Consider the following 553,225-nt stretch of genomic DNA (forward strand, 5'->3'; position numbering starts at 1 on the left):
GTATTGTTAAACAGTTATTTCATGCAGAGGTGGCTTCACTTTGGTGTTAGGCTAAACAATTCATGTGGTATGTATAGTTTGCAAAGAGCTGTGGGGTTTTTAGAGATGAAAGAAGCTATGTAAAAGAGGGTGGTTACTATTGTTGTAATTAAAAGAATCATAGCTTACAAGTTGTTATCCCCTTTATCAAAACTAAAGCCCCAAACCGATGGATTTCCAAAATGTCCCTGTAATTAGCTCTGATTATAGCCTCTTACAGTTAGCATGTTTTCAGAATTACTATAAATTACCTCATTTAGCTGACACTTCAATTGTGGGCTAAATTGTTACTTATAAAGTGAAACACTAAATGAGGTAAATGAGTGTTTTCACTCATGGTGGTGCTGAAGAATTGCGTCTTGTTGGCTCACATGACATTTTAAAGAAAACCCGCAAAACTACCAAAACTGCAGCTTTTCCATGGGTTCGTGTGCAATTGGCATGTGGCTAACTAATGTCATAAGAGCCCTTACAGTGATGCAACATAGATCTCTTTGAGCTGGTTTCACACCAGCAATGGATTGTATGAGTTGTGCCTAACGCACTGCATCTGGCTTCCTCACGGGGTGGCTATTAGTTGCTGTGTGTGGTGCTTGGTGGAAGCAGCCACGCTTAAAACAGCAGTGGGGATGCAGAAGCAGCAGCACGTGGGACAGAAGACCCTTTCTGCAGCACCTGGCTCGGGTGCTGATCCCTGCCGTCCCGCACTGTGCCTGCAGTGTGTTAACATTTCCTGACATTTTTCTTTCTCACATTTTTACAGCACATCTTTGCAGTCAAAGATACCAAAAGCGTGTGGCTGAAATGCCGAGTACCCAACTTTGCCAGTTGGGTTAATGAGAACTGCGGTTAACATGCTAGTCCCTCTTAGGGCACCTTGGGAAAGCAAAGTAAAGACGTAAATGCCTCTGTGGCCCGATTGTGCATTCCTTGTGCATGCTCGGTGAGCATCTGGAGTTTACTGGGAGTGTAAAACACATCTGTGACAGGGTGGAGTGAGTCTCCACTGAGCAAGCAGTGTGTTCCTGTGACTTTCGCAATAAATAGCATGGGTCAAGGTGAACCTATCTCCTCTAGTAAACTTGCATTTTTATTTCCTTTCCAGGACGCCCACTCGCCTCGTTTCAGAGTAGCCTGACTGATTTAATACCGGATGCTAACGCTGTAGTCTATATTAAACGATCGGCTTCCTCAGGGGAAAGACTTTAAAGACAATGAGATCACATAATATGATCCTGGGAGGAACAAACCACTGGGGAGAATTTCATCTGCTGAAAAGAATGACATATTTTATTTTGCTTTGGGATGGGATCTCCCTGCCAGCTCAGATAGAGTCAAATGCTGCTGTCTCCTTGATCAAAGCTCAGATTTCTCATTGCAGCCCCACTAGCTTTTTTTATCTGTTCCCACACTGCTGTTCTGCCTAAATGCTCCCAGTTTTAGTCAAATGTCGCTAGACTGTGCAATACCTAGGCTTGCTGCTTTGGTAACCAGCTTGTCAGCCAAGAAATAGGAATAGCTGCAAGGGATCCGGCTTCGGTAGGCTTAGTTAGTTCAGTCACCTCTGAAAACCTGTGGATAATACAACTTGGAGAAGGCAACGGCTTCTTCTGCAGCTGTCTGCCAGGATTTCATACCACTGCCAATGTAAAGGACTGGATTTCAGATGGGGCCAAGGTTGCAGGGCTGTGATGCATAACCAGAGGTTGATGATGGGGGTGGTCTTCCAAGGAGGGTGCTGATTCAGTTCCTTCCAGGGCAGGGAAGGGAGGTGGTATATAGATCAACTCTGGAACCAAATGTCTGCATGTTTGGATGCAGGATTTGGGTTTGACCCTACATGATTTGTAATGCCAGCTCCCATGTATCAACCTTGAAGGTTTTTCTTTGTTACTTTCCATGAAAGAGTGAGACATTCAAATTATTTATGTGTAAGGTGTGACTCTGTATGATAAAGAATAACTATGTTTATTCTAAGCAAGCTGTGAAAAGTTTTTTTTGTTTAATTGTCTAAGTCTTTACTGCAACCAAATGAACAGATGATTTCCCACCTTCAGCTCACCTCACATCATTACCCACTCCTGAGGACAACGCATGAGTGCTCTAAGCAGTGAATGAATGTGCCCAAGCCCCTCGAACACTTACATCTTGGAGGATGCTCTGTGGCTGTGCTTGCAGGCTCACATGTGTAGAAGGGAGAGCCTGGTACCAAGAGCCTCCTGCATCTGCTCTTCCCTGAAATTGTGGATGTGGTTTCTGAAAAATAGGTGGGGGTTTGTATAATTTCAGGCTGTAAGAGATGGCAATGTAATGTGCCACTCCTGGGTGTGCTGGGAAGCAGCGACCATACGGTACCTCTTCTGCTGTAGCTGGGTTGGGAAGAGCCCAAATCACCAGTGACCTCACATCTCGTAAGGGAAAGTCCCTGGCCTTTTGCAGGAGAGCCGCACTGCAGCCTCTGTGTGATGCCACATTGAATTTTCCACTTAGCCCACGCTGCTGGGTGGAAATGATGGCTCTTGGGACATTGCCGTTGACTCCTTGTAGTGTACAACAGTGTGGCTATTTCCATGTGGGCCCCTGTAGCAGCTGGGGTACCCCCCAACTAAAGATGCCTGGGGTTGCGCTGTGTTTTTCGTGATCTGATCCTGTGTTTCTTAGTGCAGGATCTGACCTTTCAGCTTGTTAGTACTCTCTTAACCCACAGCAATGCCATGGCATGGGGGCTTTCTCATGCGCTATAACCCCTGCTGCTTACACTTGAGGCTCAAGGACTCTGATAGTGATATCAATTAATGAGAATTCCTAGTTAGCACAACAAGAAGGCTCTTAGTGATGGCCACGTTGCTGCAGGCTTTGTGAAGGCAAGGCTTTTTAAATGGACAGTCACAGATCACTTTCTCCATTACATAGGGTCCTGTGGAAGTTGTAGGGAAGGTCCTGCCAGGGGTCTGCTATTGTTTTACATTGACCCTGCTGAGCAGGGCTTCAGGCATCTGCTGTGTGGTGCATTACATTAGCAGGAGGTAATGAGAGTTTATTCCATATCTCTTGGCCTCCTGAGATACAAATCAGAAGTACATTCCCCAAAGCAAGGGCAAGGGCCAGCCTGGGGTCATTTCGGAGAGAAAGAAAGAGAGAGAATGCAAAAATTGACATGATTCCAGTTTGTGTTAGAAAGATCTTCCCATCTTAAAAATCTCTCCTGGTAAAAAGACATTGTGTATTTTAGTCACGTGATGCTCCTTTCACGTTGCAGATTTTTCCATTAAGTTTTCATTGTATGACTGCCTGCCAGCCAGTCAGGTCCAGCCCCTATGGCAGTGTCACTTGTATAAATGTAGGTTCCAGCATCAAACCTGCCGTTAGAGCCTGGGAGCATGACCATATGAAAGTTTTGAGCACATGGTGCTTAACAAATAACAACAACAACAATTATTAGTATTATAAATAAATAAATAGATAAATAAATAAGGAAGCCAGGCTTCAAAGAATCCCAATGTTCAATCTGCTGTTGCCAGAGCGAGTGGCTTTTGTAGGACATTCAGACCACTCCCTGCAAACGAGTAGGTGTATTCTTAGAGCCTGGACCCCCATGAGCACATTCATCACGCTAGCACAGACAAACAGCTAGGGCACAGGCAGACATTTATGTCCAATTCTGTTCACATCCTAGAGAGCTGGATGATGCCACAAATACACTGGTAACAGTGTATGCAGCAATTCTCCTTGTGCTCTGTGCAGCCCCCCACGGCATATAACACCTGGTGGGCATGCTGGCCTCTGTCTGATTTGGGGTGACATCCCACTGCAGCTGAATGGTGCCCAGCAAATGCTGGGTGAGGAAAGATGTTTTAGCACCCTGCTGCATCCAGAGCTATAGTTTGACACGTGTTTGAGGAAACAGTGGTTGGAAAAAGTGGTTCCCACTCTGATTTTTCCCAGCTTCTTGCTGTTATCATCTGCTAAGAAACCTTTTCCAATGGCCATGCCAGTTTAAAAGCATGTAGAATTAATTCTCTGCTAGCCTCCAGTGAGCAGCCTGTGACCCCTAAGCTTCAGGCAGCTCATGAGTGGCCCAGGTGCAGCTTCTGTGCCAGGTCTGCGTGGAGCACCCAGGCTGCTCCCAGCCTGCAGGGGAGGCCACGGGAGAAAGGATATTCTCTGCAGCTTTGGGCCCATGTGGCTGTTTTGTAGTGCACTATCTTTATGTCCCATCTCAGTCAGTCTTTATTCATTCTATCCTTTTATTAAATTACAACTGCCTCAAGCAACTTCAGACTTTCAATGCCAGTGAAAATTTCAGTGCATGCCTAAAAACTGTATTTCAGTAACTACGGTACGTACAAAACTCAGATATAAACATTTGCTGCCCTTAAAGCTCCCAGTTGCTGGAGTCAATTTGTCTCTGCTATCGCTGATCAGTATTTCAGCCACCATTGTGGAATATGTAACAGAGGAAAGTGCTTGGAAAGAAACAGCAGGGGATCAATTGCAATGGAAACCATGTGTGCTAGAGGAATAATATTTACCTAAATGTGTCTATCACATCTTCCCAAAGGATGCTGCCATTAGGAGAGAATGGATATGAAAATGTTGCCTCCATAGATAAAAGTTAGGAATATCATTTTTTTAAACACAAACTTTAATATTCTTAATTAATTCCACATTGTAGTAACAGAGATAAAGCCACATCCATGAAGGAAAATACCATGTACTCCAAAGATATAAACCACAGTTTAATAAATAGCAACAGATGCTGCATGACTCATGTTCAGTATGTTTGCGCAGGCGTTTACATGACTGGTGGCTTCATGGCAGACTGAGGAGCGGAGCAAGGGAGACAGAGCCCAATAAAGAAAAAGGAATTCCTGGTTCATCAGACAAGGTTCAAATAACAATGAAAGTCATACCTGTATTCTTACATGACATATTCTGCAAACTTCAGTGATGCTCTGAGCAGCACTCAAATAGATGAGTTAGTTTGGGGGGAAAACCAGGAATTTATCACAGGCAGCTGTAGACCCAAATCACACATCTGGGTTCATGTCAATTTCTGTAAGATTTCCTATAAATTCATGTACTGAGCACTGATCTTCCTGGCTAGAAGTCAGAGCACTTTGGTCCTACTGGGCTGAAAGAGCTGGTTTGGGGTCCAGTTTGAGGAATTAGTGAAGTGTAAGTGCAGTATCCAGAATAGCCCATCGTGATGTCTTGGTAGGACTTCAGAGTGAATCTTCCCCCCTAACTACAGCACTTGCAGCAATCTTTCTCCTTGGTTCCATTGTCCCAGTGTACCAAAGCACCACCACCAGCAGTGTGGAGATGGTGATAGTGAAGGAAAATTCACAGAAGAGAATTTTACATGAGAGGTAACCATGAGCCCATCTGCCTCCTCTGTAGCATCTACTTAGTTGAGGATGATGGATCTGCCCTGAATGATAGTTCTTGGCTAATGGGAAAATGTATCAGATTACATCAAACAGGTCTGGGTGCACCAAGGAGGGGTGATAGCAGGAGGGAAGGGCTGCTGGACTCCTCTGCTTGAAATTCAGCTTCTGGCTCTGTGTGAGAGCTCCAGGCAAGGACTTGTGCTTTGGAGCCTTTGGACCCTCAGCCCTCCTGGCTGGCCAACCCAGACAGCAAAAGCACTGGGTTTACTCTCAGGGTAGACTTCATGACATAGCTTTGGAGGAGATGGAGATGCCGATAGCTTTTTAAGAAATACCTGCTTGGCCTTTCTGGGCACCAAGTTATGTCCCTGGACTGCATCTGCTACCACAATTACCCTATCCTCACCCATTCCCAGCTACCATAACCACTATTCTTCCCCACCCCCAAATCTATACCTGATGGCTGCATGCTCAGGTCTCTCCCTCCAGTCATTTACTCACCCTCCACTCCCCATGTGTCATCCCAGCCCACCTACTCGTTAACCCCTTGTACACCCACACCCTCAGCATTCACACACAGTCCCACAGCCTCTTACCCTTGCAGCCAACACACAGGTGGTGGTATGGCCAGGGAGCCCTTATTTCTGTACTGTCAGAGGCGAAATAGTCCTGCCTTGTAGCAGGAGGCCACATCTGCAAGGTGTAACCACAAGATCAGCCTGCCTTTGATTTGTAACCTCTCTTTTCATTTACCATCGATGATTTCTAGATTAGCAAGTGCTAAATACAATGTAGTAATAGCCTCCTGCAAACAACCAGGGTTAAAGCTGTGCATTAAAACCACAGTGCCTTAACTACATTGTGTTATTCACAAAGTGCATGACACCTCCCAAATCCAAGTCTAGACAAGGCTTAAGAAAATGCAAATTCCTACATTATGTTACGTTTAGCAGTATTTATCCTCAAACCCCATCAAAATCAATGTGAGTCTCTTGTGACTTTTTGTCTGTGATCTGTTGCCCTATTTACAGTACTGGAAAGGTAAGATCCAGCCTCAAAATGAAGTAGAACATTAGTGACTCCCAAAGCTACAAAATAAGCACCCAAATTTCCAAATGCTTGTATCTGTAAGTTATATCCCCACATAGTGTCTTTAGCAAGTGAATTGGTTTTCTTTGCTGGGAAAAACCCTGCTGCAAATTCCCTTTCTACTTCAGATGACAGATCAGAGAGTTCAGGCTTAGATTAAAAGCTTGATAATGAAACCTGGGGACACAAGTTAATCGTCACATTGGGTCACCAGCAAGGCAGTTTATGAATGTCTTGGGGACCTGGGATGCAAAGGAAATTCTCTCAGACCTTAGATGGAAAATGCCAAGGAACAGTTCAGCATCACTGCTGTGTCTTGTCCAGTGCTGTTCTTCATTCGCTTGGAGAGGGAGTCGTGAACTCCCACTCCTAATTAATCTCCCTCTTGTTTGTTTCTTCTGATTCTTTAAATACACAAGAAACAATTCACAGTCCCTCCCAGTGAAGTTAATGCCATAGTTTGCATTTTTCAGGGCCTGACTATTTCACTTTGTCTAGCAAAACTATTGTTACATGACTATGATCTATTACCTCTGAAACAAAGCAGCTGCACCAGCTTAAATTCACTTGTACTCTAGAGCAGCGTCAAACCTCAAAGTTTTACTGGCAGAGCTAAAGGCCAGTTCAAGACCTACTCTGGAAATTGCCTGATCTTTGCAATTAGCTTGTTCGGTCACTTGCTATATGGTAACAACAATTAAAGCCTTTACCAAGACCCGTATCAGCAAAATATTCTTTACTTCAGTCAGGGAATCTTAGGTAGAAGCTGCTTCCAGCACAGAATAACTAATTTTTCCTTTTCAAAAAAAAGTAATAGAGTTTAAGAATTGCATCTCATTAAATAGTTTTTATTTGATTTTAACTGAGTTCTTAATCTTTGAAAGAAATCAGTGACTAGTTATTTTAAAAGTGCTTCCTCCATCTTATTAAGATAACATGGGAGCATAAGGATTAGTCTCTCATCCTCACCTTCCCTGTTTTCCTGCTGATAGCAGCTGTCATTCAGCGCTAATGGAAAAGCCCATGTGCACATGCCGGGTGATGCTGCCAGGGAGAGGGAGGATGGTCTGCAAAGTCTCACTGCGAAGGACCCTGCAGGATATCACCAAGGCTGTCAAGGGAACTGCCATCCGTAGGCAGCGGAGATGGAGACGGCATCCTTCCTGTCACAGCCCCTCTCAGCATCACCCTGACACTGCCCCATGAGGAGATATGGCAGTGGCTGGGGCAGTGACCAATGGCTGGTGTCCGGTGGCCAGTGCAGAGGTGTGCAGGGGGCTGGCAGTGGTCAGGTGCTGCCAGACTGCATCTGCCCATGGGAGGAGGTTGGAGACATTGCATGGAGGGAGGTCGCCCACCCGTCGCTGTCTCTGACAGCATGCGTGGAGGCAGAGCCCCAGCACCCACAGACCCCGACTGGGACCAGCTCCCCGCGTTTTGACATCTTTCAGTCCATGGTCAAAGACATCACCATCCTAGGGCTGGATCTGATGGTGATTTGCTAAGAAGTGCACTGTAGCTTCTGTTTTAAATACAGATATCAGGAATTCTTTGTTTGGAGCCATTGTTTAGCAAAGGAGCTTCAGTCCTGCCAGGCTGTAGATGATCTATCTTGGGAAAGGGGAATTGTTCCCATGCCAGGAACCAAATCAAAGTTATACCTTCGTCCTTAGAAGTGCAGTTTTACCTTGCCTGACCCTCCTCCCACCCTCCAGAGGACCCTGAACTTGAGGGGATGGGCTTTGCACGTTCATGCACAGGAAAAGAATAGGGAGAACAAACAAAACACTCCACCCTCTTCCACTTATGTAAGATCAGAAAGAGAGTGTAGGCTAAGCCCAGAGGACTGGATTTATGGATTCAGAAGAACCTAGTTATTAAAATGTTATGAAAGTTTTCCTCTCCTTTAAATGCATAAATATGCAGATGAAAGGAGCCATGTGATCTGGCCACTGGCCATGCTGCTGCAGGCTCAGCCTAATTATCAGCTGCCAGCTCCACTGCGTTTTAAGTGGTGAACATGATTAAAGATGCACAGACAATTGAAGAAAGTTAGATCAGTTCTTACAAGGCCTGCTTCTATTTTATAACCACATGGCAGCTTGGCCTTGAGACCGAATCTGCCCTTACAAGCTGAGGGAGAAAAGTTCTGCTGATCAGACGGTTTCTTTTCAACCACAAGCTCCACGTGCTCTTGAATTCATCATTTTCATAGCAAGCTCTTTGCCAACACAATCTGCTTTCCTTCCCCCCTCTGAGAGAAAGGGGGCACTGAAGAGGGAGGTAGCAGGCAGGTAGGAGCAGGTGAGAGGGGGGCTAAAACAGTGCAGGAGTATGGCCTGAATATTCAGACTCTCCCAACAAGAGACGTGCTAACTTGTTTCAAACATGCTGTGAAAATAACATTTTCTGGGGCTTCTCCTCTGGCTTGGGATGGGAAGTGTCACTGAGAAACCCAGATGGTCTCAAGCGTTTGGGGGAGAGCTGCAGTCCTACAGGCAGGCCAAAGAAATGGGACTCCTCTTCCAGATCTGCTGGGTTCTGAGACAAGTTGCATTGCCATTGCAGCGACAGCAAGGCCAGTCTGGCAGCATCTATCCTTTTGTCATCCATATTCACTGGGATATAGAGCCTGGCTCTGCAAAGTGACAGACCCGTCAAGTCTCACACACTGGATGTGAATCTCAGGCTGTGGGGTTTTGCCTCAATGCTTCCTGCAGCTGCATCTGGGTCTTGTGCCTTCCTTGAGCCTCTTCCCCATCCCAGGGCCCAGCATGGTGGATGCAACTGCTTGGGAGCCACTGTCAAGCTGCACCATGCTCGGGGGCTTGAAAAGTGGCAGGCTTCTGAGTAACTTGTTTTACTGTTGTGTCATCGCTTTCCAGAAAGGCATGTGTTTCCAAAAGACAAAGTCCTGGCTGGTTTTAGCTCCATACGGTCCTGGGAGCAAGTTGGTGTCTGCACAACCACCCCAGCCTGTCCTCAGCCCAGCTGGAGTCGCTGCATGCCTGTGCATCCCTTGGATGAGCACAACAGCTCCATGCCGCCTCGACCTGCCTGGGCTATACAGTGCCCGTGCATTTGTCACCTCTTGAGGAGGCTGTTTCTTATGCTGGCCAGCTAGCAATTCATACTGGAAGGGTGCATCTTGCTGCAACCTAGTCAGGAAAACCTATTTCATACATGTTCTCCTATTGTTTCAGCAGGACACTGGTTCCAGCTGGGATTTCAGGATACCTTGGTAATGCATTGACTACCTGTGCATCCAGACAGAAGGTTCCCTGAAGAACCACCCTGCCCCAAGGCACCATGTGCATCCCAGCTCCCGAGCAGCCCGCTCCCACAAGCCTGCTTAGTGAGGGGCATTCGCTGGGGTGCCACCATGCTGTGCCCCGGGGTGCTGCCACCTCTGCTATGGAGCTGTGGTTCTCCACAGCCACGCGGCCGTGGCCCTGTGCTGCAGCAGTGCCAAGCTGCTGGCAAGCGGGATGCTGTGCCAGCCACCTCTGCCACAGGGGTGAGGTCTCATCCAGACTTTTGTGGGTGGCTACAGCAGAGGCAGCAGTCTTGGCTCTCTGTAACCATCCGAGAGAAACAGCCCCTTTCTGGAGCAATGCATTTGACCTCTGTTAGGTTTCTACTCCTGGATGGGATAAATTACGTCCTCAGAGTACCTATTGATTATAGAAGCAGCCCAGGGTGACCAGTTCAGACACAGATATGTGAAATGAATCCTACTCAAGGAGCCTGGTGCCAGTACTCAGCTGTGTAAGCTAAGAGACATGGCTGGTGCACTCCGTGTGCTGCTGGAAATGTGACTCTATCCTTCTGCTGAGCAGAGGTCTTCATGTCAGAGGCTGGGGAGAGGGGAGCCAGGCTGTCTCCTCGCTCTCCTGATTTACGAGCTAGATACTGACAGAGTCACTTCATCCTTTGAAAAGGAGCAGCACACAAATGAATGTAGCTCTATCTTCCCAAGATTAGGCCCTCCTCCAGTTTCTTGCTGATTTAACCATTTTCCAACAGATAAATCGATGGGAGACAAAGCTGGAAGATAAACCTGATTATTATGTCTCATACCTGGGCAGCCCCCACGGCCCCCTGCCCTACTGAACTGGCCTTGGGTTTTTAGCCTTCATATGTTCATATTGTATTTGTCAAGATATAAACCAGTTAAAGAAATGCAGCTCCTCTGTGCTGAAGTTATGCCTTAGGAATCCCCACTATAATTTTGTGTTCCCCTTAAATGTTTCCTGTTTCACTGGTGAGACAGCAGCACCGCTGTTCCTGGATAACCGAAGATCCCTAAAGACCCAGTTTATGATTACAGATTTGCTAAGGTGGAGATTTGCATTTTCCCTATTATGCTCACCATGAGCTGCTTCCCAGATCACGTTCTCTCTTTTAAGAATAAAGTGGTGTCAGGCACTAACTGCTCATTAAAAGCTATTTCAAAACATAATCTCTTTCACTGTTTGACAAAATAAACATGTCTCATCCTGGAGATTATTCTATTGCAAAAGATAAACAAAATGGGCCAGTTATCAGTGCTAATTATCCTATAAAGGACATTCCATACTGATCCAATATATACAGTCAGGCCACGGAAGTCTGTTTTTTCTAAAACATTAATAATGCATAAGCATGCTGCTCTTTCTAGTCTCAGCCAGATGCCTCTGTATTATAAGCCCAGTCTTATTAATATATTCTCTGGTATAGGAAAAGAGGATTAATCACATGCAGGGAACAGCAGGAATATATATTTTAATAATTCTTTGTTTTCTGTTCTCAGCATTTGTTTGCATTTAAACATGAGGACAGGGCTGGGAAGGGGCTGCCTGTCAGCCTGCTGGCTCTTCTCTCTGCACCTCCAGGGTTGCTCCTGAGGTACCGTACAGCCAGCTGTTAGGACTTCTGAGAGCCTCTTCCCTGCAACTGGCTCCCCTGAAGTCAAATGTTATCTGTAGATTTGCATCTCAACCCTGCTATCATCAACTCACTATTTATCCACACTCCAGACATATAATGGCGTTCCTTTTGGGCTAGATAGCTGTTAAATGGATTGGTTCAGTTTCTGGGAAAAAAAAATACATGTGATTACATTTACAAGTGCAGTTCACACACCCTTTTAAAAACCTCCATTTTTATCAATAAAGTGCGGGAAAGAATGCAAATAATTAAATTGGAGAGTGAGAACAAACAAGAGCATCTGACTCTGGATCTGCCAAGCCAAAGCAGCATCTCACCACCGCCAAAAGGGTCTCATGATCTCCTTGCCTGCTTCTGCCAGGTATCTTGAACTCCTGCTACCTGGAAAACCAGTTTCACTCACTAAAATGGCAGAAAACTTTCCAAGCAAATAAACAAAAAATAAGTATGTGAGGTTAGCAAGAAAAAATGGCTGGATAAGTGACAGAGTAGGGGGGAAGTTGCTGAGGAGTTAGCATATATTATCAAAGAAAGGCTGGAGAAGGGACAGGAGGACATGGAAAGGACAGGAATAAGGGCAGAGTTGCAGCAGGGGTGACTCAGGGCACCATGGTACAGGATGCTCATGTGGTTTCATGCTCTACTAAAGCAAATGTGAATCTGTTTCTGGAAAAGCTTTCCCACCACTTCCCTTGCACCATCCCCTACAGTGGGGCTGATTCACAGCCAGCCAGCTCAACTGGCATTAGAGAGCCAGAAGCTAACCTGAAAAATGTATTAGTGTCAAGTCAGGGGAGCTTCCTGATGTGGAGCATGTGGTTGCATGAGCATGGTCAGGAGGCTCCACAAAACCCGCTTTTCCATCAGTCACTGGTGCAGACTGAGGCTGACTCATGTTAATTAAGAAACTGCACTCTGGCTCTCCACCCCAGCAGCTGGGACCTTCTACCCTGCAGCTCCTATGCTTACAGCTGCTTCTGAACTACATTTCATGGGACTTTAACACAGAATCACAGAATTACAGAATGGTTGAGGTTGGAAGGGAGCTCTGGAGGTCATCTTGTCCAACCTCCCTGCTCAAGCAGGGCCACCTGCAGCCAGTTCCACAAGACTGTGTCTCAATGTTTTTTGAATATCTTCAAGGAGAGAGACTCCACAACTTCCCCAGACAACCTGTTTGCAAACACAGTGTGAACAATGCAAGTGCACATGCAAGCTTTCTTCTACAAGGAATTTCAGCAAAGACCTCAAATTTTAACATGTAGGATACTCCATTTCATTATGATGCCTGGACTCCTGTGTCTCGTTCATAGAATCATAGAATACCAGGTTGGAAGGGACCTCAAGGATCATCTGGTCCAACCTTCCTTGGCAAAAGCACGGTCTAGACATGATGGTCCAGCACTCCGTCCAGATGAATCTTAGAAGTGTCTGATGTTGGGGAATCCACCACTTCCCTGGGGAGATTATTCCAATTGTTCTCATTTGTGAGAAATGTGAAAATTTTTCCTCTTGAGTCAAATTGGAATGTCCCCAGGAGTAACTTGTACCCTTTACCCCTCATCTTTTCCATGTGACTCCTTGTAAAAAGGGAGTCTCCATCTTCTTTGTAGCCACCCTTTCAATACTGGAACATGGTGATAAGGTCTCCCCTAAGCCTTCTCTAGGCTAAACAAACCCAATTCTCTCAGCCTTTCCACACGTGACAGGCTTCCCAGTCCTTTGATCACCTTTGTGGCTCTTCTCTGGACCCTCACCAGCCTGTCCACATCTTTTTTGTATAGTGGGGATCAAAACTGAGCACAGTATTCCAGGTGTGGCCTGACAAGCACTGAGTAGAGTTGTCTCTTTATATGATAGGGCAACAGATCCTGCTCTTCCACATCATTTTAAAATGCCTTTGGTCAGCGCTGGCATGGTCCCCCTCTCCCCAAATGAAGACACCTCCTCCATGCCCTGAGGGGCACTCCCATCTCCCTGACCCTGCAATGAGCCAGCACAGGAGCTTACCTAGCAGAAAGCAATTCTCTTTTCTTGCCAGGTCAGTTTTCTGCCAGTTTAGTTTCCTGAGCTGACTTACTCCATGGTCAGATAAGCATCAGTGCCAGCAACCAGGCACGCAGTAGGGACTGGGAAAGCACAACAGATGAAACACACAGTTAGGGATACTTAACTATTGTGTATCCACAACTTGTGCTATTCAGGTGACTACTAATAAAGCTCTCAGCCTCAGAAAACCCCAAATCACTAGATATAATAGATATAAAGGGATTCCACAGACCCATTAACTTGTATTTTGAAAGCACGGTGAGGAAGGCCAGGATGATTGATGGAAGTGCTAAATATTTTACATGACCCCAGCTATAAGATGTTGCATGCATCTTTTCTTGCAGGCATGACTCATGGCCTGGTTACTGATGGCAACAATCTGCTCTCTCTTAGCAGCAGCAAAGGCAGACATGCTTTTCCTCAGCTTCCCCAGCTGTGCTGGGGCTCTGCCAGGCGGAGGTGATGGCTGTTGGGGAAGGGGCTGTCACACGCTGTCCTTGGTGAGGCCCCAGAGGAGATCCCATGTGCCCTTGGATGCTTCATGCACTGGCTATTGTGTTGTTCCATGTTGCTGAGATCTTTCTTCCAAGGAAGAGCTGTGTTCTCCACAAAGCCTTGTGCTTGGTGGAAAGAACCTGACATATGGCTTCCACGATCATAAGCCTCCTTTTGAGTTGTTCCATCTCTCAGTCACCTCTGCTGGTGGCAGCTGGTGGGCAGCGTTGTCACTGAGACTTCTTCCAAATGCTTGTCCCAGGCAGCTAAGGCTCCCCAGAGAACTGACATGCTCTAAGTCACTCACAATGGGTTTCGTTTCCTTGCAAGACATTTACAATTTGGGCCTGTGTGACACACAGTAAATTTTAAAGGGATAAATGCATGACAAGTATAAATCATTTTGATCACCCAGTCTTCTCCCAGAGATGAATTTTTCCCCTCATCTGAGTCAGTAGAAGAGAATCCACAGCCATGACTCAAGTCCACAGCTAAAAATTGTGAAGGAAATACTCAGCAGTTTAAACAGGCAGAACTCCATGTCCTTCTAGTATTTTCTGAAAAACAAAGAAAAAAAAAAGAAAAGAAAAGAAAAAAAAAAGGATCAGGTCACCAGGTGATGCCAGGAGAGCTGTGAACTAATGCTGGTGCACCAGCTAAGACTTGGCTGGTAAGCGAACAGCACTTCAAAAAAGCTGTAAAACTGAAAATAGCACCCTGTGCAAATGAGAGAAATGGGTGTTGGCAATGCATATATGGCAAAAAGGCACTGGGATTTAAGAAGAACTTGCCTTGCATGTCTTGTTTTATAGCCCTCCTTGAAGTAATGGCACCAGGTTTCCTCTCAGTGGCGATGAAAAATTTTAATGTTTCCTTCATGTTAACAACGTACAACTTTTAGGACAACTTCCAAGAAGACTTGTTGGAATTTCCAAGCCCTTCTTCTGGCACCACTGACAGAGTTGATGACCCCAAGCTGCATCACTGCAGGCTCCCCTCTCTGCCCGGCTGGCTCAGACCCACCTCAGGGGAGCTGGATGGAGCTATGCTGGCTCCATGTTCTGCTGTTGTCTACACAAGGAAAGTAATGCCTGCTATGAACTGTTTTTAAGCTGATTTAATTAAACTGATACCAATCTCGCTAATGTAAACACAAAACAAGAAAAAAATGTATCCCTGCTTTAAATCCTGTGTGATGTAGCAAATGGATGGTAAACAGAAGGTTGAAGGGAGGGTTAACTGGCTTGTGCATGTTTGAATTTGAAGGCTGCATTTACCGTTTGATTTCAAGGCAGGCAATGTAAGCTGCTGCCTAGCATTGACAGAAGGTAGGACAGCAAAAAGGCAAATTTGCATCAGTGAAACCATTCTTATTATTCCTGTTGAAACTGGCAAAAATTAAATTCTCAAAGGATTTTAGTATGAAATTAGAAAGTTACCTGGAAAAGGTGGCACAGGAAAAGAAGATGATGCCTTTGCTGATCTAATGGCATTTATCCTCAACCTGATGAGCACAGGTAGGGCAGCATAGGAGGAAGTCAGCAGAGGAAGAGCTGCTGTGGAGCAAGGGCTGGGGCTGGGAGGAGGCAGGAGAGGCAGGGACAGGGCAGCACTGGCGACGCTTTGGGGAGAGGCTGGGCTGCCTGAGTTCAGGGGGTGGTGTATTGCTGGCTGGAAGGATGTGCTGGGAATTGCTTCTGTAGATCCACCCCGGGGCTAGTCAGACTCTTGGAAATGCTTCTTGTCTTGGCCTCGGGTCCTGGGCTAGGTGAATATTTCAGGTATGTGAGGTCCCTCTCTGCAGCTTCCCTGAGACCATGGAGACTCCAGTAAAAAGTGTGTACACAGAAGTGGAAGACAAACACTCACAGACTTTCTGCTGCACTGTCTGGGATGAGGTATTGTGGGAAGCAACCACATCTTGTTCCTCAAAGACCATCTGCTGTACTCTCCAGACAGGCTCCCCTTGCCAAATGCACCATATGGAAGTTTGATTCATTCACCAGACGTGCCGGGGAAGGGGAGAGGCCACAGGACAGGCTTCCCTGTGGGTGCTGGGAAGGACAGATTACGTGGGCTGTGCCACTGGAGTGGAAGTTGGAGGAGAATGCAGGATGGGTTGAGTGTCTTTGACAGATTTCCTTGCCATTCATTGAGTTGAACTAATTCATAGCGCTCATTACTTCTTCAGGTACTGAAGCTCTCTGATGTTGGGTTTGCCGGCTCCTGCATGCCATGTCTCTGGTGCAGCTCTGGAGGAGGAAGGGATGCTCCAAGGGGGAGCCCCTGCAGGCTCCCGGGGCTCAACAGCTCCTTCCTTCTGCTGCTGAGGGCGGTGCTGGCATGGTCCATTGCCTGGCCACATTACTAAGGCCTGAGGTGGAACTACAATGTGTAGCTCTCACCAAGGTAAGCCTCATCTGATTCAGTGGACAAAGTGGTGCTTCCTATACTTATTTTCAGGTCAGATTTGGCAGATACAGCTGCCACATTGCCATCAGCCCATGACATACCCATATGAAAATCCAGAACCAGAAATGAGTTGCTGCATAGTCCAACCAAGAAGAAAGGGGGGAGTTTGGGGCAGTTTCTTTAATCACTATAGTGAGTGAAATACTAGGAATGGAAAATTAACTAGTTCAAGTGATCCTAACTTCTCTAGCCAGGCAGAAAAACTAAAACAGCCACCTACCATCATGCACTGAGTTTGTAGTAGGTGTAAAATGCTGAATGCCTGAAGGCACTTTTGCTGGTGTTTCCCAGGCTAACTATAAAAAGAGTTTATTAACTTCAGCACAGGGTGGTGCTAGCGGTGGCTACTCAGCTCCTGATTCAGAGCTGCCTTTTATCTGTGCAGCTTGGTCATGTCCCCTGTGGCACGGAGAAAACTGATCCATCTACAAAAGATTGGACAGATATGACAGGTTTCTGGCCTTGCACCTTATCTGTTAATTTAGGCTTTAGTCCCATTGCAGGTGGAGTATACAGAAGACCCTGATACTTTGGTAAACTAACACTTGAACATGTACTATCATGACTGGTTACAATAGAGAAGAATCATACCTTATTCTGCAATAAAATATGAAGACAGCACACACACTGGGGAATTCATATGGTTACTTAAAGTCTAAGCAGTAGCACATCAGAGGAGTCATACAATTAAATGATTTCACTCTTTCCACCTTCCATTTAGCAATCAATGAAAGTTCTCCCTCCAGGGAAAAGCTAGATGAGGGGGGAGCTCTCAGCTCATTGTTTTGCCTGGAGTGCCAAAAAGAAATACATCATGATTTATATGTTAATGAGCAATTCTCGTTAGGCAATGCATTCTGCAAGGTGTTGCAATGGGGGACTGGGAGGTTGATCTGTCAGAGGAAATTAATTCATCATCAAAGCGAGACAGGGAGCTCCCTGGTGAGAGCTGTAAATAGGGCATTGGGAGAGTGACAGAGTGCTGGGTGGCATGTCCCCCCGTTAGCGCTCCCATTGACAGTCCTGCCACCGCCTGCTCTCAGGCTCCAGCTCATGCACATTATTTATAGAGCATTTCACATTCCTGGTTGGTATCCAGTTGATGTTGGTTTCAATTAGAATAAATGCTTATTGATTGAGAGGAGATGGGCCAGCTGATTAGCTCCTTGGGAAGCAGAGCACGCTTGGCAGAGGGCAGGCTGGGCTCCTCGCAGAGGCAGGAGTGTGTGGGGCGCTGAAAATGTGTCATGGAGGAGAAGTCTTCTAGATTAAATCAATCCATTGAAGAGTCTATCTAATAAAGATAAATGGGTAACTTCATTACAGAATTAATGATAGGCCTGATTAAAAACCCCAGTGGGAGTCCTGTTGACTTCAGCAAGCTTCAGATCCAGCCCAATATTTGCCTTGAAGCAGTGGCTCCCAACCTTTGTTTAGGCTACTGCAAGATACGTGCCTACAACCAGGCAGTAATCAGAGCAGACACACTATGCCTGTGCTTGAGCTACGGATGGAAAACTGTAGATGGAAACCAAGCATCTACAAATGTCTACCAAAAAACCCCAAACATCTTTCTTTACATTAACGGGGAAACATTTTATTTAGATACTACAGAGAAGGGTTTTAGCCGGATAAATGCTCCGGGAGCATGAAATCACGGCACATTTTCTCTTCTCCAGTCCTGCATGCGTTATCATGAACGCAGCAAGGCCTAGACACGGTGATTGACTTTGCTGCATTATTTGGGCATCTGAAACGTTTGACTCGCTAATAGTCTCATGCTACATAGGACACACACCGCTGGTCTGATTACACACATTTCTCTTGCTCGGAATAATAGTGGGGGATTGCCTGCATTTATTCAAATCATTTACACATGATTAAGCTCTTAGGATCTTTACACTGCGCTATCACGGATCCCGGGGTCCACACCCGGCCAGCGCGGGCCGGCGGGTGTCCTCCCCGTCGGGGGGTGTCCCGGGCACCCCCCCCTCCCCTTGCAACGCCGTTCCCGGGGGCGGCTCCGGGGCCGGGGGGCGCAGCCGCAGCATCCTGCCGTGCCCCCACCGCGGTGAAGGGCCTGGGGGTACCGGCTCTGCTTTCCGCCAGGACTAACTGGGGAATCTGCCTGCTGCGTGCTGCAGCGTTCCCCTCCTGTGGCCGGGACCGGCCGGTGCAGGCAGCGCTGCCTGCACAGGGGCTGTGCCCGCCGCCGGGGCTGCACCGCTCTGAGCGGCACAGGCAGGACGTGCAGGCAGAGCAGGTCAGGCAGGGAGCACAGGCAGGGCAGCTCTGAGCAGGACAGGCAGGGCAGGACAAGCAGGGAGCACAGGCAGAGCAGGCAGGCGGGCGGTCGGCGCCCCGGGGCAGTACAGGGTATGTGAAGGAGAGCTGAGGCGGAGCTGGGGGGTCCTGCGGGTGAAGAACGGAGGGAGGAAGGGAGACAAGGTGCTGGGAGGGCAGTAGAGAGGGATGTGCTGGGGAGACAGAGCACTGACAGGTGACAGATGGAGGAACAGTTACATATTTAGACTTGTGTTTTCTTTTTTCACTTCCTTTCACATTCCCTTCTGTTATTTGAAGAGTGCACATCGCTTTGGGTTCATGGCCAGTCTGTATTCAGACCAATGCTGTGATTTGTGAGCTAAGGCAGAGATGCTGAAGTGACTGAGCTGTGAGCTGCAAAACCTCCTCCCTCTCCCTAATGAGACTTTTCCCATTCTAGGGTCAGCGTGACCTTGCCGAGCACAAAAAGCAAGTGCTCAGTGGGATCAAAAGAGAAAGACTTCAGCATGACTCTCTAATACCGATGAATCCACAGGAGCAGCAATTCTGTAAATGATTAATGAGTCCCTTCATTATTCATGCCTGTGTCAGGTGCTGCCAGGGAAGGTCCCATTGCAATCTGCCATTGCCTGCGTGCTGCCTCACCAGGGCTGCTGCCGCCACATGTGCAGGTGCTCGCAGGATGCGGTTTCTGTGCAATTTTGCATTGCCAAATGCCAGATGAAACATCAGCAGCACAAAAGTGCTGCTGAGAGACCACTGCCTTTTTATGGGTCTTTTTTGCCATGGGCCATCAGTGGACAGGTTTCAAGGTTTAATAGAGTCGGGATATTCAATATTAGCAGTTTGTGTTGTAGGTCATGCAGCACACTACGCAGGACGATAGACTGAAGGATGATAATGATGTTTTCTAGTGGTTAAAATCTAACAAAGGTCTCATCTACCATTCTGTCTATGGCTAGCAATAATGAAGAAAAATTCCCTTGGAGTCCACGCACAGAAGAGCAGAAGTCAAATCATTTGAGCTGGACTTTCCCTCAATCCCAGGATTTTCACATCTGGCCTAAATCTCTGGAGATGAAGTTGGGATGCTCTGCCCAAAAGGAACGTTCACAGCTGACCTCCATGGCTCTTGTACCCTGCAGCCAGAGCTCTAATTACCCACATCATTATCTCAGCCTGCCCTGCTGGAAATGTTATCAAGGAGTACAGGGATTCACTAGGAACGCTCCTTCCGATGTAGGACGATGTAATTATTATTGCCATCAGAGAACAGAATGACTAATAAGGACCTTCAGCGAGCGTTTCATTCATCCTTTGCTCCGTGGCTTCAAAGACAACTTTAAAAGGCATAATTAAGTAGCTCAAGTGCTAAAACTGCCTTGGCTCTTTTAGTTAATTTCTTTCCAATATCAAGACATAAAGTGGACAATAATTTCCCAGCAGGCCAACATCTCCACCCTTAATGAGCTAATGGAGCTTGCATCTGTCTGCTCTTCCATTTTGCTCTTGCTGTGCATGTCTACCTGTTGTGCACTTTTTTCCCTGCTGATTCCAGTGATAGTGCCTAGAAGAGGTGACCGTCCCATTTCCATCTCACTCCAGTGTCATTTTGCAGAGTAGCTCCTCACACCCACAGAAAAATGCTGGTTTTTGATGATCATCTGCATATACATGAAAAATTTGCCTGATTTGGCAAGAGACTTGAACAAGACAGTGTGTTTATCACTCAGCAATGGCTTTTTCACCAGTTTGGTAGAGCATAGGATGTTTTTCAGTCTTTCTGGGCTTGCAGAGGGAAAAGCTGGACATCAGCATGGGTGGCTATGGCAGTTGCTTCCCTGTTACCTTGACCAACCATCCCTGATGAGACCCCCATGAGCTGATACTGTTACACAGGCTCCTTTGCTTGAAATATTCTACTTACAGCATTTCCACACAGTTGAGAGTTGGGTTTTTTTTTTTGAGGATGACTAAAATAGGGAGAAGTCCTGTGTAACACATCCATCAGACTCAGAGAATGACAGTGGTGGCATCCCCCTTCCCAGCTCATCGATGTTCACACCATCAGCTGACACCAAGGGACTTTCCCAGCATAGCCACGGTGTGGGTGGAAGCAAGGAAAGGGCTGCATCTGCTCTCCCATCCCATGGGTTCCAGCATCCCTGCCTCTGTTAATGGGGAATGAATGATTGCAGCTCATCCCTATTTCTTCTAGTGAATTTGTCCTTGTGGTAGTCCTTGTAGTGTCAGTGCCAATTTTTTATAAACCATGCATAAACCTAAGACACAGCCAGGCCCCTAGTTCTCATTGAATTAAGTGCTTTCGAGTGTGAACTTTAAAAAATGACGCTCTTTTTTGTTAAAGCAAATCTATCTGCTTTAGGTTCTTTCTTCAGTATAATGCCTTAAAATGAGTTATTGTAAGATAATTTTGGAAGGTTAAAAAAAAGTTTAAATAAACCCACAGATGCTTTTCTGACCTTTCTGGATTGAAGTTGGCTTCCAAAAATAGCAAAGCAGGTGTCTGGAATTCCTTTATACCTGCATGTGTCAAGGGAGGCTGTTAAAATTAATGGACTAATACCACTGTAAAGGAGAGATAATGAATTTGATTAGTTTTATTACTTCCCCCAGTGCTACTGGCAGATGCCAACGTGTTTGCAGGAAACGTTGCAAGACACTTTCAGGCACATAAAGACCTCAGCAAATGTAATACTGAATATGGGGCAAACCTAATGAGCTTCCTAAATGATTAACTACACATCCTCTTTCCCACACTGAAGACTAATTAGCAACGGCAGACATTTTCCTAGGGTAGTGAAAACTAGGCCAGACATTTTGATCTGAGGCATTAACCCGACCTTTCTGCTCCATGCCTGTGAGTGAACTGTGCTGCTGTAAGATGTTATACCCTGATTTTTGCCTTGCTTCTCCATCACGCGATACCAGCCGTGTTTTAAAGTGGATAGCTGTTATGTCTATTCCCTGACACCATAATGCGTAGCCCAGCAGCGGCAGCGGTGGTCAGGGCAGCATAAGTCACCGGCGAGCAGGAGGCTGAGCCTGCAGCCAGCCCGGCCCGCCTGCAGCTGCCCCCATGGCGTCTCTCTCAGACAGCCACCTCAGCGAGGATGGAGCTTTGTGCTATGGGTTGCATCTGAAATATGCCCTGGTAAATAGAAATTTTCAGATATGAGCTGAGTTGCCCAGAAGAAAAACTCGTATCTGCACAGAACAACAATGATTAGTAGTAACAGTATGAAACTTTGCTGCCCTTGGTGATCTCTTACCACTTGGCTATAAGAAATTCCTTAAATGTGAATTTAGACAGAAACTAATACAGTTTTCTCCACTCGATTAACATTTAAAAAAAACCCATTAAATTTGTTTCTGGTTAAAACCCCCTGTATTAATTAATTCTTTACAGACAGTCAGATTCTATTTATGCTTTGTGATGGAACTGCTAAAAAATAGGTAGTAATTTGCAAAAGCACAAGAAATCTATGTGCACCCTTCATTTAAATTCAGTACAGTCATTACTGTTGTTAGTGTATAGGTGAGAGAGGGAACGTAGCTTAGAGATGGGTGTAGCTGCATTGGTTACCAAAATGCTTTCCAGTAAATCTAATAAGACAATAATATTGGTAACCAAAAAACGAACAGGTATATTTATAAATTACTATATGAAGAACAGGTAAATCGATTATAACCACGCACTCAGAATTGCAGAAAATTCATGTATATCTGCCTTTGGCTCATATATATGTATGCCTGTGTATGTTATATACATAACATGTAGATTATATTTATGTGTTGTATACATAGTTTATAGATTACATATGTGTGTGATATACATGATATAACTCTAAAATAACAAACGTGTAATTTCTGTAGGTCTATGTTCAGCTGCATGGAAGAATGCACTAGCAACCCCATCATCTTCCAGGAGAGGGCAGTCATATATGTCCACAGCGTTTATAAGCTGTTTATCGACTCAAGAGCATACATAGGGAAACGGGTCATCTGAAAAATATGAACATTTATTTCTGCTTTCACGGCCATACCAATTGCAGTACTGCTCTCAGACTAAAAGATGACCCTGAACTTTCTGAACCATCAGTCTAGGGTCAAAAATACTCTCCCTAATGTTACAGCCAAAGTTTCCACAGGCCTCCTGAACAGTCTCATTAAGCAGCTGACAGATATTAAAACATCATATAAAGCTCAATAAAAATACCATAGAGCAGGTGGTCAGTGGACATTTCCCCTTGGCATTGCTTCTGCGGGAAGTCCTGTGCTTGTGAAAGAAGGACTGTGTTGCACCTTCCCTGCAGCCCAAGCATCTGGGCAGCAAGTGGGTAATAGTCCAAACAGCAGCCACATCACTGGGAATCATCTGAAAGGTGTTATTAGTCTCTTTTGTTATGCTAATGCCAGGTGGAAGTCAACACAAGTATTAATTGCAAACCTGTTCATTTGAAGCGCTTTGAGCCAAGCGGGCATCAATACAGCTGAGAAGCTTTGTGTTTTATTTTAATTAACTCAACAAGAAAGGCAACTGAAATGAAATGTTTTCAGTTGTGTTCTCCAGTGCTAATCAGCAGCTCATTATCTTTAATCACACCGGCATTGCTGTTCTTTTCCAGCACCTGATAGAGGGACTGAGGCGGAATGTGTGGTGGCATAGGCTGCAGGTGGGGTGAGCACAGCAAGGAGAGGGTGAGAGGTGAGAGAAACCCCTTGCTCACATGGAGAGAACTGAGTCCTGTCACCAGATCCACAGGGACAGCCACTGGCACCGACCGGACAAGCAGATCCAGCTGTTGTCCTGCCATTTCAGCAGCCTGTGCTGCAGCCGTGTTGGGCTGAACAGTGAATGTGCTCCAGAAGGTCGTGTAGGGCTGTGCTGCCACCAGGAAGGTGGGTGCTGGTCCTCCCTCTCCTGCTTCATCCTCGCAAGGCTTTGATGACTTTATGGGCGATGATGCACTCACAGAGATGCTCAGATCCTAATGCATGGTTGCAAAATGATAACTCGCCTTCCTAAGGGCCAGTCAATGCAAAAGGACCTGGTTTGGCTTTCCAGCTCCCTCCAGGCCTGCAGTGTGCAGCATACTTCAGGGTATGAGCACCTCTGGTCTGCCCAGAAGCAGACCCCGTGCCTAAATCACTCAACGGTGCCAAGCCTGGGGAGGCGATGGCAGTGCCACAGCTCTCTCAAGGCTCTAGCCCAGTCCAAGGGGCCTCTTTCCCTCTGTGCACCATGCAAGGGACCTCCTTGTCTCTCCAGATGCAAGACCAGCAAACCTCAGCTGACCGAAGCTATCACCCACTTATCTATAAAAATGCGAGACTTTGAATTCTTAAGAAAATATTTATAGCTTGCAACTGCCTCCAGTTCATTATTTTCCTATGTCTTCCCTTCTCACCAAGCACAAGATGGTTAATCAGGAGAATGACAACTCTGTTAGTTCTTGCAGCTTTTGGGTACCAAGCCCAAATGGCCTTTTCTGTCTTGAAATCATGGGTTTGTGCTGTCTTGCTTCTCTGTCCTCTAAGATGCCGATGTCCAATATTGATGTGTATGTCTCCTTTATGTGTTCTTCATTACTGATTTAATAACCTGTTCAACCTCACCATAGAGTTGTATTAGTGCCCATGTTTTGGAAGCCATTTTGGAAACGTCAAGTATCTATATGAGTCTCAGAATTTCAAGGTTTGATAGTTTGATAGTTTCCCTCATTCTTGTGTATTGCCAATCTTGCAACATTTAATAGTGATAAATTCATTGATGCTGCTCATAAAAGAACTATTTCTAGGGCTGTGGATATAAGCATGAAGCAGTATTTTGCAGTATTTATATTATATAGCAAGAGAGGTGTAGGTAATGGATAACAAGCTGTAGATAAATTATCCAAAAGAATGAAATCCTTGTTTGGAAGATCCAAAAGCCAAATTAAACCCAGATGCAATCTAGAAACAGAGCCAGACAAAAGGTCAAGTTTTGGCTGTGGTTTTATAAAACCTCATCCAAAAGATTGAGTTCACAGAGCCATCCCACCTCTGAGATTTTATATATCTGGATCACTGATAAGAAGAACTAACAGTGTTAGCTATTGCCAGATTCCAGATTCAATATAGAGAACATGCAGATGATCAGCAGGGTAAACCTTAGAGCCACGACACCAAACACTAAATTCTACTTTTGGGTATTAAAAGTGCTCAGGGGAATGTACAAGGTCTATAACCAAGCTGTAAGTATTACATACTATTGGGTATTGGCCCGGTACCCTGAGAGCTGATGGCAAGGCTCCCACTGACTTCAGTGCTGCCAAGCCAGGCGCTGTGCGGCTGCCTGGCCCCTGGACGAGCAGGAGCAGAGTCTGTGCAAACAGTCTGTGCTGAGCCTGGAAATGGTCCCTGCCACAATGGCACGTGTCCCTGCGGAGGGCTGCTGGGTAACACCGTAGCACTGCATCTCCTCTTGAACAGAGAAACTGGGCTCAGCGGCCTAAGCTTTTACATGCTATAAAGGCCAAGGAAGGAGCAAAACCTAAATTCTTTCCTGCTTGTAGCTTAAGATCCATAACTCAGTGTCTGAAAGCCTTTGGGATCTTATGGTTCATACCACCTCAGTTCTCCCTGGAGTTAATGTCTGTGCATCTCCATCCTGCTGCAAGCTGATTTGCTTTGTGATGGATTCAGTACACATTGTATGAGCAGGTGTTACATCAGGCAGATCTTGCATAAAGGTTACCACTATTTTTTTTCCTTTTTTCTTTTTTTTTTTTCCCCATTTGAATTGGTTAGAAAAAATATAGCTCATCCAATATTTAGTAGGTACATAAACACAACTGCTTTATTGTTCCTCATATTTTCAGAGAGCCTCTGTAAACTTTTCATAAAAATAAAGGTAAATGACCACCATCGTTATGAAAAGGATGGAGGTACATGACCACCAGAAATATTTATCGGGGATGACAAGGGCTCGAGAGCTAACAACTGGCCACATGCATTAGAGCACCAGCCACAACCAGAACACCCGTGTTTGAATGCGTGTGATGTATTTCAGGTTTCCTGGCTGTACTGTTAGATGCCACATAACACTGTGGGTCAAGTTCACTCCTGGCATAAGTTCAGTGAAATCAAATCATCTGCCTTTGCGTTACTGGTGCTGCACCAGAGACTAATTTGGCCCATGGTGTTTAATTTCGATCGTATTCAGTTTGAATTAGCATTGGTTATTTCACACAGCAGGCAGGCTTTACAAACAGGAGTTTTCTCTTCCCCTCCTGCTGTGTGTGTCCCAGTGCATCTTCTTCCATCTTTTGAAAAATTATTCTCTTTAGTCCCATTGTATCTAAGGGAAGTATTCATCAATGGAGAGAGAAATGTGGATTAGCCCCACATCCGCTTGCCTCTCCGCTACAGAGCAGGGTGGAGCTGAGGAGGAGTTTTGCCAAGGGAACAGTAGCAGTGAGCACTGTTGATGTAGCTAGAAGTAAAAAGTCTGCCCTGAGGACAGCTTGTCAAATGAAGCCTCCTGTGCCATTAATTACAGTTCCAAGGTGCAGATGAAATATGTATGTGATAGAAGAGGTTAGCTTTTTTTATGTATTGTTCGAGCAATTTTTTAAAGAGACAGCATCAAGCTAAGTCTTCAGCTCATACATAGCAGGTTTTCTTTCCTTGTTGCTCACAGAGTCTGGTCATTTCATTCCCAAACCACAGATGGTAGGTCTGGCTACGTCTCCAAAGGCTGACTTCTTCCTGGGGAACCTATGGGAAGGACTCTAAGACTGTCAGACTGTCTGTGGCCACGTCAGCTCTCACATCAATATCTAGAGTTGGGAGAGCAATCCCAGAGTAATTTTATTTGTTAGGGAATTACAACGTAAATGGAAGTCCGTACAAAATAAAAAAGCATAATGTGATAAATTATAATTCAGCTCTAGTTAGTGTTTTTGTATTTCGTACCAAAAGCGTAACAAGATCTTTACTGAAAACATAACACAAATGTACTAATTATGGAAGTACACCAAGATCTCAGCAAGGGCAGGAGCTCCAGTGGTAGGCACAGTGTAAAAAAACAGTATAAAACAACTCCTGCCACAGACAGGTTACAAGGGGAAACTTTGCTATCTACAGAGGGAAACTGAGGCAGGGAGAAATTTAATCTTTGATTAGTGTCACAGAGGCGATCCCTGGCAGAGCCAGGAACTAAACTTAGCCTGCTGAGTCCTGTCGGCAGCAGCCCTTTCCTGGGACAGGCTGCATTCCTCCCCTGAATACCGCTGAGCAATAAATAGCAGCGAGCAGGGGAAATGGAAAGGAGAGCAGGGAGAGCTGGGGGCTCTCCAGTGAGATTGGTGGTGACCTGGTGAAGCAGCGAAATGGCCAGGGAGGATTTGCAGCTGGGAAAGCTGCGCCTCCCTCCTCTGAGCAGCACGGGTGGTGGGCAGTGGAGGCAAGGTGAAGGTGATGAAGGTGACTTCCAGAAACAGAGAGACGTTTTCAGCTTCATCCTGAAAGGGCTGAGCCCTACGGGGATGAGTTTGAGGTCCAACACAGTCCTGCTGGGTGCAGGGAGTCAGTGGGCAGCGGGTCCTGGGCAGGCTGCTTGCCAGGATGGGAACAGCCCCTGCACCCCTGGAGCGCTAACAAATGCTGTCTTGATATGAATTTTTTGTCCTTATTCTTCTAGCTGCAGCAGTGTCCATTTCCCCCCCAGGTTACCTATAGCATCCCCACCACACCACAGCAGTTTCCCACCGCGTCCCCAGCAGCCCTTGCTGCAGTACTGCTGACACCCCAGCCTCCCCTTTCGGATCCCCACCTTCCTCCCCGTGCCACTGGCAGGGCTGGATGTGGCACACGTGTGCCAGATTTGGGGCTCTGTCTGTGCTGCACGGCCGGCCTGGCCACACACACTGATGGTGGTTCACAGTGCCAGCCTGTCTCTAGTCAGGCAGCCTTAAACTAGTCCAATCTCCCCTTTAACAGAGTCCCAGATGTTTTCCGGAAATTGCAGGAACTTCAGTGCCTTTTGGACCTCATCGTTGCTTGGGACTAGCCAGTGGGTTGAGGATTTATTACCTAAGGGACTGTGCAAATCTTGTTTCTTGAGGAAACAGAAATAAAAAGGAACATTAAATTGGCAAGACAGCACCGGGCCAAACTCTGCCTGTAGATGGGTGGATGGGAGTATCAGTTATTTCAGTGCCAGCACCTTGTGCCTTTCCAAGGGTTTACTTTAATCCAAGGAACCTCACAGAAGGGAGGTCTTAGGAAGGGAGGACTGGCAGCAAAGGTATGGCTGGACAGGCTGTGCCCATGAGGAGGAGTGGGGAAGGAAGACATAACCTTTTGAAAATAAGCAGCTAGGTTTCTGAATGCATGTGTGCTGAAAGGAACAGCGTGCTTTTCTTTCTCTCCCTTCCCTTCCCTTCCCCCACTGAAAAACTCGGCTCGAAGGAAAAAACTTCTCTCCAAATGGAAATACGATTGCCACATTGCCCTTTGCAAAAGAAACAACTTGACATTTGACCATACGTGGAATTTCCTTAGATGTGGGCTCTGCTGCAAAACTTCTCTTAGGCTTCTGCTGCTTTCTAAACGAAAAGAAAAAAAATATCCATGGTGGTTTAATTCTCAGCTCTGCAGCCTTTGTGCTTCTCTGGTCTATTCCATGCAAGTTTAACATCTCATCATTAATAAGGTTTTTTAACTTTTAAGTATAATTTTGTGATAAAATGTAACTAACTATACACAGATACTGTACTTCCAGAATGCCAGGATCCCTGATTAGTCCACATTAGCTGCTGCAGTGATGGCCCAGGGATGGCACTTCAGCACATCTGACTGCTCTGCACAACACAACGATGATTTTATGTTCAGGCTCTGTTGGTTAGCTGTATCCCAGGGTTTCAGAGGCAAGCATTCACCTGCTACTATTAATTCATGTCATTTCTGTGGATTAATAAAGTGATAGGTGAGGGATGGATCCAGGATATAGCAGGAATACTGACTTGGGTTTGTGCTGAAGGGGAGTAAAGGCACAGTATGGACAAGACATCACTGAGAACTGCAAGAGGCAGCCCCGGGGGATGTCAAGAGGCAGCAGCAACCCTGGCTCTGCCCTGAGATGGGAGTTCTTGGGTTTGTTTAACTGCATGTGGAAATGCTGGGATTCTCCTAACTGCTCCACTCCAGTAAGGGTACGATACCTGTGTGCAGAAATGGCAGCAAGAGAAATTCAGTCCCCAGATTAGCCCTGGATGGTAACTGGAGAGTGAGAAGGAAGAAGCAGCTTCAATACATCAAATTAGGAAATTGCAAGGAACTTGTCCCTACAATTTTAAAGCATAAAACATTTGATCTCTGCTACCTGAATGCCTCCAGCTCCCAGGGTAGGCTGGGATATTTTCTCATATGTTGAAAGAAGCACTTGCTGACAGATTATTGAGTATCTTGAGAATGGTTGTAAGATATTTCTGTTGCAGAAGTGACTGCAGTTTACCAGAGAGCAACCCCAGCCAGGTGGACACCAAGCAAGTCACAAAGCTGCCCCAGCTCTGTGGCAATGCAGCCATCTGCAGCCATGCTGGTGAGTGTACAAAGGGGTCTACTGGACCAGCTGCACCACCTTAGTACACTGAGGGTTTTGGTGAAGTGATAGTGAGGGTTTTGGTCAAGTGAAAGGATGTCACATGCTTGAAGCCCCTTTTCCAGCAGTGCTTCAGCAGCTGTTCCTAACCAAAACACCAAGACATCAGTGCCAGGTGCACCATCAGCCTGGCACACAAAAATATTTTTCCACTCATTGAGACTTTTAATAAGAATGAAAAATAAAGATTCTCAGATTCATAAGCATTGACTGGAAACCCAGACTTTTTTTTTTCTCTTCACTTTTTTTGACAACAATAAGCAAATTAGCTTTATTAAGACTTTCCTGTTTGCAAGTAGCACTCTAGTTTGACAGCCTGATTTAGTTAATTGTCCTGTTTGCCCCTTGCCCACTGTGGAGCGGGGACCAGGCTCCCCTGCCATTGTGCCACAGCCTCACAGGGTGGCCCTAGGAAAGTCATTTCACCCCCTTTCAGGATTTCCTCCTCTCTGTGCTGGCAGGGGGGGACTTCGATCCTCCCGAGGGTCTGCGTGCCTGTCGCCCAGCCCTGCCTGGCTCAGTACCAAGGCGCTGCAGTCCCTGCTATGTGTCTTAGCCCAGGCTTCCCACCCCTGAAGCTGAGAGTCTAACCACACCAAAGTGGTCTTGAATTTCTCCCTGAGGCAGTTAGAGGTGCATGTAGTGAAAAACATCAATATTGGAGAACCTAAACTAAATTAAATCCTGTTTTCAATGAAAACTGCTTGGCAATACTATTTGTGTGCTATTAAAGCAGCCGTGAGTGAGATTTCCTTTTGCCCGAGCAACATGTCTTACTCCCAACATGACTTACCGAGGTCACTTATGTGATAATAAGGTGCTTTATTCACTATTCCCAAGGAGTCTTGTCCTCTTTGCAGAAATTGCAAACAAGGTCACCACTTCCGTTAATTGTGACTGTGTTTATTGTAAGATGGAGGCAGCTCCAAATGACTAAGAATGAAAACTCCTCCCAGATCATTTGTGTCAAACACAAATGTTTTCAAAGAAGCAAATGAAAGTGGATTGTAAAGTGCACCAAGTTACAAACTTCATAGATACCCTAAGAATAATTTCTCCCTCTGTTCAACACTGATTCCATTAGCAATTCCTTAATTCTCCTAGCATGGCAGACCTTCACTCAGTGTTGTGGAGACAGCAGTTGCTTTGGTAGAGAAGATAGGCTAGACAGATGATCAGCTGAAGAACTATCAGATCTCTCTGGTGCTCTCTTTCTGCTACCGGTCATTCTCAAAGGCAAAGTTTGCTCCTGTTCCAAGTCTGTGGTGAAAGCCTGATCTTTTGGTTACCTGTTATGGCCAGTGACAATTTTAATGACATATTTTCAGCTTGGTGAAAACATCTTGTTATGTTTGACATAGCACTGAGCAGGTGTTGTAGTTTAATGCCAGCCGGCAACTAAGCTCCACACAGCCACTTGCTCGTCCCCCTGCCCTGGTGGGATGGAGGAGAGAATTGGAAGGTAAAAGGGAGAAAACTCATGGGTTGAGATAAAGACAGTTTAACAGGTAAGGCAAAAGCCACACATACAAACAAAGCAAAACAAGGAATTCATTCACCACTTCCCATTGGTGGGCAGGTGCTCAGCCATCCCCAGGAAAGCAGGGCTCCATCACACTTAATGGTTATTTGGGAAGACAAAGGCCATACATAACTCCAAATGTCCCCCCTTCCTTCTTCCCCCAGCTTTATATGCTGAGCATGACATCATATGGTCTGGGATATCCCTTTGGTCAGCTGGGGTCAGCTGTCCTGGCTGTGTCCCCTTCCAACTTCTTGTGCACCCCCAGCCTCCTCACTGGTGGGGTGGGGTGGAAGCAGGAAAGGCCTTGATTCTGTGTCAGCATGGCTCAGCAGTAACTAAAACAACCCTATATTATCAACACTATTCTCAGCGCAAATCCAAAATATAGCCTCATACTAGCTACTATGAAGAAAATTAACTCTATCCTGGCCAAAACTAGCACAGCAGGGAGAAAGTCTTGGAGATGATAGTGGAAATGAGATGTCATTTATTTGAAGGTAGGACTGTTTGGTTGTTGTAAATATTCTGTGTTGGTAATGTGCTATCTGGGCCTAGTTTTATTAAAGACTGAAGATAGGTGAAGGTGTGGTCTCTCTGACCTGCGGTGGAAGGAGGCTTTCACTCCCTCAAAACACATTCCAGTGCTGCCAGGATGAGCCAATAATTCAGAGTGTCTGACACCTCACCCTCCTTTATCACCAAACTGATATTCTTGATCACGGACGGCTGCAATTAGTCCCCAGAGCACTGATAGTACATGACGAACGCTGTGGCCTTTGCCTTCTGAAGGGATGATACTGCACTTCCGTAATTCCTCTTGGGATTTTCCAGCTCTGAAGCCTTTGTCAGCTAACCTTAGATACACAAGCTGCCTAGGGAAGTTATTGATTCCTCTTGTCTCCACCTCCCTGCCCAGTTAGGCTGATTTATAGGAATTTTGGTAGGAACCACTAAAAACCTGGCAGAGCTCATTAATTTGTGAATCTTTTAAAGAATTCTCTCATTGCAGAGACCATCTGTTTGCCTGAGTGCTATTTTTGCAGCTGCCAAATCAGGTTTGCAAGACTCTCACCTTCTCCTCAAACCCACCACTTGATAACGTAATATTTACATTCAGGGCTCGACACTTTTTACCACCAGATCTGTACAGAGCAAAAGCAGCTACGCTCAGCTGTGCAAGACTCAATCCCACTGAAATAAACAGCAGTAACGCCATTAAAACCAGAAGCAGCAAAATGAGATTGAATCATATAATTTTTCTTGGCTTTTAATGTTCACCGGGAGACTATTCAGTAACACCTGGAACATTTGCAGAGGGAACACCCGTTAATACTAATTGCACCTGTGCGTGAAAATCTACCATGTATTGTTGGGAAAACAACTTCAGCCTCAGTGCCCTGTGCTGGATGACTCCTGCAGAGCCTGCCAGCAAAGAGCCACTTGTGTTTATCAGCAGATGCCGAAAGCTGGGCTCACGCTGTCATGCTCACCTTCTCTCCATCCTTGTGTAAATGCATTTCCTTTGAGCACTAGGGCAGGCTCATTTTGGTACCTGGTGTGTCAGGAGACACTGACAGCAACAACTGCAACAGCTCACAAGCCAATTTTGTCTTTCAGACGTAGTTTTTCTATTTCCTCACATAATTTCAATGGTCTTTCATAACTCCTCCCCAGAGAATGCAACTGCTTATAAATTAGATGAGACTAAAATGCCACTGAGATTCAGACTATCCATTCGTTTCTTCTGTAAGATAAATCCTCTTCCAAGCTTTTGATCTTCTTATTTTATTTACTGTATATCTGCACGTTTGCATAAAATGTTTTCTCTGCGAGCCAGCAATTATCACTGGTAAGGTTCACACTTCTTGGAGATAGCTGGAATTTCTCCCCCATTTTCTCTTTGAATGTGCAAAATTATTTTCCCTGATGTTGGATTGGCGTCACCTGACATAGTTAATCTTCTAATCTTCTCTCTGGGGTGACATCAGAGGAGATGATGGAGACATTTCCTTTCTTGAATGCAAAGCTCAGATTTGATTGTGACTAGTGAAAATCTCATTAATAAAATAAAATAGAAAAACAGATTAATGCAAAATGATGATACACTTAGTTATTTTCATGGACTGCTACTACTTTTGTATTTGTTGTTTCCTAGAGGACTGTTTTAGCTGTCAGTTGTATCTTGCCTTTTTTCACTCACTTTCCCTTCACTGGATGCACCCGCATGAGATCCTGTCAGTGCATCAGCTTCTCTTGTGATTGCATTATTACAGTCCCCATCCATCAAGTAGAAATGTGAACAGAATGTGTCAGAAAACAATAATAAAATAAAATCCCAATTACTGGGACTTGCTGGGATCTTGACTTCTGGTCCAAGACGGGTTGCTTTCCTCAGGGCAGGCTTCTGGTGATCGCCGTGCAGAGATTCAGGCCTGTCTGACCAGCAGCTCTGGAGTCATTTCTCTGCCACACGTGCACGTGGCACAGCATCCCACACACCCTGGATTTGGCCCGCTGGTCCCATAGGTACGGCTGGGAGTGCACCGAGGCCCCTCCAGTGACTCAGCAGATGTGGGGCTGGCAGTGAGGTGGGTGGTGGCTGGCCACCATGGTCCCCTCTTGCTTCCCTGCACTTTATCTGGGTGCAGTTCCAAAGCTGTGGTTAATTTTACCCTTTACACTAGAGGACAGAGAGGCCCGTGCTCTCCCCACCAGTCGCAGGGCTTTTCAAGGGAGGAAAATCAGTCTTTGCTAACAAATTCCTAACCACAACTCCCAAGGAAAACAGCACTAGGAGCAAAAGACTTAAAGCATGTGCTAAGTTTATTCAGCTCATCTGTCTGTGCTGGCAGGAACGTTTAGTTTGTCTGAGTGTGGGTCCTGCTCCGGAACTGTCCCAGTGCCCAGGGACTGTCCCCGCCTGCAGGACTGCGTTTTGGGCTCTTCAGTGCTCTGAGAGAAGGTCACCCACGTCCTGATGCCAACCTGCTTATATCAGCCTGCAGTTTCTCTTCTAGCCCTATCCCTATCCCTCCCCTCCCCCTGCCCAGGCTGTGAATCCTCCTGTACCCAACAGGCAGAAATCTCTTCACACGCAGGAAAAAAAACACAGGAATTTGCATAAATTAGAAGGGAGAAGCGCATTTCAGCCATTCTCTATTTAAACTGTGTGGAAATCATGCTGATGGGAGATATAAACGCCTGTCGAAGCGGGCAGTAAGGCGCTTGCTTCAATCTCATGGAAAAATGCAGATTTAATAATCAGATCTGACTTGGTTAGCTAAAGAAATCATTCTCACGTTTTGTGATTTTCCTCTGCCAGGAGAGAGAAAGGCAGAGGGAAGGAGAACAATTTGTTTGTGCTCCCACAGCAGTGACAAGCTTAGCAAAGCCCTTCCACCAATAATGTTAGCAGGCGGATGGTGTCTGGCACGGCCTGAGATCCCACAGCACAGCTCCCTACTTTTCCTACGAGGTTAGGAGGAGGCTGGCTCCATCCACAGCTGAGTGAGAGGCGAGTCAGCAATAGCAAAAGCCCTGGCCCAGCTGGGAGCTTTCGGGTGGATCTGGCTCTTTGCACAGTCAGATGGCAGAGTTGTGGGGAAAATTATGACCCCCCATGGGATTTATAATCTTAAAGACCGTATTTTCCAAGGCATTTAGGCACTTAGATCAGGAGCATAATGGGATGTGTAAACACCTAGGTTAGAAACTAAGTCCTGCTATGTGTCTTACTTGTGTAGGTGACAGACACTATTTGGGCACTAAGGTGACTGTGTACTTGTACTGTTGTACGTGCCCTGCACCCAGGTTTCCCCACTTATGTCCTCTTTCCCCAGGCATAGCAGCTCAACTCCAGGTTCTCGGTATCTCAAAAACCCTTTGCACAGTCCAGACTGTGGGTTATCTGCAGGATTTGTGGCATAAACAGCAAACAAGACATTTATATTTCTTCCTGGAAAGCTCCAGAGAGGGGTATGGCCACTCTAGCAAGTGCTAAGTATTTCAAGATGCATCAGGACAATGCAACTGTTTTACACAGGAGACCAACTGAGTCCAGGCAAACCAGGAAATACTCCAGACTTCCTTCTATACATTACATTTACCTTCCCACTCATGGTATTTCTCATGGATTTTATGCAGAAGACTACCTGTGAAGTAGTAGTATGAAGCAAACAGATTCATGACCAGGTCTCACTGTGTTGAGGGATAAGCATCCTTTAGGTTCCTTGGAAAGCTCAAGTGAGAACAGTTATTGACATATATTTAGCACATTTCCCACATTAATTTAATACCTCCTAAAATAATCTGTGGTCTACTTCTCACCTTTTATTGTTTAGTTCAATTTTTGGCTTTTGCATTTTTTGTCATGACAGACACCAGGCTTATTCCTAAATTCCCCAAAATTTCTCCTTTCAGATTTAAATTTTCCAGGCTTGGCCTTTTTCCAGGAGCAAACATGGCTCCTTTCAGGCTGAGAAACAGGGTAATGTTAAAAGAAATGCTCAGTTTTACCAAAAAAAAAAAAAAAGTCTTATAACCTCTCAAAGCCCAATATTATAACTAAAGTATCCAGGAATAAAAGCTAATTTTTTTAATTGGAGTAGTCTTCATCAAAGGGAGGTGCTTGTGAATATCATTGTAAAAATTAGGTCTGGTTTGTTCAACTTTTGACCCCATGGATAACTTCATGCTTTAGTGTTTCACTGAAGAGTTCTCCCAAGGCCAAATCCTAATAATGGCTCTGGCAAACGAGCTCTTGCCAACTTTGCTGTAATAGTTTAAGATGTGTTTGTCCTCCCCCATCAATATTCTCTGCTGCCTTCTCTGCCCCTCTTCCAGAAGATGTTGACCTCCTGTAGCAGACTTGGCCAAGGACGATGTAACAGGGATGACTGAGGCATAGGTTTCTTAAAATGCTCTTGAAGATGAGTTAGAGCTAAGACACCAGTCTGTGATTTGGCGTGCCTTCGTTGCAGGCACTTGTCCAGCTCTGCTGGAGGGCTCTAACCTTCAGCGGATGAGCACCAGCACACAGCTGTGAGAGGTAACTTCAAAATCAGCTGCAGCTGTTTGCTCCGTGAATACAAGTAAGAATGGTGAGCCCTTGATCCTGCAAATACTTACGCATGTGTTTAACTTTATAACTGTGAGTAGTTCCAGGAACTTCAGTGGGGCTTGAAGTTAAATTGGCACGTAAATGCTTGCAGAACTGGGAGTCTGCACAGGGTCAAGCTAAGAAAGCCTCGATACACACATGTTGGAGCAATATGTTTCTGCAGTGAAATTGCACTGGAAGAAGAGTTCTCTGGTCTCGTTTAGGCCTTCTTCCCTTCCCAGATGCATACTGAGATTAAGACCAGACATTTCCACGTCTCCCTATCTTCCAGAGTAGCTAGAGACCACTCCTTGGGTCTGTGGGTGGCAGCAGGATGGAGAGGCTAAGCTTGGTGCCCTGCGCTTCTCCTCCTTGTACAGCCTCTATGGCAAAGAGCACAGCTGGAGGCTGTTTCTCCCCAAAGCTGCCATCCAGGAGAGCCTTATTCACACTGGTGAATATCCCCATGATGTTGCATGAGCAGACCTAGAAGCAATCACCAACAAGGGCTGTCCCTGACAGAATGATGCCAGCCCCAAACTTCATGCAAACCCCAGTGGCCACGGGTCGCCCCTGGCCCCTCTCGCCTGACCCCATGCAAGCAATGGGAGGGATGGTTTTGGGAACATGTAACTATTCACATTTGTAGCTATATTAGCTTCTTAGTCACTTGCCTGACATCCTGAATTGAATCCATGCTAGCTATGCTGCTGAGTAACCAGCAGAGTATTAAAAGACTTCTCTTCAGAGAGAAAGCAGGTAGAGCCAGAAGTGTCAGACTTCTGTGCTTAGACTGAAGCACCGAAGTAAAACCAGCCCAGATTTTTCAGAGGTGCTGAGCACACTGAGCTCCTAGTATACTTCATGTAAATTGTCTTTTTTTCTTCAAGGCATTTTGAAGAAAGATGTCCCTGGGGCTCCGATGGCTCATTTCCCTCAGGGACTGTGTCTGGCCACAGAGTCTGGAAGGCTTCCCAGAGCTCCCCCCATAGACCCCCCCTTGCCTCCCCTTTCTCCCAGCCCTCACACCTTCTCTGTGTCCTAAACCCCAACATTTGTGAAGGGCTCAGACAATAAACGTCTGTGTCAGGTAAAGCTCAGACTGTCCCTTACTGTTCACAGGAGACAAAGTGGTAGCAAACCACCCCCCCGGGTGCTGAGGGCACCCGCCAGGTCCCACACATCTCCCTGCCAAGCCTGCCGTGACTCTAATGCTGCCAGAGCCTTTGCTTGCAGTTCATTAAGGTGCCTAAGGAATACACTAGTGAGCAGGGATACTCTCTACTGATTGGACTGGTCTGGAAATCTCATACCAAGCAAATCCCACATAAACATTTCCAAAGATTAAAAAAATAAGTTGTAGGAGCAGCAACAAAATGCTTCATTAAGGCAGCATTAAAGTGGCATATTTTAAGCAAGCAAAAGTCATGAAGTTTTAGAGAAATATGCACTCAGAATAATATCATATACCATGAAACAGCCTTTAGAAACCATGTCATAAAAACTATTTCTCAGATATTACAGTATAAACAGAAGATATTGTTTTTTACTTCCCCCTTAAAACAGATACATCCCAGCTCCTGCCCCCTCTTCAGCTGCAAGTATTTCTGTTCAGACCCTTATTTACCCTGCAGACCAAGAAGGTGCAGAGCAAGATGTCAGAGCATATTCCCCAGCCTACCAGCTCCCCCCCTGCAGCCCCCCCCGGGAAGCAGGAGTGCCTGGGCAGTGTAGCTCCCACCACCAACCCCACTGCACAGCAATTAGCCTGGTTCTCCAGAGCAGATTTGCAGCTTAGCTCTTAAAAGCCGTTTCATAAATATTCGATGGCCTTTCCGACAGGGTAATGTGCCTCTGTGACATTAAAGAGGAAACTCTGCGAAGGGGAGGGATGACAACAAATTTATCCACCAATAGCACACTCTTTTGGCACAAAAGCACATTCTTATCTTTACATCCCATAATGAGAAGGCAGGGACGGGACTGTTGCTACAGCTCTCTGGGTGGGTAGATGTACAGTGTAAGAGAAGGGTGGCTGTAATTTGTTAGATATTTTCCCCTCCCGCCTTTGCAAGCAGAAGGACCCGTGCTTGCGTTCCTGCTGTGGTTTTCCTAAGCCCCCGGTGAGGAGGACTTCTAGCACGATGTCAGACTGCGAGGGACTGCCTGTGGGTAAGCGCCAGATTTATATTTACCCCAGTGTCCTGCCGACTAGTTCACATTCTCAGATTGCAAAGTCACACGCGAAGCCGCTTGCTTTTGAAGGGAGCTGGAGCTGTGGCAGGGAGAGGAGAAACTCCCTGCAACCACTGCAGATCCTGGTGCGGTTCCTTACGAGTCCGTGGTGGAGGGCTGGCGAGGGTGGTAATGCCTGGATTTTCTCTAAAGGCACGGGCTAGATAGGAGGAAGGGTTCAGTAATTCAGGCAGATGGTCAGAAGTGTCTGTGTCCGGAGAGAAGATGGTATGGATGTGCGTAGTCTTGAGCTCGTGAAAGAGTTTCTGGGGATGGGTCCTGCAGGACCAAGTGCACTGTGTATGCCCTGTTCTTGCCTTGATAAACCTTCCCAGATGGTAACGGACGCAGCAAGGGCAGATGAGTGTAATCTGAAGGGTTTATTTGCTGAAAGGAAATACAAATGTACCTTATTTTCAAAATAAGTGCCTTACATGTTTTGTCTATATCTGGGAAGGAATCCTTTACTAGCACTTATGGCTGTATATGTCAAACTTCACTGAGCAGGAGAGTATGTCAGCAAGAAGCATGTTTCTCAGCTGTTTGGGTTTTTTTTAACTTCTACAGAAATTGTAAACACTCACTAGACTGTCTGCACAAAAGAAAACTCTTGTCAAAATGCTAGAGTAATTCTCTGCCAAGGCATTTTACTAATAAAAAGATGGACCATTGAAAACACCTTTTTTTTTCTTTTTTCTTTTGTCATGGCAAGCATTTCTATTTTTACATATGTATATATACATATATATGTACATGTACTGTGTAGCACTCGTGTTTCACTGGCCTGTGCAGGCTGTGTGTCAGAGATGAGGATCTGGGCTAAAAAGTGGGGCAGGAGGAGAAGGCTGCTGCAGTGCTTTTTTTCGCTCTTCTGTTTGCTTCCATTTTGCAAAAACAATCCCAAGTCCAAAAACGTGCACTCAAAACTGGAGTGGAAAAATATAAATTATGTATACGGTGCAGCATGAACTTCACCATGTGCAATTCCTTGTGCCACTGCTATCGTTGTCTAGAGAGGAGAGATGAACATGAATATTTCCTGCTTACCTTTTCAAAGGGCTGATCTGTTAACCAGCAAAGCTTCCCTTCTTCAGGCTTTGATTTTAAGGGCCTGATCTCAGTTTGCTTGTTAAGCACTCTGAGTTGAGGGTGGGATATTTCAGGGTGACAGTGACAGTATTTAGCTGGCATCTGATATTAATGATGAAACTGATATTGAGTGTGCATGGCATGTTGTGTGCAGAAGTTACTGATATCTCAATTACCTTTGCTGCTGAAAGGACCTAGGAGGCTTCCTCCAGAAAAGCATTTGTACATGCATCATTTGAGGAAAGGAAGCAGTTTGTTATGGGCAGGAATGAAAATTAAAGATAAAGTGATGTTTAGGTGTGGACGTGGATTGGAAATATGCCAGCATACGCTATATGCAGAAGAAAGGTTGATTTCTCTCTGTTCCCCCAATAATCCTCCCACGTCCCGCAGCCGGAGCTGGCCCTGCCTCCAGCCCAGCTCCCTAGCAGCAGGGCTCACCCCGCACCCCGCCGCTCTGCCCCACACTGGGCACAAATAACCAGTCACCCACTGACGGACCTTGCATAATTTTCTGGTTCATGTATGTATAGATGTGTGCGTGTGTATATGCATATATATAAACGCACACAAAAACGGCACTTGAGATAGATAGAAATGGTGGCGCTCCTGCAGAGTTATTAAGCAGTTTTAGTGAACTGATTGTTGCTGACATCTTGCTTTCCATGTCAAGGTATTTTGAAATAAAATAATTCTCTTTGTGGTTATTGCTCTTTTGGTGGTTAGTTCAGAGTTTAAAACTTTAGCAGTAAAAACTCCATTAAAAGGTTGCAAAAAAATCAGCATCAATCTTTCTAAAATAACGATTAGTGTCCATTAGTACAGAAATACCACTTTGATGAATCCGATGAGCACAGTAAGGCTGGTGTTGTACTTCTAAAATTCTTGGGTTTGAATGCAGTCAGATAATATAGCTGCAAAAAGTTGTTACAGTGACAGATATCATTAGCAACGCAATGTGGCTAGAATCCAGAGCCCTGCTTATATCACAAACCGTACAGACGTATGCATGCATCCGTGTATACACATGCACACAGCTATAAATAAGTTTAGCCAAAGCACAATATCAGTGTCAAGTGTATGTATTGCCTAACCAACCTCTTTGCAAAGGGTATGCCTCATGAACAACCTGGAGAACTGCAGTTTGTAGTTACAGTAAATTAATGCCAGAATTTTTAGACTGCTTTCAGCCTACGCAAGAATGTTGCAAGAACAGCTGCGTAATTGTTCCCTCAGACAAGCAACTCAGAGGGAACTGCTGAATACAATCTTTGAATTAAATAGCTGGATATGAATGGGTCGATATACCAATAATTTTTCAACAAGAATCTTTATTGGGTAAGAGTATCCTACTTCTATGCTGGAAATGGTTATGCAATTTTTCAGGATGAAAGCATTGACTGTTTTTAAATCTCTGTTTTATGTTCAATTCCAGCATGGCTGCACCCTTTTGCTAATGTGGAATGGAAAATTAAACATGTGATACAAACAAAGTTTTATTTTGTTGTCTGAACGTAGCACAGAAGACATAAAAAAAGGATCCTAGATGTCACATTGCAGATTAGTGTACAGTCATTTTGGACTGAATTCATACCAAAAAAGGCACTTGAAAGCATCACTATCAAAATGATTTATTAGTGAACAGAATTCTAAAATTTACACTATTAATTTCCCATTGTAACACGGGGAGATAAAGAAGAAAGAGAGATCAGTCACTTCAGGACAAATGCACTCCTACTTCTTTCTCATTAGCAATTATTGACATACTGATGTTATTCATTAGTGCCACCTACATAGATTTCCTGTCATTCCTACATGCAGATAAAAGAAAAGCACATCAATTATTTAAGTGCTTCCTCTTGTGTGTATTATTTTTCTCTTGTAAGGAGACATAGTTCAGTCTCTGTACAACTGAACAGCATTTCATGCACCCAGCATTTTGATTAGGAATATATGAGTCATGATGGTTCTGGTTCTTAACACAATCCTTTTGACTTCAGAAAAACCTCTGAAGTCACGCAAAGGTTCTTAAAGTGCCTGTTTCCTTATTTTCTTCTTTCTTCTTCCAGCCACAGACTGACTTTGAATGACATGGGTAACTTTTTGTGGATAACGTCACTGTTGCAATAGTAGAAGGTATTCAGCCATAATAGATGAAAATTATATTGCCGAAGAAGGACTAACTATTCAGATGCCGGCAGTCTCATATGTACATATTTTCTTTGTTATTTACTACAACAGGGCTAAGAAGGGAAGAAATAAAATTGATGTAGCTTGTTCTGCAGCAGGTGGCATGCGAATCTAACTGAATTTCCTTAAAATTCCTCCCAAACTTTTATTGGCCTCGTTTCAATAGAGGAGGAAACCAGACCTTTCATCTGAAGCATGTTCCTGACTCTTTAGCTAAGTACTTCCTTTCAAAGCTAAAATTACACATTTCAGACATGTCTTTAAGACAGACTGGAGCCAATTTGCTAAAATTGGTGTTTTCAGAATCAGGATATCCCAGGAACCTACAGGAATTTAGATTTCCTGAAATTCAACACATATTCTGCACTGTCATGGGGAGTCCATTTAGCTCAGCCAGAGAGGCTGCTAGTGAGTGAGACCTCCATTTCCCACACTGGGCTGTCTCTAAACAGCCTCTGGGAATCAAATATGACACAAATATATTTTTGTAACAAAAAATCATTAGAAATGACTCAGCACACGCATGAGCAGTAGCCCTGTCAAATAAAATTGCCCCACTTTCGTGTACTCAGAATAGGACTATGCTTTAAATTAATCTTTCATCAGATCTGGTTAAAAATGTCTAGCTTTTTGTGGATAAATCTGTGTTCCCCTTAGGGCTAGAGCACCAGTTCTGCTTTGCAGTCTAGACCTTAAATAAAAGATCTTGACTCAGACACTAATCTTGCCATGTGAGTGGTCCCACAGAATACTACTGATTGCAGGGTGAGATCCTAAGTAAAAGGCAACACACTGAAATCACCTTGCAGAATTGCTGTACAGGCTGAATTTGGTGCTCTGGGGTAAGCAGGGAAGCAGTAAGGTTTTTTCAGCATATCAACCCAACTACCTGCTGCAGGTGAGAAAGGTAATGACATATTGTAAGCATCTCAAGAGAACAGTCTGCAGGATGAACGACAGCTCCTGACCCCACTAAAACCACCAGCACTGGCTTGCACTTTTGGAGCTCCCTAGAAGTATTCCCCAGCCAGGGGAAGGTGAGGCCAGGGTGATGGGGCTCCCATGCCTGCAGACCTAGCTCTGCACAATGAGGCACGAGCAATCTTGCAGTCAGTACTCTTAGAAACAACAAAAAAACCCCCATATAGCGCTTTCAGCTTTGGGAAGGTATGAGGTGAAGCCTGAACGAAGAGCGACTGTGAATAACTACAGCTACAGCGCTGTCATTGAAGCTGCGCGGCCTTGCTCTGGTTGCTGGAGTTAGGTGCCTCTGTGGATTGTCTGAAGTCCGTCTAGGGATTTCATCTGAAGGTTTACGAGTCCAGCCTTGCTTTTGGATAACTTGCTACATGCCACAGCCAAGTCATTTAAAGATGCTTTGCAGCTGCAATGGACGTGACTGAGTCAAACATCTTAAAGAGAGAAGGTAAAAATGTCTGATGGTCAGTATAAATCCTCAAAAAAGAAGCATTTCTGAATGCTAGCATTTACCCCATTTAGAATCACAAAATCATTTCGGTTGGAAAAGACCTTTAAGATCATTAAGCCCAACTGCTAACCTAGCACTGCCAAGTCCACCACTAAACCATGACCCTAAGTGCCACACCTACACATCTTTTAAATACCTCCAGGGATGGTGACTCAACCACTTCCCTGGGCAGCCTGTTCCAATGTTTGAGAACCCTTTCAGTGAAGAAATTTTTCCTAATATCCAGTCTAAACCTACCCTGGTACAACTTGAGGCCATTTCCTCTGGTCCCATCACTTGTTACCTAGGAAAAGAGACTGACACCCACCTCGCTGCAATCTCCTTTCAGGCAGGTGTAGAGAGTGATAAGGTCTCCCCTCAGCCTCCTTTTCTCCAGACTAAACAACCCCAGTTCTCTCAGCCACTCCTCACAAGACTTATGCTCTAGACCTGTCACCAGCTTTGTTGTCGTTCTCTGGATGTGCTCCAGCACCTCAATGTCTGTCTTATAGTGAGGGGCCCAAAACTGAACACAGTATTTGAGATGTGGCCTCACCAGTGCCGAGTACAGGGGAACAATCACCATCATAGTAGTATTAAGCACTAATAGCTAATTTCTGCAAAATGTTGAGAACCGGGAATGCTCTGTATTATTTAACAGGGTTTGTGTAGTGGTTTAAACCCGGCTGGCAGCCAAACACCACACAGCCACTTGTTTACCCTTCCCCCGCCCGAGGGGATGGTGAGAAAATTGGAGAAGTAAAGGTAAGGAGAGTCATAGGTTGGGATAAAAACAATTTAATAACTGAAATAAAATAAAATTAAAATTAAAAAAAAATAATAGAATATACAAATGAGTGATGCACAATGGAATTGCTCACCACCCACTGACCGATGCCCAGCCCGTTCCTGGCTAGTGATCCTGGAGGAGAGAAAATCCTGAAACCGCAATCCCAGAAGAGAATTAGCTCCCCCACCAACCCTCATCTACGTACAGAGCATGATGTTGTATGATATGGAATATGCCATTGGCCAATTCTAGATACTAAGAAGAAAAAATTAGCTCAATCCCAGCCAAAATCAGGATGGTTTGGAACTGATAAACACATTACAGAAGTTTCAATCTTGATATATGTACCCCTTGGCAAACTCATTTCCTTTTGCATTTGGGAAATCAGGTCAGAAGATGAACATTAACTATCAGAGCCAGTCACAAATTTTCCAGTAAAGTGTTCTTCCATCACAAAATACAGAGGTCACCAAATCAAAATGCAACATTTTGTAGACAATTTCAGTACATTAATACATTTCTAAAGACTACATTTTGAAAATTGAAATTGAGTGGGAAGTAAGACAAAAATTCTTTGAATGCTTGGGTAAAATAAAACCAAATATAATATCTGGGTTCCTTGGCCCAGTTTGATGCAAAAGAAACTGATATCCCAGAATTTTCTTGGCAGCTGGGAATTCTCCTGCTGACCTGCCCTGTCATTCCCCCTGGAAATGCTGTGGGTGCCCAATCTGTCTGAGCAGTGCCCTGAACAGCAGAGGCTGCACATTGAGGGGGCTAGCACTGACAATAATGAAGCAATCATTATTTTATAAGGTTTTAAAGAGTTTTTGGAACATGAGGAACATGCAAGGAAAAATTAGTGACTCCAGTGCCCCAGGAACCCATGTTTTGCCAGAAAAGCTCCAGAAGAAGATTTATGGTGACCAGCAAGCCCCACTGAGACACAGGGTTGGGAGGCTACCTAAAGCACACCTGGAAAGCCCTTTCTGCCCATGAGGCATTTCAAGACAGCCCCATGATCCAAAATATATGGCCAATCTGTAAAGAGTTAAAATCACCTGTGTTCAGCCTTCACCTGCTTCACAGGCTTCACAGGCCGGTGAGGGCCTTGGTTAAATGGCTCCCTGCTGAGGAGGGACTGACAGGTTCAAACTGGGCTTTCAAAGCCATGAATCTGCAGTGGCCCAACCATAGTCTTTTCTCATCCACCTTCTCAGATCTTCTGTTGAGGAAAAAAGTGCTTTTCCATTTCGGAGAAATCTGAGGCCTCCCAAATCCTTGCAGCAGTTGCTGGGAAAGGGAGAGAGCTGGAGTGCTTGGGGCAACTCTCCGTTTGCACTTGTGTAAAACATCACAGATGGCAAAAATGGTTCTTTGGTATCAAAAGCAAAGAGGAAAGAGGCTGCTTTCTGTTGCAGACAGGCCTGTTCTCAACAGGGATTTAGCCCAACTTAGCCAAACATAGCATACTTGTACATAGCTGTGTAGTACAAGCCCCATCCACTACTCATAAAATTATTTCTCAGAACTCGTTTCAAAGTTTGCAACCTCTAGAAATAGGAAAAAGACAAACTTTGCTGCCAACTCCCTTTTTCTCCTCCAACGCTTTGCTTAGGAGTAAGCACAGACCTAGGAGACCCAGACCTGCTCCTCTGGCTCGGCAGCCCAGTCGGCCACTCCTGCCTGGGAACAAGGAGCGGTTTGGGTGGCCTGGGCTCGGTGACACTGAGTGGTGTGTGTCCCATGAGAGTCCATATGCTTCATTTCAGAGGTTTACTGCAGGCAGAGTGGGAGCAGCGGGACACAGATGTCTTGTCCCTGGTGCCTGGGGGTAGTTAGGTGGGAGCTGACTTTGTCCCAGAAGTCTCCTGAGCAAAGGCACAGGGTTAGGCTGCATCTTCAGCATCTGCATTTAAAGTGTAACAGGTGAGGTGTCCTTCTGTGGACTAGGCTAAATATTTGGCTGGCAGGCAGGCAGGGGCTGCGCCTGCTCACTCTGTTTCTAAAGCAAAATGTGAGTACGTGTGCTATGTGCTACTGGGGCTCCAAGTGGGGATGTCTGACCTAGCAGAGACATTAATATCCATTTTTAGAAGTCTAAATTTGCAGAAATGTACTGAAATCGTATCTGGAAGTATAAGAGAGGAATTTTTTTCCCTTTGTTTTCTTTTTTTTTTTTTTTTTTGCAGGGGGTAGTAATAAAGAAGGATTGCTCTTCAGGAAGTCATTAGAGACAGTTGAAGTTAGCATGAAAGTTTGCAGCTGGGATGCTGGTTAAGGGTCTGGTTTAGGAAATACAGAAGATGCTACATAGTTCCCAAGTGCTCCTCCTCCCCACCCCCGCCACTGACAGGAGGATTTTCCTTATCTGCAGAAATACTTGGAAGCTGTAGTTTGTCCCAGGTTCTGTGAGCAAGAGCACTTGCACAGACTGTACAGCACACTTCTGAAGTCTTATTCCATCATGTTTGCAGTAACATAAGGCATGCAAAAAACAACTGATGTGTTTTTTCTCCTCCTCTCCTCCATGCCTCACAACATCTGCAGCATTTCCAACATAGTCTGTGGCATTTAGAAGCCATAATTGCATTTAACATTTGCTTCTTGCTGTCTGGAGCCCTCTCTTACTACAGACCTGTTTTACAGGCAGCAATTTAGAGGGTGGGGCACCCTTCGCTTATTTTGCCATTCAGACTCCAAACTAAATGCCCAGTTTGCCCTCCCACCAACCTGGTGAGGGCCGAGTCTCTCATCTACATATTCAGTTGCTGCTCTGTCCCTGTCATTTCTTTCTTTACTGTCTGCGATCAGCTCCCTCACCATGCACTGATGGTTTCCACAGTTAAACTCATAGAATCATAGAATGGTTTGGGTTGGAAGGGACTTTAAAGATGATCCAGTTCCACCCCCCTGCCATGGGCAGGGACACCTTCCACTAAACCAGGTTGCTCAAAGCCTCGTCCAACCTGGCCTTGAACACTGCCAGGGAGGGGACAGCCACAGCTTCTCTGGGCAACCTGTTCCAGTGCCTCACCACCCGCACAGTGAATTCATATTACCTTAGATCTCAAACCTCCTCTAAAACTCACCTAGAAGACCAGCAAGATCCCCCAAATGCTTTCTTCCTTGTGAAAAAGAAACTCCGGGGCAGAGGAATGGGCTCCTGAAAAACATCAAGTGCTGGGCACAGACCTGTTGATAGTGCCCAGGATCAGTTCCCCAAAGGAGTCCTGGGTTTCATGGAGCAGCTGAAGTCACTGTTGAGTCAGCGAGGCACGTGGGGACTGGTCAGAGTTGCTCTTTGGTTCTGCACACGGTCTGTCAATCACAGAAATTACTTTTGGAAGGAAAGCTTGTCTCTGCAAGCCCTCGCTCAAATGACTCCAAACTGGGCTCAGTAAATTGGCAGTGGCCCTTGAGGAGTCACAGCAAATTCCAAGAAGATTTAGGAGAGTACGGTGCTGTCCCCATCACAGATGAGAGCATTTCAAAGAAGGGCCAATGGCTTATTCATCTCAGACAGCTTCTCCTGACCGCCCAGGCAGGTATCCCCCCAGCACCCCATCACTGCTCTCAGCACCGTTTGTGTGGCTCATGTTTCTATCACTTCAGTGCTCCTTGAGAGACCAAAGGCTTTCACCCACACAAGCTAGTGTAAGGGCATGAAATGAAGAGTTTGGAGAGATGTTTGAAAGGTTTAGGTCCAAAATCCCCTCATAAATCCAGAGACACTACCTGCCAAACTTGGAATTTCACATAGCTCTCATCTATTTTGCAGATAAATATATTTACTTACTGCCTGCACAGCACTCACGCACACTTATCCTTTGTGATGTGCTCTTTGTGGAGCTGCAGGATATGCTACGGCATTCCCAGTACCCCTCAGTCACACAGCGCACTCAGAACACTTCCCAGTATCTAATAAAACTACAGGGAGAGTGGTAAAATCCTTGCTGCTGCAACCAGCAGTGGGAGAGGAGCCCCAGGGCTGTTGGCTGGGGCATATTTGTGTGAGTAGCAGGTCTCCTAGTTCACTCAGACAGGTATGGCCAATCCTGCCTCTCCCCAGAAGCTCTGATGAGAGAATGACCCTACACTTCCGCAGCCCCGTGTGTTGTAAAACATGTCAAACCCCAGTAGGCAGCCAGCTACTCAGGCAAGGAGTTTCCAGCCTGAAGTTAGGGTTGGGTGAAAACTCCTGTAGCTAGACAACTCACCGAAGAGGCCTTGCTGACACAACAAAGGAGTAAAAGCACACAAAAATTACCTGTGTGCAACATCTGAACACCTAAATGTTCAGATACTAAGAGTATCAGCTAAAATACTCAAAAATCTACAAAGGTGACAGCAAGCTGAAGATCTCACGTTGTGCTTGATCATATCATAGGAATTAAGAAGGACCTAGCTTCAGGTTAAACTTAAAATTTGTGCATCTCCCGATCTCTGGGGGAAGGAAGAGCTTTAGGAGCCTGATTCAGACCTCTTGGAGCCAAGAGGAGACTTTCCATTCACTACAGTGAATTTGGATCATGTCTCTTAAAATCTCAGAAATATCTTTATGCACCTGACATATAGGTACAGACTGTGGCTGCATCAGCTCGGTTCTTCTTAAGACAGACAGCCTGAGCCCTGTGCTGTGTGGCTGGTGAGGTTTTCTGGGTGAGACCTCACCAGCAAGCACTGTTTTGGTGCGTGGGAAGCACCATGCATTAGTCATTCTTTATCCCAGCGTGATTGCTCAGAGAAACATATTTATATTTGCATCTAATTAAAACTCAGTGAATGTTTCATATTTCCCTACTGAAACACTAGTAGATATGACTTAGCAATAAGTCACAGCCATGTGTGTGGTATTATTCAGAGTTTATATATGAGGGACTGAGGCACATCAAGATTAAGCCAAAACCAGTTCCCACTGATGTGGGTGTCTAATTGGAGATGCTGAGGAGCTCTTCTTTAAGAACACCCAGCCCAGCACCATATTTCATATGTTCAAACTTCATTGGCAGATGTGAGCGTTGGGCGTGTCCATAAATTGGATCCGTGGTCTTCGGTCCGGTATGAGGAGGTGAGGAATGTGCCATCAGTGACCGTTTGTGAAGAGCTTGGTTTCCAGAGTTGCTCTGTGGAGCAAGTCCTCTCCCTTCGAGAGCTGCTCTGCATCTGAGGCACAGATGCACTCCAGTTCCCAGTAATACTTTTCAAGCTAACTTAGCCTGAAACCATCCTTGATCTTCCTGGAATTGCATTCTTCACCTTGTTCAATATCTCCAACAGGTGAAGCTGTGTTGCTATGATAAATAGCTTATTGGAAACACATACGTCATAACATACAAAATACTCTGACACCTCGTAACTAGATCTCTAGCAATAAGTATACTTGTTATAATAATAACTTGATACTTCACCAACTGTTTGGAGATACTCTACAGCATCAATAGCCTTGCACACAAGCACCTCTGATACAGGCAGCTTGTCCCTGGGACACTAGATCTGTCATTTTCTACACCTCTTCGACCCCAGATCAGAGGCTGCCAGGTTCATCCTGTTGCTACAACAGTCAGCTGGCCTTCTCACACCCATCTGACTTAAGCATGATATTGCAATCCGTTTGTGCTGCAGGCATATGGACCACATGTGGAAAGGATTTTGAGAAGACAATTATTATTTCTTGCATCTATCATAAATTCCAAATGGTATATTCAGGCTTAACTGTTTGAAAACAGACAGTACATTCATGAAATGGAAGCAATTTCTCTGGGAAATTTCACCTAAACTGTTTGATTCATCTTAGTGCTGCCAACTCTTTGATGTTTATCATAAGCCTCATAAGATTTGTTTGAATTTATTTTTTTTCTAAAGCCAGGTTTCTTGGGTCATGAGTTTTTGGTGGTTGTCAAGATGTCTATTCACTGTCTGTTTTCACCCAGTCAGCAACATATGGGAAGTCTTATGCCACTGGAGAGTGAGGATTTTTTTTCAAAGATGTTTTGGTCAGGTATTTAAACATCTAAGGCATAGGGAGAAGCATCATGTGGGAAAGTGCAAGAGAATGTGCAGAACAGCTATGTCAGGCTGAGGCACACAGTGCTCACATGTGTAGGCTGGAGAACAATATTTCTCTAACAAAAACTGTCTTTTTAAACACCAGCCACATTTTTGCATGTTTTCATTTTGAGTCATTTAATGAAAAAATTGGAAAACTCCAGGGAAAACATTCAATCTGCTCACAGTTTTTCACAGGAGGAGCGTTTGTTTTCTCAGCAAACTCCTCTCCTACAATTATTTGGTTTCTTCAGATCTTTGGGGAGCCTCCCCACACATAAAGTAGATGAAGAGTCTTTTTGCTGTCCTTTACTACTCCCTGCCTACTCTGATGTCCTATAAAGCACAGGGAGTAAGAAGACAGCTCTTCACTCTTCTCCCACTACACTGGAAGGACGCTACCACTGAAAAGTGACCAGATGACACATTTTTGCCAAGGCACCATGAGTCTTCCCTCCCCACTGTAGAAGGCTCACTGCTCAGATGAATCAAAACATAACCAACACCAGCGAGGCTTCAGCACTGTTTTGGGCTCTGGGTATGCAGAAGGACCATCAGACCCTGTGCATGAACATCTCCCTGCTTCATGCCGCCATCAGGAACTCAGCAGGACAGAGACAGTTCCTGGAGCAGCACATGTGCTCTCATGCCACATCCCTCGCTCCTGAGGTCAGGTGTCCCTGCAGGGGAGAGGAGGCAGAGGAGCACCACAAGGTACATGAGAAAATTCACTACTCTACAGCTATGAGACACAATGGTAGCCAGGAGGCGAACACCTCTGTTTTGCCCAAGGGAGATACAGGCTTAGAAAATACCCAGTTTTCCTAAATTGTTTTTACTTTCTCCAACAGAAATGTGCCTCAAAGATGAGCGCACATTTAACATTTGCTTTCTTTTCCTAATGAAGTTCAGCAGCTGGGTTATCCTAGATAATGGTGCCAAATCTTTAAATATTTCCTTGTTCTGAGGCTATTGCTCAATTGACAATCTGCCTTGTTAATTAAGCTGCCTTCAGGGATAGAAGAAAACTGGAGGCAAATGGACAATTTAATGAGTTGATGTGAAGGGCAAGACAAGGCTGTAGTGTGAGTCCATCCCAGCACAGCCCCAAGCCTGCCCAAACAGCTGTATCTTTGCCACTCGGAGTGCCTGCATTCTTGGGAATGAACTTGGAGTTGTCTGGAGTGAGGAGCCAGCACAGGGAGATCAAATTTACTTTCCACTACTTGATGCACTGCCTTGCCACAGACCAGCCTGTTTACAAGCCGGCTTCCTGGAGAATGCTAAGGAGCGAGTGCAGTGGGCAGGCGCCCGCTAGTACAGCTTCTCTAGGCTTAGTCCTGCTGTTCTGTGCGAAACCACTCATTACTTTCAATAAGTCCAAGACCTCTCCTCTCAGCAGTTAATAGCATCTGATAAGCGCACGTACTCAAATTTCTGTGTGTTGATCCAGTATCAGACATCCACAAAAAGTGTGAAAAATCAGCAGAAATCCTAATTCTTCACTGAGCTCGGTCTACGGTCAGAGATAGCCCTAGGTTTCTGCCCAGAGCTGGAGGTTAACTTTAGCTCAGTAAAAGGTTATTAGATCCCTGTTTCTGATTCCATTATTTCCCAAAAGCCACTTAGTAGAACTGAGCTCTCTTCCTTGTCTAAATTCTCTGGCTACTGATGATGCTTGGCTGCCTTCTCTGTATTTTCAAGGCCTTATGCTAAATTAGACAAGGAGGAGAGATTTCTCCTCTGGGCCTTCATTTTGTGGGTTACCCCTTGGCTGCTGTGGGCACAATGTGATCTAAAATCGCATTTACTGCACAGCCAAGTGGGTTTGGGCTAGGAAGACTGATTTCTTCTTGATACATACTACAACTCCACATGCCCTTCATGTGAAGGGCAGATAACCTGTGCCTTGAAGGTCACTGCTGCAAGTTTCCAAAGACTTAAGACCACCCCTTCCTTTCTTATATATTACCTTAGGCAAGTACTTCTTAAAAATTGTCTCTCTTCAACTGCATATGTGGTTCTCAAGAGATCCTAAATAAGTGATGTCTCTGCCACAGTATGCTGCTCCCTGGAGACACCCAGTCTGAGACCTCTCTGGCCCTTCCTCGGTTCTTCCAGTCCTGCCTGTCTGCTGCTGCCTTCCTTGCTCTGCCCCGCAGCAAGTCCTGGGAAAATACCTTGATTTTATCCAGAGATGGAATAGGAAGCTTCAAAACACCAATCATAAGAATTTATGGGAGCAGTTTTTGTGTCTGAATCCTCATGAAGTAGAAATGCAAAAGTCAGTTTCTGCTTGGAGTGAAGATTAGGTGAAATTTCTTTGTGCTTATTAGAGGAAAGCATCTTCTACTATTTTCGCATCTTTAATAAAGGCGAGTTTCTCCAATTCTTATGCAATAAAAGTGGAATTCTACCGAGTATCCGATGACGACCCAAGCCACAGTAGTGAAATATGAGCCACTTGCTCATGTCACTGAATGTCAGAAGGGAATTACAGCCTTTCACAGGGTTCATTTGAGGTATACTACTTAAGGTAATAGGGCTAGACAATCTCATTAAGATTTATTTCCACCCCATTTAAACATGGGTTCAAAAGTACAGCTGGAGCTGTACTGGCTTTATCTTTGGCTTACGGAAGAGATTGGAAAAAGAAGTAAACAGAAAACACAATTACTCAGTGGGCTGGGCCAGGAGACTGCAGTATATAGCGAACAGAGACTTGTGCTTAGCAGGCTTGGAGGCTGAGGAAGTCAGAACAAACTTTTATCCTTATTATATTGCATAGGCTTTTTTTTTCCACCCACTGAATTTAAGAGATATTACATCATTTTGGGAGGGAGGGTGTAACAAAATCAATTGCCCCTGCTCTTCCCTAGTCATAGTTCATCATGCTCACTGGACTTGTTCCAGACCTGAATTTGTCCATACTCATTTGGGAAATGCATGTTTTAGGAAAAATACGCTTTCAAACATTTTGGCTTGTGTTGCAGATTCCCTAAATAGTCTGAGATGTTTACAAAGCTTCCAATGCATCAGGCTTGTCCTCCCCCAGATAATGATATGTGGCGACAGTAATCCTTCTATCACGCTCTAAGTGCTTGTTCTTGCTTCTGTTGAAGTCATCCAGATTGTGGGTTATTTGGAAGCATTTATTTTCTCTGCTTCTTCAGTATAAAAGAAGCAGAGGATCTTTCCACCTGGGAGAGGAGAATTTGCTAGTTAGCAAATGCAGAAGCCCACTAAATTTGCTGCAGTATCTTTCTGGTAAGCGGGAATAGATACACTCAGATGCTTTGAATGCAAGAGAGAGGCTGCACCTACCAGGGGAGACTCATGGTGATCGTGGCCTGAAGCTCAGGGGCTTTTGGGATCAGACACCCTGTAATCCACAGGCCAAGCTGCTGCCAGCATGGTCCAGCTCCTCTTACAGCAGACAGCAGCGGGGCTATCCTAGGGCTCACCCTCGCGGGAGGGTGGAGTTCAGGGCTGCAGGCCCAGCACCAAGGGGGCTTCAGCAGGCAGATGATGCAAACAGCAGAGGACATGACCTCAAGCATTGCTTCCACATGGCAACACACCCGAGCCCTTCAGTCTGTGAATGGATTTTCTTGTTTGGGCAAGACCCATCACACTCTCATCCCTCTCAGATTTGGACCATCCTTTGTGGTTTACCAAGACCCAGGGTAAATGAGCACATCCAGAGGCCCCTGGAGATACCAAGGCAGGCAGATGCATTTGGCCTCCTCCCACATTTTCTGTGAGAGGCTTGGCTGGGAAGTAGATCCAGCATCGCTATTCTCCAAGTATGATTTCCTTGGCACTTGTTTAATGCATAAAAATGCACGATCAGCGCAGCCATGTAGGACAGGACTAAGATCTGCATGTTTGGAAGAAAACTAAGGGATTGAATAGAAAGAAAAATGAAGTCGGCAGTTCTGAGGATCCATCACCATAGTATCAAACCACTGTTTACAAAACTTCTTTGTGAAGAAGTTTCCACAGGCTCTTTCCTTCAGTTTTGGTTAAACTCAACATAGTCACTGCTCTGGATTTAAACTCCGCTCTGAAAGGCCTGTAATCTAAACATGGAAATATTTAAGTCATGGACTAAAACAAGAAAATGAAGCTGCACATTGTGATCCAGTGCCATGTGAGGACCCCTGGGCCAGTCCTGGTGGAGCTGCAAGAGCCCCATTGCATAGAGCAGCATCCAGGGAAAACCCTCCTGCAAGCCCCAGAGCTGCTGTCCTTGGATGAAAATCCTCATGCCATCCCCCGAGCTGCCATGCTGGCGGGGAAACCCGCATGCAAGCCCCAGAACTGCCATCCCAGGGTGAAATCCTTGTGCAAGCCCCAGAGCTGCTGTCCCAGGAGCCCGAAGCTGGGCCAGAGCTAACAAGAGCTGCTGGCAGCGTGGCGAGCCAGGGCATAACGCGGCCCCATTGCATCTCTGCAGCTGCATTTCCAGCGCTGCCTGGGGCATCTGTGCGCTGTCCTCCCTCGTATGATGTAGGTGTGCTCCAGCCTGAAAGCAGCAGAAGAAAGCCCTATCTGTTTTCCGTGGCTGGGTTGTGTGAAATACAGTTCAGACCCTGGCACAAAGGGGGAAAAATTAGTTGGGTATTCAAACTTCACTCTGTTTTAATCTGGAATTATTAAGGACATTTATATTTTTAAACACAACATTTAACCTGACAGCGTCCCATTAAAATGCTTTATATAAGCTCATTAGAAGCTTCTGTGCTGTACCATATTTATTGCAATTAGCAAATATTAGTGGATCAGCCGAACTGCAAGATATTTTTTCTGTCTTGCTTCTCTTTTGTTCCTCCATCTCCTGCCTGTCATAACCTAAGCATAGCCTAGATTAGATCCTTTCACACATCAGCCTTTCTGTCTGACAAGTCCTAAAGAAGGAGAAATAAAAAAAGGAAAAGGAATAGGAAATTAACCATTAAGAGCCTCTGAGAAATCAAAAGAGCTTCTTAGATTAAGTCCCTCACCAGTGTCAAGGCTAGCAGCAGTGCCAGTGGCATTAGTGGCACTAAGTCACTTAATTCCAATATGATTCAGAATCATTTGTAGCTATCGGCTTATTTAGAGTAAATCCTCTTCCTCCCAGGTCTTTTGTTTGCCATCTCTTGACAAGCTACGTTGCATATAAATTAACTTGTAAGATATGTGAAGGAGGGATATATTTCCATTTGTACTGAAGTTTCATGCATGCAAATGCTACTGTAGAAATACTAGTAATGAATAGTATTAATAGTTAATGAATCCAATCCTTATTTTGGTTTTGTTTTGGTTTTTTTGAGCTCTTACTCAGATATAAAATATGTGAAATGAAAGGGAGGTTTCCCTGAATAAGGACAAGAGGCCCATTTTTAGAGATACTTAGACCTTGCTCCAGTCAGTGGCAAAGGGTGGCCCAGCTGGCCCAGGTCCCAACCTGGATCTCACAGGATGGCTGGAATTTAGCCTCTGAGGTCTTTCATTGTTTGTGAGTGAATCACAGACTGCTAAGCCACACCAAGCCCACAAAGAGCTTGGGTTCCCAGGAAGGAACAAAGATTTGGGTACCTGAGTCTCAAATCCTATCGTGTGCACTGGAGCTCCAATATAAGTGCTAGTTCAGACATTTCAGCCCAACTTGCCACTTCCGTATGTACCCACAAAGGCCTGAGTCCTGACATTGCTGAGCAGATAAGCACTGGTGCTTATCCTACAGCTTCTTGAGAGGATTCAAATCCTCTAGCAGAGGACATCTTAACTAACTGGGCTGGGATGCTGTAACCAGACAGTGTTGAGAAGCATTTAGGAAGTGGTGTCGAAATCAGTACTAGCCCCTCCACGACAGACCTCAGTCTTTTCCCTAGCAGTGCAATTGGCTCTGCAGGGGAAGGGCTGCTGGTCCTCTGCCAAGCTCCAGCCCTACTTGGCTTGTCGGCAGTGCTAGGCATTAATGCTCCTTCTGCTCTGCGTGCTAGCTTACGCTAACTGTGTTTGATGATAGCTGGAAAAAAGTCTGACTTTTATGAGGCTATCAGAGTTTTTTCTTTTTCTGGAAAGGGAGAGAATAAAGGTGCCCATGAAGCTCACTTATTCACTTAACAATTATATAAAAATGCATACGATAATTATTTTCTTTATTTGCAGAGAACTTACTGCAGAAGTGCCAGACGTGGAGCAGCAATCAGAGAAATTATTTTTCATTTACTGTAAACATCAAAACTGTTTTATGAGGTTCAGAGATCAGAGTTTAGAGAGTTCATTTGGGGGACTTAGGCAATAGAGGTACATGTTTAAAGGAGACCCATTCTGCAGCTATTAATAACCTGGATTTAAGAGCCCAATTCACAGTTGTTTTCTAGTTCTGTTCTTTTCTATTGGCATTGCTTGGGTCTCTGTTTATTTTCCCAGCTGATGCCTTTTCCTCCTAATGCCCTCCAGTGGGACAGCCTGCTACACCACCACTTGGAAATCAGTCTCAGAGTGTATTTTGCAGGAGATGTACTCCAAGTGCTCACCACTGAATAAGCACAACCCCCCGAAGGCCATTAAATAGTGCTATGTGTCATTGCTACAAGCAGAAATTATCAGTTGCAAGATGCCTGGAGGTAGTTTGCAGTCCTCTCTGGAAATATTCACCCTGCGTCTGTCTTGTTCCTCATTCAAATATTTTCATTGATTTCAAGGAGCTCAACTTGGACTTACCGATAAGACTGAACTTAGGTTCCAAAAATCTCAAGATCTCATCTATTATTCTTTTTTTAAATTGTTTGATCAAACATGCATCAACTGACAAGTGTATCTTTGTCCTGCTGTGTCTTGCACATACGTAATCTTTATGGCATGTACTAGTTGAACTGAAAAATATCATTGATACTTACTTCCATTGCCTTTCCAGGAATGGGTTTAGGACACAATCTTGAGATTAATTCCTTGACTGATAGTTAGGAGCATTAAGAGTGGGAGAAAGATAGGGTCAGATTACAGAAAAAGAGAAACACTAGCTGCAAAATCCACTATTACACAGAAGAGAGCAGAGTATCTCATGGATGAATTTATTAGTATTTCAAAGCTGGTCTGTTGGAGATGAAGTCAGTTACAGCACTACAAACTAGTCTGTATTCCAGTTATGTTAGCTGTGATCTTGAACTAGTTGGTTCACAGAAAATTTGAAAAGGAGGATAAATATTGTCTATAATCCCCATTGCCAAAGAAAATGTAAGCGGTATTATTTTCAGCTGCTTACTCATTCGGACAGAGCCACAGCACATGAGTCTTTTTGTGCTTTTTGGCTGCTGGGAGGCAGCGTCTTTCCTCTTCGAGCGTGGAACTGTGTGTGCCCAGCCCTTGAGGGAAAACAGGGATAAATCATAAGTTTACTGATGTTGCCTTGCTAATGTGATGTGTGTAGTCTAAGCATGCACAGTATGGATCATGAACATGCTGTTAGAAGGGAAAGTGTTTGGGGAAACTTTTACAAATGAGAAGACAAATATGCTGGTATCTTGTCGTGCTCCAACAAGGACATGTAGTATTATGTGCAGACTAAAGAAATCACTACCTTTGTCAGTGGCAATGATGTTTCCTAACAAAGACAGACTGTCTTTACACAGAAAAATAAAAAAGGTGACTGCCAAATAATATCAGTGAATGCATCAAGAAAATACTATTTTGTTCGTAAAAAAAGTAATGACATTAAAATCTGGTTATGTGGCATGTATTAACTGAGGAGACTAAATATTTGGTAACTAAGTATCACTACCCAAAGGATTTATTTATTATTCCCCAGTTATCCTACTGTAACTTAAATACCTCACAAAATGACCCTTAGCAGCAAAAATTTTATTAGTTACCAGTGAGTCCCCACATCAAAAGAGAAAAGATGTCAAACATGACATCCCATTAGAAGAAAAAAACAAAGAAAGAGAGAAAAGAAAGAACCATTAATCACAGCATCCCAGATTCGTGTCCTCTGGAGTCAGTGTTTATGGGTACACCAAGGAGCGAGTGATGGTTTCAATCCCGGGAAAGGCCTGTTTCAGCCACATGTTGCTGAAGGGATGCTCTGGGGGAAAAACAGGTTTTGGCTCCTCTGTGTTTGGGGCTCACATCAGTAACATCGATATACACTCATTGCCCAGCTCTCTCGGCTAAACCACCTCTGATTTACCTGCCCTTCACATTGGAGCAGACATAAAGAAGCCCATACTGCAACTGAGGAAGCATCTCATTCCCTCATTCTTCCTAGGGGTTGTGAGTGACAGGTAGAACTTGCTTACAAAAAACATAGGATAGTTCCAGAAAAATAGTGATATTGTAACAGGTATTAAAAAATCCAACAGCTCCAAACAGAGCCTATTTCAGGTTCAAAACGCCTATCAATAAGCTCAGTTATACATTCATAAACAGCCACTCGCACTCCAAGGATGTCACCAAAGGGTCCAATTTAATTTTCTCCCAATCCATGGCAATTTACAGGATTGTGATTTAAATCCTGGTCATCACCCTGAGTGTGTATGATTGGGGGATGGGGAGCTAAATCACATGAAGCTTTCTTTCTCACATGAAGCCTTCTTTAGCTGTACCTCGAGAAGTCGTTCAGTGCAATTATTTATTACTTGCATAAATCAGAGCAATGCAAAGAAGTCTGCCACTGAAGTTTAACAGCATATTCCTGTTCCTGTTATTATTCTAACATATCTAACCTGAGAAAGGGATGATTCCTTGGCTTCGTTTCCTGGATTTTTTTGTTTGGTTTTGTTTTTTTGTAATGCTATATGTTCCCAGGGAAATAATAGTGATTTATTTATGAAATTCCTAGTGTGAGAGGAAGTCATGCTTGGGTCTTGGTGCCATGGAGGGAGAAAAATAGACTTCCCTAATATATTTAGCTAAAGAAGATATAACCCATAGGAAAACAGACTGAGCAAGACTGGAGAGACATTCACAAGCTGGCATGGGAGCTACTGAGCCAGAGACAGACTGTTTAGATAGAGGCGCTTATGGGCACTCCCCACCACCAAATGAATCACTGAGGGTTTAACTGGCTATTTTTAGCAGCAGTGCATACGTTTCTTTTGCCTTTTAACTCGAGAAAACTGTGAAGCATCGTATAGGAGCCACTAAAAATCCGTATGGAGCAATGCTGGGCTTCCTTGTATGGATGGGGAGGGCTCAGAGTGCCCTTGTCTTGGCTGTGCAGCAGGGCCCACAGACATAGATATATATATATCTATGTGTGTATATATAAATGTGTGTGTGTGCGTGCACGTGTCCATGCAGAAGTAGTTCATTCTTCCAACCTATGTCCTCATGTGGTGGGTGGAATGGGCATACTCAGGCACCCTTTGTGCTGCCACTCCCCGACTCCCATGCTTCCCCTCAGCTCAGGGAGATTGCGTCTTCCGATATCTTAATCATTGCTCTGGGCAAAATCCTTTGACTTCAGCTCTGGGGATCATGATTTAATCCAATAATTTAGCCCAATAATGGAAACCAGTGGGTAACACAATATTTGTTTTCATCATTATATTCACCATTCAGAAGTAACGGGCTGCAAACCCCTCATGATTTGTGGCAGGGTATTCCATTAACGCATCTATAAAAAAGCAAAGATGTCTCCATTGACAGCACTTAACAATTTTCTCTATTACTTTGATGACTATTCACTTTGAATAGAAAGTGCTTTTCCGCACCATTGAAGCATAGCTAGTGTATAACCTCCACGCACTTGGAAACGCTGAGGTGCTACAAGAAGGAATGCTTATAAAAGCGCATCCGCTCTCCGGCACATGCTGCCCGACCTCAGACCCCATACAGCTCACTGCCTGCAGTACTGCTGGATCACACACAAATTGGGCCAAGATGTGCCCCATGGCATCGAGAGCAGAACAGAGCTATTTCATCTGCCTTCCGGTTTTGCATGATTACCAAGTGGATTTTACAGTCAATTCCTTGTATGAAATTGGTAAAATCTACACAGGTCTAAGCTTGTTTCATAAGCTTTTATTAGCAGAAACAGTGTGTACTTGTCTGGTGGGGGGGGGGGGGGGGGGGATATAGAGGCTGTAAGTTGAGAGCCTGATGTTCAAATCCAACAGCTCAGCATAAAGCCCTCAGGATATTATTCTTGCTGCAATTACAAGTAACAGCTACCAGGAAAAAAAGGGGTAGGAGACTGCCATGTAGTGAACAGAATTGTTTCTCTTCAGTTGTTTGTCTGAATACTGCAGGCAAGGATAAATAGTTGTTACTGTAAAGCTCTCAGTGACAAATTGAACCACATCTGTCCTTCTAGCTGCCTCTAGCTTTTCCTTATGGGAGGCACTGGTGTGTCATCAGTGTGGTCATTTTAAGTTTGGCACAAAAAAAGATCTTGATTTAAGAGTCTCCTTGTGTGACCTTTGCTTATATTCATAAGTGTTTCTCACACAAACAGCCCCAGTGATGTTGATGCTAATAGGTAGATGGTAGAGACGATTTCACTGTGACTGTTAGAGACTGGAGATGAGGAACAAAAGCTCCTTTCTCAGAGCTGCCCATCCATCTCGAATGCTCTGACTCAGTTCACCTCGTGTGGGACTGACTGCTTAGAAAAACCAACACTGCCGTCTTTTTACCACGTTTACAGGATCACAGCCTTAGGATACACAAAGCATTACTCACTTCAGCTGATTCCACTAATGCTGAAGACACAGGCTTGCACTTATTTTTTACAAGCTGTAGAAAAGGCTTCTGTATGAGAGGATTATGGCTACAATTTAGATGCTCAACATTTCCTAGTAGAAATATTTCAGAATGAAGCAATAGCATCATTAAGAGCTTACAATGCATCAGCATCTGCTTTATTTCTTCTGTTAAAGTCTCCCTAAAATTTTGTTTTCGTAACGCTATGAAGAAAATCAAAACTAATTGTTTCTGTTCTTGATTTTTACAAAACTAGTTACTTAGGAAATAGAGGAAAAAACCCTCAGTCTCAGCTGTACAACATAATTAAACTATCAATGCAAAATGGCCATACAATGTCATTTCAGTGCAAGTGGTAAACTGGGCAGATTTCTGATTGCCCAGCATGTGCCTATCTGAGCATGCTTGTATACAAACACAAACTCAGTCTGGCATAAACTATATGGACTATGTTATCTTGCATCAAAGTATTTTCCCAGTTCTGTGTGTTTCCAAATGTATCTAATTTATGTTTTTCTGAGTATATAATGTGTGTTGCTCACAGCTCAAGCAGGTGTATCAGCTCTTCTCCTGCTTAAATCAGAGATGCTGTTGGATAATTCAATGGATAGAAAAAGTACTTTTTCAGGTGGTGCCAGGACGGAAAAACAAGCAGTTTGACAAGTCCACACAAGGCATCCAACACAAGCCCAAACTACAAATTCTTTTATTGCAGGACGTGTACTCTCCCTTTCCAGTGACCTTGCCATTCTAAGCGGGTTCTTATGACATCACCTTAATGCTGTGGCTTAAAACCAGCTTAATTAATTTAGTGTCTATGCATTGCTGTCTGCTGCCATTGTAACCTTCACATAAATAAAAAGAAGATAAGGCACCCAGCTGCCTCTCATGCAGAGCCCTTTGAGTTCTGGACATAACTCACCAGCTGCTCCGGGGGCATTGCTGAGGAACATGAAGTCCATCCCCGAGGAGCCATCTCAGGCAGACCACAGTGGAGCATCAGAGTTCTGTGCAGGTCACTTGTTTCTTCCATTACTTAATTTCGCATTGTCGTTGACATGAGAATTACCTTGTATTTTAACTTCATCTACAAAGTAATTAATTTTCCTTAAGTGTGATGGTGGTTCGGTGTTAAGTAGTAAGTAGACAGGGTTACTGCAATGATGTTTTCTGTGGTCTGGATATGACACTGTAAGGTAGTGTCTGTTTCTGCATTGTCTGATTTTAAATATCATACTACAGCAAGAAAAATCGTTCTGACTCAGTGCTGAGCTCTGAAGGTCTCATAGACTTGTTTCTTTTTGAGTATTACCTGTTCATGGTGAGTGTTTTAGTGTGAGTTTAGAACAGAAAATAGCTTTCCTTTTTCTTCAGTACAGTCTGGAAAGTAGACAGGTGGCAGTAAAAAAAATCTATAAACCTAAAGCAAGCTATACACCATTAACAGTTTAAGTTACTTTAATAAGAAAGGATTTGTTGCTTACTAGCTTGAGACTATACATAACTGTAATTTCAGTCAGTAAGGAAAAAAACAAGCAATCAAAATACCTGATTTTAAATATATTTCATTTTCCTAAGTAGTAGTCTTGTAGATCTTTTTATGTTACTCATTAGCTAACAAAAGTAATCCCCATCCTGACATCTAGCCAAGAAAATCCAGGATTTGAGTTCATGCAGAGACTAATCTATGTAGATTAAATAGTGGTATTGTCTTTCTCCCTGCATTGTACAGCTTGGCAGCATATCCCAAAACCAAAACCAGATTTAAAAGAGACGAATGTGTTGCATTTCTATCCAGCCCCAGAAATACCAGCTCTCCCATACCAGGGTACAGGGGTACAGGGACTGCTGTTTGCACATGGCAGTGACTTTGTGGTCTGCAGGTGTAATTCTGGGAGGTGCTGTCAGTGATTGCTGTACACTGCCAATGCCCTCAGCAGTCCTTCCCTTCGCAGTGCTCGATCCCACAAATCTGCCCGAGTCCAGCAATCATCATCACAGCAGCAAATGGTATCATTTGAATTATGCATGTACCAAACCTGGGCTCTGCACAGCGAGAAGAGGTTCAAAAACCCTTCTGACAGCCCCATTGCTGTATTATATAGCATGTGGCTCATTAACTGTGAGCAGCTGAGACAGCCCAGGTAGAAAGATGCTTTTGGAGCTGGCTGCTTTGTTCAGAGAGGGCTTTACAAAAGTGTTACGCTTGCTCTTGTGGAATAGGCTCATGCACACTGAAGAGGGAGATCTGTTAAGGAGACAAGGCACTTCATCCCAGCACAAGCCAAGCATAGGGCTGTGTCGGACACCCAGGAGCTATTGAAAGACAGAAGTACAGTGAGACCTCTGAAGCTATCTGAAACTATCCAGCTGGGAGGTCAAATGCCAGGGTTTGTGGAAAAGCAGATATTTTTCCTTTCTAACAAAAATCTTTGCGAAAATCCTAGGTCATGTGTGGCCTGTAGTCTATAATAGATTGAACGAGGAATCCATCCTCATGGGTTCTTCTTTGTTCAGAATAAAGAGATAAGATAGCTAGTGGATAAATGATACTACTAATCATACTGTTGGAGTTAACATTGCCCAGCATGTGAGGGAAGGGAACCCCCAGCATGCCAGGCACCTAGGGGAGGTGGGGATGGTGGCTTTTTGTGGGTATCATGAAATTGTGCAGGGAACAGTAATGCTGGGTTGCCTCCTGCACGTGACCTGGTATTGACACTGAGCCATGCATGCAACCAGGCACTTCTCTGGCTTTTAGTGCATACTGATCTTCTCCCCCTGGCCATGTCATCTTCATGATGTTTTTCCATCTCCTTTAATCATATTAACCAGCTGTTCATGCTCTCAGGATGCTGACTCTGTAGGATGTACTTCAGACCTTGGTCTGTCTCGTCTTCATATTTACCCCCTCAACAGCTGTGTGCTCAAAGCAAGGGGTTTGTGTCTGGCTTGACTTGCTGGGGCACCTATATTCTGTTTTCTGTGAGACTGGCCCTTTTATTCCCCTTGGACATGTTGTGCTGCACCTGTGTTCCCTTCAAAATGGGGCTCGAGGTGGTACCCTCCCTAGGGAGATGGCAGGGACAGACCTGTACCATCTGATTTGGACTGGTATCATCTTCCAAAACATCTTAAGGGATGCTTGTCAGTAGAAATGAGTTTTTTACATCCCTCAGTGTAACACTGAGCACTGTGGGATGGTAGCAAGTGTTGAGCTGGTACCTCTGAAGAGGGCAAGGTGCCACCACAGCTGAAGCATCCGCTTCCTAGCAAGGACATGGTGAGGAGCTTATTTGCTGCTAGTTTGATGTAAATAGGAATTAAAATGGGTATGTGAAAACAACCACGAAGATTTCACATACTTACATGGAGTCTGTTCTTTTACTCTGATTTTAAGACAACATATCTCCGGTGATGTAAGCCAACTTTTTCATTTGTGTCGACAATCCATATATAGCACTAAATGTGTATGTGAGCCAATGAATAAATGTTTCCACTATTGTGTCCGCAGTCTGGAAAAAAGAACCTGGTAAACCTCTGAACAGCATCAAATACATTCAAACTAGAACATAAAAGGCTTTTCCATAAATACATGCATTTCAGGATGCCTGTTACTATTTTCTTAAAACAGAACCAGAGCTAATTGCTAACAAAAGCAGCAGTCGCCATACCAATCAAATGATCAGCAAACAGATAACACAGTGTTTACCGGACAAAGTCTGGGCATTGCTGTGCCCCACAGCACCTAGAAGTAGTTACTGTCACTACTTTTCTTGCTGTTATTCTCTAGGATCTTTCAGCTTTACTGCAACTGGAATTGTGAAGCAGTAATTACTATGAATATGCATACATCTCTCCTCATAAATTATTTCTGACACATGTGTTTTAAGTAGGGCAACAAAGATATATGAACTAGACAGGCTATAATAGTTTGTGGGGAGTTATTTTTTATGAAGCAACTTGGATTTGAATGTCAGGTATTTTTACTGTGGTATTCACTACAGCACTAAGTATTGATTTTGTCCCCCAAACACTAAATGTAATTTTCAATATAAGCTTTTTTTGCATGAAGCTAATATTTGTGATGATGTGTTGGTTTCTATATTGTTTCTACAACAAACATTAGTTGCAGAAGATGAGATAAGGTACGTGTATCCAGCTCCTACTCTGGCCATACCAGAGCTGAAAGCATGAACTGGTTTACATTTACTGCACTTGTTTTACATAACTTTTGCACAGTTTTACATTTACTGTCTGGTTTTACATAGCCTTGTGCTCGCAGCACTGTGCTGCAGCTGTATTTGCGCATTAGAAAGACTGGATAAATGGTGACATGGTCACTACCCATTTTCCCTAATCTCTAATGATAAAGATGGTCTATTTTTCAAAAGGAAAACTAGTATTAAGCTAGCTAGTCTACTGAAATACAACTGCCTATATTCAGAATTTTCTTTTTGTCTAGAAATTATAATGTTCAATATATTAGCTACTTATGAAAAAAGTGTATTTTTAGAATTTCTTCCTCTAATAATCACCAGATATGGTTGTCAGAAACAAACAGTGAGACAGAAACATTTCCATTTTGCAGTCTGAAAGGCCTTCTGGAAACATAGGCTTGTGTTGGAGCATTTCTCAGAATATTTCTTTAGATCCATCTGTCAAAGGAAGATATTAAAACGGACATTTTATCTTCTTATATATTATGGGCCTAATTTGACAGCTTTTTCTTAAGCCCATTTCCTGTTGTTTTCACTGCCCTTCTGAAACATAGATGATACCATGTATGAACACTCTCTGGTACATTTATTTCCTACTTTTGGCTGATGAAATTTTCCACATCACAATTTCTAAGCTTATGAGCATCGGTATTTAGAAGTACCAACTCCTAAGTGTATTTGTGCTGACGTACCATCGGCACCGACTCAGAAACATTTCTACCCCACTCCATCTTCTATATTCAAGTCACCCTGCCAAAATTCAAGTTTCTTTGATGTTCTGGTTAGGTGCTTACTCTATGTCTCTTTTTAGCATCCTTTGTCCATAGATGGATGAAGCAGTGTGTCATTACATTCCTAAAACATGCTCGGTCAACTTGGGTGGGAAGGAAGCTGGAAAGCCCTGTCCTGCAAAGCCTGACTTCTCTGCTGCAGTACGAGGCAGCATCATGACGTCCTCCCTACTGAATGGACCCATACTATCAGCCTTGAGCACATCACCTCATTTGAACTCCTACATTACATAAAATGAGGAAAGAGGTTTTAATTTATTCAAGAACATCCCCATGAAAGGAGTTTTAAGTTATTTCACAGATTATGAAATCTCAGCTGTGAAACTCTTATTCAGGCAGAATTATTGATTGGAAGATCCCTATTACAGCTAGAATATTTTTTCTCCTAATAACAATGAAAAAGCTGCTATATATTATTACATTTTGAATGAGGGCTTCTATGCAGTAGGGTTTTAATGATCTCACTGTTGCCAAGTTTTGCTTTCAAAATCCCAGTGGAACATTTTTACCAGGCCTATTAGGTAATGCACACAACTTTTGGACACAAATTCACTATCTGCTATTCAATGTCCTCACGCTAGACCTTGCCAATGACACAGATGTTCTTTTTCCATAAATTCCATCAACCATGATCTGGAAGCCATAGCTCTCCGTTGTTCTGTTCATTTCTGCTTTGTATGCATTTGTTATAGCTGGTCGTTGCTCTTTAACAAAAAAACTTTGTCTAATTTAGCTTCTTTTAAAAATCTAATTTCTGAGGCAAACAGAAGACAGATCATTCTCAGCTGAGGGCCAGTTTTGACCCTTTTGTAAGCATCAAGAACATCTTCAGTATTTAAGATGGAAAATTTTATATTGTTCCAACCAAAGAACGAGGAAATATTTTTTTCCAAATCTCAGAACATGTCAGTTATACAGATTTTGCAATACTTCCTTCTTATAGACTTATTTCTAATGGGATAGTTCATGTTTTGTCAGGCCAAAAGTGGAAGTTTTAAAATTTATGAATCTTTCAAGTGCTACTTTCCATAGGGTATTAACCACTTTGTGTTTTCCAAAGATTTGAAGATCCCAGGTCTATAATAAATATATTTGACTCCAAATCAGTTTCATGGAAGTCTTGCCCTAAGAAAAGACATAAACCTTATCAGAGACTGAAATCTGGGCTGACTCTCCAATCCTCAAATAAATGATTGCCGTAGAGCATCCCAGTTGGGATGGGAGCCTGAGGGCACATCAGGGCTGCTGTCACTATTTAAGGCTCCTGCTGCGAACCTCTGCCGAGGAATGGCCAATTCATCTGTTTTAGTGGGTCCTTTGGTCATTCTTGTTCTATTGCCTTTCCTTCAGTATTGCTTAAGAAACAGTCCTGTACTAACCAGAAGATTAATGACATCACCTAATTGGTTTTGCTATCCTTAGAGATGATGGGCCAAATTAATCCCTGTTAGAGCTCCATTAATCTTTATGGATTTACACCCAAGATTAATTTGTCCCCATGATACTAATCACTTGCTGTGTGGTCTGTGGAAAATCACTTAACTTTGCATGTTGGTTTTCCATCTCTGCTGGAAAATGGGGGCAATAATTCTGAGTTCAGTGAAGACAAATGCTTCAAACACTCCTAGGATTGGTTAAAATGGAAGACACTTTCTAATAAAATGCACATTCTAATTCTGAATGTTAGTTTCAGTTTGCACTTGTTTTCTTGCTTCTTAGTGAAGCTGGATAGAAATGTTTCCCTATGAGGGTATGGATGTACTTGGTATTTATATCAAGTAAAGTCTTGGTAGTGTAGAGCTTGGTGGGAATTTACATGCTGATTATCCCAGACACAGGGTGTCACACTTTTTTACAGGTTTTACAGAAGCCACACACACACACCCAGAGGCAGAATTTGGCCTTTCTCATTTCTTCTTCATTTAGGCCAATTTCTACAGCTGTTCCCCAGTGAGAATCTCACTGAAGATAGCAGGAATTTTGCTTAAGTAAGGATTACAGGATTAATCCTTCTATCTCCACTCATGTTTATTTTGGCAGTCATTTAGATCGGAGATCTCTGGAGCTCCCTAGCTCAGGTTCTCTCCATTCTGCTCACAGATACTCATCTAAACGCATCTCTCATGGATTAAAGTAGCAATTGCATTTACTAAGAGGCTTCTATATTTGCAGAAAAATGTTCTGGTAATGCCACCAATTAGATAAAACTGGGACTTCAGGCAGATAATAGAAAAGAATCTGCTGATAAGCATTGCAGCAATTTATTTTAGCTGGGACCCATGCTAGGGGTGAATAACAAGTCATCCATCAGTTAAATGACGAAAAGTACACTTGAGTTTTACAACCCATTCCCTTTTAATAACCCCAGGCACTATTACTCAACCAGAGAATATAGATGTTGAAATCTGTTCTTCTCTATTTATGTGTATTTAATGTGTTCAATTGCCTATATTAGCAAATATATATATAATAAGGAAGTCAAAGGATCAGTTGTTGTAGTCTTTTCTAGTAGGAAACTATACAATAAGATTTAATGCTCTTCACAAAAAAAGAAGGTGCAGCGTGTTCAGTAAAGAAATAATTACAGGGTTTTGACATTTATTTGATATAGCACTTTTGAGCAATATAAAAATTGCTATGTAAGTGCAAGTATTTTTCACCTATGCCTTTTATTTTACAGCCAGTATTAGTTATTTCTTCTTAATTCCAGATATATAAAACTGTTTTACCTACTTACTGGAATTCCAATGGACATGCTAAATATACACTGAAATCATCGTCAATTATTTATTTGAGTTGGCAAGGAAAAATATTTTTAAAGTTTAATGAAGCCAGCAGTGATACACAGTTTCATGTTGCTGAGCAACAATACTGGTGGCCAGAATTTTTAAGGTAAAAGAATACAGTATAATCATGTTGATGCCTCAGGGCTCCCTTGTACCTCCCACAGTAAAACTCAGGGGAGCAGGATCAAAGGGTGCAGTGGACTGCTTCAGCTCACTGAATTTCTCATGAAGAAACAGCAGCTTGCAGGTCAGGAGGGGAAGCTTGGGGACAGCCCCCAAACTCCACAGGTCCCAGAAACCCATGAGGAAGCTCTCACCTCCTTCAGGGCAGAAACGATTGAAGGATTCGAGTAAATTGAAGGGGAAGCTTGAGGAGGATGTAGGAAAAATTTGAACGCTATAGAGAGAGTAGTTAATATGTAGCGCTTCTCAGAGTTCAAGGATAAAGAGACATTAAGCAAAGTAAAAGGCAGAACATCAATTTGATTAAAAGAAGGCTTTTGCACAATGCATAATTGATCTGCGGGACTACGTCAGTGTGCTGCTGAGGCCAAAAGCGTAAAGGATTTGGAGAATGACTAGCACTAATACAGGCCATGCAATCATCATTAGCTGCATGAGGTAGAATTTTTTCTTAAACAAGTTAAAAATATATATATTTATATATATCTCTCCGTAAATATCTATCTTCATGCTTCTTGAGACTAAACAACTAAATAGCAGACCTGGGGAGAAAATTCTCCAGAGGACAAGCTATTTTATAAATGCCTGTTTTGTGGCAAGCTGAAGCCCATCAGGCACTGGGCCAGCCAGAGCACAGGTCTGGGTTAGCCAGGTAGTTCTTGTTCATGTGATGTTCTGTAGGGATGTCTCCCTGTGGGGTGGCTCTTGCTTTGGGTTACTTCCTTTGTACTCGGGCCAAACCCCAGTTTGCTGGGCCCAGGGTCAATGAGATGGGAGACTTCATACAGGGGCTCCCACAGCCTCTGTGGCTTCACAAGTGAAAGAAGAAGCCTTCCCACTTGGAAAGGCCACGGAAGTCACACACTGACTTGACCAAGTCTGTCCGAACATGTCCCTTACCGATAAACGCAGTTCCAGCCGCATGGTGGTCCCGTGGGGGAAGGTGCAGGGCTGGAAGGAGCAGAGCAGAGAGCCACCATTTCCTTCACCGCCAGCTTCTGTTTCCCCCTGATAATAGAGGGGCTGAAAATATACAGCACTACAGCTCGTTATTTATTAACTGCATTTCCCAGTAAACACATCGGTGCAAAGCAGTACCAGATTATCATCCTTGATTTGTGCATATTTTTGAAAAGTGTACTCTGTGCCTACTGGGAGTTATGTTTTTGAATGTTCCTTTTTCTGTACTCTCTGAGTCATATTCACATCATTCCTATACCTCACAATATTTTCCCATTGCCATAGTGACTGCCTGTGAGGAAGGCACAGCCGAGTAACTTCAGGTTTTTACTGAACACAAATTGCCTACCAGACTGGACCTGTGTTTGAGTTTGCCTTACATCAGTCAGGAGGTATGAACTAGTCATTTTTATTTTTAAGAGAATCAAAATTCCTTTCCAGCACAGAGGCGATATTGTTACCTGTCTGATCTTAAAGTGCTCCCACCAAATGTTGGGCTGATCCTAAATATTCCAAGTAGGTCTGACACTGTAAGCAAGCAGTGACTCCACACCTGAATTCTCACAGAGCAGCTGAATTAATTGAATTGCAATAGTCACGTATGTGTTGCTCATTTACATTTATGTGCCACCCCCCCCTTCTTTTGAATTCCTTAAACTTAGAAAGAGTTTGGACCAAATCCGTGTTTCTGAACACCTCCCTCTGTTGGACACAGATCCAAATGTCACAGCTTTCTCAAATGTCACACTCTTACACCTAAGCAGAATGGCAAACCTGAGTTTCATAAGTGTGAAGATATAATTTTAAACTTTGTGGTTTAGGTTCTGGAATATATAAAAGATTAATATATTTTATTGATTTAAATGTGTATCTCAGGTAATGTGAAAGTCAAATTTCTCTTGTAGAAACTGCTTTCGTTAGTGCTGTGAAGGGCAAGTCCAAAAAATAGATTGTCTAGCCTTCAAGGTTAATGATAATTTCCAATGCCTGTTTAGGAGACTGTGCCGCTAAGAAATAAATCATATTAGATTATTACTCTGTTTTGAAAGAAAAGGAGGACGGTTTGTACAGAATGCCATTACATAGAACCATAGAATCATTTAGGTTGGAAAAGACCTTTAAGATCATCGAGTACATGAGTACAGGTAGCTGTCTCTGAATGCAGAGAAAAGATAGGCATAAATGCCTTTCATCTCATACAAGGAAATAATATAAAGAGACCCAAACATTCGATTCTGTTCCTAGCAGTACTTTGTGATATGAAGACAAATACAGGTTGAGCTCACTTTAAAATATTTTCAGACGTGCTGATTACAGATGCCCAGGAGCATCAAACCCAGAGAGAGCTCTCCTTTCCGTAGGTGTACATGCTTGCCTGCTAAACAGCAATTAGACACTTGCAACTGAAAGCAAATATTGCAGTCAGTGCAAATAGCCTTTTTACTTCATCAGCTTGTCCATATAAGCATTATAAGAGTGGATCCAAAAAAGGGAACAGAGTAGAAAAATGAAATCCCAGACATCCCATGTATTGTTTTGGAAATGGACATTGAGGACACCTCAGTCGTAACGCCTACACAGGCTTTTGGCATTTCACTCTTGCAACTGTGACAGTGATTTTTTGCCAAGTTTTGACTCTGCTTTGTACCTCCTCATAAGAGGGAAAGGGACATTAGCTCATTTTATAATGAGCACCAGTGGACTTGATTGCTTCGTGTTGACCTGACCTGACACACACCAGTGACCATGAGAAGAAATGCTGATTCTCCATCACTAGCCCCCAGAATAGTAGCAGCATACATATGAGTGCTCAGAAGAGTGACTTGATTTTTTGGTACATCAACTTTATTTTCTGGTATGACATTAATTAAACTGTTTTCTCCATCAGCTGCTCTTGGGGTGGTAGGAATATATTGCCAATGACTTAAATGGGGGCAAGATTTGATCTCCTCAGAACAGAAAGATGGAGCAATGTCCTAATTTATATTACTCCAGCTTGATAGTAACTGAGAGATCTTGTAAGTAAAGCAGGATTATTTGAGGCATTCCAGTCAATTACCTGTGAACCTCACATGAGAAGAACAGCAAAATGCCCCTGGAAATGAGTCTGCAGCTACTGTTCCCCAGAAAGCTGAATGGATCAGGCAGTAACTCTGTGAGGTGGATCGCAGGAAACCTAGGCTGGAAAAGACCTTGAGAGTTCATCTAGTCAATCTGACCCAAGGCAGGAGCAGCTATATCACATCAAACAGGCCATATATTTGTATAAAATGATCTTAGAGATGTTCCATGGATGCTCTATAACTTCCCCAGGAAACTTATCCCAGTGCTTTATTGCCCTTACAGTTGGAAAGATTTTTTTATTCTAATGTAGAACTTGAAAAAGAATCTTTCTTGATACAAGTTAAACTGGACTTAAGGCTCCAGCTGAGGCATTATCAATGCTGAATAGAGTGGAAGAATTTCTTCATCCATTTTCAGGATTATTTATCCATTGCAGTATGATGCTTACCTTTTCCACTCTGCATAACATAGTTGACTCAATGTTTGGTTTGTGGTCTAATCTTGGTCGAGCTATTTCCTAACCAGTTATTACCCACCTTCCAGCAGATAATTCCTGTCTAAATGTAGTCCCCTGTACTGGTCCTTAGTACATTTTATCTTGCTTTTACAGACAGTTCCTTCAAGCTTACAAGATCTTTTTAAAATTTTAATTTGCCTATTGACTAGCGTGCTCGCAGAGCTCCCAAGCTGCGATCTCCACATTTACTAAGTATGTCTGCTCCCTTTTTCAGTCACTAATGAAAATGTGGACTATAATGGGACTAAGAACAAAACCATGCAGAATCATATTTCATACATCCTTCCATTTTGTGTCACTTTTTAGTTAGAATTACCTGAACAGCCTTACACCTGTTAGAACAGGTGTAGCAGGATCAGCAAGGCTGTTTCCTTATTTGCTTATGAGTGTCATGAGTGTGCAAAAAACCTTACTGAAGTTGAGTTATATGACACCAACTGCCCTTCCCCTCTCCACAGCACAATACAGTTATAGAAAGAACTAGACTGGTTTGACAGACTTTGTTCTTACAACTAAAGCTGAGTGGGAACTAAAGCTGGATGCTACCCACTTCCTCCTTATCTTCTAGGCACTTAAAAATTGTTTAAAAAATGCTAGATTTTGAGGCAGGCACTGAACTTAATCAGACTGATCAATAATCTCCTAGCTCCTTTTTTCCCCATTTTAATGACAGGCATCATGCTTTCCTATTTCTTATCCTCTGACACCCTCTACATCTAGTCACTCAGAGTCAGTAGCAACCCATCCCATTAAGCATCATTGGATGAAGTTATTAAGTCTAGATAATTTGAAAAAAATTATCTGAATAGAGTACAGCCATGACATGAATCAAAACCTGATTGATCCTAGTAACAATCATCTATTTACTAGGTTAATTTTCAGCTGGATCAGTTTCCCCGTCCAGATTCCTGCACACCCTTACAAATCACTGTGGCAGTGGGATGCAGGAAGGCAGTGATGAGGTGGGAACGGACTGGGGCAGCCAGGGTGTAACTACATTTTTTGGCAACAGCACTGGCTTAACATGTTTGTTGAAATACAGCTTTAATGAAGACACATACAAAAAAAGTCATTAATCACTTGCACCTTCCCCATGTCATCTGTCAATTATTGTCTTGCACCCCTGAGTAGTGGACCACCACTCTCTTGGCCTTCTTCATATGCATTTGTAGAATGACATCTTGTTACCTCACTGTCCCTGCTTGTATCTTATTTTGTGCTTTTGGCTTTCTGATTTTACCTCAACGTACTTTTGATGTTCATCTATACTTACCCTGAATAGTTCAATCTCTTTCCATACACTTTCTTCTGGTCAGGTCAGTAAGGGGCTTGTGACGAAGCCAGGGACTTTATTACTACATTTCCTCTCCTTCCTCTACATTGGGATAACTTGAATTTCTGATCTCCAAGGGAAAACATGCAGGGATGGAAAAACCCTGGGTTTCAGTCTTCAAATGCCATATTTCCTAATTTCACATGGAAGGAAATGGTGAATGAATGACAAAGCAAACACTCACACTTCATCAGATGAACGGAAAAAGTACAAAATGCTAAATCATATCAAGACTGTCCCCTAATTGTATGGCTTGAATACGATATAGCTCTGAGCAGGACACAGCCCATGGAGGACATGAGCAAGAGAGAAAAGGACGTTTTTTCTGCAGTCCTCCAGCAGTTCTGATCTGCTTGGCAGAGCTGAATGTAAACAGATATTTTGCTCTGCTTCTGGTCTCTAATTGCATCATTTTCCACAAGTTCACATGTGTGACAGCTGAAAATCATGAGTCACATGTATTCTTTTCCAGCATAAAGTATTATTTACTCCTTACTCTTGGATGGTCACCAAATGACATTTAAAAGAGTGAAATTGGCAAAATATCCTTTTATACAGTCTTGTACAGGTTTTCTTTAAAACATCTTACTGATATGAAATGAACATCATCACCTTCTTTGAAATGCATTTTTTTCTTAATTGGTTGTATGACACTAAATTGCATCAATATTGCTAAGCTTTTTTTCCCTTCTGAAATGATTGCTGAATAAGAAAATAGCTGCTGTTGTCTTGAAATAAAAGATGTCATGAAGGAATGGGGAGATATTATAGATGTGCAAATCTGAAAAATCTGTATCCAGAGTTTTGACTTTGCCAAAAAAATGTTTAGTTGAAGTGTCTGATGAGCATTAAGCAGCTAGCTAGGTTATGTGTAATTATTTCTGCATATAGCACCATAAAGCTATATAACACTTTTTCTGACAAATAAAAAGTAATGAAATCAAGACTTCAGCTGAAACTGATAGTGCTCTGCAAGGTTACAGCTGCTGAAGACTTGGCCCTTGTCCTGTTCTACCCATCCCTTAGTCTAGGGGATTCATTCACCTTCATGTAGGAATATTTGTCTGAAGGGATGGTTTGGGGAAAAGATGCAAAATTCTTTGGTGCAAGATTTCTCAGACATCTGTAAAATATACCACAAGCTGGTTATGGTCAAAACATTCATTAAACAGCTAATGATATGTAAAAGAGCTGTTTAAGCGGAAGAATGTAAAGGAAAAGGCAGCAAGCCCCTGCATGACAGGGCTGCAGTCTGATGTTTAGAGCAAGATCCTAGCTTGGACTGCACGATGGTCACGCAGTGTCCCTTGGCAACCTCCAGCCCTTCATCAGCCAGTGCACGCTGCAGGGGTTTTATGTTCTTAATTCTTTCGTTCATGGCTGCATCTGCTTGTATAATTTATGGCACACAATACATATTTTTCTTTTGAGATTCATTCTATTCTTTATTCCAGCATTTATTCTGTCGGAAAGTAGTGGGACAAGGAGGGGTTATCGGGCATCAAAAAGTTGAAAACAAATTCTCTTCTTGCCCTTTTTTTCTTGAATTATGACTGCGCTAATGACAAAACCCTTTTAGTTTCCCTCCTTTCTCTTATCTGTAGCTCTGGTTTTCTCTTCCTTTGAAAGTTGGAGAGAGAAACATCAGGTGGTGAAATACTTAAGAATTAAAGGCCTGCATCAGGAAGCGTTTTTAAAATTAGGTGACTTGGTATCTGAAACAAATGCACAATTGTTCTTCATGCTTGGATGGCTGGCAGCCAGGCGGCAGGGCCTGGGGTATTTCTCAGGGCTTCATTCAGAGACTGTCATTATTGCCCCTATTACTTTTTCCTCTGTCTAGGACTCCCTTGAATGCCACCACCAAAGAGAAGAATGCCACGCATGGCTTCCCCTGAGGAGGATTAGTAATTCTACACCTTGCACTGGCTGGCAGAGGTGTTTTAAGAACAACCAGCATTCTTTCCCCAACAGCCAAATATTTTATTACTGTATGGACCTGATCCTGAAATTTAAACCCCGCTGTCTATTCATGTTCCTGGACAATTCAATGAAGGTTTCTTTGGTTCAACCACATTTTATTTCTTAAGTTTTATATGTCAAAATGAGATGAAAAGTAGAATTTATCTAAATTTCTGGATACACTTATGAATCTGTAGAAAGAAAAAACACATGTAACACAAAATTGCTTTGATGACATTGTGGGCCTTGAGTGATTGCACAGGCCAGAACAAAAAAGTTTATTCCAAATCAAATTTTGTTCCAAATTAAATAATAAAGTTTAATTCAAAACAAAACTATAGTTATCCACAAAAATAAAAGCTACAGTCCATGCTGGAAATTAGTGTAAAGTAATGTTGAAAACTGTAGGAAAGGATTGTTCTCTATTGCTTTTTTCTTGAGCCAGTCAAGTTTAAGTTAGTGGTGATTTAACTGTTTTCTTCCATCCCCGGGTTGCGTCTTGGGATCTTGTACTGGGAAAGTAGAAATGGGCTGAGGCAGCAAAAGCCATGGAGGGATGAAGGTGTCAATGTAGGTGGCCTTGGGCTCTGGCAGATATCAAAGGAATCTGCGAGCGTAGGGAGCTGAATTTCCTGCCTATTACTTGTAGGTCATTCTGTCTTCCACTCTCCTGCTCCACCACCCGCTTGGGAAAATCTCATGGAAATTCAATGAGTTTGAACCAGTGGAGTTTCTATTGTCCCCTGCAGAAATAACCCACACTGTACAAATGGAATACTGTTCCTTCTTCTCCTACCTCTTTTGGTGTAATTAATACTGTACCTGATGAAAGATACAGGAGATGGATAAGTAAAACATGAAGCTAGGTTAGTTGAGGCAGTAAACGGGCATACGTGATGACAGGAGTTAAGATTACAGGTAAACTCTCCCCAGCTACTTTCTATGACTTGATTAGTAGCGCAAATTAGCTTTCCCAATAAACCCCTCACTAAAAGCAAGCATAACATATGAAATCACTAGAAGAAATGCAGTATTTTTTCCAACTACCTCTCAGAAGACGCTTGCCATAGTTCGTTTTCTGTATCTGGGCAAATTTCCAGTAACATAAATTACCAATTTTCTCTCTTATTGCAAATGTAGAAAGTGACATAAATGAGATTGGCTAGCCCTTTCTAACAATATATTGAACACATGTGGTGCTTCATCTTACACATACATTTTTATGCATGCTTTATTATTTACATGGCCGACAGTAAATTTTCCTAGTACACATCAGTTCCCATGAGATGTCCTTAATTGTGCTGGATCCTGAAAACAGTGAAACACTGACATGGGAAGATGGGGAATTATGAATATCAGTTCTGATAAGGCACAAGTTTAAAACATCATCCTACTGTCTGGGAAATGTAAGATATAGTGCTGAGATACCTCCCTCTGTTCACAGGCACTGTGGGTATCTGTTTGCAGAGGAGAGACACTTCTCTCTCACAGTGTAGCTGACATACATCCTTTGGACATATACTTTGTCCTCTACTTGTGGGTTTTACACATTCTTGTAAATTGCTAGTCAAATTAAAATGCTCATTCTAAAAAACTGAGCAGAATTATTATTTTAGTACCACTTTGTTTAAAAATGGAAGTTTTTGTGTATACCTTAAATGATCAATTTGCTATGCTGTTATTTAAGTACCATTTAAAAAAAAATATATCCACATTATAGCTTGGTCTAGTCTTATTCTTCTCTAATATAATTCAGAAGGCATAGATTTATATTGTTGTGGCTTTGTATAAACCAGATATTAAATTGTAACAAAATACAACTTAAATATATGCATAAAATAGACCTCTGGAATATTTATTGTCACAGAAACATCTTTATAACCATAACATAAAAATTAAAACAAAATCAGTGACCTCAGCCATGTGCAGGAGGAGCATCGATGTGGGGCTAGCCACACAAAAGCATCTCTTTTTCATACTCTCTGAAAACATTTCTCAATAGCTACATGCCCGGGGCTCCCCAAGGTCTCAAGGGGTGCAGGAAAGGTCCTTCTGCTGGGAGGGAATTCCCTGTGGGGAGTGACATAGACCTGTAGGGATGACCCTCCTGTGACCCGGCTGGTGAACTGGTGAACCTGTGCCAAAGCTATTGTACCTGAAACGAGAGAAGCCACTCTCACAGGAGGTAGGATTCGTGCCCCTGAACACATACGCCTCAGAGAGCTCTGCTAGTGTAAGCTTTCAGCCTCTATTGAGGGCTGAAGCCACCAAATGAAGGGTTGCAGAGCTGAGCTACGATTGAAAACTTTTAAGGAGTAATTCTGAAGAGCGGATGGATTATTTCCTCATATGATGCCATCCATCATTGCGTCTCTTCACATCAATCTCTCAGAGTATTAATGTCTCAGAAATGCTGTTCCCATCAGCACAAATCGCACAGAAGGCAGAAAAGGAGCTGTGTATCTGTAGTGTACTTTCTTCTCATCAGTTTAGTATCATAATGTTGTATCTGTGGATATAACAAGATTGCAGTTGGCCATTACATACAGTGATGTGTGTTGAACACAACTTGTTAGGGGACCTTACAAAAATAAGAGTATGTCTGCTATAGGCACTATGCTTGAAAGCATTTCATAATAAACCATACAAGTAATATCTTCAGTGTTTGCAGGCAGGGTAGTCTAATGGCTAATGCGCTCAACTGGTAGTTATTCTGGTTTAGGTTTTGTCACTGAATTCCTGGCATGACTTTGACTGTGTCATGTTTTCCCTCTCATTTTTCAAATAAGTAAAATAAAGACATTTAGTTCAAAAAGGTGGTGCAAGTCTGAAAGCACCACTGTTTGCTAAGCAGCCTCCCGTCTTTGAATGGGAAGAGTCAGAGGTGTGCAAAGCATTATTCTTTTCATCTTCAAAGCCTTCTCTTTGTATTTACAAAATAATCAATCTGCAAAGCAATATTTTTTTTCCTGGGCAGTATGATTAAGAATATTATTTTTAATTATGGGGAAAATTCCACAATTGCAATATATGTCATTTGAAACAACATGATGTATACAGACATATTGCAACATATTTTCATTTGGATTGTAAAACATGCATACCTTTGATGGTTTCATCCCACATTTGTTATATTGTATTTTTAATGCGCTCAGACTGTGCTGGCATAATGGTGATCCTCCCCTTATACCCCATCTTTCCCACATGCATGAAGTGTGCTTTGTAGTGACATTCATGAAGACCCCTGCTGTGGTTGAAACGCTGGAGTCCTGCTATTTAGAATGAACGATTATTCCAGCGGTTGAAGTGTTTTCACAAAGGAGACTGGGCGGCAAGGCACTTCTTCCTTTCCTACACCACAGTAGGAGAGGAAATCCTTATTTGAGCCTATGATAGGACCCTGAGAGAGAATCCCACTCTAATATCTGGAGATAGTCTAGCAGTGAGGAAAAGCCACTTCTGAAGAATGAAGACAATTTATTCACTGCATGAAATTCTCTTAAAAAGCCCAATCTCTGGTGCTGCTCACTGGAGAGAAAGGGCAAACCAAAAAAACCCAAAGAAAAGCAAAAAATAAAACAAAAAAAAACCCCCAACTGTCTAAATTGGGATTTCAGCAGACTTTAGGCAGCTAAATCCAAAATTTAACCTCAGAGCCGCTCTCTGCTAAATGCTGATCCCATCCTGTGAGTGCCTAAAACCCAGGCGCTGGCTTTCCCTTCCCCAGGGCTCCTGTGGTGTATACCTTGCAGCTGCAGCTGGTGCTGCTGCTGCTGGGCATTGCGGCTGCTGCTGGGCATTGCGGCTGCTGCTGGGCATGGTGGCTCCTGCCGAAGCACCACGTCCTCCAACGCTGAGGCACAGCACCGTGCCAGTGGAAGGAGGTCTGGGCTCCGATGCCAGCTTTCGGACCACCTGACTCCCAGTGCTGGTGATGAACCACTGGCAGAGATGCCTGTTTTTTCTGTTTTGAATGAGTGATAGATGATTCAGGGAGAAGCACACACGTGGTACCTTGTGTTTTGGATTGTAGTCTGGGTCCAGGCACCAAGTGTTGCAGTGCTTCAGTTTTTTAATGGATAAAACCTGTGACTCAGAAGAAAAGCAAAACTTGAACAAACACGCAATTTAAAACCTTCCAGGCTCAAGCAGAAACTGACTGCTGCATTAAGTAAGACTGTAAATGGTGAAATGGACTCTTATGTCTTAAATGGAAACAAAGTGAGCTGCAGAATTGAGCTCAGCTCCCTTTGATCATGCTGCAGTAAACGTGACCTATGAAATGGTTGCTAAAGAGCTTGAGGGGCTCTTCAAAAGTTAGTCATGGTAAAATAGATGCCATAATTATATCCACTGATAAATATTAGCAAAACTAGCACATTTGCTGATGGTGCTAGATGCTTTGCCCAATGAAGATTACTCTAGTTACAAAATATGTTCAGTGTGCACAGTGGCCGTTGAAGCTTTCACAACATGTTCAGCAGACATGCATTGCACCAACCTGAAAGAGCCTTCCAGCCTCTGTGGTGAAACAAGCCTTCACCTCCTGTAAACTCTGCAAAGGTGGGCCCAGCACACCCGCTGCCACCAGCAGCTCTGCACAGCAGGCTTTGCCACTGACACCCAAATCTCAACATCCTTCCCTTACCAAGCACCATCATCGCACTCCCCAAACAAGCCCGCTGGAGGCAATGGTGTTCAGCGCAGACCCAGGTGTCAAGTATGAAGGACAGATTGTCCAAGCCATCACCAAATGGTGAGAACAGCCTGACACTGTCCAGTGACAGAGCCACTGAAATGACCCAGAAGGGAAAATCCCTCTTCAAAAGTCCTTCTCTGCCGGCCAGGTGAAACATGCTTGTATTGGGCTTTTTCTCTCAACATTGCTAAATATAAACAGTACAGAGATAATATTTATATAATCAGTGTCTGCTATTTTAGTGGATTTTGAGAGGATACTGTAACTTAGATTTCTTTGTTTCATATTGACATGGTGACTGGGACAGCTCACTCGACTCAAAAGTAGCATTAGCTACAAAATCATATTATAATACTCTACAATTCTACGGTGTTGAGAGTTATGAACTACAATACTTCTGATATGAAACTGCCATAGGGTATTTTTTTGTATTTATTAGTAATCCAATAGAAATAGAAATAAAAAAGGAACAGGAATACATAAACATCAAGATTATTTGACTATAGCCTACTAAAAGGGAGTGAAAGCAAGGATTCTTTGTCTAAAATTAGAGTATTAACTCCTGAAAATTCATCTAGGGATGGGTAAAAGCTCTCTTGTTCTCACTTAGCAAATAGTCATTTGTCTTACATTACTCAATACAAATGAAACTTAAATCATTAGTTACAAAATACAGCTTTCAAAAATGTGACATCATACAGGTTCTGACACCGCCTGCAATGAGTGTGCACAAACATACAGCAACAACTCCCCTCCAGATACATCAGTCCCACTACACTGCTCAGGATGCCACCTCCCCATCTATATGATTTCCCATTTTCCGATGCACTAGCTTTTATCTGTACAAATGATTAAAGTTATAGTTTACTGAAAAATGGACAATAAAGTGTTTTCATTGTTTCACCGTACCAGCAGAATTCCCAGAGACACATTAGTGCATTGTTCAGATCCACTGTCCCATTGTTCCCACAGCCAGACAGAATTTCTTTTTCATTTTGCGCCTTGTGGTGTAGTTTAGTGTAATAAGATTGTAACAGGTCTCAAAATCTTTTCAATGAAATTATGAAACTGTTTTCCTTTCCTAACCCTTGCCTTCAGAATATAATGGCATCATACCAGCGTCTAGAAACTGGAGCTGAGATTATTTTGTGTCACATCACTGAGCTGATTTGCACTATGGTGAGCTCATAGGCTTCACTGACACCTTCACAACTAATTTTGGTGGGCAGTCTGTTGTAAGGTTTCAGATGTTGCATCTTCCTTTAACGATGCCATGTTCAGATCAGGTTTAGATTTGAGTTTCTAAGTGACTTCTAATTTCTGCTCTCTGAAATGGAGCTGCATTGCCCCTTTTTTGTCCTTTCTCCTGCTTTGGCAGATGTAAAAGTTACTGGGCATTTATTTCGCTTATGTTTGTAGCACTCTCACTGACCCCACATTTTTTAGTACGGACATAATAGATAGCATAGATTCCATAGATTTATTTGCCAAAACTTGCACATCTGAAGGAGGTATAGGTTAAGCTAACATTGACATTTAATGGCGAACACACTACTTGTGCGGTAACTGTCTCTAGCTGGTGAAAAATTAGCATATTAAAACACTTCTCAACCTCAAAAATAATAACCTAATCATGGCAATAGTATTTTAAAATGAAGGAAATTCTTAATTAAAGTTTGTATTAAAAATGAGCTTAATTTTTCTATTATTGTAACTTGTCTGCCAAAAATCCCATGCATATGTGTTTCTGTGTGTTGACTTTTTTAGAACAGATTGACATCACTGAGAAGTTTAATGGCCTATGCATGAAAAGGTCCTGAGAAAACCTAAGGGCTCTGTGTTAATTTTAAAGATGAGAAAGAATCATGGCTCATTTAAAACATTAAGAAAATCTATTGTCTTCAGTATTTTTGAAGTAATTTTCTCTTCCATGCTTTTTTGGGTTTTTTATATACTTAAACTACCATAAATTTCTGTTATTTTATAGCCCACAGCTACAAAATGCAGTTGTTTTTGTCAGGTTATCAGGCTGGGTAAGTACTTGTGTTGAAGATGACTTTAACTCTACCGATATTGGCACTGGCAATTCATGAGGGAGCACTTTTCACTCTGCTTTAATATGGAACTGATATCTCTGCCTAATTTTTCAGCATATTTTTGCGTTAGCACTACCATGGTTTAGTGGTTGGTGAAAAGACTCATATATAGCTATCCCACGCACGTAAATGGATCCACATGACGGAACTGCCCTGCAAAAAGCTCCTGAAAGGACTGAGACCTGAGGACACGTTTTGTTTTACTAAGTGCTTTGGCATTTTTCAAGAGGAGAGGTGTTATAGATATGCAATGCACTATTCTTCTTGTGTACCTTGACGAGCTTGAAATAAAAATGCGTTTCAGTCACTGGACACTTAAACATCGCTAGCATGGAAATTGAAGGCCATAAGGTATAAAACAAGTTTACATTACTAGCCACCGGTTTTGAATCACTACCTTCATCTCACCGTGAATGGACATTATAGACACACCTACATAAAATTATCGAAATCAGCTGAAATTATTTTAGTATCCTATATTGGAAAAGTGTATAATATTCTTCAAACTAAATAGTTAGAACTGTATAAAATGGCATAACAAATTACTTTTTTGTTATTGTAAGAGGGCATCAATTACAATATTATCTTGACAACTCTACGTTGTAGCCAGTTGAATCGCCACTGAAACCAGTGGAGGACATAGGGTGCAATTACACGCAGTCTGTTGCTTCACTGAAGAAGCAAGAGGAGCGTCTGACGAAGCAGCAGTACGGCGAGTGCTGCCGCAGTAAGGAGGGATGCTGAGGCTATGCGCTGCGCTCTCCAGCTGACAGGCTGCCCCAGCAGTTACCGCGCAACTTCTGCCTTGAATTCAGAGAGATTCCGACCCGTGGCTCCCTGCGCGGCCGTACTTTTGGCTTAATCCCCCGAGCCACTCGGCGGATATTTCCCTCCGCAGGGACGGGGGTGGCTCTGCTGCCCCTCACCCCATCAGGACACCCGTCTGGCTGGCTCCCGCGGGCGGCAGGGCCCCCCGCCGCGGCACGGGGACCCCGGGCTCGCCCCTCTTTCAGACGAGGGCCGGGTTTCGGCGGCGCAGGGGCGGCCTGGCCCGGCGCGGGGGCTCGGCGGGGCCGCTGAGAAGAAATGGCCGCACCGGCCCCGCGCCTGCCGAACAGACGCGGCTCCTCGCTCGCCCTCCCGCCCCGGGGTCCTCCCCCCCGCCCCGCCTCTCCCCGCTGGAGCTAGCGGTGCCCCGGGCCTCACGGCTGCGCTCTGCCGGCCCTCCCGCCGCCCGCCCAGCGGCTCCCTTCCCGCGAGATCCCGCCGGCCGTGCTCTGACAGCGCTCCGCCGCCGCGGCGCCGGGATCTCCCCTCCGCCGGTGAGCCGCGGGGCGGGGGCTGCGCCGCCCGCCGGAGAGCCGGAGGGCGGCCGCCGCCGAGCGGGGAGCAGCCCCGCGGCCGGGGAGGGGAGGGGAGCGCCTCCGCTGCCCGCCCCGCCGCCGCCGCCGCCGCCGCCGCCGCGCCGTCACGGCGCCCCGCCCCGCCCCGCGGGTCTCCCCCCTCGCCTCAGCGGCGGAGCGGAGCGGAGCGGCCGCCGCCCCAGCCGTGGCGGAGTGAATGGGTTGCCATGGCAACTGAGTGAGGCAGGCAGCAGGCCGCCGCGGCCCCAGCCGCCTCCGCTCCTCAGCGTGTGGGCGAGGAGGCAGCGGGCGGCCGCCGGGACAGCCGAGGGGAGGCCGGGAGCGCAGCGGCAGGATGGAGGACGGCTTCTCCAGCTACAGCAGCCTCTACGACACCTCCTCGCTGCTCCAGTTCTGCAACGGTAAGGGCGGGGGCCGCCTCCCGCCGCCGCCCCCGGCGAGCGGCGGGGTCCCGGCGCCCCGGCGGGGCGGGAGACGGAGGCCGGCGCGGGGAAGGCAGTGCCGGGAGCGGGCCTGCCTGGGGCTGCCGGCGGCGTCCCCGCCGCCCAGGGCCGCCGGGCTCCGCAGCGTAACTCGGGGTGAGGAGGAGGAGAGAGGAAACTTCACCCCCCTCAGCCTCCCCCGTTATGCAGCGGGAAGCCCGCCAGTCCTCGGCGCCGGGGTGCCTCCGTGAGCAACTTCTGCACCTCCTTCACTCACAGGAGTACGTGTAGCGGGCGGTGTGTGTGTGTATGGACACGGCGCGTGTCTGCAGCCCGGGCAGCCCGAGCCATCACCCACCGCTGCGCCTCCCCGCTGCGCCTGTGCCAACGCGCATATAGATACGGATATAGATCCATGTGTGTGGACACGGCCGAGCTGTGACCGCGCGTATGTGACCCCGAGGCGCGCAGGGGCGCGCGGCGCGGCTGGGACAGGTGTCCTTCCGCCCCCCGCCCTGCTCCGCTCCCTCCCCGGGAGCCCACCCGGCGGCTCCGCGCCGGCCAGGGACAGCTTCTAGGTGTCAGATGCCTGTGCGGAGTTCAGGGAGTTGGCCTGCAGTTGCTGATTCTGCTTTCTGTTATTTTTTAAGGTAGGGGTTATTGGGGTGGTGGCGTCACCTGGGTGGCAGCGTGACAGGGGAGCTGCTGGGCTGCAGTGACAGGTCGTAAAAAAGGAAGAAGGAGGTGAGGAACAGCCAGTATCCTCAGAGGAGGTGTTTGGAGGTTGGCCTGCACAGTATTTGGGATTATTCAGCTGGCTGGTGTTTACAGTTATTTGGGGGGAAATAAATCTGGTAACCTAAATGTTATAAAGAGTACTTCATGGTAAACTTTAAGCTCAAAAGACCTTATTTTTATTCTAGTTATTGCTTTCTAGCAGCAAAATTGCAAGCATTCATAATCTCATATTTCATTGAAAATTGATTTCTGGATCTCTCATTCCTCCAGATTTTAGTAGTGGTCTGGCTTTCCGCTGCTATCTGAACAGCCAGAGTCAGGTTCATACTAAATTGCTTCATGACAGCAACTGCATCAAACATAGCTGCCTCTTCTCTTGGAAGAAATGAGGATGATAAATTTTACATTATTTTCTTTGTGGTGTGGTGCAAGAAGGGGACGGGTTATCAGAAAACTCTTAATAACGTGTGGACCTTGAGATTGTGTGAGCAGTTTTTCAGGGCACAAGTTGCCGCGCGTGTGGGCTGTGCATTGTGTGGTGATGCTGTATTCTCAGAGCTCTTCAGGAGAGACAACTATGACTATGTATGGGGGTTGTACGCTAATAGCAGATGCCTGTTTTGCCTAAACTTAACAAATATTTTATTGTAAGTATTTTAAAAAAGAAAACATACAGCAACATATTTCAAAATTTATACTCTAACCCATTTATAAGCAAGCTGTCTTCCAACCAAAATCCCTGGGCTTTGCTTTTACAGTGTTCACGATAGTAGCATGCATGTGGAAGCAGTAGAAGTAGCAGCACTTTCTGAATAGTTTGAATAAGCAGAGTAGCATATTTCTGAGAACTGTCACTCATGTTGATTTTGTATCTCCAAGCACCTATTATACGTGATGGAAATAAACTGTATGTATTTATGCTGTACATAGGTTTTAAAATCTTAGTTAATCCTCGAGTATTATGTTCTAGAATGTGTTACTGACAAGATCGCTCGCCTAGCTGTCATCTCATTGTAGACAGTGAGTGCAACGGCTGTTGTAAACTTGTATTATTCTGTGTTTATAAAAGAAAGGGGTTGAATTCAGAAGACTTTATGAGTTTGTCTTCAGTGGAACTATATTTGATGAGACGAGGAAGAACAAGAGAATCAGGCCTTTGAGTACTGGCTTGAGATGATCAGACACACAAGGAAAGAAAATACAGATGGAGGATGCCAGTGAGGGTTTTGAGGTTGAAAGAGGAAAAGAAAATTGCTTTACAGGGAAGTTGAAAGCTCTTGCAAGTATAATGGATAGTATGAAAGATGATGTGAAGGTGGGAGTGGGGCAGGCATGAAGAAGAACCAAACAGAGCAAAGAAGTGGTGATGTGAAGGAAAATGCGATTATGGTATAGGGTAAAGTGAAATACAGAAATGGCTGGTAAGCACTTGAAGTGATCATTGCTGTATGCGGTGAGGTTTTCTGTTCTGAACATAGAAGAAAGGATTAATTTTAGTTTTACAAGTAAAGATGTGATGGAATATTCTGATGGTCCCGAACTGAAGAAATGATAAAGAGACTGTGTGTTTTATCTTTGGAAAGGTCTGAATACAAAGCCTGTGCTCCTGTAAAAATAACTGCGGATCACCTGTAGGGTAGTGCCTGAGCCCAAGAATGACTGCAGCTTCTCCCACTTGCGGGTCCCTTCTCCCTGCTCGAGGCAGGTGGCAGCTGCGGAAGGGATGGGGGAGGAAGGGAGCAGTTGTTGGCAAGAGGTTGTGATGGGGATGAGGGAGCAGGATCTTGCCTGTTGGAGGGCCTGGTCAGAGAAGAAAGGAATACTAAGAGGGCAAACTTACCCCAAGCCTCCATTTCTCTCTAGGAGGGGCTCTGGATTCAGGAGAAGAATTTGGGTCTTCCCCCACCCCTCCTTTACTCATAGGCAGATCTAGCCTGCCTGGTTGTTTAGTAACGTATTTTGATGGCTTGCAATGTGTAAAAAGTACAGTAAATGGAGAAGGAAGGGAGAGAAGAAATAGGTGAGGAAAATAAGTTCGTTTTGAGTTGCATGTCTAAAATCTAGGGCAAATATTTAGCACAGCCAGTTCAAAGACACCTACTTTCTTCAACTCTGTTTTACAGAACAGTAAGGGTAGGGTTGATGTTTGAGAAACGTGTTAATGAACACAAGTGTCAGTCTGAGATAGCATCAAAGCAAGAAATACAAGCTTGCATTGTGATTTTAGGCAAGTTACTTCATTCTTGTTGCCTTAGTTTCCTTAGTTGTAAACTCAGAGGAAAGTACATACCTACTTTGTGGGAGTTTATCGCATTCGTTTGAAATCTTCCTCTTGTTTCTTCAGAGGACAGTCTCTTCAGATGCACAGAATGTTTTGCTAGTTGCTGTGGCTATTCTGTTTGTTTATTTTTAAGAAAGACACTAAAATAACTCCTCTTAATGCCTGTCCAAGGACAGTTCTCAACTTACATCTCACTTTCTAGGTAACAAAGAATGCTGTTAGTTAATTTTGCATGTTGAAGAGTAAAGCTTGGGTAATATTAACTGTGCCTGGTTATAGATACCTTCCTTGGTGTTGATGTAACTTTTATGTAGTTTTTAGGTAGAAAGCCATTATGTTTATTTACAGTCAATCAGGGTGTTAGTAATATGTTATTTAAGCTGAAGGTAAAAGTGGTAGAGTACTGATAAGGCAAAATAGTGTCGAGGTTTTTAGCATCTGCTTAGAAGTGATGGAGAGAACTGCACTGGACGTGAAACTACAGAACAAAGCCTGTACTGGAATTATAGACAGTGCTCATCTTACCCCCAGCTGATTTAGTGAGCTGCAAGAGTGATCAGCAGTGATTATAGGCAGGTTGGGGAGGCACGTAACGTGTGGGCAGAGGTCTGTGGGTCCTCTGACCACAGTTCTCTTATCCATTTGTAGCCGTAACGATGACCTAATAAATATGGCCTTCACCGTGCTAATGGCTGTGGGCAGGATTATTAGTCATGTAGAATGTAAAGGTGAAATCTGTGATGCCTGTGCTCTGCAAAATTCTGCTGTGGGCTTAGAGAAGGAAGAGAATTTATCCTTGATTCATTTACAACTTCTAGCAACTCTTTGATGTCCTTCACTTGGATAGTGGGAAAATTGGAGATGACAAAGGGCGGTTTCTGCAGCCACGGATGCCTTAACAGAGACTTCAAATTTAGAATATCTGGGTAAAGCAGTAAAAAGTGTAAAACAAATTCTCTTAATGAAATTGATTTCTTTGGGAAGGGATTCCATAATATTAATTACAGTTCTGTTTAACTGATTACCTGAAGTGTAAATGCTAGTAGAAAAATTCAGAGTTCGAGAAAATTTTGAAGTGATAACCAACTATGTTAACATTTATTAAAAAAAAAAGGAATAAAAAGAACCCTCTTAAAAAGTAACAGTTCCTTTTCAATCCCTCCCTCACCCCAAAATCACTAAATCATATTCTTAAGGTTTTTGACAGTTAATTGGTAATTGATAGCTGGCAATAGGTAATTGGTAACTGTCAGTCACTATTTCTTTTAAGTCATGAAAAGTAAATTGTGGGAATCAGTTCATATACTAGTTTTGGTCAGTTTATTTCCAGCTCGAATCTCCTGCTTCTGTAATTATCCACCATTCCTGAAAATAAATCAAGTATATGTACATTTTCTCTCCAACTCATGCATCTAAAAGTGGAGCAATGCCCTGTCGGTGAGGAAGTGAACATCACAAACAGGAAACCTTTATGGACAGTATTATTCTGGCAGTCGGCTCTTCTTTCCCATTTGACTCTCACACTTCCTCTCTCTAACCTTCCAAAATACAACCAGTTACTTTCTTCCTCCAGCTGGACCAAAATCGCACAATATAGTATGGATTAGGGAAGGAGCAATGGTAAGTTGAGCCTTATAGCTTTCAGGTCACTAGCTCAAATCTGTGAAGGGTTGGAAGAGTCTGTAATTTGTCGTCCTGTGATCAGTTCCTAGGAATAATGCAAAGCAAAATTGGATTTAATTTGGTTCTCAGTGGGCAGACTCACACACTCTGTGTATGAAAAGATGTTGCAAACGTGTTAATAGCATTACTCGTGTTTGTTGTTTTCCTTAAAAGCCTATATCAACACAGATGGACAGACAAACCAGGCTTTCTCATGTTTCATTTCTAGACCTGTTCTCTCCAGGACAGTGGCATGTGACAAGCTTCTATCAGTTTTATAGGATAGTAGAAGATTTTATTACCCAGAATTGCTTGGACAGCGTTTTCTTATTTTTTCTTTCATTGAGATTTGTTCTGGCTCTTACAGTTGAACTCTTAAATGTAATGCTGGATTGGACTCTACATTATGTGTCTGTTTCGCACATTTTTGAGCTATAGAGAATATAAGTTAAATTTTTTTTTATCAGCTTGCTTCTAGAACTTACTTTCTTCTATCCCGGAATAAAGGGGACAGGTGGCATACAGAAACACATTTTTTGTATGTGCAGTAATTGAATGCAGAATAAATCAGTACACATGAAATAAAAATAACTTGGTGTAATGGACACTTTCACAATATATATTGTTAGCCTATTAAGGCTCAAACTATTATTTTTAATAAGACACTATATAAGTAAAATGAATTTGTTGCCCTTTAATTAGCTATGTATTTCCAAATCGTGAATTATTAAAGCTCATTTTAGTCATGGATTGCATTAATTGCTGGAATTTATTTATTTATTTTTTAACTAAGCTTTTAAAAACAAATGAAAATGTAGACCATGAGAGAATCCTTCGGTGATAGTCAAACCTCAATAGAGAATCTGTGTCAGTGTTAGCAGTATGGAGAGAAACTACAAGTATCAAGTATTTTATCATGAATAAAACAACATACAGAATTGCAAATTAAAGCATTGGGCTTTCAGCAGAAAAACATGCTTTATCTGATCTTCAAGGAGTTTTTAAAAATTTAATAGTACTTTACAGAGCTGATAAAATATGTGTTTTAAGTTCTAATTAGGAATAGCAAAACTCAGATTTTTTTGTTGAAGTTTAAACCACAAGCAAACAATTCAAATAAGGATTAAAATTATATTAGAAGTACATTATTAAAAAGTGAATACGTGAGGAGGCAGTGAGGGACTATGCCAGTTCAGCGACATACATTTTAATAGGTTTTATCCTGACTTCCCTCCTGTTTCTCCTTTCCTTAGAAATTTAAGATGAAGATTTTAAAGTTGATGTTGCAGTTCTTTTGTCAAGAGAAATTTTGCGAAGCTGTAATGAAGAACCTGTCTTTTGATCATTAAAATCTTGAGGAAGATGTGAGGGAATAAGTAGGAAGGTTGCATGAAACGGTGTAATGACTACATTTTTTTGTGGAGTGCTTGCTGTTCACAAATGACACTAATTGGGCAACCATAAGGAAATGTGAAAGCTTAGAGGGAGTGCAAAAGGAACTATGGATGATGCTCGTCTTCCATGAAATGCAATTTAAAATGTTCGTCCATTACATAATTAAAATGTGGAAGTAGCTCCCTGAGGTTTTTTAGGGAGATGGGGTGGGGATAATGATATGTTAACATGATTTCACTAAATTAATTCCTTGGAAAGTAATTAAGTGAGATTGTCCACACTCCATTACTTCCAAAGAGTAAAATCGGACATGGTCCATCATTTTCTTGTCTTGCTTTGACATGACTGATTATTGAATAAATATAATATACTAATTTGAAAACTAGTATTGGAGGTCTCTAGCCGTGTTTTTAGATACTGCCTTTTTCAATTTAAAATCTGAAGTAAACACTTCATTGTGAAAAAAGCAGTCTGCATTTCTTAACAGCATAGACCCTCTATTTGATTGGAAACTTAGGTAAGTTTCCTGAAAACAGGAAAGAAGAAATATTTTCTGGTTTTAAGTGTAACTTGTATAATCTGTTGCAGATCAATATATGAAACATTGCTACTGCCTTGTATCATCTGAGAATTGTGTGTGAACGGGAGCCTAAGCTAAGCTTTAAGCTGTGAGGTTCCTAAGATACAGACTAGATAAGCACATTTCAGTAAGTAAATAGAAAACATAGAGAAACAGTCACTGTTTCAAGCTAGTCAAGGCAAGTATTTTTTAATGAAAACTTTTAAAAGAACCTTGTATTTCGTGAAAACCAGCTGTTTCTTTTTCTTACAACTGTGGTGAAAAACACAACAAACAGAAACAGTTTTTGAGATTTCCCGCTGCAGCTCCTAAACACCCAAGTGGGGGATGACTGGGCAGTGGTGTCTAGAATTTCCCTGAGGCTGTGGAAGGTTTTGTACCCTGAAGTCAGCAGCATTAGGGACAGCTTTTAAATTTTTTTTTCCCCTTGGGGAAAATTAAAAAAATCATCCTGAAACCTGAGATATGCTGACAGACAGTTTCATATTTATTTTATGTTTACTAAAACCAGTTACCACTCTGATGCTTCCTTCCCCTTTCCTGTCCAGCACTTCCCAAACTGTTTTACACAGACCTATTGCTGCCTAGAAAGCATCCTTCCATCTCCCAAATGGAGATGCTGCTTTAAACAGCGTGCAGGGTCCAGCAGGTGGGTCCTTCTCCTGACCCTGAAGTAAGCAGGTCAGGCTTAATGTGTTACCTGACATGGTCCTACCGCTCAGTGTCCGATGAACTGCGTGCTGGCAGAGGATGGCTCCTTGGAGGTGAGCGAGGTCTGCGGCTAGATGGGTGGTCTGGCGAGGATGGCTGGGCTGCAGGGGGCAATGGGGTCTTTATTTAAACTGATAAAAACCTGACAGGCATTAGCATATCCTGAGACTCAGGCCAGTCTTTATTCGAACCAGTGTCTGCACTTCTGTCTTTTTGCTTTACATCTTCCAAATATAGGCCAAAATAATAGGGCAGTGACAGCCAGGACTATGCTCAAGTGATCTGAAAAATCAGGCCATCATTTTTAGGTTCCAATTGAATTTTGAATTTAATTTTAAAATTTAATTTAAGGGAGTTCATGTCCATGGATTATATGAGGCATGGATACAAAGCATTTTTAAAATAGCACAGTGTAACACAGTAAACAATTACTGATGTGATCTGGGGTAAGAGACAAAATCGTGATGCTGTGCAGCCGATAGGAGTTTGGCTGTGGACTTCAGTAGGACTGCAGTGTCAAACTCTGAAAATGCTCATGGCAAATTCCAGTTGAGTCTAAGAAAATGAGGATTCTTAGAAATTTTCTCTCACAGTAAAAAATACACACCACTGTAATTTAGCTAACTCTGTACAATGCCATGCACTGAGGGAGTTGCAAGGGTAGGTTTTTTCTTCCCTTTTATGCTAGACCGTGTGTGAGAGAAATCCCTGTGGTGGCTGTATTTCAGTTTGGAAATAAGTAATTTCCTCTGTGTTCAGATGTTTTCATGAACTAATTAGGGATCCTTTGGGACAAAAAATTTTATACATATAATTTTTAAGTTAAGCATTTATATGTTTTGCAAGGCTCGAGGCCTTTCTCTACTGAGAAGTGATAAAAAATCCATTTTTAAAATTTGGGATTTTGGTGTGTGGTCTGGCAGACATGTAGACTGGGGTCAGCTACCAGTGGCATACAGATAAACCTTTTCTCGAATGGTATGCTGTAGGATCTGCAGCGGAAAGACAGAATGTTTTAAAAGAGGTATATCTGAGATGCACTAGATGCTGTCTCTTAGCGCTCTGTCTACAATAGCAGAAAATGTGGGATAAGAGGAAGAAATCTGTAAAGCAAAAGAGTGCGTGGTAGGACTTGGGTATCTGTACATCTCTGCATTTACCGTGGACTGGCTGTAGTCTGATGCCGTGCACAGACACACGTCACTCATCAGCACCTGAGCGCTCCTGCTGTGCTACAGGAGTGGACTTCCAAGACTTGGCCACGATATGAACCAAAGAAGGGTGAGTGGTGATGATCACTGCGTGAGCACCCTCTGGGTCCAAACTAAAATATGTATAGGGAGCTGGTGGTTATCACAGTTAGCAGGCAGTGCTGCTGTGGCAGCTAGAGCTGTGGCAGTTGTGCTGTTGTCTTCTTTGAGAGATGTTGTCTCCCAGTATCTAGTCTCTTACCATCTTTCTAATTTGGGAAGAAATATGGTTGATACACTACTCCTGAAAAGTTGCTTACTTGTTCCACTCTGTTTTTCTTGAGAAGAGATTATTAATATCATGAACAAGTGACCACAGGACTTGTGTTGGGCTTGAGCACTTCTGTAGGTGTGAAGAGTTTGTTTATCAAAAAGCTCATTATGGCCACTGATTATGTTCAGAACTGAAAATTAAAAATTCTTGACTTCTTTTGAGCAAAGTTTAATGGATTGGACAGAACTAAAATCAAGGCTTTATATCTACAACAGTTCTGCTTTATTAAAAGCTCTAAGCACAGTCATTTTAAAGGTGGCAGGGGGGATATGGGTGTGGCAGTTTACCTGGCCTTTCTATTATTTAATAGCTCAGTGTTCCACCTCTGCTTTTGAAGCCAGATAAACAGGATACAAATAGTAAGGTTTTTGGTTATAGATTCCCACCCCCCCATCATGATTGATGGTGGGTTTTGCTTTGATTGTTTTTGCTACATTTCACAGTTTGTTATCTGAAAGACTTAGAATAAGCATGTTATCTGCACAAGTCTGAAAAAAAGGTTTCTCACTATCGCGCCAGTAGTCTTAAAGGAAAAATTTATAGCTGAATTAAATCATTGGTTATCTGAACTGTATTTCAGCTTTTATGACCTGCATGCTCTGTTTTGGTTTTTGGAAACAGTTAAGAAACTGAGTCGTGGGATTAAATGTTCAGCTATGGAATTGAAAAATGTTTGCTGTTAAGTGAATGCTTTATAACTAAAATTCATGGAAGTTGGAAAATATGTTTGTTGGTATGGTCTCCCAAGGGCAGTATAGCTGTATCTACTCATTTTTTATGGAGTTCACGGTTGTGAGGAATTAAGGTGAAACTTTACAGCAGTGAACAGAGTAGTGTGGTTTATTCCAACATTGTCTCATTTCCAAGTTATTTGAGGGATTCCATTCTGTAGCTGTCATCCCTAGGTAGGATACTCTTGCTGGGACCCTAGCCTCTTATGTGAAGACATACCCCTGGGTGATTGATATGCTTATTTCTAAAATCTGTTTAAACAGGGAGTCAATACTAGGGCAACTTACGACTTTTTTTTTTCTTTTTTTTTATTCCTTTTTTTTTTCCCAGGCAAAGCTAAATTGAAAGAACCCTTTCTTCTTTTATCTGCTTCTTTTCATAAAATTTACCTTGTTTCTGATGCAGATTGATGTATAAAATCATTCTAACTGCTGACTTTGAAGATGAGTAACACTGTGATAATGTTTCAATTTTTTCAATTAAATGAAAGAATGCAATGTAACATAGATGGGAGAGACTGAATAAGGGATGTTAAAGATGACAGGCTTGGTCCTTCAGATGTTCTGCGATAAGAGGGTGTATAGGGTTGCTTAGGAGTAAAGGTTAACAAACCAGAGAGCTGTGGGAGCTGGAAGATAGTATAAAGTTCAGGAGACTGAGGTTAAGTAGATGCTGGTCTTGGGGGCAAACCTGATGTCCACCCTCCCCCAGCCATCCGTTCCCATTTTCAGACTACAATAGCTCGGGCAGATAAGCTAACATACACCGTGTGGCCGCTTGGGAGGAAGGTCTCACTTCCCCTTCCCTCTCTTGCTCTCTGTGGTTTTACCCACTCAACACTCGACAGACTAATTTATCAGAGTTAATTTAACATGCTACCCCAACAGAAAAAAAAAAAAAATCTACGCAGCGTTTGTGTGTGATACTTTGGTTTTGCTTTTGCTGGGTTAGTTTTGTGACAGACTGGAGAATTAAATCAGCTTCCAGAGGCAGAAGATAAATTATAGGAGTAGTGGGTGCTGCAGGTAGTCTGGGGTCTTCTAGCTTAGCCATTGTGTCTTGTGGAACTGGACTCTTGCTTTTGTCATTGCAGCTGCTTGTGGCACCATGTGTTGCACAGCATCAATAAATTAATCCAAGTTAGAAGGGATACCCATCTGTTTTGTATTGTAGCAGGTAGAAGTGATCCTCTTTTTTCTGTATTGTGCCAGGCATAGTGGTGCTAGGCAAAGTTTTAAAACAATGTGTAATGCAATACAGGGAAGAAACAGGCAGCTGCTAGAAGGTTGTAATAAAGAGGAAAAGTACTTTTTGGCTACTACAAGTATGATTTATAATTGAATTAAAAGTTTGTAGAGGTAGAAAATCACATATGCATCATAAATTTTATTTTCAACCCAGTTACCCATTCAAAGCAGAGTGGACTAACATAATTTTTTTACCATTGAGATTCCTGCATTTCTTCAGTGAATGTTTAGCTTTCATGGTTGCTTTCATCTGTGTCTGTGTGTGTGTTGTTGTTGTTGTTTTTTCTCCCTGGAAGCTATGAATCTCAATATTTTTTGTAATTCTTATGTTGTTTGCAGAATATGACATCACATTTGATTTTAAAAAAAGATCTTAGCCCCAGGCACACAGGTGTACTAACAATATTTTTATCCACAGAAATTTTAATTCCTAATTGCGTATCATCTACTTTTTTTTCTTGCACTTTAAAACTTTGCAGCTATGTATTTCATAGAATTTTCTACTTTTGACAGAGAAGTAAAATTTCTATTAAAAGAACAATGATCTTTTCTTTTTTATATTGTCTTTCTTGGGAAGATACTGGTTTCAGGGGCAATTGATCAGATTATTCCACAACTTTTCAGGAAAAGGCATTCCCTAAACCCAGAATTAATCAGTAACAAATGTCGTCAGTGTGATGCTGCTGCCCTGTTCTCAGAATCAAGTCTGGATGACTGCAGCTGAAGCATTTCTTTTGATTACAGCAGACTCATTGCAAGGGGAAGATCCACAAGATCTCTGTGTGTTGAGGAATTTAAGCAAAAATACTCTTGCAGGAGCTAGCAGTCATCTTCAGTGGTCCCGTGTAGGAAGCCCTGGGTTAAGAGCCTTGCACCGGAGAGAGCAGTTGTGTGTCCTGTTTGTTTACTCTTCTTCACTCCCAGAAGTTGAAGTAGGCTTAAAGCGGCTCCAGTGATTCCTGCAAGGCTTTGCAGAATTTTGCAAAGCCCAGCAACCATTTGGTTGATGCTGGGTTTATTAACCCTGGTGGCTGTGACTCAGAAGGTTATGAGAGATTTGTGTGCATATTGTTCTAGGAGGGTGTAACTTCAGGGTTTTTCCTCCTCTCTAGTTTTTATTTTTGAGTTTTTACTTTTAAAAAATGTTTAGCCTCGGGGAGCCCTCTAAATCTAAGTCTTTTACTGCCTCCTGAATTTGGCAGTTGCTTCTCTTGATTTAAGTCTTTAGGCATGTGCAGTGTGAAGCTTTGAGTAGTTGCTGCCTGACTGAAGCTTCAGTGGGGATGGGGAGAAGAATAATAAAGTTTGTGCTTTTGACATTTTCTTTCTTTCCAGCATGTAGATAGTCTAACACAAGAGTAAGTGAAATGGCTCATTTTTAGTAAAGACCTAAAATTACAGAATTGAGAAGACTTGGTTTTAATTTGAAACAATTGCTAAAACCAATAGTGGCGAAACTGACATATATTTTTGTCAGTTTTAGTATCTAGCATTAGGAACTGCTTAATCCATTTAAGTGGAATGTTAGATTCAAGGGAGAGATGATACTTTGTTACAGCCCAGTTGTCTTAGATGATGCCTCATTGGACCACTGACAAGTACCAGAAGAGGTGAGGAAAGATATTTGGGAAAACAGTGCAAGCTTTTGGATCTTTGTAATTCTGGTTCTACATAGTGTCTGCCAGTCCCCTACTTAGCTCAGTGAGCAAACATTTGCAAAGTCCATGGCAGTGTATATTCCAAACAGCAAGCATGGGAAAAACCTCCCTGCCTTCACCTGTTTTAGCACAGCTCTTCGGATGTTACCTCAGCACTGCTCATGTACTTCCCCCAAGAATACAATACATATAGGCCACCTTCTCCTGTCTACTCCTAACTTGTTCCAGTCTGACTCCCTTAAAAAGAAGTGTCTTGAGGGAGTGGATTAGAAGCAGGACAAATACATCAGGGAGAGAAAAAAGCTATTTCAAACATCTTGAGTGTAATGGTATGAGGGTCCTTCTGTTTGGGTGTTCCCAGCTGTGGCATAGAGCACTTCCTGCCCTACACAGTTAGTATTAACTAAGATTACTAGATTTAGTAAGTGATATTGCTCAGTTTACCAGGCTGTCTGGGTTTGTCTGCTGCAGAGACCGAAGTGGCATGAGATGCCATTTCAGCTGTGGTCAAGGGCACAAACCCCATGCAACAAGGGGAGTGTGCCCCATGGTGCTCTGCAGAGGCACCAGTGTTGTTCAGACCTCAGTTTATTTAATTAACTTGAACTATTTGGTTCTGGGTTGAGTGAGGCAGCTTGTTGGGGTTCTGGATCAAATTTGTTAAATTGGTCCTTACTGATCTCTGATGTTCAACAGAGTGAAACCTCATTTTGAAAGCCAGAAAAAATAACTGTCTTTGTTACCATGACTTCTGTGCACTGTGGAAGCTTTATCATTACTGTAAATGTAGTAGTGAGTTTTTTAGTAGAAACTTCATTTATCTTAAGCAGTGGTGTAAATGATCTAGTTTTACTTGCAGTTTATTGTAGCACCTTTTGTTCTGCTGCATAGATATTTACTCAGTTTGTCTTTGTACATAACCAATTGTTGTACTAAAATTAAATGTTAGACCTGTATAAAAATTTAAAATCATTCTGTGCTGGAAATGGCAATGATGTGACTCCCTTGACAAGTCAGCAACTTGCACGGTTGTGAAATCTTTCCTTTTTTTCCAGTTATGACTGAGAAGAATTGACATGTTGCTCTTATGAGTCCCTGTTACCTGTCCTTTAGCGAGCTATGGTTAAGAGCTGCATACTAAACTTCAGTTATCGTGTGTTGCAATCTGTATGAGCTGAATTCCCACTTCCACGGCTATGGGAGTGGAAATGTGAGGCAGTGAAATAAGCTCAGTTCTTCAAGGCTCCTCCAAAAGTGGCTGGTGCAGGGTGCAGTGAAGTCCCAGAGGTTCAGTCCACTGAAGTCCAGGGGTTTCTTCTGACCTTTTGTAGGCACAAACCTTGGGAAACAAATGAGCATTGTTAAAGTGACTACATCTTTCAGATTTTTCATCCTTTTTTTTTTTTAATTCTGATAAAAGTAGTAGCTTAAAAAAAAAAAAAAAGCTTTTGACAATTTTGACAGGCTTCCACATGATAATTAGTAAAAAGAAGGTGTGGGTTGGCAAGGCATTAGATATGAATGATATGCAAGTTCGCATGCATTATTCTTTAAGCAACATTACACTGAAGGTGAAGCCCTCTGAACAGTTGTGTAAAGCAGATGTTTTAAAGTGGAAATGGGTTGTATCCATTTGAAATAATTCAAGAGAAACTGGAGAAACCTACTGGAACTATTTACTTCTGAGTAACTCCTTTGTCTAGGTAAGAAGTTCTTAATACAGCATATTACGTGTATAATCTTAGAACTGTGTGCATTAGCTTCCTGTTACACCCAGTGTCTTATTTAATCACTTCAAAATTAACTGTCTGGAAAAATAACTTTTTTCATGCACTGTATATTCTGAGCATTACCCTTCCTGCCTTTGCATCTTGTTGAGGGCGCGGGAAGGAACTGCCGAAGGAGAAGATGGGTTTTGTAGTTTGTGTGAAGGAGGAGGAGGAATGGACAGAGGGGAGGAAGAGGGAGTGGGGCCTTGATGCAGCTATAGTGTATGAATTTTATATTTAGTCCACAGAAAAATGGATTATGGGGAGATATGCACCACAAGACAGAAGAAGATACATGGCATTTAGTATTCCTGTGGGATCTGGGGACATACAACTTAATTTGGCAGGGTATCAGTGGCAGGTCAAAGGTAGTGGTGGCAGCAGAATTGGATTCAGGTAGTGGCAACTGCCCCCTGTCCTTCTGCCATGTTTCTGGCTGCATGCTCTGTGTTTTGTGCATATTCTGTGTGCTGTGCCTGCTGGGAGCCTTTCCACCTGCGCACTGGATCCCAGCTCCTTCCCGTGACAAACAGGGACCCACTCCTATGTGCTGAAGCCCCCTGAGCTCCCGGCCTGGCAGCGGCACCGGCTCTCTGCAGTAACTACTGGTGGGAGGCACTTGCCCCAGGCCCTGGGACTGCGACTCCGGAACACAGCTCACAGAGGTGATTGCAGCCTTGCGTGTACTGACTTGAGAGGTGGGGCAAGCTCTCCCATAAAGTTAGTTGCAGGAACTTGTCTGTGGGCAGTCGGGAGGCGGTTGTGAGGGCTGGGTAGCAACTCGATGCTGGCACTGTGTACTGGCTGTGTATGGGCGACATCTGGTCCCTCGGGCTTAGTGCATGGGTCCTGCACGCTGATGTGCTCCTCGGAGTCTGTTTCATAGGCAGTTTCAAATTGTTCAGCCCTTTTTCAAAACAATGTGGAGGGGAAAATGGTCCATGCTGCCAGCTTTTAGATACTATTTTTTCTGCAAATTTTTAGCACCATTTTCGTTTCTTGAGAGAAGGTCAGGCCGAGTTCTGGAGGACTGGGCATGTCAGGGGGACCCTTTTCCCACCACACTGCTGCTCCGTCCCATTTGCCAGGCTGCGAGTCTTTCATAAATCATACTTTGCAGCAGAGGTGTGAGCTGCCAAAATAACAGATGATAATTCCGCTGTGCATGCTGTACTGTCTGGTAGCACCAGTGCTCATCAGGCTTCATGTACAGATCTTGGCAGCACAACCAAATGTCCTTCAGCCTGTGTCACACCTACCCCACAGAACAGCTGGAGAGACCCTGACTGAGGGCTGCAGGGGTAGGGCTGGTAGATAATTACCTATGATGAGTGCAGGGATGTATCTTCTGCTCTACCCTGGCCCTTCTGCAGCTCCCGGGCTGTGTGGAGGAAGCAGGAGGTGCAGAAGCTGGAGCAGGGAGCTGGAGTGGGCTCAAGCAAGCTGGGATGAGGGAGAGTCAGAGCAGGTCGGTGGGGAGGCTGAGCTTGGGGGAAGGAGGCTGGTAAGTCTGATGAGGGATGCTGAGAACTGGGAAAAGAAGGGCAGGGCAAATGGTGGGTAGAGGAGAGGGGAAGAAGGAACTGGATTGTGAACATGTTAAATCGTAGAATGGTTTGGGTTGGAACGGTCCTTTAAAGATCTTGTAGTCCAACCCCCTGCCATGGGCAGGGACACCTTCCTCTAGACCAGGTTGCTCAAAGTCCCATCCAACCTGGCCTTGAACACTGCCAGGGAGGGGGCAGCCACAACTTCTCTGGGCAACCTGTTCCAGCGTCTCACCAGACACTGAACAGGTTGAAGAGCAGAAGCCTCCAGAACTCTGCACGCAGTGCCTTGCAGAGTTTGTAATGAAATGCAGATTTCTTGGGTCTTGTCTTTACTCTGCTGTAGGCAGTCATCTGTGAAACAAAATACTTTGTTATCTGGTATGAATCCAAAGGTACTAATACGCTCTTCCTTGCTGTTGGTTGTTTCTGTGGATGAAGTAGCAAACAGATAGACGCTTCCAACACCTCTGGAAAAATTAGAAAAATTATTAAGCTTTCCTTTTTAAGCTCTGGGAAGTTAGACAACATTAGGACTAAGGTTGCATAATGGAACTTAAAACACAACTGATTTATTAATGTGTTACTAGATTTTTTAATTACTTCATCACCCCCTATAATTTTTGCTGGAATTCTGCCACATTAATTTCACAAGATAGACTTTTCCTGAGTCCAGTAAATCCAGTAAACATATTTAATGTAAATTTGAAATCCAGTAAATATAAAGCCAGTTCAAAAGCCTCTCATTTTCCAGCAAGGAGAGCTAGAAAATAAAGTGTTGAAATACTTGCAGTACAGTAAAAAATATATATAAAAATTAAGGATATTTTTCTAGGAATTTTTATTTTTGAATGAAGAGGAAAGTGGGAACTATCACAATGTGAAGGACAGTTCAAAATGTGTTTTTCCAGTAAAATACTTGGGGTTTGGGGGTGGGGTGGGGGGTGGGGTGTGTTTGTGTTTCTGTTTTTTTGTTTTGTTTTCCTTGATAGTGTGCTTATGAGGCTGTCTTGTTTCCATTTAAAAAGGTATAGATAGAATATAGTTGCTTGAGGTGCGACTCCTTTGCCTTAGGGGCACTCACAGCTACAGGGATTGCTTGTTGGCTTGAGTGTAACTGGGGATGCCTGATCAACCAGATAATTTTTAATTTCTCTTCAGCTTTTGACTTTGCAAATATGAAATGCTTGGTTTTGATGAAGACTCAAAATTTGGAAACTGTTTGTTACAAATAAGATCACTGAGTGTGAGGAGTTGGGTCACTGGCCCAGGGAAGCTGTAGCTCTGGGGGTGAGACTTCTCTGCCATGGAGACAGCCTGATGTCTGTGGGTCATGTTAAATATTGGGAATATGACCTTCTTCTAATCTGTGTGTTTTACCATGAGATTGTTTATTATGTTTGTGTCTTTCACATAACTAAGTATTTTCATGCTGAAGCTTTTCTGTACTAGACTTTACTCTTGTATGTCTTCTGCTAAACTGAAGGGTATTTTGAAAAAGGCATCTCCTGCTTGCCTTGTCTGGCTTACAGAATTGGTGTGCTGTGAGCAGATACTATTTTCTGAACTCTCTCTTCAGTGCAGTAGGGAGAAATGTTTTCCAATCAGTTTCAGCCTTTTTCCCACCTCTCATAAATCTAGCGTTTTCCAAGTTCAGTATGTTGTTTGGCTTACTACCCGTACAAATTTCTGCTGTGTGCTGTGTTGGGGAAGTTTACTATACCTGGGTGCCATTTTGGGCAAATCTTATCACTGAAATAGTCTTTACATACTTGGAGACTGCTAATCTGTGTTCAGGACTGCTTTTAAAAATGTACCTGTTTGAATCGTAAATAAAGATTGTAATATTAAATGGTGTCCTGGCATGTCTTGAATTTGATCTATGAAGTTGTAGCCTACCAAAAAAAAAAAAAAGGATCAAAGAGGGGAAGATAAATAAATTCCAGGTTCACAAGTGAGAACCCTAAAAATATTAATTGATTTAGTTCAAGTGGCTATACTTGCCCAATCTTGTGTCTGACTTGTGAGGTCCACCTACATCCAGCGCTAAGAAAGCGTAAGAGAACTTTTGCCCTAAAGCTGTATGGCCATATTAGCCTTAAAGGCTTGTCTTTGCTGGTAGGCTTCATCTTACCACAAAGGTTGAAGCTCTGATGCTCAGTAGCCATGTGGCAACAAGAGCTTCATGAGGCAGGCTTTCTGCAGGGTTTGTTCGCACTACTATCTCAGCTCAGTGCCATTAGGAGATGGCTTTTGGAAAAGGATTTGCTCTGTACAGCCTTTGCCCATCTAGTCTCTCAGGTGAAACTCATACAGGAGAAGTACTGGCTGCTGCCAGAAGGAAATCAGTCCCAGAAAGTCCTTGAGGGAGAGGAACGGTCATGAGCCAGGCTCTACTTGGACCTTGGCCTGGAGCTTGTTCCCAGCCGAGGGCGGATCAGGCATCAGCTGGCTCTCTCCCTTTTACTGAGGACTTTGTGTAGCCTTGGGGAGATAAAATACTGCATTAGTTGATCAAAGCATATTTGAAAACTTTTTTAGACAAATATGAAAGCTATAAAATAGATTATCTCTGTGTCCTCCTTCATGTCCTCTGCCATGAAAACCTGAATTTCTTTTAAAAATAGGCAACGTGCATGTTGTTGTAGCATTGCCAAAGACTGCAGAGGATGAGGCGAGCCTTGGAGTACAACTCTTTCTCTCTCCCAGGGTGTCAGGGACCACGCTTGCGTAGTGTGCTGGGAATGGCATCGCAGCAGGGTGAAATTTGTGACAAAGCTATGCACCCCACTGTGGTAAAAATAGGAATATGATCTCATTCTAGGGAATCCAGTTAAAAATAAAAAGAATGCAAATTGTCTTCAATTAGAGGAGTTGCATTTTAAACCAAATAATTTTTCAGATTATGTATGTTTCTCTGTTTCCTGAAACAAACCTCAAATCGTTTGGTTTTTTTTTTCTTTGTTGAGGATAGGGAATAAAGGGATTTTCTTCCTTCTTTGTATCCTAAAAAACCCTAAAAGCAGTCCTCTTCCTGGTTGTTATCAGGACATCTAACACTATCAAATGAAGTGTCTCTGGCTGTATCTGAGTCCTTGGCAAAGGCAGTTTCTTCTTTCTGCATTAATATCAGTAAAGTTTTTTTGCTGGAGAGCGGGAATGTGTGGTCTGAAGATCTTAGAGTAAAAACTTACATTACTTAGCATAAATTATTGGTTTACTGTACATCACATAATTTTAAATGGTAGTTTTGATATCTGTCAGAATTAAATGAAAGAAAAACTTAACCCTAATTGAATAGGAAGATGGACAATATGGGAAAAATTCCAGTCTGTTGTGGGTTTTCTTCCTCTCACATCCAAGCAAGGCTGTCACTAGTTAATTCAAGTACGTCTCACAAGCACTAGAATAACTGGCAATAGTGAAAAAAATTGTGCATTACTGTGACAGACAGTACTGAACAAGACAGGTTTTAAAAGAAGACCTTAAAAAGTTTTCTAAATTTGAAATAACTTTTTCTTTTAAAAATTTAGATTGTGATTTGTCTTTGTGACAACCTGTAATGAAACCTAATGTTATACTGCATTAATTTCAGAAACTAAAATATTCACGAGGTACAGAGTTCTGAAAAAGGGTCAGACCACTGATGGAAGTGAAGCCATTAGCTGAGAACAAGTAACCAGAGTTTGCAAAAGTGATAAATTTGTTTTTGACATCAATAATCCCTTCTGCAGGTGCAGGAGGAATGTTTTGGTTTCTTCATATTATGTCACTTACTTTGAGTCTATGAAAAACAGTTCAAAAAGCTGATAAGCCTTTAAGAAATGTAAATACAGAATATTTGGGGGGGTTATATCATACAAATAAATGCTGTTGATTAGAGGCTGAGATTTTCCAATTCTTAATTCTCAAAGGATACGCTTATGAAATAAGACAAAACACAAACTATTTCTAATTGGTAACTATGGATTTCTTGCTATTGATGTAGTCGCAGTTTTAGTAAATCTTTAATTTCTTAAATGGAAAAAGTGTTTTATTTGTTTATGTATTTCTGAAGTTTAATAGTGTTTTCAATTTGGTTTTTAAAACCTTATGCATATATGATTATAATTCTCATTAAAATGCAGATTACAAGAAATTATAGGTAAAAAAATAATGGTCTAAGTAAATTTTAGTATCAGTTGCTGTTCTAATATCAAATATGAAAGTTACGAATATGAAGAAATATATGCTAATGTAAGTAGTTTCTTCAGTGTTTATATGGTGCTATCTCTAAAGGCTGCATTCAACTGCAGATCAACTAGTTGCTCATAGGTTTCTGGGGGAAAATAAGAAGTACACAACAAACAAGATAAAATTGCTTTGTAATGCATTATCACAGGCTGACAGCAGTAACTTTTGAAAGATGTTTTATATCAGTTTTCATGCCTTTTAAATCTGTCCTGACTGCAAGTAGAAGTAAATCTTTCTGCTTTACTTGCATACGGCGCAGTTGAAGAATCCAGTGGAGACATCCAGTTTTTTTAAAGGCCGTGAAAATATATTGAACTAAGTACTGATAAAGTTTGTAAGAAAACATTTTGTGAGTGCCAGTGTGTGGTTTATTTGCGCATGGTTTTAAATGTGTTTAGCAGAAGCAAATCTTGCATCTAAGTTGGTTCTTTTTGTCTAACAGTGCTAAACAAAAGCTGAAGTCTTAGTAGCCTGCATCACGTGACATATTTGAATTCATCCCTTGCTAGCTTTTGTAGGATGACTTGAACGTTGAGCCACAGCTGTGACGAGGAGATGAGACTCATTGTAAATGTTCTCCCATGTTCCACAATCTGCTTTTCTTCTCTTGTTCTTAAGGGTGTGATACAGGCACATCCTCAGTGCATCACTGAGAAGGTAACGTGGTAAACAGCGCAGCTCTTCTGCCCTGGGATACCTTGATTAATTACCCTACTGGTTCCTTTCTTTACAAGTTCATGTTACTGTATCTTCAGCTTCTTAACTAAGCAGGTTACATGGTGTCACTTCTCTCAAACTGCTATGCTTGTGTTAATATTATGCTGCAGAAGGTCGTCTTTATTCTCCTGGCTTTTGTTCACAATGTTTGGGGTTTTTTTTAATGGTACGGACTGATCCCAGCATAATGTGAAGGACTGATAATTTGTTAAAATGTTTTCTATTGATTTCTATGCTCAACAGAGCCAACACGGTAACTCTGAACTGTAAAGCATTTACATTGATAGATACCTTCTGGGGAAAATTCCTCTAATTTATTGATGTGTCAAAAATTTCTTCCATCTTCCACTTAAGCACTATTGGAGAAGATAATTCTTAACTGATTGATTTCCAAATAGAAGCTCATTTACCATCTGCTGGGGAAAAACCGGTAAGCTGATGGTTATAGCTCGACAGCTATAGGCAGGTCAAGGGCACATGCTTATAATTTTGCTACAGTGATTGCTGACTAATTAGCCATGAGGAACTTTTTGAGAATTTTCTGTTAAGATCATTTTCTTCTCTCCCATTTTGTTAATGAATACAGTGCACCCAGCTGTGAGGCTCTGAGTGATGATTGCTATTATGGATTTATCCTTTCAAATTCTGCTTCTAATTTTAGGAAGTTATATTCCTCATCTTTAAGTTTCTAGTGGTAAAACTGTAAAAGGACAAGTTATTCCTCAGCAAATGTTGGGAAATGCAGTAATAAGATGTTATAAATACTAGACTACAATAGCTAGCTATGGTAGAGGAGTGAAGATACTTTTTCACAAAAATAACCATCTGTAGTCCATATATAGTAGATGAATGAATTTATTAGAATGGTTTAGAAGTGGTCTGTTATCACAAAATGATGCTTTACGTTACTGTTATTGTGGTCCCTTTTAGATGACCTATCTTTTGGGTTCCCACTGCAGTCCAGAGTATGGCATTAGGTGGATGTGTGGGATAGAGTTGTGTTCTTCCTACACATACGTACCTTGTGAGGACATGGAAAAACTAATCTGGTCTGTTGAGATTACTTACTGTGAGATGTACCTGTTAGTACCAAACTAGGGCATCTCCTTGCAATGCTAATCACTCTTATCTTAAGTACATGCATTAGAAGAGGGATTGAACTGAAAAGTTGTCCTACCTGTTCAGAGACTGTATGCATATATACGTATATAAGTTTATAGATATGCATGGTATTGTTCCTGTAGCTAATGGTTTAAAGATTAGATGTGATTTCTTGTTCCTCACAATCAAAGCTTTCCACCTAAAAAAGCATATATAGTGCTTGCACTTTTATCCTATTATTATATACTTCTAGAACAAAATGCCATTAGAGGATTTGACATAATAAAGACCATTCATTCCTTTAGTGCTCAGCTGTCAACCAGTTTTGATTTTCAAAACTTCAGGTAAAGCAACACGCTTTTACAGTTTTAACTGTTTTAACTGTAGTTAAAAATTTCTGTCTGTTTTTTCTCTAACCACACTAAATAACAAGATTAAATAGGATAACATTATTTTGGGCTTTAAATCCACTTGCTTCTCACAGTGGAAAGCTCTAATCTGGTCAAATCAGGGTCTAGCAGACCAGTCCGGTATGTACCAGACTTTATGATAAGCTGTTGCCCATATGTGTTGTCGTTGTCCCCAGGAGACAAGCCTGGAAAGCTGCTGCTGTGTTTCAGGTACTGTACTTAACTATGTTTTGCGTTAGAAAAGTGGATGGAGGAAAGTTATTTAGTCTGTGTAATACTGTTGACACTAATCTTTTAAACAAAGGAGCTTGGCGTGGCCTTGTCAAAGGAAACTAAACCTGCTGTTTTATTTTCCCATTGTTCTCTTGCACAGAGAGTCTTTTGGTCTGCAAACGACCGCTGACATTATGCTACAGAAATTGCTACGAGGAGGATACTTGGTACTTTCCTGGCAACGGTGTAGTGGCTGCGTTCCCCTGTTTATGTACCACAACAAATTGCTTGTGTTCATTTTGCAAGATGGTTTCATTTTAAACCTTGGATGGTTGTCTCTCTTCCTAATTCTCCTTTTTCTCTCTGTTGCTATCAGTTCAGACAGACTGTATCTATCAGATAGGTTGTATGGCTGACTTCTGTGCCCCAAACTCAAAGATGCATGAAATGAACCAAAGAAGGGAGGACAGGATTTTGAAGATGTAGGAGATGCCTGCCACTGAGGGATGTTTTTCTGCACTGTTAGAGTTTCAAGCTAAATAGATGGCACTGAGAGAGGTGAAGCGGAGAGGTCATTTGAAAGTTAGTGGTAGTGTGACTCCCAGGGAGCTTGGAGAAAATAGTTTAAGTAACTCAATTACTTGCATGAGATCTCAGTGATGATGTGGGCAGGAGAAGGAGAGGTTCCAAATGTGTACCAAGTGACATGTGCCACATCTGACAGTTCTGCAGAGTTAGTAGAGTCTGAAAAAATGTGGGCCTTTACAGGTGGTAAAATGTTTCTGGAAGTGTAGCATCTTCAGTGTTCTTACCTGCTTGCTAGTATGCTGTGTGAGATCCAGTCTATAGTTCTCCCTATCTAAATTCAGCTGCGGGATTGTGCTTTTTTGTTTGCTTATTTTTTAATAAATGCTTTTCTTAACTTTCTCTCCTTTGGTGTCATGGGCTTGTTTAGCAGCTATTGTTCTGCCGTGCAGTTGGCTGCATGCTGCGGGGTGGGGGGGAAATTCCTTTCTGTTCATGTGCATGTTTCATAAAGCTGTAGTAGCAATCCTGAAGTACATAGTGATTTCCAAGGAATGTAAATACTTGTACCAATTAATTTCAGGAGAAGTGCAGAGCATGATACACTTACCAATATCTCTCAGTGACAGAAAGTATTCCTACCAGCTGAGCTCAGTTCAGGCTTGGTGACACAATCTGTATCTTTATGCTAGAAGAAGGGCATCTTTGTGTAAAGGTGATGCTGCCTTTTCACTGCCGTCCTCTGCCATGTTTTCCATCATGTGGGTTATCTTTAATTCTTGCTGGAGGCTACTGCTGGAATTTACTATCCCCAGAAGGCTTAGATTTTCTTTTCTGAAGTCCTGCAGAGTGTCTAAATTCAGGGACAACTCTTGCGAAGACTTTAAGATGCAGCTTTTAAAGTGTATTGTAATAGTCTCTAGCAACCACACCCCCATTGTGCTAGGCACTTTACAAACATAATGCACAGAATATATCCTGAAAAGTTTTGGAAGTACTTCATGTACAATTTGATCCTGTTAATTGGTGTCCCAAAGAGACCATGTAGATTGAATAAACTCAAATTTGTTTGCTGGTCTTTTGAGAATCAGTACCTAATGTTTCCACTACTTAATTAGCTACCATGGTCTGAGCTGGACAAGATAGTCTCAAAATTAATGTCTGCATGAGGCAAAGATGGAATGTGTTTAATGAAGTAGTTCTTCTGGGAGGAAAAGCCAAGTCTATTTTAATTATTTCCTACACTATTACCATACAGTTCAGATTTAGGTTTTCCAGCAGGTAACATCTATAGAAAATAGTATACATTTTAATATGCTTCCTTCTAACTAATAGTGTAAGTATGTCATTTTGCTTTAGCATACATACAGTGAAATAATATTGAAATCATTCTTGTAAACAGCGTACATGTCCTGTTGTTGGCTCTGCTTCAGATGTTTCTTCACATTTGGCTAAGTTCATGTAATAAATTGCTGAAAAACTGGAAGACGCTCTGGAAGCAGATTAATCATCTGACTCAGTATTGTCTTTTAGTTTGCCACAAGAAATCTTTCCAATCTATGAGATCATGGATTAGCTGGTTGGAAAATTAAAGAGAGGCATGAAGATCATTCCCTTTTTTTGCTGCTTTCTCTTTGAAACCTGCAGAATCTCAGCAAAGCATAAATGACAAATGACTCTTCCTTCTAAGCTTTACCACAAATATATATTATGATCAAAAATCAGGCATCTGAATTGATATCCCCTCGTTTTATCTAATTTTGGACGTTGTAGGTGGCATTTATCTCATAAGATGTAGCTTTACATGTTTGAGACAGTGATTTAGAATTGCATTATAATCCATGAAAAGAAATGAACACACGTAGAATGTGATCCACTTCAAATTTCTGAAAACAGGTTGCAGAAATTTTACTTCAAAAATCCTTTTTCTTCCTATTGATGAAAAAAGAGGCAATGATTAAGTCTAACATGCTGTTGATGCTACTGATGAAGGTGATATGGTGTCTGTTCTGTCTGTCCACGGGCAAAAATGGTGGTAATGACTGGCAAGTAGATCTATGCTTCAAGGAAATCTAAGTATATTGACACTAGTAAAGAGTTGTTAATGTTATTGAATTTAACATCACAAAAAGTAACATGTATTGACGTAATGATATTCTTATTATATTGTAAAACTGCAGTAAGGTTTGTGTATTATTGCTGCAAATGTCTATCTACGTGGATTTCTTTTAAAAGCATGCTTTTTATTTCCTTGGATTCACCTAAAGTGTTTTGAGGATCTTTACGTCATTACTATAAAGCGCTTTTCTCAGTTACTGTAACTGTACAGCCAAAGTGCACTTGTTACCCAGCTGTTGTGCATGCATGTGTGGACCCTCTGAAGGAAAATATAGCCACAGGCTGGACCACCCCAAGGCACAGCATTTGGTGGCCTCTTGGCACCCCACAGCTGCCTTCCTCCAAACCCCCTGTGCTCCCCTCTCAGCCTGCTCACTGTGAGTTCCTTGAGGATATGCTTTATCTGTGAGAAAACATGGAATTAGGTGCTATAAAATGTATATTCACTTTAAATTTAATGTTGGCTTGGGAGCAATAATAATAAGATGGCTCTACTTGAAGTCTAAATTGCATTACAAACGTGTGCTAAAAATTTCCTTGCAAGTGTTCTTTGCTGTGAGGATGAGCTGTATACTGCAGATGCAGATCATAAATTAGGCTAATAATATAGCTTTTGCTCTTATGGGCAGAGCAGATGACATCTATTGTGACTTTTTTGTTGTTGTTTGGCTAGTTTGTAACATTAATTATTTTTTTCTTTTCTGATACCATATCCCTTTGCTTATTTGGCTGCGTTGAAGTTGCAACTTTATTGCTCAATATACTCAGATATAATGATCTCAATAGCAAGAACATTCCATCCTCTACTTGCATAACAAACAGGTTATGCTTATTTTATAATTGAACTTTGCATTCTTCAGAAAACATAGTTTTATTATATTCTGGGTCTCTTTTCTAGCTTACTTGTATATGCATGCACAGGGAAGGCAAAGTGAAGTGTGACTTCTTGTCTTCAGTTGCAATATTACTGAAAGTTGTTATAAATTTTATTCTCTGCATCGTTGGAAGGGAACTGCATCCAGCCAGGTAACAACTATAACAAAGCAAGTTGTAGGTTGCAGCAAGGATGAGGGTTATGTTCCCAAGGGCCAGGAAGAACAGTGATGGCGGAAGGCGCAGCCATGCTGTGTCCAGAGGAAAGGTCTGCTGGTGCCTGTTGGTCAGCAAGGATGCAAGGGGAAGAGTCACAGGGGCAGCTGGGAGAAGGGGGAAGAAGAGAGATGTACATCTTGATAGTTATTAGCCGGAGTCATTTCTTACGGAACTAAACCAGTGCCACTGATTTACTATGTGAAGATTTATGTTTGGGCAAAATTACTGTTTCTACACACTTAAAAATTAGTGAAATTGATACTTTAATGAGGATGTTTTCTTTTGTAACAGTAGATGATTTTAACAACAACTGATTTCTTCCTGGGTTTCCTTCTCTGCCCTGAATTTGGGAATTGGCTATTTCTTGTTGACTGAATTCAGAAGAAAACTATGCCCTGTCGTATTGAATTTGGCAGAATGGCTGAAGTTTGAATTTGGCTTGTATTGGTTAAATCAAGCTTTTGATTTGGTTGCCTATTGTCCAGTATGCTAATCCCTGTTATTTCCAGCTGAGTTAAAGTGTAAAGTCATTAGAGCAGCGTGGGCCTTTTGTTTGTACAAGGAAAGGTTAAGTTCTGCAGGCAGCTCATACTGCTGCCAGCAGTTTGGGGATTAATTACCTGTAACAGCTGCAGGACAGAGTCCTGTTCTGAGCAGGAGTCTCATTAGGCCAAAGTTTGGAAAGCTTTGTCATAGGGAAAGTTTCTCAGCATTTTTCAGGAACTTGAGTTCTGACTGAGTTTGTTCAGAACGGGATGCTTACATTACCACTATGTTCAGCCTAATAATATCCTAATGTTGATGTTTTAAATATGCTCTGAAAATCCTGTAACAGAATTAATAAGCAATTTAAACTATATTAGCCTGCAGCTATTTATGGACTTTCAATATTGTTATAGTCTTTGTTTCTGAGTTGTTTCTAATTCAGATTTTGGTAACTGCAGATATCTGAGTGTGAGGGGTAAGGAAGCCAAAATGCAGTTTACGAACAGATTTCAAAAATTATTTGTCTTGGGCTGGTTTGGAGATTAATAGATTATTATTTTTTAAAATTTTGAATACAATTTTTCCCCAGATGCTTCTGGTTAAAAGTTTGTATGTATTAACATTTTTGGATATACTTTTAAATGCACTCAGAAGCTGTTGTTCTCCTGGTTGAAACACTTTGTTTTAAAATTCAACACTTGTTATTATTATGCACAAGCCATTTAACTTGCATTTTATGCCCTCATACAAAAGAAGTGGAAAACTCTGGTTTGGAATGGAGGAGAATTGAGTACACAGAAGAAATGAAAGCAAATACCAGCTTCTTCACAAAGAGAGATGGGCTTTAACAGGAGAAATACGTGCTGTGGACTTGTGTTAGGAGTGAGGGAGAAGTCAATTATGATTGTAGATTGTAGCATAAATAACCATTTTTGCTAAAGTATAACTTATTAAGTCTTCAAATGAAAGCTATAATCCAGTCATCACTTGACTAACATTACTTAAAATGATCCAGTAAGTTCATACCTAACTTTTTTTTAGGTTTCAAATTCACCTAATTAAAGAAAACCTTGCAATTCTCTTTAAAAACTGCACAGTTGTTTTTTTTTCTAATAGATACTGACTTTGACACCTTTGGCATTGCTTTTGTCTTCCTTTCGTCTTCTTTTTTCCAACTTAATATTGTAAGAAATGACAATGTATGTGATAGGAACTTCAATGGAATGAAAGTGTTCGTTTAGGAAAAATATTGTTATTACTAGTTTTGGGTGGAAAGAATGTGTAGTCCTCATCAGGGAGTTGCAGGCTTTAAGCTTCTGTGGGTTATTTCCAAGTAATAGGTGAATTCTATGCTAAGTAATGACCCTTTTCAGAGTTTGCAGGCTAAGAGTACAATTACTGAGTAATTCTGAATTTATTTAATGTTTCTATTTCAGTCAGAGGGAACGTTCTCATAAAGCTGCTGGTACAAATTAGGAGTTAGCAGATGGGGTTAATATCGTCCACAGACTGGAGAATAGATAACTTGAAAAAGTGTAAGCCTACCTGTTGCTTACATATGTCTAATGTATACATTCTATCAAATATGTGAGAAAGAAAAATCTGAAAAGTTGTGTAGCATATCAGAAAGTATAACTCTCTACCTGAATGCCTGCCAGTGCCAGAATGTTGTGTTGAGCAGAACACTGAAGGGTGATGGTTGATTACTCTGGTTCAGACACATAGATAATTGATAGTGGGGCTCAATTAACAGTAAGTAGCCCTGAAGCCAACCTCATCATCACATCTTACTTATGTACTCATTTATTTAATTATATATTTTTTATTTCCACCTCTTTCTTTTGATCACGTAAAAACTTTCTTCCTGAAGAGGTCATCAGGTCTCAGAAAAACCTTTGCTTACCTGCAGCCAGTTATATAAGGTATTCCTTGGTGGTTCTACATTGTTGATAATGCATCTTTTTTTGCTATTTTACTTAGATGATAGTGCCTCTGCTGCAAGCAGTATGGAAGTAACGGATCGCATTGCCTCTCTGGAGCAACGTGTCCAGATGCAGGAAGATGACATTCAGCTGCTCAAATCTGCCCTTGCTGATGTGGTTCGACGCTTGAATATTACAGAGGAACAGCAGGCCATGCAGAACAAGAAAGGACCTACCAAAGGTTTGCATTTCAGATACATCTAAAATAGGTAGTGCAATTCAATAAGTGTTTTACATGTATTAAAATAAATTATTCTTTAAATCTTTGAAATATTCAAAATTAACAAACTGAAAATAACATACATTTGAAATTTAACCTGTTAAAGAGAACACATGAAAATCCGAGTGGTTAAATCTGTGAGCCTTCTGTAGTTCCCGTGAACCAGCAAAGCATTTGCATATTCTTTGTGCTTAATCCACATTTACCCATGGCTACCACTTCCTGACTTTTGATCAAGATTAGTTTATAAACTCTTTAGGGGAGGCATCATCTTCTGTGGGGTTTTTTTTGATCAAAGAATTTAATTAAATTTAAATAAAAATTTAATTAAAAATTTAATTAAAAATGTCTTAAGTGCCTTTGGATGGTGCAGACATAGCCAAAGACAGAGCTCTGAGCTAGCACAGAGGTGAACTGACCGAGGAGATGGTGCAACACCAGGTGCCCAGCTCTGAAGGAAAGGTAGAGCTGTGGTTGGTGCCTGACCCTGTTCCAGAGCCAGCAAGGTGGCAGGTGAGACAGACGTTGCCACTCAGCAATATGCTGTGCTGCGCCCGTGTGCTGCAGTGTGCTCTCTCTTGGTTCCTGCTCTGCAAGAACAGCTTTGTCTGTATGCGGATCAGCAGAGTTGGAGCTGAACATCCAGCACTTTGCGGTAGTAAAGGTTTATTAGAACCCATCCAGTGTGATTTACTGTGGTCTGTGGGGCTGCAAAAGCCTGGGAGACTGCCTATCTGCAGTTTAGCAGAAATGCACAAGGTATTTTTGGGTAGTCTTAGGAGTAAAAGTGGTGGCAACCTAGATGTGGAAGGAAAGTATGGCTGACTTCACAGGCTCTCTGTTGTTCAAATTAAGAAATTTTTTCTTTCTGGGTCCTGATATGTATTAATATAATTTAAAACCTTAATTCACATTGAAAATATGATAAGTAATTATAGATTCATAGTTTTCTCAGCTGGAAATTAGGACTTCTTTTCATCTCAGTTACATATTTGTGACTTTGCAGTAGATATTTACTTTTGGACATTGATTTAACAGAATAGGTAATAAACTACTTAATTAATTTGCTGAACTGAGATGTCATGTTTATTATAATGTTTTGTGTCTGGAGATGAGGAGAGGAGAAAGGGACAGAATTACAGAGCCAGATTTGTTGATTGTATAGCATGCTAGTTGTCAGACAGAATATGCAGTAAATATCTGTGATCTTGTTTTCCTGTTCTCTTCCCTTTCTGGTGTATTCTCCTCATTTTGTCTTTGATTGCAAAAAAAAAAATAAAATTAAAACATCAGAAAAGTTAAATGTTACTAAAGATAGCCTCCACTGTGATAAAATGTTCAACCAAATCTGGTTGTACAAGGGATTAAGACGGTTTATGTTGCCTGTAAAATAGATATTGTCTGATGCATGGAGGAAACAAAGTCTAGTAATTATTACTGAGTTGTAACCAAATCAGTTCTTCTTGCCTGCCGGCTTTACTTAGCAAAATACAGACCAGATTTTCATGGATTCTGTGAGCAGAGTTGAACTCTAAATCAGGAGATGCTTTCTTAGTTGTAGCAGATTGTTAAAGCCATACTTCAATGTACATTGAAGAAAAGCTGCTGTAAGCCTATTCCTCTGCCTTCTATGGCTGTTTTTTGGTTTGGGTTTGGTTTTTTTTTTTTCTGGTTTAAATGTGTATATGGTATGGATACTTCTTAGTGTGTGTGTGAAATGACAGTGTAAGAAGTTTTACTGTGATAATGCAAATAGAGGACTACAAATGTCAATTGCTTTTTCATTACAAATTACTGAAATGAGTCCTGATAATTGCCAATTAAAACCACCTAGTTTCTGGAAATAATTGCTGCTGTAACAATTTATGTCAAGAACTTTAATTTTACTATATATCAGTTGTATCATTAGTGTATGGTCAGCCTTATTAAACATAATCTATAACATGAAACAGAATCTGAAGTATCCTGATCATTTGTTTCTCCCAGCTGTTTTGTCAGATATGATACATTTCACTTGGTGGCCTATTTTTCCTATAGTAAGAATGAATTTATAGTAGGAATTTATAATGAATTGCATGCAATTACTTAGCATAAGACTAAGTTGAATTTCAGTATTTTAACTTGGAATAGCGTTACAGAGGCTCCTGATGAATACTTCTAGGAGACGGGTTTGCTTAGACACAGGCACTGGAGTGGTGGCTTCTTGTATTTTGCCAGTTGGGCTGCATGGGCTTTATCTGTTTTCTTTCTGTTTATCATTTAGTGACTAATTTCAACTTAGAATTGTAAAAAGTGGAATTTGATCTCACAAAGTGTCACAGAAATCTTGTCCATGCAAACTGGGATTTGAAGCATATTGTATGCTGCTTCTTTCATTTGATCTATACATGAAGTACATCAGGATTAAAAGTGTGTGTGTGTTGGGGGAGGTTTGTGCCTTTGGAAAAATAGGATTCCCAATGTAGGGTTTAAAGTCTGCAACAAGAAGCTTCAGGGGACAGAAGACTACATTTTTCTGAGTACTTCAGATTTAAAATGGATTTAAAGATTTCAAGTTTCAGGCTTTCAAACCTGTAATGGAAAAAAGCTTGAGCTTGTTTTCAGTCTTTGTGTGTGTTCTTGTTCTAGACTTGAGCTAGGCAGCTTAAAAGCATCACATAAAGCAAGCTGCTTATCTTGTCCATTTGTGGAGCTCCTTCACTAATGGTGTTTTGGGGTTTTGTTTGGGGTTTTTTTTGTCTCTTATTTAATTCAACTACTTGGTGGAGTTCAGTATGGCTTCCTGCCTTTGTTTTACTTGTGTTTGTTCTTTCCTTTTGCAATTATTGGTTTGTTTGTAAACTTAACAGCCCTATTAATCCATAGATCAGAGTATGATTAAAAAAGCTGCTGCTGAGGCTGATAAACATGTCAGTCCTGCTACCACAGGTAAGACCTTGAACCAACAGAACTTCCAAAATAAACGTTACTGACAAAGCAATAATACCAATGTGTTTGAGCTACTCACTTCTAACAGCAATGACATGTTTGGGGTTGTTTGAATGTGATGTCAGTTACCACTGGTGTGAACTAGCTCTTGTAAATAAAACTAAATAGCTCCAGAGTAAATAGTTAATTGAATAATGTGTAGTTTTTCTGTGTGCCCTGTAGGAGTTTCATGGTGTCGCTTTCTACACTAGCTGACCATAGGGCTAGATCTTTAAATCTCTGGTTCCAGAAGCATGGGTTCTGGGTTGGTGCTGATTTTGAAGTAAAACCTCTGTTAAAGGTTGCAGAGTTTATTCTTGGCTGCTGCTAGTTTCGATTTCGTAAGGTTAGGAGTGTAAACCGAGTCCAGCTAGTTCACTCCAGCTACTTTTTAATAGGCATTTTTTTGATATAACTATAAAGAAGAAAAATATTTTAATCATTTATTTAACTTTGGTTGTTCTAATTTGTGAGCTCAAAGCCTTAATAAAGTTTTGTGAGCTACAGGAATCTTGTCAAGAAACAAGTCCACAACTGCTTAACTTGTAGCTATATGTGATTCTGTAGTATGCAACAATCACTTCTATACATATAGATTAATTATGGCATTGCAGCAGTTAGTCAGGAAACAAGAAGTAGAGTGTCCAACAAGAAACTGTAGAAATAATTTCATTTGGAAGAATGAATACTGTAGAAGTAAATAGGATCATGATATCTGAATCCCTCAATAAATAAAAAGAGGCATGAGAAGCCAAAGTACAGTAAATTTTGGGTGTTTTGTATAAACTCTAAAGACAGCATTAGTCTGTTAAAATAGACCATGGAAGGATGGGGCTGGAGGGCACCATGAAGTCGTTTAAGTCTTGTTTAGCCTTTCCTTAAAGCTTCCCGTAAAATCAGAGCACCCATGCTCTTCCTGTCCTTGTAAGAACGATACTGTCTTGCCCTATCAATCTTCTGCGGTTATAGGCTCTCAGATCCTCAGTGGGCGTGGAGAAAATGTTGTGTGTTTTTTTTTTTTTCTTTTTTTCTTTTTTTTTTTTTTTTGTTGACTTGTTTTCATGTCATCCTCCATCTTCTAAGCCAAATAAGCCATGTTCCTTCAATATTTCCCTGTAGGTTGTTTTCTAAATTTCTCTCCTCTGAACAAATAAATGATGAATACATAACAAGTAAGTGTACAGTCTAACAAAGTTTCAAGACAAAGTTTATCTTGAAAGTTGCATTCCCAAGTAGACCATATTTATTGACCTGATCTTCTCAAGGCACAGGCTTTCACATCTATCTTTTTTTGCTCAATATATGAAAACTTCAGGTGAAAAAGTAAATAAATGCTTGCCATCAGTGCTGCAATAAGATGTTATCATAATATAACCTAGGACCGCATACAATTTTTAATGTTTCAGTTTAGGTTTTTAGATTCTTTATCCTCAGCAGTCTTTGTTCAAAGAGCATTTCGTAGCTATTCTCTCTGCCATCCTCTCCAAGTTCCATGAAATTTTATCTTGTGTTCCTTAAGTGACTTACGACTGCTGCCTTTTCTCAGGTGTTGTTTGTCTGAACACAGAGACTTTCGGCATCTTTACAAAGCTGGCTTGTGATGCAAAGTTCTGTCAAATTTTAGTGATTCAAGCTTTCATCCCTAACGTAGAGAGAGCACTAGTCACGTTTGTGCCTGTGTTTTCAGACTATGGTCCACTGTAGTTTTCATGTTTGTACTCATTGCTTGCAGTTTTAACCACTGTTTGTTTTTGCAACTAATTTCTAACGTACTTGAATGGGACTTTTCCGTTATTCTAATATTAATTACAAGTATGACATGTATATCCTTTTTTGAGCCAGCGTTTGATCAGAAGAATGCAGGTGGATAATGTCAGCTCATTAAGTCCACTGTTCTGCTGATTTCAACTGCTTTTTCTGACTAAAGGGTAAAATTCCTTTCTGTCAAACGTAAGCCCACATTCTTTGAAAGAAGACTTTTTTGGGGAAATAGGGATTTCTTAAAAGATCATTTGCTTGTGGAAAACCTGCAAGAACATTACGGGGTGAAGAGCAGGAGTTTCTGGGATGGCAACCTGCCTTTATTTCTGGCTCTCTTCTGAACACTACCCAGGTAGGCAAGAGACCGATGCTCTTAAGAGAGCAGGATTGGTTTTGGTGGCAACAACTACCTTTGCACTTACCAGTAAGCTCCTTGTGCTAGGACAGAGTTTTACAAATGAGAGAGGTTATAGAATTGTGTGCTTAATCCATATGCAGATGATTTGCTCGATATTATTATTACTATTAATAATAATAATTTTTAAATACCTCTTTGTTAAAACCCTCATCTATGGTGAATTTGGTGATAGTGAAACAAAAATGGCATACTACACAAATACTTTTAAATATTCTAATGTTGTGTGCTGGGGAAAAAAGAAAAGCAAATGAAAACAATTACTTCATCTTGTGCTTGTTTTACAGCAAGACCGCTGGTACAAACCCTGCCTTTAAGGACTACTGTTAATAATGGAACTGTGTTACCAAAGAAACCAAGTGGCTCTTTACCTTCCCCATCAGGAACCAGAAAGGAAACTGTACCACCAGCAGCAAAAAGGTATGCATCTATCAGAAACCTTGTAATTGCGAGATTGAAAACATGGTATATCTCCTCTTTTAAGCTTCTAGATACTAGTTTTTCGTTACTTGCAAAGAAACAGTCTAAATATTTCTTTCAGAAGGAAAGGAGAGGTGAATTTCATTCTAAGAGGCTTTAAACTTGTTCTAATTAGAATTGAGCTTGTTACCATGAATATTGAAAGAATGCACAGTGCTTGGTCTGCTGGTTTGTATTATTTTCTTGCTACTACAGTCTAGCATATAGAGAATAAAGCATTCCTACTGTGCTGTTGCATAACATGACATGAAAAGTAGTGCAAGAATTCTTTTAGTAGCTAGTAGAAAATATATAGTCTGTAGAGAAACTGTGCTATCATTACAAATCAGTATGTTACCTTTGGTGGTTTTCTCTCACTAAAAATTATCATAGAAACTGCATGTGCAATGTTAGAAGCATCTCAGGGAGGAGGAAAATTCTATGCCTAGCACATATTTATGCAAATGAAAACATCCATCTTTAGCTATCTTACCATTAGCATGTATTTAAGTCCTTTTAAATTACTGCTCTGTCTCAATTTGCTTTATGTGTCTGTAGTTGTTTTTAAGTGGGTTACATGGTTTATACATCTAGGTTATAAGGAATGCAATGGATTGAGTGCAGCGAGTTCAAGTTACATGTTACAGTTACTGTGGTGCTAATCTGCTATATGGTTTGCCTGTAATAGATAATAGTGTGGTTTTGTTGGGTTTTTTTTTTAACATTTCTTTTGTTGTGTGTCATCCTCAGCTTTTTGTAGAGATGATGCTGTCAATTCTGAGGAGGGCAAGTGGTGGAGATGAGAGCATTAACCTGCTAAGATCTGAGGTCTCTTTTGTAAAGAGAATTTTTCCTTGAAGGGATGATGGTGACTAATTATATGCCACTCTTTGTTACTGTGTTGAAGAGGACTAATTTTCCAGGAAACTCTGGGTTTTGTTATTGTAGAGAAGAGAGAAGCTATGCTGTGCATGGTTAAAATTGGAAAAGACCATATCTGTTGTGTCGCACAAATGAACTCCTATGAGCTCCTATGAACTGGGGCTTGCTGCAGCTGTAGGTTTTGGCAGGTTGGCCTGAATCAGCCCTTCGAGATAGGAGGAGGAAGGCAAATACTGTATAAACTGTTCCATTATCAGAATTACATTATCAGAATTACATTATCAGAATTTTGAAAACGGGTGAAAGAACTTGCCTTTTGAAAAAGAAAGTTTAGTTTAAAAGGAGTATTGTTTTGTATGTGCTGAATTTTTAAAGAAATCTGCTCTTTACAAATTATTTTTTCTTAATTATTCTTGTAATTTCATTCTCACTAATAAAGTTTCAAGTGATAATTATAAAACACATGAGAGAGCACAAGCATTAGCAGACCTCACTTGTGTACAGAGGGTGTGACTCCTGAGTCTCTACACACCATCTCAAAGGTTCAGCATAGGACTTTCTGCCCCAGAGTAGAGTGGTCAAGATCATACTCGTGCTTTCTCTATTCTGAGAATCCTTTGTGTAATTCAGGAGGTCCATCAGGTGTTGTCTGCAGCCTGTAGGCGTTATCCTAGCTCAGGATCCCTGTAGATAAGTGACACCCTGCAGCCCTTCCACGTGACCCATCTGCAGTCTGAATACCCAGAGTGCCAGGGGGAAAGTCCTTAAGGACCATCCTTAGGGAGCATTTTTGGACTGTCTTGGTTCCTGTATGAGAGGGTCTTCCACATGATAAGGTTTTAATATCCTTTTATTATGCTTTCTCCATTCTCTTTGCTGAAGAAGCTAGACTGAAGGTGCAGTATGAAAATGTATATTCAGTTTTGGAAAAGAAAAAAAGACACATGGGCAGTTTTGCTGAAATAGATGGATACTTATTAAGAGTGCTTAGGAGAGCAGGGTTATTCCATGTCCTGAAAAAAGCAGTTATAAATCCAGGTGCTGTGAATTCCTATTCCCTTCAAGTGCTCTAAATTTCTCTATTGATTGTCTTTAATATGCAAATTTTGTTCTTTAACTTTATTTTTTATTAAATGATATTAAAATATATTTCTGTGCCTTGCCTATAAATATACTTCAGGAGGAAGAGAGTGAAATGGTAAGGACTTCACCAATTAATTACTGTACAAAACATTTTTTTGGTAAACTGTTCTGTACTCTTATCATTTAATAATGAACCTTAAAATAGCTGATGGGATTTCATGTTTTTATAGTAAATCGTGCTCCAAATATTCAGTATTCAAAGATGATGTATTAAGTGTTCCAAATAGCTTTCTTGGAAATAGTCAAGTAGATTAACTCATTATGCATTCATTAAGATGAATTCATTCATGCTTTGTATTTATACTGGACCCTTTTACCTTCAGGAACTGTATATGTCTATGCATAAAACAGTAATGGAAATACATCAGCAAGATCAAATAGCTTCCTTTTTTAAGGGGTAGAACTTGTTTATTTGTGTTAAAAGCTTCATTCAGTGTTGAACAGTTTATAGATGGTGTTTTAGTTCTGATTTCTGCTAAGCAGTCATGTTTTTATAGTGCTCTTTTCACATAAACTGATTCCAAAACTACTGCTGCTTTGTAGTGTAGATATTCTTTAGTCCAAAAGATGGTAATGTGTCATGGCAGCTTAAAATAGTATTAAATGTTTGTAGATGTTTTGAAACTTAATTTCTGCTTGGATAGTTTTAATAGTTTTCCTATACAACATAGGCACAGAATTGAAAAATTTGAAATTTTTCAAAACATAAAAAAGGTAAAATTTGAAAAGTGAAAGAAAAGTTTAAAAAAGTAAGAAAGAAAAACCATTTTTTTTCTGAGTGATTTTCTAAACCTTTGGTTTGCTTTTGGGAATTACAAATATCTGCTAGGATTACTAGAGTAGAAAATATAATCTTCAATTTTTTTCTTACCTGTGACCATATTTCAAGAGAGGCAAACATCTAGGTGAATGGAGTCCTTCCCAAATGTTTTAGTGAACAGCCTTATGAAAAGGGGAATGACAAACAAATAACTTCTGATTCCTCCATTCTCTGATACTTTCATCATTTAGGTTAGGAAGTGTATGATGTCTAATTGACATCGGTCTGCCCCTTGAAACAGTATGTCATACATATTTATATAAATACATACAAATAATCTACATGGGTACCAAGTGTGCATCCATACATTCCACTTCTTAGAAATAGGTGTACTTACTGTTATGTCTGCAGACACAATCTCATTTCACACAATAGCTGTATTTAAATGTGTTGGTTAACTCATTTGAACCCACAGGTTGGTATACGGTTTATCTGCCTTGCTGCATTACCAAGGAGATGCAGTTCAGAGTTCACTACATTTTCTGATTTCCCATTTAATATTTGAAATGGAAATTACTTCTTCTGGCAGGAATATAAAATTGGAGGTAATAAAAAAGGCTCGAGGCTGAAAGGGTGGAACTAGCAGGCTTTTATTTGAGTTCTGCCACATATTCTCTCTGTGACCTTATGCAAATCATTTAACCTCTATGCATATTGGTTTTCCATATGTAAAACATGTATCTGTGGATATCAGTAGGTTGTTATAGGGCCTAATGTGATAATTAGATCCAGATCTTGCAAAGTGTTGAGTAACCCTAACTGACTCTGACTTCAATTAGAATTGAGGGCACCAAACCCTGCTTCAGCATTCAGATCTCATGTAGTCAACACCCATTATCCAAGTTAAGGAAGGAACGGAATAACCTGAATAGAGCAAAAGCACAAATCCAAAACATAGGTCAATTGGATTATAAAAGTATATGGTGGTTATACAATGCAAGATAGAAGGCCTGGTGATACTGGGACCAAAAATTCTGGTCCAGCACCAACAGGCGCTGGTGCACTCAGGTGATGGGGTGCCATGTGAACACAGCTGATGGCTTCCAGCTGCAAGACAGCTAATTCAGAGCTGAAGTGATTTTGCAATGGGCTGGATAATCACCTGACACAGCTAATCAAGAATTGCCTGCCTTTGTAAAGTGTTTCCAAGTTGTCTTCGCAAAAAGCCTTTGCTGAGAGGATTTTATTTTAAATCTATTTACTACTTTTATGCTGTAGAAGTGTATAAGCTAGTTTGAGTACCAGTTTTTTCAATGCTAACATATTTTTTTTCCTGAACTTTGTGCTTAGAATAATTATTTGAAATTTTCGTTCAGAATAAGATGAGTTTACTGTATCATGAGCAGAACTTTCCCTTCCCCCAGCACTCTTCCTTTCACATGTAATGTGGCTTGAAGTTTGCTGCTTAACACTAAATTTGTCTTTGGAATTTGGCCAGTGCGCAGTAGTAATGTTTTGTGTTCCCTATTAAAATCTAGGGTTTTGTGACTTAGTCTAAGATAGCTTTGTTTCCAAGAGTTGAGGGGGGAAAAGGAAAAAAAACCAAAACTAAGGGAAGAGAATGTAGACAGTACCTTTCCCAGTAGGGATGCTGCTGCAGGCTGCAGGCAAGCACATACTTTGCTTTTCAAAAGGAGACAATCAGTCATTCTTTCTTCCCCAGCAGATTGCAAAGTATTACGATGGTGCAAAACTCTGACAATGGAGATCAAAAGGAAGAAGCTGGAACAAAGAAAACATAAAGAGCTTTGTTTGTAGGGAGAATAAAATAGTTTAATATGATAAATTCCTGTTCTTCTAAACTCTAAACACATGGCCCCTAGGAAATTGTTCAGTCGCCTGGAATTGATGTTCTGTGTTCTCTTCTGGGGGCAGCAATGGTTTGTAACTGGCACACACACAAACTCTGTATCGAACCTTCAGTTAAGTCTTCTATTTAACACTTGACTCTCAAATAAGATGTTTTAAAATAAACATTATAAATTAAAAAATAAATCCCTCCCCATTGAACTTCAAGTGGCAAAACTGTTACGCCACTTCCCTATATCTCTAACAATTAAAAGTTATTAGTGCATTTTGCTCAAAGGCATAATGAAATTAAAGTCATATGTTATTCTTGAATTTATTCTAATTGATTTAAATGAGGGTCAGAAGGAGTGCTAGACAAGTTTCAAAATATTATTAATATCATCAGTTACTGTCTTAAGAGCATTGTGCGCGATTTTAAAATTTATTTCATTAAAAAGCTATTTTTCAAAAAAATTTTGGTAATTAAGTATACGGGTTTTTTTAATTTTAGCCAGATTTGTTCACCACAGTTCAGTAATGCAACCAGCTGAAACATTCATGCTATGCAGTGATATATATATGTATTCATGAGGATTTCTTTTTTTGTCTTTATTGTTGCTTTTTTAATAGTCTTTGTCTTCTAGCTGGATCATCTGTCTTGTTTCTTCAGATAGCCTCTTTGATTTTCTTTTTTATTTTCTTTTGAGTCTTTACCACTTTACAAATGGTCAGTGTATTGGAGCATTGCTGAGATTTTGTCATTCAAAGATACATTGGTGTTCTTAAATGTATGGTTTGAAATGATCAAACATCTAACTGAGTCAATAAGCACTGTGTTGTTTACTCTTGCACGTGACTTCATATCTTGAAAGCATGCAATTATGTCTTTTAATGTAAGTTTGTTTTAAATGTCCTGTTTCCACATTTTATTGTTGCATTCACTTTTTATTCTGCTTTGTTTACGCAACTCTCAATCTGGATTAAGCAGGTCTGTGAATCTTCTCAGTGCATGCAAACTGAAAAAGCCTGCTCTAAGGTGAGGGATCCTTAATAGCTTTGTAGTGTTGAAGCTCAGTTGTTTTTCCTTTCCATTTCGGTTCAACACTGGCTGTTTTAATACAAGCATTAACATGGTAGAACTGTAATTATTATTCCCATTTTAAACATTTTTAGAAGTACGTGTTTAAAACTTTCTCATCATTGATAAATGCATTGCAAAATTCAGATAACAATAATTTCAGTTATGGTATCTGCATTATCTCATGCTAACATAATTTTTATTATAAGGGTGTTTCGTTAGATCACACTGCTGTCTTAAGTTAAAAATTGTCTTACCAAATGTTATCTTTTTAAATAATTGAAAATGCTCTCCTTTCATCTCACTAATGTGGAAGTCAAATTCGGGAATCCAGTTACACTCTTATAAACCTGTAAGTTATATGAGTATTTTCTGTCATTTTAAATTCCTCCTCTGGTGACAGTGTATCTACTGTAGCTATGGATATATAATCACTGGTGTTTAACACTATAGCTACCAAATGTGTATATGCCAAAACTGAGTTAATATAATGGAGTTATAATCCTCTTTTCCAACCACCTGCTAATACTTCTCACTGGGCTGTTGTTGTTGTTGCTGAAAGTTTAAAATAAATTTGTCAGAAGATAGCATTGCTAATTAGTTTAAGCAGTAATGGATGTAAGCCAAAAGAGTTTAAAAGAATTTTGTTCTTGTGGTTAAAGTAATTTTTATACTGATATGAGACTTCATTATTCAGAAAGAAGTTAGCAATACACTTTTAAGCTTTAGTCCCACCCATTCATTTTTATCCACCAGTTCATCTTTTGAATGTTGACAGCTATAAAAATAAAACCCCGAGCAACATTAAAATTAGTTTAAAATTGCTTCTTTAACTTACATTTTTTTCAAACATTAGTATAATTTGGTGATTTCCTTAATTTAATTGCAGTGTAGGCTGATACTGCCTCTTCTTTTCCTTAACCAGGAAAAGATCCCAAAGTAAAGGTTTGATCCTGTAAAATCACACAGAGCGGATGTTTTTGCAAGTACTGTATATAAAGTAGTGGATGGACTCATGCTAACAAAACTATTTTATGTGGACCAAACATTTTCAGTATCAAGGCTTTATTTTTTTAACTGGAGTAGTATTAAATCAGATGATGTTATGAGATTCAGGGAAAGAGTTAAAATGTTAACAGTTTATTATTTAGTTTACTAGAGGAGGTTTTTTCTTGCATTTGACATTGAGATGACTTGGATAATGTTAGGCTAGTGTAGGAGGCACTTATTTTTGAAATAAAGACAGAATTAAATTCTTTTTGCTGCCTTTTCCCTTCTCCTATGAATGTATTTTGTTCTGTGCCTGTGTGTAATGTTGCATTCCGCTTGCTCTCTTACATTGCTCTCTCCACAGAAACAGTATTTTTTTAATTTCAGCTTAGTAGTTTGAATTGTGCTTGTTTTTAATGCAAAAACGCAGCACTGAACATTTGTCCTACCATTGCATGTTCCAGAAAGTTGTTTTGTCAAGCTACCTGAGATGCATCTTAACATGCATCTGCTCTGCGGACGTCCCCCTCGATGGGAGCTTCCTTCCTTTCAGAAGGGTGGTTGCTTTGCAGAAAGACTCCGGTTCTGCTGTTCTCATGGTTTCTGTAACTGAGCCTCAGCTGAGGTGTTGAAACATTCCCCTTCTTGCTGGTAAACAGACATGAGGGAGCAGGGACATATTTTTTTATTTTTAAAAAAAAGTGTCTCAGTGGTGGTGTATAGTTGATAAGCTGAATATTTTTTGACCGGACAGAAAAGCCTATCTCATTTCCTTTAGTTATGAAAAGCCAGTGCCTCTCTTTCTTACACCACACACAAAGTGGGACAGAGCCTGGGGAGCTGACTGAGATAAGAGTAGGGATTGTTGTTAGGGGCTGATGGGGAGGTTTGGAATAGTCCTCAAGGATGCTTGAGATGAGTCTTATGGTAAGCAGAGCATCCCTGGGGGTGTACGGAGGTCAAGGGGGAGTTGGCTGGGGATGGTAAAAGGGGTGACTGGGGTGAGATTGGAACAAGAACAGAAGGAACTGAAGTTTTCACAGAGCGAGGGAGCTTGTGGTTGGGATTTGGGTAGAGGGGTATGAGCTTGAAAGCAATCATTGGTGTCATTGGCTTCTGGGGTGAGAGAGCCACCAAAGGCATGTTATGGGTAAAGGGAACATTTGTGTTCTGCTCTTTGGAGGGGAGAAAACAGCACAGGAGTGGAGTGGGAGTAAATGAGACCCTGACACTGAGTTCTGTCATTCAGTTGCTGCCGTGGGGGCAATTCCTGCCTTGGTCTGGGTAACATGGCCTCTGCCTCTCTGCTGCACAGGGAGTGCAGCAAAGTGAAAAGCATTGCCCAGCTCAGAGCCTCACTCTTAGCTGCTCCCTCTCCTGCTAGGAATCACTGTTTTAGGGAGAAGTGCTTTGGACTAATGAATACCACAGTGATTTGTCTCCTTTTAGGTGTAAGCTCCAAGTGGGCTTCTCTTAACTTACTAAGCAATACTGCTTGTGTTTTGGCTCACGTTTTTCCATGAGAGAGAGCTGGATGTCTAAAGGGTGCCATAAAGTCATACAAGAGCTCCCTGATAGCTATCTTGGCAGGAGGGGTGGTTGAAAAATGAGTAAGGCAAGCTTTAAGCCTTTGAGAAACCCCTTGTCAGGAGATGTAGGGAGTCTAATCTATTCGTACATGTAAGTAGGAAGCATACATTTTTGACAAGCTAATGAAAAAATACAGGCTAGCTCACCATTAGTTGCACTTTGGGGTGTTTTAAAACTAGCTTTGAACCACAGAATAATTGATATTGAACGAAGACACAAAGTTAGCTTGCTGGTGCTCAAGTTTTGACCTACTTTTGGCATTCTCTGTAGTCTGGCTGGAGATGTCAGGTAATACACTTTCTCTTTAAATCTTTCACTTATTAAGAGAATCCAGAAGTCCAGAAATGTGGAGTGGTAGTCAGAGATTTGAAATGTGACCTGGAAAATAGATATTGCAACTTACTCTGTGATACTGGTTTAGCCCATCTTCTATTTTATGATTAAGGAAAAAGCCGTATGTTTGTCTCTGTTGCACCAGGTACTCAGCAAATCTCTTATGTAGGCTCTTTAACAAATCAAGTTATGATTAAAAACAAAATTATAGTTATTTTTACAGTCAGCATTCTACTTAAGTTTCTCAAAAATATTTGTTGTAGGGATATGTGCTTTTACAAGTACCACTATAAAACTTGATCCTTTTTTTATTAGCACTGTTAAGAGAACCAGTTCAGCAGAGCGTGTGTCCCCAGGCGGTCGGAGGGAAAGCTATGGAGATTCCAAAGGGAGTCGTAACCGCACTGGATCCACCAGCAGTTCATCTAGTGGTAAAAAGAACAGTGAGAGGTAATGTTGTCTAAATATCCATCTCCTTCCTCTGCCTGCTGTCCTAATAATGAAATTAGTTTCTTTAGTGAAATTAGTTTCTCTAGTTCAGCAAATATTGGGAGCTTTTTTTTTAAAAAAAGCTCCAACAGTTGGACAAAAACACACTTTAAAGCATTTCAGATAAAACAGGTTTTCAAACTTAAATGAAATTTATTTGCCTTATTTCCAAACCATAAACAATGTGAGAACTTTTTGTTGCCCAGAAAAGTTTGTAATTATTAAACATGCATTTTCCATGATCTTAGTGGTTTCCTTTGGTCTTCAAGTTCCTGACATGTCCTTCTTCATGTTCCTGGTTGTGGTGCATTGACCCCAACTGGCAGCTAAGCACCATGCAGCCACTCACTCCCTCTCCCCCAGTGGGATGGGGGAAGAAATTAAGAAGAAGCAAAGTAAGAAAACTCATAGGTTAAGATAAAGGCAGTTTAATAAGTGAGGAAGGAGAAAGAAAAAAAACAAGTGACGAAAAGCAATCACTCACCACCTCCCACATGTAGACTGATGCCCAGCCAGTCTCTGAGCAATGACTGCCTCGGTCTGAGGGTCAGATTAAAGAAAAATGGAGTGAGAGGCTTACATACAAGTGCTATCCGAAGTGATGTCTTGTCCTGAATAAAGTGATGCCTATCTCTTGTGTATCTCTGATGATGCTTCTCTGTACTGCTGACAACAGTTGAAAGAAAAGAGAATGTCTTGTCCAAGGGTTTCAGACTTAAGATGGTGTCATGTCCCACTCAGATGAGGGAGACAAGACGGTCTTGAGCAAATAGCTGTTTCATTGAGTTTTGTCAGTATTGATCAACTGGTTCTTTCCTGTATTTCCTAGACAGATTTTAGTTTTGGCCATTTCACTTGACCAGTCCTATTCCAGTTTGCTATGCAAAAAGCGGTATTGATGGTACTGCTTCACTGTCTCACAGATGATGTGACCATAGAAACACAATGTTAATGAAGATCACGTAATAACCTAATTTACCTGCTCTGTCTGGGCGTCAGTGCCATCATAGGAGTCACTGGGCTGATGATGAGCCAATGGTGTGGCACAAAATGTCCCTTCCTTTTCATCCTTTCAGCATCACTTGATGTACGGAGTGAGTGAGGTTGTTGTGTACTGATGGACAGCCTGAATATGGGTGATTACATTATTACTAGTTTGTTTTCTGGCTCATGTTTTCAACTATGAAGCAAGACATCAGGTGTGCAAAGTTTATGAAACTTGTGAAAGGCTTAGCAAATTATGGGAATAATGAAAAAATTAAGAATGCCATCAGATAAAAGGTTATAGAGTTGTAACCAAGGAAGATATTATATTTACACAAACTAAAACTTTAGCCAGCCTGAAATCTTCTTGGTGTTGTGCATCTATGCATGTGAATGAGTTTTTATAAGCCAACAGAATTCTGCAGGACTGGGCCTTCTGGTACTTGTGGAAATTTGACTTTATCTTAGCATATGATTTTTTTTTTCCTTGCATTTTTTTGTAAAATAGTTATAAACAGATAACTAAATAGATGTGATTTTGTTTATAAGATTTTTGTACTTCAAAATTCCTAAAAGACTGAAATATAATTGAAAAAAATTACTGTAGCAATTAACTCTAAGTAATCTATAAATAAATACTATTTTTGAGAGGAAAAATCAGTCTTTTATTGGATTACTTAGGAGCCATGTCTCTTTCTGCTTGTGCAGACTTGGACAAAATTGTTACTAAACATCTCAGACCCTTCTAGCGTGGAGAATGTATACCTTGATACCTCTGATAGAATACCATTGAAGCAGCATACCAAATATCAACACTCTTAGGGACAAGTGAACCTGAAAGTTCTTGAAGGCAAAACTAGGCAAAAAATTAATGACCAGTGAAGGGACTACTGAGAAGATAAAAGCTTGCTCTTAGTTTAAGCTGGAAATTCTGTGAAGTGTTGGCAATAGTGCATAACTTCATGCAGCTACATTGCTGCAGTGAAGTCATTAACAAGCTGATGGGTTTTTCTAAGGCTTTACTTTTCATTTTGCATGTGTTTTGCATATATACCTACTCTGTCAAATTATAGCAACAGCCCTTACGTTGTGACCTCATTGATTTAAAAAAAAAAAACCCTTATATAAACAAAACATTTCTTATGGAAGCTTTTTGTTAAAAAATTAAGTTTCTGTATTTAGATGGGTAGACTTGTTTCTGGAATATGAACAGCAATATTTCACCTACCAATGATGAATTTCATTAGTTTTCCAATTTACTGTAGTAATTTATTTTTTAAAAAAAGTTTTAACAAACATATGATTATCCTGCAGTGTCCTTTCTCTGTGTATTTTATCTTGTATAAAAAATTTCATTAGATCAAGTTCCCCAAAGTTGAATTCTGTGTGTGTTGTGCAGTGGAAGATATACCTATCAAAATCTAAATACGGTGCTTTGCAAAGTCTGTTTTTTGAAGATATCCCTGAGTTCCTGTTACCTGAATAAGCTGATAGTTATCTGAAATTAGTTATATGTTAAAGCTACTAAAGAAATCAGGGGAGAATATTACTTAGGTTGTTCATTTAAATTAAGGGAAGATATGACTTCTAGCAGCTACATAGAAGTACTGTACACTTGAAAAATGGATACCAAAATAGCTGAGAAATAAAAACTTTATGACATAATTAATGGTTATCTGCAAAATTGTTTTGGTTCTGCTCCAAAGTTCATCATGGTACTTGAGATGCATTTTTAATTTTTTCATACTATCCTAACAGAAACCTAGTGGTTATGTCATTCTGTAGCTGTTAGGCCACAAAGGGTTGAGCAACAGTATTGATCAGAATCACTGACTTTGGACTCGGGGAGGAAGCGCAGCACACAAGTAGTGCAATGCTTAAATAATGTGCAAGTATCCCAAGGAACTAATTCAGAGTGCATATTAGATTGCCTTAGGTGGAGCTAGTGATGTTGGTGTCACTGTCAGAACAATCAATTGTACAGTTAGAGAGTTTTCCCTGATTTCTGTCACATGCAGCCTGAGGGTGTTCAGCACCACAGCTCTCACATCCTTTAAGAGTGTCCTTATCCTGTTGAAGAGACTGGCTGCAGACATGCTTCATGCTTTCTGTTGGAGCTGTGCCACCGTGCAAAATATAAAGCAAGAGTCATGGAACTAGAAGGAAAATGAGCATGATTCTGTGCGCTGGGGGCTAGTGCTGTCCTCATAAAGCTAACTGTATATGTGAAAGAGTGAGGAAGAGGGTGTTACTTAACCATCTAATCACAGCCTTAGTATTTGTATCATTGATCCTTATGGGTCCCTTCCAACTTGAGGCATTCTGTGATTCTATTCTATAATTCTGTAGATGAAGCTTAAAGCAGAATGCATGCCAGGAATCTAAAAAGGCAATCCTGAAATTATCGTTTTTCAAAGTACACAAAGTTGTCGGCTGTTATGCAAACTCATAATGCTATAGAAAGCCATTTTAAGAAGCTTTAAGCATAAGGAATAAGGAGATGACCATAATCTCCCGTGCTATGATGGGCTGTCCCAACTCCCTATGACTATGAGCCAGGGGTAAGCCTTCCTAAGGGTTAGATAAGTAGGAAGTAACTCAAGTTCATGAAAAACACAAAGGGTAGTCAGAGCTCCAAGCTGTGTGTGTGGTTAGTGTTTGTATAATTAGAAAGTGATTTGCTTTATTACTGTCATGAATCAGCCTTTCACATTAGCTTGATTAGCTTAAATAAGTCAGCATGGTCTGTTCAAAACTAGCGACTCTTTTGTCTTTAATATGGCAGCATTTCTGACTAGTGCTCCATCCCATAAAGTTTTCATTTTCTAAAAATATCTTCATTCATAAGAGAAGATGTTAATCTTGGTGTTAACAATGGCAGCACATTATGCTATTTATATAGATGAGATTGGCTGTGTACGCCAGCTTAAACCATGAATTTGGATGCATTATTAATACTAAGGCAGATATTATGAAACATTGCTAAATAGGTGGATAGGATCAATAGAATTCATTTTTTGTTTTCGTTTCATTTTATCATTAAGTAAATGTATTATTCTCATTATAACTGTCAAGGCAAAAGGAAAAATACTGTAAAATTATTTGCTACAGCTTCTGAGAGAAAGTCTTTTATGCTTGGAAAAAAATTGTGTGCAAAAATCCGATGCAGTTATGTTTCTTTTTTTTTGGTTTCTCTATCTGCCCACTGCAGGCTAGGAAAGGATGTGGGTATGGCATCACAGCTCTAGGGATACTTCATGCTTCAGCATTTCTCCATCAGAATGACAGGGCTTTCAACCCTTTTGGGATCACCCTAAGAAACACACAACAGTAACCTGATATTTCAAAAGTTTTACTGGATAGAAAGAAAATGGAACTGGGAGGAAAAATAACTGCATAATACAGCTTTGTGTCCCTTTCATGGTCCATCAGAAACAACACCCTCAAGCCTGATTATACAGGGGCAAAGGACAAAGAAAACAAATGACTGGCATTTCTTGAAAAAGATTGCTTCTTTCTGGCCAGGGTAGTACTATCCAGAGAGCCCCTCAGCTTTTCTCCCTCTTCCTTCTCCACAGCTTCAAGTATTTTCCCCCCAAGTTTTGCCAAATATTTTCTCAAGACAAAAAGACAAACTGATTTCAGGTTGTCTTCCAGGCAGCAGTGCAGTGAGAAAGAGAAGGCATTTTAATCATGATGGGTATGTGCTTTCTGGGTTTTACCAAATACTGTCATTCACCAAGAAGCAATTGGGCAGTTCCATGTTTTATGTAAACTCTTTGGAAAAGCAGGATTCAGATTTTGGTTTGCTCCTTAAATCCAGAGATCACAAAGCCATGAAGTAAGCGAACACCCACACAGACACTGATACAGTAGCCCACCCTGTTCCACATATTCAGAGAGATGTTGTAGTTAAGAATATATTCCTAGCTTTTTATTATAGTTGTAGACTGCTTTAGAGTAACAAATCTCACTGACTGGAAACCAAAACTGATGCAGCTGCTCATGACCAGTTTCTGTATTCTCCTATAACTGGACTAACTTTGCAGAAGAGGATTTGTTAGTTTGTGGAGGAAAATCTATAGTTTTGAGAATGTAAGGAGAATGGAATTTAAAAGTTCTAACATCTGCCATAAAGGAGCCACAATGTGTACTGGTTTTAACTGTTTCTGCCTGGGGATTTACCTTTTAAATAATTGAATTGAAAAAGTGTTTTTATAGGTACACACACAAATTTTATTTCTTTTCTATTATATTGATACCTTTATGTCAGTGTATGTTCATGCTTTTTAAAATAGAAATTTCTTCATTATTTTCACAGCAAACCCAAGGAACCAATGTTCAGTGCAGGTAGGAACTTTTACAATTTTTAAACCGATAACAACTGTGATAACATAATTTTTTTTTTTTTTCTGTAGATGTCTAGAAACTGGTATTGGGAATCTAAACATGATACTTACAGGCTCCTGATGACATATTTTTAAAAAGTTGATCAGTTTGCTCTAGTTTTTATTGGCCCAATAGGTTTATTTTATGCTTAGGATTCTTTATAAAGAAGACAAAGAAGAAAAAGGCCGTGTCTTCTTACCCCAAATATGTCTTCTCTTTCAAAGCAGTATTAAGGTTTTGTTAATTAAAGCATATACCAAGTTCCAGCTGTGATGCTGTCATGTATTAACATGACATAGTCATAAAAGGGAGCCCTCAACTACTGTTAAAGAATGCTACATCTGTCCCAATGCCTTGTAATAAAATTTGTCAAATTACAAATAGAAAAGATTTTTTGTTACTACAGTTTTTGGAAGTCCATCTGTAACTTGAAAATCACTTAAATTTTTTCCTACTTACGTATTATCCCCGCAAAAAGATTTCAAAAGTGAAATAGTAGGTATAAGTGAAAGCAGAGTTTGCCCTTGTCATCAGACAGTTAAAAACTTTTGAACAATTTCAATAAAAACATGAAGCTGAGTGGTATATACAACAATTATTTTTGTTCTGAAAAACCAAGGACAGCTAAAATAAAAGCTTTCTTTTAACAAAATAAGGAACCTGTTGATTTATCAGATGTATCATAATCTTTTTTTGTATAGTTCTGTGACAGTAATTATATGTTGAGCTGGAAAAGTAGATGATCCTTTGTTTACTGTGCTGATCAGCATCCAACAGAGCTCTTAAGCCATATTTCGAGGTTTAGTGTAATTGATTTTGATCTCAATAGTATATAAAACTAAGTAAGCACTTAAGTCTTTTGTGACAATACAGTTGTGGTTCATGTCCCTTTCGTGACAACTGTTGGTTTAGAAAAAGAAAACTTCTGATTCACACAGAAGATACTTTTCTTGCATAACCTTTCTCCTTCCATTGCACCATGTAAGCAAAGGCACTTGGAATAATTTTTCTTCTCACACTTTCCCTGTAGATAAAGATCAGTAATAAAACAGATGTGACACTACTGTTAGCCTTCTCACCTGGACAAAATTTGTACTGAAATTAATGATTTTTTTTCTCAGAAAGTTATACTTGGTATTTTACTTTAAGCATATAGTTGCATAATGGAGTTTAAGCTAGTACTTTAATAACAGAAGAACTAAACAGAGCCCCTAGCTGGAGGAAAAGGATATCGACTGTAATTACTCAAGGTATTGCATGGAGTATGGCTCAGTGTTTTCTCAAGCACCAGGTTAGCCTCCAGCAGAATACGACTGGACAGCCAGTCAAGAAGGTATTTAGTGAGTATTGTATTCAAACACATCTTTATCTAGCCCTTCTGTCTCTGTCTCTGTAATCACAAGGGAAGCGCCGTGTGACACACTGCAAAGGTAGGCTTCATTTCCAAAACCTCATAGCTCTCGAAGCAAAATGATACTGGTGAGATAAAAGCTCAATGTATAAACAGCTATTTTCTATCTTGCGTGCATTTTGCAATGTTAAAACTTTTCTAGTTCTTTTGAATGAAACAAAAGTATTATACCATCTATTGTACAGTCTACTGAATTATAACCCTTGGGTGCACTTTAATAATAATGAAGGGTTATAATTTAGATTTCTGTGGACTTTTTCAGAAGAATCTGAATTAGAAAAAATATGTTGAGAGAGCTATATGGCAACACATGGATGTTCACTGTGTTTGAAATGATGTTCTGCACTTTTGCTGAAATTCATATAAAATTTGCCCCTTTGGCTGTTTTGCTGTTCGCCTAACATGATCATAGAAGCCTTGGTTTTTCCCTTGCTTTTTCTTACTGAGTAGACTGTAGATTCTTCTGAATGTTGAATAAACAGACCTAGGCCCCCAACTAATTTCTCAGTGCTTTTTGCTCAGTGTCATAAAGCAGAGTTATATTTGGTAAACATACCATATTGTTTTCTAAAGCTTTAGTTAAATTGTAGTGTAAATATGCACATTTTTGATGCATGTTTATATCTGTGATATAATCACAGGTTTGTCTTGCTTTTTAGAGAGAGCTAAAGCCTAACAGTTTTTCCACTAATCAGCATCTTTCAGCTTTGCACAAACCTAAAATTTCACAAAGCAAAGAATGTTTGTCATCAAGGCAAAGTCTTTTAGAGAATCTCTACCTCTGTGTATTCTTTGTGCAATTTTATGCCTGCAATCAGTAGTGGTCTCCTTTGCAGATCCTGCTAGCATTTGTGTGCCTTCTTATTTAAGTTCAGTAACTGTTAATTTTTGCAGTTATTTTCAACCACAACTTAAAAATTTACAAAATTGCAGATGTAAAAGATACATTTGTCTAAAAGTTTCACCATTGGTCTGTCTTTGTAGTTTGATGATTGTCTGTCTTTACATCTATATCTTCACATTTAGAACTTTGCTGTCTTAAAAACTTAAGAAGAGTACAAAGGAGGGGATGTAGATTGATTATGTAGATAATACATTTGGATTGGTAAAAAAATGTGTACAGATGGAATTAATATTACCAAAAGTTAGAAATAAATGCGCAGTATGTATTTCTGTGCCTGACCTAGTCAACCTAAGTTCCTCTTTAGTAGAGAGAGAGGCATTCTGAAGACATAATTTATATACTTGGTATAAAATACTTGGTATAATTTACTATATTTGCTTTTGGACATCTGCTTTAAAACGTGATTAATTTGTCCAAAAGTGCCTGTTTCTCCCAATTTACTCTAAAAAGGAGTTTTGAGTGACTAGGTCAAATGCTTCCACTGTAGATGGCTAAATGCAGGTTTCAGGTAAGAAAAGCTGTTCAATGAATTAAACTTCTGTTCATTCCCAGCCTTTCATAAGCATAGTTAGTGGTTGTCCCTGCTGAAAATCTATTGACTTCCACTGCACCAGCATCAGTAGTATTGGCATGTGTTTCAAGCTCATTAAATAGATGCTGCATGCGCATACAAATAGTGCTGTAATGCTCTGCTATTTAATACTCTACCCTCTACATTTTATTTTCCAATACAGATCTATTGGAGTAGATTTTTAAAACCAATTCGAGTATTCTAGCATTTTAGTAGGCATCTTAAGCTCCAACCATCTGTCACCATTAATTTACCATTATTATTGCTTCTTTTTAGCATTCAGTTTTCTGTTGTTTTCATTATATGTATGAATTCTGTAAATGAAGCTAAAGAGCCCTAGCTGTAGCTTTACTGTGACAAATCAGGTAGATCTCTTTCCCAGATGACTTAGTCTGAACGTAGAATACACATATATTTAGGTAATACAGTATAGCTATGATGTTTATTTGTTCAACCAATAATTTTTATTAGTTTAGTCAGGAATTGTAGTGTATGCATATTTCCAATTAAAATAAAGCCTTAGTATTCAAATTGAAAAAATAATGGTATAGTTGTAATGATACTTAACTATTCATAGCATAATTTTAACAGTCCTGAATTGTATAATTTTTTTTCATTTACATGATTTTGTTACTTCTGCCCTTCCATTTCCTCTGTGCCCACGATTATTCTGTCTAGTAACTCTACAGATGTCACTGACTCCAAAACTGCTTGATTCGCATGAGAACAAGGCTGAACCCCTTGATCTGCCGATGGAGCAGCAAGAGCCAACACGTTCTGAATCTGGACAAACTTCACCAGAAGTTCACAGGACACCCACTTTGGCCTTGCCAGTTCCCAAAAGTCCTAGTCAGACCTTCATGGCATTTCCCAGATCTCCTAGTTTTATAAGCCCCATGAAGTCCCCAAGTCAGTACTTCCAGATCTGTTATTAATCCCTGCTTCTCTCCCCCCCAAAAATATTTCTTACCAGTTCAACACAGTACTTTTAGTATTTTCTTCTAGAAATGTTTACTTCTGTCAGCCAATGCAGTTTTTGTAGCTTCTCTCCTCTGTGTCACTTTCCTTTCTTTTAATGTGCTGTCAATGTTGTCATTCCTTTTTCAATGTTTAGTAATTCTTAAAGCACATATCTTTTCTGCATGTACATCAGCATGATTCCTTTTACTAATTGTTTGTGTTCCTTATTTCGAATGTATCTCTAACACTGTATCAAGTGTAAAGCATATCTTTACACTGAGATGCAAAGAATGCGACTGAGTGTTGGAAAATACTTTAGATGCTGATGCTCAATTGTAAATATTGATTAAAAAATAAAATTAATTTAAAGTGGCATTTCTGCGTTAATTGTAATCTTTGATGTTTACCCCTTCATTTTTAATATTTAAAAAATGTAATATTGTAATATTACTTTTCACCAAAAAAGATTTTGATTTCAGTCCTTTCAGTTTTGTAGTTCTTCATGATGTTGTTTAATTCTGCTGCTCAAAATGTTTAGAGGAAGAAGGGACTTTGTATGGTTAAAAAAAATTCTGCTTAGTGATTATGTTTTAAGAAAAAAAAAAAAAGCCTGCTTAATTTCTAAGTTTGAGATTGCATGTTGTTCTGTAATTGTAACACACCAAACTGTTAAGTGGGAAGGGATGGAGGAGCACTGGAGTTCACTGATGGTTTTTTGTGTAACATGAAACGTTTCTGACCTTTTGTAGAGGAAGGATACGTAAAAATGTTTCTTCGTGGACGTCCTGTTACCATGTACATGCCCAAAGAGCAAGTGGAATCTTACAATTTGGAAGCAAAAGTAGAACTACCAGCCAAGAGGCTTAAACTGGAATGGGTGTATCCTTTCTGTGCTAGAGGACTACTGGAAGTCAGTAATTTCTTAGTGATTTGATTTAAATAATTTTTCAAGATAAAGTATAGCAAAGTTAACATCATAGGGTGCATTTCATTAGTGAAGTGACATTCCATTGAAAATAGGTGTTAATTTCTTGAGGCTGCTGTTCTGCACCTTGTGAAGTACAGGGTGTCAGCTTAAGAAAGATTTTGCTTAAATGTTGCCTGAAGGTTAAGTCTGAAGCGTGCTAATTAGCTAAAGATTAAACTAGGCATATTGTAAGAATGTAGTGAGCTGCGATTATTAATTATAGATGCATAAAACAAGCTCAGGCGTTTTTTTGCTGATTCTCAGCAGTAATTTATTGTTCTAAACTGTGTTTTATGAAATGTTCACCATTGTCCTTTAGAGGATGCTATAATCAACTTCAGTACTTGAATAAGCCTTGAATTGAATAGTGCTTTGCAACAGATAGGTGCTTAGCAATAAAATTAATAAGATATTGTATATAAAATAATGTTTGAATTTAAATTTTAAACTATGTTTAGGCACTGTAAATACCGAACCAGAATTTTCCACTGACTTCTGTCAGTGGACATAATTACCGAATTCTAACTTGAAAGAAATCTGTGTTTCATTACATACAGAAATTTTCACATTTCACTTTCAAGTATAATGAGAAAATATATTCTTTGTTGAAAAAAGAAATGACACTTCATTTTTGTATAATCTTAGTGTATGTATAGATGATTCAAGATTAAATATAAACACAAGAAGATCTGGGTCTATTTGTAATATCCACTATCTTTAGAGAGATGAAGTCTTCATAAGGTTTTCTATTTTAAGAAAAAGAGTTTGCTTTGGTCCCAAACAGTGCAAATAGGAAGTTGCTTTGTCCTCATAAAAAAGAAGAGAGGCTGCATATAGTCTTTTTCAAAGTTGTATAAATAGAACTGCATGTGGTTTCAGAATGCACACAGAGTGTCCAAAAGTCCCATTGTATTCGCAAGGGATTAATGACAGATTTAGTAACTATTCTTATTATTCCTATTGCAGCTGAGCCTGTGGGTTCTACCCCACTCTGCTGGAACTGCAGATAATGCATACAGAAATAACTGAAGATGAGTAAAAACCAAAAAATCCACAAAATTAATAAAACAGCTGAGATTAGAGTGATAATACTGTTTGCAGCATTATCACTCTATTATCACCATATATCACAACAGCATTGATGTCTTTTTACACTTGTAAGGTGACCCTTGCTTAGGGGACCTAAGGATGATACAGGAGAGAGTGTTAAGATGCTTGCTGTAACAGTAGAAAACCCAACCACAAAACAGAACAGATTGTCATTAGCAGTGTGTAGGTGGAAGCTGAAGTTAATATTTCAGACTATTATAAGAAATGATAATTAGAGTGGGTCATGATTTCAGTCTCATTAGTTTCTCACTTAAGCTTACTTAAATGACTGAATATTTGCCAGATGGAGTATTATTTTTAGTTTGAATATTTGTATGTCCTTCCAGATGTGTTTCTGTATACACAGCAGAATCCTATATATAAAGGTTGTCTGTGAATAGAAAGGTATGAATTAATAGAAAAGATATGAATTAATAAAATGATTTGCTAACCCTGAATGGTTACTGAGGAGGATGCATATTTTCACAAAAATACTGTTATCTTTTTCAGATTTTAATTTCTTTGCAGTTAAACCCAATCATGATATCCATACTTAAAAATTACACCAATGACTAGGTATATGAAAGACTTTTTAAAAAAACAAAACAAAACAGCGAAGATAATGCCCAATTTACAGACTATAATGATGAGAAGAAGAGCTGCGGGCAAGAGCATAAAATAATTCAAAGAGAAAGACAAAGACATCAGAAAACTAACCAATATTGCAGGCATTCCAGTTAAATTGGAGAAACTAAACTGTTTGGCTAGAGGGTAACAGAACTGGAGTAGGAGAAAACATCTTTGTAGTGGAGAAATCAGCCTGACTGGGATTATAGCCAGCAATGCTTTATAATGTAAGTATGGGGGTAGAGAAACAAGATATTGTAGGTGAGATGGACAAATGAAAGGGGCAAAGCAGACTGATGAGAAACAGAAGGAAGAAAATCTAATGTGTGTGGATTTCAGGACATACCTGAACCATAAAGGGGTTTTACTGTCATGCTAGCAGGTATCTGCTGATAAAGGTTCAGACTATATCAGATACATTCAGACATGAAGAAACAGAAATGATAAGTGGGATGAAGTGTGGGGGCAGGCTGGAGCAGAGGTGGTAAAACCTGAGCAAGAAATTGGCACTGGAGACATCAGGGCAGGAGCAGTGGTCTGCACAGATCCCTTTGAGAGCAGCTCGCTTGGCAAGCAGGAGGTTTGAAACAAAAGCTGCAGGCCAAATGAAAAGAAAAGGTCAAGATAACATTCCCTGAAGTGCCAACTCACCAAATCCAAGTTGAAGCCACTGAATCAGAGTGTGGGAAACAGTGAGGAGAAGGAGAGATCAACCCCAGGAGCTTACATCTGAGAAAAAAGGCTGATAGAAAGAAATGGAGTGTTTGACAACAGCAATCATGCAAAGGGTTGAATGCAGCATTGTTCCCCACAGGAAGAATCATAAAGAAAGGAGATTTTCCCTAAAGAATGTAATCTTTCCCATTTAATAGCTATTTTTATGCACAGAGATTTATTCTTTATGAATGTCTGTATAATGTTTATACTTCACTTTTTTTAAAAAGTTGAATTCCTTAGGCTAACTTCAACTGCTAGTCCGTTATAAACTTGCTTATATAAATCTAGAGTAGTAACTAACCTTTACAGACAGATTAAAAATTGATAGTAAATGCTTTGTAATTTGAAGATATTGGTTGTTTTCATGTCTTCAAATTTTAATATCTCAGACTTGAACTTTGGCTGAAATATTTCAGTTTGGGAGTACAAAAGCTGTAGTTTTGAACATTTTGCACATTTTGATGGTGGGGTATGCAGCACTACTTCTGTTGCATTTATTAGAAAAAAATGAGCAAGCTGTTATTTAAGTTCCTGTTTTAGAAGTAAGATAACCGTAGACCATCTTGGATAGTGTTAACATGAGTATTTTAGTTTGACTGTGTTATCATTGACCACAGAGAATAGTGCACAAGTATTTTTTTTAATAACATATAATTGGGGTCTTAGTACCTCTCCATATGTTTATCACATCCAGTTTCTCCATATTTACTGAATTAGAGTGTGCTTCTGTTTTGCCAGGATTCTGCTAATGCTGTTTCTTTCTGTTCCCATAAAAAAGGAAAGCCAAAATAGTTGTGGTCCCTAATGACTCTTCGGAAGAATAAAACTACATAATTTGGCTGAATTAACATTCAGTCTAAATGAGATTATTTCTGGATTAATTCCAGTTATTTCATTGGATTAATTTTAGATTAGTGTTGATATGACTAGCATCAGAATCTGGGCCACTGCCTTTTAAATACTACAAAAATAAATTGGAACGGATGATGTAACCCTTTTACGGTTTCATATCCATCTGGCTGGTAATGCCCAGAATAATGAAATCAATCAACCTGCACACAGGATAATGCAATCAATCCTAGTGTAATGCAGGGAGATGTACTGAATGATTTATTAGCATTTCCATCAAGTCTAAATTTTTATTTTAATTAGACAAGCAGTGTAAATAGTAAATACACTTGGGACAAAATTAATATTGCCTTAGTCTGGCATTTAGCAAGTTCCAGAGGATACTAAAGGGATAATATGTCTACCAGTTCCTGTATTCTTTACCATGTATTTTCTGTAGGATATGTAGGCTTTCAGCAACTCAAAGTCTGCGAAATGTTTTAGCTCTCTTGCCTGTAGTGAGGGAGGGAGTTCTGAGGGCTATCAAGTGATAAAGCTGTGCTCAAGCCAAGAGATGCAGACTTCAGAAAATATAGAGGCAGAGAATCCATTTTGGTTTTCCTTATTTTTAACATTCTTCATTGGTAGATAATGTTATTGCAGCTTGACCAACATGCTAGCTATGGATATAGGGGTCGGGACTGTCGCAGTAATCTCTATCTTCTTCCAACGGGTGAAACTGTATATTTCATCGCATCTGTAGTTGTGTTGTTCAATGTTGAAGAACAACTTCAGAGACATTACACTGGTCATAATGATGATGTGAAGTGGTAAGTCACCTAATAACCATCATTTTTTCTTCATAAAACAGTTTTTGGAAGGTAGTATTTTGTTCTTTTAATATAGTTCTGAAAATTTGATTTAACTTCTAACTCTTGCATAGGTTGGCTCTTTATGCCCGACAGTGTATTTGCACAGTCAAGTAAAGGTCAAATAAAAGTCATAAGAATGTCATATGTCTGTTATAGCTCTATCTAGCCAGCACACAAAGCACCTGCTGTCAGGGTGTGATGGCACAGACCTGAGGATATCCAAATATGTCTCTAACAGAGCCTGAGTTTGCTTGTGAAACTTGCCTTGAAGTCTGTGCTGCCGTATGTGCTGTGCTACCTTCTTGGGATGAGTCTATATGCAATTGCTTTATTGATGTTCTCCAAGTTACCTCTTGTTTCTCTGTCTCAGTTGCTAACAATTCCTCCTCATATTTACTTGAGAAAACTTATTTTCCACAACTAATATCCTTTGAGAATACAGAAAACTAGAAATCTGATTGAATGTATCAATCTACTCATTTTTCATTATTCTGTTTTTAGGGTGATTTGGCATTAACAACTTCTTTAGATTCTTCTCCTTTCTCTTTTTAAGTAGGATTGAATTATTCATATTCACCTGGGTCTGGGTGCCAGATATAGGTCCTTTAGGCTCAGTCCAATCAAAAAACCAGTTTTAATCTCATCTGCAGTCTTCCTGGTAGTCTTCAGGCATGTCTACATCATGGTAGATAACCTGGAAACTAGTCCTGAGCAGCCTGGCTTGTCTGCTGCCATGCAGGCATGCCAGGTTGGCCTTCAAAATGATTTAGCTGTGTTCAGTCCTAGAGGAGACTAGGTATCAGTAAATATCAATATTGTTATACTGAAATCTAAATAAACGTATAGTTTATCTTGACGGTATCTGTCTGCTTGCTGAGTGTAGCTGTAGAAGAGCATCCAGATTATCTGATGGGCCCTAATGTATGAAATTAGTTTGACATCCCTTCTTTAGATTAAGCATTATGAAACACCTGTTGTCTCTCAAAGCCAAAAATAGACCTGATAATCAAATCTGGTTGCATTGTGAGCATGTTTCATAAAATTGAATTATTTGTATAATCTAGTTGTTTTACAAGGAAATTTTTAACTTGGACCTGTTCCATCTCATTTCTTTCTTTCAAATTTTGTGAATCTTAGATATTTGAAAGCTTTCAGGTTTATTAGAAAGAGGATACCCTTCTGCATTATAAAGCTGAGTCAATTATTGCTACAGTTCATTTTGCATGGCATTTTGCCTCTAGAACTTTATGCAAAGCAGCTGCAGTGAAAAAATAATTAAGAGAGGATTTGGGGCAACAGGACTGTACTCCAGGCTTAATACAGATTTTAGGTTGTTTTTTCCTTAGACACATTGGTTAACCTTGATTGCAGTTTTTAAAATCTCAGTTTTTAGAATCAAAATTCCTAATTTCTGTATCCTGATTCTTAATTACTAAAGGACTTTTTTCCACCTTTGAAAAATACTGGAGAGAGGTTGTTATCTCCCTAAAAGAGTCACTGAATATCTGGTCAATACAGCCTGAAGAGCAATGCTGGAGTGGCTACACATACGTTTGTTCTGGAGAATTGTTGCTAGACGGCATTGTCTGTATTGACCAGGTCTCTACAACCTCTGATTAGAGATATCTGAAGTTAGATAAGTAGCGCAAATTGTAAACTTGTTATATGCTGCAGTCACTTCAACTCTAGATGAGATGAATCCCAACATAGGTTAGACTAAGGCTTGTTTGAGACATACTTGGCAGTATTAGGGCTTAAGCAAATTACTGCCCTGTTCACAAGGGAATACGTTTTTCAATAAAAGAGCATGAAAATTCTTTTGTCAGTTCTGTTTTTATATTTTTAAAACCTTTGCATGTATGCTGTGTGTCTTATATGACTAAAATAAGGCTATTTATACAGGCTTAAGTAAAAGTTTGATGAAATAGATAATAAATAGCTTTACGTTTGGCCTTTCTTTCTTTTCTATAGCCTGGCTGTCCATCCTGATAGGATCACTATAGCAACAGGTCAAGTTGCAGGGACATCCAAGGATGGAAAAGTGAGTGATCCCTTTGCTGCTATGTAATTGCTCGTATTTCACAAGAATATGCTATCAAGCAGATACATGCTATATTCTTTTCATGTTCCAGTTAAACTGGTCTTACGTTTTAGGACTGAATGCAAGCAAAACTTAATTTGAGAGTGCCTATTGCACACTATCAAAGTTACCCAGTTCCATTATCAAGACCAATCATTGGTTTCTGGTTCCATTGCTTACACAAACTGAAGGTACATTTGGAGCTGGTCTCCAAAAGAAATGGGGAAGGATGAGGCTACAGAGCAGACCTGGGAGGGCAAATGGATATGGGGAAAAGGAGAAAAAGCAGCGGAGATTAAATTGTGCACTATGGCTTTGGATTATTTGCTGAAAAAAAACCAAATCCCTACTCTTGCCGTCATCTAGGCAAGAATATTTTTCTCTCTCTTATTACCTGTATTATCATAAAGCTTAGCTGTAGGCTAGGAATTTATTTGAACAGAGTAAGATGAACATTGCTCCAAAATGCTAAGACAAGTGAGAAAGAGTGGGTACAAGCAGAGGCAGGAAAAAGTCACTTAGCAGAGTATGCAGCTGATGTCACAGCCAAACTATTGCAAAATTTTTGGTAGATGTCAATGACTTTTAGGATAAAAATGGGTTATCAGTATGCTAACTGCTTTAAGTAAATAAGGAAAATGAAATTCCAGTTATGCAATATAAGGTTTATGTAAAGATAACTTAGTTGAGTAACATAAACTATTAATTTTTATTGTGTGTTGGAGAAGTCTCTCATATTTATTTTTTTAACTTCGTAAGTACAATTCCTTACCTTTGTATTTGTGAAATAAAATCTAAAGGTCTGGTATCTGTGCTTCAGGGGAAGTGGTATATAGGTAAGCTTATATAAAAGCCATTTATATAACTGAGATACTGAGGTGGCCCCAATTCATTAATTTATTTTTTAAGGGCAGTTTCACTAATTATTAGCAAGGAGGACTGATGGCTATTGCTTTTTTAGATTTTTTTTCTGATATTGTAATAAAACAGATTCACTTTATTTGAAAGGGTAGGGTAAAAAGGGAAATAAAACATGGCCTTTGTTGTTTTCCTGCAAAGGTTGAAAACACTGTGTAAAACTCCTCACTATTTTTAAAATAAAACTTAATCGGCAAGTACTTCCCGGGGTTGCCCTCTAGTGGCGTTGAGGAGCGTTTCTGTCTCCACGAGGTTCAGCCTGCGTGGGGCTGGCTGGCTCTGTGGTGCCGAAGTCAAAGATAGAGGGGAGGGAGGGAGGGGGAACCACCTGGTTTTCGTAGGGAAGTCATCTTGGGCCATTATGTACAGAAGGAAAGTTAGTTGTAATTACAGTTGTACAGTTCTTTTCTACGGCCATTTTTATGACACTGAAATAAATTATGTTTTAGAAATTCTTAATCTTTTTTTGCACTTGCTGTTTGATGTTGACCAGAATTATCTCAGTTGCTACAGTTTAAACTGATAATCTCGGACCTACCAGTAAGTCCCATGTTGCAAGGTCATCACCAATTTTCACTTACTGAAGGATGTCTCAGTGCCCATTAACTTCAATAAACTCTAAAGATCAGTGAGACCTGATGTACTGTACAGTCTGAATAGTCAGTCCCAGATACTGGTTCTAGGCACAGTAACCAGCAAATCATTTGTAGCACATCTGTGCTTACATAGATGACTGTAGAGAAGTTTTGATAATTTTCATGCCTTAAATTGTATTAAAATGTTTTTTTGGATGCATTCTCATTATTTTAAATCCTGATGGTTTTTTGCTACCATTGTTTTAGCTGTTACTTCTGTGTCTATTTTATAGCAATTGCCACCACATGTGCGTGTCTGGGATTCTGTAACTCTGAATACACTGCATGTCATCGGAATGGGGTTTTTTGACCGAGCTGTCACTTGCATTGCTTTTTCTAAATCTGTAAGTAAAGTAAATGAAACTCATATTAAGAATGTTTGCTGAACAGGTCTTTGAAATCTTTCAAATTTAGCTTCCTTGACCAAAACAAACTTCCAAGCTGTCTTTACTCTCAGCTTTCTCGTTAGAGGAGGAACCCATGCAGCCCAGTTGTTTCCAGCAGTTTATGTTGCTGTTAAGCTTAGCATTCTCTTAGCAGCCTCAGAGGTCTACCTTATGCATACCATAAAATGCAATTAATTTTTTCCAGGACAAATAGTTGCAGAAGTACTTGTGTTCTTGAAATTGCAGTATCCTTGCTACTCTTTAATCGTCCTGTTGCATTTTTCCCTACATAAGTTACTCTCTGCATCTTTTAACACCCTGTACTGTGCCTAAGAATGACTGATGAAAGACCTTTACAATGGCCTGTACTTCTGACTTTGGATTTAAAAAATGGGAGCTCCCATAGGAGAAGCAGAATCTTTTTCCTGAAAGCAGCAAAGGTGTATGGATAAAGGATTGTAAAAATTAGAATCCTGTTGTTAGGCTCTTGGCACCATCCTTTGAGCTCTAGTCTATCAAGAAGGTTAAAAAAATTACATAGGTGGCATTCGAGTCCCATATAAAAACATGAGTTTGTAACCTGACATGGACACCCTCTGTGTAGAACAGAATCTGTTAGCGGTGTATCTGATGGTGTCTGGTTGTCTTGACAGCATTTTTAAGAAGGAGAGTAGTAAATGGTGTATTACCTAAGCAAAATATACTTCAATGAAGGTAGCCACAAGTACTTGAAATCTATTGGTGACAATATTTTATAGAAAGTAGAAAAGAATAGAGTGAATTGGGAGAGCTGGTTAAGAATACAAAGGTCAAAGAGAACACGGTTCAAGATCAGCTTTAAAGGATAAATAAAAAGGAATAGCAGGCAAATACTTTGTAAATATCTCCCTGGAGGAAGAAATAAGTACTTAACAGGTTCCCTATTGGCAGATGCCACGAGAAAGCAAGTTTTTAGTATGCTTGCTTAATGCTGCGATTTCACAGTCAGAGCTTAGCCTTGTTTTGAACGTCATGTCCCATCCCATCCTGTAGCAGTACTGCTTATCTCATTTTAGACAGCCCTCTGTTCAGGCTACTGAGTCCTATCTCTCCCCACCTCTTGAGTTGTGTTGGTACAGCTATTTTTATAGCTGTGGCTGAGATGTGTATTAGGGCCTGTTTCATCAGGAAAACAACCATGCATCCTTATGTATAAACAAAATAAAGCATAGTTTGCTTGGGTCTTTTTTTGCCCCCAAAATGGATCCATTCCCCAAACAGGCTCCCTCTATGGGCTAGGGTTACTCTAGCCCAAACTTTTCTGGTGACTCAGCTCAAGAGGCAGCAACAAGCAGCCTTGCTATGGGTGGCAGAAGAAGGACTGTTTGTGTCAGCGTTGCTGCCAAGGGAGTGCTTGTGTAACCACAGGCTCAGTCTGTTCCAGCAAGCTCATCTGCAGTCAAAGCTACCATAGCTAATGCCAGGAGCAACGGGATACAAAAATCATATTTGAATGGGTTGGAAAACAATTAGACATTACTTGATAGTTTATTCTACTCTAGACACACAGCAAGGAATGAACACCAAGGACTGGAAAAAATGGTCCAAAAAGTACCTTTCAGATAGCTGCTATCTGGAAAAAGATTTGATGATTGTACAGCAGTTTCCATCACTAGTGAGACCACTGTCGGTCACCTCCCCTCAGTTCAGGTAGACTCTCGGTTAGAGTTCCTCATCCAGTCTTTGGATCTGTACTTCAGAAAAACGGGTACCCACTGGAGAACATTTAGCTAATATGATGCATGAAGAAAGACTGAAGGAGTTACGGTCAATAAGATTTTAAAGACTGATAGAAGATACACCTATAAAAAAGGCACCTGTCAGGAATAAATTGGTTTCTAGTTTCTTACTATGTTCCCTGATTTTGATCTGTTATTCCTATATGAAGAGTAAAATTGTTTCCCTTGTCCATAGCAGATCTAACAAGAAGTAATTGGTTTAAATTGCAAGGAAAGAAACTCAATATAATTGTCAGGAAAAGCTTTCTTAACAGTGTAGATAATGACGTGTAGTTTGCCTTGGGAATTTCCATCACTGAGTGTTTGGAAAGAGATACCTACCTCATTCCTGACAAAGTCTGTCTGCAGTCTGCAAGAGTTTCTCTTCTAGGTTCCTTTTTAGCCCTATTTTTTCAATGGTCCTATAAATTATTATATTTCATGGAGATCTCTGGGATAACTAAAAGTATAACAGTTAAAGTGTAGATATGTATAAATATTTGCACCTACACAGAAGTATTTAATTATTTTGAATGCGTATTTACATGTTTCTAATGTTGGTTGGCGGATGCATTAATATTTTTCCATGTTTTGCCTCAGAATGGAGGAAGTAGCCTGTGCTCTGTGGATGACTCAAACGACCATGTACTTTCTGTGTGGGACTGGCAGAAAGAAGAAAAGCTGGCAGATGTCAAGGTGTTGCAATAATATATTTTGTACTACTTGCTTGTATGTAGATTTGGATTTCTTGTCATAAAATGTATTTCTATATTTAATATCTTGTGCCTTTTTAACACTTCAATTTTGTAAAAGTCAAAGAACCTGAAGAAAGAAAATACTGTTGAGATTATCCCAATAGTTTTGTCTTTGTTTTTGTTTTTTTTAATTTTGCTATTGTAGTCATTCTAGAATTGATTAGAAAAGTCTAGGCAGCAATGACAGGAGCATGTACAGAAAAGAAACGTCTTAAACTAATGTTTTGTGTAGAACCTCTCATTATCTGACATAGTTTTGAAGGATAACTTTTGATACTAACTTGAAAAAACAAAATCTTTTGACTTCAAAGTATTCTACCAAAGTATTCCAGTCTACACTAATAAATAAATAGCTCAGAATTTTTCTTAAATCAGGAGTTGATCAGTTAATCTAACTAGAGAACCATTTCATATAGTTTTGTTTTCTTTGAATTTTAAATTTTGATACAATGTTTTTCTTTTTTCTTTCCAAGTGCTCTAATGAGGCTGTATTTGCTGCAGATTTTCACCCTACTGATACAAATATAATAGTTACTTGTGGAAAATCACACCTTTATTTTTGGACACTAGAAGGGAATTCCCTTGTTAAAAAGCAAGGATTATTTGAGGTAAAATAAAATTTTTCCTTGATTTTATGTTTGTAATAATGGTACCGTCACACAGATGTAAGGGTTAATAAGGGCTGAGTAAATCAAAACAACTGATCATTATTAAACTTGAAATTTTGCAGAAACTCAGGTAGCATTCATGGTATGGCACAGAGAACTTTTCCACGGGTAAAACTTCCACAATGAAGTTTTGAAATGTAATTACTATTTTGTTCCTCGCATTCTTTTTCCTATATTCTTTATGCTATGCCCTCTCCCAATAAAATTACCTTAAAACAATCTATGCTTACTTCAGGTTAAAAAAAAAAAAAAAATGATATATGCTGAGGTTTTTTTATTTTGTCAGAGGAGAGACTTGCAAAACCCCCATAAATTACATGACTATGAATATTGTTCCCTTTTCCACTGTTCTGCTCAGATTCATACATACACGTAATTCAAATACAGATTGAGCTGGCCACTATTTGATAAATATAATTTTAATTTCAAGGTCTTGATTTGGTTTTGTTATTAAATACAGGCTGCACTCTACATCAGTTGCATGCACAAATGAGAAATGTTTGCGGTGACTGTGGGTAACTCCAGTAGGGCCTAGTTAGCTGCTTGTGGAGTTGTGGCTTGGGGGTATAGTCAAAACAACTATTTTGTGATGTCAATTTATATACTTTGTGTGAAACTCGGAGGACATAATGCATTTAAATTTCATTACATTTTATTTTTCATTCATTTTAACTCCTAAGCTACTTTGGCAGATTTCTGTCTCTGTTACGGCTCTGTTATGCTCAATGATTGTTGCAGATGGAAAAGTGTGGTGAACCTAGTTGAGAACAGTTCTTAGTTTGAGGAAGAAAGAGGCCATACACACTGGTAGTCAACAAACATTGTAAATAATGTCCTTAGAAGCTACTAGCTAGTGGAGTTTTTTGTCCCCTTATACTTTTCACTGTTTTGTTGCTGTCAGTATCTTAAATGCAAGGTCTCAAAGCAACATTTCCATTACTGAACCTTAGGATTCTTTCAAGAGATGATTTCTTAATTCTTACACTACAGCCAAACTCTCTAATAATATTTTTCTCCTAGAAACTTTGGAGTTAAAAACTACAGTAATAAAGCTTGTTTGCATCTTCGGCCATTTCTAAATACTTAAAGCCTTTGCGATTATGCGGGAGTTGGGGGATTTGGTTTATCTCAGAGCATTCCTGGTCTTGTGTTTAAAAGTTGGCAGGCCTTCTCACTTGCTCTATCATGACTTGTAATTGAAGGGTGCAGGGTTGGGACACCAACCTCACCAGATGCGTCTTTTGCCTTTGCACAGATTAACTGTTTAGACTGTAGGAATGTGTTTAACTCCTGTGTAGATACTTAAGTAATAATACAGCTGTATAAGACTAAACTAAATGACTTCAATGCATACAGTTAAAATGAATGGGTTGTGTTTGCTGTGAGTGTATATTTTTCATAACCGTGCAGAAACAAGAGAAGCCAAAGTTTGTCCTGTGTGTGACCTTTTCTGAAAATGGTGATACTATTACAGGAGACTCAAGTGGAAACATTTTGGTTTGGGGGAAAGGTAAGACAAGATTGAAGTTAATAGTGAAATTTTGATATAAAATACTGTGAATGTTTACATGAGCATAACCTCATTTTAAGAAGAATAAATTTTGCTTATCTTGTGTTCTTTCCCAAGACCAATCCAGCAGATTATGTCTGGATTCTCCTCTATGAGCACCTAAAGAACGTATATATACCTGCCTGCTACAGCACAAAATTCTATAGAATGTGTTCTCTATGGTCAGATGTTGAATCGTAGAGCTATGCCAGCATGTATGACTTTTATTGAAGTAAGAAATGGCAGGAAAAGTTCTTTTCCTTAATCAATGTGATAGTAAGAAACACTGTTAATGTAATTGGTAATCTCCAGTCTCCTATACTGTCACTCTAGTGTTTGCAAAAATTATGCCTATTGACATACACTTTTAAAAAGACAACAAATAGCTTTATTTGTTTTCCTAGGAAGTGAAGCTAAAATATATGCAGATCTAATTGAATTCCTCAGCTTTATTTCAAAAGAACAGATGGATAGGACAAACTTCTTAAAAAGCATTTTCTAGTAAGAAAAGACTTTCTTTTCTTTTAGGCAGCAGAAGGCAATGCCTGCCAGAAGGCAAACAGCAGCAACATCCTAAACGTTTACTCAGTGTGTGAGATGCCATGCATAGGAATAAGGAGAATCCCCTAAAGGAGGCCTTATTAGTAAAGGAAGAAAGGATATGGATGACAGCTGCTTCTTATTTACTCAGTGCCCTCTCCCAAGATACTCGAATGTTATAAGACCTGGGAAGCAACACAGTGAATCAGTTAAACAGTTGAGCCTTACTGAACTGGTTTTGTAGACTTTTGTTCATCCAGGGACTATCAGCCAATTATTTCCTTGTGCTTTTGACCAGCACAGTTGAGGAAAGGGGTGGATATGGTGTTTGTAACTCAGCTCCTCTTTTATTTCTCTGTTCTTTTTCCTGTGATAAAGGAAGACACTTTAACGCTTTTCCTTCTAAACAGAATTTAGAAATTGCATAGTCCCATCTCCCTGTTCTTGGTTATTTTGTACTGCCAACAGACAAGGGAGATGGTGGCGGCTGCTGTCATGTCAGGGTCAGTGCACTGCTCAGGGGGCGGTTTGCCTTCATGCCAGTAGACTAACTTCTGCTGTGACTGCAAGTGGCCTCTTCTGCCCTTTCTCCCAGGAATGAAAGGGAATTCTTTGTGTGCTGCAAGATCTCCTCCCCTCTGCTGGTTCTTTTGGGTTGGACAAAAATATTCTTGTTTTTCTATCTTAGTACAGCATACTTTCTATGTCTTCACTACTTTGGATTCAGAGGCTGTTCAAGTGAGGGCTGCTTCCACCAGGTCAGAGTACCCTTAGCAAAAACTTCTCTTAATAGAAATCACTTGTAGCTGACACATTATATCCATAGATGTGGATAGAATCAAATGGGATTTATAAAGGCAAAAGCAGTAGTTTCTTCCTAACTTGCATCAGCCCCTCGCTTTTGCTAAGCATAAAGTTAGCCAAGCTTTGATGCAAGGTGTACATTTCAGTAAAAGAATCACTAGTAATTGTTTCTTTATACTTCATAATAGTAATGGTTCATCAAATTAGAGATATTTAATCTAATGTAGTTAGTTTTGAAGGTGTTTTGAGTCTAAGAAGGTACTTGAACAAGGCATGTTAATCAATAAAGAAGTACAAGCTCTTTCAGAGAGTGATTCAGCACCTTCTGCTAGATGTACAAAAACCTCTAGCTTAGTTGGGTCTTGGTGCAAGTCTGGTGTCTGGAGGCTGTGGAATATCCTTGGAGGATAACAAGTGACTGGGTTATGGTTTCTTTGTTGATAAGGTGCATAGTGCTGCTGCAGGTCAAATGTGGTGTCAAACGGTTTAGATTAAACACCCGTGAAAGGTTTAAATGAACCTGTTTTACTTTGTGTTTGAACTAGACTGAGGAATATGTATACTTTTAATTTCTGAGATGGGGGAATATGTTCCTAAGATGTACCAATTCAGTCTCTTCTGTGGGTCTGTGCATTTTGGTGCAGCACTCCATGCCTGCCACTGTCATTGTTGACAGATGATTCTTGACAGGTAGTAGAGAAATAGAGAAGAAAAATGGGGAAAAAGGAGCTATTAAGCTGAGTATTTCAGTAGTAATGTCTTTTCTCCTTCTATCCAGGTACCAACAGAATAAGCCATGCAGTTCAGGGGGCACATGAGGGTGGTATATTTGCGCTGTGTATGCTGCGAGATGGCACATTAGTATCAGGAGGTGGAAAAGACCGAAAGCTGATATCTTGGAATGGAAATTACCAAAAACTTCACAAAACTGAGGTGATATCACCTATCATGAAATTACTCTGCTACTCAAAATGAAATTTTAGCTGTCTTCTGAACAGAGCTTTTTGAATCTTTTTTTTAAATTCTGGATGTGTATTCTGTGGGAAAGCAAATGAATGGTAAAATGCAATATCATTTGAGTCATCAGATCATTCTTGTGATAGCCTATTAATTAATGTACTGTTTCCTTTTCAACATCTATGATAATTGGCAAACAAATCTTGTATTCATACTTTTTCATATTATTTCTTCCTTTCTTTGCAATTAATGTGAGGTAATTTTTCACTTCAGAGTGTTACAATATTAGAATGTTTTTGTACTTTTCCAAAATGATGTGAGGATTTTTGAGGGGTTTTAGTACTTACATTTTTTCGTTAATTTCTTGGTTAGTGTTGGTTTTTATTTAAAAAAGAAATTCCAAAAATTAATTCAGTTGCTATGTAGGAACTTAAAAGATAAAAGCGGGATTTGTTTGGACAGAACTACATGACTGTTTACATACTGAATATAAGAGAGCAATCAGCATAAAACTCTGAGGAAGGGTTTCAACTCTACTATATATTATTAAATGTAGCAAATACATATGCAACTGGAATGGCGTGTCTGTTTGGTAATTCAGTTTTTAACACAGCACAAGGTACATGCTTGTTGTGCTGTTTCTAACCATGGCCTCATTTTGTTTTTTCTCTTATTTGTTCATACAGTTCCTTGTTATTTTAAATTTTACATCTTTCCTTACACTTGATATTGGAGATTTGCACCGACTCTTTCAGAACTGAAGCTGCAATTAAAGAAACATTCCTTGCAAGAAAGTACTAGTGTTATAAAGCCTGACACTATCTCTGAGTAGAAATGCTTAGTCTGATATCACAGCTGCAATTAAAATATGATTGAGTTAACACAACATGAAGGAACCTTTTCTCTTTGTTGAAATACTTGACTTATTTCTACAAACAGAGTGTTCTGTAGATAAGGATGTCTTTTCTTGTAGTGTTATAAAGACAGTTACTGAGCTGATGCAAGTTGTTATAAACTTTTGAAAGTCAGGCATATATATTCATCCATTTAATTTCTTCTCTGTGCACCTATTAAAATGCATTTGCTAGGCCATATGTCTTTAAAAATAGCAACGCTTGACTAATTGTCTGACTATCTGTTTGTGTGTTATGACCACAGATTCCAGAGCAGTTTGGTCCAATAAGAACAGTAGCAGAGGGAAAAGGAGACGTTGTATTAATAGGAACCACTAGAAACTTTGTCCTACAGGGCACGCTATCAGGAGATTTTTTCCCAATTACCCAGGTAAGCTGTTGCCTTACAAGAACATTTCTAAGTGTGTAATAGTGGTAAAGATATTGCTTAAAGTTAAGTTTCATAAATATGCATTACAGTACTTTTGGGAATAAATAACATTATAAATATGTATCTATCTGCACCAACGTATTTTTGTAATGCTTTAATGTATAGTTTGGTCATTTTAATCCTGTTTAAAAGTGTTTAGTTTTGATGGTACTGTCCTTACCAAGAAACATTTCTGCTTGTGTAGGGTCACACTGATGAGCTTTGGGGACTTGCGGTCCATTCCTCTAAACCTCAGTTCTTCACTTGTGGGCATGACAAACACATTACCCTCTGGGATGCTACCACTCATCGTCCTATCTGGAACAAGATTATAGAGGTATAAATTTATTAAACACAACTCACCTCCTCTTACAGGACTTTTCAAGTAATTTGGGTTTTTCATAAGATTATTGATTAAAAACATTTTAAAGTATTAACTTGAGGAAAAAAATGACAAAAATCTGTCTTTTTGAAAATGGATGTAAAACTCTTAAAAACAAGAATTTTACATCCTAGGTGTTACGGATCTATATAATGTATCATATAGAAGTGTACAGTGCTGTTGACATTTATATTTTTTTACTAGGAAGAGAACCACAAATATAAAGTTAGGATATACTTACCATATAGAAGTACTTCTGATCAGATTACTACTATCCTGTGCATGATAGTTAGAATTCTGAAGGAAAAGATTTTTTTAGTGACATTTTTGGGCTTCTTTTTTTTTTTTTTTTATAATTCATTAGTATTTTTATACATCCTGTTCACAAATAAACAAATGTAGTTTTTAGATTTTCACGTCCTATCTCTGGTGTGAAACTAGGTACTGAAGGAATACTTAGTGGGGGCTCAGTTTTATACTGTACTTAGGCACCCAGTTTTGCATCTGCAGGCTCCTAATAGCTTTGTGGTAACATGTGATCTTGATTACCACGTGTCACTAGGAACTGATTTTTTAGGATACGTTTTTTGACATGTGATCACTTTCCTAAATATTTACCCATAAAGAGACATTTGTTTATCTCTTAGAGACAGTGGTGTTGCTCTATTTTAAGATGCCACTATCGCATTTTTTTCAGTCTTCCCTTTACATTTTTTTTAACAGGTGCAAGAGTATGCTTTTTTGGAGATACATGTGCTGATCACAGTAAATGAGTTACTTCTCAGTCTTTCTTATCTGCCCTCTGTATAGTGGAAAGGTTCAAAAATTACTTCAGGAAAAAGGAAACAGCACCTGGTGTAGATATATATACAATATACAGGTTTGCAGATCAAATTGTAGCCAGTAACTTATAGATGACCCTCATATTGCTGACAAAAGTGCTTTATGTGTGATGTAGTAAATAATCCTTTATTAGTTTACATGAAGTTTTGAAAATCTTAATTATACAACTTTTTTTCATAAAAAAATTGTTCATGAGTTGAGGCAATCCCAGGCACAAATACAGGCTGGACGGTGAGTGGATTGAGAGCAGCCCTGCGGAGAAGGACTTGGGGGTATCAGTGGATGGAAAACTGACAGCCAGCAATGTGCACTCACAGCCCAGAAAGCCAACCATGTCCCGGGCTGCATCAAGAGAAGTGTGGCCAGCAGGTTGAGAGAGGGGATTCTCCCCCTCTACTCTGCTCTCATGAGACCCCACCTGCAGTGCTGTGTCCAACTCTGGGGCCCCCAACATAAGAAGGACATGGACCTGCTCAAGCAGCTCCAGAGGAGGCCACAAAGATGATCAGGGGGCTGGAGCACCTCCCTTACGAGGACAGGCTGAGAGAGTTGGGGTTGATCGGCCCAGAGAAGAAAAGGGTCTGGGGAGACCTTATAGCAGCCTTCCAGTACTTAAAGGGGGCTACAGGAAAGGTGGGGAGGGACTCTTTCTCAGCGAGTGTAGTGATAGGACAAGGGGTAACGGTTTTAAACTGAAAGAGGGTAGATTTAGACTAGATATAAGGAAGAAATTCTTTACTGTGAGGGTGGTGAGGCACTGAAACAGATTGCCCAGAGAGGTGGTAGATGCCCCATCCCTGGCAGTGTTGAAGGCCAGGTTTGACCAATCTGATCTAATGGAAGGTGTCCCTGTCCGTGGCGGGGGGAGGTTGGAACTACATGATCTTTAAGGTCCCTTCCAACCCAAACCATTCTATGATTTTTAGGCCTACATAACACTTTAAGTTAAAGCTAATATTGATAACACTTATTGAATACAATGCATCTGCAATAAGTGTATGCTGTGGCATCAGGTTAAAGCAGTCTTGACAGAACAGTGTTTGCTGAACTTAACTTGATTATTTAGAAATGGTGAATTATTTGATTATTTAGAAACTGGTTTTGTGCAAGTCTTATTTATAAATATCCTGAAGGGGAGAGTAAAATCGTTGGTATCATTTTTTATGCTTTCCTAACAAATTTCTTCTTTGTCAGAAAAAAATGATCATGTAATTAAGTTGGAGGTACTAATGTGATCCTTTACACTGCTCACTGTAAAGGTGTATGTTTTTTTATACTTGCATACACTTTCAAAAAAGCTGGAAGAATAAGAAATTAGTGCTTCTGATATATTTCTCATTACAGGAGTGACATACTGAGGAGGGCCTATAGTCATGAAGAGATGTATGAAACTTGACACTTTGCTCTCTTGCAGTTTAAAGAAGAGAGCATTTAGAGGTTTGGGTTGATAGAGAAACAAGTACAATATGGGGAACAGGAACAACTCTATTAATCAGATAAGCTACTATCTCAGAATTATTGTTACTTAAATAATCACCAACTCAAAAAAGGGCATATTTTCCACTGTTTTATTCTTTGCTTCCTCTGAAAAACAAAACGAGTTCAGCTGATTATGACTTAGTGAGCTTCAATTAATATTCATCTGTGGTTTTGCAAAGATAAGACACTCTAAGGCACTGGTTATTGAAATGTTTAAGAAACTGTTTTATTTACCTTGGTTCTTTTGAAAAACGTTGATGGTAACAGCAGTAGGACTGTTTAAATTAGACTAAGATTTATTTTTTTTCCCCTCCAAGTACACACTGCTTCATTAAGACAAGATTTCTGTTATCAATCTTGACAATAATCTCCTTATTAGCCACTTGAAATGTCTGACACTGTTTCATAAATCAGTGACTGATTATCTAGAGTAAATAAATCATTTCATGTTAACCTATTTTTGTCATAGAGATCTATGTAAAAGCTTTTTAATGTAGTTATGAGTACAAGTTACTGCTCAGATATTTAAATCTGGTTTATTCAAGAGAATATTTTAGCATTTACTATGAAATTATACTTTAAAAAATTAGGAAATTTTCCTTTCTGGACTACTGTAGTGGTTTAGAACATATGTATAGAAATCCTGGATTTCAACAATTCTCTGAAATTTCTTTAGAGTTAGTAACGTGTTTCAAATTAGTCACTTGTTTAAAATTAATGAGAATATCCCTTACACATAGCCTCTAGGGCTGATAATTACAAATTACTAAAATGCCTACAATGTGATATTATTTTAGAATATAGAAAATCAAGGACACAAGCATTTTTGTGAGATATGTTACTGAATTTTTTTGCTTACATTTTAAAATGATTTTTGGCAGGTATCAGAAAAAATAAGGTATTAATTTGGGGACTTTCTGCTATAACCTGAAGAGTTCTGGAGCTCATTTATTGTAACTGAACAAGTATTAGAAAGAAAGTACTTACCTTGGTTTTTAGGCACATGTTTAAATTGCAAGAAAAACAGTGCAATTCTACCGGACTCCATAGTAATATACTATATAAAGTAAAATGTTTTAAAATTGCATATCAGAATAAGAAACCCAGTTCATGCCCTTAGTCTTCCACTAAGCTGCAACTGTCAGGTGCTGAAGAAGGCTTTGGTGTGCGTAGAAGTTAGGCTTTTCCCCTCTGTGCAGTGACACATACCTTTGTCGAATAATGTACTTGCTTGTCCTTTAGACAGTAGGTATACTGCAGCTTTGACACTTAATTCTTAGATCAGCTTTAATTTAATAAGTTATTTTTATCTCTTACTTGTTTGTGATTTGTTGAGAAGCTGCCTTTGCCAATGTTATTGCTATGAAATCACTTGCCAAACTATTTTTAGATAGTGAAGAAAAGAAAACAGTGGCCTTGTATAGAGGGAAAAAAATCTACTGGATAATATTTCAATCAGTTAAAAATGTCCCCGTCCGTCCCCCCTCCAGTTAGAATTTAAAAAAAAAAAACCCAAACAACCAAAAGACAACAAGAGAGACTTACTCTGTCCCTGAGGCAGATAATTGAGCTGTGTTTTGTTGGACTTGTAAAAAAGTATGCTTCCTTCTGACACATTTTAGGATCCAGCACAGTCTTCAGGTTTTCATCCTTCAGCATCTGTTGTTGCAGTAGGGACGCTAACCGGCAGGTAAGATGCGCAGAGCTACACCTTGGGCACCAACAAGCACTACGTGATTCTTCCAGCTCATGTCCAAATTCATATTCTTGTTTTGCAGAAGCACGCATGACATATATTCATCTCCTATTGATTTCTATTGATTTTCAGAGTGAAATTTATTTGTATTGCCTTAGTGCCTAGAAACCCTAGTCTTGGACCAGTAGCCCGTGTTTGCGGAGCATTGCATGAACACAGAAGGAAGAGGTGGTTTCTGCCCTGGGAGAGCAGCAATCTAACATCAGTGGGAGGAGGTGGATTGGGACAGGACAGGAAGGCTAGGTTAGCAGTGAGACCATGCGTGGGAGGTGCTGTCACCGTACGAGTGACCTAAATGTTAAATCTTTGTGTCCATTGTGGCAAAGGAGAGGCTAAAGAGGAGTTCTGAGTTAATAAGTTAACTTTGCAGATGCGTACAGATGTCTTCTCTGAGGCCTGTAGGGCAACGCAGAGGAAATCACACTGAAAAAAGTTGCTCATTGGAAAATCTAGCAAGTGATTTATTATCTCTTAATACAGTGACAACCCGATTAACAAAAATTTGGCAAATGTTCCACTGTGCTAGACATAGTGTAAAAATGCATATTAAGAGACTTGTTATTGCCCTACACTCTGCAGGCAGAACAATACAGACAAAACCAAGATGAAAGATAGTACCTCCATTTTACAGGGCAGATTGAGCCCTTGGTCACATACTGGGTCAACAGCAGGCCAAGGTTTAACCTTGGTTGTCTGTCATAGGAGGAAGGAGTGCCTTCACCATCCTCTCCTTTAATGTCACTTGAGGGCAGACTTTGCTGTTAGTATTGAAAACAGTTCCATTTAATGGAGAACATATAGGATGCTTGAAGGTTATAAGCCAAGATTATTTTGGATTGCATATCAATCCTAAATAAAGGATTTACTTTAGTTACTAAATTTACTTTATTTACTAAATAAAGTAAATCAAAAGGAGAAGCTTTGAGAGGAATCTTTACTTTGTCTTTAGTAATTTGATGCAAATATTGAAATACAAATTTTATCTTTGTCCTTTCTACATGTTTCCACACATTAAATTTTGGTTCATTAAAATTAATAAATTAAATTTATTAAAAAAATTAGTAAATTAATTAACTTAAAAAATTAATAAATAAAGCTAATCCTTCTATCAAAAGTGAATAGTCCTGATTCTTGCTTGTGTTTTCCTTTGCTCCAGGATTTAATGTAGGCATCAGTTTAAACATCAGTGTAGCATAGAGAAGGGTCATTATATGTAATGCTTACTTTATTCTAATGTATGATACATAGTAAAACAGACTAAAATCTGAAGACTGATATCAGGGTCAATGTCTGATTATTTTTCTGGTTAAAAAACATGGGAAAGAAACTATCCTTGTGTTAAAGTAAAAATAAACCAAACTGAGTAGCAGTTGCTGTTTTTCTTTTCTTGGTGTAAAACTTATGCTATTTTGACAGAAGAAAATTGGTCAAGATTACAGTAGATTTAAGTTCCTTATGGAAAGATTTATTGGCCTCTTTCTGTATTTACAACAGGTGGTTTGTGTTTGACACAGAAACAAAAGACTTGGTCACTGTACACACAGATGGAAACGAACAGCTGTCTGTAATGCGTTACTCACCAGGTTTGAGAGCATTGATTTACTGGTTAAAAAAGTGTTGAATTTTTTATTAAATTTGGGGTTCGTTTGTTTTAAAATAATTCCTCACTTGCCATACTGAAATTGAAAATAAGTATGCTGTGAAACATTGGCAACACTGAATGGGTGGTGTCTTAAGTTCTAGTTTTCTTTTCCCTCCCTCCCTTCCCCACATGTTCAATCTGGTTTCACTGGGAAGAAAAAAACAAACATGACTTAATTGCACAGGTTGTTGCAATCAGGTTAGCCCTGAATGGACTGTAGCTGCATCCAGAAGTGTCATGTGTTTTGAACGGTAGTATTTGCTACATAAACTTACTGTTTTGTAATCTTGAAATATGCAACTGAAAAATAGAGGGGTTTTTTTTTCATTTTTTGGTATTAAGACCTTTAAGAGCAGTTCCTCTTGTCTGTGACACACTAACTTTTCAAAATTAGCTGAAGTTCTTTCTTACAGGAATAATTACAGTTAACTTTTGTGTTTATAGATGGAAACTTCTTGGCAATAGGTTCCCATGACAACTGTATTTATATATATGGCGTAAGTGAAAATGGAAGAAAGTACACTAGAGTTGGCAAATGTTCCGTAAGTAACCTTTTTTCCCTCCTGGTTCAATATTAACAACTTAAGCATGTTTTGTAGCACAGTGTTAATACTGACACATTGAGAGATACTGTTAGTGCAGTTAATACGATATTTTTCTCTTTGTAGGGTCATTCCAGCTTCATTACTCATCTGGATTGGTCTGTTAATTCACAATATCTTGTGTCTAATTCAGGAGACTATGAAATCTTATACTGTGAGTAAGAATTATATTTAGTCCTTTTGTGCAAAGTTCAGGCAGTCTAATACAGATTTAAAATTTAAATGAGACCGTAAAACTGCCAAGATAGACCATATGTTTTAATTCATCTGGTGCAATCAAAAATCTATACAATTTGAGAGTTAAAAATGTTATCATGTGGGTTTTTTTTTTCTTTTGTAGGGATCCCCTCTGCTTGTAAACAAGTAGTGAGTGTTGAAACAACTAGGGATATAGAATGGGCAACTTACACCTGTACTTTAGGATTCCATGTTTTTGGTAAGTATTTTTCCTCTTACAAGCTCTTACCGTTCTTGTTATTAACAAACACTTGGATTGCCAACTTTTTCTTATGAAACATGACTATTCATATTTCAGGGAAAAATACAGAACTTCTGTTATGCCATTTTTATTACAATCTGTCCTCATATTTCAATCCAGAAAGACTCTGATTTAATACTCTTGCTAGTTTCAAGTATAAATATTAAATTACTATATAAGTGAGAGACAAGGACAAAATCACTGCCCTTTTTGTCACACTAGAGCTGCTTCTCATAATTTTTAATTTAAAGTACCAGTTCTATGGAATTACCCTTTATTTAGGCAGCTACTGGGTCAAATCCCCTTAGAACCAGTTTCATTTGCACTAGTTACTGTGCAAACACAAAATGGATGACAGTCTCCATCATTAAGTACTGATAATATATTTTGATACAATAATAGCAATTAAATTAGGTGAAAGGAATGCAAGAGGAAAGAAGAAAAATGTAACAAAATCAGGATGGTTTGTTTCCATGGGACTTCTCTTCTGCCAGTTTTGAGGGAGCTGCTTTCACCAGCGTACTCTGAAGCTTTGTACTTGTTCCACAATGAATGCAGAACTACACAGATCATACAAAAGCTGAGTACAAGAAGCTTCAAATTCTCGAGTCCTTAAGATAAAGTAGGAAGCCGTGGTAGAAGTTCAGAGAAGAGTCTGGTTTAGTATAAGTAGTCAGCAAGGAAGATTTTCACCCATGTTTCAAGTACAACAGATGCAGTGATGTGTTTGAAGGCAGCCAGAAAGGACATGTTTTTAGAGACTAAAGATGGGATGGCAGTAGTAATACGCTGGGAAGACACATTCAAATTTTGTGTAATTTAACTGACAAGCAGTGCTTGGGTATCACTACAGCATGCAGATTTAGTAAAAGAAGAAAATCCTAGAAGACTGGATGCATGTTGACATAATATGTTTCTCATATGAAGGATGAAGGCTCTTACTGAACTATTAACATATTCCTGGGGTTTGAGTATACCTGACACATGGTTACAGAGCTACAAATACAAAGTCTTTGCATTTAGCATCACAGGTTCAGATATTCTGAGATGATAAATACTTTAAGTGAGTATTCCTTACTTGATATTTGGATGCATGCAAAATGTAGTGCTATTAGAGTATGGGGTGGCTTTTGGTGCATAGTCATAGGAGAGGAGCATCACACCTGAGAGGGGTTTTCCCCCCTTGCAACAGATGAGCTTTTGGAGCCAGATTGTGGAACAAAACGATGTACTGAGCCAATGAGGAACTTGTGAAAACTGCGTATACAATTTTACACTTACAGTCCTCCGTGCTGAACTGGTTTATTGTAAGCTAAAGCAACAAGGATGGCGAATAAATAAAAGTAGTTGCTAGTTTTAATAATCGTCACAATTATAATTTTAGTAATGTAATAGAGGTTGTGAGGATGTTCATCAAATGAATGGAATTTTAAAGTAAAAGGATATAACTTACTCAGAAGGGATATGCAATGCACAAGGAGAGAACATGGTGCCATATAGATGGAGGATTCATAGCTATACAGTTAGGTTCAGACTGGGAAGTTACAAAGATAATGCATAATAATTATGGATGCAAAAAAGAATATTAATGGTGGCAGGGTTATACTGTTGCCCATCCTTCCAGAAAGATCAAATGAATGGAATTTTTTTAATAGGTAGCAGAATCAGTCAAATCACAGGAATTACTAATGATGTGAGATTTTAACTATCCCAGAGTCTTGGGAAGGGAATTGCAGTACAGTGGCTAACCAGCAAGTTCTTAAAATTCTTCTGATACAGGAAATAGACAAGCACCTAAAGGGGAGTTTCCTCCACATTTGATTCTAGGGTGTTGGAAAGAAGCTACTGAGAATGTGAATGCACCTTGTGTAGGAATGGCTGTGGAATTAGGGAGGTGTGATACTTAGTACAGGAAGGAAAAAGAGCAATGAAATGAAAATAATGCACTTCAGGGAAGCAAACTGCAAAAATCCAAAGCCCTATTAGGGAAGATCAGAAGTTGGAGAAAAGGCGAGATGTGGTATTCCTTAGATGGTATGAAGTGCACAAACTGTCAGCCCAGAGGAAAGATAGTGGCATCATGACACAAATTTGGTTAAACTGTTGTTGACCTCTCCTACAAGGAAGAGGAATGCAGAAAGTAGAAGCTGTTGGAGGACCAAGGAGACACATAAACAAAGCCTAAACATAAATGCATACTTGTGACAAGTACAGAAATAACAGAAGGACCAATGACAATATTGGTCTGCTATGCGGAGAGATGACACAGCTAAGGCTGAAGTGTTAAAAAAAAAATGACACTTTTTTTTCTTTCTTAATATGTGTTTATTATAAGACTTACTACAATCTGATGGCTAACCCAGTTAGTGCCAGTAATTAAAGGATAAGACCTCTGCTTTCAGTAGGGAAAGCAGTTAGAAGTCAGATATTTTCAAAGTATCTGAGTGTGATGAATCTTGTTATATCTGTTAAAACGACAGGTTAGCGTAATCTTGAGACCATTAGTACTTATTTTCAGGACCTCACAGAGAACAGGCAAAGTAATGGAAAAATGGAGAAGAATGAATGCAGTATCTGTGGAATCATATATTTACCTTCAGAGTCCATATATAGAGGATAAAGTGCAGTTAGTGGCTAGAATAATAATTTGAAGAAGCTCATAAATTATAAAATGGAAACCAGTCTGGTAATGTTGGAAGTCACTCTGCTATTCAGTACTTTGGGGCCTCAGAGCAGCCAGTATGAACAGTGCTGAAATGCTTGCCAGGATTGCCCCACTGGACATAGAAGTAGAAATCACATCATCAAGGTCGTGAGGGTTCTAGTGTATTGATTTTTTGGTAGCTACTGGCTGACTGAAACTGGGGATATTTTCTCACTCTAGTAGAACCACATAAAAATCACTAATAGTACGCATTAGCACTTGCAGATCAGCATAACCAGTGCAGGGGGGGAAATGAACATTGATCTGTTGAACACCTGTCTTCAAACATGGGAACAGATTAGTCAGCCTAGAAATGTTTAGAGATGATCCAACTGAATCACACAGCATGTAAAGAAGTGTGTTCAAGGGAGGATATTTTAGTGATACAAACGCATCTAAATGTAAAGGACTAAAGATTTTAAAACACTTACTGATCTGTATGCTGTTGCAAGAGCTGTGTGCTGCTGGGAAATCAACCAAAGCATCAGTTCATATCACATGCCCGGTTTTGGAAAAATTAGTATTTGAGTGGAAGGACGGGGATAGAAGAAATCTAAAATAGTATGCAAAGCCTGACAACGTTGCAAGCAAACCAGAGCTCAGGCTGGTTGGGTTCAAAACTGACTAGAAGACTGTACACTGAATATTATGTTTGTTTGAATATATTTATTAATAGCATGGGTGATAAAACAGCATGTATAATTTGTAGGTGGCATGAAGCTGCAGGATTAGCAAGTTGTCTTGAGAAATAGAGGAATGGTATGAAAAAAGGAGGCAATTCAACAGAGACAAATAGGAGGTTACACAGTTGAACAGCAGAACCCAATTGTACAGATACAGAATGGAGGAGAGCAGGCAAGAGAGCAGATCTGCACAGAAAGATGAGATTACTCTTGCATACAAACTGAATGTGAGTCAACAGCACTGTGCTGTTGTAGGAAAGGTAGATGCATTCGTGGGCTGTATAATGAAAATGTTGCCATGCAAAATGTGAAGTAATTGTCCATTTATCAGTATCTGCTTCAGTTGCAGCTGGAATATCTACTTCTGGTTTTTGCACGTTGGACCAACAGATAATGTGCTGACCAGCAAAAATAATTATCCATCTAAGTATTGTTCTGGGAGAAGAGATGCAAAGAATGGATTTTAGAAAAGAAGAGAAGAAAAAAAGCATGGCATCAGTCTTCAAATGAGAGAAAGGAAATAGGCTCTTTCCATGTCTGCTGAAGATGGGAAGAAAAAAAAATGACTAATTTTTCAGCAAAGGGGATTCAGTTTACATATTTGGAAAAACTGACAGTGAGGCACTGGAATAAGTTTTGGAAGAGCACAAAGATCTTAAAGAAAAACCCCGATATGATCCTTTCCACATTTCAAAATGGCAATCTTGTTTCTTAAAATATTTCCTTTAGGGGTTATCTCCAGCTTGTCATAGTGACCTCTTGAGAAGACTGCCTCTTTTCAGCTAGCATTTGATGTTCATACAGTCTCCTTTTTGTTAAAGCAGTTGTTTAGAACAGCTTTTCTGTGTCTCTTCATTCTACATGTTCATAATTCCACAAGCAGCAATTAGCATATTTCTTCTTTGCACCTTCCTTTTCTTTAAGCTTATTTTTTACTGTCCCTGATTTAGCAAAGACGTGTTTCCACACACATCAGGAGAGTTAGGGGCAGTCCACAAATCAGTACTTTGTGTTTCATTTTATTTACAACAATTTGTAATTCCTTGTAAAGACGGGGAATCACTTCCTCTTAGTGCTTTTGGATTGCTGTGCAATGATACAAAGACTGTATTTGGGAAGAATTGCACGTGGATTGAAGGCCAGATGTTTGCACAGTGCAGGGCAAGATGCCCACTTTGGTGTTGCCAGTAGCCCAAAGAAGGGAGGTTGGAGTGTTCCTGCCCTGCCCACAGGCATAGGCGTTCTTCCAGGAGAGAGGAGGGCAAGCAGTAACTGTCTCATCCTGACCTGTAATAACATAGGAGGAGAATAACAAAGGAAGAGCATGCACTCAAGTGGTGGGACTTCAGGGGGACGCCGCAGAAGATGTGTGACATAGGGACAGTCGTTGAAAATCATAGCACCAAGCAAGGTGGTTTTTTTGCTAAATCATAATGGTAGAACACACACTATAACTGATTATGTCAGTGGTCTCTGAAAGTTAGGTATCATTTATGTTAAGTAGGTATTAGATAAAATCTGAATCGTGAAAACCATAATAATCCCACAGTGCTGCATACAAAAAGAAAAAAATTCAATAACTGGTTGGATTTTATTACAATTACAATTTATTACAGGCAAATACTCAGAGGCTTTAAAGATGTGGTGCATAGATTTGGTCCTTGCATTGATGAGCCTACAGTTTAATTTTAGAACACCGCTTTGTGCAAGAACAGCAAGGAGTACATGAGGAAGGAGGAGGAGAATTACTTAAAGTAAAATAAAAAGCATTTAAAAAAATTTAGTATGTTCAGTTTCTTTTCAAGGGATTTATTACTTACCAAATAATATTTTAAACTATATAATTTCTTGTGTCATAGGTTTTAGACTTTAGTAATATGAAGAAAGTGTGTTGAATTACACATAGGTAGTTTGTTAGACTACAGTAGTATGAAGAAAGTATGTTAGCTCTTACATAAGCAGTAACAGTTATTTTTCTACATAACCATATGAACATTCTTTTAGGCTCAGACACATGACTGTAATTCAGCAGAATTCTTTTTTTCAGAGTAAAAAGCACTTTGCTGACTAGAGGGAATAAAGTACTTGTTTATGTACTTGATTTCCTATTAGAATCTGGTCTTTTGCTGGTACTGAAGTATGCATACTGACTCAGCTGCATTTATTTTTATAGTTTTTATCTTTTCTCTTTTTTTTTTTTTAAAGAAGTAAGCCTTTACTAATATTTTAACAAAAACTTAAGCTGTCGCTTTTATTTCCATTATAGAAACCTTTAATTAGTCCCTCTGTGTTTCAGGTGTATGGCCTGAAGGTTCAGATGGAACAGACATCAATGCTGTCTGTCGATCACATGGCAGAAAACTGCTATCAACAGGGGATGATTTTGGCAAAGTACATCTCTTCTCATATCCATGTTCACAATTTAGGGTAAGGTATTTCCAAAAAATTTACTGTTGTAACTTGCACGAATGCATTAAATGTAGTTTTCCTATGTACAAAACCAACCAACAAAAAAACAAGCAAAAAAGGAAGAATGGGAATATGTATATGCCTAAGGGATTTACTTAAGGTTGATTGAGACTACAATTAAACTTGAAATTTAATTTGATTTTAAAATACTTTAAGAGAATTATGTGATGCCTTGGTTTCATTGTATGAATGTTATAATGATTCGTTTTTATGACAGTTTATATTCTCACTACTATGGTGTTTTCTAGGCTCCAAGCCATGTGTACGGTGGACATAGTAGTCATGTAACTAATGTAGATTTTCTCTGTGAAGACACCCATCTCATCTCCACAGGCGGAAAAGATACAAGTATAATGCAGTGGCGAGTCATTTAAAGGAAACATCAGTGTGAACATACACAGTTGAGTCGACCATGCACAGAATTTATGTATAAACTGTATATTTAAAACTTAACAGTATGTTTGCAGTTTAGCCTGGTCACTGTGATTTTTGTTTAAAAAATTCTTACAAACCTCAGGAAAATTAAGCCCTGTGCTGGTTACCTTACTCAGTCTAGTGATTTTTTTTTTTTTTTTTTAAATTGTGTCACACCTTAAGAATGATCGTTTTCTCTTCTGTTGTACAATATAAATGCAGTACAAGTTTAATATAAGAAATGTGGCTTGACAGTTTGCAATACAGTGGTATCAGCGGAATGTGACTATCTTAGATGTTTTCTATAAACACTGCTACAGTGGTCACAAAAATGCCTTTCAAAGACTGTATATATGTGCTTATTTGTTTCACTATCTACACTTTGTACTGTATATCTCCTTATTTAGAAAAATCTATGACAATGTCAAGGTACTGAATTGTTTCTGATGGAGGATGATGAATTGATACAAAAAGTATAAACCGAGATGTAAGATGCAAAAATTAGTGTTCTAGACCTGAAAATGTGAATGCTGGTAAATTTGCATTCTCTTGGGAATAGCACACGTTGGGTATCACCCGTGAGGAGTTGTGTTCCCTTTCAAGTTAATCAGCAGGTTATGCCCCAGTTTGACCTGAATATCTCAGCAGGGTTTACAGATGTCTATGTGGTTCAGGTATTCCATATGAGTTTAAATTAAAAATCTTTTTACTTATATATGAACAGTTTCTTTTTGAAAACAAAACAAAAAAGCTTGGCCACATCCCCAATATTGGTTGATATATTTAACTAATATGTATATTAATCAGCATGATGCTATATTGTACATGTATAAGATTTTAGCAGTTCATAACAAATGGTAAGGCAATCTAGCTTTACTTTTTTATGCTTATGGATATTGTATATTTGTATTTTAAGACCAAGTAGACCAAGTCTAAAGATATCTTTTTAAGTGTACCATAAACCTGCAGAGGGTGAAGGAAGTCTTGGAAGCCTACATGACATATTAATGTGTAACTTCTGGCCCCTGTGTTTTGTGCATGGATGGATATTTATAGTATGAAATAAGATTGTGTTTTGCAATGAAGTAATAGTGGAGGTGGTATAAAATGGTTAAGAAGGCCTTATCAATGTTGATTGTGACACAGATTGAAATGTATTGTTTACTTTGAGGAATGTATCTGAAGAATTTTAAAAGAGAGGAGTTCTAAACAGACTCGAAAAAGGTAATATTAAAATTTCGCTTGTAATGGACAGTAAACGCTAATTCTCTGAGCTCTAAAGCACTGGTTGTTTAGAGTGATTTAAATGAAATGGAATCAATAAATTTTGAAACTTTTTTTATTACATCTCCAACCTCCTACACTGAAAGTGCAGGACACCAATAAACATGTATTAAAGTGAATTCTCAATCCATTTTTTCTGTTAAGTAAAATGTCTTTGTTTCAACGTGAAATAGAAGAGATGGGCTTTTACTTAATGACACATTTGTGATTCTCAATTAGAGCTGCATTTAAAAATATTTAGGAATAAAATCTAGATTTTGGGATACATAATTTCATGTATGAGCATGACCCTGGGAATGTGATCCCTAATGCACACCTAGAGAGTGAAACTCCAGCCTCACTGCAGGGAAGAAGGACACGCTGCATGCTTTCACCTACAACCTCCCTTGGTTGTGCCTCCTGGTGTACATCACTTATGTCTGAGCACTCAGCTGGTGGAGGAGTGTCATTCCACTGCACAGGTTTATGATGGCAAGAGCTCCTGACACGTTCTCTGTGCGACAAACTTGTCTTCAGGCAAGACTTTTGAAGGCCAGGGTTTCAGGGTCGCTTTAACCTGACGTTATCTAGCACTGTCACTGAAGGAAGAGATCTTGCCCCAGCCTCCCATCCCACGCAGCAGCACAAGAGTTATTGTGGCCATAGGGAGAACCCAGCTGGGAGATGGACCCAGGTTAAAATCAATTCAGAGGAAAAAAAAGAAAGGCCAAGGTAATGAACAACTACTACAAAACAGAAAGCCCTTCTAGCTGGGGATTTAAAAAAAGCCCAGCTTTTTTTTTTAAGAAAGCCATTTAGCTGGGCAGCTGTATGAGTGCTTGTACAGAGTGAGGAGCAATGTGAAGAAAATAAATGGACAGAGGAGCACTGGAACAATTTCTTTTGATGGTCATGTCAATCTCCCTCCCTCTGCTTTAAGCATGTGAAACTAAGGCATAATATCCTTACCCTTTCTAGGGTTAATCCAATTCTAAGAGGTCATAATATGCAAGTGACAGGTTCTCATCTTGTCTGGACCTTCTGTTTATTTTTTTTTTTTTTTTACTTTTGCAGATGGGGTGCTTTCAGGTTTTCTGTTTTCAGAATTGTAGGTGATTTGTCATTACTTGCGGCAAAACAGGAGCTGAAAATGGGGTTGGCTCGTTCCCTTTTCATCCTTCTCCTACAGTGCTACTCCTGGGATGTTATAATGTATTTGTGATCCCTTTCTTCATTTTAAACTGTTATCCCTTACAAGAAATAGATGAGGAATCCTGCAGGTTCATCCCTAGGGTTACTGATCAAAGGGGATTTTCAACAATCCCATCCCATTTGTGTCTCTGTTGCTCCTCTGTTTCTAACTTTTACTGTTAAATGTGTCTTTGTTCCTCTATGAAAACCTGATAAGCTTATTAGCTGAATTGGCAAATGGTGGGTAATGTCTTGAGCCAAGTATCAGTTTGATGACTGTTAAAGTGATTCTTCTTTCTTCATCCAGGAAATTCTACACAATTTTGCCATTGTTGTATATAATCTTCAGCTCTCCCCACTTCCACCCTTGTTCCTTGGTTCTTGAATTTATTTGTTTTCTCAGGAGTCACCTCTTTTTTGCTTTAAAAGAAAAAAAAAAAGAACAACAACAAAAAAAAGTCAAGAACGTTATTCCTGAACTTGGTGTATTTCATTCTCTCTGCAGCACCTGGTACTCTTACACCTGATTCCTTCACCGGATACTCCGTCTGCAGCAGTTGTCTTTTCTGGCCTGTCCGTGTAGCCTGAGGCTGGTTCTCCAGTCCATGGCTGGAGATACAGCTGGACTTGGGCTTCTGCTTCTGCTCCTTCCCTCCCCTGATCTTGGCTGCAGCAGTTGTAGTGTTGCTCAAAGAAGAGATTAATCTCTTTGTTTCTCTTGGGTACTGGTGTTGTCTACCAAGCATTCACCTACTCCCTTTCAGCTTTCTTTGGTTTCAATTCTTGTTTCTTGCTTTTCTTCCCTTCATTTCTAGCATTACTCTTCTGTGACTTCAGCTTCCAGGACTGCATCCATCTTAGCCCGTACTGGCACATGTGGCTGCCCTTAACTGCTTATAAAACCAGTGGCCCTGACTACCTCTCTGATTCTTTTGGGGCCAAGTTCCTGTTTTCTTATTGTATCTGTATCCACACTACTTCTTTGACTTGCACTTATCAAGTGGCTGCATGTGCTTTTAGACCCTTCCTCCCTGCCCTCCCACCTTCCTGTTACAAGTGTACTGAGGTGATCAACACTGTCTCGTTGTTCCTCAATTGTCCTCCGTTTGTCTGTGGGCAGCCCTGTAATGTATATTGCATACTTAGATTTTAAAATATTTTTAGGGTAGGGTTTTTTTCTGTGTTGTATGTCATTTAGCACTATAACAGTACAACTTTCATATTTGTCCAAAATGATGAGCATGTATATTCAGATAATACTTCTGTGTCAGGATATTCAAAGTGATTAGCTACTGAAGGTGATAATATCTGTTCTCTAAGTCTTAAATTATTCAGCAAACAATACATATGCTTTCAAAAGACTTCTTCCTCTCTCTTCTATATGCTTACCAAACATAGACTCAATCTAGTTTTTAGGATCATCACCCATTTTCAAGTAGAGGCTTTTCATAATTTTGTTTACCTCTCTTGCCTGTTTTCATATATTTATTTTACTCCTGTAGGACACACATTTGTATTATATCAAAACTACAGCCTTTTTCAACTTAGTTCAATATGTACTATTTGAATTACTACCTGAAAGATGATTATGACATAGATACTTTTGGTAGTGCTCAGTTTTGACAGGTTGTTGAAACATGACAGGTATTAACAATTTCTAACAGATGAGCTTTAATACAGTCTCTGTATTAAAAAAATAAAGCAAAAAAATCAGTGAAGGCGATAAATGTAAGAGTAAATAGTTTTTCAGTACTAGTGAATTAAAAAACACCATTTCAAAATATTCTCTCACGAAGCAAATCAATGTTGTTAAAATGGATTTTTTACTATTCTAATTAATACAAGGTTAATTAATACAAGGTCATATTTCCTATGTGAAATGTTTGGATGAAATTTATTCTTCACAAGAATTAATAATAAAGGATATTACTCCCCTTCAAAATTATTCATGTGACAAGAGCTTGCAAGGGCAAACAGACCCTTTTTTGCAAGGGTTGGCATTTTTCATTTCTTCAGGTTCTGCTCAGAGAAGCAGGCAGTCTTCTTGTGTTTTCTCCATCCCTGGAACTAGGGCTGTTGACAGATCACTTGACTGCATCCTCAAAAATCCTGCATATGGCAGGGAAAATGTCACTTTAATTACTAGTGAAAAGAACAGACTTATGAAAAGCTTAAACAGAAATCTTTTTCTTCCATTACTGGCCGGGATTCATAGCCACGCTGGAGCTGTCCGATCAGTGCCATGCCGCTCTGGCCGCGGCGGGCTGCCTTTCAGGAGAGATGCCCCAATCCAGAGCATCTCCTAGCCCCAAAGATGGGAGATGAGGAACCGACTCCTGAGGGGAAGGACAGAATCACACCCCGATCCGTCTGCTTCTGGACGGAGGCTGCTGGCTGCCGATGAGTGAGTACATTAGCGGTTCACGCTCTTGCTGGGAGAGATTTATGTTTCTCCTTAGTCATGCAGTTCTGCAGCAATTTCATTTTTCTTAATGGAACAACTTTGCCCCCCGAATTCATTAAGTAATTGTAGAAGACTAAGTGGTAATTTACATGGAGGTACTTCAGCCAAAGCTGCCATCTAGCACTAAGTTTGGTAGATCTTATTTGTGTCCGTGGTGATACTGATGGGCACATCTGTGAAAGTCACTTGGGGGACGTCTGTCAATCACGATGTTTCACAGCGTTGTGGGCTCCTCTTGGTCTCATGCCAAATGTGGAAGTGTAAGAAGGTTCCTCCTTCCAACTAACTGCTGTTAGTGTCGCCAGGCTCTGTAGCACTTCTTTGGACCTTGAATTTTGTCTGTGTTGTTATGAAAGCTTGAGATCTTGGACTCCATGAAAAGCGGTTCCTCTCCACCAGCTCCACAGTCCCAGCTTAGCACAGGTTTGGTTTTACCACCTTTTGGCTGTCTACAAACTACATGAATTTAGACATTTCCATTCATTTGTAGTGGACCTGTCTGTACCTTAAAGGCTGTCTCTTCAGGTTTAGTCTGAGGTGCTGAGGTTATAACCATGAGAATGACAACCTGTTTTCTGGGTGTCTGTGCAAGTGAACAGATTTTTAGCAGGAGCTTCTAAGAGATGAATATTTTAAAAATCTGACCCATGGAATTACCTAGAGTAAACATGTAGCCAGAGGGAAGCAAATGCAGCTGTTCTGTGTATTCTGGCTACCAGCACTATGTGAGCTACGTTTGCTCCAGATTCCAGGTTGTAGACTAAAGAAATCTCCTTCAGGCTGTTCAGTCATTATGGTTAGAAAGCAAAAATTAAAAAGGCTGGATGAGTTCTGTAGCTATGTTAGATTATTTTAATTTGTCGTTGCCTTGCATTGCCCTCGCACCACAGAGACGTGCTGAGGAGAGGACTGTCTGCTTGAGGCAGACGGAAGAGAACGCCTCTACAAAATCAATTCCCTTGGCTGTTCATTCTGGATTCAGTTTCTCATTAAGATAAATGTCAACATTTTAGGGCTCCTTCCTTCCTGCCCAGCTTCTTCTTTTCAGCATCTTTCATTGACATCATAATTCCAAATTTATGACATCAGTGTATAACCACAGGGGAGGTTATTACGCCAGAGGTTCAAGTATTTTGGCTGCCTTACAGCACCTAAAAAGAGCAGAAGCTGAGCTCTGAGAGCCTCTGTCTACAGCTTGAACAGTTGGAGAGCAAGCTGACAGGAGTCTCAGTTTAAGTGAAAAGCCCTCTGGCATTTCCCGTATGCACAGCTCCTGTTCAGCAGAAAATCTGGCCACACGCAATTTAGCAGCCTGAAGAGTCGCGACTATCTCTGACTTCACAAGCACAGCATTGCCTCTGTGCTGAGATCTTTTGGGCTAGTTTTGGGTGAGAACACCACTGCTTTTGTTACCCAGCTGTGACAAATCTGGCCTCTTTCTAAAAAGTTCCAAGCCCAAACAATCTTGACCTTGCAAGAGCAGGATGAAGGGGATTTTAATAATGATAAACAAAATGACGCGTCTCCTTGCCTGGCTCAGTACAGCCTTCTCTGCAAGAGACTGCAAAGATACAGATTGTCCTCCAAGGGCACTACGTTATGCCCTGATGTGGAATATGCTGTATCAAAACACAGGCTTTGGCAATGCTTGGATGGGGCTAAACCATAAACTGAGACAGTATTTCTTCAAAGAAACCAAAGTTACTTGTTAAAAAGAAAACTGGAATAGTCAGGTGTATTTATATTTCCCATTCCTGCCCTTCTGCCCTCACCCTAGCATGAAAACACATCTCTGGGGATGCTGCTGGCAAGATTGGACCACTGTTACCTCTGAGTACCACAGAAGGGTGCGTGATCTTTGGAGACACCCCTACTGGTTTGGCTTTTGCACACTGGGCACCTATACACTTGTGGTTTACTGGTGTCTTTTCCTTAAGTTATGTGTAAAAGTTGATAAGGAAAAGTCACTGATGGCGTTGAACAGGTAAGACCACATGTCCCCAGGGCCTGCCTGCAAAGCAGAGCTCCTCCCAGCTGCCTGGAAATCCTAGCGATTGTAAACCCGGCTCTCCCCAGGTGTTAACAGGAAAACATGAAAGTGCCAGTGGGCTCCTTCCTTTCTGAGAGACAGTACTGGCCTGAGGTCTATCCCCCACCACCATCCTGAGGATGCAGTTGGACCCTTCCTTTCCTTGGCTCCCATCTTCACTTGAAGTATAATAAAACATAGAACTAAAGTATATCAACAGTGTATTTTTTCTTACTTATTCTCAGCCTTGTCCTATACCACTCCCTCTTCTTGTCCTTTTCCCCTTCTTCTTTCATTTTTTCCCTTTTCATCTAACTTCCTTTTCTCTTCTTTTCTTGTTAAAAAAATCCCAAACCTCTGTATTTCCCTCATTTTCCTCTAGTCTCCATTCTCTTATTCCTTTTAGCTCCTGCCAGAGTCTTCTGCCTCTTGACTCTTTGTTCCAGCCTCTTCTTTCCTTCTCAGCCCAAGACTGAATGAAGTGTTGCTAAAGAAATCCAGGTTTTTTGGGGACTCACGGGTTGCAGCCCTGCTGCAGCTTCTTTCTCTCAGTCTCCCTGCAGCATGGACCATACCGGCTGCCCATGCGGGCAGTGGGTGATGTGCCCTCCGTCACCGCCAGTGCCCCATCAGGGCTGCCATAACAAATCAGAGATGGAACCTGGCCCTTTGCCAAATGGTGCTGAATATTGCAGGGAAGGTTTAAGTGGCCAAGCACGCAGGCATGGAGATAGGTGAAAATAAAACATCCAGGACTGAACCCCTCTGAGCTTTGGGAATCTTTGAATCTCACTTTGCACCAGAATTTGGCAATCATGTTCTGTCTGCCCCAGCAAGGTGTCCGTGAAATTGTACAACTGAAACCCAACTTCAGCTTTGGCAAAGTTATGAGTCGTGTTGCTGTCTGAGGAAGAGTTTTTAGAAATGAATGTGTATGTGTCTTACTGGACATAGTATAATAAATTGGTATAATGAATTCCTCTCCAGGGTGACTTTCACAAGGCTAAATCCTCCATGCTTACGAAAAGCCTTCTAAAAAAAGGTGTGTAGAACAAGCTATTGGGAAGATTTGTTTTCCTTGAAAAGAGCTACATATTTTTGTGGACAAGCCCACAGAAAAGCCTGAGAATTTCAAGAGAAATCTCTGAGCAGGACAAAATTCAGTGGGAAAAAAACACTGTGAGACTTGCTGCACTGGCATGTAGCTCTGGACATGGCATTGACTCACTGAGAAAAACAACTGGGTGACCTTGAGCTCCTGATATGAGCTCCTGATATTCTTTGCCTATTTGATTTGTGCTTGTTATAAACCTAGTTTAAGGAAATTACATTTAAAAAACCCCAGATTATCGGTGAACTCACATACAGATTTGCTCTTTTAATCATGTTTTAAGTTCTAGTACAATTACCATGAAACTTTCTGGTTTAATAAGCATCCTTCTTGCCTTGTGCTGTGTCCCATATGTTGCATGTGCTGGTTAGTGACCCACACTCTAAAGGATTAGTGAGATGATAGTAATAAGAAAATAGGTTTTATTTTTGTTCATTATTTCTTCATAAGCTTGCTACCTTCAGCAACCCCATCACAAATTATGTGGATGGGTTTCTCCAAGCCACTGTTACTCAGAGGTGACTGCATATTATTAGATCTATGATCTGCCGCGGTTGTTTCTTTATACAACAACATATATTGTGCCTTCTAGGAAATTTAGGGTAATTGTTTACAAGAAAGGACTATAAGCTTTGGTTTAAAACAAATTAAGAGGCCCCTTACTAATAGCGAGAGCTGCTTCTTTAGAAGAGACCTCCTCTCCCTGAAGTGAGCTTAGATTAATTGGTGGGGTGACTTGGGAAGAGGATGGCACAGACCTGCTATGGGACAGGGAAGGCACGAGCTGGGCTCTGTGCGTATGAGGCACAGAAGGGGTGGGCGTTCCCTCCCCCTGGCCCTTTGGTAACTCTGTCCATAGTTATTTTTTTAACACCTTTATGATCATTGAAAACAGCAATTACCAGATACCCATTAGCTACCAAGAAACAAGCATGGCCTTGAATAAAATGTATACACATTGTTACTACCACAGGTTATGTTGCTGTCATATTATTGTTGTTACTGTTGTAGTTTATTTTTATTTGGTATGGAGCCGCAGTAGGCATCAGCAAGGCTTGACAAGCCAATGGTGAAACCTTAACTTTTCAGAGAAACAGAAATGAAAATGTATTTATATTAAAAACGGCCCCCACTGCTTTGCTCCATACCTCCTGCACAGGCTGTGCCATGCCGGATCATGTTCCCCCGAGAGCTCGCACAGCTCTCCAGCCGTACGCGCTGCCCCGCGGCCCTCCGTCCCCCAGCCACGCTGCCTGCACCCTCCTAAAACTGCCTCTGTGCACAGGGAGGGGGGCTACAGCTTCCCTGCTCTTCACGGCACGTGTGGCTGGAGGTGGGTGTCAGGGAGTGATCGGTGTTACTCGGGACACAGACACGTGGAGGGAAGGAGGAGGCCAGAAACCATTTCTGTTCCAGACACAATGGGCACACTCATGCCAGCTGCCTGGAAACCCACTGGTTGCTGCGGGATTACGTGGTTGTTGGGGGGCTTTTTGTGTCCAAATTGGATGGCGCAGAACTGGGAGAGATCTGTGGGAGATGGACCCACAGACTGTCAGTTTGAAGAGCTACTCTTGAGAAGTGCCCATCAAGTTATGGTGACCTACCACAGACCTGAGAAACAACTGCAGTGTTTGGTCCCATACCATGCTAGATCCTTGAGGATATCCCAGCCACACCACTTTCAGTATCATCTTTTTCTAGTGGGTGGTGCACGGGAAGAGGTAAAGCGGTGTGGAGAGGAGCAGGGGGGAAGCCCCAGGCTCTGGACCTGCAAAGAAGCTGATCCCACTGGCGGAGCCCATCACCGTGCGGCTGGGGCTGCACAAGAGACCCGGCAGGAGGTGACCGGGAGGAGAAGAGCCAGGACCAGGGCCAGGGCTGGGCTGTGGAGTGGGGAGGAGAGGCGGATGGGGAGAAGCCTGAGGGCTGGGAGGCAGCCCAGGGCACCCCGGGGTGGGTGGGGAAGGTGGGTGCGGAGGGTGGACGCGGTGACAGCAGGATGAGAGCTCGCAGGAGAACTCCTCTGGGGCAAGTGGGAAGGGTGAAGGAGCAGAACACGCGCCCTCCCCGCAACAGAAACTGGAAACACAATTTCTGCCCGTGCTGCCATCCACAAAAGCACCGATTTTTACCGCTGGTGTACGGGACCCCCAGAGCGCTTTGCAGAGGAGAGATCCGCAACCGCGGCACGGCCCCGCTCCGGCCGGTTCCCCGGCCCCGGCGGAGCCCGCAGCCGCCGACCGGTGCCCCGCACGGTGCGCGGCCGCACCCCCCGCCCCGCCCCGCCCCGCCCCGTCCCGTCCCGCCTCACCTGCGCTGCCGGCGGGGGGAGGCCGGGCCGGGCCGGGCTGGGCAGGGCCCCCCCGCCATCTCCCCGGCGGAGGCTGCGCGGGGCGGGGCGGTCCCGCCGCGCGTGGGAGCGGAGCGGCGCGGAGCGGGGTGGGCGGCGGCGGCGCTTTGTCCTGCCCACACACCCGGAGACACGCAGCGCGGCCGGGCGGGAGCCGGCAACATGGCCGGGCCGGCGGAGGGGCTGCCCGCCGCCGCGCTGCCCGGCTAACGCCGCGGGGCCCGGCGCTGCGAGGGGGGCGGCGCCGCCGCCGGAGTCCCCCGTCCCCCCCCGCCGCCGCTGCCGCCGCCCGCCCCCGGCCCCGGCCGCCGCCGCCGCGCCCCGCCGGGAAGATGAGGTGAGTGCGGGCGGGCGGGGGATGCGCAGCGCCGAGCGCCGCGGGCAGGGCGCCCCGCCGAGCCCGCCGGGGCGGGGGGGGGGGGTGTCCGCGGTTCCCCCCGTGATGGTGTCACGCCGTGGGGGGTGGGGATTTCCCGTGCGAGTGGAAGGCGGAGGAGAGGTTAAGCAATGCGGCGCTTCCTAGTCCTTCGCCGGATGGATAATACGAGTGGGTGGTGACATTTTTGGCATGTTTGACTGTCAGTGCCTAAATCCATATGACAGATTATCTCGGCGGTTACAAAAGGCTGTAAGCGCTTTGGGAACAGCGCTGCGATGTACGGCCGGGACCCCGCTCAGCGCGGCCGGGCTGGCAGCCCCGGGGGCACGGCGAGCTGGGCCGCGGGCCAGGTGGCCTCGGCGGGAGGGACCGTGTGCGGGGCGAGCGGGGAGTTCCCGAGAGAGAGGAGGCGGGATGGGGTTGCTCCCGAGCATCCAGCACAGGTCCTGCCTGCTCTCCTGGGCTCTCTCTCGGCAGGCAGCGAGTGCTCCAACTCGTAGTTTTCCCGAGGTCAGTTTGTCTATTGTGAATATGAAAAGAAAGAAAAAAAACAAACAACCCCCAACAAAACCCACATATTTCCTTCAGCCAGATAAGTGTCTGGTGGAGGGAAGGAAGGAAAACATTATTTGCTTTGGTTCATACTCTTCCAAACGTCTCTCGTTCCTCATTTATTCAAGAGTTCGCTTGAGCTGTCAGTATCTGGGAGCAACCCAGCTTCTGATTCATCTAATACTAGTGATTCTTTCCACTTAATTATTATCTTTAGCAAAGTAAAACCACTTTGGCAAACCTTAAAAAGGGAAATAACAGATACCTTTCTGTGGTGCCTGATCCCTGAATTGCAAGGTTGACATCGCCCCTAGGAAATACAGTGGACGTCTAAAAACCTTTGCTTGCATTTACAGTTACATTTACTCCTGACACTGTCATGTGTGTCAAAGGCTTGGAGCCGCATTGATTCATTTAGTCATTATATTAGCATTAGTTTGCTTCACTTGCTTGGAATGGCAGCTCTTGGGGAGGGCCAAAAGCACACGAGCCTGCAGTGTCATGCAACTGGTGGCCTAAATCCCTCTGGTCTTCACACAAAAGGTGTATCTGCATCAGTCTCACCTGGTTTGATCACGATGCGGCTCAGAGACCTCCAGAGATAAGCCATCAAACACAACAGATGGCAGTGAAGTTTCCCCTTGCTCCCTCCCGTTCAGTTAGTAGCCCAGTTGGTAGAGCTTTCCCCCTCTGAATAAGGAAAGCTGACTTTCTGACTCATAAGCACATCTTCCAGCCCCGAGGAGCCACCATGGGGCTAGTTGGAAGGCTGCAACAATTCAGAGTTTCTCCCGCTGAGGGTACCCTGCTCCACCTGAACTTCTGCAGTTGGTGGTTGCGCTTTTCATCGGAAGAGGTAACAGGAAAGAGAGAGACCCACAAAGACTGTGAATTAGGGTACTATAATGTACCAAGTAATCCCCACCGGGAGAGCTAGGGCACTTTCAGAGGAGGCGTGAGCTACAGCTCATTATGAAAAGAAAAAGCTCCTCCAGGAGGGGCTTCAGGACTTCCCCATGTCCTGGCTTTAGATGATGATGGGTGCGGTGCTTCTCTAGGTTGGACACTTAACGGCCAGGCTGCGTGTGCTCTAGGTGGGGGAACTGTCACTGAAGTTGGTCTGTGTGTGCTGCTGGGTGCTTCTTTGTACAGCTGCCCTGTCCTGTTTTCCCCAAATGACGCTTGGCATCTGCAGGTGTATCACACTTAAAAGAGTCTTTTCTTATTAATACCACTTTTATACTTTAATGTACACGCTTGTTTTGGTTTTTTTTTAATAAATTCCTGTTTTTAAAGGTTTCCATTACTGATTGTTTTCCTTGCATATACAGACATTACTGATTAGATCGTACTTGTCAGTAAATATATGTCTGTTAATCACCTTTTTCAGTAACAATTCTTGTTTAATAAATATAGGCTATACAATTCCAAAAGAGCCTGGCAGGCTATACAATCATTTACTAAAAACCTTAAAACGTTTGTTTAGCCATGTGTGTTTTATTTATATTGCTTTTTATGGTGAATAAATTACAGTGCTATTCTTTGCACAATTGCATTTATGTGATGGTTTCCATTTTTTGATAAGTTCTTTATGTCTTCAAAGGTATAAAGTGTGTGTATAGTGGGTGTACCACAGGTCTCAGTAATAAAACAGATTATAATAGATGTTCTGTCTCAAAAGTGGATTAGGATTCCTGGGTGGAAAATGCTAAAGTGCAGAGGTGTTATTACTTCTTAGTATATAAAAATACTGCTTTAGTACAACAAATGTTGAGGTTATTCTACAGCAGTTATTAATTTATTCTGGGAAGTAACAGAATTAGCTCATATTTGGGAAAATATCTATGAATATTGCTGTAGATGAAAACAAGACAGTCTGTCAACAGAGGTGTAACCTCGCATTTCTTAGTCATACATGTAGTTTATAAGGCATCTGTGTTTCAGTGGTCTCTGTTCTTAAAAATAAAAACCAGCTATAGCATTTTGGGTGTATCCCTGAAAAAAATCTTCACTGTCTCTCTCTTTGCCATGACTGTGGTGAGTGTAAGTTGGCTGTCTGAGCTGCGGTCCCGAGGCAGTGACGTGGGGGAAAGCCTCCCTCTTTAAGCACTTTGTTTTTGCTAAACAGAACATACAGTGAATATCCAGAGATGGAAACAACCTCTGAACAGGATTATTCAGATTAAAACTATGCCTCCTTACTCTTTTGTGATAACACATGCTTTAATCTAACTGAAGATAGGGAGTTCAGTACAGAAGTTACTGGGGAAAATGGTGTCCCTTAGCGCCTTAACGTTTGTAGAGTTCTCTAGCTAAAGTCAACCTTTTTGTTCTGACATTTCTGTATAGCTGCCAACTGGAAATCCTAAAAAGCTGTTTTATTTAGCCCTAATTTAAAGGGATGGAGCAACACCCTGAGAAAAACAGAACTGAATATTCATACCATAAACCTGTTTTAATAACAGGAAGTGTATATATATATCTCATTCTTCTTTACCTTTTGTTTTCAGACATAAGCAAGCAAAGTCTTTAAATTTGTTCCAATAAACACAATGTATCGAGCATTTCATTGTCCTCCACATTTTCTATTCTTGAAGCAGTTCATGAGGTAACTCGAGAGTTTTGCCAATGCTTTTAGTTTGCTTGGAGCGTAAATGTGTATGTATGCAGTGTTATTTTCTAAGTTTTCTTTTTCTTTACTGTTTCTTTCTGTTTACATCTGTAACAGGTTAGAGAGAACATGTTGTTTGTGTTTATAGTGTTGTCAGAATTGGGGTTACCAACCTCATTGGACTGGTGACTTGTGTAGCCCAGTGTACTGTCTCCTTGCAGGAAAGTAGTATCATCCCCTGAGATGGGTGATAAAATCAAGTTGTCTATAAAGTTTCATTTCACCTTGCCACTTACTAATTGATTTCTGAGCTGGAGCTATATGCTTGTAACTGAGCTAACTTTTTCTTGATTTAAAAACTCTGTCCTGCCGTGTTCTGACTCCTGCTGTGTGCCTTGGTGTCGCAGCATGCATGGCTATGGGTTCCTGGGGGCGGTTGGGAGCTGTCACACCACCTTCTACAGTCATGCCTTTGGGTATGTTTAGGTTTGCAACCTTTCAAGCCGAATCTGTGCTACGCAGTTCTGCCAGTGTGACTCAATGAGAAAACACCCAACCCTTTGGCTGCCATGGTTTCCTCAGCAAAATCCCAAGCGTGGATACTATGCTGCTGACAGAAAATTGGTTTTGTTAGCTCAGCTTAGATCTTTAGAGGGGTAGTTTAGCTCTAGCTGCAGACAAACTCCTCTGTCAGCAAATTTTGGACCTCTGCTGAAGGTTGCACCACAGTGGCTATGGCCATGCAAAGGCAGCAGCAGTGGCTCATCGGGAACCGAGTGATGCTGGGTTTGCTTCAATGTGCCCTACTGTCAGGACATGTGAACAGGCAGGCCAGTTGTATTTCTTTTATACTAGTTGTTATTCTGCATACTTAAACTTATTTTCCCCTCTCTAAAATAAAGCATGAACTGTGGACATCTTTTTGTGCATTCCCTCTTTGGAATATTTTTGTCTTGTGTTCTTGTAGTGGCATAACCGAGGCTGAAGGTAATCTTTCAAGTGTGTGCAGGTCTGTTTAACTCAATATTGTCATTTTGTGTGGCATTTCACTTCTGTCCTTTCCTGGATCACTCAGACTGTGTTAGACAACAGACACCGTAATGCAGAACAGCTTTGTTAGAAGTGTGGAAGTGTGTCGTGATTAAAGGTGTCTGCATAGTCTTTCTTTGTACTTGGCTAGGTGCTTCCTTTGGGCAGTACAATACTTCCCTCTTTGTGAGTATTTAAGTATTTGTAAGTATTTCTTGTAAGAAACCATCAAAATATTCCCAAAAGTGCAAAGACAGTTCAGGCTCAAATAATTTCCCATATCTTGCAAGTTAGCAATTTTGCTGTCTGTCATAGTTTCTCTCAGTTCTGGACACTGTGTAAGGAGTAGTATTGAACCTCTCTAGAAAGATTTCTAAAGCTGCTGCCAAAATAAAATGAATCCTGACTAATGTTCAATCCTAATAATTGCAGAATGAAAATAAATTGAGTGAGCTATAGATTATCTGAGAAGGTCACTGTAGATATTTCAAGTTTCTTTGCTGAATCTAAATCTTAGTATCATCTCATCTGCTTTCTATTTACATATAAAAAAACATACTAGCTGATGTTTCGATATTGTCCTTCATTTCAGTAGATAAGCAGTAAAAACTGCTCCAGTGTACATTGGTATTGTTCCTACAAGAGGATGGGGAGTTTCTGGATATATTTTCTGTTTTCTTAACAGTCATTGCAGAGCACTAGGGATCCACAGTGCTTCCCCCCCTGTCCTTTTTCTTAGCCTTGTGCCTAGGTTCAGTTTCTCAGGAGCAGGGAGGAGAGGTGGAGTAGCTGTGCCACTGTTTCTTCATCTCGCCCCGTTGTTCGCCCTTAGGCGGATTTCATCTGCAGTCACCTACTCAAGACTTCCATTTCATCTGCTTTTTGATCTAATGCGCCGTAATGAGGGGAAGTGACCGAAAGCCGCCCTGCTACAGCTCAGAGCTTCCACCAAGATGCATTTGAACCACACACCAGTAAAGCCCGTGTCTCTGCAAGAGTGCGGCCATCATGCAGCCCAGGGAGAAGACACCAGACCTTCAGGCAGGCTGCGTGGAGGCCCCCAGGGTGTAAGTCATGGCAGCACACAGCCTCGCTTGGGTTAATCTACCTTGTTCCTGGCTAATTAGCCCACAGGGAGCTTTGCAGTGTAAGGGACAGGCAGTTTCTCAGTACCTGGGCTAGTGGAGACGTTTCCAGCCTACACCGTAGGAAGTGGAGTTACCTGATGGTTCATCTGGCATGTTCTCCTGGTGATGGCTCTGTGTTCATGGGTGTGCTCACACATCACCCAGTAACACTCAAAGCGTATTTCCGTCTGGGTTGTGACTGTGTGAAATTGAAAACAGTTTAAATTTGGTCTTTTTTGTCTTTTTCATTTCTGGGGTATTTTGCACTGCAGAATGTTTCTTCCCATGAGACTTTGCATTTTTGTGTTAAGCAAACACTCAGAATGGTATTGACAGTCTTTCCAAAACTATTCTTCACTTGAGAGTTATAAAACCGTTAAGAATATCTATTTTTATTAATCAGAGGAGACAGACTGGGCAAGTCCTTACCAAAAATTTGAGCCTGGAAACCTCCTGCACATTTCTGATTATCCAGAGTGCCATTCTGTAACATCACAACAAGTAGTGAAGCGTTACATTTCACTGGGTATTTCACAGTCCGGGAGTGGGAGAGACATGTGGGGGCCAGAAACTTCTGATTTTCCTTCCTGATGCAGGCATTCAAGCCTTACATTTGTTTCAAGTTCAGTGTTAGTTTATACGTTTCTTCTGCGTTCTCATTCCTGCTCCCCTCAGCTGTGCCAACTTAGCCATTTGTGGTTTGGTAGGGTGAATCAGATCATGAAGTCTTTACATACAAAGAAGAAAAGAAAATTCACACTTTCCATACACAAAGAGTATATATAGAGAGTAGGAGCAAGCAGGAGGCTGAAAGGTTGAGGCAGTGCTCCCTGGCACCACAAGAAATGCTCATGAAACCATTTCTCCACGGAATGCTATAACTACAAATTAAAATTTCACTTCTACTCAGATGCTACTCCTGCTCTTCCTCTTATTCACTGCAGACCCTCCAACTCAGGCACCCCACTGCTTGTGCTACAAACTGTGTAACCTAGCTGGTACTATGGGTGAGCATTTTCTAACTACTAGCCATGTTCCCTGTCCAAAAAAAGGTATTTTTCACCAGAGTTCATGATGGAGGTGTTTTTTCCCCTGAGTTATATATACTGTTGACCAGGAATTCAATACCTTTCTTCACATCACTACACCTGCCTAAATTGCCTGCAGGCTTTCATGCAATCACCCTTATAGTCAGCAGCAAGGTTGGCCTGTTTCATGGAATCAGAGTCACAGAATGGTTTGGATTGGTTGGGGCCTTTAAAGATCATCTAGTCCAACCCCCTGCCATGGGCAGGGACATCTTCTACTAGGATCAGGTTGCTCAAAGCCCCGTCCAGGGATGGGGCATCCACAACCTCTCTGGCCAACCCATTCCAGTGTCTCACCACCCTCATCGTAAATATTTTCTTCCTTATATCTAATCTAAACCTACCCTCTTTCAGTTTAAAACCGTTGCCCTTTGTCCTGGCATTTTGGTCCTAGTAAAAAAGTCTCCATCTTTCTTATAAGCCCCCTTTAGGTTCTGGAAGTCTGCATTAAGGTCTCCCTGGAGCCTTTTATTCTCTGGACCCACTCTAACAGGTCCGTGTCTTTCTTGCACTGGAGGCCCCAGAGCTGGATACAGTACTCCAGGTCGGGTCTCACGAGAGTGGAGTAGAGGGGGAGAATCACCTCCCTTGATCTGCTGGCCACACTTCTCTTGATGCAGCCCAGGATACAGTTGGCCTCCTGGGCTGTGAGCACACGTTGCTGGCTCATGTCCATGTGCTGGTTTATTCTCTGGAAGTCCTTTGCGGTTGAGTGCAGATTTTGTTTAGGTGAGCAATTCATTTCTCAGGCAGTAGGTGTCATTCCTGCAACTTGAGATCTCATAGTTTTCTTCTGTCTTTCTCCAGCTTCACTTAGGTGCCAGGATGGATAGACATGTTTTTCTGTGATTTACTGGGGGGAAAAAAAAAAAAAGCAAGCTGTGTAGAGCAACTTGGTTTAATGTAGTACCAGGAATTGTAGCGTGCTGTGGGTGCAGGCATGGGTAGATGCTCCAGCAAGGAGGACGTAGCGGTTGGGATCTGGCTTTGCAGCAAGGCTGTTCAGGCCTAGTCCTTGTCATTGTGGTGAGCTCCACGGTGCAGATACACTGTGCTTCCTCAGCTGGTCTGCAGCTCCTAAATCTCTTAACCTTTTTGGCTTCATTTCTTTATCTGCTGGAGGATGACAATACTTACCTGAGAGGGAATTAAGATGATTAAGTAGCTGGGACTCAGTCTAGCACAGGATTTAAGGATATGCTTAAGTTTGGTCCTTTTGAAGTCCTTGCTTTTCTAGAATGGAGTCTCCTGTTCAAAAAGCATTTTTGAGGATGACAAACGTATTTATAGTAAGTGCTAAGCAAAAAGTAACCAAGTTCCTTGTGTATTGCCGTCCACTCATTCCTTTCTCCTCTTTCTTTTCCATTTCCCATCATTCACTGCTTCTGTCAGCATGTGCATTGCTTCCTTCCTGTACTTCCTTCCTTTATCCCTCACCAGTAAGCCACTCCCTCAGTAATGAGGTGATCTAGAAAATACACGGAAATGGTATTAGCAAGAAGTAGGGCCATGGTCAGCATAATCCCTTCAATTGCATGCTGTGTCTTTTTTTTTTTGTAGCTGTACACAGATCAGGAGATTGGTTGCAGTGATGTTCCATGGGTGTATGTTTACATGCAGCAGGAACAGCTAAACACAACCAGGACTGTTGAATGCTCATGATAAAAGCTTAGCTTAAATAAGTAAATTCAAGTGAAAAAGCTGTATTTGGAAATAAGTCTGTTACACGTGTGCTGGATGAGTAGGAATATGTCTTCAGCACTAAATAGACCAGCGCTACTCAACTTGGGGTTTGTGGTCCAGAGGACATCAGAAGAGAGTTAAAAAATACCGACAAAAAAATTTTAAAAATCAGAAAAAAGGAAGTTAAAATCATCTACATATGCACGTATTTTCATGCAGTTTGTATGCATGTACGCATGCCCGTTAGCTCCTTACTGTTCTTATTACCCTGTTAAAATGTTTTTTGATACTAAAATCATCATTTTGTTAAATGGCTCTGTTCTGTCTGTCACTCTCGTACTCAGCTGCTAAACTGCACTGGGATTTGAGATAATCTGTGAATTCCTTTTTGAAAAGGATTTGTGATTTAAAATGAGAGAAATACTGGACTAGCATATTTTGACAGAATGAGGTAAATTTAATATTCTGACTTTGTCATGAATTAGTGTTGAGTGCTGCAGTACATTTGCATGCTAATCTTTCCATTAAGTAACTAAATACATCATCTAGGTGAAGCTAAGTCAATTTTTGATCCCACATCTGTTTCGTTGAGAAGTAAGGGTTTGAATCATCCAAATAAAGCAGCCTTGCTATTCTCAGGCAATTAATTTATTTGACTAGTCAGATAAGCGGAAGAGAGAGAACATGGAGACATACTAATTTTACCTGTATGCTTAATAAAATGTCCCATATCTGTCCCTGTTTGTTGTTTCTCTTGTCTGGTAGTAAGAACCATCTGTGAGGAGGCAGAACGAGGAGTTACGTCCCTTCATTGCGCTTCAGCACGTGCAGTGTTTTCCATTAGAGGAGTTCACTGAAGTACCACTTTGTCAGCTGCTACCAAAGTGATCTGTAACTCACAACACCGTCTTATGACTCCACTGGTAGCCCAGTGTTGTGATGGATCCTCCCTGTGCCCCCACTGGTAGCCCTGTGTTGTGGTGGATCCTCCCAGAGCCTGACCTGCTGGCTCTTGGCTTTGTATTTATTTGTTTTAATTGGTGTTGAGCTGTCAAACACTTGTTCACAGCATATGAATCACATACAATGGCCACCAAGATTGCCGGGGTGAGTGGTGATCCCCGGAGCTGTCTAGCTCATCATGCACCCAGGAGCAGTGCAGAGCAGTGCCTTGCTCTACCTGCAAGTCAGCCTGGAGACAGCCATCCCCCTCCATCCTCAGGATTTCAGCTGCCCACATCTAATGCTGGAGGCAGGAGGAAAGCCGGCTGATGCTACGGCATTAAGGTCCTAATCTTGAAAAGACTTGTACACATTCTTGACCTCATTAATGGGACCAGCATCCTTGATGTATGTGAGCTTAATGACCATTGTGATAAGACCACTGACTAATAAATTCAAATACCTGCGTAAGTGTTGACAGGATTGGGGTCTTATGGGGCAGTGAAGGCTTGCTTCTTCATTTGAGGGCACAGCTCAGCAGGGGAAATTTTGTAGCTTTAAGGAAGGGAGCCAAAAGCTACCCTATTCCTGTCCTCTGTATGGAAGTCCTCACTTTTAACATGTACAAATAGGAACATAAGCATCTCTTATTTAAAATATTCCACCCCCCCCCCAAATGAATGATTATTAGCTGAAAACCTGGCAGTAAGTCAAAAAGAACCCGTGCCCCTGGGGGAGCAGAGGAGGCAGGCAGGAGGTACAAGGAGCAGATGTGCTGAGAGGCGGTGGGGGCAGGCTGGGACTGGTGGAGCCGTCCGGGTGAGGCAGGTGAGGTGGATCCTTCTCTTTTGGGGGATCACGAGCAAAAATGGAAATAAAAAGTGGACAGAAAGATGGGCAGAGTGTTTAGCATTACTGAGGAATGTGTGTGTGTGTAGTGGGGGGTCCCACTGGGCCTGTTGTGTTGACCCTAGGGAACGCTCCCTCATTTTGTGGTCCTCAAGATGTTGCCCAAGGATGAGCTGCAAGGACCTGCTTGTCTCTTCTGTCCTGTCTTGCTAAACAAAAATAGTGCCACAACTGCATGACTGCACCCCTTTGCAGGATCTCAAAAAACCTGAGCCAGCATACTGTTTTAAAATTTCATGGTATTAAATATGTGGGTGTTACAGAAATAGCAGAGAGACTGAGCCAGGCAGCAAGCTAGGGAAGATGGAAATGAGTTTGTAAGAGCAATAAATGCACGCAAGGACATGGCTCAAGCTACGAAGCCTGTTTGGAGGTGTGCGGGGTGAATGCCTCGCATCGTGCATTTAGCTGTCACCACTGTCCTGAGCGTGGCAGGGGCTCCAGTGTCAGTACTGGCGTGGGTCCAGTTTAGTCTGTGCTCCCAGTCTGAAAGCAGAGTGGTGGTGTTTTCAGCTGGCTCCGTCCCCTGAGCTGGTTCACCATGGAGCTGTCTGTCAGCATCACGCCAGCGGTGCTGCAGGGAGTGGGAGGAAAGGCTGTGGTGAGGCTGGGGCACATCTGGGCAGCCCAGGTGGAAATGATGCTCTGTGACCAACCCTCCTCTCGGTGGTGACTCCATGCTTCCAGGAGCTCAAAATTTAAATCGCTGCACGGTCTGATTAACCCAGTGGTTCACTAAGGATTTCCATGCTAAATTGCTAGAACAATAGTCCTTCTTGCATACTCAGGAATGCTTTCTGTGACCTCTTATTCTTGACACTGGTCTCCAGTCTTTGATCTCTTTGTCATTTTGGTCAAAGTCTGTCACTACAGACTTAGTTGCACCCTGATACCAGCTGTCATCTGTTATTGCCATTAGGGTCTGTTCATGATCCTTTTGCTTTGGAGCTTTGGATGCTTTTTGTGACCCTTAAAAGATGATAATCCCGAGTAGACACTGCAAAACAAGCAACACAGCTAAAGTTTCCCTGAACAACATTTGAGAGGTATGCTTGGGTGTTAGAGGCTGTGGTTAAGCCTGACCTGGCTAGAGTCCTCATCTTCAATTTGAATGCAGTGGGATTATAATTTATATTTCCATTTCTGACTCCCCAACACCCATGTCAGTATGATACGCCTGAACCGCAGTTCAACTTCACAGATGGTACTTGCATTGCAGAAAATATTAGATGACTAGTGCCCTAAATACAACAGAGTGCATTTGTCTACACATCTGTGTAGACAGAAAAATCTCTTTAATGGTAAAAAGCATAGTCATGTAAGAGGAATGTGAAGGGAGTTTGCTAGAAGACTCAGTGGTGACTTTTTAAGTGTTGGAGCAGGGTAAGCAAAATGAGAATAAGACCTTAAAACTGTGATAAACATGACAAGTGACTTTAACACATCTGTCTAAAGAAGCAGGCTTTTATGATTTTTGTTATTTTGTTAAAAACAACAACTTTGATAACTGATGTGTTTTCCTAATAGTACAAAACACATCAAATATTTTAGTGACCTGCTATTTAAAAAATAACCACATCAAATGGCTCAGCTTCCTTGAGGATTGTCTCCATTCCTTCAGGACATGTATTTCCCATGGCCCATCAACATCTGTTCAGGTATTGCAAATGCAGGAGGATGGAGAGGTGAAGACTTGCAGGGTCTGATTCTCCCTCTCCAGCCTCTGGGCTCCAGAGAAACTTTAGTAAAGATGGAGGAGACAAGGGAGAGCCTTCATGGAGAGTGAGCATGCAGCAGCCCTACCAGCGTGTCCTCAGCAGGTTGTGCAGCAGCTTCTAGTACCCCTTTCCTGGGGAATTAATTAATTGACAGCTCAAAATTGTTGATTCTGGGGGGAGTTTTCCAGCATCTTTTCTGTCCTCTGCTGTCTCTCTCTATTCTAAAGCTGTCTGCACAAGGACATGAAGGAAAATTAATCCAAATCACCTAAAATGTGAATGTACAGTAGATTAGGTAAACTAAATTAAACCGTTGTATATATTCTCTGATTCAGCGTTCAAGTGACCTTAATTTGATTAAGCTTAATTCACATCAAAGTAAATTATACTAAATATGAAATAGGGTTGATTTAATTAATAATGAGTGTGTCTGCAGGGATCTAATGTGGTTTGATTCATTACCGAAATGTTAATTCAGATTACCTTTCTAGAGTTTTCTCATGTAGATAAACCCTACAGGACAGTTTATTAGTCATGCCTAAACTGGTGTAATTGTGTGTTTATTCCCCCTGGCTCTAGAAGGACCTTCCCACCACTCTCCTTGTGTGGGACTTCATGAGCATTTTGTTGTGGGATGTCTTGTTGATTCATTAATCCAGCCAATGAAAATTCATCAATGAAAATTCTGTTGAATTAGCCAGTTTTTGACCTGGTTTGTGGCTGCAGGGTGCTCCACAGAGTAAAGGCAGGAGAGTGAATGTGTGAGCAAGGTGGAGAGGGTGTTGACTCATTTCACCTCAGGTCAACCCTTTGTGCAAGAGACGCCATGCTGCCAGCAGTGTTCACATGCTGGAGGTTCACTCTCCGTTGGGTTACGTAGCGCATGGACTAGAAGAAGTCACGAGTCTTGCTGGAGTTGCTTGAAATCAAATACCACCAAGTGTGATCTGCTTGGTGTTCAGGTACAACTGTCATGTGTTACTTGGCTCTGGCTTGTACAGGTTTCCTTTGACTTTTTCTCTCCTTTGTGCCTGTGTAGTACTACTACTGAATAGCCATCATCTAAGTAGCTTGTGCTTTCAATAAACACAAGCTCTACTGACCTACTTTTTTACTTCTTTTCTTCTTCTTCTGTCCATGGCTTTAAAGTTCTATGAGTATATTTTTTGCTGTATGATTATTACAGGAATGGACACATTATAATTGCAAAGATGAAATAACTGGAATGGCTGAGACCTGCAAAATTTTGCCTAGGGTGTTTTTAAGGACTTGCTTTGTTTTCAAAGGATTCTGCAAAAAATTTCTGATTTCATAGTGCTGTGCTTCAAGTGTAAAATAAGTAGCAGAAATGAAACATCTGATGATTTTCAACCACTTCCCAAGTTGAAACTATTGGAGAGGCTTCAGGAGGAGAATGGATAATAAATATGAACTAAATACAGCAAAGTTGATCTAATTCTATAGCTTTTTTTTTTTTTTTTTATTTCTCTGAAGATGAGTAAACTTGTATTTGAAAAATAGTGAAATGACCTGAAACCTGGCCTGAACTTTAACATGAACCCTAAGTTTGTTGCAAAAGTCTCTGAACTTTGGGAGGCTGCAAAGAATATAATATTGTGCTTCAAAATTTGCTTGAAATCTATCCCCGGACTACTAAGAAATGCTGACTGTCCCTGTTAGCACCTTCACATTTTCTAGTTTCAGCTTGCACAAGGAATCACTCCAAAAAGTGGCCAAAGGGGTGCTGTCAGCCTCTAGAATCTTCCTGTGATTATTTGGTTCGTTCTGTCAGGAAACCAGGCTCTGAAACCACCGAGCTGTGCCCATCTCATCCTGTTTTAATATCAGCACACCCAGACACATAAACAATGTGCTTCTTCATGAGGCAATGAAAATCAATGAGGCTTTGAAAAGACATGCTCTTTAAAGTCATGGCCTTATTTGGGAAGTTGCAAGAAGCTTGGCTGTCACAAGAGAATATTTTGGCTCCATGACAGTTTCCTTTATACGGTTCCTTAGCGAGGAATCTCCTGTGTTTGTGCAGTGATAACTTGCAAGTGTTGCGTGCCTTTTTTCCCCTCCCCAGGAATGTTTGCTGGAGGAGAACCTAATATGTTGGTCAAAAGAGGCCAAAGACCCCTTTGGACCAGACCTCTGTCTGGTCCAAAGTATGTAAAGAAAGCAGATTTTCAAAAAATTCCTAGTATTTCAGTGTTCCTGAGCAGATTCATGTATGGTTTTTTTATAATTGCTTCTCTATAACCTTTTTTTTTTTTTTTTCACTACTCATTTGTTCAGTGTTATCTTTTGTTTATGTAAGTGTGGGATTGTTTAGGAATGATCTGGTCTGCCACCACCCTTTTGTTCCTTACACTTCTTGGGAATGTTTCCTTTAAGTTCCTGACACCTTGGGAACTGCAGTGGGATAAAAGAGCCTGCATGATAAAGATAAATAATAAACTGAAGGGAAGGTGTCAGAGACAGAAGCATTTTAGACTTGTAGTTTTATGGGGAGAATGAGAAAAGAGAGAGAAGGTTATCACAGCAGCATTTTGAAATGGTTTCAGAACATGTAGTTGAAAGAGAAAGACAGATTAGAGAAGAAAGTTGTGATTATAAGCTAAAAATCACTGTGGCTGTTGCTGAATTCCCTGTCCATATGATAAACCAGTGGAATATAAAAATTTTGCAGAGACTTAAGCTGCACAATTTAGTGAAGTCCTGAGGGAAAAGGACCTCCAGGCTACGCTGTCGTTGGAGACCCGGGGCACAATGACGAGCAACGCCTTATGGATCTATCATGACACTGATACCGTAAAGGACACCCTCGAGCATCAACAATACTGCTAAATAATAGTTTTTAGAGAGGTTGGGAAGTCAAGGGACATAGGGTTAGCTCAACACAGTCTGGTTGCAGGACTAGTACCAATCCTTCAGATTTTACATCCCTAGAAGGGTACAATACATCCTTCTCCCCAGAATATCGGATCCTTTCCTCCACTGTCCTTAGTTTCCTTTCACCTGTTCTTGCCATTCCTGAACCTGCCATTGCTCGTACTGACCCAGCATACATTCTGCTCTGCCCAGCGCCTTTCTGTTTCTGAGGAGGTGGGGAGGCAGCTGTAGAGGCTGATCTCTGTCCTCAGCCCTACACAGCTACAGTGTCAAAGGTAATATTTGGCTTGTGCTGTCATGTCTTTGGAGAAAGGACAGGTGGAGGGGTGGTAAGCCTGGAGCAGAGACAGCTCAAGGGTCCAGCACTGCTTGTATTTCCCAGGCACCAACATTGTCTGATAATACTGATGTCACTTAATACTGTGCTCATCTAATAGCAGCCTGAGGTAGCAACGAGTGGTAGTGCCCATGGCAGTGGGTGGGAAAGGGAAAGCAAGATGCATATAACTTAAGAGGAATGCAACTAGACATGTGAGGCTGGAAGGAGCAGCCATCAGGTTAGGCTGATCTGCAGTGCTCTGAGATAGAAATGTGAGTTCAAAATGTGGAAGAAGCGTGATGCCTGTCTGTGGCTGGAAACTAGGTAGGAATTTTGCGAGCAAGGGGAATAAGTTTTGGATAGTATTTGAGGTTTTGTGATGATCTCTCATTTTATGAGTCTTGGGAATTCATTTGCAGCGCCTTGCTACTTCTGTCTCCCTTTCAAGGTCACTGGGATGCACTGACTGCTCTGTAGCTTCATTCGTTAGAAATTAGCTAAGCCAGGATTTGACTGGGATGTTTATCTGGCCATTTCCATCAGGAGGTCATTCATACTTGGAAAGACAAATGTATCTCATGTTAGAGGTCAGGTCATGCTCACCTCTCTTTGCCTCCAAAGATGAGGGAAGTAGGATTTGGCTCATGAATAAATATTTAATTCTCGAAGACATGAGTCAGTTGTCTAAACTGAATTGGTGCCCTGTTCCATTTCAAATAATCTGGAGTACCCAAGTGATAGAAGTGTGGTTCATGGCCATGACCTGTGGGATACCAGAGCCCACCTGGATGCCAGACACTGATACATGTGCTTGGACACCTGGGTTTAGGCAACTGGTTTGAACCCCAAGCAATGCCAGGCAGGACTGCAGCGGGACTATGCAATTTTTCAGCAGTGAGCACTGTTGGGAGGAAAAAGCTTTTGTTTGCTGCAGTTTCTCTGGGGTTTGGTGTATAAATACCAGGCAGTGGATCTAGAGCTAAGACTGCTCTGATTGGAAAACCCACTCCCGATTTCCCCTTCTGTCCTTTCCTGGTCCTGTACACCTTTGTGCAGCTTTGAGGTGGACAAAAGTGTATCCCATTGCTTTTCCCAAGGTTGCGACCAATTTGTGAGATGGACTGTATGTGTTCTGTGTGGCTTGCCTGCTAGTCTAGCCTGAATGATGAAAAGGACCCACTCAGTACAGGTAGGGAGGCAATAGGTGTTGTATTAAGCTTGATTCATGATAGTGTAGGGCAATTTGTACTACTGCTCCTTACTTGGCTATAAAAATGCTACTACCTCTACCATAGGTAGTTAATCACAGTTGTATAGCCTAAATAGGTGTTTTTTTAAAGATAAAGTGAGTAAATGGGATCATTCAGTTGAGAAATGATAAGCCATTCAATTATAGCTGGGCAAGTAGTGTGTATGCGTGACCTCTTACTCTGCTTTGCCTCCCGAGCTCTCCTGGTTCTTCTGGCTGCAAGAAACATCACAGGGTCTTGAACAGTTGTGGTGGATGGCCAGGGCTTGGGGGCTGCTGGAGCAGGTTGCAGTAATGGTTTGATTTGTTGGAGACCTCCCTCGTTCAGACTGTGCATTGAGCAGAGGAGTGGGAGTTGGCAGAGCCAGAATAAGAATTCAGACTTTATCAGTAACTTTGCTATGCAGTCCTGAAGCAAGCAGTGTGGCTTCCCTCCCTCTTCCATTCACCACCTCAGAAATCTGGATCTTATGAAAGAAGTCACAGCAAAATTAGGAGAGATATGGAAAATTCTGGATGTAGAAAGCAAAACAGGGTGCCCCAAACATGTTACTGTTTCGCTTCTTTATAGATGTTAGTGCTCGTCCTTTTGTTAGGAAACTGATTCTCATCCCCACTACTGTTGGAAACTGGAGAACTGATGATGTTCAGATGATGTGGTGTCCTAAAAGCTGTCCAGTTCTATGGATTGTGGAAAGGCTTCTGCTGTGATGCGGTTTTTGTAATTTACATGCATTTGATTCTAAAGTGTAACATGCAGCTTATGTAAAAAAGGTATTTTTGTGTTCATTTTGACACTTCTTTAATTAAAGTGTCAGACCTAATAATGTTTCACTGAAGAAACCGGTGGACCCTCTCCAAGGAGTCCTGCAGGAGCAGCAAAGAGCAGGAGTTGTGATATTTCTCAGGTTCTTAAAAAAAAAAAAAAAAAAAAAATCAGTTTTTCAATCTTCAGTCTTTCTTTATGTGAAGAACAAATAAGGGATACAAACATGATATTCAAAACAATACTTTTCCACTTCAATTGCTGTGGTTTTGATTTGCCATGGAATGTCATATAATATATCTTCTTGCTATATCTGGCTCAAAAACATTGGGTCTTGCTGATGCGCTGTGAAGAAATTGGTAAAGTTGGCAGAAACCCACGCCTTCGCTGCAGTGACCCTTTGCAGAGTGCAATGTGGCTAAGCCACATGCATTTCAGAGAAAGGCATCCCTGAGTTGTCTCCTGTGTTGTAGAATATACTCATGTCCACCCGTAATTTTCCTGCAGCCTTATAGGGAGAAGGCAGCATGAAGTCTCAAAGTTGTGGTCTAAATATGTTGGTGGTTCTTGTTAAAGATTATGTATAATCTTCCTCCACTATGTGTATATTACTTAGGGAGCATGCGTTGTCAGTAAGTAAATTCCATGTGAGAAGGGTTATCACAAAGGGAAGAGATTGTGGGAATGACCTGATGTTTCTTGTGCAGCAGCTGCTGTAGCAGCCAGGCCCGCTTTGGGAGCAAGCTGTGCTATTCCCGAGGGATTGGAAGGTCCTGCTCACAGAATCACACAGAGTTGTGGAGGTTGGCAGGGACGTTTGGAGATCATCTAGTCCAACCCCCTGCTCAGGACCTTGTCCAGTTGAGTTTTGAATATCTCCCAAGAACCTCTCTTGGCAACCTCTGCAATTGTTTGACCACTCTCATGGTAGAAAAGTTTCTTCTTATGTTTGAATTGGATTTCCTGTATTGCAAAATTTGTGCCCATTGCTTCTTGTCCTGTCACCTCTGAGAAGAGTCTGACTGTCTTCTTTACTCCCCCATCCTGTATTTTACACAGTGATGGATGTGTCTATAAGGATGAGATGGGAGACACTGTCAGAAGCCTTGCTGGAGTCAAGACCTGTCAGTACAGAGTAGACTAGAGCCTGACCAGTGTGATTATGGTGTCCCGTTTCTCTGGTAGAAGCACAGCTCCAGTGGCATTGCACCACTAGCATCTCCCTCCTGCCCCAGTTGTATGGGTTAGTGTGTAAAACTGCTGCTCTGAAGCCTTGGAAGAATCAGAACTTTTGTATGTTCTCATGGGAGTGAGCAAATGAAGTTCTGAGATTGCCACATCTTATGTCTGTCCTGCTGACAGAAGCTGTTTGTGAACAAAGGATTCCACAGTATATAGTGAATAATTCCTTCACATGTTTATTCTAACATCTTTTGCATCAGCTGCAAGGGAAAGAAGAATTTATTCCCTTTTTGTTGGAAGCAGGGACAGTGTACATCTTAATGTGATATCAGTGCAGCTCAGCTTTGGCAAATTCTCTACCATCAGTACCTTACACTGGATAATCCTTGCATGTCCCATGAGAAATTCTGGACCATGGTCTGATCAAGCTTTAACATTATGTCTATGTAAAATCCCTGTAAGCTAAGTTCCTAAGACCTTGGTGCTGTGATCTTGTGCTGCACAGAGCTTGCTCAACAGATACATGGTACCCATGGAGTTTTACCAACTGTGGTGAGATTACTTTTGGCAGATAGAAGCAGAAGTATAAAACTCAACCTTGATTTTTCTTCTCTCTACGTCCTACCATTTAATTAGAGTGCAGAGGTATGAGAAGACTCAGTTACTAGGAGTACTCTTCTGATGCTTACCAGAGAAGATGTCAAGTAGACACTGATATTTTCCATGCAGAATAACTTCTGGCCTGTGAATATACTTGATAATGAGTCCCCAGTTCAGTAGGCATTAATGTGCTCATCTGTGTGTGGGAAGTTGCTTGGTTCACGTTGGCTGCTACTTTTGAGTGCAAACATGCCACTGTATAATTTAAATGCTTATAAGATCTAGGCCATTGGCTTCCATGAACATGGCAAGAAGTCAGGGTGTTTATGGTGGTATGTGAAAACCTTTATTTGTATTCACGTCTAAAATACACAGGTTTGTGTTTGTTGATCTATGATGTATACAACCCACATACTTCCCAAATGTTTTATGTCAATGTGTGTTTTAGTGGATGACTGTGGTTTATTCAGATACTATTTTCATATCCATTGACATTTCATTTGATAATGGTGATAATGCAAGTCTAGTTTTAGCCTCCCGCTTCTCTTTTTTCCCCACTTAATCCTTCACAACTTGGAAAAAGTCAAACTGAGTAATTATAGCTAGCTTGGAGGAAGTTTCCAAATGGAAGTCTACAGTTCCTTTTATTTTCTCTGAAAGAGTCCTATCTTCTGCTCTGTGCTTGTACAGATTAAGATACTAATCAGCAAAGATGTAGCAGGTATAAGATTCTGTGGCTGTCAGGTGAATATTGAAGCAGCGTAATCCATAATTAGTATGGGGACTTCTGTGTGCACTGTGATTCAAATTAATTGTGCTGTATTGAGAAAGCTGTGGTTGATAATTGTTTATCTAGGAATAAATAATACATTACTGCCTCGCACTTCAAATTCATATAGCCTTGTACCTTTCCTTGGAAGGGATTTTGTATGGTTTTAAATCATTTTTCATAAGCAGGCAGGAATACAAGTCTTGGTCATGATCAACTAACATTTGCAACCTATACAGACTGAACCTTAGTTTTTGGATGTTTGGTGATTTGACCATATTTCTCCTTTTACTAATTTGACATTTATCTCAAATGTCCTTGTCTGTTGCTGGCTGTTATGTCTTGTCTATGTAAACTGCTAGGGACGTTTTCCATTTTCAGCTTTATATGGCAATCAGCACCAAACAGTCCTAAACTTGACTATTGCAGTGATCGATATCTTAATGATCTGTATGGAGCTTTTAGTTTTCATCGTGACTGGCTCAGTTCTGTTGGATTGCAAGTTGTGACTTGGTGCAGTCCCCAAGGGCTAATTAGAAAATCAGTAAGAATCCCATTCTCTCTAGTTGACTCCAGTGCACCTTCCCTTAAGCATTAAAATAAGTCAGATGGGGCTGTATTTTGGAAAAACATCTTGTTTCAGCCCTGTGAGATGCTGTATGCTTGTCTGCACCTGGTACAGAGTGTTTATTAATGAAAATGGTATGTGCTACTCCCAGTATGATAAGAGTAAAGCCATGGGACAAAAACATGGGGAAGACCTCACATCAGCCGTCCTGTGGTCAGGCCAAGGCTTGAGACTTGCAAAGCATGGTGCATATTTGGACCAAATCTGGGAGGGAGAAAAGTGATTTTTGCTGTGCAGATATTCATGTGCTGTGATAATTTCAAGCTATATAAATGAGGGGGGAATGTGGGTAGGATTTTTTTGATGAAGGTTAATGTCACAAAATTAAACCTTAGTGGTCAAACTGAAGACCAGAGAGTGAAAGGAGGAGTCTGAAACTATTCTTGCGCATCAAAATTCACATAATATTTTAAGGCAACATATAATAGAAATCCCATTGATGAAAAGAGGAAAAAAACCCATTCATTTCTGCCCCACCCACCCTTTAACAGCTGAAGGTTGGAGTTGGTACTTTAATACTGAATATATCATTGTTCAGTAAACTTCAGGGCACTGAAATTATTTCCACAATTTTCCCAGTACCTGAACAAACTAAGGTAGCTGTTCTTTCTTCTACTTCAATAATCCTTTTAAATCTTATTTTCTTAAGCCCAAGAAAGACTTTTGAACTCAGAGACAATCCTATTGAAAGGAGATTTTTCAGCATATTCTGGGATGCTGCCTGTGATCGCCACATCCTCCACTGTGCAGAAATGTTAGAGCTGCAGTGGATGTATACTGATTATATATGCTCTTGTTGGCTCATTTCCCTTCTCCTTTCTGTTTTCTTCCTCATGAATTGAAGTGAGTGCTGGATTTTTCAGTGCAGTTGTGGGTTTTTTTAGTGGTCTGAATATCATTTCAGCATAGTGATAATACAGGCTTAATGACAGAAGTCTGCTCTGTTAGTGGCTTTTTCATTGCTTCATCAGGGGAATAAATAGTTACCTCATTAAAATATCTCAGTCTGCTTGTGATCGGATAATGTCACCTAGCATCTGGCCAAGGCTTTGGTGGAATCTTGGGTCAAGAGAACCAGTACCGATACACTGATGTACTGAATATCAATAATGCAAGATGTTATTCTTGGGGAAACTAGGTTCTTAGGCAGAGTATCAACACAAGGCCTTTGTATGCCACTTAAATACTGGCTAAAGCCAGAAATTTCACCATTGTCCTCTGCCTCATTCTGTTTTGTCATATTTCCAGGCTTTTTTTGCAGCCTTTGCTTCTTTGTCAAGCTTTCATCAAGGATAACCACTTCTGTCACAGTCTCAATTGTTTGTTAGAGCCTGGAATTAAAACTACAAATTGTTTTCCAAAAGCTACTCCCTTCAGTGTGTCTTCTTCAGTGGGAAGGAACTCTCATTGTCACATCTGTCTGGCCTTTGATCAGAAGGTGGAATCTGGGTCCCGCAGTTTTCATTACATTAATCATCCCACCCAATGTTCAGTGTCATTTTTCTTTCCTGTGATGTAATTTGATTTTGTGGTAGTGTGGGACATTTTTCATCAAAGGTCTGGACTGATTATACAGCCAGGCAGGGAATAAACAACTCCTCCTTGTAAAATATTTTGTTGCTGGTTGTGGTTTCTGATGTACCTTCTGTTTGCTTCTCGAGACGTTCAGTCTGGCTCAGGGCATGAGAAGTTACAGTCTTCTTTGCTAAAAAGTCATAAGGAAGTATTATAATCCTGCATTTATTTACGTATTTGGCCATTGCATGTGTTCATGTGACTTCCTGAAGCCACTGCAAGTTCTCTTAGGTAATTGCATGTGAGCCTTATTCATGTTGACAATATGACATGACGGTCTCAGATCTTACTGTCTAATATGGGAATCCTGGTAATTAATTAACCAGAAATGACACCATCAGATATCTCACAGGATAGGAGCCCTGCTCTTGCTGTCTGTAATGCTATGAACTGGTGTGAAAGTGCTGGCTAAAAAAAATTAAGTTAAAAAAAGTTACCCTACTGAAACCTTTCAGCAGCTGACCTCTATTGAATATGAAAGCTTTCTGGAGGATGTTTGCCTTTTGAGTCCTTCACAGTGAACCCATTGATGATGGAAGCCTTGAACAGTTGACTATTTATTTGCATAGTGGCTCTTAAGAAATTGAAGAAATTGGAAGACCAGACAGTGATTTTGTCAACCCTGTTTCAAGAGGAGTGAATACTTAGGGGAAACAGTACACTATGTTTGCTGTTAATTCTGTAGAAGGGTTTTTATTTTAGCTAGCATGAAAAATAAATGCATTTCAAGTGAAAACCAGCCCTCTTCCACTTGAACCCAAGTTAGAGGAAGACTGGGGTGAACAAGAAAACAGAAGTTCAGACTTCCCTCATTCACCCGTGAGGAATCTTAGCTAGCTGTGACTTTGAAGGTTAAAACGTGTTTCCTACAAGGTCAGTAGCAGAATACTGGCTTGCAGGGGGCTGCCTCACCCCTGCCTGGCTGCTGGAGTACTGTATATAGTAAGCATACTTCTAGTGAAGTTCAGCCTAAATATGGAAGATGACCTTTCTTGACGGTTGTATTGTTCTCCTCTCCGCTAGTTTAAATTTTTTATTAGACTATAGCCAGAAGCAGCTACCTCACAGTCCTTCTCTTTCTGGATGCTTATGGAATAATTAATTTCTGTCAGATGGTGTGACTGCTTGTGTTTTAGTGTTCCTACAGCGTGCCTTTATTGTCACTTAACACCATCACATTTGTTTAAAAGGAAATAAAACAAAACCCAAGGTCACTACTACATTAAAAAATCCACGTTGCAAATAAATGTGGATTTTCTTTGTTTCCAGTGCTGGTTTTTTGCCATGGGTGCCTTGCCCTTTCTGCCTATATTTTTCAGAGCCATGGGATCAGATGCCACAGTTACTGTGGCCTGTCACGGATCGCTGTGTCCAGATGTGGCTGGCAGTACTTTGGGTGCTTTTCCAGTCTCCAAATCGCGTAGCCCAGTGTGGCAGCCACTGCCCTAGAGCAGGGTGAACCTCAGGAGCTGTAGTTGGGTCTGGATGCTTCAGACTCCAGCCAAAATCCTCCATGTGAGAAACTGTTTTCTTGTACTGGAAAACAGCCCTAGCAGTAAAAGAAAGAGATAAGTCAAGGTGGGAAGCAGCCTCAGAGGTGACTTTGAATTGGCTGCCTCCAGACTTTCCCAGGCAGTGTGTTCTCCTACTGCGCCATAATCTCTCCCTCCCAGTTGAGGGGTTGATTTCCCAGGATTTGCATCTCCGTCATTTCCAGCAATCCTCTCCCTTAATCTGCTCTCTAGCCAGCAGCTGAGTGGCAATCAATGCCTGTTCCCCCTCTGCCCGACCTATGCTGGCATCCATAGGTGGCTGCGCGCTGTTGTAGCAGAGATGCTGAGGCTAATCTAGTGTGTGCACAACCACACGGTAAAACCTCCTCCCGTCCCTCCTGAGCACAGTGCCGAGTTCAGCCAGGGCTGTCAGGAGCCTTGCCAAAGTCTCCCCAGGCTCTCCCATGAATAAGACCCGTGCAGTCCCTAAGCGAATGGATAATGGCAGTCATCCAGCCTGTGATTCTTACACATCCCCATTTTCAAGGGGCTTTCTATGGGGATGATGAGCTCTGGCTCCTGGTGTTTCAGGGTTTGTTCCCCTCTGCTGTGAGCTGTGTTTACTCAGCCAGGGTGTGCAATGCTGCCAGGCCACGTAATTTCAGGGGAGCAGATGCGTTGTCCATGGATGAGCTATTCCAGGAGCCTGCCCATGTGCTTCCATGCCCTGCTTCGGTGGGACCGCCCTGTGTAGAGTAGGTGCAAACTTCACCCCTGAGCCTGGGGTGCCTCATCGCTCCCGGTTCTCCCCACCGGCCACTGGCACTGGGGCAGGTCCTGCTGGTGCGGGGTGGCCAGCGCAGGGGTGCAGCGGCTGGGCTGGGGGAACTCGGCTCCTGTTTGTCACCCCTGGGTGTGCGTGCGGCAGGGATGCTCTGACCCCAGCGCTCGCTGCGCTGTTGCCGTGGAGATTGCGTGCGCTGTTGCTAGGCAGCTGAAGCATCTTTGCTTGCACACTGCAATGCCACGAAATTCTCAACTTTCCTCATTCCTATCTCCCTTCTTTAATTTCACAGATATGACTCCTTTGGCTCTTATCCCGCTTCATTCAGTTGCACTGCTGCGATTTCTTGGTGTTAACCCTATAAACCCTAAAAAGCCCGCATGGCACTGCAAATAGGATTTATGGCAATGAATTCAGGGCTGAAGGAGTTAAAGTGGTTGGGGACAGACTACAGAGGAAATGATTTCTAGCAGATAAACTACTTAAAATGTTCTGGCATTCATGGAAGGGGAGGTTTGTGGCTGCAGTCTTTTGTTCCATCACTGATGGTTTATATGAATAAAAACACAGACTAAAATATCACTACAAGGTAAGAAAATCAGCTTGAATGGGCCTAATTAATCTCTTCGGTTACAATATATACGTAGTTTTTTAGTATCCTCCGCTTGTGTTTAGTGATTTTAATGTAGCATGTGAATGGTAATTTAGCCGTGGAGCCTGTCGTGTACAGTTTTTGACTTATTTGGCTTGAATAATAAAGATATCAGCCTGTATTCTTGGAGTATACTGCATTAATCAGACTTGCAGGAATGATCACATGGTACTCTATCGCCTTTCCCTGTTAGCTGCTGCTTGTCAGCAGCTGGCTGAGCTGTAGGCTGCAGGCCAGTATCTGCATACCCTTTCTCTTCAGAATATTTCAAATATACTGTCTCGTCATTATGCATTTTGCTGCAGTTTGACAAACTAAATGGTCCTCCTGCACGTTAAGAAGATTATTTTAAATTTCAGAGCATTTGTGTAGTTACTAGGCCATGTATGCATTTGAAGAATTCAGGTAGGCTCTCTGTTTTATACATCAGTGTGCTTGGTTTTTGTTCTCACAAGGTTTTTGCTGTGTAATGTCAGTCAGCTCTACAGTTAGTTCTTCAATGTGCAAATATTTCTTGCGTTTTAAAATCTCTACCCTATGCATGGGGAGAAGTGCTTGAAGGGTAAGATGCAGGTAACGGTAGCTAACTGCATGATGAAGTGCAAAGCTGGGTAATTGATTATATCTTGCACAAATTTCATCGCTGTGCAGCTAGAAGCAGCGAGTACAGTGTAGTTATAAATATAAACCAGAAACTGTTCTGTTTAAAAGGGTCTTTGCTATTTTTGGTTCCAGAGAATCTGACAGATGCTCCTTTGAGATAGAATACTGATTGTGATAGAGAAGAGAAAATTGATGCTTGGATTGTATATAGGATTATATTTTATGCTGCTGCAGAGTGTACATGTCTGTTTTTCATAATCTTGTAGCTGCAGAATTCTGTATGAATTACGTTTAAAATAACAATATGGTTAAGTTTGTTGGGGTTGGTTTGTTGTGTAAACATTTGAGCAACTGTGATTGTTAGAGTATAAAATTAGCACCTTTTATTTGATATTGGTTCTGCTCAGTATTGCCTCTGCCCCCTCTCCTCCTCCATCCCCACCCCCAATATAACTCCATCCTTATGCAAGTGTTGAGGTCTTTTAAAACCATAACAGATTTTTGAAGACATGAAACAGAATTTCTACCCTCACTAATAGAGTTGATTATTTTATCTGCAACAGAACAGTATTGAAGGTGAAAAAATTCTGGTCAGTAGTTGTGGGGCGGGGAGTATCTCACTTTTTTTAAAAAATGTGTTTTGCTTGGTGTGTTCAGTTCTTATAACTCGTGTAATAAAATTGTCCAGATAAAATGGTGACAATGTTACAACAACATTGGGGATCATCTCATGATATGTTTGTCTGTATATCATTATTATAATGTATCTTGAAAATACCGTTTCCTTTCTGATGCAAAAAAAAAAGAGATTGTTTGACCAAGTATGTAACTAGAAGAAAGAATGGATTATCTTTGTATACACAGTGAGCATTCTGTACCAAATATTTTCAAATTAAACTTTCTAACTTCAGATGAAACATTACTAACATTATTTCTGCTTTTTGTTAAAGCATTTAATATATTGGCAATTTCCCTTATTTCGTGTTTTGCCAGTCAGTTCTATGTGGAAGTACGTGGTGTCAAATGCAGTAAAAGCAGGCACAGGACACCCCCCACTCCTGCAAATGTCCTGATTCCAGCCATAAGGGCTGAGGATACACAGGCTGACCGTGTATACTTCTCGTGCTGTGAAATGAAGTATGATGCTGTCTGAGGGAAGAGATTTTACTAGAAGACCAGATAATGCTGTGTAACTGCAGTTGTCATAGGGCTGTCAGGAGATGCTTGAAATCTTGACATCGCTGATTGTTGGCAGTAAATTAAGCTGCAAATGGGCCCCAAACTTACTGTGCCACTTACTATGCCCACAGAGTTACTTGTATTTCACCCAGTTGGTTGGTTCCTATTCTTAATAGAGTGAAATTCTCAATAAATCTACATGAGAAGAAAAAAGGTGTTGTAAAAATTCTGTTTTAAAAGCCTTAGCTGTCTTTCAGTGGTTTTCCTAGACACCTTGGGACAGGAAGACACCTATGTTAACAGCAGGAACGGTCAAATGCTGATTACACACCCATTAGGCTTATTAAATTACTTGTCCTCTCTTAGACTTGATTTGAAAATAGTATTAACATTTGATGTGCAGACTGCTAGACATTTTCTTTTAAATCTTCTGCACTGGAAGGGCTGTGGTTTCTGTATAGCAACATTTAAATGGCATTTATTTTATTAGGCATTTCCGTGGTGTTTTGTTAAGGTTGTATCTGCATGTTGATGGTTTTTTTATGGTATGGTTATTCTCATGCCTGTGGCTATGTTACATTTTGATGGGATCAAAACATATCTTGCAAGATAAAGAAAAACAAAGGGTCTAGTTGAGCAGCGGGGTGGAAGTCTCAGTCCCATGGGCTCCCAGAAGCAAAGTTTATGTAGCAGTAGATGGCACTCTTCTCTGGACTAACAGCCCCTGGACCTTGGTGGCCCCACAGTCTTTACAGGTGCCATTTTCCATGCACATAAAACATAAGCTTGCACTTACCTTGACTCTGATCTGAAGCAGATGCCCACATGGATGTTGCAGAAAGATGGCTGTTTCCATCTTTCAGTGCACCTACAGGGCCTGAGTACCTAAGTATCTAGAGGAGTGGTGACCTCACTGGTGCCTGTTCATGTAAACCCATGCATGTCATTTCTGTATGTGCTATTCTACATTTTTCTTTCTGACTCCAGGCTGGGCCTTGAGGACCTGCAGGAGAACTCGGGCAGGTGGTGGGGGCTGTGGCACCCCAGCCCAACGCCAAGAGGTGTCACTGCAGTCTGGCTGCCTGAGTTCCCCCGGTGGTTTCAGTTTGATGCAGCTGCCTTCACTTCCCCAGCAAAACGGTGCTGGGGTATTTCTGTGAAGTGTTAAGCAGCCGCTGGACCTCTCTGCAGGAGTGTATCACTTAAGGGCTATAAGTGACCTTGGTGCGCTGTTTGTGAAACACTTATTTGTAAAGCCCTTTGGGATGAGATATTACCCCTGTGGTTACTGGCTGGATAAACAGAGACTTAAGCCTCAGAAAAAATAGGGGGTAAATCCATCGAATAATCTCATAGTTCCTTGTATCAGCCAAGGTTGGTTTATCTTCCTCTTGGGAAAAATCTAATATCCCTGAAAAACTTCAATTGCTTTTAAAGTGAAGGTTAAAGGAGCTAAGCCCCTTCTCAGTTTATATAGGCTGCTGGTTTCTTTGTGGTACCAATTGGGTCCATTTTCTTACTGATTTTCTGCACTGTCTTCATAAAAGCCCAAAGCTCACGTACATTTTGTTTATAATCGAAGGTAAGATTGTTCGTCTGCCACGTTTTTATGATGCCCTGGTGACCACACTGTTGTAAGATGACTTTGCACATGAAGCCAACAGGAGGATGGTACTCTTGGCCACAAGTGGTACTCCTCATTTGGTATCTTCAGTCCAGATTTAGCTCAGTAGCAGCAGAACACAAATGCTTTTTTTTTCTTTTGTTGCCATGCCTTTATCTTTCTGGGATATTACTTAGTATTCTTTGCAGTGAGCTAGTGTCTGTCTATTTCTGATACACCGCCCACCATGGCATCGCAGTATTTTTAACCTCATCTTCTATTCCCTCATCCACCGAACAAAACTGAGAACGCTACAAGAGGGAAGAGGAGTCTCTCAGAGAGCTGGCTATGAACAGAGGAAACAAAACCCACTGATGAATAGAAAGGAAAGTTCAAAATAAACATAAAGCATTTGGGTATCATGTACCTCACCTGCTGATCCCCAAAGCAGCGGCAGCAGTGAGGCAGTGCCTCCTGGGAGCAGGTGATCACCTGTGTCTTTGAGCCAGTGCAGGCATTGAGTTTACCTTACCTATAAGCATTTAATGATTGAGTTTAGCTGTGGAACTGGCAATGAACCCAGGAATTCTGATGCTTAAGCCTCTTACTACTGACAAACAAAAAACTGAATACCCCAAATTAGTGAAGAATTCTGGTTTTAATACGATTCTGCAAAAATTAATTCTGGCAGCAGGTGCCCGTCAAACGCCTGTTCTGACTTTGGCTGCAGCATTCACTGCATTAAGGCCAAGAGTTGAGGTACCTTCAGGGTAAGTGGCGTGTTTATTAAAGAACAGTATAAAGTGCGAGCCCAATCATTTTGTAAAGGTGGACATGATATTAAAACTTGAAGGCAGGTGGCTTTTACTTCCCTCTCCCCCAAAGAAATAGCAAGATGATTTATGGAAGGGACAAAAGGCTGGTACTCCGAAGGGATGCAGGCCTGTCTCCTGTGCCTTTTGCTGCTGAAAATTCCTAAGAAGGAGGCCTTTTAAATAATCCCAGTTTCCAGAAGTGCATGTGCAGTCTGAATAGTCAAGCAACTTCAGGAAGCTGTAGGTGAGGCACGTGAAGGGGTTTGCTTGTGTCACGAGTTGTTCTTTAGAAACAACAAAAAAAGATGTGCTGTTCTTTTCTACAAGGAATATGATCATATTGATGAGCAAGAAGCATCAGGAGAGTTGCCAAAAGACTATTTCAGTTGCTACAGGAGTGTAGGTTTTGTGGAGAGGGGTAATTGGGGTTGCAGCTCTATGGAGAAGTGGAACAAATTGTTGTTCCAAGTTGGTGACTCTGACCTCCCAGGTTAGATGGAGCATCTAGTGAGTAACACACCAGATAGTGCAGTTAGTCTTTTCTGACAAGAGGGAAAAAGAATCAGGGAGTAATTGTTGCTGAAGTGAAAAGGTGTTAAAATGACAGGGAGCAAGCAAGTTTAAAATGGAGAAAACCCAAGGATGGTATTTTGGCAGACCATAATTGGTTGCCATATCTCAGCCTCTTCTAATCTGTGTTGCTGAACTCACAGATTGCATTGTCACGTTCAAAATATTCTGTAGGTGCTTAATAAATAACCATAAATATGTGAACCTAGAAGCCAGCTCAGCTTCAGCAGACAAGTGATGCTGCAGGCCTGTGGAGTCTCTGCTTGCTCAGTGCTTGCTCCTCCTTGGACTACATCCACCAGCAAACCAGCTTGTTACACTCCTCTCTTTTGTCCTTATCTGGATACAGGGAAATTGAATGCAAAACTTGATAAAAATACATTGTTGAGAGCAAAGCTTTTGATTACACACAGCAAGTCTAGTTGTTCATGTTGCAAATGTGAATATCCATATGATGCATCTTATCAGAGAAAATGCATGTGCCCAGTGGGGGGCAAGTTAGTTTTGCATCATTCTTCACTTAAGAGTTCACCTTTCAGTTTGTGACTGAGAGGCTAATTTTTATGGGTTTGTTCTGAAACAAACTTGCACTAAATTAAAAAAGGTGAAAAAGGCTAGTTTGGGGTTTTGGTTTGTGTTTTGGTTTTTTTTTTTCCTGAAGGTAGTTGCTCAAAATGTGCCCTTTGATATTTGAAATTGATTTTAGATACTTGATTTTTGGACAGTTGGTATTTATCCACACAAGGCATACACCCTGAGGAAATGTTGCTTCCTTAAACAGCAGATTGAATCAAATGTTTTTGCTGACATATTTTTCCCTGTGACAACTGACACTGCAGTTGCCACATATTTCAGTGGTTTAGCACAAATACATGTGAAGAGAAGGAGAGGAATACTTCTAAGGCAGTAATATGAGAATACCATTGCTGGGAATGAAGATAAGCACATACTATTCTCATAGTGACTATGTTGTAATATTTCTACTGAAGAGGAAAATAGCTAGAGACTTTGTTAGAGATGGTGGGGTTAGGTTTGGCCAGATTTTAAGAGGAAAATATTCTGGTGCCTGGGAGTATAATCTTATCCCAAATATAAATATGAAAGGAGATTTATTCCAGGATATTTATTGGACTAGAGGAGCTCTGATGTGTATGTTAGGAGGTTAAGTGCAAGTCACATTAAAATCAATGTAAATTTGGGGGTGGGGTGTGTGGTGTGTGGTGTAGTGTGTATTTAGTGCCTGAAACTGTGCAAGTGTGCAGTGCTCCCATCTTTGCGCCAGTCTGACTGAACACCTAACAGAGCAACTGTCTCTCACTGGTGCCAAAGACTTGGTAAGGGTACTTGAGATCTACTGCAGTGTAATTCATCTGGAAAGCCCAGAATTTTCCTCTCTGTTCCCTTTGTTTTCTTGGCCTGGTAACCTGTTTTTGCATTCTTCTGTTGTCTCATCTCCTATACATGTTTATCCCACCCCCTCCCTTTTTTTATCCATCCTTGTAGTAATATTCACAAACAAGAAGTGGCTGTGGTTGTTTAATGAGGATCCAGACACACTTCTCAGAACTGAAGCTAGCTATCAAGACACATGGAAATTGATGTCAATCTTTAAAATGAAAACAAACACATGAGTACAGATGGCTTCTTTAAAGAACAGAATTTATGATAATTTTTAAATCTACCTATGGGCATCCATTAGAGCAAGTCATTTGCAGTCCTGCCTGCCTCTTTTAAGCCTTAGTGTAGTCTATAAAGATTTGAAGAGCTTTAATTCAAAGTTCCTGGAAAACAGCTGCTGCCCACTGCTTCTTACCTGGAGTGCCAGCTTCTTAGGGGTGGATGCTTGATTTTGCTATCCTGATGTCTTTCAGAGATGCTGATTATCCCTGTCCCTGCCCTTAACTTCAGCTACACAACAGCATGGATGTCCGACTTCCCTCCTGCCTTTTCTTGTGCAGCAAGGCCAAAGAGATCAAATTGCTGGTCTTGCAATTTCTGCTGTTTGTAAGGTAGATAGAGGATATGGGATCTTCTTCCTATGACAGGATATTTCAGTCCTTAAAGGTCATCATTGCCTTTGAAGTAAAACCAGGTTTTTTCTACTTATTCTAGCATGAATTGGGCTGGACTCCTGACCTTGTTCTCCTGGGAACTGGTTTGATACCTGCAGGAATCAGGAGCACAGAGCTGGATGGAATGACCCGTGCCTCTGTTTTTGCACAGAAGGAAGGGTGGGACCTCAGAACATCATCTGCTAGGAGAGGCTGACTACATATAGCATCAGCTCAAACCCCATCCTCATAACCTTTGTGTTCATCAACTAAACTGGGAAAAAAACTCTAGCAAGAAAGGTTATGCTTCATTACTAGAAGCACTTTTCATCTGAGGACCTCAGTGTACTTTTAAGGAATGAGCCTTTCCCATTGAGATTTTGTGTGAGAACACGCAGAAGCTAGGGAAAGTTGTTCCCTGCAATTCCTGCACAAGAGCCTGTGCCCAGGGCTGTGTCTCAAACCCTCCTTTAGCTGTAAGATTTTTGCAAGCCTGGTGCCTTGTGCCCTTGGAGACTTGGTAAGGTGTGTCCATTCACTTATCTCAGCTTGGGATCATACAACCTTGTGTGTTTTAGATTAGGTGCCTGCAAAATGAGGTGAAAACCCCATGATTTAAACAATGATTTAACCCACGATGTGTTAAAACACACACACTGGGGAAGAAAAAGGAACTGACAGGACAGCTGAAAAATCCAAGTTCAAATGTTGATACGCTGCTGTGTTGGCTCACAATATTACACAGAATTAAAATCAAATGTTCAGAGTTTCTCCCATTTAAGGTGATATCTATAGTTGCAGATTACTAGCTGACCAGCAGCTGGAGAGCTTCATGCAGCCCAGGGGGAACATGGGTTTAGTTTCATGCTTTGGACTAATAGCACAGCAGGGTCTATCTGCTTTAGAAACCATTGCTGTCTCCTGCTAGAGACTAATGTGGCTCAGGTAGGGTTATGAGAAGAAAAAACTGTCCATTGGGTGTTTGCAGTATTACCTGTCAAAAGCAGTTAGAGGAAGCTGATGCTTGGTTTTTCTTCCTTGCAACAAGTGTAGAGCAGGGAAAGGTGAAGAGAGTGAAAAGTCTGTGAAACAGTCAGTTTCTTTCCATCTAGGTGAAATGAAAGCAAAGCTGAGCTCTGAAGAAGAAAGGAAGTGACCTGGGTGAGAGGAATGTAGAGGAAAACTTTCCCAGGCAAAAGATGTGTGTAGCAGTTGGAGTGGATACTGCAAAGTGCCATGAAGTTTGGGGGATAATGGTCCAGCAAAGATGACTGCCAGGCTGGGATTGAGGATGATGGCTCTGTTTCACAGATGTAGAGTTGAGGGTTTGAATCTGAAACTGAATGTGAACAAAACTTTTCCAGCTCTTCTTTGGTGAAAATACCCACTTTGATACTCTTTATTGTAGTACTGTTGTTTTGGTGTGGATCAGTCAGGCAGTGTGGTGTCCCTCTGTTGGTTCAGGATATGAAGACTTAAATTAGAATTCTACTTTGCCTGATTCTGGATGACTTGGGATAGAAAAACATTCTTAAAATCACACATAGTTGGTCTTAAATCTGGATTGTCCACATCTTAGGCATTTAGCTACAGAGCATGAGAGATTGTGCTGTCTTTATGGAAACCAATGTATTTCCATAAAACATGCTATTGTAGTGGTCACGGTCTAGGGATATAAATGAGGCAGTGTTCAAAGGAAGAGAGAATATCTTTTATTAAACCAAGTTCTATAATTGGCGAAAACTGGCAAGCTTATGATTACACAAGCCCTTTACAGCTCTGAAACGGAAGTTTCAAACAAAGAAATTAAGAAAATATCAAAGTCACCCAGAAGAAGGATAATTCTCTGAAGTAAAACTGCTTTTCTTTTCATGAAAGTATCAATTGTTAACAGTGATGTAAACCTCAGAATAATTTCCTATTAAATTTGTCCATAGGAGAGAAGGAAAGAGGGGAAAAATCCAAGATTGAAGGAAATTAAAGGAGAAAAAGACATAGAAAAATTTAGGGAAAGAGATGATTGAAGCTTGTTTCAGACTGAAGGAGGGGTTTGTATCAAAAAGCTTGTCCTTTCTTCTGACTGTAGGAATTGGTCGAAGAAAAGAACTATTCCTGCAAACCTTGCCTCCACAGATCATCTTTGCTTGATGAGACAGCACTTTTTGATATCATTTCATGTAGTTAACACTGTTCTGCCCAGCTGTCACAGCTTTGGTGCTTTCTGGCAAGGGGCTGTTGATTATAAAGTTGCATTAAAATGGAAATAACAGATAAGGTTCTTTTTGACATCCGTTGCAAATTATTTGAGATCAAAGACACAGTCTTCTTTTAATTGGGAATGGAAATCTAAGAGTCATATTTCAAAAATCAAGAAAAATTCATTTTACATGGATCAGATTTTCACAAGAGCATGTATCTGCTCTGATTATTCCAGGGAGGAGCACCAGCTGGATGCTATTTATGTAGAAAATTGGCCTTTGTCTTTAAAGGCTCACATAGATGTGGAATATTTGAATTATTTGAAAATTTATGTTTGTTTTTCAGTGCTAAATGATGTGGAAAATGTGATTCTAAACTTGTCTGTGTATATTGCAGAACGGAGGGAGCAGGCATTTTGACCCTAACTTTGTAAGAACTGCTCTTTTCTTACATCTGTGATTTTTCAGTTGCAGGAAAATAAGACTAATAAATGAAGACTTCTTCCACAGGAGCACACTAAAACTGGCACGCTACAACATCTCCTGAGTGATTTTTATATCATCAGTAAGATGTATCCGTAAGTGTTTGCAATTGACAGAGCAGTATAAATAGGGAGGCAGGGCTGGCCAGAGCTTTTTCAGAAGCACATATGAGAGGGACAAAAATCAAGAAAAAATTCACTTGTAACCCAGAAGAATGCTGTTAGAGCAAATGAAATGCATTTTGCTTGGGACCTCGTCGCCAGAGAAAGAGGTTCTTGCCTAGAGCCTGTGCCTTAGGTCACACGCAGTTACAGTACCACTTGGGCATAAATAAATGCATGTCCCAGTTAAGCCAGATAATTGCACCATCACTACGTGTCCTCTGAAAATAGACAATACAGCCCAAGCTTCACCATGCTTTAAAGCAAGTAAGGCAGTCTGTTGAGTCATATGTAGGCATGCTATATGGGCAACTGGACTCATTCCGTTATGGTATTGGGACATTTCTGATGCAAGAGAAACAGCAAATGATTTAGGAATCCTAAGTAATCTTAAATAATCTTAAGTAATGCAAAGGGTGAGGAACGCCCCACCACCACGTTTGGAAAAGGAATCCTCTAAGCTTGAGGATGACACTTCAAAGATTGTATTGGCTTGTTAGACGAGATTATTTGAGCTAATAATAGGTAATGCATTCATGTCAATAGCTCCCCTATAGTAATTTTTAGCTACTCCATGTAACTAACGGTATTTTCAAAACTCGCTCAGACAGCACAGGCTCATTAAACAAAAACAGTCATTTACTTAAACTATTTATAAAGGGCAGTGTGAAAAGGAGGAGAAAGAAAACATCCCATTACAGACGAAGGTGAAAATGAAGTACCTGCAGGGAACAGCACATGTAAGGTGTCTAGGTAATTTTACATGAAAAAGATGTCTGATTTGTTGTAGAAAAATCCTGACATTGCTGACAAAGATGTAACAATATCTTAGTTTTGAAAGTTGAATCAAGAGAAAAGTCAATCCTGAAATACGGTGTGATTTCCTAGCACTGGGACTTGGGAAGTGGAGGGGTTGTTCAGAGGGGGATGCCGTGCACTGGACATCGCCTCAGCTGCAGTTGTGCTCCTTTGAGGTACAATTTTCTCCCCCCAGAAAGGATCACATCTATGCCTGCAAGTTGGGTGTGGGTGTGAGCTCAGTCCCTGCAGCTTCCCATGTCCCTTCTGAGCTCCGGCCACGCTTGTGTGACTCTGGGTCTATGTCAGGGTAACCTCGATTGCCAAATACTGGGGATTTCAGCTGGCTGCTGTTGCATGCGTGGGCGAGGGGAGAGCAAGGGGTCAGATACGGACCAGTTTTCCCTGTAGATGTGCAATTTGGCTTCTGAGGTCTGGAATGTGTTTTGTTTTGCTTTTTTGGTTTGCTCCATCTGAAGTATCTGAGGTTGGTCTGGCTGGCCAGGCGATGCTGAGGACAGCAGCCCCAGCTCAGGGGTGCAGGCAGGAGCCAGGCAGCTGCTGCCTTGCTGCCATGCACAGGAATTGCCACGTTTGGTGTCCCGCCAAGGTCGGAGAGGCTGCTACGATCTTACTTCTTCGGGTTTTCCCCCCATCAGTTTCCCCAGTATGTGTTGTGATCCAGGTACAGCACTCAGCTGGTCATGCTTCGCCAAATTAAATTTTCTGATGCTTTCTCAGGACCTCTGAGGTTTTAAAATATTTGCCTAGAAATTGCATGTATGTAAATTACATGTGTGGACATTAAAACAACTAAACTATGAACTCAGGTCTTTTAGTTGTTTCTCAGTACTTTAAAAGGACGATACAGAGCCTTTTGGTGGGTACTATGAATAGAAACTTGTATTTTAAGAACACATTTTGAGACATACATCCTGTTTTATACTTTACTGAGTCCATCTGTTAGAGGAGCTGTTGAAAAAATCCAATGCAAGGGAAGCAAAATGCTGCCACTGTGTTGCTACAATGGAAAAATATGCACCATACTGCAGCTTTGCACTTGTGGTTTAAGATGATGACAAGCAGAAAGCGTATTTCCAGGGCTTTCTGTGTTGAGCAGATTACTTAAACCCAGATTCCTTCAGATGTCTGAGCTCAGCCATGGAAGCATTAGGTAAAAAAGTCAGAAACTTCACTAAGACTGCTCACTGAAACCATTATTAAACTTTAAAGGAGGCAGTGAAGCAAGGATTAGATGTAGCTGGGTGTGGAAAATAGCTGTGGAAACAGGTGTTGCTTGTCACTTTGCGTTTTACTTCTATCTTCAAGCAAGCTGAGGCAAGTGGGGGCAGAGCTGGTGGTCAAGCAAGGAGGTGCAGGTGCACTGACTTTGCTGGAATCGCAGCCCCTCACACCGGTGCTTGCGGCACCCCCCTGAAATGTGTGTCACTGGAAGCCGTTCATCAAAGAACATGGACTGGAGGAGTCACCCTGTTTTTCATAGTCAGTGTTTAGTGTGCAGATTGTAGTCTTCAGTCCAAAATCTCTGTAACCTCGAGAAGGGATCAAATCTGACAGTGACAGTTGTGCTAGAGAACTGAGGATTTGTCTCTAATGCTGAGATTTAGTGCAGATGCTACCAGAGATGGTACATGTGTGCCTGCGGACATGGGGTGCTGTGCTTCAGATGGCGAGCACCGTTGCAGTAACTGCTGGGAGCTCTGCCTGCTCCTTGCTGAGGACAACCCTGCGCTCGAAGCTGGAAGCTCTCAGGGGGGTCTCTGTTGAAACAAAAAGGGGCAGCAGAACAGTGATGTGATCACAGCTTTGTGGGGACAGGGGGAGATTCATGTCTCACGGCTAGTAACTGGGCTTGAACTGGTCTCTGTTGCTGCCAGCAGGATGCTTTTACTGCAGCATGTATCCTTCATGCCATGAGTGTGGCTGCAGTAGTCTGCCTCAGCACTTGTGCTCCTCCAAAAGTTTTCCTTGCTGTCTCCTTCCCCTCAATGTGGCAATGTACAGCCAGCAGCCCACCTCAACAGGGTGCCCTTGGGTTTCTGCAAGCCGCAGGAACTCCCCTTTGCTCTGCGCAATGTGCCGGCATATGTGCAGGATCAATCCCATGGCTTTTCCCAGTGAGAGACACTATGGGACAATAATGAAAATAAGCAGAGCAGTTTTCATCCATAAATGTCAAAGAAAAGGGAGGTTACTTACCCCTGTGTTAAAGCTAGAGAAGTGGAGGTGCAGGGTGTCCTGAATCCTGAGAGTGGCACTGATGAGTGAGATCCTGGCTCCAGTGGCCGTGCTGTCCTGGGTCCCTCTGGTCCAAGGATGCCCTCTGAAACATGGCTGTATGTGTGCATATATACATACACGTATTTAAATGTCTGTATATTTTTGTGTGTGTACTTCTACACTGTGCTGTAAATGGAAGCCGTTTTCAGCTTAAAATGAAAGTATTTGTATTATGTGAGCACTTTCCTTGATCTTTTTTGGCTGGGGTTGTGAGAATAGAGGATGGAGACAGTGACACTTTGTTTTGATTTCTAGCCCAAGTTACTGTGTACAGTGATTCAAGTGTGGCTTCTAGACAGGAATTATTCATATTTGTCCATTAGATTTGGCAAAAGGCTACAGATTTGTTTACATTACCGAAATTCAAATCTATTTGTCTGCTAAACTTAATGGCAGAATGTGTGGGCTTTCATATATAGAGAGATCTATTTATATATAGTCATATTTAGGCAGAAAGCAAAGAATTATTCTTCCATTAGTACATGATTTTAACAGGCAACAAAAAAAGGAACATGGTTGGTAAACTTGCAAAGTGCAGATCAGAAGATACAAATCCCAGAGAAACAGACATGTGAATACCACTGAGAAGAACTATCAAAAAAAAAAGCACATGCAAATTAATTTCAGCTGTTTAAAGGTAAATATCAGATAGCTGTTGTCTTTGTAATGGTAATCATGATATTGTTTATATAATAGTTAACAGTATCTCTGTTTTGATGAGGGGCACTGGAATCCCAGAACACTTTAACGATGTTCATCAGTTAAGACTCAGCGTTCTTGCAGAACTGTTATAATTATCTCTACTTTGCGTTTAGTAGAAAAAAATTAGGTTAAATGACACACCAAAGGTCAGATTCCAGATTAGATGTGGCACTGGAAATAGGGATCATGACTCAGACTCTTTCAACCCATAGTCTTAATTCAGATGTTTGAAACAGAAAGAAAGACCTTGTCATGTTGGGAATTCAGGTTCATGATCATTCTTCCAAAAGCTGGTTGTCTTCTACTTTTGACTTTTTCTGCAGTGGAAATTAGCCCTACTTTCAGCCCCGAGAGGATAAGCAGTGCTGTGGATGCAGTTGTGCAGGTGTCTGAGATGGGCTTCATTTCCCCTAACTCTGAATATCTACATCCTACCTGGTCCCTGTAGGCTCTTTGTGTAATCAATGGAGAGAAAAAGCTGTTGCTAATGTGGTTCACCTGACCTGTTTTCACCGCCTACTTCAGGAGTAGATGAAGCATGCTCTAGAAACACTTTTATTTCTCCTGATTTTAAGGGAGTCCAAATGAAGAACAGAAACTTAGATGTTGTCTGAACTGGGCGAAGTGAAGCAGAACTCAAGACAGTGTAAGCGGCTCTAATACGTCATCTGGCCCGAATTGTGGTTTACAGTAGTCTGCCTTTTTTATAGTGAGGTTTTGCACATGGCACTTGCATTTTCTTATCTTTACTCCAGCTTATGACCCCTGTGTTTTAATGTCCATGAGATTTAACTACAGTTTTAGAGTACAAACATGGGAATGACCCAGGTACTGTCTCATTGACTTGGGTGAGATCACAGCTTTGAATTTGGTTTATTGCTTGAACGCATCTTTTTATTTCAGGAAATGGAGTAAATAAGCTTTCTTATAAAATGTGGTGTTAGTCAAGGCAGAACATGGCTTGTGATGGGGGTACAAGCAGAAAAATACAGAATGACTTCAGTGTTACTTGGGACGTTTCACGCAGCTCTGACTGCATCTCTTCAAACAAGATTACCTATTGCCCTCTTGTGAACATTTAGCCGTTCTGTTCTTTTTTCTCTGATGCTTACCGCATCCCCCGGGTTGTTCTTGTTCTTTAAGTTTACTTTAAATTCTCCTTGAAATGTATTTCTAATGCAGTGCCTGTGATTCTTACATAGTCATCTGAAGACCACCTTTACAGGGTTACCCAAAGCGCTACTATATCGATATTCTCAGGTTAATTTATCCTAACTGATGTTGCATGTCCCTAGGTATTCATACGGACTATTTATAAAAGCCCTCCCTGTATGCTAAGTTGTATGATGTGCCCTGTAGTTTGCCAGCATTTTTTGTGCTTTGGGTCTATTTTGGACATGTAATAGCACCTAAACCGCTGAAATGTCTGTACTGTGGCGTCACAAAGCTTTCCAGGGGAAAGGTATATTTAAATGTCCAAAGAGCTACCTGTTGTTGGGTAGTAAAACCTACCAAAATGAGGAAGGCTCTGAGAATAGCTTCCTTCATGATCTACCTACCTGCCCATAGGGATGTTGGAGAAGTCATGGAGAGAATTGCGAGGGATTTAAGAAGGTTCCTGGTGTAGTAAACAACTGAAACATAAAAGTGGATATGTCAATTTGCATCAATTAGTTAATGAAGGTGGAATACCTGACATTTGCCTGAAACCACTTGTTTTTCTGAGGCGTTTTGTTTTAAATGTCATCCTAGACCAGCCTAGTTTCACCAGTGCAGTAGTTCTCAAACACTGAAAAGGAAATTCCCTTCAAGAAAATAATCCCTGTGCTCCTGTTGACATCATCTTGTCAAAGTCTCAGATTGTAGCGTTTTGTGTAGAGTAGCCGGGGAGCTTCTCCATGCAGTACTACTTTATTCCTGTGCTGGGTCCGGTTTATAATTCATTAACCAGTGAAATAACAGGGCATAATGAAAGCAAACAGGTTAAGCATGGAGCTTGGCCATGGTTCATGCTTTCTGAAAACTTGGGCAGCTGGGCCTATTACATTCAGTTTACATTTTAAATCCCTTCTCACAAGGATAACTGATAACTTTTTGTTTTAAAAGTGTAGCTCTGGGAGAAGAAATTCCATATCCCTTCTTACACCTGACTAAGCTTTTGCATTTCACTACTCTGAGTAGTGTGCACATGACTATTCTAAGCCAATAGTTACACCAACCAAGCCTATGTTGAACTGAAGACTACAATTACCTACATGTCCCAGGAGCTGATCTCTTCTTCCCCTGTTCTTCCCAGTTGCAGAGCGACTGAACTTGGCTGTTTACTGGGGCATGCTTCCAACTGTCTTATCAAAGCAAATGAATATGTAAATATTTTTTTAATGTTACCGTGCTAACATCTTTATCACAGTTAGAAGACGCTAGTTGCTGTCCCTTTAATAAGAGTGGTTTGGGTTTTGGATTTTTGTTTAATTAGGAAATGTATTGATAGTTCTCTTCTTGCCAATACAGCGTGGCAGAGAGTGAACGTCACAGTGAAATTTGGCTATAACAAAACACGTAATCTGTTTGATTTAATTTTAAAGAAGGCAGTTTAAAGCAGCTGGTTAAGTACACAGATGTTCTGGTTGAGGGCAATCCAATATTAAAATGGCATAATGTGGCAACAAATTCTCATTTTAAAATGAATAGCTGACAAAAGAAATATTCAGTTAAGCACCCTACCATTAATTATAGTGGCAGATATTTTTCTTCTAGAAGCATGTGTTCAAAAGGTGCTGAAGAACCGAGCCTTCTTTCTAGCAGAAAATGCTGTCTTGCGTTTCCTTAAGAAAGAAAAGATGCATTCACTGGCTTGCTGGACTCAATTCCCCACTGCAAGATTGCTGCCTAAGTCTGCAAGTGAAATGACAGTGGCTATGCAGAGAGGTTTTATTCATCTGCAGACATAAGAAGGGTTGTGAAGTCCTATAAGAAAAGAAAGCTGAAGATAACGTGCTTGTGTCAGGGTCTTGCTCCTCTACAGGGGCCGGTAGAGTTGAATTCTTAAGCTGGGATGGAGAACAGCTGCCTCAGTGAGTTTCCTTGTAAAGACTGGGCTTTTGATTATAATATTTTAGTCATCTTCATGAATGCCAGCCCAGTAAAGCTGGAAGTGTTGGGCTTTCTCTCCCAGCTGCAGAAGAGGTCAATTTACACAATTTCCTTGCACTTCGTTTCTTTGAACTTGCACAGCTGCCCTCTTGGGACTGCAAAGTCCCTAGCTCTAGGACCTGCCAGTTATGGAAGCTTCTAAATGTCAGGTATAATTAGTTTTCATATTTAAAAATACAAAGTTCCTTGACTTTTTGCTTACAGAGAAAATGGAGTTATTCCCAGTAAGTGAAATGTTGGTGCCATTATATTTCTGGGTGTAAGGTGGGAGAGAGAATGAGATGCAACTATTTCAAATTCCTATAACAATAAAAGGAGGCATGGTGTCTCCAATTACACCAATTAAACCAGTTAAACAGTAACTTTCCTACTTCTTATCACAGTGCCCCTGCTTTATATAGGCCTGTTCTCTTCTGCAGCCTCCAGCATCAGGAGCTCTTTATAGCCTGCCCTGACAGTTCAAAGACCAGGACAGTTTTGTATTGCCTTGTTTCCGAGATGAGAGCACCTCGCAGAAGTCACCCAAGAGCCTGTGGGAAAAGGGAGGACTAGGGGCACCAGAGTAGTTCAACCTGTGGGAGTATAAGTACAAAGAGCAGTTGTAGGTATTTTCCCATTGCCTCTTCTGGCTTCCCAATTTGAAGCCATTACTGTAATAAAGACCCAGGAGTCTAGCCAGAAACAGAAGGTAGGTAGGTAAGCAGTGTGAAAAGTGTAGTCTAGGACTTCTAAATCCTTTTGAAAGTAGGAAACTGCTCTGTCTTCTTCCATGGCCTCCCCTGTCTCAGCCTCCAAGGCTTCCTCCCTTGGTATGAATCATTTTTTATCCCTACCTGAGCCTCACCAGCCATTCATTGCTTTTAGCCCCAGGGCTGTCATTTCTGCCTACCCTCCCTGCCTGTCAGCTATCTATCATTGATTTCAAAAGTGCTAGCAAGACCTTCTGCAGCTGTCAGTGGGGCTGTGGTTGCCCATGTATCAGCAGACTTGTCTGATGTTCTCTGGCAGCATGGGGTTGTGCAGAGACTGTGAAACTCATCTGGACAGATAGCAATCAACTAAGCTGAACTTAGTGTCTGCATTGGCATGATCACAGCTTTATTAATGCCAGGATAAATTTTAACTGAGTTGTATGCACAGAACTTGAAGTCACACTTCTTGTTTGCAAGAGAGGTGCAATATTTGTCCTTCTGCCATCCTTGTGTGTGAAACAATTTGTCTTTCCTACACCGATGTGTATCACCCAGTGTTGTTTTGATTCACTGGTAAAATTTTCTAGAACGTATCATCACAGAGAGCCCCCCTGCATCTCAGATTATTGTAGTCTTGCTGCCTGCTTGCATGGTCTTGGAGGCACTGATAAGAGCCTTGTTCTGGTAGTGTTGTGTCTTGGCCCAGCCTTTGGAGAGCATGAGGCATGTATGGCATCTAGGAGCTCTTCTCTTGAGTTTGAAGAACTAAGGTAGAAAGTACTGATCTCAGCAACTTCTGCATTTTAGTGCAGAACATTGTTGGATTTTTTCTGATTCCCTGATTCCCCTGCTATAGAGACCTAGAGTTAGGATGGGGTTCAGACAGGAGGTGGTGGGATGTGGTGAGTGAATTGGGAGCAGGGCCTGGGGAGACCTGGGGTTTCTTCCTTGGTTTGTGCTAGCACTGGGGGGACTTTAGGCGAAACAGATTCACTGTCTGCAAAATGGGGATAGTGAGACTCCTGGGATGTAAACCTACTAAGGTTGAGACACTTTTCTTTAGGAAACGGCTTCTACTTAGGCATTTTTCTTTTGGATTTCCCCTCCTGGACAAAGTTGCTTGTATATTTACACATCACATTGCTTTATAATGTGACTTCCCAGCAAAGCCCACCTGTGGCAGGACGTGAGGATATATAGGCTTTAACACATTTATTCAGATTTAACTACCTTTCCAGGAAAATATTTAAAAGTACTTTCTTCAGATAAGAGGTTTTCATTGCTAGATGTCTTGAAAATGAATGTGCTACCTCAGGGCAAATGCAGTATCTTCTTACTGCTCATAACACAGTTACTTTAAATCTTCTGCTTTTATTGAGAAAATTATTATCCTTGTTGAGGATTCCTCCATTAGTCTATCAGGGAGGCTGTTAGTTGGAGGAGATGAGTCATGTGAAGCCTTGTGTCTCTTAGTGCATGTTTGCAAACCTAGTTTTAGTCAGTCTACTCTATTCTGCTCTGCCAAAATTAGATAACATTGTTACAGCTATGCGAGTGTTTAAATCAAAAAGTTTCTCCAGATAAATAGAGCTAGGTAAACCAGTTCCCTTCAGCTGTATTCAGTTATGGATCACAAATATGTCCTTCTTTTTTTTTTTTTTTTTTTTACAAGATACCTAAATTTGGGTTTCTAAGACCGTTCTCAGACCCGTTGGCTTCAGCAGGCTTTATAGCAAGTCCTTAAATGTATGCACATCTAAATACGTGTCTAACATTTCCTGTGCATCTTCCTGCTTAAAAGGAATGGTTACTATTACTACTGTGTTCTGCCTGAAAATGTCCTCATGAGGCACAGCAGCAGTTCAAAGATTTCTTGACTTGCCAGCAGAATTGTCCTGTTTACTGTTAATTTTTGAGATTTCACATTGCATCCATTAGATTTGTGTTTGAGCACCTCTTACAGTAATGAATTTAGCCCCTTTGTCCTTGGGAAGTAGGGGATCTGATCCTCATTTTGCAAATCCTGCTAGTCTTGCTCTCCTGCTGATCAGTTGGCCTCCATGAACTCCGTGCTATGTGAGAAGAGTTGAATTCAAATCAGGACATGGACCCCAGTTTAACAGAGAACTTGAGTGCATACTTCAATTCAAAGCATGTGCTTCAAAGCTTTGTGATAGCTTAGGGTTTAAACATGTCTTCAGTGCTTTATCAAACTGAATTTAGCTAATGAACAGTTATTCTTCTGTTGGACAGTTTTGTTAACTCAGGGCCCTGATCCATGAATCCAATCTGATGATTATCCAGCCCTGAAGACTGGTTGGTGAAGCTCACTGTAACGATGAGGTTAGATGGTAGAGGTTGGGTAAGCACACTTGCCTATCCAGATACTTGCTAGTATTTTGTATTTACTTTCAGAGACGTGCATCTGCCACAGTCCAACACAGAGTAAAGAAACACCGTGGAGATTTTGTTGCTGTGGTAGGTGAAAGAAAAGGGGAAATAGGAGACAAACAGAGGTGTCTGTATGATCACAAACTGAAGTGAATATGGACTGGGACAGGAGCAGGACCTGATGGGAAACATCAGCTAAACACACCCAAAAATGGGAAAAAGTATCTGATAACCTCTGCAAATTGACTGTTAAATGCTACATCTGATGCCATCGCAAGAGGCTTTTTGCAATATTAGTTACTTGTTATTAGATTTGTGAGATGTACTAGATGACAACAGTCTATTTAAACATCTATTCATATTCTTGCTCTGAGGTGTTTTAGAGTCCTGTGTGGATTATATTTGGTGTTGTGAGGACACACTCACACAGCCTCTGTTCTTTCTTCCTGGAACTCTTGTTCTGATTTGCCAGCCATGGCACCTTGCTCTCAGGATCATCTTGGCTTTTTGTCTACAAAGGACCAGACTTGGAGTCTCTGGACTTGTGTTCCTCTCCAGATGCTCATGTTGGAGGAATGAAGTAAATTCACAAAATCTTCTTTGCAAGATGAGACTTCTTGCTCCTTCCCTTTCCTCCCAAACATATCACCTGCCCGCCAGCACGGGTTATCTCAGAGCAAGGTGTACTGCCTAAGTGTGGAAGAGATAGCTAGCTCCAAACAGCATCAAGTGAATGCAGTGGTTAAAGAGAAGAAACAAGATTGGCCTGTCTCCCTAGTGTGCATCCTGCATGGGGAACGTGTGACTCATGCTTTGGACACCCATTTCACACTTCCCTGCAGCTGTGCCGTATCTCACATGCCTCACATGCTCACAGAGCTGTGTTGCAGAACTCCTCACAGCTTGGGATCCCACAGTTGCAGCTGGTCTGTGACTAGCCATCCAGCATGGCTGAAGTGCAGGGCTGTGGAGCAGGAGAAATGCAGGAAAGTGGTCCAGAAGGAGACTCCTTCACTGGAAAATCTCCTAAAAATCACTTAGGAAAATCTTAATGCCAGAGAGCATCATCTTATCTCATGATCAAGAGTGAATGTGGGATCTCATCCTCTGGGATAGGAAGGAGCTGGGGAAGGGGAGTTGAAATCTCTCCCTCTTGGCCTTCTTGATCCTTCAGACCTGCCCTCTTTTCTCCTGTGGGTTTTTCCCTTTCCTTCTGCTACCAGCACCCTGCTTCTGCCAGCGCCCTGCTGTGCGGGAGGGAAGTGCCTTTGCTTCCATTGCACCTGTTGTCTGGGTAAGCACAGTTTCACTGCTGTTGACGTAGGTCAACAAGCCCTAGAGTCTGTTAAAAGTTTCATTTAAATAAACAAAGCATATTTGTAGTTGTACGCAATGTTTGGCCATGGTAACAGAGAGCTCTAGCAGGTGTCTTTAAGGCCTCTAGAAATGAGACAGCAATCCCCAAGCGGAATATGCAGTGGGCTGGCTGCTTAGCTAATGGAAGCTGGCCAGCCTCCTCTGGATTTGACCCAGGACAACTAGATTAACACAAAACCAAAAAAACCCACTTATATTCTTTCTAATAAGCCACGTTGCCCTCTTTTCTGTCTCTCAGCAATCTGTCCTGCCCCCTCTTGCAACATCCTTCTCCATCTCCCTTTTCTTAATCTTCTCCCTCTCCCTCCTGCTGCAAACATGCCAGTCGCTTGGCTGGAGTGACTCAAGAACAGTTTTGCCATCTTGCCACTTAGATATTTCAGGAAGCAGGTTCTGCCTTTGGTTTTGCAAAAGGCTGGTGGAAAACTTGCAAGAGGCGGGTGAACTTCTGTGGCACACGCATATAGCAGCTCTATGCTGGCACCAGCAAATTGTGCAGGAGAAGTGTTGGGTGGCACTGCAGCTCCTGTGATCCTGTGAAGCCGGACTGCCCGTGAAGTTCAGAACAGCTTGAGAAGCAGAAGACCCTGGAGCAGCCCTTTGGCAGGTCTCATTCTTGGACTACATGGGCCGGCTGGGCATTTGCCTTCTGGTGATGAGAGTGAAACTCTACATGTTCTAATGAAGGATCCATTAGAGCTCTTCTGGGTGCTAGTTGTGACTGAACCATCTTGCACGTTCGTCAAGTGTATTGCTGCAAGAAGGGTGTCTTGTGAGGCAGCAAAAAAGGCTTAGATGGGAGGGTATTGCCAGACTAGTGTTGGCTGAGTTAAGATATAAAAAACAAAATTCTTTATTCTCAGGATTTTTTTTTATTAGATAAAAACTGAGCAGACAGTTAAAGAAGACAGTTAAATGTGAAACAGAGAAGGTAATGGAGTTAACTGGAAATTAAAATTGATCTTGAATAGTGTGTTTGTAATTATTTGTATTTATCCTGTTGTGTCTGTTAGTGGGACTTTATTAATGGCATATTTGGCAGGCTTGGTTAAAATGAGGATTTTAAGCACTATCTTTTATTTAAAAAGAGCTCTGAAATATGAAACACAGCAGGAAAAACAGGTGTTGGGAGAACTGTAGGCTGAAAAAGCCATTACTAGATTATTTTCTGCCTTCGGTGGATCTGCTTACCTGATCTTATTCTGAACACTGTTTGGAAAAGGTGGGAGATGTGAGAGATGCACTTTCTCCTTGAAGTCTTGCTATGGATGTTGAGACACTTCTATAACTACATGTCAGTGCATGGCTGAGCAGCTTCAGAGGCTGGGAGAAAGTTCTTTACCTGATACTTGGTTAGAAGCAGCAAATCAAGGTGGCAAATCATGAATGAAATTGGAAATCAGTACCTTTGTAAATGAGAATTATGGAAATGAAATTAATATAAGTCTCATTCTGAAACAAGAGAGAAAGCTTTTATCGAGCATGTGCTATTATTAAAACTAAGTAATATGGAAATTCCCCTGAGGTGGAAAACCAATACAAAAAGGCAGCCTAGTAGGAGGATTTAGGGGTTGGGTTTTACCTTTGATAAGCCACAAATATATAAAAGGCAATATATAAACTGTATTTTATGGTTTTTAGGCTGAGAGCCTTTGTCGGTGTGTGCCACAGCTCATTACTTGGCTGGATGAAGGTTTTTGTTTGCTTGTTTTATATCTTAAAAAAAGAATTGTTAAAGTCTACCTTCGCTTAAGAATACTCTAGTCAGTGCTACACACTGGCTCTTGAAGTTACAAAAAATGTCTACTAACAGAAAAGGTGGAAGTCTGAAAGTCATTTGTATTTAAGTGTTAAACCACCATAGCCTCTTCCTGCAGAAGTCTGGAGAGGGCTGCATTCATTCCTGTTAGTTCACCTGCATCCGTTGAATAATGTGAATTCAAAATTTGGGAACTGAATAGAATAAACATAGAGTTTTTTGGATTTTTTTTTTCTGGTGTTCTAATTATGAATAAAAATGCAATCAAGGAGATCTGCTAGCTCTAAAGCTGTGGAGGAGACCAAGCTTAAAAGTCTGTCAGTTCAGTGTGATGGCAGATGATATTTTATCTTTATTTTGTAATATTTTTAAAGTTAACTTTTAGATGACACTTAGGGAGTTATGTAAGCTTATTTTTGTATGCTGTGAATTAAAATTCAAATTTTCATCACTACACAGTGTGGCAGATCAAAACCAGAAAAAAAAAAATCTATGAAATGCAAAATGTACATCAATCACTTTTGCCTAAGTTAATGTAAAAATTAAAATTCTGAATAAGGGTATGTTTAATCTGTATAATTGCTTATTGCGTTTAGATAGTGAATGATGAATTCTCCTGAACACCTAAGAAAGCACCAAGTTTCTTCTAACCAATAAGAGTTTCCTTTGGGAAAATAGCTTTAAAAAGCACAAATGCAAACCAAAATGGAGATAGCGCAGGAAACCCTGTTTTAATTAATTGTACTGATTTAAATCATAATTAATATCAGTGATAAAAATCAACCCACATACTTCACTGCTTTTGCAAAATCAACTTGTGGGCCCACATGGAGATGAACATGGGCTTGGGAAAGAGCCTGGACGGGGGGGAGGGAGGTGGTACCCCAGGCTGCAGCACCCGCCCCAGCTCACTGCATTTCTGCAAGAATTTCTCACTTCCAGGGAAGAGAGTTGGCCAGGACAGAGATCTGCAGTGCAGACCCAAGGCAGCTTCCGCAATGGTTGTGAAATCACGCTCTTAAGTCCACTTATGAAACTAGCCTTTGCTTTTATTAGAAAGGTTTTTAAATATCCCAAATTGGAAAGCAACACTTAGTTTCTAGTTTAATTTGAAATAACAGGTTTGTTATAGCCAAAAATAATGGTTTTGATTAGGTTCATCCACAATAGTTCAATTTTTGTGTTTTCTGTAAGAGAAATAAATCACCATTATGTGCTGATTTCTCCTTATGGTTGTTTATTGTAGGGCGATGGTTTGTTCTGCTTTCAAGTGTCATTAATCCCCATGAAATAAATCAGAGTTTCTGAATAAGCTTTTCTTTGTCAGATTTGACTGGGGTTTAATCCTCAGCTTTGTTAAAAAGGCTTTTCTTTTCATGGAGGTGCCTTGTTAGGATGTACAGCACGCGGATGGTGAAAATTTAGAGATTGTAGTTGTCTCCTGTTACTACTGTTATTTATCTTTTCTCTTCTCCTTCTGCCATATGTAGCTGTCTAGGGCTTGGGATGAGGTTTCCTGTAAGCGTGATGGTTTGTTTGAAAAGGATGAGCAGAGGAGGAACTGTGCTGCAATCTGGTCTGGACCTCCTGGGTCTGATTCTGGCTTTGCTGCTCACCTGCACGGTGGCTTTGAGTAAGTTTTCTGGCATCACCAGCTGGAAATAACTGTATGTAGCATTTAGTCTTGGGTGACTAAATGTCTCTGTGCAATGGAAAGTTTGGGCTTTCCGTGCAGGAAGACTTGCTTCAGAGCTGACAGCGAGACAGAAGAGACTCATTAAAACAAACAAAAAAAACCCTCAATAAAACCAATTTGCTAAGAATTACCACAAACCGTGTAAGTTTCCCCCCATGCTTAGTTACCTGCTCTTCCCAAGCAAAGTCTGTAGCAAATCAGCCAAGAGGCAAATAATTAAAAGCACTCCCATATGTGTCCCTGAGAAATGTCAGCAAGAGGGGAGTCTTGTTGATAGATGGTGGTGCATTTGGGAGAGGGGGAAGGATTCTTTTCTCTGTTCCCTTTCCTGTTTCTGGAAGATGCTATGGGAGTGTCATGGTGATGGTCCCAATTTAATTTAAACAAAATTGAAAAATTGAAGCTGTGTGTGGCAGAAGTATATCATTCTCACTTGAGTCAGTTCCAGAGGAAAAGCTCCAGAAGGTCATCAAGCACTTGGAAGGGTTTCATATCTAGAAAGAGATTGATGGTGGTAGAGTCCCTGCTCCATTGGAACCATGGGCTGCTTTGATGGTATTTGAGGCAGTGGTAAGCCCATACACAGGGTAGCAGAGGAGCCCATACAGAGAGGACAGCATACATGAAAAGACTAAGATTTCATAGGAGGATCCTTTTTTTGTAGGGTTGTGTAAATTTTACTTTCTCCTTTGTAAAAAGGACTCATAACCTCTACAACAGCTTTTACCAGTTTAGGGCTGCTCTGCACACCTCACAATGATGCTGCACTGCTGTGTTTTTCTTTCTGGGCTTTTTATTTGTTGCTTTATATCTAAAATTTCTACTTAAATAAATTTAGCTTGATGGAAACTGTCAATATCCCTTGCTTTGGGGGACTGTAATGTGATTGAGGTGCAGGTTCAGACACTGGATTTGGTGTGGATGTATGATGTGGCTGCAAAATGAATGTATAAGATGGGAAAAAGAATCTCCGAGGAGAAGAGGTGGGCATAGAAAAAGCATAGATGGGGATATCTTGCAAAATCCTCAGAAATGCCTGCGATGCAGAAGGGATATCTTTATTGCTGGAGAGAGTTTACCATCAGATTTAAAGAGTGGTTATTCACTCTTAAATCTGTGAGACCACTGCAAGGGATGAAAAATTACATCTGCTTCATCCTGTCCTGAAATTCACCCTTCAATCTGCAAAATTAAAACAAGAACTGGTGACTTTTCAATATGTATTGAATGTTTTGTTATAGTATCTAGTGTGCCTCGAACAGCCTTGTTAAAAACCTCCAGATGAAGTAAATGATGTGCTATGAATAGGCAAGTGATTCCTAAGCAATAATGTGTGCTGAATAACCTTTGTATCTTAGCAAACTGCCAAATCTGCAGTGAAATCTGGTAGCTGAATAATGTATTGGGTTTGATGGTGCACCTGGCTCTGGACATGGAAAGCAAGATCCTCCAGCCCTGGTGGTGGGACTGCTCTGGGGAGGATGACACTGTAGGAGGTTCAACCACAGCATCTCAGTGAAATTGGAGGGCAGATTTTCACTACAAAGTGGTGCTCAGGACAAACCAATTTGGCCTTCTCTAGTCCCTTCATATTAATTTTTAAAAGCCAAAGCAGTCTTTCAGGACCATTTGTTGAAAGTAGAATGTGCCACTACTGCCAGACTTGGGGGAAAAGACAAAATATCCTCTTATGACGGGAAGCACACTGCAGCAGTGTCTACCAACACCAAGATGAAAGAATGCAAACATAATTGTGTGTCTTATTCTGGGCTTCTGAGTGGTTTTTTCTTTTCCTGTTTGTTTCTAACTTAAGAATTGCAGTAAATCATTATAGGATGAATGTATCTTAAGAAGTAACTCATGGTCTAATAGAGTTGTCTATGTAAGTCATGCTTTATTGTAAGTGCCACTATCTGTCACTCTGTATGTCATCAGAGCTGTTTCAGAACATATTTTCAGCTGTATCAGCCACAGTGGATATTTTAAAAAATGCTTTCCTATTATGCCATTCTGCTACTGACTCAAAGAAGGAAAAGGGTAAGGCCAGCTTTCAAGCTGATGCATACTGTGCCTGCTTCAATGAAATCAATATGTTAGTCTCCACCTACTCTGGCCTGGGGTTATCTTTGTGAACTATGTATCAGAAGAACATTTTATCATTACAAGCACTTGAAAATTATTCTCTAAAATCAATATTCTATTTTCTTTTAAACTTGCATTTAGTAAAATATTCTCAACATTTCTTTCCTCTAAAAAAGTTAGTGGCTATTAATTGTGAGAGAAATACATCTGAAATTATTTTCCCCGGTGACATGGTTTCATCTGTACTATGGCCCACATAATTCTGTTCTTACCACAGTGACATTCCAAAGGTTACACCCAACATAAATTTATCTTGATGTATGCTAGGTTATTTATCCATGGAAATATGGGGGGGGGGGGGGAAGGGGGGGGCAAAATCTGGCTGCTGCTGTGGCTGTGCACATGCTAGAAAATCTGCTGGCAGCAAACGTGGCACATGGCGAAAAGTTAGTTGCCCTGATTCTGTCTTTTTCAGAAAGTCAGAGAGATGAAGGGAGCCCTGAATCCCCTGAACCAGCAGTGCCGACCACGAGGCACGTGGGTGTGCTCTGCTTGCTTGTGCAGCTGGATGTAGCATGCAGCACTCCCTGCATAGCACCAGCCATCACTCTTCATAATGTCAGTACTCACAGAACTGATTTTGTACTGAGCTGAATGGTATTTCAGTGGAAATACAACACTTCAAAATATACCTTTAATGCTACACTAAAGGTCATCTCCACTATCGTTCTTCTCCCTTTATGTGACCCAGCATTGTGAAAACCAGCTGTACTGATTTTGCGACTAGGCAGGCAGAGAACCACACTGCGTAGCTATAGGCACAGCAATGTATGTGTGTCCTGCTAATACCCATGTGTTAACTTCAGAGCTGCTCAAGGGTCATATCTTCATCCAGTGAACTGACAAAAATTGCCATCCTCTTTCTCTGCTTCCCTCAGCAATTGCACATAGTGGATTTTTTATTTCTTTCTCCAGTGATGGTCTTCAACCTTGAATTGTGCTAATAACACACATCAGATTGATGGTCATGCCACATGGGGTGGGTAGCAGGGATGCCTTAGTGCAGCCAGCATCCTCCTTGTGGAGATTACAACCATCAATTTCCATCTGCTGTGAGCATCTACAGTGTGATTCCTGGGTATAGGAACATCAGTTGGTTCCCAAGGCTGAGCAGGTTTCTATTTGGCAACCATCCCTCCACCCCCAGCATCAGTGCTGTAAAGATATCATCAGCAGGTAATTTACTTTGGCTTCATAATGTATGAGCCTGCAATTACATACTTTCCTCTGCTGCATTAGATTGGTACCCAGATCGGTACCTTTTGAGACTTTACGGATGCATTATAGCTTTCAGTCGAATAGCACAGTAATCTCTTCTGCTGGCTAGCCAGAAGTGTTATTATTCAGTATTGTTTTTTTGGAAAAAAAAGAAAGCTTCAAACCTTAATTAAACATAGCATGAGCCAAGCCTGGAATTTCAGGAGGACAATGGGAGAAGCAGATCCCTTTGCAGGGCAATAGACTTACAGCCTCAGCAGCTGTGAAGCAACATCCTTTCTTGGCATGGTAGGCTCAGCACATGCAAAACTTCTTGTCCAACTTCAGAGGCCTCTTGAAAACTTGACCCGCATGTTGCTGTTACGCCGCACCCCATCTGGCAGCCCTGGTCCCTTCTCCTCAGCCCTGTTTGCTGGTAGCTCTGCTCAGTCAGATGCTGAACCCTGATAGTGAGTTGTGAGCATGTAATTCTGCCAAAACACTGGATTCCTGATGTGGGTTCTTGTAGCATCCTTTACACAGCCCTTCCCATCACCATGGGCACAGTCCCCTTATGAACACTGGAAGTTAAAGAGAGCTCACAGATTTCCCAATGGAAATCCTGAGAGCTGGGAACACTACTGCTTCATGTATGTGACTGGTGTTAAGGGGGAAGTTGTGGTCTGGTCCAGCTTCTCTGGACAAAAATTTGGATCTGAAACTCTGAAAGTTGTTTCTTCATCTGCAACCCTCCACCCCTCTCCACTCAGCTGCAGATGCAGGGTCTCTGTTCATATGTGGTCCCTACATGGTCGCTGATCTGGTCTGAAAGCATGCACGGTAGGAGTCACTGCCCTGATACACTAATCTGAATTTTAACATTGATTTTTGTCAAGGAAGCCCTGTTGCCAAGGTAGGGAGGTAGGCTGGGGAACCTGACAGGGAAGGGGACACCCTGGATGGAGCAGCTGAGGACTGTGGAATTGAGGCTGATCCCTCCATGAAGCGTCAGACCCCGTAGGCTGCAGGTACATCTCTGGTGCAGCCTTACGCTCAACATCTTCAAGGTGAACCTTGCAAGGGTTTTTGAAGCACTGGTTTTTCAAGAAAAGGTTTTTCAAGCCCAGGATGTTTCTGAACAGTGCCTGTGATTACTCCAGAAACCATGACTATAACACTTGGAGGAAGAAGAAAGGCTTAATAAAACTAAATGTGTTTGTTAACAGTAATTCACAGCAGGCTCTGTGGCTGAGGCTGCCAGCTGCCATAGTCTGCAATGGTTGCATTTAGCCAAGCTTAAAACCAGGAGCAGTACTGGCTCTGGAGGAACCTACTGCTCCCTCCTATTGTCTGGAGAAATAAATTGCCTCATAGTAATGCCTGGAAATCATATGCCAGTTACATTCTGAACAGATAAAGAGGAGACAGAGTACAAATTTGTACGATGAATTTGCAGAACTTTCTCACTGAGATATGGGTCTTTTGAGCATCCTATTAATAAAGGGCCTGATTCCTCCCTGTTTTCTTCCAGGTGGTGGTTTGGCCCTGCAGGGACTATGTAAAACACTGTCATGTCAGATGCTGTTTTATAACACTTGGCTTCTGCAAGTGCTAACAGCAATACTGGAAAACAGTGTTTATTTCTTTTTACCATGGTATGTTCTAGATCCATCAGGAGTTGCAAATGTTCTAGGATAAATATAGCTTGTTCCTTTGCTAGCTCTGAGCCTGCTGTGGCAAAGCTGCTTTCCTCCTGAAAAATAGGAGAATGTGGTGGAAAGGAAGAGGCATCCCCTGTGCTATGACAAATCCAGCTGGTGACATGTGGGAGATGGGTCTGGGACTTCGAATGCCACCACGACGCCATCTAAATGTCCTAACTGAACCATGAATGATGGCGTTACATGGGCCAATTTTGTCTTCTCACAGGCTGCTCCCTGGAAATGCTCAGGGAGGGTGTTTACACCATCCTTAGCTTCTCTGTTGCAATGTTCATCTGCAGTCTTCCACCAAAATCTTCTCCCTCTTGGAGCCAAATTGATTGTGGCTTTTGGCCCTTTCTCCAAAGACAGGGTCTCAGCTTAGTTCTTTGGGACACCTTTCTCTGCAAGCAGGAGATGAGTGACTCCAGGGACAGCTGCAGGAGTTTTGCATTTCTGAACTGATCCTTCTTGGGTCACTTCTTACACGGGGCAGCATTTCCCCTCTAATGCTGAGGTACCTGCCACATCAGCTGCCTTAGCTCCCTTCTCTTGCCCAGCACGAACTGCAAACCATCTGCTGTGGCCTCATGTTTTGCTGCTGCTGTGTATATGTCTGCCCTTTGGTGTTGGATCTGCCTCTAGTGCCCCAGTTTATGCTTAAACAGTCTAATTTTTGGAGCAGGGAATTTCATGGAATGGAAGGATATGTGCTTGCAAATGAGAAAAAAAAAATCCTACAAGATGAATGGATTTCTGTCAGTATAAAACGAATTTGAGGGAGAAGAATCTCCTTGCTTTGGATTCCTCTGTCTTTTTCCCCAAGGTATTGTAAACAGCTAAACTGCTTCTGGAAAGCACCGTCCTGGCGGTGGAAATCACTTTCTTCAGCTACTTACAATTACTGTGGAGATCAATAGGGAATAACAGCACTTGTGCAGCGAAGAGTGAATGACATGAACTTATCTTTCCCTCCCCTGCTGTGATGTATAGTGTACTGTGGCTCTGGTTCCTTATCTTCTTTATACTTGAGTGTCATTTCAGACTTGATCTTTCTTGATTATCAACAAACAAGGTACAGATTTTACCATACCAAAGCAACCCAAAACTTTGCTGCCGTTCAGAGAGGGGGTGTCTCCTCGTAATCTACCCTCCAAGCATGTTTTCAGGCTCACAGATGCTTTCGCCATAATGTGTTTTAAGATCATCTCGTTACCTTTCATATCTATACATCTGTGTGCTGTGTTTGGAGCTTTATGTGGAAGACAGATGAGCTTCATGTGCCTTCCCTTAGCAGTCTTAGAGCAATGCTGGCCACATGGGATGCCATGCAAATGGAAGTGGGACAGTCTTAAGAAGCTGGGAAAAAAATTAAAGCATTAGTAAAGGAATGGGAGGCATTTGGTGCAATTCATATATAAGCAAAATAGACACCATTGTAAAGGTCTTTTTTCTTAATTTTTTTAAACTTGGACAGCAGGGGTTCCTACCAGGTTACATTGTTTCCTTCAGAAGTCACTGACAGTAGCAATCACATTGCGGTAGTTTTGAAGGCTGGACTGAACGGTGAGATAAAGAAGAGTTACATTTTTGGCTTGTGTATTATTATACTGCTCTAATTCAGCTTAATGATTCAATTATCCACTTATGGAAATTAATTACAAAACAGGCTCTAAAAGTGTCCACGATGGGTTGTGTCAAGCCAGCAGCATGTTGTGGGATGTGATGAGTGATGCTGAGCCTCTCTCCACCTCTGCGCCTGTGGGAGACTTCTTTCCTCGGGATACTGGAGGTGGGAATGGAGAGCTTCGATCTTGGACTACAGTACGAAACCTCCTGTCAGTCTCTTGTACTTCATGTTGCTTCGCCTTGGGTAAGAGTGGGCTTGTGAACATCACATGTTGGGGAAAAAATCTGAGTGGGGATTGAAGCTAATTGCACTGCACCATGAAGGGCTCTCCATCATTCTAGGGTGCTTGGGCGCTGCACAGAGAGAATTTACTGCAGGGATTTTGATCTGTAAAATGTGAAGTGCCTGTCTGTAGCAATGGTGCGGCTCATGTCAAGGGAATATGATGCAATAGATCAGAGTTAAATTAAAACTCACTTCATGTATTTATAAATGAGAAGAGGTATCTCTTTTCATGCTTAAGTGAACTTGACACATAAGGATGTATGAACCACAATCTCTGGTGGTTGTTATTATTTTAATAGTAAGTGAAAAACCCGGAGAGTATATTGCTTGTGTTTCTTCATGGCAAAACTGGATTACATACAGTCTAGAAGGAAATACTATACTCGGCAGAATAAAACTGATTCATGTATTGCCTGCTAATCTTTCAGCATTAACACTAACTGAAGTTGGGGTTGTTCTCTAGGGTTGGTTTTTTTTGCTGATTTGGAGGTTGTTTCTTGTTATCAGTAAAAGAAGTTAAGCACTGAATTGATTATTTGAATATTTAAAGGCTGCATCGTACATCGCCATGAATGCTGTGATCTTTAGAGGCACTGACAGCTTTCCCTCTGGCTATTAACATGTCTGCTTTATGCAACACAAATGTCAACATCACTACTCCTCTAATTAGAGCAGTAGGTCAAACAGTGTCTTTGTCTGTAGAGGAACCTGAGCCATTAGCCATGTTAAGAAGAAGCCCCTTTGTTAAGCTTGATTTATTTTTTTAAGGTTTGTTTTATCCTGTGACAACCTACAAATGCTGTTTTTCAGAGTGGGGCATTTTTGCTTACTGCAGAAAGGGAAATACATAGAAGAGATTCTCCCTCAACCCATTCAGCCCTCCTCCTGAGCTACAAAGCAAACCTTCCCCAGCAATCCCAGCTTGCTGCAAGTCTGACCTGCGCGAGGGGGGTGCATTGATTTGGTTTTGTTCAAACACAAGAAATGTATGTTCCCAGAGACAGTTTATAATAATATTGTAAGCTGTAGAAGTTTATGAAGATAGAGGAATATAGTGCTATCACTTAAAACTGTTTTCTGTTAACTGATGCAAAGCAAAATTGCTGTGATCATCCTCGTTTGGGTACTACTGGAGGCACCAGTTAGGTTTTGCCTTTTCCAGTTTGTTTTTAAGTAGAGTTTAACATCATTTCCATAATGACAAATCTTCCATTTAAGACCAAGAAACCAGTGCTGCCCATCTTGACTATCTGAAAGTTGTGATTGCTATTTACAGTTTATCCCATTTGTTTTTCTGACAATGTCTTTGATTGCTTCTCTTTCAATGCATTGCACATCTTGCTAACTGAAATTGCCTGTGGCATTATGGAAATAGTTTGAAAAATATTTTAAACTAGATATTGGTTTTAGCATTTTAAATTTTAAAATCATTTAAAAATATTTTAAATATATGTGAATGTGTTTTAAAATAAATTAAACTTTTTTATAATATTTTTTATTTCTGTGATCTTGGGTTTTGGTGGCTAAGTAGTTGGTGAGTCTCCAGTGGAAATTCTCAGGTTTTGGAACTGTGGGATTTTTCCTTAGAGTGAGTAACAGTCAAATGAGCTAACACAGGCATGAGCTGCTGTATGCACTTTAATCCTTGTAGTTGTTTCTGTGGAAGGAGAGTGCCGGCAGTAGACAGGAGGTCACATCCATCTTTCCTCCTTAAAGAAAAGCATGTTGAAGAGCATGCCTAGGACAGATGGACAATGGATGGTTTGGGTCTGGCTTCTCTGTTTTATGTTCTCATTAGCATTTGGCACAGGCACTTGTACTTCCTTTCTCCTGCCCATTTTCCCTTCCCTACAATGACAGATGCTCCCGCACAGATCAGGGTGGGTGCAGGTAACTATTTACAGATTATATGCTCATTCACCTGTACCCTTGAGCAAACCTGAAGCACATGGAGAGCACAAAGGATAGTACAGTAATCCATCATCCCTCCTCTAACCTGTCCTGGGCCACACAGTGTGCCCAAAGCCTTGTGGCACTGGTGGACACTGGTGGGCATCTCTTGCTTGTCTGGGGCTGCCTTCTCCTAGGAGTTGCCTGCGGCTGGGCCCTGCGGTGTGGGGTGGGTTGTGCTGGTTCCTCCATGTGGTAGGGGTCTGCCTGCTGCCTTCCCGCTGCTGCCTGCCAAAAGCACTGCTCAAGTGCTTTGCCTCTCCCAGGTTTATCCAGGATAGGAAACCACCTCGTCAACATCCCTGCAAGATGCTGAAACGTGCTTTTGCTAGTGGGGGAAAAGCTCATCACAGATTGAATTGGTAGGTGAGAACCTGAAATGGCTGAAATTGCTTGCAGCGTTGCAATGAAAAAAAGTCTCTTCTCTCTTTCTGCTGTGCCCTCCCAGCACCCTGCTGACTGGGAACTGGAGCTACTGCAGAGGGGAGGTTTTCCATTTGTTGGAGGAGCTGTGCTTTACTATTGTGGGTTTTTTGGTTGGGTTTTTTTTCTGGGTTTTTTTACATTTACTCAGTGACTGTCATTCTACAGAAAATTAAAGCTGTTTATTCCCCCAGACAGAAGCTGTATTTGCAGATTTATGTTGCCCTTCTCTGAAGAGACAGTGCTGCTTCTGCCAAATTAGCTCCAGCAGATCTATGACCTGGAGGCTACTCTTCAGTAGGCTGGAATTAAACCATCCAACACACTTCCAATATAAACTCTGCTGCTATAAAGAAGCTCAGACAGAGGATACCAGGTGCCAAGTCTCCCTTGGATTTCAGAGTGGTACCTAATGTATCTTTAGAAATCTCAGTTTTACCACTAAAAAACAAATGGAACTGAAATAACTGAATTGAGCTTAATTTCATTTTGTTACTGCAGGACAGACCTATCAATTGATGTCTTTCAGTTAGGTTTTCCACTTCTTACTGAATATAAGTTGAAGGACTAAGGGATACTATTTCCTTTTTTTTTTTTTTTTCCCCCCCAGAATAAGAATGTCCTTATACATGCACCAAAATACTGTAAATGAAAAGGATGAAATAATTTTGGCTGTTGTTTGTGTGTAAAACAAGTCTTACATGGAGATCATGCATAAGTATAACCAGTTTCTTTGTTTGTATAAGTAGTTTGGCTCATATTGGCTCAGTAAAAGTGTAGCCTGTGGGATATTTTGGCTCTTTGTCAAGTGACTCTCTGCATCCCTGAGCAAAGGACACATAGAAAGGGTCATGGATGGCTACCAAGTTGGCCAGTACCTTTAGGGTTGAGCTGGTGACCTCTGCTGCTTTGGAAACATGAGTCTGTGCAGCTCACACTGAAGATACCATGTTACCAACACTGGCTGTACCCTGGTTGTTTGCTGGTAACCCTGCTCAGCAGGAGGCATTTTTCTCTCCCTTGCCCTGCAGTGCTGGCTCTCACACTGCTCCATGCAGTGTCTCTGAAGGCACACTTCATTGCACAGTGTTTTACCCTTTATTATAATGAGCTGGGTGCTCATTAGAGCATCACAGTTATAAACAGAGACACAATTTTGCTTGAGGAATGCCGTAATATTAGTCTGGTACCTGGAAACTAATCTTATCTCAAGCTGGGTTATGTCAAAATGTAAGTGATGGTACTTATTTATAACATCTGAAGTGGATGATACAATTGCAAATGTTTCTAAAATGTACAGATGCAAAAGTGAAGGAAAATGTTATCTACAAAACCCCTCTGCTTCCTGGCTCTTGGTTGTGGCACTTACAGAGGGACTCTGCCCTCATGCCTTGGTTTCCAAGAGCTCCCATCCTGGCAGAGCACACTTACTTTCCAGAGACCTCCAAGGGTTTCCATCATACTCCTTTTTCCTTTTGTAAGTTTATGCAACCAACTAAATCAGGAGGTAATTGTTAATTCCTTCTGGTAAAACCACGGTCTGCCTCCCTTCTTTGGAGACGTGAGTGTTGCTGTGGCGGAGCAGGTACTACACCATTTCCAGGCTGCCTGTGACGAACTCTGCGGCTCAGCTCTGCCTGTGGCCTCTGCTGCTCTGTGCAAAGGGGCTCCCTCCACTGAATTGCATCTTGTCTAGTGTCTGTGATCTGAGATGAGCACAGATGCATGTAAAGCAGGAATCTCATTTTTGGCATGTGACTGAGATCGCCCTGGGTTTGAAAAGACATCCTCAAAACCTCTATTGAAGGGGTACTGGTAGAATAGAATAGAATAAGAATAAGAATAAGAATATGAATAGAATAGAATAGAATAGAATAGAATAGAATAGAATAGAATAGAATAGAAGTAGCATGGCACCAGTAAAATGGAATTTGCAACAAACCCTTGTCTTTTCTGAACCTTATGCTGAGCTGAAGGTTTTTTAGTTCACCCAGCACCAGCTAGCAAAGCAAGTGTGGTACTGGTGTAGCAGGGAACAGTAGGTCCCATGGCCAGTTTGCTGGGTGTACATGCTGCTGAGTGAGCAGTATTCTGCCTGTTCTCTGGGGGGATTGTATTAAATACTGCAGTGCCTTGAGACTCCAAAGTCAGAGCTGGGCACTGAGCGTGGCAGCAGTGACCATGGCAGCAGTGAGCATGGCAGTGTGCATGGCAGGGGCTGCTGGTACCTGTGTCAGGCATGTCACGGACCAAGAGAGCCTGCATAGAGACCAAGACATAGAAAACCTCATGTATCAGCAGGTTTTATTCTTATTCTCATTTTTAAAAATGGTGTGAACCTAACTCTAAGTGTCAGCAGAAGTGAGAGACTGAGAGCAATGAGGCATACAGTACACCAATTAATAGCTGTTCCTTTACTCTATTTTCTATTTTCTCTTCTTCTGGGGCAGACAGGAGTAGTCCTGAAGAGCAAAACACATCTATCCAGAAAAGATATGGGGGAGGGATGGAAAGCCAGACAGATTATAGAGTCCACTAGCTGTGTAACACCAAGCTGGAATTTGTAAACCATTCCCTGTGCAGGCTACCATAACCTTCAGAGTGAAGCAGGGAAGTTTTGTTTTCACACATCACATATGTCAGAGGAGCATTCCCCAAATCCATGGTCTGATTTCCAGCTGTGGTTGTATAATCAAGTAAATAAGGACCATTGTCTGGATGTTAAAAGCCAGTCAACCTAAGCAGAAAGAGATGAGACAGGCAAGGAGGGCAGAAATACTGATTAGAAAAGGCTCATGGCAAAAAATGCAGACAGTCCTTAGGAAAATGGTTCTTTGAAACTAATGCTCCCTAACCCCGTTCCAGCACCCGTTACGGGAATGCAAGCTGGGTTTGAATAGGGCTCGGAGGTCAGTGTTTATCCGTTAAGCTGTAACTGCCTAAACTGAGTGTGCAGCCCAAGAGACAGTTCAGAGATTTGCCTGGTTTGTATTCTGTTTGCACGTTGGGGAGTTGGTTTCAACAGACCAAATAACGCTGTAATGTTTCTCAACTGGTAACACACCAATTATAAAGTTCACTGTGAGGGATCTGAGGTGAACTGACTGAAGGTTTCTGCATCAGTTTTGATTTTGCTAAGCTCTTCAGGGTATAGGGAGAAGCCAGCATGGATGTAGGGGAAGAGGTTGGAGGTTATGGCAATTTATTAAATCTTTCAAAAGTCTTGTGGGGTTTTATTTAATTAACAATCATAATACAGCTTTGGATGCTGATTTCCATATTCTTGTTGGACTGAGAAATAATAGTTGCTGCACCTGAAAGAGAAATTTGCCTTTTGATCCCACCTGTGGCTATTAGAATTACTGTAGAAGCTGGGCTGCCTTAATACTGGTCAAGTGGAAAATTTACTGCAGGTGGTATGTTGCACCTTAGAAATCCTCCACCACCTCATCTCAGCCCTCCTGAATTTGTTATCTTGGGAGATGGTAGAGCTTTACAAAGTTCACAAAGGCATTAGCAGGAAAGGAGAGTTGAGTCACTTTTGAAACTTTACCTATTCTCTGTATCCATCTCTCCTTTCTGTAATTTGTTGACTTATGAGTGATTTTTGGTTCTTTTTTTTTTTTCCCCCAAAACATTGTATCTGTTATGTAAAAGAACTGTTCTAAATATTTCAGTGCTGTTATAATAAAATCAGGGTGCTATTATGAAAAGCACGTCTTGACATTCAGGCTGTTGAACACTCCCAGCCTGTATAATGGCTCAAGGGCTAAACTTTTACATTAAGCTTCGGGTGGGAGGGTTATCTTTTGACAAGTCTGTCTGAAGTGCTGACAAAAAACCTACATGTTTTAGTCAGTAAAAAAAAGGCCAAAGAACTAGAAAGTTAACACTTTTGGAAAAAGTCTGTAATTCCCAATACGAAGGAGAGGACAAGATGGGAAATATAGGAACTATTCACCCTTGTGAGGTGTAACTGTGTTTGTTACTACTTACCAAGTGTAGATTTGAAGTCAAAGGAATTTATATGGTCTTTTTTTACAGTTCAGCACCACAAAATAACTGAGTCTTCCATTTCTCATGGTTATTTAAAGGTGATTTGGTTCTTTATTCTTAATCAGCATTAACTTGAGGCAAACTCATTGCATCCCCCTTCTTTTAAACTGTTACAGCTTTCCAGATTGGCAGAAGGTCTTTAAAATTGCAGTAGCAGTTTTCCAGTCATGATAACATTTCACTCTGCTGGACACTGGCTCAGTAGAAATAAAGGATGCTGCTTCACAAAATCTTGACATTTTACTAGACCTACTCCCTTTTGGGGCTCAGACAATGGTCTGTATTATTTGTCATCTTCTTGTACAATTGTCTCCAAAGTGAGATGTGCATGAGACAATCCACTGGGGTATGGGAAGAAGATACTAAACTTCAGTAGTACATGTATATAATTTATAAAGAAATATATATTGGGGTGCATGAAGTTTTTTGATAGGGATGTCAAAAAAGTTTGGAGACCATTGTTCTAGTGACTTTTTAGCTCATCTGCAAGAAACGTGGAAGAATCTTTGTCAATTCTGACTTGTGAAAATTGTCACAAACCATATGAACGTCTTCTCCACGTTGTGGACACAAGTAGTTTCATGGCGACTCCAAAACCCGTGACATGGCCTGCAACATTGATGATGATCATTCTTCATGCTGTGGTCCCAGTACATCCTTTATGATCACTTTCCAGCCTTTCTGTACCTTCAGGTTTTGTTGTAACAGGGGATTGCTTTCATAAGGTTTAATGAAATCAACAACAGGCTATGTGTAGCCAAAATGCCTAAATTTACTGCCTGAAGTGCTTTTAGTAGAAATTTAGTCCTGGATCCTATTACATATAAACATCAGCGGTGAAATGATATTGTATTTGGCAATAGTTTGAAGCTGATTTTAAAAGGGACTGTGCATGCCATTGCGGAGGCTTTGATGGTCGTTGGCTGCAGATGGTGAGGGCACTGGTGGAGGTGAGCAGCAGTTCTTTGGACGGCCCTCACTACCAGTCTCTCTTTAGTTTGCTTTCCTAAGGAAATAAGGCTTATATAGTTGCTCCATCTCTCTGTCTGTCCCATCCTTTTCCTTCTCTCTACCACCTTCGCAGTAACTGACCAGCAGACTCAGAAGTGTCAGCCTAGTTTGACAGAGGAATAAAAGTCACTGGTTTTTGAGACTCAGCAATTGGATGGAGAGGAGAGTGATTCAATCTGGAGCCCTTCCCAAGGTAAAGACAGCACATGGTCTGGTTGACCAGCCGCTCACTGCCAACCTGCACATCTTGTGTGGTTGGCCATTTAGTAGACACATAACTCCTGAGAAGTGGTGCTGTATGGTGTCTCTGCATGATGGGAATGTCACAGGGGACATATCAAAGTCAAGAACATAATTTAGATGGTTGCTAGGGGAAAAGGGTACAAATCACAGGAAAGCAGGAATACTTTTGCCATTATTCGAAATAAGTCTTTCCTCTTTGGTGTCTTGTGCATTGCAAATAACGTGCAGCTTTGATTTAGAAAAATACATAGTCATCTTGCAAAATCCCAAACATTGCACACAAACAAGTCTGGTGCACAAATGTGCTCAGGGATCCTGTTTCAATTTTGGCACTCATCAAATATTTTTATTTGCCAGGCAATGGGGACAAATCTTTGCCAAGAAATAATGGAAGGAAGGAAGGAGGGGGAAAGGAAGGGGCTGCCAGGATAATTTTTGTTTTGTTAAGTACTGTCAGTAGTTTTGGACAAAGGATTTGCTTACTGCACATCTCTATTCACTAGCTCTCCTTGTGTTTATTTTTACTAAAATCTGAAAATTATTCTTGTGAAATTTAGGAAAAAAACCTCACTGCTGATTACAGCACATTAATATACAGATTTTTGATTACAGTTAATTTACATTTGGTGCTGTTTTATGCCCACCTTGAAGAGGGCTGTACCTTTTCCATGATGGAAAGCTACAAATGATCAGACCTGCAATGTTAAATTTTTATCAGAATGAAGATACTTTATCTAAATACATACTATAACTCAGTTGTACAGACTGTTGCTTGTGCCCAGCGTAATTTGTTATTCTTCCTAGCTGACACGTATCTGCAAATAATCAAGGCCACATTCAGTGCCCATCATCATTAGTGCAGACACTGGATTTAAGATGAGGCTGCAATAGCCAAGTAAAACCTTGTTTTACTGCCTGACCAATGACACAGGTGATATAAAAGACAAGTTTCTGCTGCAGCTGAAATTGCTAATGGGAGTTTTTCCACCAAATTCAGCAAGGATGGAGCAGGTATTGAGTCATGCAAAACTAGCTGAGCATCCTGTTAAATGTTGTAAGGGATTACTGTCGAAGCTGCTACTTATCTACTGTAAGACATGAAAAAAGTGCAAGGAATATGGGTGCTCTACTGTTGTTACAGGAAAGAGCTTCCCTGTGTGTCTGCTCCACAGTGTGTTATACGGTAATGAAAGATTTGGTGCTTTGACATGACAAACTGCTGACCATACCCATTCTACCTTCAGAGATCCTTCTGCAAGTTGAAATTTCCCTGTGTCCATAAGCCACCTATTATTTTCAACCCGTCCTATTCTGAGAAGCACAAATATCCGAAACAAGTGTAGAAACAAGGCCAGGCAATCTTCTTCTTGGCATTAACCTCAACCTAGTCCTCTTATAACCTCAACAAATGCCGTGCTAGGGCATCTTTCTTCCCTAAGCAGTAGAGCTCACCAGCTTTTGCAGTCACCCTGCACAGCTGTGCTTTGGGCCCTGACTTTTAAGGGATGGTGTTGCTATCTTGAAAAGTGCTTTCCCAATGAATATCAAATGTTCTCAGTCTGGCAACCTGAATGTCAGGCAGGCACATGCTTTTAGAGAACTGCAAGTAATAAAAATATAGTTAAATGTAATTTCTGATCATTTTTTGTCAGCTTCTTCCTCTCCAATCTCTTAATTTGTTTCTGCGTGCCTTCTCTTCACTCCAGCATCCCTTACATCAGAAAAACTTCCCTTATCTTCACACCTGCTAGGCTGTACCTCACCCATCTATATGCCTCTAAGAGGCTTATGATAAAAACACTTCCACTGGATTATGGTGCCCACAATATGCTATAAAGGTGTCTCATGATGCAAGTATCTTATCTGCTCAGTAAAACATGATGTTTGAATTGTTACTTAGTGGTGGATAGCACTAAATAACAGAAGTTAGTACTAGAAATGAGTAAGTGCTAGTTTTGAGCAAGAAGCTCCTGATCTCTATTTGAGACCATGTTCAAGTTGGTATTTCTTGTTTCAAATTGAAACCCCAGAAATTTATATGACCTCCCCATAATTTAGGGACCATGAAAATTAATGTATGAAGTTCAAATACCCACTGCCTGCGGCTGTTGAGACCACGTGTGATAATCTGTTTACTGAAGTCTAAGGAAAAATGCAAGCTGCAAGTGAAAACACGTCTGCTGTGGAGCAATGTTGGGGGGGGAATAGCATATGCTTGGTGACATAACTATGAGAATGCTTTTCAGCTTATACCCCCAGTGAGTTTATCTTGACATGTAGACCATTGCTAATGGCTCTTCAGATCAAGGACACCTATTTGCTTTAACATTCAAAAAGTTATGTGGAGAAGCTAAGTACACCTCTTAAAACCTGCAGTGTAGAAGAGGGTTTGAAAGTCTATACTTTGTAATTCTCAGCCTCTGGAAAAGAGGAGGTTACAAGCCTTGTCTGAGGCTACTGATGAGAGCAGTAATTTAACTGCTGCTAGAGCTGGTGTGGGTGCTGTGGCTGGTTCTGTGAGCATGGAGGTGCCTTCTGCCTGCAGCAGAGAGAGGTGGCTGCAGTGAGATTGCTGACTGGAGGCTTAGAAGATACGGCCTTTTGCACCACTGACTGCCATGAAACAATACGGAAATGTTTGTTTAATAAGGACTGTAAAATGTCCCAGGCACTCAGGACTCTTAAGTACTTTCATACTTTCAGAGGAACTTTTTCTGGCAAACTTTGATCATATTAAATAAATTTCCCATGATATCATAATGCTCCATTTGTTATAAATGTGCTGATTTGCGGATGTGCAATTAGCTGACTCAAGCAAAAAAGCATTATAGATATCCTGTGTATGAAGTGGCAGTTTATTTCTCTCCATATGGTCTATAACTTGTTCCGTGCTGCTTAACGTGGGGTCTGGGCTTACTGCCCATTGCTCATCACAGTTTATAGAGAGGAAAATTGAAGGCAGCCACAGAGTTAATTCTCTGCAATACAGTTACTTCCTTAATGCAATACCTAAGCTGTTTGCATCAGCCGAAATAGAAAGTCCCCTTGAAAGCAGGTGAGCCTCCACTGTTCCCTCTGCAGAGTGAGGGAGTGGAGGTGAAATCAGCTTAAGAAAGAGCACTGCATGAATTGAGAATCAGGGGCTTCCCAGCAGGAAAAAATAGGGCTCCCCAACTCTTGTATATCTCAGGTCCTTTAAAGGATTTTTTTTCCCAGCCATATGTTTATTTGTCACTACTTGAATGGACCTATACCAAGGGTTAAGTCTTGTCTCTTTTATGGCAAAACTTTCTTGGACCTCAGCAGTGTTAGTATTGCATCCTAAATTAACAGTCTCAAGAGGATTCTCATTTGTAAAATATGCTCAGTGCAGGAACAGTTGTTTTGCTGTCAAAATGGCAGTTAGCACCTTAGTTCACTGCACATTTTTAATTCTTGTAATGCTAAGTAAGTATATTCTACTCTCCAGTATCTCTCCTGCTCCTTTAAAATGAGTGAAGAGCATGCAAAAAAGATATTTGAGAGATCAATAGCATATATTAACATACAGGGTTAAACTTTCTGAGGACAAGAATTTTTTTTTGTCTCATCAGCATGTTTAGCAGTTGCAAATCTCAGTGTATGAAGAAATGTCTTACATTCAAAGACTATTAACAGCTGTGAAATTAGTTTTGCAAATCTGAATATATAACTGCATGTTTTATATGCTGTTATGTAGCATTTGTGCATATATTCATACGTCTTGTAGTTTACAAAATTTGAGTATACAGTTTCAATGTGAACTGAAAGGGCTCAGACAAATGAATTTCTAACAATTATTAAGACTAAACTGTGATGTGATGTATGAAAGCTTTGCTTGTGCTTTGCTTCATTTGTTTCTCAAGGACTCCTGACTCCGCAACTGTTTCCTTAGGTCCCTTTGTCTGTTTAGGTAAGATTGAAACGCTCGTTAGGCTCCCTACGTAAATCACTGATGGCAGACTCAAGGCCTTCAGTGGGCACTTGGGCAACTCCTAGAATGAGTTAAGGGGGGCTCTAACAAAGAGACACAGAGACCTGGCTATGGGGAAACTGATTTTGCTGACTTAGGAGGGAGACACCTGGACTTCACAGCGCATGCTCTGGAAAGAGGGTCAACTAGCCAACACTGTGAAGAAGACTACTTACTTCTTCCCCTGACCACCGAAGACCCTCACCCTATTTTCACTACGCATGCTCGGATTATGCAAATGAATTCTGGGAACTCATTATCATAAGACACCCCTTTCTAGGAAATCTAATGAATATGTATGATTTGTGTGTATGTAAGCTGATGTCCCTTGCTAATTCTTGGGAGCCCTTATGGTGGAGAATCCCCAGGGTGACCCCAGCGCTGCCAATAAAAGAATACCTGCTTAACAGTTCTATTGGATTCTGACTGTTACTAGGATTCTGACTGTTGAGTTAATTTATTTGTTTCAGAACTTTCAGATTTCTTAATCCTGAGGTCATTAAACAAAAGACATTGCTATATGCAAATTTTGAATTTTGTGCAATATAAGATGCCTCTTGCGAGTAACACTGAATTAAAAACAACCCATATACATGTATAAAAAGTTATTTGGCAGGTGTGAAATATGTGCTTAAGAAAAAATGTTTTAATCTGTCATAGCTCTTAGGTGGTTACAGTTTTATTTTCATATTATGCATGTAATGGTCTTTTTTGAGTGTACCAAACACATTCTACAGTGCATCATTTCATTCTTAAAAATTAACTCTCGTGTATTTGGAGATGAGTCATTTTGAGGCTGAGATGCTCACCTTTCTGTGTTCAGTCTGTAGCTCTAAGGATTGAAAACAGATAACATTATTGTCTTACACAAATCATGTTTCATCTGGTAATGAAACTCCAAAAGAAAGCGAATACAGTACTTGGACATCTTTGGAACACCAAAGCCTAGTACGTGGCCAGCAGACGTGCTGCTTGGAAACCTAAGGGAATATTCACATAATTGCAACTAAAGACTGGCTTCTGTGTTCAGGAATCCTGATCTTCTCACACAGATCTCGACACATGACTGAAATAATCTGTTTATCCAACATATGGTCCTTTGTGAGGACTGGATGGAAATCAGCTACTGCGTCTTATTTGTCATTTGTCCCAGAGCGCTGTTTCCTTCTAAGTGCTCCCTTTCTAGTCCAGGGCTATGGAGGCATTTTAGCAATGCAGAAGGGTGATTAGAGGCACTTCTGCTGGAATGTATGCTGTAGTGCTTAATGAAATTAATTTGGCTTATGACGGAAGCACTGAGAGGCAGTGCTGGGCTTTGTCCTGCTCACTGTCACTGTTTCCCAGCATGACATTGGATATGTCAGTAGTGACCTGCTCTTTGCTGTGCTTTGGGCATGCACAGTGCTAGCAGGAGCTGAGGGGAGGCTGGGAGTTTTCAGGTGCACTCAAAGGTATTTGTGTCCTGGAGAACCAAATCTTTAATACCAGATTATTCTAGTTGATATTATCATAGCTGATATTTGTATCTAAGGAGAATCATATCTGCTTGGTTTAGCGGGAAAACTATTCTGACAACTGAGTGCTGTCTCGTTCCCCCCAAATTAGTGACCATATCTAGCCCAGACACTTGAAATCAGAGAAATAAAAAGGCTGCTCAGATCTTTCCTTAGTCCATCTTCCTGCATCCCTCTGCATCCCAGTGTGGCTGATCTGGGCAATTAGTGATTTGAGTACATAGTTATTTGGAGATGCATTTTTCTAATACATGCAGTAAAGTAGCGTTTACACAGACAAACTCTACAATAATAGTCTAGGCAGTTTATGACCTATACAGAGGAACTGCTACTTGACTCCAAATAAAGTCTTAAATTCATGAAAAGTAGGATTTTGAATGAAACAAGGTAGTGCCCAAAATCCACCCAGATCTCAAAGCAGAAGGGTGTAGTATCAGGAGAATGCAGCCAAATCAAAATCCCAGAAAAGTGATCATAAAGTGTTTTGTTGAACAGAAAGAAAGACATTAAAAAAATACAACTGAAAAAGCTTTGCTTAAATGTCAGCAAGAACTTTATTTCTTGTTGGATTTTAAAATTCCCCATCAGTTGAAAACCGAAACTCTTCAAGTCATACAGAGATTTGCTGCAGAGGAATCAGAAGCTGCAGCTGAACAGGCAATGCAATAGCAACCATGAGATCAACCAGATTTTGACACCCATGTTTTTACTAGGTGCCATTTCACCAGTAGTTTCTGCAGGTCTTTCAGTTGAACCATGAAAGCAATCTTTTATAACAGGAAAACCAGTGAACATGAAAAGCACTCTGCTCCTCTGCTCAGGTAGAACAGCATTTATAACCTTTTCTCCCCAACAGAAACTGCACTGAAGAGTTTATGCAGCTGGTGTTCCTTGCCAAATTCAGCCTATTTCTTACATTACTCTCTTCTTGCTGTATTAAAAAGGGATCTAAGTTTATTCACATGTATGTTGCACTTTGAAATCACTGCAAGGGTGTGAGGAATTGTGTGATCTCCTGAGGACTGGTCTCCTCAGGGCTCTTCAGATTTTTCTCTCATTAGCGGAGACTTCAGAGCCTCCAGTGCCAATGCCCAGAGAAAGCTCATGTGCATGGGATGCTACATGCTGCCTCCATGGTAGAATCATGGGTCCTTGCTGTGTTTCCAGCAGGTCTTCAAGAGCTGAATGGCTCCACCATTTGTGGGGTGCTTTGGGAGGTTATCTGGGTGCCATGGCTGCTCCAGGTCGAGTTCAGGCAGATGGGCAAAAGAGATCAAAGTAGGTGAGAAAGATAAGATTTTGTGCAATGGTTTAGAGGAGGGAGGTAGTTCATTTACATTACACTTTAGGGAACTGGGTTCAGATTAGGTAACACATCCGTTCCTGGTTTGTGCAATGCCTGGGTGGGCACAGAGTGGCTCAGCAAAATGCCGCAGTGACACACAAGTGGGCGTGAACCCTCCTTCCCCCTTCCACATGCTGATCCCGCACTACCTTCCTGGGATCATGTTGTGGGATGGCTCAAGTAATGCCATGGGAGAAGTATTTTCTTAAGCATGTGTTTTAAAAAGTTCTATTAAGGTAAAGGACGTAAAGTCATTAATGGTCAGGGAGTGCTTGTGATGGCCTGAGCTAGGGAGAAGCAGTTGGGGTCTGTCACAGTCCAGTGGGTTTATTCTGCAGCTGTTTGCATTTTGTGTTTGCACTGTCCGTGTTTGTATAATCAGAGGTAAAAGGTGATGTATTTAGACATGTTAAGAGAACTTGTGAGCACACTGACAGAAAAGCCCTGAAGATAATTTAATGTGAAAATGGGAAAAAAACCCAGCTTTCTCTACTTGCAGTTAGACCACAGCAGGGTCCTTCTGGTTCTCCCTGTTGTGTTCTCCTGGCATTAGTTCTTCCTCTGCTGTTAATCTCCTCATGCCATAATGCACCTGTACCCTGAGGTGACACTGGGAAGACTAGACAGTGTTCGCAGGATGTTTACATCCACATGTACAAGTTTGCCAAACCAAGGAATAGGGAGAAAAGAAGGATGATCTGTCTCAAGGGCCTGCCACCTCTGAGAGGTAGCCCATCAAAACTACTTCAGTTCTACCCCAGGTGAGGTCACACTAAAGTATTAATTTGCTGTTCTGCTCTCCAAGACCTCCACTCTTTTTGCTGCAATATTTTCAATTATTATTTCTAAAGTTGTGATGTTTCAATTTGTGTTAATAAGCCATCTTGCTGCCATAGCCAAATGGCAATGCCCAGTTAACAGAGCAGCAGAGCAAGGAAACCTGGAGAGATAGCAAAGGAGGTGGAAGAATTACTGCAGGGAAAAACCAGCCTCCCTGTTAATGAGAACATGGATGCATGCAAACATGTATGTAGGCAGCTCATGGCAGGATGGAAACAAAAGCTTGTAGTCTCTCAGGGTTCTCCTGTGGGCACAACTAAGGAGGCTTAGTTTTGCAAGGCACTCCAATTAAAAAAGTGACAGGATGGTAGACAGAAGTAACTGTCTGAAAGGCAGTAGTGGATGGCATGTCTTCTACAGCAGAAGCCGTGAGATATAACCATACTGCTTATGGCTGTGATCTCCACAGTGGTTACTTTAAGCCAAATCCCACATGCTGTTTGTGGGAGGCTTAGCGTGGGACAGGCAGGCACGCAGGTTAGAGGTGACCCAGTCTCATCTTTGCTGTCTCCAGGTACCAGCTGGCTGGGGGCCTGTCGCTCCGGAGCCAAACGGGGGCTCTCCCACCCGCTGGTGGTGGAAGGAGGGCACGCACTGCTTACATACCCCTTGGAGCAAATTTTGTCTTGTTTTTTAAATGTTGGAGATTTCTCCTGTGTCCTCCTATAAGCTACTTGATCAATTACCTCCTTCTGTGAAGATGTATTTCTTAGTTCATGTATTTCTGGTGGTGCCCCAAGTAGGGTGACAGGGTTGGAGAGCAACCACAAAAAATCTTTCACTCTGGCTGGACCCCGAGTTAGCCAGATGTAAGGCAGCTCCCATCCGAAAGCTGTATTGCCATGGGAGATGAGAGTGAGCATGCAGTATTGTGGGCACCACCCCAATTCAAGTTTTGGGCTGGAGCTGGCCCCAGCCAGCCAGCAGGCAACACCAGGTTGACGGCAAGGTGGAACAAGGGCCCTTGGTACTGCTGGGGCCCCTGGGTTTGATTCTGCACCGTGCAAACGCCCATGCCATGAATGAATAATAGCAATTTTTTCTGGGTCTGAGGTTTGTTTGCTTTTGCTTTTTCTTGGACCGTGAACCCATGCCTTGAGAAAATAAGCAGAATGTTTTTACTATCTGTGCCACCAATGGAGCAAAGGCGATGCATCTAATCTTAATCTATATTGTTTGGACTTTTGTTCAGTAAATCAGCTGTACGAAAGAATACATTTCTTCTTTAAAGTTCCTTCCCCGCCCCTGCTGTACAAGTAAGTGTGACTTCCTGCCCTCCTGCTCTCTTGATAGCGCTTCCCTTTCCTGTTTTGGTTATAAGCCTTCATAGAGACTCCTGGCTTGTCTCCCTGCCAAATTTGTCTTCTGCTCAGTAATCAGGTGAAATAGCCTATTTGGGTTTAAGCACAGGTGCCGGACTTGAGCGTATACTCCTGACAGGACTTCCTCGATGGCAGGCACGTAAGTATCTGGGGACTATGCAGGATGGCAGGGAATTTGTTGGCCAGGGTTAATGTGACTAGATAAGAAGGAGAGTGTGTATTGTCATAAACACAGAAGGTCTGCATTTTAGTTATAGCCTCGTAGGATAATTTATAATTGTATAAAATGGTAATTAAGCTTTTATGGCAATGCCACATTAATATGGATCCCCTGGCAGTGAGGGAGAGGCTGACTTGACGGAGCGAGCCTCCTTCATTCCTGGTTTGCCTCTGTCAGCTCCAGGGGAATTGTCACAGGTTTATTTGCATTTCTTCTGGGATTGAAGGGAAACCATGGCAAAGCAATGCCAGCTTTAATGAAAGACCTTTATGTTGATTTCCTGTATTCACTTATGAGTCTGCCTCTCCTGGTTATTTGTTATGATTATGATCTTTGTTGAAGGTATTGTTCTCCTGAAATATGGATATGACTGGCCCATGAGTGAGAGCCCTCAGTCATGTATTTTCACTTGGCAGTTCAGTTTTGGATTTTGCATAATGCATATTTTACAAGACTAGTTACTTCTTGTTTTTATTTCTGTAATTTAAGGGTCAAGGGAAATAGTTTATATTAATAGCTACCTGATCTAGTCAAGTTACTTTTTTACTGGTTTTGACTAACTAACTGGGCTCATAATGTTTCCCCAGGACATTTATTTGATTTATTTTTAGGAATTTCTAAACATTACCTTGATATTTATTTTTGGGAACTCCCAAAGCATGTCTTCAAGGTGGTATGCAAACTCTGAAAATGAATCACACTTCACTGCAGAAAGACATGTTGTGTGAATTAAAGAGTTATTGGAGCAGTGGAGATTCTCCATTAGGAGACAACAGTGGCCCAACCTTGTTGGAGCAAGTGGAAGTTGAAGGAAAAGTTTCCTGGAGCATGGCATAGCTCTGGAAGTCTGACTGCCTGGCAGCAATGGCACTTCTCTGAATCACTACACTTCCTCTGTGAAGTGCCTTTTGCAATGCAGTTCTCTAAAAGCCTTTTTTTAAGATGTTGAGTTGAGATACTGATGACTGGAGTTCCCCTTAGAATCATTTGAATTCTTATGCTTCAGTTTGCAAAACGTACCAGAAATGTGATGGGTTAAAATTAACTCCACCACGTAGTTTCAAAATCTCAGCAACATAAACTAAGATGTGCTGACCTGCAAGGGCATCAATCTGTGCCCCTAAATCTCCACTGGTTGGCAGATGTGCTATTTAAGTGCTGTGGTGAACACTGAGAGGTCAGGGCTCTTCGGGGACTTTTGCTGGCGGTGCTGAGGACTGAGCTGTTCTGGACTGATGCTCAGGCCCAGGTGGAACATCTCTTCCACTGCATTATCATTTTGCATACTTCATTTTTTTCTATTTCTACTCAGTTCTCCCATGCTCAAGAGCACTGAGGTGTGACAAAGGTTATGCAAGTTTCCCTGGTCATGTCAGGATTGCATGCATGTTCCCGAATTTAACAACTCATCTCCTAAAGTCCTGGCTTAGTGTAAGACCTGGGTGCCTCATAAACTGCCTCTGTTTTGGTTTCCAGCTGAAGTGTCTGCAGTGGATGTCTGCAATAGATACTGGTCATGGCAATTCCCACTGGGTATGCCAGTGTAATAAGGGAGAATTCAAAATTAATGTCTGACTGCTAACAGACGGAAGAGTAACTCTTAAATATTCTTCCGTGAGTGTTCATCTTACTCTTGTTACCACTGTTGGTACTAGTATTTCCATTTCCTGCTCTGTAAAATATGTATTTATCTTGCAGGTGTGTCATGACTTTATTTAACAGCATCAGTCATTTTGAGAGCTGCTTATGAAGGAGGCTTTGTATTTGTACTATTTTCTTGTAATTATTTAATACTGAACTGTTTAGATGCTGGAGTTTTAACAGTGGAGAAAGGTGATGGCCAGGCACCTACAGCAGGTGCTCAGTGCAATGCAACCAAAGCCCAGCACCGAAGGCAGGTCTTCAATGTGTACCTGCAAGCTGAGCAGGAGACCAAAAAATAGCAGCTTCCTGGGAACTGGGTTTCACTTCAGGCTGATCGGGGCAAGGACAGCACTTGTCATGAAGGTCTCTGCACAGGCAGGCACCAGGAGTGAGTGCAAATTGAGGACTTCTGACCACTGAATCCGTGGGTTGGTTTGTCAAGGGGTCCCAGGAAATGGGACTCAGAAAAGTAAATGGAGAAGGTGGTTGTGGCACCTCCATATTACACATGAAACTGTGACTGCTATTTTTCTAAATGTCTGCTGGAAAATATTCAGGCATCTGCATGTCACTGAGGATTGAAATCACCTATCTGGATGTAAAGTCCCTATGGGTTTCCACTGTCCTTTAGTCTGATCAGTGGCTAAATGCTATTATTTCATTATGAGGTTTTGCTGCATTGCTGAGGAAATAAGGTTTTCAGTGCTGTGGGACAGAGGTAGGGTGAACGATGGTGACACCGACTGTCCTGTGGGTTTGGTTGCAGAGGGAAATGGACTTTGAAAAAGGAGGTCCCGGAAGGAGTCACAATCATGGCTGATGTTGTGTTGGAGAAAGGAGGCTCCCAACGAGAAATGGGGTCATGAGCAAAGCTGATGGTGAATCTCTGCTGGGAAGGCTGGAGGGCCACTGCACTCCAGCAGGTTTTATCTGTAATGAGCACAGATCTCAGATATGGTCTGTATGAGCTCAGGTGACCTTACTGACTTGTGTTCAGAGGGTTTCACAGGTTTTTTTTCTGTAAATCCAGTTGTTAGACAGAAATGTCCACTTCTTTCTATAAAGATTACTACTGAAACACTTCCCTGCATCCCAGTCATTATTATATTTGTTGTAGCGAAACCAATTAAAATGTTTAGCAAATTAGTCCGTTAGGGTTTGTAGTATACTTTAAATGCTGCAGGAACATGACTTGTAGCTTACTAATTTTGAGGTTAACACAGATATGTACCACACAGACCACACGTCTCCATATACAGGGTTTTGTATTTATGTTAGCTGTTTAAGCTGACATTAAAAGAATTCTGTCAGCTGCTTAAATCAGCATCAGCATCTATTTCTTGCACGTCAGGTTTAACCACACAGCTGTGACTTTCTGTGCGCAGATTCAGTGGACAAGTAGAGTGAGATGTGTTAAATGGCTTGTGAGTTATCTCACATGTTCTGTGTGCTGAGGGCTGGGATAACCCTGAGCCATGGCAGGCTTTGTGCAGGACCACGGCTCATAGGTGGGCTCAGTGACTCAGTACCACACTCTGCAAAAGTCTTATTCATAAGAAGATACCTTGTAAGTAGAGAAAACAGGTCAATGAAGGAGCAGTGCAGCTTGGCCTCTCATCTTTTTCTCAGTCTGGGACAGGAGAGAAAAGCCTTGGAGACCCTCCAGAGCCTCTCTAGCAAAGACTTGCCTCCAACCACTATGGTTTACTCCCTTTTTCCTCTTTATTCTCTATGCCAGGTCTTCTGTGGTTCAGTTTTGAGCTTTTTGCTCAAATGCATATGGATAACCTGATGGGCTAGACAGAGTGAAGCAGGACTTTTCCCCAATCCATGGGTCCTCGACTCCCAACCTCCACAGTCATTTCTCTCATTTCATTCCCCCTCTATGTTTCCTTGTCCTATTTAATTACTTGCAGTCAGCCATGTAATGTCAAGCAGCCTCATTAAGTCTCATGTGATAATTCACAAAAAAGACAACTATTTTCCCTAAGACTCCTTGTGTTATCTTTTCCACACTCCTTTGTGGCTCTTTTTTGGGTATGAGTCCTTGCTAATAATAAATTTTCTAAAAGCCAGGAAGAAAGGACTGCAATTTTCAAGTTCTGCACAGGCAGAAGAGGTGAGACATTTCTGCATTTCTTCATTGCGGCACTGTCTCAAAGTGCAGCCTCATTGCTACCCCCAGCTGCTCTCTGCGAACTCAGTATTCTCAGTACCTTAACTGGTACCTTTAAGCTTGATGTGACTCATTTGAGGCTGGAAGTGCTGCTGACACCATAGCTAGCAAAGCAAGAAGGATAAAACAAACCTGTGTGGCCAGCCCAAGCATGCCATGCAGCCCAGGTGCTGTGCTTGGCCACCCACTCTCACCAAGGCTGGACAAGAAGAAGGGTCAAAGCTGACCCTTTCAAGAAGGGTTGACTCCAAATTAGTTAATCTGCTAATTTGTGAAGATGAATCCGAAACAGAAGAGATGGAAGACAGTGGGTCAAAATGGGTTACACAAAATTAAGTAAACAGTATCATCTGAAAACATTATTTCTTTTAATTTATAGTTTTGTAATACTGAAACAATATTCTATAAATCTCAACAATGAATGCTGGATTTTAGGTACGAGCTGGGGATGAAGGATTTCCCAGTGCAGTCTGATTCCATCAAATACGAAGTTAAGCAGATTTGCTTTAACTTCAGGCAAACAAGTGGTCCTGCTGCAGAGGTTTGCCATCCCACAGATGTAAAGCACTGAGGAGAAAATGCTTTCAGAATAGACAGGGGTGGATATTAGGATTTGGATGTAAAGGGGTCCCTAAGAAGAACCCCTTCCTCTCCACATATAAATAAGATGTCTTAAATCTGTCCTAGAGCAAGTGTAGCTCATTTGAGTAGATGTATGTACAAACCTGAACAATGTTGTAATTATGGTCACTCCATGATGCTGGTTTTGTCTTTTTTACACATAATTGCCTGTGGTGGAAACCCAGGTGGATGAGTCTGACCACTTGCATGTTAACGTAACATAAAAAATCAATAAGGCAATTAGTAATACTTGAAAAGGTATGTGAAATGATGAATATTCTCCAACATATACCCATTTTCCAGTAACTTTTGTGTATTCTTAGGAAAATAAGGCAAGTTCTAGGACCTACACTCATATGACTTTGTGTATAAATACTGTTATCTGCCAGACTCTTCTCATGGAGAAGGAATGTGACCATGCACAGTAGTGTGACTAAAACCCATATTTATTACCTGTTGTGTGTAGTTGACATAAGTACCAATGGTATATCATCCAAAAAATAACAGAAGATTTTGCTGGAGCTTCATGAAACCAATGTTGCTTGATTTATGTTTAAAATAATGGACTCCACAGAGGGTAATAGAGAGGTTCTCACTGACCTTTGTAAGAGGAACATTTTCTGGGCTGTTTTCAGGGAAGCTTCTTAAAGTGGCAGTGGGGGAGTTCTCCTTTCTGTGGGTAGGACCAGTAGAGAATCTTCAGGCATAAAGAGTTACACCTCCATTTAGGGTGAGACAGCAAGCTAGCAAGGGGTCCCTGGGGGCATTTTAGGTTTTGAAAGATTGATGAAGTGCTTTGCAGGAAAGGATTCCCCTTGTGCTGTAGTTCTTTTATATTCTTTTCTGTTATTTCACTGGAGGCCAGATAACAGGCTTAATCCTGTTTCCATTTAAATGAATGATGAAAAACTTCCACTGACTGCAGGGAGAGCAGGGATTGAGCTTGATGTGTTGCTTTATGTTACAGTAACAATTGGTTGTCATGCATTAAATATTGCTCCTGGGATCTACATCCACGTTTCCATCATGGGGTTGTAGAGGGCTTCTTTGCTGCAGTTTTTATTGGCAGCAAAGTCTGGAGGCAAGTTGCTGTATCCCCTGGAATCTGGATATGGCATTGCGAATAACCCCAGGGTAAGGCCCCCATGGCTGTATAGTTAAGTATGTTCTTTTGTTGTAAGTATAATTTAATTAATTTTGACTAATTAAGGAGCCCATGGCAATTGTGTGTTCCAAAATTCATCTGAAATGGGGACAACATTGAGTTCCAGACTTGCTGTGATGAAACCAGTGGCGTGCTCTTGCTTACTTTAGTACAGGGAGGCTTGCAGCGACCGACAAGGCCTGAGGAGAAGGACCCGATGTCACGCTGTCTTGAGTGTGACTCTCCCAGGGACCGTGTTTTCTGGGAGCCCGCAGGCTCACTGGGCAGGGGGTTGCTATGGCCCCAGGCAGCTGATGCTTCCTCCACCTCTGGAGCTGGAGGTGGCACAAGACAGCTGGTAGCACAGGCTGGTGGGCACCATCCAGCCACAGGACTACACCAGAGATTATTTTTATTCATTCCACTTCCACATGGCAAAGCTAACCCAGTGTACCTGCCTTTTAGCTGGTGCATTTCTCTCCCATCTGTGAATCTGAGGCAGAGTGAGTGTCCCCAGGCATGTCTGAAGGACTCAGGCAATGCTGCCGCCGCTGCCAGTCTGCAGCTCTTGCACCAGTTGGAGGATTAGGCAGGCTGGAGTGAGCTCAAATCCCTCAGCTGCTAGTGTCAGATATGGAGAAGCTGCCACGAGACATTAGCTTACCTTAAAAAAAGGGATGGAGAGGTATTTGCTGGGTAAGTGCATCAGCAAAGGTGCAGCTGTTTCCGGGTATCTTGCATAACAAAGCAACAGCAACTGGTGGATCAGCTTGATTTTAAAAATTCTGAAGAACATAAATAAAATAATGTTTAGTCTTTCTGATCTGAATATATTACTCCAGTAACAATCTAGCTGTTTCCATGCGACATGATAAAAATACACTTTATTCTGAATTTTCTTACCTTGCTCTTTATAGAGATGTCTGCCAGCATTGTTGCTCCCTCTGTAAATGCTGTGAAGTTTTCAGGCTCTTACCCACAGCCTGGAGGAGGTTTGTGGGCTGCCTGGGGACTGTAAAAAGTGACTGATAAAATAAGCCAGCGTCAGTAGGCTCTAGTGTACAATGGGGGATGCATATTTTTGAGACCCACAAATCAGAAAATATTGAAAATTGCTGCTGTAATCTATCCAGATCTTCTTAATACTTACAGTAACGTGCTCCCTTTCATTAAAAAGATGACAGTGATGGGATCAAGTGGGTTTGGCTTTGCAACGGTTGGTATAATTTACAAGTGGTGTAATTTGGTGCTGTGGCAGTGGGGGGGATATGGTTTAGCACCACCCAGGAGCTTCTCGTGTATTTTGTGTGCAAGTGAGGCATTACTGAGGCAAAATCAAAGCAAAGAAGTATATGCAAGAGAAGGAATAAAAGGATTTGTGTGCAAAGTGGATTACCACTTGATATTGCATTGCCAAAAATTATTTAATATGGCTTGGGCTAAGGAAGGGAGGTATATATAAATATATATAGGTCTAAAGTTAATAGGACAGTCATGAACTTAAGATCTTCACAGGACATAAATCCTAACATTTTTATGTAGGCCTAACATGCAGTATTTGCTTGTTGGATATCCCTGTTGTTACATTGGAAGATCTCATATCTCCAAAATTTGGAGGATTCTTTTTTTTCTTCATCGGAACTCATATTTCCTCTGGTATAAGAAAAGTGGCTGGGAAGTCAGGAGAGTGGGAATGGAAGTCCTGATCAGTATTGACATGTCACCTCAACAGTACTTGCCAGGGGCATTTCTTGCACCTGAAAGGTGTGTTTTAGCATTAATCTAGTATATGTACATTAGTCACAAATATGCAAGCAAGAGGTAAAGAACTGATGAATTTCTGTGAATCTACAGGACAAAAATAGTTCTATATTAATGCTATACAAAATAATGGCAGACATTCATGGATTCCCCTTTCTCACTTTCTTTGCAACTAGGATGAAGGAAAAAAGAGTTCCTGTGTGTTTTGTACCGTGTATTCTTGGACTTCTAAGTGCGTCACTGGGTCTGGGTATTAGGCGTCAGCTGGATTAACATAATTGATTTCTTCAGTTTACCTAACGAGGCTTTTGGTTCAAGGTCTGCTTGCTTCCAGTTTTAAATGTGTAACTCAGCTGTGGATGTCACATTTATTTTGCCAGTAAGCTGTAAAATATTGGTAAGTTTTCACACAAATGTGAAAGACTTCACTTGCCAATAAGTACATAAAATAAATGGAGCATTCATACTGTTGGACAGTTTTCATAACATTTGTGTGATACAAGTTATTCCTTGGGGCCTAATATTTTTATATCAAATAGATTATCAGTTCAAAACAGCAGCATACTGGATGTTTTTTTAAGTCTATGAACACATACATGCCAGCTTTAATTTAACAGGCAGATTGCATTCAAAGGATTAGCAGATCTCTTACAAAACATATGTTGTAAGTAGTTCTGATAATTTCTGTTGTCTTTTTCCTTTAGATATTTTCAGTAGTATGCAGCAAATTCACTGGGTTTTTTTCCTAATTTTGGTTTTTTTGCTTTTCAGTGAACAGAGTATTTGCCAAGCCCGGGCTTCAGTTATGGTCTATGACGATACCAGTAAGAAATGGGTGCCAATCAAGCCTGGACAGCAGGGATTCAGCAGAATCAACATATACCACAACACGGCCACTAACACCTTCAGGGTAGTTGGAGTTAAACTGCAAGATCAACAAGTGAGTAACTGTATTGAATTTCCTGTAAATTAAACTTTGATCTCTTTTGATACCATCAGTTCTATACTTAAAGCAGTATAGCAACATTTCCTGCTCCCTGCAAGGTACCTGCTTACTCCAGTCATTCAGATTTTGTATAATTTTTTTGTGCACAGAATGTATCATAATTTACTGCTTATTTGCAAACAGAACTTTTGGTAAATGCCAGAGAGATTTTAATGCTATTCTTCCCCCTCCATTTTTGCTTGTGAAATTAATCTTACTTTGTTCTGCAGGTTTTGCTCTCAGCTCCGCCAAACTTATTTTTTGCTTGTTATTAATACAATATATAAAAAGAAAAAGAAATAAATCGTTCTGCACTGACTTCTTACAAAGTGTGATTGTTACATTGCTGTGATAAGTAAGTAGTTCCTCATAATGCATTTTCAATTCCTAGGTGCACACTGTGATCTGATTTGCAGCAGCCTAAGTCCGCAGGACCTCCTTGGGTATTATGGGGGTTATATGGGATTTAGATAATCAAAACTGGGATCAGACCCCTATGGGCCACCAAAGCACGGTGCTCAGTCCGGGGCTGCCATGGCGTGGCTCCGGGCAGCCTGGGTTGTGGGTGCACCAGGAGGTGCATGTCATCAGAAGCTCCATTACCAAATGTCGTGTTTAGACCCTAAAATAACAAAAATTTACTAGGGTGGAGTAGCAGTGCCCTACCATAGTGCCATTTGCATTTTAGAGCAAAAATTTCAGCATCAGGGACTCCCTCTGTGTGTTGGCGTGAGGCCGGTACGGCAGTGACAGCTCAGCCTGCCCAGGCTACCCACCTTCCACGCTCACCTTGAGCCCTCAAACTGGCAGAAGACTCAGGAAAAAGTGGGTGATTGATTTTCTTTTGGTTCAGAGAGTGGCGTTGCCTCCTGGGAGGATGTGATGAGCACCACAGCCAGGGTGAGATGAGCAAGGGCAGGGCAAGCCAAGCCAAGCCAAGCTGGAAAGCAGGAGCCGGGGCACCACCACCTCTCAGCTGCCACAAATGTTGAATTGACTGATCAGCTCATGGAAATGTAGATGATGTCCCTCAGCTGTCAGCTGTAATGATGCTTGGGCCGACTGGAAAAGTTAGTCAGGTTGCTTACTGGAAGTGTTAATGACTTTGTTACACTGTCCATATACACAGTCATCATTTTGAAGAAGAAAAAGCAGAATAGAAGTAGGTGGGACTTTGGAGAACATTGGTTTTCAGCAACTTGCAGTGCATTTTTGAAACATCAGCCATATTTTTTGTCACCGGTTTTATCCTTCTCAGTAGAGCAAAGGCAATGTATTAATGTAGTTCCATTTCAAAAATAGAAAATATTTTCAAAAATAAATGAAATACACTGACTTCTTAGTTGTGAAGGCCAGTACTGTTCTGTAACAGTCCGTGCTAGTTGTTTAATTTACATAGCCAGCAGGTGAATATAAATTATTTTCATGTTACTGCAATCTAAGATGGGTCTGAATAGCTGGTGTAAAACAAGCAAAAGTCATAAAGTCATAATGTAAGGAGAGAGTATGTACCAGAGTTCTGTCTTAATCAGAGTATACAATTTAAAGAGTAAGGTATATTGTGTTTGCTTGCAAATGTTCCTGCTTATGAAGAGGCTGCATACCATCTAAAAATCATCTCAATTCAGAAGGAAACAGGTAGAAGATTATATTTTTCTAGAGTTTAAAGATTAAAAATCCTCCCTCAAACAAACAAAAAAGTACACATTACCTTAGTCACTTAAAACTATCTAAATGAAAGTATTCACCTTAAATATGATTACAAAACTCCAGTATTATGTATAAAATAAATTCAAGGCAGCGTAGCATAGCAGGATTAAAAAAAAAGTTCTGAAAGTCTCAAGATTCACAATTTAATATATTTTATATGAATCTCACATGGAATCATAAGCTTGCTAAGCTTGCTAAGTATTTGCATTTAATGAGAACAAAAATGAATTTCAGTTGAAATAATTCTCTGTACAAGCCATTTCATGCTTACTCTCAGGCTGTGCTAAATCACACTGAAATTGATGTTTTAGTAAAAGCTATTGCTTTGCCAGGAAAGCCATACCTTTCTGAAAAGGACTGATCTTCAGCTAATATGTGATTTGGCATATAATGAAGCTAATGAACCTACACAGGTTTCCAAGAGTTGAGAAACTAGTTTAAAATAAGTAACACAACAATACCATGGAGGAACAATTTTAAGTTTTATTACACACTGTTTGACAAGGTGCAGACTAGAGTAATCATCATGACTTCACCTGTCTGCCTTTAATGTTTCCCTTTTAATTTTTGTTGGTTTATATTACACCTCTCATAATCTAATTTTCATCCTCTTTTTTTTTTTTTTCATATCTTCTTCTGTAGACTCTTTGTTCTTCGTCTAGCTGCCTTTCTGTTTTCTAGCCCTTTTTTGGTGCATGATACTGTCTTCTCATTCTGCTTACCTTATCTGTGTTTGTCTTCTTCTCTAGCTGACGGTGTCTAAAAAGCTCACCGCAGAGAAGTATGGTTTTTAGAGTGGCAGAACTTGAGCATCATTCTCACCACCAGGAAGTGGTCACCAGACCTCTTTTTCTCCTTATGTGTCTGGGTGACGTGCTCATTGCATGCTTGCATGCAGCAGCAGTGCTAAGTTACAGACCAGTGGTACATGAGTTCCCCTTCCTGCTCTGCACAGACGTGCACATTTGCATAGACTCATGCTGGCATGAGTGGTAATCTTCAGAAAACCAGAAGTAGACTTTTGAAGCTTTGAAGTAGCCACAGAGGCCAGAACTGGTTTGAAGCTAAGGCGAGATTGGTATTCAAATAGCTTGATATCATGAGCTTTGATGTTTCCTTGCAGCCTTCATTTTCTCAAAGCCCAACAGTTTCAAGCGAACAGTTTGCCCCCGTGTTGTGACTTGCCAGCTGTTATTGTAACCTAGCCTGTTGTAAAGGTGAAGTGTGTCAGCTTCAGTCACCATGTAAGTTCACCAAGCTAAAAACATAGAAGTGGTCCATCTCTATGGCTTAGCTGACAAGCAGTGGCTCCCCAGTTCAGAGTCCTGATGAACTGAGGGTTTGAAATCATTATTTTATATCAAGTGATTTCAGCCCATCATGATCTCATCACCAAAAGGCATGTGCTGAACAAATAGGCGGGGAGGAGGGTGCAAGTCAAAAGTGAATCATATCTCCAGAGGGTTCGGAGTTGATGTGGCTAAGAAGTGAATGTAAAAACAGGGCCTTGAGGAAGGTGGGATGTTTTATATTTGAGCCTAAGCCAACACTGAAACAGGGGCAGCATTCTTGGGATATAAAGTAAACCACATTTTTTGAAAAATAAAGAACCAATTAATCACTGCTGTAACTCATCAGAAGTGGGTCAGGTTTGGGCTTGCTTACAGAAATAAAGAATCTGGCCTCAACTGCAGCAGTTTTTAGCTGCTACACCATATCCTCCCTGTTTTAGCAATCATATGACTGCTCCCCATGAGAGGAGTCTGAGCGCTGGCGGTGTGGCAGATGCCGTGCTGATAACAAACTTCTGAACTATTTCATACTCTAGAGAGACAAGCAGATGTCTTGTTCTGGTTCAATAAGCAAAAGTATGGGCGGTAAGACTTGTGTGGGAGCTCTTCCCGTGATCTTGGTTGTGGTTACACCTCAGATGTGGTCCTGAGGCCCACTTGATCCCTTCTAGCCCCATTCCTGTGAGTCCTGTCAACCACCACCATCATCGCTGCTGGCAACTTACAACGCATCAGCCTACAGACTGCAGTCAAAGGGAAGGGAAGGGCTGCTTGGTTTTGAGCTTTTTAATAGATCCCAAAATTTCCTGCCTGCCACAGAGAGCCTACACATGAAACTGAGATGAAAGAGTGAAGGAGAGTACCAGGTAGAAGTGAAGTAAATCTTTTTTTAACTTTATAGTGATGGGAACATTGAAAGGTGTCAACATATTAATACTATGCACAAATGATCTGTGAAACTCCTTGCCACACAAGATCATTGAAATCCAGACTTTAACAGGGTTCAAAACAACGCAGACATTTATATCAGTAACAAGACTACTTTGTTTCAGGATAGAAAATACTAAAAGGGGTTGGAAAAGAAAAAAATAGACACATAAAATACCATGTTTCAGCTTTTAACACAAACTCTGGATGAAGAATTATAGGAAGAACTGTTTCTTATGGATAAATCCATTACTTACTGCTGCAAAACTTTCAGTAAGTTTCTCCAGTTCACCTATTACACACTACAACTGAAGATTAAAAGATGAACTGTTGGTCTGCTCAGCAAGGTGGATGCTATCTTACTGACATAGGAAGCTTTAGAGTAAAGATCCCTTAGAAACACCTGTAAAAAAAGAAACAACAACCTATGCTCCAAACAGGGAGACCTTCTTTATTTTAATTACTGCTCTGAAGCACTTGGTTATCATCACATGCCTTGCAGAGCCTCCACACCATCTGTACAAGATACCTTTGTGCACGCATTTTTAACAGTAGGAGAACACCTTCTCTTTTTTCTTTTTTCTAGAAACGTTAGCCAAAGGAGATAAAACGAAACTATGTTTCATTTCCCAGTTTTAAACTCTCTGTTTTAAGTTTGAAGACAAGGTATTACATCCTGATGATTACTGAATGCCAACATTCAAATTCTGTCTTTATTCAACTGAAGGGATCAAACCCTCAGAACAGAGTGGGTTCTCTGAGTTCCTTGGGTCAGTGTTCTGGGAAAGCAAATTTTGAACAGCTTACCTGACTTCTATTAAACGATTTTTGGCATAGGTTTTTACGATTTCTGTCTTTCATTATACAACTGCACTACACCCTCTGGTGCTTTTTGGACTTCAATAGTGCTGTACTTTGAAACAGAAGATTCTTTTAGTAGGTGAGAAGTATTCACTTTGCAAAGCCTGGTAGAAGCTCACAGTCTTTCTAAACATTTCCTCAAAGATACTGGCTGTGTCTTCCCTTGGTTAAGCTACTCAGAAGTGGTTGGAAGACTTAAAAATTGATACCTGTTAAGACTGTTTGGTTAGTCATCCAGGCATGAGTCTACTTGGTGCTCCAGAGACTCATTGAGTGTGAGCAACAGTACAGGCTCTCCCAATGCTCAGTGGTAGAATGGGGCTGATGTCACCATTTTTCTAGAGAAAAGGGCTATCTAAGCTGTCAGCTATAAGAGTGAGTTCATGGCTTTGCTGTGACCAGAGCGATGAGGTTTCCACAATGTTCTGGTTGGTGTGGGTGGCTTCCCATGCAGCATGCTGGTGATGCGGTTCCCATTTTCAGGGGACCAGCTCTTGGGAGCCTGTGTACCAAATGTAGGCTGCCTTGCATCTCCCTTTGGATCACAGGTCAGGATTGTCTCTATGAAATGTGGCAAAAAAAGCAATGTAGATCTGACTGCTGTCCAGTGCATTTACATGGAAACTTAATAATGATGTTGGTTTGAGAGCAACGCTTGGACCAGATACCTGATGTTCAGTAACCATCAGGATAATTTATGCCTAGAGCTAGACCAAGTAGTCAAAGACTATTTGCTATGTCACTGTTTAGTGCTGGCTTAAGTAAGTAAATGCATTATAGAAATAGAGTATACATGTAATTATCTACTGGTGTAGTGGCTTCTTTGCTAGTTTCCATAATTTTTTATATATTAATGTAGTATAGTTATCAGACATCTGTTAACTATCTATATCAGTGAGACAATGTCATCCTTCAAAAACAGGAATGTGTGAGAAGCAATTTGCTCCTTATGTATTAGTTGCTCATCTAATGTTTTTCTGCCAGTTTAAATTGGCAATCCACTGAAAAATCAAAACTCAGAGCTAGGAGTCATTCATCTTTGAAATTAGTTTTAAAACTCTGCTTTTATAATTTAGAAGAATTGTCAGTCATCTAGCAAAAGTACTGTTAATCTAATTAAATATGTTGGAGTTTTTAGATGCAGTAATAGTACTAACAGAAAACTTTCCAAAGTGATGGTCAATGAGACTGCAAAAAAGATGTATTGGTAGGTTTCCTGGTGTGTGGGATCCACCTGTAATAATAAATACTGTGTACGGCATCTATTTGTTACTTCCTCTCTGTTCCCTTGTATTCAGTTTTTGCTCCCATCTTACCAAGTCCCATATGGTAACACTCACACTAAGAGTGAGCTCCTGGACAGCATGCACCAAGGTCCCTCTTCCTACTCCTGTATACCAGTGTCCAGCCTGCCTAATTTACAGATGAGCCATACAAACTAGTTCGATGGAGGATTTCCATTGATTGGCTTTCAACAAGGACCAGAAATTGTGGGATTGTTCTGGCTCTTTATAAAACTCCAGGCAAAATAACTCCATTTGTAGAGACAATCTTGAATATTCAAAACCAGATTTGCTATATTTGAATAATGAACTTTGGACTTTCCCTGCTCATAATTTTAAGTTTCTCTGTCCCCAATTTCCTTCTGCCCTCAGCCTGTGTGGGCTGATTAAGAGGGAGCCTCTGTTTCCTACTCCTCTGTTTTCAACTGCACTGTGCCTGTTTATGAGAATAATTGTGATCCCTTCTGTTGGCATTTTGTTTCTTATATTTGTGTCACAACAAAGTGCCATTGTCAGTCCACAGATGGGTATCTCAGGGGTGCTGTCTGTGCCATGGGTCCTTCTGGTGTATCAGTGGTGCATGAACACTCCTGCCTCTTCACCTTCAGCTAGAGCAGCTTACACTTTTAACATTGGAGGCTTCTAGTCAGATCCCAGGTGTACTGTGTCCCACATGCCCTGCCCAAGGACAATACAGGGCACTGTATTTAGCAGATTAAATCAAAACATACAGAAACACCCTTCTGCTGCTGTCACCCCTTACCTGGAAATTATAGCACGTACAGCAAGGGAGGAGGTGGAAGAGGAGATATTTGGTTGTCTGCTTTTGTCATTGCCTGTCTGATTCTAGAGAAAAAACTTTCACCATAAGAAGCTGATGGTGATCAGGTGCATGGGAGGAGAAAGGAGAGCCGGTGTAATGAGTGAAACAGTTACCTGCGGTAGGGCAGAGTTAGTCCCAAGAGCTCTCTCTGGCTTTTTTTCTGACAACTGTGCATGATCATCCCCCAAAAGATGGTAACAGCTGCTGGCACTGGCTCCTGACATCTGTCTGCAGTATCTGTGCAGCTGTATCCTGAGGAGGTGCTGTAGAAAACACAAACAGGTAATAGATTTCGCAAAACTAGCTTACAAGTCCTCGGGGCTGAATTGAACTGTTGTAAATCTCACCCCCAGATGTGGGTCTTCTGTCATCGAAATACACACTGCCTTTACCATACAGCCGTGTAGGAGCTGCCGTATGAATTGCCTCTATGAATTTAATTAACCTTTACCAAAGGGTTAGGTTTTTTCCCCACTGAAAACAGAACTAATTTTAATCTTCACCCCTCTCTTTCATATCACAGGTAGTGATTAATTACTCAATTGTGAAAGGACTGAAGTACAATCAAGCAACACCTACCTTTCATCAATGGCGCGATGCACGGCAGGTCTATGGCTTGAATTTTGCAAGCAAGGAAGAGGCTACCACATTCTCCAATGCAATGCTGTTTGCTCTAAATATCATGAACTCACAAGATGGAGGTAAATTAGCAGCCACTACGCTCTTTATTAATCTGTGACCTTTTACAATGCTTGTTATCAATCACCTAGTGCAGTTGTATTGGATAGCATGCCATTATAAAAACCGTTATAATAAAAAAAAGTTGGTTTCTAGTAGACAGACTTTTAGAACAGCATTTGCTGTGGTATGAATTGTACATATTTTCAGGTTTCATTTGCCTGCCTTCTAATTTTTCATGGTGCCTTAACTCACAATAGGAAGTCAGTGGTTATTTGGAAAAGCCTCAGCAGGCAGGTAGCCCCACTGATTTATAAGGATCTGTGTATGCGTTGTGTTACATGTAAGATGGCAGAATATAACTTTAAATAAACAGAAGCTAGAGTAATATTAGCAACATTTTATAAGGTAGAACTTGGAAATGGTATTTCCAGTGTGTTGGGCATCATCTACAACCGTTGGCTCTTGTCGGTCGGCTTTTCAAAAGAGGAGTGTGTGGCATCTCGGTTATTTCATAAGGTAAAATGCAAAGGCTTATATGCTGGACGTTGACTGATGTTCTTCCTAAGTATTATATTGACTGCAGTTGAAGTTTGTGGTGAAGTTTACTGTTCTGTGAAATTGTCATTACACTACCTTGATGACAGCCCAAAATAAAGTCCTGGTTTCTCAATGGAAACCAGTTTCTGGTCTGTGGTATCTGGATGAAGTACTGCCCTCCATTACATGCCTATGACCTCTCTGCAGCTCCTGGGCTGGGAACAGAAGGCAATGCTTGTGTGTTGTGTTTTTTTTTTTCCTGCAAAATACACACCACAGCCCTGTTTTCCTTTTGAAAACACAGTGAGTCAAGGTTTACATCGCTTGCTGCCATCCAGGTTTCACTGCAGTGTTTGCTGGCAATGGACAGCAGCTCTCTAGAAAGAGATTGTCTCCTGACAACCTTCAGTACACAAATAAGTCTTACTAAAAGTCTATTTGTAATATAAAAGTTCATATTTTTTGTTTTGCTATTTCCATTCATTCTGTTGAGCTGACAAATGCAAAAGACGTCAAAAAATCAAGAAATGTCTTATGAGCTATATTTAGAAGTACTGAGGACTGAATTCTGCCTTCTTCAGCTTGAACTTTTTCAGCTATAGTTGTGCCACAGCAGGAGACTTCAGGAGGAAATCTGGCCAACACTCACCAGACCTAAACTCATGCAGGTCTGAAGTACTCTTTGGCTGCTCATATGTGCTCAACCCATTTAGGCCACCAGATGAGACTTCAAAATTTGGATACTTTGACTATAGTCTTGATGTGGTGATTGGTTTAATGTCTGTGAGGAGTCTGCCTTTCTTACAAAAGTCCTTAAGTTTTGGGGTTTTTATTTCCATCTGTCTCTTCCTGTCAAAGGGAGTGGGGTTTCTAAAGAACTTTGAGGTTGTTCCAGGGAGGTGCCTTGTGGAAACGCATCTCAAGATAAGAATTTATTGCTCTAAGGCTAAAATGAAAGAAACTGTCTTAAAGTGGATACTTTAATTATGTTAGCTACTCCTAGCAAAGAAAAACAGGTATTTTTAAGAAAGTGGTTTCGAGTATTTGAAAAGCCTGTTAGATTTCTGAGAAGTTTATGATTATACAGCAAATAATAATTTGCATTTTTGGGGGTATTCTTTTATTAATTTACTTAGCATACCAAAGTGTGTTAGATGCTTTACAGACAAAATAGCCAGACCATGCTGAAGAGCTTTCATTTAAAGTTTGTAGTTGTCACATAGACAGACATGAATTGGGTCACAGATGAAAAAATTTCCTACTTTCCTTTCTAGAAAAAAAGATGCTCTGGTAAACACTCAGTCTTCAACAACCCCTCTTCTCTCATACATAAAGTGTTAGAAATTTCAGAGATTGCCAGTTGTCCCATTCTTTACAGCTGAGCTTGTCAAAAACTGAAATTTGGTTTAAAGGGAATTTCAGCATTAGTGTTTTTTTAAAAACCTCTGATTCTGTGAAACAAATTCCCAAAATATTAAATTTTAGCAAAATTAATTTTTAATTACAAAATTTATTTCTATACATATTTCTCTTTAAAATTTTATTAGCTAAAAATTGATAATATATTGAGGACTTTTATATTATCATAAGTTTCCCAGTTATTGCAATGATCTCAGCATGCGAGTTGACAGCAAAAGTACGTAATGGATATAAGGTATAAAGTGTTTTTTCAGATCTGCTCTTCTAGGCTCATATAGTGAATAAGCTTTTGTGGGCATGAATTAATGCAAATAGGAATTCACACAAACAGACTTATCCATATATCTTCTCAGGCACAGCCGCTGCCTGCATGCTCCGTCCATTCTGCTGCCTGTATGCTGCATTAAGGTTTACTTTTTCATATGGAAAAATCATTAGGAAAAAAAATTATTTATTATATCTACACATCCGTGTATTAAAGTTGCTCATGTGCTTATGCAGATGGATGACAGCTTTAAGGAGTGCATTTGTACACACAGAACTGCTCACACACTAATAAAATCCTCAACTAAATCCAGATAGTTAAACAGAGGTTCCCTCTGGCACATCCATAGTACAGAATAGCCTTTCTATCTGCTAGCTTTACAGTTTGGGATATGCTACGAGCAGTACTTAGGATGTGCCATTTCTAATGTTTAATTGTTTCGTATATTCCCTGCTGAGACATTAGTATGTTTAGGTACTACTAATCTTCCCGTAGCTGGATACAGATTCTGGCTTCCATGACTGCTTCTCCCTTCATTCTACCGCCCACTTGCATCGACTAAAATTAATCATGGTAGACTACAGCAGATAATCTGAGACTGCATCATATCTTCAGCAGATGTGGAGTCAGAGTACTCCAATATTTGGAAAAATAACCAGTCTTAGTTGCAAAGCAATGGTGTGGGTTTTTGAATGGCGCACTAAGCTGAGTGAGTTTTAAAAAATTATAGCAGTCTGTGTTTTGGGGAGTTGGAAATAATTTTTAGGTAGTGTTGACTTTCAAATGAATGACTCATTCAAATGAATATACAGTTATGAGCTAGTGTTGAGGATTACTGTACTGTCCCACTTCTTCATGAGACAGACTACGATACCCGAGATCATTCACTGCATGCACTGATCTCTGTGCTGATTATGTGGGGCACTAGTGAAAACTAAATTGAGTGCTTCAAAAACTAAATCGAGTGCTTAACCTGTGGTTAAATGGGCTGAATCAGATCTTATATCTAGCCTGTGTTAACCTGGGTTGAGTATCAAGATCATCCCTGGAGAGGGATTCTTCCAGGGACCCTCATGTCCCAAAAGTTTGGGAGAAAAGCCATAGTCCAAACTTGCTGTCTAGTCATATTTCTGCAGTGGATGAATTCATACTCTTACCCACCAAGGGCTGGCCTTCTTCAGCATGGCCAAATTCTCAGTGCTGTGATGGGAGCCTCTCCCAGCACGCGTCCTCAGGGTGGGGTAAAGCAAGCCTTGCAGTGCAGGCAGGAGCTGAGCATATACTCAGCTCAGTCTTGTGCTTTGTAAGGATGTTAATGATCATGTTAGGGGTAATCTGAAATGAGATAAAATAAGACTAAAAAGAAAATAATACAAATGTATACCATCCTTCCTTTAGAGTTTGTCAGTTGCCTCGCTGAATCACAGTTGTTTACCTGTCACCTTGTTTATATGCCTAATTACTTTGATTTCCTTATACATCTCTTTCATCTGTTCTCCTTTACAATAAAAAATGAAGAGTTGGTGCTGAGCCAGCCTGCAAAATGAGAGCAAATGATAACATTGACTTGCTCATTACCAGTCTCTTCCTCACAGTTCTTTAATGGTGTCATTTAGTAAGACCATTAGTATGACAAATGACTTCCCATTAAATTGTTTTTCTTTCATGGGTGTCCACTTTGTGAAGCCAGACCTTTTACTGGCATAAATTACTTGATGCAAGGAGTGTCACCAGCTTACCTTGTCACCTGCAGCCAGATTTCACTGGGGACAGACCCCTTCTTGCCCAGGGATACTGCAGGAAAAGCATTTTGTACAGATCCTGCCCTCAGGCTGTTTGATGTTTGGTAAGCAGACAAGGTTCATGTTCTTCAGGGCTTATTGTTAAATCCTCTTAGATTTAACAAGGGCAATGACCGGTGGCAGTACAGCACAGTTATTGGAGCACGGCATAAGGTGAGGATATCAGTAAGCTAAAGCGGGCAAGTTCTTCCCTGACATAATTTTGTAGGAAAGCCGGTGGTGCCTATGATGAAGGTAACTCTTTCTGCAGGGCTTAACGGAGCCTGTACACTCAGCGCTTCTCCCAGTAAGTCATTACATTTCTCTGGGAGAGGCAATGAGAATATTTTACCTCCTTTCTTGCTCCCCACATCGCTAGGGACAGGCAAAGGAATGACTTCATTTCTTTCCTTCCTTATTTGCTCACTTCAGACACTGTCTTTGCATCCCTGCCGGTCCCTGAAGACCCTGCATGTTTCTGTGCTGCAGAAGGAGGCAGTGGCTCGGCTTTGTGGTTTGGCATGACCAGCTCTGAGGGCATCTTGGGCTTCCATGGCTTAGAGATTTGGTACCTCTTGGAGAAGAATTGAGAGTCTGATCTATGCAGCCTGCTGGTAAATGCTGCCTATGACATAGTGAATATAACATATTATGGACTTTTCTTGATGTCTTTGCCCTGGGGACTTGAATAGTTATTGTTGACTTACAATGCAAGAAGATCATATTTCTAAATGTAAACACCACATGCTGGAGAGCCTTATGCAGAGAGCTATGTTGCAGAGTTAGCCATAGTTAAAGAGGTCAGCTGCCTTATCTGACTAAGACGGGTGAAGTTAGAGGAAAGCATGAAATAGCAGGGGACAGGTTTCAAGAAAACGAATAGTGATTTCTTTTTTTTGCTTGTAAGAAAGACATTTTCTTGTTCTGAGTATAAGTGGTTTACAGACCACACGATATAGACGTGTAGGTCATAGAGGGTGCAGAGTTCATCCCCGTGCCTTCCGACACAGAGCTTCACAGACCCAGCTTTAACTCTGCAGGGAGGACATTTTGGCAGTCAGAAGGATTCCTCCTCACTCTTCTTCTAATTATCAGATCTGCTGACTTTTCTTTTCCACCATTGTGGATTATTTGACATGTATTTCTCCAGTCCCCTTTCCCATAAGTTGGATTTGATTAAGTTCTTCAGAGTTTCAGATCTTTTTCCCTTCCTTCAGTCATTCTGCTCTTATCCAGAAGTGACTGCATTTCTATATTGCTGGGAGGAAGTTCCTTGAAAAGCACTTTAAGCCCTCTAAAATAAGGAAAGAAATAGAAAAATAAAGCATTGATTCATCAAATAGCAGATAAACTGGCATATAGCATACATTCTTCTAGTTAGACGCCCTAAGTTTTTGCAGTGTTTCTGTCAGTGCAGGATGTGTGTGAAGATTATGGTGCACTGGATTTCAGATGAAAGTCTACACATTTTTTTTAAATAGAATTTTATAATGTTATATTCATTTTTTTGTTAGAATTTTTCCAGCTAGTCCTGCATCTCTCAATATTTCAGTGGCTCTAAAGTGTAACTGCTGGGAAAGTCAGTCAGCTGCATTCATCTTCTACAATGCAGTGACTGTTTTATTTGATAATATTGCCCCAAGACTTCCCAGCACCACAGAGGACACAGTGTGGGAAGACAAAAGACTGCATCTTCATTACAGTACTGCATAATACATAAAATAACTCATCAATAATGGAGGGGACCCACCACAGAACATAATGCCCACTTGCAGACAGCTGGTTCCAAAACCATGCTGGTGTAAAGAGATCCATGCCTCATGTAAGGCGCTTCACATGCTGTGCAGTGGGCTCATTTCCCATGCTATCAGGTGTGTTGGTACAGAGTATAAGCCACTAAGATGGTATATTCTGTGAACGTTGTACTTTGAAGTGTGCTAATAACATTTAAAGACTCACGTAAGCTCATATGGTGTAGGTATTGCAGGACCGTAAGCATGCCATTCTGCTGCAGGTCTTTTAACCAAATGATCTCAGAAGTTGTTCCTATTTATAATGTAGGCATAGAGAATGTGTAAATAACAAGCTTTTAAACTTATTAGTGTAAATATGATCCATGTGGTCAGACACCTAGTGCTAGCCAAAATAGCAACCCACAGGCAATGGTTAGATTATCTTTAAGGTCCCTTCCAACTCAAACCATTCTATGATTCTATGCATTGGGTACATGTTAAAAATAGAAAAAGCTTTTGCTTCTTTAAAAAACAAAGCTTCCCCAGGGGAGTAAATCTTTCCGGAGTGACATCTTCCAAAGGCACCAGAGAAAGGTTTAAAGAAATAAATTTCACAATTTTTCCAGCCTCACGCCTACTCCAGTTTCAGTATAAACTTTAGTTGCTCAGAAATGCTCTGCAGATAGGGCATTTTCTGATCTAACTTGCTGTGCTTTGTAAGTCAATGAAGAGGGAGGGAAAATTCAAGTAAGATGATGAGCTTTTTTGTTTTGTCTGCTGCATTGCTTTATCACTGGAACTGTTCCAGAAAAATCCACCTGACCTATAAATAATCTTTTAGTATATTGCTTACTATAGGAATAAATTCCTTCCTTTGCAAACTGGACAGAGATGAGCTGTTATGCAACAAAGTAGGTGTGAATTTATTTTCCTCCGCAACCAGTGAGGGGTGCTCCCCAGGCAGTGCCCCACCATGTGTTCAGCGGGTCCCGTCTCTGCACGACCCTTTGAGGGCAGGAGTCCCTTGCACCCCCAGCTGAAAAACATCAGCTCAAGCCATAGTAGCACTCGCTGGGTCTTGCTCCCAAGGCTCATTCTTACTGTGCTGTTGCGGATGACAGTTCTCATACAAGCCCACTGCCTGTGTTTCCAAAACAGCCAACACTACTCCTGGAATTATGGGCACTTTCCTTGCAAGGGCCGCTTGCCTGCAAAACTGCTTAAGTGCCCTCTTCTCAGGTTAACCTGAGTTTCCTGAGATGGATATATGACATTTCTCAGAACCTGGGTATACTTCATAAGTTAAGTTCGCATTAAGCGAAACATGTTTAAAACCAGAACTGGAAGAAGTTGGCCCAGCCAGAAGAAACAGGGAGTAAAACTGGTTAATCTTCCATAGTAACTTGGCTCCAGCTGACTGGAGCACAGGAGGTGAATTGCTTCACTCATGAATAGATAAACTAGGATTACAGACTCCTTTCACTGTTAAAACTGCAAATATCATTGCTGTTATTCATCTGTCATTTAATTATTCTGCTCTACAGAAGTAGGCATCATTTTTTTCAATTCAATTTTTCAATCCCCCAGATGGTAGGGATCCATGACAGAAAGTTTTCCAGGGCAGTGAAGTGCTCTCCCAGTGTTATGCTAATAAAAACCCATGGCATATTGGTTGTACGCGTCCTAGCCACTTTTCTGCAGGACTCTTATTATACCCCTGCTTAGAGCAGCAGCAGCTCTGGAGCCGCTGTCGCATGTCTAGAACAACAAAAGGTGCCTTTGTTCTTTGAAGAGCATAACAAATCTAACGGCTCTTGAGTCTCTTGCTGATGTTTTTTGCTGTGCTGAATTCTTCTGCACAAAATGAAAACCACTTCAGGAAGGAAACTGTGTGGGGAGAAGATTGTTGAGAGATTTAAGAGAGACTTGCACACATTGAGAGTGAAGACTTATACTAACAGATTCCCTAGCGCTGTTGCCCTCAAACCCTTGTTTTTCTGAAACTGGTGCAAACTGGCAAAGTTCCCAGAGCTCAGTGGTAGGAGATGCAGTGTGGCTTTTTCACTAGACTACAATAAGTGTCAGAAGAATATATTAGCTTAGGGAAAAAAAATGTAATTATCAAAATTTAAGAAGTCCAGTAATTTATGTGCAAGCAGTGTAGGCCAGATTTCAGCTGGTTTTCATTTGGAGACCATTTATAGCATGTTTGCTTGCTGAATATACCTCTTTATCGGGCAAGGGCACCTTTTCAGGGGTTAGTCTGGACTATATATACCTCATGTCCTGTATCAAGCCATGGCTATGAGTGGAGCTCAGCCTCAAGCCACAGAAGTATGAAAGCTGCCTTGCCCCAGGAGATGCTGTGACTCAGAAGCAGCTCCATGTCACTCTCCCTCCTCTGCTTCCTCTCCTGTCCCCAGAGAGGTGGCAGGAGAAGGAGTACCTGCCACCAGGACACTGCTGGCATCCTCTGGGCAGTGGGTGGTGGGCTATGCCCTGACTCTGCCCTTCTGCGCTGCCCAGGCAATGAGCAAAGGGGAGGGCTTACACACCCTCTGCCTTCTTGCCTCCTGCCCGTAGTCTGTGCTTGGAGTCCACAGCTCTTCAAAACTCTGAAGCATATGAAGTGCAAGTGGCTTTTTGTGATGAGAACAGTGTTTTTCTCTTTAGCTATTCCAATGCCATACTTCGGCGTGTTGAGTCTCAGTGCATTTGTTTTGCTCAACAGTAATAGTCTATAGGACATTTATTTATTCATTGGACACCTGATTTCTTTCATGAAAGAGAAGTTGCTGCTTGGAAGAGATTTGATCTTTTAACAAACCTTCTTTCAGTTTTGTGTTCATTTTCTGTCATTCTTAAAAGTGCTTTGATATTTGATGTCCTGGGGTAGTCTCTAAAATAACATGACTTCATTTGTGTCGGAGCAAGAATTGCTTTTTTAAGGCAGTTTGTCTTCCTTTTCAAACCCTGCGTGAGTTAGAGCGCTGTAATTCCACGCAGAACAATGTCATTTACCTCTGTACATACACTGACATCTCACCCCACTCTTCCAATTCATCCACAATATTTTTAAAGCCAAATATTGGTATAGTTTGTAATATATAATGTCATTGAATAAGTTGAAAAAGAACATTCTGTGAAATTTTTCTCACTAGAGGAAAAGTGGAGAAAGAACATTGAAAATAAATAAACTGTTTTAAATACTCTAAGGGATGCCCTCATTCTTAAAAGAAAAAAATGACCAGGCAGTGTCCTGTGAGGGTAGTTACACAGATCCAGATTTGCAAAGAGTGCTAACTGCTGATAGGAACTCCTAACCTGAATCAGCCAAACCAGATTGATTTTTACAGTGGTGCTGTGCCCCTCCAAATGCTATTTATTTTTGGAAAAGTAAACTATAGAACCTTCTAAGAGATTGTATAGAAAGTGACATCTCCAGCTTTCTACGGCATTAATAAGTATCCAAATAACACAGGTTGTATTCATTTTGAATCATTTTGCAGAAATGGTGCCTTATGATAATGATGATGTTGTCTAATTCTGGTGTTAGGCCCCCCACCCCAATTCCTTATTTTATACTATTCATGGATACCCTATGCTAATTGTTGGGTACTAGCTGATTTATATCAGTGACTAACTTGAGATGAGATGCACAAATGTATAGGGATTAAGATAGGTTTGGGTTATTAGTTGCTGAGCTGGCAAGAAACTTGATTCTTTTTTTTAGTAGACTTTCTGGATTCCCAGCTAAGAGCCAGACCTTATAATAGTTTGTCTCAACACAATAATTCATACAGTCCCTGAGCTGTGATCCCACTCAAACAAGTAATAATTGTGTCACCATGATCCTCCTGTTACTGGGAGTAGAAGCGTAGGCATCTGTAGTACAGGGTTTTGTACCTGAGCAGGGCTGTCACTGTGGTCAAGGAACAGTAACAGGCTCCTGGGACAGTTGGTTACATGTTTTAGTAGGAGGCACCTCTAGGCAAAATTCAGCCTATTTTTTCTCTCTTTTTCGTCACTGCCTGTAAAGAATTGCTGCTAAGAACCCTTCTCTGGTTCATGGCAATTTCGCTATGATCCTCTCCCAAACTTTCCAATTAATAGATTAATTATTTCTAATTATGCTATAATTAATTAGTGACTACACTAATAGTTAAACCTCTAGTTTAATAATAATAAATTAGGGATCTGGAAACGAATGTGGATAAGCTGTATTTTTAGTGATGCTCCATGGATTTCCCTGGGACAGTTAGTGAGAACTCGCAGGAGTACATGTGTTGTGTGCATCCGTATGTGCGTGTTCACAGGAGCAGTGCACATCAGATTATCACTTCTCTGACTGCCTGAGCTGTGCAAACAGATGGTCTTTGTGCATGCAAATTTTTGGATTTTATACCAGAAATGAACTGGGGAAGAAATTCACACGTATATAAACAGAAGTCAGGAATAAGTTGCTGGGCTGAAAAGACTTTTCACATGTAATCAAAATAAAATTGATAGTGTTTTGAATTTTGTTTTTAAACTCTGCTTTCATTACGTGCCATAGTTCACTAAAAACATGTTCCTGGTCAAAACACACAGCATTTAGGGCCAGAGAACTGGGCGGGGACAGCCAGGGGTGCAGCTGAGGAGCTAGAGCACGGCTCTGCAGCCCTCTCCAGCAGCAGGCTCAGGTGAAGGGAAAGTCTACCGCTTAATTCCAACCACCGAGTGAATTGCCATATGCTGCCACCAGCAAAGCATGTAGAGCAGCTTCTGCTGCTCATTGGTAATCCCCAGGTAGCTCACACAAAGTCTACTAATTGCTGTTTTAGATGGCTCCATGTGGTCATCCAGCATCTTACTCTCACCAAGTCTGGGGGACCTGAAAGCTCTAAGTTATGTGGCATTCTGGAAGCAGAAGCTCAGCCCCTTATGGAAATGACTGTTGTAATTTCTGCAGTTAATACCAACGAAGTAACGCAGCTGAAAATGCAGTTCATTTAACTGAAATTCAGGCACAAAAATGCTAGGCATCTAGTCTACAATAATTGTGTAGTTTCCTTTTCACTGCATAGAGAGAGGACGGCTCACCTAAAGGTGACATGTGGGGGTGCAGTCCTGTGCTGCTGGCTGGTGGCTTGACAAGCTGCACAGTCCCTGCGACGCAACAGGGAGTGAACCTCAACTGTGATAAAATGGAACAATCTCGGGTAGTCCTGCAGTTCAGGAAGGAAGTAATCTGCTAATAGGTGATTTTAGTTCATGAAGCATCTAGCCTTTGCATTTGTACGTGCTCAGCTGCACAGCTGAGGAGAAGGCAGCGTGATTCAGATCTTGAAGGTGCATTTTAAAATCTGCTCCAATTCTACTGATAAAAAAGCCAAACCCTGCCAAGCAATCACTGTCAATGTGATTTGCATGGATTGCTTTATCTGTTGGTCTTGATTAGTATTCCGGAGTGCTCTATAGAAAACAGATTTTAATTCCATTCCCTCCACTGCTGGTTTCCAGGGACTCCCTCTGGTGGTTAGTGCAGTGCCTGAAAACGGCATGTACATCTTTGGCTGTGCAATACAGCACACTACTAGAGGTAGATACTGCGGGTACAGCAATGTAAGGGAGAAATGTAAGCCTATTTCATTCCCTAAATGGATGTAAAAATAACAGTACTTACTGTACTGGTTTTGCTTTATTTTAATGCAAGCCTATTCTCTATTCTAAGGGAGAGAATCAAGTGCTTAAATGAGCCCCATTTTCCAATATTGACCAAATCTTATATAAGAGACCCATCTTGTGCTTTTCTTAATCTCCCCAGAATCTCACTGAGGTGACACTGTGGTGTCCAAGAAATTCAGGACTGGTCCCTTAGCTCTCAGGTCTGGTTGGTGGGATCCAAGGGTTCTGTGGTGGATGATGGCCTTCCAGCAGCATTGCCTTTGCAGGCACAAGTACATGCTCAACACCTGTAGTTTTACCCAGGCTTAGACATGTGAAGAAGCATCCTCCTCTGTGTGTCCGCAAAACAGTGCTTCATTTCTTCACTTGTTTCTGAAGCAGTGAACACCCTAAGTGTATCTGCTGCAAGTATCTATGTGGTTTAACCAAACTCTTCTGAATCCTCTGAGAAAGCACCTGTGACTGCCAGACTTGAAGATGTTGGCTAGAAACTAGTCCTTATACATGGGCCAGAGAGCTGGTATTTCATAGTCAGTAGGACTGATACCCTCTGAGGGAGACCTAAGTTTGGTGTGCTGAGTTTACTGTAACTGTAGGCTCAGCCTCTTGCCATGCTACTCAGTGGTTCTCTCTCCCATCTCCAGGGCATTCCTCCTGAGTCCTTTCTAAGTCTTCCTTTATTATGTATGTGTCCATCCTTTATGAAGACAAGAGAAAAACATCAGCATTTCCATAGACAAGAATATGTACTCATATCTTCTCTTAGTTTAAGCAATGACAAGCTCCAAAGGCAGTTCCCCCCGGTCTGAAGGTGAGCACTGAGCACCTTGATCCACCGCTGTTCCTAATCTGAAGGTCCAGCACAAGAGGGGAATTTGAACTGACAGAGGCATCCATGAAGGGACTGTTTCTGTACTGGTGGCATCTTATCCCAGCAATATAATTAACCAAATTTTGTACTTTGCAAAAACAGATACCCAGATTATGGGAAGGGTAAATTCTGTTTCAACTCTGTGTAAGAAGATTTGAGGCCAATGATTACAGAGGCCTCATGTACCACAACCATCCAGGCAACAGGTACATAGAGGATTATATTTTAATACATAATCAGTGGAGCTATCACTCTTTTACAGTGGGGACATGACTTTATTTTATTCTAAGACCATGCATAATTCAATGTATGGAAGTCCTCTTTATTCTGATCTCATACTAGACTCAGAGGACATGAGAAGGAGCCAAGAGAATTACAGATTTAATCCTCAGTTTCTAGTGCATTCTGCAAATTGGCAGAATGCTGCTGTGGGGAAGGTGAGAGGCGGCTGGCTTAGAGGTGCTTTCCAAAAACATGTCCCCACTACCAACTGCAAGAGTTAAACAGAAGGTGCAGCTGTAAAACTGCATCACACATGGAGACTGTGGGCTTCTGAAGTACTGCCTAGAAGACAATGCAAGAGAGACGATCTCAATGTGGTTTGTAAAGCAGAAAATCTAGAATCAGTTATTTGTAGTAGGTGACAATGATTTGTCATCTGCAAGTCTTCTCTATTTGTCTAGGCAAATCAGTGTAAATATTGTAAATGGCTTTCTGCAAGGAATGCAGTGTATTATTGTGAATAAAAATGTCATTAGGGATCAATCTGTTGTTGTATTAGTATTAGAACTGACAATATGTGCATTGACCATGCTGAGAAACCTAACATCTAAAGGTTTGACAGCTAGAGACATACACTGGGAGAACTGGGAGAAGAGTAGGTCTTCTTGATCTGACATTCAGATCTTATTTCTCTTGAAAGAGTGTGAAAGATAAGAATGGGTGAGGTGGGAAGGAGTCAGCCATATAGACATTAGAGAGTATTGTTGGTATTTTCAGAAGTGCCCAGATCCCCACAACTAGCTATGGTAAGCTGTTGTTTCCAAATCCCTTGTTCCTGGCCAATGCAGACAAAGATCTTCTTCTAGGTTTGCTCAAATATTTGTCTTCTGTGGTCTTAGACTTCAGATGATAAGTTCGGACTCTTGATACGGAGCTAAAACTTAAAGGAGGTGGAACCTGTTAGTAAACTTCCCACGGTACAATGCCCAGAGCTATCATTCTGGGAAGGAGCAGGCTTAAACACACACTGGGTGTGTGGTTTGTCTCAGTGCTGTTGGTGTAGCCATTGCAACACAAGTCAGTGTATGGTGTGACAGTATCTTTGCAGCAGGTGATACACGTAAGCTGTTGTTCATATGTATTTCTAATGACGCTACTTGGCTGTTCACTAGGAGGAAGAACATCATTCAGCATTGAGGACTATCTTGACTTTTTTCACACCTTTAAAAATAAACACATGGTCACGAGTAATTGAGATTATCACCTCGATCGATGTCTTGAACTTGCTAAATGTGAATTGCTTGTTCTTGTTCTTGTGCGTTTCCTGCAATGTGGCAGAGCGAGGAGCAGGACTGCAGGTACCCGTGTGCCAGCCTGGTGCTTTGTGTACAGGAGCAGGAGGGTGTTCAGAAGGTTGGATATTGTCAGAAATCCATGTGAATATGGATTGCCCTGAAACTCAATGGATGTTCAGTTCTAAGGCATTTTAGTTTACAGGATATTTGTTTTTTCTTTTTTCAGCATACCACAGGCAACCAGTATTGGCATCCACGATAGAAATGACTCTGCACATTTGGAGCTGGGTGCTTAGGTTCCCCTGCATCATTTACAAAGACATACATTTCATTTTCACTTTTCAAGATGCTTTGGCAGCAAATCTTACAGGATCCTTGCTAAATGCAAAAGAAAACTTTGAATCAGCAAAATAGCAAGGCTAACTGAACTCGGACAAAAAGAAATGAGCCTTTTGGTGTCCTCTGGAGCCTGCCAAATCACTAATGCACATCTAATGCAAAGGCTGGCAAGAGTTAGCATGAACAATGCCTCAGGAGGGGCACCCTTGAGCAGGGATGCAGGGGTGGAAGGATGTAGGGAGCCAACTGGCAGCGGCAGCATGCAAGCTGTTCCCTGCAGCGCTCTGGAGATGCGTGGCTGAAGTGCATGGACAGGTTTCTGGATCTGCAGTGAAGGCAGGAGGCACCAGGGCAAAGCTTGGTCCCTGTAGAGTCAACAGCAAAACTCCTGACTCTGAGATAAATGAGGAATTTACCCCTAGTTTGTGAAAGGAAGAGGAGTTTGAAAAGTGTAATAAAGGTGAGGATCCAAAGGGAAGCATGCCTCATGCTTTCTGTTGATTATTTCATACCTCATCTCTGACCTTTCTTATGACTCTAAATTTAATATTTAGACTTCAGGGATAAAGCTTGAACAATAAACATAGATATATTGCTCTTTAGATGACCTGGCATTTGATTCCTTTTTTTTTTTTACAATCTGCTGTAACATTCCTATAAGCTCAGAGTAACTGCACTTTTTTGAATGTTATTGCAATGATTTCTTTACAGATGAGATTGCCTCTGAGTGGCTTTTCGTTATCTCATCAGCCTGGGAGTGCACCCCCAAACTGCCTTCTTTTTGCTTATCAGAGTTTACTGGCATGTCCAGAAGTTGCCCAACTAGGGTCATGCTGTATATATTTCTTGTCTTAGGTCACATTATTTTGCAGTTAGATCTTTCAACACCGCTGTATTTTTAAATGTTTTCCCTGATGCTGCAAATGGTGCAGAAAGTTGTAGACAGCCAGCCACCAAATTGAGCTGAGTTGGGTGCAGGGGGTTTGGTCAGCAAGCCTTAACAAGGATACTATTTTTACAGTGATACATTGAGAAACCGTTGCAAAAACCTCAACAATGCAGAGATGTGTCCTTGGTCATGCTGTAAAAGTCAGTGTTGGTGTGCTGGGTGCATCAGTGAGGGCTGAATATGCAAGCAGTGCTCCGAAGTCTGTTTCATAGCCGTGTTTTCTCACGCATTTCACTGCCACAGCTTATATTTGTTTTAGTCTCTCTTCAACTTGCGAAGTTAAATTACAGATACATTAACAAACAAACTGTGTGCTTCTTCCGGAGCATTCTTAAGGTGCATCAAGCCTGGGGGACTCACTGAGATGCCTACACCAGGCATGAGGTGGGTGCTTAAGTCACCATTTCATCAATGCTGGGAAGAATGCTTTCAAGGGTTTTCAAGGTTCTTTTAAAGGAAACCAGAATTTTTCCCAGAAACATGTTGCATCTGAGTGTACTTTTTATTTTACTAAAATCAAAATGGAACTTTTGACCTTCCTGAGAAGATAAAGTATGTATTTTTCATTCTGAAATTACCTTTTGTTTCACTTTTTTTTCAAATGCACATAATGTAAAATACCTTATTTGGTTATCTTGAAGGCAATAACAAAATCCCAGCTTTCCAATTCAAAATAAAAGAGAAATTCAGGCTAAACAATCTTTTGTGTTTCCATTTTAAATCTCAAATTCAAGGTAAATTACAAAAACAGAGACCTGTTTTGTTTGAAAAGATAAAATGAAACATTGTGTTATTTTTTTAAAAAAAGGAATATCTTTTGTTCAGAATCAAACCCCCATACATTTCTGTGCAAATTCACAGATAGTCTTTAAATTAAATTTTTACATGAAACCCCAAAATTTTACCTTAAAATTCTTTTTACACTGCTGCACTATAAACAGTAATGCAGTAATGATTCCTTGTCAGCAGTATCTTGAATTACTGGATTTCACATTACTTTTATTATGGGTTATTTTTAGCATTAAGATTCATTTATGGCTAATGTGAGAACAGTAGCTATTGAAACAAAATGGCAAAACATATTGTCAGTTTTCACACTACATAAATTACACCAGTATTTTCTCATATTACAAGAGAAACTGATATAGTAGGGTGTTTTGGGTTTTTATCATATAAAATGTTTCTGAAAGTGTACTTTTTTTTTTTATTGGTGGTTTTGAGGAGAAACTTGCAATGTTTGCTAATATAAAATTAAGCAAATGTATATGTAACGTCTGGAGGAATGGGGATGTAGAGATTAGAAGGCTGTGTAAACCAGTAGTCCTTGCCCTTGCCTCCGGGCCGTGTCTGCATGTGACTGCCCAGGGCTGTCCCTGCTTCTGCCTCCCTATTTCTGGGGGCAGCATGGAGGCAAACATGTCATTTTTAGACATTGTTTCTGGGACTGCTTCCATTGCTTTCCCCTGTGTTCCTTATAAGCGGTTGTGCTAATCAGCTGATTTATGGGTTTCATTTTCCTTGTTCTGCAGCATTACGAAAGGGATGACGATGCCTCTGTTTTCTATTCATATGTGCTTTAAAATTAGGTGGGTTTGTGTTTTCCAGTTTAACCTTGATTAGAGATTTTGAAATGTTTTTTCCTGGGCTTTCCTCACCACATTTCAGTCTTCTTACTGAGTTCAGTGCATACAGAAGTTACTGTTAAATCTTAGTTTCTTTCATTTTTTCAGCTGGAGCATGTTCTTCCTCTCATGCAAGTTCCTATTAATATGAGAGCATTTAAGGATGAACTGTAGTCTCTTGTGTTTCTGCCATCATGACCCAAGTTGTTCAGGGTTTCTCTTCTGTGATGGTTTTGTCAACAGTGGTGGTTGGCCCAAGTAAATTTAAGTCAATCTTTTTTCTCCCTGTCAGTGGTAGAATTGTCTTCCAGTGCTTTTACTTAAGTGCTCTGTTCATGTCATCAATTACTTTTTTTAAAAAAAAAGAGCAAACCCAAAATTCGACCTGTTGATAGGGTGAAGCTTAGTGCCTTGAGCTGGCTTCTTTGTGCACAGCATAAAAAAACCCAACTCTGGTGTTTTGGGGTGGTATTTTTCCACACCATATACAAGTCCCCTAAAAGGAGATGCTTTGGGAACCACACAGCTCATAGTACATGGGAAAAGAATGAAATCCTCCAAAATCATAGTTGTATAGCCAAACAATCTAATAGCCAGTAGTCCTCAGCATGAAACCATCTCTAAAAGAGGGCTAACAGCTGCACCTTGTGGGCTTGAAACACCTTGCAGAGATTAAGGAAAGAAGCCCTTTGTCATGAGACTGTCTTCATTAACTGACTTTCGGAAGTTATTGGCAGGGCTTTGTCTTGTCAGAATAGATATTTATTTTGGGGTAGTAAAGATGAGGGCACATTTACAATGACAACTATGTAAAGAGAGTATTATTTAAGGATTTATATTCATTTGCATGTCAGATTAAGGTCCTATGCCGTTCCCTGTGTGAATTAAGCACAGATAGCAGTTATGAGAGTTACGAGCTTTTCTGATGGATTTGTATGTTGAATGGCAGCGACATCTTATACTATCAAATGAAAGTGCTCACTCCCATACATTAATATCCTTTTGTATTTGGAATGGATATAAAAATAGATATCACATTGTATATCCTAATAATGCACCATATTCACATGGATTTTTATTTCAAAGAAATTAAAGGTCATTCTAACTCAATAGGGAATAAAGTTTACAATGGATAAGACGAAGCAGGGATGCATGTCCTTAATGTTACTGGTCCCCTTGGGAAATGATGCTTCATCTCTTGTGGCTCGGGCAGTAGTCGGTGTGGATCCAGATTCCCGTGCTGTACCCCACCACCCCAGTTATGGTGTGCAAAATGTGTGACAGCACCTTGGCAGAGCTATCTCTCTTACAGTGGTGGCTTATGACAGTTGATGAAGGATGGGGAACCACCAGAGCAGTGTTCCCAGGTCTGGGCAGAGCAGGTCTGGGGTGGTGTGAGCCAGCAGGGCTGTCCCCTCAGCGCCTCACAGGTCTGCAGGCGGCAGGGTGGACCTGGACAGTTGGGGCATGTTCTTGCCCCCAGTGGCCTGCCTAGCTGTCGTGGTTTAACCCCAGTGGCAACTAAGCACCACACAGCTGCTCACTCCCCCTCAGTGGGATGGGGGGTGGGGGTGGGGAGAATTGGAAGGGTAAAAGTGAGAAATCTCATGGGTCAAGATAAGAACAGTTTAATGATTGAAATTAAATAAATAAATAAATTTGTAATTAAAAGGAAAATAACAGAGAGAAATAAAACTCAAGACAGACAAGTGATGCAAATAGCAAATTAAAACGATTACTTGTCACCAACCAACCAATGCCTGGCCACTCCCCAAGCAGCTGCCCCCCTGCCAACCTTCCCCCTAGTTTTATATGCTGATCATGATGTCATATGGTATGGAATATCCCTTTGGTCAGTTGGGGCCAGCTGTCCCAGATGTTTCACCTCCCGATTTATTGTGCACCCCCAGCCTACTTGCTGGTGGGGCGGTGTGAGGAGCAGAAAAGGCCTTGACTCTGTGTAAGCATGGCTCAGCAAGAACTAAAACATCAGTGTGTTATCAATACTATTTTCATCACAGATCCAAAACATAACCCCACAGTAGCTACTACGAAGAAAATAACTCTACCCCAGCCAAAACAAGCACACCAGCCCTCTGCAAGGTGATCACCCACGCCAGGAGTGTGGACAATGTTGGTGAATTTGTTCCTGAAATCTGCAGTACACCAACCCAATATACCAACAGACAGCAATTTTAATCATAGAATGGTTTGGGTGGGAAGGGACTTTTGAAGATCATCTAGTCCAACTCCCCTGCCCTGGGCAGGACATCAAGCACCGGAGCAGGCTGCCCAGGGAAGCAGTTGAGTGACCATCCCTAGAGGTATTTAAAAAGTCGTGTAGATGTGGCACTTAGGGACGTGGTTTAGTGGTAGACTTGTCAGTGTTAGGTTTACTGTTGGGCTTGATGATCTTAAAAGCCTTTTTCAACCTAAAAGATTCTATGATTCTGTGATTCTATGATCTTTCACTAGCTCAGATTCCTCAAAGCCCTATCCAACCTGACCTTGAACACTTCCAATGATGGGCCATCCAGAACTACTCCAGGCAACCTGTTCCAGTACTGACTGCACTGAGCTGCAAACTGCCAGGTGCAAGTGCTGCTTTGTAGGCATCAGACATTTCCTCCAGGAACAGGATGGAGCCATCCCCCCATCCCACTTCATCAGTCAGCACCCATGGGCTCATTTCCTCAGTCCCAGGGCCTGTTTTTTGCTCCCAGCCACCCTCCATCCCCACCCTGCACCAAGTCCCTGCAGCAGGAATTGGTGGAGCTCCCCTGCTCTTCCACGCCTGCCTGTGCCAGTCCCACCCCTGCTCTGGGCCCTCTGCTCCAGTTCAGCCCCATCTGCCGCAGGAGGGTTTCCTGAAGAGGCGTTTTGAGGAAAACACTGTCTTGTGCAATACTTCGGTAAGGAAAGAAAATTTCTGTGAAGGCAGTGGATTTTCAGCTGTTGGACTTCACATCAAGAAGGATGATTAAAATGTGAAAATAATGTTCAGCTGGAGGGTAATGGGGTGTGCTGATGGTATGAAATAGGCTTCATGGTATTTCAGTGAGAGGTTAGCTCTCACCAGTAAAATGTGCTAGTTAGAAAAGGAAATAAAATGCTCCCGCATTCCCAAGTGTGAATGATTGTAGGGTTTATAAACACAGTCAGGGCTTTTTTGGTTCTGACTGAAGATAGTAAGAGACTGTTGTGACCCCACTACTTTACAAGGTCTAGATTTAAAGTGTCAATGTATCACTTTTTCATAATATTGTGAGTCCGTTCCCCAAAACTTCCTTAAGGTGTTATTCATGGCTGCTTTGGCAGTTTTTCATCTCAGCTAAGATGATTGATTCAAAATAGAACAGATGTCTTAAAGCTATCCCACGGCTCAATTCTTTTGCTGAATTGGTCTTGCCTGGTGTCCTCTCCTTGCTAAATATATTATCCTGGGAGGAGGTGTGCTGCTACCACAAGTGCTTGCGAGAGGAGTGTAGCAAGGGAGCCTTCACCAGATACTGAAGAAAATTACTGCTGAGCTGGTAAGCCCAAACATACAGAGCAGAAACCTCATTATAATTATCTCTTTCAGTGTAACACAGCACACATCTGGAATTACATACTAAAATAAAAGGGTTTACGGAATTGTTCATGCCACAATTGCAAAACATTATTTATTTTTAAAATTTCTTTGGGGGAACAAACTTCAAAAGCAAACAAGTTTTAACAAAAACTGTTCAGCAGGTGTCTTTGTATTTATGTATTGGAATATGGTGAAAATTGCAAACTAATCATTAAATACAAAGTAGTCCTTGCCTCTAATAATATGTTTTAAAAATAGATCAAGTTATTACAGAAGACATGAATATTTGGTGCCCCTGATGTCTCTGGGTTTAAAAGGGTTTTATTACAATTGTTTAATACTACATCTTAGAATTTCCTCTCTATTTGTGATGTGAACATTTTATTACTCTGGCCTAAATGGTAAATACATCCCCAGCTGGTGTCAGTTGCTAGGGAGTGAAAACTGGCAGCCCAGCCTGCTGTTCAGAAATGTCTTCACGCTTGGACCTCGGAACTGCTTTGCTAAAATAGATTAAGAATGAATAAACTCTTCACGTCTCACCAGCTAAGTAAGTATTGCTGCAGAGGACATCTGACCCAAGTGGGAGGTTCAAAGTAGCTTCTATTTGCTGATTTTGGTGTGGTACTGGTGTGGAGCCCTGCACTCCTATGCTGTACCCATATGCTCACTCACCATCTGGGATGGGCATTTTCTTAACTTTCAAGATGTTCTACCCCTTTCAAAGTAGTATTTATCATCTTTGTTAACTGAGAAAGTTTTATCCATTGTGTTGGTATTTCAAGTTCTGCTTAGCAAATCTTTGATTGCAGACAAGCGTGATTCACACTGCTGTGCCAGGCATGTGGGTGACGTGGGCTGTGGGTGAGGGGTAAAGCCATCTCCTGGTGCAGGCTCTTCATGGTCTGCCCAATCTCAGGCGTTCGTGGTCTAGGGGGGCTTGTGTATGTTTTTCCTGTTACTGCTTCTGTGAGCAGAGACACAAACCAGCCTCAGAAGTCCTGAAGATTTTAGATGACATCCCACTCTTTCCCCAGGATGTTCTTCATCCCACAGGGTGTCCCTGGTTGCACTGGTATTCACTGGGTCCACGTTTAGGTGCTGTCTTTTCCCAACATCTCATGTGGACATTGTGTCTGATTGTGTAAGTCAATCCACAGGGTTGGTCAATGTCTCTGTTCATGTTGCCACTTTGGAAGTTTTTTTTAAAATACCAGTCTGGCTGGCTCAGCAGGATCATCTGGAAGGGATGAGTTGGACTGTCATCAGCCCAAGTACTCATTGGAAGTAAAACCATCATGTGAATAATGGTGCTTACAAGGCACTCCGCGCTACCCCTGCCCTGCCTTGGATGGCTGGTCTGGATTTTTCAGTATCACTTCTTCAAAATAAAAAATAATTGGATGTAGCCCTCTGCTGTTTATATCTTTGAACTATTGTATTTAGAAGATAGTAATGTTTACTATCAATTAGATGGCTACATGGTTGCAGAGGCAGATGTCAGTACATTCCCTGGGAAGATTGCAAGAGAGGATAAAATATTTGTATATCCAGAAGAAGTTAACTAATATTAATTCTGACTTGTTGCACTAGAGCCAGAAATAAAATTGCTTTTTTTTTTTTTAATGTGTGAACCTCAGTTGCTGTATATTGTAAATCCTGCAGGTCTGCTTCTCTTACATGGCATTTGTACCACGCACTGCTTTAGTGCAGTCGCTTCTGATTTACGTTTGGTGAAAGCCAAATCTGTTGAGACTAACAGGTTTATAAAACACTATCTATACCTGCTGAAGAATAAGAGTAATACATGAAATGATCATGCCAGGCATGTGTTTTCCTGAATGGCCTGTTTTATTGCTGCTCGCACGACAGGCTTTCTCTACTTGCTAACTCAGCTGACCTCTCTGGTCACCTCCACCTTTCTCTTGCAATTGAGCTTTGTGAAGAGATTCACAGAGCCACTATAAAATGAATGTCAGCATAACAGAAGGCAGATATGTAATTACACCTATATTTTGTTTTTATTTTCCAGTTGTAAAGTGTGGTGGTTTTGCTTCTTTCTTTTATTTTTTTTTTTTTTTTGAGAAGATCCAAACACAAGGGATGGCATATTTCAGCAACGAGAAATGAGAATTGCTGGTGATTTGTTGTGTCAGCTTAGAACAAGTGCATACTGCAACTTTAATGGGACAAGTTGGATTTAATAATTGCTTTATTAGAATGTTCTGATATTTTTGTAGCAAGCAGGCAGCAGGCCTGCTGTGGGCTCTGGCAGCATGTTCTCTCCTCGTGCTTTCTTGACAACTGAGAAATAATGTCTTTGCTCTGTGATACCATTTAAAGCAGGCTCGGCCATGTATGTGTAGTGTATTGATGGCGTGTAATGACTTACAGGATGGAGCAACTAGCTGCTGAGGGGACTAGGAGGAAGATGGGGCACTTTTCTTGGTTTTTTCTTCCTCTGTTCCCTTGTTCAAATTTTAGTCGAAACAGAAGTCTAGTCCAGGAGTGAGCAAGTGACTGCTGTGCAGCTATTTGAGAAGTCCTGAGCAGCTCAGTGCTTTGTGTTGTCTCTGGAAGTTAAAAATGCTCTGTGTCCTTCAAAAGCAAACCCTGGCTACCTTTTTGAGAGTGTACAAGTACTGACTCTCCATCTGGTTCTGGCTGGTCTGGAGTGTATATCCAAAAAGCTGTCTCTGTTGGTCTCAGAAGAGAAGCCAAAGTGCCTGCCTTGTGGATCATCCTGATTTCTTGTTGTGGATGACTTTTTTTTAATGGAAAACATCAGTAAAGCACATCAGCTAGTCAGGAAGCAGAAATGTATGCAGTCTCTCCAAATCAAACCTTTCAATGTGAAAAAGACAGGCTTTGGTTTCCAAGCTTTCAGTTCAACCGTCCTAAAAGCACTAGATGTTTTGGAAAAAAGCAAAATATTTAAATAGATCTATTATTCTGCCAAGATTTCTTTGAATTAAAATCCAAAATTTGGGGGGACAAAGAGTACAATTTCATTTTCTAAATTATATTGAAAGATTCCTTGTAACTGAAAAGAGACTGAGGAATAAAAAAAAGTATTTTCCTGTCTTTCATGTGGTCCTTTTTCAGGACACTAAGAGACGGCAGGTGGAGAAAGTCTGACAAAACACCTTGTGCATTGGCACAAGAGCAAATTTCAGACATCCATGTTCTGAAAATTAATTATTTTCAACTGTTAAAGTGGAAACACAATATAATGATGCTTCCAGGTCTGCTGTTAAAATGCATCACTCCTGTGTAGTCACTCCAGCCCAGGTTCAGGATTGCAGCTGAGTGTGTGCTTAGCACTAACCACTTCAAAGTCAAATGCGACAGCTCAGAGATTTATGTTTAAGCCATGTGCTTGCTTACTTGTTGTGGTAGGATCCCAAGTGGCATTGTAGTATCACAGTGCAGAAGAGCAAAGTGTTGGCATCGGGAGGTTTCAGAGGACTCACTGTGCTGCCAACTTCTTTCCCAAGTTTCCTAAACCCCTGGGGCAGGAAGGAGATGGGCCAGGAGACCTCATCTCCAGCAAGTCTGTACAGGGCACTCTTGCCACGAGCTGTGCTGTTCAGGGCATGGTTGCATTATCACAGGTAAGAAGTGGTTTATAAAAGTGTTTCACTGAGAGTGAAATTGTAGCCTCAGCAGTTGTGCGGCATTACTGAGGAAAGTGTGATCTCTGGCAGAGAGAGACCTTTATCACCAGGAGAACTTTTGATTTGGTTTCCTTGTCATTCATTATTTCTTGTAATTTCCATCTTCAGTCGAACGTACCTTTGTTTATTCTCCAAGGCATCATGCACCAGCATGACAGATGCGCGCTGTGTTTATATGTCAGGAAGAAAGACCACAAGGAGGGATGCCCTTGAGAGAGTGCCATTTTGGGATCCCTCTCCCTGAGGGAGCTGCAGTTCCCATCTGCAGCACCCAGGTGGTCTGTCCTCACCCATCCTGTTGTCTCTCTCTATTAATGGCCCTGGCAGCTGAGAGCCCTGACCCATGCACCATTTTTCCCCTTACTTTCCCTCTGGGCATAGACCTGAGAATAACATCTTTTTTTGCCTTTTCATCCTTTCAGAGCATGTCCAGATGTACTGACTCTTTCCTTGCTGTCCCCGGGTCAGAGTCTTTCACACACACCCTCTCTGAAGCTATTGCAGGGCTGCTCAGGGTGTTCGTGGTTGAGATGTTGGACTCCAGCACTGCCAGCTGTACATCCAGGTGGGCTCCCAGGCAACCCAGATCAGTGGAGCATCACCTGCCAGTCGCAGTGGTGGATGTCTGCTCCCGTGGCTGTCACCGTTCTTGGCTGTGGAGCCTGTGTCCCCTCCATGAGCTGGCATCCATGAACTCATCCTCAGTTCATCTTCAAACAGGCAGCAATGTTGTCCACAGCCAGCTGGTGAGGACACACAGGGGGAGAGGCACAAGACAGGAAGATCTCTGCCATTTCAGCCTCGCAGCTGCTCCCCAGATTCCCTTACCCTAATTTTCCCTAATTTTAGAAATTGGATGGGAGCATAACACACATTGGTGTGTTACAATCACTGGTTTAGACACAAATCCAAAACATGGCACCCTATGGGCAGCTATGAAGAAACTTAGATTCATCCCAGTCAGAGCCAGTACATGAAAGTTTGTGTGTGGATGCTGGCAGCTGGTCACATCTGGGCCCCAGACAAGGCGGTGCTTAGGCAAGGCTGGGCACACTGCGCATCCAGGCAGGCACAAAGCACTAACAGCTGATTTTCCAGTGCCAGGTCGCAGGGGCAGTGAGCAGTGCTGGGTCCTGGAGAGAGGTGCAGTACAGTGGTTTACAGGAGCTGCTGTACATTGCCATGAAATAGGATGCCATGCAAAGAGGTGGCAGAGGCAGAAAGAGCAGCTCTGTGTTGTATTCAGTCCCATCTCTTTTAAGAAGGAGGTTTGCTATGCAGTACTCTACACACGCACACTTTTTTTTTTTTAATAGGTAGAGTGGAGCTATAGAGCAACCAGCTGTTCCCAGACTGTAAACCGCTGCACATGTGGAGGGTGGTCCCCTCTGGAAAAGAGGAAACTGGAAAAGAGACAGGATTTGTCGGATATGTGACTGTATGTAAATTGCCATGGTAACCGCCACATTTCATGTGCTCAGGGCGTTTTCCTAAATTCTGCAAGAAGCTGTAGCTGTGTTTATGCAGCTCAAAGTCAAGTTTCATTAAGCCACTAGCTGTTTTGTTTTTTCAGCATCTCTTTTCCTTTTCTTACCACTATCCTTGTTAGCTTTGCATTTTTCTTTTCCTTTCCAAATATGAGTTGTTTTGCAGCACGGGCCCTTACCTGTACCAGAACTCCCTTTTAATTACAGGAGCAATCGTAGCCTAGAACAACTCTTCCTTGACACAGAAAGAGTAGAGTAGCATGTGAGGAGTTGTCATAATTTAGTTCACTTAACCTCATTTGGGAATTTTGAAGTCTGCAAACAGTGTTCCAGGTCAAAGATCCTGACACAGTCTCATGAAATTATTTATTATTAAATGAACATAAATCTTTTGGCTTGGTCTACTTTGCTGTAGTGTACAGAATAGCATTGTGTCTTTTAGGGGTTTGGTGCTGCTAGGAATTTTAATACTAAGTCAGCATCTTCCTTCCCCTTTTTGGTCCTTTGTTTCATAGGAAGTCATCCGTAACACCAGAGCTCAAATTCAGGAAAGTATTTAGGAGAATATTAAGTATACTTAGGTATTAAATGCTGAATTATCTTTGAAGTAACTACCTTAATTAAGATCTAGAAGCTGCTTAGTGGCCCCCAGGGCATCAGCAGATAACTCATTTTGCAATAAAAAACATCATCATATGAAGTTCCTTTATTTGCTCTCCGTAAGGTGTGGAGACTAGTGGTAATTTGCTTCCTTAATTTCCCCAGTGTCTTCATACAGAATTATTTAGGGACCTCTGGAGATCATCTGGTCCAGGCACCTGCTTAAAGCAAGGCTAAATTCAAAATTTGATCGGGTTGCTCAGGGCCTTGTCCCACTGAGTTTTGAGAATTGCCAAGGATGGAGACTTCTCCATCTGGCCAGGCCCTTGTTCCAGGGCTGTGCCTTTCCCATCATGAACCAATTGGGCATTGGCACCAGCAGTGAGATTGCTCCTCAGCCTTCCCTTCTCTGAGCCACACAAGACAACTCCCCTGGTCCCTTCTCATGTGCCATTTGCAGCCCCCAGCCATCTTCATCACCCTCCACTGGATCATGGCACTACATCAATGATTGTCTTGTATTAGGGTCCAGAGCTGGACCCAGTGTTACAGGTGCAGAGTTGACTCAAGACTAGTTAGATACAGAGGAGTTATATTGCCTTTCATCTCAGTTGTCCCCCTTCCAGGCCAGTGTTTAAAATATCTTGTCAGAGTGAGAATAGCAAAACATGAATATTTCTACATTATGTTCTGTCTTTTTAAAACACGGGGGTAGTCAGCATCTCCCTGGCTCAATGCAGAAGTCAGTGTGGGAATCAGAGCACAGCCAGTGGGATAGTGTCCTTACCCTGCTCCTAGCTAGCTCACCTCAGCTGCCATGCCACCTCGGTGTGGCCCTGCCGTGTTGGGTAGGCATGCCCTAAGGAGATGAAACAAATGGCATTATTGCTCCATGAATAAGAAGTATTTCTTATAATTTAGGCTGTGTACTATAGCTCCAAATCACAGCCATGCTTTCTGAGAGTATGGAGTGTGAAGCGTAAAAACTCCGGTATCTTGATCTAAGAACAGCTGTGACACTGGGAAAATTCCACATATTTCCCAAAGAACCTGGGAAGCAAAAAGCCTTCTAGTTTCCCTGCTCACTGTCAAAGCATTGATAATTATGTGTTGAAAGTAATGAACTTCACAGTATTGTGGGGACCACGGTTTACATGCAAATTGCAAACATCATATTTTAATTACAACAATCCTAGGTGTTGTCTAGTTTCTCCTTGTCAGTAGAAGGATTTCCATTGACTTCCTTTGAGAGTTTTGTGATGAGTGTCTGCTGGTTTATGCAGTAATGGAGTTTTAGCTAAGAAATGCCAGATTCCTCTATTTCTTTTCATCAGTGACGTTTTATGTTCATTAATGATACATCTAGACTAGAGAAATAGAAATGGGAGCAAATCGTATTGTTAAACAAAAGTTGGTTTAGTTATCAGGAATATGCAGACATGTCTGCAAAACTCCACTGAAATTCAACAAGTAATTAAGCTTATCTCCACAAACATAGGATACTATTATTAGCAAAGCATTTAATTAGCTGTGCATTGCGATAGAGCTGAAAGCCAAATACCTCATCTGGCATTTCCCAAGTAGACTGTCTGTAGTTCACAGAGCAACTTCAAGATTGCATGTCACATAGAGACTGAATAAGATTTTGTTGCAGAAACCTTTATGATAAACTTAATTGAATTATTATTACCAGCCAAAAAAAAGCACCTTTTTTTAAAAGATTGTAATTAATTAAACTGATCTGACTTCAACCATGGAAAGAAGGGTCTAGCAAATGCCCCAAGAAGGTACAAAAGTAATATAAGCCTTCAGGACCCTTTATATTGTCCAATACTAGTGTTCCTGCTTCTTCTCCAGCACAGCTAATGAATGAAAGAGGAGTTTAAGAAAAGCCTTTTGTGCCACATACTCCAGATAATAGAACAATTCCGGACAGGATTAAGATGAATGGCAAGGAGGACTTGTGGAGGGATTGATACAGTAAGGGTTCTTACTTCAGTGCATCTCAGGAATGTGCTCTTGACTCCTGGTAATGCCAGGAGAGGTGGGGTGCTGGCTCCTCTTATGCAGAGCTCAGCACTTTGCAGAATCGGGTCTTCACTTACACTTCAAATATTGTCCCAAATCAGGCAAGCACATGACTATGAACTAAGATGTCTTCACCATTGCCTTCTTCCATGAGATGAAAACAAGGATATTGATAGAGACAGGAATTTTCCTACAGTTGCAAAAGCAGCACAGCCACCCTCAGTGGGAAGACTCCTGTTTTTTGGGTTTCACTGAGCCGTCCTCAGTGTATTTTTTGTATCTGTCTGTCTCACAGATGAAGGCTCAGAACTCTGCAAGGCTTAGGGCTTGACAGTGCTCCTCCCCATCTGGCTGATGGGAGATCTCAGCTAATGGAAGTACAGCTGGAGGGTGTCCCTGCCTTGCAAATGGGAATCTCCTTATTAGAAGATCGAGGCTTACTTGACTAGATTATGATCTGTCCAGGACAGGGAGTAGCTCCATGTATGCATTTGTCAGCACCTAACAAACAGCATCTAAAACTAAAACCAAGGCATCATTGACAGTAGCACACAAGTAAAAGATTTGTTAATATGGATAAAACTGTTTATTTTTATAGTATTTTCTCATAAATTAGTCAAAATAACTGGTTTAATATAAATTGCCCATATATATTAATAATCTGCTTTTATTCAGTATCATGATAACACTATTTGTAGGAGAAAATATGAAAACTGAAATTCATTAGGGAAACATTTTGCACTACAGTTAGATCTGATGCTGTTTCGTGTGGGGTCTCAATTTGTTTAATTCACGTTGATGTGTAGGCAAGACTGCAGAACAAGAAAAATACAAGCATACATTTAATATCAGTTACATTGCTTGTTCATGCATACTTTAGCTCAAGTCTTGGTACCATACAATTTCAGATTCTTTTCGTGTGTTCGTAATGAAATATTCATAGTTATATTCTCAGTTACAGTATGTTCTCTCTGCTAAAGAAAGGATTCTGAAGCCTACCTTGAAGTAAACACAGAGAATAAGGCGTATGTTCAGCCCAAACTTTGGTCTTGCTTATGCACTTACGGACTCTGTAGCAACAGCTACAACCAGCTATGTATGTGAAAATCAAAGGACAGATGCTGCTTAGGCACATTAACAATGTGAAGCTATTGGACTTTCCAGGACTGAGACACATCACATTAAGAACATGTGCAGTCCTCATTTCTCATTTCAGCAAGGGAATGGGAAAATGCTATTTACCCAAGAGGATAGATCAGCACAGAAAACATCATAGTCTAGATCCAATTTAGCAGTAAATTATGTCCATTGGGTTCAAAGGAGTAGCACTGAGTTCCAGCTGAGGGGCTGGTCTTCAATAAAATGCTGTGTTCAGCTTTCACTTTTCATTCCTGTTTCAGGAAGAAGCTCAAAAGCAGCTATCTTAAGATATAATCCAAACATTTAATTCTGCTTATTTCATTATTAAGGAGTAATAAATATCACTATTACAGTTTACAGTAATAAAACTGTAAAAATTTACTAATATGTGATTAGATTTTTTTATCAATTAATAGAAAAATATAATTTGGTGTACATAAAAGCAGCTTCAGAAAGTATCACTCTGTTTGAACATGAATCATTCCTAAAAAAGAATTCATAACATCTGTCAAAGTTATTTAGCTCCCTAACTTTGCCTGTGTTGGGCACTTAACTCTTACTTGTACAATCATTTTAATGTTTCATACTATGTTCCTATGTAGGTTGCTACTGTAAAAAGAAGTAAATTTGTTAGTGCAGTTTATTATTTATGTAGCACCCTAGGTAGAAAGAAAGAAAACTGACAAGTTCCAACCTCACCTTCACTTCAATTCCTAGGGAAGGATGTTTCATTATTTTCTTCCCCCTTTGAAGTGCCAGGTCTCTGAAATCTCTTTTTAATGGTACGGATGAAAAATAAATATGTAGAGGAAGGAGTCAGCATGCAGAATTTGAAGAACACAAGACATTTTGGGGCCGTGCCATCCAGGGGGATGGGAGCAGCATCTCAGCGTTGGCGGGTGTGCGTGCCGGGTCCCTGGGCTCCCGGCGCTGGCTCTGGTTCAGCAGCCAGGCAGGAGTTTCTCTCGTCGTCAATGAACCAGCTGTTATGGCAGATGATCGTGCTGAATTTCAGGTCATTTGATAACTAGGGCAGGCAGCCGTGTTTTGCAGTTCAGCTTGGGTGACATGTAGATTAAGAACTTCATCAGCATGATGCAGAATTGCTCACGTTTCTCCACTGCTTGGGTGAGTTTATGCTGGGGGTGGGGAGCAGGGGTTCAACCAGGTCCTGTCCTTGGCAGCCAGATAGCAAGCACTGACACCTTCTTGGCACTTCTGCATGGGAGAAAACTGCGGGACATTGCTAGTTTTTCGGCTTTATTATGAATGGCATTCAGAGTGGCTCTTATTTAGGCTATCACTTAAATCTGCAAGCTGTTTGCAGGCCTGGTAGGCTCTGCTTGGTCATGTCATCTGCTTCTTCAATGTGAATTGTGGTGCCGGCTTCCAGACTTGCAAAGAAATGCTTATACCCATGTCAGGGAATGGCAAGGAAAGCTTCTCAATTCCTTCAGTGGATTTGCAGTACCTGAGAGGGGACACACAGGGAGGGGGGACCCCATAAGGAGCCGCAGAGAGGGGCAGTCCAACCATGCTCCTTGCCCAAGCTGCTCAGAAGAAAAGTGGCAAGCCTTGCTTGTGGCCAGGAGGATTCATGTAAAATTCTGGGGAAAGCAGCTGGAAATATCACGGTAATTTTCTCAGCTTGGCAGGCTTTTAAGCTTTAATGGATTCCCAGAAGAGTCAAGCACATCTTTGGTGTAAAGAAAGTGATAACTGATGATGCTAGATTTCTAGATGTTTAGAGTCAGAAGAGATCATTAAAGCCATCTACTCTAACCTCCTTGTATAACACAGGTCTACAGTTTTCTGCCCACAGATTCTTTAGTAAGTATGTAATGCCCTGTTTGTGCTAGGAAGGTATACTTTAGAAAGCCATGGTCTTGATTTAATAACTGCATGTGATACAGAATCTACCACTTTCCCAGTAAAGTTTTCCCAACTGGCTTATTACCATCACTGATAAAATACTGTGTCTGAGAGGACATACCTTGCCTCTGAGAGCACCAGCTGATCACCTGCCTTGCTGATGCTGATACACAGTTTCCAAACCGGACTGTCCGGACATCTACGTGCTGGGCAGGATGTGGCCAGCCTGCCCTCCGCCGGGGTGGACAGGCACGGAGCCAGGCTAAAAGAGGGTGCTGGAGAGCTGAAACAATGCTGGTGTAAGAAATGTGGGAAGAAAGGGATGCAATAGGTTTCAAGAAATAACCTTGAAGAGCCCTTTTGGTGTGAATAAGGCTGAGTTTAATGTAATTTAGAAGGCTGTATCTACCCGGTCTCCCCCAAACTTTCTCATAATGTGAAAAGCATCTACAGTTGGAAATGGTAAAAATTTAAGGAGAAGAAGAAAGAGCAGGGCAGTAGGTATTTTGACAGAGAGCAGACGCTGAAGATGCCTGTCATATTAGAGGTGGCAGCTGAGACTTGTTTTCTGTGTTTAAGGCAAACCAGCTATTTTTAACTCTGTCTGGGAAGTCCTTTTTCCCTGTGCTGGGAGGGAAGATACATGCCCTGTGTCACAGTTGTCTCACAACCACTTACCTCACCAGCCTTCTTTCAATAAGGAAAGCAAGATAATAGGACAGAAAGTTGGTCACCCAAGCTCAGTGATTAATAAACCTCCACTTCTCATTCGGAGGATGAACAGGGAGGGCAGAAGCCCGTTTCATTTAGCAGGAGAGGTCCCACTGTAGATGGTAAAACAGAGCCGAACAGGTATTTATTACTCTCAAGGCTCTCTCTGGCACACCCAACAATGAGTCACCAGCAGTAAGCAGAATGATGAGCCAAGATGCGGAGTGATACTCCGTTTTCTAAACCCTCCCTGAATCTACAGGTATTTTGATAGAGTTTATGGTTTAGTCTCTTAGGATTAGACTCATCCCAGCTATATTTACAGGACTGAAAGTCTGGCGTGGCATCTCACCCAGGCTCCTCCTGTAATCAGCAGAGAGACACACCACCAGGGAAGAGTCATCCCTTTCTCAGATTGGCAGTGGTAACTGAGGAGAGTTTTAGGAGACTGGTGACACAACCAGAAGTTTGCAAAACTGAAATATTTTTGAACTGTGCTTGCTAGCCTCTTTACAGTAGCTTGGGTCTCAGGCTTTCTGCATCATAGGAATCATACATCACAGTCTCCCCCGAAATGCCTGTTCTTACTCTCAGGGAACAGAATGCACTTTCTGAACATTTTCAAGGGAATCATAATCAATTTTCAAGTTTAAATTAATTAAAGTTGAGTCCTTCGAGAAGTACCGAATCCATGCCAGCATTTCTTTTATGCCAAATGATCTTAATAGCACTGTAGCGTAGACTTCAAAATTCCCCATCAGTTAAATTAATTGAACTTTTTTGTAGAAGACAATTTAGAAAACAATATATTGTAATATAGGTATGTTACTAGTGACTATTTAATTGTTACCATACTATGGGCTACTGACAGGCAGCAGCTTAAATAACTTGCAAGCAGGGCAACTGTCATCAGAAATTACTTACCAGTCTTCATCTTTCCTGTGCAGCTATTTTGCCCCTAGCAGTACCCTGCAGAGAAAAGATATGTAAAGTGCAAGCATGTTGTTTAAAAATAGTTTAATTTAGTACCACAAACACTGACATGATTTAATCATAGCATATTATTAGAGAATGGCATTAGTACAAGAGGCTCCAACGCAGATAAATTTCTAGTAGCTGTAATCTTTACTTGAGGTCATTGGGGTTTTCTGGGCCTAGTCTGTGAGACTCACATCTGCCTGGAATGCTTCTTGCTCTCTATTTCTTGGCAGAAACTTTCAGTCTTGCATCCTATTTAAAATTGTTTTTAACTGAAAATATATATTAGGGTCTAGTTCTGAAATAGATGCTGTGCCAGGTGGGTCTTCTCACTCCCATGGGTGAGTCTTCGTTCAGGCACCTGAACCTGGGCTGTCCATATAAGAAATGAAAGTTACATGCTGCATTCCTTGGTTGGTCTCACTCCCTTTTGCTGGTATTGCAGACACTGAAATTTGGGAGAGGATTCATCAGCTTGGAGTCCCGGCTCAGTATGGTCTCCGTGCAGGTGGCAAGCAGGTCAAGAGAGACAAAATGTGGAGATGAGCAGGGTGCTTTCTCCCAGGTCTTAGATCTGTTCCATACAATCTTACTCCAACCAGATTTCTAGGGTATGTGGATATGGTGTCTGTAGACTAACAGCCACCCCACAAGCATCATGTACTGGTGAGAAGCACTTCAGCTCTCCTTGGCGCAGTACCCAGGAATCCTTTGGAAGTGATGATGGAAATGAAGGTTGAGAGCAGAGAAAGGCAATATAAAAAGTTAAGCCTGGTTCAGTGTAAGCGGCTTCTACAGGTAGAACATCTGACACAGATCCTCAGTAAAAAGAAACTGGTTTCCATCTTTAGGACTACAGTGATTTGGTCAATGGCATGACGATGGCTTTTTTAATATATTTTATCCAGCTGATGAACTTAAAAGTTCATTGTTCTCCTTCTTGAGTGTTTTACAGAGCTCTTTAGAGTACAGACCTTCTCAAAGTGCCAGTGAATAAAGACACTGGTAATATCATGAAACCAAGCACTCAGTTCATAGCATTATTTCAGTTTTGGCACAGCCTCTGAGTTCTTAGCTGTCTAATGCGCTGTTAAGTGCCTCTCCAAGCATGGATAATAGATATTAGGAATAAAAAAGGAAAGTAACCTTTTCAATTAAGGGCAAAATGTACAGCAAGTAAAAGACACAAGTTGCATCAGCTGCATATTGGCTGCTATGCGCACAGTCTCCAGATATAATCAGTAGGTGCTCAAACAGATAATTAGAATCTTCCTGCAAAAGGCTTCATGTAGGAGAGCCACCTGCCTGCCTGCTACCACTTGCGGGATCAGAACTGTCCTTTATTTTTACTGCTGAGGATTGTGGAATTACAGTTTTCCAACTTCTGTTTTAAAAAGAAGCATTTTTCTAGCACATCTCCTTTCAGAGGACTGCTGCACCAGGTAAGCACTGAGCATCAAGAGTGATTTGCCATCCTTTGCTATAGACTCAGTAGTGATGTATATTTGTGAAAATGCAATTTGCACAATTGATTTTCTGTTGCAAGGATTACAGGAGCAGTTAGTTGAGGGAGTGTTTGCCTTCTAGCCAGCTTGTATTGGTTCATGCTCAAAATAGGGTCAAGGTTGCTTTTTATACAGGAGTAAGAGATGGTCAATTGAATTGTTACTTAAAAACTCTTCAGGTGCACAACATCTGCTAGCGCTGCTCGTTCAGGAAGCCTGCCACAGGTGAGCTGGCCTGTCACCTTTGTGAAGTCAACTAGTAAGAAATTATGAGGTTTCTGGGGGGTTTTATGCCCAGGACCAGGTGCTGCATCTCAGAATATCACTTTTAAGTGACTGGCATACAGCTGGTGGCACATGTACCACATCTTAGGAATCCCAGTACAGGTGTAATAAAAACATTTGGTCACAATCTTTTCAGCCACACCTGAATATTTTTTTTCCAAAGTTACACCAGCACCGATAATGTCCAGCAAGTCATAACTTTGTTTACCCAAAGTAGGAAGCAGAGGTGGTGGCTCACATCATACTCTCTGGGGCAGCTGCTTTCTCAGGTTCTTTAATTACATTTCCTGTGGGCCATGCTGCTATTTCCCACTTTTGAGGGGTCACTTTCTTGCTGATGTGACTGTGGATCCCAGTCTTCATTTCAGAGTGATGGTGGAGCCCCTGAGGAAACCTTGTCTCTGTCCATATGTGCTCTCCTTTGCAGATCACCTAAAGCCATACTGTGCCACCTACTCAGTCACATGGTGGCACTGTGTCTGCTGTCCCACTTTGTGTTTGAGTGAGCTATTTAAAAGTATTACATTAATTTCAGGGTTAAGTGGAGAGAGAAGTAAGCTTACCCACTCACTTGTTTTCCTGGTTGCATGGTAGACTGTCGGCAGGGTGTTTTCTTCGCAGGTGGTAAATCTGCAGAAGGATCTGCAGGAGTTTGTTGATCTCTTATTAGATCAGTCTGAGATTGACTGAGATGCTGTTTGGCCTCGAAGGATATTTTTCAGCTTTTTATTAGTCATGAACATATTTAACCCCTTAGCAACCAAAATCTTAGTGTGTAAGAGATAAGTGTGTAAGACAAGAATAAAGAAAATACTAGGTAGCAGATAGTCTTGGCCAAATAAGTAATTGAAAGAGTTAGATGCATTCTCATGACAGAATGAAGTTGTACATCTTTGGATTTACAGATTCCCTCATTAGTTTGGTATATTGTTTTTAATTGCCTGCATTTGTGTAGTACTGTTTTCTTTTGAAAGAGCAGGTGGTTCCAGTGGTGGTGTGGGATAAGTGAGCACTTCAGAGATCAGAGCTGATCAGAGCTGATATTCTACACCAGCCAGATGCTTCCCTTCATTGTGAGATACAGGAGGAAGCAAAGGAGAACAAAAACGATTTGGAGTGTCCTCAAAGATGAGAGTGCAATGGTTTGAACGTACCTTTTTCTCTAGAAAAACTGGAGTCCTGATGATAAAACATAGTGTAAAATTTTATTATTTTAATGCCAATTTTATTAATCTAAATTTATGTCTGGATTTTTTTAAACCCTCAGGAAGTAATTACATAAGACTGTTGGCATTTATGACTATGGAAACCTGAATTTATGCTCAGGTTTTAGTGTAATATTGCTGATTGCTGATGTGCCTCTAATGGCTTTATAAGCCAGCAAACAGAAAACAATGAGCATATGCAGGTAGAATTCTGACCATCTGGGCATCATAGTGAAAAAGACTATTAACAGAGTTTTTGCTGTCTCAAATATTAATTAGTTAATACTTGTTTTGCTGCATCTCATAGTGGAGCATACCTGAGAGGTATTGATATTGTAGACTTAAAATGGGACATAAATAATTCATAGCAACAAGCATTAGAAAACATATGATAAGCAGCTTTGCTATTAGAATATCTACGTATCACTCAGATGCTCTGAGTATATTTTAGTGTTGTAGGAATCAGGTACAGAGAGCGAGTAACTAGTCAGTTATGCTGAATATGTACTGTTTGAGAAGGATAGGTGTAGCTCTGATATATTGCACAGTAGTTATGGACCTGCCTCCACCTGGGGTTTCACCTGCTGTAACCATAGGAAGAGCCTTATAGTTTTTATTCAGCGTATTCCAGAAATTATATATTAGATAAAAGACTCCCCTGCTAAGTTCAGTCAGTCAAAACATTAATCAGTCTAAATCAGAGTAGTGTCACTGAAGCTATGGAGATACATCCCCTAAACCAGCTATGAGTGTGCCTGAGGAGTACAGGATTGGGCTGTGAGGAGTTCCCAGTAGACAGAATAATGCAAAGGCAAGGAGAAGGGAAAGAAACAGATCAAAGGACTGGTGATAAGGCAAAGATGACAGAAAATGAATATTCTGCGTAGCCTCCTCATAGAAACTGTCCATTAACTTCAACTGGATTGCCTCTGCGAGACCTGCTGTACTTAAATATAGAAGAGGAAAGTGATTAGCAGACAAAGCAGAAAGGGAGAAAAGTGTCGGGATCAGAGGAGATCAGGAATGATGCATGATGAAAAGAACTGAAAGACAGTAGGTAGGGATTTTAAGCCATACATACTTACTCTGAATCCAGCATGTTCACACTTATATTTTTAAACTAGTGTTCAGCATTCATCACTGGTGTAGCCCCTTTGACTTCAGCAGCTATACCACCAGAGAACCTGATCCTGCATGTTCATTTGCAATCATTTTCTCCCCAATACAAGCTAACTTTCTGCTTATTCATGCTTTGCATTTATTGTAATTACTTGCATGGAGGTGAACATATGGTGGTCTGATTGGGACAGGGGGCAGAAAATGCAATTTCTTTCTGACTTTCAAGGTATTATGTGAAAGTCCAGACAATGAAGTCTGGCATTCAGACACCCCGAAGCCTTGTGATAGGCGAGGAAGAGGGTCCAATTAAATATTTAAGTGGCCGGGCCCCCTTTGCTGCTGCAGCGGTGGATAGATTACACCTGGTGAAACCTGGTCTGCAGCGGGGCGGTCGGTAAGTGCTGGGCATGAGGAAGGTGCAGAGAGGAGTGCGCTGAGGAGGCTGCTGCCATACTATGGTCAGCAGGGAATGGATTTGGCACTGCTTCTGCCTCTGCCACTGTGACTGCGTCATCCTGTGCCGAATGTCTTGTAGGTGATGGAAACCTCCCTGCTGCCTTGCACGCCCTGTCCCTTGCATGCCATGCTCCGGCAGGAGACGTCCTGGGAAGGGGGAAGGGATGCTTGCGCTGGGGCGTTTTTACATGGAAATGTTCTGTGCCACCATCCAGTTGTGCTGGGAAGTTGCAGGCAGTTGTAACTCATCGATGGATCATTTGTCTTTCGCTTGCTTTTAATTCTGACAGGTGGGCAGTAGGATGCTAAAATAATATTTGAAAGAAATGACCCATTAGGTTCAGATGATGCTGGCATTAGGACTGTTAAATCAGGAGGAGTCATTACAGTGAGAATATGGGACAATGACTTCTGAATCAACATGTTGGATTGCTTCTGTCTTTACTTTCTAATGAATAACATCTATACTCATGGAATAGAACTGGTTAAAAAAAAAGTTATGAACGACGGCAGCATTATATACCTGCTATAGTTTTATGGATATTTACCTATTATTTTCTCCATAATGACCTGCCTGTGACTGTCAATTCCTGTTAGCTTTTCTGGAAATGAGGATTTGCAGGGTTGTATAGGGTTTGGGCATTAGGCTGAGGAAGATGGGTGGATTTACTATGGACCTTCCTAGTTAGTGGGACTTTTACTTCCCTTAAGCAGAGAGCTTGGCTTTTAGTGTGTGAAAGGGATCAGGTGCTGATTCGAATTTTTTTGTTCATCCATTGAATTTATTAGACTTATGAGTTTATTATCAAGGTGTGCTACCCATTTCTAATGAAGTTTTTTATTGTTTTTTCATAAATCCCTCCACTTAGTTGTGTTTCGTAGAAAAGTCCTCTGCCTTCCAGCACTCTGTCCAGGTACAGGTGCCCATCATAGTTGTCTTACAGCAGTGTTGGGGCTTAAATCTTGATAAAATGGATGTTGACTGGATCTTAAACATTAACTAGATGCAAAGTGTGTATTTATAATGTGGTGTTTGCTATTGTGTACATGTTGCTTCAATGCATGTATGGGGCCCTGCTGATCTCCATGTTGTGGAGAAGACTGCCTTGTGGAGTTTACTGTCTCATTGGAGAGTGAAAAAGGAGGGAAACACTTAAAAACTGAGACTTGCCTTTCAAGGTTATATGTGGTGTTGGGCCAAGAATAGACCATGGTGCTCTAGGTGCCTTGGGTGCTGCACCAGGCTTTACTATGTATATATATTTTTCTGATTTAATGTGTCATAAGTCTTACTGTTAAACAAAACTAGAGAGGATGTTTGAGCAGCTAAGTCTGTAAATACCAGCCAGTTGAACTCCTGTACATGCCAGTGGCTGGGTTCTTTTTCCCTGCGGCTTCAGAGATTTTCAGAGATTCAATCTGTCTCAAAAAAGGATTGAATTCCTGCTTTGTATTTGATGTAAGGAATTGTAAGTATGAAGTGGGTATAAACAGCTATATGCATGTACCGTGCAAATATGCACCTGGTCACACTGAGCTAAAGGAAGATACTCAGTTTATATTTCACGGAACAGATGCGTGGGGCTTGAGACATCAATGGGAAAATGCTTTCTGAGTTCAGTGATGCTCTTACTGCAGAGCATGACGTCGGCATTGCCACAAATTCAGGAAAATATCTTTGTAATATAAGCCATATGTTTAGATGATATGTATTGATTTACATCCTTTGCTTCTTTGGAGCGTCTACTGCCTGGGCTCCAGCATTAACCAGACCCCCATGCAGTGGTGAGGAGGTGACAGCTTCTCATCACGGCCAATGCTCTCGGTTTTAACAAGTGTCTGATGATATTTGGTGTTTTTCTTAAAGCTCTGTTACTGCCTAGAGGCACAAGATTATGAGCTAATCTTAACCTTTATTGAAAATTCTTAAACCTGGATGTGCAGGAAATTGGGCTTGATGCTCAGTCTAAAAAACAATCAAAAAAAGGAAGGAAAAAAAAAAGAACCGAAGTGCTTGTGGGCTTGTTTATTTAATACTAATAATTGTGGGTTTTATTTAATACTTTTTTTAAGCTAGTCTCATGGTCCTGAATTTTATGGATTACTTTTCCATGTGTGGCACTGATTGACATCTTGTCCCATCATCTTCCCTGTACATGTTTATAAAGCCAGCAACATTGGAATCACACCCTTAGAAATCAGCGATGCTTTTTTTCCCTCAAAAAAACCCCAAATCAGAAACTATTCCCATAGCTTTCTGTGCACATACCATTTTTCTCAGAGCCAGAGGCAGTTCCTGTAACAAAAGCAATTGGTCATCAGCTAAGTAGGATGCTTACTTATGATGAAGCTGCCTGCAGAAACAAGGCTGTTTTTCTAAATGCAGCAGAGCCCCTGTGTCAGCCCCTGCCAAGGAGGTGCTGTCAGCCCCCCCCCTGCTCGGTGCTGTGTGGCAGGTGGCTGCCTTATCTGCCCCTACTTCATTAGCGCATAATTGCAAGGTCGCTGAATTAGTTCTTCCTTGCTCAGAGCTCAGCCCAGCAAGCAGGATCCCCCCGGGATGCTCCAGTTCCACCTGTCCCTGCCCTGCACGGAGGTTTCCTGCTCTCCTCTTGCCGGCCGTACTCTCTGATTCTTGGAAAGCCAGTGCTGCGCAGGGTCTGGTCCTGGCCCAACACATTCACTGGGCTCCGCCGCGCTGGGGCCTGCTACAGTTAGCTGTGTAGGCATCGCCTTCTGCTTTGCTGACATCCTGAAGGTCTCGTGCTTGAAGCACTTCCCTGGGAAGTGGGGGACCAAGGTTCAGCCACCTCCCCTGTCCAGGGGGAACTGCAGCTTTCATTTCCCACCTCCCCCCACCCTGACGAGCTCATGCTATTCTAGATCAGTGTGTGGTTTTTTTCTTCCTGTTAGATCTAAGCTGCTGAGAGAAAAATAATTCCCATTTCTCATGCAATTCTTACATTTTATATTAATCAGTTACCGGATAAAATACAGGGAGCCCCAGACCAGACACGTGGACATCTCACCCCTGTTGCATGCCCTAACCATGGGGATGCAGCCGCAGCACCCCAAGCTGTGTTCTGGGGGAGATGCTGACCCCGATAGCCCTGGAGCCATCTCTTTGTGGAAGGCTTCCTGTTTGCACAGTCACCTATGTGTATTTTTAAATTTCTTTTAAAGCTGGTTGTGCTCTTTTGTGTGAGAGGTAACACAAGCTGTACTCCTGTGCTGAGGCACTGACGCTGATAAATGCACCTGAGCCATGTCCTTTACATATTAAATATGATCCCTGCTGTCAGAGTGCAGTTGCTTACTGCAGGAGCTGCTTTAGCACCAATTCATCTTTATTGCATTCAGAAGGAAAAAAATAAGTTTTTCTCCTTCAGCTCAACCAAGACACCAGCACGAAAAATTATCAAAAGCTGTGCCAGTGCCATGATGGATAAACAGACAGGATCAAATAATTGGCATCATATTTTATACAAAATAACTGAATTAACAGCTTTAGCTGTTAAGCACACTGGTTTCATGTTGGTGTGTTCAGTAGCACTTCTGGCGAACTGAAGGTGATTTCTTTCTAACCATCTTGCAGCACTGGATCTCTTCATGGCCCTTCTTTTGGTAACTCCTCTCTGGATCTGGTGTCTTCCATCCTGCTCAGTGCACATGCACAGCCATGTGATTGTGCATGTAGGGACCCCTGCAATTCTGTTTGCTGGTTCCCTAAAAAAAAAATTAAAAAGAGAACTCTGCACAGTGCACACACCTGTACATATGTACTTGCAGGAGATGTGAACTAATGATAGGGTAGGGCACTCCCATGTTAAATACCAGGCCTGTTTTTCCAGCTCTGTCACTGTCCTTAAATCTTATCTACATCAGAAAGTTTCAGCAGTGAATGTTAAATCAGTTTTTAGTTTAAATGAAGAGATGTCATACAGACCCCCTGTGCTCACACCCTTATTTCAGTTTAAGGAGGGCCTGTTTCATGTTAGATCAATCTTACAGGTAAAAGGTAAAAGATAAAAGTAAAAATTGCAGTCTTGGGAATAGCACTTTTAACAGCTTCTAAATTGGGAGTTTCTAAAGTTCAGCGGCAAGTTGGTACCTGGATACACACTGCTCCTTGTCCAGTGTAGTATAAGGTAAAATGAAGTTATTTAGAACACTGCTGGGGATGGTTTTAAGAGGATGTGTTTTACTTTGCGCTGCCACAGACTTGCAGCACTATAGTCGCCAAGGGACAAGGGAGGGAGGTGGAGAAGTTTTCTGGCACAGAGCTGAAAATGCTCATTTCGCTGCACTCTTCTTGCCTTAGGTCAAACCAAAACTAATTTGGTCTGCATCAGAATAAGAGTGCCTTAGGTGACCTTTTGCATAGGTTTAACTGTGTCAGTAGCAAATCTCACCTGTAGGTAAATTGATGCAAACAAATTTTACTTGTGCAGACATGGTCTGAGTGTAATCGAGTCACTTAACTTCTGCCTCAGAGCATTGGTGAAGCTTAATTAAGGCTGATAAGGTTCTTGCAGTTCTCAGAGGAAAAGTTTGGTCCATGTGTAAATAATGCTATAGAAGGAATTTAATGTACTCTGTTATAAATGCCGTGGAGGCACCCAGCCTGTGAACAACAGTCTCTGAAACTCTTTCTGAGTTAATGTTTAATAGGAATGAGGCAAACACTGCCTGAAAGCAGGCTTTGTGGCACTGTACCCAAACCCTCCCTTCGGTGGGCGTGCTCCCTCTCTCTGCCAGGGTGGTTCTGTTTACCATGATTCGAATAATCCAACAGGATCCTGTACGGAGCAGTAGGCACTCTGCTGCATAGTTAACAGCACAACAAAACCCTAATGGCATTAAAGTATTTCAGTCTGAGCTACTAGTGACCCATGGACAAAGCAGCCCCATTTGTCCATCTGTCTGTGCTTTGCTTCAGCCCCTGCATCCCTGCCAGACAGACGCTCCCTGCAGCATGCCTAACGCATGAGCTGTTGCACATCAAATGAGGCATGATCCGCGAAGTCCCAAACCCCCAGCGTGGGAACGCCGCAGCAGCGTGGCAGCACATGTGAGGGGCCTGTGGCTCTGCTCAGCTGCAGCAGTGGGGCACAGCGAGTGGGGTGTTCCCTCTTCCCAGTCCTTTAACTCGACGTGGAAATTTAGGTCTACATGACCTGCCATGTCATCCAATTCTGGTTGTACTAGGTTGGGCCCCAGAAGTAGTGTAGGCACTCTGTTTTATCTGTGTGCTTTATCTAGGCTAATTAGATCGATGCTTTGTCCAGGATAATTGTCTCTACTAATGAGTTTGAGTGCAGTGTCACTAGCCCAGCTGTGTTGCACCTGGTTCCTGTGATGGCTCCCTTGGTGGGTGCTGCCTGGTGGCGTGTGGCCGTGCCAGGACATCTTCGGCACATGCCGTCCCCACTGGGACAGACGGAAGGAACCAAGAGCAGGCTGAGGTCCTCGGGGCAGTGGCAGATGTTGAAAGTGCTGACAGAGTCTCGGCAGCAGCAGCGTGATTGCCCAACTGCATCAAGAGTGCTAAAATTGCAGCCAGGCTGTGAAGGAGGGGAAGATAAGGAGACGCAGATAACTTCACCCCTCCGGCTGGAGCAGGGCTGGAGCCCACTTGATTTCACACCCACATCACAGGGCTGGTCTGCCTGTGGGGTGCTCAGGGGGGGATCAGGCAGCAGCACAGCTGGGAGCAACCCCCGCAACTGTGTGGGGGTGAAGGGGAGAGGTTATGGTGAAGACAGCAAAATTCACTGTCCAGGTGAGTGCCAGCATGGGTGTGCTGGTTGGCCCCAGGGGCTGGCAGCAGCCCCGCCAGGACTCCCTCCCCAGTGCCCTGACACGGGTAACAGTGGCCCAGCTGTACCTGAACAGGGAGGCTGGCATCAGCCTTGGTCAGAAATGCTTTTGACAGCTGTTAATTTTTTTTTTCTGTCAGAAAATGCCGAATTATTTGAGAGATATTTCTGTGGGAAATAAAAGCTGCAGGAACTTGTAATCTGGAATGCTTTCTTCGGGTCAGGATAAGCAAGTATTTATTTCACATTCCCAGGATATAAATGATGACAGGTCAGACCTTGTGCCTGAACCTCGGTCCTGCAATCCAAGTATGTGCTGAAACCATCAGGCAATGAGGGAGAGCTGTCTGCCTCTCACCTCTTTTCCTCCCATAGTCTGCTATGGTTTTTTCCACACAAAATCATCATGTTCTGTTCATATACAGAACAAAAATTTTCAATCTTATGAATTTAAAGCCCAAATATATTTCTTACTCGGCTCTTGATTCTGGACCCTTTCGTTAGCCTACCACATTCATCACACTTGTCCATAAGCACCATGGAGGCCATAGGGATTGCAGAAACCTCACCTGGGGCTGCTTCCAGTGTGCATAATGAAGATCTGTAAGTGGGTTAGACTGGACCTTCTGTATTGAAGCACAAAATCCTGATTGCTTAGGGAAATGGGCCTAGTTTTGCCACTTCATGCAGTCAGTGGTGCTTGCAGTTGTGGCGTAAGTAAAAGAGGAAAAAGAAACGCCGCTGGGGCTGCACCAGAAGGAGAGAAATTATGACATTGCTTCTGCTTGCTCGTGCCTTCCCACCGCAGCTACGCCAGAGTGGAAGCCAGAGCATGAGTTTTCCCTCGGTGACAGTTTGTCCTATTTTGTGACTGGCCATGGGTGTGGGTGAGGACATCTCTGAGCAGTAGCAGGACACAAGGGTGCAGAAGCAACCACCGGCATATGGAAACCGTCACACTCACCACGCAGCAGTGCCCTGTGCCAGGAGTTCCCCATCGCCATCTTTAGGGACAGCTGGGAAAGGGCAGCGTGGGTGCTGGGGCAGCTGAGGAGAAAAAGCAAGCACAGGAAACATTAGTGTGCTCCCAAAATCTGCCTGGAGCTGAATCACAAGATGCTTATATAAAAACGCAGTTAATTATTACAAAGCAAGGAAGCGAGGAAACACAGACATTCACAGCGTATCTCCTGCATTAATTAGTTGCTAAAAATGTAGATCACAACAGCTGTGAAGCTGTGAACAGGACAGTAGCAAAACTGTCTCTCCTGGTTATTGTGCTGAGAAGCCCTCTTCTCTGTGAGGCTGTTCCCAAAGGCTGTCAGGGTTGGAGGCAGCTCACAGGGCAACTCGGGAAGCAAGTCTAAATGAGGATGCCATCACCAAGAGCACTTACTGTTCACGTCTGCTCAGGTCCAAGAAATTTCTAAAAATGTGGAGAGGAGTTAAACCTAGAAACACACTTGAATTTAAAAAACTCAGTCAAACAGGTGTCTGCTCCGTGTGCACCGCAGAGCATACACATACAGAACCAAGCGTAAAAATAATCCCTGCTGTCAGTATCTGTATGAGCTTTGACTGAGCATGCTAAAAGCAAGCTCAAGGACAAGAAAACCAAGAAGCTCCACCATTATGGAGACTGAAGCTGTTTGTAGACCTCAGATCAGGTAGTGGTGTGCTTGAGTCTGCTGAGAAGTCTGGATTGGGAGGGGGCGGAAATCTAGCAGAATTTGTGTGTCTGGCAATGAACAGACCTGAAAGCTTGGGTTGGACTTTTAAGTGTATTGGCCACCGTCAAGCAAAACCTTGATTGCCAAAACAGGGTGCATCTATCCTTTTTCTTTAGGGTTTGCAAATTAAGGTTTCATATTACTGTAGAAAAATGATTGGTTTGAATAAGATCACAAGCAGGATGCCAGAAGGAGTTATTTCTTGTGGTCGTGAGTAACTCAAGCAAAACAACTAGTGCCAAACAGAACCAGTGTTTCCCCACTGGTGGCAAGAAGAGCTGTAACCCCACTGGCAGCAAAAGGTGTGACTGCCCTGAACACCCTGTTATCTCAGGACAACTCCACATACAACTTTCCTCAAACTCTTTTCCAACTACTTCCAATCAGTACAAGCCTCTGCAGGAACACAAAACAGGTATCCCTGTTCCCAAAGGCTGTGATTGACCTCTGCAGCTGGTCTAGGCTTCTCCTCAGGTAGCATTATCTTATCATCTTTTACTCCACTGCTTCTTGTTTTACACATGAGAGAGGACAAGCTACCTAATACAGCTTCATCCTCCTCTTCTGTTTACGCTTGCCTTTTTTCATCTCCCAACTTTGTTAGGGTACTTAACTTCTAAAGCACTTTGAGAAGAAAATTGTTGTAAACAAAACCGATGTGCAGAAGAGGACATATCTTATGATTGGATACAAAGTGAAGACGGTTCACTTCTTTAATGTCTCACTACTGGTCACTAGTAAAATGGAAGAAAAATGAAAAAAATTAATGACATAAAAGAGAGGAATTAGTCATTACTCAGAAAACACTAATTGTTACATGTCTCAAGATATCGGAGAGGGAAATAAGGCATTTTGGGGGCTCTGCAGTTGTGTATCCTGTGCATCTGAAAAGTTGTCTGGCTTTTTAAATTAATGTGGAAATAAAACATCTGCAAATTTGTCACTACTTATGCAAGGAGTTTTTTAATGTCAATTATTTACTGGGTCAGGCCTGAAGTAACTTCCTTCCTTCTGATCTTTTTTCTCTTGTTTTTGTCTGCCAAAAGAGAAGGGCATTTCTATAGAAACTATGAAGAAATCGGCAATTTCAAAACATAATTAGGAGCTTTATGTGCTTCATTTTAAGGACATTTCACACTATGACCAAATAATTATAACAACAAAATGCTGCCAACTGAAACAATCAGCTGGGGTTCTTAATGTAAAAAAAAATTTAGGGACTGTTAATGCATGGAGCTCATCTCTGAATAAGGGAGTGAAATTAAGTTATTTCAGCAAAGTGAGGGAAAAATTTCCAGTAACATTGTCTGAATTGACTTGTTGTCTGCCCTGGGAATATGTCAGGTATTTGCTGTACCACAGACAAGTTTTTTAAAGCCAGTGTTCATTTTGCAACCATGTATTGCAGCCAAAAGCTGTGTATATAGTTTCAAGTGTGGTCTTAATCCTGCAAGCATTCACATACATACCAGAAGATATAAGTAAACTCATTGAATTTACTAGGACTCCTTCGTGCTGAAAATTGAGATGGACTTGTTTGCAGATTCATATGCTCTTTCATTTACCTGCCTGCTATGCAAGATCAACTTAAGAAAGCTCCAGGTATCAAAAGAGGCAACAACCCCAACTTCCAGATGTGTTTTGTACCATTGCCTTAAAAGGATTTCTTTAGGCCACTTTCTAAATTGATTTAGTTGGATTTGTTTGGTTTTAAACCTACACAGCCAGTTGATAACAGTGCCCGCAGGAAAAAGGAGTTGGATTTCTTGTGTGGTGTTGATAGTCTGGTCTTTGATTCCTTCTGCATGTCTAGTATTAGACACACTGGCCACACTGCCTCATTTTTCTGGGCATTTGCCCTCAAGAGAAGATTCGTGCCAAAGTACCATATTAAGATGGCATCATTAGAGCCTCCTATATACTTTGACATGATTTATTGCTAGGGAAGAATTGTTGTTTCTACTGCCTCATCCTCTGGCATTTCTTGTTCACGTTGGCGCCTACTTTTAGTCCTCTTTCCAAGCTGAGTGCTGGGTTCTGTGGGATGCTCTGAGTCTTCATACAAGGGAAGTTTTCTCATGATGAAATCATATGCAGTGATGAGCATGGCTAAGGCTTGCGATGGTGGAATTTGTTACCAGTGAGGAAGGTGTATCTGCTCGTTGAAGTACCTCACAGGTACCTGTATGTGCACAGGAGAACGTGGGTGTTACACCAGAGCCAGGGTCCAAACTGGTGACACTGCTGATTGTGGGGAGCCTGGTGCAGTTCCACAAGTTGGGGATGGGACCTTACCTATCTTCCTACTGTGTTCAAAACAAGTCACTCTGTAACTGCTGCTCAGGAGTAGCTCTGGCCTTCTTTTACATCAGTGGTGAAGATGCACAGTACAAGCATTCATGCAGTAATATGGCATCCTCGTTGCACCTTAAACTCCTTGCACATGAGCCTCCTGCTCTGTGCTTCCCAAATACCTGCTAAGTTCTTTCCTGAGGCTTGCTTCCAAAAGAAACGCGCTCTCCCTCTGCCCTTCATGGTTTCGTGTGATCTTTACAAAATGTGGCATTTCTGTCTAAATAGTTTGTCAAAGGCCTGTGACAAACAATATTAAGTTGTCAGACTTGAGATATTAAAGAAGTGAACTGTCTTCACTTCATACCCAATTACAAGATATTTTTATATGTCAGAGCTTTTGACTTAGTGGTTGTCACTGGCTCCATTTCTGGGATACCCAAAACTGAAATACATGGGCCTGATTTTCAGAAAGTGCTGTGTTCCCTTTCTGCAAATGTTAGACCTTACACATTTCAAAAATATGCACAATTTCACCAGGATCAGTCAACACTCTGGAGTTTCTGACTGTGATGCATTTCTGCCATCTTTCCTCTTTTCACACAGTCATACTTTCTAAATTTGTGTTCAGATGACATTCTGCCTGGCAGAAACATATAAAGAAAATGGAGAGAAATATCCTTAACAATTTGTGAGTGACATATTTGGGTTTGTAAGTGTTTAATTCTGATTTGCTCTTGTTGGATAACTTTTAAAAGGATGAAAATAAGATAAAATAAAACAAGGTAGACATAATTTCCTGCATATAACTGATCTATTTTCTCAGTGCTGTTTATCTGGAAAATTGCTGTTGCATTTAATAGAACTCTTATCTGTTTAATCCAAGTTGAAACCCACCTCGTCAAATCAATGGAACAATCCTCTTTCCACTGAATCCAAGACCACTGTAGCTTATGTTACCAACAATTCATTTTATTTTCAGAATAATTATTTCTTTCTGAAAATGGCATGTAGTGTCAGTGTGCTTGATTGAATGTCCAAGAACAGAGTTTAAATGATCACAGTCAAGAAAGGGGATGTGATCTAAATGGTGACATGCATAGTTGAGTTTTGTTGGTGAATGGCATTGAAAGCTCAGCTTGGTGTGGATCCTGCAGAAGCAGAAGACTGACAGCGTTGTAAAAAGAAAAGCCACCTTTGTAAAAGGATTGTTTAATTTTGCATCTCCTTGCACTTTCTATCAGGTAGCTTCTTGATGCCAGCTTAGCATCAGAGCAGCACTAGCTAGCATTTGTGCTCACAAACTCAGCACTGTGAATTACTATGCAAGCACAGAATAATCTAGAGAGGTTAGATCTGAACCCTGTAGAAGCTGGAAATGCATCCCTGTGCTATGGACTGTCCTGCAGGACATCTTTTGTAAGACTGTGGGTCTTCACCCTTGCCAAGAGATTAGTATGTAGTCTACAGCTACCATGATGCCAAGTTTCTGGACAAATGTGCTCACACATTTAGCCATTGGATTCTCCCAGTGAGACTAAAAAATTACAGGAGGTGATGAGTTGTTGTTGAAAAAATGAGTTAAAAAAAAATAAAGCAAACAGAGGGCAATAATGCTTGAGGTTTTTCTCTTGTGGTAAGATCGAGAAGCAATTAATCTGAGTGGCACTTTAAAAAGTCAGCCACATTTGCTTTCCTAATAGCATTCTTTCATATTTTCTGTAGGTCCAGCTGCCCAGCGCCAGGTCCAGAATGGGCCATCTCCAGATGAGATGGAAGCACAGAGAAGGTAAGTGGAGTTTATCAGTTATGGTAGAGTTTAGTTTGTAACTTAGATGAATGTGCAGTCCTTGCTGACCAATAAACACTGGTCTTTTTACTTGTACCTTATTTAAGCTGATTTTCTGTAATTATTGCTAAGGATTCTGTAATGACTTTTTAAAGGGTGAAGTGAACTGAAGCCCTAGGTAAACTTTTTACTCAAAGGCAAGCGTGTGGCCTGCTGATGTTCAGAGTTAAAGACAAAACATGTTTAAAAGTAATTTGTTGGTTGTATGTTTCTGAAGCACATTAAGAAAGCCTAACCTTACCTGGTTCTGGATCACCTGCTGGCAGTTGACAGTCATATTGCCCAGGGAGCATCTGGTGGACCATATACACCCTCAGTAATAGCTTAGGCCCATTTTGCATATGGCTATTTCTATATCGTATGCCATGCCTTTTATGAATGTTTTGGTCTCAACCAGGATAATAAATGAAAGTGTAAAGTCATAGCCTTCACCTTTACATGTATGTCTAGACTTAGTGCCATTATTACACATGGCCTTTTCTCTAGCCACTGGGAGTGGTCTCCTTGACATCAAAGGGAAGGTGGGCAGGAGAGTCCATCCTCATATGCTTATGTCCATAATCAAATTATGAGGCCCATCTCATTTCAGCTTTGCTGATCCAGCCAAGATCCCAGTAGCAGCAGTATCTTCAGCTTCCTTCACTAAGAATAAGACATACCTGTCCCATTCTGGACAAGGTCTTCTAGTCTGACCGGTAGTCCATGCCGTCAGAGCTGTGATCTGTCTGTCATTGGTGGTGTCCATGCCAGCAGCTCTGCTTATCCAGGCTTGTGCTTCCCTGTTGAAATATAGGCTTGTGCACACAAAATATCACCTTTGTTTCCCATATTGGGAATTTCCCATATTGTATTTCCACTGCTCACTGCAAGTGTGTTTTTCCTACTGTGTGAGAAACACCGCAGAATATTCTGCCATGACATGGGTAGCTGTGAGCTAGTCAACTTCATCAGGAGTGCACTGGAGTACAGAAATCAGCAGGACCTGTTGCTGCTCCAAGTTGGGTGCTGGTATTGTGTAAATAAGGTGTCTGTGTCTGCTTCTGTAATGAGAGGATAATCAGCAAGAGCACAGTTAGCCCTCCAGAGGATGTGGCCCAATGTTTGGTTCAGCTAATAAATGGGTTTGTAAGTATTTTAGTGGAACCAGACCTGCAGGGGCAGTTCATCACCAAAAATGTCGGATGTTGGTCTGACATGACAGGTGCTGAGTGGTGTAACCTGGAAGCAGGCACGGGCCCCCTTTGCAGGATCCAGGGACTGCACTGGCCCTATGGGTTATGTAGCTTAATATCACATGCTCCTGGAGCAGCAGAGATGGATTGTTACGGTATATTGTTTGCATTGATGCTCCAGGGCTACCATTCTGACTGGTGCCTATACAAAATCACATATAGATCATTTAAGACAAGGCCCTTACACAGGCTGTGGTAAGTACTTAGGATTCTCTTTCCCTCTCCAAAAACTGTAAGGAAATTGTAAGGAAACTGGTTCATTGTGCCTTTGTGAATAACTCTGAATGGCCTGAGATTTAGTAGGGATTTACATATGACCATTAAATGGGTCAGCAGGGAATGATATTTCACTCGAGATTTGTAAGATTTACTTTGGGATAGCAGAGCTATCATAAAGGTCAGAGGAGAGCTCCTGCTCATCCAGAGGCATGGGGTATGCCACCTGTCCCCACTGCCTGGCTGAAAGACCTGATCCAGCTCTTCATTTAACCCGTGGAAATCACTGATTCTTTAGACCATATGTAACAGCCCTCAAATTTAGGTGTCTGGTCTGTACATTTAAAGTGTGAGCCGCCTAACTACCTTAGAAAAAAATTTTATTTTTTTTTTCTGTTTAGAGATAGTAAAAGCCTTTTGGGTAGGTATTATTTGACTGCTATAGGGCACATGGTTCTGGGAAAGCTTCTTTTGCTCCACTGGACTGGAATAAGCTATAGCAGTAGATGCATTTAGATATTACTGCATCTGCACTAGAGGATTTTCAGCTTTAATTATGCTGATGCATTCTTTAAGTGTAGAACAGACCTAATTTTAGGCCTAGCTTTTTTTGGACAAGCAGGCAAGGAAATAAAGTTATGGTAACTACCCTGCAAATGTGTCTGTTTAAAAGGTTTTTTAGAGATCTTTATACAATGTTAAAAAAAATATTTTTAAGTCAGAGAGTATAATTTGTCCCTTCTTGTTCTTTACTCCTTGCATACTCCTTAAGCAGCCTTGTGCCAGTCTCAGTCTTTATTTAGTTCCACTGGAATATATTTGGCTTCCTAAGAGTGTAAGAACTTCTCCTTTTAGCACGTGTGGGAGAGTGTACTTGGCACATATAAAGTGCTTCTGCCCAAGGGCAGACAGGGCTGGCATGCACCCCAACAATTTCAAATGGCTGCAGATGACCCTTATTCTGGGGAGCAGCCTGGCACCTGTATCTGCTCCGCAGCGACTCTAACAACATGGAGACGTCTTACCCCTATTCTTTATTGGTCTATCAGGCTGGAGTTTTCCAAGTCTGTCCTCCAGATAAACCTAGACTTTCCCCCAGGTTTAATGAAGAAAATATATGTGTCAAGTCGTTTGTCATCATCAAATTTTGCTAATAAATGCTAAGCTATTGTAGGGGACAGTGTGCTTAGGAAATTCTTAGTACATGTGTTTACAATTGAAATTTTAGCAGTGCAAATGATGCTTTTGCATATGCACTCACCCTGTAACTATCAAATAAGAGTCAGGGTATGTATTGAAGAAAAGATTTCTATTTATTTGGTTTAAATCGTCATAGCTTAAATGAAACCAGTTGAATCAGCCAACTAAGACTGTTCCTCAAAACTGTTTCCCCTTTGCACATACAATAATTTTCTCAGATGCCTGTAATAGATTTCCAGAAATTGCCTGTGTTCAATGGATTGCATGTCCTGAACATAAAACCAGTTTAGGATTGATCCCTCCACAGCAAAATTGTGGATTTTCTCTTCCCATCTTTTGAATTAGAATTGAAATATGGGAATTTTTTTTGCAAATTATGACATTCTTTTTTTCCTACGTAATGTAACTTTATTTTTCTGGACTTTTTTCCTTAAAAAAAGCTTCTATTGGTATGTAAATAAGATAGAATTAGTTAAAATTAGGGAAGGTACAAGTGGAAATGTACCAGGGAGGTCTCTCTAAAATATTACGTGAGGAGTCAAAATAGGAGCGTTGCTTAGAGTTAATCTCGCCTTATTGTACAGACCATGAAGTAAAGCTGTTGCAGAAAAAAGAGACTTCTATGCGGTTAAGACTGGCCTAAACATACATGGAAGAAATTCAAGGCAAACTTGGCCTAGAAACCATGGAGGAAAATTATAATAAACCTTATTACCAAGTGCTTCAGTAAGGTACTCTCCGAGTTGTGTTTTAGTATTGCACATGGCAAAAAGCCTGGCAAATATTCTAGTTTTTAGCTATCAATCTTTTTAATGAGAGAAATGCCAGGGAGGGTTTGTGGCAGGGCTGTGACAGTTCTTTCTGCAGCAGTGTTACAGCGTGCGAGAGAAGACCTCTGCTGATGGGCCCTGGGAACTGCACATCTCTGGGAAGCAGAGCCCGGGAAGAGGCTTGGCAGTGTGTTTCCCTGTGGGACACCAGGCCTGGGTAGCGCGGGAGGTAGCAGCTCCTGGGGGGAAAGGTGCCAAAAAATCAGCAGTGCGGTGTTGTGATGAGCATGGTTGGAGGGAGCGCGGTGGTGGCGGGCGCCGTGGGCAGGCTGTGCTGGGCGGGGGGTGCCAGGCTGGCAGCCAGGCTGCCCAGTGCCCACAGAGGGCTTGGCTGTGCAGCTGGACAAAACAGGTTTTGTACAGGCAGCATCTAGACACAGATCAAGCTTCGTTATATTTTCATTCTAACTACAAGTCCTTTGATCATTAAAAGACTCAGGACTGTGTATGCAAGACACCCCTTACTCTTTCCTTGCATACTTATGCACTTCAGCTTAATGACACGCGTGGCTGCCCTGCTCTTCAGGGCCTTGGGCACTGATTGTTCCTCGTGTAGAGCCTGTGAAGGAGTTTTCTTAAGTGGATCAACCAACCCCTGCAGTGTCGGGCAGGTGCAGGGCAATGTCCTGGTTACACTTCCCCAAGGTGTGCAATGGCACTGCTGTGGCCAGGGCAAGGGAAATCAAACCCACCTCCATCTCACAAGATCAGCATTTCTCTGAGGAACTGTCTCACACCACCTGAGACATACAGCTTGAGTGCTTCTCAGTGTATAAAGCTTTTACTCAAAATTATAATGAATACATAATGACTGAGGGTTTTTTCATTGCTGTTTTAGACAAGTGATGGAGCAACAGCAACAGCGCCAGGAATCTTTGGAAAGAAGAACCTCTACCACAGGCACGTATCAAACCAAGCAGATACAGCCTCTCCCTGCTTGTCTCCTCTAGCTGTACGTGACTTTTGCGTGGTGCTGTACAAGAGTTAGACTGCTAAAAGTGGTTATAGTTATGATTAGATTTTAAAGCATTTTCAACTACGGACGTACGTGCATTTGGGCATGGTTGTGTTGTTTCGCAGAGGCTCAGGTCCAGGGGCATGCAGGTGGTGCTAGGCAGGTTTTGCACTTGGCAAAACTTGTACAGCTGAGGGGGATTTTAGGTGTACCAAGGGGACATAGCCATGCTTCTTCCACACCTGTGAGGAGAGCAGGCAGCACAGGCACTGCAAGAGTGACTCCATGTTTCCGGGGGATGTTGGCATGAAAGGGTTGATATGCTGGATGTGCCAGGTCAGGCGCTCCCCATCGCTCTGCAGCACAAAGCAAACTACAGCACAGAGGAAAATATAGCTCTAGATGCTCATCGGTGGGGATTTTGTGGTCATGAAGTGAGGAGTCTTCTGTGAGCTTAATGGAAAAAATATATATATTTAATGAGCTTACGAAAATCTTCTATAGCATATTAAGTTTCACTAAGCTGAGAGAAGAGATGACAAGAATAGCTTATAACTACAAAGTATGGCTTTGCCTCTCTGAAAGAAGGCAGAGCAAGCAAGCCAAGGTGGCCATCTTGTGTTTGGGCTTTTGTTTTGGGGAAGTTTTTTCAGTTAATCTGGCCATATAAGTGAAATGGTTTTTCTTAGCTGTTACAACTTTTTAGTTTTTGACTTGAAACTGGCTCAGACATACACACATACCTTAGTCAGCAACAGAAGTTTCTGTTTTGGTAGAGGTTACTGTGTGCTATTCTGCGTAGGGAACATAGCCAAAATCCTGCCTCGGCATCCGCAAGCAGCGGACGTGGCTCCTGGGGTCTTCTGGCTGTTCCCACCCTGGCTACAAGGTGGCCACCGTTGTGTTCAACATGTCCCTTGCAGCTGCCCCTGGTGCAAGAGTGATGTTCCTGATCCTGACTCAGATTCACACGGGGCTTGGAGGAGCCTCACTGGCATCACAGCGTGCAGCCCATCCCATGCTGCCAGGGTCCTGCTCCGCATGGCCCTGGGGGGAGCACACAGCCCATCCCGTGCTGCCAGGGTCCTGCTCCACATGGCCCTCTTGTTCTGACAAGGGTTGGAAACCCCCAAACCGATGCCTGCACCATCTCCTCTTTGCTTTGTTTGAGTTTCTGTTTGCGTTTACTTCACGGTTCCTTTTTCTCCGTTCCGCTTTGCCTTAGTTTCGTTCCTTGCCGCGTAGCCATCTTACTCTTTTCATTTGTCTTTTCTGTTCTTTTAGTTTCCACCCTTCAGATAAGCGTGTGCTCTCCCCCCTCTCAGCCCCAGTCTCCTCCTCCCACCTGCAGTAACTGCGGTGCTCCTGCCTCTGGTGCTGTGCCCCCATCACCACCTCATGCCAACGCTGTCTCTTCGGCACCCGCTGTCCTTGAGCCCACTAGTCAATCCTCTTTCAGATCCCTGCGGAGAGCCAGAGAGCCCCCGCAGCTCCTGCACAGGCACTCGGCCTCTGAGCTGCTAACGGCCCCAGGTTCCTCCTCTCCAGCCTGTCCAAACTGCAGGACCATAATGCCAGGCATCAGACGAACCTCACTGTCTCCACCACCTCCCCATCCTTCCCACTTTCCCTTAGCCTCTCACCAGCCTTTCAGGCGCTCTTCTCTTTCATGCTCTCCTCAGTCTTCTGCTTCCTCTGCCACAAATGCACCACCTCTGCAGAGGGGTGATGTCCTGCAGTCATGTGGTCCCACCATCCTACCTGTGATTCCTGTCCTGCCTGACAGGGTCAAGGCACCCACAGATAAAGCAGGCCAGGAGACCTCGGCAAACGTACCTCTGAATGGCCATCCTGAAGAACAAATTGCTTTAGGCCCCTCTGGGACCCAGGTGAAAAGCATGGATGGGTCCTCCTTTCCACATCGAGGAGCTGCACCCTCCTCCCCACTGCCCACCATCACCAGCTCCCCCAGCTCCTTTGGCCAGGCTCCCTCCCCATCCTCCCATCCATCATCTCGTCCTCCACAGCAGTGGTATCAGCCCATGTCACACTGTCTTCCATTGCCTCCCCCTTACGCCGCTGTGTCTGAGGTGACTATGCCCAGGAGGACCCCTCCTTACCTGACTTCATCAGCTTTTGCTCACTTGAGTAAGTACTGATTTTGAATGAGCTGTGACCTGTATAAAGCCTTGGCTTTCAGCTATTTAAAAAGCCCTGTTGACACTGCCTGTGACCGCTAGAAAAAGGGCGGAGAGACCCAAGGCTATTCCTGCTCTACATGATTTCTGAAACCAAGGTGGAAAAGTATCAAAATCACTCAGGACTGGTCCAGGGGCCTTCTGGGCTAAAAGCAAGGTAAAAAGCAAGAATTACAAGGCCAAGGCCCTGTAGATGGGTTGTTGCAATGCATATTCTTACTGTATTAGCCCAGAAAGAGATTTTTATAATTCAGCAGAATCAAATTGCATTTGGCAGCAAGCTTTGTACAAAACTTACTTTCAGCTGGTCCAAACGTAGCAGATGGGCTCTTCTGAAGCTGGAGGCCAGGTCTATGGTAGATTTGTTGTCTGTGTAGCAATACTGATAGAGATTGTGATTTTTATTCTTTTTCTTAAATGGTATTTCTGTTAGCAGCAAAAGATGTAACATGGATTTTGTTATAGTTACCCAGAATCCCCTGTGCTCATGTAATTTATTTAATTGTAGAAACTCTGTTCCTGGTATAAACTGCATTTATAGTTGAGGACTTGTCACTGTCACTATTCCAGCAAACCTTTTTCTTTGCAGGCAGATCAAGAGCTTGGGTCTGCCACTTTGCATATGGTCTTGATTTCTAGTGCTTGTCTAAAGCCTGCAGAGTCAGAACAGTTAAGAGTAATGCCTATTTGCAATTCAGATCATACGTTTTGTGACTTGGATCCATTCCTGTTTATAACCACATATAATGCTTAAATTATGTGCCTAGAAAAGGAAGAAAACTGAGACATTTCCTTTCACTTTCTGCTAAAAATATTATTGCAACCACTGGAGGCTCAGTCCTTCAGCTGATATAAGTCCTTGAAAACCACTTAGTTCAATAAAATTATTTTAAACTCACATCAGTCCATTATTTTGACTCCGTTCAATTTTTGCCTCAGGCTGGCCTCTAATTAGGTGGGTGTAGTTTTGCAATTACAATTAACTGTACCCACAATGAATTACTAGCTATTATGTTTGTGAACCAAAGAGGGCTTGAAACATTTGAAGTATTTCTAATAGCAGCTATGGTTCATTTCAAGAATGGAATTGGGAGTGTGAAATAATGGCAAAGTAACCACAGAAATAAGGCAGTATTGTAAGAAAACCTAGATAAGAAAACCAGGCTGCTAACATTAAATACAGTTTCCAAATGTTCCTCAGTCAAAACCCGCCTGTCTCTCAAAATAACACTTACTGAACAGCTGAACCTGTGATTATGTATTAGGAGCAGCCTGTTCTGAGAGAGCGTAACATGGGGAAATACCCTTGCAGAAGTGTATGTGTTCAACTGACCCATTACAGACAGGCAAAACACTGCAATGGAGTTACCTACCATCAGCCTCTCCAACAGGCTGCTGCTCTGAGGAGCTTTGCTGTACCTCAGGGTGCTTGGAGCTAGAGTCTCCCCCCATTCTTTTGCAAGACCAGCTGAGGCCACACACCTTCTGTTCAACAGAAAGGAGTATCTGTCATTGTAGCCCATGATTCTGGTGAAAAGCTGATGTTAAGTGAAGTCCATGGAGTTGGCTGATGCAGTTTATCTCCATGTAGAAAGCTCTGAGAGAAGCAGAAGTTGCCACTTATGAATTGGGAAGTGTTTTTATTTCGGCACAGAATAAAAGAGAGAAGAAGAGGAGGGAGAAGGCTAGTTTATCAGTGCCAGGGTCTCGCAGGAGGACAAAACTGTAGCCAGTTGACCATTGATGCAACCACCGTTTCCTCTTCTTCTGCATGCTTGGTGCTTCCTTGCATTGATCACTCGTCATGCAGTTGGGTCATGGCCTTGGGAGCAGGAACGTGACCTTGTGCATGGGCTGGAAGAGATCATGCTTCACGTCTAATTTGTATTCTCTGCATTTCAGGCCCAGCACTTCCACCTGGTCATCCCAGTGGCACTGCTGTGATCCCTGCTTCGTCCGGGGGGCCCCCACCTCCGCCACCCCCCCCAGTCCCTCCACCACCCATGGGAGCTGCACCCCCCCCGCCGCCTCCACTGCCAGCAGGTGCTGGCCAAGGGGCTGGCACTGAAGATGGGTCAGTGTCAGGGCTTGCAGCGGCTCTGGCTGGTGCCAAACTAAGGAGAGTTCAACGGGTAAGGAGGTGGCACTGGGACTCCCCGAAGGGCTCTTCTCCGCTGTGGGGAAGCCTGGCACAGCTTGGTGTAATGGTCTGCAAATCCAGCGTGAAACATGGTGAAACACGCTTCAGCTGACCATTGGGTGAACTTTTAAATGTGAGTTTGTAATGCAAGTAAAGCTGAGCAGGAAATGTTTGGCAGAATTTCTGCTGTTCAGAAAATGTTAATTAGCAAATGGCTGCAAGTTCTCATGTTGCCAGGATTTCATTACTTTGTACAGAGTCCACCATTGTACTATCTGTTAGTGTTTTCAGTCATTCTAAGTGGTTAAAACTGCACCATGCTTGCAAAAACCAGTGTAGGCTATTGAGGCCTCACGTCAATAGGTGTCCACTTAGGTAAGGGTTGCATAACCATGCGGAAACATAATCATGAACAAACAACACTGTAGCATTTTTCATCATTTGCCCATACATTTGCCTCACCCAGACTGTTCCTGGTTTTAGTACGGTCCATATGGGTCTTCTTCCCAGGGCAGAACACATTCTATCATTGTTTTTGGACTGTGATTGTGATCGCTGTTCTTAATAATTAGGAAAACTAATCATTAAGGGTGTGGTTGTAAATGAAACTTTTCATTAACTCCAGTGCTGATTTCTGTCTTAAGCCAGAAGACGGTTCAGGAGGATCCAGCCCCAGTGGGGTCTCTAAGAGCGATGCCAATCGAACAAGTAGCGGAGGAGGCGGAGGAGGACTAATGGAAGAAATGAATAAATTACTGGCAAAAAGGTTTGTACTTAGACTTCAAGTAAGCACTAGCATGAGCTCTGCAGCAAACTGTGGAACAAGGTGCTGTCATTTTTGATTAGCAATGGGTCACTTTGATGATGCTTTGCAATTTGACAGGTCCTGCATAGGTGTTAGTTGCCAGCATTGCCTGGCCTTTAGTATGAAAGTGTAGCTGGTGCAGCAATGATACCTGGCAGAGTTTAGCTGCTGTAGCAAATCCTGCAGCATGGTAACCTTCAAAGATGGTGATAAATATATCCTCTGGGATTTTGCCATTTTACGAGATCTATTTCAAAGTCACTGTTTTCAGAAAGAGTAAACTATTAAAGGAGCTTAGACAAATCATTCTTTATGCAGCACATTCAGGATGTTGGGCCCAAAAATATGAACAGAAGTGCAATAAAAGGACAACATCTTGGCAGGTAAATTATTATCGATTCTCAGTGTGTTTCAGGCAGTCTAGCCAAGTTATTCTCCACTAAAGCGAGTTGTGATGTATCAAGCTAACAGCTGTTAAAAGGCACTCAATTATTCCAATTATTTTTGCTTTCTTTTTTCCCCGATTCCATCAGTAATGTTCTGTCAGACTGTAACTCCCAAGTTCCTATTGTTAAATGTTTTGGTTTTCGTTCTAAAGATTTTTTAGCTTATGAATACTGAAAGAAAAGGATGAGTAGAATAATGAAGAGTAGTTACAGTTGTATAGTGTGCAGAGATGGAGTTTTTAAGTAATGTTATCTAGGATAAAAACAGTTCCCAGTTCAGAGGGTCTGTTCCAACTTTCCTCCATGTCCTGGTTGTTTCAGAAGGAATTCTGAACACGGACTGTGGATGCAATCCTTTCAAAAACATTAAATAAATACGCACAATAAAAATGTATCAGCAGTGTAAAATACCAAATAGATACTTTTCTCTCTTTTCAGAACTAAAATAGTTTAATAGTTACTTACTGGTTCACCTTCTGATCTGTTTTGTGTTGCTACATATCAAGACTGACCCTGCTGAACTGGAAGGTGTCTGTAAGCAAAGTAAGGCTTGGTGACTAGATGTTGGGCTAACTAGCTCTGTTCAAGCAAGCAAGCTAAATGGACATCTCATATGCTTGGATATAGAAATCCTAAAGATTTCTGTGGTTCTAGTCTAAAATGCACTCCAGTACGACTTTTGGCAGTGGTGTCTTCAGGTATTCAGGGTCAAATCCCCTCGCTATCTTAACAAAAGCACCTGTAGTGCCATGAGCACTGTGCTGCCTCTACTCTGAAAATAACTGAGCTGCAAATCCTTTCCCAGGGAGTTGATAGCAACAGAATTGTCTCCTAAATTTTGCTTCACAAAGCCATGTAAGTCATTGGAAATACACAAGCATCAGTCAAGGGTGCAATCTGGGCACGTGCTGTTAAACTGATACTGAGAGGACTTCTTTTGGCTGCATGTGATGACATAGAGAAAGGACCTGGCACTATGTTTCAGGTTGCACTTACCGAATTATCAGCCAGGAGGTAAAAAAGATGTTTTTTAAACTGAGCATGTTCAATACAGGAATTACTGAGTGATGAGCATGGGATCTCAGGAGCCCTTTTCTGAGCAGAAAACCCCATGCTCAGAAACAGGGAATGTGTCCAATGCCCAGTGCTGGGTAAGTAACAGAGGAAAATGATTCTGAGAGCTGAGGTGGTATAGAATACGGTGCTCTAGATTTAGTGGCCCCTGTGAGAGCAGCCCTTTGCTTCAGGATTGAAGTGCAAGCAGAATAATGAACCATCTCACAAACGGCTATCACTTCCAGCCCAGTTAGGTTTGCTGGAGGACATCAATCTACCACTGGTCTCTCACCCTGATAAATATTTTCCTTGCTCACGTTTGTAATCATTATAACCTCTTTTCGTCAGAAGAATCAAGTAAATATTGGAGAAAGACTATAAAAATTATTAGTGATCTAATAAAATTAGTAATGCAGTTAAATATCTGGAAATAATTTCCACAGAGCAGTGTCCTGCAAACACATGCATATTTTACTCCTCTGTTTTTTTGTCAAATTTACATCAAATCCTCCAATCTGTGTATCAAGTGAGGGTTTCCTTTTGCCAGTGATATGAAAAAAAAAATCCTTTCACAAACTTGTGGCAGTGTTTCGAAACTCAGAAGTGTTTCTGAGCGCCACTTGGGCCTACTGTTTTCTTCTGTGTGATGAATTTTGTCCACTTCAGAAGCAAGACTAAATAAAAAAAACCTGTCATATTGTTGTTTTAAAAAACATCTGCTAAGGGTAGTGTTCACAGGTGGGTAAGGATAAAGATCATCACAACCAAAATCTATGTGGAGACTAGAGCTGCAGTTCCCCTAAATGTCTAAAATGGGAAATTGCATGTCTAGAGAATCAGTACCTGACGCACTTGAGTACTGTTTAGACCCTAAATAGGCCTTGAAAATCAAGAATTTGGTTTTCTTTTCTTCAGCCCCTGTGGCTAACACCCAAGAAGTTTTACCATGCGTTCTTCAAAGATAAACAACCAACATCTTTGTTTACTCTTATGTCCAATTGCTCCAGTGGATGGATTGCAGCTCTTTGCCACTTGCTTCTCGGAGAGTTTTGTCTCTCCTTGGGAAGCAGGACAGAGTGAGGGTCTCAGGTCTGTGCTCAGCTTCTGTAGGCACCACCAACAGTGCCAGTGCTGGGACTACAGGGCTCAGGAGCTCTGCTGCCTTTGAATTGGATTTGAGACAGCAGTAATCTCCCGTCACTCATCAAAGGCACTTGAAAACCCAGGCTGGTGCACTCGATTCCTGACTCCTGGTCTCCAGCCAGAGCTTTCCTGGGGTCTTGGCTGAGTAGAAATGGTGCCCATCTTTCCCAGGGTTGAAGGGCTTTTCTGACTGTCTTCCCATCATATGGGAGCACTGCCACAGTCCTTTCTCTGGGTGGAACAGAGATGGGGGGATATAGGACAGGTGGCAAAATGATATTAGAGCTGGCTGTGAAGTGTCACCACTACAATACCCACCTGAGCCACTTGGGGAGGTTGGGTTGGTCCTCAGAAACCCCTTGGGGGTATTTGGGTTGTTTCTCTTATGTGGGACAGAGGAGCCAGCACTTCCTGAGCCCTAGAGAGAAGCCATCCGCTTCTCACCCAGTTACATACCCAGCTGTGCTTCCTTCCTCTGCTTCGACATATTTCCTTGTGCTCTGCACCCTGCATTCCTCTGTTAAACACCACCTTATAGTATTGCCCCTCTCCCTGAGTCATATTGCTGAGGTCTGGATTCCTCACCTCCACCCCAATCCTATGCAACCGAACACATCCATTTGTTGCATTTGCTAGGATGAACTAAGTAAATAATAAGTCCCACCAGAGCCTGAATCAGCCTTCCCACATGGAGGATGTGTTTTTAGAGGGTTGACTGTGTGTTCTATCTCGTGTTCCTTTGAAAAGGAGGAAAGCAGCGTCGCAGTCAGACAAGCCAGCTGACAAAAAGGAAGAGGAAAGCCAAAATGTAAGTGAAAGACTCCTCACTGTTGTGCTCTTGCAAATATGTTGATGTGCTGCCTTGCAAGCCAAAGTCCTGTGCTCATTCACTGTGTGTGGCAGGCAATGACAAGCACTGCTGATCCAGGAATAGATTTGCGCATTCAGTCAAAAGCTAAATGTAACTGCTTCCACCTTTCTGGGGAACAGCACCCTATAGAGAAGAATTGCCGCCTTATTCATAGGTGAGGTATTGTCCAAACCATGTTCATAGGCACTTTCTCATGGTCTGATCCAAGTGTTGTAGGGTACAGTAGATTCTTGCCCCTTAAGAAGATGCATTGAACATTTTGGCAAGTCAACTTGAGATCAAGTTCATGTTTCTTATTTTAAATTTGCAGCTTCAGCGAAGCTGAAGTGTATCATCAACCATGTGGTATAACTTTGGCTTGCCAGCCTCCATGCAAAGCAAGAATCAGCTCACTGCAGACCCCAGAGTGCACATAAAACATGTCTCTGGGGTGGTGAAGGAGAAGCAGTGTATTAACCATTAGACCATTCAAAAGTTAAAATATGTGTTCATGATACCTACAGTGAAATGAGATGGAATTTGGACAACTTTGGGGAACTTTGATTCATTTTTGTTTTAACTGTTCTGTCTGTATGTTGTCCACAAAGAGAGAAGCATGAGAGAAACAGATGTTCCAGAGAACATCTGTTTAATGTGTGTCTTGAGTACACTTTGGTGGTGGTGGTGGGGGTATCTTCTGTCAAACTGGGTGCAATTCCATTTTACAATGCACAGTTAATGCTGTGCCTGTGTTTTGAGTGCTGCTAAATAATATTGTCATGTCCAATATATGGGTGAATGTTTTACGATCTCTCATACATAAATCCCAGAAAAAAGAGTCCAGATCTGTGGCGTAGTGTTTAATCTTCTACTTAGGAGAAGTATTGATTGATTTAATTACATTCTGTTAGTACCTGGACCACTCTTACTGATACCAGTGGCTGTCCTGGGATAAAAAGCTGAGATCTGACCTACTGTTCCTTCAGATGGCTCAGTATCCATATCACAGAGAGTTTCTAAATTTGGGAAACGTATGGTTTGTATTTAGACAACAGCAGCCAGAACTTCAGAGTGGTAATTCAGCCTGGTTTCGTATACAGGGATGGGAGTGATTGAGTGGAATCGTGAAAAGGTGACCATATTAGCAAAAAATAAAAAGGGTGTATTTTACCATGCTAAAGGGGGTGAAAGGTTAAAGTTTAAATGTACTTTAGCCCATACCTTGGCAGCAGTGCCTGTTGGACATGCTTGAAGGAAACTTGCTTTTGTACCACCTGTGCTGCAGCTGGTCTCCAGGGTAGAAGGGGACTCTGCACTTTGTCCCCAGAATTCAGTAATGTCCTGTTTTTCTCTTTGTAGGATGATGCTAGCACCTCTCCTTCACCCAGTACACGAGGTCCCGCCCAGCAGCAGCAAAATTCGTCAGGTATTAAATCGCACTACTAGAGTTTTAGTTGTCTTACAGTCTTCTCCACCACCTCTAGACTCAGTTCATCCTACTTCTGAGTGCAGCAGCAGTAACTTAACAGAAAAATTCACAAATACCTATTGTTTAAAAAATTGTACTCGGCAAGAAATTGTGATTTTATATGCTTCACAGCCAAGAAAATTACCATACAGCCAGTTAACGGTCTCTAGTCGTGTAGCTCAGGATCTGTATCTTCAACATTGTGTACCTAAATCTTCTAAGAGAGAAAGGCTGTATTATTTTACTTTTGGTAGTGTAGCTGTCCTGGTTTATACAGTTGGGGTTTGGGTTTCAAACTGTTATCCTTCCTTAACCTAGTAGCTTGTTGCAGTAAGCCTGATCTTGAGAGTTACTAGGTGAAATTAAGGAGCTCCCAAAATAGTTTTTCCTATGATGAGTTGAAATAACTGTATCTGAGTAGATAAGCTGCAAGCCAGTCAGATTTATCTTTGCATCAGCCTTGGCTTTCATACATGCTAAAAGAAATCTCTCTCAAGGGAGTGAGTATTTAACCATTCCAGCTTCCTTTTGGAACAAAGCCATGATTTGCATGCTTTGCAAGGGAAGGGGAAGAAGCCAGGAGAAAGGTGCATGTAAATGAGGAACGAGATCTAGAGATTTCCTGGGAGTGCCCATAATTCTTTTAAAGAGCTTTTTACGACCTCACAGAGGAGCAAACCCTTGTGTATGAAGTTGTGTGTTATTCAAGTCTCTGAAACAGTTTATTTTTGACTATTTGCACAGGAGGAGACTGGGACGATAGTAAGCATTTTCAGTAAGAAGGGTTATGTGGTGCAGCTTTTGGGAATGTTCTGCGAGTTAGAAATATAGACAATATTAAATAAATTCTATGTGGAGATTTGCATAGTAAGGGTCTCACTGCCTTTTTTTAGATACACCCAAATTTTCTGCCCACTATGCAGACAAAAAAACTAAGACTTTCTAACTTAAAATATAAATAAGTATTGTACTGAATAAAATAAGTCTTGCAGCAATTAGCCTGTATTTCTTAATATCACAGAATCACAGAATCGTCTAGGTTGGAAAAGACCTTGAAGATTATCCAGAGCAACCATTAACCCAACATTAACAGTTCCCAAATACACCATATCCCTAAGTGCTATGTCGACCCTACTCTTAAACACCTCCAGGGATGGGGACTCCACCACCTCCCTGGGCAGCCCATTCCAACACCTAACAACCCGTTCTGTAAAGAAATGCTTCCTAATATCCAGTCTAAACCTTCCCTGGTGCAGCTTGAGGCCATTCCCTCTTGTTCTATCACTTATTCCTTGGTTAAGAGACTCATCCCCAGCTCTCTGCAACCTCCTTTCAGGTAGCTGTAGAGGGCGATGAGGTCTCCCCTCAGCCTCCTCTTCTCCAGACTAAACAACCCCAGTTCCCTCAGCCGCTCCTCATTCGACATGTGCTCCAGACCCTTCACCATAGAAGTGATTTATGTTTTTCCTCCTACTGTCCCAGTTCCATGAGTTTTTAGTATCGTTTAACTATCCAATACCTAATTAAAGGGATCACTAAGCAGATTCTTGCCAGTGCTTCCTCTGTAATGTAGGCAATTGCACTCATTCAGCAATCCTGCTTTCCTGGATCTAAGTCATTCATCCTCACTGAATGAAAGCAGTTGTATAAGACAACCAACTTCAGGATCTTTTTACCATTAGAGGAAAAATAATAAACAATAACTTTTCATTTTTGTTTTCCAGACTCTGGGAAGAAGCCATGGGAAAGGAGCAATTCTGTTGAAAAGCCTGTATCTTCATTACTTTCTAGGTGAGCTGCACGGGGTGTCCCTGCAGCTGGCTAGCAGTCAGGATGGTCATGCTGTCCCCGTGGCATGTGCACAACTCATGTCTCGTTTCATTCCATTGCTGTAGAAATCCATCAGTGGTGAAGAGCTGTGAAGCTAAGAGCCCCACACAATCCCACGTGTCTTCTAGGTACTGGCTAACAGCCCGGCTTCTTAACTGTCTTGGCTTGTCCTTTGGCTAATCCCATCATTCAGCACTAATGTTCATCTTCTGTCATGTCTTTTACTTATTCTCTTACAATCTGCTTTGTCTGTCACTGCACAAAGTGTGAAGGTAGAGTGTGTCATGTCAAAGGCTTGTTCCATGGAAACAGCCCCCTGCTCAGGTGGTCACAAGCATCACAGACTTTAATCACACTTAAGCAAGTGCTTAAAGCATCCGTGCTCATGAATCAGAAGCATGGGTTTGGCAGTGCACTGTGCCATGTGGAAGGCAGGTTTTGGAGCATCTTTTTACAGCAGATTCAGGATGACCCTGCCAATAGGAGAAGTTTTCATTGCCCAACCTTTGCAGAAATTCAAAACCAAAGGCAGAAATGATCTGAAGAGCCTACAGCTGGCAGAAGGGAAGTTATTCCTCCATCCACGCAACTGCAGTGAGTGCATGAGAAAGGAGAGCAAAGCTTGGTGCAGTAAGTTAACAACACAAGCTGTAAAAAGGTCCAGCCACAGACAGGCATGCAGAAATATGGGGTACAGAAGCTGGCAGGTGTCAAAAGCCAAGAAGCCTAAAGTAGGACTCCAGAAGTCCTGTCAGTCAGAATAGCCAAGCTGCAGTATCACCACCCATGTTCTTACCCACAGAGATTGAGATAAAGTTTGATGTTGGACAGATAGACTTCCTTCCAGTGCTGGTCAAGGACCACCAGTGTTACTGCAGTACCGGACACTGAGATGGATGGATAAGCTGAATAAGGAGGTAGAACACAGGCGTAGGTATGTTTAGCATTTACTGCAAAGAGAAATCCCTTATTTTACACTGTTACATATACAACAGTGCTGATAGTCTGCAGAGAGAAAGTTGCCAATGGCAACTATCTGCACATACTTGCTGCTGTCTTAAAGATGCTGGAATATGCCCTGCCCAAACATTCAAAGGGATGCAGCAGTGTCACTAGAGAAAATATAGTCTCTCCAGCTCTCCTAAAACCAATGGAACACGTTGGTTCTAGGAAATATGTGAGAGTTTCAAACATATAGAAAGACCATTCCTTCTTCTTGCAAATGGGAGTGAAACATGGGCTATTTAAAGCAGCTATCAAGTTTTCACCAGCTATCTTCTATAATGCCATTCCATCCTGGTAGGAGGAGAAGTTCAGTGGGAGAAAAATCCTTTCCTAGTTTAACAGCTGGAATACTGCTCAGTCTTTGCTCGAATGACTTTTGGGGGGGCAGCAGGGCAGGTTTCAAAAGCTCTCAGCAGTGACCTGTTTCCATTCCTGTTCAGTTTGATGGCATTTGTATCTGTGAAATGGTAGGAGACATGTTAAGATCTTCCCAAGAAAGGGTTGCAAGCCCAAGCATACCCTCAGGAGTGGCAGAATCTCCTCCAGCCCCCAGTTTGGGCCCAAAGATGATGGCAAAGTTATTTGAAGCCTTTTCTACATATGATACAGCATGGTGAACTTTGGAAATGTTTTAGATTTACTGATTAAAAGAGAACGTCAAGCAGCTTCTGCTTCCTTAATTTATTTTATCAGCCATCATCAGAATTCAGCCCACTGACTAACAGCATCCTGGAAGACTGATAACACTCAAGTGTACTAGTCATTAAGGCCAGATTGGTTTTGTTTCTGGGTCAAGAAGAAGTGCCTGTGCCTCATAGTGCTATCAACAAGCTCCACTTGACTCAGTCAGGCCTTCCAAGGAGAGGGTTAACAGGATACTATTTTCCCTACAATATTTTTCTAACCTGTATTCTACTATTACTTTAGCACCCGATTAAAGTCTAGGTGGCCAAGACAGGGTTGCTGTACAGAAAACAGACTGTGAGAGAAAACCAGATACCTAGCTTGCAAATTGCAAATGCTGTCATAAAATACAGTGTTAAACAGGCTTTATCCCCTGAAGACATCTCAGCATTTTCTAGTCTGAAAACACTGAGAGTCAACACCAAAAAAAAAAAAGTTTCAGCACAGTCTTTGCGCTCCCTCCAATATATCTGCAATAGGTGAAAGCAGCATCTTTGAAGGTCAGGCTGTGTGAATGGGGGCAGTGCTGCTCTCCAGCTGCCGAACGCTCCTGAGTAGCACAAGAGGGAGCCTCCAGTCCAGCACTCCAGCGTGGGTGCTCCTGCGCTGGGGTGGATTTCATCCACACCATCAGGTGGGTGTAGCTTCGCATGCATTGCAAGGAACTGACTGGCTTTTTTATGCTCTTCTTCCATTTCTCAAGGATGAAGCCAGTGAGCAGCAGCAATGATGTGGCTATGGATGCCTTAGATTTTGATCGAATGAAACAGGTGAGTGAAAAGGTCTTTCGCACTTAAGAGATCTGATGAGCTACCCATTTTCCCCCATGCATGCGCTGTACAAGCAAAACAGCTGTTCAGTCTTCTGATTTCCTCTACAACTAGGTGCTTAGAGAAGGGCTAGCTGGTGAGCAGCAAGAGAGCACAATCTCACTGCTATTTGATCAAGATGTCTGTACAAAAATGTGCAAATAAATATGCTAGCATCTTCTGCATCCTTGGCCTGGGAGTGCAGACATAGCTGTTAGCAGTGCTAGGCTCTGATCGTCAGTGGAGGCGGGGGACAAGCACAACCGTGTTAAACTTGCATTTTCTTCCACTGGTTAGAAGGAAATTCTGAGCAGCTGACTTGTGTTTTGTCTCATCAGGAAATATTGGAGGAAGTTGTAAGAGAGTTACACAAAGTGAAAGAGGAGATAATTGATGGTAAGAAAGAGAAAAATTATTATTTTTCTCATCTTTATGACTAATTTCCCATAGATAAGATGATAGGAACTGCAGAGAGTTCCCTGGTGTTTTCAGACTTCTCTGAGCAGCTCTGATTTATATACACATTTGAAGAACAAGCATCTACCTTATCTGAGCTCTGATCGTGACATTGTGTTTACATCTTTTATTTTTATGCTGTTGACAAGCATTTTCACCCCCAACCTGTGAGAAGTTCACTGGCCAGTGTTTCTCACAGGTGGGAGGGTGAGAAAGGGCCTGCCTGTTGCCCATGGCACGTCAATTTATCACAGTCAGGGAGTGTGAAATTGCTTGTAACTAGCCAGCCACACAGGTCGGGGATGAGAAGGGGACAAAGGTACCAAACTGAAAATCCTTCCCGAGCATCTTCTGTAGGCTTCCTTCCTGTGCTCGAAGAGCTATTTCAGACCTTCACTCAATTACAGCTTTCCAAATAGCCACGTATTTTTATAACTCATTGAAAAGTAAAACAGCTGTACTAAATGTATCAGTACTTTTTTAATAGATTGCTCTGCAATATATGACTAAATGTATTTTTCAGGGCCATTATTGAAATGCACAGCAAAATACCTATTTGAAGCCCACGTTAGGGTGTATGAAGATGCATGTCCACACCCTGCATTCCCCATCTTAGATTCACACAGAAGGGGAAAAAGAGGAGATTTTAAAACAGCTAAAATTCATTCCCTGTGCCCTTGCCCCAGACCTGTGTGCTCACAAAACCTTGGGGCAGTTTGCAGTTCAGGAGACCCTCGCCTGTACGCTACCGTCCCAGCAGCTTGGCCCTCAGAGCCTCCCTAGTTCATTCCAGTGCAAAGAAAGACATTCACATAAACCACAGATGCAACTTCTTAAACCAGTACTGCAGTTTGCAAGCAAACAGCTGACTGCTTACCCTTACTCATCCTTTTACCCTCCACTCATCCTTTTACCAGCGTGTACTTTCTGCAACCTCTATACTTAGCATTTTCCATCACACTGGGTATAACGTTATGCATTAACTTTCTGGTTTGGTTTTCTAGCCATACGGCAGGAGTTGAGTAGAATCAGTACAACATAATGATTGCAAAGCATTTGGACGGTACTAAGAATGCTAGGAAGATTGGATCATTTCTAAGTGTACCAAGGTCATGCAAGATGGTGAGAGAGGACACCGGCACTGTCTTTGTTCTTATACCCTTTTTATTAGCAGACTCAGCACACTTTGAAGCTTGCTGCTGCCTTGGATTCGCTTCATTTTAAAAGTCTTAATCTAAAGAATATTAAATTTTAAATTTCTGGATTTTTTAGATTTCATCTGACACTGCACATTGGATTTGTCAGCCTTTTTTGTATTTTGTATTTGCTTATTTAAATGTATTACCTTTCTTTTTAGTAGTAGATAAGAACACACGTGAACCATTTGCTTTTGATAGATGACTTCAAAGTAATTTTACTAGTAGTCTGCAATGTAAATGAAGATCCTTTGCCAACAGAAATGTATTGTGGCATCACCAGAAGAAACAGAGACATGTTAGTTGTCAGCCAACAAGTTCTTTGTCTCAGAGTTATCACAATATGAAAAAATGGTACGTCAGTGCATCACAGTATCTGTGTTCATATTGGTAATAAACTGTTTATTGTCCACATGGTTCTGCCTTTCTTTGTTTCATTCATCCCTTGAGCTCCTGCACTTTTATGTCACTTGGGTTGACTACGAGAGGAAGGTGACTGAGAGCCACCGTGGGGTGGCAGCTCTGCCTGGCCAGCGCTGCAGAGCATGAGGAGAGAGCCTGAGCCTCTTGGGGCAGGTGCAGTGGCAACAGCCCTGCCTTCTTTTACAGGGAGACGTGGCTCTCACCCGCCCAGCTCTCCTCGCATCGCCAGCTGAGCACCACCTCCTGCAGTCAGTGTTGCAACCTCAGCAACTTTTTGCCAAAGTCAGTGAAGGACAGTGGCTTACGGCTCCTCTCAGGCCATAACTAACTGTCCCACTGCATCTCCTGCCATCACTGAAAAAAAGCCAGGTCCCATCACCTGCACTTGTAAGGGCTTTCAGGAAATAAAAAGGAGGTATTTATGCAGAACAAGGCTACCGAAGGCATTAGGAGGATGCAAGCTGAAATCACTGGCACAGCACTGCTGAACTAGAGCCTTAAGGGGAGTCATTTGTTAGTAGCTCACATTTCATTTGTTAAAGCTGTGCAGGTCTTGAGCTTCATTTCATGAAAAGTGAAGTCAAAGATAGGAGTTCAGGACACCGAACACTTCACAGCGCGCACCCAGTCATATCTTTCAGGTCATACAATTTTTTTTCTTTAGAGCCATTGTTTCCACCACTGCAATCTTGGGAATTTCTGCGTGACTTAGTTTGGCGCAAGCTTTACATGGCAGCAGTCTTGATACCATCTTCTTGATAACTTTGTGCAAAAGGCAAGAGATTGGAGTTCAGCTATTAAAATCTGTCAATTATTTTCCAAGCCCCCTGCTTTGCTTCAGGCCTTCCTGAAGATTTTGTTTCAAAAGCCAGGCCCCAGGAATGGTTTTAAGAGCAGCGCCTGGTGCCGCAGCCCAGGGGAGTCTGTGGCTGTCCCCTTGCTTGCATCTCCCAGGGGCTGCCTGCCAGAAACAGGAGACCCAGCAGAAGAGGCGGGCTGGGGTGTGCTTTGCAGTTAGTTGTGAAGCGTTACCTGCTTTGGCTTGGAGAGCATGGGGTTGTCCTTCAGCACTCTTCAAAGCAACCCAATCTGCCTTTTAGAAAAGTCTTTTTTACAGTGTGTGATACTGTAGATTAAATACAGGAGAAATGGGAGAAAGTGAGCTGACTGAGCCTGATGTCTGTTAGCTGTTTAATGCCAGCAAGAGACAGGTTAAACAGTGGGGATAAGATTTCCACATGGGAACTAAAACAGGAAGACATTGATGTGCACCATAATACAACAACCCCAGGACCAGGAGAAGGAGCCTTTCCGGTAGGAAGACAAGCATCAGTAACAGCAAAGATTATAATGCTCTGTTGCATAAATGTCATACAGTAGTAGCTCATGCATTTCTTAATTATAAACCCATTTAATGGCATACCTGACAATGGCAAGTAATTTTCAAAACTGCTGCCTCTCAGATGATCACAACCATTCTGTGAAATTCTCCCATAATCTTAATTAAGCTTCAGGAAGTTTGGGCCTGGCACGGTTCACATTTTCCCTTGGAATGTGGCATTATGCCTAAGGTCAGTAATAATCACATTGTAATTCAGGCAGAGTGTACAGCCTGGCTACGGTGTGCCCCTCTGTTAACATCAGCCACCTGCTGTAAATGAGCTTTTCTTACTTTCTTCTTCTACCTTTGCAGGCCTTGTATAATTAAGACATAATAAGCTGAAGTTTACTTAATAGCTATGGGAGCAAGGTGCACGGGGGTGGAAGGGGAAGCTTGGCTGATGGGGGCAGGGGAGCAGTCCTGGCACCACCAGTGCTTTGCTGGTTCCCAGCTTTCAGCTCCAGCGACAGGGATGCGCTGGGAGGCTTATTTGCAGTAGTGACACTGCTGGAGGATTTTCCCCCTCCCAGACACTAATTCAGTTTGCCTGTTGCCCCTGTAGAGAAGCGTGTCCCTTCAGGCTGGGCTTGCTGAGCTGCTGCAACAGGGCAGGCCACAGACATTTTACATGGCAGAAAGCAAAGGGGGCATTAACCTCCACTCTGACCTATCATATGGCTATTTGTTCCTCCTATCTCCTCTTGCCAGAGCATTAGTGTGGCCAAACAATGAAGGAGATCTGGATTAATTTTTAAGCAAAGAGAATAAAATTATATATAGCCCTAATGTACTTTTAACCCAGACCCATATGCCCTGTGGTTACAAAATAACCCCTTCTGCCAACATTACTGGTGGTGGCAAGGACAAGTGCCAATGGAGAGGACAGGATCACAGCCTTTTCCAGCAGCACCCACACACATTGAAACTCAGCTTGCACCACACATCTGCAGGCACCAGGCTTCCAGCCACTTCAAATTCCCGCTGAGGTGGAGAGTGCAGAGCAGGAGGGCGGTGGGGCTGCCCAGGCAGAGCAAGCTAGGACCGATGGGAGGCAGGATAAGAAGTGGCTGCCAGTTTTGGTTACCCTCCGTTTACACCATAGCCTCTGTGTCAGGCTAGGCTAGTAATCTATAGACCACAGAGGTGACTGCATCATGGAACTGCTGAGTAAGGGAACTATAGAAAGGTCACTCACCATAGAGGAGGACAATAGTCATGTTGAGGAAGATAGCATAATCTTTATTATGGTTTTTATATTAACATGCTAAGCTGGCCAACAGAGTTGAGGAACAGCTTGCTAAGGACACAAGAACTTGAATACCTGATTGTGGAGTGTCAGCAGCACTGAAGTAAATTAATAAACAGCTGAAGCTCCCTGACATGAGCACTGATAAAAAGAAGTTAATGGAGGTTCCTACACCAAAGCCTCTTCCTTCAGGAGAAAAGAGGCTTTAATATTTAAGACATAATGTCTTAAATATGTCCTTTACTGAAGAACCAATGAAGTCTGAAGTGTCAGAAGAAGCCCTATTCTTCCACTTATTTTCCAGAAGCACAACACATGGACCAAAACAATATCTGTGAAAGAACTGGTATTCAGCCCCTGCATCACAAAGGATCTTGCACTGCTGAGCAAACCTGGGTATTTACCCAACTGCCAAAATCAGATGGATGAGAAGAATGGAAGGGGAAATGGAGGAGAAGGAACCCAAATTGCAGCAGGCTAGCTCGGCTGCCTGGTGTGCCAGGCTAGTGAATGGACAGACTGACTCACTGGATCCAGTGCTGTAGGAGGAAGAAACAAAATGGAACAAAATTCTGTTTATTGAGGAAATCAGGCTTTCCAGGTCTCATACATACTTTGAGGGACCAACAAGAATGCACAATAATCCTCTTCTTTGTTACAGACATGGATTTACAGAAGAAAACAAAAAAGTCAAACTGTTAGAGGGCTACAGTATAAGAGGACCTTTATAGGTCTGTCTTTTAACCACTTAGTAAGGACAGAAATAAGTTGCCATCTTTCCAGGGTGGAGTGAAGTTAGTTGATGGCATCTGAACTTCTGACTTCCAAGATACTGTTCTGCTTGGAGAAAGGTATGGTGATTAAGGTTTTTCATGATACAGAATTATCGAGGATAGCCAGAAGTTTATAGATGGAGAGGACAGGCAGGAAGATTTAACTATTCCAGTGGGTAGAAATGATAGATGAAGGTTAATGTCAATAGCACAAAGTAAGACATGTAGGGAGAGAAACAACCCCAGCTCCATGTTCCAGGTACAGCCCCTTAACACCATCAGTGGCAACTTTTATACACATGAAGTATCACATGCTTCCCAAACGTCAAGTTGGTGCCTCTTGCATGATAGAGGAAAAATTTACAATTATTCTGAAAGCAATTAGAAACAAATATCACCATAACATCTCCTTGTCTTCACTGACACATACTCTTAACTCCTGTGCACAGAAAGAGGTATAATATAGAAAAGACCAAGAAAGGTGATCAGGAATATTAACAACTTCAGCAAGCAGCAATTAAAACTAGAACCTTTCCATTCACAGAAGGATTTACAGTGGGGAAAAGGATGAAAAACATGAAGTTATGAATACTGTTGAAGAGGTGAGTGAGGAAGGACTAGACAGTTCCTCCAGGGGCACATCCATGCTGCTAATCAGGCAGCAAATGGAAGACTAAAGGAAGGGTTTCTCCATGTCACAGTTCAGCTCTGCCAGGTAGCTACACTGAATATTAGATTCTAAGAACAGAAATACATTCAGAAAAGGTTAGACAACGCCCTGGAATAAAGGTTAAACAGCAGCTACTAAAATAATGATACAAATGTACAAAAATATACACGTATTCCATTGCATATACAAAATCTCTGCTACCAGCAATTATCAGAAGGTATTAGATTAGACAAGACATTGAGCTAAAGGCACCCTTGTGTTCTCCAGAAAGTATCATTTACTACTGCATGCCAGTTCTCCCTGCTTCCAGAGTCCTGTGCACGCAGAGCATCTACATCTAATCTGGCATGAAGAGAAACCAGTCCTAAACTACACACATACACACTCACACATACATGCACCAAGCATTCTCCATTGCAGACCAGGCCAAAACTCAAGCACACATGGCCCAGGAAGTTAATTCTAAGCCTAGACCAAAGGTTCACATAAGCACACCTCACTCTAATCTAGTTTCTCAGGGTTACATACACAAATATCCTTTATTAAAAAGTATCAAAAGTCTAAAATAGTGCATCCAATTGCTTCATTTTCACACTCATCCTTTTGGTCTAAGGAGCACGCACCAGTGCTAATTCAGCACACACAAACATCCTTCTACTTCTGCAGAAAACTCAAGTCATTCAAATGAATAAAACACCAATGCAGCAGGCAGAGCTAGTCCGTTAGCTTTCTTTTGCCAGCTCATATAGTCTCTTAACCCTTGAGTAAGGACCAATAGTGTCATCAAAAACAAAGTCCCACAGAACTCGAATCCAGGACTGGTGATGTGGGAGGTTATCGTAATATTCTGCTGCAATCTTCTTCACCTGGAAGAAGAAGAGAGAGAATGAGCTGTTTAGCTGCACAGCGTCGGGTATGTTTCAGTCTTCACATTCAGATCTGATAGCACAGCCACAACCTGAAGTTACTTGTTACTGCCTGTGAGCTTCTGAAGTTCAGCCAAATGAGATGTACTTAAATACATTTAGATACTTCTTAGCAGATTTCTGATGTAAGTTTTGCCTCACAATGTCAGAATTTGAAAGATGATGGATTGCTGCCTTCAGTCAGAACTATTTCCTCTCATTTCGGAGGTGGAGGGATCTCCACAATGAGATGACTAATCCACTTTATAAATTGCCAAGACTCCAACACACTGTATTTAAAGCCCTGTTCGCCATTCATACCACTCATCTGCCTAGGGTTCCAGGTAGGAGAGAAATACCAATTCAGAAAATGCCAGACACAGCCTTGCCTACGCTTTGTTTTCTTTCCTCCATTCTGCTACCATGATGCAAATCTGAGAGTCGAGTTCCTCCAGCAGAGGAAATTGCAGGGGCTGCCCATTCTCCTCAGTCTGGTGTTAAAAATGCTGCAAGATTCATTATTAGATCACGACTCTAATAAAATTTAATCTGTGTTAGAAATCCCCAAGTTTTAAAAGACTGTTGCCATCAGAGAAGCACTATGCATGAACGGGGGTGGTGCTTGTAGAGGGAGTAAGGCCAGAACCAGAGGACAAAGAGATTTTAAACCTGGGAGGTTCAGGGGACTATGAGGATTCCCAAGTTATCAGTAGTCCCTGATCCAGCTAGATGCTCTGTTTTTTGAATGCACCTATGAAGCAGCAGAGTCTGTTAACTATTGTACACTTGCACATAAACTGCTTGGGCATAGTTTTATTACAGCTCCACCTCCTAGACAAACAAAGCTCTATTCTAGAGTAGTTTGTCTTGCTGGACAGCATGACTTCTCTCTTTAAACACCCTGCAGAATTTTAAAGCCAGTTATGCTGAGCATAGTACAGACTTCCAGTGGAGAGCAAAATGGTTACACAGTAATTGTCATCAGTGAGGACAGTTTCATCAGCATCTGAGGTGTAACGGTGGAAACTTAACACAGAATTTTGACTGTATGTGAAAAGGTAAGAATCCTAGCAAAAGTTAAATTATAAGCCAGTATGGCTCACTGCTAGTTACCTCGTTAATTCAGCTTCCTAGCAGACACTTCCCTGTGAGGCAGTTTGGGTAACGTACAAGCTTAATTAAGATCTTTCACCTCTGCACCTCAGTCCCTATGCACTCCCTGTGCTTGTGGCATGGTAGTGCTGTGTTGGAGGGGGAAGATTCAGTTCAGGTTCGATTGTATTCTGCCTTTCATTGAGTTCCTAATAATTCTGACATCCTAATAATTCCCTATATCCTGCTTTAAAGGGTTGGTCTGCACTTTGACTGTGATTCATTTTCAGTGGGATTCAGACAATATCAGCATTTCTCCTTAAAGGTATTTGTTAATGACTGGAAGAAGGGTGATTTCCAGGAACCAGTTAAGATCTCTGGAGATGCAGATTTAGTTCCCTGCACTCCTCCTGTAACCACAGTCAAATAATTTAATCTGGGTTCTGTATCCTCCCTTTTCCCATCTGGGTAATTGAAGTAGCCAGAAGATGAGAGGGAGGACTGTTTAGACAGTAAGCTCCCTTGAATGAAAGCCACTAACAAGGCCTTATGCAGACACAAAGAGGGTCTCAGATACCCAGCCCCAAAAGCTTCACTCTAGCTCTGACATGGTCATTCCCTAGCATGCTGCTGCTTACAGACCTTTCCTCCTACCTCCATTTTAGAAGTTCTGCCTGAATTTTGACTTGCAACAATAATTCAGCCCTCACTGATACTAGCCACATTCATATGGCAAGTCTACTATTGCCCTTTTCTGCAGAATCCCCATCTATTTCTTGCTCACATAAACAATGGTCTGAACCAAACATGTTTTCTCAGGTAGTTACGTTATTCTGCAGAACTCTTGATCCTGTTAAACTCTGACCACTACGAGGGCTTCAGAAAGTCTTTCTGTATTGCCCCTTGCACATGGAAGTGGAGGGCTGGAGATTCATAGAAACTAATTCAGCTCCTAGGAACAATGTCTCAGGCAGTGGCTGTACCCTCTGGCACTAAAGGCTAACTAATCATGACCCCAGTGACAAAGTAGCTAAAAATGGCTTATAGAAGATGCCATTAAACAGCCTGTCTAGGTTCAACCCAGTAGTTTCTGCACTTTCAGCAAACATGAGCAGCAGTATTGTCTGGGCATAGTGCTGAAGAGCTCAGGTGGACACAACATGCAGGTCTGGAAACTTGCACTTAAATATATTCCATACACATATTCTGCAGTTGCATTACAGATTTAAAACAGGCACCTAGAATACAGGTATTATTTGATAATTAAGATGATTAAGCAAAATACCCAGCAGTGAATTTTGAAGAAGATGATACACACCATATTCTGGAAGCAGGCAGCCCAGTCATGGCTGGCAAGCTGCTTGCCAGCATCAGGTGGTGGAGGAGTTGCTTGCTCACAAAGTGCATTCATTTAGCAGCTTCCTGCGGAGTATGGTGGCAATTCGTTCTGAATGAGAAGGTCAGTATGGAAACCACAAGAGATGACTAGGGGCTTGCACTGGGGTGTGTTACCCTAGATCATCTGCAGGACAGTGACTCACACAAAGTAGTTCTTTGCTTTGCTTGAATTTGTGCCCAGCAGCACCTTTTGCAGGAAGGCAGGCAGCCCTTGCACCATTGGCAAGGTCCCTGTGCTCTGGGTGGGACAACTGTATGAGATGTACAGAAACAATGGAGAGGAACAGGTAAACTAAAATATTTGTGACAAAGGAATGGGGAAAAGGGAAAATTTAATGAATGTAGTTAGAGGGAGAACTTCTGAAAGGTTTTCTTATGGAAAAGAAAGTTTGTTAAGTGCATGTTCCCATTTTGCTATCACATGGCAGGAAAGAATTTTAAAAGAGCTTTCTCTTTTACAATGGATCTATGCAAAAGTTTCCCAACAAAACCAGCTCATCTATTGTAATTTCTTTCAGCATCTCCATATGTAAACCAAAATTATCTCCTCCTTACCTACCGGAAAATATGGGGGGGTGAGAGGGCAGAAAGTAAATGGGTTTTAAAGCAGATTCCCTTTTAAATACAACATTAAACCACATCTATTAAGTATGTTTGAGGCTTGAAAAGTCATCCTCCACGTTGCATACTGGATGCAGTACAAATCCTGTGGATGGTAGTTTCCAGGTAGCAAGTTTTGCAGCCAGATCATAGATAATCTCAAAGAGGATGGCACTGTGACAAAGTATTCATAAATCCTGCTCCTGACTTCCCCCGCAAAGCTCTCATATTGCATTGGAGATGGTCCATTTGATTCCATTCCTCCCTCCCTTCCTCCTCACAGATCTCAAGTGTAAGTCTTGACTCATTATTAGTTTGTGAATGGAAGTTATCATGGAAGAATAACAAGAGATCGCAAAGTCTGCAAGAAGCTTATTAGACACTTGGCACCTGCTATATTGAGGCTTTCCTTCAAGCAGGTCAAGGCGGCAGGTAGGAAATCTCATCTCTGAGGCTGAAACTTTGCTTCTGGTTTTGTGCTTGTAGAGCACAGCAACAGGACTCCAATCCATTGTATCTGATAGGCACAAAAGTGAAATGCAACCTAACATTTCACCATGGCTGTTACAGACCATTTGTCCTGGGGCTATACAGAAGCTAGAGATCCTTACGACAAGAAGATGAAAAATTACGTTTAGAACACTAGAAGGCATATTACAGAAGTTCCCTCTATAGTCCTTGACTGGGGGGGGGGGGGGGGGGGAGAGCACTCAATCTAGCCCTCCTAGCCATCACAGGGTTAATAAAATCTGCAATTCAAAACCAGCACATCTACCATGTTTTCCAGTCTTGTCTGTCTAATAAATCTGGTTTCATACCATGTCTTTTCCTTTTCCCACAAGCTTAATGAGTAACTAGTTTGCCTCTGGTAACACTGCAGTTTTTATTGCAGTTTGTAGGAAGAGTACTGAGTTCTGCCTCCTTCTCCTGTCCCCTCTCTCCATAAGTATATTCAACCCTTCAGATAATGAAGAAAGGCTCTTTTTACTCATTTGGTAAATAATACAATATTTTATAGTTATAAGGCTTCATGCAAAGACTAATCTAGTCCTAAATCTATAGGGTTTGTTTAGAGCAGGTCCTTCATCATAATGTTAAATTTCATTGTCTCTTGTGTAATCCCTCATTATACTAGTGGGACAAGTTCTTACTGCACACTCATGTCACTCATCTTTAATATCTATAAGCTTACAGCACAGCCTAATTCTTCCTCTTTCAAATCTGTCACACTCCTAGGGTAAAGGTCTTTCCAGTGGCAAACACATTACTCACAACATTCTGAATGACACACCTGTAACAAAGGACAAAGCTGAATTTACTTTTCTGATAAGCAAGTGGAAGAGCCAGTAACTTTCCAAGACTAAGATCCAGTTATTCTATGATCCTATTTCTTCCCTACTCTCAGTCATGAAGGAACCAAATAAATATCTTTATTCCACTTTCTAATTGCAAATAATCAAAAATAAAAATAGCTACATTGAGAGGTCATCCATACAATTCAAGTATTAGAAGTTCAAGTGCCTAAGAGACAATATCTGAAAAAAACTATAGACCTTTGCCGAAGGAAGAATTTGCTGGGAGGTTAAGCAGAGGAGAGCAAGGGGAGGTTTCTACCCGTAACTGTTATGAAGTTCAGACTTTAAAGCTATCCAGAGAGGATCTGTCCCCTTATATCCTTCCATCAAAGAGACAAGGAATTTTTCTTCTCAATTTGCAGAAAAGAATAACCAACTTGCTTTAATGGACCAGGATTTTCTACAGTAACTCTTTTGCCAAAGGATTTTCACTTCCTAATGGATTTTCACTTCCTAACAGATTTTCACTTGCAATTGGTCTCATCAAAGACTCAAAGTTTTCCATATAGTTCTGTCAGACAACAACAACTGACAAGCCTAATATCTCCTCCACCAGCAGTGCAAGTCTCAGTTGCCCAAGAGCTAGAAACACATGAACACAAGCGCATGAAATCCAACTAATAACTCTATCCTCTTTACATGGAGGGCAGACACTTCCAGCTGCTGCACTGCCTCAAGGAATTAGGCTGAACTATTTGTGGTGTGGGTGGGGAAAAGCTTTTCAGGTCTCAGTCAGGTCTGGAGCAACAGTCCCAGCAAGTTCAATTAGTCACTCACCTCCCTTGTGTAAGATACAGAGCTAACCTCCTTCTCTTCTTCTATTTACATTTCAGTAATCTAAGTATCTAAGCCTATCTAACAAGTTTGAACATTTGAAACTAAAGCTAAGCTCATGCGCTTCCCACCTGGGCTCTCAGGTGTATCAGCAATGGGAGTGCCTGACAGGAGAACTTCACATGTGAACGTGGACTGCTTTACCAGCTGCTCTGAACCCCACCACGAATGGCCAGCTTCTCCAGGACAGACCTCCAGCAGTAAAGGAGGTGTGTTAAAGCAGAACTGCAGGCTATATAGAGGCTCCCCATGCTCTTCTATGCCACAAGAAAATCTCCTCTTGTTTTGAATCTCCCCTCAGACAGTGTTTCTGTGATTAAGACCATTAATCCATAAAGAAGGGTTTGCCTGGATATACCATCATAAAGTTGTACGTGTTATGCAGCACTGGGGAGCTCACATCTCCTGAATCTCAGACTCAGCTCTACCTCCACCTCATAAGGATGTTGCAGTAGTAGCCCCCAACTTTGCATCAGATCAGTCAGATGTTTCCTTCCTGCTATGCCAGAGGATTTGTGTGTAGGAGTAATACTTCGAAGTCACGTACCTCTAACACTGTGAGCACCTGCTGAGAAACCCTTGTATTAAAACCCAGAAGAGCAGCTACATACCTGGAAGGAGATTGAAAACCATTCCTAGACACCTGGGCTTTGCAAATTTGATTCCCACAACTGATAAAATGTAAACAAAAAGGGGCTTGACTTTCAAAAGAGGAAAGCCACAGCACTTTCCCAATGACAGATCAGGCATCCTCAGTTTCTGTGGGTGGGGCAGCAGAGCTAAAACAAGTCATGTAGAGCAGCTCTTTATTTTCCAGTGCTATTTGTGTCAGGCTGGAACATGCCCCAATACTTATGTCATATCAAAAATAGAAAGGCTTTTGTTTGATGTTAATCAAGCAATACAGTTAGCAGATTGATCATTAGACAAATTTCAAGTAGTAATTGCCACCTGCCTTCACTTTAGATGGGCCTTTAAACTTTCAAAGAAACGAAACCTGGTGGCTGAGGGAAGGAAATAGAGAAATTTAGAGCACTGTTGGAGGATTTTATCATGCAAAAAGTATTCCTCGAGCCCTCTGAGGCTCAGATGTTCTTGTTTCCATCAAATAAGCTAAATATTACAGCAGTTTGGCAGCCATTTATCTCAACCTCCTGCTTAAAATGAATCCAAAAAGCTTTCTTGTTTTTTCCTTTTTTAATCTTTTTTTATCTTTTTAAAACTGATCCACTGCTATGATTTGGAGTGATTTCTTTGAAACAGTTTAGCAGCTTTTATTAAAATCAAATTCAGTTGTGTTCATGCTATACTTACCATTGGCAATCTGCATCCAGGAATGCTGGGGAAGTCATGATGCTCCATGTGGTAGCCTACATTAAAGGTGAGCCAGTTCAGAGGTCCATAATAAGAGTATGTCTCATACCCTTTTAAGAACATGTAATGTTCTGCTATGAAGTGCCCAGAAATGGGGTGTACACCCATGCAGAGAATTGTACCTGCTATTAAGTAAATAATAGGTTTGAGACCCCAAAGGTAGTAAATGATAAGGTCTATAGAAAACTGGACAAGAGCGTTAAAAATTTCCATCCGTGTAATTGCTTTGGGGTTCACATACAGTGGTCTCAGACTGTAGAAAAGAGGTTGGAGGAAAAGCCAAAGCAGTTTCCGAAGTGGCGTACAGAAGAACCAGCCTTCAAAGTCTGTAGGAATGTCCACATCCAGGTTGTCCCCACCAAGGTACCGATGATGGTCAATGTGGTATTTCTTGAAGGAGGCAGAATAAGGGATGCCAATTGGCAAGTTGGCAAAGACTGCAAACCATCGGTTCCACTTGGCCTGCTTGTTCCCAAAGGCAACATTGTGTGAAATATCATGGATGGCTAGGGTGAGTGAATGGTTGATGCAACCCCCAAAAGCATAAGCCCAGAAGAAAATCCATTTCCAAGATAAATCTTTCACCAGGTAGCATGCTAGAAACTGCATGAAAACCATTCCAGATACAATCCACTTTAAATGTGGATCTGGTCCCATCAGAGTCTTGATCTCTGGATACTTTGCTGAAGTGAAAAATGCAGAGAAAAATCTCATTAGATCACAGTTATGTAAACATTATCACCACTGGGACTCTCTATTTTTATCACCTTATGTTTGAGGCCCTAGTTCTATAAAACAGCAATTCCAAAGTAGGGTTGCCACTACAATGAAAGTTTTACTAACATATGGGCTCCATTCCCACTTCCAGCATCATGTCCAATTGTGATTGATATTGATAGATATAGATATATATAGACATATATTAAAAAAAAAAAATACCCTGATGATCAATATGTGGCATCATGTGCCTTTACAATGATGAGTATTAGTATGCCAAAACCCACCAATTTAAGCTCTAAGAAGCACCTTCTGTCAAGTTTTTAATTTATTTTTTATTTTTGCCCAGCCCAGATGCTATTTTCCACAAAGGGGATACAACCACCTTCTTTGTAGCCTTTCACACTGTTGCTTTAGACATACTAGCAGAGGAAAGAAGGCTGAGCAACAGGCTCGCCAGGTTTTGCTTTGTGGTTAGATGACAAATGTAGCATTAAAAAAGAATTCCTAAGTATTTGAGTGTTCACCAGTGCTTACAACATGTACAACTCATTGCACATGGTAACATCACAAGAAAGTCAGTAATATTATCAGGAATTTGTAAGACACAAAAAATTTTTCTCTGATCCCATTTATTAGCCTGTTCCCAAGTGACATACCAAAAACAGGCATGAAAGTCATGTAGATAATCACACAACAGCTTCATGTGGCCTCACGTATACTGCAATATGAGAGACATGGGCTGGGCTTGCCAGGTCTGACTCATGTCACGCCAGGACCAACTTCATGATCTGTGGTTCTACTGGCCATTCATTTATCCTCTTAAGAAAAAGAAAACACCCAGAAGTACAGCTTATCTTCTGGGTGCTGTTCATTGCTTCAGGTCTCTTCTTTATAAACTCACACTTCTCACTTCCAGTATTAACTTGCACATTAATTTTTCCACTGTTTTATGGCTTTTACCCACCTACTGGCCTCCCTCCTTTAACTCATACTCTGCATTTCTCAATAATTAAAGCTTACACAGATAAGACCATAGGACAAGTCACTTATTCTGAACCCTGAGATTACACAGTGTGTCCATGTAAGTTTGATAGGCCCATTTTATGAATAGAAAAGTAAATATCATCTGACTGTCACAGTACAATACCAATGCAATAAAATCAGGTTATAATGATTTGCATCTATGCAGCTGTATATACTATAAACAAATGCTGGAGACAATACACATAACTTCATGTGACCTTGCAAGCAGTGGCAGATACTGAGTGCAGGATGCAGAGAAGGATTTTTTATAGGAGTGAACCCTGAAAAGTTTGCAGAAGTTCAGAGAGATGAAGCACTATTTAAGGAAGCAGGTTGATGTGGTCATGCTCTGCAAGCATTCCAACAACTTTTGAGCCTGTTGGCCAACTTCAGCCCAGCTTGACAGAGGTTAGAGACAAAAAAGATTAGACAAGTGCTGTGGAACATGATGAGAAAAGAGATATTCTCAGTTCTTCCTCTTGTGAGGACAAAGGGGCAAAAATCTCCATGAGGAGTATTCATGCAAGAGAGATTTTCTAAGTGGTGGGAAAGCTTTGGTAAAAGTTCACCTCTTTCTAAAGTCAGACAAACTTTTTGATAAAAATCTCTGGAAAGCCCAGCATTTTTTGTTTTGCTGTTTTATTTTTGTCCTTGTTTTTGCAGTTTTTGAAATTATAGTTTTTACACTAGAAATGCTAATGTGCTAGAAATTGTTCTCTGGTACCTAGACAGATACAAAAATTTTACACACAGTGCTGGGATATTCACTCTAAAGAATAACCTGATATAATGATGTGGTCAGAAAATCTGTTACAGAAATAGAATTTTATGTAGCTTAATGTCCTGCTTAGGGGCATCTGTCAAAAACCCTTTAATAAATCAAGCCACCTCAAATTTTCAGTCACGCAACTGGTAGAGATAAGATACTGCTGTCACCAGAAGAGATGAAGAAATGTAAAACAATCAAATCTGTTCCTCAGCCTGGTCAAATTGAGGCCTCTTTGACCAAAAAAAAAGTTTTAATGGGATGGAAAATGGCTAAGAGATGCTTTATACTTTGAGAACAATGAAGGTTATCAACCTATTTCTTTTTGTGGGAGCTAACAAGGATTGCAGGCTACATTTAAGAGGTTTCAGGGTAGTAACTGCCAACCAACAGCAACAGTGTCTGCAAGCAGCAATGCAGGTAGGTTGCATTTATCACAGGTGACAGCTATTAAGTAACTTGCTAGGGTTTAATATTAAATTCAACACATGATTAACTCCCCTCCACCAGTAGATTTCTGCATACTAGCTAAACCACAATACTGTGTCTGTTTATCATTAATACTGATAAACCCTTCCCATTTTCACAGCATGGAGAAACCTCACGGAGGCTGAGAGGTGGGGCTGCTAGGCTCACTCGAGGCTGAAAGCCCTGCTGGTGGAGTAGCCTGCCAGAGACCTAAATGTTGAATACTGACCCTTTCAAAACTTGAGGCCAAACACTCTTCAGTGAGACACATTTAAACTCAGATTAAGTGATCCTGATGACTGCAGTTTATATATAACGTGTTGACACAGCAATGTGGCAACATAAATATGTATCTCATTTTTCCCTTGTGTTCATGCCTTGCAGTTAGCTGAAGGAATGCTAGTAAGGCAAGATAGAGCACTTACAGTTGAAAAACCTGGACAACCCTGTAAGGCTGCTGCGACAAGTGTCTGTAGGTGCTGCACAAACCAGACATCAGCCATCTGCACATCCCAAAGGCAACGGAGAATCAGAGACAGGGCTACTGTGCAGTGCTGAATGAGGAGCCATAAAGGACTATGAGACCTATGGCTGACACACAATAAAGATCACCTTCATTTCCTACACACTGCACTTCGAGACGTAAACAGACACCTACTCTCCACTCTTGAGACTGCTAGAGTTTCACACCACAAGGCATCTGAGCAGAGATTTTCATCATGCTGCTCTTTCATGAATTCCTTCCATTTTGGTCTTCCTGAGCACTTTTCCATTATAAAATTGATAAGCTTCTATATGGCCAGAATTCATTGCTTCCCAGCAAGCACCAGATCAGGGTTAATACATGACAATGGGCATAAAATGTAATCTATAGTGAGCTCTTCATTATGCATAATCATGGCATGGAGGGGGCACAGGAATAGGAGAAAAAAACCCACATCATTCAGCCCTTCAAGATAAGGGGGGGGACACACCCACAAAGTTATGTGACCACATGGGACCAGGATTTGCCCTGGTCCCACAGGACCAGGACAGCTCCAGCTATTCTGATGTCTCCACAGCACATTCTCCAGCCTCCATCTTATTGAAAAAGTCCCTTAGCTCAGCCTGACAGACAGCTTATCCACATGCACTGCTTCTAGTTGTCCAGACTGAGCCACTGTACTGCCATTCGGAGGGTGGGGATACTGGCGTAGATGTACAATAGTGCAGAAGCATGACTTTTCTGTCTCCAAGGTCAACACACTGCAAAAGCAGTGCAGGCATTTTAGTACAGTGAGTAGATGTAGTTAATAATTCTGCCCAGACAGCTCCGTGGACTCCATCCCATAACCTCAGAGCAGCTGAAATCTGTACCACGACGATGAAAGACAGCGTTTCCCACTTGTACAACAGTGTGGATGAAAGAACAGCAGTCAAGAGAGAACAAATGCTGCAAGTATATTTTCAGAAGTGTTCACGATTCTGTGACAACTCATTTACTGAATTAACATTTCATGGAGATCACTCTGCTGTGGTGTGTAAGCATCAGTCACCTTTCTAGAGGCTTTCCTCACTCTGAAACACTACTGACAAATTACTCTGACTACACATTTTTTCCCTTGATGTTCCCCTCTGGAGACCCAGAAGCACTCATCATAGCCCTACAGTGATCCTCAGTTAGGGCTGGAGTAATTGTTCCTGGAGAAGCTGCCAGTCACTAGGTCCTGGTGTTCCTCCTCAGGAGACAGCAAATATCTTGTTCTGAACCTTCATTCATTCTCTATTCCCACTGACAGTGTTCCTGAGATGACTCAGGAGAGACCCAGTTAGATCTCAGTGATGGCACCCGACACAATTTCTCGCTGATGTGACACCAAATACTTAGCACTTGCACATTTTGGCATACATGGGATTTGGATGTGAGCAAGAGCAGGAGCTGTCCACAAACATAGAAGTGATATAGAATAAAGAAGAAACATAGAAGAAAGCAGCAGCAGCCCTGCCCACATCCATGAGAAGCTAGTAGTAACAAGAGAAGAAATTTAATTTCTTCATCTTCCTTTATTTTGACCACAAGTGCAGCATACAGGTATAGTCAAAGTGGAGATACTACTCAGTATAAGACTTCTAGAAGGCCAGTTAAAGAGAAGGGGGGGAAAAAATGTCTCTGTGATGCTGCTGTCCGGGACTATGTTCTATTGACTATAAGTCCCTATCAGAACAAATAAGAGACACCAGGATGTTAGCTTTACTACCCCATGTCCTGTGCTGGAGCTGGTATTTGTACCAAAAAAATAGACCAAAATAAGTCAGTTTGCTGACATGATAGTGTTTTGCCTTTTAGCAGCTCAGCTCATGAACATGCTCAGAAACAGCGCAGCACACTTAAGTCCTCAGCACAGGAAAGACCTGGACCTGTTGCAGGGGTCCCAGAGGAGGGCCACAAAAATGATCAGAGGGATGGGACACCTCTCCTGTGAGGAAAGGCTGAGAGAGTTGGAGTTGTTCAGCATGGAGAAGAGAAGGCTCTGGGGAGACCTTATTGCAGCCTTTCAGTACTTAAAGGGGGCTTATAAGAAAGATGAGGACAGACTTTTTAGTAGGGCCTGTTGCAATAGGACAAGGGGTAATGGTTTTAAACTAAAAGAGGCTAGATTTAGACTAGATATAAAGCAAAAATTTTTTACAATGAGGGTGGTGAAACACTGGAACAGGTTGCCTGGAGAGGTGGTAGATGCCCCATCTCTGGAAGCATTAAAGGTCAAGTTGGACGGGGCTCTGAGCAACCTGATCTAGTTGAAGATGTCCCTGCTCATGGCATGGGGGTTGGACTAGATGAGCTTTAAAAGTCCCTTCCAACCCAAACTATTCTATGATTAATTCAAACGACATATGAGCCAGGACACAGGTAGAACACACACAGAGGACAACGTGCATCACAAAAGCTTCTGACTTTGCACAGTCTCCTGCCCCCTCCAGTATGCAAACTAATAAGAAACCTTTTTGGCCCAACTAACTACACTGAAGTTTTATGTATCCACTGTGCAAGGACAAGGGTCTTAATCTTGTATTTGCCACCCACAAGCTGCTAAATTGTTTTGTGTAAGCTGGTCCAAGGGAGCTGGGTCACCCAGAAGTAGCCACCAGAGGCAAAGCACTGCAGTGGTGCCACATTGTCAGTGTTGACAGAGATGGATGGTGTCAGCACATCACTATGACAGAAGCTATGACCTGTTTGTTTATGCTTGTTTATTAGCTGGTTCAGAGTAAAGAGATGTAGGAATGGTAGAAAGAGGACTTCCCAGTTCCCTGTGGAACAAAAACCTGCAACATGGAGTAAGCTGAAGCCTTCAGTTGCACTTAATACATTTTCATCAGAAGTCCACAAGCACCTAAACCAATGACTTTCTGCTCCTGTGATTCATTTTATAGGTGATCCCCACAGGGAATTGGCATGAGCACTGAGATTGCAGCTATTCTAAAGGCACTCATCAGAGAACATGCACATCAGTTGCAGCACTGTGCCCACGTACTGCAGCATAAAGGGGAAACAAACTCAGTTTCTTCGCCAAAAGCATATGTAATTCAGAGCTTTGATTTAAGCTAAGGAGATATGCATCTTGCACATTTCAGTAGGTACAATTTATCAGAATTTTCATAAATGTGAGGTTTAAATAGGCAACAGAAGAGTCAGCTGGAATAAATAGCAGACTATTCTCTAAATAAGTGAGCAGAGCTGGAAGCTATTATACTCAAATCAGCTAAATGCTAAAATAAAATGGATTTTGGCCTTTTTATTTTGTTCTACCTCCCCCTGCCCCCCAGGCTAACATGTCAGCCTTTCTACAGGATGAAGCACATATAACACACTTGCACCATCTCCACTCCAAAATATTCTTCAATGTTAGATCATATTCAGATGCTCCTGGCCTACCCTGAGCAACACTGATTCAGCCCTAATCCTCAGCAGCAAACAAGTGCTTTCCTAAGGATCTTGTGAGGCAAGATACTTTCTGACCAACCTACAGTAATTTTATAAAGTTAGATCCAACCCACAGCACAAATAAGATCTCATTCTTTCCATGCCACAACATACTGCTCATTGCTTGCATTTGGAAAACTATTTGCAGGTGAAATGACCATTTATTGTGTTCTTATGTGTCACCAGCACCTAAGCAATGATTTTTTCATCTTCTCTCAAGACCAAAAAACCAACACTTCCTACTGTGCAAGACCATAGTTCTTCAAGTGTTTCAATCCAACAGACCCTTACTGCCACTAAAGTAGAAATCCTATTTCTACTAGAAGTAGATATCCCCTATGTTGTATATCCCTGTAATAGCACTTATAAAACGATACAGCAAGGCTAAGCAGATCCAAATAATAAAAACTTTCTTCCGTCAGGTAAGTTTTTAGCTAGGTCTTTCCCTAACACAGCTCACTGTTACAGCATGACAGAAATCCCAGTGCTGACACAAGACAGTAACATGCTTTTCATAAACAAGAGGGTGAGAGAACAACAATGAAACAATTCAATTTCATAAATTGAGAAGCGTGAATAACATGTTCAGGAACATGAATAATGTGATCAGGGTCGAAGTGCCAGCTTGGCAAGAGATCTCACTGTAACCTAGAAGCAGTTGGCAACTAGACAGTACCAAGCACAAGCTACATTTTAATACCTAGAGTCTAAGAGGAAGATACTACAAACAGATAAGAGAGAAACTATCACCTCTCCCTTGCAGAAAATGTTGATCTCTTTGCTGGTATGGTTACAGCTGTTAGGAATCTCATCCCTGGTAGGTTCATCTGGTGCAACAGTGTCCTGCCATAGGTTCCAGCCAGCCCAGTTTATATGCACAGCTCACAGCTCTGCTGCTCAACTTGAACAGGTTGCCCAGAGAAGTTGTGGATGCCCCATTTCTGGAAGCATTCAAGGCCAGGTTGGACGGGGCTTTGAGCAACCTGAGCTAGTGAAAGGTGTCCCTGCCCATGGCAGGGGAATTAGACTCACAGAGTTATCATTCAGACATATCGTCATGGACTACAAAAGTCTTGTAGACACCGGGGTGTCTACACCAACTCTCAAGCCAGGGTACACAGCTTTGTGACGGACCGTTACTATCTCTCAGTTTCTCTGTTGAACATACTGGGGCAACAGCTGAAGGAAACACCGCTCATGGAGAAAGGAAGTGCCTTACATGTTTGTCAGTTTGCCCATATTCTTTTCCTAATGGATAATTTCAATTTGCAAATCCAAGTAGCCATGTCTGAGAGATCAACATTTCAAAAACCTGCAGCCTAAACAGAAAACAATCAAGTTTCAGTGCTTAGCAACTAAATCATTAACCTATTGGGAGGAAAATATTTCTTTCACCAGCATGGAATGCTGTCCCCAAGGTATTCCTATATACAAAAAAAAAAGTAAAATACATGGATATTTACAGATATCCGTTCATATGTATGTAAGATTCTTACAATGCACTCCAGATCAATAGACTCTAGACACTTTGGTAAATACATACCCTAGATACCAGGTGTTTGCTGACCCTCGGGCTTTGAACAATACAGTGATGATCATTATAGCAATATCATATGGGATATCATTATAGTTTAAAAAACTTTTGGTAACATTTTGGCATTCAGGACACTAGTTTCATGATCCATTCTGCCTTGTCAGACACAGATTGTTCTGCCCACATCTTCCAAGTCTCTCTTTCCATGTTGTATTTCTCTATGCCCTTCCTTCTGCTCCCACAGCTGGGGCAGGGGGAGCTTCGAGGAAGGAGATGGACCTTGATTCCAATTGCTCGTCCTGAACCCAAAGAGAGTGGGGGCAAAACCTCGGCAAGTATTCAGTTGAAAGGTCCTAAAAAGAGTTTGCAGCAAGGGTAGGGCAGTCCAACCACTCCAGTACCTCCTTACAACTTCATCGTGGTTTCCAGTCCCCGCTCTACAGCAAGACCAGGAAAGCAAGAGATTAGCAAGGGGAGAGACCCACCATATACACTCCTACTTATAGCTCACCAGAACATAGTCCCATAGTCCCCTTAATTGACAGGATAAGTAGCATGAGACCAAGAAGCATCATTTTATATAATGGCATCATTTGACTCTCTATCATGATTACATAGTAAAATAATTATTATTTGCCTGGATGTAATTCAAACCTGGAGCGGGTTATTCCACCACCACAACTATACCAGAAATGGTTTTGTAATTTAGATTAATCTTGAATTAATCTATTAGATTGTGGAGGAGTTAGGAAAGTACACCTAATTATCACAGACCCTGAACAGCATCTCACCCACAAGCTCCAGTGCCTTCGTTTATAAGAGATCTTTGAAAACTTTATCCTACTCATTAGATGAAAGAAAAAAACAAAAAAACAAAAAAAACAAAAAAACACCTTAAACAAATAAAACCAGAAAAAAACCCAAACAACCTTCGTTATTAATAAAATGTTGAAAATATATTTTCAGGAGATATGCAACAATATTCTGCAACAATTCTGAATTATTAGTTCTTCTCAGCAACTACCTTCGGAAAAGCCCAAACCAAAAGCAAGAACCTCCCAACCCAACGAACTCACGTGCGCAGTCAAACGCTGCGTGTGCAACGTGAAAATACAAGAGCGTACCTTGTCCCTGACAAGCAGCGGGGACTTTCCATTGTTCTCAACCAAACACTCACCCACATCCTCATTTATTTTATTGCACTGCCAAGCCACTGGAAGACCTGCCGGGAGAACTCCCCGCCACCCCCCGCCCCGGGACGGGAGCGCTGCCGCCCACCGCGGGCTCCGCCGCCGGCGGCTCCCGCCAGCCCGGGCCGAAGTTCGGGCGTGCGGACGTTGATCGCCCCGCAGTGTCACCCCGCCACCGCCAGCTCCGCCGCCCCGCAGTGTCACCCCGCCACCGCCAGCTCCGCCACCTGAGTAACCCCGCTCGGTGCAGCAGGACTCCGTTCCGCCGCCGGCTCCCCGCCGAGCCTCTCCGCTGGCTCCCAAGAGGCGAGGCGGCGCCGGGAGAGGTGGGGAGAGCAGCACCCCCCCGGGGAAAGCACCCTGCCGAGCCCCCCGGGCTGCAGCCCCCGCTCCCCGCAGCCTGCCCGGTGCCCCGAGCCGCTCTCAGCACCCACAGCGTGGGACCCGGCACGGAGCCCCCGCTCCGCCCGCCCCTCCCCGTCCAGGGGTGCAGCCCAGCCCGGCCGCCCGCCCCGACGGCGGCCGCTCACCGAGCCCCTCGACGTACCCAGGATCTCCTTCCTGCGCTGTGTGTGGGGCTGCTCCGTGTAGACCCACTCAAAATCCTCGCGGGTGACACGGTTACCCATGGCTCCCGTGCGCTCCGCACCGCCCCGCGCTGCCCTTATAGCTCCGCGCCCGGCGGAGGGGCGGCTCCGCCCGCCTCCTCCTGCCTCCTGCCTCCGCCCTGCCGGCTGCCTCTCGCCTCCGGCGGGCACCGGGGCTGCGCCGCGACGGGGCGGTCGCGGGGGGAAGCTGCGCGGCTCCGCCTGGGTGTGCGTGGAGCTGGGGGAGCTGCGGAGCCCCCCTCGGGCGGGCGAGGAGGAGCCGAGGGGAGAGAGGGTTGGCGCTGGGGCAGGAGAGGGCAGATCACCTTTCGCCTTGCTGTAGGGGCCTCGAAGGCGGCCGGGTGAGGGGAGTGGGGTGGGCGGAGGTTCGCAGGGCAGCAGGATCCCTCCCCATCGTGCCGCTGCCACCACCGGGGCTCAGCACGGCCACAACAGCCATCCATCCCCTCCTGGGACGGCGTCAGAGCGCGGGGGTCACGAGCACCGCAGGCTGGTCCCCGGGCACTTCCAGACGAGGCTTTTGGAAAACAAGGGTAGCCCAAACGCCATAAATCCAGTGCCACAGCCCTAAGCAGAGTGTGTCTTAGGGCAAAGCCCAGTCACGTGAGCTCCTCCCCAGGGGTGGAAGATGTGGGACGGCAAGAAGTTGACCAACGCCTGACACACATTTCCTTGGTGCTCAGACAAATCCTGTGTGAGCTGTCCCAATAGCACCCAGCCCTTGGCTGGGTCACACTTCACTCCTGGGAGTCTGCGGCCCATTTCCCAGATCTGGTACCATCTCCACTGAAGTAGCAGGAAATCACACTGCTTCCCTTGGTAACAAAGCCAGGCAAAGGACTTGCTAACCTTAAAACTAAGGTAAACTTGCTAACCTCTCTATTGTCTCTGATTCACAAGGAGAGAAGTTACACGTGTTACATGGTGATGTTTCTCCACACACACCCCAAAATTAAAGTGCTGCTCTTGTTCCCACTACGCTCTTTTGCAAGCCCATACCTGACCCACTGTCCATCTTCAGTGTTCATTATCCCTATTATTAGTCCTTTCACTGACAACATCCCATTTGAATCAGCTCCACACTCGGAAGACAATTTTGTTTTATTCTTTTTCAGTATGAATCTCTCCAGCTCCCTCCATACTCCTTCTAACCCTTAAAATGCCTATTACAGTTGGAATTTAAAAGTAGCAAAAATGCAGCCTTGCAAATGTGAAATGGAAATATTTTTCAGCAATAATAATTTTTGTCTGCATACATTCCCAATACTATCACCTCTTACTTTAGTCTAGTTTAACTAGTTAAATCTTACTTTAGCCTAGTTAAGATTTCTTGGTAGCACAGTTGTATGAAGTGATCTGGGTTAAAAACCACCAACCAACCCACAAACCCCTGTCACTTGACTGCTAGAAAGCCTTAGGAGGCCTTTTCTTTTTTTTCCCCCCAAGAAGTGGTCTAAATGTAAACCCTTGAATGCTTAAAGGTCCAAAGCAGGTTGAGTGGCAGGAGTATGGTGTAAAGGTAAACAGCTTTATCCACAGGAGGAGTTTAACCCCTTTGCTTTTACAGGTCACTCTCTGTAAGTACAATGGTTTCCTCACCATTGCTCCAGCATGAGGTTGGTGTTCTCCCATAAAGTTGCAGGGCCCGACCCAGTTCATGTTAATGTTAATCCAAGTTAAAGTGGTTACATGTTTCTATAAGGAATGAATTGTTCAGAGAGCAGATGCATCGGTATCTCAGCCTAAACGTTTAATTGGCTCAAACATTTTGGCTTGTTGACAGTATCGGCGGAGAAGCCAAAGACAATAGGAACGTGATGACACCCTTCTGCCACTTCCTGCTCAGGAGTGCTCAAGGTGACTGGAAAAGCAAATTAGTGGGGCAGTCCCTGCAGTTGCAAAGAAAACAAATATGACTTCATCCCCAAAAGTTTATCCAATAGGCTAGTGCTATTGCATATGGTAAGTTACGCATGGAAAGTTAAGTATCTCCTTTGCAGGCAATGGCATTGTCTTCATGTAGCTTATTACTACGGGCTCAACCCGACCACATGAGAAGAACAGAAAGCTTTTCTGTCTCCAGTGAGTTGGCATCTCTTTTTAAGAATGGAATTTCACGCTTTATATTTCTATAAACCAAACAAATTATACTAATTTAAGAGTAATTGTGGATGCCAGACAAACAAGAAACACCAGCTTTAGACTGTCTTCTAGAATTGGCAGAAGTATTATCCAGTTCTGACCATTTGGCATCCTTAGTTTTATAGCACCCTAGTAAAGTGCAAATAGGCTTACAATCATTCACAAAGGAAAAGAAGGGGGGGGATTTTAATGTCACCTGGCAATAATAACCCTTTTAATAAATATGACAATGGCTGTGAAATCTACAGATTTACGTAGTCACTATACTTCATGGCAATTCAACCATGCTTCATATGGTCAGGTTCTCCCAGCTGTAGCCTTCCTTTCTTCAGCAACTTCCTATACTTGTTCAGGATTTCTAACTATTGAGAAGCCTAACTGAGAGAAATTCCTGACACTCAACAGGGGAAGCACAACTGCTGACTCTATGCAGGGTACCATCAGATACCTCATTTACATAGTTTTAAGTACATATCACACTCACCTACATTCAGCATCCCAGCTGGAAATTTCCAGGGTAAAAAAGACAAAAAACCTTTGCTCCAGTGAGGCCATGACCTACAATATGCAGCTCTGAAACAAGACATACTGGTCTTCTCTTCCATACAGCCAGGTCAACTCACACTTCCCCACCCAAAGGTGCCTTTCCACCAGCTGGCTTCCCAGCATGAACGTATTTCTGCTACGCAACCCAGTCACTTCCTCCTTCCACGTATTAAAAGAGCAGGTGACACAGGGAATGCAGCAGGAGCACTGGCACATGTTTCCCGGTGGTTAGTGCCAGCCTGAAGAGCAGGCTTGGTGTTTGAGGTATCTTAATTCTGACCTGGCATGCAGGCCTTAACTCCTCTTCTTCTGGTTTCCAGAGACCAATCTTTGTTAAAGGTGATGTTCTAGAAGTAAAATAAAGTTGTTTGGCAATTTTACCTCTAAATGTGGTGTTTTCTCCTCTGAATAAAGAGGTCCATGTCCCATGACAGACTTGTATTTCAGTTCCTGAGTTACCTAGTTTCTTCTCTGCCTGTATAAACTGGACCTTCATTCATAGTTGTTTTGATTACCTGAAGAAAACACATTCGCTTGTTCAGAAAACATTTTGCAGTCATTTTGAATTGGGTGTCATGCTCTGACTTGATGTAACTAGTGACAAGGTGTACAATGTGATGTACTTTATTGAACAAAGTCAAATTTTCATAGGCAGCATAGTTTGTAGATGAACCATGTCTTCAACACACACACCCACTGGAGTTAGCTCAGGGGAAATAATTTGCTAATAAGCCCTACTTTCTGGTTTCCCCTCTTATCTGGGCTCACCCTTGCCCAGTTCATTCTGCCTTTCTCTTTCCACTGGGTTAACTCTATGCCAGCGCTGTGAGTAGAACAAGCAAAGGTACTGAGGAGCTGATGCAACAGACTCTTAGAGGGAGAAAGACATTTTCCTTTTGCCAGTGGTAAGTTGTTGGATACATTTGGTTGTATTACGTGTAACCCACTCTTTATGCAACACGGTGCTTTCATGTCCACTACCACAACAGTCGCGTTTGCCCAGCATTCAGCAAACCCTGCTGGATGTAGGCTGGTCTGTAGTGTCTCTGCCTGGGAGCTCCCAAAATGAAAAGTGAGGTTCAAAGAAATAAATAGCTCCCCACGAGATCAGCTCACTTCTGCCCAAGGTTATCACTCCTCACGTGCTGTCAGCTTGTCCGGTGTCCCAGCTCCGTGCTGGGGTGCGCAGCAGCCCTCGCCTTCCCCGGGTAGAGCGGGGTGTAGCTCGCAGCAGGGCGAATAACCCCCTCCTGGGACAGGAGCAGCGGGAAGCACAACGGGAGAACCAGCACAACGCGGCAGCAGCATCACGCGGGGTTTGGACACCCACGACCCCGCGTTCCCCGCCTGTGTGGGTGCTGGGGAGGCTGCGGAAAGACCTCGTCGAAAGATATATCCGAGGTACCCCTTCTCCTCCGGGAGTGCCTGCCTTCTGCGGGGCGCCCGGGGGAGCCGGGCCGCAGGCAGAGCCCCCCCCCGGGCTGCAGGCAGAGTCCCGCAGGCAGAGCCCGCAGACAGGAGCTGCAGGCAGAGCCCCGCAGGCAGAGCGCCCCCCCGGGCCGTAGGCAGAGCCCCGCTGGGCCGCAGGCAGAGCCCGCAGGGAGACCCCACAGACAGGGGCCGCAGGCAGAGCCCCGCAGGCAGAGCCCCGCAGGCAGAGACCCACACGCCGGCCCCGCCGCGGGCACAGGCCGCCCCCTGCCGGCGTCGCGCCGCCACCGCGGGGAGCCCCCGCCGCCGCCGCGGAACCGCGCCCCAAGGGCCGGGCGCCCCTCCGCGCCCCTCCGCGCCCCCAGGAACGTTGTTCACGCTTCCCGTGGGCGGAGCAGCGCCCCACGGCCCCGTGGGGTGCTGCGTGGGCGGCGCCCTTGAAGTAAAACCTTGAGCCAGCCCGGGAGACTCGCTTGGGAGCGACCGCCCGCCCGCTGTGCCTCGCCCGCGGCTCCGGGCCGGGACTGGTACCGCCGAACTTCCTTTGCCGCATCTGGGGATGCATCTGCTTTTATTCCAGTAAGCCTCAGCCTCAGGAACGCGATGGAAATCAAGGAAGGGGAAGACTATGGCTTCGGAAGCGCTAACTTCACGGGCGCGGTAGACTTGATTTGATAGCACTCAAACGCTCTCGCCTCCTTTAGAAATATGTGCTTAAGGAATTTTAAAATGTTTTGATCTGATCACTAGCTAGAAGCTTAACAAATGCAGGCTTACAGTAATTAATGACACCACTATGATCAAGTGCAGCATGTATTTGGAAAGACTGCTTTCGCAGAATTCAAATGAAAACAATTTCCTCTTCTACACAACTATTTTTTCTCGTGCTACATTTTCAATCTTCTTCTTAGCTTTTTCAAAGAAACACAGTCTTTCTGGAAAGTAATTTATTCCACACAGAGTGTTTTCTATTGTTCAGAGGATTTGCAATTGCTTTCTGTCATGAGACATATTTGCTGTTACACACCGTAAGTACTTATCCCATCAACAGCTTATGCTACCCTCCCTGCAATCTTGGCAGTTCGGGAGCAGTTTTACTAGAATCCTGGTACAAATACCTGAATGGAGTGTATTAACTAGACTTCCCTTCCACAGTCAAAATGTTACATGCAAAAAGTAGCAACATTTGTAATTGCTTATCCAAATATAAGAACCTGAGGGCTGCCTTCTGACAAAGAGTGCCAGGATTATGAGAGCAGATGGGTCCTGTGAAGCAAGGCAACAGATTAAACTGGGATTTCTCTCCTCCCCCTCTAAGCACTGACGAATCTCTTCTCTAAAATCCCGCACTACTGTACATCACTGCTATGGCAGTGCTTTCTAGACCACAGCTAACTCCAGCAGATCTGCTCTTTCAAAGGTATTTCCTGATAATCAGGTTCCAACCTGATATACTTAAAACCTGATTCATTTCAGTGCTGCTGAGCTCACTTCTGACAATAGGAGTGACACGGGGTTAAGAGGGGTACTTTGTTCAGCCCCTTGAAATCAGAGACTGAGCTTTGACTAGAGGGAAAAAAAGCCACTTGAAAATGGCTTAGCTGTGTGTATGTGTATGTATGTATGTCTGGATGTGTGCATAGGAAGAATTCCTGCTGCAGGGAACAGTTGGAGAACAACTTTGATAACAAACTCTGCTAAATTCCAAAGATTATGTCATACAGTCTCTGGTTTTGCTTTGGAGAAATATTTTCAGTCAGTATTCATACTGTGGCAACATATACAGTCCCTCCAAAATAGACTAGGATTTGACTATAAAACCACAAAGTAAAATTACAGTCTTTCCTCTGATGAGTTTGAGTTACAAATCCTTCTAACATAAGTATACTGGAAAAAGTATTGATCAGCTTTGCTTATGCCTAAGGAGTATGAGTTTTTATACTGATATTTTAGCAAACTGTCAGAGAAAATTGAGTCACAGTATCTATTGTCTTGTAGAAACGTAGCTAAGTTGGTGTAAGACAAAAAATAGCTGCCCTTGGGCTTTCATTGAAAATGCAGCAGTTTATACATCTTATTTATTTTTAATTAATTAGCTTTATTAATTTCAATCTGGGATTATTTTTCATTTAGAAGGTAATATTAACTCTAGGGGTACTTCTTTCTTAGTGCTACTGGGATCTATCAATACCTGGTGACTTTAATGGAAGCTGAGAGGTCAGCACTTTTCAACATCCAGTCTGGCGTCTGTAACCCAAGCAAATGCATATGCAGGAGGAGGGCTAAGAAGTTCTGCTATTTGTAAGACAATAGGCATGAATAGGAGCTGCAGATTTGTTTCCTGGTCCCAGGGTGCTGTATGAGCAGTTAGGACACAAATTCACATATATTGCCTGTGCCGACAGGTGTGAAATTCATACCATGCTGGTTCAACTAATATGTATTATTTCCCAGAAGCTTCTGCTTCTTGTGTTGTCTATAATTTGCAAGATACGGCCTGTTCAGATGTCCACACACACTGTATATTGATAGGTTTAATATGACTGCTTTGTAAAGGCTGAGGATTTTTAGAAGGGTAGTTTCATACCCTCAGCCATGAAATCAGGAACGGAGGAGAAAATAATTTTTGATCATCAGCTTTACAAGTCAGTAATAATTATTTGTATTTTCCGTGCACAACTAAAGGGTTAAACATTTTTGGAGCAAGGATTAGGCCCACTGATTCATCTATCCTTTCATACAGTAAGAAAAACAAATTATATGATCTTGTCCTTACTGGGGTGATTAGTGACCATAACTTAGAAATTAGCTGGAAATGGTGGTGGTGTAAACCCTGTCTTCCTCCCTCTGCAGGATAACAGATGAGAGAAAATCCTTCCTCACTGTGCTCAAAGACACAAGCAGATGACAAATGGAGGAGAGTGCTATAAATCTCAGCAAATTAATTGGTGTAGCTTTGTCAGCTGCTTGGTTTGCTTTTAAGAGTGGAATCTGAAGTAGGATGTGGTACAGCAAAGAAAACAGTAATTATTAGAAGTACCAGAAAAAGAAACAGACAAAAGAGGTGCACACAGAGTTCACTACTCCTTCCTAGTCATGGTCAGCAAGCAGAACCTTATGCTCGTAATGAACCTTTAAATGTGTTTTGTAGGAGTCCATACACAAATTTGGATCAGGGATTTCCCTCATGTTTAATTAGCTATCTGAGGAGAGAGGACAATGACATTTGTAGCAGAAGCTGGTGGGCCATAAAGGCCAGGCATGGTGGTAGCTATATTAGATCAGCTGGAGATGAGGAGGCTAAATTATGAAGGACTATAAAGGTAGAGTTAAAACCACATTTCCTGCAGAGCTGCAAAGAGCTCGGACAAGGACTCTGGGAAAGGATGGCATAGCTAATTAACATTTTTCTTAGTGAATTACTTTAATGGCACTGTAAATCCTAGCTTAGATATCTTCCTGGCTTTTTTTTTTTCCTTCAAGACCTCTTCTGTTTTAATCGATTAATAAGCCATTCTAGACAAAGATGACAAGGAAAACCTGATATCTTGAATTGGCAGAATTTACTCGTTAGTCTTAGATAAGTTTAAGAGAACCCTGTATTATCAACTACTATTTTTCTTTTCCTCCAGTAAGTAACTCTATATCTGGTCTTCTTTACACAAAAGCAAAAATACCATAAAAGCTATTCATGTTACATATTTAACTAGAAGTATTATCAGTTTAGTGATTGGTGTTGATTTACAATGGGAGTGCTAATCTTTATTCTCAAACATTAGACAAATAGTTTGTGTGAGAATGAGAAGAAAATAAATAGGATATCAGAAGTTTCCGAATCAGTGCATTTAAAAGCTGGGTGAAACAAATTGGGAAAAAGGTTTGTTGACCCCACTAGAAGCAAGAGAGAAGCCTGTACATGATGGTTGTGAAAAGCTCCCTTGTTCCACAAGTTTCACACTTCAAAATTCTTCCTCTTTCTCACTTTAATGTAAGCTGAAGGGGGCAGGAGTAAGACTAAAAGAAAAAAAACAAGATTTAGAAAACAGGTGTTGATCTTTTTGTCATTCTTTCTTACTTTGTGAAAGATTAACTTACTTTGTGTGACCTTCCTTTTCTTAAAATATTACAAACTTCTGTATTTATCAAGTAATTCTTGTTTAAAAGAACAGTTACCTAGTTTTGGCTTGATGCAGCTGATAAAAAACCAATTAGTTCTGTAGTATGAAATGAGAGACAGCTCTTTTATATAAATATCGTGCAACCAGATATTATACATAAAGTTGGATTAGTACAGCAATGACAACTATGGTTTCTGGAAGCTGTGAACTACTAGTTCACCACAAGAAAACAAAAAACACATGAGAGTAAAAAGCATAATATTGATTGAACGGCTAATGATGTTGAGTGCTGACTATCATCTGCTGATGCTATATTGAGCATATCTGAGAGACGGATTGTAAGAGTTCTCCAAAACCAGGGTGCTGCAATGCCTCAAGCACCCAGTATCTTCCTGTACTATGAGCGGCACTGTTGATTTCACTGCAGGTAGTCTGCATTTAACAAATGCTTTAAGTCTAATCAGGACACTGAGAATCCCAGGAACTGCAAAATAAAATGACAAATTAAAAAAAAAGAAGATGGAGCCATACTCTTCTAGTGGTGCCCAGTGAAAGGACGTGAGGTAACAGGCACAAATTTGCAATACAGAAAATTTTACTTAAACATAAGGAAAGAACTTCTTTACTCTGATGGTGGTCAAACACGGGAACAGGTTGCCCAGAGACTCTGTGGAGTTGCCATCCTTGGAGATATTCAAAGCCCAACTGAACAAGGCCATGAGCAACCTGATCTATTTGATCCCACTTTTGACCAGGGGTTTGGACTAGACAATCTCTAGAGATCTCTCACAGCCTCAAATCTTCCAAGATCCTGTGAAACTGAAAAGATCAGTTACTCTTGTTTAAAGCCCAAGCTTAGTATCCTTTGGGGCAAATTGAAACAAAACATGATTTTTTAAATTATCCTTGTATGTCATTTATGCATACTAAATGGTAGCAGTAACCTGTCTTCAGAACACTTATACTGAAGTAACTCTTCATCCTAAAACAAGAACCCAGCACATATGATCTTCTGTAATACCTGATGCCAAGTATATGCAAAAACTAAAAGCTGAAGGAGGTTCAGAGGAGTAAGAAATGTCTTACAAAGCATGCATCTTATCTTGTCTTCTTTTCCTTTCCCTCCCTCTCTCTTTTCTTTTCTTTTCTTTTCTTTTCTTTTCTTTTCTTTTCTTTTCTTTTCTTTTCTTTTCTTTTCTTTTCTTTTCTTTTCTTTTCTTTTCTTTTCTTTTCTTTTCTTTTCTTTTCTTTTCTTTTCTTTTCTTTTCTTTTCTTTCCTTTCTCTTTCTTTCTTTCTTTCTTCCTTCCTTCCTTCCTTCCTTTCTTCTTTTTCTTTCCTTTTCTTTCTTTCTTTCTTTCTTTCTTTCTTTCTTTCTTTCTTTCTTTCTTTCTTTCTTTCTTTCTTTCTTTTTCTTTTCTTTTGTTCGTTACTAGTAGCTCAGGTATTTGTGGATGGCATTAATTTTTTATGAGACTGTACCAAAATTAAAAGAGGTCAGGTCTCAGAAACCTATAGCTTTCGAATTTCTCCAAACGATGACTGTACAGCGCTACTACACTGTTTTGTGCTGGCTTTGCAGCTGTCATTTCTTTGAATCCTGAGTTTTTCCCCTGCCCACCCAGCTGCTGAAGAAAGGCAGACACATGAGCCAGAAAGAAAGGCTATGAGGATGGTAGAAGTTGGCTTTATCAAGAAAACTCATGAGGTTTTGCTCTTCCAGTTAATTATGCTCAGGACTTGAAATTACCACCAGGAATTTTGCAGTGCCAAGAAAGGAGAGTGGAGAAAAAACAATGCTGGTGGGTGTGTGTGTATGAAGAGTTAAAAACTGTTTTCTGCAGACTGATGGTGGACTACAGTTTACTACAGCAGATTTTAAGGAAGGAACCAGAAAAACAAAACAAAACAAAACAAAACCAACAAAAAAACCTCAGTTAAATCTGAGGCATCTAGAGCTTGTAAAGCATATATGTTCTTAAAAACTTATTTGTTATGGATGCTTTAAAATAACTTATATTTCCAATGAAAGGTTTTAAATTTTTAAAGGTTTTTTTCCCTTCACTTTCTAAATGTGGCTAAGAAACAAGCTAGAGTTCTGAGAATGGGGAGCAAAATAGGGTCCATAGGGTGGGAAGAGATTATCAGTGAAGTAACTTCTGCTGCTATTTGGACAGAGGACAAATCTTTTTTTTGAACACTTTTTCACTGGGCAGCTTTCACATCTTTATTTTTGCTTGTTGCTGTATATTTTTCTTGTCAAGCAGTTGGAAAAATGATGTATGTCTAATCCTTGCAGTTAATGAAAAGTAATCATATGCTAGTTAAGTAAATCATCTCCTTCAGGATGAAGAGAATTGTATAATGGATAAAACACAGAGCTGATGAAGAATATTTGTATCATGTAACATTTCTCACTGAAAATTAATGAAATGTGAATGTTGCAGCAAAACATTAAAACATTGGCTTTAAGCCAAAGTATGGGAAAAAGTAGAAAACACAATATTCAAAATAAAGTGTTTCTGATGCTTACAAACTTAGAAGTGCCTTTTCTGTCCAAAATTATATACTTGTTCACAGTAAAAACACAAAAAATAAAATGGGGTTGTACAAAATTGTTAAACTGTTACCATTGACCTGGACCAAAAAATTTATACTGATAAGCAATCTTGTGACTTTGTTCCTGTATTTGACAAAGCTCATTTACACTAACACCAAAAAAACCTTGACCCAAAATAATCAGTTCAGGGCCCAATCCCACTTGCTCCAAAGTCAGTGTCAGCTCTGGTGGGAATTCAAGGGCAGGATTGAGTGCACGTCTAACATGTAGGTGACATTAGTATTGTGTGTATGCAAGCTTAGAATAAAAAGTATAAGCGAGTTGTGTATTTTTTCTCAAAAAAGATATGAACTCCATAATGACTCACCAATTTTTATTACATTTAACTTTTACTGGGGGACAAGGGAGACTTCAACCTTATGTTGAAATATTCTTATTTTAAAAAGTTACAGGCACTATTTTCCCACACTGTTACCTTTGCCCTTCCAACTGTAGACAGAGGGGCAGAATCTATATGTAATGGTCTGGAAATCTCTCTCCAGGGTCTAAAAATAGCCTTTCAGTTTATGAGAATTTTGCAATGATAAACTACATCTTGTAGTTTGTTAAAATGGGAGTGCTGAGTGTGATTGGAGAGAAGGAATTCCCAGATCTCCATAAGTTAAGTAAATTTGTTGCTATTTCTGTAACTTAATAGGAAATTATTTCCTAATCTAGTCATTAGCCCAGAGCTCAGTATTGCTGTCTTGAGATTTGGACTTGACTAACTTTGAGAACTCTTCATGCTGAGGTAGAAGAAGAAAGTATTTCGTAGCAGAAATCTTTTATCAGTTTTTATATCATGGCAAATTGGGATATGAGCAAGCAAAGCAGTGGTGTAGTGAGACGTGAAGATAAAAATGGAATGTATACTTGCAGCAGCCTCGGAAATACTTAAGAGGCAAATCTGTACTTGTAGTTAATAGTAGCTTAACATGAGGGGAAGAAAAGGTGGTGTTAATAGCAGAAAAAAAAAAGAAGAAATGAGGAACAGGAGACAATCTTGTCATGAGTACAAAAGGTCTGTGAGGCTTTAACTTGTTTCAAAATCCACACAGTCAGTAGTGTTAAATTCATTTCATATAAACAAAACACTTTTTTTGGTTTTTAGATTTAAATACTTGCAGAGCTACCACTGCCTTAATCTTTGACTGAAGATAATATACAGTCCTTTTGAAAGACTTTTCATCATTACCTTTTGAGAATATTTTACAATGAGATCTTAGGAGACCCAGTCTATGGGTCTGTATCCCCTTCTTGTAAACACTTTTGCATCTGCTTGTTCATATCAAGACAGACAGCTGTTTCTTTGCAAATACCGTTCCTGATTTATATGCACACAGACCTGACCCCTTATCAAGCTAATAATCGAATGAGTGGCAAATACTATCGGGTGGTATTCTTGCCTCAGCACCTCTCCAGGCGGGGGGTTCCCTGGCTCGGCGAGGAAGGGATGGCCTGTGGCAGATGCAGAAGGGGAAGTGAGGAGAGTGTGACTGGAGCACAAAGCTGCTGCATTTGCAAAGCACGTTCAGTTTTGTCGTTGAGGGGTTTCGGTGAGCAGTGGAGTTCAGAGATGGAGAGATGCGTTTAATAATTAAGGCAAATAACTATGCTTGATAATTATATTTTAAACGAGGGGATCACTTCACGTACAGGAATTTTGTGCTGTGATTGAATTACAGTGTATCACTTATTTTAAACGCTGCTTCTGGGTAACTGAGTTCATGAACTTGGCTACCGATCTCCACCACCGGCCGTGACTTCAGGCCGTGCTCCCGCTGCCAGCCGGCTGGAAAGGAGAGCCAGCGCCCCTGGAAGCCAACAGCTTGCCTCTGCGCAATTCTGCATGAAAGTCTGCAGGAAAGCACTTGTGCTATACGCAGGGTTGGCCCCCAGGAAAAAAAAAAAAAAAAGAAAAAAAAAAAGAAAAAACCCACCACAAAAAAAACAAAAAAGGGAGGAGAGAGAAAAATGCCGAAGTACCAATAGCAGTTCGACTGTACAATTCAAACAAGCCGATTCTGCCGACAGCCTCCCAGCGCTTCTCCGGCGCTCCGCCGGGGCCCGGCGCTCGCCCGTCCCGCAGCGGGGCCCCGCCGACAGCCCTCGGCCGCAGGGCAGGGCTGGGCCCAGCGCCGGGACGCGGCCGCAGCGCCCGGTCACGTTTTTTAGGCGCGGAGCCCCCTCCGTCCCCGGCCCAGCCGCTGCACGAGGGGATACGCCGCGGCCGGGGGCCAGCGCGGCGCCGCTCGGCCCCTCCTCCTCGGTGAACGGCCCGCGCCCCGCTCGGGGGGCAGTCGGGCCGCCCCCGCCCGCGGTCAAGGCCGCGCAGCGGCCGTTAACGGCCGGGCTGCCGGCGCGCCACCTGCCGGTGCCTCAGGGAGCGAGCCCGGCCGCCGGGGGCGGGCGCTGCGGAGGAGGGAGCGGCGGGCGGCTGCCCCGCACGGGCAGCAGGGCCGGGGCGGTGCTTCCGCGCGGGGTGTGGCAAGGAGGGAGGGGCGGGGCGGACGGCAGAGGGGGCGGTGACAGCGCCGCGGGCCGATTGGCCGCTCGGCGCCGGGAGGCGGGCTCCGCACTTGCAGCGCTATCCGATAGGTGGCGGCGTTAAACGGGGGCGGGGCGCTGCGGCACGGCACGCCCCCGTAGGCCACTTCGCTCGCCTGGGTGAGCCGTGGGCGCGGCGGCCGCTGCGATTGGCCGCTTGGCGGCGGGGGGGCGGGCCCTGACGGCAGCGGCCTCCCGGGGCTGGGGTCCGTCTCGGCGGCAGCAGCGGAAGTCTCGCGAGGGAGCGTAGCCGGGATTTGGCGGCTGGCTGCCTCCCTCTCGCTGGCTGCGAGGAGCTGGTGTTTGTGTGGAAGGGGGAGGAGGAGGAGAAGCGAGAGGCGCCCGAGCCCCACCATCCGCCGAGGGGAGCGGACCGGAGCCCCCTCGCCGCCCGCGGAGCTCTCTCTCCCCCTCGCCCCGCCATGGCCTCGGGAGACACCCTGTACATCGCCACGGACGGCTCGGAGATGCCGGCCGAGATCGTGGAGCTGCACGAGATCGAGGTGGAGACCATCCCGGTGGAGACCATCGAGACCACCGTGGTGGGCGGCGAGGAGGACGAGGAAGAGGAGGACGAGGACGAGTGCTGCGAGGAGTGCGGCCCGCACCACCCGCCCCATCACTACCACCACCACCAGCCCATGATCGCGCTGCAGCCGCTGGTCTCGGACGGGGACCCCAGCGGGGCGGGCGGCGGCGCGGCCGGCGGCGGCGGCGGACAGCTCCATCTGCACCACCACCACCAGGAGGTGATCCTGGTGCAGACCCGCGAGGAGGTGGTAGGGGGAGACGACTCGGACGGACTGCGGGCCGACGACGGCTTCGAGGACCAGATCCTCATCCCGGTACCGGCCCCCGCCGGGGAGGACGAGTACATCGAGCAGACCCTGGTCACCGTGGCCGCCGCCGGCAGCAAGAGCGGAGGCGGCGGGTCCTCCTCGGCCGGCGGAGGAGGCCGCGTTAAGAAGGGCGGCAGCGGCAAGAAGAGCAGCAAGAAGAGTTACCTGAGCGGGGGAGGCGGCGGCGGGGCCGAGGGCGGCGGCGGCAGGAAATGGGAGCAGAAGCAGGTGCAGATCAAGACCCTGGAGGGGGAGTTCTCGGTCACCATGTGGGCCTCGGGTAAGTGCGCGCCGGACCCCTCCCTCCCCGGGCCCCGGGCCCCGCCGGCGGCTGCCCGGTTCGCTTCGGACAGTTTTGTTTTGAAGGGAGGCCATGTTTTGATGTGTGTGATGGGCGCCGCCATGTTCATCGCCAGGGCAAGTATGGCGGCTCCCCCGAAAAGATGGCGGGGTCTGCGCTGCTGCCGCCGCTGCTCCTGCCCGGCTCCGGCGGGGGGAAGGAAAGATGGCGGCGGCCGCCAAGATGGCGGCGGCTGAGGGGGGTGCGAGAGGGAGGGAGGCAGCGCGCCGCTGGCTCCAGGACTAGGCCGCAATGGCGTAGTTTCTGCAGCAGGGGGAGGCGGGGTGTGCGGGCGGGCACAGGGTGCGGGGCGAACCCAGCCTCCTCGCTTCTCCCCCCGTCCCCGCCCCGCCGCTGCCGCCGCCGCTCCCCGCGGCGCCCCGCCGCTCCCTCCACGCCTGCCCCTCGCCCTTCCCTCCCCCGGCCGCCGCCCCCCGCGCCTCCCGGCGCCCTCTGTCCTCCTTCTCCCCCCGTTCCCGGCCCGCCGCCGGCCCGCCTCCCCTCCCCGGCCGCCGCTGCCTTGCCGGCTCCCCGCCTGCCGCTCCTCTCCCTCCCGCCCCGCGCTGCCGCCGCGCACCCGCGGCCCCATTGGGCCGCATTTTAATGCCGAACGCGGGCGGCGGCCCCGGATGAGGCGTGTGCTCCGGGCCGTGACCGTTATGTGGCGGGGAGGGGGGGAAGAACCGCCCGCCCCGGCGCCGCCCGCCCCGCCGGCTCTCCCCGGCCTGGCGACGGCGATCTCCCCGAAATACCGTTTTACAGCTCGCCCGGCGGGGGTGGGCCTGGGGGCCGCCCGGCACCGGCCCGCCGGGCCGCCGCGGTAGCCAGGCGGGGTGTGGGTGGGGCCTCCCCGCCCGAAGCCAGCGGTGCCGGGGGTGGGGGGAGGCAGCACCTCTTCGGCCCCGCGGGGGCTGCCCGCCCCTCTCGCCGACTTCGGAGGGGGCGGCCACAAACAACCGGCTCTTCGGAAATCGCCTTGTCAGGAGCCAGGGTCTGACAGGCGGGAGGGGTGGCCCCGCGCCCCGCAGGCAGACCTCCGGCCCGGGGAGCGGCGGGGAGGAAAGGAGCAGTTCCCGGTTGACGCCCGGAGACCGTTCAGCTTTTCCTCCGCTAGGTCTGAAGCTTTAAATGGGCTTTTTAAACAGGCGCAGCGAGTCCGTGTTGTGTGAGATTGTACAGATTTTTTGAGGAGTTGGGTTTTTTGTGGGAGTGTCTCTTAAAGAGAATAAAATCTTGTGAAGGTGTTCAGTATCTACAGGGCTGGGAATGAACCTGACATGCGCCTGCCCTGCCTATTTTATCTGTCACGATTTTCTGATCCTTTCCTTTAAAATACGAGAGGGGAAAGAGTCTTTTTAGTCAGTGGAAAAGCCATTACCTGTGGCACATTGGGGTTTTTGTTTAATTTACTATTTTTTTTTTTAGAATTTTTTTTTAAAAAAGAAAAATGCATTGCTGGCAGCTAGGTTCTGTAGTCAGTTCTGTGCTAAAGTTATGTAAATGTGAAAAAAAGCAGTCAAATATGAATTCATGTAATATATAAATTGGTGTGTGGTCTTTGAATGGTGGGTTGGTAATCTATCTTGCATGTCGTAATTTTTGTGCTCCTTTGAATTTTTAAAGTAGTAAGATAGAGATAGTCTTTAAGCTTCTGATGTAGTCTGAAATGTTTTCTCTCTGTAATGTTTGTGAATGACCAGTAGTTGTTAGAAAGGGCAGTGTTGAAGGAAAAGTGTATTGGATGGCTGAATTCACTTATCTGAAAAGACAGAAAGAATGGTGATTCTGACTTGTACACTTTTTAAATAAAGGTGATTACTTAGCAAGTTTGACAGAGTGTATGACACTTCTGGTATATAGTCGGTTGACAGCCCAATGAGCCCGATCAAAATTCCTTGCTTCTTGATGAACAGAAAAGAATAATTTAAGAGTTTCCCAAATACTGTTTAGTAGAATGAGTTTCTATATGCTTCTGTGTGTCATTGTATGAAACCTGAATAAATCCACTTGCTGTGGTTTTTTTTCTAAGAATTGATCATACAAGAAAGAAAAAAAATAATGGAAATTAATACAGTCTTCTGGTTTGTGGAAGCTACCTAAGATAGCTGAATGCAAGTGGATGTATGACTCACGAGCTGGCAGGATACAGGACCTCGCTGAGATCAATTGACAATTTCTAGCATGCATTTGCACTCTGAAATTCAGAGTGCTTGATAGGATGCTTCTTTAGAGCTTCTGCATGCTGATTATTACTTGACTGAAGTGAAGCATGTGTATAATCAATACACTTGATTCTCTTCCCGCGTACACAACTTTTACATCAGGGTAGCCCTATTGATTTCAGTGGTTTTGTTCTTTATGAGCATGACCATGCAAGCTCAGTGGGAATGATACCTGCTTGTAATTTACTGGAGATTGAATTGCATTGTTACATTCAACTCATTTATATCCATGATGCAGAGGGATACAGAATACCTAATCTGACTTGACTTCTGATGCCAAAAAAGCCCTCCAAAAGCAGAATCGCAAAATATGTAAGTGAAAGAAAAGTATTAAAGTTTGACCTCCCCTCCCAGCATGCGTGTGTGCACACACACCTCCCACCCACCCCCCAGCTTCAAACAGCCTTTGGTAATAGCGTGCTCAGTTAAGAGTGTTGTGAAGTTTTACTGAGCCTATTGGGTAGGTTTCTATGCCTCTTAAACAGCTTATTGAATGTTACAGAAGTCGTCTGAAGCTTCGTTGTCTGTTTTCTGAAATTTTAGAGGGGGAGTGGTTGCCAGAAAAATTTCAAAAGAAGCAAAACTGGGGGAAAAAAACCCTAACAAAACAAAAAACAGTACAAACTACTGGCTTGCAGAAGGGTAGCAGTACTAAAGTTTCCCTGCAAAATTGGGCATACTTTATTTTGAGGAAAGATAGTAGTTTTGCCTTTGTATTTTGACATAATTGAGGACTTGCTTGGACACTGATGTAATTGACTGTTTGGTGTAAATGCTTAGCAAAAAGTTTATCGAAAGATGAAGAGTAAATAAGCCCATGCATCAGGATAAAACAATGAGCCCTATATTGCTGTTCATGGGTATGTGAATTGGGAACAAGGGCACTTTGCTCACCACAAGTGTGGGAAGGCAATGTGAATTAATTCCTTGTTACTGTTTTCTAGTGCTGCTGTATTAGCTTGTACACGGGTGGTACCAAATTTAGCCAACCATAAATCTGTCCGTAAATGAGCATAACATGTCTGGTAGCACCTCTTGAAATGTGTAGAAATAATCTGTGAAATATATAGCAATGTGATTAAAGGGGACTACTCAATCCTTGTCTTGTTATGTAGTTACTTAGAAGTTGCAGTACTGTTGTTGGCAACGGTTTAGACTTACAATAACTTCTCTTATCACCTTGGTATCTATGGTGATATCAAACTTGTGACCCATGATTACTTTAATTAAAGTGTTGAGTTTGAAACAGGAATGCTTTGTTCTAGTCTAGATTAGCTTTCCAGATCTTCAGAATGGAATTATTTGTCTTTCTTCACATGTGAAAATAGGAACTGAACAAAGGCGTTGTATTTTCTGAAAGGGTTGAAGAGGTGTATGGTAGATACTTTAATGTTCTGTAGTGTTTTCTCTATGCTAATACCTATCCTCATTATTTTAATTGGGGTATCCTGTAATGGATTTAGAAAATTGTATATAGTTAATGGGGCTCTCCAAGTGAGACACCCCAATTTCTACTAGGAAAATTTGTTTTTATGAAGTGGAATTTATTTGTGCCTTTACTAGGTTCAACTTGAGTCACCCTCTAGTGACTGTCTCCAGGTTGGGTACACAATAGTGATGGAGGAGGGGGGATCGTTAGAAATCACTTTGTCAGATTGTGCTTGCAAAACCGATTCTTAGATGCAGGAGCATTTGGGAAAGTGGTACTGAAATGCTGGCTCCACCAAATGCTGGTACTTCAAGCAACTGGGGCTTAATTTTGAGGGGGAAAAAACATGTTAGTGTAACTACATCTGCTTCTAGGTAATGACGACTCTGTCAAGCTTTCAAACCTGAAATAGGTGTTGGCTTAACCTATTATTGTTAGCATAGATAGTCTGCAAGCTTAGGGCTGAAATAGTACAACCAAACTATACATTGCCCACAGATGTTAAACTGCTTAAGCATCCTGTTCATAGATGGGAAAAAACAAAGATGCAGAAGTTATATGTATGGTTTGGAAATTATTCTTGATAATCCAGGAAGCCTGTACTGTGAACCCATATTTGGAAACTCGGGGGGTTCACGTTAGGTTTCTAGAAGGTTCCTCAAAACCTCTTAAAAAACCTTTTAATATCTTAAAAAAAAAATAGAGGGGTTTTCATTTGACTTTATCAGATTGTGGGGGGGAGAAAAATAATCATCTGCTCTCTGACCAGTTGTCTTACATAGTATAAGTGATAGATAAGTCATTCAGTTCGGTTGTGGGCCAGGTAATGAGCTGCTTAGATGAAAATTTTTCATAATGGAGGCAAAAAGTGATTGTCCAGTTCCTTTAAAATACTAAGATGATAATCTGTTTCTGACTCTGATTAAAACAGTGGTATAGGCTTTTGCTGTCCATAAGCATTGAGTCTGCTCTCTCTCATTTTTGCCAGTGAATCTTGGAGGATAAGGTAGATATTTTTCTGCAGCTGTTTTAAATATATTTTCAGTTTTGAAAGTGAAATACATGAATGTGGTTCATCACTTAGAATGTCTTAAGTTGCCTCTTTAGCCTACCTTCAAACTAGAATCTTCTAACTTGCTATTGGATCCTTCCCTGAGAGGTCCTTGTGTGCTGGTGATTCAGAAGGTCACAGTGCTTCGGCACGGTGTCTCACAAATGTCGAAGTCAGATGACGACTATTGATATATGCAGTGGTTTTGTTAGTTCATGTCTCAGTGGTGTGAAATAAGATATGGGTGACACGGGGAAAGAAGAACCTGTTCTCCATCTGTGTGCAAGGCACATCAGAGGGAAAGTAACCTAGCAGCTGATTAGGTTAAAAAATGACATACTGTGCAAAATGGAATTTAACGTTCAGAAGTGTCTGCTAAATAACTGTATTATTTAACAACCTAATTATGGTTCTTTGCCTCCAAACATGACCAATGAACTAATTCGCCCGAGGAGGTTGCAATGTGGTAGCAATAATGAAGCTGTTACCACAGTGCCTTGGTACTACACAGTTGACGGGTACATCCTTTATCATGTAATTGCATTTCAGCTGTTCCTAAAAACAAATGTGTTTAACCGTGTGATCATAAAAAGAAAATTTATGCGTAAATGTTGTGCATCCTTTTATTTGCTAAGCAGAATGTCTTTTAACTTGGTAGCAAAGCAATGAGACCTAATCCTATAGCTTCCTCCCAAGGTACCAAGTGTACCTTCTCAGTCCCCTTTTGCGCTCCTTATTTTCCCCAGGGGAAAACTGATTGAATAACAATGTGTTCTCCCTGCTCTGTAATAGAGGGGGAGGATGGGTCAGAGAATTGGGGATGTAGAAGAGGAGTACGATGGCCAAAATCAAGAATAACTGGCACAGAATTAGACAGGGCTTCTTGGGTTGAGAGTCAAGGGGGTCATCTTATAAAGTGGGGGAGTTCCAGAGATGTCAGCTGGGGCTAGCTACTAGTCTAGAAATGCAGGAAATAACAGTCTTCTGAGGTGGATGGATTTTCTGTGCAACAGAAGGGCTTCAAGAGGTGGAGAAAGCATGGTAATAAGAGCAAAAGGTAATCGATAAAGTCTTGGGAAACAGGTTCTACCATGTTCTGTCATTGATCTGTTACATGGAATCTGTAGTTAATAGTTTTATCCCAGTAATCTGTCTTCTTCCTACTTAAGTTGGTCCTTGGGCTTGATACTCTTAAAACGTCTGGTTATTTCACCAGTAGAAATATGTTTTAAGAGGTAGTCAAAAGGTATGGCTGGCTAAAATGCTGAACTTTCACTGATCTTAGTAAAAAAATGTGTTTGACATACTTGCTTTGAAGTGCAGAAGTGAATCCAGTTCAAGGGGTGTGTATATAAGGCATGAGAGAAGTGTAGATGGAAGGACACAAACCACAAAGATTTGTTTGGGTATGGCCTAAACAGGTACATCAAACAATCCAATTTAGATTAAGTATCTATCTTAATGTAATTGGGCTGTTGGGGGTTATCTGTGGTGTCTCTAAGAAATCAGTATGTTACAGCTTTGTAAGAGATTAATATTGGACATAGCTATTGCAGTGACTGGTAGTGCCTGTTTTTGTGAAGATAAAGTGATTAACTAATTGACAAGCGTTCAGATTTTCAGTATCTTTCAGATGGGACTAAAATCATGTTTAAAGTTCCTTACAGAAGGCTGCATTAGATCTATGAAGAATAGTGCTAAATACGTACTTAAGCAGAATGCCTTATATTTGAGTCTGCTGTACTCTCAAGTGCCTTTAAGGGACAAAACAAAGCATATCAGATAGTATATAGCAATTAATTTTCTTTTCCTGACTGGCTCCATGGCTCTGTCCGTATTTAGCTTTCACGGGTGGCATCCAGATTAGCTTGGCATGGGCATAAACTGCACGGAGTTACTATGCCTTATTTGTACTGTACTTCTCCAGAGGTATCACTAGAATTTCAGGGTTTGTCTCTGTTTTGCTCTGCTTTGGATGCAGTATGTTTGATTCTCTGATCCTTCATGAGAGGAAAAGGGAGAAGTAATTTGGATGTAGGGAGCATCAGGACTTGCTTGAAGGCAGGAAACATCAAGCAGTCAACTTGCCCTGTTTGCAGTGAGAATATCGGTTAACTTGTCATCCTGAGTGAAAGTTTGCTTGGACTTTAGCCTCCAAACTTTGAGCTGCCTAGTCCATGTTGGTGGAGGATCACAAATAAACTTGTGATAAATTTGTGCATAGAGGACATTGGTAAGTTCTTCCAAAGAAGAGTGTGGGGCTCTTCTGTGTGTTGTTTTTGTTCTGTTTTCCCAATGAGTTGCTAATGTCATAGGGTGATCTGTAACTAGGATGGTCTGGATACTAAAGAGCTACTGAAGTCTGCTGCTACTTCTGAAAAAGTATTTGACTTCTGGTGTGAACCAGGTCTTCCATCTTGAAGGATGTTAGCCTGACATAACACTTTAAGGTAACTGTTTTGTGTGTTGTTTGTTGTTGTTTTTTTTTTTTTTTTTTTAAATTAGGTTTTAAAATTGCAAGTATGTGCTGCTGTAGAGATACAGTTTTTTGGTACAGGAAAACTTGGTTGTTTTTTGGTTTCACATAACTGTCAATATATTAAGCAGTACTTTCTCTTATTTTCTACTGTATCAAAGTAGTATGTTCATAGTTTTTCATGTTTTACTCCAATAGCCTGTGGTATTGAATAGCTGATTTCTGTTGGCGGACCTTTGGGAAATAAAGGCACTGAAGGCTGACTTTCAGTTTGGCCCTCAAATAACAAGAAAGTGTTGTTGGAATAGTGAGCCTTTGCTCTAGGGAAGGAAAGAAGACCTTAAGGAATGTATACAAAATTTCCCTGTTGACTCATGCATGTGATTTGAGGCAGGAAATGAAAACGTGTTTCTGTTATGAATGTCACTGAACAGTCAAACTGGAAGTTCTGGGTAGCTGTTGAAATGGCTACATTGAAGGCAGCTGATCTCATGCTAGTCTACAGCATGGAGAAGGTGTTGCTTTTAGCTTTCCAGAAGTTCTGTGCTCTTCTGAGCTTCATAATGTCTTCTGCCTGTGTAGGCATTAAGAAATATCTTTTCTCAAGCTTCTGTTTGGAAGAGCAAATTGTTGCCAAATTGGATGTTTATTGACTTGAATTTGTAAATGTCTGCAAGTGCTGTAGAACTTACATTATAATCCTTGCTTAAGGTAAATTCAGTTGCTTTCTTTAAAGCACTGGTAAAGACTGAAAGGTGGTAGTGTGGTGAGTGGAAAACTAGATTAGAATAAAAAAAATTGTCCAAATAATCGATTTTGTAGTTTATTTCCAGTTTAATGCTGCAGATAGTGTTTTCTTATTAACAATTCTGTCTTTGCACTGTTGGAGTCTCTTTTCCTCTTTCACCATGGAACATATACACGAACTGCTATTTGATCTGGTAGATCAGATTAAACCCCAAACTAGCAGTAACATTTCTAGAAATAGCTCGGTGGCAAACATTAAAAGCAGGCATTACAAATGGAATAGAAATTTGTCCTTAGTAATAAATTTCTTTTATTTATATATGTATTGACCTTTCTTTCCTAACCTGTTACTGAGTAATGAATAACGTTATTTCCTGTGTTTCTGTTCAGGGAAAAAAAAACAAAACAAAACAAAACAAAAAACCCCAACATTTCCTCATTTGTTTCCTGCCATATGTTTTCCTATTTTTTTATTTTTTTTAAAAATTGAGGAAATACAAGGTGGTAGGACAGAAATAGTATTGCCACTCCTTAAACACTACCTGTAAAATAAAACTTCCTGTTATTTTTGTAAAGCCTCTTGTGTATAAAGTGATTTGCAGAATCTGCTTCCCATACACAGAGTAGGAGTAGTAGCGTGGTGGCAATTTTATTAACCTTTAGCTGAATAGTTACAACCATATATACATCTGCTGTCCTAGGTGTATTTGAGGGTGTAAAGCGGGATAGGTGCTGTGTCTTTCTTCCTGCTGGCGTGAGCACTGCAGTGAGGAGCATAGGTGGATGTTTCCACTCTCTGTCATCTTTGTGTCTCTCTGGTTTCTCTTATAAAATAGAAAGAGTGGGAAGAAACATTGTGCCTTGGCATATTCTAAGGTCTGAATGTGAGTAGACAGCAACAGCAGGTCTTCCACCTGACTTTACTGGAGTCCTTGAGCACAAATCTATAGGAGGGGCTCTAGAGCAGGTAAAATAGCAGTATCTTAACTGGTGTGCAGATCAATGCTCTGAATGATCCTTATCTGCTGTTTACATAGTAGAGTGAGAAAAAGCTTAGGCTGGCCTTTGTCATGGGAGGAAGAAGCCCCCTTGGGAGGGAGACACACTAGTTTTTTGCTTTCTTTCAGACCTGTCTGCAAGTGTTGAAAAACTTTCATTTTGTAGGCAGGTACTGAAGCCCATTAGCAGTTATTTTTAAATTTCTTGTCCCTCTGTGACACTTCTATTGGAGGTCAAGGGAATATGAAGACTCTGAAGTAAAGATCAGTCCTAACATCTTAGGGTAAGTATCTGCCACTCCTCTGATAGCCTTGCTTTGTTACCCATTGCTGTTGAGATCCAAAGTGGGTATGGTGGAGGTTAGTCTTGAGGAGATAACGGGAATTAAATATTTAGGCATCGTTTCAGTGAAAGTGCATTATCTTTCAGATGCAGCCAACATTCATAGGATTGTTCTACTTATTTCCTTATTTGTTTGTGTTTAAGTAGATATGCAACTCTGCTCTTTTTTTTCTTGCCCACTGTGTTTTTTCTGTGTTCTTTATGCTGTAACAGTATGGATGTCTTTTTTGCTCTTTACCATTAGTGTGGAAATCTGGAAGTGCAGTGTATTCTTTTAAGTGTGCAGCAATAGTGAATTTGTATTGAGATGCGGCCTAATAACTTACATGCTGTGTTGATCTTTAGTATGTATTGAATTCAGTATTTTGTGTATTTCAGATGATAAAAAAGATATCGACCATGAAACAGTGGTGGAAGAGCAGATCATTGGAGAGAATTCTCCTCCAGATTACTCAGAGTACATGACAGGGAAGAAACTTCCTCCTGGTGGAATACCTGGCATTGACCTCTCAGACCCCAAACAACTGGCTGAATTCGCTAGGTAAGTAGGAACAAGAGATCTTTAAACTAAAATGTTTTTCTTTTCACTGGTTTAATTATGAAAACTGTCTGGCAAAATAAATGGTAGATTTAGTATGGCTTATTGTTGCATTTAATCATCTTCTAAAACAAGGGACTTAATTCAGAACAGAGTAGCTGATACCGTGTTAAAGTAACGGGGGTTTATATTCAGCAGTGACTTCTTCAATGACTTCTGGTTTTTAGTTCCTGTTGGGTATGACAGAACCTAAATACATCAATAGACTGCATCTTTGACATGGCAGAATGTATCTTTCATGTGAGTAGCCTTAGATTGTGCAGCACCAAAGGGTCTGATAAGTGAAATGCTGCATTATGGTTGTTCAGTACAAGAAAGCTAGAGTACAATATCTGGTTTATAAAGCCACTTACTGTTCTTTTTCACCTGCTTCTTAATTCTTAAGCTCTAGGTCATCTTTTTAATGGAGTCGTGTCTTGCACTTTCAAGTGCCACTGGTAATTGCAGTTTCACAATTGGTAACTGTACTGCTTGGATTTTCCTCTAGTGAATCAGAATTGTCACTTGTTTACATATCAATACGTTGACCTGGGTTACAAGGTGACTTTTACTTTCAAATAGAGGTGAAATGAGGGAACTGTGTTCTGTGAGGGAGTACCGAAAGTGTCCTGTGTCTCTTCCATTGCTCTCTCCGCAGAGCCCCTGGCTCTGGTACTGAGTGCTCAGGGCAGCCGGTGGCCACCAGAGGGCAACCGTGAGGTCACCAGAGAGGTCTGCTCTAGCACCTGGAAGCTGTGACATTAGGGTTGACTCTGCAGCGTTTACTTGGCCCCCTTCTTTGTGTGCATGTGCTCGTGATTACCAAAGACATACTCCTCCACTCAGTGCATGGGCCGCGTTAATGCCGCTGTCTCCAAGTATTTGAGCACAACTGTTAGTTTCCTGCAGCTGCTATAATCAGTTTTTCCCATGTTGAAAGCAAAACACACATATGAAGCTACATTCATTTTCATTTTGTTACCAACTGGCTATTCTTCAGAGTTCTAGTGCACAGTTCTGACACTTAGAGCAGGTCAGATGTTGTTACTCTTACTTCCTGGGTCAGCTAGTAGAGGGAGAAGTGTACTTTTTTTTTTAATACCAGCTAGTTGCTGGATGGCAGGGACTGTTGAGAGAAGTTTGGTCTGGCGTCTTAGTTAGGTGAATCTTGGTGTCCAGTGTGTGTACCTACTCTTGTTTCACCTCTTTGATCTTACTGCTTTTTACAAGCTTGTTCTGTTACTCTTCGGTGTGTTTATTCCAGAGGATTGCCAGCACAGCCTACAGTCCCACAATTATTCTCTGTAAAGCCACTGAACTATGGATTTTGAAGGCTCCTACTAAGATAGTTTTGCAGGGCTTGCTCCCTGCTTCAGGCTGTTTGATCTGGAAATGTATAAAAACACATCACGAAAAACTGAAAACAGTGTTTTATCTAAAGTGGTGGGTGATTGTAGCTATTGATAACTGTTATTACTTGTTTTACTATTGTTGATCAGAATGATTGTGTTTTCCTGAGACCTGCCGAAAAGTTAATGCAATTTTTCCTGAAAGCAAATGTTTAAGTGATACTCAGTGTACACAGTGTTCTAATTCTAAAATATTACTTACACATTTCTGTTCCTCATGTGCTTAGAATGGTATTCTCAGTTATTTTAAAACATGCTGAAACCTTTGGTTCTATTAAACATTTAAATACTGAATAGCTGTCTTTTGTTAGGAAGTTTTAAGTAGTTTCTCATAGGATATTCTCCATGCAAATACTGAATATTTTTTCTCCAGATTGGTTTGAATACTTGAAATGATTGCAAGATTTGGGCATCTTGAAATGATCAGATTGCTTCTATCAGATCTGCCCACATATTTCTTAATATTGTAAAACGTATTGCATCTTTGGGTTTTAGTTAGTTTTCTGTTGAGAAAATAGTGGCAGCTGGTAGTAATTTAAAATTACCACTTTTTTTTATTCATGGTAGAATGTTCTAGGAAGTTCTAGAGCTAGAATTTGTGCAGATGATGGAAAGATTGAGTTCTATGTGGACAGTCTCTTTAGTGTTTATATATTTCTGTACAGCAGATAAAATGTAATCCACTTCAGTCATAAGACAAATTATATGGTGGTAAGAGTAAGCAACTTGGGGGGACATCACCTTAAGCAATATCCCCGAGTTGCTCAAAACCTATGAAGAATTTTTCTGATAGCTTGATTGTAGATACTTGAAAACTTCAAGCATCTTCTGTTTTAAGAAAGGTTTTTTTGTTTGATTTCTTGCTCAGAATCAGACTGTCAAACTTCTGCCTTTTTTAAAAAAAAAAAAAAGGAAAAACTGTGTTAGTTGTATGTTAGATCTTAAATGGTTGTGTATAGCTAAGGCTGAAGAATATGGGTGTATTCGAATTTGAATATTGCTTGTAATGGTCTTGGTCCTCTTGCAGTGAAGCATGTTGAAGGGGCTTGTAGGTTGCTGTGTGCTGCAGTATCACTAGAAACCTTGCATGGCAAACTGGAATGAAAAACTGGGTTTCCATGTACTGGAATTGGGTTTGGAGGTCCTAGGACTACAGTTGTTCATGCTAAAAGAATGTGTTTATTTAGAGTAAAGTTCTCTGAAAGTTTCAAGCATTGCTGGTTGCTTTACAGTTCAGAATTTTGAAATTCTCAGTAGCTGTATTCTGAAAACTTTGAGCAGCATGTGAAGTTGAAACTGTTACTTTTAAACCTAGTAAGTAGCTTTGCATACTTTAAGTAAGGTTTTGAATAGCAAATTTGTATTTTGGTGACTTGAAAAAAGAGTTGTGCACAGGCCACATGTAGGGCAACATGAACTGGCTAGTAAAATTGTATGCTAAATGCATTTTGTGCAGTTGAGAGCAAGTTATTTCGTGTTGCGTTCCTGTTTTCATTAAGGTAGTTGGAGGAATCTCAGTGTACATTTGTAGAAATTAGCTGCTCAAACCCAGGCTAGATTCACTGTGTATAACCATGCAGCTTATTTTGATTAAGGATAAATTGACTGGGACATTTGCATTGATCGTTAGGAATAAAGTTCCAAGGTTAAGTTTAAATGGGCAAAGCTTGAATTCTAATGGTAACAGATTTCAGGCAAGGTTCTGAAGTTCTAATGATGGTCTGGTTAGTGAGAGGTAAGGCAGGGGCGGACTTGATGCTTGAAGTCCTGTGTAGCTCTGCAGCCCTTTTAAAAAAACAAAACAAAACAAACAAAACAAAAACCAAACTAGTAATTCAGCATCTGCAATGGACACCACTGTTGCTCAGCAGCTAGGTGGCACTACCAGAGGGAGCAGTTATACTGTCTCCTGTGGTACAATTGTCTATCATGGCTTTTTTTAGTGTGTCATTGAATCATGTAGCAGAAATCTGTATCCTTTAACTGGAGCTCAATAGTTTTTCCTGGAAAGGCTTTTATACATTCTGAAACTATTGAAAATACTGTGAATAAGCAAGCCATGTCCAAACATTAAGATGTGTTCAGTAATGCATAGACAAATGACCATAAATGATATCCGGTTGGGCAATGTATTGCCTTTCACAAATAATTTCATTCTATTGTAGGACTCATGCATTTTCTCTAATGTGCTTTAAAAATGCACTAAAAAAAATTGATTTGTGGCTATCTTAGGCAATCATATCAGAATGTGAAACGTTAGTTGTGAATGATCTGCTCAGAAAGAAATGAAACCTAAAATAAATTACCATGTTCCCATTTGATACCTTTGACTGGGACACTGGAAGTCCCTTCAGGTGAAATAAAATGTTTCATCCGAGTCCAAAGTGATTACAAGTAATTCTGTAGTTAGCTGTGAATAAGTCATAACTGCTTAGTGATAAAAGCTTGGGAAAGTATCAGATACACTTCTAGTTGGTACACATGGCAAGTTCCCTCAAACAAAGCCACTAAAAAGGATATCCTTGATTGCCCTCTCCCTCCCTCTTACCTTCCAGACAGATACATGACAATCTTCTGCTCTTCTTAGTACCTTTTCTGAAGGAGAGCCATTGTGAGGACTGCGCTTCCTTTCTATCCACTTTACAAAATGAACAGAAAATAAAGGAGAGGAAACTACGTTAAGAGTTTGAAATCGGACACCCGTCTTAAAAGCAACAAAGCATTCTGGTCACCTAGATTTATGACTTAGGCCTCTTTATAAGGTATATGCTAGTTTTGCTCTTGTTACGGAGAAGCTTAAAGGGCAGTAAACTGACAATTGCTTTACCCAAAGTGTTGTTCTAGGGGAGAGGAAACCTCTTGCTCTGTACCACACTGTAAATGTCACTCAGTTTACACCTATGATACTCTGCATAACTGGAACAAAACCAGTAATTATTTTTGCCAGAGTCTTGGAGAGCTTTCTTTTTATTTCTCTTTATTTCTCTTGGAGAGCTTTCTTTTCATGACATTTTCCTACCTAACTGTGACCAAAGTATGGTAAGACACTGGCTGTGGGCTCCTTGGTTGTAGATAGATTCCTAGGACACCTTACACCACTCCTAATTCTGTCTGTTTATCCAAAAGCCAGTCTAGCCAGTTTCAGGAGTTCTTCAGCACAGACGAATTCTTGCAGCAGCATAGGGATGCATGACGCTCATGTTAATTCTGCCTCAGCAGGTCAGTACAAAGGGTGTGGCGGAGTGAGGGAACAGATCAGAAGCGGCAGTGACACTGCTGATAGAGAATAATTTCCTCTTCTAACTGTTCTTAGGGATGCAGTCACCAGCACGGGTGAAGATCACTGCTGGTCATCAGAGACCTCTAGGATGTGTCAAAGGAGTTGTCTGAGACACTAATGCTGTTTAAGTTAGATTTCTGATGGAGGGAGAAGAAAGGATGTGAGAACACAGAATTTTAACAGAGGCAAAAAAGAGGGATGACGGAACAAGGGAGAAATCCTATACTCTTGTTTGGTTTTTGACTTATGGATTTCCTTTATTCCTAGCCTTAACACTATTTCTGTGGCTAACTTTTAAAATTGGATCTATCCACAAGACAATAGGTTGTGGAGATTGACAGAGGTTTTGAGTGGGGATTGGTTCTGTCAAGGTACACTTCTTTCAGTTCAGCTGGATAGATGAAAGGAGGTAGTTAGCTGTTACTTTCTGATATTACACTGTGACAGAGTTGCTTGCTTTATTTTGAAGAACCGAGTGGTTTTAATACCTGTGATTTCACTTAGTCTTTATGTGTGGATAAGAGAGTGTGCTTTTATGGAGCTCATCCTGTGAAACTGTTGGGTCGCACACCTTCATGCACACCTTCCTGCTCTCCCGTTGACCTCCATTCCCTCCCTCCACCCCTCGATACAAATTAATAGAGTCTGTAATCGCAGTGTCCCGGTGCCTTGATCCCAAAGGTACACTTGCTAGTCTTTTGCAGTTAGCTAGTCTGCAGTTGCTACTACTAGGCATGGCCCATATAAACTCACTGCAGAAATGAAAATTCTGGTCTTGCCATGTAAATTGACTTTCTGCAAAGGCAACCGTTCCACTCAGGTATTAATGTGCGTGTCTGTAGTTGTTTTAAATAGTGGCATATGTTAGAGTTCTGTTTTTGATTAATGTTTCAGGCTAAGAAAACTTGGACGGAGCTGGTAGAGATGCTCTACTGGGTGGGAGCCAAAAGTCTAACCACCAGCAAGAGCTACCTGCAACAGTGTAATTAAGATCAACAGCCCAGGTTCTAGTCTGGTCTCCTTTTGCAGAAAGTTAATTTTAAAGTAAGACCAAAATCTTTTTTCTAATACATTTGAATATGTAAGTCTTTAAATTCTTTTTTGAGTGATTGTCCATATGGATTCCACAGCCTTGTGAGCAAGTTGACATTTTTGACAAAATGATCTGTCGTAGCTGTGCCTGTGGTGTATGTGGCCTCATGCCTTTAATCCAAGTGTATGAAGGGCCCAGCAGCTTCTTGCTGCCTGTGGCACTGAGATACAACCTGGACACTGTTTGCTGCCTCTTCCTGTTGAAGTGTCTGCTTCTGTTTTGTTGAATAACTTCGTTGCCTGTGGAACCCTGTGCTTATACACATTCCAAATTTTAATCTTAAGTTACCTACTTTCCATACTTCCAGGAGAAATGAAAATACTTAAAATCTGCCCCTTTATTAGATGAACTTTGTTGTTATTTTGTAGTCAATAGGCACTAAATGTTTTTACATTCAAGAATACTGCTGGGCTGATGCTCCTCACTTTAGAAACAAAGCTTGAAAATTAAAAAGTCAGCTTATTCCAGAATGGACACTCATAATGTTACATTCCTGCTCAGACATTGAACTGAAACATGTAAAGTGTATGTTGAAGCCCCAGTCTGTCCCATGCCTGACCATACAATTTGGCTGTGATTTGGTTCTTCAAGCGTCCTGACTACACTGGCCAGTGTATTTTCCCTCTTGGGCTACACTTCAACAGCCTGTTACAGAGGACACTGTTGCAGCACTTTTTTCTCAAAGATTGACTTAATAACAGGGGCAAGACACAAGAGTTAGGAATAGGATATAATGTGATGGTTTGTGGGATCTTATGCCAAGTGTAAAAAAATGTAGGTACTGCCCACTAAAGCTATTTACCACATCTCTTATAAGTGATTTCTGTCTAGTCTCTCTCTTTACAGATGGTCAATTAAGTCTTCAGAACAATAGTCATTTTACTCATTCTGATGATGTCACGGACACAGATCTTGAGCCTAGGAGTTTTTTACTTTGTTTTTTTGGGGCTGGGGGAATGACTTGGCCAGCATTTAACAAGTTGATAGAGAGAGAAATAAAGGAGGTGTTTTTGGCACCAGCTTTATCCCCTATGGGTGTTTGTTCTCTAATCACATTAAACCATGGCACTGTGTTCTCTCATGTGCTGTCTTGTCAAAGCATTCTTCTGTGTGTCCATTTTGGCATAACAGATGCTCACTTCTGTGCCTTTTCCTTTGTAGAAATTGTAGAGACCTAATGAGGAGAATCCCATGCAAAGGGTAGTTGAAAGCTTTCTGTAGGGGTACTGCAAGAAAGCTTTTGTGTGTGTTTTCCTATAGCCTCAGTATTGACCTGTCATACTAGCAGTCTAGAACCTCACTGGAGAATGTAGTCAGTTAATCCCAATCACTTGTTTGGATTTGAGGTATTGAATGCTTCACTCAAAGAGGCTGCATAAACTAAACACAGCACAATTATTCTGTATTCCAATTGGATTATATAAATTAAATCTAATCAATAAGGTCATCTAAATTGGTTTGTAGTCCTGGAAAAAGAAAAGTTATCAGGAAGATTAAGATAGTAGACTGGTCTACAGGAACAGATACAGCTTGCCCTGAAATGTTTCTGTCCTGAAATGGGCGGGATGTTTCTGCCTTGAAATTGATGAAATATTCAAGATGTTTGTGCCCTGAAATTGCTGAAATGTTTAGGTATGCTGCTGGTGATGGTTCAGGAGGAGCTTTGTCAACACAAATACTTCACACCCATCTTCTAGGAGCTGTTAGTATCTGTAAATGAGGGGATTGTTGGGTATGATACTCTCCAGCTTCCATATTTTTGCACACCTGTATTTTTAACCCTGCAGGGGACCGCAGTGTTCTTCAGTTAGCACTGTACATATTCAGTGTAGTCTGGAGATGCTGAGCCAGCAGGAGTTTCCTAAGTGTCCAGTTAGAGGAAAGAACAAATGCAGCCTCTAAATCCTTGGGTTTTAACGTTGTGGCTGTCAGGTGCTTTAGTCTGTATGTGATCACTTGAACTGTGCTACATTTGCAATACTGAGAGGAGCCAGATTGTTTGAGGGACAGATGATGGCCCACCGAGCCATAGGAGACTTCTGTATCACATATGACTCCACTGGAAGTTGTAAGGAGATTTTCCTGGCTCCAGTCTCCAGAATTTCTCATGGAGGTTTTGCACTGCTCTTGTCTTAATTGAGCCTCATGAGGCCTTCCATTGCTGTCCTCTCTCACCTGTCCACATGAAGGCAACAGGTGAAACAGCACATTTCAGCCATATGCATCGGAATGTGACAGTACCGAAGAAGGCTGGACCCTGCCTGCAAAGAAACAAATGCTCATGGGGTCAGATTGGAGACATTTTAGCTTATTTCCCTGCAGCTCTTGGGAACTGTTTTGAATATTTAGAAGTTGCTGTATAGCCAGTCTCAGATCAATTATTAAAAATGCATGTAAAAATACACATGTATGCACTACTTGGAAATCTCTTCCCCCAACCCTGTTCTTCCATAGCTGTTTTCAGGAACTGAACTCATGGGAATTAAAACTGTCCTGGATAGCAACAGACTCCTCTCCTTAATGTTAAGAATAATGATTCTTATAATTCTAACTCTTTTGTTAAATTCAAGCCAATCATCTCTGTTTAATTGAGAGTAGAGAGCACACCAGAAAACCTTCTGTTTAACTTACAGCTATGATATGTAGCACCTTGTCATACAGCACTATCTTGTATTGTATTACCAGGAAAAGTTGTTCAGGAACTCGCATAAACAGACTAGCTCCCCTTCTACAGCAAGTTTTTGGAATGTGCAAAGTCTCATTAATTATCTAAGTGAATCTCCAGGTGTATGAGGTGCATTTATTTACACCTACCTACCTCTACCATAAGGTGGAGATAAGCCATTTCTTTTTGATCTTTTGAAGACAACACTACAGGTCTGAGAAATGAAGATAGGTAAAAGTGCAATGCACTTCCCCAGAATAGTGTCCACAGAGCTGACTCTTCTCTGGCATTCAGACAGGTGGTTGTTATGGCAGGACTGTTCTAACATTGTTTTCTGTAGGGAGCCTTTCTGTATTTGAAATGTCTCATGCAAGCAATAGTTTACTGGGCTCCTTATGTAGTCAATGGAGACTAATGATGCCCATAAAGTAGTGGTGAAGAGCTCTGCAGCAACCAAGAGTAAATAGATGATTGCTTGTCAGTTGCCGACAGTGGAATCCATGTGTACAGTAGCTTGAAGTAAGAATAACTGCAGTTTCTGTGGTTATAGCAGATGTCTCCATTGTCTGTGTAGATTCCACAATTTACCTGCCTTCCCTGGTTCTGTAGAGTTTTCTGAAGTCCTATATGGTGAACATACTGAAAAATGATTGAGGCTACTCTGTTCTTCATGTCCTAGTGCAGGAATGGAGAGGAAGTGAAGATATATAGGCCACATAGGTACTTGCACAATGAAAACGGAGTTTTCAGACAAAACCTCCTAATTACAATTAGTGTAAGTCCAAAAAAACCCCCTCTATTTTCGCATATTTAAAGGTCTGGGAAGGTAGTATTAAATGTCTTATTCTGTGTTTGAGAGGTCCTTCTGGAAAAACTGAACTTTCCAAATGCCAAATTATACTGATAATATTATGAAGGTTTTGAAAATATTAAACTGAGTATTACTGGTGCATGTAATACTACCGAATAAATCTGCACATTGTGTAAGTGGTTACTGGATACTAACTTTTTTTAATATTTTTTTTTTATCTTTAAGAATGAAACCAAGAAAAATTAAAGAAGATGATGCTCCACGAACGATAGCTTGTCCTCACAAAGTAAGTGAAATGCTCAGCTTCTGAGTAGGTAGCAATTTGTAGACCAGAAATTTGTATTGATGTTTTCTCTTGAGAATTAATAACTAAAATATCTTGCTGTTAATAGACTACACTCAGTTAACTGTATTTTAGTTATTATTCTTTAGAGGCTTCCTTAAAAACCTTTCACTGAATAATATATTATTCCCATTCCTTGTCTTAAGGTTAGTGCATCCCTAATCTTCTGGTAACCATGATGCACAGTCCCTAACATGCTGGTTTTACTGTTGTGATTTCCTGCCACCCAAGAATACATACTTGAAAGAATGTTCTGAAAGCTGTTCAAAGTACGTTCCTAAGATCTATATATCCTCTGCTTGGAAACTATGACAGATTTGGAGTCTAGATCAGGAATCAGCAATTTATGGTGCAGATGCCAAAGTCAGCATTATTGGAAGACTTTGAATTACATTCCACAGAGCTGGAAGGTGCATCATCTTGAAAGAGAGAAGGAGGCATCTTGGAGATACGATTCTGACGCACTGGTAGCGGGGAATCCTCTGTCTTTGAATAAATGTTGCCAGTCACCTAGATTGGTAGCATCTAGCTTTATTGCATTATCCAGCTTTTGTAGAGCTTCTGTTAGCTGACTTAGTCTGTAATGAAAAAAGACAAATACAATCTTGCTGACTTCTGGTCTAGATAAGTGTGAGCCTAAGCAAATAATCAGGGCAGATAGCTAATAAATAATACACATTAGAGAGCATGAATAGAAGGCTTCTTTCTGACATCCATAGTCTAAGGAATTTGCTGGATTCCTCTTTGTGCTTGTATTGACTTCCAATTCTTCACATTCTGCAAGTGTCATGTTTTTATTGTAGTATAGTATGTGGAGGTACAGGAACAGTTAGTCCTTACAGTACTGAGGAATGCTGCCTTCATTTCTTTGATTTACTTTTTCATAGCTTCAACTTCATCTGAACAGGGGAAAAAAAGAATAGTCCGTCTTTCCATTTTCTCTCTTCTAGTGTTTCTAGGCTTTGTGCATTTATGACTTCAGTTTAAAAAGAAAAACATTGTAGGGGATGTAACGCTTCTCTGAGGCAAGCAGGGACTTTGAAATAAATGCAAAAAAAAAAAAGTTCATGGTATGTTTTATTTTGGTGCTGCTTGGCCCCACCCAGTTCTGTTATGTGCAATGAATGATGGCACAACACTTCTTAAATTAGCCAAAGAAATTCTAGTGCCTAAGAGAGAACTCTTCCTGAAAGTGGCATTTCCCCCGTTTTTAAGCAATAAGGCATATTTAAATATGGTTATTAGTTTTGGAAAAAAAGATCCAAAGAGGAAGCCTGCAGAATTTAAGATTAGCAGTTTAATGTTCCTTTAGGTTCTGTTGTCGAATTTTATACTTCATAACACAGTGATGTTGGTAGACTAGTTTTATGTAAGTTTAAGCAGCATCACTTGGAGTACAGATAGAATTTACCGTTGTTAATAGGATTTTATGAAGGATTTTGAACCTTGAGGAAGACATTTATAAAATATATGATAGAAGTCTATTAATTGTCACTAAAAGGTGAAGAAAAGGTATAGAAAGATTAGGTAAAGAGAGCCCCAGGTCACTGCTAGCTTAAGTGTACTCTGGAATCAAAAGTAGTATTCTTGTGTCAATGCAGCATGGACCCCAGGTTAACACTTCTGGTGCTGTTCCTGAGTTAATGTGAGTATCTTTTGCTTATAGGTTGAGTTGGCACTAACTCAGATTCTCCTACCTTATTCAGTTGCCTAGTATATCACTTTGTAGGTTTAAACTGCAGAATCAGTGGCAGTCTTTTTATATCTCAAGGTGGTAGTGACCAATCTGCTGCTGCCAGTTTGGACAAAGTAGTTTCTCTAATCTGTTACATGCTGCACACACTCTTGCTCCATTTCTTCTCAGGAATGAGAAGGACAGAGAAGGAAGAGGACAGAATGTTGGGAGATGGAGTGGTGCATGTACAAATTGGTACTAGAGAATAATCTGTGACATATTAGAGACTATACCGTATATTGTAGTACTCAGAATATAGCACACTGAAGAACATACGCCATAGGTATCCATGAACTATCATTCTGTCTTTTGGGTTTTTTTTTCCCTGAAACTGTAAGTGCTTTTGTTTGTGTTATTCATTTGCTTCTATCAGAGCTGCATCTTTTCCATGAGACTGTCCTATTATTCATTTGACTGCACATGGTTCATAATACTAAGTGAGGAGAGGGTTTGGGGGGTTTTTTGTTTGGGATTGCGGTTTTGAGGTTCTTTTGTCAGCTTTTCAAATGATTAGTTTTCTTGGTATTGTTTTTTTTAAAATAAATGTAAGGGGGTCCCCTTTTCAGGGCCAACTTAAGAAAGTATTCAGGGTATAAAAGCATTTTAAATGCTTGTACTGTAGCAGATAAAACCTTCTTTCTCAGAACTAGCTTATCTACTAATTGAGTTTCACTGTTCTTTTTAAGGGCTGCACAAAGATGTTCAGGGACAACTCTGCCATGAGGAAGCATCTGCACACTCATGGCCCTCGAGTACACGTATGTGCAGAATGTGGCAAGGCCTTTGTGGAGAGCTCAAAACTAAAGCGACATCAGCTAGTTCATACCGGAGAGAAACCCTTTCAGGTATTGGTAACCTCCAGACATAAGTACTGCAATTTATTTACTGAACATGTGTAGAATGTAACTGTAGCCTAGCTTCCAACTTTGGGGATACTATGTTTTTTTCTAAAAGCAGTTGAGGCACTGAATGATAACCTTAAAAACTGGAAGTCCCCCTTAAGCTAATTAGGCTGTTGTTTAACTATTTCTGTGGGCTTTTGTTAGAAATTAGCAAATAGTATGTACATGGGAGATACTTTCCAAAATATGATGTAAAGTTATCCACTTTAAAAAATGAAGTCTGCAGTTACTACTGAATGAGGAAGATGTTTCTTTCTCCTCATTTTTTCAATTTAGCAATTGTGGACAACTGAGACTCAGGGCTGTTTGCTCAGTTGACGCATGATACTAATTTTCAGTAGCGGGTATTAATCAGTTCTCGGCGAAATGATGGTAGTCACTGAATCTCTTTCCATTCACATCAAGTCACGTGAGCTTCTGCCACCAGAGGTCCCCTGCCTACTTCATATGGTACTCCTTATAAATCTTCTTTACAGGTATTCATAGTCTTGAGCATATCTGTATTCTCCAGTACATGTTTAAGATACATTGTTCTTTTTTTTTTTTTTTTAAATAGTTTCAGAAACTTGATTTGCAGTCCTCAGGCATTCACTTAGATGTGTATGCTGGATCTGCTGTGTGGTAAATGTAAGTATTTACCACTAAACACACTGCCCTTTGCATTCCAAGCCCATCTTAAAAGTAAAGCTGATAAAACGAGCAAATTATCTGCAAATTATCACTGAAAGGGAGAAATTCTGACATGAAACATTGTTTCTGTTTTGTAGTACAGTGTAGCAAAATACTGTTTCAGATGCAGAGAAGGTGTTTTCAGTGAAAGCATTTGCTTGCAAGCTGGAAGTGATTTCCATCTTTGAAAATAGATACAGTACTATGGTAAAACAACTAGAAGTATTTGTTTTATTTTTTAATGCAGTTTTAAAGTGATGCTCACAGCTTCATCTATAATTATCTTCAGCACCTAACTTCATGTTTGTGCAGTCTAGTGATTTAAAGAAGAATATTGTTCTAATTGATGATTGAAATGAGTACTATTTTATTAGCTAATGGAGTATGTCTTTTCCTTTCAACAGTGTACGTTTGAAGGATGTGGAAAGCGTTTTTCACTGGACTTCAATTTACGCACACATGTGCGAATTCATACTGGCGACAGGCCCTATGTTTGCCCATTTGATGGCTGCAATAAGAAGTTTGCGCAATCAACTAACCTGAAATCTCACATCTTAACACACGCTAAGGCCAAAAACAACCAGTGAAAGTTGGAGGAGAAAGTTTTTGAACTCAAAGCGTCTTACAGGAATATGAATTGGAAATAAATACGCCTCCCCTTTGTATATTGTTTCTAGGAAAGAATTTTAAAAAAAGAACCCTACAAACCTAAAGGACGTGTTTTGATAAGTAGTAAATAAAAAGCAAAAAAAAACCACAAAAAAAACTTTAAGGTGACGTTGCTGAGATGCTCTACCTTGCTCTGTAATCCCGTTTCAAGAACGCGGTGTTTTGTAAAGTGTGGCCCCAACCGGAGGGGTCAGTTCATGAACTTGCATCAAAAAAGACAATTCTTTATACAACAGTGCTAAAATTGGACTTCTTTTCACATTCTTATAAATATGAAGCTCACCTGTTGCTTACAATTTTTTTAATTTTGTATTTTCCAAGTGTGCATATTGTACACTTTTTGGGGATATGCGTAGTAATGCTATGTGTGATTTCCTGGAGGTTGATAACTTTGCTTGCGGTAGATTTTCTTTAAAAGAATGGGCAGTTACATGCATACTTCAAAAGTATTTTCCTGTAAAGAAAAAAGGTATATAGGTTTTGTTTGCTATCTTAATTTTGGTTGTATTCTTTGATGTTAACACATTTTGTATAATTGTATCGTATAGCTGTAATGATATCATGTAGTATCAAATATTAGATGTGATTTAATAGTGTTAATCAATTTAAACCCATTTTAGTCACTTTTTTTGGAGAAATACTGCCAGATGCTGATGTTCAGTGTAATTTCTTTGCCTGTTCAGTTACGGAAAGTGGTGCTCAGTTGTAGAATGTATTGTACAGGCACTGACCTTTTATTAACACCTGATAATATGTACATCCCGTGTAATAGAAAGGGCAACAATAAAACAGTGGTCCTAAAGAAAGAATATGGCAGAAAATGATCTGTAAGCACAGTCTATTTTCTTTTGTTGTCCAGAGCAGTCCTAGTTCCTCTTGACCTCCCAGAAATTGGAAGCTAAATAAACTCAAGTTTCCTTTACTTTGCATTCAATTACAATGATTTGTGATGAAATTACATAATGCCATGTCAGACTTACACAGAATTGCTGACTGTAATTCTGTTTTTGAGTGACCTAGACTTCCATTAACTGAAACGGTGGATTTGGAGACTTGGCAGTGTAGTAGGGAGTTTTCAGCGTGCCTGGACAGCAGCTAGGTAAAACAGTACAGTCAATAAATAAATGGGCACCCATGTTTAGTCAGGGTAAGGAATCTTGGAGGTTTAAATGCAGTAACAATAGAAAGTGGGGGAACGGTAGAGTTTGAGTGTTTGTCCCAGAAAAAAAGAAAATTGTCTTTTTTCTTTTGGCTAACTTGTTTGAGTATAATGATGAAAATTCCTGGAACCTCTTTGGACACCTTTTGCTTCAAAACAAGAACTCAAAGAGTTCTCGGAGAACTTGATGGTCTAACCAGAAGTGGTTACTAGTCATTTGTTCAAGTGTTTGAAGTAAGAAATTTGCAGATACTATAGTAAAACATGACAGATTAATAAACATAAGAATATGCACAGAAATGCATATTATTTTTTAGAGGGATGTGATGTACTCTAATACAGTAAAAAACTGTTACCAATATTTTTCTGAATTCTGTTCTTACAAAGTTCATCAACTTTCATTGCTAATACTGTAAAACTTTTGAGTTTGGTTTTGGTGGTAGTGGAAAAAAACATCTGTAATAATGAAACTACATTTAAGACCAAGGGAATTTTCATCTGTACACAAGTTAAGCTGAACACTGCAGCCCTAGTCTGAGGCTATTAGGAGTAAAAGGAAGGATGAGGCATTTAATTGTAAAGTATGCATTAGAATTTTGGCAGTGGGGTTTTTTTTATATATATAAGCAGTTCTTGAACAGGACAATATACTGAAACTTGTATAGTTATAGTTAAATTAAATTCTGTATACAGTTAAATTAGTGTCTATTCTTTTTGGAAGGAAATAAAATCAGTTCAGTCTAGTTCTAATTGACCTTACATTTTTTCTTAAACAGTGTATATGATGGTGTTAGATTTGTGCAGAAGTTTGTTTTCCTATGTCATAAAGTGGTACCCGTTTTATTGAATTGCAAGGTAAAGAGATTCCTTGATGGTGTCAGTACTTCATCCTTGGACATACATTTGAGACTAAATTATTTATGTTAAATATTGATTTGAGAATTAACTGAGAACTGGAACTTGTATTGCCCCTAGTTATATTGCATCTGATTACGGAGATCTGAAAAATTTTCATCTAGGCCTCAAATCAGTAGCATTCAACACACTCCTGAGTGTAAGTAGCAGCACTTAGTAGCATGAACGATCTTGCTTTGTAACTAGTTAATTCCATATTGGGCATGAATAAATACTTGCATTGAGCAGCTTCTGTAAATTATTTAAGCTTTTAAAGTATAACTGGCACATCTTGTTCTTAAAACATAATGCTTAGTTGATTGCAGAGTTCTTTCTTCTTACGGATTTTCAGTGAAGAAATTACAAACTTTGACAATAGCAACAGAGTTGACTTTGAAACCACCACTGACAGCCTACTATCAACAAGTTCCTGCATTATACCACCAGTCTGTGAGCAAGTTCAGGTAAGGGGAGGAGAATCGGAGGGGTGGGGGAGAAATGTAGCCAGTGGTTTTAAAGCTGGCAAAAGATTTAAGTGCTTACTCATCACGCCTGTTCTACTACTCATTTGCTCTTACATTTTACATTACCCTATCTGGTTCTCCTGTTGTCAAAATGGAAGGAGACATTCTGTATCTGTGTATCTTTTGGACTCAGACCATTTTTTTTTTAAACAGAACTGACTGTAGCCTTTTCTAGCTGTGTCTACTTGTGGTCTGCCAGTAGCAGTAGATCCTGCTTTAAATACAAGACAAACTGAACTTCAATATCTATTACTTCTGGAGATTTGTTTTTCTTGAAAAGATTGTAGGAAGAGCCTAGGTATAGATTTGAAATGCTAAGTGAATAAATTCTTAATGAAATGGAATGACAGGACCTCAGCTGAACTTGCACTTGATTTTAGTTACCTTCTTTTTGAAGATAACTCTTGAATTGGGGTAATGCAATTCGACTCCCCCCCCCTCCCCCCCCCCCCCCCCCATGGCCACAAGTTGCCAGTCAACAAAGCCAAATACTAAATACATTCTAACACCATAGCTCAGCAGCAGCAATGTATTTTTAAAAGCAGATGGAGATCCTTACCCTCTGCTAATCCCATAGTAAGTAAAAAGAAGCAATAGTTAATAGAAATGGCAAAATTACTGAGGCTTTTAAATGTTTGAAGAAAGCTAATCCCTTTAAAGTGCTATATGAAGAGGAATGATAGTGGCAATAAAAGGTGTTTCTACTTGGTCATCACCTGCCCTAAGGTGTTCACAGGATATTTTGTCAGTGCATGCCTTGGAAAAATGGATTGATTAGTCTTCCTACTCAGTTAAGATGGATTAACTGGAGGACATTATGTGCTAAATAGCATCCCTTTAATGCCTTAAAGAAATGGACAAAAATGGGTATTTTTGTCAGGGCTGCTAGATGGATCAGTCTAGGAAGACTGATCAGTGAAGTGGTAGGTGTTACTGGTGTTGGTTGATCCAGTTGTTCTGTAATGATGGCATTTTGGAATAATAACTTTTTCATCTGTACAGCACCTTTACTAAGTCTGTTACATTGGCTTGAGAAGAGGAGGGAAGCGGATGTGTCAGCATTAAGCTTTGACTTCTTAGTAACTGCACTAATGATCCTGTATTGTTTAAAGCTATGGTGAAATCAAAAGTCCTTCAAAAGCTTTTGAACTTGGGGTGGATTTCAAAACTGAATGGTGGGTGTAAATTTTGCAGGCAGGAATAAAAATAAAAGTTGGACTTGGGACCAGTACCCTTATTCATAGCTGTAAAAATGAAATAGTTAAAAAGTAGCACTTTCCTTGGGAAGAGTGAAAAGGTTTCTTACATCAGCCTGTTTTGGAAGTCCCAGGGCAAAAGAATGGGAGAGTGATGTGAGGGAGAGGGTCTGAGACACCACTGTAGAACACAACAAGCAGAAACATCTACACAGTGAGTGATCTGTAAAGGTACAAACAAATTACAGGACATTGTATTCTCATGAGACTCAGTATTAAATTTGATGATGCGAGTTGATCTAGTGTTTAGTTGAAAGAGGCCGATAGTGTGAAGATGGTTTTACAGCTTTGCTTAAATGCCAACTGGGTGGCTACCAGCTTCATTTTGTAAAGTAATTTTAATCAGTCCTCCTGTACACAATTTCATTCTCTTTGCCTGAAATAGGTGAGCTTAGGTTTATGTGTACTCACAATTGTCCTATATTATTAAGGCAGTTTTGCTTAGCATGTTTTTCAGTATGTTTATCCTTTCGGAGAAAGCGCATCAGATTCAGTATAAGAGTTTGCATGAATTTTTCAGGTCCTGGCTTCCCCTAATGTAGCAGAAAAACACTGTTTTGCTGTAGGCAAATGAGTAAGATCACTTACGACAACTGTTTTTTAGACAATTCCTATTTCAGGGTATTTATTTAAAGTCTTCTGTTACTTTTTTCTAACAGAAAAACTTTAATATTGGATGCTGGTTGGATACAGTTTCTTCTATTGCGTGTTACGGTGTGGACATAATATCCATTTTGTGAGCTGCTGTTCTCACCAGGTTCCTGTGTAAACTGAAAGCTCTTCAGGAACAAGCCTGAGGTTCTGTAGAAGTGTTAGTAAATTTTGGGATGGAGCGAAAGGGATGGGAGTGCCTGTGGAGTCCTTGCAGGACTTTTGGATGCTTCTGTTGCCACCACTTTTGTATTAAGTGTCCTTGTAGATTTGTGATTTCTCTCTAATCTGCCGATACTAGATAGCATCTATGTCAGTGCTTTATTTCAGTGTGTACAGATACTCTTGAATAGTAGTTTGCCAGGAGATGGCAGTGAATTACCAGTTTGTACAGCATGACCAGCAGACAGAATAGCAAAATGTCAGGTTGCCCCTGTGAGGTCAAGTGTGTGTAGAGTGTCCTGTGGTGTTCAGTAGACCTTGACAGACTTGGAACGTGCCAGTGTCAAAGAGCAAGTTTCCCACACACCAGTGCAGAAGAATAAGAAGTACAACTCTGTGCTGATCTCTGAGAGTCACAAGCATACTTGTGCATTCATAAAAAGCACCAGCAAGGCAATGAAAATAAAGAATGTAAATAAAAACTGTTGAGTGTGACATGGATTATATATTTTTTAGGGGATACATACATCCAAAATTAATATCAAGTATCTTTAAAGAGAAATGTGGAAATCTAATGACATGTAGTGTTAATGAATGTGCTTTCAACTGTAAGTGGCTATTTTGGTTAGCTGACAGACACGGAAAGCACCAATGCTTCAATCTAGCAGTGGCTTCCTAAAAAGCCTAAGCTTGCCTGAGGCAGTTAGGGCCTCACCATTTGACTTTCCTTTAGTGTGTTGCTGCTCGTAATGTTTGCAAGACCGTTGTAGAAACTGCAGGACAGATGTTGCACCAGAGAATCCTGCATTGCTGCTCTTTAGGGAATCAAAGATCTCAAATAAACTGGTTCTGTCTCTGGAGAAGGCCCACTGTAAAGGTGTATTTCAGAAGGATGCTCTTTGTGAACAGTATGTTTTTCAGAGAAATCATAGAGCAGATAAAGACGCAGACATAAAATGGTTTCCTTATTAAATGGTAAATCCATACACAAAAAAATTGGTGACTGGGTATGTCCTAGCGTACTTCAGCTAAAGCTCATCTCAGCAATTGGTTTCAAAAGAAATCTCTAGAAAACTTTTTACTACTTTTGATTTAAGGGCTCAAAGTCAGATGTCCTTCAGAGCTGCAAGATGCTTGCCAAGGACCTCACTAACCTTGCCAATTGCAGCTTTGGCTTGCAAAGTAGACTGCCTCAGATGTGGAGCATCATGCAGCTTATGTTTTGACTTATTTTTCAACACATTTGTTTTTTCTTAGCAAAACAGAAGATATGGCCCCTGGATGTAGAATCCTTCAGTCTTCAATCTTAACCGGTGCTTTGACTGAACCTTCAATGGATTTATATGAATCCAGTAACTCCCATAGCTTGAAAGGGCATGCAAATGTTTATGGTTTGGAAATGTATTGTAAGGAATAATACTATGGCAGGTCTTCAGGCATTCCTCTTGTGTTTGTTGTTAGTTTGTTTTTATTCTTTCTCTTGCATAGGTTAGAGATAGGGGATTTCATCTCAATTTTTTTTCAGAGTGTGAAGTGAAAGTGTGCAGTCTCTCGGTTATGAACTGGCAGGGAAGCAGGTATCTGCCTGGAGGAGACTAAGGAGAAGAGAGTTATTTTTACTTTTACCTCCTTTAATTGCAATTAAAAAGCTTGAACTTTATTACTAGCCTGTTTGAAAATTACCTGTTGAAGACTCTTCCTTAAGTGGAAATATATCAGTGCACAAGGAAGCAACTATGTGGCCTGGTTGATTGCAACACTTGAGTATACCTGATCTAGGTTAAATCTCTGCTTAAGACAACTACATCAGGTCCTAGAAAAAGAATACTAATTTTCTTTCATACCAACTTTAGCCAAGTCAAACTACTCTAGCAACAATTCTTCCTATTTTGATATATTTAGCAAATGGTGCTGACCATGAGGTCAAGTTTCATTACGATTTTGATATTTTATTGATTGACACATGAATATGGTTGCAATTGGTAGAACTCTATTTTACTGTTAGTAAAAAACGCAGATGGTTTCTTTCAGTAAGAAAACCAGTCATAATAAAGAAGTAATAGGTGAATGATACCAAGAAGCAGTTTAACTGTTAGATGTAAAGTTTTATAGACCTGAAGAATGTTTTGTGAACATTAGAATTTGCCTTTCTTCCATTTATATCAATGTATAGGCTATTATTTTTCACTGCAAACCTTGTCTTGCTTTCTTTCAGTTTATTTATTGATGAAACTGTAAAGCTTAAAATCCCGTTCTAGGTTAAAACTGATAATAAACTATAAGTAGACAAGCTTTTACTGTATATAATATGTATTATTGTGCATATTATGTCACTAATTTTTGTTTGGTTTTTTTTTTTTTTCTGTTATTGATAACCATTTTTGTAATTAGTGATGACAGCACTGATATAAAAATTGCAAAACAGTTGCACTAGCAGGATGAAAATGGGTTATTTTCCTTTGCTTTCCTCCCCCACTGCCCATGAACATACATAAATTCCTGAACACTGAAAGAAGCAGCTTGCTTCCTCATGATTTTGAAACCTGTCTCCACTTGGTCTATCCCAGCAAGTTCTCTGGTTCCCTACTCTCTTGCTGTGTCTCCCAGAGTCATAAAGTCCCTTAGATCCTTCATCTGTCTCCATGGCTGTGGTGTTTGGTATGGCATGTTGCCTTGGGTAAGCTGCTGTTTTTCTGGCAGAAGAGAGGTTTAATTTCACCTTCTGTTAATCTAATGGTGTTTGGCACACTCATGGGCTTTAAGTTGTTCTTTAACTATCCGCAGATCAAAAGTCTGGCTAACAACAGCTGTTAACACCTGTTTTCCAGCATAATAGCAAATATATTTAATTTCAAGGAACAAACACATCTCTTCTCTGCAAGGTCAACTATTTATACTTGTGTCTTAGTAACTTTTCCAGTCTGCTACCTGCCCCACACCTGCAATGTACAGGTTTTTATCCCATGAATGTCTTGCTACTTTTTCACATGAACTGTAAAAAAGCTATATGCAGAGAAAGGCAAGGAAGAGAGGACCAAAAAAAAATTATGAATACTGTCATGTTACAGTTGCAGACATGATAAACGAACTGAATTTAACCCCAGTAGTTTACAGTAATAACTTCTTTAAAACTTGGAAGGGTTGTACCTGGGTGCTTTTTTTTCCTCTTGTCCTAATTGAGTATATTTGTGGTTGCAACTTGTAACACTGCTATGACCCATTCACTAGCAGCGTGGGTTGTAAGAAAGAGTAGAGCACAGGGACTCGGTAGTAGGCGAGTTGTACTTTCGGTAAGTTTTACCTTCTTATTCCCTTCAGTTGTTGGGGTGTTACTAAAGCATTTCCTACCCAACATCATGATGCTTATGGGAAGGAGAATCTGGGGAGGCAGAATATAGTTCTGATTTGGCTAAATTGGCTGAGGTATCAAAAATCTAGTAGGGGGGAACTGAATCATGTTTAAAAAGGCTGAGGCTATTGTCTAGCTTGATTTAATAGGTGTCACACAGATTTCAAGCAACTGACATCAGACTAGGTTGAAAACTGACTTTTACCCTCCTCTTAGGCTTGTTGAGTAACCTCCAATGTCTGCTACTGATTATTTCTTTTAAGCTCCACATGGATAAATTTCTGGAATGTTTTAGCAAATACTGCAAGTAAAACATTGTAGCCCTTTCTGTTTTAATGACGTTACTGTCTTTTCAGGAGATACTGTTTGCTTATTCCAAGTATTTGTTTCTGTGCCACAGTTCACTGTTGTTGCTCCTCCTGAGAGAACACAAGGTCCTTGACTGGAACTGCCCCTGCTCACGGTTAGTTGAAGTGGTGACCTTTCCCTTTCCTGATTTAGCAAATTGATGCTTGGCAGTTTCTTTTGGTCATGTGTCTCTACCTGTTAAGAAGATGAATTAAGTGAGCCAGTATGTGAAATAACCTTTCATCAGCAGTGAGAGGCCTTATTCACAGGTCATAACACACATCATCCTGTTTTTTCTGCTTGGCTTTTTATTTGGAATATTGATGCTCTTTGTGCATTAGTTGTGCTGTCTGAAAACAAAAAAAACCTACAATGTATAAAGCTTTTTGCTAAACTTGTGCATCTTAAAGCCAAGCATTCTTCTGATTCAGATATGAACAGTGCTGTTGGCAGACCCGGTCCTTGATTCTGATGTGACTCTGCAGGGACCCTAAGGCTCGTCTTCCACAGTTGTGCAGCCTTGGTGCTGATCAGCACTACTTACACCAAGTAAATGCAGAATATGAAGGGTCCAAGCATGCTGCCAGCTCTTTGGCTCTAAAAGCAGGATTGTTCCCTTAGTAGCTATAACATCTTCAAGTGAGGTACTTGGTGAAAAGATCAGTTTGAAGAAGGAAGCTCAGGCAACTTCCCTTCTTTGCTTCAACAAACTGATACACTGAGCCAGAACAAGGCACTGCCCTTCTGGGTGGTGCACGGAAGGCAGGTGGGGAACAAGTTTCTTCAGGCAAAAGCCAGAAACCCCACCCTCTTGTATGGCAGATTTAAAACAAGGAAGCATCCGAATAAAACATAAGAAACTTTAAAGAAGCAAAGTCAAAATTTTTAAAAAATTTATTCCCTCAGTTTTATATACAGTAATTACAGACTACTGTACAAAGGTGTAAATGGTCTTTGCTGTGAGTTGTGCATATGCAGCTTAGTAGACAGATTTAACATTCAATTTGAATCTCAGTGCAAGTAGGCACTAAAACATCCAACATACCTCCAAGGTATAAAAAGACATACCAGTTTTACAGGTTTCTCCAGCATATTTTGTTACAGTGCAAAATGCTATGAAATAAGGTATCTTTAGAAAATTCATATAAATTAAACACATATTGCACTTGTCCCAACCAAAAGTGTAACAAGTTGTACTTACTGAACTAGTTTGATACATTTTAGAACATCCCTCACACACATGCACTCCTTCCCCCTGGGTATTTGTGCCAAATATGTGTAGTTCTTATTCCAAATCTTACGTAACTGTTTATAGCTCCTTAACTAATGCGATCCCTCTTGAACAGGCTGCTAAAAAAAAAAAAATCACAGTGGACCAATGTAACAAGAAAATTCTCCAACCCCCTTTCAGTCATCTTTCCAGTAGCACTGTAACTAAATAGATAGAAGTATTGGTTAAATTCATAATGCAAGTGTATTGAACACCAACCATTTCAGACACTTACACCCCTGTTGTCTGGAAAGGAATGAAACCTCCAGTTCTAAACATGTACGTATTTTTACAGTACTTCAAGCTGCTAAGCTAACATTGCACCCACAAACATTTTGTGCAATACCACAGGTAGGACTTTGACTTCTGTACATCACTGGCTGCTATGGGGCATGTTGGGAGAAGTGGTGCAAAGTTGCATTAACTTCAGAGAACAAAGTCTACTTTAGCTGAATCTAGTCATTACAATCTGTGCACCCACCAAATGAGACATAGAGGTGAAGGCAAATAACACCAGTCTTACTAGATGTGAGTTTCCCTAAATCCTTACAAGCCTTGAGATTTAAAGGAACAAGTGCATATGAGTGCAGATGCTAACTTTGTGCTTAAGATATTTATTCAAAGCTGAAAGGTAAGGGAGTAGCTTAGGAACAAATAATATATATATGTATTTTTTTTAGCAAACCAGTATGAACAAAGTTGCTACTAAAACCACTGACATATAAAAGCAGAGAAAAAGTAAAACACATGGCTAGCTCAATGCTAGTCCAGGTCTTAAACAGTTCAGGGTTACCTGCAAAATGCCTCCAACATTTAATTTCCTCCCCCTACTTCACCTTAGAGGACTATACTTATTCCTGTTACGTACAAAAAGAGCATTTATTTTCTGAAAACCTTTCTGCATTCAACTCTATTCAGTCATTCAGAACATGAGTGGAAGAAAACCTGATTTCTGGTACTATGACATTCTCCAGATCCTCTTCTGGAGCCACAACAGTTAACTACAGTACTTTCTAAAGGCAGGTCCCCATCTTACTTGGATACTACTAGATATGAAGTCCTTAATAAGGCAATATGCTGTTTATACAAGTAATGAGATGAAATCCTAGTTTGATGCAGTTAGTTCTTTATACAGATAGCATACATTTATGCCACTTGTGTGGGTCAAGTGTTTAAAGAATCCAAACAGCCAGGCTTTGGATGATGAGGAGAGCCAACAGGTAATGTTCACAAACTAGAAGGCTGCTGGATTACTGGACCTGGTTCACATTCACGAAGGTTGTCTTCTGACCTCATATACATTAGGAACACAGTGACAGTAGCAAAGGTAGCTGCGTTGACAGGAAAAGCACGGAGAAGTGTGGAAGTAAGACCTCTTGTGAACACCCTCCAACCTTCTTCATGGTAACTCTTTCTGACACAGTCTAAAATACCGTTGTATTGTGTAACGCCTCCGACTCCATCAGCCTGAAGCCGGGATTTGATCACATCCACGGGGTAGGTTGAGAGCCAGGACACAATTCCTGACATCCCTCCAGAAAACAGCAGTTTGGGAATAACGTAACTGTCTTCAGCTTCACAGCCTAAATACCTGGTCATGCAGTCATAGGTCAGGAAATAAAAGCCAAAGCTTGGAGTCTCTCTTATGAATGTAGAGACCATGCCCCTGTTGATACCCCTCAGCCCTTCCTTTCGATAGATTTTGATCAAACAGTCCAGAGAATTTTTGTAGTTCTTTGTTTTTAGTTTGTATTCACCTGTTCCTTGAAGCTGCATTCTTGTCTTTGCCAACTCCATGGGACAGCAGATGATGCACTGGATAGCCCCTGCTGCTGACCCTGCAAGGAACTGGTTTAGAGGAGTGTCTTTTCCAAGAGCACGAAGTGTGTTTCCTTGTACACCGAATACAAGTGCGTTAATGAAGGTAAGTCCCATCATTGGCGACCCAATACCTTTATAGAGTCCAAAAGCCTAATGGAAGAAGGAAGGAAAAATCCTTTTTAACAGTGGTGTTGATAACCTCCTGAAACTGTGCAGAACATAGCCTTTCTGGCTCTCCCTTGTGCTCTAACTTTCTAACAGTGGCCAGAAGATCAGTACTATCTTACTTTGTAATAAGAATTTCATCGCTGCCTAGGGCACAAACATCTAAACATAGTTAGCAGCAAAAATACATAGTTCAACACATCCAGAAAGTAATCTTAGTCCATCCACAGAAAAGTTTTCTGGAAAATTTTATACTTTAAAAATAAAGTAGCTTAAAGCCTATAGCCACCCTTTTAGTTATGGTCTTAAAGCTTCATCAGAAACAAAAACTTCACGTATTTCTTCACTCATTGCTCAGATTGCTTGGATTCTCAGAAAATTAGCTATTCAAATAACTTATTTTAAAAGTTAACTTTTTTATATCAACTTCCAACTTAGTGATCTTCTTCATGAAGTTTCTGGCAAACTCCTGACTACAATATCTGCCCTATGGTAAGGTGAGGTTCAGAGTATGCTTTTCTCTTGATCTTCAATATTTGTAGGCTTTTTTTAACAACTTTCCCACCCTTCTGATACAAAATATATGAAGATACAAAATATGCAAAGCATTAATTTTGTACTTACAGATTCTTGCTTTATGATGGACTGAAAGCAATGGAAGGTCCCACGGTAGAGAGGTTTCTCTACATTTTGAACTTGTAGTCGAACCTATAGAAAGTTGTATGAGATACTGATTTGTATGTCAAGAGCAGCCTAATTGGTTAACTAGTGTCTTGTACGTGTATCGAGATTTGCTATAGCGATGTATATGCAAGAGCACAGGCTGGAGACTGGAATGCCATATGTGGCAAAATAATTAAATATTCTGTAAGTGTTTTGAATTAATTTTTGGGGTGAAAACATGACAGAGGAAGATTATTAACTACTTTTGAATATTAGAAAAACATATGTGGAAGAACAACAGGGTACGCTTATCTAGAATTTCAGACTGAAGTTTTCCAGTACTGGCTATAATAGGTACTTTCTTTAGCTGCCAAGAATACTTCTGTTCACACTGAGGACTATCTGTATAAACCTAATAGAATTTTATAAAAAATTACAAGTCAAGCATGAAATAAGGATAATTGTAAAAGGATAGAACCTTTCAACAACACCACCCACAGTGTTTCTGGCTACCAGACTTAGGACCCTTCACTGAGATCTGATTTTTTTTTTTTCAGAGGTAGCTGGGAATAGGCTCTTAAGATGTCTTACTTTGCATAAGGAAAAATAAAAAGCCACTTGTCCTTTTAAATTTTAGTCTGTTTTTTTAACTTGCTCAATGCAAACCATTTGTGAGGGTGTGGCTGTTTCAAACCTTTAATGTTAGTAATCAGTTAACTCTGCCAAAACTGAAATGGCATGTTCTGCTGGACAGGTAGAAGCTTCTGTCACTGGTGACATTAGGAGACAGGCCAATTGCCCAGATGCTTTAACATTTAACGGGAAAGTCCAATTCAATTTTTCCTGCTAATTTGTCCTCAACGCATTTCAAACAAAACTAAAAAGCCTCAAAGCTACTGACTTTGTGCAAAACCCTACACTGCAATAAACTCAATAAATTGGTTTCACTGGATTTGGAAGTTAGAAATCTGTCTTTGATCTCCTCCATTGCAGCATGGAGGGCTGCAATGTTCCTCAGAAAAGATGCTTATCAACCATTTAATGCTGCTGCTGCAACTCCAGGGCAAAAAACTTCAAGACTCTCATTCTGAACAAACGAAAAGATTATCAGGTCTATGCAAGAAATTCCTGACTGCAAAATCTTTAGCCCTGTTTGCCTAAAGTAATAATAAACACCACCACAACAATGAAAGACTCATAAGATGATGTGGGTCTAGAAAAGGATTTGGGGACATGGTTTGTCAAAACTGTATATTCAGGTTAGCTTTGAGGCAAAACTTTAATTATTTACAGTTTCAGTATTTTTTGTATTCCTACAACATGACATTTTATGTTTTATAAATAAAACCCTTAGTTTTCAGTGTCCTTTTAGTATATACATTAGTGTGTGCTAGCCATACTGGGAGGCTGAGATCACCTCAGGTCTTCCACGATGGAACAGGGTTTTAAAACTTCTTAAATTAAAAGCAGGCTTATAGTAGGATTCAAAGAAAATAAATCTCTTGTTACTCAAAGTGACATGTGGGGGGCAGGCAGACTGTTAAAACTGCTCAAGAAGCAGACCCACAATTAAAGTCCTAAATCTTAACAGGTTGTTGGAATCGCACAAACCAAAAGTTTTACTCCATTTATAGCTTACTGCTATTGTTTCAAACCCTGTCTGTGAAGTCAGGGGACTTCCAGACATAGGGGCTTTGGGAGAACTGCAGCTCAAGAAGCTTCTTAATTTAACTTTTCTATATGCTTGTCTTGAGTAGTTTAGAATTAGTCATATTCTGTATATAGGTTGAATTTCCTAGTGGCAATCAGCTCCTGCTATTTTTGTCTAAATAATTTGTGAAATATTGACCAATTAAGCCTTGCTGTAGTATAAAATATTTAGAGTACTGATGAATGAAAATCAGCACTTTCATTTGAGCACAGCAATGACCACACAGGGATACCTGCATCAGCAAACTGTCAGATAAGGCAATGAATGCATATGAAACTTTACTTCATGAGTATTAATGCCATATTCAACAAGCTTTTTAGTGTGTACAACTGTAGGATGGATGAATCATGTGCAAAGTTTAACCCTCTATTCTATTCATTGCCCAATATTCTTGCTTCCTTATCTGAAACCACTGTTACTAAGGTTTTAGGTCCAATAGTAACACACTGTAATTTCACATCACTAAAGACTTGCATAAAGGTACTCAAAACTAAGCAAAAAACCCCATCCCAAACAAACCACCACACCCCCAAAACAGTCCAAACATTTAATAATGTATGAAATAAGTGATTTAGAAGTTTTGAGCAATGAAAATGTCCTCCAAGGATATGTCGTGGGTAAGACCTCAACAACAGTGTGTCTGAGATTCAGTTTTAGAGCCACCGTGTGTGGAAATGTATACAGTGAGAAATGCATACCAGAAAGAAGGTTCAGAATAAGACTTTACATTAAAAAAAAAAAGGGATATTTAAACCCCGCTCCCTCCATGCCATAGCTGTAGAAGAGGGACACATCAGTTTAAAACTAAAAAGGGAAAAAGCTTCAGAAGTCGTTTAGATCTTTATTTGAACTAATACATTTGGGAATAAATTAAGACTGAGAGAAACAGAAGTGTTCACCTGGGCTATACTTACTAGGTAACTCTCCCGTGATGAGGCTTATCTGTCATCTACAACAAAGTAACACTTTTGCTGTTAATGAAGACAGCCCCTAGCTCAGAAAGTAAAGGCAGTTAAAAGCAAAAAAGCAATTTTATACATTACATCAACAAACCAGGGATAAGGAGTTTGCCAGTTCTGAGAACAGCTCAGTTGTGGGTTTCGCAGGGTGACTTCACTGGCTTAATCTCTCCCTGTGTGTCCCACCATCCCCCTCCCCACTTTGTGAAACATGATCATCAGCCAAAAAAAGAGTTTAAAAGCCAAGACAGAAGTAAAATTTTGGCTTATCTAAGCAGCTTTCCCATTGTTCAGTTATATTAAAAATTTGCAGTCTAAGGTGACTGCCAGCTAGCCCTTTAAACACTGCAGAACTATAAAAGGGGTTAATTCTTAACATGTATACATACACAACAAGTTACACAATGTTTTTGTTTTGTGATTTTTTTTTTTTTAAAGACTAGTTATAGTGTTAGTTTTCCCACATACAGTGGTGACTATGCCAACTAATAACACAAACATTAGTATTTTCTCTAACAAAAAATAGATAAATGCTTATAATACCTTCTAATGGGTATGAAAATATAGTGTGCCACACTGGATTTCATAAAACATTTAAAGTCATCCAGAAACAAACTATTTTGCACTATTGCAAAGCAAGATGCTTTTTCTAAAGCCAACACATCTATTTTGCATTGATTCATCTGCTGGAACTAACATGAGAGCCCCAGTTTTGCAGACACTTAAATGTTTAGTTTCATGCACTAGAAGCTGTTCCACTTTAAAAACCATAAAAAAACTCACACATGCTTAACTTTAGTCTGAGCATAGAATTTTAACAGTTTTGCTGGCTTCAGTGAAATGACCCATCACCTTAAGTTAAGCATATAAAACTTGGCAGGATGGGGGTGAGAGACAAAGACAGCTGGCCCTGTACCACTGTAAAAAAAAAGTGCAAGTCTGAATAATACCATTCCTGAAAATATATATTAGAATTCAACCCAATTACTTAACAGTCAAATTTACTATACTCTGAGAAACATACATACGGTTTTTACTATTTGAGCAGCTTGCACTTGACTGGCAAGGACTAATATCCACTAGCTAGGAAAATCCGTATTGAATTAACCATGTGCTAGAATACAGAATATGGTGATGACATCGGTAACACTATCAGCCTGTTGCATATCGAAGTTCAGCAAGGTAGAGGTATTCCAAATATAGCTCTAGCGGGTGGCATGCTGTCTGCTGCAGTCAAGTGATCTGGTGTGTTAATTTAGGAGGGAATATATTGGCATCCCTTCTTCTATTCTTCCAGTGCGAGACTTCAGATAAGGCTGCCAAAGAGTGACTTAAATCGTCATCTCATTCTGAAAAATGGGCTTGGAAACCCTGGCAGTCCCGGCTGAAGTGCCCTCCAGGAGATTTAAAATTTTATCTTTGAATAGGTCTTAGCTACCCTTAATATGCATAATACATACGGCTAACAGACCATTAGAAAATCAATTTTAACTTGGAAAGTTATACCAATATACAATAATACTTAAAGAGAGGAAAAAGCCCCCAGACAAGCTTCATGCTGTGGATTTCCATCCACCTACACCCTTTGGCTAGTGTAACAAATTAATGCTTGAGGAGTAAGTAGCAGAGCTTGAGGGAAAACAAAACACAAACTTTCAACCTAGTAACAAAGTAGGTTTGAGGTACAAATGCAGGGAGAGGCAGTTTTAGCAGTTAGTGATGAACAGCTGCAGAGAAGCAAGCTTAGAACAAAATTAAGTTAAATGTAAGATCGTATTTTCAAATACAACATTGTTACTGCACTCATGAACTTGCAGTTTAGGCCGTTTGTCATGTTACTGGGTTGAATCAGACATACAAGGAATTTTTTCACTTCTGGGGAGCTGGAGATTGCCAATCTATAAACAGTGGTTGAGGAAGCTTGCTCCAAGCCTTCCAGCACAGATTTATGCTCCTACAGTGTCTGGGGAATTTTTTTTCCTCCCCCACTCCTTGGAAAAACTAAGTTTTCTACCTAGAGATATAGGTATTTCATAATCAACCCACCTTAACAGTGTCAAATGGGTGTCCTACCAGCACTCCGGCAGCACCTGAAACAAAACAAAGGCTATGGTTATGGCTCATGGTTTTCTTCCTGGGTCTGGAGCTACAGTAGCCCAAGCAGAACCACCAGCCTGAGGTGTAAGTGCACAGCACAGCGTCACTGGTAGGCCAGGTAAAGAGCATCCTATCAAGGCAGAAGATAAGAGATCTACAGTTCAGTCCTTCAGGCCAGTACTAGGTGCCTTATGCTCCCATCAAGCTTCTGAGCCCCAGGCAGGGGTTGAGGTGTGTGACTACAGATCCTGCCACATCATATGGGATGTTCAACAGTGGCTCCTGGCCTCAGCCCAAGTCAAGTCCAATGGGCAGAAATGGCAGATTTCCTCTGAAGCTAAGTGTTTCATGTACATGCCACTCTATGGAAGCATAGAAAACCTGGAATCTTCTCTAAAGGCAGAAGAAAATCCCTGCTCACTAGCCACAGCCTTTCCAGATGTGATGGTAGCACCTGCAGGAGGATCATCCATTACTAAAAACCTTTGCTTTATTCTAGCATCAAAGGACTTTTTAGAAGTTACATGCAGGCCTGTTAGTTTTACTAATCTGAATACATGCATTTTGCAAGTACTGGCTGAACCAAGGAATCCTCTAGCTCTATATTTCTGTGAACCACCAATCCGTTTATGATTGCTGACAACAGCAAGAACTACAGAGAGTGCTTCAGTGCACTGTCTCACATTTGCAGAAAGATAACTTCCCTCCCTCTTCCAGAGAAGAGATGGCAGAAATACAATGCCCGCTCTAGGATGGTGTAGTCCAGGTTGTTCAAGGCCAGCACAGCAGCAGGATAATCCAAGTCACAAAAATAGTGATGGGCACTGTGTTTGGCATGAAAAGGCCAGTAGTACAACATGCAGAATCCCTGGTAAGGCAAGGATCGCTAGGATGAAGTCAGACAGAAGCTAAAAAAAAAAAAAAAAATTAAAAAAAAAAAAAATCTCTTTGCCAGCTTGGCAAGGAGAACTGCAAACACAAATAACTGAAAAGATGCGAGAATAAATCTCCTGAACGCAATTTAACAACTGCTGAAAATAGGAGGAGGAAGGCCGTAAGCAGATGCAGAGGGAAGAGCGAGACGAGCACATGCATTCTCCCCTCCTCTTCACGTTAAAGCTCCCCGCTATAAATATTTTCAGGTCCGAGATGCCTGAGCCTGCTGCTGCCCGGCCGCTAACCCCGGGGAGCTCCACCCCGCCCCCCCCCCCCCGCCCGCTGCTTCCAGCCCCGCGGGCAAACCCGGGCGCTGCGGCACGGCCGCGGGGCGGGACAGTCCGCGCCCCCCCGCCCCGTACAGGAAATCCCCGAGACCTTCCGCCGCCCCGCGTCCCCCCCGGCCGGGCTCGGCCCCCACCTGCGGCGGGGCGGCCGCTGCCATCGCCCCCCGTGCCCACAGCAATTCTCCCCTCCCAAAATAAAAGCGCCGCGCCCAGCTCTCCCCTCCATCCCCTCCCCCTTCCCCCCCCCCTTTTTTTCCGCTTTTTTTAAAAAAGATATTTCTATTTCTTTCCCCTTTTTCCCTTCCTTTTCTCTTCTCCTTTCCCCCTCTTCTTATTTTCTCCCTTTCCCCCTTTTTTATTTTCCGCTTGTCCACCTTTTTAATTTTCCTTTCCCCCCCCCATCCACCCCTTTCATTTTCCCCTATTTTCCTCTGCCCCCCACCCCCCTTTTTTCCCCATTTTTTCGCTTTTCTAAATCATGTTTTTTTTCCGCAGCTCCCCCCACTCCTCACCGCCGACGCATCCTGCGAGGAAATCCAGAGCCATGCTGGCACCCTCCGTCCCCGGCGGGGCCCAGCCCTTGCGCGACGCCGCTCCGCGCACTGCCGCCGCCCGCCCCGCCGCCCGCCCTTTCTACCGCCCGCCCCCCCACGCCGGCGAGGGGCCGGGCCGCGCCTCCGAAGGGGCGGGCGACGGGACAACTCCCCCCCGTCGCCCGCAGCCACTGGCGGCCGAGCCGGGGCGGCTCCGGGCAAAGGGCGGGACGAGGATGAGACTAGCGGGGATGGGGGGGCTGCAGCCGTGCCCTCCGCGGCTCCGCCCCCTCCTCCCCCCCCCCAAACCAACCACCAATACCTTCCCTTACTGCAGCTACATCTGGAGAATTAACGAGAAGTAAAGGCAGAAAGACATTTTGGAGGCTGGGGAGGTGGGAGGGGGTCGGGCAGAGCATCAGTCGCCCCAGAGGTGTTTCGGGTGGTTCAGGGAGGCTGCCCGGGGGCATCCCGCTGCCTGGGTGAGGCGTCCCTGGGCGCTGCTGGTTGGAAAGCCTGGGGAGCTGGCGTGTGAGGGATTTGGAGGGGGTGCCTCCTTTTAATAGGGGTGAAATGCCTGTAAGAACTCTTCTGTGAAGAAAGGCTGAGAGTGTTGGGGTTGTTTAGCCTGGAGAAGAGAAGGCTGCAGGGACAGCTTGTTGCAGCCTTTCAATACCTAAAGGGGGCTTACAGAGATGGAGAGAGACTTTATACCAGGGCCTGTAGTGATAGAACCAGGGTTAACCAGGGTAGATTTAGATTATATATAAGGAAGTAATTCATTATGATGAGGGTGGTGAGACACCGGAATAGGTTGCCCAGAGAAGTTGTGGCTGCTCCCTCCCTGGCAGTGTTCAAGGCCAGGTTGGACGGGGCTTTGAGCACCCTGGTCTAGTGGAAGGTGGCCCTGCCCGTGGCAGGGGGTTGGACTGCGTGATCTTTAAAGCCTGCTGCTTGTCGGACTTAGCTGAGCCCTGGATCTCAGTCCTATACATTGCTGCTGTGCTTCACCCTGCAGAAGAGGCTTCTCCCCTCCTCGCTGGCTTTTCTTGCTTTGTATTAACTCTGCTTTCCTACTAATATTAGCTGGCTTCAAAGTGCCCTGATGCCAGAGCCTTTAAATGGGAAACTCAAGCTGTGGGCAGTATCAAAAGGGAGCCTTTAAGCTGCTCGTTATTTCTGCAGGCAATGTAAGAGAAAGGGGGATACCAGTGGCCTAGAACAATAAGTAGCCTATTTGAGCTTTGCTTAGAGTAACATGATCAGGGCCTGCAAAGTCAGCTTTTAGAGAGTAAATTTCAGAAGCAGAATGGAAAAGCAGCTGTACTTTTTTTCTTTCTTTCTTTTTTTCCTTTTCTTTCCTTTTTTCTTTTTTTCTTTTTTTTTCTTCTTTTTTCTTCCTTTTTTTTTTTTTTTTTTTTTTGTTGCTTTCCATGGCATGGCAGTCCTTTTGTAGGTGTAGCAGCTCAATACAAAGCTGATCAAATCTTGCAGTGGAATAGCATATTAAAAATGAAGCCAGCTTTTACCTTCTGTGCAAAGAAAACACACAAAGACAAATCTGCTTCCAAGGAGGTCCAAAACTACTACTACAGAACAAAACATGAGAATCTCTCTCAGATTTAGCAGCTCGTGGGCCACCATTACAATTAATAAACAGATAAGATGGAAATGCAAAGCATTCAGTGAATCCCTGACTTCCCCCATATCTTCTCCCAACCCAACACTCATTTGGGTTCCTTCTCATCTCTAAACACTGTCAAATCAAATCGAGTACTCGGGTGTCTCCAGAATGCTTTGGATTCCCTGATGCACATACCTGTCCTACCTGGGGACAACCAGTTGGTATTAGAGAGAAGGTAGATGGGCTGACCCTGCCCTTTGCTGCTGCACTGATGGCTTTGGGAGCTGCCCACTCCAGCTGTATCACACACCATTCTACCTCCTAACAGGGACTTTAGACCTTGCCAAACTCATACACCTGCAGCCAGTACTTGAAATCAGACAGGAAGCCCTGATCTGTTCTTTTCCCCTAAACATTTTCTCCAAGTAGAGATAGAAGTGACTTTCTGGGAATCTTGTCCACTCTTGGCATCCACAAGAGGAACTGCAATCTTGTGCACAGCTCTGCAGATAAAGGTCCAGATGTTATATGCATTTGCCTTGTAGCACAAGCCTTGGAAGGATCAGCTTGGCCTAAGACGTTCCTAACCAAAGTGTTTTTAATCTGTTATTCAAATCCTCTGATCTCCCAAGAGTCCCTTCTCCACCAGAATAATTTTGTAATTTTAATGTTCACCCACAATGGACAGGGAAAACATTTCCTCTCTCTTTGCAGACACTTCTTTTGGTTATCTGAAGACAGTTTCAATCTTAGTCTTTTCTTCTCTCAATTATATTGATTATTATCTTTTGACCTCTGATTCTTCTTACCCCTCTTTCTTCAGTTGACCTGGAGTTCCTTGAACTGACCCCTAAGGCCCGGCTCAGTGAGTACTGGGAGATTACCTTGGGTATTTGCAGACAACACTGTTGTTCATATATCTGAATATGAGATCCGATATTTGCAAAAGTCGTCTCATAGTATAACTTAACAGGACATAACATGTTATGTCATTGTTCATTTATGGGCAGCCTGCGACACATGGTGTGCCCCATACCCTTTTCAGTAGATCAACTGCATGCCACGATGTTCCCTGTCTTGTACTTGAAGTTTCTTTCTACATAGAAAGTTTCTTTCTACATACATTTCCTAGCTGTCTACGCTAAATTGCTTTTTCCAGATTGTTTTTCCAGTTTGTCAAGATCACTTGAATTCTAATCTTGCTGTCAATGTTTGCAGTCCCTCCCAGGTTGCTGCAATCTCCAAAGGCCTGTCTTGTTCCTGCATGCTCAAGCTGTTCCTAATAAGCTTTATTCAATGCTACTGAATGTTTTATTCAATGCTACTGAACCCCACTGGAGCAGGCACATACTTCAAAGGGGACGGGGGGTGCTTTATATATTAATGCAGAGAGCATCAAGGACTTCTTGGTATAAAGTCTGAGATGACAAGGGTTGGTTCACTAAGGAATGAGCATGGCTTTAGTCCCACCAGGGAGTTTCCCTTTTGTTCTTTTTTTCTTGCTTGGGGTTTTGTTTTGTTTTCGGTTCGAGTTACACTTGAGGCAGCGTTGTATGAATGTAGAGGAGTTTATTAAGCTTGTATGTGGGGGGGAGAGTGAGTCTATATAGGTGCTTATATTTGTGTGTGGCTTCCATAGGAGCTTTGTGATAAAGGGAAGGAAGTCATATAGCACTTACAATTTGGTAGTATTACTTAGGCCAGACATTTTGCCTATTGATCCAGGGCCTTATGTGTGTAGCACAGATAGTTTTGGAGAGGAGAGCTAACCTGACACTCAAGGAAGCCCAGCTTTAATGGTTCTCCTCTTCACGCAGGCTGTTTTTCTAGATAGTTCAAAAGCTATGTCTGATCTTGTGTCCACGTTGTTGATGCATGATGCCTCCGGCCCAGACCATGACTCAGATGTCTGTTGGGAGCTCTTGTGCCTTTCAGGCTCATCTGTGGCTGCCTTTCTTTTTATTCTGCTAAGGCGGATCCAAACATAACTTACAACTGGCTGGGATGCATTCCCTAGAGGGATGGAGTGAGGGGTTGTGCCTTCCCTGCTTTCTTCTTCTTTGGGAGCATTTAGCTTCCCTGCTGGATGGTGAAATGTGGGCTCATCAAATAGAGAAAGCAGAAAAGGAAGCTAACGGTGGCTTGGGAAACATATAGAGTCAACCAGCACATACAGCAGCTGCATTGCCTCATGTCTGAGAGGAAAGGTTAAAGTTATAATTTAATGTTATCCCTCAAAGACCCTCTTCCCTTTGTTCCTTTGTCTCTTAGGTCTGAATGGTGGCATTTCAGGTGGAAGAGGCTTAGCAGATGACACTGGAGGCATGAGATAGCAGAGAAGGTTTCGTTTCATTCTTGTGGCAAGAAGTGACTGTCGGCTGTCTGCTGCCCTTGATGGCACCCAGGGAAGATCTGGGAGAAGGTGAGCCTGAATGGAAAACTGGGAAAGAGAATTGGGAGAGTAGGGAGTGGAACAGAATAACGCAGAGAGTACAGAAGCAGCAGGGCAGAATTAACACTGCAGGTAAATGAAACATGAAGAGAAAGGGCAAAATCAGAGTGAAGTAGGAAGGGAGCAGAAATGTGGAGTTGTGATAAACTTGTAGAAATTCTGGTGGTAATGGCATACAATAAAATACACATTGTTTACTCAGGTGTTTCAAAATCTTTCTGTTTGCTTGTGAGTTTGGCATCAACAGTTGGCTGTGTCCCAGTAGACATGCCCCACTAGAACGCGGAGGGTGGTAGATGGGGGGGTCTACCCTTTGCTCCCCAGAGCTTCACTGGGGCTTTGCCAGCTCTGGGACTACCTGGCAGGAGAATTTCTTTTCATATAGCCTTCTGCCCTCAGCCCTTTCCTTATCTTCTAAGGTAATGCACTGCTGCATCATCATAACTTCAGTACTCATCATGTTACCCAGAAAAACACAAGCGTTTCTCTTGGGACTGGATTTTGAGTTTCTCCTTCCTAGCACCTACTTGGGCTCCCTGAACCACTCTTCAAAGACTCTTTGAGGCAGCAGCTCTCTCTCTGTGCCCTGTTTATAATGTGAACCTAAGTGGCATTTTGACCATGTTCATGCAGCCGTCTGAACATTGCATTTACACTAGCAAACTCTTTTAAGGAAAACCTTGCATTTTCCAGAGACTGCAGTCCAGCACAACTAGGCTTGAAGATCAGCTTCACCAAATGGCGGACCATCTAAAGCAACAACAAATAAATCCAAATGGTGAAATGAGAGAAATATTGGGACATAATGCTAAGTACATAAGAAAAACTTAGAAACTGAAGTGGTCTGTGGAAGCACCCAGTGTCTGAAAAAGAATCTTCTCCAGGTGAATTCAGTAAGTACCTTTGTGTGGATTCAAGTCCATTTTCTTTGTTTTCCTAAACACTGTTGTGTTCATTGCCACACTTGTACTCACTGCCCCACTCAATGTTATGCTACTGAATCAGGACATTAAGATATTCCAGATCCTCAGGATGCAACTGTCTTTGAAGACAGAGCAGCTAAGGCATTATTCATAGGTGACTAGAAGCCTTTATTATCCATTAACTTTATGACCTTGGGTGGCTTTAGGGTATTCTCTGGTGCTATTATCCCACTGGCTTCAAAGGTACTGTATATCAAATGTTGAAACTTCCCAGCCTGATAAAATCCCTTGATAAGACTGGTGTTTCAAAGCGTGAGATGTAACTGATGCATTTGTACAAGAGTCATGGGCTGCTGTAACAGAGCTGCCTTGCTCACATATCTGCTGATGGGTAGGGGCTTTGAGATCCCCACAAATGTCCTGGTCAGGATGCCAGGATGTGAGACCCCTTCTGTTCCAAGGGAAATCATGGCAGGTGAACAGCTGTCTAAGCTAATATCTGAGGTGCTGAGCTTGAGAGAGGCAGAGGCTGAGAGGTGCTGCAGGAAGGGAGTGGCTTAGTATGCTGTAAATTGTAAAGTGTCCTGAAATGTTTGGTGTAGCTCCAACTTTCCATGCTTTATCCAAGTAAAGTGGAAACATTTTTATTACCGGGCACACGTATCTTCTGGAAATCCTGTCCCTTGCCATTTTAAGCAGAAGTGGCCAAGTTCTGATGTGCACCTTCTGTTGTTTGTCTCAGCCTCTGCTCCATGTGATATTGTGTATGTGGAGGAGCATTTTAGTTTGGGTTACTGATTTTAAATATACTGGTCTGTTGGAGAAGGCAAGAGGAAGAGGCATAACAGTCAACAACATTTATGATCACTCTGAGGAAGAATCCATCCCTGTTCATAGCCAGTTGTCTTGTGCTTTGTTTGAAATACAAATCCATAGTCAACTCCCTGCATGCTTCCCTGGAAGCAGATGAGAAACCAACAGACCGAAAAATCAGAAAAAGCTGCCTACAGACATTAGTCCAAAGTCCTTTCCTTGGCATTAACTTTCATTTCAAAGATCTTATATACTTTGAATTGTGTTAACTAAACTGCTGAGTCTTTTCCTCTTCTGTCATGTTTCTTTTAAGCAGTCAGCAAGTAGGCTAGAGAGGGCAGACCTACACAACACACCCCCATGCCTGGTCTTTTCTTCTTTCTTCATAAGTCCCATCTTTTTAATGTATATTTGGGAAAGGAGTTGAGTCCAAAGTACCTGAAATATTGTGAGGACTATGTCCTCTTTTATTTGTTGCAAGTGCAGTGAGTTTCTTTGCTGCTGACCTTGCTTGGAGAAGACTAGAAGACTTTGCATGCGTGCAGTTGGTGATAGGGAGAGCAGGTCTCTGGCAGAACTCAAATGCTAAGCTATTTAGCAGCAGTTTTAAGATGCCAGAGACCATGAAGAGGCATGCTGAGATAAGAGGGTGGACACTGAGTCCAGTTACCTGAATTAGTAACTACCTATCAGTCCAGCAGCTTCATCCACCTTCTCCCTTTGCACATCACTCAACAAATGGATTTGTAGCTAGTGGCAGTGAGCAAAAACTGTTGGGAAATCATTCAGAAAAGAAATATAAAAACTCAGTAGCTGACATCTTTATAGCATTTTTCTAGTCTGGATTTGCAGACAATATAACCTCAGCCTCAGGCTGTTTCTGTGAAGTAAAAATGTCCATTTCATAGATAAGGAAACTGATAAAACTGATTTGTCCTAGGGGAAGAGGAGGCAAAGCTAGGGGGACAACCTCCTCTGCCTGCCTTCTGTCTATGTTTTTAAGCCACCCTCTTCTTACAGGAACATTTCTGTGAGGCAAATGGTTTTTCACTTCCAACAGCTATACAAATGTACTTTCAACACCATGTACTTGAAATCCTCTGTCTCAGTTTGTATCCACATGCAAAGTCAATGACTTGGAGACCGGGGTCTCCAGCTGAATCTAAATGTTAAGTTATTCAACACTGTAGGCACACAGTGTGATGCACCAGTTAGTAATGAATGAGGAGAGAGAGCCAAAAAAAGTGGGAATATGTTGCGAGGCAATTCCACTAAAGTTTATGAACAGATATCTTTTTAACATCTTGACCTGTTTTCAAGGCAGCTTCCTACTGGGTCGTATGTGGGCTTCCAGCTGTCATGTGGAACATGTTTGTTTTGCATTACTCTCACAGAAAAGGCACCCATTTCTTGGAAACAGGAAGGCACCCATTTCTTGGAAACTGAAAGAACAGACTTAGCAGAATGACTAATGTGCATTTGTAGAAACTTCCCAAGTGCTCATACGTCTCCTGAACTAATGCCAGGGAAAAGGAGTGATAAGTGAGGCTATGAATTTCATATGATATTCCAAAACTGGTACTGTTAGTAGTGGTGTCAGTATTCTTTGCTAAAGCTAGAGTGCTCCTGAAAAAACTACAGAAGCTTCTGGTTTAGACCTCAATTTTTCTCCAGCTCGAGCCAATTGAAAAAGTCAAGTTAATGTTGAATGCAGAGAATTGAACACTTGCTGATGAAATGGCTCTATATTTTCACTAGGACAGTGCGCAATGCTTACAAAGATTTATGGCAGAGAACCCTGAATTAGTGTTGATCAAGCTAGCATGGCTATCAGTAGCTTTTTACCCCCAACAATATGGGGATTTTCTCTGACATTAAACTTGCTTTGTAGCAGAATTTTTAGGGGAGATGCTTTAGTTTTGCTTGAATGTACTAATTAATTTAGTGTAATTTCACTTGTTTTCCACTTCTGCAAGACAAAAAGTCTTAAATTCTTTTGTATATATCCTCTCTTAACATAAGCTCATAATTATGCTGGTATTTAGAAAGAGTTCTCTTTTCTGAAATCATTGGTGCCAGGTTTGCCAGTTAAGTATATTTATAACAATCTTTCCCATGTGATTTTAGCAGCTGATATCAAAGTCCTAAATAATAATAATGTTTTATAGTTCTAGAGCTGAGTTTTCTTCTAAATTTCCGAGTAGCTCTGAGGTTGTTTAAATCACATCAAATCAGATAGTTCCAAAGGAAGGAAAGACTGTTGGCTAGTCAAAATGATGTAGGATCTCATAAATTTTTCACTGGTGTACAGCAGAGATCTGAGGGAGATGCAGTTTGAGAATATTGGAGAAAAAGATACAGAGAATAGACTCTGGAGAGAGCACTGATACTGCAGCAGCAGCATCAATGGATTTGGGGTTTGTCACTGGTCCTACCATGACAGCTATGTTTTACTGCCTAATGCCTGAACTACCCCTGCTGAAAAGCTTGAGGGTTGTACACTAGTATCATCATGACAAATAAAGAGTACATTACTGCTTGGTGGGGAAGAGGAGACCAGGAAGGTGAGTGCCTCCCTCCGCTCCTGGCTCTCCAAGCCTGCTGCCAGGTTACTGACTACACCTTCTGTTCACTAAAGTGCATAAAATGTGCAAGAAGTTGGAAAAAGGCTCAAAGTACAATTGAAAATTCAGTAACAGTCCTGAAATTCCCTCCCTCCATCAGAGCCAGGAGTCCTTCCGAAGTGCTAGCGATGTCAGCTGACATAGAATCCTTTCCTGGACTTGGCTGCGGTGGTACACTGTCACATTTTCTCTTTCTTATTGTAGGGATATATTTTCACACGGGTGTTTGTGTAGAGTGGTTGCTAACGTTTCTGCTTCCACCTTTCCCATGATTTACTCCTGAACAGAGACTTGTGGCTCTCTGAGAAGTGCCTGAATCCTTGCAGTGACTTCATGGCAGTGGACATACAACACACCGGTTGTGCTGATGAGAAGATTAGGTATAGGGAGATTGAGTGACTTGCCCAAAGCCAGAAACTGTGCCACTTCTTAAATTACTGCAATCATCTTCAGTCCTCTAGGAAATGTATTATTTTCCCTTCCCTTGGAAATGCATGTAGAAACATTACAACCTTACATCAGCTTTCCAGAACTGAAATCATGATCACCTATATCTGGTTAAAACTGATGCAGTTGCCAATGCTCAGAGTGGTTTCCTTACCAGTTTTGTTTGTTTTGCTGTGAAACTCCTGCTGTGAATGTTTGAGTCCTTGGAATTATTGGTTTTTCATTAGTACCTGAGATAAAGGACAATGAGACACTTTGATTTGAAAATCTGTAACACAGCTGGAGCCAGGAGGTTCCACCCCCCTTTCCACCCACCACCACGCAAGCCAAGTGCCAGGCCCTGCCAGCTCAGCATTGCTGGTGTCACTCTTTCCTGTACTGCAATGTGCAAACAGCCCAGTGACGTAGCGGGGTAACACTGTTTGAACAGTCTCTTCAGTCAAGGATTTTTCCAAAATAAATTGGATGGCAATTAATGGATACGCATGCGAATGTGATATTGCGTGGCGTGAGGGGAATAGAAAATGCAGCATGTTATGGCAGGAAATGAAGCAGGAGCATTTTCTCGGCAAATCTGGCTTGACAAGCTAGCAGGTGGTTGCAGAGGCTTCTCTTTCACTTTGCAGGATGTATGGAGTTGGTAAAGTCCTGGGAGTGAGCTGTGGAAGGAAAGGGGTAAAGGGATACCCCTGCTTTTTTGTCTCACCTAAAAGATGGTATTTAATATCGATTACCTACCTAAAGTCTCCCTCTCCACCTTTCCTTTTGCTCCATACACTTGTACCAGTCCTCTGACCCCGCTGTCACTTTAGCTGTTCTCTCTGTCTGGGTGGGCAGACAGTTGTCTCCTCCTGTGAAGCAAATGGAGTGTTTCATCCATCATGCACTGTGCAAAACTAAGGCTTTCCTTGCTTTTCTGTCACTTGGTTTCATCATTTCCTGCAGATTGCTTCATATTGTCAGATCTGTCTTTTGATCTGACAGCACCTTCCATGCTCTGCTTTCTCAACCCCCCTGTCAAATTCACCCATTTTGAACAAATCACTCTTAAACTGTTTGCTACTGGAGGAAAGGACTTGTGAGTTATTTCTAGTGGAGTACTATCCCTTGTGGAGGCTAAAAGCATGCATTTTGTCTGCCATTTGCTAGGGCATGCTTTGAGAAGACCACCTGTGTTGAGACCAGGCACTTTTGCTCATGCCTGCACAGGTATGGACCATGGCATTTCTTTGAAAGCTGGACTAGCAGTGATCTCTGTCAGTCCATGGACATTGTGTCAAAGGGTCACAGGAATGACTCATATTTGGTCTTGAAGATCTTCCTGATAATTGAAGATTTCTTTGGGCTGGATTTTTTGGACTGTGTCTGTTGACCTGTGGCATTGAGGGGCTGGATTCTAGTAAGTGTTTCTAATGAGGCTGCTATCTGAGAGCTGGTATATCTCTGAAACCTGGGGAAGAGGCAATGATGGAGGAAGATCCTTCAGCAAGGCATGAAGGACAGTGAGACCTCAAGGACTCTACGTCTCTAGGAGCACTCCTGGTAAGGGAACCTGAATTGATGCCTTGAGGATTGCTTTCTTTAGCAGGGAGTTGGTCTGTACTGTTCAGGGCATGCCAATAAGTAACAGCGAATGCAGTAACAGGTTTCATTTCTCAGGCAGGGTTTCATTCATGCTGAATTATACCTTCCTCCCTACTTGCTCGTGTGTGAACACTTCAGAACTTGCGTAGGGCTCCTCTTCCAGAAGGTTCTGCCCTCACCCCTGTCACATGACGGCTGGGCTGAGCAGGTCACACACAGCTGGCGAGCATGGCAGTGGATGTTTTTTGCCTCTGAGTCCTGTCCAGACACCAGGAGCAAAGGACTGGAGACTACAGTAGCTGTGACGATGTTTGCTTGGGGCTCATCCAACCCTGCTAAGCGCCCATTGAGACAAATGTCCCCAAAGTAGCTGTATGTGTGCATTCCTCCAGAGCCACTGCCCCCAACCTCACCTTCACAGGACAAGGTGAAACGTCTCAAGTCCAGAAGTATTCTTCTTTCAGATGGTCACTTTCTGAACGACCTCTGTTTGCAGAGCAATTCCAGTCAAGTGGAAAACGTGACTTCTGGTATACCTCATCGAAGTGACCAAAATCATTATTGGAAGGTTATCAAAATGCTTGAATCTGGAGTCAGCTTTGTGCTATATAAAGTAAACTAGCATTTTGTTAGAAGTGTTATTGTGAATGAAGGTTAAAATAATAAAAAGAGGATTAATTTTCTGTTGCAAAGGGAAGGGTTTTGGGTTGGTTGGGGTTTTTTTACAATCTCAGAAGCCTTCATGAGGAAGAGTCCCCTTGAGCTGTTCAGCTCAGCTAGAGAAGGTAGATATTTTGCTTGGTCTTGTGGTATTTAATGGGAAATACTTATTAGCCCTGACACTTTTAGTGAGCCAGGGTGACATGCCAGCCAGTCTCTGTTTTCTTGCTGCTATTGCACCAGTCACTGCAATATGTAGAGAAATCCCACCCCACACACGACAACCCCAGTCATGTGATGGGAGGGAACACATGGTGACACTTTCATATTGGGAATATAATGAATTTCTTCACTTTTCCTGGAAGCAGCTCCCAGAAAAGCAATATTAAACAGTGGTGTCTAAACTGGTCCTGAAGGTGGTGGTCACTGCTGCAGTGTGGGCTGGAGTGGCTCAGCAGGTTGCCTGCAAGAACCAGGAGGCTGTAGGCTCCCGGGCTGCCTCTCTGCAGGGGACTGTGTCCTTGTCCCTGTCCCCGTGTGTCACTGACGCAGCAGGTCCTGCTGCTGGAGTGAGCCTGCAAGGACAGCAGTCAGGAATGGCTGATAGGAGCAGTGGAAACAGCACCTTTCCCCACACTTGGAATGTACAGACTGTCGTTGAACTGTTAATAACTCCTGTATGGTCACCAGGTGTAACAAGGGAGGGCTACTGAATAACCCAGTGTGTGTTAGCAGCTACATTGCCATCTCTCTAGATAATATTTTACTTCTGGTTTTAAGTTTTTACTTGCATGATGTTACATTGCAATAAACTGTTCTCTCCAGCACAGAAAGTCCTCAGGGAAGGAAGTGTAAAAAATTATGGGAAGAAAGTTGCTAAAAATCCTTTAATTTTCGGTTCAGAAACTCTGAGCCCTCACACTGAGCCGTGCTATATGCCACTGACACATCAGCCCATGCAAAATATGAACTTCAGTGAGAAGCAGGCTCTTGTGAAATGTGCAGGAGATGGCACTGGGGACTAAAGTCCTAAACTCTTCTGTGAAGCCAATCCAGGGGGGCAGCAGCCATGAAATTTTCTTTTCCCTTTGCTGCCAATGAGCCTTGGCTCTGACCCAGGGAAACCTTTTCAGGAGGAGGACAATTCAGGTCATGACTTGGCAAGCCCTTCACTGCATCAGGACTTCAGTTTCCAGGTTCGCTCTGGGCAAAACTTAACCTCTCTCGTGTAGATGTGGCAGCCCTCTGGTAGTGGGCTGTTGTGCAAAAATGGGCAATATGGCATTTTCTTGAGCTCTTGGTTCCCCTTGACCAGCAGGTTTCTCCCTGTGCTTTTCTCTTTCCCCTGCTGAGATCACTACCCTGTGCTGGGTGTAAATTAGGAAGAAAAAATTAGGCGCTGGATTAGTCTCCTGGCAAAATCCATCTCCCATCTCCCTTGCAGGGAAAAACGCTGGAGTATGGGCAGCAGCAATAGTGATTCCTGTTCACCAACTCAGCAAGGAGCTGACATTGGAAAGGGGGTTGGGAGACTGAGCAAGAAGTGAAGAAACAGAGATCCTCCAGAGGCTGGGAAAACTACCCTGTGGTCTGAAAGGGAAGCAAATGCTTTGTATGTGGTTAGATTTCTGGGCTTTGTCATGTATATACACAATGAGCAGGTAATAATTTGTGGGCATCTGGATAGAGGTTTAGGGCCGGCTGTGTGGGTTAGGAAGGCCAAGGAAAATTCCTTGGGAAGGGCACAAGGAATTTTCCTTAATGGGAAGGGGGTCTGCTCCGTCAGAAGAAAGAAGGGTGGGCTGGGATGGGGAGAGGACACGTCTCATACACAGCCACCTGTGCCACTTTGCCATGGTGCAGGGCAAAACTGTCCTCTGGCAAACAAGTGTGCAAGGCTGTCTTCTGGGGTAAATAAGTACAATGGGGAATGGTCCCTTCACAGCCAGTGTTACCCTGCAAGGCACCACCCCTCGTGATTTTCCAAGCAGAAAGGCACTGGCAACAGCGGCTCTGGTGCAGCGTTGCAGGGCTTCACGGGATTACTTATTCACTGTGTTCTTGGAACAGCTCCAGGCTTCCCGTCTCTGCCTCCAGTGTACAAATTCATCAAGTATCCACAAGGCTCACAATCCCCAGAGGCAAGAGGAGACAGTAGGAAGGTGATTCATATTGGAAATCAGACTGTCTCTGAAGGACCTACAGGGCTCTGGAAAGACCGAACTGATAACCTCCTTTCTTCTACCTTCCTAACGTTTAATCGGGGTATTTAAGGCAGCAGATTGTCTGGATGGATTTCATTGCCGGGGCCATTGGAGGTAAATACATAGAGTAGTGCTTGTTGACGAAAGCAGATCGCTGTGTTTCCTTCTTGTTCAGTTAATGGTCAGGTCTCAACAGTAAAGTTGAGACTCTTTCGACGGAGGCTGCTTGTTAAAAGTGCATTCTTCTTTATTAAATGGAAAATGTCATCCGAGCAGGCTCACAGAGCTACGGGAAAGGGAGCGCTGCAATCTGGTCAGCTGAGGTCATTGCCCTGCAGTCTCCTCCAGTCTAATTGCAGTGGAACAGGGCAAAACTCTGATAGGAAGAGACAAAGTGGAATAAGTTGCGTGAAGATACAAACTGGTGAGTAATGCCTGGACAGCAAAACCTCACCTGTCTGGTACCTGGGGATCCTGGCAGGCTGTTGGGGCCGTGTGTCTGGGGGCTTGAGGACGCCATTTGAGAGATGGAATGGGTGGAGACATGGCTTTTCCAAGTGAAGGAGGTCTGAATGAATGACGATTGCATTATGTTATATTAAGATGGATTTGCAGTTGTGATGGTAATTTCCGTGCAGGTGTGCTACAGAGCAGGCTTTGATTGGGGGAAAGTAGGTTAGACATCTATAAAAAAAGTAAAAGGAGAAAAGTGTGATTTAATTCTAGACATTTTTAGAGAATGTACTGCTCAAACCCAGCTTTGTTTTAAATAACAAAATGTAGCCACTGGTCACGTTTCTTTTTTGAAATCTTGTCAGATTTAGTGGAGTATTAAATACCAAGACAAGAGCCTTGGGGTCACAGCTACCAGAAAGGCCAGGTAAACCTGCCAGATGGCTAAGATGCCCAGTCCAAGCCTGCATGTCAGATCTTACTTTGAGATCTGCTAAAATTTGGCAGTTTCCCTCAGCAGGAGCAGCCTGTGGGCCCAGTGCATTTCCTGGGAAGGACCACAATGAGTTTTACCCTGCAGCCCCTTATTGTTCATCACCCAAAATGTGCAAGTAGGGCAAGGTTTGACATCTCAGTAGCATCCAGCCCTGGAGGTTCCTGTTGCTTGGGGTGTTGGCCTTCCCCAGGGTGCTGAGGGACCCTGCTCGGGAAGGACCCTTCATGGGAGGGGGGGATATAACCAACCCCTCCACGACAGCTTGCCTTTCTCCTCCTCTTTCCTTGCTGACTTTAAAGTACTCAATGGAGATGGTAGCCCTGTGCTGAGGCTGGCAATGGGACATGCATCCTGGAAGGATTCACCAAACCTCCTCTGACACCTCCTGTTAATGACGGCTCAGCTCAGCAGGGCAGTGACAGTTGCGTTTGCTGCTTGGAGTCCTTTGCTTTTGTTGGCACAGTTGTAGATGAGCCCCTTAAGGATAAACTTCTCTTGCAAAGGAATGTGGATAGTTGAAAACACAGTTTCAAAGCAGCCATTCGCCTCGGTATTCTGCCCCTGCTCCTGTGTGAGGCCATGATTTGTGTGGATCCTCCTAGTCCAGGTGCCAGCATCATGTGCCACCTGGCCATGAAGCAAGCATCTCCCATGGGTGCTCTGGAAATGGGCTCAGCCTGGGAGGATGCAAGCTGCAGAGCTCCAGCTGGGATCAGAAATGTCTTTGCTTGTTTTAATGCACTTCACTGACCCCAGGGTGTCAGAGAGCAAGATTCTTCATTCTGTCATCTGTGTCTAGCTGGGGGCTTTTCTAAGAGGGATAATGCACTTTTCACTGGCAGACAGGGGTGTTTTCTGGCATGCTGTTCCCTGCTGAGAGCTTGCACATAGACAAGTGCGAGGTACCTGGGCAGGACTTCAGGGCCATGGTCCCTACCCTGACATAGGACAGCTTCCAGGGGTGGGACAGCTTCCCTGTGAGAACTGGAATGTTTTTGGTGCTGAGCTTGTTTCATGGCTTGTGTTTGTTAGAGCTGAAGTAGTTCTCCTGTTCCCAAGGAGTCTACAAACCCAGCTGAAGTGCATCAAACAACTCAAAAGGCAACACAGATAATAACAGAGCTTCTGTTTAGTAAATTACATTCTTGTGACCTTGATCTGTTTTCAGAGTGTTTTGGAGAAAGCATGGCTTAAGCACCTCCAAAAACCAGCAGAGATGCTGCCTTTTTGAATCCCATGTAATGACCCAGCCTGGCTCAGGTACCTGCACAAATATTGTGCATCTCTGCTGAGCTATTGCTTCTGTGGCCATGGGACAAGCTCGGCATCTTCAGCCCAGGAAACAGTGACCTGCTGTGACTCCAGATGGAAAGAACGTAAGAGAAACATGACTGTGGAAACTTTCAGTAACCACCAAATGGGGCTGGATATCCTTGAAAGCAGCTCATCTGTAAGGATGTCCTTCCTGGGGAATAAAGCTGAGTAAGAGGTTGGACTAGAGACCTCCTGAGATTCCTTCCAAGTTCCTTGAGTTTTCCTGTGATGCCATGTGTGTTTTCTAGCCCTGCTACAGCAGCAGCCTGGGCCACGGCAGAGGATGGGTATTGAAGATTAGGGCTATTGATGACTAGGGGATGACTTGACTCTTATGCCAGGAGTAAAGATTTGGGAAGGGGAAGTGGAGGTTCCCTAAGCAGTGGTCTGTATCATGCCTTGGGCTTCTCCACATCTTGCTGCAAGGATACACAGCAGTCACATGCAGTCCAAGGTTAGATAATATAGTCCACCTATGGAGGGAACATGTAGTCTCCTTGTCCTTGCAGCTAAAGCATCTCCTGCTGGCCACTACTGGGGTCACGTTACTGGGTGGAGTTCACCTTGTTTAGGGTATGGGACACTTATGTTCCCAGTTCTTCACAAAGTACAGATCTTTAGAAGTTGCTGCCTACCCATCCAGTGCATGGACCATGACCCCTGCTTCTCCCTGGGTCTCTCAGCCAGGGGTTTGCCAGCAACTCAGAGCTGTTGCAGGTTGGTGGGCTCTGTATGGCTGCTGCTTGTTCTTTGCTGATTACCTTTGCAGTGGCCACCCAGCCAGCATCTCTCCTTATTTGAATTTCCTGGTTGAAGTGGCCTGACTCATGAAGAGACTGTGAGTAATCCAGTTTTGTCCCTGCACTCTGTGTGTGTGTAGGGGATGCCATAACTTCTGCACAGTACCTAAGAATGTCTCAGATAAATTAGGCATGAAAAATGGCTAACTACAACCCAGCGAAGATCATTCACCTGGCTTTGCCATTTATTTTTGTCACAGCTGGTGCAGTGTTACTCAGCGGGAGTCCCACAGGATCCTTCTCCCATACGCATGCTATACATTGCTGGCCTTGTTCGATTCTGCTGTGCAAACAGGGCATGTGTGGGTCATGCTATCTTTGTCCCAGGCTATTTATACTGCATGACATTGTGCAGAGCACTTCTTCCTCAGCCTTTGATGGACTTGGCTGAGCTCCTCAGCTCTGACAACTTAACTGCCCTGAGTGTTTTGGCTCTTAAGGAGCGCAGTTCATGGCATGTAGTTGTTCAGAGGGTTGGGGTGGGACCAGTGAAAATTTTACCCTTATGGTCTCCTCCCAAGTCAAGACGTTTGGTCCTTGCTGGACCTAATGTGAGCGGGAGCCCTTAAGACTGGAAACAATGGGAAATATGTTGTTTTGGGGCAAACCTGCTTTATTTTGCCTATGTTGCTGCTGTCTTCTCACCTTAATGTGTGAACAGGACAATTTCTCCAGAAGGGAAGGCACTTCTTGTTGAACACTGACCCAAATCCTGTTGAACACTTGGTACCTGACATGCATGAGACATGGCTCCTATTTTCCTGAGCTGGTGGAGCAAGCCTGGGCTTAGCTGTGCAAGGCACACAGTTCCCCTGACTCAGCAGTGTCTGGTCAGCCTGCATCCGCTGCCTCTAAGGTTCAGGAAGTCTGAAACTGATGCGATGCCAAATCCTCCCATCTGGGATGGGTTCTTGGGCCAGGGGACTGCACCTCTGAGGTCAGCACAGTCACGCTGACATTGACTTATTTGCTGCTCTTCCGTGGCTGGCGGGGTCCATGTTTGCAGTGTGCCTCTGGCTGATGGCCGGGAATCTGGGACAGTACAGGTGGCCCCGGGTGACTTTGTGCATTGCCACTCTGCTCAGAGCAGAGTCATTCCTCCTTTGAGCTGTATTACTCTGCCTGTACTCCCCCATCACTGTCTCTCTTCCAGCCTGTTCTCATTTTCGTTTTGAAATACAGAAGGTGGCTTCTTGGCCCATTTTTCAACTTCATTGTTATTTATTTTGTGGCAGATATGATAGAGATTTTTGCAGAACAAACCTCATTTTTCTGAAAGCAAGATGCTGTTGGTTGTTTTCTTCTGAGTAATGTGCTTTGGGATTGTCTCCCGGTGACTCACACTAGCAGCTGTTGCTTTTTTCCGAAACGTAGTAGAGCTTTCCAGAGCTCCCAAGCAGCCATGTAATCACAGGTGAACATGCCTAGTGAAATGCCCACAGCAACTAATAAACTTTTAAGTATCTTTTTAAAAAATTTTTTTTAAAAGAAGGACTCAATGAGAGGCAGTTTCCAACCTGTGAGCCACCAGATGTGCACTGTATCAGTGACTGCCTGGCTCCCTGAAGGGCTTATCCAGCAATTTTATGAACTAGATCTCTGTCTAAATAACTCAGATGGATACAGCTCTGTCATCCCCCAGACTGATTTCCTCTCAGATGACTTGGCAGTTGATGTACTGGGAGGTAGTTAGTTAGCTGGTCAGCCCGTTTAGCATCTGTTGTATCTGCCAACAGATGTGTTTAGATCAGAGCTGAGAAATGCAGTGAGGTAAGGGCAGGGATGGTGTGTGATCTATTTTTCACTGCAACCGGGAGAAGTCCATGTTGGAGCTCTTTTACTTTCCTTATCTGCCATTAAGGCAGTAACTCTGTCTCATAGGATGAATGTGTTTCCAACTCCAGTGGCTATTTTAAGGTCTCAAACTGAGCCTGGGTGTCAATAGAGGATTGACAAACCTCCCCAGTATGCTGGACACGCCGTCACTGCTGCAGGCAGGCCATCACACTCAGCTGGCGTGCGGGGCGTGCTGCTGGGCCTGCTGGTTTTGCGCTCACCCCGCGCTAATCCCTCCCTGCTACTTAATCCTGCTGAGCTCTGAGGGGTGGCTGGCGGGTGGTCTCACCGCAGAGCCACGCTGCCAGCTGTGCTGCACCCTGGTGTCACACCAGCCTGGCAGGGCTCCAAGCAACCGTTGCTCTTGCTCCTTGCTCTGCTTTTGCAGCAGCACTCTGTGCATGTGGGAGATGCACTTCAGAGTCTTAGTCCAGCACACTGCCGTGACTTTAATGCCCAATGAATTCCTCACCCAGGGCTCTACATGTGCTTTGTAATCTTCAGCCAGGACATGTCTAGTCCCTGGCATGCAGGAGGCAGCAGGAGTACCTCTCCTGTCTTCAAGACAGATTGTTGAGAACCTGTAATGTCTGAGGACCACCCCTCTTTTATAGATGTCCTTGTGATCACTGGTTTTATTCCTTAATATTTCCAAGTCAAGCATGGAGAACCAAAATTGCTCCAGAGACCCTCTTGTGTGAGTGGGGATGCTTTGTACCTCACATGAGGGTGCTTGGTCATAGTCCAAAGATGCTTTACTGCTTAAGCTGAGAGAGGGAAAAAACCAACCTGATACCATGCAAGTCATCCCTTCAACCTTCTTGCAGCCGTGCTCAGTGTTTCTCCCAGTCCTGGCTTGTACCATAGTGTTATTCCTCCTGATATGTTTCCCATGATGCTCAGATTCCTCCTCTGAGCATGCCTTGGTCACACAGAGAAATCTGCACATTTTGCTCTGTCATCCTTGGCTCAGACATCATCTCTGGAGCTTGAGAGAGGTCTGGTGCCAAGCACGGCCGGGTTCTGAAGCAGCATTTTTCTGCTGTTCCCCTAATGTCTTCCTTCGATGGGGGAAAATGGTTGGTTACATCGTGCACTGCTAACCATTTCCAATACACTCTCTGTTTCAGGTGGTCTAAGCACAGCAGTGGGTTATCCGCTGGACACAGTGAAGGTACCTGTTGGAGCTTTATTTCTTGACTGCAGACTGAAAACAAACAGGCCCTTTTGCTTTCCCCCTCCATTTTTAGAAAACTAGTCTCATGACACTGCTTTCATCTTTGTTACATCAACATATTTCACTTTATTTTGTTGTGTTGTTTTTTCTCTTTAAAAGAAAAAAACCTAAATTGTTTGGTGATGCTATTTTATGGCTAATTATCTGCTACGGCATTTGTTGATTTTTTTTTTTTAAATCTGATATCTGCATTGTAAAGTTGCCCCTGTATTCCTAGGTGAGAATTCAGACGGAGAGGAATTACAATGGGATTTGGCACTGCATTCAGGAAACATACAGGACAGAAAAAGTAGGTACTTCTCATCAGAATTGCTGTTACCAGTTATGGATGCCTTGTTTCAGAGAAGCAGGGCTGCCTCTGTTGGTTTGGGGAGGATGGGCAGAAGTTACATAAAACCATTTCTTGGGAGAAGGGTCAGGAAGAAATTTAGCTCTGCCGATGAGCTGTAAGATGGGTGTAAGTTTTGTCCCAGCAATGTATGGCCAGTGTTTTTGAGCAGATGCTTTCCCATGCCATTCCCTCTTAAAAGTGTTATTTTTCCTCTCTTTCCAACTAGGTTTGGGGATTTTACAAAGGTGTGTCTGCATCAGTGCTCTCAGTATCGGTGATTTCTTCTGTTTCATTTGGCACCTACAAAAACTTCCTTTGTACCATCTGCAAGCTGCGATACGGGGCTGCAGACGAGAAGCCATCCAAGCTGGATGTTTCTGTTGCTGGAGGCGCTGCTGGTGCTGTCCGGGTAGGTAAACAGCAGAAAGGGAAAGCACAAGAGATCTTGTTCACAAACAAAGGAAGCTGGAAAAACAGTGAATGTTTTCTGTCCAGGAGGCCACAGGGGACCTTGCAACAAGCCCGGTGGGTTTATTTTGGCAGGGGGTCTCTCCCTGCCCATGCTGCCCTCTTGCTGGTTGGCTCTGCGGTGTGGCTGAGTCCTGCTGGGCAGCTCGTGCTGGATTTGGCTTAAAGCATCAAAACACTTAAGAACATGTTATTAAGCATAACATGAATCTTGGCAGCAAATGCAGAGAAAGGAAGAAAAACAACCTGGGCAGCAAACTTTCCAAGTGGCTCAGATGGTATGTTTATGTAAGAAAGATGTAACTCGATGTGTTAAAGCACAGACCGGTGTTTTGACCGTGGCTGCACAAGCCCGGCATGGTATCGCTGTAGAAATGGGCAGTGCACGTGTTGTCTTGTCAGGACTCAAAACTCAGTGGGGCATCACTGAGAAGTGATGCTGCCTGGCACACGTGCATGATCCCAGGACAGGGAGGTGAGGCTGAATCCAGGAGCAGTTTCCATAAGCAGATGGATTTCTGTCTGCAGGCACTGCAAATGTGGCAGAGCTCACCCCAGTGTCCTGATGGCATGCTGGGCAGAAGTGCATGCCCGGTCACAGGCAATCCTCTTACAGAGCAGTCCAGATGGTTGGGTTTCTAAGTGTTTCCTAGCAGGCAATGACTCTACTTAACACAGGTTAATTTTTTTAGTCTTTACGGCCTTGGTTCCTAATACAGATACATACAAGAGCCCTGATGTGTGCTACCCTACAGCTGAGCACATCCCCTTTCCATGCCCATCTGGTTTAATAAATTGTTACAGGTATTTAATATCCTCTGTTGATTTCTGCCTCACCTTCCACTCTGCGCAGTGCAGCTCACACACGTGTCCTGCTGCTGCTGGGTGGGATTTAGCACAGACAGTGAGGAGAAGGCTGGTACTTGCTGGCTTCAGGTAATATTATTGCCTGAAAATGTGGGAAACAAGGAATTTGCAGGAGGGGGATCAAAACACTGTTTAAATATGAAGGGCTAAAATGCCATCCTCTGATGTTACAGGTTGTGCTGATGACCCCTAGTGAAGTGGCTAAGGTTCGCATGCAGACTCAGAGGAACCCACATCCTTCCGTCGCATCTCCCCAGCCTGTTTCCAAGCCAAAGTACCGAGGGTCTCTGCACTGTCTGAAGGTGATCGCCAAGGAGGAAGGTTTTGGGGGTCTCTACAAGGGCTGCTCTGCATTACTCTGCAGGGATTGCTCTTCTTCTGCAATATATTTCCTTACCTATTCTGCTCTGTGTGAGTGGCTCACACCAGCTGGGAGAAATAAACCGGGTAGGTATCAGAAAGCATCTGGTATTACCTGCAAAAGTGTTTTATTAAGCACCATGCTAAGAGGGAAATAAGGCTCTTGGCAAACATCACTCAGTTCCCATAAAACCTTACCCAGATCCGGTCCTCACACGGGGTTGCTGTGTGTTTGCTTCCTGGCGCCACAGGACTGTTTGTGCCCTCCGGCATCAGTGCGAGCATCCTGTGTGTGAGGACTTCGTTGGCATGACCTCGTCCCTCAGCAGCTAATCCCTGCCCTGCAGGAGGGGTGTTTATGGCATGTTCTGGTGCCTTGTATGTGTGTATGAGATCCTCTTAATGCAGAAATAGGGTATGTAACTATAAATGAAACATGGACAAACCTCCCAGGAGCCATCATGGAACACAGATCAGAGTCAGTCCAGAGCTTGGAAATAAAGTCCAGGTGCAGAATGTAAAGACGCTTAAGTTTCCTTGCTGTGATTTGGCTCCCAAAAACAACTATTCACTTTGAGAAAAGTTCAAATAGGTGACATTCAGCAAAGTGCATCTTCCTGAGAATAATAAAGATAAGTAGACCCAGCTGAAGAGGGTGTGAGTGCTCTCAGGCTGCATTACATGTAGTTTGTGTGGTGTTAAAATAGATGCTGTCTCTGCATGAGCTGGCGTCATGTATTCAGAAATTAAGTATGCTGTGAAATTGAGAGGCCACACAGTTTGTGTGAGATTGCTGGAAACACACAACAGCAAGGGCTGGACAAAACAACTGCTGGAAAACATGAAAGTTAACTAAGTTAGCTGACAAATCCGAGATGCTTGTAGCCATATGAGTGAAAGGCTCGAGTTGCAACTGCTCCTCCCTTCACCCTCTCCTGCAGGTTTTCTCGTTGTGCTGCTTTCTGGTGGTTTCGCTGGAGTCCTGGCCTGGGGATTAGCTACTCCCATGGATGTCATCAAATCACGGATGCAAACAGACGAATCGGACCAGCACAAGTACAAAGGCCTTGTCCACTGTGCTAGGGAAAGTGTGAGAAAGGAGGGTGCAAAAGTGCTTTTCAAAGGACTGGGTTTAAACTGCATTCGTGCTTTTCCTGTGAACATGGTGGTGTTTGTAACGTATGAAGCTGTACTGAGACTGACAGATCATTATACAAACAAAAAATAGCTTGTGCCAGTCTGTTCAGAGGTGTATTTTGTTTAGTTTGTTTTTTTGTAACACAACATCCACAAAGGCTGCTGAATGCTGTCTCCCTTGATGGACAGTGTAAGAAGCATGCAATTTCAGCACAAAGCTGGATGACTGACAGCTTTGATTTATTCTTATAGGATTATAAACACATCAGGGAGTCTTGGACTTACACACAACCTCCCTTTTATCTCATTAATGTATTTAGACTGTAGCCACTGCTTAGGCCCTTGAAACATTTGCAAATATTTATGTTCTAAAAAGCCACTAGTCTTATCAGAGATTTTGGTAAAGGATTCATTTTGTTTTCTACCGGCACAGAAAATGGTCTTCACAACCAGGGCAAGAGCTGGAGGGAGTTTGTGTAAGGTTTAACCCTATCCAGTGTGTGTTCTTTACATGTAATGCCTGCATCACATTCACTAAGTAACTTACATATTTGTGCTTCAGGCTGCAACTCTTCCTTCCCAGCTGTAATTTTCTCAAAGTAGTCTATAATTATACCCCTTTGGTAGCAGCTGCAATATGAATCTCCTTGCCTTTTCCTGTTGTTATTTAATTAGTAGCACACATTGTCTGTTTACATAATCGTGCTAACGGCCTCATTGAAAGTGAAACCAGGCACCAGTTCCCGTAAGCCATGTGATTTTCTCCCTGTGCAACCCTGCGCCCTACGACATCCGTCCCCTCCCGGATCTGGGCTGATGGCACAGCGGCTCTTGGAGCTTGGCACAAGCTTTGGAGACAATCTGTTCTCATCCTGGAAGGAGGGTGGGAATAGATGCAAAACTGATTTGCTTCTCACAGCAAAAGCTGCCATAAAATCTGTGTACTAGCGGTGTTAGGTAAGTTAAAGGAGAATTGCAAAGTTGTAGAGTATAATTAAGATTTACAACTTTTTAAAATATTATTCTTCTCCCTTTAAACTACATTGTTAGGAGCAGCCAAATGTTTTTTTGTCAAAGGTAAATTTTGAAAGAATTTCTGACTTTCCTAACAATTATTTATTTTTCACAAAGACATAAAGTTTCATCAACATGTCAGTTGAAAAAAACAACACCCACACTATTGCTTCAGAAGGAAAACCCTTAAACCCAGAAATACTTTAATTTACTCACCCCGCCTCAAGAGCGGCATGTAGGTTTTCTGTCTCTGTTTTAATCCCTGGATGACGGCATCTGGAGAGGACTGGATCCAGTGAGTTTTTCAGAGGGAAATGGGATGACTATATTTTTAAAGGAGTTCTCATATTCAGGGTTGATGCCCTTCTGGTCCACAGCCACTTTTATCACTTGATAGAATGGCTTTGACTATACTGACAGTAATTTTGCAGCAGAAAAGATTTGTCAGCTACCCTGGACATATAAAAAAGGATCTTGTACTAGAACAAGTTTAAAAATTTCAGGTGCTACTAGGAAAGAATAAAGGGGACCTTTTCCACTCCAGACAGAGACTAATAAAAAGCTCCAGAACTGTCCTCCTGAAATCTAAGACTTCAGCTGTCTTTTTAAACACTTTCAGAGCCATGTTATCAAACAATCATAATTCTTCTCTCGAGAGTCAACCCAGCTCTTGCAGCTGATCAAAGAGCAGGGTTAGAAGATCAGGCAGGTGCAGAGTAGGTCACCTCAAAGGGGAGTGAAATGAAAGACCCAATACTGAACTGGATTCTTTCCAAAAGTGCTTATGGCCTCAGCAACCCCCAGTTACATCTTGGGGCATCAGCACCAAACTTCCTTTAGTCAGAAATTCCTTACAACAGAAGATTTAATTAAGTCCTCAAGATTTAGAATTCCTCTTAAGATGTCCCTTAAGAGTATACTACCCTCACCTCTTTCTACAAGGGATGCATTTAACTGAGTGCTTTCCCAGCTGGGTAGTGATTTATCCCAGCTCTGCCTGGATGTTTTCTGGAACCAAATTCCTTATGCTGTTATTCTCAGCTGACCTTGTTAGCTGAGAAAATAAAAGAATGCCTGCAAATCAGCAGTGTCGATAATATCCATAGTCAGCCCAAAGTTTGAAACTAAAGCAGCTCAGCTTTCTTAACAGGGTCATGCATTCAGATGATTAGAATTGTCTTATCCTGTGGGTATAACTGAAATACAGTCAGTTTCAAGAAACAGGAATTACAGATGCATTGTACAAATGAGTGGGAACAACTGTGGAAGCCAGTGCAAGGGTATTCAGCACCATATAAAAGCAGGTTCTCATGTGGCCTGAACAAATGCTACACTAGAGGGAAGTTGTATCTCCAGGCAGCTTGTTTCAGGAAGTTAACTGCTTTGCAATCCATCCCATTCACAAACATTCACTGGAAAAAAATATATACATAGCATATGGGTGACAACCTGCCTTAGAGCAAGAACTCATGGCTAAGTCACACTGATGCAAACTACCAGCAGGTACAGGAATTGACTAAGTACTGTAAACACAGGCACATAAATATTAACCAAATCCTGTTTAATGACATGACACACCGTTCATATTATGTACTTCACTACATACACACCAAACTGGGTGTTTGCGTTCTGGATTTCAGAACTTGACTGCTTTTTTTTTTTTTTTCTGATTTCTTTGTATTACCTTGACCTTCAGCCACTCTGATAGCCACAGAACTATTTATTCTGACAAATTAGCTAGCTGAAGGCCAGCTAACAGAATGAAGACACCACATTTGCTGTGCTGATACTGGGTTTACATTGCTGTAGGGACTGCAGGTTGTTTATAGAGATGATTTCTTTCAGTAACAAAGTTGGTGGCCTTGAAAAAAATAAAAGTTTCTTTAGAAGGCACATTCTGCTTCAAGTTTTCATGGCACTAATAATTCCTGTTTTCTCTGACAATGTTTATGAATATCCAAGTAGGTTTCAGCATGCTTCTTGGTGACTGTTGAAGAGCTGTGTGAAGCTATTCAGAATCTGTGCTCTTCAGACAACAGCAATTGTGGAGTATCATGTTTCCACTTAAGTGCCAGTCTTTATGCCAAACCTGCTGAAGTGTCATTGTAAATGGGTCACAGTGACCTTCCCCTATTTCTGAGCTGGCTGCTGTACACAGGGAAGTACAACATTCAGTCTTGCTTGCAACCAGCTAATCTTTGGACAACTGACCCTTATTAGCTCATGATGGGAGCAATCTGAAGACTACCTGGTAGGAATGGATAGAGGGGGTTATAAGGCACCCTATTTTACTACTTGAAAGGCACTGGACATCAAAACAAGGACCAGCTCCATCAGATGACTAAATCAACACCTAAAAGGGTAGGAAGAGAGCTCAAAAATAGAGTAAGTGTAAATAAGCCTTTTAAAAATTAAAAAAAAACCAAGTAAAATCAAAGAAGTTTGATACTGACTTTTAGCTACATTTTTATTAGAGAGATGAACAAAATATGAGCATATTGAGGAAAATGTAATGAACATTGCCTGATAACATTCTTAGACATTTCAGACGTGCTTTTGAAGACTGCCTTGTCTTGACTTAAATACCTCTGGGACATTAATTGTAATTACAACAGACTCAGGAATTTGCCAAGACTCCTCTGAGAAACTGTATCATTTCAGAAGCATGTTTGTAAGAATTCATCAGAGTACTCGAGTAAGGTGCTTGCTGAGTAAACAAATACTAAGTAATTTTGCTATCGCTTTCCTTTCTAGAACTTTCAAAACAAGTTTTAATTGCCGTGTTATAAGATTAATCCATATGCTTAGTTAGAACACGCTACTGTTTCTCCTACAGCATATTTCCCTTTCCTGAATGAATGAAATAAATCTTGCAGGACAGATCTGGATACAATATTTTAAAGAAGAAATTTGCATTATGAGTTTGTAAAAGCCCTTTAAAATTCAATTTAAGTCTTATCTTTTATGTATAGCTTAAAGATGACAAAGACTAGACTGCAAGAACAGGGAGGTCATAATTAAATTGTACAGTAACCGAGAATTAGTTTATTTACTACTGGATTTAAGAAGATATTTTTCTTTTCTAAGAATTGCTTCACCACTTTTTTTTTTTTTTCAAAAAAAAGCTTCTCTACTAATTGTTAAACACTTATTAGCACTGAGATCCTACATCTGTGAGTTATAGAGAGACAGTTGCTGGCAAACGTTTACTTTAACACATTAAAGTCAATGGCATTAGATTAGCGATGCCAGCTCACATAATCTGTAAAGAAAAAGACAAAAGCTAAGTATTGCTATTTTCAGCACAGGTTTGAAACACCTGCAATAGGATTAAACTTGCTTTGCACTTCAGTCTTTCCTTGGTTCCTTGCACAAACATAAACTAACAGGGGCACTTCATATACGACTTGGCATTCACTGCTGGAGAGGACGTGGTCGCCGCGGTACAGAACTGCTACTGGTGGGAAGGCAGCAGCACCAGCTTCAGGCAGCACAAATAGCCCAGCACATTCTCATGTACCAACAGACTGATCCAAGGTCTACTGAAGTCTCACCCTTGAAACTTCTACCTCAACCCAAGTGTAACCAGCCAACTTCAAAGGTTTACAGTCAAATTAAAAGCGTGTTTTTTTTGGTTTTAATTTTCTTTTCTTTTTTTAAGAATGCTGCAGTTGATTTATGTCCACTAGGCCCCACAGGACAGAACCTGTTAAAGTTTAAATCTTTCACACCTCATTCAAGTGCTTTCCTTGTATTTTTATATGATTTGCAAATACCACACATCAATACCCACCTGTGTTATCAAAGGTATTTTTATTTGATGTAGATAAGGCTGTATCTGGGCTAGCAACTTTCTATTCTATATAAATACAAGACAGATCTAACAGTTTGCATTCAGCACTGCACATATTAAAATAGATTAGCTAATAATTTGAATTTTTCTTCCATAAATCATAGCAAAGACATTGAAGTTCTTTTTAAGAAAGGAGATAATTAAATATTACATGAGGTATTTTAACAGAATATATTTTCTCTTAAAATCTTAAAATAAGTACCTCTAATTTAAATGATGTGGTGCAGTAAAACAGAAGAGACTAGAAGAATCCCTGTGTTCAGCAGTGACTTCATTTTCACAGCATGATTTAACACTTGGTATTTTTTATAACTAGAAACTAAAATTTGCATTTCTATACTATCTTCCACCTGAGAATATGAAGGAACTTTACAACCTTGTGATAACCTCCTCCCTCCAGAGCCAGTCAGACCAGTTAAATAGCTGCAGAAACAAAAGTACAGTGAGATTTCTGCGACTTTCCCCAGGTCAGAGAGGAAGACGATAGCAAAATGAGCCTGATTCTTTCTCCCATGTTCAACTCATGCATCTCTATTCCTTCTGTACTGATCCCAGGCCTAAGTTACTATGTAATCTACTTTGTAACGTTCACTATCTTTTTGTGTGCAGCGTGTTCCAGTAGCCCTAGAGGACATGCACTCTCCTAAACCAAGGTATGCAGAAGAAAATGGAGCTACTAATTATCAGTTTGAGATAGGACCTCCTACCAACATATCTAAAACAATTTACAAGTTAGGTTCTTTCATCAAAATGGAAGTTTTATTTATATTTTCAACATGAAATACAATAAAATACAGTGTTGTGCTGACAGACATGCTTTTCTGAAAGACTGGGCAATTCTGTCTTGTATATTCTGATTTTAAATAGATAGGAGTCCTATTTTAAACTTTTCCTGTACTCTGATGTTCATTGTCATTAACTCATTAAAAGCAGTATTTATAAAGCACTGATTGCAGGCTGTACATAACTAGGGAGTGATGACATACAACAGCAGACAACAATTACTCAGTTTTGGTTTATCAAGTGGTAAGTTGCATATGCATTTCTTCAAAATTCAAAAGCTAGCTTCCGTGGGGTCATGAATTGCTTCACCGTTTCATCTGTGACCTGCTTCCGTCTCTCTTGATGAGCTGCTATCAAGGGCTGCAATGTTTCAATAAGAACCTTCTTCAGCTCCCCCGTGAGCAATTCCCCACTTGTGTACGCCTGTTGAGAAAGTGTTGATTGCTAAATATGGTGCTATATGGAAAAAGATTCAGTGACAAGTATTTCTTTAAAAGCCTGGCCCTAGCAAATACAGATTTGGCTGTCTTAGAAATAAGCACACGCCTTAGAAGATCATGCGGTATCACTGAAAATGTAACTTGAAAAATTGCTTGTTGCCTTTTAAAAGATTTAAGGCAGCTGGGCAATTTCACATGTGACAAATTATACGGACTGAATACATTCACAAGAATTTAACTGGGAAATCCTGTAATTATATGGAGGAAACTGCATTCCCAGAATCCCAGTTCAAATAAACAGTCACCCTAAGCTATTTTTTGCAATAAGAGGTACAAATTCTGGTATTTTTCTCTCATTGCGTTCGGGTAAAAGATTAGATGTGATGAAAGTATCCTTTTTATAGCAAAGACACTCAGAATCTATGTTCACACTAGTAGTCATATTCACAGTTGGTAATCTGTTCAGTTGCTCTGATACTGAAAATGCTTTAGCTAGAAGCCCAGGCAAACAGCTGACTGGTTCAGCCCTGGTTAGAAACCATGGCTGGGGCCATTCAACTATGATTTGAAACGGCAATAAACACAATAATCTTACCTCCCCTTGTCAACAAGTCATTGCTAATACCAATTCAAGGTGCAACTGTTGTTGATGCTCACTCAGCAATGGCAAAATATGTTAACAAGAATGAACTGGATTGTAATTTCAGTGTGGTTTTTTAGGGGTAGGTTTGGGTTTTTTTCGGTTATAAAAACACTGATATTGCTTTCTCTCAGTATCCACTTCTAAAAGCTTCTCCCTCTGGCACCATAACTGAAACAGCTCCACTAATGCCGCTATCATGTTCTCTAACCTGGTTCTGAGGCAGCACTGCAGCAAGCTGCTGGCTGTGGTCGAGGATTTGAGCTCTGTAGCAGAGCCATGCTGATATTCTTGCAGTGGTGGAGACTAATGGAAAACTGCTCACTATGTCAAATATGCTCCAGATCTCCGTAAGGACTTTACAACAGTTTGCATGCGGATTAGTAGCTATCCAACTCTGCTCTTGTGTGGGAAAGTGTAGAGGGTTGGAGAAGAAACTCTAGCTCCTGACTTTCTTGCAGCTGTTCCCAGTAGGAGAAAGCCGATAAACTCATGTGACATGGGCACTATCAACTACAGATACTGCCTAGTATGGATGATGATCATATAGCTGAAGTAAGTGAAATGTCTTGCTACCACCCTGGGGACAGAACTCTACCAGATAGGTTTAAGGAAAATGCAACTTTATACGATGCAGTTTTTGCTTGCAATCAATGAATCAATTCCTCACAGCTATTACGTTTCTTGTGATAAGAAAAAACAAAAAAACAGCAAGCTTTAGACATGAGCTTTTGTAATTCTGCAGAGTATTTGGGTACCTTGCACATAAGGAACAGGCAGAGTGTATTATACAGTTAAAACAACATTAATCCTAAGGTGGAAAGGATTTGAAAGGTAGGGGAGATATTGTCCTACAGTGTCAGAGATCCTGATGAAAATACTAGGGACTTTTTTTTTTTTTTTTTTTTAAGAAGAGCTAGATTGACCTGTGAGAAAGAACATTGCAAACAAATACGGAGATCTTAATATTGAAACTTGTAAGGGATGGAGAATGCAAGAATAACACCACAATTACCTTCCTGGAGAAGGTTCATAGGAGGACTTAGTTACAGCTTTGTCCTCACAATAAGGAATGAATAATATTATCTTCAACTTGGCTACTTACCTGCTTCAGTTGTTCAAGCCTGTCATCATCTTCTAGGAAGAAAGTCAGGTACATAAAAGATACATCAACATCACAGTTGCCTCCATACTTCCTGTGCTCTTCAATAGTATCTCTGCCTCCTGAGAAGGCATGCTTATTAATCTGAAACAACATAATGATTTTATGATATAATTGCTACTAAATTCTGGATTACTGTATTGTAAACAGAGGTGTATCATGATCCTCCAAATTCTATACTAAGGACTAGCTGAAGGGTGAGCGGGGCAAGCTAATGTAGAGCCTCAGGACTGAAGCAGGGAGGCAAAAGGAGGTCATTAGAAGCCAGCAGGGAAAAATGGCTATATACATACTCCCCAGACTGCACAACCAGACCAAAAATGAAGCAAAACTAAAAAATAATCCACCCAAGATTCAGTCAAAAAGGTTTTAAATCCCTTTTGCTGAAGCTGATGCCTGTTGGATAGAATTTGTGTTTACAGGAGACGTACTTTATGTAAAAAAAAAATAAGATATTCACTTCAAGAAATTAATTTTGAAAGAAATGAAGAAGGCATGGAGAATTTTTGAAGAAATCCTAGAGAGATCCTAGTCCCCTCCTTTTCTCAGGGAAAAGGAAAACAAAAGAAAGCAAAGTTAAACATTATAAACTCCTGGCTAGAATGAGTAAAATTAGACAAAAGCCCAATTGTTCAGTCTGAAAATGGAATACTTGCTGACTCCCCCTGCCTCTTCTTAAGCATAGCTTCCTATGGGGAGGTGAACTCCAGTGGTGAATAGATCTATCTGCTAATCCCATTCCCAGTAAATCCAGAAAGCACTGATTGATTTGAAAAATTTATACCTGTAGAATTCTCAGAGGATGCTAATTTTCCTACAAATTTAAAGAAAATAAATTGCTGGGAAGAAAAGTACTTCTCAACCATAAGTTGAGCTTTCATTTGGCTCTTGTATCTTTTCAGACACCATCATCAACCAGCCAAGAGAGACACACATGCATATGAAGTAGATTTTTAAGTTTTTCTTAGTTCTGGTACCTAGGAACTGTTATGTATTTACAATTACTGAACATTCTTATCTGTATGACTGTTTAGCGTTTTTCTGATTCTTTCTAACCACCATGTTACAGATGATGTCTTGTGGCAATGAGTTACATACAGAAATGATGCACTGATGAATATCTTAAGAAAATAAACTGCCAGCTGTCACATTACATCTATTCTTATATTATAGGACAGCCTGAATAGCTCTCTCAGTATCTGCAGTATCTGTAAAACTAAGTTTTTACATATTGTTTTGCACTTCTCCTAGCCTGGCTCCTTACTACATTTTGAAAATCTTTGTATGAATTTTTTTCTATGATGTCCCTCATCTCAACAGTTTGTCTTCTTACTAAGGTAAGAGGGATTAAATACAATATCTCAGGTGAAGGCACATCACTGTTTTATACAAAATGTTTCCTATATTAATCTCAAGTTCATTTTTTACATATTCTAGCACCTACTTGTTGACTGAGGGTTTCAATGATTTATCTATAGTGATGCACTGATCTTGTCCCTGAATTAGTACAGACTTAGAATCTAAATAACAGTTTCTAGGAAAACAAGCAAATAATTGAGCTGTAATTTGGTGCTGATAGGTGAAATAAGAACAGTTTATTATAATGTTGCCATTCATCTCCTTAGATTTCCCAGAAGCGTCTCGGCCTTTCCCAATATCTAGTAATTCTTCATCTTCTACTACCTGTATGTTTTGAACCTCATTATTTAGCAATGTACTAGTGATCTGAAAAATGCTGTAAGCAGTAGGGTTTTTTTGTGCAGCAGTGGCACCCTCTTTTTAACATTCATCCATCACTGGAAGTCACCTTTCCTACTCTAATTTTTTATTTGTTGGCCATAACAAAATTTGGTCTTTCACTCAAGTTCTATTTCCATAAAGACTTCTTTCTGATGGGCTTCAGGAGCTGAAATAAACGTCAGTTTGTCCTCCATTACTCAATACTTTAAATTATGTTCAGAATTTTCTCTTGAGAGCTTTTATATTCCAAGTAGCTAGAATTACTTGGTTAGTTTTCCAGCTAGCTTAAGGATAGCAGAAATAGGACTTATTAACTCGACATAAGGCATCTTGGGTCTCTTTGAAGATTATTACTTGCCAGGAAAAAATGGAAGAGTATTACCCACATTACCACTAACCATGTATCTTCTATTCTGAAATTACAGGCTTTTTCAAAAAAGCAACTGTGTAATTGTGCATATAAACTGGAATTATTATAATACAGACACATGCAGAATACCAATTCTTCAAAACAGTACTGTTTAATCAGTTTCTACATAAGATAATGAATCATTATGAGGCAGAAGAATCTGACCTACATGTGGGTTTGTTAACTGTTAGAGAATTAATCCAAGCCCAACCAGCAGCAACAACATACACATTTTTTTTTCTTGTTTTAACAGAAAGTTATTTCATGTCTGGTTATCACGCTTATAAATTCTTTTACAAAGACTGATTGTTATTTTTTTTTTTTAAATACCACAACACAGGTGAACTTTTGCCAACTAAATCATCTGATGCTGGATAAGAGGGATTTTCCTCTGAGCTAGAAGGGGCACTAGAAATATAGTCAGATAGGAGAAAATAACCCTTCTAAAACTTAGGTGAAATTCAACATAATATTTATTTGTGAATTGGAGGGAGGAGTGCATGGCAGCAGATGATCTCCAAGCAGCAGGAAAAGTCTGACCTGTGTTGTAACTGCCACTGTACAACACCTGGTGCTCCCAGCATGGAGAGTCAGTCAAGAGAAAGAGCTGTTTATTTGATTTACATCATGGACTGTCAGATTTCAAAACTATGGCAACATAATATTTATTTTAGAGCATGAGCCTCCACAGCTCTTATTCTTACACCACTGCTCTGCAGATATCAGATAAACAAACATGATGTTTTGTATATTACTCTAGCTAGTGTTTGTACTGTTAGACTTGTTGACAAGGCAAAAGATTGTATTTGATAGTCTAGCTAAATTTGTCAGACTTGGTCAATTCCTGAAGATGCTTTGCAATAAAACATATGGGAAAAACAGAATCAGAAATGTTCAAAGAAAACATTAAAATTTGTCGTTGTAACTGTGAGGACCACTAATCCTTTCTGTTATATAGCTTTGTACTCAGGTTTTGCAGGTCCTTACCTTTGTCTTGATTTGTTTGGGCGTATCAGTGAGGAAGATGGAGGAGTTGGGGTCACTAGCACTCATTTTTGTCTGTGCTCCTTGCAGAGCTGGGAAGAAGACTGAGTGCAGTAAGGCTGGTTTAGGCTGTCCAATTCTAGGTGCTACATCCCGGGTCATTCTAAAATAAGGATCCTAGAACCACCATCAAAAAAAGCACAGAATAAAGGTGAAAAATGTGATTTAAAAGCTGATTAGTGCTGACTCATTCATGCCTTAACAGGCAGTCTCAAAAAAAAACCCCCAACCCTACCCCAAAAAACCCAAAACAAAGCATGAAACTTTCCAAAAAACTACTTCTAATCCAGTTCATCCACAAGAGCAAACAAGCAAAATCCCTTTTTTTCCATTTCCATAATTTTGCTGTATTCTCCGATTCCTTCAATTAATAGGCATACTGACAATGATTTACAATAGTTGTGAAAACTATGCTCAGTACGCCTGGAGATGGATGCAGACTAAGATGCAAGCTTCCTCCTAAAGTGTTCAACAACTAAATCAGTGATCAAGCTGGCAGTGCTGTGCTGACCGATGATCTGGCTTAACCAACTGCAATAATATTACTACATAATATTGTGGCTGATAAATGCAATTACATCATCTTCCAGTGACTGTCCCTGTGACTAAAATAGCTAAAGATTCAGACAGTGCGGAATTTGATTCCTAGAACCAATTCTTATTTGAAGTAATGATACTACTACTGTTATTTGTAGCCGATGTTCTTCCAACCTCTCTCTACAGATCTGAATTGTTAAGGGTCTGAAGCCTTTCTGGGAAACTATTTCAATGCTTCTTTATTCTTACTGATAGAAGGTTTTTCCCTATGGTTCAACGTAAATCTCTTGTGCTACAAGTTGAGTTCATTACATCTTGTCCTAGTTACCATGGAGATGGCCAAAAGTTTCTTCCTACCCCCATGTCAGTATATTTTTGCATAGATTTTACCGTCTTTGCTTTCACAGATGTCAGCTCACAGTGAACTGGGTTGAGATCAAGACAGATCCATAACTGACTGTTGGGTTAAACTTTCATCTTTCTCAGGGCACAGCACAACATCCTTTTATCTCTTCCAGCTTCTGCTCCATAAAGGTGCTTGCAGGAATGTTTTACAGATGTTTCAATACACCACAATGAAGCTTGAATGGTATATTACAAAAAGAAATCCATGAAAACCAAATTAAGAGTATGATTTTCTTACCTGATCGATAGCACATGGGATAAGACACTGAATGTTCTCCTTGCCATTGAAGATCTGTGGAAATGATGAACTGAAGGATGGAGCGGCTTGAATAGCAGGAAAGCTGATCTTTCCTAGAAAACAACATGTTTGGAAAAGCTAAGCAGCCAATATAAGCAATGATAAATAGAGAGAACTTTTTAAAATATGTAAAATGCACAAACAAATCATTCAGATACTCAGTTGAAGACCAACATCTATCTTTATCAAGCAGTGTTGCCTTATCTGAGGAAACCTTTTCACCTTTACCTTCTATGATGTCAACAAAACAACTAACATAGAAACTAATGAAAAAAGGCAGGCTGTGATCATGAAGGTTTCAGAAAAGGTTCATCAGCACACACTCTCTTCATCATTGAACTATCTATCTTTCCCAGAAATACAATAGACTATACCATCACTCTGAGCTGCTCATTTTTTTTGTCTTTGTGAGAGAATGACTATAGAGCTACTTATCAGGCAAGTTCCTCTCTAAGATCTTAGAATCATTGCTATATGCATGCTATACTCGTGAAGCATCTCAGATATGTCCAGTTTTCTTTATATATTATATAGTGCTTAAACACAGGATGACCAACCTGCTTCCCTGATCAAAATCCTCTCACAACAGAAAGCAAATAGATTTTTCCAAACATGTCATGAAGTCATTATCACAATACCAACTTTTATCAGAGCACTGTTAAAACAAGTAGGAATCTGTTCCTTGGTTACAGTGAGGGCTGAAAAGCTGTCACTGGCCCAATTACTGGTCAAAGAATGAAATTAGTACTCAGGAACACCAAGGTTTTAATGTCATATTTGACACAGATATTTTTTTTTTTGTCCAATGTGATAGAAACCTGCAATCACAGTGAAGTAAATGGAAGACAGAGTTACCTACCACCTTAATAATTAGGCTTCTGAGTGCTCCTTAACTTTTTTCATATACATATATGCATGTGTGTATTAATATAACTTGTTCTAAAAAGAAAAGCTTCTATATAAATTTGGCATAGAAATTTCTAGAAGGCATAATTGACTATACTTGCAATCACTATTAAAAAAAAAAAAAGAATAGTCCTCTATCCTGGGCACTTCAGTGTTGGTGTTTTGTACTTTGCTGTTACTAAGGCCAAAAAGGTATATATCATGCTAGACATTTCACTGTACAGTGTCCTCTATACTGAATGAACCACGATATCACCCTCTTAGAATCAGCCTAGAAACATGGATCATCTTGCTTTTTCTATCCGTTTCATGAGTGGCAGATACTAATTTCTTTAAATTATTACTTAAACATTGTCATAGAGAATGAAAGCAAGCATCATTTCTAGTAACTCATATTATTTCCTACCAATGCAATCACTGTCTGTAAAGCCAAAGATTCCTTTCACTTGGTTAAATGTAACATGCTTCTGAACTTTGACAATGTTTTTGTAGAATCCGGTACTTGTTCTGTGAGAAAGAAAGTTGAAAAATAAAATGAGAAGAGCAGAAAAGTGTAGGTAGAAACTTTCACTCCAAAACCTGAGAATGTCAAAAAACCTGCAGGATTAAATCTCACCATTTCAGACTTTTTGTGGCCCATTGAGATGATAATTAGAGAATTATTTACAAACAAGAATTTTGTGCCTTGAGAGTTTAATTTACTCTTCCCCCACCCCAACATTTACTGCAAACATTTTTTGTCACAATTAACTGTCTAAACCCAGAAATACTTTTATTTGGAAATGGTGCCAATATGCCTCATGGAGCCTGAAGTTTACTTATCCTCATGCTTCTCTGTGAACTCAGGCAACCCGAACACATCATGTCTTTTGTGTTGCTTGGTATCCCCAGTCTGTATCCCATACAGGACACTGCGGTTCACCAAAGGAATAGTAGCTCAAATCCTTCAAATTCTGATTTTCTACTGGCTAAGTTCTCTGGTTGGACTTTCTCTGTCACCAAACACAACAGCAGCAGCATTTCCAAATCAAAATTAGCTCAGCAACTTTTTTTTATTTCTGCTGAAGAGCTGAAGCAAGAGAAACAGCAGTTCTGACCTGCCCTTGTTCAGCCACAGGGCAGATCTGTGTTAATGCAATTTTTGTAAGGCAGTAAAGTCAGGGGAGTGAAAGGAGAAAAAACTGCTTTGTAGGGTCCACATTCTTGGGGCTGTATGTTATGCAGTTTATCTCTGAAACATATTCTCTCATCCAAGTCTTTAAGAAAGCTCATCACCCTACATGGAAGAACAAAGCCAACAACTTCAGTTCTGAACTCTGCCATAAAACTTCTTCCTTCTGAGAAGGCAGTTCCAATAGCAGTTACTTGTTCTTAAATCTTCTTTAAAACTTACTGAAAGTTCAAATGATAGTATTTCAAATTAATTGTCCACAACAAGTTGCTGAAATGCAACTGTTAAATGCACCTGTTAACGCAGCTGAAGTGTAAACACATCTCAAAGATTTTGATACCATCTTAAACAAATCAATATGGAGGTTTCTTAGTGGTTTAGGTATTGTTACCATTTAGCTGGTTTAATATATTTTTCATAATTTAAATTTAAGCATTGCACGCACAAATATTTGTTCATCTGTTATACAGGAGAATGACAATAGTATACATATAAAATGTTAGCAGAAAAATTAATGTTTCTATTAGAAGTGTTGTAAATCTTGTCTTGTAGCTTTCAAATTTAGATACATTTATTAAAACATTGCTGACTGTCAAAGTTGGAGAGAAAATACAGACACTGTTTTTCATTACAATGCCCTAAAGAAATTTATACTTACCCCAAATAGTCTAAATCAGAAAATATAAAGGTTTTATTGATGTCAAAACCACATGCAATGATGTCTTTTGCATTTTCTCTAGCATACTCATATGACTTCTCAATTGTCAGGTCCTTCCAAAGGTATTTCTCATCATCAGTTAACTGCACAACTAAGGGAACATCAAATACTTCTTGCAGCCACCTAATAAAAGCAGAAAGATTTTATCCTGAAGTAAGTTAAAGTAAAGATGTCACACAGCTAAAATATTTTTATAAATTTAAACAAAAGCATATAAAGAGGTCTGCTTCTCTTTTCTTTGTATGCATATGCAGTTCTGTTTATGTGAATAGAATAAACATTTTATACAGATTAAATGACAATTTACCTGGAAAACGAATCACACTTATTGTTTCCTGTACATATGATAGCGGTCACCATTTGAAATGGAAACAGAATTCAAAGAGACTTTTAGCTCTTTGAGTCCAGTGTCTCTGTGTCCTGCTGCTGCAGGCACTGCATTACAGAATAATGTTACTGAGTCTCATCACAAACTCATTTTTAAGAAGAACAAAAATTCTAGTGAGTGCCACCAGGCTAAGGGCACAAGGGCTTTATGGTGATGCAGGGATTATGATCATTTTAGTGAAAAGGTAAGATAGCATTGTTTAAGTTCATTAATATTCACCTCTCATAAACAGAACTCCTTGCAATGTATCATTCTGGCAGTTCCATAAACCACATTCAACATTTCCTTAGAAAAAAATGTTTTGATTAATAGAAATGGTAGAAACAACTTACTTTGTGAATATAAATGGGATAAGATGACCGACATGCATTGCCTGAGAGGATGGCCCTCTGCCTGTATAAAGGTAAAAGGACTTCTTATTTTCATATGCATCAAGGATTTGGTCCATATCTCTGAAGAAAAAACAGAGAAAACATGATGCAACTCTTTAGAAAGAAACATTCACAGCAAAAAGCTTCTATTCAAAATTGGAGTGCTTTTAAAGCCAAACGTATTTGTAAATAAAATATAGTATGTTAAGTGTCCTAGAAATAAAAAGGTTTTGGTTTTTCATTTTTTTAAATTAAGAAAATTATTAATTGTCTCCTTCAGTCTCCATGAAAAAAAACTCAAAGAAAAATTAACATAAAAATTAAGTTTAATATTTGAATTAAAATTTAAAAATATGCAACTTTTAAAATTACTTAATTGGATAATAATTTATAAGGCCTAGTAAAACAGAGCTAGGAATCATTTCCCAAATAGTTTCAAACACCAGCTTGGAATGGTCTCTGGTGGAGGTTATGCCCTGAATCATGCTCAGGCACTTATATGAAATGTGCTAGGTGCCATAGGCCAAAAGCCCATGCACGCTAACAATTAAAAAGTGTGGATGACTGGCAGACTGGTGCTTAAGATTACTCCCTGAGCCCTTTTTATATAAGAATACAGATGCATAGGTCCACAGGACATGTGGACCCTTGCTGAAATCAGCAGTGACACCGTATGAGCCCTGGAGTTCTCTGCTAGGCCAATGCCTTTGTCTGTCTGCTAATGTGGAGTCAAAATGGAACCTGTACAAAGCAAAGATTCTGTGCACACTTCTTCAATTTGGGATTAGTGAGGACATATCAGAAACTGATGCAATCAAGGGTTTCAAATGTTGCCGGGGAAATCTGCAGTAGTTCCTAATTTCAAATGGCACAGTTGATTTACCTCGGTATAAAAGAACATGGGTCTTTTGCTATTCATAGGTTTCTTCCAATTACGCTGACAGAAAATCTACCTTTTTGAATTTTAAACCAAGAGAAACTCACCTGTGAGAAAAAAAGATTCCTCTACGTAGAAAGCGGTGAGGTTTTTGCCCAGTAGCTCTTTCTATCCGATTGATCAGATCTGTGTCAATTTTACTGCTGCCAAACCGTACTATAATCATAAAATGTTAAAAAAGAAAATAAAATAAGCATTGCATAGCTACAACCAGATCTTGGATTACCAAGAACATACCAGTGCAGCCTAGATTAAAAAGGACGTCTTCTTCTTCAAGTCTCAGGTAAAATGGCTAGATTTTCCTGATTCTTGCCTGAAGTCCCAGCAGTCATCTCTATGCTAGGATGCCCAGTCATTCTAAACACACAGTATTGCTCCATCCATGACTGATTATAACTGCAGTCTCCTTACAGCAGAAGTATTGATATTCAGAACAAAAAACATTCCAAAGAAACATATTCAGGTCAGTAACTTGGCTTCTGTAAGCCATAGGATAAAAATGTCTGAATGTTCCTCTTGATGTTTAAATCTTCTGTCATCGGGTAACATGGTTTTACACTTTCCAACCCCAAATACTCAAACTCATATCCCTACCACTCACTCAAACCAGGACATCTGCAAACTGAATTCCTCTTTTATACGGATATGATTACAGACACTGCTCCCCTCACGAGGCTTGAAAAGGTAATGCATAATACTCTTCATGTCAATCAAGTAAGACATTACTTGGTGGTTTAGGAAATCAGTCGACTAATAAAACAACATTTTCAGATGTAGTCATTTATTTCAAAAAAAGGTTCCAATAGAATGAAATAGCAGTATTTTTTCCTATTCCAAATCAAAGTGAACTGCGGAAGTCTTATTTCTTCAGTAAAGCTTCCTCTACTCCAGTCTGAATTCTTGGACCCTAGTAAGTAGGTCAATCTCCATGATTTGGACTTGACCGAAAAAATCTAGACAAGAATCTACTCTTTGCTACTACTCTGCTCTATTCAACATTAGAACAACTTGCACTATTAATTATTGAAAATGCCAAAGTATTCAAAAGAACAAAAGAGAGACTCTGGATGTAAAGATATTTTATATGTACAAAATATCTGGATCCATCTATTACAATTATCTTATTAAAGAGACTACACTGTCCAATTCCATGGTTATAAGTCCACTTGGGAGAAGCACTTTGGGTTTTCCTAGCTGTAACAGGAAATAATTGTTCCACAGGAACATATTGCTGTCACTTGACAAATTTCAAATATCTTGACAGTTTCCTAAGGAAAACAGAAACAAATTAATTTTAAACCATTCATTATGCAGCTAGTAAACTCTGACTTACATGACTACCATACTTTTGCCCTGTGGAAAACACTTTAAATGCCCCACATAGAATCAGGTTTACTTTGAATTCCCTCCTTACACACGTTCCTGCTTCTAAATTTTCAATTTATTTTTTAAGCCAAAAGCCAGTAGCATTAAAAGCCTTCCTGCAGGAATATTGTAATTAACCAAAACGTCCTTCCAAAGGCTACAACTTTCTACAAGAGCAGGTAGGCTTCTAATGTTACACCCTAGCACACGGTAATGATCCTTAGCTGGACAGCATAACAGTTTACACCACTGCACAACAGAGACTGATTCCAGCTGGAAGCAGAGCTCTCTATCTGTGCTGGTTACCCAGTGTACTGCCTTGGGTATGTAACTCATTTTACAAAGAAAATTAACTTGCAGGGACAGCAAGGAACATTAAGCACACTGGTGTTATTTGAAAAGCCAAATATTCAGGCACTCTGGGCTTATTATACTAGACTAGATGAATTTCTCCCCCAGAAAAGGGAAAAGAAAGAGGCCTTCCTTCTTTACAGCACAGGTTCTCAAAGCACATCATGGAGGCTATTTTTAGTCCATCAAGGTTTTGCATACATCTCAAAAAAGACTATTTAAAACCATGGCCATTCTAATCATTAAGACTACAGTGCTCCCAAGGGATTTATGAGAGTCAGACCTCACCACCCTGGAGCACCAGGATGCTGAGGAGCCCTGCATACAGGGAGTTCCTCTCCTACACTCTGGATGAAAATGGGGAAGTGTGTTTGTTATGTGAACTGTTTTTTCATTTTGTTATATCAACTATTCACAGAACAGCCTTTCACAAACAAAAATCAGGAAGCCCCACTAAAAGAAAGACTTAATCTTGACAGGAAAGAAGAGTGGTAATGTATCCAATTTGAGCATCAACTTGGAGGTAAGCATTTCTGCTATTCCAGAACCTCTATACCCATTTTATTTTCTTCTAGAATTACTGGTTATGCACAGCATTACTATGAGGCTTTGTATGTAGTCATTAAACTTGAAGTTAATAGGAATTAATTACTAAATGGGAGGGAAAACTAGGCATATTATCATAGAATCAGAGAACGGTTTGGGTTAGAACGGACTTTCAAAGGTCATCTAGTCCAACCCCCATGCTATAAGCAGGGACATCTTCAACTAGATCAGGTTGCTCAGAGCCCTGTCCAACCTGGCCTTGAACGTTTCCAGGGATGGGGCATCTACCACCTCTCTGGGCAACCTGCTCCAGTGTTTCACCACCCTCACTGTAAAAATTTCTCCCTCATATCTAGTCTGAGTGTTTTAGTTTAAAACTATTACCCCTTGTCCTATCGCTACAAGACCTACTAAAAAGTCTGTCCCCATCTTTCTTATAAGCCCCCTTTAAGTACTGAAAGGCTGCAACAAGGTCTCCCCAGAGCCTTCTCTTCTCCAGGCTGAACAACTCCAACTGTCTCAGCCTTTCCTCACAGGAGAAGTGTTCAGGCTCTCTGATCATTTTTGTGGTCCTCCTCTGGACCCCCTCCAACAGTCTCACTTGTGCTGAGGACTCCAGAGCTGGATGCAGCACTCCAGGTTGGGTTTCACCAGAGCGGAGTAGAGGGGTAGAATCCCCTCCCTCGACCTGCTGGCCACACCTCCTTGGATGCAGCCCAGGATATGGTTGGCTTTCTGGGCTGCGAGTGTACGTTTCTGGCTCATGTCCAGCTTTTCATCCACCTGTACCCCCAAGTCCTCCTCTGCAGGGCTGCTCTCAATCCCTTCATCTCCCAGCCTGTATTGATACGAGGGATTACCCCCATCCATGTGCAGGACCTTGCACTTGCCCTTGTTGAACCTCACAAGGTTCACATGGACCTACTTCTTGAGCTTGTCTAAGTCCCTCTGGATGGCATCCTGTCCCTCAGGAACATCAACTGCACCACTCAGCTTGGTGTCTACACCATTATCCAATGGGAAACAAGTTCCTGCTTACAACTGTGCATTCACTCCAGGTGAATCAAGCAAGGTATCATACTAGGGAAGCACTGGGCCCATCCACTGACCCGTTAAAGTAAGTGCCACTAAAAGAGATGAACGCTGGTACAAGATTCAGCAACCGCTGCTTTAATGTGTGGTTTCCAAGCATTATTGCATCTGCTTGTCCTAAACAAACCTTAATCACTGAATGAATTTTCTCCTAGCAAATAAAATGCATTTCAAAATGGCAAAGTAATTATAATCTGAATGGATGCTAAAAAGAGACCAAATGAACATGAAAATGTTTGATTCAGCAGAACAATAGCAACTGGTAAGAGGCTAATCTTACAGAAACAGAAAACATGAGAATGCTCCAGATTAACTGGGGCTAGCCACCCTAGAAATATTTGTCTACTGTCACAGAAAGTGATTAAAAGCTCTCTGATATATAGAACACTGGAAACGCCTAAATATCTTTATTAAACATTCACAGACTGCACAACTCCCTTTCCTTTGTCCATCTTCACCCTTCCTGTTAAAAAATTGGGTAATTTTTCCAAACCTATTTCCCCTTATTCCTCTTATGCGGATGTTCAAAACATTTTAGGCTCTCTATCCACAAAGAATCTGCCTTCCTAAACAGCTTCTGACAAAGACACAGTCTCCACTCCTTAAGAAGCTTTTAAAAATTTCCTAGTGTGCTTTTGATCTCCAGTGTTCTAGCTTTTACCAAAAGACAGCTTTCAACTCACTGTACATAAGATGTCCTGAGAGCTGGCATTTTCAAAAGCATATTTGCATTTGCTGAAAATTTATTGTGTACTTTTCCTCTTTGCCATTGCCATATTAAATTTGCATACAGAAAACTAATAACCTACTATTTGTTATACAATAACTTTACTGACCAGGCTGGTCTCAATAATCTTTGAACAGTCATGGCAACTGGGAGAGGTTCCTGGGGGCTGGAAGAAAGCAAATACCACTCCTACCTTGAAGAAGGGCAAGAAGAAGGAACTCTGGAACTACACGCTGGCCAGCCTCAACTCAATCTCTGGGCATGTGATGGGACAAATAATCCTGGAAACCAGTCCCAAACATTATTAAAGACATGAAGGTGACTGGCAGTAGTCAGCATGGACTTATGAATGGGAAATCATGCCAGACCAACTTAATAGCTTTCTATGATGATGACTAGCCTAGTAGAGGAGGCAAGAACAGTGGATATTGTTTATCTCAACTTTAGTAAGACTTTTGACACTGTCTCCCATCTCATTCTCATAGATAACTGAGAAAGTCTGGACTAGTGAAGTGGACAGTAAGGGCAACTGAAAACTGGTTTAACTGCCAAGCTCAAAGGGTTGTGACCAGCAGCACAAAGTCCAGCTGGAGCCCAATATTTTTGTGTATTTGTGTACCCCAGGGGGTTGATATTGGTGCCAATACTAACATCTTCATTAATGATGTGGATGGTGGGACAGAGTACACCCTCAGCACGTTCGCAGATGAAACAATACTGGGAGGGGTACCTGATACAACAGATGGTTGTGTTGCCATTCAGGGGGACCTCAGTAGGCTGGAGAAATGGACTGACAAGTATCTCATGAAGTTCAACAAAAGTGAATGCAAAGTCCTGAATATGGGAAGGAATAACTCCATACACTGGGCAGGGGTCCAACCAGCTGGAAAGCAACTTGGCATACAAGGACCCTGGGGTCCTAGGGTCCTGGTAGACAAGGAATTGAACATAAGCCAGCAATACACTTCTGTGGCATTGGAAGGTCAAAGGCCTATGGACTGCATTAGGAACAGCACTGCCAGAATGTCAAGGGAGGTGATCCTTCCCCTCTACACAGCACTGATGAGACACATCTGGAGCACTGGGCCCAGTTCTGGGCTCCAGCATAAGAAGGACATACTAAAGTGAATCCAGCAAATGGCATGAAGATGAAGGGCTTAGAGCTTTTGTCATACAAGGAGAGGTTGAGAGAGCTGGGACTGCTGAGCTTGAGGAAGAGAAGGCTTAGGAGGGATCTCATCAATGTGTATAAATATGTGATTAGGGGAGGTGGCGGGAGAGTAAAGACGACAGTACCAGACTTTTCTCAGTGATGCCCAGTGAAAGGACAAGAGGCAATGGGCATAATTGGAAATAAAGGAGATTCCATTTAAACATACGAAAAACCTTCATATTATGCACATGGTCAAATACTGGAACAGGTTGTCCAAGAAGGTCATAGGATCTCCATCCTTGGAGATAACAGAAATCCTACTGGAAAAGGTCCTGAGCAACCTGCTCTAGTTGACTCTTTGAGGAGGGGAGTTGACTAGACAATCTACAAAAATTCCTGCCACCTTCAACCATTTTATACCACTTGCAATATTCAGCTCACCGAATTATCAGCATGGTTAGCATACAAAGCTCTTTCTCACTTATCCGTCTGCTCTTTGCTCATGCTCAAAAACCCCATAATATTCTAGGAATGTTCATGTCTAGTACTTGGCTAACAGAGTTTTCTTCCCAGAATGTCTTCAGGCTGTTTTGTTGTGTAACCATATACTTAAGTGCATGTCAAGGACAACTATTTGAGAAGGATATCCCTTTCTATTACATAGTGCTTTTAGCACTTTCCTTTCTTCTATGTTTGAGTAAACACAAGCACACTGGCAACTTTCTCTGGTACCACTAGTAAACAGATTATAGGTGGCACAAAAATTTCCTTTACAGTAAGAGCTAGCAGATGTCAAGTTCTTGGACAATACTATTTTTAAAAGGTAAAGGAAGAAGAGGAAGTTTATCAATAATAAGCAGTAACCATCTCACTTCCTGAAGTGGCTAGGCTAGCACTCTTCGAAAAATTTCCGATACATCACTTAGAACAAGCAAAATGACTCATCCACCAAATTCCCCAATCTGCTAGTAGCGTAAATAAGTAAAAACCCTTTAGGCTAACCCATCACTCTACGATAGATCAAAACGTCATACATACACACACATACACAAACAGCTACTGGAAAAAGGGGCATTGCTCTCAGGCTTTAACATGGCTTTAGAGAATTGATTTACAGTGAAGTCATGTTAGTCACCCTCAGAAAGACCTTGAGATTGGGCCAACACAAGTATTCTACTCTTCCCACTTTTCTACCAACACCCCCAAGAAAACAAAAAACCTTCTCCATACCTCCTACACAAGTAACAAGATGATGAGAGATCTTATCCACTTCTAGATTCTAACAAGCATCTTTTTTCCTTCCCCCTCACTGAGGTATATTTTTCTTTGCACACTTCTCCCTTTCCAACTTTTTCTTTTTCCTAATACCTTCTGCAGACTAAGCCAATATGCACATACATTTGACATTATCTTACAATAACATCACAGAGTTAAAAAAAATGCCGACACTAGCAACTGAGCTCCCAAAAGCAAATATATGGTTATTTCCACATAAGGGTGTATGTTCTATTATGAGAAACAAGCTACTACACAGACACCAGCAATATACAACTGAGGTACTAAACATGAATTGAAGATTGACAATAATTAAAGCAAAAATAACAAAAAATAATGAATAGTTCTCTCACTTGTTTCTATGCTAGACTCAAAAAAGCTATTAAAATAGTGGACTGTAAAACAAATATGGAAATAAACCCTTGTTTCTTAAATCACAAAATTTTGCAAGTTTTGTAACACCCCTGTCTAAAATAGTTCCCATTACATTGCATATTTTTTCAATGAGGTACATCATCTTCATCCCAACCAGCACCTGGCTGCTTGATAGCGTGTCTTCTGAAGAAGACATCACACTTAGAAATTTCTGGGTTAGTTTTGTATCATCCCTGTTCTCCCTAATTCAGAAGTCAAAGCAGATGTGGAGAGATGGTAGGAAGAATCCTACAGCCTGGCCAGAATGCTCCAGGCTCTAGCTGTTCTGCATCACAGCCACTAAAGATGCAGATACTCACTCACAGTGTCTTCATTAACATAACTTCTAATAACAGTCCTTATGCCAAAAAACAAACTGCAAGTAAAACTTATTTTAAACGGAAAAGCTCTTTGCAAAGTATTTAAGTCTTCCACAGGAAATCCCTGCCTGGAACATTTTCAAGTCCTACAGCAAATTCTTTAGACAAGCAAATGCTAAGATTAGACATAAATTAAATGTTACCTATGATGGTTTTGATCAGGATTTGTTATGATCCCTTGCTGCTTTTGTGGTCATTAGGATCACTTTACATAAATTCCTTAGTAGCAGTGAATTAGGAGTTATACCTATGAGTTTGTCATAATCCACGCCTTTAGCATTTGATGTCTGCACAGTCCAGGGGTCCACAAAATCCTCATCCTCTTCTTTACTTGTACCATTGTTTATTAATACAAGATCTCTTGGAGGCAAACCTGCCTGGTAATCTTGTCCTGTTGTTGTTTTATATAACAGTTTTAATGATAATAGCATCCTCACTGCTGCTTCAATTTCATCCTGAATAAAGGAAAAAAATGTGTTTGACTTAACACACTTAAGATAGACAATTACAGTAATGTCCTAACGTTTCAAAGTCCTGCATACATGCTTTGACTCGAATTGCATTATTCATAAACTCTAAGCCCTTATTTACATGTTTGCAGCATCACTGCCAAAAGTAGAAGAAAAGCAAATAGCATGTAATCATTTCCTAATTGTCAGAATTTAGAACATCACCATTGCCAAGATATTTAAAGCCCCTCTCTCACTTATCAATTTCTGCCTGAGGAAAAAAAATGCTTGCCTGCTTTTCAGAGGTATAACAAGCTTAATATTTTAAGCACAAATTTCAAATATAATATAAATGATTACTTAATATACTTTACAATGCTTTCAGTGGCTCACCTTAAAATAATTTATTCATTACAATTCATTGACAGACTTGAAGAGAAACTAGGACAAAAAGTTCTTTACAATTTTCATGGTTATGACCTTTTTAATACAAAGCTATTGTAACATCTCATGCAAGCAATAAATAGATCAACATTTTATTCAACTCCCAGTTTTCTAGGCTTACTCCTAGAGGCACTACACTAAGTGAACCCATATTAAAACTGAGCTCTCTTTGCCAACATAGTGATGACAGAATAGGGAACTTGAAATTAATGGCAAATTACTAAATCACTTAAAGGAGATTAAGCAGGGACTGTCAGTACAGTTACAGGAAGACATATTTGCTAATGTGTACAATAATTCACGGAGAAAAATATTTTAATGAAGCACCTAAAACCAGGAAAGAATGTTAAGTGATATAAATTTTACTTGAAATGCCTTGGATCCTGTCGCATAGCATGGCAACTGGCTGAAGCAGACTTCTAAGCCTATGACTCTCTGTTCTTAAGTCAGGAATAAAAACTTTTCTCTTGATGGTGACTACCTTGCTCCAGGTATGTCCACAGTTCACAAAATGGACATAAATATTTTTTAACAAGACTTTTTTCTTACTGCAATACAAAGTAGATCTCAGAACAATCATATTCTTTGGCACTGTTAAAGACAGACCTAACTTGAAAAAGGGTGCAAAACATGAAATGGAAATACCTTTGGTGCTTTTCCGGCTTTCAGTGCTCTGACTTTCTCTCCTTGTTCAGTTACTCTTTCAAACATCTGAAGCGGACTCAGAGATTTCAAATCACAGTTTGGACTATCAGCCATTTTGTGAGACTCCAAAAGATCTGTTTATTTACAATTTAACTAAATTTAATGTCTTTTAATTCCTTGGCTTGTAGATTCAAAACAGCAGCAACACGGAGAACTGTAGGGCAAAAATAGTGTCTTTTATTCTTTTATGTATATCTTTAAGATTAGATGAACAGAATAAGAATATTAAAATTATACTGATCCCATACCTAATTCTATTCCTATCAGATTGATAAATATAGAGACATTAACACAATGAGCTTCAGTTTCATACAGAAATGGACTGAGACTGACAAGAGTAACAAATAAATTCAGAGATCACTCTTAATGTTTGTCTATGTATTTAACAGTAGAACACCTTTTCAAAGTCAAACTCCTGACAAAAGTAAAATTAATTAAATATATGTATGATTCAGAGCATCTCAGAACAGTTGGTAGAGGTTATCTGATTCTTGATTAGTTAATGTTTTTGCACTACTTGATACCCTGTCAAATGCTGAATGATAATGAGATTTTCCTAACTTTCATATGGAATTTCGTCTTAATATATGTAGCATAGTACTTCATCCCAAAGAAAGATATACAAGAGAAAAGCTTAGTCATCTTCTTTACTGCTTTCCTCCAGAGGTCACAAAACGCACATGATTATGAGAAATGCTGCCTTCTGAAGAACAATCAATCCTTGGGTAAGTGATAGGCTGTAAATTTAAGGAACCGTTTGTTTCTCAGCAGTACGTAGGAAAAATAACCCTAGGAGACGGCTTAAGATGATGTAATAACAAGAGTAATACCAAGACCAAGGGTAATAACACAGCAGTCTTCCTATGTGCAACATACACCTTGATCACTGGAGTTTCCTAGCATGGAGCACACCCATGCTTCCGCAGACGGACTTCTCTCCCAGGCTAACATCTATAATGTTGTATATATTAACAATAACATCATCTGAAAGTTTCTTAGCAGTATATTGATTAACAACAACCAAGACTTTGGAAAACTACAACTGCATAGCTTACAGTACACTAACACAGAAAGTACTGAAAATTAAATAATGCTGTTAAAATGTTAAGTAAGCATACAGTTTCTGTTATCAAATGCATTAAAATAATTTTCATTCTGCATTAGAAATATCTTAATCTTTGTCCCATCAGGTATAATTGAAAATGTTATAAACAAGCTCTTCTGTACTTAATTTTAATGAATACATTGAACACCTCCTAGTAATTTCCAAGACAGGAAAATCCTGTAACATGGATTGCATTGAATTAACTCATACTTTACTACATATGCCTCCCATAAAGGTGGCACAGCAATTCCTTCCTCTGATTTTTTTAAAATTCCCTGATAAATTGTCTTCAGATAATCTCTGATCTAAAATTAGAGTTTTATGTATGTCTAAGAAATCTGGTGAAACTCTTATCAACCTGCCATGAGCGAAAACTCATTTCAACTGCAAAGGCAGAAATTCCTTATTTTAAGAAACCCTTATTTTCAAAAATTATTCATGCTCAGCAGCTCTCTGTACAAAATTATGAGGTCTTTAGAACTACATATGCTCTAAATCTTTTTTTTTTTTTGGTAAAAATTCAAGCATCATGCTGTTTAAATATTCAGAACTGAAGATAAACAAGCATTAACTTGATATGGGAAGAGAGTTTTAAAACCATTATGGTTCTGGCTATAGTGAGCTTGCCATATTTACATAGAAGAAAATAAGTGTTAAAAATGGGTAAGGAGGACACCATCTGTTAGAAAAACAACATTGTAAGTGAAACTGCAACTATCTCAAATGAATCCATTTGGGATGAACATACTACTATAACAAGGTACACAGGGAAGCATATAGAGAATTATAAAACAATTTCACAAAATCTGAGGCTGTTAAAATGAGATAACAGTGCAGATCCTAATGACAAAAGTGAACTGAGGGAAAAGTAAATTTTCCATGAAAACTATCATTACAACTTGGCCAGGGTTGTGAAGTGCTGCCTCACAATCTGATGTTGACTTATGCAATCACCCAAGCTATTGCATAGCTTCTTTACTTGAGGAATGTGATGTCATCTTAATCCATAAACTGATGCTTATTTTACATGTACTGTATTCAGATGTGACAGTGACAACTGCAATGCATTGAAAGAGTAGATTAATTTCATACTGAGTTGCAAACAGCGGTGTGTTGGAAACACAGCATTTACCCTAAGCATTCTCTGTCATGTCATGCCCGTGGCCATGACGAAAGAACTCTGTGCCCGTGTAAACTCCTACTGACTCACACAGGATTATGTCTCTCTGGAGAGACTCCCTAGCACATTACATTCCTACACATGGAGCATGAATAGATTGAGTTTACAAGATAGACATGTAACTGAAGTGAATCACAAAAGCTCTTAATAAAAATACACGCTCATTTGGCTCCCTTTTCCCAGAAATGAAAAAGAAGAAACAAAAGCATATAATAGTTGCATTACCTGTTCAGCGCTATTTCAAAGCCTTCCTTCTACAAAATAATCATCGTAATCACAACCTTAGTTATATTTATATAGTATATATTTAACCTGCCACTGTAAAAAGCCTTCACTTGCCTAGAAAACTTAAGAAGGTTGATTTGGTAACTTGCTGGTTACCAAAACATTATTAAGGCTTTGTTTGTCAGACAGCTGCAATGTTCCCAGATTTCAGCTTCAGCTGAATACCCAGAGAAAGCTAAGAAGTATATACATCCACTTGCTAATTTAATTCACTTAGTCTATAAACATTGATACGATACTTGGATTACATAATTGACTAAAATAAGATTACTGTATTATCAGTAATACTTAAGTTTTTAACGTAAACTCAATCCCTTAAAAATTGATTAATAACACTGTCAAACTGCAATAAAGGGGTAATTTGAAACATATCAAACAATTATCTGACATATTCCTACAATTTACTTATATTCTTTTATTTGGATACTAGTGTTTTCCTCTTTTTTCATGGGCACAAGATATTTAACTCAGAAAGAAAGTATACAGAATGAATTCATATTAGAAAATGTTTATGAAGATTAACATACACCCTTTCTGTAGGAATATGCCAGCAATACTTACTGGCTTCAAATTTTACAAAATAGAAAAAAGTTAACAAGAATTACTCTTTGGTGTAAAACAAATTGTGACTTGGTGTTTTAACTTAATTCCTGAACGTACGTTCTTAATGATAGATTGCCTCCATTCAGAAAGGCTGAAATGTCACAGCTGAGACTGAGCACACATACTGGAAAGCAGTAAAACAGAAAGACTCTTTAAAAAGTTTGGAATACTATGGATTTCAGCTGAGCAAAGAATCCTAGATGAAGGTTCATTTTCATTAAGAAGTAGTGAAAGTAATCTAGTCACTGCAACAAGAGATGAGGATATTACGATCACAGAATGCAAAAGATATTGACTGCTACCTAAAACTTACCTCTACCTCAGTACTGTCCTTATTTGCTGGTAAAATTCAAGCCAGCAATTCAGCAGTATGGAACACAGGTCTTTATCTTTTGAAATTCATAAATGCAATTGTGAATGGTTTAAAAGAAATGTCTGGATATTCTGCATTTTATCAGGACATTTTTTCTTGCTTTCTTATTGATATTATGAAAACTAACAATCCCAGACACATTAGATACCATATGCAAACAGATTTGGAGGAAAAAAAAAAACATGGGAGCTTGAAAATGGACTACTAAGACATTTAGGACCAGAATCTAAGATGAACTTAAAAGCCTCAGTTTCACAGTGTGAACTTGAAAGTCAAGAATTGCGTGACTTTTCTATCTATGCAATGCATGCTAACTTGTAATGGGTATTGCTCTTGTGACTGCTTCAGAGTATTAAATCATCATAAGACAAAGCTCAAAAATAATCCTTGGCATAGGTATCAGAAAATAATTGTATTCTCTCTTCCCAGTCTGATGACAATCAGATCTATGATAATTTTCACTGTTTGCTATCTGATTTGGTAAGTTAGAGACCTGAGAATCAAAGAACAAGGTTTCACATTATGTTAAGAAGAGCTCTTCCATGACAAACATTGCATGAAGGTGTATCAAGACTTCCAAACACAACAGTAATACAAAAGTCCCCCAGAAATTTTCATGAATGAATAAAAGAATGTGAATTTAAGTCTGACAGCACTTATGTTCCTGAAAACTGATTTGCCTCCTGGAAATAGAATAAAAAGTGAAAAGTGAAATTAAAGCAGGCAGCATGCACACAGATGCCATGTGAAATATACCTTGTACTCCAGCATAGGCTGCATTTTATAGCAGACCTACCTTCCCAGTCATGGTAATCAACAATTTATGTACAAAAATACAATTAAAGTGTGCAAGATGATTCCCTGAGATGATGACCACTCAACCACTCTCATCTGAAGAAAATCCAATATGAATCTTTTCTGTATTACAGCTGTTAAGACCTAAGCTCCTGTGCAGGAGCGGTTATACATAAAATTAACCAGCAAGCTAATGTTTTTAACCCCGCAGCCCTGCAACACTCCCCTACCACACGCCTGCCCGGGCAAGGCAAAGGCTGGCAAGGCCAGCTCTGCCCTCCCTGGGCTGGGCCGCATTTTCCAGAGTCCAGGACTCTCCCCCTCCCCCCGCCACTTCCCAAGGCAAAAGGCTTTTTCTCCTGACGCACTGGCGGTATAGCCAAGGGGGCTGCGGCCCCAGAGGCTGTGGAAGAAAAAGCCCTTAAGCAGCGCATCGACGTCTCGCTAAGGGAGGGGTGAAGTGTGCCCAGCACAGACCCCCACCCCCAGCGCCCCGCACCGGCCAGGGGAGCGGCAATAACCCCCCAACGAGCCCCTCACGCGCCCGCCGGAGTCTCTCACCAAGGCCCCATCCCCTCTCCGGCCCGGCCCTCACCCGCTCGCCGAAGCCCGGCCCGACTCTGCCCGGCCCAGCCTGACCCGGCTCGGCGCAGCTCTCCTCACCGCTCTCCTGTCACTGCCATTGCATCACCCCCAACCGGCACGGCACTCACAACTCCCGGCCGGGAAACGCACACCCCCGGAACCCTGCTTCCCACTGCCCTCCCTTCCCCTACAGTCACCAGCCCAAAGAAGCGCCCTCCGCATCACCCACAGCGGTGGGAGAAGGCTCCTACGCGCCCAGCGAGCCGCGGCCTGACCCCTGCCCTTCCCAGCACTTGGTCTTTGCGGGGGGGCGGTGGCACACGGAACCGTTTGAGCGGAGCGCCTTGTTTCCACCCGGCGCGCCTTTAAACCCGGAGCCGCCGCGAGCTGGCCGGTGAGTTCCGGGCCGTGCTGCCGGTGGGCTTGTGCGGCGCAGGTACCTGCGGGGTGCCGCGGGCAGGCTCTGCGGGGGGAAGGCGGTAACGGCGGCGGTGCCGCGGTGGACGTGACCCCACTAATGTCCTCGGTGCGCGGGGGGTGGCGGGAGAGTGCGCGTGTATGGGGAGCGGCAACGGCTGCGGTGCCGGGGGAGAGGGGAAGGAAACGGCCTCGGTGCCTGGGTCCTCCCCGGAGACAGCCGTCCCGCTCCCTCGGGAGGGGCTGCTGCGGTGGGGACTGGGGAGGGCCGCGCTGGCGGTCGGTTGGGTGTCGTGCTTCGCCCCTTGGGGGCTGTGGGGCACGAGGAGCGAGGGAGCGCCCCGGAGAGGCGGCCGGGCCTCTTGCCGGGCCTGGGCCGCGGGGCTGGCGCCGCCAAATCCCGCCGTGAGGGGCGGCAGTGCTGCCCTCGGCTTTGATGTCTTGTCTCTGTTAACGTTTGCGGTGGTTTAGCGGGCGCGTGGCGTTGTGTGCGCCAAACTTTGGTTTAATACACTTGGATAAATCGGTTGTATGAAAAAATGAAAGAAAAAGAGAACTCTATAAACTTTCCTGTTAGCTTGTACATTATAAATCATATTGTTAATAAATTCATAGTCTAGTTACAGTATGTTTCCAATGAAGTACACTGTGGTTTTTTCACTGCATTTTTCTTTAGTTAGGGCAGCATAAGAAGTTTTGGGGTGGTGTTTCTTTGAAAACAGAAGATGAATGGGAAGTCTTAAGATGTCAGAGACGATTTGCTTTTACAAAAATGCTAACACATACGGGCGATGTGTGTGATGGGACGGGTTTATGGTGCTCAAATATAATGGAACACATTTTTTCTAATACCTCATAGGAAACGTTTTTAACCTGCTGTGCGCAAGGCACTGTTTTTCACTTACCTCTGAATCTCAGCTTAAATTAGTTTGTGTTAAAACAAAGTAAAGTAACTTTGGAAGTCTAACCCAGTCTGCTTGTGTATCTTCATTTATAGCTTTCAGCCAGAGGTCAACTTCTTACTGTGCTTGTTCTTTAAACATGATGCATTTTGGCTGAGTCCTGGTTTCAGCACTGCAATACAAACATAACCACTTGTTGCAGTTATTGAAGTGCAGTCCTTCAGAGTTACTATTTATTTGGTAAGAGGTTTCAGTTTACTGCTAAAAACTTCAATTTACTATTATTGAATTGTTAGTTAAGCTTTCCTGAAACATGACTTATTTTTTTCTTTAAACAATACTTAATCTTTTTCCTTGACACTGTTTAAGTGAAATGCTCTTTTAATAAAGGAAGCTGTATTATTAAAGAATTTTTCGTTGCTCTTAGTTGCTGTCACTTATAGCTGTCATAAACTTCAGATAAAGACAAAATGTCCTCTAGAGGGAGATCTTGATGCTTTTATGTGCTAAAATATTAGTCGCCTTGTTTCAGTTAAATGTCTTGTTTGCTTATCTTGGAAAGGCTCTATGATGACAAGGGTGTATGTCTTAATAGGAACCTGTCTTCTGGATCTGTTCTTGGAAATTTCATTACAGAATACAGACCATTGCCTGTAATGTAACACTGCTGTAGGTTAAATGAAACATGCTTGTTATAGTTCAAGTAGATCTAATTCTGAAGTTAAATGAGTAGCCTTTACAAGTTTCAGTTTACTACTCCTGCAGTGGTATTTGTAGGTCCTACATTTGTGACGTCAGTTCTGCAAATGCTTACGTAGATACTGAATTCATATAGCATTCCCATTTTAGTCAGGTTGCTTTTGAGGGCAGTTTCTTTGCTGATCTCAACCCAGAATTCCAGCAGATGATGTGAAAGTGTTGTGGGTTAAATCACTTTAGTGTAATGAGTGCTAACAGCTGGGCAAGGAAACAAAGCAGAAATAAAACATCCTATTCAATCAATCTTAGCAATTGAAGGATGGCAATACTTTTTGACTATAAACAGCAGAGGTTGAAAGATTGTTTTTGCAGACACATCAGTTGTTTGAATCTAGTTAACTCTATGCTCCATCCAAATTATTGGAAGAAACTTGGTGGGATTGTTAGGGTGGTGAGTTATTCAGCATGTTATGTGCTTACTCAGTCTCAGCGTGAGATTTCCTTCTTACAGATACTTTGAAAAAAATTATTCCACAGTAGACAAAGCATCTATGCTCTTATTTTTCTGTAAGTAAATGCAAATACTAAATTCAGTGTAGCTTCTGGTGTAAGTCTGTGCTGTAAAACTAAAGGCTGTGTGGAACTTGCTCTGTGGATATAGTTGGAAAATTTCCTCATACTGCAAGGCTGCTGAATGGGTCAAAAATGTATTTACTTTTTTAGTTGTCAGTGGACCCTCTTCATACTTCTTTCAAATCATCTGTACTGATAAGAAATAGATATTGTTAGACTGACTCCAAAATAGCTGTAGTATTTGTATAAATGTACATACCAAAACACTGTGTGGTGTGTGTGTTACTGCAAGTAAGGTTGAAGTGATTTGCAGTACTTATGTTCCAAGTTTGTTTTCCTTTTCATACTCATTTTCATTGTTTTGTGGTATGCAAATGCATCTCTGCAGTGCATTAAAAATGTATGCAAAGTGCTTGGAGGCAAATGGTGTTGTGCTGTTGAATGTACAGATGTGTTAGAGGAATAAATTCCATTAATAAATGGGAACAAAAGTTATGCCTTTTTTGTAAAGAAAAGCATATTTATATGCTTAAGTTACTCAAATTGTAGACTCTGTAATAAATTGTGCTCTAAATAATTCTTTATTGTAGATCATAATTTTGGAGGATTTCAGCACTGAGATCTCTGGAGTCTGCTGTGTCTAGCCGTAATGAGTTCATCACTGGTTGCTTATGATGATTCAGACTCTGAGACAGAAACTGGCAAGACTGAAGTCCCCAATACTTCTAGCAGACAAACAAGCCATCCAAGTTCTTCTATGAATCGTGTTCAATACTTTGCACCTGGTGGTTTGGGTACAAAATCTACATATGAAATGCAGCCTACTGAGAACACTGACAGTTCTGGCACAAGCACTGTTTGTGAAGATCCCCCTGAGCATTATGCACAGAATAATGACACTGATTTGACATCTCCTTATTGTAGGAGACCATACTCTGGCCATACTGCATTATGTATGTCGTACAGAAACTATGAACAGACATCAAGCTCTTCAACAAACTCTGGAAATGGTGTTTCCCAGAAGAGAATACATAAAGACAGTACTACTGCCATAAAAGGAATTAGACCATATATCCCTAAAAGATTGCGTCAAGAAAATTCCAGTGTGCCTAAAAAAGAATCTGATCAGAGAGATAGCTCAGATTGTGATGTTAAGCTAGGGATATCAGGAGAGCAAACTTCGAGCAAGATCTCTGAATTAATTAAGCCGTATTTGGGATCAAAATATAAGGTAACTGAAGTCCCCAAAAGCTTAATATTTTACATGTCTAAACACAGTGGCCCTGTTAATGAAATCCAGTGGTGTCCTGTACGAGAACAAAGTCACATGCTTCTTTCAGCTTCTATGGATAAAACAATCAAGGTAATGTAAAACAAGGTGCTTTGTAGACCAATCATCAAACTTAAAAATAATGTATTAAATAATGATCTGCTGGGAATAACATCTTTGCTTGGTGTGTGCATTTAACATTTCCACTGTATTCAGAATTCGAGGAGATGCTTTGCAGTACAAGACCCTATTATAAACTTGCAGCCTAATCCTTCACTATACCTATAGTAAGTGCCATTATTCTGGAATGTGAGTTTTTTTTGGTGTTAGACATATCAGTGTTTTAGATCTTAACTTAAGAAGTTAGATTTCTATAAGGTAATTTCTCATGATCTGTATTAATATTAGGTTTTCATTATTTCCTACTTTTTAATGTCACACTGGCCGTAAGCACTCTGGTCTGGATACAGATTCTGCCTTAAGTTATTAAACAACTGACTGCCAACACTGGAATAGTATTTTGAGGAACTTTACCTTTCTGACAAGCCTAAGTGAGTAATGATGGAGGAGGTATGTCAGGTCAGATGGATTTTCATCTGAACTCATGTGGCAGGCCTTGCATCCCTGAAAGGTGTCCTGTCATGGTCTAAGGAGTCTTCCCACTTTAAGTTTGTTTCAAGGGTTAATTGCTCAATACTTAAAGTGTATTTTCCTTCTAGCTTTAGTGAAATTGGCTTCAGTTCTTTGTTAATTTAGTCACTCCAATGAGTCATACTTAAACAATGGTTAATAAAAATATTCTGTGTGTATGCTTTCCCAGAAATAGGGCTAATGCCACCTCTGAGTTCAAATAATAATCTTCTGAAGTGGGTTTACACAGGAAAATAGTTTTGATAAGAGCGCACAGAAAGTGTCCTTTTTGGTGGAAAGCATGCTTTACTGTATCTAGCATATTTAACATAGTAGGTACAATTAGTTTAAAACTTGGTTCTAAAATTTAGGGCTTTAAGTAAATCCTACTAAGTAACGAGGCAAGAACGCCCTTTGTATTGGCATACTTACAGAACCAAAGGAGAGGAGAGAACTTTAAAAATGAATTTGAATTCTGATTTCATGTAGGAAAAAATCTTAAATTATTTTATTAAAATTGTGGGTTTTAATTTTTTTCTCTTTTACTGTTTTGCTGTTTAATTTGTAGTGAAGAATTGAGTTTCATTTAGTTTGGCTTTTTATGATTTTTCTTAGAATTTTTTTTCCTTTTCTCTCCTCCTTCCCCAGTTTTGCTACAGGGCTTTGAAATATGTGCTGCCTTTGCATCTTTGAAGCAGTGATGTTCTCGAATCTTGGACAGAGTTTTTGCTTTTTTCTCTTTAATGTCTTTTAAAGCACTGGTGCTCACAGAACAGAAAATTCCAGATCTATAGTGTGAATAAAAGTTACTCTTCTCAACTGCTTATCTTTTATTCTCTTAAGTTATAATAACTTCACTGGTTCTGTAGTCAGCATAACCTATCACACTGTCAAAGTCTGAATATTTTGAACTGTGAATAATTCCTCCTTCATCTGCTTTCCCAAGCTTTTTATACATCTTTAAGACAAAGATTAAATGGAGGAAAAAAAGTACCTTTGTTTTTCTTTGCAAGTGTTCTTTAATATATTGAATAAGTTAAATCTTGACTGCTACTTAAAGAACAGACTTAGAAGGAAAAGATCAAGATATGCAGAAAGTGCTGATGGATGTTTTTGGTAAGCAGCAATTTAAATTTGGATTGTACAAAACTATATGCACTTCTGACTTCAATGTGTCTGAATTTGACTTTTTGTCTTAAAGTGTCACACCATATGCTTCATGTTTGTTTACTATCCCAGAGCCTCGTTTTACTGATGAGTGAAATTATGGATGTGTTAAATTTGCTAAAAGAGTCTAAAATCAAAGTTGTTATTGCAATGTAAAATTATTAAAAAATTGAAATAATAGCCTGTCTGTCTTGTCTTCTCAGCAGAAAGAAACATTTCTTTATTTTTCTAAAGCAGTGTTACCACCCCTGATTGGATGTAGTCTTTAACAGTAAAGCTGGTTTTTGAGGAAATCTAATTGTTTTTAGTGCCCCAAACCATGGAAATTCAATAGAGTATGTTAATGTTGACAGTGCTTCAGAGCATGCGAGTCTAAAACATTAATAAAGTAATAATGTAACTGTTACAAAGTATATTAAAACACACTTCTGTATTTTGGAATGTAGCCTGTAGAGAAATACCTATGAATGCCTCTTATTGTTATTACTTAATAAAATAGTGTGAGCAGCAGCACCTTTCATGTGCACCTCTGCACAAGTACCTTTCAGACCAGCAGAGGGCACGGTTAGATTAAGTATTGACTTCATGTTCTGAAACTAATTTCACTAACTTTCTAGGGTCATGAGCTCATAAATCTCTAATGACTGTGACAGTGGTAGTTTATCTTCTGTGGATTTTTTGGCTGTCTACCACTGCCTGAAGTTCTGCATTTTCTGGTATAAGCACAAAACAACTGATTGAAAATGCAGATGTAGATGTACTATTTTTTTCCTGATCTTGTACCTTCCCACAGCTTACCTTTTGTGGGTTTTTTTTCTTCCAAAATCACCTGCTTGAAATTACTAGTTTAAACCCAGGCAGTGGAAGCGTGTCCTCTTTCCCTTTAGTGGGAACATGCAGACACTGAGGATGTTTGCACTATTTACTTGACATTTGATTTGAATAAAACTGAAAGCACAGTTAGAAGCCTGAAATTCCTGTATGATCAGAGGGAGTAGGCAATCCAGAGCCTCAAAACTCTGTAGTTAGTTAGTCGTATGAATAGCTGTGACTGAATATTTTTATGTGTCAATATCCTGGATTCAGTCCTTACATTCAGCCTATGAATTAAGACATTTGTCTTTTCAAGTGTCCAATATTAGTAGAAATTTCTCAGAATTGACAGTTCTGTCCAACCAAATCTGACTGGCAGTTTAAGTGATGCTTAAATCAAAAGATCTATAGTCATATGCAATTTTTGTAGTATTTAGTCAGTTTTGCATCTTTTATCTGTTCTTATGTGCTTAAATGTTTTCCTCAAATTTTTCATAGCAAAGAATTTTTTTTTTCCACAGAGAAGAAGGAAATACTTGGTTTAGTTATCTTAATTTAGTGATCTTAATTTCTTTGTTCCCGTCTAAACTACTATGACTAAATCATCCATATCACACAAGTATACATCTAAAATGTGTATGCGGAACTGATTACATGGTTTCTTACTTTTTAAGTGTGTGTATGTATCCTGTTTAAATCAGGCAAAAAGAACAGTCTTCCTTTTATGTTCTCCCAGATTAACCAACATGCACTTTACCCTATCTTTATGAATCAGTGTCAGTCATACTAAAATGTTTGCAAAAAATGAGTTGATGTTTTCAGTTTGTGTTGACTGAAAAACAGCCTAGTGGCAGGAAAGATCATCTGAAGCAGTTTGTATAAATATCTTGCATATTTAGGAAGTAATGCACTGTTTCAGAGAATTTTATATTTTTCATTAAAAGTATTTGCTCTTATTTTTTTGTGTATGGCTGCATTTTAAAAAAACCAAACAGTTAAAGTGGTACAGTTGAAAAAAAAAAAAAATCAGTTGTCAGCTCAGGGATGTAATTCTCTAGAGTAATGCTTCTACCAGAAGATGGGGCTCCTCATTATCTTAGAAAGGGATGGTAACTAAATTGTGACTAAAGACTGGAAGACTAAACTGTGCCTCCATGTTGTGTGCTGAAAGACTAAAATTAAAAGTTTATGCATATACTGAAAAATGTATAAGAAAACTTCATAGAGACCTGAAACTAAGATAGAACCTCATATGGGAAGTGATATGTATTGCAGATTACCCACAGTTCTTCAGATCTGGAGCATCAATAGAAGAATGCTAAATCTTAAATTTGTAAGGAATGAAAAAAACTGCTACCCTTAGATTTAGGCTTTGTCAAGTCTTTTACCCTCTATTTTCTTAGGATTTTGAGTGTGCCCTTGGGAAGTGGAAGCTGATAGTATTTCCAGCCTAGGTAGCTGGAGAAAGGGGCAGGAAACCTGATTCAAGTTAGGGAAAGTACTGTTGGGAGATCTTACTGTGGCAGTCCTCTTCTTCACTATTACATTCTAAGTGTATTATCAGTGGCTTATGTTTCTAGTTTAAGTATGTATTTTAAGGATTGTGAAACATGATTGAACTAATTAAATCTGTTTTCTTTGGATAACACTTCTTCTCTACCTTCTGTTTGAATAGCCCCTGTAAATTAAATTTAGGCTACTACTGCTATTTTTGGTTTTGCCTACTTAAGCACTGAAATAGTGTTTGTGATTTTAATTCTTGTATTTTTTGCATAAATTTTGAGACTTGGCACTGTTATTAAAGGTGCCTAGTTTCCATAGCGTGGATATTCAACACTTTCTGAACATCAGATGCTTAGGTATTTCTGGTTTAGAACCCCAAATATAGAATACTAAATCACAGATTATCACTGAATACAGCTGTTTACCTTAGGTATCAGGGTAGATAAAAAGTTGTCTCTTGAAAGACACGTTTACCAGTTGCAGAAGACACTATACTGCATTCACATTGTTAGTGTCTTTTATTTGGGAGACCTTGTAATTGCATAGAGCCAGAGAGATGTAAATGTTTTCACTAGTTACTTATGCTGGACTTAGCTTTTTAACAATTATTAGCTTCAAGCCTTCCATAACATTATTCTGTGTTTTCTATTTTGTCTTAAAATGTACTCAAGGTAACATCTTTATATGATCATCTATAAACTTTTAATTCTGTGTTCCTGGTCTTCTATTTAGAGCATCACAGCAGGTATTCTATTTGTTGCAAAGTATTTCTTCATTTTCAGCACTTTCATCCTCCATTGATGAGCAGGATCAAGGAAAGAAAGTACTGTGATTCTTCGGTATGCAAACTGTATATTAGTAGTAATTTGATGGGATGACTTAACACATTGTTGGAAGTTTTTTCTTATGCATTTTGTTCCCTACTCTCCTAGTTAAACTGTATCTCCAATTAGTCATAGCTGAATCTATACAAGGAAAGTAAAAGTTTTTAAAATTAGTTTAGTAATGTTGGCCTGTTGTAGAGACCTGTTGCCTGCTTCTCTTGATGTGGTGGTGCAATTCTTACCCCCCCCCCGCCCCTCTTTGTTGGGCTGCTAGGTGCGATTCCACCCACATCCCCCGAGCTATACACCAATCTGTGGAGATAAGGACTGACAATGTTAACGAGCCTGGCTCCTGCCCCTCCCGATTGCTCGGAAATGGTTAAAATGGCCCATCAACTCCTAAGGGCCTGGCACACCTGTTGCCTGGGATGTGGTCAAATGGGAACAATAACAGAGTCGCACATTAATCAAATTCTTGTGTAACTGCTGGAAGGCACCAGAAGGTATTTGACAAAAGTCAATTATCTTGGACCCTGTAAATGGCGACCACCAGGGAGACCCTTTGAGCTCTCCTGGATCGCAGCAGGCCTGTGACCAGCACCTCCCCTGAGCTGGGACGCCTCTCAGGTATCAAACCCTTAAGGTGTCGTCTGCTCCAGACGGAAGGCCAGGGCGAAGTCCCCAGCTTGAGTCTCAATTATCGCCCGTTGAGGAATGCCAAGGCATTGTGAGTATTTGCTCTAAACTCGAGAGGGAAATTTTCTTTGAGCTAGCTTCTCTTTACTCTGTGTGTGTGTGTGTACGTACCCTTGTTTCTGTGTGTGTATGTCCGTTCTGTGTTGATTCTACTGAATTCAAACACCTTTGTTTCTGTATGTTTGTCCATTTTGTTATGTGCATGCATGTATATATATATATATAGGTACTGTTAAGTAAGTTAGTGTGAATCTTGTCATTTTAGAATCTGAATAAGTCGCTTTTCTTTCTTTTAGTATTTCTGAATTATTTTATAATAATAAATTGCTGTTAGTTATTAATAAACCTAGATTTCTTACTAAATATTACCGCGTCAATACTTTCATCCGCGACACTTGATTAAGAACACAAGAACAGCCATTCTGGTTCAGACTGAGGCTCTGTCTAGCCCAGTGGTCATGTAGGGTCCATAAGTAGATGCCTAGAGAGAAAGAACAGCTCAAAGGTATGAAGTGCCTTTAAGTCCTCTTCGGGTCTCTGCTTGTTTTCAAGCCAGGGGATTTCTGAGCTCCAAAGTAGTTCATCTTTGTAACTTGATACCTGAAGAGATCTCTTCCAGATAATTATACAGTCTTACGAGACTCTCTTGTGATCATTAGATCTAGAGTGGTATATTACTCACACTGGTCAAATTTAATGTACAGATTTTGCTTCCTGGAGTATATCGAGTACTACAAGAAATTCTATTTTTATTCATATTTTCAAACCCATTTATTCTTTTGTGGTTGTGTGTTCCAGGAGACAGATAGCATAGTAATATATTCCAGGAATTTGTTAGTCTTGATCCTGTTGTATTGGACTGAAAGTGATGGAACATGATAGCCTCCATTCATCCATATACTGTATGTAGCACTGGTGGTGGCAATACAGATTTCCTAGATACTGCCATTACCCTGCCTCAGAGTAACAAACTCGTAACATTTCTGTTTTCAACCACTTGGCATGCAATTCACTTGAAATAGGCAGTGTTTCTTGTTGTTCTGTCACAAGCATGTCTGTTTATGAAGGAATGAATTTAATCTGCCAGCATATTTCCTATAAACTCATGCGTATCTGTCAGATGGTTATAGCCCTGTCGCTGCTAGGCTAGATTCAAACTGTTCACAAAGCAGTATTAGGTATCGTGCCGCTAGTACCCCAAGTATAGCAATTCTTAAATTCATTTTTAAAATCTAGTCATGGTAATGCTTCTTTAACTGTAACTGATGCATAAGATGAGAATTTGGGGAGTCATCCTATTTAATACATATATTCTGCTTTAATTGGAACCTTTTAAAAAAGATCTGTCTGATGTTGTTACACTTTTAATAATCTATTTTAAAAAGAACAAGAAGTTCTCCCTGTTATCTTGGAAGTGGCAAAGAAACGCTCATATTCTGGAGACTGTGTGCTGCTTACCAAGACTTGTGAAAATAGAATTGTCATTTTCTTGTTGAAGAGGGTATTGTTGAAGAGACTATTCAATAGGCTATACTGAAATACTGAAGCTGACTTTTCTTTGTGATGCCTTGTTCTGACCTTCTTCCCTTGTCTATTTAGAACTTCCAAGCACTTTAAGCTTGCTGATTATTACGATGGAAGTACACTTATTATTTGATATATGCATAGTAATAGAAGTTTCCTGAGTGCTGGAAGGGTTTCTTTCTATACCTTGATCTTTTTCTAACAAAATTATTTCATACACTTCAATGAGGAGTATTCTCCATAATGCTTATTTTGTAAGAAAAGGAACATCATGCAGGAAGGAATGTGCTTGACCATCAATGAATGGTTCTGACTGTGCTTATGCCTAGATGATAATACAGGTCAGGATGTAATAGCCAGCACTCACGCAATTGTTCTGCAAAAGCCATTAACACAAGTCAGAAAAGAACAGTTCATGAAGGTGGTGGATTTTGGTCTCTTCATCACAAAGGTATGTGTGGGTAAGGGTTGTTCCGCGTTCGGTATGTTAATACCTAGATATGTTTAGAGATGTATTTTTTAATTATTTTCTTGTTTCCAGCAATGCTGTTGTCAAGGAAACAGAAATCCTTGTAATGCCTTTGTTCACTTTCTCAGAATCCACAGCTGGAGATGACTTGTATAGTTTTTATTATGTTCTTAGTAGTTGACACACTCTTGTACCTCAAAAGATTTTTTCAAAGGAGTATGTTTCTTTGAGTATAAATAGCACCCTTCTGGTCTGCATGCTGTTTGATAGGCCATTGTTTTCTTTCCTTCACTAACAAGAACTAAATTCAGTGCTACTTTGGATTAGAATTTATCTTAACACTTGTGTGAAAACTAACATTAAAAAAAAAAAAGTGGGGAGGGGTTCAAAAATGCAGTGAACCTCTCAGCTTCTGGGTTAGGTTTTTAGTTCTGTAAGGGCATTAGTTTTTCTTTACACTTGGAAATGTCTCCTAAATTAGGATCTCCTTAAAGAATACTACAGTAGTACCCTGAGTGGTCTTGCAGCATTTTTGACTGCCTTATGGCTATGTTAGAGGATGTGGATACGGGGGAGAAGAGCGTGAGAATGTGTATATTTAATGGCACAGCTAATATGCTTGTGTTTCCCCCCAAAATTGGGAATTATTTAAAGAAAAAATCAGAAAATACTGCTCTTGCAAGAGCAGTAGAGTTAACGGAGCCTGACTGTATCTTGAGGCTTGACTGGTTGTAGCTCCTCTTCAATTTCTCTCTCCTTTGGGTCTGCTGCACTGTCTTTCCCTTTTATTCAGCTGCTTAGCTTGATTAAATCTTGAGGGGAATATACTGAGACCTCTGTGAAACTTTGTTGACATTGACCAATAGGTGCAAAGTGGCCACAGGTGAGATGCACGGGGGGGCATGGCTGTTTTCACAGTGTCATTTCACAAACCTTTCTTTCTCTGGAAATCCAAAAGGATGGAGGGTGACTTTTGGATATCCTTAACAGTGATGTGGAAGAAAGGATTCTGTTTCCTCATCTTACCTAGAAAGAGTTTTGGTTACTTGTGTCATTACTTACAGAAATATCAAGAATATTAAGTGTTTATCTGACTTTTTTCTTAGAAACCCCTCTGTCCTGAATGGCTGAGGTCTGCACTTCCTTTCTACTGAGAAGCTTTCAGCTGTTTACTAAGTGTCTCTGAAGTAGCCTGTAGGAAAGAAGCAACCTTGTCCCCTCCCAGCCTAGCCAGCCTACTAGGGAAGGAAAAGGGCTAGAGATGTCAATGGAGTAGTGTCTCTAATGAAACTTAATGGATAATGTCATAAATTAAGCCTTCCAATTATGTGTAGGATCTGTGTAGGCAGCTGCTGTGCAGTCTAATGTCAGAATGTCACCTGAGATGGGAGAAATGTATGGTGGTGTTAGCCCCCCTTCTGGATGCTTCAGTAAGATTGCTGGTGAAAAAGTCAAGATTTTGGTCTTTGGAGAAAATTGAGCTAGAGTAGTTTTAAGTTCTTAAGTGACTGTAGTATATTATGGGAGTATCTCAATTTTTTTAACTGTTGAGAAATTCTGAATATTTTTGCTGTTTAAAAATATAAATAACACCAGTTTAACTTTGCTTCTTTTCTAGAAATTGAGCTTTATAGATACATCTCACATACTGCTAACTTTTTTTTTTTAAATCTAACAAAGCTACAAGGCATCTTATGACTTTGATTCCTTACCTCTCTTGGTCTGTCAATGTTGTCAAGGAAACAAATTTTTGAGAAGCTTTGCTCTACTTTTTAAGGTTCTGTAGAGACATTACTTGTGTAGGATTTATCCAGCATCAGGAGTAGAAACAATTTGCCTGAAGTTTCTATTCTTTTCAGTATGTTCATGTCCTTGCTTTTTTAAAGCAGATTTTATTTTTAGTGCGTGAGAAATAGCTGCATCTTTAAGGTCATAATATCAGTGAATATACCAAAGATTGTTGACACTTGATCTTTAGATGAAGCCTGATAGCAAAATGTCATTAAAGTTCTTTCTATATATTTATCCTATCAAGACAACTGTTAGTTATAGATTGCCTTTAATTTAAAGGGGAAAAACATTGTAAAAAAAACCCTTGTTCTTTAGAGAAGTTGCTTCACTATGATGAAACTAATGACTTACTGTCCTTTATCATATGTATCATGTTTCATTGCAGTAATCATTCTTCTTCAAAGCAAAAACATTTTGTGGCTAGTCTGGAGCTGCCTTTGATTTGTCTTCCAGTACATATGTGCTGGCTGACTGGCTGGTTAGGATATTATGGCTGAGCTTTACCTTCAATGTGCTTGTGGAGGCTTTTTATTTATTTTTTAATTTAAACTGCTGATTTTTTTTTTCTAGGACACATCTAAAAATGTAGTCATAGAAACTTCTACCATTCTCAAATGTTTCCGTTGGTTAATACATTAAAGATACTGTGCATGAGAGAGAGTAAAGTCTGCGTGTGCTTGTGTATTGTACATGTGCCAACTGTGTAACACCTTGTTTTCTAAAGTCAGATGTTGGAATTTGTCCTGTTCTCTAGTCTTCTTGTCTTTTCCCAGATTATAATTTCCTTGTTAAAAGAATTTTTCTCATTCTGAACATTGTGACTAGTGCCTGGAACTGTATATAGTTAAATACTGAGGAAGGGACACAGCTGGTTCTCTATGGAAAGGCTGGCAGTTAGGGGTGCAGGTGGTTAGGGATGATATAGTTATACAAACATGGTAAAGTTTGGCAGATATGTTAAAGCTAGCACTGTTAACAATGTAAAAGAAATTAAAATTAATTAGGTAGTTCAATCTTACTCTGCTTGCTAGTATTGAAATAGTACTAGTTATGAATGTCCATCTTGCCAGCAAAACACATAGCTGCTTGACATAATTAATAGTTTATGTTCATAATTAGATACCTAGTTCTGCTCATGTTTAAGACTAGGTTATGTCACTGGCATCAGTGGGTTTAGGACTGCATTTATATTTTCTATAGCCTAGGATTTTTTTTTCTAGTTATTAACATTCTCAATAGCCTTGGGAATAATAAAGAATTTATTTTTTAGTTGAAAGAATGAAGAATTGTAAACAAAATATTACTTGCCCAAGCTCACTGATAAATGAATGCAAGATTCATTAAAGCTCAGGCTTTCAGATAACTGTTCTAAATCACTGACTGTATACTGCCCCTCGTGGTTAGATATTAGTTCAAATCAGTGTGGGCAATAAGGCTGCAATAACTACTTCTTAAAATAAGAAAGTCACCTGGTTAATGTTGGGGATGGGACAGAATGTGCCCATAAATTTGGATTAGGTTATTTCTTACAGATAGAAATTTGTCCTTAAGTATAACTCCTTACCATTATTTTTAGAACTGTTGTAGCAGAGTGTTACTTTGCACTGTTGTACAAATACTGCCAGTCCTGCACCTGCTTACAGTGTATCTGGGTCGGTGGAGCTTGTCCATAGCTGTTGTCCCTGCTGTGTCGAGTTCTCCCACTGGATAATGTGCAAGAATGAAACAGCTTAAATTGCTCCATTTTGTTGTGTTTGTGCTTATTTGTTTTATTGACTGTATGAATAGAAGAGATGGTTATCTGATTTTGTATATGTACATATAAAAATATAAAGCTGTAAAGCACGAGTGGCCTTAGCTGATTCACAATTTTTACATTAAAGTACGATAATATTGAAGTACAGTACAAATAGATATGTTCTGAGTTTTGATAGCTACTGTTTAACTGAAGCTTAAGGAAAAAAACCAGCAAACAACTTAGTTGGTCAGTGTTGGTTTTCTCCCTCCTGTTTTCAGAAATAAGTCTTAGGTCAACAGCAAATAGATAGAGTGTTTCAGCAGCAGTGGAATGCGGTTGCTAAGACTCTACTTATGTTCTGAGTAGAACAGTGTTTCTTACTTTAGTAGTGGATGTTCAAAATCTGTGGGATGCAAGTATCTGTGGGATATGTTTTTTGTGAATGTATCTATCCAGTCCTTAGTTACCTGTAGGAATTGAGGATACTTAAGACAATTTGCCTCCAAAGTACTGTAAGTCTGGAATTGAGATGTTTAACACTTATGAGGAATCCCCACGTTTAATAGAGCATAAATGTATGTGACTCAAGGAAGTGATTGATGCTAATGAATATGATACATGGAGGTGAAGGGAAAATCAGATTATTTCAGAAATGGCTATAGTAATTTAGCTAATTATCTCCTGGGGAGTTATAATACACTTGAAGTTGTTCTCCTTTGCCTGCTGGTAAGATATTGATTGCTTAAGAGTCTTCTGGGCACGAATACTAACTACTAGTAACCACTACCATGATTGTGCAAATTAGATGTTCTGAACATGTTTAAATCATTCTCAACACACTACTGTTACACTTTAAAATTGATCAGAAACTCCCAAATTTATGGCATGTTATTCTTTTCCCATATAGGTTCAGCAGTAGAAAATCTACTGGTTTTAAAGTAATTCTTAATAGCTACCTGTCATTATATATTGGTTTCTGTTGAATTGCTTGAATATGTGTATCAAACTGCTCTGCTTTAACCGTCCAAATATACCTAATATTGTATATGAAGTAGATAATTTATCTGAAGTAAATTTTTTATATGTAGTATACAACTGGGGTGGAGATTTCAGTGTCTTTGCCATATTTGGCTTTGCCTTCTGCTAAAATAATTCAGGTTTTTCATATTGTACAACAAACCATAGTTTAAATCACTAACTGATTTGTAAGTATATTGTAACTTCTTTTCATTTCTTCATTTTCCAGGAACTTGCCATCTGAGGTACATCCACAGGTTTAGCCATATTACAATGATTAGTCACAAAACACTTAAAGGTTAACTGCGAGATAGGTGGGAATTCTTCCCTTTATTTTGGTGTGTGTGGGAAGTTACTTCTGCACTGTCTGCCCAGCATGAATGTACAATCGCAATTTTGTAGGTACAAAAAAACCTAGTCACGCTCATAACTTTTAGCTGACTGAAAATGTGATCTGTATGAGCATCTTCCTTTAGAGTCAGTGGTTTATGGAGAATTTGTGATTAGCTTTAGGCGTGATTATTGTGCAGAAAGATTCGGGGATAAAGAACACATTACATTAAAAGATGGCAATCGATGGCAGCAACACTTTGCTGTTGAGAAGCATAGAATTGCTGATAACTGATGATTTTAAGTATCCTTTAGCGGATATATATACTTATTTACAAATTGCCTTTTTTGTGAGCTTTGCTTGTAATGTAAATGTTGCCTGTCTTCAGAGTAAAATATATGTTTTTTCCAATAGGTGGTTCTTTTTTTCTTTTTTTTTCCTTCCCTTGGCAGCTTGCCTTTATTATTCAGCATTTGGTAAGCATACTTCTCTTGCAAATAGTGGGAATTAGTTAAAATGATTGGTACAGATGACTAAAATATCCGATGAAGTCTCTGATCGTATGAATCTTACTGTTTGGGCTGATTTGCCTCAAATGTTCTTGAAAATCTTATTTTGGCAAAGAATTTCTGATGTTTCGTTTGGACTGCCTAATACATAGGGTGTTAAATTCTAGGCTCCTTTAGTACAAATCTCTGCACTAATTCAGAGAATACTTAATTTAGATTGTAAAATGGTTCAAGAAAATAGCATGTGTAATCTACATGTTGGGTTATGATGTATATGGTCTAATACCATCATGTTGTCTCCGTAGAGCAGATGAATTCCGTTGAAAAACGTTTTAAAATGTTGCTTTTCTCTTAATTTGCTGTAAATTCGGTGATAAGCATCAGAAACATACACATTTATTCCCCTGAAATGTCAAAAGGCGTTATCTTGTCATACTTTCATAGAAATAAAATAGGAGAACAATACTAACAACATAGTTTTGCTTCTTATTCATTCCTTCTGTTCCCTGGTTGTAGTGTTCTAAAAAGCAGTATCTCTTGGAGAGAGTGCTCAGCTGCTCTGGGGGGATTAAAATCTGCAGTAGCTTTGAGGACACATACTGTATCAGTTGGCCTTCAATTAATGCCTGTTTGGCAATGTGGCTTGTGTTAGGGCTAACATTCAGTAATGTTAGTGTAATGTAACCTCCCACTGCCCATTTTATTCTGTTGACCACTTTATATGGGAACAAAAGTAGTTCTCATGAAACTTTCCAAAAGCGACTTACTGAATTTTGACTGTAAGAAAGTGTTTCAACAGTATTTTTGGTGTTCTTACACAGAATAGAGGGACAAGAAAGATCTAAACTCAGTTTTACTCCTCCACTGTATTTCTTTTTTTGGATAAGCCTGAGTAGGTTGGTTTTTCTGAAACATGCCTTGAGTGCTTGTTGGAGAACTGCAGTTGTGATTTTATTGACTAGTTTGGCTGAAGATCACTTTTATCTGAACTTGTGTCTTTAGTAGGAGTGCAGCAACATGGTCTTAATTCTCACTGTTGTTCATCTTCAGAGACTTTAAGTCATTTTTTTTCTTGCTTTCTAGTCCATTTACAGCTTAAGAAAACAGATACTGGGGAAGGGAGGCAACATGTGGATCTTTCGAGGAAGTTCTTCCCAAACCTGGAATTGGGAGTCTGAGATGTATGTGCTGTTTGAGATCAGGTACTGTCCTTTCACTGATGAGAAAAGGACCAATGCTTTCTTGAAGGATGACATTCTTCCAAGCAAAGTCAAGCTAGCTGCTGTTATAAGCAGGGTACAAACTTGGGGGTTAGTGACCTGCAGCATGTAATGTCTCCTACCCTTCTCTGTTCTTTGGGCAGTCAGCATTGCTAGTGCTTGCGATGCAGCTTTGAAGCAGAACACTAAATGTGCACTTAGGCAGCAGTAGGAACTTTTAGACAAGGTCAGGAGTTTCATGACACTATGCACTTTCAGAACATGTGATTTTTCTTTTTTTAGAAAGGTTTCACCTTATTTTTCTCTTAAGACATAATTCTTGACAAAACTTTCATCAGGAGAGACTTTTCAGGTGTAGAATAAAACTGCTAGTCAAACTGGGTTGAGAGATACAGACCAGTAGGATATCCTTATAGCATATAATTATTCACACTGTTATTTTGACTGATTAAAAATCCTCTATGTCAAATAATTGGAGAGCAATAGAGTAAATGTAATCTATTGTACTTCAGAATGCTGCCTAAACGTTTCTTCTGCATCCTGGAGCACATTATTCATTAATCTCTTTTCTAGTGGAAAGAAGCTTCCTTTACTCTTAAAAGAATAAAGGATAAAATACCAAGCTATGACTGTTCTGACACCCTGTCCTTGGGGTCAATTTTTTCCTATTTTCAGGGTTTATTTCTCCAAGAAGTCTTGATCAAAACTAAGATCAGTGTTGATGATCAAAGCCTCCTTCTTTCTTTGAAGACAGTAATGGTTATAACCTTAGAAGATTCATGTCGATGCATTTTCTGATTTGTTACACTTTTACATTATACATTGTATTTCATCCCTGTAATTTGTTTGAATTCTTTTTGTAATAAGTTTGACTTAGCTGTAAACAAGATGGAAGAAAGTATACAACCTCATGCGGATAGTATCCTTAGGATGCACAGTACTGGTACCCCTGGCTTGGTGAATACTTTCAAACAAGTATCCCTCATGTCAGTCTTGTGATCAGTTAAGGAAGTTCAGTCATTTTTGATTTTGTTTCCATCTGATGGTGTGAGGAATTTATTTTTAACTGTCTCTTCTGAGAAAACAATCAGAATTAGTGTGGTTTTTTTTTTCTCAGCTTTCGCCTGAAGGAAAGCTTCTTAACAAAAGCCATATACTTGCATTTGAACACACATCCCTATATTTGCAGGTGAGCAAAGGTATCCAATTTTCCTGAGCAACAAAATACTTGATTACAGGTCTAATGATAGTTTAAGAGGTGTTTTCAGATGTGCTGAAATCAAGGACTTGAAGCAGATGAACTTAATTATCTTTGTGAATATTCACAATCACATTATGTGCTTTAAATGTCACATTTGGAAATAGTGCCTCATTGCTAGTTAATTAACAATAATTACTCAAGGTAGTACTTATGTTTCTGGAATTTCTTACCCACTGTGAAAAATGTACTTTGCTTCTACAGATTTAGCAGTATAAAAAACAGATTTTACTTAACTCATTCTTAAAGTGTTACTGTTGCTTAAGCCCTCTGTACATTTTACCTCTAGCACTGCTGCATGGAGAATCAATTATTTCATTCCATTTGCTCTGCTACATCTGGGCAGTGTTCTTAACATCTGAACCATATTGTATATAATATTTTTTTCTTTTTTAAAAAAGCAAGGAGTTGATTTTTTCTTTAGCAGGCTAAGCGGCAGTAGCAAATTAGTCTGGCAGTCTAGATCCATCATGAGGTGTTACAAAGGTGTGTTGACATCTTCAGCTAAAGAAATATGGCTTATGATAATACCAGAAGGGTTTTTTCAGTCCTGGCACCTATACTCAGTATTTTTTTTTCCTCTATAAGGATGTTTTTTCTTGGCAAAGAGCATTATACAACCCAAGATAGCTTATACTGCAACCAAAAAAAAACCTCATAGGTCCTAGAAAATCCTTCCTGTATTCTTTTCCAGCTTCCCTATTCCATATTTTTTCTCTGCCTTTCATGTAGAAACTTAATTGAAATGTCAAAGGATTCTCTTCAAGTCTTTTCCCTTAAAAAATATTTTTTTTCTTCAACAGTGATAGTTTCCTTGTTTGCAGCAGCACACTTTATAGGTGCTTGTATGTGTATATATTTATTAGAATACCTATATATAAAGAGCTTTAACAGAAAACCTGTTGTCAATTACTTGTACTTACAAACTGGATATTCTCTTTGCCTGCATATTTCATTCACCTGTGTGAATGGGGTGTCCACTGAAATCCTGGTAATAATGTATAATTTATATTTCATAATCATCTTTTTCTGTAATGTACATTAAATGCTTTACAATAAAGTTTTTAATTTGTGACAGCACTCACGACGTGCTAAACAGATGTTTGGATTCTCAGACATCAATTTAAAGCTAATTCAGAGAACAGCAAGAAAAGCTGCTAAATTTTAGAAACACTCATGAAGATTAATTAAACTAATTATCTGCGCTTTGTGCAGTGGGAGTGGAGGTAACTGCAGATACATGAAGGCATAACCAAGGAAGTGATGAATATTGTCTGGAGTGGTAAAAGTATTTTGGCGATGGCAGCACAGATGGAGAAGAAGCTGAGTGATAGGAAGCTGAAATAGTAGCATGAATCTGATTGTGGAAGGGTCTTCAAGGTGTTACGTGAAAACAGTGTTGGAAGTGGTATGTGTTTCATTGGGGAAACTTCCCAATAATTTTTCAGTTGTACAATCACTTGGAGAAAACAAGCTTTTCACAACTAACAGGTTTTGATTTTAAGTATTTGGAGAACATCATAGACCCATTCTAACTGAAACGTTATGTTCTGAATATCAGAAAGCTTTCACCCCTATGTCTGCTATGTGAAATGGGTTGAGACAAAGTAACACTTACTGCTTAATTTTTTTTTTCCTGCCATTATACATCTTCTCTTTTATTTTAAGGACTGATGAGAAATCTGCTTTTGGGTATCTCAGTACAGAGCCTGGCTTATCAAAAAACTTGATGTGCAGCTGCTGACATGATATTTTTATTTTAGAAATTGATCATTTTTATGTGCTTAAATAAGAAGTAAATACTCCTGAAAAATATGTTCAAAACTGGTCACTAATCTCCTTAAATTTTTGCTAGTATGCAGAAGCCTGTAATGCCACTAGAATTTTCAAGTAACCCAAACCCAAAATATTTACATTAACTTTTAATTTTTAAATTATTCATTCTGTAGTTCTATACAGTGATAGTGAAATAAATGCAATGAAATACTTCTAATAGTGAAGTAACTCTTTCTTTAGGTGTGTCATACTGTAGTGAGACCTGCTGAACCAAATTCTGCCTGAGGTGTGGCTGTTTTGCTTAAATGTTTGTTGCGGTAGTGTCAAGGAGTCGAGCACTGTGGGACCTGTGGTGGAAGTTACTTTGGGTTTATGTGCGTGTTTCAGTGCTGCATGGCATAGAGCAATCAAGCCAGCTTGGGTGCTAGAAGCTGCAGAGCAGGGGTGGTGTGAGCTAGGTTCCTGAGCTAGGTAGGTATTCCTCTGGGATGAGTTTAACGGTGGGATGTCTCATGGTACCACTGCACTGATGTGACGATCGAGTAGGTTTGCACTATGTGAATGTAATCAGAGGCAGCCCCTACTAATAGAATAGAATAATTATGCATTATTGCTTGCTAAAATGAAGCGTATTCATCAGGCTTTAGGAAAAAAGTATGTGGGAGGGACAGTGGTGTGTAATTTTACAAATATCTAAATATTATATTTGCTTATATAGTTACAAATAATTAATTGGGTCCTATGTAAATGCCAGGCAGTGCTTGTAAGTGTCAGTATGTTCATATCTGCTCCTCAGTAACTCTACATTGCCACTGATTCATGGTTTCATGTCAATAACCAAAGAGGAGAAAGCTAGTTTTTTAACCTGGTTCTAGATTTTTAGCATGGAGTATTACTATTTTCATTTCCAGCTTCAAAGGTATGCTTTTATATCAGCTGTAAAATGAAAGTTAGTAATACTGTTATCTTAATATGACAAAACCACAATAATTATGCAATCTTTTTACTTAATTTCTAAACTATTACTATAGAGTAACAGAGTAGATACTTTTTAACTTGTACAATTCTGAGTATTTATAGATGGTTTCACCCACACTTTTATAGCAGGACTTGTCACTTAACCTGTACTACTAGTTTAAATTAAAAAAATTAGTTACATCTGGCAAATAGCTTTGAAACATTTGAACTTCAGTAATAATAATGCCTCTTTAAGGCACAGCTTATTGTATCTTAAATTGCTGTCATTTTTCTTACCATGTGATGGCCAGGTAAATACACCATTTTTAGATTCTCAGCAGCTTTAAGAATTAAAAAATCATATTTTTTTTTAAATTAATATTGAGACTGTGTTTAATGTTGTTGAATCTATTACTGAAGTAAACAGCCCCTAATATATTAATAAAGAAAAAGCTATTTACCAAAGTCTTTTGGAGGATGTGAAAGAAATAGCTAGCACTTTTTTCAAGGTTATTTTTCAAATCTTAAAGTTTGATGCAAACTGTTCTGCTTTGTATTGATGAAAAATATAATCAAAGGTCTGCTGTTCAACTTCAGGTCAGCTGTATCACTGTACTACATTATAGGAATGTAAGTGAACATAGAAACCCCTCTCTGCTGACTAAATATACATTAGGTTTGCAAATTACCTGCCAATGTCCTTTGGGATAAAGGCCTTCATAAAATCATTGTCAATAACTTACTGTTGGGTTGACTTATGTAATAGGTTGTTCTTCAACATTTCACAGGAGAGAGATTAAATGTAATAAAGTATAGAGTACAGAAACTCCGTAGGGCAATCTAAATGATGTTGTAGGAACTGAACTATGTTACGAAGAGGCATATTAAACACATTGGCAATCTTCTGTTGTTTGTCATAGGAATGCCAGGCCCCTTTTTGTCTAATGGATTGCATAGATATGCAAAAGAGAAATAACAAAAGCTAATCAGTTTTGTTTTATGTAAAGCTGTTAATAGGTAGATACTTGAGTTCCCTCAAAATCTGAGTATTCTAATGATGCATGTTGACGTTGTGTAAATTGCTTGGAGAAGAGGAGCTGCAGTAATCACTTCACTTGAAAAGTGAATATACTTAAAAGGAAAACAGGATGACACAGCTGACGTTGTACATCTGTGCTAAAATTACTGTGAATTAGTCAAGTCTCTGCAATAATGCTGGTGGGGGGCTTTACCAACTGGAGAAACAAATCAAAACTGTACCCCTCTTTAGTGTAGAGACACATGGATGTGAAGAGCAGGAATCAGTGCAATGGCCCCAGCATGCTGGAGATAAATGTGGAAGTTAAATATTTTTGTCTGTAACATGGGGGAAGCTGGAAAGGAAGGTGAGACTTCTCAGTCACGATAAGCTTCTTGGCATGCTTACCAGCCCTGCAACTGTGCAGTGCCCCACCAGTGGGCCAAGGAATAGTTATGGTGACGGCTGCACTGAGTGAAGAAAATTAAGTTGTGGTGTGTTTGGAGGGAAACTGAAAAAAAAAAAAAAAAAAAAAATTTAAAAATGGGCAAGCTGTTTTACAACTGGCTTGTTTCCTAGATAGCCACTTCAGAGCAGGATTGTCTCTATTACATTTAAACGTCAGGAATATGCTGAGGGAATACGATTTGTGTGTGCTGCTGCACACATTAAAGAACACTTAGGCTCTGTGGAAGACAGCCATCCCTATCTGTAGTGCAAACTGTTTTCTTTGTGTCAGCAGATTTTATGGGAGGCACTGCATATCCAGGGAGCCAGATGTGAATCTCTGAGAAATTCAAGGTCTTTGGGGCATCTGCCTCCTATACTTCCAGATACTAGAGAATCCCATTGTGAGTGTCCAGGAAATGCAAACATCCATAATGTAATAATCACTTGTATCTCACCATGTTATTCATTCTGTGATGCTCTTCAGCTTCCAGGATTTAACAGTATTTTTCATAGACTTCATTGTGGATAAAATGTGCCTTCAGCAATCCAGTGGAGACCCACCTGAGCAGGAATTCCTGTGGCAGAGAGGTTTGGACCTTGTGCTGCTCTCCCTTAAATGAATTGTCAGAGAGGATTATGGAAGGTAGCTTTGTGCTTGGAGTTGTTGTCTGGAGGCTCTTTAATTTACATAGGAAGTATACACTTCCAATTCACATGCAACAATTCAGTGTGCTTGTTAGAAGGCATAACATTCACAACATACATAGCACCTTGTTGCAGGGGAAGCAGGAGACTAAACCATGTAGCCAGAGACCTTTGTCACTTGGACCATAAACTTCCCTTATGTTTTCCCCATTACTTTCCCCAGTTCTTAGAGACATGTAAAAATCATTAGCTCAGTAATGGTACAAACAATTGTTATAAAGCAGAATGTTTTCCACAGGAAAAATAGGAAAGATTCTCAGTCTGGGTGACCCTGCTATAATTTGAACAAGTGGAGCCTCCTATATTGTACATTCATTCTGCTAAATAACATTTTATGGGGAAAAAATCTTGAAAAGACTTCAACCAAAGTTTATCCCTGTAGCCTTCAGGCTAGGTGTATTCTTCAGAGCAGTTTAAAAATATCCTTTATATCTTTAAATAAGCTATCACAATAAATTACCTTTTTTGGTGCTCTCTTGTCCTGGCTGAACTGATTCTTGTACAAAGTTATCTCTGGTACAGCTAAAGTTTAGTCTTATCCTCAGTGTCACTTAAATAATCAAACTGCTTGTTGTATTTCTCACAGTGTATTCCACTCTGGGAAATGAAAAGATGATCTTCTCAAGACCTTTACTGCAAGAACTTAATCAAACAGTGGGCTTGCAGCTGTCTTTTCTCTTCACCTGTTTCTGAACTCCTGCAGGATAAGGCTATTTCTGTGGCAAAAAATCAAGCTGTTAAAGCTGCTCAGCTGCCAGAGGTGGCTCTGATATTTCTTTCTCTGAAGGTAAAGATCGCTCCAGCTTGTTTCTAATTGTGTAATACAGTTTCAGTAAAATGCTACTGTAAGCTGTGGTGGGCAGTCCTGAATTAATTATTCATCTGGATATTAAAATATGTAGTCAAAATAAAGTATCTTCAAATCCATGATAACCTTAATGTATGTTTAACTTTTTTGTAGTTCCCAGCGTGCCTAGATTAGTATAGTTTTCAGAGGTTGCAGCTTCCCTGCCTTTTGGAGAGATGAGCAAGTGCTGTGTGTAATGTGACCAATTCACTTCACTTGAGGGCTGGGTACTGCAGAGTTTATGCTGAAACCAGCAGTGGAAGGAGCTATGTAGTACAGAGGATGCTGAGCTGGTCTGAGGAGTGGGCATCTCCCTCCGAGGGTATTTGCTGCCAGCTACACTGCTGTCCTGCAAGGGTCTTGCTGGCATTTAAAGGGCTCTTAGCCAACAGGGCTATGTCTAGAGTGGTCTGATATCAGTGAAGAGCAAAGTATTTTCCCAGATCTTGGAATAGAGGAAAGGGAAATGAATGCTGCTCTTACCTCTATGGCATCTTCATTCTTTTGGAATATCTCCTTTTTAAGAACAAAGAAGAACTGGAAAAACTCTAGCTGTCTGTCAGAATAAAACTCAAAACAAGGATCAGTGTACTTGGAGATCTTGATCTCATTATATGAAGGATTTGTGCTGCAAATGGATGCAGTTTTCTGGTGTCTTTTAAAATGATACATGCAACATAAAACATTTTAACAAACAACTATGTGCTTTTGCAGAAGGAATCAATGCGTTTTGAAAGTCTGTTGGTGCAATTCCCCTGAAGTTTTTAAATGAGCAGGCAAGATAAAATGGTTTCAGGAGAATTTTGTTAATAATGATGTTTTGGTTTCGAGGAAGGAAAGTAGAACTGTGAAGATTTCACTTGGCAATGTAGAAAAAATACATAAAAGTATCAAAAATAAACATGTCAGTTTTCTCTCAACTTTAATGCCATAAAGAAATGTAACCAATTAAAAAATGCTAGCAACTGCACAATGATTTTGTTTCAAACAGATTTACACCATGGGATCTACCCAACATATGAATTAAAGCTCTATTATGTATTGCCAGAAACTAAGTTGCTTTTTCACACCACTCTGTGTACCTGCCCACCTCGATTATAGTTTAAATAGATGACAAAATTTGATAGTTCTCTGGTTGTTTAATATGTCTCCTCAATTTTTAGTTTATATCCCCTGACTGGGATGGCGTTCATTCCTGTAGAGAAATTCAGATGATGTCTAAGGAACACTGAATTGTGTTAGTGCTTTTCTTTGTTGCCCACTTCCCTGGAAGTATTTTTAAACAGCAAGATCATCTTACTGAGCTTTTTAAAATATTTTATTTATAATTTATTTTATTGTTTTATATTATATATTTTATTTATTAATTTTATTTATAATTTAGTGGGGGTGGAGCCTGTGCTGCTAGTACTGTTCATTAAACAAGTAAGATACATAGGTCCTACTGCATTTAATTTGATGTTGTCACTTTTTAAATGTTGCCTTGTATTCCACTGTAATACTAAAAATAATACTAAAAATAAATGCATATTTGAAATTGTAGCCCTCTGCCCTGCTTAACAAACAAGCTTATTTGTCACACACACTGTACATGAGTAAACTTTGTGCCCCTAAAACTCAAAGCTTGGTGCCATATGCTAACTGGATGTTCACTGGAAATGCTAGAAAACAATGAACTGAAGTCAGATGGCCCATGACTGTGTTATGAAGCCCATTTAAAAAAACCCAAACAAACCAAAACCACCAAAACGCCCTTCAAACAAGGACTTGTAAATTTGTTTTATTTTCAAGTGAATATGGGAGTACTCCAGCACTTAAAAATGCTCTGAAGTTTCATTTTAAAAGCATGTCTTTAAAAAGACTACCTCAAATTTAAAAGCCTTTTGTTTAAATAGTGATCAAAGATGTTAAGAAATAAAGCAGATACTGATCCTCAAAGTATTACGACACTTAAAAAAAATAGAATGCTGCTTTATCTTGCTCTTTAATGTGGTGTTTATCATCAGATGTGCAGCATATTATGGGATACTCTCATTTGAAGAATCTAGATCTGTCTGCTATTTTATAATACTGTTGGCACTATTCAAACTCATAATTGATTTTAAGTACGTAAGTGGTTCTAGTTATTCCAGATATTGTTTAAACAGTGTGTATATATAGCTGTTTAGTACTTTGACTGTGAAACATGTATTTTATGTTGGCTGTGGAAAAATTTTTTACTTCTAAATAGTGTGGAATAATTTATTCTTCAAGGAAGATGCACTGGTTCCACATCTCACCCCCTTCCTGTCTTCAGCCTGTAATTATCAGAGTTGAAAAATCAACTACTGTTGAAGTTAATCAATTTTCATTTATTTTGGGTGAGAGGTTGAAAGCTGAAGTACCTTTATAACAAATGATAGGCCAAAGCTTGCACAGTAGCGATCATACTTCAATAATTTAATGATACTCTAAAAATATAATTTAATAAGTAGTAGTAATGTCTTAAGTCTATGATTACTGGATCCCTGGGAACACAGATTACTTCTAAGGGATCCATGAAAAGTGATTGCATTACTTGACAGTTGGTTTAAGGTGGCTGCATAGAAACCCACTGGGTGTTCATTTCAGTTCTGGAAACAGAAATAGATTGCAATCCACTTTAGTATTGCTTTTTTGGAGATGCAGTTGATTATCGCCACTTAATAGCACGTTCTCTAACAATACCCCTAAAAAACTATATCTAGTAACAAAATGTCTGGTTATTGTTCCCCTGAACCCCTCTCCCAAGTGGTGTCTGTGTCAGATTCTGCCCTGTTCATCTGTTGGAACACGTCTGCTCCACATTCAGCAGCAAGTCACTCGTGTTGTGATGTGGCTGTGCTGGTGCGTGGAGAGAGGATGCTGCTCTGTAAGCGTCGTGTGTGCTACGATGTCACAACACGCCGAGGCCCAGGCAGGTCTCTGACATGTCTCCTGTCTTTGAAACTATTAATCAGTCACTTCACTGTGGCAGAGCCATGTCGGAATAACTGCTAGATTAGATTAGCCTTGTAAGTGCATCTGCAATAACCCAAACCTTCTGCGGGGATGATTTACTCCAATTTTGAGGGAAATGTTCTTTATGGTGGAAAGTGAAGCAAAGGTTAGAGAATCTCTAGACTGAAAAGAGAAGCTATCTTCAGTGTCTAAAGGTGAAGAATCACTACATATTGACTGAATGTAAAAGTAATTTTGCAATATTTTTCCAGACCCAAATGCTTATCGTGTGGTCATAAATATATTGTCTAATTGTCCTTAACTGCATAATTATGCAGTATATGTATGAAGCCACTGATTGCTTAATCAGAAATTAATAGTGGTGTTAATATTCCCTCAGTTAGGAGGGTAAGTTATAGTAGATGCTATAACATTGAGAGATTAAAAGCCGAATTTTCAAGCTCAATCTAAAGTTTAGAGTTTATTAACCCTCCACTCTCAACTTCCATTGGCATTAATGACTATTCTCAGTGCCAACACATCTGGAAATTGGACCACTCGGATCTTAATTTGTACATAAGCAAGCAGAAGGTTAACAAACTTTAATATTGCAAATAAAAGGCACAAAATGAGGATGATGTATTATTGTGAATTAGAATGCCTCTTTTTCATGAAAATTGCATTCCTCTCTAAAATGATGGTATGACTTGTAATGAAGTAGCTTTACTGTTGAAGTTAAACATTATAATGGTCTTTTAATGGCACCTTAATGGCCTCTCTGAGGACTTGCACTGAAATAATTTTACCTTTTCATAATTGCACTTCATAATGGACTGTAGCAGCACAATTTAAGGTTTCCTTAATTCTTTCATTGATTTGTTAAATATAACAAACCCTGTAAGTTACCATTCTGTCAAATAAAGGAAGTATTAGATTTTTTTTTTGATTGTTGTATTATGTATATCTTCCACACCTAGATATTTTGTCTCTCAGTAATAAAAGATAGTAACTGATTTTCATAAAATTTTATCTGCATTGCGTAATAACAGTAATGAGTATAATGACTTGATTTGCCATCAAAGAGGAGAATTTCTCATGGTACACTATTTCATGTGTATGTGTGACTCAGAAGCTAGGTGTCATGAAGAAGTAGATTGTTACATATCCAGTGTTTATGTTATTCTGTGCAAATAGCCTGAAAGAAAGTGCCTGTTCAGTTATTGTTGTGAAGCCCAGGTGTTGAATGAAAATAGTTCACTATAAATCTGGCACAACTTCAGCTTCACAGGCACAGCTGCAGATATGCCATAATAAAAAGAAAATTTTACAGTGAGTTGCTGTGTCATGAAAGCACTCAGATATAACCTACTGAATAACTTTGAAACTTTGTTTCCATGTAAATAAAGTGGCAGACCAAGATTTCACCCTGAGCTTGTTCATACTTTGACAGTTTTATTTCAGTTCTCATCAGTTATAAAGGTAAACATCCTTTATAAATGAACTAATTCTAATCTGCAGCTTCAGTTTATAAAGGCAGCAGGGGCTATTTCTGAATAATTATGTAATACTCTAGCATTTATTTACTTTAATTGAGCATTTAAATATGTTATTAGTATTCTGATATTTCACGTTGCAACATTTATGCATGTATTACTTGTCAGTGTTTAGGAACATTTTATCTTGAACCGAAATGTGTGTGTATGTGCTGTCCAAACAACTGGAAGGGAAGGCCTCCTTCTGAGAGGGTTGCAAAATGCTGGAGGATTGAGCTTGCTTGTCTAGAAACTGCATGTAATTAACAGGGGGAGAATACTGAAAACCTCTAAATCAAAATAATGTCTTGTCCCAGCTATCCTTCCTGTCTGTCTTTCCGTAATTCCAGACATGAGTAACATCCAAGAAATAAGAATTCACTAGTGTCCATGTTTTCTTTACTTTTTCCATTTCCGAATCAAGGGGATGCAAAAAGCTATTTGCAGGTGAGATCAGTATGTCCTGAGAAAAATATAGCACGTGGGTTAAAACCTTAGCTTTTGATACAATGGCCATGTACAATTTACAAATTCTCTAATAGAAATATCTATGAAATGTTTGTCAGTCTTGTTCAGTCTTTTACCTTTACACTTTTTTTTAATAATTTACATCTTAAGAGTTCTGTTTGCCAGTTTTGACTTGAAAGGCTCCCATGGAGGCTACATTAAATATTTATATTGGCAAAAAGCCAGCCAATTTGTATACTTTAAAACTATTTATGTTTCTAGTTTTGATTGGCTGATTAGATTTTCCTTGTGCTACAAGTTAGTTTTTGAAATATGGAATCATTAGGTGTATTTCCAAGAGTAGATGGCCAACAAACAAGCTTAGGTTAAGTGTACTAGATCTCATTATTTAAGCTTTACCAAGAGCATTCCCTTATTGTATTAATCAGATGGATAGCTCTTGACATCGTGGTGTGGTGGTTTTGTTTTTACAGAATTCTATTTTACTTCTCTTGTGTCTCCCTTTGTCAGTTGAAAATGTCAATATTTTATTTTAGTCCATTAATGTTTTCTTAAAATAATTTTGTAGGATGCTGGCAGATCAAAGTACACTTTTGATTAGGTTTTTATTTTCCTGTTAATGGTAAAACCACCCAAATGAAGCTTCACAATTAACAATTATGGAGCCTTCCTTGGAGAAAAGGCTGCTGAGTTTCTGTCGGAGGGAAGATTAAAATAAAACACACCAAATAATTGGAAATGTATTTCATAGGCAAGCTTAGTATGCCTGTGTGCTGCCTCTTGAAGCTAAACATAGTGCTTGTACTTAACTCAGCCTTTGCTGGATTCACTAGGATTAAAGCTTGTTGACATGTTTGCAAATCAGTTTTTGTATCACCAACTGGTTTCTAGTAGTACTGCTAACTTGGTTAGCATTATGCTACCAGTATTATAACTTAAAATGCTTCTGCCTGGATAAAGCCCCCTACAAAATAAGAGCTATCTTAAAATCTAATGTACTGTTCTATTTTTTTTTTGCAAAAGGGAAGATTTCCCACCTCATTGGTTTGATAAATGTACTTGAAACATGTTGATATTATGGTTTCTGGTGAAAGAAAAAAAAATGAAGTGAGACCTTATGCTGGCTGTCTCAGTTAATTGAATTTATTATATTTTGCTACTTTCCATTCTCCTTGTTCTACGGTAATGAGGGTAGTCTAGTAATAAACTATCCAAATGCGAGTTCTCATTCAGGTACTAAAGCAAGAATAAAGTTGGCACTTTTTTATCAGTCACTAGTCCTGTGCTTTGGGTTAGTAAGAAAATCGTGTTTTGAGTTATGTCTACTGCAAGAAGAAAGTTAGTGGAAACCTGTAAGTGCTTGCTTAAATGGCAGCATTAATATATACTACTTACACCGTGTCTAGATTAGGAAGATGGATGTCATTTAAAATATGTTCCCTAGCACACTCTTACACATTCCTGGAGCAAGTGTTCGACACATCTGAAAATGTGTTAGCTTTATCTAGCTTCACAGAATCCTGCTGGAAAACTTTTTTGGAACATGTGATTAACAAATTAAGCTGGTATGGCCAAAATGTCATCAATCGTAGTCTATATAACAATCTGAACATCTATTTACATCTTTCATAATTGTATGAAAATAAGTTTATTAACACTTAGAGGTTATACACTAGGCTAGACCTTAGCTCATAGTTTTTCCTGGACCTTAGCTGTTAGTTTTTACACAGTTTAACTGCATGTTTAGACAAAAGAGTGCAAAGACAGTGATCCATTCTGTAATTCTTTCAACAAATTTTACCTTCTACTAAAACTATAATATTGAGCTCACTGTTTTAAGAAGACACTAATTGAAACAACAATGAAACATTCTAAATCTTCCTGTAGTTACTCTAGGAATTTATACATATTATGTTACATGCCTATTCAAGATCAGATTTTTTTTTTCAGTCATGCAGTGGCTGGAGAGGCCTACCTATGCACTCAACTAGGCACACCTACCAATTCCAATGCTTGGCTATTCATTGCTTTTCAGCTATTTTCCTGTCTTTCTCTTGCCTCAGTTCTATGAACAAAAGAATGTACCTGTTTATAGGAGTCACTTCTTGTCCTTACTGCCATTGGTTAGAGATATCCAAGGGGCACTTTTAACTCTTGCAATCCTGTCCAAATCTTCACCTCATCCAAGTGGGGAATCTTGAAGAAGCGGCAGCAAATACCTTTTTGTAATTTTTCCATGGGACTACTTCTGCCCTCTGGCACATTGACTTTCGAAGAAACTTTTAAACTACAGTTTTGAGCCTGATTTGCAAACTAGAAAAGACATGATTTTCTGTAGATAGTGTGGGACTTCCTTCTTTATTTATTAGAAATTGCAGTATTTAGATATTGACGAGATCAGAGAAGCAGTATGGTTCAGGGAGTACCATTCTCTTGAATCGATGCATATTAACAGATACATGTTCAAATTTCAGAGACAAATTCCATTCTGCAGTTAAAAAAAAAAAGATTTTTTTCTTTTTTTTTTCTCCTTGAGACACACCAGGGAACAATGTTATTCCAAAAAGGGAAAGGAGAGGGTCATGTCTCTTCAGCTTCACAAGTCCGTGGAGCAATCTGAGCATGTGTTGGAAGAGAGCAGAATATGTTCTAGTCAAAGCATAGTAGTAATTCTTCATGCTTCCTGTAACTCAGTACTCTCCCACATCATCCTTGAACAGGGCTGTTTCTTAAATGCCATCTTTTTATTTAGATTAATCAAGAAGTTGGAAACGATTTCTTGCTGTCGTTCATGTAGTAGGAGCCATTGACAGAGGAAGTTGGTATTTACAGACAAATGGCACAACTTGGTTAAATTGAGGGGGAAGAGTTCTGTTATTTTAGTATGGATTTTATGTTGAAATTAAGTTGAATCGATCCATTTAAAAAATCTTTAATTTTGTTATGCATCCTTCAGAAATTCTTGTTTAGTATTCTTGATTGGCTCTGCTGCAGTTCCTTTATGCATGCAAATTCAAAATGCGTACAACTTAATTCCTGATACTTTCTTCCAACCTCTAATTTATCACAATTAAATCATTGTTCTTGGGTTCACTGTGCAATTAGTGACTGTCTGTTTGAATAGATGCACCTTTCTCTTTCTAAAAGTAAGTCTGCTATATTTTCTTTTCTGCAATCTAATTTGCTTGGAGGCAAGCGCATTATAGATAGTCATAGAATGACAGTAGAAGAGATGTGCTCAATTCCTTATTTATCAGTCTTCATATGCTTGATGAGTTCTCACATTACTTTGGTTACTCTGCTGTCACTTTTTTTTCTAGGAATGAATACCTAGTTTGGATGGTCAATAAGATGAAGGCCTTTATTTTGTATCCTATGAGCTGGTTGATAGCATAGCAGACCCCTGAACATTCTTCTGTGGTTGCTATTTACTTGTGTATCAAGTGCTTACCCTCTTCTGTTTTCTTTTGTGACTTGCCAAAAGAGTTTTTATTATCTTCAACCCAAAGTACTTTATTTTCAGGGGCTGTTTTCCTGAAAGCTTTCAGTCAGAAAATAGGATCTGGAAAGATATAATCTATAATAAATGTCATCTGTTATATTGTTTAGTGGCTTATATGATTTGTGAACTTTTGATCTCGAGGTTGAGGAGGTCTGGTTATGCTACCTAAAATGCTGATTACAGTATTTTCACCATGTTCCTAAGCTATACAGGAAAGCAAGGAACTTCTGAAGCCTTTTTTATTTCCAAATATTATGAAAGATGTGAAAGAGCAATTGAATTACAACATGCCTTAGAGAAAGTAAAAGAAAATTGCTTTTGTAAAGAAATCTCTAGTAATTTTGTCACTTGGCTGTTTGTCACTGCCATTTTGGCCCCATATATTAATCCTAGGAGATAACTTTGTAATCACTATACTTTCTATAATATGAGAAGAAATGAAATGAAAGCAGTTAATGGAAAAGAAATGGAAAGGCAATGTTATAAATAGTAAAGAAGAGAAGACTAAGAACTAGTAGTGTAATATGAACCAGCTTGACACATTAAAGCCAATTTTAATAAAACTGGAAAAAATGCAATTAAAGTGTTCACGATATCTTAATGCCAGAAAGGCATTGAAGAAAATCTTTGAAAGTAACTAGCTAATTTCAAAGCTTTGAGTCTTGGCTGTTTATTTATTTCAAATATTGGAAAATTCATTAGTTTACAATTGTAGATTTAGGGGAGGCAATACAGTACTATGTGCCTTTTTCCTAATAACAGTTGCAGATTTTATTGTTTTTGGGATGCTTTATAAGGGGAAAGGATGGACCGGTTACTGTTTATAATGTAAAACATTGCTTGAATATGTAGCAATAAGCAGTATTTTCAGAGTAGCAGGCTGAAGTGTGTGCTTTTAACTTTTTAGCTCAGCAATTAAAATCACATCTGACATTACAAGATAAAAGAGCAGCCTCAGGTTTAATGAGAATTTAGTATTTCATCTAGAAATAATACCGAATTCTTGTAAGAGTTGAATTTTGAAGTCAAGCAACAACACTTAAACAACTGATCTCTTGGTAAAAATAATTGAATATAAATCTGTCTTCCTTTGACAGATGCATGATAGATCTAGTCCTATAATACTTGATGCACATGTTTAAATACCTATGAAGGAAGATATATCTCAGCCTGTGTATTTTTTAATGAGCTGTTCCCCCTGCCCAGGTAATTTATTATGTACTAAATATGTAAGCCTTTATTCCATGTAAATCTATGATTTTATTTTATAAACCTTTATTTTAAAGGTATTTATTGCCAGTTATGCTTAAAGTTCAGCCTTTGGTATTTAAAATAAAACTTTCTAAATAGTTCTAACACACTTAATTTCTTAAAAACACTTTGAAATTAAAACTGTAGTTGTTAACAACCATGACTTTTTAAATTACAGTGTTGTGGCCTTTGCTTTCAGCCTTAAACTTCTTGGATGCAAATCCTTCTTCTGAGCTCATATGTGGATGCCACTCAGAAGAATGAGTTTGGGATCCTTTTCTGGTAAAGAGTCTGTAATTCATCTTCCTTTTTGGCAGAGAAGGCATGATCAACAACTTCACTCACTTGAAATAGGAAGTTTTTAATGGCCCTAATTCCTAGGGGAGTCTCTTGTCCTTTAATTGCCTTATTTTCAGTTCTGCACACCGTTTTTTGTTTCTTGATATGCAATGGCTCACCTTTATATGACTCTCTGTGGGCATGGCTGCATCTCTTAAGTGATTGCTGAAGAGCTAACTATAAATACCAAATACCACTTCTTGCAAATAGTAAGTAGAGCTTCCCTTTTCCTCTGGAAGATGAATATTGAAACTTAGAACTCTGAAATTGTTCTCCAGGGGATGCACTGCACCGTATCCTCCTTGCAGCAGGGCACACGCTAATGTATCAAAGTTACACTGAGCTAAATTCACCAGATATGAGACTTGAAGGAAAATCCTGGGCAGGTCATATGGAACCATACCTAGGATTGGATATGCCCAGATGAAGCTTGCAGGGCATTGCCACTGCACAGCAGGACAGGGTCTGCCATCTTCTTCTGCTGCCTTGTTTGACTTCTCTTTCTGCTGTGAAGCCACAGCAGAAGTGGCACCTCTCAGCATTATTTAAAAGCACATTTGTGGGCTCCAGTGAATTTGCATTGGACCACATCTTGATGGAGGTCTGTCCTAACTCTTCTGTCTGAACTGACAGCTTGTACTGGGCATTAACTGTGAGGTTTGGTAGCAGGGGCTGCAGGGGTGGCCTGTGTGGGAGGAGGTTGTGAGCTGCCCTGGGCTGCTACGGCTGGTTCCGGCTTGCTCAGAAATGGATGAAAACAGTTCACTGTGGGCCAAAACTTCAGAGGAGCGTGTGGTGCCTCTCTTCACGCATATTGAAGAAAGGGGAAAGCCACAAGGACACATCTGCGGAAACATGAGGACGTGTGAGGACACACAGAAGGCAATGGGAGGAGATAGGGGAAGAGATGTGCGTTTGGAGAGAGGGAGCAGAGGAGCAGTAAGAAGCAACAAATAGCAGGTGAGAAGAGTAAGGTGCAAGGAGAGGCAACAAGAAACCTCTAGGCCCTGACCCCAGCCTCCTGCAATGGCTGTTGTCTCACTGAAGGGATGTGGAAGGGACCAAGCAGAACACCCAGTGAAAAAAGGTGAAACTGGTGTGAGAGTAGGGGAGGAGAAGCGCTGGACTTACGGGGGCCTGGGGAGGGAAGGTGCTGCCCTAAGTGCTTGTATAACTCATGATCTTTTTTCCTCAATACCTGAATCTGTAATTAAAAGTTTATGTTAATTGGCAATAAACTAAGTGAATTTCCTCAGTCAAGACTGCCTTGTCCATGCAGCTCTAACTCCCGAAGGCATTGCAACACTGCCATTATCTGAGCAAAAAGAGCTGATGGAAGGCGTAACAGTGGAGAGAAATGTGGTATTCGGTAACTTGTCCCTTGTGTGTGGTCAGTGGTCTCTTCCACGAGAGTTGATTGTTTGTTCCGTTTTATATAATGGAGAGAAACGTGCAGCTTTAGGCATGTGCTTTTTCCATTTATACAGCTTTTTTTAATCAAGCGGGAACTCAGAAGTGCTCTTGAACTTGCTTTACTTCATCCTTCTTGTGAAAATTGAGTTTTCATACTTAATCACTAAAACATGACAGAAAAATATCTGAAGCATGTACTACCTGTTTTTCCTTTCATCTTGATTCATTCATTAGCTTCCTCGTATTAAAAGCCGTCTAAGACACAGTTAACCCTTTTTTAATACTGTGAAGCTTGAAATGATCATTAAAACTCATTAAAGCAGAGAAACTTAATTTCAAAAGCAGTTCAATATTAAAATTTTCCTGATTCCTTTTCTTGTGAATAGGGTAGAATACTTAGGGTATGGCCATCACGGTTCCAGTCTTAACTGACTATTCAAGTAATTAATGATAATTGGTTGCTTTGCATTGCAGAACTGCGCTCTGTTCTAGAAGATAGTTTGATGAAATAATTTTCTATAATGGAATGTTGTCTTCTGAGTGTGGACTATATAATAATGATATTGTCAGTGAGTCCTTTTTGTCCAGTAAGAAGAAAATATAATTGAAGATAAAAATACATTACCAAAAGTCTTGCTTTTTTCTCCCCTTTACATTCTCCTGTACTGTGAATTGTGCTGTTGCCACAAGAAAGCAAACATCTACTTATCTTTTCTGATTTACCGAGTTGTTTTGTTTTTAACATCCTTTAAAATGCACAAACATGCAGTCAGTTTTATTTTGGTACTATCTTCAGTGCTCTTGTGGTGGCATACATGAAGGTTTAATTTGATCTCACTTTAAAAAAAGTCGTTTTTTTGTATTCTGTTAATTGCCTAGTCTGTTCCCAACATTAGATAAACATTTTTACAATTGAGAAATTGATTAGAATAGAAAAAAATCAGAATAACCTTCTAAGCTCATAGGCAGTGTTGTTTTCATCCTGCCGGTTTTTGCACGATGAAAATGACTCATCTCAAAGAGAAGTACCATGTAGTAAAATAGTGACTTTACAGCAATAAACTGCCTTGGGTTTACTGAAACGGCAATAAAACTATCATGAAACACTGTCAAAGTGTTGATTTATTTGTACCACTAGTATTAGAAGTAATAAAATGTAGGATTTACTGGTATGGTTATAGCATTTGTTACGCATTTTGTTAGACAACTCAACAGGTATTATATTGTATCGTACAATCATAAGATATTTTATAATCTAGCTTTTACTGAAGCAGAATATTCATAGGAATAGTGAGCATAAGTGAGCAGGCTGGATCTTTATATGGGTCATTTGTTGCTAAACTTCTAATTTTATCTTAAAACTATGACAAAAGGAGCACCATGAGAAGGATGTGCTTTTGATTATTGTGAACTATATTCAGTAACTGAAATTGTAATTCAGACTAGTTCTATTTTCTACAATATTTTATTTGGTAACAATTGCCTTTTTCTTTAAAAATTATTTAAAAAATATGAGCAGAACTACTTATGTTCTGAAAATATTAGTTGTTAAATACTTTTAAAAAATTGGATAACTAGTAGAATAGGATTTTCAGAAGTGCTCAGCATGAATCTAATTCTGTCCAGAAGAAACTGAAAAATGAGAGGATTTAGACCAGTCCTTAGAAATCTCCATGTAGCTGCATGATGATATTCTTATCTGTCTTCTCAGGGAAGTTAAGGTAAAATTCTACCTAAAATTACAAACTGAGTGAGAAATATGATAATAGCCTATCTATAGGCAGATGTGAAAGCTGTAATCTGCTAGGATTCCTCTTACTTGATGGAAAGCAAGATATGATAGAGACAAAAATTTGGAAAAAAAATTATTTAAAGGGAAAATGTATTTTGATACATCCCAGCACAGAGGTAGGACAGCATTATGAATGGAAAAGTATAACACGAATTGCCACTGAGGAAATGTAGACATTTCAAGAAATAATACAAGTCATAAAAATGTATTACTGATTTGTACTTTGTTAATAAAATTCCCTAATTCTAATCAACCATGCAATTATTTCAAACAGATTTTTACAGCTTAGCAGATACAACTTCGGAATGCAAAGCCTTCTCAGCCATGATGATTTGCTACAGCTACTTATCAGTACCGTGAAAAAAATACTGTGATTCTTTACAAAGTTGTCCTTATCTTTCTTTTCAAGGTATGGGATGCTGTAGATACAGGCTGCTGTTTAAAAACTTACTCCTGTCACTCCTGTGCTGTTCGAGCTGCCTGTTGGTCATCTTGTGGAAGAAGGATCCTCAGTGGAGGCTTTGATTCCATGCTGCATTTAACAGATGTAGAAACAGGTAAAGGTCATGTAAGGGTGCGTTATAGCCCTATCTTTATTGAGTACAGATAACTTTGGATCTCGTTAGCTTTATCCTTTCTTCTAAAAATATAGATAAAATCTATAGATCAAAGTTAGAATTCTTGAAATATGTCTTCACTACAAAAAAAATGATCTCAGCAATTAAGGGTAGTTGGAGATATTTAAGAAAACTGAAATACCTTTAACTTCATGATCACATGTAATTTCTGTTGTCAGACACTGCACAGATGAATAGAATGAAATGTGTATTTTTTGTGCTGTCATCGTTCATTAAAGCATTTGAAGAGCCTCTTAAGGCAGACTTCAGTGACATTTATACATATGGTTAATTTAAACAGGCTTGTACCTCATTCTCAATTGGGTTGGTTTTAAGTTTGTGTTTAAAGTTAATTAGGTAATTTTTTTTCTTCTGAATAGGACCTTAATTAGGTGTATAGGAACTTAAATTCTGGTGTGAAACCTTGAGACTGAACCTGTGTTGCTTTGATGCAGTTGTGAATTTGATTTGGGATTTGATTGTTATGACCTCAACAACTAATTTCCTGGATGCTGTCTCTCCTCATGTCTCCTTCACAAACTAAAATACTTCTAGCAGCTATATTTCTTCTCTCCTTTACCTATGTTATCAGCGTTCATACAGCAGCATTCATTGGGGCTGTGCATAATAGGACACCTCTGTGTGCGTATAAATGAAGGATTAAGCCTAAATTGGTACCTTGTCAACTAAAGAGATGCAATTTAATTTTTCCACTTAATTTATTTTTAAATGTTTAAATCCTGTAAAGTTGCAATTTTTTTTGTAAGTCTACAAAAGAAATCCTTACAAAAATTAGAAGCAGTTCTTGTCTAGGAGGGGTTTCTCTTACGTAAAAGTATGAAGTACATTGTATGTGAATATCTGAAGAGCAGAAGTCCTATTCAGATGAACTGGGAAAGTGGCCAAGGAAATTTGTGAATATTGTTCACATGAAAGGAAGATTCTTTTCCATGCTTGAAGAATTTATTTTTCTCAGCATTTGTCATACCAGAAATATTTAAATTCAGTGATGGCTGGAAGGGAACTGTTGTAGTTTGGGGATGTAAAACATGTGACACAGTTACAGAATATTGATGTTTAAAGAATATTTGGGTTTTGTAATGGGGAAAAGAGCTTTATATATTTGATGTAGTAGCAGTACATGAGGTTAATATAGCAAGTCATTAATTTGTCAGACTTCTTGTCTTTTTTATTATTTATTTTCAGTCTCATTGCAGCAACCTCATTTCTAGTCTCATATCTACCTGAATTTTACTAATCCAAGTAGATTTAATTTTGACTATAATGCTTACAAATTCTAAATAGAATGGCTACCTTCTGTTACGGAGGCTCTCAAATAAACAAACAGCAACCTAAAATAAAAAATTTATTATCAACATAATTAACTAGCCCTCTGCAACCATTCAACAGCAGATTCGAATGCCCGTGAGAGAACAAAACACCGCTTCCTAGAGTTTAACAACAACCCAGAACGCTCTATCACAGAACAACCTAGGGTTTAATGACAACCCAAAATGCTCTATCACTCACCTAACAAGTGAGGACTCTCAACCTTGAGGAACTTCTCAGGGCAGCGTCCTGACCCAAGTAACCTCAAGGAGTTTCCTTGGGCAGCGTCCCGACCCAAGGGGAGAGTCCTCAACCACAGCGTGCTGCTCCAGGGGGGACTAGCGCAAAATGGCTCCCCCAAGGGTCTCCATTTATACCTGAGCTGAATCTGATCCGTGGTCAGTAGTGGCTCCCGTTGGCCAAATGTCCCAACTACTGTGAAGCCCTGGGAACAAGGGCATGGAAAAAGGAAATCAATAGCTGCTACACTTCAGCAGCCAAGAAGCCCTATTTTCATCGGGGTTGGGGTGTGCACCTGCTACGCCTTCTTAATGGGATTCATAGCAGTAGAATAGATTTTATATGCCTGAGTCATTTGAAGGGACTACTGTGGGGAAATTAATTTTATAAAATCGTAGAACAAATTCCAAAGATATGTGATTTTAATCATATAATTTAGTTTCTAACATCTCTTTGATGTAACTATCCAGTAATGGGATAATAGTCTGGATTAAGTTGACTGTAGTGGTTCATTTGAAAAAAGGCATTTCTAGTGTTTTAGGCAATGGCAACAATAACAAATTATATTTACTTATTTTTCAAAACAGATAAGCTTATAAGTGGTTCTTTCCTTACTGACGTGTGAGTTATGTAGTTTTTCTAACTACTTAAATAAACTGTATGTGTAAAGGCAAAAGGGATGCTTATAATCCTTGAAAATACCAGATATTCATTATTACCTTATTTCAAGGACACAGGATTCCTTGTAGCTCCTGTGAACTGCGGTTGTAATGTGGATGTTTGGACCTGGCTTTCAGTGATACACATCTCATTTGGAAAAGTATGATATGAGTGATCGGAATTTTATTCTGATTTCCTACCCATGCATGCCAGTTTCTGATTTCCTTCCCTGTTGTAAAGTTACTCTTTTTTTTTTTTTCATACATTTCAGTCAATTATTTTCAGAGAAACAGGGCAAGCAGTTTGCCTCTGGAATCCAAATCAATGTGATATAAAAAGCCTCATTTCCATTTGAAAAACACTAAGGCAGCTATAAGATTTTGATTTACATTAGTTCACTGAATCATTCATTCCTCCTCACTCTTCATCAGTGCTGAGATGATTTCTTCTTTGATTAACTTCAGATAGATGTTAGAACTGTTCCTTCACAGAGAACTTTTAGACACTTTTTTGGACTTTGGTCTTAATTATCCATTGCTAGACTGAACTAACTACCAGTGTGTTTCAGTGCAGTAAATGCATGTTGGTGGGATTTTATAAATAAAAATGCTGTCTTTAAGGCTCTATGCTCTTGTGTCTTGTGCGTGTTGCTCTGGTTCAACATTTTTCTAGTCAAGTTTACTAAAGTCTAATATTTCTTTGTTTTCAATATAGATTTTATATATTACATCTATGTTATAAAAATTGCTACATGGCCTTCACCAAAAAAAACCTAACTGTTTGAAGAGAATTACTTTTAAAAGTTTAGGAAAGGTTGAAAATACAGCTTAGTACATGCATGGTATTGGGCTGCTCAGTTGGGAGTGTTTTGTCATTTTGTGTTATTTTTCTGTTAGGAATGTAGTTTCTGCCCTATTAAATCAAATTTGTAGTGCGTAGACCCAGTTAATTGTTTGTTCTGGGTCTGATGACAGCTAGTTATGAGATTCTTCAAAGGAATATGCCAGCATTGTGGTAACAAACAGTGCTTGAATAAATTCTCCAGGAAATTTTGTTTCTAAGATTGGACTTAAGTTTGGGTATCCCTTGTCCTAGGATATGGCATTTTCTGGAGTGATTTCTTTTTCTTTTAATCTTTGTGGTCTGAACAACATCAGAATAGACACAAACACTGAAATCTCATTAATCACAAAGCAGAATTTTTGTTGTTTTTGGCATAGAAATCCTGATTCAAGGGTGGAAGACACATCCATGACAGCTTATTCTGCAGTTTTACACCATCAAACCTCTTCCCCTTGTCAAGTGTATTTAATTAAAGTTCTTATATATAAGAAGATCTAAGATGCTGCAAGCAGGAAAAATGGGCTGATAGGATCCTCATGAAGTTCAACAAGGGAAGCGCAAAGTCCTGCATCTGGAATGGAGTAATCCTGTGCAGCAAAACAGGCTGGTTAAACTGTCTAGAAAGTGGCTTTGCAGAAAAATACCCAGAGGTCCTGGTGCTGAATGTGAATCAGCAGCGTTTTCTTGCAGCATAGGTGGTCAACTTCATTAACTTCATCCTGGGCCAGATTAGCAAGTGTTTACCTAGTACACAGAGAAGATGATTCCAGGCTCTTCTCAGAGATGTGTGTCTCTCAGAGATGAGAGGCAAAGGAGAAATGTAAGAACACAGGAAGCTTTTTGGCTCAACTCAGGGGTCACCAAAGACTAAAACAGGCTGTCCAGAGAGGCTGTGGAGTCTCTGTATTTGGAGAGACTCAGAAGTTCAGTGGACAGACCCTGAAGTAACCTGCTGCGGCTGGACCTGCTTTGAGTAGGGGTTTGGACTAGATGACCCCTGGAGGTACAACCTACATGATTTGTTCATGCTATGATGAACAGGGAAAGAGAAAAATTCAAATTATTGAGGTGCAAGGAGTTCACTTGTCCTGGTTTGGTGAAAATAGATGCTGTTGCACAAGTCTTCTTTTTCTAAATTAATTTTTTATAGACCATCATTTATTATCTTAAATGGTCATCTATTGTCCTAACACCAAGATATCAAGCTGAGACTGTCCACAAATATGGTTTTCTTGAAAACTGTTGTACGTATTCAGAGTATGGCTCTGATCCAAAATATGCATAAAATGTTTAAGGAACTCGTGTTTATTTGTGCATCATTCACCTGAGTGATTCTGTAGCTACAGTTTGCATGAGGCAAGTTCAGTACTGCAGTATGGGGTTTCATAAATATTAGTAGATCCAAAACCTGCAGCTGAGCTGCCTGTAAAGATTATTGCTTAATATTTTTTTTATTGTCCTATTTTATACACATTATTTCTTCATAAAAATAAAGCTTTTTGAAACGTTTCCCAAATGTGATAATAATGCAGCAGTCTGAACCAGTGAGACTCCCTGGTTTTGTTCATATCTACTAACACCATGCTTGCAGTCATTTTCTGCTAGTGATAGTTCAGACACTTTGTTATTTACAGAGTGGTAAGCAGTGCTATAATCAGAGAGCACTGAAAAAAAATTGCTTTTCAAACAATTCCAGGTCAAGTACATTTGACATTTAACTTCTGTTATGTCCAGATGTAGTGGAGATGCTCTACCAACTTCAGAAGGGTAACTGTATTTTTAAAATTTATTTATAGCTGTTTTATTTTTGGAATATATGTTATATTCATCAGTGGATTTTTCATTAGTCACAAATGAATTGGTACAATAGCATAGGCAGAACATTGGCTGGGTTAATACTATTTGCATATTGTAGATACTTTTCATTTCTTTAATATTATGACAGAGGGAATGTTCCAAGAAATTTTGGCACATTTCCTATGTTGCCAAATGCTGCAGTTGTATTTTAGTTCATGGACTGAACTTGATTTCAACTATAACTTCCTCAGAGTTATAATGGGGAATTTAAATTCAAAGTTTTCACATTACCATGGCCAGGACACTGAAATTAGGCTGTTGGTTTTGAAGGAAAGTTCAGGTTATATATAATGTAGACACTTAAATCTGGTTTGTTTTTTTTTTTAACTTGTTTTATTTTATATAATTTTGAGAGTTTCTTAATGCAACATTTTGTACCTCCAAGAGGATGGTTCAAATTTCCTATATTTTCTTTTGTATTTTAATTTGGTAGTCCTATAGATACTCCTATTAACATTATTATTATATATTAATATAATGTTATATATTATCCTATATATAGGGTATATCCTATTAACATTATTGTTAATGTAATTGTATTTGTTCACATAAGTTTTAGTGCTCATACATAAACATCACTTCAGGAGAGCTGTGATTTTCTTTTCCTATTCCTCCCCTTCTCTCCCAGTATTATGTAGTTTTAATATGCATGAAGGTTTTATACAACACCCCAGAAAAAAAGCCCAGTTGATCATTTTTTCTTTTTTTAAATCTATTTTATCTTTTTCTTTTGAGGGCATACAGGCATCTTTGATGTGAGGTCAAAGGTTCCCCCAAAATTCAGCAGTTTTAAGTAATGTGTTGAACATAGTTTAATGGTCACTCTCCAGCTAGGAGGTAACAGCATTTTACTTTTTATACTCACTAATGTAAAGAGTTTGCAACAAGAAGAGAGAAAAATGTTTATTTGGGGACATTTTTAAGGGTAAAAGATAAAATTATTTAACATTTCAAGCACCTTTACACGCCAGAAACTTGTGACTATGTAGGGGAAAGAATTAAGAAACACGTATAGTCAGTATAACTTTAGTTCTTGGAAAAATAATAAAGCAATTTGTAAACACACCAAGATACAGTGAATAAATAACAGCCAACATTGAACAAATTTTGTCTGATCAATCTAATGTTCTTCTCACTATTGCATGAGAGAGAGTGTGACTGCAATAAGACTTTTTTGATGTATTATCTCATGTCTTTTTGTAAACACAGTAGGGAAATCCGTTCTGCTTAGCAAGATTACTTTTATGTCCTTGTAAGTGTTAGGCTTCAATTTTCTTTACAGATTAGTGTAAGAGGTGAATGGTGGTTTTGGATTATGCAGATAGGGGTGTGAACCTGAGGACCACTAAACACAGTTACAGAAGCATCCTGTTTCAGTAACTGTGCTGATGTTCTGTGAAAAATTCACAATGTTAAATAGCCTTTAAAATATCTGATTTCATAGTTGAGCAGTTTCACAGTAGGCTGCAGAATAAAGTAGCAGAAACATATGTTCAAGATATTTTTAAAGATTTTTTTTCATGCTGTGTATGTTACTGGTGAGCCTTTAATGAATGAAGAATTGAATTAAAGCACTTTAAGAATATAAAACACACTGCAAAGATGTAGTAGATACTGTTACTGAAATTGTGAAAATTAAAGATGGAGAGAAATATTTTCTTTCTGCTTTGGAATAACAACCTCTCATACAGGAAAATTATATGTGGTATGGATTTTCCCTCAATTACACAAATAGATTTTCAGAAGATGTAATTTTCTACGGTCTATGAGTCGTTTGACTCTTTGTTATGCTGCCTTTAGGAACTAAAATGCAATAAATATATACACAAGGAAGGTATATATAAGCTTGCTGATTTACACCTGTTGTATTCTGTTATGGATAAGAGAGTCTTCTTCTCAAAGGGCATCTTTTGCAATATATAAAATAAGGCCCCCAAAAGTTGAATGTTTAATGTTAATAAACTGAATAATTGTAGAGAAAAATATACATAACTGTAAATACCAGCTTCCAGAAAAGTGAAGCAGGGTGTCCAGCAAACACTGAAGCTCGATTTCTTAAGTCATGGGGCTAGGTTCCATCATAGCATGGTTACATCCTGGAAAGCAGCAAATTCTGCTCATAGTAATAAAAGACACTAAATAAAGTTTGTACAGAAAAGGGCTAAGAGTTGAATTCATTGTTCTAAAATACTGAATTGCATCAGCTACTTTGCCCCATATCATCTTTCACACTGATCTGTTCCATCTCTCAGATGGATATTTTTCCTAAATTTCTGAGGTTCTGAAAGATAGAGGTTTCACAATAGAGGTTTTCATAATAGTGATAAAGGTTTCATAACTGTGTGGAGAATGTGCCTCAGCACTTCAGCCGTGCAGTCCTAATACCTAAAAGGGAAGGGTTTAAGCAATGGATGTTAGGAAAGTTCATTTTGCTGGGTTCAGGAATGTTTGTATGACAAGCAGTCTGACTTAGATTCTGTGTATTGTGCATAAATTTCGGTTCTAGTGATTGGAGAGTTTCCTTTCTGTGATGTTGTGATCCTCTCCTTTTGAGTATGTTGTCTGCTGCTGCTTTGCTCTTCTGCATTCCAGAATTTTTCTCATTTTCTCTGACGTGCCAGTAGAATTAAATTAATATATACATCTAATAATGCCAGACTCTTCAGAACACTCTTTACTGAGTTTCCAAAAAGAGACGTTTGATTGAATTTCACTTTGGGGTGTGAGAGAATGAGAAAGAGAGTTGTATTTCAAATTGTATTAATTGGAAAGCCTGAGCTTTTAAGATTAATGTATTGTGATTGCTCCTCAGGCCAGTCAAAAAGCTAGCATGGTTAATATCTGCATCAAATGGCAACAACAGCTTAAAATAGGAAAAAGAAGGAGGTTAAAGAGTATAGAGGTGAATAAAATGCTCAGGTTGTTTGCATGAATTTTATTTGTTTTTACACTGTAATGTAGAAATGATAGCACTGCGATCATTACGGTGTAATTCTATTAGTGACTCTCACTGAGAGCTTTTGGATAAATAACAGCCTCTAGAAGACAAGAAGAGGGCAAAACCAGTGCCCAATTCTCTTTAAAACAGGGGGAGATAGAGTAGGGAATTAGAGAATTTTAGTTTCTGGAGAAAATATCAAGCAAATGGTTGAATTCCTGCAAGTAGTTGGGGATGAGGTTGAAAGGTAATTAATAACAAATTATGTTAAATCAATCTTTCTGTGGAAAAGGAAACAGATCTTGTAGTTAGTAGATGAAATGCATCTTGAATTTAGTGCACATCTCTTTTGGTTGTTTCTTACAACTTTCTCATGCCTTAGGCTAGCGAGCACAACAGCAAGAAAAATGTATGCATTATAGAAAAAGCAGTTTTCAGAAGTCTTGTGGAGGTAAACCATATTTTAGTAAAGCCAGTTAAACAATTAATGTTTGTCAGAAGGTTAGATGATGAGTTCCACTGGATAACTTAATGTCTAATGTCATTTGGACAACACACTTTATGGAGAATAGTGACTGCTTGATGCATCCTTTATAAATCTGTTTGACAGGATTAGTGCAGGTAGGCTGCAGTACCATTGAAAACTTGTTGATTATACTCCCAGAGTGTTTATTAAACTAGTAGGAATCAAATTCCTTTGGGAGCAAAGTGCTATTAAACTGACTAGTGGGCCTCCATGGGGAAATTCAGCACTTTTTCCAGTGCTGTGGATGAGAATAAGATGCATGTGTATGTGGCTTTTGTAAAGCCTGCAAATGGTGCCTGGTAGTGGTGCACATGAGAGCAATATCTTGTTGCTGCTATAAATGATGATTTTAATACTTTCTTCCTTCCCTGTGGAGTCTTTTTTTTTTTTTCTTCTGTAGCTTTTGGGGTACTGAAAGCTCCCATAGTAAGAGATGGTCACTGTTGCATATGACTTGTGGAGAGAACCTCTGCTGCCCTTGTGACTTTTTTTCTCTTTTTGGGGAAGGAATTTATGTAGTGGGTCGAGTCTTTCACAAAGTAGTGATAGAGTGGCCCTTTAGCTCTTGCATGGGGAATTGATAGAGAATCTTTTTAAAAAGAACAAAAGACCCCTACAAAAACCCCAGTGTTTGTGTAGGACAACACTCACCCCTCCCTTACACTCCCTGCAGTCTATTTTCCCTGCCTCTGCTAGTTTGAAGAACATGTACGATGAAGTAAAATCTCTCTTCTGTAAAATGAATAAATATTTTGATAAGTCTTAGCCTCTTGACTGTGTAAGTTGAGTTCAGTAGATGAAGAAAATGGAACTGATGATAAAATCAACATGGCTCCAACTCATGAAATAAGCATAAAAACCCCCTATATGAATGATTTTCAGTATTGTTCACCAAACAGTAAGTATTTACATCCATCACTAATGATTTTAGCTCAGAGTATTTTCAGTTAAGAAAGCCTGTCTTAAAACAACTCTCACTTGTTGAAAATGTAGATTAATAAATATTTTAAGAAGCTTTTGTCGTAGTTTTTTTTTGTTTTTTGTTTTTTTTTTTTTTTACTTTTGCAGTACCTTTTTCACTGTGGCTTAAAGCAGTAACTTTATATAATGTAGGTCTTTATATGTGATATGTAGAATATAAGGGACAGTTGAAATTGTGAAACTGAGCAAATGTATTTATCTTGGTCCATGCTGCAATTCCAAAAACTGTATTTCAGTGAATGTACATTAATATCATGAATTTTTTAGGATGAAAGGAAGCAGCGGACTGTGGAGAAGTCCTATAAATTAACCTAGCTGAATTTTGTTGCCTTCTAAAGTGTCGACAATTCAATTGATACTAACCACAGGATCCTGCAGAGATTAGTGTACACAATTAAATGTTGGGAACAGTGTATCCATGGGAACAGCTATTGCCTTTATATGATGGTATGGAAATTATTTCCTACTTTCAAGATGAAGTTTCACTCCTACCTTCACAGAAAGTTAAGTAAACAACTCAAGAGTTGTAGTATAGTTTGGGACGTGGTATTTCTGTACAGATAATATTTTGTTCTAGTTATTTTTATCCCACTGTAAAAAAGACTATGCCTTCTCTGTAGGGAAACATTCAACTATTAGATTCGTAGATTTAGTCCTGCATGTTGACTGAACTGAGACCTCAGAGGAGCTCTGCTCCTTAGTGTAGGAAACCACTCATTCTCTCCTTTCAGTAGGAAGGAGTCAGTGGTGCAGAGTCCCAAGAGCAGGAGCAATTTCATGTGGATAGAATTTAGTGAGTTCAGTCCTGTGTTTTCAGTAAATCAGAGTAGCCCTATGTTCTTGAAATGTGTTAATATAAACAGATTCACCTTTGACAACCCTGATATTTTTGAAACTAGGTTGAAATGAATGACATATTTCATTTTCTGCTCAAATTTTAATCTCAGTTTCTCACTTTATTTTAGGGAAGCAGATATTTAGCAGCCAAAATGAATTTAGGATCAGTGCGCTGAAGTTCCACCCTACAGAGTCAAATATTTTCATTTGTGGAGGCTTCAGCCCGGAAGTTAAAGCTTGGGATATAAGGACTTCTAAGGTAATGGAAGTCTTTTTTCTCTTTCTCTTCCGGAATGTTTCTAGATTGAATGTGCTGTGCATTACTAAGCAGCTAGATGTACTGGTCTTTTGATGAAATGTTATTCTGAGGTATTTTGCATTTGTCATTGATTGTGTTGCCATTTGTTGATATGAACCTCTGTAATGTTTTTCAAGCATGAAGAGGAACACTGTACACAAAAATACTAATTTTTTCGTTTATGTAAATATGAGTAACATATAGTTGAATTAAATAAAGCCAATTAGCTCACTTGAGGATTGTGAAAAGCGGTTGTGTACTAGGAAGCAGTACAGCTATCTTGCTCTTCAAGCTGTTACATGTGGGTCAAGATGCGAATGGCTGTACCTTTTACGTAGAAGCCTGGAGTAATTTTTACATTCATGAAGGGCCACAGAGAGGCATGTATATCCTCTGCCTTTACTTTATTGTGAACCATGAAGAACAGCATGCTCCCAGCTGCCATTCAGAGCTCAGGTAAGACCAGTGCTATATTCTGCCAGTGGAAGTGTAAAGCAAACCAACATCCTCATGCACAGAGCAGCTCAAAGAGCAGCAGTGACTGTAAAGTGAATAGTTCTTTGTTTTCCTTTGAATTTCTATGTGGGTAGATCCTACTCATTGTAGTTAGCCATCTGTTCGCTCTTGAGGGTGTCAGAAGGGATCTGAAAAAGATAAGATTGCTTACCCAAACTTTGTCTCTGTCTTTGATGTACTAATAATAATAGGTGAGAGATCTAGGCTGATGCATTTCAGGTATGAGGGCTCTAACAGGACAGCTCTGAAATAGTTACGGGAGTTGCTCTGTTGAGGAAACACAGTATTGTGCAATTAACAATCTAGTTCCTGTGCTGCAGTTGTTCCTTTGGATTTGTCACTGATGTTTGAGAAAATAATTTAATTGTGTAGGATATATACCATAGGCTTCCCTCACATGAATAGGTTCTTAAAAGAAAAACATTAGTAAGTACATATCGAGACTGCCAAATCTGAGGCTACTCTGAAAATAAATTTACTGTGAGTTTGAGTTACAGTGTCAGTGTGAAAACCTTTGTAAAAAGTGTGATGAGATTTATTCCATCCATCATGCTTGCGTGATGACTACTTTTCCTTGATAAGGATATGAAGAGATACTCACAGCACAGTTCTGTGAAGGAAGATGATTCTAGTTTTAGATTGTAAAATTTGTAAGTACTTATGATAAAGAATACCTATGTATCTTTTTTAAAAGTTATGAAATTTTCCATAGTAACTCATCCCTTCTTTCCCCTGCCTTGCACTGATATACAATATTCTGGTGTTGTCAATAATAAGTGATATTGTGTCTTTAGCATAGGCAACTTATAGAACATGAAAATATGTACCACACTAGTGGGAAACAGTACCGGTTCAAAGGGTGTTCATTCCAGATGATCAGAGGTCACACTGTAAATTTACTGTAGAACAAAAACATTATTTTTTTTCTGGCAGGGGACTGAAGAGAAAGACTAATGGAAGTCTTCTTTCCTTGAACAGCAGGGTCAGTGGTTTCAAAGCATGCAAATGAAGTAGGGAGTACAATAGTTCTTTCTTGAGATTCTCATAACAGTAGGCCTTAATTGTGGGGAGGAGATGCAGTCTGTAATTGAATACTTAGCTGTCCTTTTTAACATAGAGAAGCCATTGTATGTCATGGTAGGCTGAACTTCCTTTAAAAAGTACTTCAGGAACTAAATGGATATCATCTTTTTAAGGCTTAAAGATTGTTGACTATAGTGTCAAATTTGAGATATTTGATCCTAGTCAAGGAGAAGATGGCAGATGTAGGTGACAAAACATTCTTTCTGAGATTTTCTGACTTGGTGCAATAAGATTTCGTGTAAATGATATTGTAGTTATACACAAAGTCAATTGATAGTCTAGCTGTGTACAAAGCCAGAGGCATTCTTTCATCCCCTGTAGTTTCTTTATGATGGATTTTATGCCTGTGTATATCTTTGAATGACTATCTCCGAAAATCCTGTGAAGATGATTTTTCTCTCGATTTGAAATCAGCTGTGATTGATGAGCATGTTCATGCCAAAAATGGCAATACCTCCAGCTTGCAAGTGTCCAAGGTGCCCAGTCTCTGCAGATGAAAAATGATAACTAATTCTGTTCTATAGTAACCAATGACCAGTGGCATGCTGCAAAAATGTGCCTGTCTTGACAGTAACTCATGTTGGATATGGTTATGGAGAAATATGGTTAGAAATCTTTCATACACAGTAGGACAATCTCAAATATTGATAATGAGGAAGGCATTTCAGTGTCAATGAAACAGAAGATTGTTTTACAATGAATATTTACATTTCAAGGGTTATGCTTGAATAAGATTTTTTTTTCAGCAATTCTGATACCAGAGATTGTGATGACAAGACCTGAGGACTGTGCAAAATTGTCATTGATCCAAATAGAGTTAGGGGGCTAAATAACAGATGTTAATGCTTGTGTTAGATAAGTTAGTTCTGAGTCATCTCCTGAGTCAGTATCTCTGCCAATCACTGGTATTTTGAATGGTGTTATGGTGTCACCAAGACAAATGTCTTGAAAAATGCTGTTCTTGGTCCTTTTTACCCCTTGTGAAATGTCAGAGTTTCAGTAGTGCTTTCCCTTGGTACCAGACGAGGTATCGAGCCATATTTTATTCCAAACAATGAAGACAATAAATATGTTAATCTCTTAAAGCATGTCCTTCCTTTTAGGTTCTAAATTCTGGTGGTATCTCAGCTCAACCACAGCCAAACTGTCACTTGATATGTCTGGCAAACCTGACTGTAGTACAGGCCTACATAAACATAGATTCACAAAACAGTTTTTTTGTGGACAGGAGCAGGTATAGGACCACACATTCTTCTTAACCTGGACAGAGGCTGCAAAGCAGCGTGTGTGTCCCAGGCTGTGATTGCCAAATATTGCCAATCATCTTAGCTTGCTGTTCCACAGAAGATACCTCCTACAGAAATACATGCATCTCCATGCTATAAGACTGGAGTTTGCTGATTGACAAGGTGTAGTTTGACTGTCTTGGAAAGTCTTCTTGGTGAAACTGTCCCTGAAAAGCAGCAATACAGAGGAAACGCGTGTACTTCACCAGTGAACAGTGTTGCTGGAAGAGGTAGAAGGCAAGCAGAGAGGTATAGAATATAGTTTACATGAAGCATTATTGCAGTGAGGAGCAGACAAATGTGTTGAGATGGAGATTGCAGTAGAAGATGAAAAGATAAGGGGTGGTGTGCAATTTGTGAGGTATTGGCCTTTGTAAAAGGCACTGTAAGAAGGCAAGGAAGAAAACCCATACTGATAAACTGTAGTCTTTAATAGCCCACCCATTCATACCTTCTGTAATTCTGACTGCCAGTAGCCTGGCTTGAGATGATGTTCTGATATAGTAACTTTTGTGTAAACTACATGTCTGGCAAAATTGCAGATGAAAACTGCAGTTTTCAGTACTTTACCACGGCACAGTTATAAGAACAATAGTTATGCTTGGGATCACCTTTGTGTAGGTTGCAGGTGATGACATCTAAGCTTTGTGTGTGTCTGCATGCAGAGCCAGTAGTTCACGCTTTAGGTGACAACATCTGTGATTCATTTCCAGAGGACAGACACCGTAAAAACCACTGATATCTCCATAAAAGAGGAACATGAATTCTTAACATGTTATTAATTTGACTACATACACAGTCTAAAACAGCCAGCATGTTTTCTACTAATTAGGAAATATATTATCTTCATGAGATTCAAACAGTATTTTATTGTAACTTTATGCTTTACTGCCCAAATGTGGTTTTTTGTCCCCTTGCTTACTGCTCTGGGTATGGTGCCTTTTTCAAATGGGTACAACGGTGTATTTGTCTTTCCATGGGCCATTCTCAGTCCACTTTTAATACGTTGCCAAAGTAGATGGTACTCATGATTGCTACATTATGAATTTTTTCTTTTTAACTGAGAGTATTGCTGTTGTGTGCAATATGTCACAACATTGCATGCTCTGACATCCTTTTATCTTATGACATGATTTCTCAAAAGGCAGTACATTCTGTGTCTAGGATACTATATACAGCAAAAATGAGACTAGCAGAATAATGCTTTTTTATCTCAGTGACTAACCATACACTCATTTTTGCAATGTTGAAGCTCCAGCCTTGGAACCTGGCTTGAAGAGCCGTTGATCACTGAGGAATGCACACAGTGGTTGTCTCTGTACCTGCAGGACGCTTCAGTGCTTAGAAAGATTTTGTGTAACTCTATTTCAGTAATCTGATGCTAATGAAGAGATAAGGAAAGCATCCTACTCTACTACAAGGAAATAATTTACTTTCCAAGAGAATAAATAAGTGAATGAATGCATATTCTGACAGGTAAGATAGGAAAGGTTTTAGTCTTGGTAAAATAAAAACCCCAGCCTGTTTCTTTTGTACAGATCCTGTACTGGGTTCTCTCTGGAAGTTTTTAAAAGCTGTTACCTGCTTTGTTCATTAGGAAACAATTGTATTAATGTAGAACTTCACCAGTTGGAAAACTAACCAATTAAGTAGCGGATGAGGAATATTAATTTTAGTAATGAGCAGTGTCTAATCACCTTAGAAAGTGGAAGGCTTGGGTTTAACCTGGTATCTGTTACCAGGTTTTTTTGTTTGATATATTTCATAGAATCACAGAATCATTCAGGTTGGAAAAGACCCTTGGGATCATCGAGTCCAACCATCAGCCCTACTCTACAAAATTCTCCCCTACACCATATCTCCCAACACCACATCCAAAAATGACCCTTAAACACATCCAGGGATGGTGACTCCACCACCTCCCTGGGCAGCCTATTCCACTGTCTGACCACTCTCTGTGAAAAATTTTTTCCTAATGTTCAGTCTAAACCTCTCCTGTTGGAGTTTAAAGCCATTCCCTCTTGTTCTGTCACTAATCACCTGTGAGAAGAGACCAACACCAACATCTCTACAATGTCCTTTCAGGTAGCAAAAAAAACCCCAAACCATAATTTTGATTGTACTGTGATTGTCTAAATCAGTGTGGTTTACTCTCTTACTCTGAAACATTTCCAAAAGGGGAAGAAACCTTCTATTATCCTTTGATATTTTTTTTTCCATCTGAGGTATCTGTAGGTCAGTAATAGGTGTAGACTGTTAGACACCTACATTTGTCTTGAATTTAAAATTTGAAGAACAGTTCTGTATGTACTCAGTGAATATGGAAGTTCACAGCTGAGTGGAGAAAAGGGGAAAAATATCAGACTCTGATTTGATTGTTTATGTTTCTCCTTCCAGAATGGCAAGTATCACCCATACATTGTTACTGCAAAATAATGTAGTTACATTTCAAACTCTCAGCCATAGAACAGTATGTTGGTTAGGTATGAATCATCAATATCATCAGTATCTCATGTCTGCTTCTCCCTAGTTTGGGGGATTTCAATGGATTTTTTGGGTATTCCTGCTTTCAGTTTATATTGTTATCTTTATTCACAAGATAAAAACAGCATGCTTTCTATCTCTTCCATCTTACACCTTTATGGCTGTATTCAAGATTGGATAAAGTATCCTGGCCAATATTTTGAAATTTATCCTGTTCTAAAAAGTGCCATTTACTCTTAACTGAAATAGATGTCTGAGGCCTCTGCCACTTCATTTCAGTTTTGATGCAAACAATCTTAATGAAAGTGCTTTCATCCTAATTCACGACATGATCTTCCTGTTTTACCTGTTCTTTCAAGTGTGCTAACCTGTCATTCAGTTTGGACCAATGTGTGGGTGAACTAATGATTCTTTTTGTTCCCATCATCGTATTCCTGCTAGCCTTTTCAGGCTTTGCAGCATATTTTGTCAATAGAGTGAGCACCCTAAATCAAGAGCTTGAATCTTGTTACTCATTGCACATTGAAAACTCAATTTCAGCATTCACTGGTAATTCAGAGGTTGTTCTTTAGGATGTACTCCTGTGTTTTAACACATCTAAAATTTAACTATGTGAGGCAATATGATAACTGTATATCAGGAAATGAGGGGATTTTGGAAATTCAGAGTAAAGCATTAAGCATCACAGAGATAGAGAGGATGACTAATAACAAAAATATTGTCTAATTACACATCCATGCAGTGGTTGAAATGTGCTGCTTTATGCCAGTGTGCCACACTGGTGCTTTCTGCTGATGAAAAATGACATAGAATAGCTGATAGTGGTATTTTTCCAAATTAGTACTTCTGAAATCTCTTTGATTTTGATGGGCAACTAATTTTTAACAGGAGCATAAATTTATGAGCACAAATTACTAATATTTATTCATGTACTGAATGTGGTATGAAAATTGGATTTCTAAGTCCCAGAGAAAATATATGGAGATAGATTTGAGGCAGCCTTTCAGCTACTAAAACATTGAGAAATGTACAGTAGGCTGTTAATCAGAAAGGCAGATATCAAAAAAAAAAAAAAGGAAGAATGTTGAAAGACATTTATTGCAATCCCTGTTCTGTTGAGCAAACAGGCAAAATTATTTCAAATGTAACATTGGGTATTGAGCAAGATAAAGAATGAAATAACAATAAGGGAGTTAAAAGCTTCAAGATAAAGCTAAGCAATATATACTTCAGAGAAATAAATGGATGGAACAACTTGTTAACTGCTCAGTGAAATGTAAAGTATACGGGCATCTCAAAATTTCAGAGACAAGTAATCAAAGCCTGGAAAAAAAAAAAAAAAGAATAAAAGAGGCAGTTGAATAGCATGTAGAGATTTATTATAGTGGCACTTCTTTCTGTTTGTTTTAAACCTGGTTTTGTGTCTCTGGTGAAGAGATTATTCTGGAGATCCTATATTGCTGTATAACTGATTGATTAAATTTATGAAACATTTGGAGAATGTTTATACAGACTTTATGAAAAGACCAGAAAACTTGGAAGTGAGCTGGTATGTTTAAAAAAAAAATTAAAAAATCTCTGCATTGTCGACCAAGGAAAGAGCATCATATTGAACAGCCCCCATGGGATCTTTGGACCTCAGAGCTGAACCTAGAAAAATCCTGTAAAATGCCCTGTAAAAAGAATTGTGCAATAACACTGAGACCTGGAAGTAGTTATGTATTTTAGAAGTATTTCCTTCTCTGAGCTGTGGAAGGATTTCTTAAGATGTTCAGCACAAGCCAGTTGAATTACACAGATACTCTCCATTGTGGCTGATCTGCATTAGCTTTTCGGACAGGAGACAATATATATTCCAATCACTTATTCTACCCAAAATTTTAATATTCCTTGAAATACCAAAGAGAACAAAGGGTTGAGACTTGTATCCTTCAGCTCAGCAATAAGGACTTTATTGTGTTCACAAGAGAAAATATGACTACAGATATTTTTTTTTCTTTTTAATTTGGGTTTCTAAGTTTACACAGACGTAATGTCAGAACAAGGCTACAACTGTAACTGTCCTGTACTGATAATACTTTTAAAGGAGCTAAAGTTCCTTATATCATTAGTGAATCATCAATCTGAATTGAAAAGATTTATTTACACGTGTCAGCAAGGTTTGCATAGTGTAAAGCACAGATGCTATTAGCTCTGCTGAAAGGACATACAGCACTCAAGAACTTGCATCTGAATGTATTCATTTAAATTTTCTAAATGTATCCATATAATTATTCTCGAGTTTTGCATATTTTACCTTTTATTTGCATTCTGCTTTGATGAAACTCTTAACATTTTGTAAGCATTCAGGAACTGTTTTTTATCGTGCGTGCAGAAATGCAAGGAACTCTGAAGGTAGGGAGATCACATTATCTTGGACTCTCTTAAAAATAGAAGAATAATTTATTCAGCTGATGGATGTACTCTGTTTTTGATCTCTTGTCTGTTGATGTTCACGTGTTCTGTCTCATAAATCACTGAAGCCCATTGGAGTTTTGGCAAGAGCAATCTGCTACAGCTGTCAGAACAGCAAGTCCTGACAAAGCAGCATGCAGTAATCTGGTGAGGGAATAAGTGGAAGGCGACAGGGCTGTGGCTCTGATCTTTAAGCAATATCTGAAGCTCTCAGACCTCCATAAATGCAAATCCACTGCTTATGCTAAAGAAGGAGGGAAAGAGAGGAAGGGCGTCAGGCAGTGGAGACCCAGTGGTATGACCTGACAGAACCACAGAACAGACTAGTTACAGATACAGGAATAAATGAAATTATGAAAAAAAAAATTATAGGAGTTAAGTGAAGGTTGATTGTATGAAGCTTACTTGATGTCACTCTGTGATTTTGGACTTTAATAGAGCAATTAGAGGAGCTGAATAGAGCAATTAGAGAAGCTGTAGAAGGCAGGGACGTAGGTAATTGTAAAATGAGAAAACTAGCTAAAGGGGAGATCTCAAGAAAGGAAACTGCCTGGGAGGAATTTAGTGAAGTGCTTCAGGCACGGCTCCAAATGGAGACATTTATTATTCTGTTTGTTACAGAAAGTATCGTGCTTGCACAATTAATTAAAAAAAAGGAATAGAATATTATGCAGGAAAAATAGCAATGACTTATTAGAAATGGGAAGAGTACAAATGAATACAAAGGTCCAGATTCTGGGATTAATAACAAAGGTTTCAAAAAAGATGAATACAAAGTCAGTCTGTTGGAGTGATAGAAAAATTTAAGGAAAAATTAGGTTTGAAGATTTACACAAAATTCCCATTTTTGAAATTGAGGTCTTCATAAACTGTAGAATTAACTAGAAAAATGGTGGAAGCAGATATTCTGAGCTTTTAAAATTAGTCTAGAAATGCACTGCAGAATTTTTATTATTAACACAGGCCAAGGCAGAGTAACAACAGGTTTGGGTTTTTTTTTCCCATTTTGGTTTGTTATTCTGGATTGAACATTGTTTAGCTACAAAATTGCAACTATGATCTATAGCTTTATGCTTAAAAAGAAAAAATGAACAAGATGGTCTTTATGTGGTTGAGCTATTTCTCCATACTTGAGTTTATAAAGAAATAAGCCTAAGTCATTAAAGCATAGTTAAAAAAATTAATAAATTTAGAGTGCAAGTGCAGTGCATTTGTTTCCTTGGAAACATTCTATTGCCGTTTTTTTCAGATGAGATGCAGTCATTTTAAGTAGCATGTATTTAGGAGACCTAATGAATTTGTCTCTGGATAGCATATAAATATGAAAAAAGGCTGTAGAAATTGGTGGAGCTACTTGCACTTCTGGTTTCTATAGAAACAGCCAATACATTGTCATGTACTGGTGGTATTTGAAAGAACAATGTAATTAGAATAAGATGATTTATTCAGCGCTTTAGAAAACTAAAGTTATTCTTCTCACACTCAGAGAAATCCTTACTATGGACCAAAAGTTCAGAGAAATATGGTGGGGTACATTTGTACTTGCGTAATGGTATTTGGTTTTAAATGTTAACATTCAGGGGTTCTTTCTGAGTGTGAAGGCACATTTTATGTGGCTGTATCACATACGTGAGCAGTCCTGCTGTGTTTATTTGGAAACCTCATACGGTGGTATGACAGATGAGAATGGTAGACCTGTCGATACATACAGTCTCTCCTGGACAGACTGAAATGGGCCAGGAACAAAACATGCCTCCCTCCAGAGTGTGAGTATTCGAGTGAGAAGCTGCCAGGGAATAGCCATTCTGGTTTTCAGCCCATTTCTAGACAAATTTTACACTCCCAGCAGTGACCAGTATGCTTTTGAAAAACAAGAATATGAAAACACAGTAAACTACTTTATCCCAATTCCCAACAAGGGTTACCAAGGCGTTTCTGACTTATAGTTTGGGGACTTCCTGCACCACAGATAGTGTCTTTATCTTTCATGGCTCTCTTTGAGTTTTCATGCTGTGGAATTGGTTGTTCTTGGGGTTTTTTTTAAGTCTGCGACATCCTGTAGCAAGGAATTCAAATATGTATTGTGTGAAGAAGCATCTCCTTCTGTGTGTTTTGAAGCTGCTTTCTGCTAGTCTGGAGTCTAAATTCTTATAATGGAAGAAACCATTCACCTTCTCCATGCCGCTCGGACTTTATTTCTGATTCTTCCACATTCCCCTCAGCCATCTCATTCGTGTATTGAAAAGTTCTTGATTATTGCTCCTTATAGAAAAGCCATTCTATATCTCAGATGTTCCTTGTCTGTTTTCTGTATACAGATTTCCCTTCTTTATCCTATCTGAGATGGGGAGATCCTTTTAAATAAGAAATCCAATGGGAATTTTTTTTTTTCTAATAAATGGTTGACACTTTCCATCACAAGATTCTTGTGCCTTCTCAAGCAATCTGAAAGTGACTTTAAAAAGAACAGTATACATTGTTCATACCTAAAGTCGTATAGATCAATACCAGATTAAGCTCAACCACTTCTTCATTTTAATCAGTCTCCATTTCCTTTTAATTATTTTCAAGACCCCTTGATAATCTTGAGATGTGTCTGAAAACAGAGCAATTACAAACAGGAAAAAACTGAAATAGAAAAGCAAAATATTTTTTTTCAATTACATAAGGAGAAACACAGCAGTCTTATTTTAAAAGACTTTAAAAGAACGTAAGACTGGAGCATGCTTGATCTTCCTGTCTACAATATTGTCATGCATTTTGATTAAAATAGCCACTGTAACTTTCAGGTGGAGATCAGAGACATAAATTAGATTTGTCGCGCAGTTGTGGTTTTGTTGTGAACATATAGCTAAAAAGCAAATAGCAGTCAGCTGCCTCAACACCTTACTCTCTAGATCAACACAAATGGCTTGCACTGCAGTAGATAAAAAAGCTTTTGTCCAAAATAAGTTTTCTTTTAAGTTAAAATGCCCTATTTATTACTAGTAATGGTGTAGTACTGTTTCACAGAGAAAACTTATATCAGTCCCCCATTGCATTAATTACCCAACATGCCAGTAGGAAGAGGCAGTTTCATGCCAAAGCACTCAGTCTGAAAAGGTAGGACAAGAATTGGAAGAAAAAATATGGCCATTTTTACAGATTGGAAGCCATGGCACTGACTGATTAAGGGCTTTTTCCATGACCATCCAGATTGCCTGTAGTCCTTTTAGATTTGTTTTGAGACCTCATCTCCTGATGCTCAGGGCAGTGACTATAAAAGCACGTTTCTTTCTCATCACTTCCATAAAGCTTGAGGGGATTTTAGGAAAATGCAGTGCACATAGGTTACAGGTGACCAGGACAGAGCTGGAGCGAGCAGCAGCCTTCTGAATTAGTTGTATGGAAGATTTGAGCTTTCCTGACAAACAAAATACCAAGCATTGCATGTGCTTTATGAGGAGAGGTATTATTGAACACCCATCTGAAATATATACCTTGAATTCAGCTTCACAGCATGCTTTTCAAATCACCAGAACCGTAAGAATCTGTTTGAAACTGATTTAATTTGCTTAAATTACCTTTCTTGTTGACTGCCTGCAGCCATGAGCTCTTGAAGAAGCTTTATTATTATGTTGGATTGTGTTGACACCAGAAACTATCAGGCCTTCCTCTGAAATTATTTCTTTTATGTCCAAAAAATGCTTAGGTTGAAGAAGTGGACTGTGGTTTTCCAGTGCTTATGAGTGATAAATCTGCAAATAGAAAAAGAGCTAAAGCTGTTATTAACTAAAGCCAGCAGGGTAGGGAAACTGGTGCTTTCCCCAAGCAAGTTCCTCAGGCATGACATGAGTTAATTGTCTAAGGTAGAACAAAGCAGGTTTAATTATGAGTACTTTTCTGAGCAGGGGTGTTGCAATTAGTTATTTTTGAAAGCTATCTTTGTGGGGGAATTTAAATACTATGTATATCAAGTTCCCAGCTGCTATTCAAAGTGTTAATTTATTGTTCTCTGAGTCAGTTCTTACTATGTAGTTTGAAGATTAAACAGCATAGTTTTTCTGAGGTATGTATAAAACATGTAGAAGAAGATGGTCTTTTGTACTGATTTTTAGACATTTTCCTGTTGCAGAGCTAAGATACATAGGTAATTTGGTTAGATGTCCTATTAACAAACAAGCAAATATATTTAATGATTAGCAGTGAAAATGTTTAAATTGATAGTGGCAGTTTATGTAAGAGCCCAACAGGATTTCAGCAAAAATTAAAAGTATCTGCGCATTACCAGCTTCACAATCTCTTCTTTTTCCTTACTGAGAGATGTCTGTTGCTCCAAAAACTGTTAAAACAAGTCCCAAACCGAAACCCTAACCCCTTAACAGTGCTGGACAGGGTGTATGTATGAATACATACCTACATACATTTCACAAGGGGTTTTTTAGAAGACAAAGACCCAAACGGCATGCCTGAATTTTTCATCTTTAAAATAAGAAAATATTAAAGAGTTACTACTGTGAATCACCATGTGGAACTTTATTACCATTTATTGCTCTATATCATTCTTTGTTTCCCAGCACCAATTGACCTTTGTTTCTGCCCCCTGTCCCTGTTTCTACATGTTTGTGCTGCTCCGTGTTCTGATCTTGCTGACTCTCCAGTCCCAGTCGGGACTTGTCACTTTTGTGAAGGTGCCTGCTGATAAGTAGCTGCCTCCTTCAGTTTGTCGGGGTGGTAGAGCCTTTTGTGTCCCCTCCTCTCAATGTAACTTTATTTCAGTTCTCCTACAGTTCATACAGCTGTCAGGTTTCTGTATGGTTTTCCATTTCTCGTTCCAGGCAGCTATCATATTTTGTGGGGATTTTTTTAGTTTGTGGTTTTGTGGCGTTTTTTTTTAATTTTTGCTCCTACAAAATACCTTAATTTTCTACATTACTAGTGAACTATGGACTTCCTTTTATAACTCTGTGAAGAAATAACTATGCATGGTGATTTCTCCATAGAGAAAGTGGAGGCTATAAATATGCAAATATCACTTTTGGCTTTACAGAGTTTAATTGCTTTGTATATTATGCAGATTCCTAGGCTGAAAAATCTGATGAGAGCAAGGAACACATTTGTATAGTCACTATCTTAAAAATGCAGGCAGATTACTGAAAAGTGTGCCAGTTTTTTGAGTCTGCACGTTTACATCTTGTTGATGTTATTACAGGGTGTATAGGGTGCTTGCATGACTGAGGTTCTTCACTGAATGCAGAAATCGCGTTTCTAAACTGTACATTTCGCAAGAGCCTGTGAAAAGCAATTGGAGCAGCTGCTGCTGCCATCCTTCTACATGCTGAGATCACAGGAAGCAGAATTGGAAGGGACCTCAGGAGGTCATCTAGTATATCGCTACCCTAAAGCAGGATCAGGTAGTTCTGAACATTTTCAAACAGTCATAGATTTTTGAATTTGAGGCAAGAAATCAAGAAGTTTTCATGTTGTGTTTGATAGTTGAAATTATTTTTCTTTTATTGGTTAAAGTATAAAACAGAGGTATAATCCAGGATATTTTACTGTGACACCTGAAAATTATTTTTTAAAAATGTATGTGCTTACAGTATCTGTAAAAGGTTTGGACCCTGAAGTCAGTAGTCATGTGCTATGTTAGGTGTATAAGGTAGGCACTGAAATGCCTCACAGTTGGGAACCGTTTCAGTGTAATACTTCAAGCACCTTCTCTGCTCTGTTGGTTTTTCTAGTGATGTTAGAAGAAGGACCAACCTCTGAACACCCTGTTGGAAGTGCAGGCTGCTGTTTTAGCTATCTTGGAGAGAGAGAGAGATATTTAGATATTAATAACTAGGAGTCTTCTAGTGTTCTAGTTTTAAGTATCACCGTATTCAGAGAGATAGATTGCTTTGATCTGGCCACTTGCCTTGAAGTTTCTCTTCACTGGAGGCAAATCAGAAAAAAGAAAGCAAAAGTATTGTTTTGCAAAATTCGAAATAGGCAACATAGATGCAGAATTTCATGAAGAAAGGTGGAAAGAAAGGAAGTTGAAATTGTTCATATATTCCTTAGCATAGTTGAAAATCTCTCTTACTTTTTAAGATCCAGCTCACAGGCTGTTAAAATATTCAGAATCCTGTGGCTGAGGACCTATTTCTGCATGGATCAAACCCACTTTGGTATAAGTCCTGAAAGAGGATCTAGATTTGAGAACTCTGGTGCTTTTGATTTGGGAAGATTTGAGAACTTTGGTATTTCCTTTTACATCACAAACTTCTTTTTACATGATGGGAACTAGTGGATGAGCCACATTATTGACTCTTGAGCCCAGACATGCTTTGAAGTATTGACGACTCTTTCTTTCCCTGCTGCCCTGCATTTTCAGCAGAGTGACAGAAAAAGCCTCTGCTTCAGCAGAAACAGCAGAGACTCCCTCTTGCCAGGACAGTCAGTAGGCAGATGAGGTGGGAGGTGTGGGACTGAATCCCCATAGACCAAGGCAGGATCCTGGCTGAGTCCTTAAAGCACTGTTTGACAGCAGCGCTCCTGTCACTTCCATCTCTCCCTCTCTGGCTGCACTTTAAAAGAGCAAACTGCATGGGTTTCTTTTTCCAGGAGATGGTGTCAGACCAAGTCCTTAATGGGATTGAGTTATCTTCTGCAGGGTGAATAGTGTACCCTTCTGCTGAGCGTGTCCATGTTGACCTTGTAGGCAGTTTCTGACTGAGCATGCAAGCTTTGCTTGCTTGCCGTACGGTCCTGACACTGTGGTCTCACCACTTGCAAGTTAAGCAATGACACATAGCAGCATGTGACTGGGAGAGCCTTAAGTCATCAAGTTTACACATCCCCAGTCATAAACAGTGATTTATAATTAAGTCCAGAATGATCAACAAGAATACTTACTTCTTGCTGTGTCCTTTTCATTACCTGTAAGTTCCAAATCCCTACTAACCTAATTACTTTCCTTTCCCTGGCTCTATAACTAGCTGAAGGTTTTGAGAACAAAAAGGCCAAAAACTTACACTTCTGAAGTTTCCTGGAAGGAGGAAGGAGAGATCCTCAGAGTGCTCCAAGTTCAATCATAGAATCATAGAATACCAGGTTGGAAGAGACCTCAAGGATCTTTTGGTCTTATCTTTCCTCACAAAAGCGTGGTCTAGACATGATGGCCCAGCACCCTGTCCAGATGAATCTTAGAAGTGTCCAATGTTGGGGAATCCACTGCTTTCCTGGGAAGATTATTCCACTGGCTGATTGTTCTTATTGTGAAAAATTTTCCTCCTGTGTCCAATCAGAATCTCCCCAGGAGTAACTTGTACCCACTACCCCTCGTCTTTTCTATGTGACTCCTTGTAAAAAGGGAGTCTCCATCTTCTTTGTAGCCATCCTTTAAATACTGGAGCATGGTGATAAGGTCTCCCATAAGCCTTTTCTAGGCTGAACAAACCCAATTCTCTCAGCCTTTCCACACATGGCAGGCTTCCCAGTCCTCTGATCATCTTTGTGGCTCTTCTCTGGACCCGCTCCAGCCTGTCCACATCTTTTTTATATAGTGGGGACCAAAACTGAACACAGTATTCCAGCTGTGGCCTGACAAGTACTGAGTAGAGTGGGATAATGACTTCTTTATCTCTCCTGGTGATGCTCATGTTGATACAACCCAACATCCTGTTGGCTTTCTTTGCTGCAGCAGCACACTGTTCATTCATATTGACCTTCTTGTCTACCAGGATCCTCAGGTCCCTTTCCACAGAGCTTCTCCCCAGCTGGGTAGATTCCCAGCCGGTGCTGCACTCCTGGATTATGTTTTCCCAGGTGCAAGACCTTACATTTGTCCTTGTTGAACTTCATAAGGTTCTTGCTAGCACACTCTTCCACCCTATCCAGGTCTTCCTGCAGAGTGGCTTACCCTTCTGAAATGTTCAGTTCCCCACTCAGTTTGGTATCATCACATCATTTGCTGTATTGTTCTTCCAACAAATGTCTGGGTAGTTGAAGTCACCCATAAGAACCAGGTTCTGTTGACCTGAAGCTTGCTTAAGTGACAAATACTGCTTTTTTTGCCTTATTGTCTTGGTTTGGAGGTCAGTAGCAGATGCCTACTGTAAGATTCCCCCTTGGAGATGACCCCTCTGATCTTGACCCAGAGGCATTCAATAGAGCTTCCACAATTGCTGTAGTTGACTTCTATACATTCAAGGTTCTTCTTAACATAGAGTGTGACTCTTCCTTCTCTTCTTCACTGCCTGTCTTTACAGAACAGCCTATAGCCATCCATTGCAATCTTTCAGTCATGTGAGTTGTCCCCAGTTATTCCTATGATATCATAACTTCCTGACTGTGCACGGAGCTCCAGTTCCTCCTGTTTGTTCCCCAGGCTGTGTGCTTTGGTGTACATAAATTTGAGGTGGTTGCTCTTCAGATTTTCATCTTGGGAGACAGCTAAGAAACATTTGTTGCTGCTCTGGTTGGCCTGGCTTATTCCCCGGTTGGTTGCAATGGCGTAGCATTGCCACTTTGGACCCTGTCCCCCGAGTCCTTCAGTTTAAAGCCTGCCTCATCCAAGTTGGCCAGCCTGCTGCCAGAGATTCCCTGCCTCTTCTAAGGAATCCAGAAGAGTTCATAAAATAGAAGGGAGTTTATGGAGGCCAAGCACCACAACATTGTGTTGTCTAAAGCTCTTTCTGGATCTAACTCTTAATTCTTTGGGAATTTATAACAGAATATCTATAGATAAATATAATATATGAATCGTACAAACTGATGCTTTCCTTTATCTCATTTAATTTTCCTGTGTGTGGACTTTTTACATGCATTAACAAGCTATTTAATACACTAGTAGTTCAATATTTAAAAATTATTTACTTTTCCACATTTTAAAATATATAATTTGTTGGAGATAGTTCTTAATACAAAGAGAGAAAACATAGGTTATCATGTTCTTTTAACCTGTCAAAAAATAACAAACTTTTTTATCCACTAGCTGTTGAGAGTGTACAAAGCTGCGGTACAACAGACATTGGATATACTCTTTCTCCCCGAAGGAAGAGAATTTCTTACAAGCACAGATGCAGTAAGCCGGGACTCAGCTGATCGTACCATTATTGCTTGGGACTTTCAAAGTGCTGCGAAAATCTCCAATCAGATTTTTCATGTAAGATTAACAATTACTATTGTTTGGGTGATGATTTAGTATTTCATGCTTGTTAGCATTGTAAAAAAAAAGGTTTTGATTTTGTGTAAGATCATTGTGTGATGTATAAAATGCTCTTAATGTAAGTTGAGGGCTTTCTTTATTTTTATATTTTAAAAACACCTACTTATTCTTAAAAAATGACCTTGAAGACTGATAGGTCTCCTTGTGTTAAAAATATTTACATTTCAGTGCTCGTGCACTGACATCTAAGCTATATTTAGGCAAGGCCACTGCAGTGTCATTCTAGCTTGCCAATGGTGCATGGCAGTAGTTGCTATAGTGCCACGTTTCTTTTCTCACTCTTTTTCATACATTTTTCATCAACTGCAATGAGGGCTATTGGCAAATTTAGTTTAATATTCACATAGTAATAGCAACCTGATACATGCATATAGATATCTAGTACAGCATAATCACAGGGGCAAAATTTACTTCTATCAGTGCAGGTTCAGTATTTTTCTCAGTAATCTTTCCAGGCAAGATATTTAATGGACTAAATTGTCTAGAAAGGCTGACAGCTTCAAACGAGATTACCAAGGAAGTTAATAGATAATTCCAACTCCCTGGGTCTTTTTTGAAAACCCAAGTCTAATATCCTGTGTATATACATGCTTTTTGGCTGAAATGAACAGTTCTCTACTGACAAGGACATGTACATGATGATCTAATGGGATTGTTTCGTTTTTAATTTCCAGTTATGTCTTTGTCCAATACTGGATCTATCAACATCTTGGACAGGCAATAGGAAAAAAAAAAACCCAAACTGTGAATATCTAAAGTACAGACCAGTCACGGTCAGTATCAAGGAGTAAAAACCAAACAACTTCTCTTTATCCCTTGCCAATCAACCAACCAATCCCGTCCCGCCACTTACCTTCTCACAGCTACAGCATCTCTGAAATGGACTGTTTTCCCCCTTTTCTGCACTGTGAATAAACAAAACTTGATGATGGTTTTGGAAACTCTGCTTCAATTTTCTGAATTTCACCTTTGAACCCTTCAAGGTGGGAGAGAACCCCTGAGCTCTCCAGATTAGATCCCAACAGGACTTGATCTATTACTTGTCTGCATTAACAAATGAATAGTTAAGAGCTCTGAAATAACCCATTACTACAGTATACCCAGCACAACAGCACAGTGCTCCTGCAGATTGTGTTGTGCTTTCTGATCCCTTACTGTTAGACTCAGTTTCTCTGTTAGAGCCAGAAGCAGGCAGTGATTAGCCGCAGAGCACACTCCTAACCAGGCATGCTGCCTAACCCTGTTTTGGTTTCCATACCAAATACCTTACAATACCCAGAACTTCCTTCCCAGTTCATCACTTCTAAACCACACTGTCAGCCTGGTGTCCTTCACATGCAGATGCATCCTACAGCCAAAGATCTCTTAATTTGTATTCATGACATCAAAATTCAGCACCATGTCTTTAGGTTAGGCTGAAACCTAAGGTTTGGACCTGGGTGAAACCTTGTGAGAGCAGTTGATTTCTGATGCAGTCACCGTACAGAGCTTTGAAAGTAATTTTAATTCAGCCTTAAATAGAAACACTAGAGTAAAGATAAGTGTTACTAATTTTTGTAGATATTTACGAATTTACAGCCCGCAGCAGTCTACTTGGCAAATCACTGTCATAAGGAACTTCTGATTTAGTAGGCTAATAATGATACCTTTTTTTTTAATTTATTTTTTGTAATAATGGGGTGGGGAATGGTGTCTGTTTAAATGGTGTGATTTCTATTCCTGTCAGTGTGGCTTGAACTGAAAGAATGAAGGATTTTGAGAGCTGCTAAAAGGTAGCATGGAAGGCACAGTATGCCTGTGGAGGAAGGGATATGGGAGAAGAGGATTCACTTTCACATTCAAACTTCAGTTTTCCTTGAGCAGGAAGAGGATGACTGAGTAGCATCAGGTTGGAGTTACCTTTCTGCAGCTGTTCTGCAGTATAATTATGGTTCAGAGGGAAATGGGACTTGGGTCAGTATCTAGGAAATCAGAGATTTGATTTAATATTTCTCTTGGTGTAAGACTTTCAGTGGATTGTAACGAGTTAAGTATCTTTATATAATGTATACTGTGAAGATGACTTATGTATACCTTGCCTTTTATGGTCTTTCAAATATGTTAATAGATAACCTGAATCATTTGAACAAATCCTTTCTTTCATACAAGAAAACTTTCTTTAAAATTATTTTCAGGAGCGTTACACTTGCCCAAGCCTGACTCTGCACCCAAAAGAGTCTATGTTTGTTGCTCAGACGAACGGGAACTACATGGCTTTGTTTTCTGCCCAGCGACCTTACCGAATCAACAAAAAGAAAAGATACGAAGGACATAAGGTATCCTTCTTCACTGGGAACTTAGTATCCAAGTCTAGCAGGAAGATAGATAGCGAAGTACCTGCGCTTTTTAATGTGTCTGCTAATAGTGTTTGATTATAAATCAGTGATAGATACTAATTGGCTTCATTTGCTTTCCCGTGTGCCAGTCTATTTTGAATCATATGCACTCTGAAGAAAATAGCTATTAGAAGACTTTATGAATACTTAATAGCTTGATTAAATAAGTTTGTGTTATAGCTGTGTGTTAATAAACACCTGGAGAAGTCCTTAGTGTATATTTATTTAAAGATAAAATTATTTTTCATACTATATTCATTTTCAGTATATCACAATGAACTGTTCTAATCATCATCAGGAGTTACACTGTTACTGATTTTCACAGGTGGAAGGATTTGCAGTGGGCTGTGAATTTTCTCCAGATGGAACGCTTTTGGTGACAGGAAGTTCAGATGGCAAAGTGTTTTTCTACAACTATCATACTGCTAGGATTATTCGCACTTTGTCTGCACATAAAGAAGCTTGTGTGAGTGCAATATTTCACCCAGTCTTGCCATCGCTCCTTGCAACATGTGATTGGGCTGGAGAAATCAAGATCTGGCAATAACAAGCAGAGTTAGTTTTTAGGATGTCTCCTGTTAGTCTGTCAAAGGTGTAGGAAATAAACCATGGTATGCAATGAGAAATTTTATTGTGATGTGTTGTAAGCAGGAGAGACTGTTGTCTTTTCTTCTATGACCTTTAAGTGTATGCTTTCATAATGGAGTTAAAATGGTTTTGTGATTAGCTGCTGAGCAAAGAAGTGGTCTTACTCTCTCCCTCAGCCCTGGTGACAAATTTCTGCCCCTTTTGTGTCAATCTTCTGGTGCTCGTCTAGCCCCACCCTGGTTCGAGTAGCTACATTTAAGAAAATTATTGTTCTTTTTATGTAGCTTTTCAATGCAGATTTCTTAAATCAGGCTTTATCATAGAATCATAGAATCATTTAGGTTGGAAAAGACCTTTAAAATCGTCGAGTCCAGCCATAAACCTAATACTGCCAAGTCCTCCACTAAACCATGTCCCCAAGTGCCACATCTACACGTCTTTTAAATACCTCCAGGGAAGGTGACTCAACCGCTTCTCTGGGCAGCCTGTTCCAATGCTTGACAGTCCTTTCGGTGAAGAAATTTTTCCTGACATCCAATCTAAACCTCCCTGGTGCAATGTTTCGTCTCGTCCTCACCAAAAGTTGGAGAGGACATATTTAACAGAGGATGATGTTCAGATCAATTAATGCCTATTTGATCTTCCTGGGATTTTTTTTTTTTTCACTACCTTAAACTAGTTTTCACTCGTTTAGCTCCCTAACGTAGCCAGTGAAGGGTTAGACAAACAATAGTGTAGTTCAAAGCAAAACAGCCTCTACGCACAAGAAAGGGGAATATTGCAGGGCAGGTGGGACTACTTCTTTTGGAAATGAGTAGCTGTTACCAGCTCAACTTATTGTAAAATGCCTTCTGAGAGTTCCAGGGAAAGGTATGCCAGATAACTTGAAGCTAATTTTGAAGTTAATAAATTTGTGTTGAAATCCCAAGGTTTAAGCTTGGGTTTTGAACTTACATTTATGACTGTACATAAAGAAAGGAAAACCATGTGTAAATATTTTTAGTGAAAAAAATAAACATTTTTTTATACATGGTGTCTGTATTTCACTATTTTACTCCTGTTATTCTTGACAAGTTAGTACTCAAGACTATCATTGAATTGATACTTGGGGGGAAAACAATTAATATACTACCCTAATTTATTGTGAACACACATGCATTTCTCCATGCTTCTTGATCTCACTTAGACACGGAAAATTGCCATCATGCTTTTCAGTGTAGGGGATGTTCTTTGACATTCAGACAGGAACTGGGCTATTCTGCAGCAAATAGAAAATTCATTAGGCCATAATTCTGTATTTACATATGCATAGATTGCTTGTAAAGGTATTTTCAATTTGCATTCCCTGCGCCTGTATTGCTTGGTTCTAGAAGTTATTATTCAATTTATACCTCTGTGTGTGTCACTGACAAAATATGTTTATATCTAAACCATAGATATTCCAAGCCTTGACTCCATATAAATATGTGCTACCTTGCAGTGAGGGCTATAAGCCTGTCTTGTGTTTGGTCTGATTAGTCTATAAAGGTATTTTAACATACACGGGATAATTTTGTTGAGTAAATTGTCTCTGTCATGCAATCCAGAAATCATGTATAATATCAACTTTTCCTCTGTAGCATCTTTTTATTCTTTTATTTTTTTTCTTATTGGCATAGATAAAAGGGGTTTTTATCCATTTTTCACATATTCAGTTAAAACAGCTTTTTCAGAGAAAATTCTTCAGAACGCTCTTGCAAATGGCAGACTTTAATTAACTAATGACCAAAATGTACTGCATTGGTTTGTAGTTTGTGTTCCATATAGCTTGTAATAAGAAATAAGCCTGTACCAAGACTGTGGATCCACGGTTATATTGTTTGGAGGTTGGACCAAGGTATTGTGGCCGTGTGGTTTTAATCATCTTACCAACAGTTATGATGGGTTTTAACAAAGGGCATTAAATTTTAGTGAACCATGCAATGTAGCGCAAGTAACTTATTTTTTTTTTTTCCTCCAGACTGTTCTTAATTTCTTGCTTCCTTGTTTGGCAATCACCTGTTTGGTGGGAGCCTGAATTTTGCACTTCTCTTGACTGTGCCTCTAGCATACAAGCCACCTGGACCCTTTAAATGACAACTGATTTGGTGATTTGATGAGTTACTCCTAATTCAAGCTGTGGGATCTTCATAAATGTCAGAAGTTCAGCTGAAAGTAAAGTAGTAGCCTATCACTGGGCAGGCTGAATCACAACTGCATGGCATTTTCTCAGAGGGTGGCTCTGTGTCCTTCCCTCCAGGTATTTCGGTTCAAAATGTGCTATCGCCACTTTAAAACCTCTGGCAACCGGTTGTGTCTATATGAAGGATGGGCAGCACTGTAGTTGTGCAATGCGTCCTAGTATCTCCAGAAGAGATATCTGTCTGTTATTGTATTAAACACAGTGTTGAGAAAGGCCTCTGAAATGCATGTGAGGTCATGGTAGAAATGCCTTCTTGGATGAGGCCCCATCTTATGTGAAGACTGCTCTATATCTGAATGCACTCTCAACCCGTTCAGCCTCAGCTGAGAGCACCTCTGGATAGAGTGGAAGGTCTGAGAGAGCAGTCTTTGGGAAACATTGCACATACTGCGTAGAAAAATAACTGCATTTTGTAATATTGCCCATATTGCTTAAGTTAAGTTGCTTAAGTTTAACTTATGTCCTGAGGTGGCTTCTGGTGTCTTGCATTTGTTCCTCCTGAAATTATCTTGCAAGTATAGATTTTAGACTATTCAGAGGCGGGTGGAGGAAAAAGCTTAAATTTGATTAAAGATAGTAGAGAAAAATAAAAGAAACTTGAAAGTGTATAATCTTAAAGAACATTAAAATTAGAATTGCATTTGTGTCAGATTTCTAAGATGGCTGGAGTTTTAATTACTTATGAGATCCAGCCAATGGTTTTGTAATGCAATGAAATTGTGTTCACAGCATTATCTTGTTAAAATCTCTTTCTAATATAAAACTGATTAAGACACAGACTGAAATTTAGTCATTGGAAATATTTTAGAATAGTGGTGTCAATTAAGTTTTCATTATGATTCAAAGACGAATTCTTCCTTGTAATCTTATGTAATGAACTGTAATCAAAAAATATCCACATTGCTCCATCATTCTGCAATTACCAAATAATGTTTGGGCTGCAAACAAGGATTATTATGGTCAGATGAAGCTTTTAGAATGTAATGAATTGTTGGTTAATTAATTTTATTCATAAAAGTGTAATCTAAAAATTTTTGAATCTTGCTTTAGGAGCAGTTCTAGCTTTATATAGAGTTCTCTAGGGCATCATATATTAGAGCCAAGGCAGAGATCTTCAGCATTTTGAAATGGTCTAGGCTGCATAGATAAGCAAGCCAGATTCATTTTACTCTATTTTGTACTGTACCAAAAAGTAATAATGCCAATCTCTACCACTTTATTATTTGCTACTGGAGCGTTATTAATTTGGGGTGCCAGAGGATGCAAGCTATTCAACTGTCTTTATCTCAAAATCCTGCTAATTAGCAGACAGTTATTAGAATCATTGTGTTCACTCAGCTGAAATACTGTTGGTGAGTCACTCTGTATTTCAACTATAGGTCTAATCACAAAAATAAGGTATGGTATTACAGTGGGATGACTCTTTCCGTAGGGAACAGGCAAATGTAAAGCTACAAGTCTATGGCAGAAGGGAACAAAACAGGAAGATCAAAAAAATCATGTGATCTCAAATTTCCCGTTATCCTGATATATGGGTTTGGACTGCATTCAACTGAAAATATTTGCTCTGCTTTCTTTGGTTAACCTTCATCTTGTCCTCTTAATCCCAGCTCCTCCTAGCCATGGCTCACATCCTCACCATTTAATTTTCAGTTTTTCTGTCCTTGCTTCAGCAACTTGTCCTCTTCATTTAAATTCATCTTCTCTTCAATAAATTTCATTTGGCTGTGCTCTGACTTGTGGTTTTCAGGCTTTCATTACAGCTGTCATTAGAAAGGTAGCCAGAAATCCCAGAGCACTTTGCACTCTGTTCTTGCCTTTCTCTGTTTTCCAGTTTTAATGAGGTTTATTACTTTTGGAGATTCTCCCCTCCTTAGCCTCTCTTCTGTCTATTTCTATTTCTATCTTTGATTACTGCTTTACTATCTTGCAGATCCTTTCTGTTATAGCCGCTCCTACAAGTTGTACCTACATTAGTGCTTCAGACTGTCAGGAGTGCACATTTTGGGAAAAAATAACAAAAAAAAATCTCCCAGTTATTGCCACTTACAATGCTTTGGTTCACAGAGTGCACAAACTGCACTTCTTTCAAATGAACCTAAATGAGGAGATGTGCTCCAAGACCATATTTAACATGTCCCAGCTGGTGGGACTAGACTGGAGATAGTTCAGAATATCTTCTACCCCCCTAAATGCAAGTAGGTTAGATGCTGCGTTTTCAGAACTGAGACAAACTCTACAAATTTACTCTTGTTGGACCTTACTACTTGCTAATGTAAACGTAGCCTCAGGAGTTCCAAAGAATCTTTGTCACTTTCCCCTTTGATATCTTTCTTACCTATCTCTTCATGACTCACGACTGTGTGCAAAGTGGTCATACATCTGTTGTTTTCATGCTTCAAAGAGTGGAAATGCAGGAAATTAATTTATGAAGGGAAAAGAAAGCACTTGATCTCCAGTGGTAGTAAGACAAGCTGGCCCCTGCCCAGAGCTTGATGAATTCTGCCACGTGTGTGGAATGACTCTTTAGTTGGGACAGAGCAGCCTAGTCTATAATGGGAATGGTGGATCTCCAGATCGGAGTAGGGCTCCCTTTGCTGCCTTTAGGTGGAGGTTTAAAGGAATTTAACTTATTCACCTCTCTTTCCCAGTCCCTGGATATTATTCTACACAAGTTTATTTAGAAGCCTACCAGAAAGTACCTAGATATTGCACATAAATTATAAAGCTTCATCCAGATGTAATTCTCGCTACAATTTCACCATTTTGGATAAGTGCCTCTTAAAATCAACCTAAAAACTCTTGCAGGAACTCTTTGGAGAAGGTTGACGTTCACCAAGGTTGAAAATGCCTGAAGTTACAGTCCAGACAGCTTCACATAGACCTATTTGTCTCCAATTTCCATCATCTGAGCCACAAAACTCAGGTATCATTCCTAACTCTGAGTAAGATTTATACTAACAAATTGTTTGAAGTGTGTCCTTAAAAGAGCAATTTCTGTAACAAGTTATGCATAAGTGTACCATCCCTGGTATAGACTAGGTTACCTTGAGAAAGCAATTTTCTTGTGTTCAGTTTGTTACCACTCTCTTATAAGCAAGTAGCAACGAATTGCCTCAGAGTATCATCTAGATATATCTTCACACATGAACTGTGTTATTTTTCGTGTTTTACTGCATAACCACCTCCTTCATTACCTTGCCATTAAATGATATAGGTAAATTCCAGAGCCCTTCCACCTCAAGGTGCCTAGGAAATTATTTAAGTTCAATATTAGGTAAAGAATGTCATACCTTATAAAGCAAATGAGTTATTTTGATTCTTTCTTTCCCTTTTCTTGCTTAATTTATCCTTGCTAAGGCAAGCTCTTCTTGTTTCTGAAGATAATTTCTTATAAGTAAAGATAAAAGATCCATTAGCCCCAGCTAGTCTCAATGGTTAATTTGCACATCTTTGCTATTTGTTTTAATACATACAATTACTTGAAATGCAGAAACCTTTTCAAATCATGTACTGTTCGTAGTACAAAAATGAAAATGCTTATTATACCATTAATATAAAACATGGAATCTGTGAACTGTAGACATGACATGGACTAATGTTTCTTTGTTGCAACCTCAAACAGATAATATTTTGACCAGATATGTGTCCTCTGAATCTGGGCAAAAGCAATGAAGTGAAATCTTAATTATATCCAAAAACTCATCTACAGATCTTTGCTTTTCTCAAACATCAAATATATGAGATTTTTTAAAACAAATTCCTAGGAGATTTTAATACTCATGAGGGAGAAAGACATGGGGTTCCTTCTATAAGTACAAAGGAAGTAACATCTCTGTTCAGTTCACTGGTGCTAATCTCAAAATCTCTTCAGTTTGGGTTCTCTCCTAATTTTTAATGCCTCAGAAACTAAATGGGTATTGGTGAGTACTCACGTGAATCACACCCTAATGTAAAAAGATATCTGAGTCATTGCATACTCTCTATAGAATGTGTAGTATGTACAGATCTGAATATATACAGAAATTCCCCCCCCTTTTTTTAAATCAGGCACCATTTTTATATCAGGTCATAAAACAAAGACTAATACCAAGCCCCCAAAATCCTATATAGTCCAAGACTCAATTCTGCAATACTTTTATGTAGCACTTACATTGAGCATGTGCATAATTTCCTTCAGAGATGCCCACCTGGAGTGGGAGGGAAGGGTGGCAGCACGTAGTAAGAAGCACAAACTGTGAAAGCTTTGCAGAATAGGAGATTAGAAGGAAAAGGGAGAATGTGCTTGGAGGATGAGCAGCAATGTCAGGTGAAAAATAGCATAAGAGAAGAAGAGAAAGGCGAGATGAGAGCAGAGAAGAATGGATGGGGCTAATCACAGAACATGAGAAGGAGGTGTGAAGAGCTTAGCACTATTCACGGAAGTGTACACAGCACGGCTGTATCAGGGAAAGGAGCCGGCCTGGCTGTGAAAGTGAGGGCAAATATGGGCAGGATGATCTAGTTCTGGGAAAACCTTCAGCTTTCACAAGCAGTGTCTGCTAGTGAAAGACCTGTTGTGCCCTTGGCCAAGAGGATGACTGTTGGGAAAGCTTGAGCAGGCTGGGCCTGTGCAGTCTGAAATCTGAAGCTGGGGAAGTATGTGCCAGCTGAGCACTGCCTCCCAGCAGCAGGCTGGCTGGAGTGCAGAGCGACCTGAGCTACTACAGCTGGGGGTAACTCCACGGTCCTTTTCAGATGGACAAACCTTGCTGCACTCATCCCATGACCTTGGTAGAGCTGTGGAGCTGCAGTAGACTGGTGAAAGCCTCTAGCTAATAAATCTGCCTCTCAGCTGGTGTTGCTTGCTCAGGCTGCATTGCCATGCTAGCCAGAGCCGAGAATTTTCTTTGGCCCGTACTGCACCTATATCTATAAAAGACAAATTTGCCAGAAGTTTGTGGCTGTGCTTACAGGACGAGCCTGCAGCACATTAGTTTGCAATTAGTAAACTCTGACACTGCTATAGCAGTTTGGTCATGGCTACTTCAGCACCAGGCAAATTGCAAAATTCACCTGAGAAGCTGTGTACTTCCTTGGGTAATTGGCATTTTGAGAGTTTTACAGAGAAGGCAGTGGAGACATTGTATTATTAAAATAAAAACAATACTTTTGGGATTCCAGCATCTGATATAATTTACATTTGGTCCTCTGGTCTCTACTTCAGAAGTGCAATTTTTAATAATCTTTTTATTAATGATGTATATATGTTTTTCTTGTTTTTCAACATACTAGCTGAACTACCACATTAGTTATGCACCTTTAGGGATTTTTGCTATTTGGTCCATTTTGAATGCCCTTCAGGGAGAGGGAGGTTTGCAAGTGCGAAGTCTGACAATGTTTCTCTGTGGGAATCAACAATTTCTCCTCTTTTGCAATTGCTTATATTAAGTTGAATGCTCTCTTTGGTGCAGATGAATTAAATGACAGTGGAATAACAAAAAAATGTGTCCTTTTTTACAAAATAAAAATGTTACCAGGACCTGAGCAAAACACAATCCTTGGCTTAAATGCTTGCATTTTGGCCAGTACTTATGGGTCATTAATAAAAAAATCCTTTGTGCAAATTTGGATGTGCTCATACAAATACTTGACTTGCAAAGTGACCTTTGGAACTGGTGTTCCACCATATGAAAACTCCTACTCTCCTGTTGCAATATGACTGTTTGGTGGGTCTGGTCCTTGGCACTTGCTCTTCTGTTCCTCTTCTTTTCACGTTATGTTGCTACAGGAAGAAATAGCAGGTAGCCCTGAGATGACTTCCTTTCCTTCCCCTTTTCTCTACCCTCCCATTTCTCATGCATTTTAAAGGATGCTGAAACATTCCCATGGGGACTGCAGTCAAAAAAAAAAAAAAAAGAAAGAGGATATTGACCTTTTCAGTGTGTTTTGAACTGCCTTTTACTTAGGTATCTGTCAAGGGAGACCTTTGAGAGAAATCATATTCTTCACAATCTGCACTGAGATCTGATGGTAGCGTTTTTATTCAAGTTAGGAAGCCTATCTGTACTTAACTTTCCACCAAACTCCTCTAGTTTAATAAATTCTCATTAGTATTGCATTAATTATTCCTGAACCTGAGATCTTGGAAGGTGGTAACTGTATGAGGGAATACAAAACAGTTTCGTAAGAGAACTTGTCAGAGGAATATTTTGGCGGTAATTTGAGTATATTATGGCAAAAATATCAATGGACTCTTCAGATATTTTCTAGAGGGATGTTATTTTTCTTCATAATGTAAGGACTCATCATTTACTCCTGAAATTGATAGCTCTGTTTTTATTTTTAGCATTCAGAATTAGACATTAATTTGCTCTCTGAATGCTTACATTTCAAATTCAACAATCATTCCCTTTTGAGCAAGTACGACTAAATCTCTGTGAGAAAAATTCATGACGATTAAATACATTTGAAGTGTTACTACATTATCTGGGTGATTTATTTTTACGTTCACATGGGGCACCGTCCCAGCCATGCTGAAGTTGCTGTCATAGATGACTCAACAGGAATTCCAATACAGGCTTCCATGCAACGTCACTGCACAGGTCTAACCCTCACAAGCTCCTACACAAACCTCTTCTTTCTGCTTTTAAATATAACTTCTGCCAAATATCTCATGAATTGTTTTAAATTGCCCCATGTTTTCTTGCTATTTTTCCCTCTGCTTCTATTATTTCTCTGCTTGTCGGTCCTTAACAGCTCCTCAGGACAGGGTCTGCTGCATGGTTGAATGCCTGTGATGCACCCTTCCTGTCATGGGCACAGCCACAAAGAAACCTGATGTTGGAAGACTTTCAGCCATAAATTTTATCTGGTGGTAGTAGTTGTGGTGTGGTGGTAGTGGCTGTATCTGGGAAGTTATTAAGTACGTATCAACACAACAGTGGCATTGTTGGTCTCTGTTTTGAATGCCATTCTTCATCAACCAAATAACATGATGATTTGTGAAAAAGACATACATGAAAAAAATTCCTTCTGTTCATCTAGGTGTGGTGTGTAGTTTTCCAGAAACTAGCCTTCAGAATGGGCTGTCATCCAGGCAGCTGTTTAGGAACATTTTCTAGTGTTACGGTATGGGAAACCAGTGCGATGATAAAGCTTCTCTTTAATACCTCTTTGATAGGTGTTAGGCTTGCACATCTTCTGCTTTCTCCCTGTAACACATTGTAAAGGTAAAAAACATGTTCTTTTTATTAGATTGGTTATAGAACAGGAGGTCCTGAAGTCTTGCTTGCAGAGGACCACTTCACACGAGAAGGCATCAGACTGTGAAATGCATAATGCGCTTGCTACTTCTCTCTTACTTCGTAGGAGACCCCCAACTGTGGGATTTCATTTCAAGTCCCTTGCGCTGGAAGACTGTGTGCCAAAGCAGTGTCCTCTTAACAGCAGAGACCCAGCTCTGTCTGAGCAATGTGTCATCCCTGAAACAGACAGCTCTTGCATGGCTCCCTGCCATCGTGCAGAGCCCTGTGGAGGGAAGGGGGAACCAGAGGAGGCTGGAAGGTGCAGTGGACATGATTTTTGCTCCAAAAAGCCTGATACCTTTAAGTGCTTAGCACTCCCCTGCATCCTCAGGCAGCTGAAATCTCCTTGTAGCTGCTACAGGGGAAACAGTCTTCACTGGGCTGGTTGAAGGTGTTTATAATTGAAAGTCTCTCTGCTGTATTTGTATAGGATTTCTCAAGCTGTACTTTGGAAATTGCTGTTACAGGGTTTTGGAGGATTTGGTAGCAGATATTTTCAAAGGATACGCAGGCCCTGGACTAAACATTTGGCACATGTGCATGTGCAGTTGCAGAGAGGTCTTGCTGGCGTTGGTAATCCTCATTAGTCATGTAGTCTACAGGATCCCAAAGCATAGGCAAGCAGTGAGCTATTTACTTACAACACTGTCCTGGGTTTGAGTAAGTGACAGGGGTTTTTGGTAGCAGGGGAAGGGGCTACAGCAGTGGCCCTGTGAGAAGTTTCTCAAAGCTCCCTCAGCTCCAAGTTGGACCTTCCTTTGCACCAAGGCCGAGCCAATTATCTGCGCCTCTGTGATAACATATTTAAGAAGGGGAACCTGGGAGGAGTTGTGGGAGTTGTGAGGAGAAGTTGTGAGAACATCTGTGTGAACACCAAGGTGAGTGGAAGACCGGAGGAGGAAGGGGGGGAGGTGCGCCGGAGCAGAGACTCCCCTGTATCCCGTGGTGAGATGGCAGGGCCGCCCCCCTGCCACCCATGGAGGTCACTGGTGGAACAGATGCCGATTTGTGGCATGTGGAGAGCCCCATGCCGACTCAAATGGCTGTGCCTGAAAAAGGCCGGGACCCTCTGGGAAGAAGCCTCTGCTGTTGTAGTTCAGCGCTGGGAGGACTGCAGCACGCAGGGGTGACCCACACACCCATGGGAGTGACTCATGTCGGAGCTGGTTTGTGGAGGACTGTCTCCTGTGAGAGGGGCACTGTGCTGGAATGGGGGAGAAATGCCAGAAGTTACCCCCTCCCGAGGTGGAAGAAGCAGTGACACTGACTGCACCCCCCATTTGCTGCCCCCTGTGCCACTTGGGGGACAGGATGTAGAGATACCAGGGGCAAAGCTGAGCCTGGGAAAAGGGGAGGGATAAGGGAAGGAGTTTTCAAGATGTGGTAATGCTTGTCACGGTCCTTTTCTGTCTGTTACATGTTGTTGTTGTTAGTGTCTGTATTAAATTTTATGTTCTTTTTTCTTTCCCTAATGATTCTGTTTTTTACCCCTGCCTTAAAGGGTGCCATCATCCCTCCTCGTCCTTATCTCAATTTCCTGGATCTTTTGCTTTCCTCCTTCCCAGCACTATGGGGGAAGGAGGGAGTGAGTGTCTGCATGGTGCTCAGTTGCCCTCTGAGCTCAAACCACGACAAACACCTTTAACCAAGAGGTTGGTCTTTGGCCCATCTAAGCCAGTGACAAAACTGTCCCTTTGCAGAAATGCTGGGAAACAGAAAAAACCTAGCATTTGGAGAATGAAAGCAAACTGCTATGCACTTTTGTATTGTACTACCATTTTCAGGAAGTGTTTTGAACACTTTAGTGCAATAAATAAAAGAAGTAGAGCTACCAGGTTGTCTTGCACCTTTATTAAGAAGAGGGAAATAATCAGTAGATCCCATGCTCCAGGAGGCTGAACACATCAGATGTCAGCCTGACATAATAAAATCTCTGCTCTGGGCTGCACAAGAGCCACTCTGTAACAGGCAACCATCTCAGGTAGGAGTGCCCTCTGTGAGGAGAGTGTTTTAGGGGAATGAATTCCTCATCTTTCAAGGAATTACACTGCTTAACTGACACATTTGTTCCTCACTGTAATGTTATTGTACAGTTTTCCATACTGATTATTTTCTGTCTTTAAATTAGGCTTTTGTTTGTGTGTTAGGGGCCTGCATTTAATGTGTCTTCTGTGGCTGGGGTAAGAAATGTACATTTAGTTTTTATAATGCAGCCAATTTGCTTCTCAGGTTTCAGATCAAATGCTCTTGTTGTAAGGCTGAAACTCATCTAAATTATTAATAGAAAGTTTTTAACGGTAAGGAAATTGTCATAATTTAAATACTGGGAATAATATGTGCAAATTTGCAAGATTTATGGTAGAAAATATCTTCCTCCTAATCAGGATGTGGGTATACACAGGAAGATAAATGAGCAGCCCAGAAAAAATCTGCTATTTTTCTAGGCAAACAATGCAATACAGCAGTCAAATGGAAATTTGTTTGTTAAACAGAATTCAGAGGAGGTTGCTGTAGCTGTTGGGGGGGTTATGCTGACAAGGATCAAGATGGGTAGTTTATCTGCAGTTTGTATTCTAATTTGTTTAAATTCCTGAATAATTCTAATGTGATTCAGATATGTAAGGCAATTAAATGTGATGTTCCACAGTCAGATAGCACGGTCTGTGTATCATCAGTAGGTTTAAAAGGAGCCCTAAAGCCTTTATGAGCTTTGGTGTGTGGGATGTCCCTAGGATGGCTAGAGGCATGAAATGAATGTACTGTAAATAAACTATGGCATAGAAACTTTCACTACTGCCCAGAGAGGAAAGAAAATGCTGATGAATGTCGAAATGATAACATTTGAATGCAGTGGGTAACTCCTGCCTGACATGCATAGGGCTGGAGCAGAGTAAAATTGATTAATTCAGCCAGCACAGTGAGGGAGAAGCCTGACACTACCATTAATTAGGAAAAATTTTGAGAGGTAAGTCAAGTTATGCTCTGTGTTTTTTTCATCTTTGTTCTACATTTCTGAGGAGCTGCTGCCCTGGTGCCTACTCTGCAGATGTGGGGATATGACACGAGGAGACACAATGATTTTCTCAGGTCTGCCCTGTGAGCCTGTGGGAAAACTCAGAACTGATCCTTTCCTGATTTCCAGGCACTATTGCCTGGACAACAGGCAGCAGGCTCTGCAATAATAAAGGTAAACCTAACTGTAGCCTGGATCATGAGGGTCTGGGAGGTCCCCAGGTTTGGTTGCTGTTTTCTCCCTTGTTCTCTGATGTGTCTCACTTCATACTGTTGTCTACCATTTGTTGCTGTACAATCCTAGGCTAGGATTGTATACCCCGAGACACGAAATGTAAACATGACTTTTTCTCTCTTATGCTCTTGCCTTTCCACGCCCCCCCCCCCCCCATATTCACAGCTGTGTAGTCCCTTGTATTTATTATTCATGCCACAAATGTCAAAAAACTGCCCAAACAGCCCATGGTACCCTTATCACTGATGTGGAAATGTTGCTGTGTGGAGTACAACTAATGCTACAGCATCTGTATAGCAACCGAGAGCCTTAAAGGAATCCTGGTGTAAATGTGATCAAAATCTGACTAACTGTCACCAGCCTCTGAAAGAGCTACTGAAAAAGAGACTTTGCTTGTTGCCATCTGTCAACAATATTACATTCATGAGGCTTCTTGTACACTCTTGCTACTTAGCCACCTGCTGAAGAGAGTGAGCATGCTCTGCAATGAAGTGGGTGCCTCTGGAAAGTCTTTCTCAGATGATAGGTACTTCCTTGTTGCCTTGTTAATAGCTGTACCAGTCCAATGAATTCTCTGAGCAGTCCTGCCTCTTTGGAGCCTTCCCTTTTTTTTTTTTTCCAGGAAGAGCTATTTCTTTCAACATTTGTGTGAAGCATTATCCACTCAGCAGGAGAATATGAAAAGATTCAAAGCAATCCATAAGTATCAATGTCTAGCTAGTGTGCATGGCACTAATGGAAGATGGTGCAGATGTGACAAGACAGTTTGTGGCAAGTGTGGTGCCTTTTTTGAATAGATCTCTTGTGTGTATTGATAAATAGCTTTGGCTTGCAAGCAAGTATGAAGAGTGTTAAAAAATGTGATACATGCAATGTCAGTGCCTATAGAAACATGAGGTGGAGCCCAGCTGCTCTGTAGTAATTTCTGAATACTGTACACTGAGACATTTGCTCTGTTTCAGTTTAAGAGGGCTTTGTAAGGAGAAAGGACGGGCAAAAGAAAGGGACAACCCACAGTAATGGGCTTTCTGCAAATATTAGAGGGCAGTCAAAAGTGAATACCAGATCCCCTGGCTCTGAGGAGCTCTGGTTTTCATCTTCTGCTAAGTCTAAAGGACTGGAAGGACTATGGTTGGGATCATGGGGGCTGGAGAGGTTTCCACAAAGACACTCTAGAGGCAGGGGGAGTTTCTTGGGGGCACTAGAGCGAAACGTTCGCAGCCACATGCCTGTCAAAAGACATCATTCTAGCTGAGGTGGATCTGTGAGAGAGGTGAACACGTATATAGCTGATTAACTGCTGTTTTGAGATTTAAACAATACACTTTGTCTCGGAAAGCTGAAAGTCCACCATATTTGCTCTTGATCTTAAAGAAATGAAGGGGACTATTTGAACTTCATCCAATGTGTGAGGTACATGTAGCTGTGCATTGAGATATTGTAGCCCAGGGACTGACCTATGAGTAGGAAATTTTAGATTTCACATCCAAAGCGAAAAAAACCTAAGGATAAGAAAACATAATATTTGGTAAAGCTAGGCAGGTAATGCAATATGCATGACCTGTGCAATTACAATCAAGAGACTATTATGTCAAGTACTGTATAATCAAGTAATAAGAGACAATCCATCCTTCATAAGCTTACAGGATAAAAAGATAGAAGAATTATCCTA

At 41.0% G+C, this 553,225-nt stretch overlaps 10 protein-coding genes and 1 long non-coding RNA gene across 27 annotated transcripts in view; 7 read left to right on the forward strand and 4 right to left on the reverse strand.

Moving 5' to 3' along the window:
• The window catches only part of LOC141942028 (extracellular tyrosine-protein kinase PKDCC-like), a 9,910-nt gene extending 7,894 nt beyond the window's left edge, over window positions 1-2,016 (forward strand). Inside the window, 1 exon segment of the mRNA XM_074864972.1 lies at window positions 1,145-2,016. Coding sequence (XP_074721073.1) covers window positions 1,145-1,248 — 104 coding nt within the window. The 3' untranslated portion in view covers window positions 1,249-2,016.
• Window positions 2,017-61,440: 59,424 nt separating this feature from the next.
• EML1 (EMAP like 1) lies at window positions 61,441-169,161 on the forward strand. Of its 4 annotated transcripts, XM_074868764.1 has the most exons (28): window positions 83,512-83,938; window positions 112,679-112,861; window positions 115,766-115,828; window positions 118,331-118,463; window positions 120,565-120,582; window positions 124,124-124,171; window positions 124,530-124,565; window positions 127,442-127,576; window positions 132,921-132,949; window positions 134,392-134,418; window positions 136,553-136,783; window positions 137,584-137,744; window positions 141,711-141,892; window positions 143,906-143,975; window positions 145,801-145,911; window positions 148,311-148,406; window positions 148,939-149,073; window positions 150,544-150,643; window positions 152,805-152,959; window positions 154,142-154,267; window positions 154,512-154,643; window positions 158,633-158,700; window positions 160,261-160,349; window positions 160,853-160,950; window positions 161,077-161,164; window positions 161,351-161,446; window positions 167,172-167,302; window positions 167,593-169,161. In XM_074868764.1, the coding sequence occupies exons 1-28, from the start codon at window positions 83,872-83,874 to the stop codon at window positions 167,716-167,718; spliced, it is 2,934 nt and encodes a 977-aa protein (XP_074724865.1). In that variant the 5' UTR covers window positions 83,512-83,871; the 3' UTR covers window positions 167,719-169,161. The 4 variants fall into 4 exon arrangements, with proteins under 4 accessions (XP_074724867.1, XP_074724869.1, XP_074724865.1 ...); XM_074868766.1 differs by lacking the exons at window positions 83,512-83,938; window positions 115,766-115,828; window positions 120,565-120,582; window positions 124,530-124,565; window positions 136,553-136,783 and adding an exon at window positions 61,441-61,577 and having other exon boundaries at window positions 137,584-137,713; window positions 141,743-141,892; XM_074868768.1 differs by lacking the exons at window positions 83,512-83,938; window positions 115,766-115,828; window positions 120,565-120,582; ... (1 more) ...; window positions 124,530-124,565; window positions 136,553-136,783 and adding an exon at window positions 61,441-61,577 and having other exon boundaries at window positions 137,584-137,713; window positions 141,743-141,892.
• LOC141943452 (uncharacterized) lies at window positions 169,080-178,266 on the reverse strand. Its single transcript, XR_012628953.1, has 2 exons — window positions 178,131-178,266; window positions 169,080-170,632 (listed from the first exon to the last, which is right to left on the reverse strand). It is a non-coding gene; the product is annotated as an uncharacterized LOC141943452 (long non-coding RNA).
• Window positions 178,267-178,415: 149 nt separating this feature from the next.
• Window positions 178,416-337,390, forward strand: EVL (Enah/Vasp-like). Of its 7 annotated transcripts, none has more exons than XM_074868772.1 (14): window positions 178,416-178,506; window positions 259,638-259,806; window positions 267,271-267,448; window positions 316,332-316,395; window positions 320,772-320,833; window positions 324,989-325,218; window positions 325,871-325,992; window positions 329,424-329,484; window positions 330,886-330,952; window positions 332,719-332,785; window positions 332,890-332,952; window positions 335,217-335,283; window positions 335,661-335,718; window positions 336,783-337,390. In XM_074868772.1, exons 1-14 carry the CDS (start codon window positions 178,502-178,504, stop codon window positions 336,818-336,820), a joined length of 1,251 nt encoding a protein of 416 aa, XP_074724873.1. In that variant the 5' UTR covers window positions 178,416-178,501; the 3' UTR covers window positions 336,821-337,390. The 7 variants fall into 7 exon arrangements, with proteins under 7 accessions (XP_074724873.1, XP_074724876.1, XP_074724875.1 ...); XM_074868769.1 differs by lacking the exon at window positions 178,416-178,506 and adding an exon at window positions 183,681-183,807; XM_074868770.1 differs by lacking the exon at window positions 178,416-178,506 and adding an exon at window positions 203,346-203,524.
• On the forward strand, window positions 321,209-324,019 carry LOC141942885 (ena/VASP-like protein). The gene is made up of 2 exons (XM_074866990.1): window positions 321,209-321,300; window positions 321,853-324,019. The coding sequence occupies exons 1-2, from the start codon at window positions 321,209-321,211 to the stop codon at window positions 323,045-323,047; spliced, it is 1,287 nt and encodes a 428-aa protein (XP_074723091.1). The 3' UTR covers window positions 323,048-324,019.
• A 3,194-nt stretch (window positions 337,391-340,584) lies between the features above and the next one.
• On the reverse strand, window positions 340,585-359,319 carry DEGS2 (delta 4-desaturase, sphingolipid 2). Its single transcript, XM_074865237.1, has 3 exons — window positions 359,238-359,319; window positions 348,966-349,708; window positions 340,585-342,333 (listed from the first exon to the last, which is right to left on the reverse strand). The coding sequence occupies exons 1-3, from the start codon at window positions 359,317-359,319 to the stop codon at window positions 342,190-342,192; spliced, it is 969 nt and encodes a 322-aa protein (XP_074721338.1). The 3' UTR covers window positions 340,585-342,189.
• Window positions 359,320-372,920: 13,601 nt separating this feature from the next.
• Window positions 372,921-399,578, forward strand: YY1 (YY1 transcription factor). 2 transcript variants are annotated; one of them, XM_074868777.1, is made up of 6 exons: window positions 372,921-373,798; window positions 383,503-383,665; window positions 393,185-393,245; window positions 395,724-395,882; window positions 396,345-396,415; window positions 397,013-399,578. In XM_074868777.1, exons 1-6 carry the CDS (start codon window positions 373,102-373,104, stop codon window positions 397,149-397,151), a joined length of 1,290 nt encoding a protein of 429 aa, XP_074724878.1. In that variant the 5' UTR covers window positions 372,921-373,101; the 3' UTR covers window positions 397,152-399,578. The 2 variants fall into 2 exon arrangements, with proteins under 2 accessions (XP_074724878.1, XP_074724879.1); XM_074868778.1 differs by lacking the exon at window positions 396,345-396,415.
• Window positions 399,579-406,496: 6,918 nt separating this feature from the next.
• On the reverse strand, window positions 406,497-416,163 carry SLC25A29 (solute carrier family 25 member 29). Its single transcript, XM_074868779.1, has 4 exons — window positions 416,042-416,163; window positions 414,256-414,299; window positions 409,501-409,584; window positions 406,497-408,861 (listed from the first exon to the last, which is right to left on the reverse strand). Exons 1-4 carry the CDS (start codon window positions 416,073-416,075, stop codon window positions 408,118-408,120), a joined length of 906 nt encoding a protein of 301 aa, XP_074724880.1. The 5' UTR covers window positions 416,076-416,163; the 3' UTR covers window positions 406,497-408,117.
• Window positions 416,164-429,201: 13,038 nt separating this feature from the next.
• On the forward strand, window positions 429,202-441,599 carry SLC25A47 (solute carrier family 25 member 47). Its single transcript, XM_074868783.1, has 6 exons — window positions 429,202-429,507; window positions 435,423-435,466; window positions 435,747-435,818; window positions 436,087-436,269; window positions 437,369-437,642; window positions 438,497-441,599. The coding sequence occupies exons 1-6, from the start codon at window positions 429,480-429,482 to the stop codon at window positions 438,781-438,783; spliced, it is 888 nt and encodes a 295-aa protein (XP_074724884.1). The 5' UTR covers window positions 429,202-429,479; the 3' UTR covers window positions 438,784-441,599.
• Window positions 441,600-442,147: 548 nt separating this feature from the next.
• On the reverse strand, window positions 442,148-469,443 carry WARS1 (tryptophanyl-tRNA synthetase 1). Of its 3 annotated transcripts, none has more exons than XM_074868780.1 (11): window positions 469,346-469,443; window positions 464,350-464,563; window positions 463,059-463,266; window positions 455,556-455,664; window positions 454,533-454,652; window positions 453,753-453,935; window positions 452,330-452,430; window positions 450,958-451,070; window positions 449,721-449,894; window positions 446,528-446,668; window positions 442,148-444,765 (listed from the first exon to the last, which is right to left on the reverse strand). In XM_074868780.1, the coding sequence occupies exons 2-11, from the start codon at window positions 464,461-464,463 to the stop codon at window positions 444,607-444,609; spliced, it is 1,422 nt and encodes a 473-aa protein (XP_074724881.1). In that variant the 5' UTR covers window positions 464,464-464,563; window positions 469,346-469,443; the 3' UTR covers window positions 442,148-444,606. The 3 variants fall into 3 exon arrangements, with proteins under 3 accessions (XP_074724881.1, XP_074724883.1, XP_074724882.1); XM_074868782.1 differs by having other exon boundaries at window positions 469,414-469,435; XM_074868781.1 differs by lacking the exon at window positions 469,346-469,443 and adding an exon at window positions 469,312-469,330.
• Window positions 469,444-469,705: 262 nt separating this feature from the next.
• Window positions 469,706-539,827, forward strand: WDR25 (WD repeat domain 25). 5 transcript variants are annotated; one of them, XM_074868785.1, is made up of 8 exons: window positions 469,706-469,729; window positions 470,750-470,894; window positions 472,517-473,289; window positions 508,104-508,251; window positions 518,651-518,781; window positions 535,603-535,773; window positions 538,011-538,151; window positions 538,537-539,827. In XM_074868785.1, exons 3-8 carry the CDS (start codon window positions 472,576-472,578, stop codon window positions 538,756-538,758), a joined length of 1,527 nt encoding a protein of 508 aa, XP_074724886.1. In that variant the 5' UTR covers window positions 469,706-469,729; window positions 470,750-470,894; window positions 472,517-472,575; the 3' UTR covers window positions 538,759-539,827. The 5 variants fall into 5 exon arrangements, with proteins under 5 accessions (XP_074724886.1, XP_074724889.1, XP_074724885.1 ...); XM_074868784.1 differs by lacking the exon at window positions 469,706-469,729 and adding an exon at window positions 469,738-469,861; XM_074868788.1 differs by lacking the exon at window positions 470,750-470,894.
• The last annotated feature ends 13,398 nt before the right edge of the window (window positions 539,828-553,225 follow it).

Source organism: Strix uralensis, chromosome 4 (assembly GCF_047716275.1).
Source record: "Strix uralensis isolate ZFMK-TIS-50842 chromosome 4, bStrUra1, whole genome shotgun sequence".
Taxonomy (NCBI): Eukaryota; Metazoa; Chordata; class Aves; order Strigiformes; family Strigidae; genus Strix; species Strix uralensis.

Coding starts and splice junctions, on each gene's coding strand:
- EML1 (XM_074868764.1), top strand. CDS start 83,872: ATGGAGGACGGCTTCTCCAGCTACAGCAGCCTCTACGACACCTCCTCG. Junction 127,577..132,920: donor GGTAAAAAGAACAGTGAGAG/GTAATGTTGTCT, acceptor TTATTTTCACAG/CAAACCCAAGGAACCAATGT. Junction 154,644..158,632: donor TCTGGAACAAGATTATAGAG/GTATAAATTTAT, acceptor GACACATTTTAG/GATCCAGCACAGTCTTCAGG.
- EVL (XM_074868769.1), top strand. CDS start 183,749: ATGCAGCCCAGGGAGAAGACACCAGACCTTCAGGCAGGCTGCGTGGAG. Junction 329,485..330,885: donor AGGAAGAGGAAAGCCAAAAT/GTAAGTGAAAGA, acceptor TTCTCTTTGTAG/GATGATGCTAGCACCTCTCC. Junction 335,284..335,660: donor ATTTTGATCGAATGAAACAG/GTGAGTGAAAAG, acceptor TTGTCTCATCAG/GAAATATTGGAGGAAGTTGT.
- LOC141942885 (XM_074866990.1), top strand. CDS start 321,209: ATGCTGGATGTGCCAGGTCAGGCGCTCCCCATCGCTCTGCAGCACAAA. Junction 321,301..321,852: donor ATAGCTCTAGATGCTCATCG/GTGGGGATTTTG, acceptor ATCCTGACTCAG/ATTCACACGGGGCTTGGAGG.
- DEGS2 (XM_074865237.1), bottom strand. CDS start 359,319: ATGGGTAACCGTGTCACCCGCGAGGATTTTGAGTGGGTCTACACGGAG. Junction 349,709..359,237: donor GCGCAGGAAGGAGATCCTGG/GTACGTCGAGGG, acceptor TTTTCACTTCAG/CAAAGTATCCAGAGATCAAG. Junction 342,334..348,965: donor CTGGATGCAGATTGCCAATG/GTAAGTATAGCA, acceptor TTCTTCTTCCAG/GTGAAGAAGATTGCAGCAGA.
- YY1 (XM_074868777.1), top strand. CDS start 373,102: ATGGCCTCGGGAGACACCCTGTACATCGCCACGGACGGCTCGGAGATG. Junction 393,246..395,723: donor CGATAGCTTGTCCTCACAAA/GTAAGTGAAATG, acceptor GTTCTTTTTAAG/GGCTGCACAAAGATGTTCAG. Junction 395,883..396,344: donor CCGGAGAGAAACCCTTTCAG/GTATTGGTAACC, acceptor ATTCACATCAAG/TCACGTGAGCTTCTGCCACC.
- SLC25A29 (XM_074868779.1), bottom strand. CDS start 416,075: ATGGCTCTGGATTTCCTCGCAGGATGCGTCGGCG. Junction 414,300..416,041: donor CCTCGCAGGATGCGTCGGCG/GTGAGGAGTGGG, acceptor GTTTTGTTTCAG/GTGCTGCCGGAGTGCTGGTA. Junction 408,862..409,500: donor CCATCATAAAGCAAGAATCT/GTAAGTACAAAA, acceptor TTCTTCCATTAG/GCTTTTGGACTCTATAAAGG.
- SLC25A47 (XM_074868783.1), top strand. CDS start 429,480: ATGGATTTCATTGCCGGGGCCATTGGAG. Junction 435,819..436,086: donor AAACATACAGGACAGAAAAA/GTAGGTACTTCT, acceptor CTTTCCAACTAG/GTTTGGGGATTTTACAAAGG. Junction 436,270..437,368: donor GCGCTGCTGGTGCTGTCCGG/GTAGGTAAACAG, acceptor CTGATGTTACAG/GTTGTGCTGATGACCCCTAG.
- WARS1 (XM_074868780.1), bottom strand. CDS start 464,463: ATGGCTGATAGTCCAAACTGTGATTTGAAATCTCTGAGTCCGCTTCAG. Junction 463,267..464,349: donor AAGCCGGAAAAGCACCAAAG/GTATTTCCATTT, acceptor TCCTTTATTCAG/GATGAAATTGAAGCAGCAGT. Junction 446,669..449,720: donor CCAAACAAATCAAGACAAAG/GTAAGGACCTGC, acceptor ATGTTGTTTCAG/ATTAATAAGCATGCCTTCTC.
- WDR25 (XM_074868785.1), top strand. CDS start 472,576: ATGAGTTCATCACTGGTTGCTTATGATGATTCAGACTCTGAGACAGAA. Junction 473,290..508,103: donor CTATGGATAAAACAATCAAG/GTAATGTAAAAC, acceptor TTTCTTTTCAAG/GTATGGGATGCTGTAGATAC. Junction 535,774..538,010: donor TCTCCAATCAGATTTTTCAT/GTAAGATTAACA, acceptor AATTATTTTCAG/GAGCGTTACACTTGCCCAAG.